This window comes from Folsomia candida, unplaced genomic scaffold, assembly GCF_002217175.1.
Source record: "Folsomia candida strain VU population unplaced genomic scaffold, ASM221717v1 Fcan01_Sc016, whole genome shotgun sequence".
Classification (NCBI taxonomy): Eukaryota; Metazoa; Arthropoda; class Collembola; order Entomobryomorpha; family Isotomidae; genus Folsomia; species Folsomia candida.
In genome coordinates, this window is record NW_019091208.1 from 3,328,982 (window position 1) to 3,897,025 (window position 568,044).

Sequence of the window (568,044 nt, forward strand, 5' to 3'; positions counted from 1 at the left end):
TGGATAGCCACACATACATATTATGCAAATAATTTTGAATACGAATTTCAATACAAACGAACCCACAATTTTATATGGAATTTTTTTATGCATCTTTGAAATGGAAAATTAATTGTGCATAAATTTAAAGAATCATTGTCACTCGGGATGGATTTTATTGGTAGCTTGTTTATATTTCGTTAACTAATTTTAAGTTTTTGTCTCCCAGTTATCAAAGAAAACTAATACAAAGTAATAAACTGTACACATGTTTTTTAACTTCAAGTTTAACTTCTTATCAAAAATGTGAGCTTGGGAACAGGTCATAAACTATGAAATTTGTTTTCTTCTGTTTTTTGGTAATAAACAAAACAAAACAAACTTTTTAAATTAAAATAAAACAATCTTAGCCCCAGATAGTTTGGCACATATCAATTTCATCTAAATAGTCATTGCGTAGTGAATTAACACTAATCTGTATACAGATTATAATTAAGCCTATAAATTAAAATTAATAACTTATAATAATTCTATGTTAATATTTAAGTAAGTGGTTAGATTTTTACATTATGCAAATAGATTAAGCATTCTCAAAAAATCCAAATGCAAATTCGGCATTACAGTACGTTAATAATATCGACATAATTAACAAAATAAATCGAAATGTATGTACAAAAGTATCTAGCGTATGTAAATCTGTGTTCATGTGGTACAAAAATCTACAAATTTATGCACAAAGTAAAATAAATGAAAGCGTACATATGTAGATCCAGCAAATATGTTGTGGAACATCCATACATCACATCATCAAAAAGTTGGGAATTTTTTGGTACGTAGTACTCGTATTGAGATTAATAATAGTAGGATATGGAAAATGTGATGAGTGGTAAACACTCTGGCGTATTTTTTGATGACATAATATATGTGTGTTCCCTAACAAACTTATTTTGCATGCAAGATCAGCAATATTTACGAATGACTGCCAAGGTTCCTAACACTCAGGTTTTTGTCATGAGTTTTTTTGCATGCAAAATCGAAATGTATGATTTTCATTTTGCATAACTTACACCTTTTAAAAACAATTTCCCATGGTTCGTGTTAATTATTTCACGCAATTTAATTAACAATATCAATAAATTATTTGTAATTTTGTCATACTTATTAAAACTTTGCTCAATGGATCTTTGTCCATGCTTTAATCTGACTAATATGTAATAATGGACTTATAGATAACGTACCTATATACATATGTATCTATCTTTATAGTGACAACAAGTTTGCAAAATTTAATTAGCAAAATGCGTTTTCTTTTCGCTGTCGTGAGAATTAACGCCAAAAAATAATAATAATACGACACATCGCGAAGCATACAGAACAGAACAAGTTTACCAAATTCTTTGCAAATTTGTAAAACAGTCTGTTTTTGGTCACCATTAACGCAGAAAGCACCAAATGCGACGCCAGGCTATCGACATCTGGCATTACGCAGTTTTCGCACATCTTATGTAAGGGTCACCCATTAAGCATATGTATTATGTACATACTTCGCAATTATTTTCAATAGCAACCTTGCCAAAAAATGAGACGAGACGTTACGCAAAAAATCACAACCAATGTCGGCTCTCTTCCTCAAACATTGTAAGGAAGTAAAGTGGGCCAGGGTCAGGCCGAATTCGTGGAATGTGTTCAAGACGGATGTCCACAGAAGATAAGTCGGAACTTCCGGCACGTACCCATTCCTACTTTTCTTCATTCATTAATTCATTCCTGGTTCATAAAGGATAGAAAAAGCAACACAATTTTGCACAGCATTCGTTTGTACTCATTTACATATTTCTACTTTCAACTTTTTAATAATTTTCACGGATCTTGCTAATTTTACGTGTTCTGTAAGTTATAAAAATAGTCGATCAACACAAAAGTCAAGGCAAAAATAAACATTCACATTTTCCTTACTTTTCGAAATCTTACGTATTTAAAAAACTTACCAGATTTATATTTTGTGCTCATCTAAAATTTGTACTTTCAACTTTATAGTAATTCCCTTCCGTAATTTGGTGAAAGTTATACCAAATTCGTAAAGCAGCAAAATCAAGGTAATAAAATAAAATTTTGCTCAAAACCTTATTAAGAAATTTTACCACCGCTATTTTAGGAAATTTTACCACCACAAGATATTGAAATGGAGTAAATATTTTTTTTTAATATTCTGCTCCCAATTTGTCAACAGTTTGCCAAGATGACCAACAAATTTTCCGCCGTGTCCTTGCTAATTTTAGTTTTGGCAAGTAGTGTGCAAAACGAGGTTCCTTACAGACGCCACTTTTTGCTGAAACATTTATCCAGCGGAAAATGTCTCGTGGGTCATCGTGGCGACACCTTCATGGATTTTTGCGACCCTTCCGACAAGATTCAGGAGTGGATAACGCTCGGCCCCCAGTGGGGCGGAAGCATTAGGCCGTTCATCACCCCAGAAATGTGTCTCGCCTCACCCCCCGAGGGAAAAGGATTTTACACCCATTTGCAAAATTGTTCCCTACAGTGTGCAAGCATAAGGTAAAAATTCACACAAGATTTGCAAATTTCTGCACAATGATTATTGGCGTCCGTATTGTTGTTACATATACAGAGGAATTATGACATATTAAGCAAATCCACGCCGCCCTTAGCAACCTTGTAAAATCTGAAAAAAATTACAAAGTTTTACAAATTGTGCCAAAGAATATTATCGCTGCTCAATGTTTCCTCAGATCAGGAGCGTCTTTTATATGATGAAAGTTTGCACATTAGTAATGTGACATTACAAAACTTCTGCATTTTGCAAATTTACCAAGAAATGCGTCAATAACGTAATTACTTATTTTGCGAAACCTTTGCAAAGATAGATTACATCGTTGAGGCCAACATTATTTTAATATCTAACAGTTGTAATTTTACCTTTACTACTATTCGTTCAAAATTAAGATGCAGTAAAGTCTTCACAATTTTTTAAAAGGTGAAAGTCGCTCATAGTCATTGACAACTATTCAATTACTCTACTTTTTAAACGACAATCTATTCAAAGTTGGAAAATGATTGATTTTTAGGCAAAATCAAGCCATTAAAAAACAATCATCCGCCCAATAACCTTTCAGATTTTTTAATCCATATTAATTTTGTATGAACCCTAATTTTGGTGATTTGCAGATGGACCATCACGTTGGACCCTCGCCCCTCGCCGCGCCCCAGTCTGGGGAAGGTCATGGTGTGGAACAACGACGTGGAGCGGTGCCTCCAACCCAGCGGCGGGGCTGGCGACAAGGTCAAGACGGGCCCCTGTCCAAAGCACGACGGCTGGATCAAGATCGACCGTGCAACGAGTGACAGCTTCTTCTGGGAAATGGCCCTCATTAAAGCAATTCATTAATTTTAAGGGTTACATTAAAAACTAGGCGTAAAATAAATAATTTGTTGTGTAATTGAATCTCGTTTCTTGTATACACGTTTTTTTTGTCATTCTGCAGAAAAACACTTGTCCAAGGCTTGCATAATGATATAAACAAGGCCCCAAAAAATTGGAAATCTTAGTGAGTCAGCGCAATCACAGTTGACAGTTAATAAATAAAATTAGATTGAATAACTTTTTCATCACCGCTCTCGGTATTAATCATTTAGAATAATTGCCCCCCCCCTGCAAGGGGTCTGGAGATTTCATCAGAATAGGAATTAATAGGATATCCAAATTTATATATCTATTTATATTTATTTATAATTGTAGACTTTCAACTCTTTCTAAATTTAAAATTCGCAGTTCACAATTATATTTCATATCGATTAATTTAGCCAACTTCTCGTTCAATAGTAAAAACGTCATCTTGTAATCTCAATTAATGCAAGAGTTCATGCGTATCCAAAACTAAATTTACAGTGAACCCAGTAAAAATTATCCCGAGAGCGGTGATGCAAAAGTTATTCAATCTAATTTTATTTATTAACTGTCAACTGTGATTGCGCTGACTCACTAAGATTTCCAATTTTTTGGGGCCTTGTTTATTTAAAACTTGTAATTAGTTGTCAAAGACATTATTTTTACTGCACAACCGCCGTTATTGTCGGCACCCTGAATATTTTTATTAAATTTTTGATTTTCAAACTTGAATAACGCCGTTATTTCTCAACCGATTTAGGTCATTTTGCGCTTAAAATGTCCGGAATGACTTTGACTAAAATATTTTCAATAAGCGAGCATGCTGAGATACACCACTTATGAATCATAACAATAAATATGTTTTCAGGGGAAAATTTTTGCATATCTTGGCACATAACTTGGGTAAAAATCAAAAATTCGCTAAGTCGACTAGCACATCTTTTCTAAATTAGCTAACAATGATCTGTGCAAAATTTCATCAAAATCTGTTGAGAAATGGCCGAGAAATCGACTTATGTCACTTTTTTTGGGTGGGGTAAATGCATACTTAGCAAATCTTTTTCGTTGTCAGGTATTTGCCTCACTAACAATGGAACCTTTTCTCAAGCTACACGAGATAAGCTTAGTGACTTATACTAAAAAATCAAGCTAAAAATTAGTAATGGCGTGGTACTTATCTTTCCGTTGAATGGGCACTTGGAGGTCAAATATTTGAGGGCAAAGTTCACAGTAGCGGCCTGTTTTTTTCTCAAGCGGGCGAGCGGAGGAGTGAAAATTTGCTCCTTCGATTCACTCCGCTGCCTCCACTCTCGCGTCTTCGGGTTTGCACTTTCATTCAATACATATTATTTTTGATAAAATTTCATAATCTCGTAAATTGGTGCATACATTCATATAATTTTATATTTACTTTTTAAATCGATCCCACATACTATCCACCGATCCGTTATAAAAAAGTATCAATTAATTCCCCGTTTTCGCAATCAATAAAATTTACATCATGCACTATACCACCTAATAAAAATAAGAGTAAATTCGTAATAATTAACACAAGTGCTAATATTTAGCTATTCATTTATCACTGATTTTCATTTTCTTCAATAAGTATGTAATTGTAAGTTATCTCTTGCAGCTTTTCTAGTAAAACTTCAGGAATTAAGAAATTTTCTTCATCTGGGTCCGATTCATCATCCTCGAAATTGTATTATTTGGGTGAATGTTTTAGCGACGCACTTATAATTTACTGCACCCATCGTCACTTTTGTAAGGATCGATTTAAAAAGTAAATATAAAATTATATGAATGTATGCACCAATTTACGAGATTGTGAAATTTTATCAAAAATAATATGCATTGAATGAAAGTGCAAACCCGAAAACGCGAGAGTGAAGGCAGCGGAGTGACCTCGAAGGAGAAAATTTTCACTCCTCCGCTCGCCCGCTTGAGCAAAAACAGGCCGCTACTGTGAACTTTGCCCTCAAATATTTGACCTCCAAGTGCCCATTCAACGGAAAGATAAGTACCACGTCATTACTAATTTTTAGCTTGATGTTTTAGTATAAGTCGCTAAGCTTATCTCGTGTAGCTTGAAAAAAGGTTCCATTGTAAGAAAAACACTCATTCACCATATGTCATTGTGCATAAAATAATATTAAGGCAGAGTTTTAGTCAAAACCTTAATTTCTCAATAAGGGGGTGATACTAATGAAAGTGGCAGTTTGCCCCGCTCGCTTAATTGTTTTAGGAGTCATGTTAAAGTTTGCAGGCCTATTACGTCTCATTCGGAATTTAATCAGCTTTCTGAATCCGAAAACCAAAATTCGTTATCTCTATTCGTTCTAAAATGAGAGCAAAAAATTCCGACAAACTCGCAAAACGGTTTTGCCAAAAAGTACCAAAATTTTTTTTTCAGGGATCGAAAAAACACTCGGAATTTTGTTCGAAATGGAGGAATCCATTGGAACAAAATTAACCGAGTACTGGACAGATACGACGAACGTGGAAATGCAGATTTCAAAAAATCAGTTTGCCGACCTGCCCTCCTGGGATCGGTGAAAGTAGCGAAGAGAGTGGACATAGCTTTTCTCAAGAAATATTATTTATTATTTGCAAGACTTTGAATTCTAAACTCTAACTGAAAGATGTATCATAAGGAGATTAACCCCCTTTATCAAAAACAAGCATGTGATGGACATGACGACATCCCACTATGACAAGATTGTGACCGACTTTTTTCGAAGCAAAAATATTGATTTTGTTGAAAAAAGAGACGGCACTCTAAATATCCCTCAAGCTCGCCCAATTGAACGGTTTTGGGCACTAATCAAGAAGGAATATTCCATTAGACAAAAACCACCCAAAAACTTGGGAGAATTTATATACGTCATGACGGCAATCATAAAACTCGTTGGGTAAACCAGTGGCAAAACCTTCTAACCGACCGTTTGCAACAAGCTTAGCTTACTCGGAAGGAATGGAGTGTTTGGACCATTGGTGGAAAATTATAAGTAGCTACAGTCCCCATCTATAATTTATATAAATTTCACTAAATTTCCTGTTACCATTCATTTTTTACACACAATAAACCAACTGCCACTTCCATTAGTATCACCCCCTTATTTCCAAAAAAATCGAACATTTTGGCTCGTATCGCGAAAACTGACCAAGCCCCTCCCCCATCTTATTTTAGATTCTTCATGTACACAAAATTACGCAGCTTTTAAGCCATCAAACTAGAAAATCGTTGGAAGCCGAAAAAACACTCTTATTGTTGACTAACACATCAGTCTACACACTAACTGCACCGCTGTGATAAAAAAATGTATGCCTACTGTTATCTAATTTTGTACCAAGCTGGTAATATTTCTTACTTACAGTCATTCTGGAGATAAATGTTTTCGAATTTTAAAATTTAAGCTAAAATTATAAAAGTTAGTGGATTTAGAAAACCCGAGGTTTTGAAAGCAAAAATATTCTGCTTTGGCTGGAGTACAATTTAAACTTTGCGCCTTGTGGTCAAATTAGCGCATTTTTTCAAGTATGCAAAAATTATAGGTATGCTAAATAATTTGTTGTGGGGAACGAAATAAAATTAGCCCCTGAGTTGTACACATTGTTAAAAATCCGATACATATTTAGGTACGCCGTGCTGGTATTGATTTGGTAATAATTGCGAACCCGATTGGTGGTAAGCTGTTCCTGAGTGGTAATTTTTTTATTATCACAACATTGCTCAACGGTAATTCCCATTAATACCATTGCCGGTAGAGTCACATATGTACTCCGATCGGTAATGAATTGATACATACCAATTTTCTACGAATTCACGTATCAGTAACAGACCTGAATTGTTAGAATTTATGTATAGTTGCACTATTACGAACAAGTTTGTAAACATGGCGTTAGAGTAGCTTGTTCTTATCGTCTTAGAATGTGTAATTTGTTGCCGCATAATTTATCCAATTCAGATAAATAATAAAGCTAAACATTTACTAGAAATTAATAGAGTAAGACTAGAATCGGAAAGCTAAGAAATAGAAAAATGGACTACGAAATTAGAAACCTAAATAATCTCGAAACTTTACTGGATTATTTCGGCACCCCAGTAAAATTTGTAATTCCATTACATGTTTTTACATTTTTAAACTTTATTTATTACTTACCAATAAAGTAATGTATACTAATGTAGATTAATACTTTTTGCCTCTAGAATTTCTCGAAACTTGGTACAGCTTTAAAAATATAGTTTATAATCCCATCCCGAATTTTTTTAGAATGCAGCATCACCAACGCTTATATAGGAATATACATACGCGCGAAAGCGAAAATAGTTATAGCTTTCATGTAATTAAATATGTACATACATACTACCATTTCTGCCAGACGACTTTATTTAAAATAAATAAGCCGACCCTAATTGGGTTTGTTCTTCGATTTACGTAACCTGGTCTAAATGTTATTCTCCGTCTGCCGTCGGTAGGCATATCTGAAAGCGAATCGTCCCTACCTTTACCGATTAACCTCTCGCCCAAGTAAAGCCACTCTTCCCCACAAGAATTCCTTGGTTCCCATCCTTCGCATCTATTCACCATCGCACAAAAGGCGTCGTTTAACTTGGCGAACCGATTCACCTACGGTCAGGCCGGCATTATGGTGCCAACATTAGTGAACAATTTTTGAGTACTTGTCAACCATCATCCTTCCTGAGTGACCTCGGTGGGCAATGGTTTGACGTAAGTTTTGCGATTAATTGAGCCATACCTGTAAGGTGAGAAATTGATGATCATTTTTCGATCGCATGAACGAGGTCACCGAGGTGGGATGAAGGTTGATAAATACTCAAAAATTGTACTCTTTTTCTAATCTTCGCACTATATATTTATGTAGGTCAGAAAAAGGGAACTAATTTTTAAGTTTTGATACACATTCTAGCCAATTGAAGTTTGGAATGTTGTTCCGCACTTCGCAAGATGCTGTCAATCTGGCAAACAAGTTCTGCCAACACGTGCCACTTCTGAGAATGCTTTCAAGTATAGCTTCCCTCTTCAACAACATCAAACTCCACTCGAAGAATCACAAGCTTCCATTCAGGCGATATTTGTTATCCATCCAAGAAAAAGCGTCGTACACAACAATTAATCAGGTCGTTGTCGAAGGCACTCTTTTTCTTCACGTACTCCCGTTCGTCATAGATGATGAAAAATATCTCCGCCGGAACAAATTGACTCTGCAGTGCCGTTCGTTGTTGGTGGAGCAATCCTGGCGACTAGTACGTGTTTCTACGTTATACTGACGTCCAGCGACCAGGTCCCCTTTCCTGTTTTGGCACTATTTTCCATAGTCGCTTTCGATTCTATCGTGATAATTCAATTTCTATTCAAAATTTGTTCCTTCCCATACACCAAATCCGTTGACTTGATCAACGTTGCAAGACGGGGAATACAAAAGGTGTCAAGGTGGGAAACGAAATATATCAGGTCATGCGCCCCCCTGAAAGTTTGGTTGGGAAATGAGACCTTTTCGATAGATCGACATCACTCGAAATTTTTAGAACTGCATTGGATTTCCTTGTCACGCTTTTGTTGCTTTAAGCCTTGTGCCCCAAATATATGTTGAACAAACAATTTTGCGTTTATAATATATATTTTCCGTTCATTATAATACATAAGTCTATTCAGAGGAGAAAAACTATGTTCGAACTTTAATTTACGACCATTAGGTTTTATGAATTGTAAATTATATTACAGTACGGTGTGCATCCCGCATTTGTAAGTATTTGTATATATGGTTGAAGTAATAAACTATTCATGGGGCTCTATTGTATTATTTAATTAGTTTCATGAATAATGTAAACTGTGGATTTACAATTTTCGTCAAAACTTTCGGTATTATTACAAATGTTTGGATATCTATTGAAGAATTTTCTTCCATTCTAATCATGTACATTCGTACGTTCTCATTTCATGATTCAATTGAAAATCGAGAAAATTGATTTTGCACTGAACTTTTCCGGCATCGTCAATCGTTAATTTTAAATTGTTTAGGACCCGTATTTGTGCGTTTTCCTGAATGGGCATGTTTACAACGTTGGTGGAATTTTTAAAAAATCAGCCAAAATCAGGATTTTTTAAAATGCTTAAACTTTTCGCACTTTAACCCGATTTAAAAAATAAACCCAATGTGTGCTCAGGATTATCTATGTACATCCCTAAAAGTTTAAAAACTCATTTTTTTATTTTAAAAATTTGATATTTTCATGTTATTTCTAAATTTGTAGAAACCTAAAAAACTATGGTTCTTTAAATAATTTTTTTTATTTTCAAGGACATAAGTCTGAAAACAAATTGGGCTTATTTTTTGAAGCGGATTAAAATTCGAACAGTTACAGCATTTTTAAAAATCCGAATTTTCGCTGAAATTTGTGTTTTGAAAATTCCACCAAGGGGGTAAACATGCCCATTCAGAAAAACTAAAAAATACGGTTCAACTTATTTCTGGGCCCGAACAATTTAAAATTAGTCCAGTCGATATCGGCGATAACCACCTCACACCTGCACATTATTAATTCCTCCTTGCAAGAGGACTTGACTGTAGCTCTCGATCACTCGACTACCCAAAAATCCTTATAAGAGTACCAAGAGTGCATTGTATTTTAGCTTAAGACTAGTTTGAACAAAATCCGAAACGAGTTGTCAAATTTATGTTTCCAAACTTGATGTTTCAGTTACACTGACATGTATTAAAATTCCCTATTTTATGAAACCTTTTTCATTTGTGTAACATTATGCTATACTAATTTGTTGAATTATTCTATCAAGACTTACCATTAAACTTCGATGCAAAATACCAGGACCACCCCGAAAAAGTTAAGCTACATATACCTCGTGATTTTTAGGTCATAAAGAAAAAATCAAAATAAATATATAAAAATTTGCTGAATATTAATGAGAGTACTTAATTCGAATTAAATAAGCACCAGAAAATTGATTCTATTGATTAATCCATTTGATTTTTAGATTAAACCTAGCAAAACCCGAGTAAACCCAGTAAAACCTGGTAAAACCCCCAAACCCCAACCCAGCAAAACCCTGAGCGGAATACCACGTGTCGACATGCATAATGATAAAACACGAACCCGACGAACCATCAGATTCCAGGTGACATTTTGCATAAAACTATTCAACACACATTAGATTGCATACATAAAAAATACATTGGAACTTGGTGAAGTGTACTGTTTACTCTGATTTATTCAAGTACCGCGAATCATCAGACAGTACACTGCTTTTCAGATCAAGACACAATAGAAAAATTTTGTACTGTTCTACATAAATAACTATTAATATAAATATACGTTGTCATTACAGAATTATAATTTGTTGCTATCTGGTCCATTCTTATTTATTTCATCAGTTAAAAACTCACGTTCGTATGACTGAAATAACCCGTACGCCATGTTGGATAAATCCCAATTTTGAGGTAGCGAATTGCATAAACAGTATCTTCTATACAAATTTGAACGCTTGAATACTTCGGGTCTGTGGATCGGGGAGCACATTTTGTTTTTCATGGTTCTCTCCAAAACAAAATTAAATTGAATTCAGTTCCTTGCCTCACAGTTCCGCATGTTTTCAATTTCGGTTTATGTGGACAACTAAATTATTTCTTACTGCGAGACTCCTGGTTAATAAAACCGAACAAAAAATATCCTGATTCTTGAAAACCTAACTAAATTGGCAAGATAACAAAGCAATTCAATTACATATGTATTTAGCGACACCGACATTTCAATATGCTCACAATCCTTTAAAGTTTCCAAACAAGCCAAGTCGATTTATACAATTCAAAAGGTCACGTTTAGATAATCTCACTTAATATTTTACATGTTTTCCCAAACAATTTCATAACTCAGGTGCTATTCGTGTGGGTCGAAACACGTTCAACAATTTTGCAATACATATTTGAGCAAGCAATAAGAAATTTAGAATTTTTGAGTCGCGGCGTCCGTAAGAGTTTTAATAAATTACGTAATTTCAAAGACACTCTAAATAATAATGTAACAACGTGTTTCTGGACGTTTCCTAATGGTACACAAGTCTACACACCAACTGCACCGCCGTGATCGTGATAAAAAATTCTATTCTGAGTGTTGTCCAATTTGGTACCAAGCCGGTAATATTTTTTTTACTTCCGGTAATTCCGGATAGATATGTTTCCGGATTCTTGGATCGAAATAAAATTGCCGCGATGGAAATCCTAGTTTTACAATTAAAAGACCTGAACTGTTAGTAGTTGCACTATTCCCAACAAATTTATAACCATGGGGATGGAGTAGCTTGTGCTTGACGTCTTGTAATATGTAACTTGCTGCCGGATAATTTATGCAAGTCAGATATATTATAAAGGAAAATGTATACCAGAAATTCATAGAGTATTTACATAAATCTATGATCGGACCGGGAAAAACTATGTATAAAAAATGGAATATTAAATTATTAATCTCGACACTTTAGTGGATTATTTTGGCATCCCAGTAAAATTCGTAGCTCCATTACATGTTTAAGACTTCATATATTATTTCCTGATTAGGCAATGGAGACATGTAGTTACCTTTTTCCATCTAGAATTTCCGTAGATTTGCTGCAGCTTTAAAGATATAGTCCACAGTCCCTTCCCGAATAGTTTAGAGTGCACTTTCGCCCACGCAAAGTAATGCATATTTATTATCCTCAACGCAGCAATACGTAGCCAACCTGACCAATTCAAACCAAAATAGCCTACCTTATAACCACGACGACATGTTTGTATATTTAATTACGCGAGATACGCGCGAATGCTAAAATAGTACATAATAGATTTCTTGTACTTAAATATGTATGTACCTATTGGCATTCCCGCCAGACTACTTTATTTAAAATATATAAGGCGACCCTAATTGGGTTTGTTCTTCTGTTTAGGTAACTGGGTCTAAATATTATATCATTCTTTCTCTGCCTTCAGTAGGCATGTCTGAAAGCGATTTGTCTAAACACTTACTGACTAACCTCTCGCCGAAGCAAAGCCACCCTCCACCGCAAGAATTTCTTGGTCCCTATCCTTTGGATCTATTCAGCATCAGACAAAAATGCGTGGTTTAACTTGGCAATCAGATTTACGTACTCTCAAGTCAGCTTTATATTTACGTTGGTCGGAAAAAAAAGAAGTAATTCAAGTTTTAATATTGTAGCCCATTAAAGCTTGGAATGTTGTTCCGCACTTCACAAGATGTAGCCAAGCTGGCAACCAAGTTCTGCCAAAACGTTACACTTCTGGGAATGCTTTCCAGTCTAGATTCCATCTTCAACAAAATCAAAATCAAGCTTCACCCGACGAACAACGACTTTCGATTCATTCGATATTTGTTATCCATCCAAGAAAAATCGTCGTACGATTCCAAAAAAATCTTCCTCTGTAAATATGTACATCCGCTTCAAATTGCTGCTCTGCATTATCGAATGATATTTGACGTCCTCCAATATCCGTTGGTAGGAATATGGATTTGGCAGGAATAAAATTTAATTTTCATTCGAAAATAAGTCATACCGATATCTGAATGCAGATTTGCATTAATGATTCTGTGAAGTTTCAATCATATTCGTATGAATTTATTTAATTTCACTTCATCGAACTTCTTACTTTGCCCCATGAAAATATTAAGAATAGATGGAAAAATGAAAACAGTGCAAAATCAATTTACAGCCAATTATTCATCTGAAATGACGGAATATTTCAGTCATTTTCAGTCAACCCAGAGGAATTTCATTTTCAGTCAGTATTATACCAGTGATAAGTAGGATAAAAGTGAACAGATATGTCTATGGTTTGATTATTAAAAGAAGAGACTACATGCCATAAGCTTTGCATGTAAAAAAAGTCTCTTATTTAAATGATCAAACGTTAAGAACCCCTCCCTCCAATATTGAAACATTCATATCCATCAAAAGCTATCTTCCTTCAACCTCCAAATATCCATGCTCTGTAATACCTGTGGTGCTGCACATACATCGCCGTACATCGGATGGTTAACCCGTTCCAAAGCTTTCCACTTCTGATATCCACGTAATTTCTTAGCATGTCATTGGCGTAAGACATTTGCGGAAAATATGTAATGCTACCTTTGGTTATGTACGTATGTACATATATGATACACATACCTTACACATATAAACATCATTATAACCTTGCCGCAAGCTTGTTGAATTTTTCCTTTCTTTAGTAACCTGAATGCTAAACTTATCGTTTTTCAGAGATCTGGAATCAGAAAAATGTTACCCTAGGACATCACTTCTGCAATATAGAAAACTCCAAATATTATCTCGTCTGCACAAAAATGCCTGGATTGACCCTGCAGTGCCGTTCGTTGTTGGTGGAGCAATCCTGACGACTAGTACGTGTTTCTACGTTATACTGACGTCCAGCGACCAGGTCCCCTTGCCTATTTTGGCACTATTTTCCATAGTCGCTGTCGATTGTATCGTGATAATTCAATTTCTATTCAAAATTTTTTCCTTCCCATACACCAAATCCGTTGACTTGATCAACGTTGCAAGACGGGGAATACAAAAGGTGTCGAGATGGGAAATGAAATATATCATGTCTTGCGCGCCCCTGAAAGTTTGGTTGGGAAATGAGACCTTTTTCGATAGATCGACATCACTCTCAATTTTTAAAATTGCTTTGGATTTGCTTGTCACGCTTTTGTTACTTTAAGCTACATTGTGCCACAAATACATGTCGAAGAAATAATTTTCTGTTAATAATATTTATTTTTCGGTTAGCGTATGTAATATGTTAGTGCACTGAGGGAGAAAAACTAGATACTTATGGCAGTGCTTTGGATGAATATTAACTTGGATAAACTCTTAGTGTTCTAAGCTTCGTTACCACAAGTTATCACGGATTACCATAGAGCAAGAATTATGCGATTCGACAACGACAAACAACGACAATTTTTAAGGTATACTTTCAGTATATTGAGAAGTCAAACTGGTCGAAAAACGTTGTTCAGACATAACTTTTTGGATGTCAGGTCACCCCAGTGGGTGTAATGGCCATATCAGCCTTCGATGAGGGTCGTACGGGGAAATTCATAGAAAATGAACCAATGGGTACTTTTTCAAAATTAGAAGTGTTTTGGATTCATGAATGCCATGCCTCGACAGCTTTTTCGAGTTGTGTCGAAATTTCAGTTTTTCAATTTTTTCTAAATCACTGAAATTTTGATAATTTGGTTCTCACCAAAAAAATTGTGCTAACTTATTCTTCGGTAACTGGGTATCAGAAAGTGGTCATACACCCCGCAAAGTATATATATTCTAAATCGTCTCTCCAAGGCCTTTCCGATGATACCCAATTTATGGGGTGTTGTGAGACCATGACCTTTTGAACTTTAGGCCCGCTAAAAAGGTCACGCAGGACGATTACGACTTTAATGGTAATTTAAATTGTTCCAATAGAAAAGGCCTTGGAGAGATGATTCAGGATATATATACTTTGTGGGGTGTATAACCACTTTCTGATACCCAGTTACCGAAGAATAAGTTAGCACAATTTTTTTGGTGAGAACCAAATTATCAAAATTTCAGTGATTTAGAAAAAATTGAAAAACTGAAATTTCGACACAACTCGAAAAAGCTGTCGAGGCATGGCATTCATGAATCCAAAACACTTCTAATTTTGAAAAAGTACCCATTGGTTCATTTTCTATGAATTTCCCCGTACGACCCTCATCGAAGGCTGATATGGCCATTACACCCACTGGGGTGACCTGACACCCAAAAAATTATGTCTGAACAACGTTTTTCGACCAGTTTGACTTCTCAATATACTGAAAGTATACCTTAAAAATTGTCGTTGTTTGTCGTTGTCGAATCGCATAATTCTTGCTCCATAGTAGAAGATATGAGAGTTTAGCGTGTGAAGGTATTTGTATATAGGGTTGAAGCAATAAACGATTCATTAAGCTCGATTGAATTATTTAATTAGCTATATTAATAATTTAAAACGCATATTTGGTACAAAATGAGCCAAAAGTGCAACCCCTTTTCGCGTCGATGTCACCGAATTTCAAATTAAAAATCGCAAGTTTATTTCTGGGTAGAAGGATTAAGATAGCATAGCCATTTTTGAATTATATTCAACCACACCCCCTTCAAAAATGGGGGAAGAAAATTCGGAAAAATGAGAAAGTAAATGTACACTTTTGACATTATATATTTATATATTTTGACATATATGACTTTTGACTTCCCCCTTGAATACGAACATTTTGATGCATCAAGAGTTTCAAAATTCGAAAATTGGTGGTTTTTTGCGTACACATAAATGATTAAAAAACTCATGGTAGCGGGCATTTTGAGTCTGACAACCTGATGCCAGATTTTTCTTCATGGGTAGAGCTACATTTTCAGTTTTGGTTGTCCGACTCAAAATGGCCGCTACCATGAGTTTTTTGGGGTCAAGGTTTCTGGGGGAGGCGCCTCATAAGCCAGGAGCCGGAGCAAGCTTGTGGCCATTAACGAAATACTAATAACAACTGAAATACCAAAGTTATTAACGTTTGGGATATCCGAATCACTAATTAGCTTCAAATTAAAAATGCAAGCTTATGTGGATTTATAATGATATCCACTAGAAAATTAGCGCTACAGGGCTTATCACCAGACTTATCAACTTTTAAGATAAGCAAATTTCGTTTATCAAAATTGCACCAAATTTAAAACTTAAGCTTTTCTGAATTTATAATGGTGATATCCACGTAAAAATTAACGCTGCATGGTTTATCACCAGACTTACAATGCAAGTCTTTTACGTGTACAACTCAGATCTGGTTGGGACCAATTTTATTTTGTTCACCACAAAAAATAAGGATACCCGTATTTTTTCATTTTTCATAATGCGCTAATTTGAGCGCGGAGCGCGAATTTTAAAACATTTTTCAGCCAAAACCTCGGTTTTTAAAAATTCTGTAAATTTTCGAATTTCAGCCCAAATCCAAAAATTCGAGAACATGTATCTTCACAATGACTTACTTGACTTATGAAAAATCCAAACGCATTATTTTTTGAAAAATTAAAAATTTGAAGGAGTTTATAATTTTAATGAATTTCAAAAACTGGCAAAAAATTTTGAAAATCAAATTTTGAGACAATTGGGTTTTTCATAAGTAAGGTAAGTCATTCTGAAGAGACATGGTTTCGAATTTTTGGATTCTGACTGAAATTCGAAAATTTACAGAATTTTTAAAAACCGAGGTTTTGGCTGAAAAATGTTTTAAAATTCGCGCTCCGCGCTCAAATTAGCGCATTATGAAAAATGAAAAAATACGGGTATCCTTATTTTTTGTGGTGAACAAAATAAAATTGGTCCCAACCAGATCTGAGTTGTACACGTAAAAGACTTGCATTGTTAGTAATTTTGCGGAGAGTGAGAAGTGAAACACCATACGGCACTGTCGCAACGAGAGCCAGCCGTGGTGGTGGATACCCACCAGAGTCCGAGTCTCACTCTGCTTTTTGCTAAATATGGAAACGAATTTTGTAGTACACTTGGTCTGGTTTTCATCATTTACGATTTTCTTTAGGACTGTCTGTATTATTACAAAAGTTTAGTTATTTATTGTGGAATTTTCTTTCACGTAATCATGTACATTAGTACATTCACATTTCATGTTTCAATTGAAACTCGAGAAAATTGATTTTGCATCGAACTTTCCAGGGACCCTCAGTCGTCTTCGGGCTCACGTTCGGTAACTACAAGAATGTGGGTCACGGTGGTGGTACTTATTTCCTTCAATAACTTCGCCACGTCAGCTGCAAACCCATACATTATCAACGACTGTCTCTATCACTTTGTAAACGTGACGGGAATGTCGACATTCTTCCACACAAGTAATAATCAACATCTTATTAGCAATTTCTCCCATCCAAATTCCCTGAGTTGGAAAACATTTGCATACACCCGAACACTAAATTGTAATATTAAAATTTTACTGGTCGATCTATTTAGTTCCTCCTTGCAGGAAGACTTGACTGTAGCTCTCGATCACTTGACTACCCCACAATCAATTTTAGAAAACCCAGATTACATTGTATTTTACCTTAAGACTAATTTGAACAAAATCCCAAACACGTTTCCAAATTTCTTCAAAACTATATTACCTCTAACAGTAACCTCAAAATTCCTTGTTGTCTATCCTACGAGCATATTCTTTGTAAATCTTCAAGATGCCAGTCTTGAACGATTCCAGTCGATAAATCATGTCTTGAATCGGCGTCACACAAATTTTAAGGGTGGTCCCGTCTCTGTCCCCAAACTCCGAACATCTTATGAATATTTTGGAGTAATTTACGGCAAAGCTGTTGTCTGCGAACTTGGGTACAAATATTCCTCCAGCGGTCTCTACTGTCTCCTACATACCATTTCCACCATCCTTAATTTTACCGCGTTTGACTACGTTTTCCAACATGATAAAGTTCCGAGTACCCCACCAATTGCCGTAGTTAGGAAAGACGGCCACCAAGTTCTTCTCGGCTTGCTGAACAATCCAAAAGATCGCCTGCAAGTCGTTTCACATTTTTACAACGTGCTTCCATTCGGCTTTGTTTTAGTAATTGATAAAACTGAATTTGAAATTGCAAATCCAATCTTATCATTTGACCTGACTACTTGGCTCCTTCTTTTGGCAACCATTGTACTAATCAGTATTTTCATATGGTTAGAAGATGAAATCATTTGTAATTCTATTCAAAAACTAGGTTTTAAAGATCTCCCTCTCCTAACAGTATCAAGCACGCTAACGGAGCAAAGTTTGTCCATTCGTTTATGGAAAAATAATCAGTCAAGCTTAAGATTTTCCAAATACCTACTTCTCGTTTGGTTTGTTGCGAGCATTGTTCTTATTGGAGGTTTCCGAAGTGCTTTTTATCGTTTCTTAACTAGCTCCGTCCCACCCAAGGACGTCCCCTCAACTCTGGAAGAACTAATGAAGTCCAAGTACACGATGGTGGGATCTGATTCATTTTTAATTAAGATGAATAGTGGCCCCGCCATCAACATTTTAGAGTACATACTCAATAGCTACCTGGCTTCTTCTGAAGACGAGGAGGAAAACGAAGACGACAACGAGGGAAACCAAAGTCAAAGAGTTAGCAAAACCAGTACCCGAGAAATCCAGCGCAAAACAACATTTGCCAAGGGTTTACGAAAACTCATTTTTCTCAACAAAATTGCATACTCAAAACTCCGCGTCCTGCACAATTATAGTTTGGCAGTCCCTCCTTGCTGCACTAATAAACCTGGTGTCATTCTGTCCAAAAGCTTTGCCATGGTTAGCTCAACCGATGGGACGACACATTTCCACAACCAAATGAAGAGCGCGGGGGACAAGTACTTCTTAATCGTGAGCAAAGAATTTTACTACTTTCTCTCAACGACAGAACTCTTTGCAGTCACATCAAATTTCTTTGCCAAGCCGTTTCGTCGCACTCAATCCCTCTTAATTCAGTCAGGACTTTTTCAAATTTGGACAAAATATGGGAGAGAGATGATGCTTAATTTGGACATGCATTATGGATCCTGTTTAGTCGACGTGTATTTGAATGACAATGCGACGAATTTTTGGGGATACACGACGTGTCTACTGGGTCGTAAAAAGGACGGTGGAACACAACTTGCGCAAAATTTGCAGGATAAAATTACTCGCCCGGTTGTACCAAAAACGTATAAAACATTTCGTTCATTGTCTCTTAGAGTTGTTTCCTTAATATTCTTTACATTCGGAGTTGGAATGATTTTAGCCTTGTGTGAGTTCTGGTTCGAGTGGTTTAATTCATTGTGTAAAAAGAAAAAGATGAGTCGTAATCTATTGTTATTTAATCGATAACCAAAAAGGTCTAGATCTATATGTTCATGACTAAATTCTGATAAGATATGTTAGCCTGTACATCTAATCCATTCATGTCCACAATAAACTACTTCAGTAACTAACTTTTTAACTTCTTTGAGTTGTTTACAAAAATGATTGAGCACCATGGATAAGCATCGATTCAAATTTGCCCAGCCCCATTATGTTAATTGTGTCTCCTTCTGGTTCTTGCAACACAAATCTTCAAATTGTTCGGAACAATTTGAAAAGCAAAACCAACACGAGAATATTTCATTCAACATCGAATAGTAACAAAGGTATTTACTCAGGAAGCCTCATAATCACAAAGACGAACAGACAATATAGACAATAGTACATAATAAATACTTTCAATTTTCTAATGAATATGTATTCATGATTTTCTTTTCAGTTTTACTTTCTTTGCTAAGTTGGTCGGCTTTTGAGGTTTTGCATATCTCGCTTTGATGTGCAAGAATTCATTCAATTACTTCAAGTTTTCGCATTTTATGTAAGTCTTCAACTATCATTGTTACCAATCAAGTTTTCGGTTTCCAGGCTTAGGCTGAATATTTAAATTTGTATTGAATTTGACTCACTCTAAAAACATTGTAACAGAGGTCGACGCCTCCAATCGTACGCTGCCGGAACGGCGGTCGCATTTTACGCGCCGCCGAAAAATTTTATTAATGGTTAACCTTGCGACGCCCCGCCGCTCTGTTGCCGAAAAATCACCAAAAACTGGCGCCACCACCGCCGAAAATTTGTCGGCGGTGTCGACCTCCTCTGCATTGTAAATATTAGTCGATAAATCGACTGGGCTATTATTCTCCTGCCTAATCCTCAACGCTTTCTACATATTTATGTAACCAGGTCGTGATATATACATACATGTGAAGTATCATTCGTAATACTTATGAAAACATAGCTGATTGTGAGATTCACACATTTATTAATATTTTGTTAGATAGGACTGAATTCATGCAATGAACCATCAGTCAATTGGCAACCGTCGAATTGATGCATTCAATATTTCCCACGAATATTTGTTCATTGGGTATTCAATCTAAAAAATTAAACAGTTGAAAAATAATAAAAATAATAAAAATTCAGAAATCTCACGCGAGATCTAATCTCCGTGTCATTTCGCATAATTTCCATACTCGTAACACAGAATTGTTCTCATAATGAATAAATATATACATAATGGCATATTATGCAATACAAACATGCTAGCGCTTCTTTGGAACTCATCGGATCTGTCTATATAGCCATCATAAGCACAATATCCTAATGATGCAGAACCCTACGATTTATTAATATTCTTCGTCACCTCTGCCCCATCCGCTTCTTTATTATCTAAATTCACGAAATGGCTAAACCGTAGGGGAGGATTCGCCTAACGGACATGCAAATCGAGATAAAATAGTTTCTCAATACATACCTAGCAGAGAAAAGCGACACAAAAATTCCAAATTACTCCCAAAAAGTTGGAATCATGTTTCCAAGATTCCTTACTTTTTGCTCAATTTTATTCATAATTTCAATCTTCACCTGCTTCGTAGCGTCAGAATGGGGAGATAACGTTCTTAGTAATAGGGAAATCTTAGTGAGGCTTGGTGCGACTACAACTAATAAATAAAATTAGATTGCAGAATTTTTGCATCACCGCTCTCTGTACCATTCTTTACTGGAATTATTAAGTAATCATTTGGCATAAATGGCTCCCCTCAAACATTCTTGTAATTTAATGAGAATAAGAATTAATAGGATATTCAGATTATAGGATTATCCAGAAAATATTAAAATTAAATATTTGCAACCTTTGTAGCATATTTGCAACTGTTTGCATCCTAAACTAAAAGATTCGTAGTTCACAATTGTTTACCCATTATATTTGTTCCCAGTTAATTTACCAAACTTCTCATTCACTAGTAAAAACGTCTTCTTAAAAGCCCAATTAATTCAATAAATGTAAAAAATGCATGTGTATGTAAAACAAAATTTATATTGGATCCAGTAAGAACGGTACAGAGAGCGGTGATGCAAAAATTCTGCAATCTAATTTTATTTATTAGTTGTAATCGCACCAAGCCTCACTAACATTTCTCTTTTTTGGGGCCTTGTTTATTTTGTGCTCATTTAAAATATGTAACTTAAACTTTCTAGTAATTCCCTTACATAATTTGGTGAAAGTTATACCAAATTCGTAAAAGCAACAAAATCGAGGTACTTAAAACATAAAATATTACTCTTCAAAAAAACTTTATATTTAGGAAATTTTACCACCACAATATATTGAAATGAAGTAAATATATTTTTTAAATATTCTGCTCCCAATTTATTCACAGTCCTCCAAAATGACCAACAAATTTACGGCCGTGTCCTTGCTAATTTTAGTTTTGGCAAGTTCTATACAAAATGAGGTCCCATACAGACGCCACTTTTTTGCTGAAACATTTATCCAGCGGAAAATGTCTCGTGGGTCATCGTGGCGACACCTTCATGGATTTTTGCGACCCTTCCGACAAGATTCAAGAGTGGATAACGCTCGGTCCCCAATGGGGGGGAAGCATTAGGCCGTTCATAATGCCCGAAATGTGTCTCGCCTCTCCCCCCGAGGGAAAAGGGTTCTACACCCACTTGCAAAATTGTTCCCTACAGTGTGCAAGTATAAGGTAAAAATTCGCACAAGATTTGCAAATTTCTGCACCATGGCGTTTGTATTATTCTGGTTTGTTTGCTATTCAGAGAAATTATTACACATTCAAGAAATTCACACCGTCATTGGTAACTTTATAAAATCTGAACTCTGTAAAACCATATATCTTACAAAGTTTTATAAGCTACGCCAAGGAATATTAGCCTTCAAATTGTTACTCAGGCCAGGAGCGTCTTTTACATATATCGGAAAAATTTGATCATTACAAAGTTTATTTATTCATGTTACAAAGTTACCAAGGAATGCGTTAATTGCGCAATTACAGAGGGTGGGCCACTTAATTTGAGAAGAATTCAACAATTTTTCTAACCTACATATGACTTTTTCTTGGGTAATTAACTTGCCCCATGTGATGCCCCTTGTTCTGAACTACAAGTCTGCAACGCTTTTTCCTTGTTGAAAACACTTCTAGACATTTTTCAAGGCTTATTTTTAACACTTGTCCAAAAAACTTTTCCAAAGTCCATCTAAAGTCGTATCTAACTGGTACATTTTCTCAACGACGAATGGCAAATTGACCTTGTCAAGTTACAGTCATCTACCCTTAACTAAGCTTCGTCGATTGTGACTACACATTCGTCCCTACCTCCAGTAAGGTGGTTCTGGTACGGCTTTTTAGTGCCAAAACTTGCGATAAGCGATGTTTCTCTGGTTCAACGCGTGCAGTTTTGACTTAGTCCCATCGATTTTGTCCCAATCTCTTCTAATGACTCTTTAAATAGTTGTGGGATTCGATTTTAGTAGTTTCGCCAAACTGCGAATGCTCATTGGCATTTCCTAGCTGATAAAACCGTTGAGCTTCGTTTTTCGCCGGTTCGACCGTTCTGGTAGGGGGCCATTTTTAGGGGGAGGATGCAGTCGTTGATTAAGTTGTTGTGTTCTAACACCTTCTATATTTATTATTCTATAAATTGAGGCCAAAGAAAGTTCATGCACACGTGCATTCACCCTTTTTTATCAAATTTCCAGTGAAATTTTGACCGGAAAACTTTTTCACAGTACCTCCACTGAAAATGGTCAGGGCGGAGCCATTTTTTAGAATTTCGAGTAGAAAAAAATCAGAGTTTTACTTAGTTGGTTTGTCTATCAAACAATGTAGACCTGGTTTGTTTAAGTTGTGCCAGTTTTTTCGCGCGAGCGTTTGAATCCTTCCCAAATTAAATGGCCCACCCTGTATTTTGCAAACCCTTTCTTAAAAAATCTTACATCATCGAGGCTCACAGATTTTACATAATGTACATAAATACTTAATTTATGTAATTTTACCTGATTTGCCAGTCTCTGAGCGGTTTTTGTACTACTGCATACATATTCTTTCAAAATTAAGATGCAGTAAAGTCTTCAAAATTTTATAAATGGTAAAATTTCTGATTTACACTGACAATGCGATGGTGTGAAGTGTAACCCTCCGATTTGGCTGAAATTTTAAAATTAGGTGGTCCAAGCCAATACAACTAACGTTTCTTCAGGCAGTTTGTGCGATTGTGAGAGTTACTCAATATATTTGAGGTCAAAGTTCAAAAAACGGCCGACTTTTTTCAGGCGGAGTGAGAAAACTCCACTTCCATTCTCTTCCCCTCGCTTTGATTTTCACTCCGAAAAATAATTCATTTCAACAATTTTAAATTTAATTTTTTATAGAAAAATATTAATTATTCATTCCACATGTGACTATATGATTATTTTCATAAAAGTCCACAAAACAATACGATAAACTGCACCAGCTGAATTTGATGAATGTGGGATTGCCACAATTCAGGTCGCAACTAATATTTTTTTCTCTAAAACAAACTTCGCTTACATTTTTAAACTCGGGCTTTTCGTCATCACCCCATGATCCGCTTGAGTACCAACAATATCGAATCACAGGAGCATTTAAAATATTAATATATAATTGGATATTAGAATAACCAACGCTTTCGAAATGGAAAGCAAGTTAAGTTTTTCCATGTTTATTTGCCGTTGGCGAATTTATAAATTAACTGTTATGTAAATTTGTACTAGAAATAAGTAAAAATCTCACTTATTTAATTATAAATTAAATTAAGTATGTATAATGCGTATTAATTTTTCTTTAAGCTATAATTAATAATGTTTATTTTTTATTATTTTGCATCAAAGCTTGTGCTTGAGCATGAAGGCGTATGCATGAGCGAGACGCCTGAATAAAATCAAAGCGAGGGGAAGAGAATGGAAGTTTTCTCCCTGCGCCTGAAAAAAGTCGGCCGTTTTTTGAACTTTGACCTCAAATATATTGAGTAACTCTCACAATCGCACAAACTGCCTGAAGAAACGTTAGTTGTATTGGCTTGGACCACCTAATTTTAAAATTTCAGCCAAATCGGAGGGTTACACTTCACACCATCGCATTGTGAGAGCTATTTACTTTTCGAATGAAAATCCGGTGAAATTGGGAAAATAATGTACATATTTTTATACAAAACCAAGTCATGGAAAAAAAACATTTGCAAAATAACGTTTCAGATTTTTTGTGATTTATTTATGCGCAGATGGACCATCACCCTTGACCCGCGCCCCAGTCTGGGTAAGGTCATGGTGTGGAACAACGACGTGGAGCGGTGCCTCCAGCCCAGCGGCGGGGCTGGCGACAAGGTCAAGACGGGCCCCTGCCCCAAGCACGACGGTTGGATCAAGATCGACCGAGCCACGAGCGACTCCTTCTTCTGGGAAATGGCTGTTATTAAAGCAGTCCATTAATTTTTAGCCATACCTTAATTTAAATATGTAATTTGAGGTGTTTATAATATGTAATTGAATCTCAATAAATTTTGGAAGTTCTTTTTTATTCATAACTAGCGTATAAGCCCGGCTTACTTGATTTTCGTGAAAATTAAGTGGTATTGTTCATAATTGCACAGAATTATTTTTGTTTGTTTGTTTTGTTATTTAGCTGGAAATGTCGGTTGGCAACGGAAGTTAAACTTTTCCCACTTTCACTTCCGTCACGGAAAATTACTTTCACTTCCGTTCCAGACAAACATTTCCAGCTTATAATATAAATTATACAGGGTGGTTTAAATGCCGGATTACAATGCAAGATGTTTCAATGGGAAAAATTCGCAAATCCCCTTTAGTTACCGAAATTTTGTCTCTGACATTCAATATTTCAAGAATTCTGTCATCAGTATTCCATAAGTTTTGAGCAAAATTAATAGAGACCTCAATCCCAAATCCGTAAGTGATGGAAATTTACGAGTTTTTCTTATTGAAAAATTTTCCATTGTAACCTGACATTTAAACCACCCATTTTTGTGCATAAATAAAAACAAGAACATGAACCATCCGATTACTCTGCTGAGGTGTCGTTATGCATAAAACCGCCCTCCATGGAGGGCATTGCATAATTATTAAAAAATTACGAAACCAATTCAAAGAATATATATATGTACCATTCAAATTTCGTCCGGTCTTTCGGCCTTTAGAAAATTAGGGTTTCCTTAGATTTTACGAAATAAAATTCATTCTTTCATACACTCTAAATAAAAATGAATACAATTTACTCCAATTTGGGTAAAGATTGACTCAACCAAAAGGTCAAATTTGTCTAACTTTGTGCAAAATTTGTCCCAAGTTTTGTAAATTTTACCTTTTGATTGTGTCATTCTCTCGTTTTTTTCACCCAACCTTGAGTGAATTTTAATCATTTTTATTTCGAGTCTACATACGTGAGGAAAAAACCCTCGTCAATAAATCACGAAAAAGTCTACTGATTCTTAAAGACGTCACCAAACTGAATTTAGATATGTACACCCAAACAACTTGATTATTTAGCGACGTCGATAGTTTGATCCGCTACAATTTTCCAAACTCGTCACGTAGCACGATTTGCATAATTTAGCAAAAAATCCTCATGTGCGTTTCAATGGTAAAACTTTCACTTAATGTTTTAGATGTTTTCCCCTACACAACATAACTCAGAACGTGATATTGGCGTGGGTAGAAACATGTCCAACAATTTTGCAATGTTTGAATGTCTAATCAAACAGAATATCGAGAAGCAATGTCCTTAAAAATGTAAATCTATTACGAAATTTGTAACACACTCTAAATAATAACGTTAGTTACTGGACGCTGGCTCATGGAAAGTCTACACACCAACTCTACCCTAGTGCTAATGCGTCCTTTTTACCGAGCTTTAGCAAATTTAGTACTGAGCTGGTAATATTTTTTATTGACTGACAATGGAGGTCTCCCAACGTATGCTCACAGATTTGGACCAAACTAGCGTCAATCGATCACAAATTTTATTAGCATGAAATTTGCAAATGGGACTATCTGCCAATGCGCAGGTTTGGCGGAGATATTTGCATCCAAAGTGGGAAAAATTGGCAGCAAATTTGGAAAATAAAAAATGCCAGCCCTGGGGGTGCGTTTTCGCCTCTATTTATGCAAATATCTCCGCTAAACTTAAGCATTGGCAGATCGTTGCATTTGCAAATTTCATGCTAATTAAATTTGTGATCGATTGATGCTAGTTTGGTCCAAATCTGTGAGCATACGTTGGGAGACCTCCATTGGGAGAGATGATTAAGTGTAACGGATTTGATTTGAATTTCAGCCAGCTCGCAATCTTAATCAAATGGGAACGTGTTTTTTGTGAGCAGAAATTCCATCCTTTAATCATTTTCTGACAATAGTTATTTTAGTACAAATTAACAATAAAAAATTGTAATAATGATGTTGGAGTCATTTATTTTACCATTTGGTGATGGTGCAACGTGTTACCGGATGATTTATGCAAGTTCGAAATAATGCTTGCTGGAAATAGATGAAAGAGGCTTCGACCACATACAACGGAACAAGGAATTAAAAAATCTAAAAATCTAATCACTCTCCGGGAATATTTAGGCACACCGGTAAAATTTGTCCTTCCATTAAATTTCAGTACGATCTTTAATTACTTACTGATTAAGTAATGTATGCATGTAAGTACATACTATCATTTTTTCCCTAATTTATTTCTGTGAGTTTTGATTAAAGATATAGCTCAACGAATCAAGAAAAATGGGTAGTCAATAAATTCGGCTTTTGGCCTAGAAAAATGGTCGCGAAATTTTTCTGCCACCCAATCTTACCATATTTACTGTCGTATTAATATGACGTTAAAAATAAAATGATCAAAAGCTTTAGCCTGAAATCAGCCATAATTGGCCTATAACCTTCCCGAATTGTTTAGAGGGCAATGTCCCCCACCCTAAGTAATACATTCATATGTATCTTCTCTTCTATATTATAAGCTGGTAATGTTTGTCTACAACGGAAGTGAAAGTAATTTTCCGTGACGGAAGTAAAAATGGAGAAAGGTTCACTTCCCTTACCAACAGAAGTTTCCAGAATAGATACCATAAAAAAATAATTCGGTGGAATTATGAACAATCCGACTTAATTTTCACGAAATTCGAATAAGCTCGCACCCGGCGGGAGACGGGCTTATACGCTAGTATATATATATATATATATATATGTATCGTCCCTCGCTCAGCAATATTTTACCAACCCGGCGAATTCAAACAAAAATACGTGACTTAATAATCAACAGGACACGTTTGAATGTAGACATATGTATGTATGTATAGGTTACAAAGCTAAAATAGTAATAACTTTCTTGTAATTAAATATGTACCTATTGCCATTCCCGATAGACGACTTCATTCAAAATAGATGAAAAGATCCTAATTGGTTTGTTCACCGGTCTAGGTGCCTCCATATAAATATTATCTCATTCTTTGTCTGACTTCAGTAGGCATGTCTGAATGCAATTAGTCCATACCCTTACCTCTCGATTAACCTCTCGCCGAAATAGCGCCATACTTCCCTGCAAGAATCCCTTGTTTCCAATCCTTTGTATCTACATATTCGACATCAGACAAAAATCGTCGTTTTACTTACAACGCGGTGAAGAGTTGCACTTAACGTCAACCCGGCACGATAATTATGTAGGTCGCTAAAAAGCCGGTAATTGAAGTTTTGATATTCTAGCCAATTGAACATTGCAATGTTGTTCCCTACTTCACATGAAGCAGCCATGCTGGCAAACAATTTCTCCCAATGCGTACCAATTACGGGAATTCTTGTCAGTCTAGCGACCCTCTTCAAGAAAATCAAACTCCTCCCGAAAAATACATTCAGGCGATATGTGTCACCCATCCAAGAAAAAGCGTCGTACACCTCAATTAATCATGTCGTTGTCGAAGGCATCCTTCTGCCTCACATACTCCCGTTCGTCATTGATGATGAAAAATATCTCCGCCATAACAGATCTAAAGGGGCAGCCCTTCAACTCACATGTACTGTCGGATCTCTCTTGCTTCAATTGATCTTAATATTTAAGTGGTTTCAAAGTCAGAAGCTAAGTTCGAGTGGAGGTGTCATAACAGAAAATTGGAAACAAATCCTTATGATGTTCTGTGCCGTCTTATTTATTGCAACGTGCTTTGGCCTTCTGCACCTACAACGTGTCTCGAAGGAGGTCGTTTGCGTTTTGAATTGTTCAAATTATTCAGAACGGAAATATCTGGAGAAAGGTACATACACATGTAGATCGGAATTACATTCACACCAAGGTTAGTACCTTGGTACAGTAAAAACGTTTTCAATTTCGGTTGGGGTTTGACAATAAACCTCGAACGACGTTGATTATGTTGCTAGAACTTATAGAACCCAATTATTAAGTAGCGTCAGCTACTTATTGTGATCGTTTTGTCCGTCCGTCTGTCCGTCTGTCCGTCCGTCTGTAAGCAGGATATCTCCAGAACGAGTCAACATAATCAAACCCTGTTTTCGCCATTGTGCTTCTAATTTTTAGTTCTAGGTCGAGTTCGAAAATGGGGTCAGTCTGACCACACCCCCCAGCGCCAGGGGGTGTGGTCCAAAATTATATTCACGTTAATTTTCATATGGGGTATCATTTGAAAGGAAATTTCGCCGCGAATTCGAATACGTTAATATTTTTGACCTTATGACCTTGAGGACAAGGGTCACAAATAAATAATTGTCGGATACGGTGACACTTTAAAGGAAATTTCGATCGGTCTGACGCTACTTTTTTATATTCGTTTGTAAGGGTTTATTATTTTTTAATGTTTCACCGCATAAGAGGATGACAAGTGACCAATAATTGTTTCAAGAAGTTAATCTTCATATATTTTTTAAGCATTTTTTCTGAAAACCAGGCTTCCATGGGTACGTTTCATACTATTTCATTGGACTGGCGCTCATCACCATCATATCAATTGCAGCTTCACCAATCGCTCTTTCAATTACTACTTTTGTCAAACCCTGTATGCCACCTGCCTTTTTCACCATGGCAACGTTAAACTGCAAGGATTGGAACGATATATCAGGATCTTTTTTGGCAAAGGCGGTCCAAAGCTTCATCGCCGCCTATACGGGACTTGCTGTTTTTACTACGCCAGCATTTGGTCTGATTGTTCTGTTCCTTTATCCGGTTGTGGTTCAGCTTCAGCTATTGGATGGATTAAAAAGGTGTGCCTCCTACATATCGGATAAAACCTTTAAATCCGGTTCAAATTTTTTCTCTCCATTATCGAATGTTATATGACGTCTCCAATATCGGTATCTAGGAACATATCTACTCAAAAATTTAGTTCTGATGTCTGAATGAAGATTTGCATGAATGCTTCTGGGAAAAGCAGTCATTTTTAATCAAATTTGTTGAATTAAACTTCGTCGGACTTCATTTCTTACTTCGCCCCATGAAGATAATAAGAATAAGGTGGAAAATGAAAATAGTGCAAAGTCCTTCATTTGCAGTCATTCATTTGGAATTTGGAATATTTCATTTTTCTTCAAATGAGAGTTATTTTATTTTCAATCATCATCATTCGCTATTACAATCAGTCAAATGAATGAAAGTCAACAGGTATGCCGAAGGAACTCCTCCTTGAATATCTAAACATTCATATAGATCAAAAATATCAACCTTCAACCTCCTAATATCCATTGGCCCTAATATCCGTCGTGCTACACACATAACCGTAATCTGATGGGTAGCCGTTTCCAAAGCCTTCCATTCCTAATATCCACGTTGTTTCTTAGCATGTCAATGGGGTAAAACATTCGTGCTACCTTTGCTTATGTATATGATCATACTTGTTCACTTTTAATCATTTGACTGATTATGATGGTGAATGAATGAATTTCAGGTGAGTGAGTGTGAATGAAATGATTTCTCACTCCCTTCAATTTTCACCCTATGCTTAACACATGGGTCGAAGTAAGAAATCAAGTCCAATGAAGTGAAGTGAAATGAGTTTGAAGGAAAATTACTGATTGTGAATGAAAATCTTCAGTCAGGAAAGCATGAACTTTGAATAAATTTTTTTTGCACAGGTATGTATGTCATATTTACATATATATATACCCGTATAAATATCGTTATAAGATTGACGCAAAGTCGTTGAATTTTTATTTTCTTTATCAACTTGAATGCTAAACTTTTCGTTTTTCAGAGATCTGGAATCAGAAAATTGCTACCCTAGGATGTCACTTCTGCAATATAGAAAACTCCAAATATTATCTCGTCTACACAAAAATGCCTGGATAGACCCTGCCGTGCCCGTCGTGGTAGGTGGAACAATCCTGCTGAGTAGTACTTGTTTCTACATTATGCTGACGTCAAGCGACCAGGTCCCTTTGCCCGTTTTGGGACTATTTTCCATAGTGGCTTTCGATTCTATCGTGTTAATTCAATTTCTATTCAAAATTATTTCCTTTCCATACACCAAATCCGTGGACTTTGTCAATGCAGCCCGACGGGCAATTCATAAGGTGTCGAGATGGGAAACGAAATTTATAATGTCATGCGCCCCCTTGCGTGTTGAGTTGGGAAATGATACCTTTTTTGATAGATCGACATCACTCTCAATCCTTAAAAATGCTTTGGATTTGCTTGTCACGCTCTTGTTGCTTTAAGCTACATTGTGCCGCAAATATGTAAATTTTGAAGAAATAATTTTCCGTTCATAATATTTAGTTTCCGTTTAGCATAATATGTAAGTTAGTCCACTAAGGGAGTAAAACTGCATAGATTAGGGCTTTGATGGATGAACATTAAGTTGGATAAACGTTTTGTGTTCTAAGCTTGTTTGCCACAATTTACCACGGATGTCTATGGTAAAAGGTAGGAGAGTTTAGTGGGTGTCTTGTGTGTGAAAGTATTTGTATACCGGGTTTAAGAATAAACGATTCAAAATAAACGGTTTAGGAATAAACGATTGAGCTCGAATGAATTCTTTCATTGGTTCCATTAATAATTCAAAACGCGTATTGACGATTTTCCTTAGGACAGCCTGTATTAAGTATTACAGAAGTTTTGTTATTTGTTGTAGAATTGCCTTTCATATAATCATGTACATTCTTACACTCAAATTTCATGTTTCAATAACTCAAGAAAATTGATTATAGGATAATAAGGACCCTCAGTGGTTTTCAGGCTCACGTTCAGTTACTACAACCATGTTTGCCGCGATAGCGGTAGTTATTTCCCTCAATAACTTCGTCATGTCAGCTGCAAACCCATACATTATAAAGAACTGTCTCTATCACTTTGTAAACGTGATAGGAATGTCGACATTTCTCTCCACAACTATCAATCAGCATGTTATTAGCAATTTCACCACTCAAAATTCCATTAGCTGGAAAACATTCGTATATACCCGGACATTAAACTGTAAAGTTAAAATTTTACTGGTGGATGTAGTTAGTTCCTCTTGGCAGGAGGACTTAACTCTGGCTCTCGATCACTTGAATACCCCACAATCAATATTGGAGAACCCGGATTACATTATATTTTACCTTAAGACCAATTTGAACCAAATTCCCAACGAGCTTCTAAATTTCTTTAAAACTTTACCAGCTCTCACAGTCACCTCAAAATTCCTTGTTGTCGATCCTACGAGCATGAGCGGGATGTATTATTCTTTATTAATGGAATAATGCCTGTGCAGACACGGCGACAAAAACGACTCATCCCTGACAGTGGAGCACTTGACAATTCCACTCATCTTTCAGGGAATCTTGCTCTTCAACAACTCCCATTTTCTTGTCTTTCGTCACAAAATGAAGACACATTATCACTACACGACGACGACTCAAGACTTTCACATTCTTCGCTCCGTCGTCCGGATCGTCTTCAACTTCAACTTCCGGATCGTCCTCAACTTCAACTTCCGGATCGTCCTCAACTCGCTAAATTAAGTAAAGCTAAAGGTCTAAAATTTTGCCATCAGAATCTAAATAGTTTGAATAACAAATTTGATGATGTGGTTAGTTTTATGTCACTTTGTAACCCAGATTTGTACGGAATCAAAGAATCAAAACTGAAATCTAGTAGGAATAAGGACGGTATGTTTGTTATCGATGGTTATAATTTTGTTAGATCGGATCGTATTTATAATGAAGGTGGAGGTATTATTATCTACATTAAGTCAAGTCTAATGTTCGAACAGATAGATTGTCCGATTCAGCCTTATCATAATTCGGAATTTCAAGTAATCAAAATTAGATTGAAAAGTTCAAAACCAATTTTAGTTACAATCCTTTATAGCCACCCTTCCACTCCACTTATTAAGTTAATTGATTTCTTTCGTGAACTTAATACTTTTCTTTTATCCTTTGACACTGAATATTATATTTTAGGAGATTTTAATGTTGACCTATTAAAATACAAAGAGTCTTCTCCACTTTTTAATGTTTGTAGAGAATTTCGTTTGAGACAACATATGGTAGGACCCACTCGCAAAGGGAAAACATTGCTGGATCACATTTATTCCAGTAATAAAATAAATGTTAGCTTAACTGGTCACTTTCCATTAACCAGTTCTGATCATGACTTGACATTTATAGTAAGGAAAGTTAATTCAATCAAATTCCAGCCTAAAATTATAGAATATAGATGTTATAGAAATTGTGATTTCACGATTTTCAATGAGGAACTCTCAAAATTCGCATTCGATACAGAATCAGATCCTGATCATGAATTCTATAGATATAACAGCTTCTTTATGTCGTTATTGGATATACACGCTCCACTTAAGAGAAGGCAGATTAGACCGAAGTTAAACAAATGGTATACTTCTAATTTAGCCTTATTACGTAAGAACAGGGATAAGTTAAGAGAACGTGCAGATAAGACGCAATTTCCCTCGGATAATTTAAATTATACTAAAGCTAGAAACAAATACAACACCTGTTTATCAAACGCGAAAAAACACTATTTTAAGAAATCCTTTGTAGAGTCCATCAGTAATACGAGTAATTTGTGGCAAAATGTAAACCTTCTGACAGGTTATCGCAAATGTAATAGAACCCCAATCACAAGACTAAATGACACTGTAACAAATGAGTTATATGACACAGAACTCACAATTAACGATGCATTAGCTTCGCAATTTGTAATTAGCAATGATAATTTAATACCAATTGATTCTTTAACAGATAGTATCACAAAATACGAAATAGAGTACCCATCATTTGACTCGGCTGAAGAATTTCAATTAATCACGGTGGAAGAAGTCAACACTGCAGTTAATGATGTAAAAAAAGACTGTCCATCTTTACTGTATGTACCACTTGTTTTGTTGAAGCGATGTATAGATATTGTGGCTTTTCAACTTGCAATTTTGTTTAATCTAATATTAGTTAATTGTGTAGTTCCGCAGCCTTTCAAGATCACAAATGTAACCCCATTGTTTAAGGGGAAAGGATCAAGATTTAATCCGACAAATTATAGACCGATTAGTGGTATTATTGTTTACTGCAAAATATTTGAACGGGTATTATACCATAGATTACAAACTAGAATAGATGCAAAATTATGTAATGAACAGCACGGTTTTAGGAATAATCGGTCTTGTCACACTGCAATAGTTGAATTATCCAATTATATTTATAAAGCCTTGGACCAGACGAAAGGCAAATGTGTAGTTGTATATTTTGATGCAAAGTCAGCGTTCAATAGTATAGATCGATCCTTACTAATTAAAAAACTAATGGATCAGTATAAGTTACACCCTATTTATGTTAAAACTTTGAATAATTACTTGACGAATACGTTATTTAATATTAACAATGGGGGCAAATTATCAACTAATTATTATTGTAATGAGTCAGGCCTGAATCAAGGGGGGTCGATTTGTCCAATGCTTTACGGAGCTTATCAGGACGATATATCAAAAATTATCACTGTTCCCTTCTTGCATTATGCCGATGATCTGTGTGTGTATGTATCAGGTAATAATTTGGAGGAAATATTAGGTATATTGAAAGCTCAGATCAAACTAATACAGCAATGGTATATTGAAAATAACATGGTCATTAATTACACAAAAACCAAATATCAAATATTTCACAAACCGAATGATAAAATCCCAGAAGAGTATGTACACGTGCCTTTGTTACTTGAAAATGGTTATGAAATTGAGCAAGTTTCCTCATTTAAGTATTTAGGTATTGAGCTTGATTCCACGCTAAGTTTCAAGGATCACTTTGAACAAGTCCAAAAAAAGGTTTCTAGTAGTATTGGGTTTTTGTATGGTATAAAACGTTATTTAACAGATAAGGTTATGATTATATTACTTAATTGTTATGTCCATTCAATAATCGATTACGGTATAACTATATGGGCCACTCTCCCAGACTCGCAACTTGGTAGATTACAACGTAAAATAGATCAATATCTTGTAAACTTCTACCTTCCAATAATTGCCAAAAAACAACGTGCGCGGAAGGCAAGTAGATATAAAGAGTTAAGAAATAAGATAGATGTAGTCCAACTAAGAGAAAAGTGTGGTATTCTCCCAATTTTAGAACGTAGAGATTTATATTTACTTAAATATGCTTTTAAATATCTGAGAGAAAGTGAGAGTTCTTCGAGGTCACAGCGTAGTTTCCCACTCCTTAAAGTGCCAAGTGTTCGCACTTCTATAGCAAAAAATTCAATTAATTTTTGTGCCATAAAATTATGGAACTCTCTCCCACGTAACTGGGAAAGTAATTTAACTTTTCCTAAATTCGTACAGCAGTGTAAAGAATTGCTTTTGTCAAGAAACAAGAATTGTTACACTTATTATTAATTTATAGATAATTAGACTAGTTCTTTTAAATTATAGCGTTTCTGTCATGAATTGGAAACCAGCTTATATTAGCTGATATTTGTTGACAGTTGAATAAAGGTTTACAATACAATATAATACAATATTCCTTCTAAACTTTCAAGATGCTAGTCTTGAACGATTCGAGTCAATAATGCCGATCTTGAATCGGCGTCTCACTAATTTTAAGGGTGGTCCCGTCTCTGTACCCAAACTCCGAACATCCTACGAATATTTTGGAGTAATTTATGGCAAACCTGTCGTCTGCGAACTGGGATACAAATATTCCTCCAGCGGTCTCTACTGTCTGCTGCATAGCATTTCCAACATCCTTAATTTCACCGCATTTGACTACGTTTTCCAGCTTGACAAAGTTCCTAGTACCCCGGCAATAGCTGTTATAAGAAAAGACGGGCATCAAATTCTTCTCGGATATCTGAACAATCCAAACGACAGAATGCAAATCGTTTCCCATTTTTATAACGTACTTCCATTCGGCTTCGTTTTGGTAATTGATAAAACTGAGTTTGAAATTGCCAATCCGATTTTATCATTTGACGTGACCGCTTGGATCCTTCTATTGGCAACCATTATACTAATTAGTATTTGCATATGGTTAGAGAATGGAATCATTTTTAACTCGATTCTAAAACTGCATTTTAAAGATCTCCCACTTCTAGCAGTATCAAGTACGCTAACCGAGCAAAGTCTCTCCATCCGTTTATGGAAAAATGACCAGTCAAAATTCAGCTTTTCCAAATACCTACTTCTTATCTGGTTTATTATAAGCATCGTCCTCATTGGCGGCTTCCGGAGTGCCTTTTACCGTTTCTTAACTAGCTCCGTCCCACCCACGAATGTCCCCTCAACTCTGGAGCAACTTATAGAGTCGAAGTACACAATGGTGGGATCTGACTCATTTTTAGTAAAGTTAGATCGTGGTCCTGCCATAAATATATTAGAATGTATCCTCAACCAGAGCTGGGATAATCCTGATTAAGGATTATGGATTTTAATCCCGGATTATGGATTATTAATCCATAATCCCTAATCCGGCAATGTGAGATTTTTGTAGATTAACCCCAATCCATAATCCCGATTTTTCTGGAATTAATCCGGGAATAATCCCATTTGATTTCATTAATCCATAATCGTGATTACGGATTACTAATCCTGATTAATCCCAATCATGATTACTAATCATGATTACGTATTCATGATTAATTCTCAGTCTGGATTACTCAGTTAAATTCCCATAGTTCCATTCATCCCACATAGGAGTGGCAATCCGTCGGATCGGATCGGATTATGACGCCATGGGATTGATCCGGTTCGGATTAAGCAGGTGTTCGGATCAAACAGTCAATCCGATCCGATTCGGATTGATCCGCGGATTTCGGATCGGATCGGATTGCCACTCCTAATCCCACAGTGTAGCTTGAAGTCTCAAGTTCTCATAATGTTGTTCGGTCAGCTACCATTTGAAGAATCAACATGTTCTCGCTGCCCTGTGCTACATACATATATCAATTGAAACTGGCGTCATTTTTATATAAAACCACGTAGTTGAAATTTTTTGCGCTAGATATAGTGAAAAATCATTAATCACCAAATTAATCCGGATTATTAATCCATAATCCATAATCCCGAAATTTTAAGAATTTATGGATTAATCCGGATTAATCCTGACATGAATTAATCTCACGAAAATAATTTAATCACAATCCACATTGTTTTGTGGTTAATCCATAATCCTTAATCCACCCTCAAAAACCAATAATCACCCAACTCTGTCCTCAACAGCTACCTGGCTTCTTCTGGCGACGAAGACGACGAAGTTAGCGATGGAGTACAAGTTCGAAGTAGCAAAATCAGTACTCGAGAAACCCAGCGCAAAGCAACATTTACCAAGGGTTTACAAAAACTCGTCTTTCTCAACAAAATTGCATATTCAAAGCTCCGTGTTCTGCACAACTACAGTTTACCAGTCCCTCCTTGCTGCACCAATAAACCTGGCGTCGTATTACCCAAAAGCTTTGCCATGGTCAGCTCAACCGATGGCACGAGACATTTCCACAACCAGATGAAAAGCGAGGGGGACAAATACTTCTTAATCGTGAGCAAAGAATTTGACTACTTTCTCTCAACGACAGAACTCTTTGCAGTCACATCAAATTTCTTTGCCGAGCCGTTTCGTCGCACTCAATCCCTCTTAATTCAGTCAGGACTTTTTCAAATTTGGACAAAATATGGGAGAGAGATGATGCTTAATTTGGACATGCATTTCGCATCTTGTTTAGTCAACGTGCATTTGAATGAGAGTCTGAAGCATGAATTTTGGGAATATACGACATGTCTACTTGCCAGTAAGGATGGTGTAAACCAACTTGCGCAAAATTTGCAAGATCAATTTGCCCCTCCGGTTGTCCCAAAAACGTTTAAAACGTTTCGTTCATTATCTCTTAGAGTTGTTTCCTTAATATTCTTCACGTTTGGAGTTGGAATGATTTTAGCCGTGTGTGAGTTTTGTTTCGAGTGGTTTAATTCGTTATGTAAAAAGAAAAAGAGGAGTCGCAATCTATTGTTGTTCAATCCATAGCCATAAAGTTCCTTAAATACTTGAAGGTTCAGGTTCTTGTAAGACATGCTTCTCTGTAACCATAAATATATACACATAATCCATTCATGTTCACAATAAATTAAGTTAGAAACTTAACTTTTTAACTCTATTGAGTATTTACAAACATAATTCAGCACCATACATAAGTTCAGATTTCGGAACCCCATTATGGTAATCGTGTCTTCCTCTGGTTCTTGAAGCACTTTTATTGTTCGCGATAATTTGAAAGGTACACAAATAAGATAATTTTTCATTTAACATTGTATATTAACAAAGGCAGTTATTCAGAAAGCTTCATAATCACAAAAGCGAACAGACTAAAATACATAATACTTGCAGTTTTATACAAAACATATATTTATGATTTTCTTTTCAGTTTTACTTTCCCCTTTAAGTCTGTCGGCATTTAAGTTTTTATATATCTTGCTTTGATCTTGCTTGCTTTGATATCTTGATGTTCAAGAATTCATTTAAATATTTCAATTATCTGGATTTTATGTAACTATCATTGTTACCAAATAACTCCTCAGTAGTTCGTAATCGTTTCCTTTTCCAGGCCTAAGCTGTATTGAACTGGCCCCACATTCTAAAAAACTTTGTAAAAACACAGTAGTCAATAATTCGACTGGGCTTCTATTCTCATGTCTAATCCTCTACGCTTCCTACATATCTATGTATCCAGGGGAGGAATTCAATTGCAATTTGCGCAAAGCGTAAGCATTGATTTGAACCACGATTTATACTTACGCCTTGCCCAAATTACAATTGAATTCCTCCCCTGGTCGTGATACATAGATACTTACGAAGTATCATTCGCAGTGCTTAAGTCAAGCAACAGCTGAGATTCAAACATTCATCAATACTTTGCTATGCCTCCTCTGTATACGACTGGATTCGTCTATAAACCATCAGTTTGCAACCGGCGACTTGAGTCCTTCATTACTTACGGCGGATATTTGCTATGCGTCGGTTATTAAATCTAAAAAATGAAATAAAAAATGAAAAATGAAAAAATGAAAAATGAATAAAAGATGAAAAATAAAGAAGTCTAAATTCAGACACATACCTCACGCGAGATCTAATATCCGTATCCTTTCGTATATTTAATTTCGACAGAGTAAGAACGAACAATTGTTTTCTCAATGGACAAATATTATTGTAGTGGCATACGATGCATTACAAACATGCTTAGCAAGCCCTACTTTACATAAATACCAGCTTTGGATCTAATCCCATCTGTCAAACGATCAATCATAATATCCCAACGATGCGGTCCCCCACGATTTATTAATATTCTTTATCAACTCTACCACATCCGCTCCTTTGTCCGCTAAATTCACGCAATGACTAAAGCGTAGGGGACAATTCTCCTAATGGATATCTATGTAAATCGCAATAAAATGGTTTCCACATACCTAGCAAAGCAAAACGACACACAAATTCTAGATTACGCCAAAAACTTGGAATCAAGCTTACAACATCAGAAGCTTTAGTTGGTTGTTGCATTCTAAATAAATTTGATTAAAATTTACTCAATTTTGAGTAAAATTGCCACCAAAGCAACTATTGAGTAAAATTTGCCCTGAGAAAGGTAAAAATTACTCAAGGCTGAAAGATTTTTGCTCAACATTGAGAAAATTTTACCTTTCTCAGGGTAAATTTTAGTCAATAGTTGCTTTGGTGGCAATTTTACTCAACTTTATTTACAGTGTGCCAATTTTTTTCGTTATTTCGATTTTCTCCTTCTTCGCAGCGTCGGAGTGGGGAGATTACGTTCAAGGAGACGTGTGCCCCCACAAGTACCACGAAGGCTTTCCTGTTCGCTCCTTCGCCCCACTTTTCTGCTGCAATGGGACGCAAATCAGTCAAACTGAGACGCCTGAAAAAGACGAGGCTGCCACTGCCAGATTTGCAACATCCCACAATTCCGACGGCTGGTACCTGGCGTGTCAGAGGAAGTGTCTTCTGCTTTTGGGTCGGATAATATTTCAGTCTACCTGGTACAAATAGACTAGTTTACGTATATATTCATACGGCTTGAGTTATTTTGCCTATTTGGAAAATTTCTAGAAACTAGAAAAGAGAAAAGAAAACTAGAAATTAGAAAAGAGAAGGTGCCAATTAAACAACCCAAGAAAAATATGTTTTCTTGCAAAGAAAATTAATATTTTGTTCCAATTATAGATCTCGCAATTAGCATGATCATTTGCATCAGCATGCAAATGTATGCTCGCCTGATAACCAAATAATTAAATAAAACTCGAATTATTCATCATTGAATATTTCTTTGTAATATTTTATATTTTCTTTGGAGAAAAAAATTAACTCGATTGCAGATTTCCTGATTGCAGAAAATTATTAATTTTCTTTGGAACAAAATATTATTTTCTTGGGCGCAATAAGTTTGACCCGAAAAGAGAGATTCGCGTTAAAAATCAGGCATACATGTAAATACGGAACTGTGAAGATGATTTTTTCAGATTCTACCATCTTCTTTCGAATTATTTTAACTTATTAAATCATACCATTAATAACCACATTTCTCCAAAAAAGTATTTAGTAACCCAAGTTTACTTCCTTAAAAAATTAAGAAAGCCTGGGCCCCAGTGTCATATATTTCGTCATTCGTGATCATTATCCAAGTTTTTGATGGCAGATTTTCAATTTCAGTGGAAAATAGCGGCCTGCATGTACCAGATGTGAAGAGGTGATCTTTGCCAAATCCTTATTGAAAAACTGGTTCTTTAGATCTGCAACTCTCACTATCTCCTTTTCGTAGTTGTGTTAGTGATCAATGATCACTATGTCAAAAAGGCAACTCTTATAATTCTTACAACTCTTACCACCCAATAACCGGTTAGACATATAAGTAGACTAAATAGGTATACGTATGGTATATAAGTAAGAACAAGAGTGACCATCGACAGCGAGTCGACTGCCTGTATCTTGATACGTGCAATAAAACCTGTCCTGACTTTGTCTCACCAAATCTCACCTTGCCTCCAAGACGCAATTTATTTCCATGTACAACAACGACGGCGATCGTCTCATCTGCCTCACCACCACCATCAATGCAGTGAACCCCCCCCCCATAAACGGAACTTCACATTGGTACCCACGGCGGCCTCTCCTTGTCAGAAGGAGAGAAGGACGCCGCACCCCCTCTCTCAAAATTGCCCCATCTTCACGACTGCAGTGTGACGAAGTGTCATCACTACAAAACGCGCCATTCCCTCTCTACCCCCATCTTCACGACGTCGGTGTGACAGACCACCAAGGTACGTAAAAAAAAAATTTTCCATGACTTTTTAACCACCCCCCCCCCCACACTCTCCCCCCTTCACCATTTTACACGATCCACCATTGGTCGGTACTCCGTCGATATTTTACAGAAAAAAAATATTTTGAGTTCCCAACACCGACCATACGTCCACAATTCCCTAGAATCACGTACCTGTCAGAACTAAAAAGGACGGGGAGAAGTTTGGGGAACACTTCTTGCCCATAGGGGCCCCTACATTTCAAGTACACATAGAAGACTGTATGAATTTATTTCCCTTGACTGCGGAGACAGCAAGGACGAGGTCGTTTTTCAGTCCTTTTTGCACCTAGTAGGCCACAGTAGCCATTTTTTTCTCGCCATTAAGCGTATTTTTCTAATTATCGGTTCACGCTCCGAGGGGCGCCGATATATTTTGAAAATCATTTACCCTGTGACAGTAAGTCGTACGCACCCCGTTGTTCTCTCCAGCCGTTAGGGCATCCTCCGTTTCATTTAGCGTGTTGGTAGTTATTGTTCAAAATATAAGGAGAGAGATGCTCGACTGTTGGAGTATTTTCAGCTACTGATTTATTAAACGCAGCTCATTGTCATACATATAAGATCATCATCTAAGTCATTCAACTTTTCATGCATGCATTTATCCACCCATAATATTAGGTGGTCAAGTATGTGCAATGATGCACATTTAGCGACATAATTCATATTATAACATACACAATCAGGGTTATTTTCAACACTCCCTTTAACAATTATTTACGTATGAATAATAATATGATTGCTTGGTCCATTGATCTCCTTGAGAGGCTGCTCCTCAGCTTGGCGTTGAATCCGTTTAGGACACATATTGCATTTCTTGACAAGAAATACTATTGCACACAGAAAAACTACTAGTGAAAATAATATCCCTAAAATTAACACTGTTATTTCTGATGCTGTCCAATTATCATCGCTGAATAAGAACACCTGCAGATTCCTGGCTTCTTTTTGAATCCGTTCGTCATTTGTGTTCCAGATTTCATTTAAGTCTTCACTTAAATGACTCCAATTGACTCGCGGATTCAAGTGCCAGTTTACGAGTTCAGAAAAAAGAGGATCTTCTCGCTCTTTATAGACGACACGTAATATATTTCCCTTGAATTCAACCTCGTTCAGAGTGAATGTCAAAGATAGTGGCAATGTGAATACTTTGTCTGGACATTTTACTCTCCTCTTGCCCACCAAGTACTCTCCTCCTGGACAATATACATGATAAAGACTGTCAAGTATTTTTACTTGTACAAACTCTTTTTCATCTCCAATTGCCGAAATCTGACACTTCTCAATCTTATAGAGTTTTCCTCCGTTTGAGAAGGACGATTCATTTCGACACTTGTTTGAAGTCGTCATTTCAATGTTGTTGTGAGCTTTTTCATAATAAGTCTCATACACACATTCTTCTCCCACATGCAATGTGGCAACAGTCGGGCCTGAGTATTCCATACGACAGGTTAAATTATCTCGTTTCAACATTAAGAAAAACGGATCTGCTGTTAGTTTAGTGAGATTTTTGTTCACTATTGGCACCGAGAAATCCAAATTTATTTGAGTTCTCTCCTTGTTCATTTGGCATAAGTGAAATATTCCAAACTCCACTGGACACTCGTCTCCACAAGGCAGAGTGAAATTCAGATATTCCAAAAGGTCAGGAGTCATTTGTTTTTTCTTCCATGCTTTTTTCGTGTCCCAAATCACTTTTCTCCCCTCAACCAATTTACTTGTGAGGTAAGAGATTAAATATTGTATGGTTACAACTCCTTCCTTAAAGTTGTTTAAATCATTCATTGTTTGCTGGACTTGGTAACCAACTTTAATTATCTCCATTTTTAGAACTTTTATGTGCTGACGGTCTTCATAAACTTGTCTTTCAAGTTTATTGAAAGCAAATTCTAGTTCGTCTTGTCGAGTTTCTAGTCGGTGTGTCTCTGCTATTGCATAACTGCCCAGTCCGATCCCAGCACTTCCAACACAAGCGACAAGAATAAATCCCACAACGACAGGAATTACTCTTTTTTGTCTTCGCCTCCCTTGTGGTGGAGAGCAAATATCTTCTAAATTATTTAGAAATATTTCGTCATATGCTTTTTCACATTGTTTTTTCATGATGTTTGCAATTCTGGGTTCCAAATCATCCAATGGCAAAAATTCGCATGGTGAAATTAAAGCGATTCTCATATTTATCGCATGAAATCCGATCACCACTGGTTCATAGCTCTTTCTCCACAAAACAGGACTTCCCTCTTTGTGTAAATCGGTTGCTCCAATAGTTAAAAATGAGAGCAATAAAGCCATAAAACTCCACAATAAACTGGGTCGCTTTGGGTTGACAATAACACTGCACAGTGCTCTTCTCTTCTCTCCCTTTGCAGGAGGAGGAGGGACCATTCCCATCAAATATCTTTTCGTCCAAACGACTCCCTCACCACTGATTTGGTTAAAATATCAGCAGGTTGAACTTTGTCAGGCAAATGCTCCAATACGACTTGGTTTGTTTCAACCAGATCTCGGATGAAGTGATGCCTAATGTCAATGTGTTTTGATTTGTCGTGGAATTCATCATTTTTCGCCAGTCTAATTGCACTCTGGCTGTCCGTTTTTAGACAGATAGGTTCATTTTCCAGTGAAATCATATCTAGCTCTAAGTATAATCTGGTTACCCAGACCGCTTCTTTTCCAGCGAGAGCTAAAGCTACATATTCAGCTTGGCAACTGGATAAACTTATGCAGGTTTGTCTCTTACTCATCCACACGATGGGAGAGTTGTTGTGAGTGAATAATACACCCGATGTTGATTTCCGTGAAGTTGTGTCGGAGCCGTAATCTGCATCTACGTACGCACAGACGACGTCTCGGTCTGCCTCACTTTCAGTGTACATAATACCAAGAGATTTTGTCCCTTTTAGGTATTGCAGGATTCTTTTTGCTGCATTCATATGTAGTTTGTTGTAGCTCCCAAAAAACCGGGATAAATAATGCGTGGCATACGCAATATCTGGTCGTGTACATCGCACTAGAAATAATAGTGAACCAATGAGTTGTTGAAACTCTAAATTTGGGTCACATTCACTCCCGTCAAACTGCAAACCAGGCTGCATAGGAATTGGTAGTGTGATGCAATCTTGCATTCCAAATCTCTCAAGCAAATCCTCGATATACTTGGTCTGCTGCAAGAATATTCCTTCCTCCACTTGTAAGATTTCAATGCCGAGAAATCTGACAAGGGGTTGAATTGTAACTTTGAATGAAGCTTTTAACTTCTCAATTTCTGCAAGCAACTCCTTTTTGTTTTTACCAGCAAAGAGTCCATCGTCAACGTATATTACTACGTATATTTTTCCCGTGGATGTTGTTTTCATAAACAAGCATTTGTCGCTTTTGGATTGTACATATCCCATTTCTTTCAGCTTTGCGCTAAATGTCTCGAACCAAGCCCGTCCTGATTGTGGCAGTCCGTATAAGGTTTTGTCCAATATGTAGACCATATCAGATCCGATTTCATAACCTTCAGCTTGTTCCATGTATACTTCTTATTTTAGTTCTGAATTCAAGTAAGCTGTTCCTATGTCGAGTTGTACTAATTTTAATTTCCTTGCTGCTGCTACAGACAACAAAGTTCTGATCGTCTCATATCTGCTAACTGGTGCAAATGTTTCAGTGTAATCTACACCTTTGACTTGGTTAAAACCCTTCACCACTAAGCGTGCTTTAAATTTCTCAATTTCACCGTTTGGATTGTGCTTAATTTTATAAACCCACCGGTTTTTCAGCACCTTTTTTCCTACGGGTCGTTTTACAAGTCTCCATGTTCCATTTTCAGAATGACTTCTCATTTCAGAATCCATCGCCTCCTTCCACTCTCCAGCATATTTAGAGCTGAGAGCTGCTGAATAAGTTGTTGGCTCGGTGTTTGTTGCGTGCATAGCTACATTTGCGTCACCGCTGCCGGCTTGATAAAACTTCCTTTGTTGCCTCTCCCTTTTGGGTTTAGAGGAACTGGGCTGTGGTGGGAGGGAGGTGTTCACAAAATTACGGTCTTCTTGTGATGCTTCCCATTGTATCTCATCTGCCCACGTTTCGTTGTGCTGATGAACTTTGGGGTTAGTTTGCTGCGGAGAATTGCTTGCTGACGAATAAGTCTCAGCTTCTTCACCCTCTGTCTCACTTGCCCCGTCTGTTTGTTCAGTTTCATCATTTCTTACTTCTTTGGTAGAAAATGTAGTAATAATCTCATCAGGTTCATCGTTAGTAATGCTCTCTCTTCGAGAAGCATTTGTTTCGATAAAATTCACATGTTTAGCTTGGTAGTGATATTTTCCTTCCGCTGGATCATACAAAATATAGTTCTTTGAATGCGCATCAAAACCAACCAAAATGCATTCTGTAGCTTTGTCATCGAATTTCTTTCCTTGTCCATTTGTTATGTGAGCGAAAGCTTTACTCCCAAAAATCCGAACATGCTGTAAAGTAGGTTTCTTTCCTATAACTTGTTCGTATGGAGTTTTTTCTGTATTTTTCGTACTCAAGGTTCTGTTGAGTACGTAGCATGCAGTTCGGATTGCATCCTCCCAGTGCGATTCATGCAGCTGACTTTGGATCAGCATTGACCTCGCTGCATCTTGTTCGATTCGCATTTCACGTTCTACGAATCCATTACTGGGACTGCACTGAGGTGAGTTGAGACCGAATCGTATTCCTCGTTTAGAGAAGAAGGATACCAATTCTTGGCATTTGTACTCGCCCCCATTATCCGATCTGAACATCTTCACGTTATTTCCGGTCTGAGTACGCATGAAGTTAATCGCATCTATAACATTCATTGCGGTTTCACCTTTTTTCTTTTGGAAATATACTTGTCTAAAAGCTGATGCTTCGTCCTTTACTACAAGGAAGTACGAATTTCCATTTCTCGAAATTGCATTTGCATAACCAAGATCGGAATGTAAGCATTCTCCTGGCAAATACTTTACAGTTTTTTCAACTGTAACGTAACTCTTCTTCTTGGACTTTGCTCTCATGCATATTTCGCACTTGAAATTCACATCCTCTCGCTTCATATTTTCCAGGCCATACGCAGCCTCTTTGTCCTTAGTATCGTTCAGAAACTTGGAGTTAATATGAGCTAATCTCTCGTGCCATACGACAGGCTTGATACAGGCCATCGCTCTGTTTACAATTGGCTTGAATTTCATTATTTGAAGACCGTCTCTTCGTTCGGCTTCAATATCACGCTGTCCATCGCGATAATAAATAATTTGATTATTTCCGCTTTTGCTTACTACTAAGCCTTTGTCGAGAAGAACATTTTCTGACAGTAAATTTGCCCCCCCTGGCACATATTCAACTTGATAAATAGTTATTTCCACCCAAACTTTGTTAATAAGTGCTTTCACTTTCACTGCTCCTACGCCTTTTACAAGCATGAGAGAGTTATCGGCCATGCTGACCGATTTTGGGCATGGGTATTCTTTATATTCGAAAAACCAGTCTTTTCGCCCACAATAATGGCGATTTGCACCAGTCATTTATCCAAAGGTCACTTAGCCCACCAGCCATATAAGCTCCTTCTGATTTTTCATCAGATTTCTGTTCCTTCTTTGCAGAATCTTTATCTTTGAAGGTGCACTCACTTTTCCAGTGGCCCTTTAATTTACAGATGTGACATTTAGTTTTCTTTTTCAGATCACTAATTTCTTGTCTGGTTCGCTTTGGTCGCTCTTTCTTGGCTGCATATGCTTTTGATGTCTCTTCGACATGTGAAGCATTTTTGTACGTCTCGCCATCTTCTAACTCCCAGGTTTTCAACCTGGAGAGAAGTAGAGCTGATGTTTGTTTCGCAATCTCAACTGACCTCCAGGCCTCTCGAAATTGGCGAAACTTTTCGTCCATCATACTGGAAATTATCCTAGCGACCTCCATCTCGTCATCAATTACAGCTCCCATACTTCGCAGTTGGGTGGCATAATTTTGTATTTCAATCATTGTTTTAACTGGGGACTTGCCTGAGGTTACCATAATGCTGTAATATTTGTAATATTTTTAGCTCTTTTTTCCCATACCTGACACACAGCACTTTGTAATAAGAGAGAGCGGCAGCTCGTTCAACTCGACCGCATTGAGGATAATTTCATTTCTCGACATCGATATTACACATCCCAAACCACTAACCCCACATCGGCCTCCCCGAATCCTCGTTCTCCTCCTACTTACCGGTTACCTATAACCACATACGATCCACATTTTCATCCGGCACGCCCACTAGACCAATATTTTTCGGCGGACGAGTCGGCCTTACATCTGAATTAACCCCAGCATCATCTCACACTCTTGGTCCTCATAATTTTGGTGCCACGTCGATTGGCCAATCTCTCCCATCAGCGAGGAACTTTCCAATTTCAACATCTCGACCCCAAATCGAGGCTGTTCCGCATACTTTTGGTGCCACGTCACTTGGTCAATCTCTCCAACCTGCCACCCCCTTTCTAATTTCAACATCGCCATTCAAGACTGTAATGCACACCCCCCATTCGTCAATCCCCGATCGACCAACGACCCGCACTTCGTCTCTCTCTTAGCCCAACAACTTCCTTCCCAATTACAACAAGGGATTCGTACATCCGACATGAGGCCTCATGTAGTCTCTGCAGGTTCAGATTCTATTCATATGTTAGATGCACCTCGCCCTCGGTTGTCGGGTCAGCACATGACCTTCATAGATTCCCCACCCACGGGTGGTTTCAGACATAATAACTACCAACAGCGCACCTCCCAGGGTAACCGTAACCATAGGGGTAGATCTTCGTATTCCATCAACCGTGGTGGCGGTTTCTCTACCCGCCAGAATGTACATAGCCAATTCCACATCACAGCACCTTCGAATCACTGGCAATCCAGGAATACAGAATTCCGAGGCACACACGTCACATACAGGATGGTGACGGCCGTAATTTTGGTGGAGGTGGGAGAGTCCATTCTCGACGACGCTATAACCCCAATACTAACCGACCTCGTAGTGAAAATCACTCGTTGTATTCTTCCCCTAACGCACACCCCCGCCAATCACGTTATAACTCACTGCCTATACACACTAACTACAATCCAAATCGCTCCTCCTCACATATCCCAAATACCTGGCGACCAGATCTATTAACTCGACCTAATCTACCTACCAACCTCTCCCGACCACTTTCCAATTCTAACCCTCTACCTTCTTCACCCAGCCAATGCCACACCGCCGGTGGCAACATTCCTTTTCCTCCATGCCCCGATTGCGTCGCCTCACGACACACGAATTTCTCTATCCCACATACTTTTAAACCAGGCAGAGTTTGACCAACCTCTGCCCCTCGGCAACGTTCTCAATTAGATAACCTTGTTACACTAGCTGTATTAATTATATACGTATCACGGCGAACCCAGGATGGTCCCCTTGACTGTCCCCGTAATACAATAGTAATAAATAGTAATACTTACCGGTCACCCAGATAGCTGTATTAATTATATACGTATCACGTATATACGTATACACGTATACACGTATATACGTATCAAGGCGAACCTAGGATGGTCCCCTTGACTATACCCATTAATACAATAGTAATAAATAGTAATACTTACCGGTCACCCAGATATATATATATACGCATTATAAAACTCACCCATAGGATTTACAAAAACAAAAATCCACAAGAGAATTCTTTCTCCTGTGTATTTTTTTGCGCTTTTCCATAGGTGATTTTCGATATCTAGGATTACGTAGACATCCCACATTCTTTTGTACCACATAACTATTACTTAGAAGCGAAAACCGGATAGTCTACCATATTATACAGCGGTCGCTCTATGGTCCCCACAACGATTCGCCGCATTTAATATATAAGAGAACTAACGACGCGATAATCATAAATCCACAGGAGAGTTCCTTCTCCTGTGCATTTACGTTGCATATAGACTTCCATGGGCATCTCCCCTAATGAGTACCCTCACTCCCCTACCTTAAGATTTAACACTAGTAAACTCCTCCTGGTCACCTTCGTCTGCACATTTTTCCAGTATTAGGCAACCTTCGATCTGTCATTCAACCAGTAGCGAATTGTCAGCTCAATTACATTAGTTTTCTTTCTTAAACGCTACTACGTACCTCCCCGTCTGTTCACGAACCACGTACGCGACTCAGCAATACGTTTAGTATAACGGTATCTTCTACTCTACCTCTATATACTCAATTGCTACAACACTTTGTCCAATCTCACTTCACCGGTTGACTCAACACTTTACTCGCCCCCGATGTTATTCTCAATCCATATACCTTTTGGACCAACTGGACCACAATATTACTCTCCTCGCTTCAGGGCTCATCTCCCATGCTGTTCAAACAATTAGCCGTCTCACTTACAACGATCCGACCCACCGACCACAATCTAGTTCCAACCCACCTTCTACCTTTTATCGCACACCTGAACCTCACCAAACCTGTTCTCCGCATCGACAGGACGGCTCGGCCAATCTCATATCTCCCACGAGGAAGAACGACCTTCTTCTCAGGGACGCCCTCATTCTCACCTGATTCTCTCCCCTCAAAACCAGTCTCCCTCCTGCCTCAATTGTGCATACTCATCCTGCAGACCATCCAACTCGACCCTTCCTCAGGCCATAACACCCATCACCCACCAACCCATATTCTTCTCCCAGACGACTCTCTTCTCCTCGCACCCTGCAGTATCGCCCCAGACACTGGCTCCTCCGTCTTGTATCTTCCACCTTGTGACAGTGAACGACGTGCAGTTCAACAAGACCACACAACTTCAACCAACCAACTAATTTACGTCCAGCATTTCACCTCCACGCCCATTTAATTTCACCGACTCTACAGCTGTGGATGAAAAATGGTACAACGAATTTACAGCCAGACACCCGGAAGTATTCCGCAACCCCAATATCCTCACCTATTATGGCGCTTATGGATTCTGCACACGACACAATGAAAAACTCACCATTGTCCCCCCTTCAAAACTCATAACGGTGCCAGGTAACCTACGTTTACTTCCTCCACGCCCTCCCAAAAGGGGCCTCCTGTCATACACGTACCAACTTTGTTCTTGTTCTCACTCCCCCCGCTATCTCCCGCGTCTTAAAACCGCGTCATACCACGTATCAAGATCACGCCGAACCACCCATCCAACCTGAGGAAACTCCTCCAATCCCCCCACTCTACCCGAACATACCCTTCCCCACCACTTCCATCCACTCCCTCACGTCCTGTGCCGGCTACCAGTAGGCCAGCCCCACCCCAAAATTCAACCCCAGGCTCTCCATCAATGCAATCTCATCCAGCTGATCCGCCTCAACAATAAAAATACTTATAATTTCTTCGTGCCATCCGTTGCCATACGCCGCCACGCCGACATATGCCAATCACACTTTCTTTAACAACCAACGACAACGGATTCTTTTTCTCTTACATAGATCCAACCCACCTCCTCACCCCACTTCTCCACCTCACCCATCTTCACCTCAAACAAATTTTTTATGTATTCGCCACAACAGTGAAACCCCCACGCTCCAACAAGTTTTGTCACGCCACTTCAACCGTTGACATTGCGTGGTTCGACGAATTTTGCAATAGACACCCAGAAATTATCTCCCACCCTTCAGTCCTCACCCACCAAGGCGCTTTCGACACCTGCAGCAGACACAATCAATCTTTGCTTACCCTCCCCTCCTCAGCCCAAAATACTGGTGAGGCACATGGGTCACCAGTTATCACCCCCACGACCGCCCCTTCCTCAAATCTACCCCCGAATTTGAAGACACGTCCCGGAATTCTATCTTATTCCGCCTCTCGTCGTCACTCCACACGTCCCATCAGATATCGACCACGCCATAGACTCTTACACACTTCCGGCCTGGCGCAACAATGTTCCAATCCTCCAAAGACCACGCCCCCTTCAATTTACAACGGATATTTCTTTTCTTTACACCGTAGACCTCCTCACTTCCAACCCCGTCGAACACCCCGGAGTCACCCCGAATTTCAAAAATTTGACTACCAACCCCATCGAACACCCCGGAGTCACCCCGAATTTCCAAAAAAACTTGACAACCAACCCCGTAGAACACCCCGGAATCACCCCGAATTTCAAAAATTTGACTACCAACCCCGTCGAACACCCCGGAGTCACCCCGAATTTCCAAAAAAACTTGACAACCAACCCCGTAGAACACCCCGGAATCACCCCGAATTTCAAAAATTTGACTACCAACCCCGTCGAACACCCCGGAGTCACCCCGAATTTCCAAAAAAACTTGACAACCAACCCCGTAGAACACCCCGGAATCACCCCGAATTTCAAAAATTTGACTACCAACCCCGTCGAACACTCCATAGTAACCCCTACTTGAATACCCACTCCCTCGAACATTCCGGACTCACCATGAAGTTCTAAAAAACTTGACTCCTAGCACCGCCGAACCTTCCTGCGCACCTCCGGATTCACCTCGACGCCCCCTGCACATAGTGGAAAACGTCCCAACCCGATTCGGTCCCCAAACATGCATACCATCCTACCTCAAGTCGGCGCGCTCCCATATTCATTCCGGAGATATGATGAACTCCTATACTGATCTCGGACACTACTCAACACATACACATGTTGGTCTACCCTTTATGCGATGTCATTTCACACAAATAATAATTACAAACATCGGAATTATTTTCGTAATAATCAATCGATCATTTATTTTCGCCAATTTGGTTTTCAACAAAAACATAGTTCCCTCCCCAAAATTTAAAAAAAAGGCGAAAGAGACTCAAAACTTCGAAATTCAAACTATTTTAGACTTCCACTTGGATGCTGAATACACCCCATCATGTGACAACGCCCTCTCTCACAGCGGCGACCTCCTTGACATGATTGAAGGTGTTTCCTCCACCTGTCCCGTGAGCAAAAATGATGCCCACAGAGACACAGCGGGCAATGAGGACCCTGCATCAACAAAATCCAGTTAACCTTCAAGATATCAAACCCCATTTCTACCTAAGAAACAATTTTTTCGCGTTAACAGATTTCATTTTCAATAAATTGCCATTTACGTAGCCTTAATAATCTTACTTATTGGTTAATTCGCTCTGTTACTTTAAGTCTATTTTAGTCTACCTAGGAAAATTTTAATAATTTCTCTATCAATTTTTAACCGACATAGAATTTTGACATTCTCCTTACCTGGGATTGAGAAGTTTCCAAATTAACACAAACAATGTGATGCACACCCTTGAAGTAGGTACACTGACGCAAATCTTGGATTTTTTCGCTTCATAAGTCGGGCCGACTCTTCATAACATGAGAGCTGTGAAGAGGTGATCTTTGCCAAATCCTTATTGAAAAACTGGTTCTTTAGATCTGCAACTCTCACTATCTCCTTTTCGTAGTTGTGTTAGTGATCAATGATCACTATGTCAAAAAGGCAACTCTTATAATTCTTACAACTCTTACCACCCAATAACCGGTTAGACATATAAGTAGACTAAATAGGTATACGTATGGTATATAAGTAAGAACAAGAGTGACCATCGACAGCGAGTCGACTGCCTGTATCTTGATACGTGCAATAAAACCTGTCCTGACTTTGTCTCACCAAATCTCACCTTGCCTCCAAGACGCAATTTATTTCCATGTACAACAACGACGACGATCGTCTCATCTGCCTCACCACCACCATCAATGCAGTGAACCCCCCCCCCCCATAAACGGAACTTCACAATGGGACCACTTACCCACAGATTATCGGGCTACGTCAGAAGGAAACTTCAATGCGAGTTCGGATATCTCACGGGAAAAAGATGATGCAGTTTATATGTCACTACAAAGAAACCTCACCTCCAGACCTAATAGGAGTCAAATTTTATGTTCATGTAATGACAAATACATAGGAGAAACAAGCCGACCCCTCATCAAACGCGTGAAAGAACACCTAAATGATATCAAAAAGAAAAATATCAAATCAGCGTTGGCACTACACATCTTAGAAAATCCAAGTCATCGGATAACAGACGACTCAGCAAGTCTTATAGTACCAGAAAGTCTGCACATAAGAAATACTCCCGAAGCCATAAACCTAGACAATGGCATGAACCTCAATCCATCTGGTTATCATTAATGCTACCCCTTATTTAAACTCCATGACTACATCGTAGTGTAACACATATCATTTTAATTTGAGAAGAGCACTGTTTTTCTTAGGTGAAGGAAAAGTAACCATAAAGTGATCATGTTAAAAGATCACCATGGTTACGGCGAAGCCTAGGTATGCATTCAGCTGCAACTTTGAGAAACTCCCACTGAGATTTCTCCCCAACCGTTCGTTGTACGGAAAACATGTTGAAACAAAATAGTTAGAGAATTCGGTTTTACAGTGACATTTTTCTTATTTTTCCAAAATTCCAATTCCTTCAGGTGGAAAGTCCGATGCCTAAATTTTCAAATCTATTTCTTGGCACCAAGGAAATGTTTCCGACCGGGGGCTTGCCATTTTTACTATTCTCCTGGATAATACGCACATTTTAAGCCTTTGTTCGACTTAATCGGATGAAAACTCAAGGAATTAGAGCGTTTTGAAATATTGTCATTAAGCAACCTATTTACGTGGTGTTAGGTTACTGGTTGCTAACGTATGCTAATAATGTCAGGTTTATTTTTTATTAGCATTACTATTTCAACATATGTAACATTCCTTAAAATTCTGAAAAATTAAGCATTGATCAAATTCCATGAAATACAATGTAACTATTGGTCATTATGGAATAAATGATCGCAGGATATTTTCGCGCGAAAATCACGTGCCCACTTGATTACATTGGGAGCGGGGTGAAATTCAATTTAAACCTGCGATCAGTTATTCCTTACTGCCCAATAATCCACCCACTCGGGATTAAATTAGTATGCCACGCATCCACCCATAGGAAAGTTCAGAACGTTTAAGAATTGATATTATGATTTTATACATTGAAGTTCACACTTCACTAAAAATAATTAAATAAATACATTTAAAAAAACAAACTTAGGTGAAGGACGCGCTTAAAATATTAAAACAAGAAGCATTACAAAATGTTACAATATCGTTTAATATTTAGTAACTTTTCTTCACCGTGGGCCCAACTAACAGAAAAAAATACTTTCAGGCATTTTGTGTAAACGAAATACGTAATTTTTATGTAATAAACTTGCTAGATTTGAATTATTATCTTTCAATAAATAGTGACTTTGCACATTTGGTATAGAGAAAATTTGCCCACATTCTGACTCATTTTAATAACTATTCCTGAAACAGGTAGACTTATCGTTTTAATTGGTTAAACAAGTCGCTCTTTTAGTTGCATTTAGTGTATATTTTACTTATCGCTGTGAAAATGAAATAGGTAGTTGGGCCCACGGTGAAGTGAAAGTTACTAAATATTAAACGATATTGTAACATTTTGTAATGCTTCTTGTTTTAATATTTTAAGCGCGTCCTTCACCTAAGTTTGTTTTTTTAAATGTATTTATTTCGATTTCCAAAAAAAAATTGTAAAAAATCCTGATTTTCTGATGATGCATCGAAAGCTCGAATAAATTGCTTTTACAAACCACACCCATGTATTCCGACGAAGCTTCCTCAAAACTTGATGTTCTTTCATGAGAAGCCATTAAGTTTCACCGTGCCGGATTTCATCTTTTTAAATAAATTTCTAAAAATGAGACATATTGGAGGTATTTATTACATAAACAACGCACTTGTTATTTATTAATTAAACTGTTTCCGTTCTCAATCATGAAGACATGTACAGATTTAAAAATTTTGAAATTTCTTAGTAAGATTTATCACTGGTACATCATACTTACATTAACGTAAAGTTATATATTTATAGTAAAGTGAGGAAAGGCACCAATTACAGAGAATTCATATACAATACTGTTAAATAAATCGTATCCTTCATTTCATCTTGAGCGTTAAATATGTAAATATGTATTTATGTGTGACCATCAAACCTTAGTTAGAGTAAAATTGCCTAAAAATTCATATATATTGAATGTAATAACATTTCAAAAGTGATTTTACTCATAGTTCGTAAAATTGTACACCTACATATAAATCCAATCGCGCAAATTTAACGTGTTAAACTTTGAGCTCATCAAAATTACAAGAATAACCACTTTCTCTCAAACTCGTCGCGTTATGTGGAAGCGTGGAGAAATTGGTAGTATTATTTCCACACGTTCTCGGAGGGGGTGGAGGTTTCGGGAGGTTAGAAATGCCCCCATTGTTACTTCTCGGCAAGGTTGCAAACCCAGGAGCCGCACCCATCTGATACATTCCGTGCTGACATGGGTGACCAGCCTGACTGGGCGATAAGAGAATTCCCCTCTGCGCCAATGCCTCCATGTGTTGCTGCTGCTGCTGTGAAGTTGGTTGCTGTTGACCACCCAGGGATCTTTGTGGGGGTGAACCAAACCCGTTGTCCCGTCCGCCAGGTCCACCAGTGGGGGACGAGACACCTCCGTAACCATGATGTAGAGACGTGCACGTGGTGGAATTCGACTTTAGCAGTTCGGGTGGTTCCCCATAAATTTTACTGCTGCTGCAGTTTTGATGATGATGCGAATCAGAGGTAGACGTCGAGGTGGACTTTGCCATTTCACTGCTCCTCTTGTCCCTCTGGTAGTAAATTATGGTGAATATGAAAACGTTCAGGATGAGAAGGGAGCATCCTGCGGGACAAAGAGTAAGTATTAAGGTACAAGTGAACCTTTTTTCAAGCTACATACGCCGGGGTATCTAACGAGTTAGATCAAAAAATCAAGCCAAAAATTAAGAATCACATGGAAATTATCATTCCATCGAATGGTCCTTTAGAAGAAAAATATTGATGGCAAAGTTCAGTTTTTAGTAAATTTTCTCCACTAGGCGAAGACTAAGGCGCTCATTGGTACTTTGACCCCCAATATTTTTCTTCAAAGGGACCATTCAATGGAATGCTAAGCGCCATGTGATTCCTAATTTTTGGCTTAATTTTTTGATATAACTCGTTAGACAATCCCAGTGTAACTTGACAAAGGTTTCATCGTTAAACAAATTATTTATCCATAAACTCTGCTCCTCACCGATAGCAATCGTTACAGAAAGCGCGGTAGAGTACGGCGCAAAGAAGGATGACGACTCCGGAACCCCGGTAAAGTTAAATCCTTCCACACCCCCCATCGATGGGGATGAAGACGATGACGACGACGCTGGCAGGGACGAGAAGCACGGCGTCGGTGGTGAGGATGGGTGTGCGGGCAAGTTGAGCGAATTTTCCTCTTGACCAGACTCCATCCCGTCAAGATAACCGCTTCCCCGATACCCCAACATATCCAGAATGGAGGGCGTCTGCAGTAAGAGTGGGTCATCGCCGTCCAGGGGATATCTCAGCCTGCAAGAGAGTTTTGATTTTATTTATCCCCTACATATTGCATCCAATTATCACAACGAAACCCCACAGAATACCGTTAGGTATAGCGTGTAGACTTTTAGTTATGTGTTATTATTGGGCCTTTCTTCTCCAAGAAGAATAAAGAATCTCCATCCACAGAGAATTGTTTCCATTATTTCTTTTCATCATGGCGTCATATCCAACCCAATTAAATTAACTCGGCAACACAACAAGGATCTGTCTGCACTGATGTTCTGGCATGGCATGGGTTGGTAGTTGTAATGATATCAAAATGTAAGAGATCGACCCTGCCTACCCCCGAGGGGATTTCATTTCCCAATTCTTCTCTCTCCACTAACCAAGTAACCAACCAAACCTTGTTCTTCGCTGGGAAAGAATGTACATATTTTTCATATTCTTCTTCTTCGTCTGTAGCGAAAACAAACTTTTTTTCCTCTTTTTTTCGTAGTTTATATCCATCCATCCAGGAGTATGTAGCTACACATCATACAAAATTACTAAACAAAAGCTGCTTTCACTTTATTTCGTTTTATTTTAAGCACAGCTCAGGTCTACAAATTTTTTCTCTTCTCGTCACAAATATTGATTCAAGAAGAACAACTTTTCCTTGATCCAATTAGTTTCTACGTACGTACGTATAGGACGACTTTCACCTAACATATCTTTTATCCGCTGTATACACAACTTTTTGTCAGACTTTATTACTCCGCACAGATTCGAGTTACATAATAAATACGAAATTGTTGCAGAAATAATACTAGTTTTTTTTTCTTCGTTACTGTTACTCACTTGCCCACGTAGAGTGACGGGTCGTTGCCACCTTTGATCCTGTTGTGAAGCCCGGACGCGAATTGTGCCCCGCTTCGTTGAAGTTCGGGAATCAATCTAACATTTAAAATGATAGTTTTTAGTTTGATTAATTTCAGGAAAAAATGTGTTACCTGAGCCAAATCGCCATTTGATGCGCCCTGTAATGACTCCTGGTTCGGACTTTATTGGCAGAAATTTCTAAATATCTCTGATGAAGGCGATCGTGTCCTTCCCACGGCGTGTTTTTGTAACGATTCCTCTCTTTCGACACGGGCCAAATGAAATCACCCTTGAGTGGTTCGTTCGGGTCGCTGTAAGCAGAAAATGCCATGGACATACATACATTAACGGATTAACATTTGCTTAAAAGTTATATAACTGGTTGGACAGACTGTCTGTCCCAGCGCGACGGGGGGTAGTTGTGTCGTGTAATGAAAATCTTACCCAGAGTGAGCAAAATTCGAGAGGAATGTGATGAAAAGTTCGGACAGGGCTGTAATACGGACACATTTTTTTTTAATTAATTAGTTACATTAGGTTTTATTAGTCATCATTTAAAAATTATTGAATCGTACCCATTTCCGTTTTCGTATAATTACTCGGTATCGGAGGTGGGACGAAGGGGAGTAGTTGGCCAGTTAGCAATTCCACAAGTGGAGTTCCAAACATGTAGCTTAATTCTTCTCCTCCAACGCCACCGGTTCGCTGTGAAATTTATAATTCGTGGTGGTAAATATTAAATCTGAAGGAAATTTAAAACCTGAAATAACGTGTAAAAGTCTAAAGCCTCTGGAATTTCTCCATTCACAAGGATTTTAACCAATTCTTTCTTATGGCAAAAAAGGACTGAATTATTCAATATCATCACATTTGTGGTCAGCCGTCCATACAAAAAGGGAACGTGCATATATTACGTTATCAAAAAGGTGGGTGGGATGTTTTAGGTCGCTTATCTTAGGTCGCCATGGCGTGGCGCCAAACTTCAAAATTTGCATTTTCGACCAAGTTCAAACCCCCATAACTTTTGCAGTTTATGTCGGATTTTCAAAATTTTATGCTTAAAATGATCACAAAAGTCGAAAGTTTTGAGAAAAAAATAAAAATAAAAAATTTCTAATTTTTGCAATATTTTTAGGATTTTTTCAACGAACCCCCATTTATAAAAAAATTACGAAATTTTGCGAAAAGTTAAAAGTGATAATTTTGGAAAAAATTTCATTGGATACGAAAGTTGAACTCCTTGTCATGATTTTTGCCAAAAATTTTGAAAATCCGTCCAGGTTTTCAAAAGTTATGGCTGTTTCAAAAATAAAAACATGCAAATTTGGCGAATTTGGCGCCACGCCATGGCGCCAAATATGAGTTTTACACGGAAATATGAATGAATCCTTCATCTAGGGTCCTAGTAGATTCTAAAAAACATAATGGGTACCCTGGGCTCAAACGACAGGTCGTGAGTGTCCCTTGTTAGTCGTGCTAAGCTTAATATGTAAAATAGGGTGGGAATGGGTGGGTGGGTGGTGTAAAAATCGCCGTTCTTTTGATGCCGTAATATATGGCTGTTCCCAAATTGGGTTCTCTCTCTTTTCCTACCGCTTTCACTTTTCACGTCATCGTCGTGCCGGCTCACTGAGCATTTACGGTTTACTTCCGTACTGCTTTTCCCTTGGTGTACTTGCACACGAGTGAATGTCATGTTCAACCTTTTCCCATTGTATACGTACATACCTCTGAAATTTCAGCATTTAGCGAGGAAAAACCATCAAACAGAATAAACAGAGAATAAAGTGCTTTCATGTTGGATAAATCAACCCAAATTGTGAGCAGTTTGTATCGTCTCTGGCTTGGGCTTTTCATCGGTTGGTGAAAGGTTTTAGGAACGAGGAGGTGCTCCAAAATTAACAACACAATCCGATTACTTACTTACATACACGTAACCACATTGACTTTTCACAAAAAACCACTTCAAACGTATTATCCCACATTATTCTTGTGTAAGTATGTCAACAAAAAATTAACCACGCTTCATCCTCACCTGCCCTTGGGAACTAAAATAGTTGTAAAGGCCGTCTTTCGTAGCGTGTTCGAAAACATAGAAAAATCCGCGATTCACTTGACCCGATTCGGAGACTGCAATGCCAAAGTTAATTTAGATTAGGAGAGATATTGAATTATTAAGAATCTCATCATTACCTGCAATCACGGGAGCGAGTGCGAGACAATCCGTCACCGCACTTACAGTCAGGTCCCTCATGGCCACGGGATGCTGGGAAGATCTGTTTTGTGTTGGAAATTTTCACAAAAAATATATAATTACCAGTGGAAAGAAAGGCTGCCAAGTATAGCCAGCACTGAGAATGGAGATCTCCCAGCGTGTGCGGCCTGATTTTTAGCAAACTAGTGCCAATCAATGGTAAATTTAATTAGGATGAAATTTGCAAAAGGCACGATCTCCCAATGTGCAAATTTGGCAGAGGTATTTGCATCCGAAGAAAAGAGAACGCGTTCTAATGTTGAAAAATTTTACACTTTCTAAAGTTATTGGGCGATTTCTCCTCAAACCGGAGCATTGGCAGATCGTGCCTTTTGAAAATTTCATACTAATTAAATTTGTCACGATTGACACTAATTTGGCCAAAATCTTAGAGCATACGCTGTGAGACCTCCACTGTGAGTCGACCCAGCCACAAAGTCACGTAAGTAACAAAGTCATCTCATTACAGGGCATGACCATCATCACGGAGAAAGTAGAAAGAAAAGGTGGGAATGTAGCACTCACTTTTCCCAATCCGTATATTCGTTAGAAATCGTGGCCAGAATTTCGTTTAGGTGAAACCGGTACGAGTTTCGAATCAGCGTTCGAAGAATGGCGTCGCGCCTCCCGCCTTCGAATCCAGATTGCAGATCGGTCTACATACACATTCACACCAAAAAGTCAGCCCGTAATCATGTCAATTAAGTTCTCAAGGGTTTCCTTGTAATCAAAGTCAAACACACACGAGGAGAGAAAGTGGGAGGTGCTGGCGAGCGCAGTTTGTTTGAAAGGAATCTCTACATTTCCATTACACGTGTCAATTTGGGAGAAAGTCGCTCGCCGTAGTCGGGCTCAAAGACCACAAAGAAATTAACAAGTTGACTCTTTCAATCACTGAAATTAACCACACCTCGTTAACCTTAATGAATCCGGCATGATATTTCGTATTATAATTAGGAGGAAACTTACAAAATGAGGCTTAAGTATATGTCACAAAAGCTAACTAGAACTAGAAATTTTAAACTTCTCTCTGACTTAAGGCATTCAAAACCAGTTTTTCCGATTTTGTAAAACAAGTTAAAAATCGGATTTTATGAAAATTTCAAAAACCAGAAAAATCTAAAACCTGTTTTATAAAATTTTTCCAAAATCGGAAAAATCGAACACCACTTCTTCAAATCGTCCAGTTTTGGATGCTCCGAGTCTCACTCGCTCTTACTTATTATTTGTCAACTCTGTCTTAAAATTCAATTCGTTTTCATTTCTTTGTTTTCTTTCATTTTTAAACGACAACTCTTATAAATTCTATTACACAAATTTATTTCCTTTCCTTCTGATACACCCAAGCACTCCATTTTTATGTCTGGAAGGAACATGAAACTCGATTAGAATTCAGCATACCTCACTAAATGCGGTCATCTTCTCGAGGGAAGAGAGTCCAAAGAGCACATCGTATTTCTTGGCCACGTCCCTTTTCCCCATTTGGGACTCGGAGCTGGCCTGCAGTAAAACAAAAGAGGAGGAAAGAAAGAAAGATCAGTATGCTGGCCCAGTGCGGATGCCAGAATTCATTTCCTCGCCGACATGGAGAACACAAGAAGGGAAAAAAAGGACAACAAGTTTTTTCATTAATCACTCTTTCTCTTTCTCCGTCAGTCAAGTCGCTTCTGATTATCCGTTCCCTTTCTCTCCTCTTTTCTCCCCAAGAAGACACTATAGTTCAACTCCCATCTGACAACGGCCACCAAAGTCAACCAACCAACCAACCAGCCACGGAATAAGCTTTGGGAGGATCAAGAAAGCAAAACTTTCTCCGAGGCAAACTTAGCAAACACATAAAAATTAATGTGCCCCCTAACAAGGACTTATCAGAATTTATGGGAAATTATCAAATCACACATATCCCCTCAAAAAAAATATTTTATATGTGGAGCAGAAGGACTGGGGAATTATTAAAAATCGTGTAAATAAATCACATACCCTGAAATTTGGCTTGATCACAACCCCGTCAATGCTTGGACCAAAATCCACGCCAAACTTTGGAGGTGAAAATCCCACAAATTCGGAAAAGTGTTTGTTCTTGACGCATTCAAAGATGGGGTCTTCCTTGAATTGTTTCGAGTCTCCGCGGGAGGAGGGTTGATAGGCAGGTGTGGGGACAGGTGGGGAAGGGTTTCCGGTGGCATTTTTTGAAGGGATGGAGCAATTAAGGGCTTGTGCCAAGGCGGCGGCTGAGGCGGAAGGGTCGGACACGAGAGCCCTGTTAAGTAATATTTAATTAACGGAGGATTCGATGATTCATCGATAAATCGTCAAAGTTAGGACATTTTTAACAATCGTTTCTCGGCTCTGGGAATTTATTTTAAAAGTTATGAACGGCAAATTTGTATTCAGTAAGCTGATTTTTTAGTAATGGAATCGGGGTGAGTTTCTCAAGCCAGTTTCGATGAGTTCCAATTGTTCTGAAGGCTGATTAAACTTGAAATCTTTTCCTTCAAAATCTGGAGTGTATATTTTTTGCAAATGGCAACGACCCGTATAAATTTGTCGTTTCAGAATTTTGAAATACATTTCCAGAGATGGGAGATGATTAAAAATGCGTTAATTTTGACTTTTTTGGCGATGAGTCCTACGTTAAGCATATATGCATATAGTCCTTATGCATATAAATATATATGTAGTTGACCAAATTCTTACCACGGGGCATGGGCCGATCCCGCGATCAACACAGATCGGTGAAACAAGCCTGGAAGGAGAAAGTCGAGAGAAAAGAAGATAAGAAATTCAATTAAATCGTAACGAGATTAAAACTATCATTCCTTTTGGATTTATATCACTCCGAATGAATGAGTCGAATTGATGTAGACGCAAAATTAACCCATATTTTCTCCGTTCCTCACCTGGGGTTACGGCCGGTGACGCCATCAAATAATGGATGCAAGCAGCCCCGGCTTCATACCCGATTAACGTTATATTTTCAGGATCTCCACCGAATTTGAGGATATTCTCCTTAATCCAGTGCAGCGCTGCGATTTGGTCCATCAGCCCGTAATTGGCGACTCTTGGTTTGCCATTTGGGATGGCGTGGACGTTAAGAAAACCTGTGAATTATTATTATTATTGGTACCAATCATTTAGGGACAAGGTCGACCAAATTATTAATCTAGGATGACTCGATGACTCAACACCAAAATTATGCAACACATTTTTATCATTTCTTAGATCTGGAAACTTATTTTAAAAATCTGGTCGACAAATTTGTAAAGCAGAGAGTTTCCAATTAAAAAATATAAACTCCAGATTTTGACAACAAATTTGTAGTCAGTAAAGTGATTAAAACAATGACGGTGAGGCTTGTAAGTCAATTTCGATGAATTACAATCTTTCTGAAGGCGTCTTAAAGTTGAGATCTCTTCCTTCAAAAAGTGCTAAAATCTGGAGTGTATATATTATTTTTTTAAATTGGCGACGACCTGCTCTACAAATTGTCCGTCCATAATTTTAAAATAAATTCCCAGAGGCGAAAAAAATAATTAAGAATGTGCTGATTTTGGCGATGAATCATCGGGTTCTACATTAAGTTAATTATCTCTCATATGAAACCCACCCAGTACGTTGAGCCGATAGTTGAGTGAGACAAAAATCACATCGCCATATGCAGCCAGAATCGTTCCATCCGACAAGTTGCCACTTCCCCAGGAAAACTTTCCTCCGTGAATGTACACTAAAACGGGTCTCACTTTGGGTTCTGGGCCTGAAACAAGTAAAAGAGACAAAAAATGGGTAACACACACATTTCAATTTGGTTTCTCCCTCAAAGATCAAGCAGAAGCAAGGAGGACCAACAAGAAGTAAGTGCTGCAGAGTTGAAGGTTAGTTAAATTACATGGCTTGTAATCCAATAATATCTTTCTTCGATTCTGGAAGCTCTCTTCTTTTTCGTCTTCTCTTTCTCTTCTTCGTACAGTGGCCGCGGAAGCTGTGGGGGCATGTGGGGACATTGGCACTGTTGGATAGGGGACGGAGGGGTTTATATAAGCAGATGATGGGGAATTGCGGTAGGGACAGAGGGACGATGTCCCCGGGCTTCCGCGGCCACTGTACTCAGTCGAATCATACCAGGCTAAAAACTATAATAATTTTATAGAGAAACATCCACTAAATTGTCGATTTTTCGTTATTGTAACTCCGTTTTAGTAATATTACAAAAAATACAATTTTATACAACAAATTAGATCCTGTAGTTCTGTCGGAAAAAAATATATAAATGTGATTTTTTTCTAGTCATATCATATCTGTTCAGCCCTAACTTTCTCCACTACGACCGAAACGAGGAGAGCAGTAGTAACATTGCCCTAATTTAAGCCCAATTTTAGACATTATTCGATTCAAGCGACTTATCTCTGGCTGCTCTTTCTCTATCTCTCCATTCTCCACACTCCACACTTTGCGCTGGCCAAAGTACGTACGTAACCATCCCATGAAAGCGGACTTTGGGAGGATCCTCCTTTTTGGAGAGAGTGGGAGAAAGTGAGAGAGAAAGAGAGACGATGAGAATTTACTGTTAACGACAACACGCCGGAGTAATACCGTTAATTTAAATGGAAGGACCTTTCCCCTTCTCCACTTTAATTGTTCTAATGTCCAATTGTTCTGGGGATTTTACTCGTGTGACAATTACTTTCCAGACCAGGGCAGAATAGCAGAAGTTACTCGAATGGATGGGGCAATTAGTGTAAATTATCCATCCGTATACGTATTATTATTGGTATTATAGGGAAACTTCGGTCGAGTCCATACTTTTCGGACAAAGGGGAACACGAGAGAGGAACGTTCGTTTAGTTTATCACCTTGCCAAACGAGGAATTGTTTTACACTTTGTGATTGTACGTGTGGGTGATCAGCCTGGTAACAAGTATGTGATAGGGTCAGTTGGGTAATAAGTTTTTGGTCATTTTGCTGTACTGCTGCTACCAAAAGAATATACGAATATACGGAAAATGCATAAGTGAAATATTCGAGTAGTTTGTTTTAGTTTCTGGGGGGTTTGCTATATTTGTTTCACTGCAAAACAAGAAATATGAGGTGCAAGAAACTGCCAAAAATATGCGCCATCTAGCGTATAAACTATCGTTTCAGGAAATCTTTCCTTTAGCCTTGCATTTCGTACAGGTCAAAATACCCACAGGAAACCACTTTTTGTCGTTATTTCTTGCAACTGACTACTTGCATCAGAAACGCTGAAAATACGTATCTCTTAAAATTTCGTTGTTCAAACATGTACAAAATTTCCAAAAAAATTTAGCCCCAAAAATTTGAACTTTTTCTAATACAATGTTTCCCATCCCAAAGTAAAGGCACCAGCGAAACTTACCACGACTCGACAATAATCAACCGTCACGTGTGTCTGACATTAATCCTGAATCATTTACCACCAACGCCACAAAAACATGTTTATTTCCTTTGTCTCCTACTCATTTACTCCTTTCCTCGCATTACTGAACCATTTTCTTAAGCTGACTCAGCCAATAAAACAAAGAATTCATTTTGCAACAGGAAATTTCCTCGGAAAACAATCTTCTTCTCCTTCCCTCTCGCCCGGTTTAACGACACAATTAAAAGAATATATCCCAACAACATGTCCTATACGACACGACGCTAAGGAAGAGTATGTACCATCTTTGCAATGCTAGATCTTGATGCCCATTGGATGCACATGTTGTGGAACTACGTGTGGGTAGAACAATTGAAGGAGGGTTATGGTCCATGGGACTAATATGCCCACCACACCCTCTCCAAAGAGGCGCCCAGACTAGCCGCACCTTCGCAAAAAAACCCAACTTGAATTTTCCAAAATTTTGCACACATGCAATTTTGCATTCAATTTTGCACATTATTTCTTTACCATATTCAATCGCATCTCGTCTTATTTGGAATATTCAATATTTTTGAAATTTTCGTACAAGAAATGACCAGAATAATAACGAACTATCTGTCTCGCCTAATAAAGCATATTATTATGGAGTCTAGAATATGCAAAAATTATGAAAATCTAAGTAAACTTGGATTTTTTGGCGAAAGTTTTAGTGCTATTTTTCTACCTCACATACATAATTCTACTCATATCCAAAGGGCATCAAAATCCGGCCTTGACAAGATCGTACGTACTCCTCCTTAGAGAACGAGTCACCCACTAACTTTTGCCACATCGTCAATAATATGTGTCTCCCGCTGTATGTATAACATTTGTCGGAATTTGGGGAAAGTAAACTCCTCTGCTGCGTATGTATAATAATGTCACGCTTGCACAACCCCTCCCTTTTAAATGCCTGTGTAGCAAATCTTATTATTCGTCCTTTTCCTACATACCCACCACCCGTGAGTCTCGTGTCATATAATGTTTACATTTATTGTGAGAAAGTGGCTCGTATGACCTCTCCAAGCTCCTTCGACTGCTTTCCCCTTTCATCCCGCTGTTGACTCGAGTAAAACTCCAAATTACATTCTAAACGGGGCTGCTTTCACTTCACAGCCAGCTAATCTTGACGAGTTTAAGGAGAAGAAGGAAGGAAACGAGGAGAGAATGCAGTTTTGTTTACAGCTCCTCGCGACGCGTCGACGACGACGTCGACGACACATATGAACCCCGACGACAAAATAAAGAGAGAGAAAGCGAGAGAGAAAGCTGACTAGCACCTTATTTCATTCCATTCTTCTCCTTCTTTCATCCATATCACTGCGTCTTCTGTCATTAACTCATTTCACAAGAGGACGACAACACGAATACAATAAAGCAAACAACACAGAGCGTTTTTTCTTCTTTCCTGACCAGTCTCGGAAATGGATCCGCGTTCATTTCGCAAGGAGGAAGGACGTATCAAAATGCGGACGCTGTTTCTTCTTCCTCGACGAAATAACAGTCATCCATCCATCCCTCAAGACCTGAACCTTTCTCTGTTCCGTCCTTTGACACAAATTGCTTTTCAAGAGCGGACTGACTTTCTCTTCCAATCTTGCATCCGACATTTGATTCCCAAGAAATTGATTGATCTTTCAAAATTATTTGCCAACTTAATCCCAGACTGGGCTGGACTCGAGTGGACAACCAACAAACTCAGGGGCAGAGAAAGGCTCTCTCTCTTTGATCAACTACTTGCACAGTCGCTGCGGGAGGGGGACAAGGGAAACCTCGACACACAGGTTTCAATCACGGGCAAGAAATATGTAATCTGTCCCGAACAAACGGGAAAGACAGACTTGTTTAAAATGTTGGTGAACTAAATGAGCAAAATGGGTGACACTCTAAATAATCTGGGAGGAAAAAATTATCAGATGGATATGCAGCTCTAACTTGCTTGGGACCGATTGTTACTGAAATGTACTTTCAATAATTTTTTGACAAAATTGTTACCGGCAGAGACTATGCAATTCTACTGCGTGGTAACACTATAGTAACAAATTGTCTTCTTAGGGTAAGAAATTGCCTCCGGTGTCGGTAATATTTTTATTACCTGAGCGTTGACATTGGGGGCTGGGCAGGGGGATTTAGCCTCTGTATATATGTTACCCTTAGGTGATAAATTGTTACCCGAGTGGTAGAATTGCATAGTACCTCCGCTGGTAACAATATCATCAAGAAATTATTGAGAGTGGAACAATATTTTTTTACATATTGGAGTAAATATACTCTTCGGATAAATTGTTATACCGTTCGGTAAAAATTTCACTCTTAGAAAACTAGTATAAATCGTTACTGGCCGGAGTCACCGGCACTAGTGATAACGGGCACTACCGTTTAGCGTTGTGGTAATGAAAAATTTACCACTCAGAAACAAACTATTACCAATCCGGTAAGAAGTTATTACCAAATCAATACCAGTACGGAGGGTATATCTGACTCTACCAGATTTTTAACAGTGTATGTGTAACACCATGAAGCCGCCGTTGATCTGGTTTTGGCCATCACAACTTTCGAGTGCACACAGCATTTCTGAAGAGGGTTGATCATCTCAAAAGGATAATATTATTGGTGTGAAAATGACGTCGGGATATTTTATTATTTTCTAAACTTTGCACATTAAAATTTCCATTTATTAATTGAATTGAATTGAATTAAATTTGAAATCCCCTTTTCCACTCGAACCGAAGCATGGGGAAATCCTCTTTTAAATCCGGATTTCTTTTTTTTAAGGGGAAGCAGGCAGCGGGGAGATGGATGGAATTGGATGAAGTGCGGCTGTTACATGCTCCTCTAGGTTTAGTTTAGTTTTGGAGGAGGGAGCGTGATTTAGGAAAGTCTTTGAAGATGGATCACTCCCAATATTTCTAACCGGATCCCACCCGGAGCTAAGCTGGCCGAAAAAGATTTACCTGACTGGAAATGGATTGTTCTTTTCGGGTGGGATTGATCGCCACCAAAATTACCTGCTGGGCTGAGCACGGAAAAGGACGCATCAGTTATCAGTCCACTAGGATGCATCGAGTTGTTTGTAAATCAAAGTGAGTGTGTAAGATGTATGTACGAAAGAAAAAAGCAAGTATTGCGTAACAAAGCTAATTTTAAGGCTCGATTAAATCCGGAACAGGCAAATTTGTCTCGTTTTGCACGTCCTAAGGTACGCTGCTAAAAACTTGGTAAAGGAAGATTTATACGACATACTGGTATTGATTTGGTAATAATTTCCTACCGGATTGGTAGTAGTTTGTTTCTGAGGGGTAAATTTTTCATTACTACGACATGCCCATTATTACCGTGCCCATTAATGCCCATTATTACCGTGCTCGTAGAGCCAAATATATAGTCCAGTCGGTAATGATTTAATACCAGTTGTCTTAAAGTGTAACCTTATCCTTTTCTTAAATTACCGGCGCAATTTGATTAAAACGATTTAGGATGTGCTCAATAAATGAATCATCCCGAAATAATTTGTCTCTTTGCATGTCCAAAATTCCTACACCAATTTGTACCCTTATTCCCAACACATTTGAGAAAAAAAACGATTTAGAATGTGCCCAATGAATGAATCATGGCGAGAAATCGGGCAAAAAAGAGAGGTGAATATTACCCCTCTGCCCTCTAAACTATGCATGTTGCAACGATAAAGAACTATGTGGAGTGTCAAACACTCGACCATTTGTTACTTTTTCCTTCTTCCTTCCTTCCTCACTTTCTCCATTTCCTCGCCTGCACCCTTTGGCACCGGATACATACCTACCTCACTCCACATTCACGGCGAATAATACGTATGTACTACATTGTATTTGTTGGTGGTGGAGTGGTGGAACATGTGCAATTGTTTTGTTTCCCTTCCCTCTTGTCCTGTGAACACGTATTTATGTGTGTTGGGAGGATTTTCGCAGAGGTGAATCATGGAAATTCTCTCCATGTTTCCAATAAATAACGGGATGAAAGTACATAACAACGAAACAGGGAGAAATCATGCAGTCCTTTCATTTCGTGACTCGCAATTCTCCATATATTTCAGACTTTTGGTGTGTGGAAAGTGTGGATTTTTCAGAGAAAACGGACCCACCAACCAAGATCTTCAATGACTTTCTCCCGAATTTTTTGGCACGTGTGGTGCCAACCTGACATTTTCTTTATATCCTGGAAAAGAGAAAAAAATACGAAGTTTTCCTCTCTCTCTGGTCTGGTGTGGTCCACCTTCACCAGTCAGCAGATGTCGATGGATGTGAGAGAGAAAAAAGGGGGAAGAAGTGAGAAGCGTTTCCATAAATGGGATAAGAAGATGGTGTAAATGCCTGGAGCCACATGCATTGGTCATGTCCATCCTGTCGCCAGTCCGTCCATTTCGTCCTCTCTCCTGAGCCAAGTCTTCCTCGCGTTCGACAACTTTTCCAATGAATGTGCTTTTGAACAAGATTTATCTTTCCCATTAGCCACAGTGGGTGGTGGACTGGTGGTGGTGGTGGACATGACTCTCCACCGGCCGATGTCACCATTTACACGCAGGTAAAACTTTAGGGGGGTAATGTATTATATAATTCGGAAATCTAACCAATTATGGGATTGGGGTAAAGTGTGTATCTATTTTTCGAAAAACGAGTACACATGAAATTTTGTCACCATTTAGACACCGGTAAAACTTCGTACTAAAACATTAAATATTTCGAAAACTAATTATGTGATTGGGACATCTATTTTCCTAAAAACGAGTACATCCCCCTGAAATTTTGGGCAACCATACTTTCCCCACCAACCAACACTTCCTTGACTACATACAACTCCATAACTTATTAAGTAAGTAGCTTAACGGAATCCCGTTTGCCTGGCTCCTTTCTCCCAGCACATCTTTCTTTTTATCCCCGCCGCACTTTCTCCTCTCTCCCTCTCTCTTCTACTAATACCATCCCAGTGTGATCCGTCAGGAAGTGTGACAGGGAATTTAATCTTGGGGATAAAATCTTGTGAAAATAACATGAGTCTCGGAATCCCACCCAACAGCAAGCCAGCGGGATAAAATTCCACCTACTCCTCCTCCTCCGCTCCCGCACCCGCCGCCGAGGACGACGACGAGTCTCCTTAGCTCCTCCATTCTGTAAGTATGAGCTTTATTTTATTTCACTTTATTGCTCCAATTTTGCTGCTTTCTTTCTTTCTCCTTTTTTCCTCCTTCCTTGTCCCCATGCACAAAGTCGCGGATAAAATGAAGTTGAACAACAATAAAACAATTCAACCCGGGGAGGAAGAGAGCAGAGTATAAAAAATGTGGATTTGAACGGCTCTCTAGGTCAGTAAATTTTCTTCTCCGGGACAAGATTTCCATAGAAGAAATAAACAAGGTTTCATCAGTTTTAGGCAGTGTTTCGGGGGCAAGTGAAAGTTTGCAAGAAATGATGGAGAGAAAGTGGTAATTTTCGGGTATTTTGACCTGCAAGAAATGCAAGGTGCAAGAAATTACGCCCCGCCGCGCATACTAAATACGGCGCGTGGTTAAATGGCGCATATTTCTTGCACTTTCTCCCAGTTTCGTGCACCTCCCACTTTCTTTTCACTGCAAGAAATATAGTAAACCCGCCAGAAAGGAAACACTCATCACCTTAAAAACGTCCCTCTCGTATACATAAGTGTAATAGTTCCCTACACATTTAGCTTATAGCAGGATAACTTCTTTTGAACCCAGGGTAACCTTTTTTCTTTCCACAAATCTCTCAATTTTTAAGGCCACTTGGCCACAAAAGGCTAAAAGTGGGATACTTTTGCCTCCTTGTATTTATATACGAGGTGTCCATTAACGCAGTGCTTGTGTTATCAAGTGAAAGTCTAAAGTTAAGTGCTTTCTGTGTGCAGCAGCTTTGTTGAAACTGTGCTGTGATGACCCTCCAGGACGACGACCACCACCACCACCACCTCCTCCCCCCTCCCATTACCGCTCCTCCTCTCTCTCTCTGCACTACTGCTACCATTATTGCCCCATAACTCACCCGGCCCGCAGACAAAAGCGGGTCATCATCATCATCAAAGAAATAACAGAGAGGAGGAACACAAGGAGAGAAGAACATGGCTTGTGTGGTTGGTGGTGGAATGAGACCGTGTCTGTATTAATAAATTTTGGAGCAAGACAATATTTCGGGAAGGACATGGGGAAACAGAGGGAAAGACAATGGTGACACAAAACATTATTAATGCTGCTCTCCCACGTACGTAGAAGTTGCTTTGTTTTGTTGGTGGCAGGAGAAAGTTTATGGACATGAGCAGTTTGTCAAGGCAGGAGATTGGAATTGGAGGAAGGAAGGAGATCCGCAGATGCACAATGAACACGGATATTTCATTCTACATAATAATGGTGTAGGTTTGATTATCATTATGTAACAGGAATTCATACAATGTGTACTTTCTCCTCATTTCGTGTAGGAATGAGGACAATGACGGGAAACAAAGTAGTTTTGGGTATATATACCTTTGCTTATCTTTTATTTATGCGGTGACCAATGTTTCACTTTATCGGGGACTGGGCTAAATTACTGACATAGTTTTTGTATGATGTGATCATATTCTTGGAAGAAAAGGAAATGTTCAGGAGTCAACGAGCAATTGAGATTTCCTAAATTAGTGTCGATCAGTTACAATTTTAATTAGTATGAAATTTGCAAAAGATACTATCTGCCAATTTGGCAGAGATATTTGCATCCAAAGAGTAGAAAACGCGTGCAAAAGTTGAAAATGTTACACTTTCCAAATTTGCTACTCGTTTTCTCCTCCTCGGATACAAATATCTCTGCCAAACCTGCTCACTGGCAGATCGTGTCTTTTGCAAATTTCACATTAAATAAATCAATGATCGATTGACACTAATCCCGTCAAAATCGAAGAGCGCACCCTGGGAGACCTCCATTGAAAAGAGGGGGAAACGAGCTGACAGATTTTTTCTGCTTTCAAAATCAACCCAACAGCCCATCCTAATTTCCTCTCTCTCTCACTCTCTTAGCTTTAAAAACTTGAACATTATCCTTCCCAAGACGACTCTCCGAGAATGGGAGCAATCTTCACCACCACATTTCTCCAAATCATCCAGTCAGTGCACATGGACAGCCCAATAACAAAAACATTCAATCCACACACACACAAACGTACGGGTCACATTTCACATTTCGGTTCACCAAACTTTCAAGACAACTCTAGTTTTTCTCTCTTTCTCGCTTTCTCCTCCAGTTGTGTAAAGCGTGGAAAAATTCTTTAATCATTTTGACTAATTCTGTTCGCGACGAGGGCGACAAGAAATACGATACGACGAGAGCAGAAGGAAATCCAACTTTCTCCTCTTCTTCTGTTCTAGGAAACAAAAGAAATTTGAATTTTCAACGGACGTTCAGCATACGTATAAAATGGATCTGGCCCAAAACGTCCTGGGGTCTGCTGCTGCTAAGAACCAGACCAGAAATAAATGGGGATTTATTGGAAGTGAAATCGAACCCTTTCGCTTGTCCTCGAAAAAGAAGAAGTTCATTTCAACACGGAACTCCTCTCTGTTCTTGTGAGGGAAAGAATCTATTATGAGAAATACAAATACACTTTGTCTCCCAATTCTCGAGAGAATCACGAAGCAAACTGCGAGGTCCCTCTCCGTCAGAGGAGTGTAAAACCATTCCGTAAATTGTAAAGGTTTCTTCTTCATCTCGTTTCGTGTCGAAATTTGAATTATTTCTGAAATTCTGTCGTCTCGAGAAAATCCTGTATGTATGTGAGGGTACACTCTAAGAAACTTTACGACCGGGTTATTATTACCGACTGACGAGTATCTGCGGCTTAATCGGATGGCGATAACCCAGCGGAATCACCACGTGGAAACTACCACTAGGTCGGTGACAGACTATCACCAAACGGAAGCATACTACCGAAATGGTAACAACCCCGATTACCTTAAATCACATTTGCCCCCGGATTTTTTTAGAGTGTACACTGTCCTCACAGGGGCTAGAAATCGCTGCACAGTAACTGCATTACAGGAGCAGCGTGTCTGCGAAAAGAGCAAGGAAGCCACTTATTTACTTTCTCAGAACGAGGTGAAGAGGTGCGTTAGCAGCAAGTGGGTCAGACTCGGATAAAGAAAAGAAATGGAAATGTGGGCGGCTTAGTAGAAACCAAATTGATATCTTTATCCATCTATTGAATCGAAGACTACATCCAACCCATCTAAATGCCCTCATCACCACGACCAACATGGATGGGGGAGCTGAGTCACACATGGACAGATTCACCCGACCCTATACCATCCCAAAAAGAAAGAAGAAGATGTAAGTAAAATGCAATACTTTTCAATTGTTGAATCGATCCAAATATTCGAGTGAGTTCGATCAATTCGAGTATCTCAATCATCTACTAGAACAAAAAAGGCGCAATTAACACAAGAGTCACTCCTGCTTTCTCTTACTCCGGAAATACGTGATTCCGGTTAAAATACTTAATATTACTGAAAAAATATGTACATTAAATTCAATCCATTCCAACGTCCTTGACGATTTTCTTTAGTAAATTCTTCAACTCAGACATTCGGATTCCCTCCGCTTTCACCACGACGCAGCAGCTGTTACTCTTCAACGACAATTTCACCCATTATGCTTTTTCTTCTTCTGCGACTTCTTTTACCCTTCATGCAAAGTACTCTTCTCCAATATGTCCATACATGTACGAGAACATACACACAATGTACATACCCTCTCTACCAGACGGATGGAAGATGTCAATGCTAAAGTTGTCCCATTACGTATATGAATCCACACAAACACACTCCTCCCGCTTTCTCTTTCGTTGGTTTGCAATATTGGAGGAGAGAGCGAGAGATAGTGAGTGAGAGAGAGGAAAAAATCAGTCAGATCCGCCACCATTTGAGCAGTACGTGGTCGGAATAATGAGGAAGTGAAAGACAATATTCCTACAACTTTCACCACCGCTCACTACCACCGGACGGATGGATCCCTGTCCAAATGCTCAAGTCAAGTAAGGTTGGTTCAATAGTGGTGCTGCATGGCTTTGATGTGGTTAGTCGGATGTTCTTGTCCGTCACTCTGTTAGAGAAAGCTGGGGAGAGGGCTAGATTTCATTGCCATGTACGTACATACATGCCACAGCCCTGCACCACGAAATATGTATTGGTGGATTTCTCCCACCAGATTCTATCAGTGTTTCATCCGCATTCCGCAGTTTGTCTGCGTATGGACAGACATCAGTGAAATAAAGTAAACTAAACTAATATGAATGAAGAGGGGTGGAGATGAGATGAGATGAGATCGGCGATAAAGCGATGCATCCTCGGCATCATCTCCTTGATGACTTATTGCCTTTGTTACGAGAAACGGTGGATGCAGACGAGGCGAAATTAAGTATATACGTACAGTAGACCGGTGACTGGTGAGATCTGAGGTGACGTGGTGAGACGATTTATCCCACGGTACAAAGTGACTTTGTAAGTAGGTGCGTGAGATTAGAAAGTGTTACATAAATTGGGTTTAAATGTATCGAATTTGCTTGTAGGGCTAAAACTCGAAACAATAATGGCTAAAGTAAGTAAGCACACATTTCGAATCAAGTATTTTATAAGGGTCCAAACTGCTCGTATAACTTTTACCAGTTCGTCACTTTTGAAAGTTGGTAGGGTTTAGGGCGAGTCAGGACTTATGTAATCGTCATGTTTGTCTGTCTGAGACACGATTGAGCAAAAACGGCTGAACCGTAAGTTGCAATTTGCAGATGAAATTTCGTGTGAAGATTAAGAATTACTTCTGTCTAGCAAATTTAATTTTGGAGGCTTAAAATTTAAGATAGCGAGTCCCTCCATTAGTCAATGCGAAGGATTTGGAAATACTTAAAAATTTGGTGCAAAATATTAAAATTATGGAACAAACATTAAGCCTTTGGTCAATTTGGACAAAAATTTGTAAGTCGACCCTGTCCCTGACTCGGGCTAAATGAAGACTTTGCACTAGAGGTGATTTTTTTTAACTTTCTCCCTCCCCAATACGACTTTCTCCCTTATTCAAGCTGACTCAGCCAGCCAGAGCAGCAGGAGGTATTCGTTTTAAATCAACACTACAGCAGCAGCAGGAGTAGTGGTAGGAGACGATTCCCGTGATGTTGGGCTAATCCCCCCCACTTGAGAACAGCAGACGGTGCATCAGCCTCCCTCCATGTCGTCGTCCTTGTGTCGTGCATTATTAGTTGGTAGGCCTGACAAGACGTGTGGTTACGAGATGGCTGCTGTCATTTCATTTCCTGCCCGGGCGGAAATTGGAATTACGGACGAACCCCGTTACTCCTGCCGCTCCACGTTGACTTGACTTTCTCCGCCTTTTCACTTTCTCCTTCTTTAAGCCCCGTTCCATTCATCACTCACGGACGGAGAAAGTTGACTCGACTCAACCAACTTAACTCCAGGTTCATATTATTATTCTTCAAAACGGAAGGATTTCATGTTGATTGGTGATCCTTTTATGTCATCTCTTTTTACTTACATCATTACGACGAGGAGGGAAAATCAGGCAGAAAAACTTTCTACAAAATGTAACCAATCTAGAGGGATTGCGAATTTGTGAATCTTGGAATGATTTAATTTTTCAGTCGAAGTTTTCTCCAGAAATGGGTAAATACCCTTCAAAATTAACCAAATTGATAAACCGGTTAAATAATATTGTATAGCTTGTTTAGGTTAAAAATATCTCAGAATTTGCAATTCGATCTTTCCACTACGCAATTTTCAAAATTTTGGAACTGAGCAAGTCGTGTTAAATTTTCCGACTTTTCACTGGAAGTTTCAGCAATTAACTAAATTGATAAACAAGTTAAATAAGGCTTGTTTAGGTTAAAAATATCTCAGAACTCGCAACTCGATAACAGTTTCTTTCACATACAAAATTTAAGAATTGAGCAAGTCGGACGATTCACCCAATTTAACAAATGTGACATTTTTCTTTACAACACAACCAATTTGAGAATTTTCTTGCCTTCTTTCTCTCTCTGCTTTTTTCCACCCCAATTTTACTCTTGATGTAATGACAACATTTCACTTTACCAATATTGCACCTTGTTACTCTAATAAAGTCGTTTTGCTCATTTGAACCGTCTCCTTGCTCTTCTCTCTCTCCGATAAAATAAAATAGACTGACACCAACGAGTAAATCTCTCTCAAAGTTTTTTTAGCGACCTGATTTGTGACTTTATTTCTTGTTAGTTGAGTAAACGAGATGTGAAAAAGAATCCGAGATCATTTATATTTAACAAGGATTTTCTTCCGATCGTATTGACCTTTCTCCACTCAAATGCACTTCTCGTCTTTATATAACGATTTGGCAAATGCGTTTATTTACTCGGTTTAAATTGGCTGAACAACTCGCTTTTCTGCAAGAGTGGTAGTAGCAGTCGCAGTAATTGACCAGTGACAGTAGGATTTTCACTTCCAACTAACTAACCATCCATCACTAGCGTTATCTAACTAGATAACTACATACATACACATAGAAAAAGTGTATCTACTACTTACTTATTTGAGCAAGCCAAGCAATTTCTTTGCCTACAATTGCGTAATACTTGTCCAATTTTTAACTCGATTGGAGAGAGAAATCTATCACGAGAACGATTCCAAGAAATTGATCCAGACACGGATTGAGCAGCCTAATCTGGCAATGAAGTGGATCCGTCGGCATGTACAAAGTTCAAACTATATCCTTTCACGAAAGGGAATAAAGTCGACGTGTATTATTACGTCGACGACGCGTCGTGATTGTGTCCCTTTGGTAGTTTGAAACCAATTCGGGCGACACCGTCAACTGCGAAGTGTCCCATTAAGCAAAAACTTGACGAAAGGAGAGCCGATAAGGGTGGTTGTACACGCTAAAAAATGAGCCGGTAAATTTGACTACAGGTTATAGGGGTTGTTACCATTTCGGTGAAAATATACTTCCGTTTTGTAATAGACTGAGCTAGTGGTCGTCGTGATTCCTATCTTGTAGCCGAGTGGTGACATAATTTTTACCGTCCGGTAAAGTCACTTGCTGGTGATAATTCGGTGGTAGTGGTAAAATTTCTTAGAGTGTATCTAGGAATTGACATTTTCTATCTTGGATTACGTTGTTATTTACTTACACTTATCTAAATATTACGCAAGCCATATTTTTCTTACAACTTTTTAACACAAACATGTTAAACTAATGTAGACTTTCTTCAGAGGATAAAATTAGGCCGAATCCGGACCATTTTGGTGCCCAAATATCCATCAAGAATGTAAAAAGACAGCATTTCAGCAAACGGATCAGGATTGCTTTCTCTCTCGCGAAAGTCTCTTATAATCCGGAGGATATAAAACGGAAAAGAAAGTCGCGCTGCACATTCTTCGCTCTCTTTCTCTCTCTCTTTCTCTCTGGAGAAAGTAAATAGACAAAGTTTGCGTGTATCACTCAACTCGTGATTGCCTCTCCCTCTCTCTTCCTCCGTAAATGTAAACCTACGAGTAAACTGCAGCAAATCGCCCATTTAATAAAGGAGAACTGTCGAGTTTTCACGCAAGATTGGACCCGACTTGGATCCGATTAATGAGAAAATCTTGATTGAAACTCTAAACCCTGAGCAATTTTCTACACTTTCACTTTTCCAAAATAACTCCCTTATCCATCTCTGGCAAATTACGGTACTTGGTTAAAATTCAATCTGGATAAAATCTATCCTACGGGAATTCACTCGGGGTTTTGGACAGTATAAAATTAAACATGACCATTTTCAAGATTCTTCTTCTTCAACATCCGCCCGGGAAAAGTTCTGCTCACTCAACACTTACGTCTTTAAGTTGGGTGAAGCATGGAATTAGTATTATTATCCAAGTATTAGCCTCATTCTCCCATTTACAGATTTGGCTCGTGTCAAGTCAAATCCCAGGGAAAGAGAGAAAGGGATCGGCTCACTGTCTCGCGTGGTGAAGGGAAAACTAATCCCGTCCAGCAAACTTTCACCAGACGAAAGAAAAAACAATCGCCGTTTTATCATCTGAAAATAAGTTCGATTCAAATACCAGTAATGGTGCGATGCAATAATAAATAATTTAGTTGGGGGAATGATGCTTTCTCTTTCCCAATCTTTTCAGTATTACGGGTAATGGAGGTCTCCCAGCGATTGGTCACAGTTTTTGGTCAAATTAGTCGGAATCGATTGCAAATTTAGTTCGCATGAAATTTGCAAATGGCACGATCTCTCAAAGCGCAGATTTGGCGGAGACATTTGCATCCAAAGAGGAAGGCGCCCCAAAGTTGACAAATTTTACACTTTCCAAATTTACTGCGTTTTTTCTCCTCTTCGGTTGCAAATATCTCTGCAAAATGTGCCCATTGGGAGAAAGTGTAATTTGCAAATTTCATATTACCTAGAGTTATGATTGATTTCCAATAATTTGGTCAAAATTTGTGAGCATACGCTGGGATGCCTCCATTCCTAACTAGTTTATTTATAATTCCTCATTTCCCGAGATTAATAATATTCCCACTACTTTCACCATCACTGACGCCACGCTACTTATTACTTTTAATTGATTTTGACTCATTTCCCACCACCGCCGCCATTTCATTACCAATTGCCGACTGTGGTTTTAATTTAGTTGTGTTTAGAAGAACCTTTTAAACACCACAAGCACTCAACAAATCCAAACATTATCTACTTTCACGTCCTCTTCGGGAAAGTGTGTTTGCATTCTTTGAGCCGCTCCTCTGCTCCCTGCTTTCCGGGTGCGTGGAATGAAGTGGTTCAATTAAAAATTCATGCTATATCCGTTTCATTAAATAAATGTTTTTCCTCTTACACGGTTCCCCTCTCTGCAGTCTCTTTGAACTTGAGTCAAAATTTGTCAACAAGAACAACCCTTTCAGACGCCGGATGGATGGATGGGTCACATTTGCTTAAAACTTTCACTTTAAATCGCTGTTTTACTTGGGTGAAATCTCGAGTTGAAGCTGAAGAGCGGCATTAGCAAGACAAATAGAGAAGGGGAAATTGGGCAAAGATAAATACGGGAACAATCCCAGACTAAAGTAGTTGGAAGTTGGTGTGCGGAATATAAACTGTCGTAATGTTTAGGCGCAGAGGGAAAGATGAAAAGGATGAGTAACAAGTTGGTCTCTGGTATGTCTGGGAGAATAAATTTTTAAATAAATGGAACTGCAGACGTAGAAAGAAGGAAATACCAGGAAATATTTGTGTAGCTGCATTCTAAATATGTTGCAATAAAATGGTAGTGCAAGTAAAATAAATGCGATTCTGGTAACAAATTTGAGATTTGTTACCGTTATAGTCAATTTCTCACGGCAGGTTGATAAATTCGAGTTTCATGCAAACTTATTGCTACTTTAAAAATCTGGTAGATTCGCATATATACTCCGTACCGGTATTGATTTGGTAATAACTCCCTCCCAGACTGGTTGTAAGTGGTAAATTTTTCATTACCACAACATTACTGAACGGTAAAGCCCATTATTACAGATAGAATTATATGTGTATGTACTCCGATCAGTAATTATTTAATACCAGTTTTCTAAGAGTGTACCATTAGATTTTAAAAAAGTTGCCAATTCCATTAGTCGTAAAATTAGATAGTCCCCAACCTTGGTGACAAATTTGTTACCACATTATTTAGAGAGGACCACTATAGGTTTTGGGGTTGCAAAGCTTACTCTGCATACACAACAAAAACTTTTTACTATATACATGGGTTCACTTACCAATTGGGCTGTAGATATTGAGATAGAGACAGTCTTCCGATTGATTCCGCAGGTATGGCTCCACCTTTTTCAAGTACTCCAAATAACCACGGGGCATTTCCTTGAGAGCCGCCGACTCGTTCCGGATATCCGGCATCATCTTTATTAAACAAATCCAGAATTGGTTTAATATTTCATAAACGGCACAATAACAAGTACACATATCGCGTTATTTAATCTGGCCCACCACCACCACCACCACACTCCAATTTACTAAAATGATCTCCTGACATGCTTGTCACACTTCCAATCTAAACCTGACTGGATGGATACATGTTCCATTAATAAAAGCAATTTGCTTTCTTTCTCCTGGCTTGACTGCATTGCATTCAGGCCGAGAGTGGTGCTCATCCATTTAAAAGGAAACCAGCCCAGGAGGCATTCCCAGGTTAAAAAGGAACTGCATAACACAATAGAATCGCTTGTGCCCTGCTCAGCGGATGAATTGCAGTCTTTGATGAGGGTAGTGTGGTTGCAAAGAGGGAAAAAGAGAAAGTGTAGGAGATCAAAAAGAGGAAAAAGTTGTATGAGGTACATACATGCGATTTATATTTGTACGGACAAATTTAGGATATATTTTTTGCGAGATAAATTCCTGTGCAAAAAAAAAGTTCACATTGCAGCCTTACTCAGCCCGAGTCAGGTTGTTATCAACAAAATAAAAATTGTGGTGCACTGAGAATAATTGGGTTACGATTATAACCAGCAAGTAAAGATATATAACTGGTTTTAAATTTGCCACCGACTCGATATAATCGTATCAAAACTTGTTATAAATTTGTTACCGGTGGTGATAAATTTATAACCTGTCGGTGGCAAATTTATAACCATAGCGGTAGAGTCGTATATTTATGCTCTCAGATTTTAATTGTACCCCAATTATTTTCACACCACTACAATTTTTTTATTTTTTGACGTATTTTTCTAATCTTCCAGCTTAATTTTTGATTTTGCATGTTCTACGTGTGTGCAAAATCTCAAGTCTATTGGATAAGTTATACGAGCGTAACCGATAGACAGACAGATAAACCCTGACTCGGGCTAAAAATTGAACAAATAAAAAAAATGTGCCTGTTTTGCGGTTGGTTGATTATAATCAATCTCTGCTGTGCGTAATGGAAACATTACAAGATTTGTTGATGGCCGTGGTGGCACTCTAATTTTGTGCTCGTCCCTGCTTTCTCCCCCTCCAACTAATTACTCATCACTTAGAGCGAGGACACTTAATTATTTAATTAATTAACTGTGAAGTGAACCAACCTGAGGACACACGAATCCCGGCTTCACTGCGTCTCTCACTCCTTCCCACGGCATTGCTGTTTGCGTTGGGCCAAATCGATGGGATTTAATAGGTGCGGAAGCGTACGGAATCCCAACATAGACCTGGAAACCAGACATACATAGAGCTCTTGGTTTAAACACTGCCAACCTGTTAAACACACCAGTGGCTGCGGAAGCATGGGGACAACGGGAAAAACTTTGTGGTAGAGATATGAAATGCATTTGTCCCCACGGGCTGGTGGGGACTGAGGTACAAGAGCATCGACCTTATACAATCAACTCAAAGTTAAAAATTGTATGCCAATACGCTAATAATATTGCCTTTACATTTTCCAACCCATTTTCCAGATAATTGATTACATTTATAACTAAAGCCATTCAAATATGCAATTCATTTTGTAATAAATAGCTAGATTTTGATTTTTCTAATTTTTTTTAATCTTAAGGGAAATTGCGTATCTTTTAACTTTTAGATTACTGTTTAATCATACTAACATTAATTTCTTTCAAATACAGTATTTTTTCAAAAAAATTCTTGAGCTTGAAAATACGCAAGGAAAATTTTTCGCGATCGGCTTATAAAATATGTCCCCACGGTCCAAATTATCTTCCGCGTCCACTGAAACACTCCACTTTTGGAGAGTTAGAGAGAGAGCTCGGGTTATGGCTGAGAAAGGTTTAGCACCACAAAGCACTAGACACATGAGTTGTTAGTCGGCGTCGTCGTCGTTGTCGCCAAAGTCGAAATGAAGGAATTAAAACTATAGTGTTTTGAGTACACAGAACTGAACTGCACGACCAGCCTGCCTGCCTGCCACACATGTGTCATTTGCAGATGTGGTTGGCGAAAATGAATCGTTGTGGTTAAAGGATTTGCATTGCGAGAACTGCTCTGTCCCTCTCTCCTAAATATGAAACGTGTACTACGTAAAAGCAGTGTTCTGTCCTTTTCAAAACTGTTTCAAATTTGTGGGCAAGCATTTGGACACAAGTCGCCTTACTTATTTGAACAAGATGTTTCCTACAAAATTTCCGGAAACTTTATTCCCCCCAATAACTTTGCCACTTCTAGTTCTTTACACTTGAAAAGAATAAACTGGTTCCCTTTTTTACGTAATACTTAATCAGGTCAAACAAACTTTAAATTTAAGAGGTGCAGATAAGGTTAGAGAGTAAAAGTACGGAAAAAGTGGTGCATGTTCATAATTTAGTCTGAATTACACCCCAGATTTTATCCTGAGTGGATGTTTCGTATTTGAGACATTATTCTCATCGTCCCCCGTAAAATTAAGCTTTATCCATTTACTACCCACTGTTCCAGGCTTGTTCATCAAACAAAACCCCCATTATAAAGATTATATGGGGCTCGGTCGGATTTTATGGAAAGTCCACTTTCTTCCTTATCTTTGAAAATCGCTCCCCGCAGAGCCCGGTGGGTAAAATAAAATGGAATTCGCTTACCTCAACAATCTTGTTTTTCAACGGATTATGTCTCCCTTGAGCCCCAATCGTGATGCTCATCCCCTGCAGTTTCCCATACTTGGTCTCCACTATGCGAGATCGCGTGGTCGTCGTCGTTGTCGTCGTGGTGGTGGACGATTCAGTTCCTCCATTTCGACCACTCTCGAACGGCGACCCTTTCCCTTCGCCGAGCAAAATGTCGTCCACTTCCCCCACTTCGGGGTCTTGGTGGTCGTAATCGGTATCATCGGCACTCCGGCGTCCCCCTCCCCCACTCGAGGAGGAGGAAGAAAGTCCCGCCGGCTCCGGGAGGAAATGGCTCGTCGTCGAGTTCTCATTCACATTTTGACAATTGATTGTAATCACGCTGAGAAGAATGAGAATGCCGCGCATCGTGGTGTGGTTATTTTGAGAGGAGGTTTGTTTATTGATACAGGTACAACACTATCTCGGGCTGACAGAAGTTTCAGTATAATAGCGTCTCACTTTCACTCACTCAGTTCACTTCCTGCTCATGAATTCGTCACAATTTGGAAAGTTGGGAGGGTAAATATTTACATAAGTGATTCCTTAGACGGCTTAAGTATTTAGAAAGTCACTCGATGTAATGGAAACTAGGGCGAGAATGACTTAGTTTAAAATGTGCACACGCATGTGCTTCGTGGTGGTGATTGTTGAGTTGTATTATGCGTTTGAAGTTTTAGGAATGTGGAGGAAAGTCTTTTGTACTTTGTGGACTTTTTTCTGGAGAAAGGTGGCATTCATTTGTTCCCAGTGGTGATAATGTGACGGTATGTATTTATAGGTGGGAATTCGGTTCGATGGATCGAAAGATGGAGATCGACACAGTATATGGTTTCCGTTTGGAAGGGAATTGAAGGGACTTATTTGGACACAGAGTTATCGAGCCAGATCGTGAAATCCAGACGCTTTTCGGGTTCTTGCATGTGCAATCTGGGTCACGGAGAGGTTCTTCTTATCTGGAATTGAAACAATGAGAAGAGAAATGTGTTAAATCTAGGGCGGATATTGGCATCATTAATCTATCATAATGTTAAAATAGATAGAGAGGAAGATACCAACCACAAGGAGAAACAATAATAGTCTCAAGTCTCATATGTACAATGGAGGTCTCCCAGCGTATGCTCTTAGATTTTGAGACAAATAGTGTCAATCGATCCAAAATTTAATTAGGATGAAATTTGCGAAAGACATGATCTTCCAATGCGCAGGTTTGGCGGAGATATTTGCATCCGAAGAGGAGAAAGGGCGCAGTAAATTTGGAAAGTGTAAAATTTATCAACTTTAGGGCGCGTTTTCTCCTCCTCGGATGCAACTATCCCTGCCAAACCTGCCCATTGGAGATCATGTCTTTCGTAAATTTCACACTGCTTAAATTTGTGATCGGTTCACGCTAATTTGGTCAAAATCTGAGAGCATACGCTCGGACACCTCCATTCTAAGATGATCCAATTAAACCACAATTATTGATTATAACACAATCAATACCATCGATTCAGTCGCCTTTCGTCACTAATAAATACATATAGCTGATCCCACAACGCGATCAAATACTATATACGCACCATCCATCCATACATCCATATAATCCCATAAATCGCTTCCACGTCGTCCACGTCCCTATATATTATCGAGTTAAAATTTACGATATTCGTTCAATCTTGGTTTTCCTCCTTCAAAATAAGTATAAAGGAGCATCGAGTGGTTTGGTTTGTGTGTGTGGAGTGCGGAGTGAGTAGATACAATCTTAAAACCTTGCTTCCTTTCAACCTCAGCTCCTCTTAAGGAAGAGGAATCTCATTTATCTGCGTATTGAACTTTCTCTCTCTCGCTCTCAACAACTTGATTGAACTGTTCCTACTTCCTCCTCATGTTTCATCCCATATCTGCATCCTCCGATATCATTCATTCCCCAGCCAGCCAGCAACCTTCCCATTTATTCATGATCATGATCTCTCGCTATGATGCTTAGGTATACACGTATGAATTTCTTCTCGAGACGGGGCATCCTCGTTTTGAGATGTCACTCTCTTTGTCCTCTCGGAGAAAGTGAGACGAGTGAGAGTTTATCTCTTTTCCTTACTTACACACTGTGTGTGTGAGTGTGCGGTGGGTGGGTGCAGTGGCCGCGGAAGTGAGGGACAATGTCCCCACGGTTGTTCGATGTCCCCATCATCTGCCCGTCTTATACAAACCCCTCCCTCCCCTGTCCTACAATGTTTATGTCCCCCGATGTCCCCACACCTTCCGCGGCGACTGGGTGGGTGGGTGGAGAGCACGAGTCAACTACGGCTCAAACCTTCAATTCAATTTCATTCCTGTCACCAAAAACCCGGCCAGTAACTAACCAAACCAAACCGGAGTGGGAGAAGGCCCGGCTTGACACAGAGTCAGTACAAGAAGGAGGAAGAATGAGATGGCTTCTTCAATTCACTTCACTTGACACACCAACGCAATATTGGGTAACGAGGTGGAGTAAATCTGAGGAAGGTGCACGGCACAGGACACCCTTAGATATTCAATGATGCCAATAATGCAGGCACAATTTATGGCGACAGGTTCCATTTTTCAAAACCGCTCCGCTCCTCACTTTCTCCATCCTTCTTCTTCTCCTCTTCCTTGCAAGGGAGCTTACTTGGGAAAAAGATGCGAGATACGGATATGTATATAGCGCAAAATATACCAACAATTATGTATATTGAGACCAAGACGGGTGCAAAATCTGTGAAAAAAATGTAAATTTCGGGCTTTTATAAAATATGTACACTCTGAAAAATCGGGTGACACACGCGACTCTGGTGCAGAATGGGGTTGTTACCATTTGGGTAAAAGTATGCTTTCGCTTTGTGATACACTGTTACCGAGATAGTGGTGGGTGTTACCACGTGGTGATTCGGTTATAACAGAGTGACATATTATCATCATCCGAAAAATTCACATGCATGCACCGGTTGGTAAAACTCCGGTGACAAACGAGAGTGCACCGGCTCCGGTAATCGGGGTTGTTACCACTTCGGTGAAAGTAAGCTTCCTCTTGTGGATAGACTGTCACCCCGCTAGTTGTCGGGTGTTGGGTTCCCACATTGTAATTCCACTGGCTGTAACCGAGTGGTGATATATTATCCCCAACCGGTAAAGCCACACATATTCACCAGTCGGTGATAACCCGGTGGTAAGATTTCTTAGAGTGTAGAAATTCAGGTAGTCACATTTTCCACCAATAGTAAAACGTAGCGTAACTCAAATTACGTGTTTTGCTTGGAATAAGATACGCTGCAGCTGGACGAGAGTTTAAAACTTTGAAAGAAGAAATTCATAAACTTTTCCAGCCCAGGTGCAAGCCAAAACTTAACTTATTTAAGTCTTTGAGCAGTCAACAACAACAACAGGACGGATCCCAGACCAAGGTAACTTCCTCCTTTTACCATATTATCCATCCATCATCCATTACAAAATTAATTCTTCAACCCAGACTTTCACTTATTTTCCCCAACTTTCTCTCCTTTATGCAAAACAAAACAAAATAAGTGAAAAGTTTTAACTTTTCTCGTTTCTCCCTCCAAACGCAGCTTGATAAACTTAGTTACTTAGCCGATTTAAACTTTTTCCGTAATAATGTTGACAATGAATTATGTCGGGGAAAAGCAGAGGCAGGCAGAGGCATGCTGGTGAGTTTTAATCAAACGAATTGATTGAAAATGTCCCGTTTATAGAATAATGGAACAGGCTGAACGGCACACTTTGTGAGCCGATTTAGATTTCCGGGGCCTTTTTTCTCTTGTTAAAAAACTACTATAATACGATTACAGGATGTGAAAAAAGGGACTGTGTACATAGAATTATTTTAGGAAATGTTTGTGTGAAGCTATTACAATGGAGGTCTCCCAGGGTATGCTGTCCGATTTTGACCAAATTAATGCAAATCAATCGCAAATTTATTTGGTATGAAATTTGCAAAAAGTACTTGTGCCAATTCTTAGGTTTGGTAGAAACATTTGCATCCGAAGAGGAGAAATAGCACAATAAATTTGGAAAGGGTACTGCACAATTTGTCAACTTGAGGGTACGTTTTCTCCTCTTCGGATGCAAATATCTCAGCCAAACCAGCGCACTTGGAGATGGTGCCTTCTGCGAATTTCATACTACTTTAATTTGCGATCAATCGACACTTATTTGCTCAAAATCGGACAGGATACGCTGGGAGACCTCCATTCTTTCGTAGTTTTACATTTTGTTCCAAAAATTACAACGCTATGCATACACAATTGTCAAAATTTGTCGCTTCCGCTCTCTCAACCCCATCAATATTGTTGACTCGCTAAAATAATAACATTATCAACAACACGACTCGTCTTCATCTTGCCGAATGTAACTGCCACTTAGGAATTTGCTTACACTCCCCCAAAGTGTGCTAAAACTGCTCTCTCTCTCTCTCAAAGTCTAAGTGTTTCTCCTACTTTGTATTTACATTAAGTAAACAAGGAGTAGTTTGGCAGTGCAAACGGGATAAAGTAGAACGAACAAAACGAACGTGTATTATATCGTCCGCCTTCTTCTTCTTCTTCTTTAATGTAGCAAAATTGTAGTCGTAGGAGATAGTAAACTGCTCCGTAAATCTCTTTTGCTCAATCTTAAGTGGCCATTCGCATCTGTAAGTATTTTCCTCTCTCATGTTGATATCTGTTTTAGGTAGACTGATGTTTTCCTTATTTACAACACTCACAGTCACACTTTATGTACGTACGTTCAGATCGAGATGGGAAATGAAATGAAATGTGGAAATGTGCCGGAAAGAGGAGCACGAATAATTCAAACGTTCCTACCATCACATAAGATCACTCTATTCCAACCAGATTTGAGTTTTAGTACTAATTCGAAATTGCTCCCTTATGCTCCGGCAGTTGATGCATCCCCTTCGAGGGGAATTTGATCAGGGATCATTTAGTGAATTGCATGTACATGTGCAGGGCAGATTGAGTTACATAGAAAGTTCTGCAGTATGCGACCAAATTGCAATTTTTGTATGCAACGTCCAACTGTGACTGGATTAGGTTCGTAATACAAAATGTGAAGTTTTTCTTCTACTCTGTTTTTATTTACTAAATATTTCACCAAGTTTCAGTTAGACTATGGGGATATTCATGGCAGTTTCGTATTGCAGCATAATTTTGAAAAAAATTGCGAACTAAACGCTAGCCTTCGAGATGCGTAAGATCGGGAATTGTTAAGCCAAAATGTTTTTGCGAATTTGCAAACCTTGTTGTAACGTTGCTGACGATATGCTCGTAATGAATACCCCCAATGTATTCCACTTATAAATCAGTAAACTATGAACAAAACAAGGTAAAAAGTCAACGTAATTGTACATAGATTTTTACACATTCATAATTTACGTAATTTACCAAACTAAAGTGAGACTAATTCTTAACCAAAAATTTTTTTTGACTCGAACTTCCAAATTTTCATACCCAACACCCCGTTTCCTCGCATTTCCCCACCCACTGTTTTATAAACGCCATCCTTTTTCACCCATACATCCATAAATTCGCACAGAACCATGGATTACTTCCACCTCGCTTCGAAACGAACCAAATGTTGCACTTGTCCCAAAATTGAGAAGGAACGAACGAAAGAAAACATTACTATCTAAAGAAAAAAAGGGAAATCATCTCGAAAAGCCAAAAGCGTTAACTTTGCCTATTTTTTTCTCCCCCGCTCGCCCACCCAAGCAAGAGAAAGTTGGTCGTCTTATTTCGTTACAATTTGCAAGTGAACTGAACTTATTACTTGATCCCTTGGCCCGTTTACGTGATCCGCTTCAAACATTTTGCCTATTTTTCTCCACGTTATACTTTCTTTTTCCTGGTTCCATTTTCTCCATACGAGAAGATTTTCCTTCTCACGCTCACCCGCACCGCAGCCGCCGCCGCAGCAGCAGTAACACCACAATTTGTACCATTCTGGCAAAGTTTTTGCATGAATGCACCAATTTCTTTGAAATGAATGAATGTTACACGAAACGAAACTTTGTCCGTGGAGCTGGTGGCGTTTCAACTTCTCACGGTTAGGTTGGGCCATTTCTGAATTTAAAATTTCCCTTGAACTTTCCTCTTACGCGGAATTACATTAGCGTATTGTTCTCCAAATAGTGAAACATGACACTCCTAGGGCAAGGAAACCGATCTTGCTGTGTGTGTATATACAGTTGCCTTGTTTTCGTCATAATTTTGCATTAAATTGTCCACATTATCTCATTTCACTACATTTCCTACTATCAGTTCATAAGTTTATGTACAAGTAAGGAAACATCGAGCTCAATTAAACCCACACTCCGTTGGCCCATTCGTAAAAAGTTTTTATTCCTCGATAAATGTTTTCTTGCTCTTAAAACTTTCTCCAGAGCGGCGGGAGGAGCAGCACCCCCGCCACATTTCCGCCCGTATATTCTAGGTCCACCCAGCACATTACTCATGATTATTCCTTTCCCCACAGAAATAAAAGTCCCTCTACAACTCTGTCCCAATCTCGAAATTCATTTCATTTGAGTATTCATATTCAGGCTGTAAAATGAATGCGTTTTATTATTGCAGTCCTGTTCAGAATAAAAAAAATTCTCATAAAACGCAGCTCGAAAAAAACTTTGTGAAAACGATGAGATCTCTTATTCTACTTCTACCTTGTCCGAAAGAAGAGGAAGAAGAAAAAGGTCTCAGCCTAAATTTACGTCACGCGATTTTTTTAATATCACTCTCAATTTCTCATGAATGAAGGAATTTGCAAGTTTCCTTTTACCAGGTTTTTCGAGACGAGGAAAAGTTAACTGCGGTAAATCATCCTGCTCGAAAGTAGATTTTTTATGGGGAGCGTAGAGGAACATCAATCATTCTACGATCTTTTATACCTAGCAGAACACAATCTTCACTTGGCGTATTTTATGTGGGATAAGGTTCAAATGAAATTAAGAATTTGGGCGGCGATTCAATTATAATTTTGAAGAAAAAAAAATCTGACATTAATTTTTTAAGAGGAATTACAATTATGAGATGAGATGAGACTTGTAAAAAAATATGGGGAGGAAGGAAACATTACGCAAGATTAGGTTTCACTTGTGTATATCACGTTCCTAGTAAAATATGAAGGCCTGATATTAATACGAACCAGGAACGAAGAAGGAGGAGGGCACAATGGGCGATCAAAATCACGACGCGATCAGGATAAAGAAATCTAAAGGAGAAGAGGACGGTTTAAGAAACGTTAAGTTTCTCTATTCTCGGGTATGAAATCCATTTAAACGTTAAGAAATGGATGCCCTCCAGTAACTCTGGTGCTATCGTTATTTTTGGGTAAAATGGGAACACAATTTCTAAAAATATGCTGGACTAATACTGTCAAAGTGGTTGAGATGATTGTAAAATTATTTTTTATAATACTTTATTCCGCCGTAAAGCATGTTGCATAATAGATTTTACTTTATAGAGTTTTCTTATCCGTGGACTAAAAAAATCTGAACACAATAAGTTTATATTTAGGTAAATATTTTTTTGACGTATGTAAATTAAAATTAACTTGGATTACGCGGAAGTTTTAGTGGAAAGCGAGGAAACTTTTTATTTTCCCAATATTTCAAATGCTACGTACCTGCAATAAGACCGACACGAGTAGAAAAATATGAAAAAATTGTAACAAATAGTTTATGAAAGATCAGTTTAGCAGTTAGTTTTTTGAAATTGCTAACATTTTTTGCAAGTTAAAATACTCGTATAAATTATTTGCACCTTTTTTCAAAAATATTTCAACCCCTTCTACAAGATCTAACACTTAAAACTATGCCTTTTCTTAAAAATAACTGCCAAACGACGCTACCCCGTTACAAATCCAATCTCTTAAAATACACTTTCACTCCTTTAAGGATTTTCCCAATTACTAATCCTTAATAACTTAAAATTTCTCTCTTTTCTCTCTCGCAAAACGCGACCGAGTTGAAAAAGGTGGCCTTGCAAAGTAAAGCGACACTGTTAAAAAGAATATCTTTTCCATCCCGATTTCTTATCTTTCTTTTTGAAGTTACATAGTTGAAAGGACTTCTTCTACTCGTGTAATTTTGCTCCATCCCGGAATGGGGAGCATTATACATTATCTCTTTCACTCACTTCTCTCTCCTTCCTACTTCACATTACATTTTTTTAGATCTCTCTCAGACCAGAGCTAACCTTTGCTTTCATCTTTCCTTCATCATCATCATGATCACAAAACCCACCACGACGAAGACGAGGTCACGAAGATGGAAACGCCACCACGACTTCCCTTCATTTCGGTGAGGAAGCTTTTTTTTAAAAAAATCGTATAACCGATTACACGATTTGCATCAAATAGCAGCGTCCCTAGCGCGGTTGTAAAATATATATGACAACGGGTCGCGAATCGATTCATTAAGATAACAAATTCAAAATAAAATATGGAAAATAAAAGTAAACTTGGAGGGAAAAGAGAATCAATAAAAATGAAACATAAACAGGGAAGCCCTTTCCCAAAACAGAGTCACCCCATCTCCTTTTATTTTTGCACATGTCTCTTTCCCAAACCCGGAGGAGGGTTGTTGGTTGGTGCAAAGAGAAAGTAAAATGAAGTACAGGCCAAATATGTGTGGATGGGTGGATGTACAGTGGCCGCGGAAGCTGTGGGGACAGTAGCATTGTAGGATAGGGCAGGAAGGGGTTTATGTAACATGGGGAGATGATGGGGACATCGAATAACCCTGGGGACATTATCCCTCTATCCCCACGCTTCCGCGGCCACTGAGTGAAAGTATGTTATACTTGTGCAAGTAATCAGTGGCCGCGGAAGCTGAGGGGACATCTGGGGGCATTAACGTTGTAGGATGGGGGAGGGAGGGGTTTATATAAGATAAGGGGGATGATGGGGACATCGAATAACCCTGGGGACATTGTCCCCCTGTCCCCATGCTTCCGCGGCCACTGTCTCTCTCCGTGTGGATAAACCAGCTACATATACAAAAAGTGAACTTGGTGGTGGGCCCGTGCCAAAAGACATTTCCTGTAGACCGGGTAAAATGTGGGGTGATGTAAATTCAAAGAAAGACGACACAAATGGGATTCATCAGAATATTTTGGTCATGGGAATTTATACGGGTAAGGAGCATGACAAGATTGGGACTGCGTATGAATGAATAGATACGTCTATACGTACATACGTCATAAAAATATTTTTATAAAAGTGCAACCAAATTTCCTGCGGAAAGCCAATCCTCCCCAGAAAAAAGAGGAATCATCATCATATCAATTCTTAGATTGGGGGGAAGAAGAAGCAATACATAATTTCACCATTAATAGCCATGCAGCCTTGGCTTAACTGTTCAACCAGCCAGCCAGCCAGCCATGAATGAGTCAGTGTCGTTCATGTCGCCAATAAATTTCCCTTTGATTCCATTTCTTTACAAATTCCACTCCGAATTAGACCCAGTCGAGTGTAAGTAACGAATTAATATGACTTGAGTCCCCAAGAATAATCGTCAGCCAAAGAGGGGACTAACGCGAGGAGATAAGTCCAAGGAGGAAAAAAAGTAGAGCAGATCCAATCCAAGGTTTTGTACCGGTTTAATCATATTTTTATATACATACACGTCCCATCCTGGTCTTGAAATACATCTGTTGAGTTGAGTTTGAGGTTGTTGCGGTTACGTCACGGAAGAAGAAAATTGTGTGGTTTTGTATGTTTGTTTATATAAAGTGTGCAATTTCATATCGGGGTTATTTTGTGGGTGGAAGATGACACAACGGCGGAAATAGGGCTTTCTCCGCCACCCACTTTCCCTCATTTCCCGACGTAACCTAGAATAATAAATGCAGACCTGTTCTCCCACACAGAATTGCACTTTGCATGACTGTGTCTTATCTGAAAGGCAGGTTATCTACATATTTTAATATGCAGAGTTTTTTTTAGAGAAAAGGGCAAAGAACTGAATTTACTTTGTCAGTTTTTAGAATAATTTGTGGTGGTATAACCTTTGCAAGTAAAGTAAACCTAATTCAGTACACTCTTAGAAAACTTATAGTAAATCATTACTGACTGGAGTACATGTATTTGGTGGTAATGAAAAATTTCCCAGTCAGAAATAAACTATGGTTTATGTCTTATGTATTAAAATTGGACCCATTTTTGTATTTATTTCTTTAAAAAAAGGGACCAATTATAAAATGCTAAATTTTCTTAATACCAATCCGGTAGGAAATTATTACCAAATCAATACCACTCCTGAGCATATATCCAACTACCAAATTTTGAACAGTGTACCCTAATTTAGACTCAATTTATCCGAATTTACACAACCAAAACCATATTTGTACTTATATAGTTACACCTCGGTCAGCCACTTTGTCTAAAAAATAGATGCGGAAACTTGACGTCTCTCTCTCTCTATCCTTCAGTGGCCACAAAAGTCCATCATCATAACGCCATTTCACCCCGTGTGACTACTCCTTTCCAAGAAAACTTCACCTTTTGACTTCAATTCGACCCGTACGTGATTTCACCTCGGTTGCTCAGCTCCTAAAATACCAAGAGCTTCACACTTTATCTCGAATTTTACCCTCCATCCATCCATGCATCCAGCCAGCCATCCATCCATCCATATAAATATATACCCTTCACTTCGCCATATATCCCAAAAATTTATCTCATCATTTCTACATCCACGTGTCACTCTCCTCACCAGTGCAGGGGAGAACATGTCCGAATTTAGTACCTTTCACTCACGCAACCTACCAAACTTAAAATAATCTCTTCCTCTCTTCCTTCTCCTCCTGTTTCATAACACGTCTTTACAGAAAAATTCCATCCATCCAACCAACCAGCTCCACCCAAACGAGCCAGCCAGCAAAGTAGTAGGGAGAGAAAGAAAGTAGCCGGAGGAGAGAGAAAGTGGCTCCTCGCGCAAAAACGAACCCTCAACTTTCTCTACACAAGTAATCTGAAGAATGTTGTGCCGAAATATAAAATGATGTGTCAACCAGGGACTAGAATTCTGTAATCTAGAATGTTGCCTTAGGATGACACGCAATCAGCTAGAAGAATTCTGAGCAGCAGCACCACCACCAACCAAAAAGCACCATCCTCCCTCCTCATGGAACAAAAGCCTTGAGCGTGTGCTCAAAATAATAATAAAAAACACATAATAAAAAACATACAAGAGGAGAAAAAAAGGTTGCGAAACAAATAAATGCTATTCCAATTTTTCTCCATCCCTACCTTTCCCAGCAGGCAGCAATATATCAACCACTTAATTGTAACCGCAACAACCGACACGAACGAATGGCTCTTTTTCAGCGAGGGAAAGCAAAGGAGGCACGGTAATTAATTAATTTTAAGCTTGACGACAACCGACTGGCCGTGGTTTCCTTTTCCTTTCTCTCTCTTGCGTAATGTTGTCTGGCTGGATGGGTGAACATGCAAAGGTTATTCCACTTCTGGTATTGTGCCTCCTCCGTCAAGAAGATCTCTCTCTGAGAGGAGAGTCGTCCTCGTCGTCGTCGTCTTTCGTATTGTTGTGGTTCGTGAGAGGAGGACCGAGTTTACGCTGAACTCAAGAACCCTTGTGAAATAAATGAATGTCAAACAATCTGGATTTGACTGTGAGCCGGAATATTTGTGCTTCAGAGAGTTATTCTTTCTCCAGGCGGAGGAGAAAGGAGGAGAAATTTCGTTTGTGAGCTGGTAGCCTGGTGAAAATTAGCAAATTGGAGAAAGTAAGGGGGGAGGTTCATTGACTGATGGTGCTTTTTGCGACACACTCTTAAGAAGACTGGTGTTAAATCATTACTGACCGGAGTAGATATATCGACACTAGTAATAACGGCATTATCTATAGTGATGTTGTGGTAATGAAAAATTTACCACTCAGAAACAAACTATTAACAATACGATAGTAAATTATTACCAAATCAATACCAGTACAGAGTATATATCTGACTCTACCAAATTTTTAACAGTGTAACAATAGCAGGACCAAAAATTTCACAATTTTGAGCATCCTTCTAACACTATTTATTTACCAACAGATCCATAATGTCACGCAGTCACGACGCCAGAGGAAAAACAATAGCTGATTTATAACTCCCATAATTGGTGCGTTTTCCATTTTTTTCGGGCAGTATGGTGTCCACGAATTTGAGACGAATTGCTCGATCGTTTCTGAGTCTACGCAGTAAATGAAGTAAATCCTGGGGTAAAATCTTTGTGAAATCCTGTCGTAAAAAATAAAGACTCGCATCAATAACACTAACCGTGGAGGGAGAGAAAGACACAGACCGGGTCCTGCCTGCTACTGGCACTGGCTACCAACCAAACAGACCATTTTCCACGAGAACTGGTTCCATTTCGGGCGACGAATATAAGTCCAGGCCAAGTTATTCTTGGTCCAACGTCTCCTTGAGATGAGGAACATGGGGTTTTCGTCGTCCCTTTTGCTTTCACCAAGCACCCACCGCCTCCCTGTCTCCCACGACTGCAGTATATTTCTCGGATTATCCGTATTAATGGTGTAGCTCATCCGCACATCTTTGTTTTTGTGGGAACGGTTATGATACGAAACAGGACACAATTACGACCGCAAACGGTTGAATGGACTTTCACTGAATAAATATTGTTCCAAGTTATCCTATTTATTCAGGATACTTAACAGCAGGGGACGCAGCCGAGTAAATATTCCAAGCGTCGCGGCGTAGACAGTTTCAATTAAAATTTATTTTAGGATTTATCAACTTCCCGTCTTTCTTAAATGAAAAGTCATCTTTTTAAAGGGTTCCTCGCTCCTCTAGTAAATACACCTTCATTTGCACATTTTATGCCGAGCCACCCATGGCATTAAAATTATGAAAGTTTACTTTACCCCTTTAAACTTTGCAGTACAAAAAGTTCACAGTTTGACATTCTTCTTCCCATTGTTTTGCAAAACTCGGAACAAAACCAAAACTTGAATAACAGCAGCTGCGTCCTGTTCGGCTCGTCTCACAGTGCACAAAAACATGCCGGATGATGTAATCAGACAATCGCATGTATCCAATTCATCGCGTCGAAGATAGAGAACCGATTCTTGGGCAGGGTTTCGGGTGAAAGTAAGTAACGATTTGCAAGAAATAAAGGGGGAGAAAGTGGTTTCTTGCAGGTAAATATTTTGACCTGGGAGAAATGCAAGGCGCAAAAAACTACTGCTATACTTCATACGGCGCGTAACTTCATGGCGCATATTTCTTGCACTTTCTCCCAGTTTCTTGCACCTCGCATTTCTTCCGTTTCTTGTTTTCCAGTGCAAGAAATGTAGCAAAACCCGCAAGAACGAAACCCTGTTCACGTGTATGTGCATACAGATCTACATCTACATACGCCCTGATATGTATCCCCCACTACTTTCCCTGCGCTGTCCTTGAGGCCCATCTGGGAACAGGGTTAAATATTTTGTGTCACCAAAAACATGGACAGTCGTCCACGAGGGAGATATTATATAATCCCGTTTCATTCCATCGCTCCATGTCTTCGGCTGACATAATCTGCCAAGCTGAGCGGGGCGTAATTTGACTCACTGTTATGTGGTGCCCACTTGTAATGCATACTTATTATTACTTTCACCCCACACACAAACAAAGTAGTTGCATGCATACTCGTCACGACGATGATGATGATAACAACTCGGGAAACATTTTCTACTTAGTTTTGTCATAACACAATTGTAAAATTGTTGAAATCAAAACTTGTCCCTTTATGGGCTGCCTGGCTCCCCCAACTTTCTCCGGAGACTCGGTTTTTTATTTACCAGCTGGTGAGTGACTGTCATAAATGTCAACGATGTAATGTGTCCCCCTCTTCTCTCGACCTCTTCTTATTTATGGCTTGATGCCGCAATTCCAATACTTACGTACGTACGCAGCAAGCAACATAATAATATGATACACACGCACACAATTTCGCCATCCATCCACACACCCACCCCACCTAATGTAACGACCCGCTTAAAACGCTCTTCTCCTCCTTCTCCTCCTTTTCTTTAGTGTTGTAGTAAAAAATGTACTTACTCGCGACTTAAATGGTGCAGTATCCAGCTTCAAAAATGCATCAAGCCGACAGCAGCCGCCAAGAAGTAGGAACCAAGCACTCAGAGGAGAAGCCATGCATTCCATTATCCACTCTGGAGGAGAGTGAAGGCCATTGTGTTGCATTGTCAGAGAAAGTAAGGCTGCACTCTTTAAAACCATTCGCTCAAAAATTCTCAAAGATTTCCTCCTCCTTCTCGTCCAAGAAGAGGCAATACAACAAAAGGAACTCGGGCTTGAGTGAAAAGTTAAAATAAAATGTAACTTTTGCTCGTCACGGATTGAAAAAGGAGAAAACGAGAAGAGGAGAGCTTTTTATTTTATTTTTCATATGTTTAGAATTCACAAAGGAACGAAGGAGGGTGGGAGTAAGTGTAATCTGGCTCTTTTTCCGTAAGCATGTATCCACATTGGAAGAAGAATGACCTTTACTTAATGAGAGCGGTTTTAGTCGCGAGCGATCTTGCCCGAAAGATATTAATGCAGGCTGAGTAAACTACAAGGTATTTACCATTTCGTAATCATTACGTGAAGGATGCAGTCGAGGAGAAAGCACTCCATCCGGATTCTGCGAGCCTCCTAATTTATCAATGTCAAGATTGGATTCACTTAGGTACGTATAATGCTGCTGGCCGGGGTCTTGTCAGCCCTTGTGTACAGCACATTCCAGTACGAGACATGATACCATTTAGTTCCATACATTTTGACTGATTTCAGCAAAAAGTTTGGCGAAAATTCTGAATTGACAAATTTTTTGGGAGAAAGTAAACTTGTATGAATATGTATTTTGTGTGCATACTTTCTCTTATAGACATCCTACTTGGGCAGACAATGTAAATATGTCTAGGGTACTCCGTATTTCACACCTTTTCGGCGCTTTTTCGGTCCAGAAGGTTTTCACAATAAAGATTCTTTAGAACTTTTCAAATTATGGAAAGGGGTAAGTATTCAAGAAAATTTTGGACAATCTTATGCCACTCAGTTATTAGTGTGAGTCTTCTGGTCGGCATACTAACTTTCACTTCATTGTTAAAGCAATGCTTCGTTTCGGGTGGGATTTGCTGGATTTTTTGCGATGTGAAGTAAGAAAAGGCAAGAAATGCGGGTGCAAGAAAATGGGAGAAAGTGCAAGAAATATCCGACATCCGCCAAGTAGTTTCTTGCACCTTGCATTTCTTGCAGATCAAAATACCCTCAAGAAACCACTTTCTCCCTCCGTTATTTCGTGCAAATGGTTACTTTCACCCGAAACACTGTGTGTCTAAAAGCTACTTCATTTCTTCCAACGACAAAAGGATTTAGTCGAATGGGACATCGTTGAATTCATATCCTGCCATTCCAGCCCCTTAATCTCACATCCGTACATATACACACACAAAATATCCAGCTTTACAAATATTGGCGTCATGTACAATTGCACCACAAAAATGACACTGTTGCAGATTATTTGTGATAAAAGCTCTTTCAAATTGTGTAATATGGCTCGTTCGTCGTTTCTCTTGAAAGAGAAGAAGCCGCATTTTTCATTGCATTGGTTTCTTCACCACTACTTCAACTTTGGAAATGAATGGTTGCAGCAGCAGCAGTTCTTTTTTTTTGTCCCGCTTTTTCGCAAGAATTGCAAGACTTTTTTTCTCCCAAGATATGTCTCTTATCTCGTTGGATATGCCACTCATGTGGGTAACAAAGAAGAATGAACTCGATCCTTTCCTCCTCCGTGAACGAGGACAAACACACCGCAACATAAAAATATGTATCTTCCTCGTCTCCCACCGCCTTGAAAATGGCTGTGGGTTTGGTACACACTTGTCAGTCTTCATTAAGTTGAGACTCCTCCCTCAACATATGGTTGTGTTACGGGGCATGTGGTGGGTGCGGTTGAAAGTGGGGAAACATGTTACATATGAGAGACTCGAGTTTTTTAACCTTGGTAAATATTTGGAGACGAAACTTTCTTCCGACATAGTTTGGATGAGAATTTGGCCAGCTTGTGATGCTGCTTTGTTTTATAATCAAAGTGGAGAAAGAAAATGGTTCTTAAATGGTTGGTATTTTGGGTCGGCTTCTTTACTTTGTTTAGAAAAAAACATGAACAGATCTGGGTGACATTTTCATACATGGTTTGGCAACCAATATGTGTAACTAAAGGTTGATGGGGTTTGTAAATATTTTGAAATTGCAATAATTCGAGATTCGATAAATTTTTAAACACTGATTTCTCCCAAACATTTTGGTCAGCATAAACTAAACCCAAAAATTTCATATTTACTTTCACCATTTTAAACCTTCACCTAAGAAAAACTCACAAAAACGTTCTGCATACGTAAACGCAACAGCTCAATCCAGTCATGCACTAGGGAAGACATACATACATCCATACATATCTACATATCCCCACTTTTTCCCCTTATCTGGACGGATGATGTACATAAAAAATGTCGTGATTTTCACTCTCCTCCTTGCTAATAATCTCATATCCTTTCCCAGCCAAATGTATGTACACGTCTGGCTCAGAAGTGGTGCGAGGATGGTGATAGTGACAATTATGACATGAAAATGACACACTGTTGCAGATTACATTTTTTTCCGAGTATGTATTTTCTCTTTGAAATGTGGGAAAAAGAACGAAAGATATCGCCGTTCTGATGTATATATTTTTTTTAGAGAAACAGCATTTTTCGCTGCAGTGGTTCCAAGCCCACATTCTTGTCCGCCTGCTCGACATAGGAGCCAGAGTGTAATGCGACTTTTCGTCTCGCTCCAAGAAATCGGAGACTTTCCCCTTCGCGTGTGAGTCCTGCCTGGCCATCTCGTATCTCTCCTTCCTTGGCTGAATATGCCACTCAGGAGTGAAACAATAGAGAAAGATGAGCCCAATCCTTCCGCCATGAGCAAGGACAACGACAACAAAACAATGGTCGAACGAAGGCTTGGATGCACCTGTCCTTCTTCATTAAACGCCACGGGTTTTGCCAAAGCCTTCGTCACGATGGCCCCCTCCTGGTAACGTGAGGTGGTGGACGAGTGGGTGGGAATATGGCAAGAAAATGTCGTACTTGTAGAAAAAGAAGGAGACATGGATTAGGTGAAGAGGATCGTGTGATGAGAAAAATATTACAAGGACGATGGGATGTGGACACTCTTAGAAAACTGGTGTTAAATTATTACTGGCATGAGTACATTCTTAGACATCCAGTGTTAAACTAATACCAAGCGGTATTCATTCATATAAGGTTATACCAAAGTGGTGTTGATAAGTAATATCGTGTAGAAATAGCGTGGTCTTAAAGCTTAAGTATAAGTTTAATACCAAGCGGTAGTAACTTTAAAACTGAGAAATCAATAGCTGTGGGACTCTACCGGATTTATAACCACAGGCCCTGGTAATAAGGGGCATTGCAGTTTAGTAATGTTATAATGAAAAATTTACCACTCAAAAACCAACTACTACCAATCCGGTAGAAAGTTATTACCAAATCAATACCAGTTCCGAGTATATATCTGACTCTACCAGATTTTTAACAGTGTACTCCCCCGTTATTTTTTTAATTAAAAAATTGTCAATATTTCTGAGAAGTATTTATCAGGAAATGGTTTGTACACATGTTTACTTCAATATACAAATAGTCGTAAATACTATTCATCTCACAACGTACTTTCTCCGGCATGCATGCACCTCCTCAGAAAATCTTCAATCAAGTCATCCCTTTTCAATTCCATTTTTCATCTGGGGAAAGTATGTATCTACAAAAAATTTCGCATTTTCGATTTCCTATGAAATTCGATTCATACTTTGTCTTCAATCACAATAAACAAATGTGTTTCTGTCCCAGCTTCACATTTCTCGTCTATTATTACACATCGTAAAAATACACACTTTCATCTCTGCCTGGCCCAAATGGAAGTCGACATGATGATGATTCCAAGTACTTCCTAAAGACCTGCTTACCCAGACTTTCTTCACAACTCTTTTCACTCACATGCATACCAACCAAGTCTTTATTCTCGATGAATAGTTTCCTCTTTCCTGTTGCCCGCATAGCACTACCAGCACCACCACCAGAACCACTCCCTGAGCTACACAACACCACCCCATTTCCTTCTTTTGTTACATTTTATGCAAACTAGACCTCCATGCAGAAACGTCACGAGCAGAAAAAAATGTTCTGCACGAGAGGAAAAAACTATCACCATTTCGTTCTTATTATTATATCAGAGGGTGGATATGTATTTAGTTTCAAGGGTTTGATTTGGTGACGATGGACGGTCGAGCTTTGTGGGTGTGTTAACTAACTAGAATAGAGCAGAAAAAGTTCGAAATATTTTTATGTATTGTCACATATTTCTAGGTTTTCAGATAAATATATAAATTTCTTATAAATATTTTCGCCATTATTTGAAAAATAAGTAAATATTTTATACATTAAAAAATACATGTATATTTTAACAAATATTTTGGATACTTTTTAAAAATACATGCATATTTTGTAAATATTTTAGATATTTTTTTTTAAAATACAGGTATATTTTGTAAATATTTCAACTATGCAAATTTTTTGTTTCTCAAAGAAATTCGAACAAAAAAAATATAGAACGTTTATTCTAAATTCAGAAATAAAAAAATTACGAAATTTGTATGTTTTTGTACATATTTCGTAAATATTTTGGAGTTTCTTTCACTAATATTAAATACATATTTCACCTCTTCTTCGTAAATACATATCCACCCTCTACTTATTATGGACACGTTCCCCTTCAAAATTTTCCTTTACAAGGAAGGCTTCAAATTTTGAATCGTTTCCACTCGCAGTCATACATTTAGAGAAATATAAATAAATGAATTGTTTGTACTGCCCGCGTACATGTGAATTTCGTTTCGCTTTCTCCTCTCTCACAGGACGAGCTGTCTTGTCAAGTCAGGCTCATTTTGGGCCAAGTACTCCCACATTCACTGCATGTTTGTTTTGTTTGTTGCCAACTTCAAATAAACCTGCTGGACAGGACTCCCAACGGACCCAATTCTAAACAAAGTGGACTTGACGTGGTTTGTGTATGCACATTAAATTTGGGAGAGAGGAGAGAACAGCGTAGTGCACGATGACTATATATTTGTACAAAATACGTACGTACATACCTCCGTACGAACTAAACAAATGGATTGGGTATAAAAGACCCAAGGAAGAAAGTAGCGTCAGTCAGTACTGCTTGTTCTTTTAAAATAAATACCTTCCACTTTCACCGGACTTTCTCTTTTCTATCTCTCTCTTAATAAACCCACCCAACAATAATGCCCAATTCAAACCCAACCACAGGCTTGAAAAACACACCGTCTTTTTCACATCGTTTCGCCTCAGTGACCACGCAATCCTGGACTGGACTGGACTATCCTCCTCTTCCACACACACGCAGAAGTGGCCGCGGAAACGTGGGGACAGAGGGACAATGTCCCCACGGTTGTTCGATGTCCCCGGCATCATCTGCCCATCTTGTACAAACCCTTCCCTCTCCTAACCTGCAATGTTAACGTCCCCAGATGTCCCCCCGGCTTCCGCGGCCACTGGACACACACGACGCACGCACACCCAAAATTAAAAGACTTCCTCAGGCAGACCGAGGACACACTGCATCAGCTTCCGGTAGAAAGGACAGAAACAAATCCGACCCGACCAAATTGGGGTGTTATGTACGTAGCGTAGGAGGTTTTGAAATGAACGTGTGTACGTAAACAGGACTAAATTTGGCCACAGTTTGGAATTTTTTTAAGAGAAACTAAATAAATAGTGGATCGACTTTGTACTTTTAGGTCGCTCGTCCACCTTTCCCTGTCTGCTCCCACTGTATTCAGCCTCATTTCGAAATCTCCACCTTGTTTTGGTAGTGAGTTCAATAATGAATTATTTATGCTGGAAAAAGATTCGGGTTCCGTTATGTACTTATACGGGTAACAAGAAACGCAGTTTGTTCATTCCGATTCTTTACACACGTTCCGTATTGTAATTTGACGGGGACGATAAGGGTGGAATATTTGTGTGTACGGGTTTCTCGTGAAAAATGTTTTGATACCGAAAAAAATATTACGCAACTAGCAGTAGGGATGCAAACCATGTTCAACCCAGATTAGTTTTCTGACCAGCTCAGTTGGAGAGATGAACTCTTCAGGGAAAAACATTTAGTGCGAAAGATCCGCAAAAATTAAGAGCGTTATGGGCGCCGCAGGTACGCGAAGAATCTTGGTCTTCGAGCGGAATCTCTGCCTTGCGACTGCGGATTAATTTCTGGTGAAAATCGAGAGCTTTGCGAACTTGCGGCGCCAGAAATTCTTCTAATTTTGCACGTCTTCGCACTTAATGTTGCTTCTGAAGAGTTGGTCTCTCAAACTGAGCTGGTCAAAAAAATCTGGGTTGAACATGGTTTGCGTCCCCATCGTAAGTATAAACTTTTGTCGTACTTTTATACATACAGTAAATTTGGTATCAAAACGGATTGAATGAATCACGCAAGCAATCCTTCTTTCGTCTTGTTTTAATTTAGATACTTTTCTTTTCAAGTTTCCATTCAGTTTTTTTCCTAAACATGGAAAAACTAAAAGTCTAAGTTTTTCCTCAGCATTTTTTCTGCGTACACATACATCCATATTTAGGCATTGATCCATCCACTATTAGGATCTTTGTGAAATAAATGTGGTAAAAGTGAATGGAAACCTTTTCAAACCTTTGTGCCCACCGACATTCCATAATAAACGCTTTTCCGATCAATGGGAAAGTTTGTTGAACTAGTAAACTAAACTACCGCAAGTCTTACGTGGTGCTGGGTGAAAGCAAAATCTGGTCAGAATACTTTAACTCGATCGACTTTAGTTTGCATACATAAAGAGTTTTTCAAGTTTTCTCTTTTGGGTCACTTTCTCACCTGCCCGATCTTCCAAACAACATGCGATATACTTAACACTTGGTAAAGAATAATGCACGTTACATAACCAATTTACATAATTTAAGATACAGCGAAAGCTTTTTAAAGTGTAGACGGTTAAAAATATGGTAGAGTCGGATATATACTCGGTACTGGTATTGAGGCGGTAATAACTTCCTACTGAAGGGGTAGTAGTTTGTTTCTGAGGGGTAAATTTTCCATTACCACAACATTACTAAATGGTAATGCTCCTTATTACCAGTGCAGGTAGAGTCATACATGTATGTACTCTGGTCAGAACTGATTTTATACCAGTTTTCTAAGAGTGTATCGATTAGGTAAAAATTTCCTTATCAGATTGGTAGTAGTTTGTTTCTGCCTTGTAAATTTTTCGGTAACGCAACATTACTAAACGGTAATGCTCCTTATTACCAGTTTCGTTAGAGTCATATGTACGTACTCCGTTCAGTAATGATTTAACACCAGTTTTCTAAGAGAGTGTAAATGTCTCACTTTAGAATAAAGTGAAAATGGGTGAAAAAAACAATTTTTGAATTTTCCCTTATAGCCTCATGAACTTGGAAATTACAAGGGAACCGCAACCACGCTGACACAAAGGAAAGATCAGTTTCCTCTCCTCCTCGTGGTGAAAGAGGAGGTGTATCGATCGAATCTGGAGCCTTTAAAAGTTGTCTCATTACATTCCTCTATAGGTCTTCGCACTCACTGCTTCGTTCGCTTTTGGCCCTAAGTGTACACGATTGTATTGCTTGGACTGGACTCAACTTGGCTTGCTTCGCGTTTCCCATCAACAAGAGCGAGAGCCAATAGTGCGGATATTCCCAGGATGAGAATCTCCTCTCTCAGAGTTAAAGAACTTGGATTTTAAAAGAAGAAGCAGTGAGATCGCCTGCTTTCACTTTTTGGAAGCAGAGTTCGTATTCACAGTCTTTGACTTTAGTTTGCTACCTACTTACTTACCAAGAAATCAAAACCTAACCCGGAATACTTTTCGGGGAATAATGAACTAAGTTGGTGGGTGATGATACAGCAACTGTTAAGGGCAATTTATCGGATTGCCCGTATGTACATATGCATCCTTTCAGCAACAATTTTGCACAGCCTTGTCATTTGCATGCATATGTAGATACATTCGGTTCAATGCAGTGGAAATGGTATTACATAAACACATATGTATCCTGCATGGTAATAAATGTATGTGGAGAAAAAACTGGGAAAAGAACTTAGCCAAGCCCTAGTAGAAATGGATGTGTGGAATTATGCAGTAATCGGATACATATTGTATTCGGCATATTTTTTTGCGTAATCCTGGAGAAAATTTCTGTGGGTTTTATTTTGCAGAACGGTATGTGCAGGATTATGCACAAATCGTCTGTAGAAAATCAGGCCAAGTTTATGCAGAAAATTACCAAAAATTTTAGCCCTAAAGAACTTCAGATAGCGTAAATTATCTCTACGGATTTGAATTGTACTTAATTTTATCATCCAATCCATACCCCGATGCAAATTCGATTGTGCACAATTTTGCATTTTTTTAATGAAATTTTTTCCCACATGCTTGCTTACCCCATTCATCTCTGGTTCTGTCTAATTTGTGCGAATTCAGAGTATTGACTCGATCGGGCAAGGTCTACTCAGCTCGGCAGCCGCAATTGACTTTTTCCATCATCGTTGTCCTGATTTATCCCCGCCTGGAAAAAATGTCGGTCGTCAGCAGATCTGTTGAGAGGGGGAAAAGAGAAAGCTCAGATATAAAACTTTGGTTCCGCATTTATCATGAAAAACTCTGCTTTCTCCACATGTAACACTTACCACGACATGGTAAGTAATACCCAAAACACACATTTCTCATCTTCCTCTCTCTACTTGGTACATAAAATTGCATAATAAATATCTTTGTTTTGCCCGTAAAATTATTGAGGCTCCGAGATTTCTTTGAATGTTTAAATGGATTTTGTGGTTGTTCTCTGTACATCGCAAATCTGAACGTATCCTTCTGCTTTCGCTGCATATTCTGCATTATTTACGTCCACCCCATTTTTCCCCATATTCCGCGTGTACCCGTGTATAAATCCAGATTTTATTCCTTCCGTTTTCGAGATCCGTTGTTGCTGATAAATCCAAACTTTCTTCCTCATCACGTATTCAACTCCACTCCTCGCGACGGGCGCAGGAAGGTTAACAATATTGTTGTATACATATTGATGCATCTCGGTCAGTGGCCGCGGAAGGGTGGGGACATGTGGGGGACGTTAATTTGTAGGATGGGGGAGGGAGGGGTTTATGTAACATGGGGACATCGAATAACCGTGGGGACATATTGTCCCTTTGTCCGCGGCCACTGATTTCCTTCATGTCGTTCAGTTCATACATATGTGCAGCCAGAGCAAAACCTTGGCTGGAGAGGAATTGCACATTGTTAACTTTCGTAAATGTCCTTGTTCTTTCTTTTCATAAAAATGTTATTTCGCTATTAAAGATTTTTTTGGGAGTTTTTTTTTACAAAATGCTCCATTTTCTGATCGATTTCTGTTTTTTTCTCTCTTTTTTTCGTTCTCACACTCTTTGTGACGTGGGATCTTAGCCCACATAAAGTTAAAGTTAAGCCGAGTTGAATTTGGTGTTGGGCAGCAGTAACTGTACTCGCGAGAGGGGAAAAAGATGAAGAAGGAATCTAGCTGAATCATGAGCAACATACAAATGTGCTGAAAGTACAAGAATATAAAACACGGAGAGGAGGAAGAGAGAGAGAGAAACGTTTTTTAAAGTGAAGCATGCTTTTTCCTCCACTTTCATTCGATGCAGGTTCGGTTAGTATTTCCCATAAAAATCCTGTCACTAATAGATGATGACAAAACATCGATTTAATTCAACCACAAAAACCACGGCATCCTTAAGCTAACTACGTAGATAAATGAAATAATTATGATTGAAATCAGTGTTTCGAGCAGGTGCAAGAAATAAGGGGGAGAAAGTGGTCTTTTTGTAGGTATTTTGACATGCAAGAAATGCAAGACACAAGAAATTATGGCCCGCTGTTATGCTTCATAGGGCGTGTGGTTAAATGGCGAATATTTCTTGCAGTTTCTTGCAGTTTTTTGCACTTTCTAGCAGTTTTTTTTAATACTTTATTGCAGTTTTTTGTACTTTCTTACACTTTCTTACACTTTCTTGCACTTTCTTGCAGTTTAATACGTCTTACATTTCTTGTATTTTTTTTCTTTACAGTGCAAAAAATGTAACAAACCCACCATAACCGAAACACTGATTGAAACAACCTTAGTTATTGCCAAGCCGGATGTTTTTTATGCATACTAAATAATACGTAATCCCTCTTCTAGAATTTGGTTTTTGATGGTGCTTGATCTACTCGAGGACGAGGGTTTTACTCGCCTTACGCCGCCACTTACCCTTTGGAGCAAGTGTTTAAAGGGAAAAGCATAACAATAAATAGTTAGTCCCTCCGCATCCGTTCGATTCAGAGCGGATTCGTTTTATTGTGCACCAAAGTACAGCTATCATTCTGTCATGACCATATTTCTTCCATTCGTTTTCATCCTGCAATAAATTCACGTATATTCTCGCAAACGAATGACCCTTTTTCCTTTGGGGGATAATGTTCCGCCATTCATTCCCTCGCTCACTCACATTGGATGCAAATAAAATAAAGTAAAGTAAAACTCTCTTTCCCCCCATCCGATTATCCTCCAAAACAAGAACATTGTTTCGTCAACGTGTCCCAACAATTGCGATTCTGGGACGGATTTTTTTTACAAAATTTACTTACTTACACGGAGAGGAAAAAACTGGGGGTAAATGGGGGTTTCTGGTTAAAATACCATGCCCGTTAGTTAAGTAACTGACTTTTGCTCATAAATAAAAGAGAAAGGTTGGTCCAACCCACCCACAAATCCCATTACACGTTCGTAAAAATTATAGCTCTATAGTGCTTATAACTACTTTGAAACACGTCGTTGTGCCGAGTTTTAATGGAGATATTTATTTCTTTCAACAAACGCTTTTTACTGCGATGAAACAGAAACACGCTGACTTTGGATGGAGGAGTTTATATGGACGGGCAGTGTTTCGTTTTAGGGGGGATTGCTATATTTATTGCAGAGCAAAAAATATAAGAAATGGAGGGTGCAAGAAACTGGGAGAAAGTGCAAGAAATGGGCGCCATCTAGCCACGCGCTGTACTAAATGTAGCAGCGGGGCGTAGTTTCTTACGCCCTGGAATTCTTGAACGTCAAAATAGCTGCAAAAACCCAGTTTGTTGCAGTTATTTCTTGCACATGGTTATTTGCACCAGAAAAGAAATGCAAGGTGCAAAAAACTGCATGAAAGTGCAAAAAAAATATTCGCAATCTAGCCTTTTGAAGTATTTATTTATATCGGTGTGGCGTAATTTCTAGCTCCTGGCATTTCTGGCATCTCAAACTACCTCAACTACCTGCAAGAAATCATTTATTTCTTGCCGTTATTTTTTGCACGTGGTTACTTGCCCCCGAACGAAACCCTGCAGTTTAACGTCCGCCGCTGACGTAAAACGCAATTTGGCAGCGAGACACACAAACAGAGTAGTTAGTGCAGCCCACAAAGATCATCTCGTTTTGTTATAGTCTTGCTTGCCCTCAACTTTTAGCAAAAGGAGGAGAAATGCTACACGTCTTTTAAAGAAGGCTTAAAAATTCATTGAAGCGATAACAAAAAGCGGGTAAATTGAATTAGTTCTGGGTACAGGGAACGATTTAAAATGTGACGTTGAAATATTTAACAAGTCGGCAAATGCCCTGAAATCTGGGCTTGGATGGGACTCAATAATTAATGTTTTTCCTACTACTTGCCCCACGACTTGTGTGTGTTACTTGCGAATCGAACGTAACGTAACACATTCCTTCCGCTGCGTTATACTCCCGCCTCACTGCGCGGCCTACACGAAATGGCCATTTCATTCAGGAGAAAGTCGACAATTTCGCTTTCACTGGCGAAACTAAACTATCGTCGTCGTCGGCTAAAAGAACATTTTCTTCTGTGTGTTACTGAGCTTATCCACATTTCGGACCTTTTCTATATGGAGAACATTTTAAAAATAATGTTAGAGTTAAACCCCGTTAAAAGATTTTCATAGGAAATTTATTAGTTTTTAGCAATTTGTTAGATAGCCTGCCAATATTACAATAATTTTCAAAACTGGAGTCACAATTTTAATGGTACATTTAATATTTCGATATTTTTTCCCTGCCTAATTTTTTCATATTTCAACTTTTATACGATATTTGTGAACAATGGGGGTACTCATTACGAATCGTTGGCATCATCAAAGCGTTATCAAAAACATCACAAACATCAAAGCGTCATCAAAAAAAACAAAGTTCGCAACTTCGCAAAAATTTTGGCTTGAAAATTCATTCGCGAATTTTGTGCATCACCGGGGCTAGTATTTGCTTCGCAAATTTTGCTTTCAAAATTATGCTTCGATACAAACATGCTAACTCATAATAAATACCCCCAATAAATAATTATCTGCATCTTGCATATTTTTGAAGTAAAGCTAATTATAATTAAGGAATCGTTATATTTGATAATCATGAAAATTATCCTAGCTATTGAACTTCTTTACTTTGATGCTGTTACTTCCCTCAGATTTAACGTGGTCCCCTATTTACTGCCAATGTGGCTAAACGTGGAAAAGGGGAAGATTGGATCCTCTCAAGTTTTATTTCCGCACACGTAAGCAAACCTACGACATTAAAGGGAAAGCCACGAAGCGAGATAAAGCGTGAAAATTGCTCACTTTAAGATTCCAAATACTCGGCAGGGCAATAAATAGATCGCTTTATTCAAATGTAATGAACACATTACTGCTTTCGTTCGAGGTTACTCCGTATTTATACAGGAGCGAGGTCGAGAATGAACGTGTTAATTTTCAAACTTTCAATTTATCTCGACCCTCCTCGTACCTGTTGGACAACAATAAAGTTTCAATTGGATTTAACAAATTTCACGGAATTTCATGCTGGATGGAACCCGACCAATTTCAAACGGGATGAAAAAGAGTTATTGAAGAGAAAATGGTGGTATCGATCTGATACACTCTTAGAAAAGTGGTAGTAAATCATTACTGACCGGGGGACATATGTACATGACGCTACCGGCAGGGTAATAAGGGGCATCGCCGTTTAGTAATGAAAAATTTATCACTCAGAAATAAATTTCTACCAGTCCGGTAGGAATTTATTACCAAATCAATACAAGTACAGAGTATGTACATTTTTAGAAAACTGGTATTAAATCATGACTAACCGGAGTACATATAAGACTACCGGTACTGGTAATAACGGGCATTACCTTTTAGTAATGAAAAATTTCCCCCTCAGAAACAAACTACTACCAATCCGGTAACAAGTTACTACCAGATCAATACCAGTACCGAGTGCATATCTGACTCTACCAGATTTTTAACAGTGCCGTCGTCCCCGTCCTGCTGGAAATCTGCAGCTCGTAAGTATTGGTCTGATTTGAATATCAAAATTATTCAAATCCTCTCTTCCTCCTCTTCTTTCGTAATTCCTTCTTGAGGGAATCGTATCGTTGAATGATTGATGACCCGAGCGCAGAATATTCTTTGTTCCCTACACCGATCATAAATCTATTGCCTGGCTCTCCTCCCCACTTAATTCGCAATCTTAATTCTCTCTCCTCTCTCACACATTCCCACGAGGAGGAGGGTGAAAGCAAACCCCGGTGAGTCGGACATACGCACATAATTACACTTTCAAATAGCACAAAGAGGATTTGCAGGTACGTAACGTGGCTTGATGTTCCTAATTTGAAAATAAATCAGTGATGTATGGACATATGCATACGAGGAAATTTTGAAAAATGAGAGCAACTTTCCTGGTCACGGGGAACAACTGAATTAGCAGCTTTTCCCCATAATGAATTATTCACTTAGATACTTACGTACACAGTTTGCAAACAAATCTGATCGGTAAACAGATTGCGTAAGTTCGATAGATAGCTAATACGTATGGTATAAAGTATGGTAATAATATGGCAGATTGTGTTACATAGATAGTTGTTTCGTATGCGACCAATTTGCCATTTACGCAACATCTAATTTCAACTGGATTATGGTAGTAATGCAAAATATGAAGTTTTTCGTCTACTCTGTTTCTATTTAGTAAATAAGTATTTTACAAAGTTTCAATTAGACAATGGCGGTATTCATGAGAGTTAGCAATATAGATATTTTTATAATGCCTTGAAGATGCGAAAGTTCACAAACGAATTTTTTTGCGAACTTGCCAACTTTTTTTATAACATTGTTAAGCGATGTGAACTCGTAGTGAATACCCCCAATGCATTCTATTTATACACAGTAAGCCTTGTACAAAGCCAAGTAATAAGACGCTATCGCTACCTGCGAGTAATTCTACAATAGGTTTGTACTTATGCAATTTTTGCAAACATTTGTAGTTTACGCAACTTATTTACAATATCCAACTGAAACGATGTAATTCTTAAAGGCAAATTTTATAAAATAAAAGAATTGAATTCTTATAAAATTCCAATATTTAAATTTACTTTACTTTACGGAAACCAAATTTAACATAAAATTTGAAAACTTTGAGTTTTTTTTTTTTGACGTGAGCTTTGTCAAACAGAATGTGATGCAAACAACACGCTGGATCAGAAGGTCTAGATTCAATTATTCAATCCACCTCACTCTCTCACTCACTCACTCACACTTTACTTCCACCTTTACGCACTAGTATCCAATACTGCTCCACCAACCAAACAGGGGAAGTGAAAGCGGAATAAATTGTGAACACATCTGTGCAAGTTCGTTCCTCTCACTTCTGCTCCTGCTACATTCGACGTGAATGAATATATAAATTGGAGAGAGCGGATGCGATGCGAGGAGGAAGTTCTGATATTTCGCTTTCACGATTAATTTCCCATATTTTCATCAATTCCAGGAACCCAAAGATGTTTCCTACGCGTTTCCAAGTGGCAGGAAGTTTTCAATTAAATTGGCAACAGCTCTCTCCACACTTTTCAGACTTTCTCCTTCTCAGAATAGTTCTTATTTCTGTTGTTGTTATTTAGTGGAAATCACGTCTAGATAATCAGCGCTAGTCAAATCTTGAATGTCGTGCGTATTCAGTTGATATCTTGCTTTTATTGTAGAAAATAGTACCAAGATTTTTTTAACTACAATAAAAACTTGTGCTGAGCAGTGGCCGCGAAAGTGAGGGGACAGAGGGACAATGTCCCCAAGGTTATTCTATGTCCCCAACATCTGCCCATGTTAGATGAGACCGTCCATCCCCTATCCTGCAATGTTCATGTCCCCACGGCTTCCGCGGCCACTGATACCCAGTGACGATCACACAAGTCTAATCAGTCAGTAGTAAACATACAGAATATTGAATGACGTGCGTATTCCTTTCACATCTTGGAAACTTTTATGTAGATAAAAAATAATACAAGTTTTTCAACAATTCACTACAAAAAAACTCGTGCTTCCAAACTAGTTAGTTAGTGATGATAAGGAAAAAATAGCAGTTTTATCGGGTATACAATTTCATAGTGAAAAATACGAGGAGAAATACGTATCCCATGGAAAAAGTAAGGAAGGAAAGGAGGATGGGACAAAACGCGTAAGAAAAGTCAGGAATGGTAATTAAATCTCGATAAAGCATTTTTCTCCATGTCTATGCATATTCAGCGAAATGACGGCAGCAATAATTTCTTGGCTTGTGCCAGAGGCGGATAAAGTTTCGTGATGAAATTATATCCTCATTAAGCACTGATTCATGCTCCCTCCAACCAATTTACTTTTTACCCTTGCACAATTAATCCATGTTCACCCGACGAATCTTGCTTGAGAATTGCCAACTTTTTTCTGTTTACTTTCTCCTTCCGCATGCAAATACTTCTAGTTGAATAGAAAATCATCAAATCATAATTCATGAAAAAAATGCTATTTTTCACCAATTTTTACTTAACCTCTTAAGAACGACGAAATATACAAATATGTGTTCTGCATAAATTACCTTAAAATTTCTCTAAAATAAGAGTACTTCTTTGGGATTTTGTGAAAAACTCGATTGTGAAAAGTTGATTTTGTTGATATTTTTCTTTTAAAATTTTGGAATTTTTCCTATATCCACCCATGTTAAAAAGCGGATTCTTCGTGTTTCTCGTTACAAAAAACTCAAAAATTGGAAACTGGTTAAAATTAATATTTGTCTGTTACAGGAAATCATGAAAATTTTAAGAGGCTGCTAATTATGAAATCACTTTAACATTGTAACGAAAGAAATTTTATTTGAAAGACAAGTAGTATGAAAGAGGTTAAGCTAAAAAATACAATTTGTCTCGAAATTGTGTAACGATAAACTACGCAAGACTATACGAATTGTATATTCTTCTCACAAATTGTTTATCCGCTGGAAATAAAGATACGATTTGGTGATTTCCAATCATTGAAGTTGTGCTAATCCCAAGTGCATGAGGTCGTCAATGGATCGATACCAAGGTCGATTTACCATGGGGCATATAAGTAAGTAACTAATCAGTGCGAAAAATAAATGTGCTGCTATATACGAGAGAGAACGCAGTGCTTTCACCAGACAAAAGTTTCTCCGTTGTAGAACAACAAGGCTTTCTCTCCTCTTCAATATTTTGACCGAAATCGAAAAACTAAACCAAAGTCCAAAACGGGAGCAAAATTATTTATAAAAAAATCCCTGAAAAAGCATCAAATGTTATTTTAACATCAATAATAACGTAAAAAAGCAAGGCTACGTAGAAGAAGATGGTAAAAGAGGGAAAGTAAATTCCCAGAGGTAGTTTTACTACTGAATGCATGCATGTGAAAGTAGAGAGCAAGGCTGGCAAGGCATCATCTTTCCCCTGCTCGCAGAATACATCGCCAGTGGCTATGAGCATCAAATCAACTCTGTAAACTGCTCACTTTCCCCAATGAAATCAGCTCATTCTTCATTTTTCTTGGCTCTTAAACAGCCCGAATTATTGAACACTGCTTGTCCACAGCGTCATCATAACGGTATTATTGCAGCCCGTCCTTTTGGCGAGGCAGCTCACTTCGCGAGGATCGTTTGGAAGTAATATATGCAGGCAGTACACTCTTAAAAAAGTGGTATTAAATCATTACTGACCGGAGTACAGATAATGTTGTGGTAATGAAAAATTTACCAGTCAGAAACAAAGTACTACCAATCTGGTAGGAATTTCTTACCAAATCAATACCAGTGTGGAGTATATAAACGTTTAGAACGTTGGTATTAAATCATTACTGACCGGAGTACATATAATGATATGACTCTACCAGTACCGGGAATGCGAACATTACCGTTTAGTAATGTCGAAAAATGTACCACTCACAAACAAACTACTACCAATCCGGTATGAAGTTATTACCAAATCAATACCAGTCCCGAGTATATATCCGACTCTCCCAGATTTTTAACAGTGCCCTCGGTTCAGCTCGAATTACTCAATCGTGCAAATCTAAAACTCCACCAAGTTTTAATGAGATGTTTTTCAACAGAAACTTTCCATTGTTTCAAACAGTTGAAAAGTTGTAGATTTTAACGATCTGTGGAAAGCAACATTGACGCCGCGTCATTCTCACACAACTATTTCCGAAAAGTTACTTTGATTCATTTACATATCTGTCAATTCATGAACTTTCTCCAAATCAATGACGCACATTGTATTATTTGGGCAAAATGTGTGGTAAATTCTTAGGAAATTCACATCCCAGTAAAATTCAACTACGTTTTATTTCACTCACTTCTATTTTTCCCCACAGAACTGCGTTATGCAAAACTACTTAGGAAACCATTTTGTAAAAATTCTCTAACAAATCGTCCATTTTTATTATGTTGATTATCATGTGGGAACGGAGGGAGCAAGTGAAGTTTAGTGTGTAACGGGACACTCTTGACTTTCACCATTAATCTTATTTCTGCTATTTATCTTGTCTGATCCTTGTCTTGTTTATAGGTATCTTTTATAGCCGTCGGGCCTGCTGAGATTTATATCGTCACTTTACCCATTAAAGTTAAATGGAATAAGTTACATACATTATGCATCGCGAGATGATTTAGCTTTTCAATTTAAGACTGAACGAATCGAGTTATGCAATCTTAATTTATTTTATTTTGCGAGCAATTATTGTAACATATTCGCCATCGTAAAACGTTCACGTGATTTTAATCTATTTTGAAATAAATAAAGTGTGCTATGGAATAAGTTTGGTAATAAATTTATGGTTTTAAAATGTAATTTCTTACCTTTCCCACGAGACCAGGAGGTCAGATGCAGTAACGAAACGAATATTGTGTGTTCGAGTTCCTTTTCTCGGGAGAGTTTCGCCCAGTTGTCTCACTTTGTCTGGAATATGTTTGCTCCAACTTTGCGGCAGTTCACGTAGGTAAAAAATGAAATATTCTCAATTCTCTTGCGTAATAATGTTGTAATTTGTGAGGTTAATTCACTAACTGCAAAACGATGGGTCTTACTAAAAGGTGGTGATAATTATTAATATTTAATTCACGATTAACTTGAATAACGATCAATGTTCTAATCAATCCAATCATGCAAACTGTAATTATTTGCACGTGTGTAACATGTAAAAATTGAAGTGCACTCTTCAAAGTTCGAAAACTTCGAGCAGAACAACAATGTTGATGTCAGTATCACGGTAAACAAGTATTTTTTCGATTATCGTAACAATGTCGGGTTGATTTTTGTGTTAAGACCTTATCAGAAAGTTGATATCCTCATGGCCTGCACGTGGCGAAAGCCTCTTCTTCTAATAGTAGAAGGTGATATTTAGTATGCATGGAGAAAACGACGCTCAGAGGTGCACGATGAGACGGTCGCGACGGTTGCTGATGAGAGTGAAATAGTGGAAAGAAGAAGATCGGAACCAGAGAATCCGGACCACACTGAATTCAAAGCTCAAAAAGTGTTCCTTTTTACCATTGAAAACGGGACTCGAGGAACTTTACGAGAAAGGACGAGCACTATAAACCCGGGTTTCCTCCGTGTAACACAGACACAAATGGGAGAAAGTGATCTCATTTGGGTAGGTATGCTTTCACTTCTGCTAGTCACACGGAACTCGGCAGGTTTCCAGCGACGTTTTGTGGCTAATCCGAGAACTTTGTGGGCTTCAGAGTAGTTTTCAGGGGTGAGAGAAAGGTGGAGAAAGCGGCACAAAAAGGAACACGCATGGTGGAGAAAGTTGAGGAAAATTGAGAAAAAATGGTTATAATTTTGTGAAATGAATAGTGACGACGCCGAAATACAAAGTTTATGAAAATAAATAAATATTTATTTAAAGTAGATACGTCATCGTGCCCTTAGGATTAGTGGAAACGAAGATAATTTTTACCCTACTTGGCAATTTATTCGACTTCCATCTATTCATGATTAATTTTCAAGGCATGTGTAGAAAAGGATGGAAAATTTTTCGTAAAGATTTTTTTAAATTACAGATGATTGCTATTTTTGGAAATTGAGAAGAATTATGTAATTCTTGTGGCGTAGGATAGTGGGGCCAAGTTTGAAGTGAGAAAAATCCCAAATTGAGGGATAACCTTGCCAAAAACTCACCTAAGTCAGCTTTTGACCGTGTTTGGCATCAAGTTGGGTTAATGCTGTGGTGGGAGGGGTTTCGTTTTCGTGTTAACGTTTCGGATGTCGGATGATTAAAGCATGAAATAAGCAGAAAGTTATTTAGGTTTAGTATTATTTACTATACAATTTTATTTATTACAGTATTTTTCTGTTTTGCATATTATACATACGTATTTTCATAACCATTGCGTCAAAAGTATTTTAATTTGATCAGATATATATTTATACACTAATTGATTTATAAACAAAATTGTGGTAAATATTTATTACAGATAAATATGCATTATGTCCGTCTGGAGAATGGTTTGTTCCTTCTTAATTAATGGGTGCACTAAATTTACTTGATTTAACATTTTCTTTTTCTAAAACAATTCGTCTACAGGTAAATATATGACATCCATTAATTAAATACACAATTATGTACAATAATCACATCCGGATGGATGCATATTTTACACATAAGGAAAGCCAGTTTTCCAGGAAAATACATAATTTAAAATACTCACTTCTACATATATAACTTTGTTTCCCGTGGGTAAATATATTGTAGTTTGTTACGCCGTAAAAAATTAAACGTTTGGAGTTTTATGTACATCATCCAGAAATTGTAGGTCATAAATATGTACATATTAATTATGTAAAGGCAGATGAGATCAGATACATAACTTTATGACTAAACTAGGGTTCTTCTAACATGTTTTCTTAAATTTATATAAAATTTCTCTCGATTTGTGTAAGAATTTTATCTTTAGCAAAGTTTACATATTTGTTGTGGTCATGAAAGAAACATTTTTTTGGTTGGTTTATATTTTGATTTTAAATTATGAAAAGATTCCTGCAGTCGTGTGATTTCAACCAAGACTGCACAATTATGTATGCACTCATATTAATTGATGAGTACAGATTTCTTTAAATATACACATATTTTACACAATAAATCAACTTTAATCGCATTTATCAAGCCACTACATTCTATTAAACCTCATTTTGTAACATCTTTCTTTAAAAATTACTATACATCTAATCTGGCCGACATATTATATATCGTCGTATATTATAAATTGTACAATAATGATCACAAAAGAAATCACTCAGAACAATGGGTGAAAGTAAAAATGGAGAAATTTATTAAGTGATACGAATCCTCCAATAAAATTATTTAGAATCATTAGAGAAATTTGATTCAATCTTTAAATATGCATAACTTAGCGGTATTAACAATAATTTCATATCATATGTACAGTACTTGTTAATAACATTAGAATATCTTGACTGGCGGTGAGTAATGATAATGAGTTCCATGACACGACAACGACACGCAGAATACATCGGCCAATCAGGTACACAAATATTAATTGGATCACGCATTACTTATTCCATACTTAAATAAGAGAAGGGCTCGACACCCATGAAATTGACTTCGGTTCAGTTTGTGTCTTCTGAGATTTTGTAGTTTTCTCCAGATTTTTAACCAATGATCGCATTTCTTGCGCTAAACTGATCAATTCGGAATGGACATCGGTCGTGGACACGTTGGGCGATCCGCATTCTGAAAGGGATCGCTTACTCGCACCGTTCTCGCGTGATAACAAGGGTGACTTTGAACTGAAGGAGCGACTGTCATCCGACCTGCGGTTTTAAAAGGAAAGCTTTGAAGTTGTATGTATGAAATATATTTCAAACCTGGCATTGATTAATCTGCGTGCATCCTCGTCCTCCTCGTCCTCTTCGTCTTCGCCGATAGAAGGCAGTGTCGTAGAAGGTATGCCGTGACCATTTTCGGAAAAATTCATGTCTGTATCCGCGTCCGCCTCGTAGCTGGAAAATTGAGAAAATTAAATCTTACAGAACTAGTTTAACGTTGGACTCATTATCAAAATCGTAAAAATCGGCACATTTAACAATCCTTTTTAAGAATGGGAATTTATTCTAAAATTATGGGCAACCTAGTAATTCGATTAATTGCATGGAAGTGCTTTTAAGCCAGTTCTGATCTGAAGGCCTCTTAAACTTGAGATCTCCTCCTTCAAAAAGTGTCAAAATTTGGAGTGTATATTTTTTTAATTGCTAACGAAAGAAATTGGTGTCCAGAATTTTAAAATAAATTCCTGGACACGAGAAATTCTTAAAAATGTGCTGATTTTGACAATGATTCATCGAGTCCTACTGGTTAAGTGCAGTATCTAGTGCCAGTGTGACACGGTATTTGAGCACACATTACTCACCCTTCTCTCAAGTTGTAGGTCAAATCGTGCTGAATATCGTGCGAGAACTCGGTCTGGAACTCTGGATACATTCTTAGAACTTCGATAAGGCCGGGGATGTAAATACTCTTCAAGTCGCAGTACGTCAGTGCTCGAACATCACAGCTCGACTTGATGATTTGGTCGCACACGGCCGTAATTTGTTGTGATATGTCGCTCCCGACCAGATCTCCTTTTCCTACACGCACACAAAAACCGATGCAAATCATTCATTCACTTTTATTTTCCAGCCCGAATAGAAATCATTGTATCAAATTCTGACTAATCGACAAATGCATATTATGCAAAATTAAAAAAAAAATAATTCCGCAGATGCTTAATGTCGGGTTTATCCTGCAGAACCGTATGTGCATAATTCTGCACAATTTTCTGCACAAATTGGTTTCTATAAGGTTTTTTTTTCTGCAGAAAATCTGGCCAAATTTGTGAAGAAATTCGTTCCAAATTTGTGCAAAAAATAATCAAAAATTTCAACCGGAAGAATTGCAGATAGTGGGGTTTATTCTGGATAATTCTATGTTTTCTGTACAAATCGTCCTGCAAAAAGCTTTTCTGCCGAAAATTGGCCCAAATTTCGGGAGGAAAGCTATCCAAATTTTACTCGGGACTTCGGGAGTCGTATTTAAATTTTAGAGCTCTCTTGGCTATTTATCTTGAAAGGTTCGACAGGTATACGCACCGCAAACATACATTCGTCAGTACATACTTACCAAGAATGGCGACAACCATCGCGCCCTGAACCACCTCCATGGATCCATTCGACAAATAATAAATATAATGAAGAGCATCTCCTTTGTGTGTCAAATACTCTCCGGGAGCGCAAAAGTTGGTGCGGATGTGGAGCGAGAGCAGTTTCAAACAACCGTGTGGGGCAGGCTCGAAAATTGGCAGGGATAAAATTTCCTTGTGCAAATGCATACTCACGTCACCTCGCAATTCTTCGGGAAATTCTTTCAGCGTCTGGAATATAAAATAAATGGTGGCATAATTTAGGACCATATTCTCGTACATACATAGACAAAAAAAATTGCGTGAAAGACGACCGGAAATGACCCGGTCTCACGCTGTTCAACTATGCGATATCTTGTGATGTGATCTTGAATCCCAACAAAAGCCGGGCGACCCACATCCATCCACTATTTATCTATCTATTCTACTCAGATCCGGATCCGGATCAACCGGATATTGGAAAAATTCCTAGTTGAAGGAAAATGAAGTTTTTTTTTCTAATTCCATTTTTGAGATATGTATTAAATATGCATTAAATCGTTGTAAATGGCAAAGTTCAGATGGAAATCATGGTTTGGAAGTAGTAATAAAAAATCGAGAGGAGGGAAAACCAGACAACAAGTACTTTTTTGTTATATGGACGCCATGCAAACTAAGAATGGAGGTCTATCAGCGTATGCTCGCAGATCTAAACTAGAGTAAACTAGTGTCAATCGGTCACAAATTTAATTAGAATGAAATTTACAAAAGACACGATCTCTAAATGCGCAAATTTGGCAGAAATATTTGCATCCAAAGAGGAGAAAACGCGTAGTAAATTTGGAAAGTATAAAATATGTCAACTTTAGGACACGATTTCTCCTTTCCGGATGCAAATATCTCTGCCAAATCTGCACATTGGGAGATCGTATCTTTTGCAAATTTCATACTAATTCAATTTGTGATCGATTGACACTAGTTTGACCAAAATTGGCGAGCATACTTTGATAGACCTCCCTTGTATTGTAAGCAGATTCAGGTACTGGCATATAAAAGCATGTTTTTTATTGTATGCAAATTTAGCCTCTCACTACATAAAAGTGAAAGTTGAACTCACCTCATGTGGATCAATGCCATGGTTGAGTGCCCACATGGTTTGAAAGTAATCCTCCACACGCTGTTTTAGTTCTGACGGAATTTGATGAAGGGTAAAGAAATCCTTGAGATTTCGCCACTTGCTCTGATACTGCGATCTTCGGGCGTACATTCGCTGCACGATCGCCGTCACGTTTCCAAACACCATCGCGTGCATCAAGGCTGAAAAAAATCATCCCTCTCGGAATAAATCACTTCTGCCTCGTATGCTTATTTCTCATGCAAATTCATGGAAAATAAAATTTCTGGTCTCTCCAAAAATTTCCAACTTTCTCCTCACATACCTCCAATAAGCATGACGAGGATGGAGAAAGTTTTCTCGGGCAGCGTGTTGGCCGCGACGTTTCCAAAGCCGACGCTTGTCAAGCTGGAGCAGGTGAAGTACAGTGCGGTCACATACTGGAAAAGACAATTCAATATGTTACAGAACTATGTGTCCAGTGTCAGTGAGACATGGTTTCGTTTCATTCGGGTTTGCTAAATTTCTTGCACTGTAAAGCGAGAAATGGGAGAAATGCGAGGTGCAAGAAACTGGGAGAAAGTGCAAGAAATCTGCGCCATCCAGCCATGCACCATATGAAGTATAGCGCGGAGCGTCGTTTCGTGCACCTTGAATTTCTTGCAGGTCAAAATACCTAGAAGAAACCACTTTCTAGCCGTTATTTCTAGCACGTGGTTTCTTGCACCTGAATAGAAATGCGTGGTGCAAGAAACTGCAAGAAAGTGCAAGAAATATGCGCCAATTATATAGCAACGCCAGGTAGTGGCGGGAAGTAGTTTCTTGCACTTGGCATTTCCTGCACATCAAAATATTTCCCTGCAAGAAACCACTTTCTTCCCCTTATTTCTTGCACGTGGTAGCTTTCACCCGAAACCCTGCTTTCACCGAACAGTAAAGGCACACATACCTTGTCTGCATTCGAGATTTGTGTGACGTTCATCTCCAACTTTTCCGCCAAAGTGTGCATCCAGCCTGTCAATAGGAATAATTAGTGGTCACGATTTAATTTAGACTTTTGTGGTCATCGTTTTCTCACCTATTGTCCATTCCGCGCCATGCGAGTCGATCTCCTGATCGGCAATGACGTACCAAATGCAGGCCAGCCAGTGAGCAGCCAGCGTAAACGAGAGCATTAACAGGGTCAAAATTGCGGCAGAGAATTGAGAGTAGCGGTCCATTTTTTGCAGCAGTCGAGCCAAACGGATCAACCGGGTCAGTTTTAATAAATGCATTTGCGACTCCTTCAAAATAATTGGATATGCAAATTAATTTATATTTTCATTTCATCAGATGACATTAAGGTTCTCTTTTATGCGGGTTTTGAATTTGAATTTTTGGGTTTTAACTTTCTCTTCCATTTATTCAAATGACGCTTTTGAAACCTGATCATTACGTGCGTTTTTTACAAGATTGAAATTCTATTGTTTCTAAAAAATGCGTAATTTTTAACATTTACTTTATTTCTATTTTATCAAATCAAAATTCTAAGCTCCATATTTATGAACCTAAAAATGAAGCAATAAAATTTCGATCTTATAAAAAACTCATGGAGATGAATAATTTTTCAAAATCGTTATTTGAATACATGCAAGAAGGGAAAGTTGAGACGCAAAATTCAAATTCAAATCTCCGCATACAAGGCAACCTTAACCCTCAAGTACACTGTATTTCCTTTTATTAACTCACCCCCGTCACATCCTTGACAATATTCGCCGCAAATAACAAGTCGAACGGTAGCGCAGCCAAGAGATCGAGAAGGAACCACCCTCTCACATAATTCATCGCGATAACTTTCGGATTTGAGACCACTTCGCCCTTCACGTTTACAAATGTCGTCCGGAAATGGAAAATGATATCTGTGTGTCAAATCAAATTAGCAAAATTAGGAATAAATTTATACCCCACGCACTTTTCCGAATTTCGCCATATTTAGAAATGAGGGCGAGCGTATTTTACGACCACGCAGCAACAAACGAAACCAATAACCTTTCCTGGCACCCAGGGGAGGAGGAGGACGAGCGAGGGCGACATAGTGTTATTCTTCTACACATCGTCGGCCTGGTCACAATTCCTCCACGTGTTTGTTTACCCAATAAGGAACTTAATGCGATTCCTTTGTCATTTGTGGATTCCAACCGTCGACGTCGTCGTATTTCCCAACCTAATCTTTTATCATGGAATGGAACCAAGCAAACAACACGGTCCATCCATCCAGTTCTCATGCTGCGAGTTTCACCAACCACCGTGTCGATTGCCCATCAGTCCGTCGTCTCATCGTTCCTTCTGAGAAACAGTGGCCGCGGAAGGGTGGGACACAGGGAAAATGTCCCCACGGTTATTCGATGTCCCCATCATCTCCCCATGTTATACAAACCCCTCCCTCCCCTATCATACAATGTTAACGTCCCCACAGCTTCCGCGGCCACTGCTGCTGATCAATATGAAGCTGGTACAATTATATATGTGTTACGAAATCAGAGCCCAGATTTTATGGTTGTTGTACATACATTCGTTCGTTATCACCATTATTTATTAGCTAGCATGCATACATATCACACATACACTCAGCTCCCGTTTATTTGCTCGCTTCTTCATTTAGCAAAAACAAAAAGCCTTCGGGTCCGTTACACTTTGTTTAATTGCATGAAGATGAATTGACAAGTTTCTTTTATATTGGCGACCACCACCAACATGGACAAGCACTTTACTCCTGGAGCTTGATGAGTCTCCTGCCCAGCGAAATATCCAGTGTTACACAATCCAACAACGACGCAGTGCAAATAATGAAGACTCGCTGAAGTGGTACATACATACTCCTCCTCTTTCTGTCAACAGATTCGCTGACAATTGGACTGGTCACGAAGATAGCATTACAAACTCCGCTCTGCCATTATTATCTCGCTGACATGCTAACAATACAACAATTTTAGAGCCGAGTTAACTTTGCGGAATGACTTCACGGTAATGATGATGGTGAAAGTCGTCGTTCTCGACCAAAAACTAATTTCCCCAAAGATTTTGAAAGAATGACAGCTTGGGACGAGATACTCTGCATGTTAAAATCTACCCCATCCGACAGAAGGTGAATGTACAAACAAAAGTAAAACAAACATCGTGCAACAGGGCGTCCATTGTGTGTCGTGGTTCTAGAAGGTTGGCAAAGAAAACACGATTTGGAAATTTAAATTGGAAAATGGAAATTTAATAGCTTCCTGTGTCGTCGTCGCGCGATAATAAAATTAAGTTAAAAAGAAATGTGTAATTATAAAAGGGCTAGACTTTCCAAGGACGATGTGTCGCGAGCAGTTTTTGTTTGTGGGAGGGATGCATTTTTCTTGCTTTGTGGTATACGTAACAGAATCATGGCAGACAGGGTTTCGTTTATTGGGGGTTGGCTAAATTTTTTGCGGTGCAAAGGAAGAAAGACAGGAAATGTGAGGTGCAAGAAACTGGGAGAAAGTGCAAAAAACTGGGAGAAAGTGCAAGAAATGTGCCCATCTAGTCACGCGCCGTATGAAGTATAACGGCGGGAAGGAGTTTCTTGCGCCTGGCATTTCTTGCAGGTCAAAATGTTTAACTTTAAAGTAAAGAAATACTTTCTTACGGGTCAAAACAGCCGTAAGAACATTGTAAACCGAGAAATGGGAGAAATGCGAGGTGCAAGAAACTGCAAGAGACATGCGCCATCTAGTCACTCGCCTTATGAAATATTTATAGCGTCAGTGCGTAGTTTTTTGCGTCTTGCATTTCTTGCAGGTCAAAATACTTAGCTGCATGAAACCACTTTCTTCCCGTAATTTCTTGCATGTGGTTACATGCTTGCACCCGAAACACTGAAAACTGGTAATGACCACCACACATTTTCTGATATATGAAAGCTTTCCTTCTTGCAAAGTGACTTTGGTAATAATGAATCCATTCAATTGAACCCTGCAATTCGGAACACTCGAGTTCTTTGTTATATTTCTGCCTGCCCAAGCAGCCATGAAATGTCATGCTCTCCTCCAAGTTTCTATTCATTTCTTGAAACTGCGACCTTTTGGGCGTGGATACCGTACCATGTGCGAGCTTGGATCACCTCCAAAACTTTAATTCACTCAACTCAACTCAACTCCATATGGATGGGATGAATTATGTGGGAAAAGCGTAATCCGAGCAAGCAAGCATCGAAATCTGGTGATTCAGAGTCGCAGATTAGTTAGCTTTTGTGCTCATAATACTTGATCAGATTCGTGCTGGGATTATTTTCAGGTGGGATAAAGTTACAAGTGGTGTACATATTTGCTCACTTGAAATGGAAATAACACTCATTGAAGTACTTTGGATTTGAAACATGTCGAATTATTTGGCATTTCAGGAGTGGAATATGATTTAGTACTTGTTAAAACAGGACTTGGGTCAATAATACGTGGGCCTGTTTTTGTCAAGGATTTGCCAATATTAATCTTGGATTAAACTCACCGATGATGAATAGCATTTCAACGACGACATCTGGAACGGAGGGATACGACGTTTCATTCCTCCCACCAAACGCGGCGTTGTACGGGACGAGAACTGCGACGTAGAATGTGGCGACCAGGATGAGCCAATCCCAGCAGGTTTTAAATGTGCCTGGGTCATAAGATACATACATAGGTGGTGAAAATATTAGAATTGTAGTTTTCCCAGAAATTTTAGTCATATTTTAGTCACGAAATAGTCAGTTTAACTCCTATCTATTTAGTCATGTCCAGTAATAAGGAATTAAATTGAGCCCTGCACTCTAAATAAAGTTGTGTAAAATTTATCCAAGTGTTGAATAGATTTTACACAATTGTTTTGTCATCCTCTCTTTTTTTACTCAACCTTGAGTGAATTTTGTACAACTTTATTTAGAGTGTGGGCTGTTTATCAAGTTTGTTAAGGGTATAGGTGACGATGTCACAATTGAAGAACAATGGGTACTTGTCAAGTTGTGGTCAAGAGGGTAGAAATTTGGGTCAAGTAGTTACAAGTAGCTAGTTGTGAAATGTTCTGGTCACTTCACTTTCACCGTTGGGTGCGAGGGGAGGTTGCTATTTAGCTCTTGTTCCAAAAGGGACATATCGTCCAGTCGGTCATTTATCATCTTTTTGGTCATAATCTAGCCAAACAATTCTAGTCATGGGGACTGGGTGTCCATGTTCCCCTGTCCTGGACAACACTCCTGCTTGGATTACTAACGTCCCCTCAGTCAGTTTAATGTCAAACCTGAAGGTTAGATCGGGATCAAGCTAAATTTGGCGACTTACCGTAATGTGACAAAATAAAGCGTGACTTTTCTATCGCTGCAGTTTTATACTCGGGCAGAGGAGCTTCCGTTGGTTGTAAAAGGGTCTGAAGGGAAAATAAAACATGAGAAATCAACGTTATTTTTAATGGAATTGAAGAATAAAGCAGTCGTGACTTTCACTTCTCCTTCAATAAAACGCATGGGATTTGTTAATGTCAGAATGCGAGTCACTGTCCAGATTTTATCCTACTTTCATGGCAGCATGATCCCTACACACCTGAGACTAGTTTGTCCTGGTTTGGGCAGTAAAGTTTAACAAGATAAGGCTACAATAGTAAAAGTTACGGGAAGGACGGCGCACAAAATCGTACTCATTTTCCAGAAAAATGACATTGAAGAAATAGAAAGTCCAAACAAAATTGTAATTTTTTGTTGTTGTTGTGACTAGAAAATTGGATGTTTTTTTTACAAAATTTCGATTGTAATGGAAAATCTCTATTTTTTAAAGGAAATCATAATTTGGTATCTTGTTAGCAATCTGCGCACAAAAACTTATTCATTTGCCGAATAATTCAGGAAAATAGAAAATCCAGGTAAATCTATAAATTCTAATTTCATTTTTGTTGTTGTTGTGACTAAAAAAATTGATGTAAATTTCGATCGTAGAGGAAAATTTCTATGTTTAAGGAAATCATAATCTCGCGTCTTGTTAATAACAACAAAGTCGTTAAATCTCACAGGTTATGAATGTATCCTAATATTATTCTCCTCGTGGCTTTCTCTTTTCTACTTTTCTACTAGAAAAAAAAATGATCGGCGAAAGAAGGAAGTCATTTTTAAATGCTGATCACGCCTATAAAACTTTACATCACGACCGTCAACTGTTCTCTGTGGAGAATTCGGGAACACAAATCATGGCATGGATTCATATCTGAATTGCAATTTTACCATTATTCTACGATCCAAGAATGTAAAGTATGCTGAATCAGTATTACTGATAAATCTCGTTACATCACTAAACATGTGGTCTGAGGTACATATAAGTCGTATGTGGTATTCTGCGTTAGTTCCAAATGTATAATGTGTTTATGGAAAATATCATCAAATGTTTTCCATTTCGTTCATTTAAGTTTGTGACAAGTTTTCACGGCGATTATGATTTTTAATTGTGTTAGATATTGTAAAAGACCCATAGGTTGCTTAATTATCCGAAACCTGAAATTTAAAATTTCATAAAACTTTCTTCACTTCGTTCATTAAGGTTTTGACAAGTTTTGATAATGTGATTTCTATATAGATTATATTTCATATTTATTTTTTAAAAACTCTAGATAATTTGAAACCCGAGGAATAAAAGCAACCTTTTACGTTACACTGCGTGTAACCGGAGTACTGTGAACATAACAATTTTTTGCGACTTTGTACACCGTCTCTTTCGCTTCCTCTTTTTCACCAGGGCCAACTTAAGAATGAAGTGTGCACGCTGCAATTAATAATAATGACTCTCCCAACGAATGACATAATGAGCCATGCCACCTGTGCCGCTCATTTGGGCACACTTTCCTCCTTCCTCTGTCCCAGAATTAAAAGTAGACAAGGGACACATTATTGCACGGCACGACAGGATTGACAGTACAACACGTGCAAACAAACGAAACTAACTAGGAAAAACTTCCACGTTTTGCCAAATGCAGGTATTAGAGAAAGCTGGCGGATGTGCTGGCAGATGAAGAGTCAAGGTCAGTGTTTTGTTTTATGCTGGTTAGCCACATTTTTTGCACTGGAAAGCAAGAAATGTGAGGTGCAAGAAAGTGGGAGAAAGTGCAAGAAATATGCGTCATCTAGCCACGTGCCGTATGAAAAATAGCGGCGGGACGGAGTTTCTTGCGCCATGCATTTCTCGCAGATCAAAATACCCGTGAAAACCCACTTTTTGCCGTTATTTCTAGCAAGTGGTTACTTTCACCTGTTTTTACCTGCAAGAAATGCAAGGCGCAACAAAGTGCGAGAAACATGCGTCATTTAGCGATGTCCCGTATTAAGTACAGCGGCGGGGTGTAGTTTCTTGCGCCTTGCATTTCTTGCAGGTCAAAAAATCTGCAAGAAACCACTTTCTCCGTCATTTCTTGCAAGTGCTTACTTTCACCCGAAACACTGTTTGAAAAACGGTTTAAAAATGTTGATAAAAGTATATAATCAACAACCCATCAACATTGTAGGGGATCAGACTACCATGTACGTCACGCGTTCAAAAATGATCTATTTTCGTGCATCTTTTAACAAGGTGAAAATTATTATGTAAGGTTTAATCTTACGTTCTGTAATTTCATCTTGGACTTTCGCCTGTCCTTCGTGTAATGGCCAGAAAGTTGATAGAGGACGGCTCGGCTCCGTCTCCTTCCATAATTTGCTGGAGGTGCTTCTGGGTCCAGGTTCCCGTTCGCATCTAAATTAACGAGTAATTTGATACACTTTAATGATTGTCTCTTACATGCATACTTCGCCTTAGGTATGTTTTATCAAATTTCCACCTCGTCATACATGCATACGTGACTCGCACTTATCCGTAATCATCTCAAAATCAGGATACTTTTGCAAATCATCCGACTAACAAAAACCTACAGTGCAAACTTCATGTATCCCGAGTCAGGGACTGAGCCAGTTTCAAAATTGTGCTTACTATTAAGTTCATATTCTTTAATATTATAAATCATATTCTTTAATGAGAAGTCATTAAGCATCAGGGTGCCGAATTTCAAATGTTTAAGACCATTTCTGAATGGTCACCCCCAAGTGTGTCGAATTTCAGCTTTCTGACACTAGTTTGAAATTTGTATGCAGAGTACCTTAGCCACCCACGAGGTAAATCACTCGACCGATTTGGCTCATTTACGAACTAATCCTAAGTAGATTTGTATTTTAACCTTATTAACTACTACAAAATTTGAATTTGAAGTCAAGTTATATTATGTCTGGGACCGACAAACAGACAGATATAAGCCCTTACTCGGGCAAAAAAGTGGAGCCATTATCCCAACCCCCACAATCGCCCTGAGTCAAACTTTCCTTAGTTGCGACTTTCTCCCCATAATAATCATCAGCATCTTATTGATTCTTTAAATTCTTCCTAAATTCACAAAAAGTATGTGCAAGAATATGATGAAGATATGACCTTTCAACTTTTCTTATGAGACTTTTCCAGTTTTTTTTTCTAGTCAACTTGAATTTCCATTGGTCTGGTCATTTGGGAATTGAGGGATTTCACGGGATCATTCATTCCAATTTTAAAAAGTTGTCGTTTTTATTAGCATAAATATTTGAGTTTTTGGATGACACCATGTTTTCTATTTTTGTGGAAATATATATTTCCGAAAAGTGTGGATGATACCCAGGGTAAAACTTTCTTTCGACTTTCGCCTGATTGAACTTGAAGATTTCCTCGCAACAATTGAAGACATATGGTCAAACCTATACTTTCTCTTTCTTTCCCTCCAAACGATCCGACTCGCAGTCACTTTCTTTACTCCTTTTCTTTACTCTTGTCATCGTAGAACGGTGCACTCAACCAGCACAAATCACCCGTTTTGTAACGGAATTTCTTCTACCCGTTACTCGGGATTGCCGTGTAAAGAAATCGGCCAAATTCAAAGGAGGAGGAAAGTGTATTGAGTCAAAATAATAATAATACTTCCGGTGCAGGTTACACATTACCCTGAATAATTTATGGGGGGAAAATTTGTACGCAATTTGTACATGTATGTGCAATGATGAATGTTTTTTATGTAAGCACGTAAAAAAATGCGCATTTTCTCGTAAAATTAATTGAAATGCTCGAGACGTGTATTCATCTCATTGTTAAACTGGGTTTTAATTGGATTCTCTCTTCATTTCTCTCCTGACACGAATTAGGGAAGAAATTTATTGCCCGTTGAACAGCTACAAAGGTCATTTATGTAGGTATCTAAATAGTATATACGTAGAGTGTGAATCTGTCTACTTTCTCTTATAAACAGGTTTTTGTCCTTGGTCTCTGTACGCACAGGAAGCCAGCCAATGAAGTGATTTTATTGGACAGAATTGCCTTTTATTGCTCACGCTTAATACTCAGGACGGATTTTTTTCGCGCAAAACGACAGGTTCTTCGCTTCTTATTAAATTACTTCTTTTTCTGAAATTTCTTGAAATTCACTACAAATTTTACCAAATGTGAGTGTTTCTTTAAATCAATTACCTACAAAATGTTTCCTAAATTTCTATCGTTTTTGCTACACTTTTCCTGAGTACTAAGCTTAAGTTGAAAATAATCCTTGTATGTAGGTGCTCCAGTGAACCTTGTCAATTCTGGTGACATGTATGTATTTCCATGAAAGTTGTCATTTTGGTTGAGGTGAGTTGGAGCTAATTTGGGTCGAAATGATGTTTGGTTGGTTCTCCGCGTATGGTTTGTTTTGAACGAATATTAATTACGCTTAATTTGGAATATTGTTCTCGTAACATTACCCAAATATTTTGCAGGCAGGCATAAATACATATGTCGTAACCCTCACTTTTTATAATTACATGCTGTGTGTTACACAATACTCTCCATCATTTTACCCTCCTCCGCAGTCGTTATCAAACTGTTATTTAGTTTCTGCGCGTGTATTTCTGCATGGTCAACACACAACACACCTCTTGTCGAATCTTATCGAATTATGATTCAATGCGAATAATAGAAACGATAAAAATCAATATTATTGAATATCTACTAGTGAACTGCGGTAATCGCTTTTGATGACCCTTTTGTGTCCGGATCTCGAGTGGAGACTCGTGTGTGCATTTATTTGTTTATGGATGCAAAGGAGAGGAGAATACGGTTGACTGTGGGGTGCCATAAAACCACGGCTATTGCTTTCCTTCACCTGATACACAAATTAAGTGCTGCTGGTGTAACAGGAGTCGTAAATCTTTCTCGGATGTACATATGTACATATCTTTTTAATTTCAGAGTGTTATGTATGCATTTGTGTGTGTACACTGTTAAAAATCTGGTAGAATCACAAATATACTTTGTACTGGTATTGATTTGGTAATAACTTCTTACCGGATTTGTAGTAGTTTGTTTCTGACGGGTAAATGTTTCAGTAGCACGACATTATTAAACGGTAATGCCCGTTATTACCAATGCAGGTAGCGTCTACTCCGGTCAGTAATGATTTAATACCAGTTTTCTAAGAGTGTACTGGGAGGTTTTGGTCCATGTGGGCTTGTCTTAATTGCAGAAATTATACCACGTAATCTTAACAATCTTGACCTTTTGCCTGACTAAAATTAATAGCAAAAGTAGCTTTGATTTGTGGATTATTAGTAATTTTCGATTTCAAAAGGAAGATATTTACTGTTACGTATGACTAGAATTTCAGTCAGGTAATGAAAGCGTATTATGTACTTGCTAAATGGCGCAGAATGTACATATTCTAATGGGATGGCAGTTGCTAAATTAAACCAACAAATGAGCTAAGCAGATTGCATAATAAACTTCTGGAAGGAAATAATATGTACTTATTTACTTTCGCTACCGCAATAAACAACTCTAAACCGCGACAAAGTTCAACATCCTCAAACTCATTATTTAGTTTGTCCTCTTTGACAAATTTCTCTATTTGTCTTCGTCTTTAAAGCAGTTGGAAGAATAATAAACCGTTACGAACGAGTGTAACTCGAGGGTGAAACCAAGCGTAATAAGACTTGAGTGAAGTAGTGCAAAATGAAAATGTGTCTGACGCTAAAATATTTGCGACACATGTAAAGAAAAACAGAAAGATACAAATTTTCCCAAAATTTAATATATTTAATGCTCTGGATTTTGGGTACTTGAATATATTTTTTAATTCGCTTCATCGTTGAAACATTTATGAAATCTATGTATTTAAAAAAAATATCTAAAATGTTTACGTATTTTTCAAATAATAGGGGGAATATTTATAAATACACATATTTATGTTTGAAAATCTAGAAAAATGTAAAAATGTGCAAAAAATATTATGAAACTTTTATGATCTATGCGAATTAGGTTACAAACCCACAAAGTTTGACCGTCAGTCGGCATCAAATGAAAAAGTTGAAAATAAATGCATATCTGCCTTCTGATAATCAGTTATGCTTCTCTCTGAACCCAACGAATTTGTGTTTCAAGACTTTCTCCGTCATTCTGTCGAGGAATTATTGCTCCAACAGACAGACAGACATGCAGATAGTTACTTAAGCAGTTAGTTTGTTAGTCGTCCTTCATACGTACGTATCCACTTCACTACAGGTATTCTAAACCAAGAAGGAATTAAATTGTGTACACCACACGATTCAACCTCAACTTCCATCAAGAGCAGCACAGACGAAAGTTGTTTATCACTTTGAGCATATACATGTACATACACTTTACTTAAAACTGGAGGCGTTCACTGGAGGTCTGGAGACTGAGCGAAAATGCAATGCCGACATGCCCATTAGTTTTAGTTAGATGGACACGGAAATGAGAAGGGGAAAGAGAAAGTTAAAGAAACAGTTTAGAGGAAAATGTAGGAAATGAGATGCGACACGTAAATCTCGGGAGGATCTCCTCTCCAGGCAATGACTGACTTCATCAGAAAAAGTGCATTTTTATGCCACTATTTACTCTGTGAATGATGATGACTACTAAACGAAGAGAGGAAATGGTTATGTATTTTGTAAAAAATGTGTCCAAATAAAGGTTGATCTTGGGTGTTTTTATTTACGTCGTGGAAGAAATTTTTAGCCATCAATCCAGCCACATTTTCGTTTCAGACAGAATATACATACACTGTTAAAAATCTGGTAGAGTCGGATATATACTCGGTACTGGTGTTGATTTGGTAATAACTTGATACTGGATTGGTAGTAGTTTGCTTCTCAGGGGTAAATTTTTCTTTGGAACATTACTAATCGGTAATTCCCTTTATTACCGCAGGGAAAGTCATATATGTATGTACTCCTGTCAGTAATGATTTAACACCAGTTTTCTAAGGGTGTACATATGTACACACCAAGGTGTACGAACTGAGTGACTGGTCCTGCTTTCAAGGAAGAACTTTCCCCCGAAATGAGTGACATGATATCTCGAGCCATCTTATTTGTGAGTATGAACCTGATCTCGTTGCCCAAATAGAGAACAAGAGAAAGCGAGAGAGAGACAGAGAGAGACAGAGATTGGGGATTCCAAATTGAGATGAAAAGCTGGCCGTCGCTTTCTCCATGTTGAACAGAATTCATTATTTTACATTTATTTTCCAGTCGTGTCCCCCCTTCCTTCGGAGAAGAGTTATCAAGTCAAAGTTAGTTATGAATTTGTTGGAGTTTGTCTCGTGTAGAGGTAATTTTGAGCCCTGGGAGGATCTACATCTGTAGGAACTTTGTTATATGGAATGGTGTTTACGTGGATGGATATAGATCCAACGTGCCCAAGATTACCGACCAACCAACTTTCTCTCTCGTTTCGTTTCCTTGCCGTGCGTGTATCTGGTCCTGAATATTATTGTGGTTTTGTGGACAGGATGAGTGAATATGGGCGGCACGTAGGCAAATATGTGCATTATTAAAGGAAGAAAATTACCTCCAACAAATCATTCCTACAAAAAATCTTTCCTTGCATAAGCGGACTTTTCACTAAAAGAAAATTGAAATTAATGAAATCCAAAGAAAATCTGAGGATAAGAAACGTCAGAAATTTATGAGAAAGCAGATTCTCCATAATACTTGTGTATGTATCTCTAAATTTATTAACACGGATTCACGCGTCATCATCATCATCATCTAAATGCGACTAACTGTCAACGCCAGAATCCTTGACAATAGCAATTTTATGACGAGACTTTTGACTGCTGTCACCTACTTAGAGAGAGATTCGTAACATTTGCGCTAAAAATATTTATGTATAGGCTTTGCAGAAAACAACTCGTGAAGGCTGCAGAGAGAGAGAGAGTGATGGTCGCACATTATCACGAATGTGTATATATGAAATAAGGCTAGAAATTTTGGAACGTCACCACAAACAAATTGACGCAACTAGGCCAACCCAGTAATGAAACCTGTTGGGACGACGGGATAATAAATTTTGTAAATATTTTGCAAAAATTTCGCAATACAATACAAAACACTAAAAGGAAATAGGCACCGCAAATGTGCAGTAATCCTTAAGTGTCTAGAATATTATGGCGTTTTGCTACTTCTTTTCCTGAAAAAAAAAAGTTTCCTTTATTAACTTTTGCTGATTCGGTTGTTGGAACGAGATCCCGGAAGACTGCCAGAATTTTTGTGGTGGTGAAGTCATAACGACAAATCCTTCCTGCGTGTGACGTTGTATGGATAGTTAGCTCAAGCAGGATTTTTTGTAATCATTACAGAATCGCATCTCTCTCTGCTGCTGCTTTGTTTACACGGTCATAACCCTGCAACCCGGCGTAACCTGGCAGTGCGGAAGAGGGAGAGAGAAAGAAAGCAGGAGAAAGAGAAATTGCATTGTCCATGAAAGAAATCAGATAAAGCGGATTTGTTTCGTTGTACGTACAGATTCTCTTTATTGTCCGAATTATCCTTATTATATAGCCCACGCAGGGTAACGATGTGGAAAAATGGGCACGTACGTATCTACGAATCTCTGCTAAGAAGAAGGATTAAACGAAAAATTAAAATTTGTAAGTGTTGCTTTCCACGCACGTCCACCAAATTCTTTCCCACGAAAAGATATGTAGTTCAATGTTAAAGAAATTCTTAAAGTGCGACCCCGACGAGTGAATAATAACATTTTCCATGTCGAAAATGAGTTCAACTCTTGAAGTATGAGAGGAGGACCATATAAGGGCTTAAGGTCTTGTCTTTATGTATTCTTCTTCTTGGTGGGGGTCGACCATTATCCCAGATTTCACATCTATGGTCGACCTCAATTCCTCAACTCGCATCCCTTACATTCGCTCGCTATCACCATACTTGCATTATTATGGCCAAGCACGTCTCCCTCCACCGCCGTCGTCTTTTCTTTAATACCAAACCGAGTAGTCTCGCTCTTTATTACAGATTCGCAATGCACCAGATAAAGTAGACAGTTAGGCAAATAATACTGAAAGGGTACCGTTTGCATCATCATCACTTTCGACATTTGGAAGGAAATCCTAATAGATTTTTTGGAGAAACGTGAGTGAAAGGGGTCTTCACACGCGGATGGATGTAGCACTTTTTGTGTAGTGAATACATACGATAAGATTTTAAGAATTTGTGTAGAATTCCCTCAATTTTTGATATTATGTACTTCCTGTTGCATGAAGTATCCCCTCCTTCGGAGGAGAGATCTTAACTAACACTAGGCGTTTGAAGTATACGAAAAGATGTAAATCTAGGACGCAGAGATTCATATAAAGCCACCCTGGCTTAAGGAACTCGTCGGGCGACTTTCACTACCACTTTCACCAGGACGGGCAGCATGAATACCAGAAAATTTTACAAGCTATGCATCCATTTTCAATTTACATACATCCGTTACATTTTGAGTGTGTAAATCAGGTCAATAAAGTAGTTTGTTCATGTATCTGCAGCAATACTTAATATGCATACTCTTCAAGTAACTCGAGTTGTCTGTCGTCGTCGTGGACGTGTCATTTATACGATTTTGACTCCTTTCACAAGTAGGATTGCCAAAGGAATAAAACAAACCCAAAGTTTGACAATGAACAGCAGCTTCTTACGTCACGATGATTTGACCGGCCACGAAAAAGAGGTCAACCTCGTAAGAGAAAGTTTCACTACTATCCCAACATTTTATTTATTATGTCTCGCACCGCATCGCCACATCTGTCAAAAAAGTTTGACGGATTTCGATATCTGTAAGACCCATTTTTACGATTCCCTTTTCCTCCTCCCCGTCTTATCGCATTGCTCGAAAGATGAAGACATATTTCTGGTCTGGTGTAAGTGAAGAAATGACGGAAATGAGTAATCCATCATATCACATGTTTGATGGATAATCGTCGTGCCCCATTTTTGCAAATATTTATGTCCGGATTTGCCAATATTTTGGCCACACCAACCCCCGAATAATATGAGAAAGAGAGAAGGAATCTAGCGTTTCCAGCGACCGCGGAAGCGTGGGGACAGAGGGACAATGTTCCTATGCTTATTTAAAGTCCTTATTATCTCCCCATGTTATCTAAACCTCTCCCTCCCCTATCCTACAATGTTAATGTCCCCACGGCTTCCGCGGCCACTGAGCGTCTCATCTCATACGCAGCGAGCCTCGAAACTTTATCCCAGCCCTGCAGCAAAGCAACCCCGCCGGAAAAAGAGAAAGTATGACAAACTTTCTCCTCCATGCGATACAATCTTTTTATTCCTTTCCACAAATCTGGTGTGCAACTTATTATCCTCGTCGTCGAGTGTGATGCATTGTGTTCTTAGCGCACAAGTTATTTCCAATTTCAACAACAATAAAAGAGATGAGATGAACGAACTGGACATGCAATTCTGATCAAAAGCCTTCTTTTCAAAATAGAAACCAATCTTTCCATCCATCAATAGCAGCTTCATTTCGTCATACTGTCTCATTTGAAAGCAAAACTAAATCCTTCCGGGAGTTGGAACACTAATTAAAATGAAGTGCTCCGTCATTGTAAGAAATTGGGACATTAGTAGGAAAAGCGAGTGCATTGGACCATTGCCAGGCCAGACTGAGGACGATGAACCAGCTACTTACGGGGCATGAATAAATGTGTATTCGTATTATGGGTGGATGGACATGCTGAATAACAAAAGTTTACGTGTACCGTATGTACTAAGTACAGATAAATATTGCTACATGCGATGAGGTGTTCAGGTTTCAGGGAGGAAGGAGGAGGAAGGGAGAAAGTAAGTAAGTGAAAGGAGTATGTATGTAGTCTCATGGATATTGTGTTGACAGCAAGAAAAAAGTTGTTCCGTGACATAAGGACAAATTCCGATAAAAGATGCAGAATTGGAGATGACATCTTACTAAAAAAGCTGGCACATGGGACAGGAAGTGTCATCCTTTACTTACTTTATTCTTGTGTTTTAGTTCAGACTCAGAATGGAGGTTTTCCAACGTATGCTCTCCATTTTGGGCAAACTAGTGTCCATGGACAGCAAATTTAGTTAATATGAAATTTGAAAAGACGCGATATCCCAATGGGCACGTTTGGCAGAGATATTTGCATCCAAAGAGGAGAAAACGTGCCAAAAAAGTTGACAAATTTTAAACTTTCCAAATTTACTGCCCGCTTTCTCCTCTTCGGATGAAAATATCTTTGCCAAACGTGACCATTAGGAGATCATGTCTTTTGCAAATTTCATATTAACCAAATTTGTAATCGATTGCAACTAGTTTGTTCAAAATTGGAGAGCACACACGGGAAGACCTCCATTGCCAGGCGGTTCTTATCAATAAATAAGAAACTCTACTCCTGAACCTGCTCATCCATTTGGCCTTCTCCTGGAGAAAGAGATACGCCGCCACACCTGCCACATTCTTACAAATTTTGCAAGAGGTGAATATTACATTTTTGGAGAGTCTCCAGAAACCTGGATGAAATCAGTGAAGAGCAAAGTGGAGCTCATCCACTGGAAAAATTTGTTATACTTTCGAGCAGGGCGGATGAGAGGGGAGGAAGATTCTGTAATTTTCTGAGGAACCGGATTTTCGTCAAATGTCTTTTGTCAATTTTGCTTTCCGAGCTGCAGCAATCAAATCACTGATCTAGTTCAATTTCTTCTACCTGATTGCCTTATTAGTTGATTGGATTGAATTTCGAGCAGGAGGAGAGGAAGCTCAAATTAATTTAAAATTGAGCAATTGTACAGAATACTTTGATAACACGTAGCTCCAGCCGGTGTATAAATTTGGAGTTCAAGAGCACACAATTTGCTCAAATATGTGTCTATATTCTTCAATATATGCGCATGCAGATATTTAATCAGATCGTCACCCTTTAATATCTTTCCACCCACGCCCCATTATTAATTTGGATTAAACAGAAATTTTACTAGAAAATGAGGAAACTTTTTGTATTTTCTCAATATTATGAATGCTATTTGCCATTCGTTATCAAGACATGAAAAAGAGACGAAAAATTGTTGGAAAGATTTTTCGAAAAATTAGTCGTTAGTTTTTGAAAATTCAGATGAATTGTCATGTTTGTGGCATTGTATAATGAGGTCAAGTTTTGAAGAGATACAACCCGTCTGTAATTATTCGTCCATTACTTTCGATTCGCCCGTTAGAATTTATTCGACCATTAGGCCACACCTGTACATACCTATCATCAATTAAGTAATTTGTGTCCAATCTCCATTCCATTAATCATGTCATTGCTATAATCATTTATGTTGATTACTGTGCACATGTACCTACATTATCCAGCCAGGCAAACCCTGCACCATCAAGTCCGCACAACTCCCAAATCCATCCGTACCTACTCCACGTTCTATAAAGTCATGGATTCCTCGCAATCCAACATTTACAAATCAACCCGGTCCCGAGAAAGCAGCACTTTCACCTAACCTGGTTAAATATTTGATACACGCACGCACGCATCGATTCCATTTCGCTCACCCACTTGTCCCGGTTTTACAAAAGTGCGAAAACTTCTCATGCTGCTTTAAGAAATTGGAATGTTTCCTGCCACGTGTTCCCCATTTGTGGATGGATGGATGGCACAAATACAATTTACCATACGCATAATAAATCAAAATTATTGGTATTTTCTTTAGGAAATAGTGACGCGTACGTACCACCCGGAACGCGTGGAGATAATTCCACCTGCCTTTTTAAAAGAGTGACAACAAAAGAGCAGAGTCGACATTTTTGTGTACAACGCGCAAACCTCGTGGTGGTCTCGTCATGAATTATAAATATAAATCGTTAGCTACGACTTTACTTTCTCCATTTGTATCCTCGCACTAGTGGACGCGACTCAAATTGCTTTTGACGTAGCGTGATGGTGGATTGTGTTTCCATTGTGTTACGCATTTCCCACGTGCGTACGTAAGTAAAGGAATGGATTTTCATGGCTGACACACTTATCCGCTCAAAGTTTCTGGTTGTGCGTATGTACGTAGACTGAAAATATGTAGGTAGGTGCGTACCAGTGCGTGAAGGGAAAGTTCAATCCACTCGAATTGTGTTGTGGCTACAGACTTACATATTTATGTATTTTGGACTTTAGGACTTTCTCTCTCTCTCTCTCGTAATTCGTGGTTTGTCTAATATGTTACGTGGGGCTATTTATTTTTTAAAAGTTTTTCCATAATTTACATAAGCTCACTTACAGGTAGGTACATACATACATAAATTACGCGCAGTATATGTATATCGATTCCTACGTGATATTTGTTTACTAAACTACTTTCCCCTGCTTATCTGACATTATGAAATTATACTTCTCTACTCCGTCATTAGTTTAGGTAGCGGGAGAAAGTTGCCATTTATGCGCATACCCGCCAAAAACTATTAATAGAATGAAATAGGTAGGTAGCGCTGACATTTAATTTTACAAGGAAGTTCTCAATTATTATTGGGAACACCGGGAGGTATTTACTGAATGAATACGTAGGCAAGCCCAAATTTGGCTAAGTTGTCAACCTGATTTACATTACACACCTTCAAAGTTATGAATATCTCGTGGGGTAGAATTGCGTAACATGATTCGTACCGTTTACCCTCTTTTATCTGGGTTTGCCTTAATCAGTCCAAGGCATGACGGAACGGAATGAACTCTATTGTTTACTTTAGACCAGAACTATCAGGTTTCTTCTTTGCCCAACTACGAAACCTGTATGAGGCACACACGCGTACCTAGAATCGATTAACACTCGGAAAGGCAAGGTTGTTGACTTTTGCGTAAAAATTGCAAAAATATATTATTTATTAAGGATGTGAGAGATTGGTTTAAAAACAAATTAGATACAAAATTGATAGAAAATTAGGTTGATTTGTTCATTTTTTTGTGGGTTTAAAAAAAATTGAATTAATCTACGTTATTCAATAGGGGTTTTGTAATTCACAAATTACAAAATTGACTGAAAATTAGGTAGATTTGTTTATTTTTCTGTGAATAAAGAAAAATTGAATAAGCAGAGTTTTGTAATCCTAGTCCAAATCCTCAAATTACAAAATTGACACTAAATTAGGTAAATTTGACTGTTTTTCTGTGAATGTTCAAAAAAATGAATAAGCAGAGTTGTGTAATCCGAATCCAAATCCACAAATTGCATGGCCGACTTAAAATTTTGTTAATTTTTTGTGTGAATTTTCAAAAAATTGAATCAGCCAAGTTTTGTCATCCTAACCCATGTCCAACCAATATTCGCAAGAGTGCCCCCCAATCTGGCGACATGCAGAAAATCTTGTCACCATGATATCTGTTTTCTCTCACATTTTACGTATGTACAAATCCATGTATATCCTCGCATTATTCTTGGATGACTACTTTTCTTCTTGCTCCACTTTCCGTCTTCTTCTTCCGCTGGGATTACGTTCCAGTTCTAATAATTGGATTGAGATTCCTGATGCGACACAATGTTTCCCTGCTTTTGTTCCCCGTAATCTGCGAAGAAAGTGGGATTTGCTAGCAAGAGGAGGAAACGGGAAGCTATGTGAAAATCCGTCACCCAATTCCACTCGCGACACTTATGCAATGAATTATTCAATCCTTTCTCCAACTCAAATTTACCAGGAAGGAATTATGCCCAAATAATGGAACAAAGTACAATTTTCTCGGCACGCTCGATGAAATTGTGAGATCTAATTAGCCTCATTATAGTTTTATGCAGTTATAGTTGATAATATTTCGAGGATACAAAATAATAATGCGGGATCAGTGTTTCGTTTCTGGCGGGTTTGCTATATTTTTTGCACAAAGGAACAAATGTGAGGTGCAAGAAATATGCGCTATCTGGCCACGTGCCGTATGAAAAATAGTGACCGGGCGTGGTTTCTTGCGCCTTGCATTTCTTGCAGGTCTTGCTAAAACTCATTTTCTTTCCGTCATTTCTTGCAAATAGTTATTTGAGCTCGAAACACTGTACGTAATATGCGAAAATTAATGCGAAAATCACCAATCGTAAATATTTGCCACGTGTTGTGCCGAATAGCAATCAAATTATTGTCGAAATTCTATTTTGTACGCTAATTTTTATGATTTGAAAATTATCAATTTGTACAAACATGTGTCCCCATTTTTCCCGAATTTTTCCATTCATGCGAATCTCATTACTCCACGAAGTAAAATAAATTGTAAATTCTATCAAGCGAAGCAAAACCCAGGATTTGAAATCCAATAAGAAAAATTCTAAAACTACGGAATCAATATAAACTCTACGACGAGAAGATAAAAAAGTAATTGCAAATTCCAAAGAAATATAATATCCCGTTGTCTCTCTCGCTCTCTTCCAAGGACAAAAGTTTAACCTACATAATAAGAAATATGTATCGAAACAAGGTTACAACCAGGCGCCGCGGAAGCCCTAGGAACATTAACATTGTGGGATAGGCGAGGGAAAGGTTTATTTAACATGGGCAGATGATGGATACATCCAATAACCGTGGGAAGATTGTCCCTTTGCCCCCTCCCTTCCGCCGCCACTGGTTACAACGTCTCTCCCAAACAATGAAACACTTTCTCTCGAACCGTAAAGTTCCAACTATTTATGATTGACTTTTCATTATTAAACACGCGATAAGATTATATTCACAATAAAACGGAAAACTTTCTCCATTGTTATTGTTTTAAGATGATGAGCAGAACGAAACGGGGGACAAAAGGAGACGACGACGGAGTTGCAGGAAGTGGAACAAATTGCGAAATGAAGCACCTCATCAATCTCTGATTCTAGCACAAAGTTAATTTAATGCAGTTCGTCTTCCTTTTGTATTGCTTGGCCTGCCCAACTTTCTCCCAAAACGCCAAACTATGTAGTAGCTGTTATATGCGTGCGAGTTTCTCCCCACGGACGGCGGAGGCAGGAGAGGAGAAAGTTGGCCGAGTGGTGGAAAATTAATCAACCCTTCTTTTCCATCTCGTGATGATCTACGTACGAATTGTGTACGTTGAAATTTCGCCTCAGTTTAATTTCATCGTGGGCAAAGTTAGCCTGATCCAATAACGTTGTGAACGAACTAAGAGGCGAGTCTGAGTAAGTAGTGGAGTCGTTTATTGGTGGTGTGAAATAGTACGAGATTCCCAGTGGCCGCGGAATCGGGGGGGGGACAGAGGGACAATGTCCTCACGGTTGTTCGATGTCTACATGATCTGCCCATGTTATATAAACTCCATCCTTCCCTATCTTACAATGTTAATATCCCTAGATGTCCCCACGGCCAATTTAAGCATTAGTATATTTACAATAAGGGTACAGTGACCGCGGTAGCGGAGGGACAATGTCCCCACGGTTATTCGATGCCCACATCATCTCCCCATCTTATCTAAACCCCTCCCTCCCCTATCCCCCAATTTTAATGTCCCCCCATGTCCCCACGGCTTCCGCAGCCACTCGAGATGCTGCTAGATATCCGACCGTACGTGTATGCCGTCTTGATGCCTATTTTTTCCCATAGAAAAAAACTGGTCGTGTGGTTGTACGATCTTGGAAAAAGTTTTCCACCACCAAAAACACACCCACCACTTCCCATTAGGCGGCCAGGAAAGAAAGAGATCGATCGTGGAAAGTCTGGCTCGTTAAGGCATAAGCAGGATTATGGGAAAAAGTAAGCGGAGTGATCGAGTGAGATGCTAGTCTCATTAGTTAATACGTATTATTTGGTGAAAAAGTGCTCTTGCCACCTGCTCGGATTTTTCGGGTACGTCACATTTCTTGCGAAATTCGAGCATTTTTTACTACAATTATGGTCCGGTTTATGCGCATACATAATTTGCGACAAAAAATGGCGTCCTCATTATTTCTCCGGGGAGGAAAATTATGTATGACGAATTGTGATGAGAAAATAGGCATAAATTGCTATTATTGTTCGTCCGATGGCAGGTAGATTGTTTGTTTATTTGTTTTTCCGCTAACTTTGCTTCCCTGGTGGAGCACGCATTTATTCCAATTACACAACACTCCGTGGAACAAGAAGGAACAAAGTATTGGAGCAGTGGAAGCATTAAGTATGCAGTGGAATGAATGAATAATTAATTGATGGATGGGTGAATGATGTGCCCAACGGATTCAACTTGTGAATAAGACGCAAATCAATGTTGACAAGAATTCCCGGGAGAAAAATATGTAGTGAAAATTGGCCCAGCTTTCTGCATTGGATGAAAGTTTTATTCAAAAGTGGATGAATTCTTTGCCAAAAAAAGTGTTTGGCGTGGGTACAAAAAAAAAGTTTTCATAATTTTAATTGTCCTAGTTGTACTGTCTTCTTACCTGAATCGTAGACGTCGTTAACGTCACAAAATTCTGCCACTTTTGTGTGTGTGATATCTTTGTGGGATGCGAGAAAGAGGACGACCTATAATGCGAGGGTAGAAAATATTATGTGTTTGACACCGAATTTTGGATGTTAAAATGTCCAAAAGTGTTCAAAATGGACAGTTTGGCAAAATTCTGCAAGTTTACCATTACTGAATCTTTCGGATTATGAGAATTTTGGTCTGTAATACGCCATGGTTTTCAAATTTTCTTAATTGCTCATAAGAGAAAGTGTAAAAACGAAAGTTTTTTTTTCCAAATTTCGTGGTATTACATGCCAAACTGCTTAATGGAAGATTACAAATCTGTGTATGGATTTGTAAAAAAATCATTAATAAAGAACTTATAACTTTTTGCCACATTATCCAATTTGGACAGCTTTTGGACAGCTTTTGGGCATTTTTGGGCAGTTTTTGGACGCTTATGAACGGCGTCCAGTCCAAAACGAAACATATTTAATATGAATAATCAGTGAATATTCACCTCTCTTTTTTCATTCTTTATGGGAACAATGTCCAACAAACACCAAAACGGTGTTCCCGTTTTCTTGTAGAGGATTAACTCCAGTTTCAACTCTGTTTTCTGATCGAGCGACTTTGCAATTTCCAGTTTCTGATCTTCCGTCGTTTCTGCGCCAAACAGGAATTTGCAGGCACACCCCTTTTGCATAATTTGGGCGCGAGCATATCCCGTCAGTTCGCAAAAACCGTCGGAACAGTAGACGATCGGGTGCGTGGCGACTTGAGCATTTCCCAGGACAAAGTTGGAATCTGTAGAAAACAAAAATATGTAAAATGATTTGTTAGTAAATAATTTCCCTCGTAAGACGATTTTCTTAAAATTAGTTAAGAGTATTTAGAGTTGAAGTAAGAAACCGGGGAATCGTGGGGACAGAGGGACAATGTCCCCATCATCTGCCCATGTCATACAAACCCCTCCCTCCCCTATCCTACAATGCTAATGTCCCCAGGTGTCCCCACGACTTCCGCGGCCATTGGTTGAAACAAATTCCAGGAAATGAGGTCTCCCTTTTCTACTTAAATACCTTTTTGTCTTGCATGCCTTAATTTGTTTGTGCAAAAAAAGAGCTTTAATAATTTCCGGAGCAAATTCATTATACAAAATCAAAGCATTTCAACTCTAAATTTTCCTGTGAATCATTACGGCTACTTTCTCCAAGATATTTTATCTCAGAATTTGCAATATTTAGTTTGCTGTAAGTTCCAGCTCCATATTTTGCATTAGTATCAAAGGACTTATACAACTTGTGTACATGAGATTATTTTTGTTTACTCAAAATAATCAATTACACAAATTGGCTGAACCAATTTACGTAGTTGCTCCGTACATCCGTACAAAGAGGACACATGACTTTGAAGATTTCAATTTAAAATTTAACCATATTCGTCTAAATGCATGACATTTTTAGAAATGACAAGTTTGCATGTCATTACGGCATCTTTTATGAGAAGAAAGAGTAAAAATCCTGCACGATGAAAATTCCTCTTGGTTTTAATTTATTGCGAATTTTCTTAAAAATAGAGTATCCAGACGCGCAGAAAAAGTGGAAGAATTTATCGATAAAATATAACCGATACTTGCAAAACTTTTCTCTCAAAGTTTCCACCACTTGTTTTGGAAGCGACATGCCATGTCCTGAAGGAGTATCGAGCCTTTTTCAAGGTTATTTCACAGCACATTTGATTAAACAGGTATGTAGGCAGGGTTATTAGGGGAGAAATATTATGGAGATTTCTCTGGTCGGATGGGTTCCTCGCGATGGATGACATGCATGCCTGGCACGAGGAGAAAGAAAACTTCTTCCCATCCCTCGAGGGACTCGAGACAAACGGATTTGAGACTTGCCTTTCTCTCTTTTCCTTCTCTTCTCAGAAAGATCCTGGTTTTTGAGACGGGATTAATTTTGTAATGTTTCAAATTCATAAATATAAATTAATTTGGCAAAGTTAAGTGAAATCAAATTTTGCAAATTTTTGCAGTGCCATAAAATAAATGGTACGAGCTATTTTCATTTGTATAAAAAAGAGAAAATATGACTTTCACAAGTGATATGTATATTAAAATGGTGTTATTTTCAAAATACATAAAAAACACGTAAGATTTCCGAGATTCAAATTAATTTGCAAAGTTCAGTAAAAATTAAATTTTGCAAATTTCGCTATGCGAATAAATTTTTCTAGCTCAAAAAGAGAAGCACGACTTTCACAAGTGATGTGTACATTTAAAAAGTGTTATTTTCTCAATGCATAAAAAATATGTACATAAGATTACCAAGATTCCTGATACATTTCATAATACGCGTATAGAAAGTTAAAATTTAATCTGCTTATTACAGCCTACCTATTTTACTTTTAGAACTTCACTATTATACAAAAGGATAATGCTTTGTCAAGGTTGGCGTGTGGTTTATGTTCATATTTACGCAACCAGGTGGGTTGGATGACGATGACGAAAGAGATTTCGAAGGAATTATTGCAAATCTGTTTGATACAGAACATAAATAAATACGTAATTATTGTTGACTGTAAAGTTTACAAATATCCAACAAGTCTGCAAAATCGTTCCCTAGATATTTGTTCAAGAGCAACCTGATCCTAAAATGGAAAGAGATTAAATGATCAAGTACACATATTTATTTTTGTTATTTTCTATATTTTCCTATATAGTTTCGAGCTATTAGATTTAAAAGGTCGTCGTGCGGTCATATAAAATCGGATTGAATTGAGATCGCAGACATTAAAAGTGGGTCCTCGATATTTGCTGTTGCTTCCTAAATTTGAGGATTAAACGTGTATGTAAACTTAATACTCTATTGTTAGAAAATATGCAAGGCTTCGTTATAGTTATTGTAAAATTGAACAATAAAACCAGTTATACAAGGGAGACGCAAATAACAAAAGCGAACTCGAAACCGTACCATGATTAGGTAACAATTCGTCATCTTGGAATTATTAAATTGTGTATAAAAAGTATTTGATAAGATTAAATTTCGTTGATATTTACTACATAAATCAAATTAAGTAAGCCTATTAGTTTACAGGTAAACTGTGTCAGAGACAAATCATTAAAAATAAGTAAGTAAAAATAGGTAAGTATTCTTAAACACGACCCAAATTGAAAGTACAAAAGTTACGAAAGTGAAAAGAAATTGAGTTGCAAGAATTGTTTTTATAAAAATAGGTTATCATTTCCTACGTCTTTTCAACTTTAGGAACTGAAAAAGTAGACGAAGGTTTGCAGAAGACCCTCAAAACCTTAATCATGGATTGAAAAAATACTCGTCAAACTGCAGTATTTTGATCTCCATACTTCTAACGGTTTGGATTTCTAGTGTCCTTACAGATATGTACAAAAAATCGAGAATCTATAGCAGTCATGCGATTAAAAAATAGGCACAAAACGACATAACGCCCGTAATTTCAGGCTTTGTTTAGAAATTATTTTTTATCGTTGTCAAAACATGTATATTACAAATATTTTCGTAATTTCAAAAAATAAGTAATTTGAAAGCGATAAAAAGTGAGTTTCTGGAAATCCCCAACGAACAACGAACAAAGCCCAAAATACTGTATTTTGACAAAGTATTTTGCCCATTCATGCATTTAATTGGATTGATTTAAGTACATATAAATATACAGATTTATATTCGGCATCTTAATGAAATGCATGACAATTTTGATGTGAAAATCTGCGTCATTTTATTAGCAGAGTACTTACACAAGCCATGCATTGTGTCAAAAGTGCCTGTCCACGATACGTACGTACAATCAGATTGGCACCATCAAAACACAAATTTAATGACTGTAATACAAGTCATTATATTATTCACTGGCAACTTTCTCCTTGTTAACGCGATTCCAACAGAATGAGAAAGTTGCCATTACGGTTTCAGAATTATGTTGGCAACCAGTTACGATGGATGAAGAAAGACATAAGTCGACTATTCTTCTTCTTCTACTTTCCTCATTCACGGATTATACGTAGCTTTTCCGGCCTGCCTAATAACATAAGGCGATGAAACGAGGGAGAATAATGCTCTTCCCGTAGAAAGCCAGGCGTAATTCGATCCCACATATTCGTGCCTGGGCGTTGTAATGAAATGTGATACATTAAGAAATACGAGTCCATTATTTGTGTCGTAACATGTAACACCTTTTTATTCACTGGAAGAGCACCATCAAAAACGAGATTTATTAGATTTGTCACTTTCCCAACTTTTGGGAACATGTGAATATTCAGAAAATAAAAAATTCTGTGAGCAGAAAGAAAACCTAAATTGCAAAAAAAAGAATTGCGCAGTTCAGTTCTTTATTTTGCACAATTTTCACCTAAAAATTGAAGCAAGGTAATTTTTTTCTGGGTCGCGTTCGTTCGCATCTCTTAATTTGAACGTGTTCTCGATTCACTTTGATGGTATCGGTGTGGTCCGTTTTACTCGTCGTAAAACCAAACCGTGTACAAGAGCCACTTTCATGCCGAAGCCGAAACGCAGTTTTGTGTTCCGCTTTCAAATGAAGAGTTTAAACTGAGGCGAGGAAGGAGCGAATGAGCGTTGTTAACTTTCACCAGGGCTTGAAAATTCTAGTAAATCATGGTCTATTAAACGGAGATGGATACCATGTGTAAAAAACATGATGAGAAAATGTGAAGGGTTGATTCATGCAACACGTGTACATTCAAGACCATTTAGGTCTTCAATTTTTAAATAATTTAGACACGATGATATACATTTTATACCACGTTTTCTACTCCACATCACTCACACGTTGTTATAAACGTGATGGCATACATCAGATTAGACATATTTGGGTAATAAATAACGGTTCGTTCAAAATTAATATGCAATAAATTTCTCAAAATTCTTTAAAAAGCCGACTGGTTTGAGTTGCTGTCTGATTCTGACAACGTTTTAACTATCCATATTAATTCCATTTTTGAATGAAAATCGGATGAAAGTTGGAAAATTGTGCATTTTTAAACAAAATCAAATGACGGAAGCCAAACATTCGCCAAAGAACCTTTCAGATTTTTTAGTTCATATTAATTTTGAATGAACAATAGACAAATAAATGTATGTATGTAAAGTTGCTTTGCTAAAGAAAGTTTCTCACACATTATTATATGAAGCATTTCTCAATTTATGTGTCTTTTTGTTCTAATTAACACGTTGCAAAGTGGTAGACAAAGCAAGACAACAACACAGTTTACCAGTTTTCGTTGAAAATACATGGTTAACAAACAAAATCTGTTATAACGCGTGGAAAGGAAAAGGATTGTTATGTCGACAAAAGTTTCTCTTTAACTTTTTCATGTAAACTGTGCATTTATTTTTTCCCATGTTCCAAGAACTTGTGATAACGACTCGTCTGCTTTGTTTCGTCTGGTTCATGTGTATAATCAAACTTTGTAACTTTCTCCAAGAGCTGAAAACAAGTGTTGTTTGTGCAGAAAGTGATGAGTGTTAATGATGATCGAAAGTTTGAAAAATGAAAACCTAATTGACAAGGAAAGGTTGTTGATGAAAAAAAATATGCAAATTTACATTATCCAAAAAGATGAAACTATAATTTACTGTTTATTGCGAGAAAGTTGGGCATATTTTATTACTTATGAATATGATGGAAAATTGGAAACAATCGTTTATGCAGTTAGTGTTGGTAATACAGTGTTTAAACCACACGGGTAATAAATAGCTAGCTGTTCTCTCAAGATAGTGCTTTTTATGGGGCTTGTGAATCAATATATTTATGCATATCTGGAAATATTTATGTATTCCAGTAGTTTACTCTTTAAAATTGATTATTTTTAGGGGTATTTCAAGACAAAGAGAACAAACTCTTTAAAAATAATGCTAAATGTACACATGTTATTGAATAAATAGGAAAATCTGTACGGAATCCAATGTACGTAACCGTTACCCCGCGTTACCTTTCACTCCCCCTTATCATCCCATTTCCACTCTATGGCAACGATATTTTAATCCATCTCTGTTTGTGTGTCGCGGTATGTAAAACAAAGCACACGGGCCGAATAAACCAATGTAACGAGTGGTGAATCGAATCAAAGGATTGGAAGGGGAGAAAGTAGGCCATGATCATCGTCGTCCTTGAGTGTGAGCGATTGGACCCCGTACTTTATTTATTTTCCTCTCCAATTGACAATTCCACTCTATTCGTCATCCCGACAAGTGGACCGCGCAGGCAGAAATTGTCGGGGTCAAGATAATGATAAATATTTTGCTTTGTTAACAGACCACGATACATAATGTGCTGTTTTTGTCTCTGTGTCATCCCCCAAGAGACAAATGGTACCACTCTTCTGAAAGCTTAAAACGTCCCAATTCCGGATTTGGGTCGTGGAATGGTTTCTTTTTTTTGCTCTTGTGAGCGTCCTTCGTTGAAGTGGAAGAAGTAGCTTTTTTTAGATCTGAATACGTGGGCAACATTCGTAGGTAAATGTGCCTCGTGAGGTGAATGTGTAAATCTTTTAATTATTTCGAGACACCCGACCCACTGACCAGTTTTAATGGGTGGAAAGTGAGAAGTGGTGAGAAGACGGGGTGTGAGAGGAGGCTCCTATTTACTTTGTATTCAGCACCTGACCCACTTCCGTGAAAACAGGAAGCCATAAAGTTTATGTGTGTGTATGAAAATTGTTCTGGAAGGAACAGACTAATTTCGTCGCTATCAGATTTTGCGTTTCTTAATGACGGGGTGAAAGGAACTTATTTTTAGGATGGCATAAATAAGTACTGTCTTAAAGTTAAAATAGTTAACCCTATTATGCCTTCACCGTCTTTCTACGCATCGCACTAATTCTTCATGATGAGCATTTATTTCAAACTTTGTGGGTGTGTTCCCTAACTCGCACATATCTCAAAAAATTTAGAAATATTTCCACATATTGTTGTATAATCTTAAGTTTTTAGACATATGTTTATAAATATTTCCGCTATTATTTAAAAAATACACAAATATTTTTGATATTTTTTCAAAAATACATAGGTATATTTTGTAAATAATTTAACGAAATAATAAATTTTTTTGTGTTCTATTTTTATACATAATTTCGTCCATAATTCGCAAATATTTTGACCTTTATTCGTAAATACGTATGTATCCACGCTTTGATGATGCGATGGGTACAAAAATGTTCTCTACAAAAATGCTAACACGGCGAAATTCCATAACAAACTAGTTCATCAAATATTACAATGTCCTATTTTTACAGCATCCGCCCTTGAGAATTTGCATTCGCATGGAAGACGCAATCCTGATATTGTGCAGATGATGGAATGCGTGATCGGCTTCATTTCTCTTTTGTTGAGCTATATCCCATCCCGAAATGAATGAATAGGATTTTGACAAATAAATGAAATCATTATTATTCCGACTGATAAGACGGGAAGGCATTGGACTTGAATTGTGTAATATTGAATAGAAATATCATCATATCACATTCCCATTTGATTACTCTGGGCCCTAAGTCGGTCCGTCCGAATAACGGGGATTTCGCAAATAAGCTGACACCAGAGTTACACAATCATGTCAACCAGTCATCCTCATCTCATGGGAGATCGAGGCATAATAAGGAGAAAGTCTCAAATTTCCCCCTTGGCTATTTGCGAAGCCCTTCTAGTTTTTCACATTCAGTCAGTCCACACTGACTTACCTACACTGTTAAAAATCTGGTAGAGTCAGATGTATACTCGGTACTGGTATTGATTTGGTAATAACTTTCTACCGGAGGGGTAATAGTTTGTTTTTAAGTGGTAAAATTTTCAGCACGACAACATTACTAAACTTTTGGTCAGTAATGATTTAGTACCAGTTTTTTAAGAGTGAGTATAACCACAGGAGGACAATAGTCGGGTGGGAGAAAGTAATTCCAGTGCATACATATTTGGCGTGAAACCATACAAATGACTACTCCTACACAACTTTCTCTGTTTTGACAAAAAGTAAAATGTATTTTCAACACAGACTCAACAAATGGGTTTCCTTTCGTAGAAAACAATTTTCTTTCATCCTTTTCTTGACAGGATTACGTATGTAAAAACGGAGCCGCATATCACTTTCGACTAATTAAATTTCTCGATAAAACCTTGTCCTTGTCTCAATCTGACTTTTAAGGGGAAGAAGAAGGCAATTTAAGTGTACGAAGAATGCTGCTAAAATTTAACCAAGTTTGGTTTGGTGGTTGGTTGGTGAGATCGTATTCGATCACCCGAAAGCTAATCCCAGGATGAACTGATGGAGCAAAGCATCCCCAGCGGTGAAAGTGGCCGAATCAACATTTGCTCAACGTCAAATCTCATCACTGGCAGAATTCCGCCACATTTATCGTCCAAAGCTCAGGGCAGAGAGGAGCTTAATGCAAGCAATAGAAGGAGAAGTCAACAGCCATACACACACACATTTTGGAGAGAGAGAGAAAGTAGTCGAATGGCTGGCAGGGCTTTCTTGCAGTCTCATAAAATCGATCCGTCATCTCACTTCGAACCAGTCGTATCTTTCACCTCCAGACCAAATACCATGTCTGCTCGCGAATTGAAGGGAAACAAAATGCATCATCATCGCCATCATTGTGATCTCGTCGTCAGGGATGATATGATATCATTTCCATCAGGAAGATTTTGCATTTTCTGCTATCAAAGAAATCTACATGTCGACATTTTATGTATGTATGTCTACCTAATTTATGTTTTGTTTGTAGTTGACAAGTAAACATTGTCTGCTTTGAAATTCGATGATTTTGTTTCATATTAAGGATACATTTATTTATCTGCGTAATTTTCGAAAATCCGACAGGTGAAGGTCTCATGTATCGTTAATGTATCGTGAATGTAAATATTATTGTTTTCCATTATTCGTATGTAATTTGACATTTGGCTGATTAAATATTTCGATAAAACGGGGCAAAAGAAGGGAAATGTTTGGAACAAAGGGATTTTGTGTAAACAAGCTAATTCATCCGTTACAAGAAGGTTGTGCTGTTGTCAATAAAAGTTTTTCGGTAAGTTAGAGTTACATACATGTGCGCAGTTGTCACTAAATTTGGTTATTTGCTGAAGGCAATTATTACATGTTCTTGTAAAGGACGGTTCCACCTACATAGTTGTTTATTATCAGTGTTTCGGGTGAAAGTAACCACGTGCAAGAAATAACGGGGAGAAAGTGGTTTCTTGCGGGTGTTTTGATCTGCAAGAAATGCACGAATGCAAGAAACTAGGCCCCACCGCTATTCTTCATACGGCGCGTGGCAGGATGGAGCACATTTCTTGCACTTTCTCCCAGTTTCTTGCACCTCGGATTTCTCACGTGTCTTGCTTTCCAGTGCAAATAAAATATAGCAAATCTGCACAAAACGAAACACTGGCATTTATGCACGAGCAAAATGAAATGGTTGACATGAAGGCTGCACCGAAATCGAAAACCAGTTGAGAAATTATTTCCAATTTCTACCCTTCAAAATGTGTAAACATTGCATCAAAGTGATTCAATCCATGAGGAAATACGTAGCAAATTCGCTTTGTTTGTCATCTTCAGGTTCAACCTGGATTGAGCATTGTCAATTCCAGGATAGAGAAATATATAGCTTTCTCCCCGTAAAAAAGCAGTCTTGTTCGGCCTTGAGGGAAGAACGCCTCCATTAAAAATAAGGAAGTGAAAGTATTTGTATGCAGAATACCTGGAAGAAATTCAGTTTCCCGATACAAATCCAATTTCAGAATTGAAATTTACATTATATTTCAATCTCTGGGAATCCACTTTAAAAATCAATTATTCGTATTTGTTCCAGAAAACGGGACAGATTTATCAGCATGTGAACTGCACATACATCAGTGTCAAGATCTTTTTCCACTACATATGTAATCATGCCTGACAGGTGGAACGTCCTTCCGTGATAAAGGTCAACTTTCTCTGGGGGTATATTAAGAGAAAGTAATTGATTAATAGTTTGGAATTTAGTGTTTCGTTTCTTACTGATTTGCTACATTTCTTGCACTGGAAAGCAAGAAATGCAAGAAATGTGAGGTGCAAGAAACTGGGAGAAAGTGCGAAAAATAAGTGCCATCCACCAAAGTTTCTTGCGCCTTGTATTTCTTGCAGGTCAAATTACAAAACCTGCAAAAAATACTTTCTTGCCGTCATTTCTTGCAAGTGATTACTCATTGCTAGTGATTTTAGTCAGCAAATGTCAGACTACAAACATATAATTGATTACTACACAATTTGAAAATGTCACCCCCAGAGAAACCACGTTGACCTCTTGATAGCCACTCGTACTTTACACTTTTTTATCCATGTCAGATTTCTCAATTGTTTGCCAATCTCCTCCAGTCCACCAGGTGAACAAGCACAAGATCGAGAAACTGATCTGGAAGGAAATCACGCTCCTTGTTTGTCCGGGTTAACGAGTTGGACGTGAGTCAAGCAAACTTTACCTTTGTTTAATAAAGTACAGCAACTGGCAGCAAGTATTGTACACACAACAACCAATTCGAACAGAGCAGCAGAGAGAAAGTAACTGGTCGGGCAAAGAAATAAAGATCGTCGTCATCATCATCATCATGGTCCAATCAAGTCGGATGGGAACACAAGACGTGTATTATTTCTTCTTCACCGAGGAGTTAAGAAAAGTCAAGGATGATGAAACCCAGCCAGAGAAAAAAGAAAGCAACCAATTGAGTGACTCACTTTCTCTTCAACTGCTTCTTCTTCTCCTTCCGTGTTACAAAGCCAATGAGGACGACGACGTGGTTGACAGAGGAGGAAATCTAATACGGTCAACTTATCACAATTTACCACAGCTCGATCCAACCAAGAACGACACGCAGAATCAAGTCGAGAGCCAGCCAGACTATGATGGACCGCTTCTTTCTTGGCGTAAGAAAAAAGACTCTCACAACTTTAACCTTGTCCCCGAATACGGATTAGTTTTGCCTTCAAGAACAGAGGAAAAGGCTCACTAAGATTTTCCTTGTGCGTATATTTTCTTCTCGAGAGCAGTGCCCGCGGAAGCGTGAGGGGACAGAGGGGCAATGTCCCCACGGTTATTCGATGTCTCCATTATCTGCCCATGTTATACAAACCTCTCCCTCCCTTATACTACAATGTTAGTGTCCCCAAATGTCCCCACGGCTTCCGCGGCCCCTGCTCTCAAAGCACATGATGAATGTGTTGGTCGCATTTCTTTTGTTTTCCATTCGTCTGTCTGGTGTTTTTTTGTACGAAATAATTCAACTACGTAGTGCTAATGGTGGAATTGTGCTTCTTTTTTTCGGCCACATGATCTATCAACCTGGACTTGAAGAAGTACACAGAATTGTCCACCCACAATTGTTGATGAATGAATCTGGGACAAGATTTGTAATATGTATGGGATGGATGGATGGGTGGATTTCTCGTTTCCGAAGTAAAAGCTGACTCAGTTTGTCAGGATGACGGGAAGCGATAGAACTCGACATGACGGAGATATGGATTCCATTAATTCAATGATACGTTTCTCGATCTCATCTAAAAAATGCTTTCGTATACTTTTTAGATGTTATGTTACATACATCCGTTTTAGATAGTGCCTTTTTCACTTTCAGTGGTAATATTTGAGGCAGTGTTTGCTGTGGTAAAAAACCGCTTACAAGAAATTACTGCAAAAAATTGTTTTTATTCAGGTATCATTTCATGCAGTAGTGCAAAAAATTCTAAAAATAAGGCACACTTATGTAGGATTAGCGGATAATCCCTACAATTAAGGTGGCACCTATTTCTTGCATTTCTTGTATATCTTGCAGTTTTTTTTACAGTGCATGAAATGCCAAAAAGGTGCAAGAAATTAAACACTGATCACATCAGAGGAATCTGGATAGGAATGAAGAAAAGAAAAAAATAGCAATTAAATAGAAACGATATTTATTTGTTGTATGTAGCTGATATTCTGCACTGCTTGTTATAAGCGATTTTCAATTGAGGCTGAAAGTATCAACTTCGTAATTGACTCTTTCTCTTGTAAAAGGGATATTGTGTCATGTAACTCAGGAGACGGTGCTTTAATTAGTGCTGGAGACGATGTAAAGGTCAAATTGCCCTTGGACTTGTTTCTCTCAAGGAGGTGAAAGTTAATATCTTTCGGGGCACACCTTTCACCGATACTCAACCAACAAGTGCTCGCTTCAGATTATTGCTTTTTTACAAGGAGAAATTCGATGCGTTGAGAAGGTATCAAAGTACAAATAATATGAAGGTTGAGTAGTGATTTTTGGGGAAAAAAACGGATTTTCAGTTATTTTTTTTCAGTGGTAAACTAACAGTGAAGGTTTTCTCACATTTTGGTCAAATTAGTACCAATCGATCACAAATTTAATTAGTATGAAAGACACGATCTCCCATTGGTCACATTTGGTAGAGGTATTTGCACCAAAAGAGGAGAAAACACGCAGTAAATTTGGAAAGGTAAAATTTGTCAAGCTTAGGGCGCTACTTCTCCTCTTAGGATGAAAATACTTAACTCCGTCAAATTTGCCAATTAGGAGATCATGCCTTTTGCAAATTTCATATTAATTAAATCTGTATTCGATTGGCACTAATTAGCTCCAAATCTGCGAGCATACGCTGGAAGACCTCCATTGTGACTAACTCCACACAAAAGCATACATTTTTATAACATGGAAAAATACATTGAATTCGTCGTTTAATAAAATTTTCTCGTGGTATGAAAACTATTGTCGATTTATTCAAGCTAGAAAAACTTTACTTTGAATGAAATCGTGAATTATAATGACGATGCGGGAGCAATTTCCTCTCCAGGAATCTGCCTTCAATTAGTTTCTCCTCTTTTATCCTCGCATTACTTCCACCCGAGTTATTTTATTTGAATCCACCCCAGAGACGCATAACCAGATGCATGCCGAGCCTCCTACCAGGTTTGAGTTTACTTACATGCACATGCACAAACGAACCTTCATTAATTTTTAAAAGGTACTGAAGCTTCCACACCCATTCACCTTGCATTCACCTTTTTATATTGGACATGAATATCTAAAATTTTACGGGGGGAACATGATTCACAGGAAATAATTGCTACCTGCCGACATCACTTGACAATTCGTACAAGCGACAATCTCACTAATTGACTCCTTGATAACATCCTGCCACTCTCAATCACTTCCAAATTCAGTTAATTTCATGTGTCTATTACAAGCGTTTAGATTTTGTCGAGCTTTTCTCTCCCTTTTTAGGAATTCATGGCCGTCGACCACTCTAGCTAACTTCAATTTATATAAGTATATATGTAGTTTCCCTTCAAAGTTAGAATGGTGGCCAATTTGATGGAGACTAAACTTTTCACCAAGAAACAGAGGGCGGATATGTATTTACGAAAAATCAGTGAAATATGTATTTAATATTTGGGAAAAAATGCTAAAATATTTACGAATTATGCACGAAAAAAAAATAAATAAATAAAAATTTTCGCAAAATTTGTATTTCTGACTAGTACAACGCTCTGGATTTTTTAGTCGAATTTCTTTGGAGAAAAAAATTTCGTATCATTAAATATTTAAAAATATATATATTTAAAACAAGTATTTAAAATTTTTATGCATTTTTCAAATAATATTGGAAATATTTATGTCTAAAAACCTAGAAATATGTAAGCATTATATAAAAATATTTCGAAGTTTTTATGATCTATGCGAGTTAGGGTAGGGAACACACCCACAAAGTTTGACCATCAATCGTCATCACCTGAAAACGCTGAAAATAAATACATATCCGCCCTCTGATAATAAAACATGATTGATTTTTCAATTTCTTTGCCACTCTCCTTGTCAATGTCGAGAATGGGACTGAATGAACTTGATTCTAAGAAAGGAGCTAGCGAAGAAGTTGACAATGACCAAGTGAATTAAATTGTTGACGAAGGTGACTCTATTTGCTGATTTGATGGTGCCGAAATTTCATTACAATTACCTTGACACACACGATTATTTCCATTTCATCGCCAGCCAAGTCGTTACGAACGACACACACCTGCTGGCTATTCATACTCACCTCCCCGATTCCCCCGTAATTGTCCTCGAGTTCTGTACTCCGTCAGTGCAATTCGATTAAGCCATTTTCCATTGAGAGAGAATTGCATTACGAGAAATGAGACAAAGATTTTCACCATTAAGTTCGTTTTTTTGCAGGGATTTTCACCTTTTTTGCAGACATACTATTTATCACGCCCAGATTTTAGCTTACGGCTAATCTAACTACGCATTAAATGAATCTCACTTTGTAAATATTGCGCAAGATCTTGGAAACCAAAATATTTTGGATATTTTAAATATTTGCATAAAGCAAATATACCTACCTACTTGGTCTATTTTAGCGTCTTACAAAACATGGCGTACCTACAACGCAGTTATAATAAAGCAGCAGCGCATTTTAATTAATTCCCTTAATCTAATTTACACCACTCTAAGTTTCGCCCAGATTAAAAATCAGTCTGGTGGCGTGCTCTGTAATGACTTGGCTTCCGGCGGTCAGAGGTATCCTTGCCCTACAAATCTTAAGTGAATCAGGAACCGACCTGGCCAAAAATAACGAGGGTGTCATGACGATGAAATGAGACACATAACCTTCAAATAAATTGCGGACGGAAACTTTCACCAGAAAATTAACTGGTTCAGCTCCTTCACTTGGCAAAGTTTTCAGAAAATTTTGCGAAAATTTTGAGACTTTCTTAATCATGTTATTCAAAGTAAGAGTCATAACCTAGGCAAAAAGTGGGTGAAAGTAGACTTACGTGTCCCATCAAAACGTGTCGCGATGGTGTCAAGGAATGTATTTTGCGGGGCGAGGAGTCCCTTCCTTCCCGGCATGGTGGTCAAGTTTATTACTTTTGTTTCAAAATTTTGGGATGAATGGGTCGCTCCACTTTTTAGGTGGAAAGTTTAACAATTTTGGGGAGAAAGTGCGCCGTGTTAGCTCGGCGAAGGAAATTTTCTTCAAGGGCCTGCAAAAAAAATCGTACAATTTAGAAAATTGGCATCTTTTCGACATAAAATATGCAAAAAGTACGACCTTCATTCGAATTGTTATCGTACTTTGACCCATACCAACAGGTGAAAGTACATAAAAGTTAATAAAATGGCGCTCTGTTTGTTCAGCATCGACTATGTATGTCGTTCCTCTGGCGTGGATTTAACCATGATTTGACTGAGAAGCATTATCAAAATTCAATTCAGTTTTTTTTTCTGAAAAATAACACCACAAGCAAGTAGCAAGCACGTCATGCTGAGCTGGACTGGGCACGTAGGCGAAGTTGATAAATATTATAATGTGTTTACATGCATGCATCTCCTTTTTTCGGGGCTAACAAAAAAACCACTTCTTCACAACCTTTGCCACGGGGAAGATAAATTTCTCTTCGCAGACGAAGCTAGATGTTCAATTAGTGGAGAAAGTCTCACCTTTCTTTGCGTTCTTTTTCGTGAGAAAAGATGAGGATTACTATTTATGCAATCATGTCTCTCGCCCTGCGTTGTGCTTGCTCTTACTTATTTTGCTCCTTTTTTATTTTCTTTTGTGTGTACACTCTTAGAAAATAGGGAGTAAAGCAGGCAGGACTGACCGGAGTACATATGTATGTGACTCTACCGACACGGTAATAACGGGCATTACCGTTTAGTAAGGTTGTGGTAATGAAAAATTCACGACTGAGAAACAAACTACTACCAATCCGGTAGGAAGTTATTACCAAATCAATACCAGTACGGAATGCTGGTATTAAATCATTCCTGACCGGTGTACATATATTTACCAGCTAATAACGGGCATTACTGTTCAATAGCGTTGTGTTAATGAAAAATTTACCCCTCACAAACAAATCACTACCCCTCCGGTAAGAAATTATTACCAAATCAATACCAGTCCTGAGTATATATCTCACTCCACCAGATTTTTAACAGTGTAGTCGTCTTTTCTTTCTTTCTTTTTTACAAAGTGCACCTTAACTAAAGCGCCTTATCTCATCTTCTCTCTCTCTTCCTTCGTCGTCGTCCCTTGTCCGTCCCGACAATCCAATCCAATTCAATTCACTGCTTGCATGAAGGTTACGAATGGTACTGGTCACCATGTGTGACAGAGATTGATGATGATTCCCACCCAAAATGCAGAATCCTTATTTTTTTTCTCCCCACTTTCATCAATTCCTTCATCCCAACGCGAAACGAAACCGCGGACTCGATGAATAATTGATTTGATTCGCAGAACTGCAAATTGCGACCCGATGCAACAACCAACCAACCAAATGAAACCTTTATTGAGCACATTCCTTGGCTCGTGGTCGTGGGTGATGATAGTTACTTCCTATCTTTGTGCTCAAATGCATACATATTTATGTATACGATGAGTTAGCAGGAGTGGAATTCCAGAGTGGAATCACTTAGCATCCATGTCCGGTTGAATGTCTGCTTACTGGTTTCGCTAATGTTTTGTTTGTCGAGTGGAGAGAAGAGAAGAGATCAAAGAGCCATGGATGGACGGATGTAAGGAGAGAGAGAAAGTGTAATAATGCGTTATTCTCATGTTTCTCGTTTACTTACTTATGTATTTTTCTTTACTTAAGTAAAAGAATGTGAGGCTGGGAGAACAATCAACTAAATGCAAAATTATGAGGTACATAACCTCCAGGCATGAATAGATTCCCTTGATTTATGAGGTATCTAAATACCAGGGGCTGCGGAAGCGTGAGGACAGGGGGACAAAGGTTATCCGATGTCCCCGTCATCTCCCCATGCTATACAAACCCCTCCCTCCCCTATCCCACAATGTTAATGTCCCCACAGCTTCCGCGGCCACTGATGACCACAAAATTGTATAATAGACCATTTGTCTTCCGGGCAAAAGTAAATATTTTCTTGGTAACGGAGCTAACGTGACGACTTTTTGTATCACTTTAAGGAGTGATGGAATTTTGATCTTGTACTTATAATGTGCTGGGAGGAAAACAAGAGTGGGCAGTGTAATTCAAATGAGGGATGAGTGACGACTTGTGTTTGCTCTAATGACATTTGAATTCTTCACTTTCACCGAGTGCTTCGTTTCCATGATAAAGGATCAGAAGAATGTATTCGCCTCTCTGGAAATGAATTAGGCACGACCAGAACTTCTACTTACAAAGTGTTTTCTTTTGAAACTGATGACACCTCTTCAGTATCCAATATGTTGTCCTTGGTGAGTGACTATGCCCCTCCTAAATACTTCCTGATTCGTCGGGGTATATGTATCTTTGCGACTAATTGACGTCAGTAGCGACTTTTTGTGGGTGGAACAATTCAGAAAATTTGTCAGAGGTGCCAGTCTTTTTTGTGAGGAAAATGGGCAGTGTTTCGTTCCTGGCTGGTTTACTACATTTTTTTGGAGTGCAAAGCAAGAAATGCGAGGTGCCAGAAAGTGGGAGAAAGTGCAAGAAATATGTGTCATCTAGCCACGCGCCGCATGAAGTACAGCGGCGGGACATAGTTTCTTGCGCCTTGCGTTTCTTGCAGGTCAAAATACCTACTTTCTTGTAGTTATTTCTTGCACGTGGTTAATTGCACCCGAAACACTGAAAAAGGTTGACTGACAACCGAAGATGTCACTTTTGTAACGGTTGAACCGTGTAGAAAGTGACTGACTTGTATATATAGCCTGCATTAAGTCATTTACTAAAATATCCCATATTCACGAATTCATCGTAACACGACTTCATATCTACAGCGTAACCCGTCTCGGTTAAACTTTCACCAGGCAACTTTCACCACGATGCACGTTGCCTATTAGGAGGCAGGCAGCCACATACTGCAAGTGCTCCGCGTCGGGGAGGAGGATGCAATATGGATGAATTCCCTAAATGAATTCCCAACCCAGCCATTTCATTCTGCTCCGTCTAACCGAGCTTCCCCTCCCTTTGAGCCAAACCCACTAACTTGTTGAATACACCGACCCAGCACGAGTTAGCAGTGTACATATGTACATATTATATACACTAACCCACCGAAATGTTGATTGGAATCCGACTTGACACCCGGAGATCAGAGCTAATTTATTGTCCGTATTATTATTATTTGCTCTTGAAACCAAAATTCGCACTCCTTGTTCACAATAATCATAACCCAAGCCAAGCCACCAAATGTACATATCTGCGTCTTGTGTAACCAACGGCGGCTCCACACCCGGAACATGATTCTCATATTCCAGTGACCGCGGAAGCTGTGGGGACATCTGGGGACATTAACATTGTAGGATAGAAGAAGGAAGGGGTTTATATCAGAGTTTTGGGCTTGGTGGGAGAATCCTAACCCGTCTCCGACCAAGATGCCACAAGACTTTTCAGTATGTAAAACTGCCTACTACGAGTCTGAGGGGACGATCACATATCACGTCGCTTTATTAGTACAGACATTTGGTTTAAACTTTTTTTTTGATATGTGCGGATTATATTTAACAATTGGTCAAATAATTGATTAAAGATAGTGCTGGTATTACAGTCACTCAAAACCGCTTAAAAAGACCCTAAAAAATAAAAAAATAAATTAAAAATTGTGAAACGACATTGACGCTGGCAAGCTTCGTAAAGTCACAAATAATTTAAATTTCTTAAGATAATTGATTAAAGATAGTACTGGTATTACCAACACTTAAACCAAATTATATAATTCCAGATTGAAATTGTGCAATCTCTTCGACGTCAGCATACTTTGTAACATTATGAGCATAATTTTTTCACATCAATTACCGAGATAATTGGTCAAATATAGTGCTGGTATAACATTATTTTTCCGCATTAAAAATCTTTTTAAGTGTAGTCGGGTGATTGCGAGATTTGTTTGATGACGTATTATGTGTGCGTCCCCTCCCATTCATTTGTAAATCTTGGGAGTTAGCTGGCAACCTCAGATATGTAGGTAGGAAATCTCCGACCAAATCATGAAGTCTGGTTTATATAAGATGGGCAGATGATACGGACATCGAATAACCGTGGGGACATTGTCCCCCTGTTCCGTGGGGACTGCTCGCAACCATGCAGTTTTCATATTAAACACGACTAGAGGCAGATTTGATAGCGCAATAAACCTTGTACAAAGCAACAAATAAAACGAACCGTGTGTGTGTGGGAAGGAAGTAAAACAGGGAAAAATTGGGGGAGGTTTGTATGTAGGCAGACATAAAAGTCAATATTGTTTCGGGACAGATTCTTTTTTCTTCTTCTTTCCCAATTTTACGATTATGTAGATGCAAAAATCAACCATAATTTTACTTAACCCAGGGAGGAAAATGAGTTATGCGAGCTCCTCCAATTTATTTGTACAAGTTCGAATTCTTCTCCTTCTCGGAATCAAGAAGGAATAAGGAGGACCACTTCATCATCCAAGCGAAATAGTTGGAATCAAATCTAATCAGCAGAGGAGCGGCAGTATGTCGGCTAACCAAACCAATACTAATAAGCTGGAGATGGAGGAAGGCATGAAGAGACGTGTACATATATATACACTCTTAGAAAACTGGTATTTCATTACTGACCGTATGTGACTATTTCGGCACGGAAATAACGGGCGTTATAGTTTAGTAATGAAAAATTTACCGCTCAGAAACAAACCACTACCAACCCGGTAGGAAGTTATTACCAAATCAATACCAGTACGGAGTGTATATCCGACTCTACCAGATTTTTAACAGTGCACATACAAAAGTATTGGTTATCAACTTACCTCCCGTACTCGGGAAATTGTGATGGTTTGGTTGGGTTTCTCAGTTTTTTTTTATTTGCACCGATAAAGATTCGCGAGGCAAACTGTTGCTCTTTCTTCGTCGGCACGCATTTCTCTCCAAGCAAGTCTCAAATATTAATAGAAATGTGTCTCCTCTAAGATTCCGCTCATTGTGGGAAGACCGACGTCGGAATGCAACTTTCTTTTTGATTCGTTTTTTTTCTTCTTCTCCGTATAGGAAGACCGTCACTCAGTCAGTCAGTCAGTCGCAGCCCACGACCGCGACCTCCTTCCCTCTCGTACACAATACCTTTTCAAAGAGAGAGCGAGAGGCTTTCTTGAGATTGCTTTCTCCTCGTCTCGTCCTGATCACCAGGCAGCATACGTGAATGAAGATACGTATGTAACTACGCGAGAAAGTCGGTTCGTTCAAGTTAACTTTAGATTTAAAACAAGTCGCTTTCTGGCTCAAGTAGATTCTCATCCAGGAGGAGTCACTCTCAAAAAGAAAATTGTCTTTTTTAAGAAATGCTTTTTCATAGATTCGTTTTTCCTGTGTTGCTTTTCTTTTTTTTAGAGAAAGTGGATAAGGAAAGTAAGATGTTTGTGGATGATTTCACCGATTGATACTAATTTTATGAGAAGTTTGTATTTTTAGGTGAGTGATTCACTTAAAGGGGGAAGGTTAGGTTGCACTTAAGTGGGTGTTCGAGCTGGTTGGGTCAATTTTAAAAATTCTGGTCGACCTAGACAGCAGTAGAATTGAAAGGTTTCTCTCATGGAAAGTCTGGAGTAACAACGCTTTGAGCGATGGAACTTGACTGAACCGAGTTGGCCGTGGTGTGGAGCTTATATTATGAGGAAAGCGAGGAGCAGAGGAAGAAATCCAGGGGCGAAAACCTGCCTGTGTGGAACTAACCAACAAAGTGGAGAATTTCGGGTGAAAGTCAAAGTGAGGAGGAAAGTTGGTTTCAGCTACGTGTAAACTCATGCAGATCTCGTACTGGCGAAGGAAGTAAACAAATTACCAAACTGAAAATGTTTATATGTGGATGAGCAGTGTCATTCATCTCGCAGTGGTCGGGGTGCTTAAGTGCTAAGCATAATGAGTACAGAGACCTCGACGAAGAAAAAATAGTCTAGGTTTTAATGAACAGAAATTGATCAATTAATAATTTATTTGGAAAATTAGATACATAAATTATCTTAGATATTGCAAGTACAACCTCGTATATTCACATTAGTTTCACTCTCCTAAGTAAATTAGACTTACACAGACGTCTAAGCGAAAAAATGAAGAAAAATATTACGTTATTTGTAAATATTTCATTATCAAGACGTGCGTAGAAAAGGTTGAGAAACTTGTCACAAAGACTTCTGGAAAAATGTGTGGTTTTAGCATTAGGGTCACGTTTTCAAGTGATAAATTAAGTCAGGCATACATAAAGACCCAAAACTTCGACAGTGTTCAAACAACACTCCATGAAACTTCGATTAAATTCGAATTACCTATTTTTTTAACTTATTATTTTTCATGCTGAGAACTTTAAATACGTAAATATTAAGAAATTAAATTTGGATCGAAAATTAAAATCTCACTGTTTCATAAAAGCTGGTATAATTTACTACGCATTTACTACTTACTTATGCACGCATGCATATAGGACAAACCAATATGCTGGCTACTGGTCGGCAAGAAAGCGATGTATTTTCGCATGGTAATCATGTCTCATTTCACATGATATTTTGCAACCAAACTTAATTTAATTGACCATTACATGCAATAACAATCCTTGATCGCGTGATAGTGCGAGTGCAACTGCAAAATTGTCTGCTCGTCATTGTGACTCACTGTGTAATGATGGTGCAAAAATCATGGATGATGATGATTTTATGTGTTTTTTTGCGTGACAACCTCGCGTATGTAATAAGTACAGAAACGTATAGCCACTTGTAGAATGTATACCCTGACCTTGCGACATTATAAAAAGCCGGACGATAATTGAGGCTGGCTTTGTCCTTGTGTTTAGTGTGCCTAGAGAAGAGTCGAGCTGTGTTCAAATAGTCCGTTTGCCAGCAAGTGGAAATTTTACTTGAATTGCAATTAAAATACATAGTTTGTCACGGGATATTTCCAAAACTTTACTTATTCAGTTTCATTTAAAATTCCGAACATGCCTCGCGCTAAGCCATTTACAACGAGCGATATTCCCTCTCTGGTTGGAAAGGTGGCTTTGGTGACTGGTGCCACTGGAGGGCTTGGGTTCGACACTGCGTTGGCGCTTTGTGGGGCTGGGGCCACGGTGCTTGTCGGGGGACGAAATGAAACCAAGGGGGCTGATGCGGTAGCCAAAATTAAGGCGGCACACCCTTCCGCGGATGTTACTTTTGCCCTAATTGATCATGGGAGTTTGGCTTCGGTTAAGCAGTTTGCGACAAATTACAACGCCAGGGGACAGCCATTGGGTAATATTTGTATATTTATATACGATTATTGTATGAAAATAAATATATGTAAGACTAATAAGCAGAGATATGTATTTATTTTCAACTTTTTCATTTGAAGTCGAAATTTTTGCTCAAAAATATTCGACTACAAAAAATCCAGAGCATTATATTCAGCAATACAAAGTTTTTTTTGCGAAAATTTGTTTTTATTTTCGTACATATTTCATAAATATTTTGGCGTTTTTAAATACATACCTATACTTATTTAAGCGATTTTTAGTAAATATGTACATGTGCTAATTAAGTAATTAAATCATTTTAGATATTATCGTCAACAATGCCGGCGTAATGACGCCACCCAACCGCCTCACGACATCGGACAACTTTGAAATCCAACTCGGCACCAACCACCTGGCTCATTTCGCCCTCACCGGTCAACTGCTCCCATCTCTGCGAAGAAGCTCGTCCCCACGAGTGGTAAATGTCTCGAGTCTGATGGCGAGATGGGGCAAGATCAATTTCAACGATATGCAATTCGCCAAAAGTTACTCAGCCACCGGAGGGTATGGTCAATCCAAACTGGCCAATTTGCTGTTTTCACTGGAACTGCAGAACAGGAGTGATCAGAACGGGTGGGGGTTGACCGTGGTGTCGGCGCATCCTGGATTTTCTGACACTGGTTTGGTCGACAACGGTCCGGGAACTACATTCCTGGGAAGATTCACCAACGCCGTGATGAAGCCGCTGTTTTCGCAGACCTCGGCGCGAGGGGCTTTACCCCAATTGTACGCGGCGACGTCTCCAGCCGTCGAGAAGAACGGGTATTATGGTCCGAATGGATTTTACGAGATGAAGGGAGACGTCGCACCGGCCTGGGTACCTCCATTTGCCAAAGATAAAGACATGGCGAAACGATTTTGGGACGAGTCGGAAAAGTTGACAAATTTTAAGTGGCCGAATTGAAGGGTTTGGTTCATTTTTTATTTGAAAGTATGGTCTTATTGTAACCTTTGATTTCTTTATACACATATTTTTTGTTGTTACATAACGTGTACATATAAAATTTATAGTCTAAATGTTAAACTACTCAATTAATAAATTAAATCGTTTAATTAATATCCTTTTTATATGCGTCACATACATATAAAATTTATGATACAATTAAACCCAATCACCTTTTCGTGTGCCTGAAACAGTTATCTTTTTTCTGGGGCATAGTTCAAGTTCAAATTCCAAAGATGAATAAAAAAAATCTATCTTGGTCAATCAGTCCTCGTAATATAGCCAGGCGAATTATTCAATTAAATTATAAATAAATACTTCTGCAGTATGCATGTTGTATGTACAAGTAGTAGATAAATATGTACATATTTATGTTATGGATAATCCAGCAGATTGCAGGCAGTGAAGCAACATTTATGCAAATTGCAGCAGCATTTGTGCACCTGAACATGATTAATGCACTAGGTATATACCAGATCTGGTTCTTATAATCTAACTACCACAACATTTAACCGTGCAGTCAACTCTCGTCTTAAATATTTCTCATGTATGTATTTATTTTGTAATGTTTATAAACATGGTCAATCCAATCCAACTGCTTGCTTTATTTATTGCTTGTTGTACATATGTATATACAAGCTTATATTATTTTTGTATCGTTTAGTTACTTACTGTATCCCTTGTTATGCAATTACATATATAAATCCTCTCTGGTTCTCCTTGCTACGGTTTGTTTCTCTTTGTTTACTTTTATTTGGTCTTTGTTAAACATAAGAAAGAAGTTGGGAAAATCGGTTAAAATTCTGTTCACATTCACACAATCTCCAGTCCAGACATGTGTTGGTGACAGTTACTTGGTTATAGTTGGATAGAATGAAACCAAAAATATTTTTGGGATTGAGGTTATAAGGAGCATTAAATGAGGAAGGGTCTTCTCTTAAGAAGAACTTGCGAGGGGTTAACTTTTTTAAACCAGTTTATTCCAGTTTCTTTCTTCCTAAACATAAGTTATGTATTATTGTTTAGAAAGAGTTTAAGAATAAATAAGCCATTAAGACTTGTGCCGTCGCCAATTCATCACTTATCTGCGATTGATTGAACTGTAATATAATGGTTATTGATCTCTAATAATAAATTCTATTCGATGCATGGATTTGCGTCACTGGCATGTTTTACAAGGATAAATAATGTAGCAACAAATTGGTTCGTTATCGAAGTAAAGCTAAAAGCTATTGATTTCGTGTGGTGATATATAAAATTCTGGTGAAAGTTTAACCGAGAAAGTACACCCACCCACGTAGTTAGTTATCGTCGTAACCATCATGCACATTTTTACGCCATCCCCCGAATCGGGGAAAGCCGATATTTTCTCGGAGGAGACAACCACCAGGAGAAAATCCCGAGGTAAAACTTGTTCAAACTTGAATGCAATATATATCCCAAACCTATCCGGGATACGTTACACTTACGCGAAATATTATTGCATAAGATTTTTGCACACATACTCACACAACTCGAACCATGAACACTACACGTTTAGTTTTATCGGTGGTTGCACACGTATTAACAGGGTTTCTAGCATTAAAACTAATACTAACTAACAACCTTATTATCACTCGACCCAGCAGAAGAAGTAGTACATATAACAGCTTAATACTAATATAACAGTGGTAGCTTATTACTAACTCATCTGTTTCATTACACAAAATAATAGTTGCTAAACTGACAAACTTTTTAAGTGGTGATCAAATTTCTGGATTTCAATACTAGGCTAATTATAATATGCATTTGCAAGTACTTTATTGATTTTACTGTTATTTTTATATCTTCTTTATAGCCTGTTTACTTTATTACAAGTTTCATTTGTATCTCATTTCTGATAATAAAGACATCGTTTTTCGCTATTAAACACATTTCACACCTTATCCTTCGTTGTTAGCAAGAGGTCGGAGATAACTCAATTTTTCAATCTGGCAACTCTCTCACTCAGCTGCTTGCTTATTTAGTTCCAAAATTAGAAGGATCGATCAATAGATGATATAATTATAATTTCCATCATCTTTGCTAGAGTTATGTCATGCCATGCCATTATTATTTAACTCCACGAGCACTCTCCACGCAATCCTAAAGTAGGAATTAAATTATCGATTTATCTTCGTGCAACATGATACTTGATTTATTGAGGAAGGCCCGTTCTTTCAGTGGTCAGTTGTATTTATGGTTCCGTGCTTAAAAGTGAAAGTGCTCCATAATTAGGGGGAAGAAACAATCTTAAGAAAATTATTTGTCTGTCACCGAATTATTTAGCAATGCCGATGTTAATCGTTCATGAAGACAAGTTGAAGGATAACACGCCAGGATGGGACTTTTTGCAAAAATATTGCATAGCGTTTATGGCTGCGGCTATGGCAGAAACAGGTAAACTTTCACGTCATTGGTTTTAAATTTTAATTCAGTATGATTAATTTTTAAGTATGAAAGTTTTTCTAAACGGAGATTTTTGTGAATTTGTTGAGTGGAAAGATATTATTTTTTTTGATACGTTGAATAAGAATGAAAATTTGGAAGAAAATAAAAGTTTATGAAAAAAGTTATGAAATTTCATGAAAAAGTGAACTTAATTGGTGATTATTTTGCATGCTTTTTTTCATACTAAAAAAATATCATGTTTTAATTTGTTTTCATCACTTTCAGTAACTTATCCTTTGGACCTGACAAAAACTCGGATGCAAATTGGTAAAATAAATAAAAAATTACAAAATCTGGCCAATTATTAAGAAAATGAATATTTTATACTTCAAATAGCTGGCGAGTTGCAAAAGTCCAAGACCGGACTGCCAAACCCACAGCAACGCATAGGAATGGTACGAACTGCGTTAGGAGTTATTAAAGGAGGTAGGTTTATTATGTGCATTTATTAATTTACATATTTTAACCAACACATATATGCTTCATTTATTAACTATGTATGAAATTGCGAAAATTTGCTGATTAATTAGAGGGATTTTTGCATTTGTGGAGCGGACTTTCACCAGCACTTTACCGACACGTCATTTACTCCGGGATAAGGATGGCATTATACGAAAAAATTCGGGATGATATTTTTGGCAGGGAACCAGACGGGTCATACCCCATTCATAAAGTATATGCTTACACGTTTTTGATAAGTGAATATGTTCAAGTAAGCGGATAAGTTTGACTAAATAATGCCCTGATAAAATTGCAGGCAGCACTCACTGGTCTGATTGTGGGTGGATTCGCCCAATTCACAGCTAACCCAATGGATCTGGTTAAAGTTCAGTTGCAAATGGAAGGCCGTCTCCGTTTAGAAGGGAAGCCACCCAGGGTCAAAGGGGTGTTTGAAGCATTGACCAAAATCTGGAAGGAGGGTGGCATCCGGGGATTGTGGCGTGGCTGGGTCCCCAACGTGCAACGAGGTGCTCTGGTGAATTTGGGCGATTTGACGACGTACGACTCAGCTAAACGGTTTCTTTTAAGAAATACAAATATGAAGGATGGCACTGGAGTGCACATTTTGTCCAGGTGCGTTTAATATAATTTTCAGAAATTAATGACTCCCCGCTAAAATCGTCGAAATCAGAACATTTTAATATTTTCTCGGCTCCGAGAATTTATTTTAAAAGTCTGAAGAAAAAATTTGGTAAGCAGGGGGTTGCCAATTTTTTAAAACTATATAAACTCTAATTTTGACAGTTTCTGAAGGAGATCTCAAATTTAAGAACCCTTCACCAGAGCCGAGAAATTATTAAAAATGTACTATTGATTTTGACGATTTTAGCGATAAGTCACCGAGTTCTGCGTTAAATTCAGTTTTTTACTATTTAAAATAATAATATTTTGATAATGTCCTTTACAGTTTGTTGGCCGGACTCACCGCAACGATTATGGGGACGCCAGCGGATGTCGTCAAAACCCGAATTATGAACCAACCTACAGAAAACGGGGTGGGGTTGTATTACAAGAATTCGATGGACTGCCTCCAAAAAACGGTCAAGAACGAAGGCTTCTTTGCTCTGTATAAAGGATTCCTTCCCATCTGGATGCGACTGGGACCGTGGTCTCTCACGTTTTGGGTGTCATTCGAATGGCTCCGTAGCTCCTTTGGCGTTAAAGGATTTTAATTGCTGAATCTAGTCAACCACAATTATTTACATAGTCTACCATACCAACCCGTAATTAATCAGATATGTACGTATCTGTACTAGAGAGACTTGGCATGTGCCATATTAAATATCTTTAATTAGTTTAAGTGTTAAAATTAGTGTTGATGATGAGTTTTCAATGGGTGAAGATGAGTTGGCCTTTAATGCAGTATAATTAGTACCAACTTGTGGAAAATTGAATTTTTAAGCATTTTTAGACTTTCAGATCAATTTGGGATGAAATGGTACAAGGTAAAATAAATACAAAAATTATAAATTCTTTTAATTTTTTTAGACAAATGTGTAAACGAGACAGAAATCAACTTATAGACAAGTTGGCCCATAAATTATGAATTTATAATTTTTTATTTCGTTGGAATTTATACCATTGCACCCAAAATTTATATGTGAGTTCAAAATTGCTTAAAAATTTAATTTTGCACAAGTTTGCGACAAACTTGTGCAAAATTAAATTTTTATTTAAGGCCAACACATTTAAAACTCATCGTCAAAACTAATTAAAACGTCAAAAACTGGAGTAGATTTATTTCTATAGGCAGCAAATATTTACTGACAAAAATCTATATGTATATGAATATACTGGTCTTCTAAAGAAATTATCACATAGTCTGAACTAGATTTTTATATATAATCGATCCTCACGTGATGGATAATGCACACAGATAAATAATTGTCAGCATTAACCAACTGTATTTTAGTACCATTGTAGATATTGAAACAGAACAACCAAGTAATTAACTGGTTTAGTTATGCTATGTGTAAATACTTGCATGAAACAGATCTATATCCTATGAAACAAATGTCTGATCACCATTGTGACAAATGTGGCATTTCGATAAATGGGTATTTTCGAAACAGTAGTCAAACTATTTTGTCAAAAAGTTAGCATAGCATTTAAAAAATAGTCGTCCTGAAGAAACAATTGACTAATAAATAGTCTACCAAAACCGAAACAATAAATTATTAAAGCTCACACAAACTATTGGCAAATTCGTGATTTATGAGCCTTTCACAAAACAATAGTCACCAAAAATTTGGTCCTAAATTCTAAAACTGATAGAAAACTATATATAATATTTCATAATTATAAGGCAGTACAATCGTAAAAATACGAGTCTATCATTACACAACTGCAATGTCGTCTCTCTCCAAAATAGTCGCAGTACAGTGCAACTGATAGAATTTATTAGTAAATATTAGTCAAAGATCAATTATCAAATATTAAATATTAGTCAAAGAATGGCAATTATCAATCAAATATTTTTGGAACTGATGATGAATGCAAATCCAGCTAATACATTCTTCCACACAGCGAAATGACCAATCAAACTCGGGCACTGAATTAATTGTCTACCTTGAATCGTTACTGTATAAATTAATATCATTTAATGAAATTACTTCAATTTTTGTACGTAATATATGAACAAGAAATTAAAAAGTTTATTCCAATTATAAATATTTATTAGTCAATTTGTTAATTTACAGAATAATTAATTGTGTCTGTCATAAATATGTGTTTTAGATAAGTAATTGATAATGGAATGTATCAAGTCTTCAGGTTTTATGTTTGTCCTAAAATATAAATAATTGATTCGGGCACTTGAACGGGTGGGTACATGAACCAATTTATGAAGTTCAAATGGATTATATAACGCTACAAAAGTTAGCTCAAAGCTGTGAAAACCAGATCAGCCAGGAATAAAAAGTGTAGAAAAATGAATGGTAAATTGCATTAGTCTTAATTTTTAACATAAAATCGGCGCATGCAAAACTTGTGAATCTGCAAAAATAATATTAACCATCTCAAACGAACATATAAAAGTGGCGTCATAGTCATACAGTAAAATGACACTACATGAAAATTATGTGATTTATTTGACCTCGGCCTAACGGTCATGGGTTTGTCAGAGATCAAAAATACTGACGGGGTTGATTTTGTGGTGAAATTTTCTTTAAAATGGCATCCCATATGAAATTAGGCTAAATTGAATTTTGGACAGCGCTCTCCCAATGGTCACATTATCGAACTCGACCGAGAACTAAAAGTTAGAGGCATAATCGCGAAAACCGGGTTTGAAATCGTTCGTGGAGATATCCTGCAGTGCCCACTAAAGCATAAACGGACAGACGGACGGACAAAATGATCGCATTAAGCGGCTGACGCCACTTAATAATAGCATATTTGATCCTATACCCACGCATCCTTATATATATTCACCACCAATCTGCCTTTTTATGTGCCTCCTGTCACCGTGCAAAGGCGACTTCCGTTTCATGAAAATAACGATCCACCATAAACTCCTTAGTTAACAGCGAAAATCATGACAAACCAAAATTAAATCAAAGCAGCTTTTTTTTACATTTGCATAACAAAGGTATGTCGGATTATAAGGTTAGATTAAGTTGCAGTATACGAACAAGCGCATCGGACCCATTATACCGTGATTTGGACATTGCATAGTTAATGGGATTATAATGGAATGGTTGATGATGGTAAAAATAATAGTAATCACTCCTCCAGATAATTAAGATGTCCATTATTTTATCTCCGAATAACGCAGCGTTGAATAAGTAAGGCACAAATGTGACCAGCTCGTAGATATTTATGGCTGGTGCTGCGTATATTTACATATTCTGAACAAATTCGCAACATAAATAATACCATGTCAAAACTACTTTTGCCATCAAATTCCTTAAATTATTTCGCCTTTATTGTGAGTTTTTTGTTTACTTTGGCGGAGGGATGGTGGCCCCAAGAGTATCCTCGCATCGGGTTGGCAAGATGGTTAGAAATGGACCAGGAAGACCACAACATGGGTGGACATTGGAGGACCGACTTTGAAAATATGACTTCAAATTATTTGTCCATTTTAGACCAGGGTCAAACGTTCATCGTTTCTCCGCAAATTACTGGATTAGGATTTGAATGCAATGCGACGTATCCTGTCCAATGGGTTTCGTTTTATCAGGTGCGATTTCTTTGTAAATTTAAGTTTAATGTAGGACTCAATGACTTATTGTCAAAATCAGCACAGTTTTAATCATTTCTCGACACAGGAATTTATTTAAATTTCTGAACGACTAATTTATGGAGCAAGTCGTTGCGATTTAAAAAAATGTACACCCCAGATTTTGATAGTTTTTAAAGGAGGAGATCTCAAGGTTAAGGACGCCTTCAGAAAAATTAAAACTCATTGAAACGCTTAAAAAATCACTGCGATTCTATTAATCAACTTATTGATTACAAATTTGTCGTCCAGAATTTTAAAATAAATTCCTAAAACCAAAAAATGATTAAAGACGTGTTGATTTTGACGATTTTGGTTACAAGACATCGAGTCCTATATTAACTATTTATATACTAACGAGAATGTAAATCTCTTTACATTTTTACATGAAAATACCAGTCAGACTCGGACTACCCTTCATTTTACACGAGGGTCCGATATTTCCGAACAAACCCGGACATTTATAACACCAGAAGTAACACCTTCATTTCGTCCCTGGACTTGTACGGAGACCAAAGTGCCATCAGTGGAAACTATAGCTGTGTCAGTGTCGAGTTTCCGGATGATGTGATCAAGAGCATTTACGTGTACTGGCAAGGTGCGTCAAATTTTTGCAGCAAAAATGACGAATTATGTATTTAATCTCCAAATTGATGTAGGCAGTAATCCGTCAAACCTTGTCTTGGGAGGAAAAGAAGTTGAACCTCAGTCTAAAGATGGGCACTATTTGATCCTTCCATGTCGCGTTTCCAGGCCTGATGTCACCGTCAATTTATATCGCGAAGTTAATTCCGTAGGTCGAATTTTTGTGTAATAAGCACTCAATTTACTGGGTTTAGTTTCTTTGCTGCATTTTTTGCACTGCAACGCAAGAAATGTGAGGTGCAAGAAACTGGGAGAAAGTGCACGAAATATGCGCCATCCAGCCACGCGCCGTATGAATAGCGGCGGGGCCCAGTTTCTTGCGCCTTTCATTTCTTGCAGGTCAAAATACGCAAGAAACCACAGTATTGCCGTTATTACTTTCAAATGGTTACATGGACCCGAAAAACGGTCAATTTTCTGGGATTGCTTATCGCGTATAACATTTTACTCCTAAATGCAGGAATGGGTCCTCGTGAAAAGCCCATTTATAAAATTCAACCCCAAAATTGGCTTCCGAGTAAATCTCTACCAGTACAGTGGAGCATATGGCCGTTTTCGATGTGCCGTTGGGGACGACGAAGATGAGGCGTTGGTCATGAGCGTCAAAAAAGGTGAAATATAAACACTACACTCCACATTTTTTTCGTAATTAGTCCATAAGTTGAATCTCTACATTAAATTCGAAGGTATTAAGGACCCCGATGTCGACTTTAATAACACGATGGATGGAAACGCCACTATTATATTTAATAAAACGTCGCAAGAAATAATTTGCTGCTCCAATACTTCAAAAGCACCCAAGCTTCATACGATTTTTTGCGTGGAAAATTTTTCATGTCAACTTCGCCGTCATCAATTGCACACTGTGAGTCAGGCTATCAATTTAAATTCTGTACAACTTATCTAATTTAATTTTCTTCATGCAAGATCGTTAACAATGGAAGACGCAACCGTAACCGGAGTTGCACATCGGAACGGATTTACACTAAGGATTCGGGAATGTTGCGCTGTTTGGGGGACGGGGTCGACCTGATTCGCACATTTTACTCAGATTTGCCCACCAAGAAGAATAATTACACGGCTAATTTATGTAAGACAATTAATTGTAGAGGACGACACTACCTACAAATTTATGAGTAAAAAAATTCGCCAAAAATTTTACAGACTTCAACTGGAACGAAATAGCACCTGAGAATATGGTGGAAATATCTGCAACGACTCGAGGTTCAATTTATGAGCGTCAAAATTTGACAATATCGTGCGACACGGCCTTCAATTTTTTTGCGGAGGGGATTCAATGGGCTATCCGGTGGAAAAATCAGACCCTTCAATTCTTCCCACCTCCGTGTATGTGTACAAGCAGTATTTCGCTGCGGGTTTGACCTCTGTCCAAAACTATTTTTGGACACCAAATTTTGAAAGTCCAAAATGTCCAAGCGTAAAAAAAGTGGCCAAAATAGAAAATAATACGGCATGGTTTAGAAAATTATCTAATTTCTCATAAGAAAACATAACAAAACCAAAGTTTTTCCGGTATTACACACCAACCAAAATTCTCAAAAGTAATGGGAAATTACATATCTGTGCATGTTTAGATTAGCAAAAAAAGTCGCTGATAAGGAACTTGTAACATGTTGCCACATTTTTGTTAGAAGCTTTTGGACTTAACCTTAGATTAGTATATAACTTAACAGTAGATTTTGGACGTCCAAACCCACCAGACGACTAATTGCTATCTTTTCGAAATTATATTTTAAATTAATCTGCAACATTTCTTAATATGTCGTCAAAATCAAGCAAATAACAAAGTTCCCGGAATGTTGGATGTTTACGATACAAATTCCGTGTCCTTTCAAAATCTTCGGGTTAAAGCTGTCCGCGAGATGACGGAGGTCATTTGTTTCGTCCCCGTCTGGAATGACACGCGATGGGTTAACAAATCCCTTCTTATGGATGTGCAAGGTACGCATTTTAATAATTAATATTATTCGAAATATGTATTTGCATATTATCTTCATTACACATTTAAGAGACGCGACGCCCCCACTTTTTCCACCCGGAAATGGAGGAATTTCAGTGGAAATTAAATTCCACGGAGCAAATTCTGGAATGCAAAGTTAGTGGTTCGCCTCCTCCGGGAATTAAATGGAAGAAAAACAACAAGGTGAATTTTATAAATCCAAATATGTTGCACAACCAGTGGCCGCGGAAGGCGTGGGGACATCAGGGGACATTAACATTGTATGATAGGGGAAGAAGGGGATTATATAACATGGGCAGATGATGTTGACATCGAATAACCGTGGGGACATTGTCCCTCTGTCCCCACACTCCCGCGGCCATTGTACACAATCACCAGTTATGTAATAATCTGCATTTTTTAGACGATCATCCATGAAAACAATATATCATTCAAACGCTTAAATGGAACCTCCACGCTGATCATCCATCGCGTCTCGCACGATGTCCAAGGCGACTACAGATGCATAGCTGCAAATTTCGGGGGTTCGGACGAGAAGCGTTTTATGGTTTATGTCGAAGGTGCTTAAAATTTACAATTGCAAACGCTTAAAATTTGAAAAGTATTGACCGATTTTTTAAAATTTGTCCAACATTCACAGAACCAAGTTCCGGTCTTGGCGGCGTGGGAATTACTCTTCTTGTCCTCACAATTCTCACGCTCCTGACGGGTCTTGGATTTCTCGCGTGGAAAATGCAACTGCAGAAGAAAGTGATTGATCACTTGGCTGGTATCGTGTTTCGAGATGTTAACCAACCTCCGGGCAGTGAAAGCGGGGTCGGGGTCACCATAAGTAATGGAGTTTCTCATAATGCTGTCGGAAGCACGAGAGGGAACAGTGATTTAAACCCTTTTCCTAGCAGTGTAGGTTAATTTAGATGCAATAAAGTGTATGAAAATGAGTATCATTATTTCCCATATGTAAACATCTTTGCATAGCTCAAACTTGTAAACAGGGTTTCGCTTACTGTCTAAATTTTGGATAGACATCTAAATTTAGGCGTCCAAACTATCCAAAAGTGTTAAAAATACAAAATGTTACAATTATTGTACGTTTCGATAATCCGCTGACGTGGATGTACACTCACCCTAATTTTGAGCATTAAGGTCTGTAATTCGCATGGTTTACTAAATTCCGTAATTTCTCAAGAAAACGTGTGAAAAAAAATGTTTACAAATTTCATGGTATTTTCTAAACACCAAAATGCTCCAAATCAAGGATGACATATTCATACATAGATTTGCAGAAATGTGGTCAATAAAGACTTGCAACATTTAGTGCCATTTTGTTGGGCGCTTTTGGACAATTTGGATGTCCAAAGTTATTTTTTGCAGTTTTCGACTGTATTGGACTGTGTCTGTCTAGCCCAAAAGAAGTTTTGGACGTTCAAAACGAAACACTTCTTGTAAGAGAAAGTCTATTAATTGATTTAAAAAATCGAGAACACAAACCGAATTTAATTCATAAACAATCCTTGTTCATTTACATATGTGGAACTATCAAACGAGACATTTTCAATGAACCACCTGCTCCATAATACGAACCCAGTATGTAAAGTGTATGTACTTGTTGGTTGGGTTGGAACGGGTGTCAGCCAGGTAACAAAAGTCATGCAACGCAATACATTATGGTATTAAGTTGCAAACCCCTTCCTTTCGTTTTTTACTGGGCATACGTATACTTTAGCAGTTAGGATTTAGTTACAACAGCTTTGCATTAGTCCCAGTATGACTAATAATAAAATGCAAGGTGCGTCCCCTCCACCGGTCTAACCGCAGCTCTACCACGCTATAAACTCGGCACTGTTTTGCTCTTATATCGTTGATAGCGAAATGCCAAACATTGAGAAATGTGAGCATAAAAGTTTAGACCGTCTTGTCCAGTACGTGTTTACTTCAAGTGTTTTACAAAATTCTATTTTTACAAAATTGGATTCAAATTTTGAGAAAGATTTGGTAAAGAAAATCAAGAATTTTTATTAAATTTTCAGTTAAAATCATTACATAAATATCTTGTAGGATTGTAAAATTGTCACCTTTGCACAAAGTAAAGCACGCATTATAAATAGAATTTGGGTACCGAGGTTAAACCATCGCAAAGTTTTAGGGAGTCAAAAAAGTCAAACAAAATGGAGAAACTTTAGTGTGTCAAGTTGCCTTGAAATTGACACAGGTAGATATTTATTACTTTCTCCAAGGATTTTCTCCTCATAGTAAGAGCAGGGATGGTTTAGTGAGTAAAACCGGGTAGTAGATATGTAGGTGATACGATACCCGATGATGGGCTGAGATTCAAGCGAAAGTGAGAAAAAACAAGACACATTCTCAGGTTTCTGATATAGTTTTCACAATTGCAGTGTTTTTAACGCCGTTAAAAATAATTATTATATTTTATTATTTTTTATATGGTTAGATAATCTGTAACAATTTGTGGAAAGAGTAAAAAATATGAGAAAATATGCAACAATAAAATCCTATCAAAATGGAAATTGTTGATAAGTTTGAGGAATAATTTTTCAAGAAATTTTACAATTTATTTAAAACTCCAACCTTTCTACAATTTTTTTTTGTAAGAAATTGTTGACTTTTGTTAACCTACATTGTTGTATTAGTTACCGTACTACCCTAGATTTACACTTCTGTCGTAGTCGTAGTGCTCGTGACTGAAATGGGTAGAAAATAGAAAATCCCAGTAAATTGGGCTGATGAGAATCCTAGCTTGGCAGAAGCAAGCCAACTTTTCTCCCGAGCAGACCTTCAGCTTTCTCCACTAGGAAAACGAGACAAAGAAAATTCTCGATATTTCGCATTGTGTTTAACTAGGGAATTATTTACCCTTAACTGAACCACGTTTGCGCAGGATTGAATTGACTATTTATATTTCCAGATAGCTGGACACTGCACTTCTACATGCGAATAATCAGCAGTTGCATTCTTCAATTTTCCGTGGAGAAAATAACTTCACCAAGCTGGATGACTTGAATCAAACGCAAGAAGTGAATTTCAACTGAAATTGATCTCGTTAAAGTAGTTTATGTGGTATTAAATATTTCTCTAAAACTGGGTGAAAGTTAACCGGAAACAATCAAGATGGGGATCAGCCATAAATTACAACGAACCATGATGATGATACTCTTTCTTTTATTTGCAACAATGACAGGTATGTGCAAATTAATGTGTTACTCAAGCCTCATAAATTGGCAACTTCATTAATTCATACGATTACTTTATATTCCTGAAGTCTCATAAATTTCCAAATTCATGCACACCAAGAAATTCATTTGTGACTCAAATAAACCTGCGTGTCTCTTCCTCATCATCATGAAATAGTCTATTTCTCATCTCACTACGTATCTATCTTTTATTGATACAAGGGACTATTGAACGATAGAAATAAATGAGTGGCTTCACGGGATTCGTCCCATTTGCAATAACAAAAGCATTTACTCAGACAGAACTCAAGGACTGACTAAAAGCGTATATATTAATGCATCAGAACCTAAATATTTAGTTCATATATGTATATTTGCCATCGTCATACTGGTTTTCATCGTAGATGGAAAATGGAATGGAAATACGGGATTAAACTCAATAATGGGACCACAAATTTATTTTTTGCTGACCCAACGCGACCCACGGTAATGGACGTGGTCCTCTTTCTCCTACTTTCACTCACTAAACTCGATAATAAAACCAAACCTTTCAGAGGAGTAACGAGGACGGAATAAGATATTCCCCGTGAGGAGTTGCCTTTCGCATATTTGAGAACTTGCCTTTTCTCGTTTCCGTATTAAAAGTATCGACTTCAAGGTACGATGGAGATCTCCCAAGGTATGCTCTCCGATTTTGAGTAAATTAGTGTCAATCGATCGAAAATTTGATTAGTATGAAATTTGGAAAAGACGCTATCTGCTAATGCTCAGGTGTAGAGTTGATCGTATTTGCATCCGGAGAGAAGAAAACACGCCCTAAAGTTGACAAAGTTTACACTTTCCAAATTTAATACCCATTTTCTCCTTTTCGCATGCGAATATCTCTGCCAAACCTTCGCATGGGCAGATCGTGTCATTTGCAATTTCACACTAATTAAATTTGTGATGGATTGAGACTAGTTTGGTCAAAATCTAAGAACATACACTGGGAGACCTCCATTGGATAGATATGTTAAAGTATACTATAGACATACGTATTTGTACGTATTGAGTTTTCCCCCTATTTTTGTGTCATTTGTTAGCTTTGAGGGATTTGGTTTCAGGAAAGTATTTATGTCTAGTTTTGACAGTAACACGGTACGAACTACGAAGTATATCTGATAGTTGCAGAATTTGATCCATCAGCTATGGCCGAATGATTGAGATTAAACTTTTCCTCGGTCTGATAAGTAGATCTAAAACCCGACAACAGAATGAACCGTCACTCCGCCTGGCATTTTCGTGGTCTTGATTCTACCCATGAATGACAGCCCGACAAAGTGATCCTAAAGAGGAAAAAGACATGCACGCAGTCAATATTAGCACTGCTTATTTTTCGCACATTTATCCCCAGAGTCCATACACTCTAAGAAATCCAGTATTAAAATAATACCAAGCGGTATTCATACGACTCATAATACTGTATAGTAATATCCCAGTGTTAAAGTTTTACCGTATCGGTAGCAAATTTTTACTGACCCGTATAATTTTATTACCAAGCAGTATTAAGCAACCTTAACACCGAGAAATCAATACCTGCATGACTATATCAGATTTCTAACAGTTTAAATGTCCATATAAGCGCATTCTGGTTTGTGGTTCTTCGCACTAACAAAATTGTTAGTTTTCCCTACGGCGTTCTGTAACTGAAGGGAATCATCATCAACTCACCATTTGAATGGCATTTGAGTGACAGCTAAATACAATTTTCACATTATTTTATCGCCTGAAACCATTTTGTTTGCATCGTAATTTGTTTGTTTGTTGTACTGTTTTATAATTTTGTTTATTTGTTCCGTCTAATTTTTTTTATTTGCAGTCTCCCACGCTATAAGTTGCTTTGAATGCTCTAGCGTGGATGACAATTTTTGTCCCGAAGCGATGAGCAGTGACGACGAGGACATCGTGGAGTTGAAGGATTGTGGATCGTCCCTTTACGAGGCGACGTATTGTGTCAAAACGACAGGTGTTGAAGGCGGTATGATGCATCCGTGCTTGTTGATACTCCCACGATTATCGTCGTGGCATATTCTGTCCGCTTTGCTCTAAAAGCTTTTATGTAAAATTCGGAGGCTCTCTGCCTGCATGCAAATTAGTTTATCCGTCAGTCCCGGGGACATTGGCTGGATACGTGTTTCTGCTGCAAAGTCTTGTGTGTTTGAACATGTCAACGTAGTCAGAAAATCTTAATTTGGTTAAGAAGTTGGTTAATTAAATGTAATGGTGGATATTTGTGCAGTTATAGTGCAAATCTGGTATAGAAGTGAAAGACGGGATACTTAATTCAGTTAATCTACTAATCTAATTCACTCGCTGTGGTAATATTCAATTTCCTCACGAAATGTGAAAGACTTTTTAGCAATGCCGCGGAGGCTGTGGGGACATTAACATTATAGGAAAAGGAGGGGTTTATAACATGGGCAGGCGTTGAGGATATCGCAAACAATGGGGACGTGATCCCCACGCTTCCGCGGCCACTGGTTTTGAATAAAAAAAAAGGTCGTCTTTATTGATTCCCAATTTTAGCCATTACATTTGAATTACAAGTGAACCAAACCTCACATAAGTGAGAAATAGATGGTCACAGGTTCCTAACTATGGTGCCCGTAGTGCAATGGACACCGCACAGACCTGTGCAACAAGTCAGAGAGGAAAACCACAAGGGAAAAAACTCTCTGCCAGTACTGGGAATTGAACCCAGAACCTCCATTCGGCTTGAAGCACAGTGTGATGACCAGTCGGCCACCACTGAATAACTGCGCAAGTTGTATATTTTTATTTGTATTAACGGACAGTGAAATCATTTCACTGAAATGTGAAACTACAAGTTAACCATTTACATCGTTTCATCCCCATGATCTTTTATTTTGACGTGGATATCACATCTCTATTTTTTTCACTAAGGGCGTAGAATACGGACGAAATTATTTAAGGAATACTGGATTCCATGTAACTTTGTAAAATCACGGTAAATCCATCCACTCTGCTTTGATCCCTTTCATCTCTCAATCCCAACGTTCATTTCATTTCGGTTGCATTACAATTCAATTTCTTTCTTTTTTTTTCATTTCCAATTCTGTCCGAATACAGGTTCACCTTTTCCTTCCTTCCGTCTACCTTGTGCTCAAAGCTTTCACCGATCAGCATATCCAAAAATAAGGAGTAATTGCATACCAAGCCCTAGATTTATTATTTGAATCACATCAAATTCAATTTATTCGGGAAAATTGAGTTGCTCAAGTATGGCAAGTGTTCGAGGAGACCGTATTCTCCTCAATAATACCAGAAAATGATGGTTGGTTACAAACTGTGTGTTACTGATTCTTTTCATTTCTTGCTTTCTCCTTCTTCCTGATTTCTGAGGAAGGTTGGGGATCCAGAAACACGGCGTTCCTCGCCAACGCGTCAGATCTCGAATGTTTCGTGTGTGACGAGACAGACTCCGGAGATGATTTGGGCTGCTCTGATCCCACGCTTTTGGGAAGTGTGACATCTTGCAAGAACGTTTTCGATGCTCAATATTGCATAAAAGCTGAAGGGATGTGGGCAGGTTGACTTTAAAACTCTTTCTCTAAATATTTTAACGCATGTCTCGATGGCTCATCAGTGTATTTTTAATTATTTCTCGGCTCTGGGAATTTATTTTGAAATTCCACGAAATCTGAACGATAAATTTGTGTCCAGTAAGTTGATTAATAGAATGGCCGTGAGTTATTTTGATTAGTTCCAATTTTTCTAAAGGCTTCTTGAGATCTCCCCCTTCAAAAACTGTCAAAATCTGGAGTGCATATTTTTAGAAAATTGGTAACGATCTGTCCTACTAATTTGTTGTCCAGAATTATAAAATAAATTTCCAGAGCCAAGAAATTATTAAAAACTTTCAGATTTTTACGATGAGTCATCGAGTCATACATTAACGCTTTTTATTTGTTGGATATTCTGTTTACTGAAACATTTGCAACTTTTTTCAATCGGGCTTTGCTGTACTATTTACGTACCTTCGTATAAAGTTGTTTCACGCTAAACTGACACCTGCCTATGTAGGAAGCCTTGGAACCCGTCGTTTCTGCTCTTCCCGTGACCTCGGCAATTACTGCGATTTCATAAAGCGTCCCGGAGATCAATTGGAGTATCGATCTTGCATTTACACATGCACAGGAAATGGCTGCAATGGAGCTTTCTCTATCACCACCAGCCCTCAAATTCTCATCACGTTCACCACAAGTGTTCTCGCCATCATATTCCCAATCCTCGTCGCACCTCTTCTCAACATCAACTGAACGCTGGATGGACTACTTTCACCTTTCGAGTGATCATTAGGAGGAACGAGGTGGTTGTTCGTGTTTGAGTAAAATTAAGGCAAAAGTGAGACGAGCACAATCCAACTAATCAGAAGAATCTCTCTTAACTAACAATGGAGGTCTCCCAACGTATGCTCACAGATTTGGACGAAATTAGTGTCAATCGATCACAAATATAATTAGTATGAAATTTGCAAATGGAACTATCTGCCAATGCGCAGGTTTGGCGGAGATATTTGCATAAAAAGAGGAGAAAACGCACCAAAAGGCTGGCATATTTTTCATTTTCCAAATTTCCTGCGCATTTTTTCTGCTTTGGATGCAAATATCTCCGCCAAACCTGCGCATTGGCAGATAGTTCCATTTGCAAATTTCATGCTAATTATATTTGTGATCGATTGACACTAGTTTGGTCCAAATCTGTGAGCATACGTTGGAAGACCTCCATTGTAAGTGACGGCATGACATTAACTTAATTAATTATCTCAGAAGATGGATCATATTTTATTTCAGGAGAGAAGAGTTTTTTGAGATTTTTTATGTATGTACAAAAAGTTTTTCAACAATCAGCACTTGCTTCCTTTTGTTATAAACTGTGTATATAAATACTCTAAATGTTGTTATTATCAATTTTTATTCAAAAGTATTACAAGTATTATGAAAAATACGAGTGTCAATTCATTACGCCAGGACAAATTAACGACCTGTAATGTAAAATATTATGTTATTTTATAAGTAATAAATGATACGGTGTTTAAATTTAGCAAAATGTATAGCAAATTCATGAATCATTTTCAATTTTGGGTCTAATAACTCGGCATTAAAAAGTCCAAATGTAACATTTTTCAGTTATAATTACGGATTAAGGATTAGGTTGATGCGCATTGACTATATCACAGTTACAGATAATCCTGCTAAAATATTAGTCTGGTATCATGTGACATACTTAATATGTATAATTTTGTAAATATTACAAGAGTGCAGCATGACAATTTACTCAGATTAATTGACATTCCAAAGGTCAATACAACAAATATTTATTTATTGCCCAAATATGAGGGAATAAAACGAGTCAACTTTTGCAAATTTTTTGTAGTTGCATTTTGACCTGCATTGATTTACATACAAGGCAAAGCATCACTGCAAAAAATGGGGGTAAAAATATATTTATCACAAAAATCAGTAATCATATTTATCAAATCATAAGTAAAAAATACTGCTTATCGTTAGAAGAAGAATGATAAGCACCGAAAGCGACCTGCCCCCTCACCCCCGTCGTCAGGACTAGAGCCATCCTTACATCCCACGCCTGGAACTGCAACTGTGGTCAAAAGTGTGACCTACTGTAACGACTTTGAATTCATCCCAGGTCACGGCACTCTTGCAAATAAGGGTCCACTCCAAAATGTGAAAGCTAATTTTAATGGGAAGGCCAGCTTTCCAGACACGCCAGTAAAAAAGAAATCTAACTTTTATTAGCCCGAGTTAGGAGTCAGGGCTTATATACCCATCACGGTTGCCTGTCTGTCTATCTATCATTCACCCTCGCAAAACTTATCCAATCGTCTTGAAATTTTGCACACGCAATTTTGCACGTGCATTTAGGAATCAAGTTTGAAGACGAGAAAAATTTGTCGAAAAATATGAAAGTTGTAGTCCTGGCATAACCCACCTTAATTATTGATAACAACCTGACTCGGGCTAAATAAGGATACACTGTGGGTTTAATTGATACATACAAACACATTTCACATGTCGCAAATTTTTAGCCTCAACAAATGGCGACACCTCAACCGCAACCCCCACCAATGAAACGATTCTGTCCTACGGGTGGTGGTTCCTACTGTTCAAATTCTTGCAATTGTAGTCGCAACAAGGAAACATTCTTCGCTGCAGGACGAGGACCAGGATTTGGGAACGGGATTTTCAACACGGGTGCACCCGTGCAAACTAGTAGTGCTTTCGCTTCCGGTGAAAGCAAGGTGAGACTGTGGTTCAACAGATTGATAAGAAGTTATCATTCTGATTCATACACGCTAAAAATTCTTTCAGACTCAACATCCCATCGTGCATGCGAATCAACCCGATCCCAAATCTGAGAATGATGAAGGATGGATAAGCTACATTTGGTCATTTTTCTCGTCTTCATAAACCAAAACCAAAACGGACTACATCAAAAAAGATGAGAATAATAGATCACAAATTCATGCTTATTAAAATTTTTAGGATGGATTTGGTATTTTTCTCCTCTTCCTAAAAACATATCGCATCAAAAATAACAATACTTCAACCACAAATTCATCATTATCAAAATTTTTATTGTTTGTAATAAATAAACTCATTTGATTTCATCTCATTTTTTCGTGTACAATTAACAAGTGTTGCGTTCTATTTTTATAACAACAACTCTACGTACCTACTTTTACCACGCGTCACAAACACTACAAATGTATGTAAATTGACAGTCAACAGTACAGATAAAAAGGTCAATATTAGTTAATTGATACGTACGTACGCATGTCATGATGTCTCTTCTTTCCTACTAAAAAATGAAACACAGGCAACAAAGTCATTGTCATCGACGGCATTAAAATTCTATGATGGTCCTTTTCTATTCTATAATTCTATAAAATTAACTTATCCACTAATTTAGGCACAATGGAATGGATTGGTTTTCATTGCATTTTTTCCTGGTCTCATCGCATCTCTCTTATCTGACATATTCATCACAAAATGGACTTAAAAATTAGTATTTAAACATGTCCCCTACATACATTGGATAAGTATACAGTACACGTTAAGCTTATCAGTTTAATTAATTGCGTCGTCGTGATGTTGTGATTTTTAAATTAAGTAATTAACTCGTACAAAAATACAAAAAAGAATATAATTTTAAGCTTAACATTTTGAAACTGTTTCGTTCACATGCTTGATTTCTGAAAGAAAATCAGATGCGATTCTCCATCAGACAGTTGAGCAACTCTTTCATACTATCCTTTCATCAGGAATGTTAATTATTTAACGGTATTAATAAATAAATAAGGCATAATAATTATAATAATATATAACGGCTCTGTTAGTTAATTAGTTAATTAATTAGTTACCTACTTTTTACATAATATCAAACTTTCGCACAACCATTCTAATAATAAAACAACCATTCAAAATCATGCATTTATGTATAACTTAACTATTTAAATGGCAACCCAGAGCTCTTTTACATACGGAATAATTAACTCTAATTAACTAATGAATGGTTAGTGTTGTTGAAATGTTAGAATTCGAATAAGTGTAAAGTACATGTAGAGATCCCCAAATATATGTTTACTTATCTAACAGTTAACCATCCCACGAGTAAATAGTTAGCTAATATTTATCTAATATGTATTTATCTATGAACAAGAGAACAGGTAAATATTGCAGCTATTTATGTATGTAAATTGATTGTGAACATATCAATAAATAAATACGGATAATTAAATTTAAAAGTGAAACCCCAACGTGTAATGACAACAATGGTCTGGAAAATTTACTAATTCCTTAAGTAAAGATTGGATACTTTTGAAAACAAGGAGGGAAATCGGTACTATTTTTATGTATGTATCTTCTATAATAAATGTGGCAATTTGGCAGAATAATAACAATAAAATAATACACTAATACAGCATATTATATAGCATTCGTTAAATTAATAATTAATAAACGTAAAGATAATTTGCATTGAAACTGAAGTATGAAATTGGACTGGACACTTGACTTTTGAAGCAGGTTGATTTTGATTGGACGCTCATGTAAATTACTGAACATCACTATCGCTCGTTGTGTCGTTTCCGTTCTTCTCTGAAATTTGGAAAGAAGGAAAACAGTAAATAAAACAGTATTTGAAATTTTGTGCATTTTAAATAAATAAAAAATAAAATAAGCGAAACATTTATGAAATGTTTTATGAATAAATATAGATTTTGAATGATTCGTGCAAAGGCAAGATTTCAAAAGGTTTCGCATAAAAGAAAGAGAGAAAGTGATTTACTCAGTGAGCTAACAGTCCTCCTCACCTTTTTTCCCCTGGTAAGCATGCCTGCAATTCATATGAAAAAAAATGCTTTAATATGCATGTATTTATTAATTAAAGCTTAATCTCAATTCATTAATGGGACGGACATTGTCGGATTTTTATTAATTAAGCAAAATATTTATGCATGTACAAACCTGCGAAGTCTGTCATAAAGGTCGTCTTTATTTCCGTAAAGACTGGCGTTGGATCTGGCTAAACTATTTAACTGGCCGTTGCCGAATCCTTCTGCAATTTCATGGAAAACATTTCATTAAACCGTATCACCTCTGATTTACTACAGATCATTAAACATAAATAATCCCCTGTATGTATATACCTTTCATATAAGTTTCATTATAAAAATTGGGCATATCCCAGCCATCCTCTTCGTCGTCGTAATAATGAGCATACGTCGAATGATGGGAGGGCGCTATACTTTCCGCGTACGGAGCTGCACTTGGTGCTCCGTAGTAAAAATTGACTTGGGATCCACCCTAATGAGTGAACAAGAACATGACCAATTTTATTACAACATCCACACACCCTCCTGATTTATGCAACGACTTGTGTAACCGACTTACCGTGGGATCAGGGATTGTGGAGGCAGCAAGCAATTTCTTGGGTTCCTTTCTCTTCGTAGATCTAAGAAAGCATACATTTTTAATCAATCATACGGTAAGAAGCTTAGTTTACGTAATCTCTTCCTTCATCTCCCATGCATGCAAATGTACATACACATTTGCATGCGAGGTTTATGTGAAGATAAGCCGTGCACATACCTGACACAAATCATCCATATGAGGAGGAACAAGAGAATGATGACGAACACGATGGACGCAATGCCACCCGCAATATAAGCAAAGTCAGACTTTTCCATGCACCGCTTTCCAACAAAACTGCCGGAACAGGTGCAAAAGGGTTGGCCCTTTTTATCCTTACTGCATTTCCCTTCGTTATGACAAAAGCCTTCGCAGAGGTCTGGAGAACATTTAATTATTCATAGTTAGCATGACATTTTTCCAAGAATACGTAGCAAAAAAATCGTGTCAGTTAAGTAAGTACCGAAACAAAGGTCTCCAGTTCCGTTAAATCCAGGCTTACATTCGCATCGGAAGTCATGAGTCTCCGGGACATGGACGCAGAAAGCGTTCGTGTCGCAATGTGTCTCAGCTCCGTTGACGTTGCAAGGGTTTGAGCAGTCTTCGTACTTGGTCTGTAAAAAAGGAGAAAGCATTTCGTTTTATTGTCAAGGAAGGAAGGAAGGAAGACTCGATCTCCGGAGAAATGGGATTAACACTTTTCCCCGTATATGTCGCAACATATACTTATATCATCAACGTGATTGATGGACGGGAAAGTAGGTATTCCGCTTGATTTCCTCGGATGAAAAGAACTCGTTAAGAATTAGAGAATTTATCGCGCTTCCAGTTCAGAACTCGCTTTCAAAAATGGAGGCTCACGTAGAAAATGGGACTTTTTTTCTTAAAATTGTATTGTCAGGAGAGGTGAATGAATGAATTGGGGATAAAGATGTGTGTGTCATTATTACCGATCCAGTATGTTTGGTCGATGTGTCGGCTGGGCAAGCGATACAGATTGTCTGTTGCTCTTCAGGTTGGTAAGTTCCACGTTCGCAGTGGACGCATCTATTGTCCGTGGTGTTGAGGTAGGAACCTTAATTTTAAAGGGGTTAAAAGTAATGTTAAGGGAGTGATGCGTATTTAATATCAATTAATGCGATGATGTATGTATGTACCTGGTCGACAAATTGGTAGCGTGCAATCATCCACATTAGTGGCTCCGGTGGATTGAGTCGTTCGTTCTGAAAACATTTTAACGCATTTAGAAATGTGAGTTTCGACATATCGTTTACTGTGTTTTTTTCGTGAGAATGGAAGTCTACAGTCGTAAACAATGCACTCGATGTTTAGTGAATGCATGTCCAACAAAAATCCGAAGTCGTGGTTGTGACCTTACCGTGGGGACAACTGACACATGCAGGGTGAATTCCTTGCGTTCTGTATGTACCTCGTGGGCAGGGGACACAAACCCCTTCCGAGCTGAGTTGTTGACCATTTGAACACTAAAAATACGGCAAGAAGTCATAATTCGAAATTTATTGTGTCGCGCTTATCCTATTTAGTTACACCAAACTAACCTCATCTCTGCATTCAAGCTCGCTAACGGCATCCGTAGTTCGAGTAGTTTTTCCAAGACCGCACAGTCTGCATGTGAATTGGCCCTCGTCAGGTTGGTATTGTCCGTAACCACAGCTCTTGCAGAGTTCGGACGATTCATCAAAGTATTTTCCAGCCGAGCATCTCTCTTTGCACTCCTTGGGTGATTTCGCCCCAAGGATTTTGGTAACGCCAGCCTTGCCAGCAATCTGCATTAAAAATTCATTATAATAATATCAACTATCTATATAATATAATATAAATAGATAGAAGCGCTATCATCCTGCCCCCTGTAATGTACTGGGAAACCCGCCGATCTCGTTTTTTATTTCTCATTTTCGTTTTATCACTGATAAAAATTATCAGTCAGTCAGTCGGTTGTGCAATAATATATATTTGTGATAAAAAAGTTTGACAATATGGATAAGCCAGAGCAGGGTGACAGTGATCAGGTAAGACTTATAATCTACTTTAATTGTTGTTAGTGAGTAACAAAATGTTTTGTTTTATAGGAAAATACAATTCCGATGAAACGTGTCAGAATTTTAGTTGATGTGCCCGTGTCAAAAGCTAAATTTAATTTAATGACCTGCAATTCTCAAGGAGAACATGTTGAACTAAATGGTGAGTTTAATGCTTATAAAAACTTTTATTTATGCAACATAATAATTATGTTGTATTTTTTGTAGTTTTGCAAATTGTAGAAGAACCGTCACCTTCAACCTCATCCAAAATAGTGCAAGTGGACTCGAATCACTCGATCCTCAAAGCAGTGTTGCAAGGGATGGTAGAAAATAGTGGATATGAGGGGAGCATAAAAAGTTTCTGGGGTTCGGATGAGCAGAAGAACTTGGCGAACGGTTGGGCTGCTCACGTCAAGAAATCCAAAAATGATACGGATAAGTTCACTCCCCTCGAAGTATTTTATAACAAGGAAAAGGTTGCGATGCAATTGGTGGATGGGTTGCTACAAGTGGTGAAAATGCAAAAAGTTGGGACTGACTGGAAATTCAGTGGGTGGGCGCATCGGTCACAAAAATGTAGCATGACTTCTTGTATTGTTGGTTGTCTGGTAAATGAGTACATGTTCACTTATAAGTAAGATTATTAATTATCATGAAACAAGACTTATTTATTAATTAATAGGTTGGGAAATATTGCCAAACTCACGCCCCGAAAGAGGTTCTTTTACTTCAAGATATGCGAGCTACCCCTCTTGTACTGGCTTTATTAAACCCCACACCTACAAGAAATCCCTATACTGAAAGTGAGATCAGAAAGAAGCTGGCTGGATGCGGGATTAAGAAGACGTGGGGCAACAAAGAAGTTGAAGGGGGTGGTGAAATACGCCATGATAGTATCCAGCTCTACAATTACGTTGTACAGAAGCGAATCAGCAAAGAGGAAACATTTTTCAGGATACTAGGACGCTGGCCGTATCAGGACGAGAACAACAAAGTGCGTGATTCTGCATTTGTACGTACTTTAGCTATACATAATTAATTAATGCAATCATTATTATTATCAAAATCTATATCATTTCGATAATTGCAGTTGGCTGTATCACTGCTGGTGATGATCAAAGGAGGTGTAACTCTGCTAAACTCTCGAATACTATTCCGTGGTGCTGACCTGAACTGGGTGAAGTCGTTTTTGAATCAGAATGGGGTGCTGTTCGAGAAAGGAGGTCAAGTTGACGAATCTGCCAGCTCCACTCCTCCAGGCGTTTCAAAAAAAGTCAACCGTTCTCTGCCTTATGTATACCTTGGACGTAATGATAGGGGTCAATTTTACGTAGGAGTTCAAATTCAAATCAACTTAAAAGGATCTGGGAATAAATCAATATACCATGATCAAGCAAAGGCGGAAACAGGGATGGATTCATTTACAGAGGACGAAGACATGGCTATTTTTCAAAGTCCTATCCCCGAGTTACTGGAAGACGTCAAGGATGGCACCAAAAGGAGCCAATTCAGCCCAGAAGAAGAAGAAGAATTTTGCAAAATGGAGGTCGCTGCAAATAAATATGAAACTCTTGCCCACTCTGCATTAAAGATTGGAGAAATGGTCACTCAGACCTACAAAGAGGTTCCAGTGAAGGGAATTCCAAAACAGATGAATCATTATGAAGGTGCTATTAATATTGGTGATCTCAAATCTTTGTATGCTTTCTTTTTTGAATCTAATCTGGTCATGAGTGATGTTAGTCAGTTAGAGAAAGGTGTTGATGGAAAAGTTGTTATTAATTTCGTTTAGTTGTTTTCACGTTTGTCGTGTTCTTGTATTTTTTAAATGAATTGAATAAACAAGGAAAGTTTTGATAACCATACCTTGGGACAGGCTTTGCATTCCTGAAAAAATGTCACGTAAAATAAAATATTTATCAACCTGCTCAGTATAGTGGACCATCACTTAGAAAAAAGAGTGATAAGTAATTACCAATTGGCCAACTTCACTCTGGTATGTCCCAATCTGACAAACTTGGCAGGAAGAGTTGTTCGAAGTGTAGAATGTTCCGGCCGAGCAAGGGACGCAATCCGCTCCAACGACGACATGTCCCGGAGCGCATGCATAGTCAGACTTCAAATCTAGCGAGGTCGGGTCAGCCGCCGTGTTTGGTAAAACATCGCGGACATTAAACGCATCATTTTCTAGGATGAGGCTCTGAAGTAATTTGTGAATGTGGGATCTCTCATTCGTGTTCACATTCGTGACGGGGTCGCTTTGAGCAGGGAAGCTGATGTGCACATCGTACAAGTCTTCATTGTCAACCTGTCGTTTCGTCAGAGTTCGGAGAGATCTCGCTTGGGATTTCTTGTCACATAAGACCCCAATGTTCAAGTCTTGACAGTCTGCTCCATCCTTGGTTTTGGTGGCACAGAATCGCCAGTCTGGAAAGGTATTAGATGTCATGTATTTGTGGTTTAAACTATATCCAAGTTAAATTTCGTAACGAATTTGCCAATAATTTGACGGAAATAATAATAAAAGTACAATTTCTCACCTTGGTTAAGTTTTGCAATAGCCAATTTAATCCTTTCACGGAGAACGCCTTGTCCAGCTTCGTTGCAAAGGCCGGCACTTGGGAATTGGAGTTTAATCTTGAAAACTCGTTGGGCCGGTCGTGACGCTAAAAACATCATAAATAAATAAAAAATATTACAAAAACGCTGAAAAACACAGTAATTTCGCAATGAGACAAGTCAAACGTACATGTGCAAGATGGGTAAACAAGTGGTCGTTCAATATCTTGACTTGGATGCCAGAATCCTTCAGCCCCACAAGCGTAGAACTTTGGTACAGACTGGGAGAACTTGAGTCCAGAGGAACAACTAATTTCACAAGCCTTGAAATGACCTCCTGGGCCCCACCCGTTGCATTGGGAGTTGCCACCGTCTGGGTCTTGCAGAGCGGGGCAAAATTCGGCTAAAATAACGATAAAAGAAATTAATTAATATGTAAGTGAGATATGACTCCTACAATTAATTATGCTTTTATGTGTACCTAAAACGTAGACCTTGAATCGACACAACGCATTATTTCCGGCTTGATCATAAGCAACATAAGCAATGTCATAATTTCCCCATAAAAGCGTCTGCCCAGGTCGGAAGCCTTGTTTCTCCACGACTCTGACGACCCCCACGTTGTCGGTGAAGACGGGTTCGTCCCACGTCACGGTGGCAGATCCGTTTCTCGTAATGACCCACATACTTCCCGGACAATGCGTGACTGCTGGTGGGATCTTATCCATGTTGGTGACATCACATCGGCTCCCAGTCATTCCCGGGGGACAGACTCGGTCTCCACAGGAGGACGGGACGATGCGCTCAACTCCACCTGAAATCTTGTCGTAACCGTTCCATGGGAGAATAAGGCCTTGATAAATGACCGGCTCCGTGCGGCATCCTCGGACTTGCTTCTGAATTTCTTTGGTGTGGTCCAACGGCCTGTTCCAAACTTGAACTCGGCTCAGACTCCCAATAAAACCAGAGTCCAGCAAGGCACGACCACTTTCAGAGGCTGGTGCACCCAAGGAAATCCATCCGCTGGAATGGCACATCAATTTCAATTTAGTTTACCCATTTTCGACTTAACCTAAATACATAGGCATAAAAAAACTAGGGTAAAACCTACAATTCGGGTATGTCCTTTCCTCTCCCGTATCCTTCACTTCGTCCAGCAATGAGCCCATCAGTTGCCAGTTGGAGGGATGCATTTTTCTTGTCGTACATTAATGCAACTATGTAAAAATTAGAAGAAAATTATAGCATCATATTCATAAAACGAAGGCATGATTCGTGGGTTCGATTTGCAGTGCAAACGTTGAAACGCATCCGTTTTGTACGGGCCGTAGGAATTTTCCTAGATTTCTCTGCCCCGTTTTTCGAAAAAAAAACAGAAATCGAACCCACTGCATGATTCTTATTTAATTGTATGTACCATGATGCCATTGGCCATCGTTGACTGGGGCATAATCCTGGAATGGTAGATACACTTCAGCCTCGTCTTGGAATAAGGACACGAGCATTCCTGCGCTGTGGGCTTGGATGGCGAGTCTTCGTTCCCGAGTGGAAATTGGGGATCGGACCACGTAATAGTTGAGGAACGTTCCGGTGTCATCGTTGTGCGTGAATTTAATCCAAAGACCGAGCGAAAATCCGGCAAATTCCTTGTTGATTTGGAACGGAATCATTTGCTGAGCAGAGCCAGTACCCTCTTCATCCGTGAAAGCGAGATCATAGTCGACTTGGATGGCTAAAAAATGATGCAAAAAATTAGTTAATTACTTATTTGCAATTTTAATGAATTTTGCGGTTATCTACTTTTGCGACAATCCTCTCCAGTCACGTTGTATTGGCATTTGCAGTAGAAACCGTCGCTCAAATCGACACATGTGGCCGTCGGTGGGCAGGAGTTTGACTTGCAGTGAGGAATACTCTTATCGCAGTTCTTTCCCGTGTAACCCTCGGGACAGATGCACTTGTATCCTGAACCCTTATCGATGCACGTCGCACCATTCTGACAGACACCCTCGGCACATGCATCGAATTCGAATTGACACCCAATTCCGGTGTAGTCCGCTGGACACGTGCAGTTCAAGCCGGAACCGTAATCTTTGCAACTGCCGGAATTCATGCAAGGTTCTCCGATGCAGCGGTCAGGAGCTGAAGATTAAATAAGGATTTTAGAACATTTTTCATAATCAAATAGTTTGCAACATTTTTCATAATAAGATATTGAATTTTCGGGTTTCATACCAGTTTCACACTGCTTTCCATCAGTTCCAGATGGGCATACGCAGAAGTAGTCTTGGAACAAGTTGATACATTCGGCATCGTTCTGGCATGGCTGTGAATTGAGGTGATTAAAGAGATTGATTTTAAAGTATTTATTTGAATTTTGGGTTACTATTTTGCACACTAAATTTACTACTACTCACGTCAGAATCACAGAATGGCACGTCCGTTTCGCAAAGTTTGCCGGTCCAGCCAGGAACGCATTTGCAAGTGAATCCATTGACCCCGTCGACACAGACGCCTCCGTTAAGACAAGGTTCGCTCTCGCATTCGTCAATGTTCGTCTAGATTGAATATATAAATTTAGTAATTATTATTTGCTAGAGAAGATAAGCACTCGTCTAACTAACTAACCTCGCAGTGCTCTCCGACATATCCTGGCTTGCACTTGCACTCGTATTTGTTATCGAGGTCAACGCACGCTTCAGTGCCTTCCCCTTCGCAAGGATTGCTGAGACATTCATCAATTGCTGCTTCACATTGTAGACCTGAAAAACATACATAATTACGTTAAACCATCGATACATTTAAATAAGTTATTTGGGGATTTAAAAATTTACCAACAAATCCTGGTCGGCAGAGACACTCGAATCCGTTAACCTTGTCGGAGCACGTTCCACCGTTTTGACACGGCTCATTTGCACAATCATCGACCCGATGTTGACAATTCTTTCCGGTATATTCGGCTTCACAGACGCACCGGTAGTCACCAACTTCATCGACGCATTCGCCTTTGTTGAGGCAAGGATTGTTCATGCACTCGTTAACTGGGAGAAAAATAAATAAATATTTTAGTTTGAGCAAAAGAATCTACATTATCAAGGATAATTTAATTTTTAGATCGACTCACTATTGATATCGCACGAATCTCCCTTCCAACCTGTGAAATACATATGTAAAATTCAGTTAAGAAATATTCGTGTAATGTTTAATTGAAACGTTAGTTTTCCAATTTTCCATACCAGGATCACAAACGCATTCAAACTCAAAGAGACGATCCACACAGAGCCCATGCATGCAAGGCGACGTTCCGCAAAGATCAACCTTGATTTCACACCGCTTTCCGCTAAACCCTCTAGGACAAGTGCAGCTAAAGTCATTGACCAAATCGGTACAGTTGGCGTTGAGGAGACAGGGGAGCTCGGCACAGTCGTCAATGTTAACGTCGCACAGGGGACCCTCCCACCCGGCACTACACTCGCAGCGGAAACGGCCCTGTTGAAGGGGAATGCACTTGGCATTGTTTTCACATGGGTTTCCATTGGAAGTGCAAGGATCGATTGTGACGTCGCAATTTGTTCCGGTGTAACCATTCTTGCAGAGGCAGGTGTGATTTCCAATTCCAGGTTCGGTTTTACACATGGCTTGTTCAGGGCACGTGTCGTTGCGACAGTTGGATGATTGGTCTTGACAATTCACGCCGGAATAACCCATGGCGCAGACGCAGCGGTATCCTGTAAATGTTTTTGTTGAGTTTAGTGTTAATTTTATATACAAGTTTGTAATTATGTAAATTATGTTACCTTGCGGTTCATCGACACAAGTGGCTGAATTGTAACAAGGCTGAGAAGCGCATTCATCTAAAGCAAGGAATTTCATGAATTACTTAACTCACTAAAAAATGCACCAAGATTAAATTGTTGTCTTTACCGATATCACGTTCACATTGACGTCCCGTGAATCCAGCCGGGCAGACGCAGGTAGGTCCATGATTTTGAGGGAGACAAAGACCACCGTTGTTACAGTAGGTGTCCGGGCACTGGATATTCTTACATTCCTCTTTACTCTTTCCTCCCACCTTCGCCGTGGACATTTCTTGCGGGCACTCGCTGCATTTCACTTGGCCTTCTTTGCTCTACAAGCACACAAAAAATGCATCAGTAAATATTTTCTGGCAATAAATACTCATATTTAGCAATTTACCTGATAATAGCCAAGCGGACACGGCGCGCAAGGAGATAATCCGGTCGGTGAGTACGTTCCTGGTTGACACTTGGCCCGACAATTCTCCGGTGTTGAAGCCGCTGGCTGGTACGTGAACATATTCGGGGGACAAGAAGTACACTCTTTGAACCCGTCTGGAGGTGGAGTTCCGGTGTACGAGTGACGCTGGCATTCCAAACAGGGCACAAGTCCGGTCGGAGAGTAGGTTCCATACCCGCAAACGGGAACACATTCATCCACTCCCTTGGACCCTACTTCACGAGTGTACGTTCCAGCCGGACATCTGATGCAGGACCCTTGTCTCGCACGGCTTTGGTAATATCCTCTCGCACACGGTTCGCAGCGACTTTCGTCATTCACGTCCAACGTGTAAGTGCCCGCGGGACAGTGAAGACATCGTGGGACAGAGTTCGTCTCCATGTTCAAAACTTCGCCAGTTCCGCAAGCAAACCCGCGAGTAATTTGAGAAGTCAGGGCACGAAGTGGTGGGCACTGATTCGACACGGATGACACGTTCAAGAGTGGTTCCAAAACGGCGGAAGCGTATGGCACGGACAAGTCAAAGATCAAGTTCAGAGTGGAACCGCAAAGGTCGTAAAGTTGGGTTTGTTTCACGGTTGGGGTGACTGGAATCAAAGTACATTGTTAAATTTGATGTTTGTATTTTTATGAATATGTGAACAACGTACCTTCCAGCGTGTAAGTGAACTTGACCACGTTTTCCTCCAAAAGAGTAGCCTGCGTGTTGACGAAGGACACGTTCATGTTCACATTGACCGCGGAACATCTCTGGGACAGAATGGTGTTGAGATTGCCTTGTCCTCTGCGGAGGAATTCGGTATATTGGGGCAGACAGCTCGTCGGCACGGCACCGTTGGCTCGGTATTTGATGTCGGACGCGACCTGATAACGAGCCATTTCCGTGTCCTCAGAAACGCAGTCGGGCACCACGCGAGATGGGAACCATTTCTTGGATTTTTCCCGACAAGAGAACGTCTTCATGGGTTGACCATCAGTAAAACGGAATCCCTGCTTGCAGGTGGCCAAGCATTGAAGGTTACCGTCTTGTCCGGGGACACAGTTCAAGTTTCCATGCGCGGGGGGTGAAAGTTCCCAATCGACGCAGGGTGTTGGTTGGACGGATACTTGGAAGTTACAAGAAGCCTGATTTCCATGCTTGTCGGATGCGACGACGGTCACATTCTCAAATCCACCGACGGGAATTATTGCACTTTCTGGAATAAAATCTAAAGTGACGGAACCGGATTGGTCAAATGTTTCAATTCTTCGCCTCGTCTCGTTGAAGTAGACTTGGTAGCTGGCCTTCTTATCCAACAGTTCGACAACGTAGCTCTGTGGACAACTGAGTTGTGGTGGAGTGTCGTCTGGGACTGTAATAGATAAAATATTGATTAATTGTTTATAATTAAATTTCCGAAAAAAATTGGGAATTTATTCTTACCGGTAATGTTGATGTGACAAATGGCAACGTTTCCATCAAAATCAAAGGCCAAGTATTCAACCAGAATATCTTCAAAGACGTGGAGTGGCATTTTGAATCCGGTCGGTCGGATTTCCATTCCTGTTGTAAAATATTTAGAAAATAATTAGTCTGTCCTGACATGAAATGAAATTAGAATTGGAATCCACACGTACGTGCAATCATTCCGCTGTTATCGGTGGCAATTGGTTCTGGGAAGTTGACCGGTTCCAAGCCGTTGATCCCCTTCTGCACCACGATGGACTGGTCGGGACAGTTTTCAAAGACGGGAGGCTCGTTATCAACGCAGACTGGGTAACCAGAATCCCATCCTAGAAGATTTGGCTCTTCGGTCTCCTCTTCACACCCGAGCAGTTCGAACTTGAGACATGGGTTTTCCAAGTAGTTGACCACGCCGAGGATGACGTATTGAGCAGAGACCGATTGCGGCAGGGTGATCATGGCTGGTGGAAAAAAAGTACATAGTTTGTCAAGATTAGTTTTTCCAATCAGGTAAGAATTAATTCAAGGAAATTTACCCAATTCTCCATAATTTCCGGGATCTCGTGTCGTCAAGTTAAAGTTGGGGAAATACACGACAAAGTTTTCAGACTCTTGTTGCTTGTAAAAGAATCGGATTTCCGTTGGTCGTCCGACAACGTCGTTCGTGATGACGCCCTACAAACGGAAAATGAGACATTTCACATTTATGCTTCAAAATTTCATTTTTATTTTAATTTCAATTTCAATGAAATGTGAAATTCAATTTCACACTGTTTCGTAGATACATAAATACAAACTAATTTTGATCTGATCTCACCTTAACCAAGATGGCTTTGACGCGGTGCACTTTTCCAAGATCAATCGTCACGTAGGGGAACGCCTCTTGCATGCTGCACCATCCAGTGACAGAGTTGAGCCGGATGAACTTCCCTTCATAATTTGGTCGGTACGTGGTAACATTAATGGCAGAGTCTGGGATGAGTCCGGATGTAATTCCGATCGGCTTGATGACACGGCATTCAGAATTACGCTGGCACGTGATGGGATACGGATTGATTGGAATGTAACCAGGTCGTCCACAATCAAACATCACTTCGCCACCTTGCTCGTACGTCTGAGAAATCTGGACACCATCTAAAATATTGCAAAAATTATGTTAGCAAATTTAATATTCATGTAAAATTAGATTGTTTTTTATTGTAATTTTTTATGGCGCTTGTAAATAGTTGGACATTATTTAAATATTTACCTGGCGGTCGGAGTGGATCCTCACAAACTGGGCCTTCACAACGTAGGTTTCCAAAGTCCCACACTCCATCAGCCTGACACCGGACAATGTTATCGTTTCGGGACGATTGACCAGCCAGCTTGAAGGTTTCTTGGCATCCGAAAAAGAACGAGGATTGGAAAGTGGTTTCAGTAAAGCGACCATATTCCGCTCCAGGCGCCTCGACAGGGAAGCCACAATCGATTTTGGGACATTCGGGGGCTGGAAATATAAACATAAATTGTAATAATTGATATTTAAATGTAAAACAATGTGACTTTTTACCTGCTCCGGACAGCCAATAATCTGGGAATCCTGGTTTTGGATCGTACACGCATTGTCTGAATGGCGCGGTGACTGAGCTTCGAAGCGGTCGACCACCCTCGGAACAAGTGAAAGTCACATTTTCTTGGAATCCGATAAGGATATCTTCATCCGGTCGAATAACGGCGAGCCCTTCGGTCGGTTCATCTTGCAAGGGGACGCATTTCGCAGCTGTGCAAAAAAATAGCAAAATAATTTAGTTGGAATTTCTAGTGGCAATTATGAAATTATGATAATTTATCAAATCTTACGTTGGCAAGCTGGAACGGTTCCATTCCATGTCCCAGTTGAAGTACAAGTCAGTCCATAACTTCCAGCAATAACGTAACCAAAGTTGCATTGGAAGGAGATCTGATCCCCAAAGTGGTGCTTATCCTTGGTGGACAAAAGTACTCCGTTTTCTGGACTTTGAAGAGGTGGGCACATTTTTGGAACGCAAGTTTTATTTAATCGGTACGTGTCGCCGTCCTTCGTTCCCGTTTCTGACCCCTCAATGAAGAAACCAGCAGTTCCGTTCTGACTGTAAAGGTCGTATCCGACGTTACAACCGCAGGAAGAGGATCCCGGGCTGTTGACACATTTTTGGTGACATCCACCATTGTTCGTTCCACATTCGTTGATATCGTTGCACTCCATTCGGGTACAACCTGAAAATTAAAGATTTTTAACGTGTGAACTTAACGATTTCTATATTTATGTATGCAAATAAATTCTAACCCATAAGTTCCAGTTGGAGACAGGGCGAAACGACATAGTTTTGAATAATGAGACGAAGGTAACGAGTTTCAATTGGGATTGGAAGGTTTAAAACGGATAAGCTGGGATCCAAGATTCTGAACTCGACGGCAGAACCGTCAGGGTTAATGTAATCTTTGAAAACGTCGGTAAGGTCGTCCGTGTACTGAACTGCTCGAAAAAATAAATTATGCATAATTAATACATATAGCTCATTTGGATACTGTGCCATATGTATTGACGTTATTTACCCCTGATTCCTGAAGCGTACGCCACACCTCCTCCGATTTTGTGAACGCCTTGAGTTCTAAATCCACGAACAACGGTTGGAGCTTTCAAGTCAATCAAGACCCAGTTATTTCCCTTCGCAAAGTTGGCACCACACCAGCCAGCCGAACTTCCAAGTCGGATAAACTAAGCCACAAAATAGGAATTAGCATAATCTCAAATAGTATGCATCAACCCAACATATTAAAATGCGTACCTCTTTGGGATGATCTTCCTGCGCGGAAGAAACAGTGATAGCATGATCAGGAATGCCACCGCTGGCAAGTCCCAAATCCGCAATATTTCTGCAATCCAAAGATGGCGAAAATCCAGTCCTGAAAAGAATACATTTTGTCAAATACTAAATTCATTACTGATATTTATGAATAAAATGTGCTCTGAACTTTACCTGCACTTGCAGTAAAATGATCCTGCAACATTAGCACATTCCGTGGAGGCCAAGTCGCACTGGGAATTGGCACACTCGTCTACATAATATCAAAAATTCCATATCATACCAATTCTTCTTATCACTTCAATGCTAAAATCCATACCAATGTCTTCGCAAATCGGGAGGTCATCAAACGTCTGGTCGGGACCACACTTGATAATACTTTGACCCAAAAGTTTATATCCACGATGGCATTGCACCTACATTAAAAATATAGATTTCACATTTCGTGATAACTAAGAAAGACTTCATTTTCATTTTTAAGTAACTTACGCGAGCTTCATCATCGAAAAAGTATTCACGCTCGGAATCCACGACAAAACCATTCTTGATTTTTGGAACGGTGAAGCATTGTTTCCCTGTGGAAAAAATCAAGATTTCCGAATTAAACAATCGTTCCATTCGATTTCTTCTGAATTAAAAGCCTTACTTGCACAAGTGGGCACTTCTCCGGACCAAGTTCCATTACTAGAAAATTAAATAGATTGACCCATTACATACAGTTAAAAATCTGGTAGAGTCAGATATACACTCCGTTCTGGTATCGATTTGGTAATAACTTCCTACCGGATTGGTAGTAGTTTGTTTCAGAATGGTAAATTTTCATTACCACAACATTACTAAATGGTAATGCCCCTTATTACCAAAGTACTTCGATCAGTAATGATTTAATACCAGGGTTTTAAGAGTGTTTGAATATGTACCCCGTCAATAATTTTACTGCTGTATTTTCCTACCTCATGCAGAGCAGAGTGGGTGGTCCCGTCCGGATGTAGCCAGGGTCACAGTCAAATCGCACAATTGTCCCGTACGCCCGACCTCCCCCACTCAAAATGGCTTGCTTCGCATTGGGCGTTTCCGCCAAAGGTGAGCATTGAGATGCTGCAGGAAATGAAAAAAAAACGTAAAAATAAAAATAATAAATGGCACCAGTGATAGAAATCTTTCGACACAATAAGATCCGTTTTGCTCCTCGTTAAGTTAAATAATCTGCACATGGAGGAGGAGAGGCACAAATGTGTGTAAGTTCATGGTCAATGACTCATGAAGCGTGACCGTGCAAACATTAAATTAAAAGTTAGGTAACCAAATACCAACCAAAACAAATACAAATATTGCTTATGAAAGGGTGTAATAAGAAAATAAGGATATCGCCATTGTAAATATTTTTAGTCATGGCAGGCACGCTCATGTGAGAAGTGTTTCTGCATTAATTTCATGGTGGGGCATCGCATATTTGCATATTTCGTCCTTAAAAATCGGTGGTATATGGAGATGAAAGGCCTAATTGATTTTGGTAAATAAATAACAATAATAAATCATGCCGCAGGGATATTGTCGCTTGCTTGATGATAACGGGAAACTCTAATTGGTTGTGTTCATACATAAGAAGACCTCACTTTTGCCTGGAGGACGATTTCAAGAGTAGAAAGAGATACAATCACTTAGCTTTCGCGAACAAATATTATTACGGCAATAAATAAATTGCGTTATTATTGCTATTAAAGTGGTTACATATGTCCATCCATATGTTTAACAACACCACGTCAAATTACTTAAGAGAGAAAAGCGTATTGAATTGAATTTGGTAATATTACAAGAACCACTTAGAGATTAAATAAACCCACGACGATATCAGATTCACGTTCAGTTCAGCATTTTCTATTGACAATGAGTCTTCATAAATAATCCTTAAACAAAATCTTTACTCAGCGATGATGATCACAAGCTAATCCATCAAATTTGGCAAGTCTTCTCTCGCACAAAACCGTAATCATCGCCAGATTCGTACTTGTACGAATCTTGGTGGTGACTCTGTCTGCATTCTTATGTATTTATTAGGCGTCATCTTTATTCTAATACTCGTTTTAATGCAATGATGTGATGTCTCCAATACGACTTGGTTAGTGATGCTGCATATCGTAAATATTTCTATACTGTGAGTGAAACCATTAAAGAAGAAGTGCTTACCCATGCACAACGGCAATTTCTCCCATTTCCCCCCCGGCAAACAAGTTATTATTTCGGTTGCTTTCGCCGAAGGGAATGCAAACCCGGCGTAGCACTGGTACGTAGCCGTCCCGAGGTAGGTGACTGGAAATAATATTAAATAAATAAAATATATGCACATGCAAATAATTTATGCTCATTCTATTCTTACCATTCGTTGACCCGATGGCGAAACCGTTCGAAATTTGTGGAACAGGTCCGCAATAAACCTCTGCAAATTAAAGGAGGAAACGGCACGGTCAGAATTTTACTCTCTGAATTCGTAGAGATCATCAATCAATTGTCATCAAATAATGTTCATCTTGCTTGAAGGCATGCATTTTTCAATTTGGACTCTCAACACATCATAATATGGTCGTTGAGATGACGAGCAGTGATGACACGTGACATGACGTGAGTGTACGTACAACAATAATTAAGAAATGTTCCGCCATTCATACCTTGACAATCTGGGATGTAATCGACCGACCATTGCCCACCCGGTTGGCACTCGGTGACAATCTTTTGCTGTCCCGTGGCGAATTCTTGACCCGTTGGGCAAGTAAAGGTGACCTGGGTGCCGAAAGCGATGTCACGATTGCTGGCCAAAGCTCCTTTTCCAGGGCGGAGGACGGGACAATCTGTGGATAATAAGGAGTAATTTTTTTGTATGAGCATATTTAATGCAACACTGCTAACAATGGAGGTTTTCCCAGCGTATCCTTTTTGATCAAACTACTAATTTGCAAAAGACGCACCCAATGCGCAGGCTTTGCAGAATATTTGGAACCGAAGAGGAGAAAACGCGCTATAAATTTGGAAAGGGTCAACTTTAGTGCGTGTTTTCTATTCTTTTGATGCAAATACCTCTGCCAAACCTGCAGATTGGCAAATACATTGCGAATTTCATATTAATTAGATTTATCATTGATTCACACTAGTTTGGTCAAAATCAGGGTCATACGCCGTGACACCTCCATTGTAAGTAGTTCATCTTTAAAAATGCAATATGCACTCACCAGCAGAGAACACAGCTCTGAAACCATTCCTCGATCGGAGCGAATCCGTCTTGAATCGCACCGTCATTTCTCCAGATTCCGCCGTCAAGGTCAATTTTGGGAGGGTGCGGCCGTTAAATCCGTTTCCGGAGTGGAGACGCAAACTGTCAGTCGTTGGACCGTCATAGATCTACGGATTCATCAAGAATGACATGACATTAGTAATGTGAGTGAATATACATAATTAATCATGGCATGTGTGAGGAAATATGTACTCGTACAATAAACATCCCATGATCTCTATCATTCCCAAGTTTTAATTAATTTGTTCCCACAATTCATCGGCATGATACGCTTATTTCTTTCCGCACAAAAAACTTCCACCGGACCGGTAGCAGTCGTAATAAGTAAGTAAGTAACTCAAGGAAACTAACAACCTTCAAGAATACTTAATACACACCGCATGGATGAGTCTAACTTGGCATAATGGTCATTCATGACATGGCCAGTGGATCCTGTCCACGGACAATGAACTTTTCTTAGAGTGCAAGCAAAGCAACAAACCAAACCAACCAGCAAACAAGCAACAAAGTAAGTGAGTGAAGAATAATAATACCAATTCTCTCGTACGATTAAGCATTGAATTGATGAGCATTTCGAGCTAAGTCGGAATGATGATCAAAAAGTATAAACATCGTAATCGAGCTGATTTTATTAAGATCTTTTCTATGTTACTGATAAACTTTGCGTTAAAATATGTCTACAACGAATCCGAGAAACCTCCTCCAACAAGAAGGATTGATTTCTTCATAGAATTACTTACTATGATGGCATTGTTGAGTATGAAACTAAGGATTTAGTTGATTGTAGGTGGTCCTTTGCTTTTATGGTGGCAAAGATCAGACGAGACGTTTTATTGTATTTTTCCCCTCAAGTGCAATCATCCTACCGAAAGCGATACATAAATGATCTCATCAATGCCAACTTGTAATTCGGGATGGGATGGATGCGACCAACTTGATTGTTGTTTAACGTACATTCGTTAATACCATGGAATGAAATGCAATACATGCCAAAAATGTGCCCATTCATTTTCGTCGGTTCATTTAAGTAGTGGTCTCAACGGTTCTCGGTTCTCATAGAACCGAACCGGAACCGATGGCTCGGTTCGGTTCCGGTTTATACGGAGAACCGAACCGAACCGAAACTTTTATTACCGGTTCGGTTCCGGTTCCAAGTCTTTGAGAACCGAACCGAACCGGCCGGTTCGGGTTGAACCGAACTTCATACACAAATACATTAGCGAAGTTAATCATATTTTCGAAAAAGTTTTACGAATTTCCCGAAATACACATAGTTTCCAAAATGAAATTTTGACGTGGCCCCACTGCCAAAGTTCCCAAAATGAAACTTTGACATGGCCACACCCCCAAAGTTTCCGAAATGAAACTTTGACTTGGTCACACCCCCAATGTTTCCAAAACCAAATTTTGACTTGATGACACGCCCAAAGTTCCCAAAATGAAATTTTGACCTGGTTACATCCCCAATGTTTCCAAAACCAAATTTTGACTTGATGACACCTCCAAAGTTTCCAAAATGAAATTTTCACCCCCAAAGTTTCCTAAACGAAATTTTTACCCCCAAAAGTTTCTAAAATGAAATCTTTACTTGGTCACACCCCAAAGTTTCCAAAATGAAATTTTGACTTGGTTGCACCCCCAATGTTTCCAAAATGAAATTTTTACTTGGTCACACCCCAAATGTTTCCAAAATGAAATTTTTACTTGGTCACACCCCAAATGTTTCCAAAATGAAATTTTGACTTGGTTACACCCCCAATGTTTCCAAAATGAAATTTTTACTTGGTCACACCCCCAATGTTTCCAAAATGAAATTTTGACTTGGTTGCACCCCAAACTTGGAATTGTTTTCTAACTTCAATAATATATACATAAGTGGTTTTGCTGTTGACATGTATTAGAATTTGCTTGTTTAAATACAGATAAGTTATTGGCTTATATGTGAAATTTCATCAGAAACACGTCAATTAGCATTGTTTGTTGTTTATTGCATATTAATAACACTACCGGTTTGACCCGAACCGCCGGTTCGGTCACGGTTTGGTCCGGTTCCGGTTCGGTTCCAACTAAAAAAAGTTCGGTTCTGTTTCGGTTCTTCAATTCTGGTTCTCGGTTCTAAACCGGTTCTTCCAAGAACCGAACCGAACCGCACCGTTGAGACCACTACATTTAAGTATGTAAGCGTCATTTATCTGCTGTCTTCTTTATGTAATTGGCTTGATGGAATTACAGACTTTTTTGCCACCTGCCACTAGCCACACACACGCCGCGCTATAGTTTTAATTTAAACGGAATTTAAAATACCAGCTTAAAAATACGCAGGTAATTCTAATCCCTCTCATGTCCTGCGTCAGTTCTAACCTAATTTCAAACTTGTGGTCGTATGCAAACGGTACTTGTCTCCTGTCCCGTCATTTTTACTGCATTGTGTTATCCCCCAAAGTTTAGCAGACCTTCGTTCTTTGGAGGAGACGATGTCACGTTGCTGGTCTGTATAACTTTTTATCTAAAAGTTTTGCACAAAAAAATGACAACGTGCGTAACCACGAACCAAGTTGTTAGATGCCGGTACTCGAGAAACGAATGAATTCATAACATTTCACTTGGCAGAAAAAAATTTCGGCAGTTTATCGCATTGTGTGGCGTTCAACCTGTATTTATGATTCACTTAATGCGAATGTAAGTATTTATATCATGCACTTTTTAGCCCGAGTCAGAAGAGCTTATAGAATTGGTGTGTCTGTGTGTCTGGGACACGCTAGAGGACGAACAACGGAACGGATTTTGACCAACTTGGCGTTATCTGGATGAGTTCGAAGATGTACAAAATCGGTGCAGCGGTTGACCAGTGGGGGTCGTGGTTTGGACAAAGAGCACCAAATTTTAGAAATTGTCACAAAAACGTCAAAGGTTTAAAAGTGGTTTAAAATCATAGAACATGGAATAAATTTCAATAATCTTTGCCAGATGCAAATAGATATTTGGAATGTAAATATGTATGTAAGTGATCTTTTAAAATTGAACCAAGAATGTTAAATATGTCATGATGTAACGACCAAATTATTTTTTAGGATCACAGCCGATTTTGTACTGATCTTAGGTAAAGAAATTGTACCCTGATTCGTGTTACATAAGCCCACATAGTACATTTTTTCCTTCATATACTGTTCATTTTTTTCCGAGCTACACATATTTTTTCCCCTCCAATAAAAGCAAAATCCATAAGTAAGAAAAGTGTGATGCAATGCAACCCGAAAAAGAAAACAATGTTTAACAAATCCTTCCTGTGTAGTGCAAAGTTGCGTTAAAAAGGCAATTGTGAGCATTTCCTGTCTTCTTCTTCTCCATTTTTTATCGTCCATCAACATCAAGCCCAAACCTTTACACGTTAATAATGAGGGAAAAGATGAGTTCTTAAAGAAGTATTGTTAGTTCCGCCAGCCAGCCAAGTCAACGCAGAGGTAGACACAAAAATAATAAGAATGAGAAGGATTATGCACTACCCGACCCTATTTTATGTATTTCTTGGTGTGATATCTAATAGCAATCTCCCACAAAGTGACTTTATAATAACTGCATAATGCTGCTCCTTCTTCTTCTAAAATAACAATAATTTTCCTCAAATTCAAAAACTGGGTGCAATGCAAGAAAGAAGTGCACATTTTTCGAGAATATGTAATTCGCAATGCAATATCATCACATAAAGTTCCGGTTAATCCACCTGCACAGTTACAATCTGCAACACCTTGGTTGGTAAATTACTGGTAAAATTCGCAAACCAAACCGGTTAATCGCATCCCTTTTTGATGATTCTGATTCAATTAGAGGTGGACCGTTCATGAGAACATATGTCTGATAAGTACATAAGTGTCGTCATCGTCGTGTTGGGCCGGTCAATAAGTAAAATATGTTGGTAACAATCCCGAAAAAAAGTCTACAGGTACAAAAAAAAAATCCCCATAATTCATCCCCAACTGTCATCCCCAATCAGAGAAGGGACAACTTTTGATGTGTATTTGCATTGTTAATGACATCACACAAACAAGTCTTGAAGGTGACAATAATAAATTTATTATTTAACTCATCGTCAGTTCCGTTATTTTATGTTCGTCATCTCATCATCATCTTCACCGGCATCGAGTAGGAATAAGTAAGCTCTAAATCCGTACTCTTAATCCGACTTAGGATAGATGGTTCCTGTGCTTATGGTGGTGGTGCAATAATGGTGCCACGATTGAGTCAAGTAGTAGCGAGCAGTGGTGGTTACCGAAGCGTCGCATCATTTCTGGCTGACAGAAGATTTTTTGTTTACATGATAAATGCCCATGTCATACCTGTCCATTGGATTGGATTGAGTGCAAAATAAAAGCAGCAAGGTGGCAACTGCAGACTAACAAAACTAACTATTTGCTCCTTCACAAATGGAAGGATTATTATTATTATTACACAAGTTCCTAGTCCCATTTAAACCCCATTTCCTTCATGGAATCATCATCTTCCCGTCGTCGTTTTACGCGTTTAAGCATCAAGTGCATCCTTCCTTCTGAAGCAAGTTTCATTTCAAAAGGGGAGACAATACAAATTGTGTCTGCTTATTTACAATGCTCTGCAGACGACGAGTGACAATCCATGTCTGTCTGTGTCACAGGTGGGAAAACAAGGGATCGTTTTAGTCAAAAACAGTGGGACATATCACGCCCAAAGTTAATTACCGTTCCCAGTCCTGTCAATTTGTATAATTGCCTTTGTTTCATGCTTTATCTATTTGCTTAAAGCAGTGCCATTTTATTGGGGATTCTTCTCACATGCATTTCCCAGTCAGACATTGTGAGCAAATAATGCAAATGCGTTAGAAAGTATGAGTGTCAATGAGAGGTACCAACCTGCACAAAGTCTGCCTCGTCCAAGTCAAAGTTGGTAAATTTGAGGGAGAGTGGACCACCCTTGGGTCGCTTGATTAAGTAGGTGCATTCTTGATTGGAGGGGTACGGACTGAGCCCAAACGCTGGGGATGAGATTGATCTGGAAATGACAGGAAGAGATCATGAATAGCTGTACTTATTTTGATTCGAAATCGAATCTGACCGGGTTATCTGAGAATTTCAGCTAATTTGTTGAAAAACTTACCCATTCGACATCGACAAGACTTGTTCACATCCTGAAACATTTAAAAAAATCGAGGAATTTTAGTCAAATATTCAAAAAAGAGACGAGATTTTGTCGAAGTATGTGCATAAATGTAAAATATCGCATGTACTACATTCATGGTATGCAAAGTAAAGTATGCAAGCAAGCAAGCATAGAATTGATCTTATCTCTGATAAAAATCACCGCATCTTTAATCGCCGATTTATTTTATAGTCATTGCAAATATTGAGACACAGATCTCTGCTCAATGTTGTCGTAACCTCTTAATTTTCACAGGTCCCGACCCCCAATTAATTATTTACAAATTTAAATATTCGCTTTATGCTAAGAAGTGAAAGCAGGAATTATTTATCGTCTTGCTGCACAAGAAGAGGAACAAGATTTGCTTGATCTCTTCGCTTTGCTCTTTTGTTTATCATTCATTGTGTTAATTGCCAAAGTTTTAATTCATTTAATGCGTGAGTGTGAGTCATAATCGTAAATTTGTTGATACGCACTTGCTCCAAATTTTTAAGTCTTCGACCTGTCTCACATACATACAAACACACATATTTTTTTGCCTTCATTGCAGTTTACAGAGAATTTTGTTTTCATTGCGGATTTGCCATGTTTTCCGCATCTTTTACATTCATATGATCCCCTCTCTCAGCCAATCTTTGATCAATCTGTGCAAAAGTCTGTTTTAAATTTATCGCTACTTTGAAATTACAATTAAAAATTATAAACTAATTTTTGCCTACTTTAATCTTCACATATGTTCAGAAGCCACCTCTCAAATACAGGAATTGCAACTCTCCTCCACTCCTTCAAGATTTATTAATCCATCCATCCATCCATCCACGTTCGCGTTCTTAAATATGATGAAGCTGCTTTAATCAAGCCGCTTGTTGATTGTTCATGGTGTTAATAAATTATTTACAAAAGTCATATCTTGAAAGATGGCCTAGAATTTTTATCTTGAAAACTTTTCCGACCGACTACTGCAAGCGATTTCTCATCTTCACCTCTTATCAGGTGCCTGTCTACTACATATTCTGGAGTGGTCCGTCCTTCCTTAACACCATTCTTATTATTTATTCATTATTTGCAAAAATTCTCGAATTTAATAAAACAAAAAAAAGAATTAATCTTGACTGAACACTACTTGAATTTTTTAAAAGGGGAAACTCCATCTTAAAAAAAAGTCCCTCCTCAAGTTGACTAACTACTAATGATTCATTATCATTATTATGAATGAGTGGACGAGTACGTAAATAAATAAACGTGAGATTTTCAGCTCGAGTAATTCACACTATCACACGACGACGTCCAACAATGAACAACAATGAAAAGTACATACGATATACGAAGGGTGTGCTCCATATTACTCCATTATTGCAAACCACTACTTATCCTACGTAAAGATTCTGCGAATGCAAATTAGCACACAAGCCAAGTCAAGCAAGTTCTTTAACTGCAGCCAGATAACCAATAAACCTCTCCTAAGTTTCAAGTTGATCGTCGTGCAGCTAAGTATGAAATGAATAAATTGCTTTCTTGCATATGGGAAAAACTTTGGTAATCAAAGTCGATACTTATTGCATCTAATCCATACTGAATTCCCGTCTGCTCTCTGCCTGCACCTGTTCTTCTCTGCTGTTGCAAACAACTCGACTTTATTTGAGAAGAAATTATAAGAAAAATCTGCCCCAAGCTATCAAATCAACCACCCTGATTTTACTAAACGACACAAAATTGAACAAAGTATTGCTTCTCTAAAGTATGTACTGCCTACCTGCTTTTTCTCGTGTATTTATGTATATCACCACTCACCTACTTATTTCGTCAGACAATCTTGCAAGGAAGGTTTAAAAGGTTGCAGCAATTTGCAATCACCAATTTTTACTCTTACTTAGATATTTACATACTTATCATTTCCTAGGTCTGCGCAACTAACAATGAGAGTGCTGTATGGTGTAATTGGTCTTGTAAATAAATTTGTAAAGTGATGCGATGACTAGGTCGAAAATAAAGGTGGTTTTGGGGTTATGTTTACCCAATTTAGTTAGCGGCCACTTTGTGGACAGTATGTACGATTTGTTAGCAAGTGCAAACAATTTGCATGGTTGTCAATTACTTATCATCGAGATAGAGGAAGCTGAATTGATTTCAGGGCAAAAAAAAAGTGTGCAAAGCCATGTAACAAAGCGAATCGAAAAATATATCCTCATGAAATTGGTAGAGAAATTTTACAGAATTTTTTTTTACCTTGATAATATTTGATCTGGAAACCAGGAACTCCTCCATTTCCGGAAGTGGTCATATACAAGTACAACTGACTTCCCGTGCTGGTGATGAACTTCGGATTTTCACTCGCAGACCCCGTCAACAAGGCCAATTTTGGTGAGGAGGGTGAATCTCCGTCTCGGATGAGAAGACTGTCTCGGGGAGAAGTAAGTCCGAAGTCTTCCACTTTCAGCGTGATAAGCTTTCCTGCGGGGGCATTGATAACGTAGACGCATTCCAGTCCTCCAGGATAAGAGTTGGGGTAGCCGGGAGAGACGAGGACTTGGGAGTGGCTGGTCGCCCGGAGGGTACCGCCGCATGATTGCGGCTCAGTTTTCCATGTCGCTCTAAATATCAAAATACCAATAAATTATGGCTGCGCAATGATAAATCTGGGTTAATCGTATCATCACAACATGACGGCGGTCAGTGGGTACGTTTTTGCCGTTAAAATTTACAACCTACTAGAATGATACGTATGCAGAGGACGGCTATGTATTTTTCTACTTTTCTCATTTGATGAATAACGACCGACAGTCAAACTTTGTGGGTGTTTCGCATAGAGGTAAAAATTTCAAAATACTTTTTGTTATCATTTCGATTATACGAGACCAAATTTTTTTGCTCAAAGAAACTACAAAAAATCCCGAGGGTTTTTGATATTCAGAATTTAAAAAATTTTATGCACATTTTCATTTTTATAGTTTCTTTCGTACATATTTCGCAAATATTTTTATCGTTCTTTCCTAAATATGAAGTACAAATTTCAGCTCTTTTTCGTAAATACATATCCACCCTGTGAATTAATATGCTAATAAATTGACGAAAACAATACGCAAAATATATGAAAAATGCATCTCACTGAAATTACGTCTTGCATACATAAATACTTGGCAAAATATAATTGAAAGTTGCCTCGTAAAGCCGCCATGATTTTAATAAATGTCATAAATCAAACCAGCCAGCCAGCCACATAGGGATAATAATTACTCTCCTTTAACAAACTCGCGAAACCACGAAAACTCGTATTATTATTAGCATATCGATGATGACGATAGTATATCAATCGGCTCGTTGTAATTAAGTCGCATCATTACGAAAGTTGCATTTTAATATCTTTAGTGGTGCACACAAAAACCAAGAATATCTTTTAATATCTGGGACATTAGCCAATTCTTTGCATGCATTTTAACCTCCTCTCCTCTCTCAGATAACTAACAATCTAAATGCAAAGATTATTCTTCTTCTTTACGATAAACTCGATATTTTACATGTGAGAGGATCAATGAGCAAGTAGTATTCCCATAAAAATTGGTCAATTGCCATCACTGCCTGTGGCTGAAGAATGGCATTGTTTTGTAAATTATCTACTACAACATATGCACACACAAATGCAACTTTGTGTTGCAAATATCAATGAAGACGCCAGGCACATCGCCGTTTATTTATTTCGCATTTTCTTAGCCAACACTGCATAAAAAATGTTGAGCACCGAATGGTACCAACCAAACCAAGTTCCGTTATCTTTTGAGATCCTTGCAGTCAGTGGGCAAATGCATCTTTTTAATGCGTGCAGCCACAGGCGCAGACCGACCACAAGTTAACGAGGAAGGAGACACAACGAAAATCCCTATTTACGACGCATGAAGGTAATTGCTGGTCGTGAAATATTTGCAAAATACATACATGTTGCTGGAGTGGAAGTTCGCAATGTAGTGCTAAACGGTACATGCTTCGTGTCAAATAAAAATGGCAAATGCGTATGATTACGTTTGCAAAAAAATGCATGCAAAATCTTATGTAACTCCTCGTCTACTCTTTCTTCTTACCGGAATCCTTTCTTCTCAACTGAGGCGTCAGATCGGAATTTGACAATCATGAAATTGGACGCGGACGTGAAGACTGCGGACGAGTTCAACCGACCAGAGATCGTGTTCACGTTGACGGCGGCCGTCTCCGTCCTCGCGCCACCCAGCACTTGCACCGTGTCGAATCCTTTTTCTGTCTCGAATTCCGAAAACTGAAATTTATAGGAGCCAAAATCACATTTCAAGTTCCATTCTGACGAAAGAAGCATGTGAAAGTTTTTGCAATTTTTTATTTTTGCAAGTCATCACTTATTTTGGCAACTATCTTAAATTTTTTAGTAGCAGGAAAATTATATATATTTTCGTAATGATATTGGTCTTCGTTTAAATAAACATCTCAATTAGACTGTGGCCCAGTTCTGGTAAGAAATCAATGCATGCATAGAATTGAAAGCGGGGCTATTGTTGCGTTATATTTATTATTACTGTCTGCAGCAGTCTAGTTCTTTTTTCAAAGGGTTCTGTTCCATCCACACATAACAATCAACAATGACAAGACCAACATTTGCCACTATTTATAAAGATTAAAGTGGGGTATGCAAAATCGAAAATTGCAAGTCTTTTTTTCTGCATTACAAGGGCTAACCAACGGTCATCAATTTTACAATTATTTTGTAACAGAAAAGAAGTTATTGCTGTCAGAATGGGGAATAAAAGCTCTATAAATTAAAATGATTCAGAGCTTGACCGTGAAAACCGGGTTAAAAGACAATAAACAAATTTTGAAAGGGGGGCTAGTTTGTTATTTAAGCGTATTATTGAGATGAACACTTCCTTACCTGGAGTACAATGGAGTGACCTTGTAAAAAAAATGCAAAATGATTGATTGCACATTATTTGCATATTTCACTTGGGCAGAAATTCGCATAAATCTGCAAATAAAAAAAACTTACCTTCGGGGGCTTCAAGAGTCCACTTGCAGTCCGAGAGAGATGGATATCTTTGTGGAAATCCAGGACTGTCGAAACGAAAATATGAATAAAGTTAGCAATTAAAAACTTTTTTAATGATGAAAGCAATTACTAGTTAAAGATTTGAAAACCCACCTTTCGACAAACGCGCCAACGGATGTTTTATGATATCGGCATAAATCTGGACAATCCAATTCATCACTTCCGTCACCACAGTCGTCTTGCTTGTCGCATTTGAAGGCGTTGTTAATGCATCGACCGTTCGAACAGAGGAACGTTCCTGGGGAGAAAGTGGGTGAAAATTAGTCTACATCTCAACCTACCTCTGACTAAACGCATCCATTTATGTACAACTAATTATGTACCTTCCGGGCAGGCAGGTGCTCTACACACGAATGGGAGAAGGGTTTCACACGTCGTAAGTTCCCAGGATTGGAGTCCTGCCCCCACCGACTCGCCCGTCGAGGACTGGACACATTTCCCAGATTTCGTGTTGGGCTGTCCTTCCGACCAAAATCCTGAAAACAATTCATAAAAACCATTATTGCCATGAAGAGGAAACATTTTGTAAATCAGTTCACAAGCGATCCACGCCATAATATCTGCATTATTATCTTATCAAAAGATTTGTTTTAATCGCAGACTTGTAAAATCCAGGTCACATTGCACATCATTCAACTCCTACTCCTTTCTATGCCTCGAGTCTCATCGTCTGGTGTCTTCTTCTGGTCTTCTCCCCTCCTTCTGGTCTGATTCATTGACGTGGCATTTCATACGATATCGCATTCACACAATTGCATCAAAGGGGCAAAACTTGATCTTAATAGAGAATAGATGACGACGTTCATCGTCACGTACGTTACTTGACCAAACTAATCCGTCTCGTAAGGAAACAGGTCTTTGCAAATCAAACACACACTGCTTTTTCAGCCAGACTTTGTTAAAGGCAATTTTAAACTTCCATAATTTTATGAAATCTTGAAACATATCGAAATAAGTAAATGCGTCGCGAGGTCATTTAATTAATGACGTGTGAACATTGATTAATAATATTTTTGCTCACCTGCATATTGCGAAATCAGCGAACCACTCGACGAGTCGAGCGTATTTGTTCTAAGATCATCAAAGGTGTTGAAGCCCAACCAGAAATTGGGGTCGCCGTGAGAAAATCGCCGAGCTAGGGCGATCGTCCAGTTGTGACTCGACCACGAATCTATTTCTACTAAAGAACTTCCATATCTGCAAATTGACAAGAAATAAAACACTGTTTACAAACAAGTTTCGCATATTTTCTATAAAACATTCCGGAAAATTAAAAGCTTTAAAGGCATAAATAAAATCCAGTTTGTAAAAGCATTAAAAATTCAATTACACGTAAAGACCAGGTAGATACATACGAAATTTTTAATTTCGAGATTACAAGTGTGATATCAGTATCAAATTTACATTTTGCAATATAATGAACCTTTGCTTTACACAATGTCAAATGCATTTGAGCCACTCACGATTATGCAAATGAGTACATATAAGAATCGGCAAATCTACTAAATTCCGATTTAATCTCAATTTCATGAAAAGGAAATAGTTCACCTTGAGCTGTTTTTTTACTACGATTTTTTTTCTGAGTGTTTTGATGCGACCATCAAAATCTGTCACTGTATAGTTTTGTTTAAACAGAGTTTAAATAACCTGGTGCCACCATCCATTAGTATTTGAATAAAAAGTATAGCTTGTGCCCTTTGTTTTACATACAGAGTCGGCGAGAACTTATCCCAACTCCCAGTTTTTTAGATTTGGTATGGTTTAATTTGATGAAGAAAATTGATTAATCAAAGTCTCAGATGATTGATCAGGAGGTAAAATTATGTATTTCAACGTCGTACTGAAACTTTGCATAGGTCGAGATGTTAATGAGATTACGACTCATTTTTACTAATCCTTGACTCATTTTCGCAAATATATCATCAATAAGATAAATATTCATCCTAAATATTAAGAATTTAAAGGGCTGCAAAATATTTATGCACTTTTACTGGAACAACATTCAGAATTAAATTAATACGCAAATTACGATTGCGTAATCCCGTAATCAATGAATACGAGATAAAATGCATAACCGTAAATAAAAAAAGTGCATCTTTATTAATTCATCCCCTGCATTTTTCTGGCCACTGAGGAAGAAGACAGGTATTAATGTAATTAAACGTTTGTAAGAAAAAAAGTAGGTGAATGAAACAACGAAGGAGCATCTCCTCACGGGTGAACAATGACCAAACAATTGAATGTACATACGTACATATCTTGTGCTTATTCCTTGGTAATCGTCGTCCGTCGTCCCTCTCCTTCATTGTCATGGTCAGATGTTGAGATGGACTTCCGTTTTGATAAATGCTCATAATTTGATAAAGTTAAAAATAGGACACGCTTCGCTGCCAATGTTTAACTGTTTCTACAACTGTGCATGGAGTAGTGGAGGCACATTGCATTAAATCATTTGGCTAGGATTTTTATGAAATTTCTGTCATTTCATTCTTGCTCTATATCTCATTCACCTGGATTTCGAGAAAAGGTTTAGGACATGAAATTGTAGAAGAAATTGTTATATTTAGAAGTTATGTGTAACCATTTCGTTCCGAATTGTTGTACGAAATGTGTCGTATGTACATAGAAAATAAATTTCTTACAGAAACATTAAGCCGTATTATTAAGCCGATAAACCTGATAGGATTATATATGTTCCCATTAGAATATGCTATAAAATGTGAGTTTAATCTATTGTTTGTGCTACACATTTGAAAGTGGTTTGAATTTAATTGTTTATTTTATGGTTAATGAAAGATTACTTTCTGGTCAGTTTTCTTCTGTTCAGTAATAAATACAATTACAAGTAAAGTAGCTATTAAATCTATCTCATGGGCATTTTCTCGAGTACTTGAATCTATTGTGACTGGACAGTACTAGAGATTTTACTATTGGACATTATTACCCATTTTAATTACTAATTAGGCTGGAATAATTACTAAAATTGTAAATTTCCAACACTCGAATAAACGAGAGTGAACAATGAACAATAGTTAATTAAGTACAACTTGACTTATTTTCTGTATGACCAGACCACAAACTTAAATGTCATCTTATCAAGTATTTATTTTAACAACAAAGATCATTAAAATTTCTAAGCTTTTGTTCCAAATAGAATCTTTGGGTCACTAACCATTCCATACCACTCTCGCTGAATTGCATACACACATTTCTCTTTTTGACTCTAACCTGATACGTTACAAAGAAGACCCAAAAGTTAAAGGATGAAATCATGTTGAGTTTTAACAAATTTATGGCAACCACCACACAACAACTAGGCTAAAACAAACCAAAAATGCGGATCTGACTATATACGCGATTGCATTCGCAATAAGTAAAATACGGCTAAATTTTTGTTAATACCCTGTCAATCATGTTTTTCCTTAATTACTCACTCATTCAGCTACCGCATATGTGGTAGCAATTCTAACGCTAAACAGCAGCAGTGTGGGTGACTGTGCCTGCCTGACTTTTAAATGAATTTAGAACACGACAAACAAAAGATTCACTCTAATCTCGTAGATCATAAACCATTTGATTGGATTCAATAAAATGCCTAGAGAAGAAAACTCTTCTGACCATGTTTTGCTTCATTGCTGTTTTTCTTCTATTTGTGAGTGAGCAAACAATAAATAAAAGTCGTTGTTTCTTCGACGCGATGAATTAAACGGTCCTTCGTGAATTAGAATTGGCACATATTTCACTCAAACTCAAACTACTACCTCAGAACATACTTAGTTGTCAGTTGGTTGGTATCTCTGATTTTAAAGTGCTGATTTGAAAATTAAGTTGATTTGAGCAACTTTTAAGCTCAACATTCCTCTCTACGAATTGGATTGAACTTGTCACTCGTCGTGACTGGATTTGACGTATTTCTTAAATTCCCTTGCCTATTGTGCTTGTCACGTTGAGTTTTGATCATTGGGTTCGATTTAATGAACACCTTCTTTACATGCACACCAGACTTTAATGAGACTTGCGTTTCAACACGAGTTAAATAAAACATCATTAATCTGTCAGAATGCATAAACTAGATTGCACTAAATATTTTACGAAAAAATTAATCTCGTGTCAGAGAAAAATCGACGAATTTTGAAAATCAGATAAGCAAGTGAATTTCGGTGATCCATTTCCCACACATTTATTTTGGTTTTGGTCATTTGATCGAGTAGCCAGCTTCTCACCGTTCTCGCGTCCATCTCCTACCGTTAAACGCTGACCATAGTCGTCGTCATTCGTGGTTCTTTTTCTACGCTAACCTCCATCCAAAGTAAGGTTGAAGACGGTGTTTATAAAAAAAATGGAACAATTTACCATTCGACATTTTATGGAGCAGACCAGACAAACCAAAGTGCCGCATTCATTAGTAAATACGTAGGAACCACACCATCATGGCGTGGCTGCTGCTGCTGCCTGAATTAATTGACTTCTAACGACGACGAGGTTTTCAAATCAGATATAAAAAATCCGTAATAAACCAAACCACACAAGGGCCAAATAAGGGCAAACTATGTAGTTGTCCCTTTATTGACGAATTATTTGAGCACCAGAATTTTTCAAGTGATTGAGTATCCATTGTTGCAACATATTACGTTAGCCTATGATGAGTCATAAAGTCCATTCATGACGAAAAAAAATAAAAAATGTCAAGTATTTATCTGGGGAACGGGGGAGTGCAACCTTGCAAATCTAATTGCAGAGGTGCGCACTGCACATGTCAGTGACACGATAATGATGATTCGCTCCATATTGTGCAACCTTTTCTAATTTATTATGTCATAACGAAACAAATCCAAAAATAAATTGCATTTCTCTTCAAGATGATGCGCTAATGTTTAGTGCATTATTTCCATAAATTCATGCAGGCATTTGTCAACAGGTACAAGTCCACAAACAACGTAATCGTCGTCCACCTACTGACTGACAACTTTATATAAAAGTGATTGCCCCAAATCAAACCGGCCACGAGCAAATAGGTATTTTATTTTGGTTTCGTAACAGATAAGCGAACAAACAAAATGACAATTTCATAATTTTAATCTGCAAAAAAAAAAGTTTAAACCTCGTGTTCCTCGTCTTACATTTATCAAATCTTGATCAAATAAGTATTAGCAATTCCCCTGTCGAGTAAAAAGTGACCCTCACTTTCTACGGTTGACAACTACATACTCCAAGTTTATTGCGTAAGATACATAGATAATTTACATAAGTAATTTACTAACAAAACAATAAAATTCTTAAGTTTTTAGGTGTGATTAATTAATTAGCTTGAAATTTTACGCTTGAAATTGGACACTTTGAAACATAACGGTGTCCAACTGTGTTAGAGGTTAGCATTAGCAAAAATTATGATGATTCAGTTCGCATTCCATTCCGCACGTCATGTCGGAAACGAATTGGCATTTAATTATCATTGCATCACGTGATTCACACATTCCGATAAGCAATATAAACTTTAAGCTTAAATCAAAACCATTTTTTCGTAAGCAGAGTCACTCGGCGGCAAATTGCTCCTCGTAAATAAATCAAAATTACACGCATGAAAAAATGGAATGATAGATAAACCCAATTTTTATAAATTAGGGTAAAATAATCAAACTAGGGTTCCCGCAGAGCAGAGGCGAAATAAATAATGACCAAGCAACGATAACAGGATTACAAACCCCCAAAAAAATTACCCAGAAATTGGTTCAACCTCACTCTTGTCGTCATTCATTTACACACTTAAAACTCAGATTACGTGCGAGGATGAAATGTGGATGGCGAATTCACACGAAGAAAGAAGAATGCAGGAGCAGGACAACGTTGAGAAGAACGATTTACAAATTTGCTGCCCTTTGTAGCAGAATGTAACAAAATTCGCTTCCTTGTATCAATATCATTGGCGTTTGGACGACTTGACTTGGTGAACTTTGTGAACTTGCGAAGGCGAATTTGGGTCTTTTGCCAAAAAACAGGACCAAAACCTGTCCTGCGGCTTTTGATCCGGCGAGTAGTCTCTCAATCTATCCACATACATACATACATACATAATATGCAATATGCATCACATCAAGAAACGTCACGATGAAGAAGATGATGAGTTACAGAAAGATGCGTTATCCACAAAAATTCCATTCAATTTTCGTGTCATTGGTTAAATAAAAATTGTCCCTGACTCGAAATTCTTGTCAAGTTAACAGAGGGAGATTTATACGCGTTTTAAGCATCGGAACTACATGTTCTTAAACCGAAAATGAAAGTCTGCATATAACAAAAACCTTAAAATTCACACACATTTCGAGTACGTACAAATGTGCGTTTACAAAAGACGGTTAAATTTACATGGTCGGACAATAAAACTAAACTAACTTTCTTTTTAAAGCCATGCCCACTTCTGCTTAAATTGTTTGTCAAGTGACAAAATTAAATCAAGGGATGATTACTATAGTCATTCTCCGTCCGACGTAGTGTCGTCGTCGTCGCGTAGCTCGTTAGTTAGTCACTTTATTTATTAGGCATTCAGAGAATTTAGTCCAGTTTGAATGCAACATGGTAACAATTCAGTTTGGCTGGGGTTTGCTTGCATACTTTCAACTAATCACTTTACCGTTACCTTTTACCTTCAGCTTCCAAAAGGTTAGAAGAATGCATACGTACGTAGGGAAGAACAATGATAAGCTTTTGTCAGAGGTGCTAATAAGGAGGAGAAGACTACGTATGCACACCGCCTTTTGTGCACTTTAAGTATTTATTATAGACATATGCAATTTTCAAGTGCTAATTTCGAATTTGCATACATACATAAATTGCCGATGAAGAGTAAATAGGTTTTTGAACCGTATTGTTTTTGCGTGTTAGTAAATATATTTACACCCTAAACTGGGCATTGGTTCAACTGTATTTAGTTAACCTTTTAGTCGTCAAATCATCATTGTTGGCTTAAAATGACCACCAACTCCAGATGGTGATGCACAATGGAAAGAGAAAACTTTTTTTACGACTCTGTCTCATTCTTCTCGTCACAAACAAATAGTTAGTAAATAGTAAATCGACGGAACTAATGCGGGCAAATTTAGTGGCGAATCACAAGTGCAAAAATTTCCTAGTTATTGGGCAATTTGAATCATTTATTCGCACTTAATGACCATCCACCCTTTATTACGGTGTGGTTAGGACATAAATAGCTCGTTCATTTATTTATTCCTCACAAAAAAACTTTCGATTTCCTTCCGCAATGTTTAAGAACTATTTACGAGATTTTAGTATAATTTTCCAGTCATGATTCAAACGGTGAACTCGTTTAATAAGAAAAATGAGGCAGAACTCGCATCAAAATTCAGTATGGTTCGTTATAAATGACAATGTTTTACATTTATGCGGTGCAGATCACGACTTTAAGTTGGGTCGTCGTAAGAGTAATGGAAATTGTAATGGAAATTTTAAAATTCTTCTTCACCCAGAATAAACCAAGAAAAAAAACATGCACATAATACATAATAATTCCCTCTTATTAAAGTAAGAGTTATAATTTGACATTTTTGCATAATCGATTTTGCACTATCATCCTCGCAGAATATAAACATGTGCAATTATTAAATCATTAACTTATCAAAAATTATTTGATATTTGATATCTTTGGGAAAGAATTATCTTAAAATCACCTCTAAAGATGATGCATGTGGACATGTATCTTGTGCAATTTATTGTCAAAAAGTCGTCACTATCAGGCTCGCGTTATCCTCCTTTAACTTGTCAAAACTTCGAAATCCTCAATATTCCAATAACTCGTTATTGGAACTCGATCGTTATCAATCGTCAAATACTTAATAATTTACGTCCTAACACGCGCATGACACGAGTAACTCGACGTCAATTAAATTCATATTTATGTATGAATAGACAAATATGTACGTAATAAGCACTAAGGAAGATTTCGTTATCACAGATAACGTCATGGTGTGACACGATCGTTTTTATTATCACCCGAAATTGCACATGCCATTTAAACTGTCAAGCTTTTTTAATTTTTAAAATATAAAAAAGTCATACGTGCAAGCGTTTAAAAATCAAAATCACTTTCTAAAAAACCCCGTGATTTTGCGGAATAAACAAAAATTTGCTAATTTTTGATACGTCACTGTGGTTTAAAAGTGAGATAAATTTACTCTTAAAGAAAAATCTTTTACATGGTCGTAAATTAAATTTAGAGAAAGGAAAGATGATCCAATTTTCTATTTTCTACTAGCGTCGGGATGAAAAGTGATTTTGCTTAATCCGCATCGAGCAGAATTGAATTCATGTGTGTGAAAAATAAGCAAAAATCAAGAGCAAAAGTTTTCAAAACATGACACATGGACGAAGAAGTCATGCGGTTTTCTTCCTTGTAAGACGAACAACACGTCCCAATTGTAACTCATACTCGGCTGTATGAAAGTGAATAATATTGCACTTATTTACGTACACATAACCAAAATAAGAAGAGCATGACATGAGTTGAGAATTTCCTTTCTGTGCAAAATTTTTCAAAATACACGATTGAATTGAGCCGTTAATTACGGAAAAGAAAGCATCTCATAGATTTTTGGCTTTCCAAATTATGACAAAAATTTTGCACGAAATTATTTATCTATCTGACTTTCAGGAAATGCCGGTGACTTAATCCTCTCGAAAATTTGTAATGGGATAACAGCAAAATTATGTAAAATGAAATGACGTGCATTATTTGTTCGCAATTCTCTTGGGAATGCGAAAAATTACTTGGGAATCTTACCTACTACATAATATTGAGGATTTACCACGAGTGGGAATTTGTCCACCGCGCATTATCGTCTGTCACTCATTGTTCTTGTAAAAATTCAATGAAGCGAATAAATAAATGGTGTAATAATTCCCAAAGCATATTCACAACGCAATTTTGTGCATAACATCAATTTTTGTGTAAAAAAAGCAGCATTACAGTTGCAGTAAAGTGTATTAAGCTTTCTTTTTAGCCCGAAAACCAAAGTTTTGAATCCGGAATCGATTCCAAAAATTCTGGTTTCCAAAACCCAAGCTTTTTTTGCAAAATTTAAAACTCTGGAAGCCTTTTTTCCTTACCTTTGACACAGGTGAGCAGCTCTTTCCCAGGAGTGTCTTATACTAAAATACTTATAACAGTGAAGTCCATGTAGTTCCCAACCTGCAATCAGAATCGAAAGCATAAATAAATAAATCAGGATTAAAATTGGTTCATTCATCAATTGTTGTACTGACAATTAAAATTACGCTGAAATGCTTATCAGGCTCATAAAATCAGCCATTAGTTATCATACATTCATAGGGTCAGGTTTTTCTTCAAGAAGACTAATATCGTTAGTAGACATAGACGCTGTGATTATCACACAATCAGTCGTCTGATTGCAATATTATGCACCTGCATGAACGAGTCCTTTCTGCTGATTTCTCTGCAATGTATCACTTACAAATGAAACGTAGGTGGTGCATTATTCAGTCAAGAATAACATATTTCAAACCTGCTGATAAAAGACGTTTGATTGTGACGATTGGCGAGTCACATTAAGAGAGACATGATTTTCAGGTAAAACTGAATTACGTGCCGCATCAATCTTTAATACCTTTTCGTAAAGTACGTAAACCAGGTTCAATTACAATCAAAGAGACAAAACTGGTAGAAAAATATACTTGCTTTTAAATATGTCTCTAAATTTTTTTACAGGATTTATTTATGAGCTAACTCGAAGCTAAGAATGAAATTACGATCCATCTGAATTTTCAATAAAACTTTACATAGTTTCTCTTTTCGTAGAGTCGTTCGTATTCTAATCGTCATTTTTGTGGGTTTTCTTCATTCATAAAATATGCAGTCAGCCAGCAACCATTTCTTAATTGCTCATTTTGTCTTTGTGCAGAAATTCTGCATTTCCTGAAACATTAAAAAAATCTCTTCAAGTGTGTATAAGTAAAATCACGAGATTTATTAACTTTTACTTTGAATTATTCCTCAATTATGAATTCAGCCAACATATTATGGATATTAAATCGCCGTCTTATGCGCCCGTGATAATGAAGAAAGCAGGATTTTTATCAAATCAGCAGGATACACAAGTGTCAAATGGGAAATGATTTATTAAAATGTTCTTAATTAAAGGTAGGTAAATAAATAATTGTATAAAACTGCAGTGTATAATTTTCTCGAAAACTTGCCAAAAATCGAAAAAGGCACGGAGCAATTTTAAAAATCCTAGCCCACACTTACCAGCGCAATACTTGTTTATACCAAGTTAAGCTTATCACAATCTGTATACGCATAACAATGTATAATCTGAATTATTTTCACCCAATTCCTCTCTCACGACGACGAGAGGTTTACGCCAATTCGAGGAAAAACATCGTGCCCACGCTCACCCACATTTTTATGATTTAAGCAACAATAATGCCATCACGTTCAGAATAATATGTAGCAGGAGTGTCATATTCCTGATTTATTTCGCCATTGCATTGGATTTACTGCTCCTATTTATCTATTTTTAAATATATGTATGCACTTCCATCCCCGTCATTATCAACTTAACAAATGGTGAGGTCGCGTAATAGTGTAGTCATTTATGTAGTCATTTATGAGAGAAGAGTGGCTTTAACGTGCCACACCCACGCCTCTTCTGATCTCACAATTGAAATGATCTCAAGAGTTAAACTTACTTACATATTAATGAAGCCAATTGTTGCCTCAATTGAATTAACTGTACGAAACATGCGGAAGACTTGAATGAACAAATCAAACAAATCATTACTTTTACATGCTTGACTAAGCAGCGACTTCTTGCAGAGTGTTATACGCTGGATGCGAAAGGGCTTTCAGTTTTTTACAAGAATCCCACAGCTATTTGTTCCAAATATTGGCAAAAATTATGTTTGTTTTTGTATCATCGTAAATATCGCAATAATGATAAAGTATATGCATGACATTTGAATTACTGTACAACACAACGAGTGAATGGATGGCATCGCATAATCCGGCTTGTGTCACAGCACTCGGCCGTGCAACAAATGACATTCCAACGATCTACCTTTCATTCAAGCCAGGATTGTAATAATAATGCATTTATTTCTTCTCTCATTTAAAATCGACCCACCCCTAACTAAATCTCCAACACGTACAAATGATTGCGTAATCTTGTACATAATATGGAACATTTATCACACCGTCGACACTGCAAATTAAGCAGCCTTGGTATGCATAAGATAGTGCTCAATAATGATGATTATAACCCGCAATTTTGAAATGATTGATAATATCTCTTAAAACAGAAGCAGCAGCAAAGTGGTGGCAATTGGGCTTAAGTAAGAACAATAAATAACACTCTTAAATACTTAAGTAATTCAAGGGTTATCGAAAAATTTGATGGAATCGCTCAGTGTCACACAGCCAGCGTCATGATGACATAATATAATCGTGTACAATTTCTCATGGCTAAATTCAGGCCTATACATATATTTTCCTACCTGTTGCTTTGCTCTTATGCATGTATTTAGTGCACACGCGATCAAATTCTCGTATGAAACACAAGTCTTTTCTTTGTTATGTCCGACATTCAGCCCATTGAATTAGTTTTTTGATACTGCTGCTAAAGCGTTGTCATTTCAAAGGTCATTTAAGTAGTAGTAATCTAATTGCGAGCAACCTTGTCTTATTGCCTGGGCTCCATTTAAAAGAGCGAGACTCAATTAAAGAAGAAATGAACTATTTTCTACTAGCAAGCACACTTCACAAATGGACTTTTTGCCATTTTCTCCATTTGCAGAAGCAGAAAGTGCAACAATTGGAGGTGGGTGATGGGGGTACCACCCTCAACTAAATGTCATTTCGAGTCGTAATGTGCTTCATTCACGCGTTTTTAGCTTCAGAAATCCTCCTAATAAATACCTTCTCTGGGTCAGTTTGAAAAATAAGACTCATTACAGTTGGTACAAGTTGGTTGGTAAACCACCGTCATATGCAAAAAATGCAAGACAAGTTTGCAATAATATTTGAGATATCGGCTTAGTTCGCTACTCCTTCTTCGAAAGCAACACTTATGATGATGCCCTATGTACGTTGTTGTAAGTAGATGATGATAATGGCAAATTATTTCTATGGCTTATACATCAACAACCAACTTAACAACATAACAGTATCCAATCCACACTTGTAGAGAGAGAGACGAATAAGTAAGTACGAGTCCTTTCGTATAATGCAACATGAATGAATCAAGGAGTAACAACTCCTTCTTCCTAACCTACTTTTGCAAATACGTGAGTTTTTGCACCTTCATTACCTCCGACGACTGACTGGTAATACTCCCTCATCACCATTGCAAATCTAACCCAGCACGAAGGCAAATGAAGAATGGTTTGTTGATAACGAATGAATGTGGAGGCAGAAAAAAATACATATCTAAATGGACAGTCCGTCGGTCGGTTTGAGTGACGACATGCATGGCAATTTCTGACTTGTAAAATCAAATCATTTTTCCGAATCCTATTATTAGCAGGCTTCTCTTTACATAGAAAGATTTGCATACAGCAAAAGTGGTGACTTTTCTCATGATACATGTAATAATAATCTATTGGGACAAAATAAAGGGTTCACTAGCAAGCAGCACATCTTGTATTATTCGCAACAATGGAATTTGTACGTCTCGCCTCTGGGAGAACAATGCAATCCTGAGCACAATGCGTGTTTGGGTGGTGGTGGTGGGTAAATACATAGATAAATGAAATAGTGAGTGTAGTCCAATTTGTGTGTAGTGTACCACTTGTGAATAAATTGGACAAAATGAACCAATAATTAGAGTGGTTCAAAGTTGAGCGTGATTTACACGTGGGGTTGACCAGGTCAGATAAATGCAAACACATAATTTACAGTTTCTTAATTCCATAATTTCTTAATGGAAGAAACTACCGTTTGGCGAATTTTTTCCACTGATTATAATGAGACGACGACTATCATTAGAATTGTGCATTTTTGCTTGTTTAATATAAACCCAGGCGAAATTTAAGATTCAGTTTCTGCTTCTTCCACTAACCTTATTCGAAACCAATCACTGTGCAAAATCAATGTATGTCAATTACTAAAGTATTTGTTCATACGAAAAGAATCAGGGTGGTGGTGGTTTAGGGTGTAACGGTATGCTGCTCAATGCCCGTCAGCAATTAGCAAGTTCACTTTTAAGCCCATCCACAATAAGAGTTCGACATCCTTCTGCCAATTCACGATTATGATGAGGATGATGATGATGATGACCTACCTTATGCACGTACTTATGTACATGCAAACAATGAGTAAACAATAACCAGACGACGATGAGGATGAAGGAATGTGCTTAATCAGGAACTAAAAATGCCTGACCAATTCCAATTTAGTGCATAATTTTTTCATTCTACGGCTCATCTGCTAACTCGTGAGACTGGTTTAGTACTCATTATAACGCGAATAATATAGCCCTGCACGTACAGTGGCCGCGGACAGAGGGACAATGTCCCCACGGTTATTCGATGTCCCCGTCATCTCCCCATATTACATAAACCCCTCCCTCCCCTATCCTACAATGGCAATGTCCCCAAATGCCCCCACCGCTTCTGCAGCCACTGTGGTGTGATTATCTGCCATGCAAAACCACCCACACTCTCACCCTCTCACTCAACTAACTTAGCTTGCCAATAATAGCCTGCCTGCAATTCTTGCATAATCTGCTTACTTGGTCACACGTGCATGCATGGTTATGGTTAAAACTGCCCCATATTTAGGTTGCTACAACCGATTAGAAACAAAGATTAGCCACCCCACAACAATTAAGATTAGGCATTTGGTTGAATAGAATTGCTGAAAAGTGGTGTGGGTTGATAACACATAAAAGAATAAAAGATGACGAGTGGACACATCATACTTTTCACAATCGCATACAATCAAACCCGGCTTTACAAGCAATCATTCCTTGATTGTATTTGTTTATAAGTGCGTGCAGGAAAAATTAATATTGCGAAATTTCGAAAGCTGTCACTTAATAAAAATTAAACAAATTTTTTTCTTTTGGATTCATCAAGTGAGTCATGATTGATTCGATTTGTTGAATGGAAACGAAATCAGATTAGTTAATGTTATTGCGTTCGTTTGTTTGTTTGTGTATGAACACAAAATGCAATAATATGCGCTTGATTAAGCGAGTTATTATTAAGGGTTGATAAATAAAGGGTGATAATAAATAATTTTTGTCGTAATAACTCTTCGTCCATTATGGTTTTTAAAGGGATGATGATGATGACGATGATCAGTAAGATGATTAGGACTTTACGAGTAGTTTTCCTTCATTGGCCATTGTTTGAGCTTGGGTGTGAAGCAATCGGTAAGGTTTATGACGATGACGATGACGAGTACCTGTTTCGAATAATTCGAATTGCAAGGGACGAATTTTTGCAAGCCAGCCTCAGCAATTTCATTGTTTTTTTATGAGTACAATGTTCGAAAGTGTGGATTTGAATTGTATTCCGAATTATTGGACTAATTTTTGCAATAATTCCTCAGAACTTTCTTTGTTTTACGACTACAATGTTCGAAAGTGTGCATTCCAATAGTATTGCGAATTATTGGCCGAAATTTTGCAACCTTTTCTCAGAAATTGATTTGTTTCACGACTACAATGTTCGAAAGTGTGCTTAATTTCTTACCATTGGGACAATGAAATAATGATTCCTGTAAGAAAAAAAGAAGAAAAATTAGAACCGTATAATTAATTTTCTATGAATCGAATTGTTTGAATATTTAAATTCGGCTAATTTCAATTTACCTGAGAATTGACCAGGCTTATGAAAACAGTACAGGCGGCTGCTAAAAGCGAAGCCGCAGTCCTCCGTGAGGACCACATCTGAAAAAAATTCAATAAAAATTATTTATACCAATTCATTCAACACAATAATAAAAAGACAATAATATTAACCGTGGATTTTTTTAACAGTACAGGAAATTTCCTCAAAACCACAAGTAAACTACTCCTAATAATGTGCGCCTTCTTGACGATATTGTTAGAATTTTACCATCTCTAATATTCATATTTTTCTTGTCCTTGCCACTAAAAAAAATCGAAATTGTTCCTACACAAAATGCAGTTAAAATGGTTCAATCAGGTCACGAATAATGTAAAAATTAGCTGAAATGAAAGGCGTATCGAAACGAGAACCCATTTCATTTTTACTCCTATTCATCTCAAAGTCGACCACATAAATAAATCGCAAAGAGAGAAAAAATCCGAAGCGAATATTTAATTTTCGCCATTCCATTCCGTCGGTTGGATGGAACCAAATCCCGTAATGGGACGTAGTAAGTAACCATGATCATGACCTTTACTGTGAAAGGAATGTACTACATATTTACAGACAGAACTAGTGAAATGAGTAGGAAGCGTCGTTGGTTGGTAATAATCAAGCAGTTGTTTCGGTTATTTATCTCATTTTCCGAAACAACCTTCACCTTCCTCGTTGATGGTCAATGGTCAATTTATCAATTCAGTTTGAAAAGCTAATCCATTCAAAAAAAGAAGAAGGCTTCGTTCGTTCGTCGTAGAAGAAACCAGAAGTACCGAAATGTGGATGTGGTCCGGTAGGGCAAGATTCCATTCCAGATTGAAGCTGATACACACACACTCAAACGAATGACCTATAGTGCATAATATTCGAGATGTATCTACGAATATTGCAGTTATTGATGAAAAGTAGCAAAATACACGAGAACGTTGTCGTCTTTAGAGGAGGGATGATCTTCTCGACTTGAAATCATATGTACATGGTCCACTACTTCTACATGCATGCATAGTACACATACACACATTAATACGGTGATGTGAGAAGAAGAAGAATCCCCGAAAGTGGGGATGAGAGAGAAGTGGTTTGACCACTTTTTAAACCCGTGAGTGAATTGTGAATATAATGGGACAACTTAAAACTACGTTGAGAGTCAACAATGGGGTCAGTGTAGATTGTTGACCTTAAACAAGAAAAAGAACTGACTAACTCCTGGTGGCGACGGATTTTTTGGGAGATGCATCATCTCTCTCGAGTGCAAGAGTGGGTGGTGCTTGAAGGAGAAGTGTCGTTTCATGGTAAGCTTAAATAATTTCGGAATAAAGACATCGCCCTTCTATTAATAGGATGGTAAATCCGACCGTTTTTTAAAATACGAAATGTGGCCATTATGCGTAAGATCTTATCCATCCAAATAAGTAAAAAGCTACAGATACGCCAGATTCATCACCGAGTTTGACTTGACCGAGAGGGCAAGCGATAATATCTCAAATCCTTCTCTTATCAATCAAATCGGATTCGAGTGTTGATCGATTAAACCGGAATTGTGGACGTTGTTTCGTTTGATACAATTAATTCCGTTTGGTCTCAAGAGTTATAAAACTTGATCGCTTCCCTATTACTCCAATTCACTCCGTATAATCATACAAAAATCGTACTTATGTTTATGTATGAAAACAATTTTGCTATACAGCATGATGATCATTCGTTCCTATTAATTAATTTTGCCAACTAGAGAATAATATGTAAGAAGGCGAAAAAGTCGGGTCTCACGACTTAAAAAGGTGCAACTTTTACCGTTACCGATTATTTATTGGATTTTTAGCCCGAGTCAGGGCTTATGGAACCGTCATGTCCGTCCGTCCGTCCGTCTGTCCGGCACGATAGAGCCAAAACGGCTGAACCGATTGACTTGAAATTTTTACCATATGCGTATTGGACAAAATTAGGAAACGAGTTCGAAGATGGGCGAAATCGGTCAAGTGGTTGACCAGTGCCAACCAGGTTGACCATCTAGGTGGGTGGGGTATTATGCACCAAAATTTCAAAATCGTCATAGAAAGCTGAAATTTGGTACCGAGGTTGCTAATGGCTCCTAATAGATAAAAATGATTTCAAGTTGGAAAAATTTTCATCTCGAGGGACCATACGGAGTGACCCATACCGATTTTTCAAAATCGTCATACCAAGCTGAAATTTGGTAGATAGGTTGCTAATGGGTCTTAATAGAAGAATATGACATGAAATTGGTAAAATTCTTATCTGGAGCGACCCTATGGGGTGACCCATACCCGGTTTTAGAAATTGCTTTAAAAACATTAAATCCGGCACGGTCATACCTAATGGCTTCTCACGAAAGGATATGAAGTGAGCAAATTTTAACCAGAGTGACACTGGAGGAGTCAGGGACTCTGTCCCTGACTCGGGCTATATGGAGTCTGCACTGTAGGTTTTTGATCCTCAAATCGTACATATGTAGAAAAATGCACTTTATTGTTGTAGGATCGGTTTGATAATACAATTAGTTTCTAGTAAAAGACCTCTCTCACTAATTATAATGTTTTTAACGTTTTCAATTATAGGGGACGAAACCCAATATTTAAATCCCCATGTAAAGATGATAATTAGAAACTACATACACATTGAACTTGCTCACCAATTGGTTTGTAATTCCACAATCACTCCGCTAAAAACTAATCCCGATTTTATACCAGGAATCTAAATTAGGTTGGTGCAATCCTATTAAGTAAAATAAGCTGGTCTTACATAACGTGTGCATATCTGTATTCATTCGTACAATACGTGTCCTTTTAAGGCATCATTTTTTCAACAAAGCTCCCACAAGGAAAAAAAATAACGTCGTCCTATTCAAACTCAAAGTCTAATTTCTTAAACTTGACTGCCCTCATGGCGGACGTTACGTGTTATATAACGCTGTACGTCAGTGGCCGCGGAAGCCGTGGGGACATCTGGGGACATTAACATTGTAGGCTAGGGGTTTATATACCAGGGGTAGATGATGATGGGGACATCGAATAACCGTGGGGACATTGTCCCTCTGTCTTGTCCCCACCCTTCCGCGGCCACTACCTGTTTTTGTACATTAATGTGCATCCAATCGGACAAGTATTGATCATATCTACTCACTTCACAATACTTCATATTTACTAAAATATTAACCGTAAAGTAAAAAGCCACCTGTATCTACATCTTAAAGATTTGGAAAATAAACAATCCTTTACTTATTTCATTTAACAACCTACTTCCTCTTCTTTATTCATGCAGATGAGGTTGTAGTGTGGCTTTGTCGAGGTTAAATTGGGCATCACATACATACATACATACTCATTGTTGGCTTGGGTCGTACATTGTCAAGTGGATACGTTGAATTATGTAATTCCTTTATGTTCAAGACAACAAGTGCCAAGTTTAATTGAAGAAGAAGTTGAAAGTCAAAAGTGGACAGGAATCCCATCTCATCTTCGTTTTGGTTAGATTAATATTCAGCACATGCAACCAAACCGAACGGTTAATTCCGATGAGAATTTCGGCGTCATATAAATATTCCGGTTTCACCTTTCTAAAGAATTTTTTTGACGGGATTCATAATCTGCATCATTTCAACGTATGATGAATCTGTCGATGCTGCCAAATATTGTATGCAGAAAGTAAGCAAAGTTGCGTAAAAATCGACCCGGCGAGACGAATCAGACTCATTTTTATCCCGAGAATTGGTCATCATCATCTCGCTCGCTAAGAACAACGACACTCTCGGACGACGACTATCTATCTACATTTTCACTCATCCTTAACTTCTTGTAAACTAATTAATATGCACACCACCTCGTTCAGAGTACAGTGACTGCAGCTTTATCAAGTGTAAGTAAGTAAATTGCGAGTGTGCATATGTATCTCCACGTTGTGTGTGAGTCCAGTCCATTGACTAATCCCATAAGAACTTAAGTTTATTGGACTCTTGCTTATTTAGTTGGTTAGTTAGTTGGCTTTCTATCAACAAAACCTGTGGGCACGGCAGAATCTCATTCCTGTCTTTTCTTCTTATGGGATAGGCCATGCAATGCAACAAGAACGGTTTAAAACGGCTACTACTATCTAAATAAATGCTTATGTGGTCTGGCCTGGCCGGTAAATAATAAATCATCATCATCAATATACAATAACGTTGAGTCTAAAATTGGTGGACGATGATGACTGTATCTTCCATCACAAAGTCGATGGAATTGCAGGTGTGTTTTAATCATTGCATTGTTAGCCGAATTCTAATTCGTTTCTTCTTATAGATACGTGAACCATTGTCTATTATTTTTTCCGCTTTGTTATCTTCCCCTAGCAGCACGGGCTTGGCTGATTTGAAATCGCAATTGGCAGACCGGACAATGACATCGAATGGAAATTTGTACATTGGTCGGTCGGTCTAAAAACCTTTTGTTCCGGGATGAAGATGAAATATCGTCATTTAGTATTTTCCGATCAAATCATAATTCTGCTGGCCTAAAAAAATAAATATGGAAACGTGGGAACTTCTTATAAATAGATGGATAAGTTACTTATCTATGTATACAGCTCCAGCCATGTGAACTATGTGTGTACACTAATAAGTCATCAATTACGTGTTTAGCAGCATCAGAAAAAGAAGGGTAACGTCAAAATTAATTGCAACAATGACACACTGAAACGCTTTAGTTTCTTACTTTTTGCTGCTGCTGCTGCTGCCATATTAAGAAAAGTTACTTTTACTTGAAGGGAGGAATATTTGTATTGAAAACAAGACTGATAATCAAAAAAGATTGCGAGATTAATTGAAGCCGGATTTCAAGTTGCGATAAAATTACACTTATAACACCGGTAGCATTGGTTCGATTAGAGGAGTTGACACTGTATGGCATACCAAACCCAACCACGCATTTTGTATGCTTTTAGCTCGAAGAAACAGCACAAATCAAAGTGATGTAAAATCTAAATGAAGAAGAACGTGTGGGAAATGTTCTCATAAAAAAGACAGGATGTACATGCTCACAATCGTAATAGCGAAGAAGGCTTGGTTCCCTCCTACTCCTTATAAATTAAAAAAATGCATTTTTACAATCATATAACATTGTCATGCTGCTTATCCGCTCGCTCGTCGTTGTCCTGATTGCAAAATGTTCCCCATTTTTTAAATCGCAAGCAGAGTAGGTAAAAGTGGAATATAAATAAATTGAAAATGAAACTACCTATAAAATTCTATTTTTTTGTCCGGAGCTAAATATGTTAAAATGAGGGATTTAAATCCTATAAAAATGCAATTTTTTTTAGGGATAAAAAATAAAATGAGGGATTTAAATCACCGGTAAAAATTAATTCAATTCAAGCAGAATTTTTGCAAATGCATGGATATTAAGATTATTTTTAGGTATACAAACTGTAAAGTGTTATGCATAAAATTTGTAAAACTAAATCACACCATGTTTACAAGTATATAATGCAATGTGTGTGTATGTGTAACAATAAAAATGTTTATACGCTACAAATACATAACTACGCATGCATGCATACCATATGCAACTCGTAAGTAATTAGGTATTTACTTAAGAGGTCAGTTTCCTTATCGCCTGAGAACTCGTGTTGAAACAACGTGATGAAGAAACACCCCTACCCCTAAGCTACACCACTCCACAAATTTACCCATACACAAAATCAAAACAGTATAAAAATTCAAAAACGTCGTCAACATCATTCAATTCATTTAACTGCTATATAATTTTAGTCCTCCAGATAATTTAGTGTGCCGTAAACGAAATAATGACACCAGACTCTGCCACCCCATTTATTTGACAGCATACATATGCATCCACCAAGTGCAAAACAATTAGCAATTACGTGTCAAAACAACAGGATTGAAATATTTTAATTTACTCGAGAACTTACTTACTTAACCCAATTTAGCAAATAGGAATTTTTCCTAACCTATCTAACTTAACAGGGTGGCTTTTATTTATTTAGCACTGCATACATACATTTCGGGGATTATTATTATGCGCCATCCATGGATGAATTATATTATAAGTGGCGTGTTGTTTAACTCTTGGGAAAGAAGAAAAACCCTGTTAAAATCTAACGGAATTTGCCATTATGTTATTGCAGCTCTAAACTATGGGGAAGAAGAAGAAGATGCACTCCCGTCCCGTCATGAGAACAACTTTATATTTATTTTTAATGAATTGCTCTACCTGTCATTGCATGCAGGTCTTATACGACGTCTCTCTCTCGAAGAAGCCACAATTGTGACAATAAAAGACCCAGCAAAGGTTCTTCTATGGCGGATTAAAAAACAGTGGTTAGCAACATCTGTGGCTACAAAGGACCAATTGAACACCTTACTCATCTGCTTTTCTGACTTTTATATAAAATTTGTGTGTGAGTGGGTTAATCCTCAGTCAGAAGAAACTACATACGCAAAGAGTAAACGATTTAATTAATTCAAACCCGAGTAGAGTATGGCATCGAGTTTTTGAAATTCGGAATACATGACTCTAAACTTTGTATCATAGATTTGGTTGTAACGAGGAGGAAAATTTTTAGAAATACAAATTGACCATTACGAACGTTGAATCGTGGTCAAGATTGGTCCGTGATGGATGATGATATTCAGCCTGAGAAGAGATGATACATACGGCTGACCTCAAATCGAGGCTGTGAGCTGTCATCAAATGAAACCGTAGTTATGACTGATTCCACATGAAATGCACTTTTGACTCTTGCATTTTTTAAAAAGAATGAACCAACTTCCAAATGAGACATAAATAATGATTTTAAAAAATCTCTTTAGGTACATCATTTTTCGTTTTTAAAGATTTGGGAAATTCTTATTTTATCCTCTTAAAGAATTTTTATCGTAAATTCCATCACAGTATTTCCAGAACCAAAAAGGTAACAACATATTTAAGCACTTTGACGAAAATGTTTTTCAAGGATAACATCGCCCTGAAAATCTGGCCTTTCCCAATTTTTGTTCCAATCTAATCCATCACATTTAAGTCCGAGTCCCTTTTTCTGGTCTCAAATTGCTTACTTACCTTGGCCAAAAGTAAGACTGAATTTCTATAGATAAACTGACCCTATTGCATTGATGCACACCGGGCGACCGGATCCACTCCGCCTTATTCATTTTGCCATAAATTGAAAAACACTTTCTTGGAACATGTATGCACCTTCTAGAGAATCCGTAACTGTTAAGGCTCACAAGTAGATACGTAGATACACCTTTATATACGGAAAAGTATACATACATACACACGAATTATTTACCCAAGGAGGCAAAAGTGTCTGTATTTCAAACCCTAATAGCAAACTTAAGGTAATTGAAGGTTTGCTTTATGACCATCAAATCCAGCAACCCTCTTCAGAAAACAAGGACCAACTACACAAATTCGTAATATTTCTCTTTCTTCTCTTATCCTGCAATAATAATTCTCGGAAATCTCAAGTCTCTCTCAACCTACAAACTCGAAAACCTACAATAATACTTTTCTCAGTGGGCATACATGCAGCATATTTTCTTTTGTTGGCATTGTTTGTATCTATGTATCTGCCTGCTAACTGTTTCTTCTTCTTCTTCAAGCCAATAAAATATACAGATAAACGAACGAATCTAGCTCAGCTCAAACCGTCTCAACCAATTTAAGATCTTAATGTTGAATGTTGTGCATATACATTTATCCTTAAAGTGTAAGGCAATAATGTAGCACGTTCTATTTTAAATGCATAAACTGTCGAGAAGAAGGCACACACTTTTCTTATTTAGCACGGCGACAGTAACTTTCGTCTCCTTAAACCAAATATTTCGAAAATTGAGATGTCACATACCTTGAAAAAAACTAAGTTCCACTATTTCTATAATACGATGAGGGATGAGTTCATATTATTTTTGTACTGGTCGTCGTAATGATCCTTCCGACGATCCGATCAATGTGGTACAAAAAACCACCAACAACCAAAGGCACGTCTCACTTTTTTATGTCGAAATCTCAGATGTAAATAACCCCCTGAAGAAACCAATCTCACAAAAGATTCACAAAATTCCACTGGTTTTCCTCCTTCGACACGAAACAAATGCCGGTGGTGTGACACTTTCTTCTTCCTTGTATCCTAATAAGCTCCAGATTTCACTCGTGAACTGATAAAGCTTTCACTTTACGCTGAAAAAATTATGGGTATACTTTTTCCAAAAAAGAAGAAAAGAATCCAAATATTTTTCGAAATTTTGTCATACACTTTACTTTACTACACACAAGTTCGTAAGTAATGTTTTCCAAGTGTCTAAAATGCCGAGATGCAGCGACGAGCCAGGATAAGTGCACCTGTGAGTAAAAATGTAGACTGACTGGTTAAACCAAGTAAGTCAATGATAGTCGACGAGACGCTTGAGCATCGTTGTCGTATCATCCCCCTAAGAAAATAAAGGTAAAGGATTTCGACTTAGCGTGGTTTAGAGATGGTGGAGCATACATAAGAATGAAGACATGGTTATTCTACAGGTTGCTTGCTTGGCTTGGTGGATGGAGGCGTTCATATTTATTACGTGGATTCACCAGATTCCTGTTCCCTCAGGGTTTATCTACCTCACTCACCTGTCCACGTCCACCTGAGAAGAGCTCTATTGTTGAGTTCCTTCTTCTTCAAGCAGCCGAATATCTGGCTTGGTTTTGGTCCCTGTATGTACTCCCGTGAGATTTTCATACGTATGGAGCTACTTATTACTAACATGCTCACTCACAACTTAACATGTATTTTACATGAATAAGTGCACATAATGGAGAAAAAATATTGTTTTCACAAAGGATCATGTCATGATGAGGGTATCTTTCTTTATTCCGGTGGGTGAAGGGAGGGAGGGAAATGCTTGACGAGAGTACTTAACTACAAATCCTGTACTGATTTACTGCGACAGGGGACTATTTGCATGCTATGTATGTATGTACGAGCACCTTGGAAAACAAGGCATTTTTTACCAGCTTCACTTTTTTACTAGTCATTACTACGTGGGGGAACGAAAGAAGCCAAAAAATGCCAGGCCAAAATAATTCATTCTCATTCCTTATTTGCCTCTACGTCCTTTTTGAGTCAGGGCTTATGTACCGGGCATCCTTGTCTGTCTGTCTGTCTATCTATCGATTACGCTCGTAAAACTTATCCAATCGACTTGAAATTTTGCATACTCGTAGAATATGCAAAATTCGGAATCAAATTGGAAAATGTGTGGAAAAATGTATGTAAAAGTGGCATTCTTAATTATTGTCTAGTAAAAACCTGACTCGGGCTAAAAAAGGCTGGGTTTTATCCATTCCTTGGGACGGCAACCAATGTGTTTCATTTTAGGGAAAGGTGTATACATTTCGTATTCCTCTCCGAAACTGGCCACAACAACACAATAACATAACGAACTGGCGACCATATTACCTTTAGAGTAATATGTACATGTACTACCTGCCACAAACAACCGAGCAATGTGTGTTGCGTTTTATTAGGAACCAATCCACCATCAAAATAATATATGATACCGGTTGTTTCCTATATGAGAGTAAGTATGTGCTGGTTTTGGTTTCATGGCTGGCATACCTTTCCTATTAGCACAAAAGTGAAGATTTATACCGTCGGGAATTTCAGGGGAGCGGAGAAGACGCATCAAAGATATCAAGACGACGAAGAAAGAAAGCAACAGCAACAGCAACATGTTTTAAATATGAATATGTTTCACGATGGAGCTGCCGGGATGGCTATTGTTGAGGATTGAATGATGAATGTTGAATTAATAAAGAGGTACATTGTATCCCGTTCTTTTTATTGCGCTTGGCTTGGACATACATAATTCCACTCTCTTCTTCCTACTACTCCCTCCCTCGAAAACGTTTAAACAGTCCACGTCCTCGGTCGGACCGGACTTTTTTGGCAGCAGGTATCAAATAAATGGTTGAGCGATGAGCAACAGGGTTTGGTTTGGCATTTGCAATGATAATTTGCTGTGTATGAGCAACAAACTACTAGTTAAATACTTACTGCTATTAACTGCTTATATTTATAAGGGAGGTCTCTCAGCGTATGTTCTCTGATTTTTGAACAAACTAGTGTGCATCGATCGAAAATTTAATTGGTATTTTTGCAGAAGACGCGACCTCCAAATGGGCACGTTTGGCAGAGATATTTGCATCCGAAGAGGAGAAAATGCGCAGTAAATTTGGAATGTGTAAAATTTGTCATTTTTAGGGTGCGCTTTCTCCATTCGGATGCAAATATCTCTGCCAAACGTGCGTATTGGCAAATAATGTTATTTGCAAATTTCATATTATTAATTTTGTGATTGATTCACACAAGTTTCCTCAAAATCGGAGAGCATCCGCTGGGAGACCTCCCTTGTTACTTGATTTGATTTCATCTTCTTTGTACATGTAATGTTTTAACGGGCTGCTCCCCCAACAAGTCACCGTAATAAGAAATTGATATGATGCTTTGCTTTCATACTTGATCCTCGTAGTATTTATGCATGTGTGAGTTCTCTGACATGTATACGAAGGTGGATGGATGGATGGATATGTGGATGTAATTGCACCTTCCGAATAATCAAAATTTACATAAACATTTACTCCTCAGTCTCAAATTCTTTAAGCAGTCTTGATCACACAGAGAGCCAGCAGATGGGCGTTAATTATCAACTTTTGCAACTGTTTTCCTCCAGTCCTGTTAGAACCGTTAGAGGAAGATAAACCTGAATTTTGATTGAATTTTTGACTCTCTTGTTCGAACTTCACTTTCTACGCGTACACACATATTTCATGCACAAGACGAGACGTATTTATTCACTCAGAGATGAAGATGAAGATGAAGATGAAGATGAAGATGAAGGTTGTTGTTGGAGATGCTAAAAAAGAGACAGACCGGAATTTTAAGAAAAGTGTTGACGACCTACCAAGTTTGACTGCATATACGTTTGATTAAATCTAGAATTAAAACTTTCCACCAAAATTACGCCACTTTTTGACTGCAGTAAAGCAATTAAGGAGAACCGAGAAGGTTTAGTAGGTAGCTTTGTTTCATGTAAAATGAATGGATTACATTTCACATTTCACACACACACAAATTCCGACAACCATTCAACCTCATCATCATCTTCATCTCTGTCTGATCATACAAATATTTGTACAAGGAGTGAATCGACGCTGACCATCCCACCAAATCATCATCGTCGTGCAATCCAACCTGGTTAGAATTTTGTATGTCATCCATAAACCACCACTTTACAAAAGTAAGTTAACAAAACCACGCCAAAAAGTAACGCCACAGGTTGCTCCGATCGTATCAAAGTCATCCCAGCCCATAGGTGAAGATGCAAACATATACGTCCAATTTCGAAATCCTGTTAAGACTTCGCCACTAAATCTTGGGTAAATAAAGCGAAATGAAATCAAAAAGTAGGTACACCACTTTTTCTTGGGTATGTATGTAGACCTATCAGACAGTAGTGTTTAGAAGGAGTATAATCACATTACATTTTTCTTAACAAAATCCATGCCTTTTCATCAGTGGCCGCAGAAGCTGTGGGGACATGAGGGGACACTAACCTTATAAGATGAAGGAGGGAGGGGTTTGTATAAGATGGGCAGATGATGGGGACATCGAATAACCGTGGGGACATTGTCCCTCTGTCCCCACCCTTCCACGGCCACTGCTGACTTTTCATATCATCGTATAACTCATTTTCCTTCCTATTCACCAAAATCCGCTAAATCAAATCCTGTAAGTTGAGGAAACTAGAAAGCATGCAACTTTAGATTTAGGTGTCACTTACAAAAATGGCCCAAATCTCAGCATAACCTCGGCTTTGACTTTGGGATTACACACCAAGAATTAGATCGGATTTATTTTCATTTTCCACACATGCATACACACATCAGATTTGTACATACATTCGCTTACTAACTGCATACATACATATACAGGACATAAATAATCCCATCGTGATATTTCACTTTATGTATTTATTTATTTATAAATATGTGTATCGTATTATGCATAGTTTTACAAAAATAGGCCGTGCTTTGAATGACACGGATCCCAAAATGTGCATTCATTCGAGGCCAGAAAAGATGACTGCATGCAAATCGTTTGAATGGAACGAGAGCAATAATAATAAAGATCCGAAATTTTCTCGTCAACAGAACAACAATCGCATCGCAATAATAACACTCCCACCTTAGTCATTGCATCGCATGGCTTTAAAAAGACATGATATCGCCGTGGCGTCACTCCTCAGTCAGTGGGTTGACAATGAGCAGTAAAATTAAAAACGAAACTTTTTCTCCCAGCGATTAAGTCTTTTGTCCAAGGAGGAAAGTAAATTACCACCACGCACCTGTGATTTAAGTGGGTTAGACGGTTACACGCTTGTCACAAGGGAGATATTTTAGTAAAATAAATAAAGCGGAGCAAAAGCATACATAAATTTAATGTGGGATGACGGATGAAAGGAGCAGTCAGTCCTGGGGACAATTCAGTATCATCTAATGGCCTCCTGGTCACTTAAATCAAAATTTACACGATTTATCATCCCACAATAAGCAAATACAGAGAATGAAATAATATGAAAAGGAGCCGAGCATTATATCCATTTTATATTTTAAAGGGTGACTATTATCCAAATTTAAAATTGAAATGAGCATTTTTATCCTTAACAGGGGTAGGAATGGGTAATCCGATCCGAGTTTAAATGGTCGGATCGGATCGGATCGGATTGTTCAATGCTTTAGTAAATACTCGGATCAATCCGTCGGATCGGATTACCCATTCCTAAACAGGGGAGATGAATGAGAAAAGTTATGTGTAAATGCGTGGTTTCAAGGGGTGCACAATTAAAATTATTTATTATTAAAATCTTCAATTATTCTCTTACACCAGGTCGATTGTTGTGTGTTGATTGTTCTCATGCATGGGGTGAAATTCATCACTCTCGTATTATTCTGGGATTCGTCACTAAAAAATTGTACAATGACCAAGCAGACAAAAGGAGGCGGTTGGGTGCAACAACTTTCTTTATAAATACGTACATATGTGAAAAGGTCCATCGGTATGTAGAATCTTGACCTACACAAAAAATTTCCTCTCAGATTAGCCAAGACATCATATAAATTAGAGTTGTGAAATTCCCAAAAAGTTTGAGACTCCGAAATTTATGTACAAGTGAAAGGAATATCTATGTATGTAAGTATCTCTAAATGAGAATATTACGAGGTCCTACGAGGTCAAGGTATAGGAAATTAATATTTTTTGTGACGAGACCCTTCAGAAGATGGATACGAACAATAATGGAGGTTGCTTTTGGCCTAATCACTTTTTACTTCACATTCTCCAGCAAGTCGGTAAATCTGGTCGGGTAACAAAGCCGAGAGGAATGTCGTCTCATCCCATCAATCTCAATCACAGGATGAAATCTTTCCATTATAAACGTTAACCGAACAGTGAATACATTGAAATTGCTGCAGGAATGAAGTAATAAATATTCTTAAGCAGCTCAACTAGCCTCAACTTGAGACTAGTAATATGGTAAAATTCACATGGCCGCGGAAGCCGTGGGGACATCTGGGGGCATTAGAATTGTAGGATAGGGGAGGGAGGGGTTCATATAACATGGGCAGACGATGGGGACATCGAATAACTGTGGGGACATTGTCCACACCCTTCCGCGGCCACTGAATGCGATCGGAACGATGGGGAGAAAGTATTTATGAATAATAATATCACAATTCCTCATACTTAAGAAGGTTATTATTTACGAAAACCACTTTTAAACAGTAACTGGAATGTGTCAGATTAATAATTCGTTGGTATGCAGATCCATAACCAACCCCATTCCTTCGTTCAAAAATGATACGTCTAAATAAAATCATGACCACTCTCTCGTTGGTATTTAATGGTATTGTCCTCTTTAGTGGTTCAATTATCAGAACAACAAAGCATACAAAATAAGCATCTTAATAACATCGATGATGGGATTTGCATTGTTTTAGCCAAGAATATGTGACAACAAAGAATGGAATGAAGGAAGTGAGTGCGGAGAGTCAGTGTCAGTCAGGCAGCAATTCGACACCAATTCGAAATACAGAAGTGGTGGCAGTCCCACAAAGAATAACAACGAGTAAAACTTTACCGTAAAGATGTTCCTGTCAACCGGCCTGGCATCTCTATCTGCACATATCCATTCATGAAATATATAACAAGATAAAATGTTACCTGCTTTTGACAGAAAGATGGGTGCTTTATGAAATTTTGCATGAGGTGCATACAAAATTTTCTTTATTAATTGGGACCCATGCAACTTGGTGACATTTGAAAATTGTTTATCTTTACAGGTTGACATATCATGCCATAAAATGTGAACCTTCTTTGCATTTCAATCCACACCTCATTTATTTCAGGCTCGGATTTGTCATAAGTACAATAACTTTCATTAAAAATTAACCTGCCACGATTTTAATTAATGACAAATTTGGCAATCACTATATGACTGGATATGACCATCTGCCATGCGGGCGGGTCATTTTTTTACACGTCGTAATTATTTCATTTTATTTATTCTATTATGTGTGTCGGCCAGTTTATATCGGCGGTATCCTAATTCATTCGATTGTTGAGAGGTATTTTTGGACGCAAATGGGGTCATTTGAACGGTGCGGTGGAGGTGGACGGAATGGACGCTTTGAATGTAATGGGATGATTGGAATTCTTAATGTGTAATTGTTAATGGGAGGGTTGTTGGGGGTACGCTCGCTTTGAGATGCAATTTAATCTGCAATTTCTTTCGACTTTCTTCATACTGCATGCTCTTTAACTCTTGTGAGGAGGACTCGGATTTTATTTTTACTGGGTGTGAAATTGCATGGTGTGATTATTATTTAGTAAACATTAGGAGAATAACAGCTAAGGTTTTTTTAAGGGGTACTTATTTTTTGGAGGAGTCCTTCCCTTCCCAAATGTGATGATAATATCCCTAAAAAAATCCCTGGTTGGAAAGGGGACAATTTTTAAATGATCAAGGGTGACACATAAACACCATTGATAATTCATCAACTGCACGTCTAATTTGCATTCAATGCACAAGTCGGAGCATGAAACATGAAGTATTATACATAGATGTGAGCATCATGAGGTCATGAGATTATTTCATGTTCATCATTTCTAGCACATGACACCTGCGGATTTTTAATGTATGTAGGCTAATAGAAATTTTTAATTTCATTTTCCTTTGGGTTCTCGGATTTTAGAAGAAAATTCAACTTTCTGTCACCAATAAGGTATATATTCAATTTTGATTTTATTCTGTGGATGATAACGAATATATATTTTAGAATGAATCAGTTATTATAAACTTCAGTTGTAGCACAACAGTTCAAGAAAATGGATATAGAACGTATCATTGATACTAATATTAGATTTTTTAACGCTGTTAAAGTCAATACTATTACAAAGAGATCTTATTAAGCACCATTCATTTTTCAGACTTGATTTTTGCTCGACCCATCCGTAGATCTGTGGGATGAGTGGAGCGAACAAATTTGAGATGACCACCTCCATTTCTAAAATAATATTGCGGGATTTTTTTAGACATACATATTTATTTAAAATGATTATAAAAATAGTATATTTTGAGTCACCTTGCGCCTTGAGGAGGATGAAAGCCCATGCCATGCCGGGGTTGCTGTTTTTTCTTCTTTCCGTGGTTATGTTTGTGTTTGAAATGTCTTTTATGTTGTCGATGCATTTTATTGGTATGACTAGGAAGCAGGAGTTTCGAGTCAACTTTACGTTTCGAAAGCCAGGATTGCTTTGTATTCAAGTTGTTGGGCACTGAATAAACTGGCGTTGGAATAAATCCTGTGTACTTGCGTCCTCCTAGGTCATCTTCTGAGGGTTTGGTTTCTGCGGTTTCTGACTCACGGGTAGATTGTTGAACTGAAGTTGATTGCCAATTTTGGAACTGCTGCATAGTTTCCGGCGGAGAAAACCGTGTTGAATGGCTGCCACGTCTTGAAAGTTGATATGGGAGCCAGTGCAAAATTTGATTCATGACTAGTTCTCTATCAGTATCAACACCTCTCTCGATCACAATTAGCTTGTCGGTCAATGAAAGAAAAATGTTGACTTTAAATCTATCAGTCAATTCCAATATTATTCCACCCTTCTTGTTCATTTCTGGGAGTAGCACATTCAACTCGGGGCTAGTTAAGTGGATATTTATGGTACATTTGTCATTGTGGATTATTTTCTGTTTTGGACGATCTTCGGTAAAAGATGGAGGTTGCATTTCGTGGCGATCTCTTCTGGGGGTGTTGTACATATTATAGGATTGAGAGACTGAATTTGTTGGATTCCACGTGGGAGGGCAAAGTCCATACGACACAGGCTCTAATGTGTTAAAATTGACGCGTCGAACCTGCTGTTGCCAATCTGCTGGATTATTATTATGATCATTCTGAGTGCATTGCTGCAGTTGTCCTTGAGATGACGATGGTGTCGGGGTAGGAACATTTGGAGTAAAAGATCTGTATGGTGAAGGCGAAATGGATCGAGGAATTAGTATTATTGGTTGAGTCTTGTGCGCTTCTATAAAAAAGACAAAATGAATGATTAAGTTTCAAGCATATGTATTTACGATCAAAATGTATTGACCTACCAATTTCATATGAATTTGTCATAGGTATTTGAAAGGGATAGGACGGTAGAGATGTAAATGTTGAACTTGGATTTTCAACTGGAACGGACTCATTACTGGGCTCGTCATCATCGTCATGAAAGATCGATGTGGAAATTCTTATAGGTGCGAATTCGTCTTGTTTTATAATAGATGCACCACCATTCACGGTATTGATGAATCGAACCTTACGATCCGTCCAGATTGTTGGACCAATGGTGGTGGAACTGGATAAATATTCTTGTTTAGTGTGACTATGTGCTACTGGGCGATGAGTAACAGTGCTTCGTTGCGTAATTCTTCCGGAAGTGGGTACAGTCTTCATGCGATATTGACGATGAGATTTAAATACTCTTCGGTAGTCGTCTTCCTCGTCGGAGTCTATGTCAATCACAAGCGGAGGTTGTTTGACGGCAGGGGGAAGTACCACTACGTCGTCATCATCGTCGTTGTAACGAATATCGGATGTCCTTCTCGTATACATATGGTGAACTACATGAACGACATAAATATATTAGTTAAGTCGAATCTACCCACATTATTATGCGAAATCTATTATCAATTATCAATAAACTATTTACAGCTCATAATAGTGACAAAGGTATTCTGCAGGGCATCAAATTTTAGGCCATCACAGTTGTCTATCAAAGGATTTCCTATTTTCGATAAAAATAAATTTTCCAAGAAAGTCAAACTACAAAATAAATTTTGATTGCAAACAAAAATTCAACCCTTATTTTCTGAAATCCGCCTTCATTTTTGTACTTACCACCAAGAAATCAAGTTTAGTCTTGCTTGATTGACTAACTAAATAAGTTTCCAAACAAAGTTTTCAGATTTTGACAAGTTCAAACAAGTCCAGCCGGGACTTGACTCGCTCGCACAGCAAAACCGCAGCATTTGAACAATTTTGTAAACAGAGAAAACTTTCGCCCGCCTGAGAATTGTGTTAAAAAAGTGCACTCACCACTTCTTCTCTTACCTCATTTCATTTCATACCTGGACAAATGCCGGTGAATAAGTAGGAGTTTCACTGTTGGAGTTTTTTGATCTGGAATTCTGGAGGCATTCTTTCTCTTTCTCCTTGTCTGCTCGTTTTCCTGCCACATTAAATCCTTCTTCTTCTCTTCAGGTGAGTTGTTTTCATTTTTGTTTTAAATTAATTCACAAATTTTGATTTTATAACATTTTAAAAATTTCATCTTCAGGAGGACTTAACATAACTTTTCGCAGTATTGTATCCAATTCATATTAAACCGAATTCATGAAACTGCCGTTGTCTTCTGTCGCGATAAGCAAAGTTTCTGGGTCCACGCCAGTCCCCCCGGTACTGAAGAAACTCTTGTCGAGAAAGTCCTCCGTACTGGATAGAGCTAGCATGGACCGATTTGAAAAGGTTGAAAAAATTGGGGAAGGTACGTACGGAGTGGTTTACAAGGCAAGGGACATAACGAACAAGAACCGTTTAGTAGCTCTGAAGAAAATCCGGCTTGAATCGTACGTTTTAAATTATTGGGGAACAAATATGGTAATGGAGCATGAATATTAATTGTTGTGTGTGTGTTTCTTTTTTTTTCAAAGCAGGGAGTCTGAAGGAATTCCGAGTACGGCAGTTAGAGAAATTTCACTCCTTAGAGAATTAGATCATCAAAATGTGGTATGTTTACTTGACGTGATTCATGCGGATCATAAGCTCTACCTTGTTTTCGAGTATATGGAAATGGATCTTAAAAAGTAAGACTTAATCAATGCAGTATTTAAATGATTGTATAATTACACAAAAAGTATAACTTTTTTTTGGTATTGTGAATTAGATTTATCGACACGCAGACGACAGGATTACCAATGTTACAAGTAAAGTCGTTCCTCTACCAGATGCTTCGGGCCCTCGTCTATTGTCACACGCATCGAATCCTTCATCGCGATCTGAAACCTCAAAATTTACTAATTGACAGCAGTGGTAGTCTTAAGCTGGCCGATTTCGGCCTTGCCAGAGGATTTTCGATGCCAATGCGGACTTATACGCATGAGGTAGTTGCACAATTTACAATAAATCGCATTATGTAAAGGTGAACTATATTTATTATATGTTTGTTTATAGGTCGTGACCCTGTGGTATAGAGCCCCAGAAATTTTACTAGGCACGAAATATTATACAACCACCGTCGATTTGTGGAGTGTGGGGTGCATTTTCGCGGAAATGGTGAGATTGTTGTGAATTTTCATGCTTAAATCGTATGTAGACTAATCTTTTTTACGTGATTGATTCTAGTTGACCAGAAAACCACTATTCCCAGGAGACTCGGAAATTGACCAACTATTTAGAATTTTTAGAACATTAGGAACCCCCGATGAGACCACTTGGCCCGGTGTGCAACGACTTCCCGACTATAAACCTTGTTTTCCGAAATGGGATCGTCAAAACTTGAAAAATTTTGTTCCTCAGTTAACCAATAATCCTGAAGGGTTAGAGTTATTAGAGGTATGAAAAATTACAATAAATTGACAGAACGAATAATTATATAAGATTTTCCTTCTCATTATACAATTTTGTTTCACTTATTGTAGGCCTTGCTAACGTACTGCCCGATTGCCAGAATTTCCGCAAAAGACGGTGTCAAGCATCGCTACCTGCAGGATATGCTTGCAACATTTTCAGCTAACCATAGCACAAAAAGAAATGGAAAAGTTGTATGAAGTTGTACGTGCATGTCAATTAGACTGATTCGCGAAAACTTGGAGAACCAATACCAAAGGTGTTAAATCCGCATTCTTATGTCACTATGCGTGGGATGTTTTAGAAATCCAATAATTTCTCGTCTACCGTCTGCGCCTTAGTTGTTTTTATACAAACAAAAGGATTATTTATATTTCTCTTGATGAATGAAACGAATGTTTCACGCTTTTACGTCACACTCTGTAAGTAAGTTATTATCATACTATTTGTTGCTTGTCGTTTTAATTTTGAACTGGAAAAATGTGTTCCAAAATCAGCAATACCATTATTGTATTTAAAACGTTTTGTAAGTATATACTTATTTTAATTCTCAGCGTTCGCAGTTTTTAAATGTAAAAAATGTTTATCGTTGTCAGATTTTCTTCCTCTGCATGTCTAATTATAATCGTTCCTGTATGTGATATGATCAAAATTTTAAGATTGGCTAACCCGTTGGAAATAATAGTACAAAACAAAGTACATATATCTTCAAGGTTCACATAAACATTGTAAAATTACATGGTTTTATTTTTTACCAGAAATTGTTTTGGAATTTGGGATGCATTTCAAATTTAAACCGCAGAACTTATGCTGATTCATATTGGAGAAAGTAAATCATCATGATCGGAAAAACTGCTTTCATTGCCCAAGAAATTGCTCCGTCAGCAATTTTGGTTTCATTTGCTAATCTTATTGTCCGTGTAGATACAGATTCACGAGTCGCTTTGGGAATTTGTGCCATAAGTGTGGTACATGACATCCCAATGGCTGCCATTTCCGTGGTCAAGAGAAAAGAAAACCTGGAATTTTCCATGAAATTTACATTTACACCGCAGCATAAATAATAGACTTGTGATTAAATATAGGCAAAAGATTGTCTACTTTTTAAACCGTTCCACCAAGCTGTTTGGTGAAAGTTGACCGGTGGTGACCTTGTTAGTTTTCATTATATCGACGATATATTCAGCAATCTTGATGAAAATTGGGTACGTGAGGGCCACAGTTGTCCCCATCATTTCAATCGACACTTCAAGCACGGCATCCTGGTCGAGCTCCATATTCTTTTTGATTCGATAGTTCCAATGAGATTCCATATTTTTGGTAAATTCGAAATACTACCGACAATTTTTACATGCATTTATTAAGTGGCATTTAATTTAAATGACTGATCTGTAAGTACCCTCGTCAATGTGGCCAAATTATCACGTAATTTCATATCCAGTCCGGAAAATATCTTGGAAATATCGTCACGAAAGTTGATATCCGACACGCCCATGTCGTCGCTGGGCACCGTAGGCTAATGTAATTACCATACAACATATCATGTATTTAATTGACTAGACCCCACAAAAAATAATATACACAAACCTTGCGAGCATCATGATATTTGGTAACAAATTCTGAAACTTTGTCTTTCACGGGCTGTTTAATGTTGTCCATTGCGCTGTGGACATAATTCTCGTACTTGGTTCGCATCTGTTATGTAAGGAAACCTTTTAAGATTTGGGTTTCACTAGATTTTGACAAGTTTAAAGAAATATTTATAACCAAATACATCAGTTAAAAGGGCGGACAATTCTTGTCCTGAAAAGCAATAGAATGGATATTGTATCATTAGAATTATGAATTAATATAAGTGTCAAACCTTCTTTGGCGTAAAAGTAGTAGACAAAATTCTGCGGTTCTGCCGGTTTCTGATAATATTTCAAAGCGTAATTATCATGTAGTGCGTTTTGATACGGAGTATTCGGCGTGGCAGCAATTTCCTGTTGGATTTCATCCATCGATTGGTCGTCACCTCGTGCAGTTGGAATAATTGGAATAACTATGGCATCTTCGGGTTTGTCGTTGGATACCGGTTTTGGTTTTGGTCTTGGACCTCTCATCTCTACGTCATTCATGAAACAGTTTTTGATGTGTCAATATGGCTTGATTTTTGTGTTAAATTACCTGGAGTCTCTTGGACAGACATGTTAACTTTGATGTAAAAGAGTAACAACAGCGGCGAAATTGCCTTCATAGCCCAAGCTATCGAATTTTTCGCCAGGACCATTTGTGCTTCTACAGCGACTCTATTTTCATCCAAGGCTTCACTCTTTATGTTTGGCATGCTTGAAATAACGCTGAGACAGGATGTTCCAATGGCTGCGATTTGAAGTCCATTTGCCTCAACAAGGCTATAAAATTGGATAAAATTGTTATTCAGGACTATGCACTTATTTACATTTGTGTCAGAAATAACGTGGTACATTAATTTCATGCTAATTAATTGCTAACTAAAATAATTACATTTATGGTAATTTTTTAAATAACTATAGGGCTTATAAATAGTGTTCTCACGTATGAAGAAGGGTAGCTAACTCGGTGGGGGACCGCTTTGCGGAATCCGGCGATCTGGACAATTTTCTGAGAAACTCTCCAATTCGGATAAAAATTGGATACGTTAAAGCCATAGTTGTAGCCTGGATAAGAACTAATCAGTAATTTGTCACCATAAAATAGCACATTTTCATAATAGACACTACCATAATTTGAACCCCGACATCAACCACGGTGTCAGGTGTCAAGGCTTTGTTATTCTCAATGCGGTACCTCCAGTGACGTATCATTCCTCGAATGTAATCTTGATACTGGAAATTTTATTGGATTTTTGCTTTAAAACGTTAAGCCAATTGTAGAAAAAAAGTATTTTTTAAACAACCTTTCCTAGCAAAGATAGTTTATCCTCGATACTAATGTCAAAATCTTGCAGCGTGCTTGCAATTGTGTCAGGAAAGTTGAAATCGCCAATCTCAACTTCTCCAGTGACTGGAGACATCTATAAATGTACAATTTGTTAATTTTTAATTAGTTTGGATTGAGAGAAAGTGAGAGAAAGTGAGTGAATGTGATGTCACAAACCTTTCTGGCATCGTGAACAGCAGCTATGAATGATTTGGCGTTATTCTTGTCGTCTGGTGTTGCCAGAGCTAGAAGACTTTTGCAACGTTGCTCATACTTTTTCCGTGTCTGTTGTGTAATGTTTTATTAGCGCTTACTTATTCATTTATTACCATAAATTTTATTTTGATTGTGGCGATTCATACCTGCGCCAGGATAGCCACATATTTAATTCCTGAAATGTGTTAGCAAAATCTGAGCACTTACGAAAAGTATACATTCATATTTGTCTAGTCATACCATTCTTCTTGAAAAAGTAGCTGACAAAATCATTCTCCTGTTGTTCCCCATTTTCTCTCGTTTCCATCTGAAAATTTTCAGTGTCATCCGTCAAAGGGTGCATAACGTGTTGCTCATCGTTGGTCGGAACAGGTTGAGCCGGCTTGACTTGTTGTCTGGATTGGACAGACGCCATAGATTGGACGGACTCTGATTTTTCAGAGATAGATTTTCTGCAAGTGGAAACATAAGTCACACACGTTCCAAAATTATAGCGCTTCATAAATGCAATATTTAATGTGCATGATCACACGTACTGACTGCTTTCACTTCCAGTTTCGTCGTCATCCTCGTCATCCTTTTTCGTTTCAACCTTCGTTACATTACTTACATTATTGTCTACGGATTCCTCCTCAACTTGAATATTTATGGTGGCAGTGGTCACAAAACGGTCATCCTTGGCTTGGCTTTGTACATCTTGAGTTGATTTTTGTGGTTTTGGCTTTGGCTCGGGAGGCAGTGGAGGTGGAGGAGGAGGGCGATTTTTCATGTCATTATTGGCGTCCTCCTCACTCGTTGTTTGAGTTTTGCTAGAGCTGATGTCTGGCTTTGGTTTATCTGGACATACAGAAGTGCGTTATAGAATATCAACCGGATTGGACATATGTAATTTCTCGGCGATAATTAGCTTTTTGTAATTTATTTACTTGCACAAGGACACCCACCAAATGCTGTGGTGGTCGAAGGAATCGGATCTGTGTGAAGTTTGATTAACTTATTTTCTTTAACGAATAACTTTTACTCACGATTAAATACCTAAACTTTTCGTAGTCAAGTAATAATACTGCAGTGCCGGTGCCACAGCTTTCAACGCCCACGTGATACAATTTTTTGCATTGCGTCCTTGGCTTCCCAATTTGACACTGTCCTCTTGTATACTTTGCCTCGATGAGGTTGGACATTGTCCCAAGCTGACCACACCGGAAGCCCCAATTGTTGCAATTTCCATCGTTAAAGCTTCCGATAATCTAAACAATCGAGTAGATCATATTCAAAACGGGAAGGAGTTTGACTCATATTTTATGAATCACGTACTTGTGAAGATGCCCAATCATCATTTCTGGGGTTTCAGAGGCGGAGGCATTTTTAGGATTCTGTGCTAAAATACCAATGTAATTGGTCAACTTTAGAAATAAGGGATAAACCATTGATTCCAATGTAGCCTGTGGTACACAATTATTTATTTTATTAGAGCCGGTACAAGAAAAATAGGCACAAAAATTAACGTCATAAAATTACCATCAACTGAACAGAGGTGTCAATCACTGTAGACGGATCAAGTTCTAACCCTTTCCAGTGAGTTTGAAGATTTGCTATGAATCCATAATACTGGAAGCAAAACAAGTAAATATGAATTAATTTGCATATGAAGGATAATCACCAATACTATCAAACCTTCGAAATCATCTCAAGCGTATCGGTAACGTTCAAGTTGAGATTTTCAAAAATGGAAGTCAGAGCCTTATCGAAATCAAAGTTTTCTACGCGAAACATGTTTGGAGCGATCTGGAATTTAGTTGGTCCAATCATTATCAAACGTAATATACAGCTAATTAACCTCTTACCTTGTCAGGATTAAGTAAACGAGATGTAAAGTCATCGTAATCTTTACGACTTTTTGAACTGACATCGGACAATGACTGCACACATTTTCCACTGAAATCGTCTCGCAACTGTTGACCATTAAAATTAGCGTCATTGACCCAAGTAATTGAAGTAACTAATTGCTTATAAATACCTTCAGCAATTGAGATATGAACGTGTCACCTAAAAATAATATAAAAAATGCATTACAATCTGTGAATGTCGTATGAATTTGGTGGCGTACCTTCCTTCTGGAAAAAGTAGTCTACAAAATCTTTAGGGCCGGATTGTTTTTTAGCCATAATCATTTTGTAGAATGCAGTAAATAATTCTATAAATTTTAATTAATTGGAATCAGATCACTTTTCAGACTTGACTTACCGATCTACTAAAATCGAGTATTATGCACATGCAAGAAATGTGTTGTGGTTTTAAAACTATAGAAATTTTATTGCGATATTTATATTTCTCGATTTATTTTTCTGCAATTTCGTCGTTTCTCTTTATCAGGTCACGCCTTATTTAGAGTATTATTTTCTGTTTATGTTTTTTAACATTTTATTTTTGTTTTGATTTATTTTTCATCATGCTAATTTATAGTACAAGATGAATATTTAAAAAATTTTCATCTCTCTTTCTTTTAATTTTCACGACAACGTAAAACCAAACACTATAAATTGACAAAAAAATAATCCCGGCCAAACATGAAAAATTGCAAATTACTCTACATATTTCCATCTAATTCATCCTGCTAATCATGGATCGAACTACCATTATCAAAATTCTTATTGTTCAACGTCTGCGACGGCGACTGAAGAGAAAGCAGAGATCAGTTTACATTCGTCCCATATTTCTGAAGCGTGACAATGACGGCGAACAGCAGTTGGTCATGGATCTTCGAGATGACCCCTACTATCATTTCCGATACTTTAGGTAAACTAGATAATATGCGTATTATATTACCACCACCGTTACCCATACTTTCGCATTATAAAAATAGGATGAGCAAAGAAAATTTCGATACCATTTTGGACTTGGTGACCCCAATGATCTCGCATCCGGCTAATCACATTCGTCCTATATCACCTCTTCAAAGATTGGCAATAACATTGAGGTACTGAAAATATCCCAATTTCGGGTAGTGTCGTATGACAAAACAAACATGATTTTCGTGCAGGTACCTCGCCACAGGAAACTCTCAAATTTCTCTTGCAATGAGCTTCCGTGTATCGCCTTCTTCTGTGTGCGGAATTATTAGAGAAACTCTTGCAGCAATTAATCAAGCATTGAAGTCAGATTATTTGCCCACCGCATCTACTTGGATAAATAATGAAAACCAATTCAGAACAAAGTGGAATTTTCCTCATGCTTGTGGATCATTGGATGGCAAACACATCCGAATCAAGTGTCCTTCGGCATCGGGGTCCCTGTATTTCAATTACAAGACTTATTTTTCAATCGTCTTGATGGCCCTGTCAGATGCAGATTTCAAGTTTACAGCCGTAGATATTGGGTCGTACGGATCTGAGTCAGATGGAGGAATTCTGGCAAAATCCCACATTGGACGCAAGATTTCCAACGACACTTTCAACCTTCCATCGCCACAACCACTATCCAATCTATACTGGTACTATGTTTTTCTAGGAGATGACGCTTTTCCGAAACGGCACAACTTGCTGAAACCATACAAAGGAAACTTCCTGCAAAAGACGGACCGAGTCTTCAACTATAGGCTTTCAAGAGCTCGAATGACCGTTGAAAATTCCTTTGGAATAATGGCTGCACGATGGAGGATTTTCCATTCGGTGATTGAAGCGGATGTGGACCTCGTGAAGCAAATTACGTTGTCGGCCGTAATTTTACACAATTATCTAATGAATAAGAAAGACTTCAACAATATTACTCCTGATCGATTTGAGGATGGAAGAGTTCAGCATGGGAACTGGCGTGATACTGTTCAGAATGATAACGGGATGATACAAATACCAAGGCAAGGCACCAACAACTACACCCAGTATTCAGCTCAGGTCAGGAACCACTTTCGAGACTATTTTAATAGTGAGGATGGACGACTGAGCTGGCAAGATCATCATGTTGACGCGGGGGGTAAATGATTTTCTATTATGTTGTATTATATTGTGTTATAATCTTTTTGAGTGCATTGATTTGTAAATTATTTTGAGCAGTTTTTATTTCACCACATCTTGAAATAAACTACAAATACAAATTTTGGATATGCAACATAAACTCAACGCCTATTAAATATAGTTATATGTATTGTATAGTAACTGTAATTACAAAATATCGAGTTCTGTTTTGTACAAAACCCCATGCAGTTCATATTCGCAGGTCGCAGCAGCCTTGGGATCCTTTTCATGAATTTTGCGAAGTTTTGCAGCCAAGGTCTTCCCAAATCGCTCAAATTCGTCATCCTTCGAGTCACCTCCCTTGACAAAATTAAGCATTTGTTCCTCCAGACTGTCCAGCTTCCTCTTCTAGACACAGCACAAGAAAAATATAAGTTTACATGCATAAAAACCACGCAATAGAAGTAATATACGCACCCCTCCGAATTTAGCATGGGATCTCGGGCGAGGATTAGACTCTGGCACCGAGTTTTGAGTTTGAATTGGGACAACGGAAGTGTCAATGTTGTCATCGTTCAAGTCAGCGAAGTTTATTGTTGAGAATTCGTCATCTGCATGCTCTGTCTCGTCCTCATCACCATCAAGATTACAAATGGTCCTAAATGAAAGTATAATATCAATAAAAATTCTAAGAGAATCATAAGCAACAAACATCTCACTGAGACTGATCTTGTCCTCCTGAAATAAAGGACATTGCATCAAACAGTCGGAAGGAACTTCGTGCTTTAGCCCCACTTCCCGTTGGAAGAGCTCGTCTCGCGGCCAAGTACTGGGTCCTCAAACTTTGCCAAAGTGCCATACACACGTCACCTGTGTTGAGGTGCAGTTAATAATTATCAGAAACTTTATGATAAATTCAACCTACCAGGTTTTCCAAGCTGCTCTCCAATACTAGTAAAAGTATTTTGTCGCATCGTGTTGACCTTGTAGTCCTTGTCTTTGATGTCCCAGATGTGGCGGTGGGGCTCCACTAGGGTCACCAACTTGGATTCGAGCGCCAGTTTGTCATCCTCTGGCGAGAATGCGCTTTTCAGGGCTATTTTTTTGGGACCCATTTCCGCTTTATATTAAAATCTGCATGATGTTTCGTTTTATTTTCACTCGGAAAAAGTTGACCGCATGTCAACTTTGCAAAATGATGTGAAACAGAAAAGAAAACGAGATGAATTGCACTATAAATAATTAACGAAAACAAAATGAAAATAAAATGTTTGCATGACATTAATTTTGAACGAAATCAAAATGAAAAGAATATACTATAAATTGATGTCGTGGTGAAAAATAAATTAAACAGAAATTAAAACGACATTAATGCGTTACTCTAAATAAGGCGTCATTCATTATGTCAGTGGTACAATTTAAAGCGGTGGTATTATTCACGATTCATGTTATGCCGGACTGAATTGCTGAAATTTCTGACCGTTTCGCTTCCATATGACAACTATTGGACAATAAAAAAGCATAAATACATGACATGAATATTAACAATGAAAATATGTATGTAAATGATGACTTACAACTCCTTTAGAAAATCATCCGTCAGTGGTATCGAAACCATAAAGTCCATGCGATGAATATTGTCCATCGTTTCAAACAATTTCTCACAAGTGACCGGCCTTCCACACGGGAGACATGCACATTTCCTCTTCTTCTTCTCAATCCCCACCGTTTTGCAATACTTCATAAACAAGTTTGTAAAATGGACCATCTTATCCCCATACATGCCCACATGACGCGTCGTGTTAACCAACTCTTCCTTCTGAGCCGTAACTTCGGACAGGGTACTTTTCAGCTCGAGGGCGCACAAGGGGTCAAAATACGTGTCAAACTCTAAATTAGCTATCCTCTCCCTCAAAGTTGCGTATTCTTCGTCAAACACGGCATTATCCAGGCATTTGTTGGCCTTAATTAGTCGCTGTGTAGCACATCGGATCAACTCACTGGATTGGATCATTAAGCATTTAATCAGACAAAAGAGTTCGCCTTCGTCCAATTCTTCCTGTGTTCGGGAGATCACTTCCTCTCTCAGTTCCACCATGACGGCGAGTTCGCCCTCCGTTCGGAAAAATTGGGCTTTACCGTCCGACCTGAAAGTCTTGCTGTCGGGATCGATCTCATTCTCGTACAAGGTCACACTTTCCGGCATGGTTTTCCTGAGATAGATCGGAATGCTGGAGCTGCGCCTCTCCTCAATCCTGAACTCACCCCTGGATATCAACAGCCTCCCCCATTGCTTGTTCCGTTGCCTCGCTTTCTTTAAGAGTTCTTTCGACTCTTTTTCAAAGGTGGCCAGATCGGCGAGCAAGTTCTTTGCGAGTTGGTGAACTTGGTTAACATAAGCTTTAAACTCTTTCGACTTGGATTTCGCCGTGACGATGAGGAGATCCTCGATGCACACGATGGCCACGGTGAACCCACAGTAAAATCTGGCCAGGGATTCCAACTTGGTGGAACTTGCGACCGGAAACGTTAAAATGTCCAGGGCTCCTCGAGCATCTCGCTCAGCCGCGGAGAAATGTTGGATGACTTTCTCCACGTAGGAGGTGCTCGCTTCGATCTGTTGGTTGACCCCGTCGCCCCCGTTGTCACTGAAGTTGTCATTATGGTCCCAGTCCACGAGGATGGGAAAATCGGATTTTTTTAAGATGCTGCTTCTCTTCTGAGTGGCGTCTTGATGGGGGATGAAAGTTCCTACTTCGTTAGTGGAATGCTCCTCGGTTTTTTTGACAAATCGAACTTGGGGGACACGATCTGCGAAGGGGATGGAGGATCTGCGCGATTTTCGGTACTTATCTGGAATCCCGCTTGAGGTAGATCCGCCTCGGTTGATAACGGAGAGGTCGGAGGGTTTAGGTGCTAATAACTTCTTACTGCTGTTGGTAGAAGTTTCGGCAAGTTTTTTATCTCCTGCCATTATTATGGAAGAAGGTGTTTAAGTGAGTTTAATTGTTGCTTTCTCAGCATCGAGGTCGGCATGCTGTCGGAATAACTTTCATTCTTGACAGGGAATCATTAGACGCTGACAAGAGGTATGTATGTACTAGATAACTAACATACATATATCTACATAAATAGCAATTTAGTGTCAGGCGATCATAAAAATATAAAATAGTAATTTCCGCAATTTTGAAGTGGTTTTATAATAATTTTTTAAAAGCATAATACGTGCAATTAGACAACCATCGTTACAAATCTTGGGCAATAAGGACATTATGAGAATGAAAATGATTTTTCACGGTCCAAGCAATCTAATCTTGGACTAAAAAAAGCAAATTATCTCATATTTTATTGACTTTGAATCAACGTAATTTCGAAAATTGTAAAATTGCAAAACTACTGCAAAATGCCTGACGCTATGCAAAATCCAAGTCCAGCCGAGGAGAAAGCAAGAGGCTAAATTCCGCTCGCAGCCGACTCGACTTAAATATTTCTATCCAGTAGTGAAAGCAAACAGCGACTGACTCGTCGTCATAAGGTGATCTTTTGTTTAAAAACATCCTGTTCTGACTGATTTTTGATTACAGATTCCATTCATTTTAATAATTCTGTAAAACAGGATAACAATTTGGCAACTGGTGTACGTTTCTGAAGTGGTGGATATCAGGTTTACAAAATTGTGATTACAAAAACGTGGAATTTCATTTCATTCAATTTCAAAATACCAATCAATGTAAACAAGGTAATATAAGTTGAGTTAACTTGTTAATAATTGGTGTAATTAAGTATGCTTTGTTGAAACGAATAATATGATTTTTTAATTGCAGTCAACTTCAATTGGTTCTAGATTGTATATCGATTCTGGTCTAGTCTGATGTCCGTACTTAATTAAAGAAGAATAACCATTGTGTTTATCAGTAAAATGTCTGATCATGATACCGACGACACGGACGTGCTTCTAAACTCTGACCCCCTAGGAGGGCTTTTTCGCGACCTCTCTCTGAAAGAACTTGTCGACAAACACAGCAGTATTCTCCCTTTAACAACGAGGAAAGCATCGCCTTCACCTAATGGACCTGTCATCCCAGAAACAAACGGTGGCGAAATTATGGCCGCAACAAACCACGACCTGAGCGGCACCAGCAACATGGATCTCAGCGACTACTTCAACTCTCAAGGAGAAATTGCCCTTAGTGGACTCTCAGAGTGGAGTGTAGATTCCGAGATTGAGAAGGAAAAAGCTGATGACGACGACGACGGGGGCGAAAGCGACTCTAGTTTTACCTACAACGAAGAAAATATACGAAAAACATATGATACCGAAACCAATAACGACAACAAGAAAGCCAACAGAATGGACGAAGTTGTCCCCGCAAAAGCAACGACTGACGAGACCGACACATCCGCAAGTAGGTCCTACGTCCCCCAATTTCTCAATCACGGCCGCGTCGTGGACATCAATCTTGAAAACCCTGCAATTGACTGGAATATCCCACTCCCCAGCCACTTCCAATTACAACTAGGTCCAGGAGGGTCGTCGTACCTGAACGAGAAAGGAGAACAAATCTTCACCCGTGCGCCGAACTTCCGATCTGCGAATGGATATCAATCTACCACGGATAAAGAACCAAGTAGGCAATTAACCAAGGAGCAGATAGCGGAAGAGGTTAAGAAAATGTATGCAGATCCAGAAGTTCCCGACCTCCAAATTGATACAAACCCCAAGATAAATACTCGAAAAGTGTTGAGGTTTGCGGATGAAATTGAACACGTAGCTGAAAATCCTGTCGAATCATCGTTACAAGGAGGATTCAACTTTCTTAACAATAACGATACCCCGGTCAAGTTTGACTCATCTCCTAAAAACTCATTTAGCGTTCCTGAAGGAGAGAAACTGCTCGGGAGGAAGAAGCAGATTGCATCCAAGGGGAAGAGGAAAAGTATTAATAAATTCCAAGGTGCTGGTGACGCCGCGTCAGTGTCGACTACGGCGGCATCTTCTTCAGAGTCGTCGCCTTCAGTTAAACCACCTTCCTCCTCCGCCTCCTCTACGACATCATCTTCCGTCCCATATTGCACGAAAGTAATCCGAGGAATGAAACGGACCAAGCCTAAACAACCACCCCAACCAGGATTCAGTTTTGGATATGGAGACAGTGAAAATGACCTCTCGCCCATTCGAAGGATTAGAGACTTCAACGGTCCAGTAGCTGGTAGTTCAGCATCTCAACCAAGGGTGAATAATTGTACAAGTCATCACCATCATCACCCAAGTCCTCTAGGCAGGGACGACTTTCACGACGGGATGGGAAGAGTGAAGGGCTCCGCTGCAGCAATGGATGAGCTCAAGGCAATTTGGAGAGAGATTCAGACTAATAGGATACTTCTGAGACAAGGGGATGAATCGTCTGAAGACGATGATGGGACTAGCAAGGCGTCGTTTATCGAAGACTTGGGCAAGGGGGATGGACCTCCTTCTGCTAAAAGTGGTGAGTTGGGATTAACTAATCTCTATAACGATTATTTACTGTGCTGATTTTAAAATTTTACTATTATTCTCATAATTTCGTAAATTGAATAATTATTATTCAATTTAATATTATAATGGAATCAAAATGGAAACTCCAGGAAATAATTCACCCCGATCTCCTCTCCCTGATCTAAGTCCACCCATAAGTCTAATTACTTTCATTTCCTCCTGGTTTGCAGATGCTGGAAAATCCTCCTCTTCACGTGGTAGCCATATCAATCATGGTGTTCGACCCCATCATCCTTCTCAACCCCCCTTCACAGCCCCATTCCCGTCCCCCTCGATCGACAACTTTGATTCCGACCTGGAAACTCTGCTGAACGAGGCGGACATTAATCCTGCCGATTTTGAAGATATCGTAGACGACTTGGACATTGCAGAATGTGACGTTGGTGCTGGTATTGATGACCTCTTACGCGAAATTGTCGACCCCAACGCATCCCCACAAAACAAGGAGACGGCCAAGCTCTCTCATTGGGCACAAAGTGGGGCAGTTGAATACGTTGAAAAGTATCACGAGGAGAAATTCCGTCGGCAAGAGTGTGAAGATGAGATTGATCGTCTACAGAAAGAAAATTTAAACATTCGGCAGAGAAATGCTGTCCTGGAAGGAGTCACAAAACGGAAGGACGCTACAATTATCAAAATATCCAAGGCGTGGAAAGAAGTCGCGACCGAGTGGAGAGCGTATGAATCTCAGACCCGAGGAGATTTTGACAAGTTGAAAAAGGATCATGTCGAACTGAGCGGGATCTGTGCCCAAAATAATGAGAAGGTCCAACAATATGAGAAAGAGTTGATAAAGAGTGTCGAGCTGGCGGATAACTTCAAGACCCAGTTGACAGAGGTACAGAAATCGAAAGACGTCGCAGTGGGCAAGTTGGAGGCAGAGTTGGCCTCCCTGAGGGAGAAGATTAAAATTATGTCTAAAGGTGAAATGGAAATTATGGTGAGTGACATGACTAAAAAGCAATGTAAATTTGAGTGTCATGTACTAAGTTAACATGATTTTGGTTTCACAGGAAGAAAAGAAAACTGCAGTCCGTGCTTTAACAGAATCTCAACAAAAATTGGACCAGTTGCAAGTATCTTACCAAAAACTAGAAACGGAGCTTCACACCCAGAAAACTACCGCTTTCCAAAGGGATCAAAAACTGTCAGAAATTTCAAACCAAAACTCTAAATTAGAGTCTCTCCTCGATGAGAAGGTTACCCAAAATAATGAACTTTTGAAGAAAACGAAACAATTGTCGGACACGGTTGAATTCGCAGCTTTAGAAAAGGTAAGTGATTAATTGTCGTCCTGCATGTGACGTGTGATTGATTCGCAGAATTGTACATAATTGTTTTGGATTTTTTTTGGTATCGACACTTTGGAGCTTTTTAAACTAATATTTTTTGCTTGGCTTTTTTTGTCAATCCTCTTTTCCTCCCCATAAAGGAAAGGCTGCATCGTGAGCATGAAAATGTGTTGGGTCAAAAATTGAAGGACGAGGGCGAGCGACTACACGGTTATTACAATAAAAAGTTGCAATCGGCGTTAAAGGCGGCTGGTGAAAAGGCATTGCAAGCTGAAGCAGCGACGAGAGAAAGCATGAAAATCGCTGAGGTTGAGAATGAGAGGAAATTAACGGAATGCAAGGACAGGTATTTTTATTTGTCATGTCATGAATTTTATGGCTTTGGTGGCCGTGTTCTGCAGTATGTAGTAGTCTCGAATTTGTATTCATTATTTTGTGTTCATGAGTGTTGACTGGATATTTCTAAATTTTTAGATGCCAATCGGACCTGATGCGAATGAAAACAATTTACGAAGTAGAGATGAGGGAGTTGAAGAAAGATAATGCACAAAAGCAGCTCTTAATTACTACGGTACATATAACAAAATTTCGATGCACTACTATTTATAAGGTCAATGCATAGCTAGAATTTTAAGAATTATACTTAATTTCAGACTGCCCAACAACTCCAGACTGGTGGAATCGCAAGGTCAAACACGATGGATCGCCTGCAGTCAATCGTCAAAAATTTTCCCAGCATTCATCATCCCGACACTAGTTTTTCCATCGGAGGAGGACAAGGCGATCGTCCCACCCATAACAACATTACTACAGATCTACACCTGCTAATGAACAAGAACAAAGATATCAACTCCAACTCCAGCGTGTTGAACAGTAGCAAAGAATATGCAAAGTTTGCTCAGACGCTCCAGCAAAGTACTAATCCCAGCAAAAATACAACATTGAAGCCAGAAAATATTCCTCCATCTTACAAAGAAGTTATAGCAAGTCCTCGTAAGTTTAGACCGGTGGCGATGGAGGATAACTTATCGTTATCAACCTTAATTAACAACATGTCTCAAAATAAAGAAAAATCTTCTCCTCCTTCGAGTTAGCTAATGCGACGGTCGGTTTTATGAAGCAGTCGCAAATTTTGTAATCTAAATAGATATTTCTCCTTTTATGAAGTGAAAATTGTTAAGATAAAAACTTATTTTACGGAATCCCACTTGTCAGTATGAACCAACTAATAAGTAGTAAGTAATAATAAGTCGTGATGTAAATGTACATAATATTTTTAACTCGCACTTGACGTGTTTTCCACTTTTGTTTTTAATTTCATACCGATACATATTTTATTAACTTTTGGAATAAATAGTCAAAATATAATACTATTTGATTTCTTCACCGTCAGATCAAACCACTAGAGACTAAACATGGCATCTTGATAAATAACTGCGGTCAGTGTGCCTTGTTGTTGTTGGTGCATAGAATTAGGATGACCTTTTCCAGACGGAGTGTGATGCTGTTGAAGTTGGTGATGAGAGTGATTATTATGTGGATGAGATTGCTGGTGATGCTGCTGTGTGGATGTTCCAGATTTATTCGTCAAGTTTAACTCGCCATGAAATGACTCGGAGCGTGCGGAAAGGTCGATGAGTTCGCGGAGAAAGGTTGACTGATCTTGAACGAAAGAAGAGCGCAAAGACAGATCAACCAGGGAACCTTCAGAGGAGCAGATATCCGATGGATCATCTTGTCGAGCGATTAAATCTAAAGGATACACGAGACAAGAGTTAAAAATGCAATTTTTGACATTTTACGTATATGCAGCTTTAAATATCTTACCAATCGGCTGTCTAAATGCTCCCGAAAGGTCGTTAAAGCAAAGCTCCCTGTCCGTCATATCCTTATGATATCCGTTTCCTAATCCGATAATGGTATTATTGTTATTATTGTTGTTCATGTTGAGCGGGATATTCATCCCCCCGTCGCCACCCACTCTTGAACTGAGATCCATTAATTGGTTGAAATCTGTTCGGACACAAAGCTCGAGCGGATCCCTTTGGAACACTTTGGTCAACTCCATCGGAACGTCTTGCCCATTGTCTAGGTGAAGTTTGTAGCTGAGTTCCATCGGTTCGTTTTGTTGTTGGGCGTGATTTCCTCCCGTGAAGATGGTTGTGACATTCTGTGATGACGTTGACGACGCCGAGATGAATGAAATTGGGACAGAAGAATGTGCCGATGAGGGACTCGTGTGTAGAATGGCAGTTGTATGGGCATGTTGCTGGTTGGGTGGGGAGTAGTTATTATTGTGGGCCGCATACTGATAGCTGGGTGGAGGGGGGAGTTGTTGCTGTGAAGAATGTGATGTTGATGACATGTTGTTATCGCAAGGGAAAGCACAGTCGACCAGCTCAAATGTAGTCGTCTTGGAGGAAGAGTTATTACCAGGTTGAGAGTAACTTTGAGAGTTGGCCCAATAATTTTGACTTGAAGAATGATGTGATGAGGAGGAAGCGTGTGCATGGGAGATTACTTGGTCATTATTATTTTGTTGTTGCTGTTGGGACTGGGAGTGATATTCGATCGGAATTGGATGGTGGGACGATGTCGTTACGATGATTCCATTAGAAGAATGCTGTTGCGGGCTCGGGTGACTGTGACTAATTGAAACTAGACTTGTAGGCGTGCGTGGAACGGAGACGATGTGATACTGCTTTGAAGTGGTATTATTCTTATTGCTTAAATCTTCTAAAATTGGTGATGAAAAATTTAGAGTTATGCTTTCCGTGTCCAATTTTGCTATTGGTGTTGTGCTACCAATTGTGGTAGGTGGAAATAATGTTGGCGTCGAGGATGGTGGTGCTGCTGGTTGTGGAACACTTATTGTGGTACTTGTACTCGTACTTGTAGTAATTGTAGTACTAGGAACTTTACAAATCGTGGTCGTTGCGGTGGCCGTCTCTTTCTTCGCTTTCTTCTCATGGGTTTTCAAATGGCGATAAAATGGTCCCGGGGTGCGGCCAGCATAGCTGCAGTGGGGACATTGGAAAGTTCTCGCCCCCGTGTGCGAGTTCTCATGAATGCTGAGCTTGGCCTTGTTGGGGAATCGTTTCTCACATTTGTCGCATGGAAAGTTGAGCTTTGAGGCGTGAATTTTCATGTGCGAGAGCAGCCGGAGACGAGTCTTGAACACTTTTCCGCATTCTAAACATGGAGATTCTGCTTCCGGCTCGGTATGAAATCTCTTGTGGCGTCGAAGGTGCTTCGAAGTGATGAACTCTTTGGAGCAAATGTCGCACTTGAAGAGGCGAGGTGCATCAGAATGTTGTGAGGTCAGGTGGTGCATCAGAGAAGCCTAGAGATTACATTGTTTATTAGGCATAATTACTTAGTTTCGACATGGAAGAAATCTTAATTTGCGTACCTTTTGAGTAAATTTCTTATCGCAGTGTTCGCACTCAAATCTTTTCTGTGTGTGAATTACCGCATGCAGTTCTAACCCTCGCGATGTTTGATATTGTTTATTGCACACTTCACATTTCCAAACGCCACGGTCGAGCTGGTCGTTGACAAGTAGCGATGGGACACTGTCACCTTCTTTCGAATTCGGTTGAGATTCTGACTCCACCACCACGACCAGGGTCACGTTATCCGGAGACGATCTTGGTGACGTTCTATTATTGTGGGGAAGGACTTGGGGCAGCAAAACTTGAGAATCGTGGGCGTCGTTATCGTTTACCTCCATTGGTAATGGTGTAGATGCATCATCGTCATGAGATGGAGACAAAGGTGCTGCATTATTATTAGCTTCTTCTTTATCGTCATCACTCTTATCTTGTTGCTCAACATTGTCGTCATCTCTCTTCCCCTCCAGACTGTTATGTTTTTCTTTCATATGACTGGCCAAACTACACTTTGCCGTGAACTTCTGTTTTCCGCAAACTTTGCAATTATAATTCTTCCCATCATTTGCCGCATAGTGGGCCGAGTGTTGGTCAAGCTGGTTCTTTAAGGGGAAAGTTCTACCACAGTGGTCACATTTAAATGCCCCTTCCTTTAAGTGACGGTAAATATGCATGCGGAGAGCATTGTAGTTTTCACCTATTCGAGGACAGAATGAACATCCATAAACGGGTTGAGGATATTGGTCGGAGGAATGATTCTTCTCATGATGGTTTTTCAGATCTAGGCGACCTTCTGTGGGTATGGAACAAATTCCGCATTGTAATACCCACTCGTCTGGATCGGTACATTTTTGCGGAGGTGGCGATTCTTCTTTGTCAGTGCTATTACTGGGAACAATTTTGTTGGCTAGAGAGGAGGATTTACTTGGGGATAATGAGGATCGTGTCGTCATTTTGTCAGGGGACGATGATGACATCGACGGTTTAGACTTTTTGGGTGATGGTTCCTTCTTTGGAGGGGTTGTTTTTACTGCAATTTCCTCCTCAACATCCTCCCCGCATGAATTGTTGGCACTGATATTATAGTTACTGTCACCTTCCTCAATCGTATTGGTTATGGTGAGGTCGGCGTGTTCTTTAGTCGTGGTTGCAGCAGAAGTTAACGCCAGTTGCAGAATTGATGTTTGTGTCTGCTGTTGTCTACTTGGTGCCACCAATTCTTGAGCTTTTTCAAACATGGATCGTTCCAAATTCTTCGCGATAGCGGACAATTTTTCTTGAGCATCAAGAACAGTGTCTTTGTACTGCGAATAGTCTTCCAGAGAAGAACAACAGTCAGTGCAAATCTTCTTTGGAAGGGTGTCTTCTTCCAAGACCTATTTGCAAATAATTAGACAATTAAATTAGATATACTTTACATTACACATGAAGCTTATTTAATCAAATTACCAAAATTGCAAGGGTTTTCCTTATCTTTTCCGGTATTTGAAGACGTTTCCCTTCGTCGCCAAAGATAAAGACGCCCTGTTTCAGCTGGACGGCACACATTCGGCAATATTTCAAAACGAAACCTTCCTTTTCCAAGGGTGGCGACATTCTGCCAACTTCCGGACCTTCCGGGTTGTCAGGAATGTTTCCACTTATCCACCAACTATGGTCAACTTTCACAATTAAATAACTTTCATTACACGCTAAAATTGCGGTAATTTTCCGGATTCATTACACCCTTATTTAACTCGTAGTCAACCTCATCTTCTTGTGAAAGTAATCAATTTAACCAAGTAGCCGTTATTTAATTACAATTACATTGTTTAGTGAGTGCAATACATTTTAAAATTTCACGACTATTTAAAAGACTATACCCCTAATTTATTTAAGTTTGTATCCCAACCCTCTCCTACATATTTAAATTTAATTAATTACTATTTAAAAGCTAATGACACATGTTATTTAATAGTATAACCATTTTAATTTTTAATATCTAAAAGAGAAAAGAATTTCGTCTTCTTCTCTAATGTTGATCAGTCAGGGTGAGATTCTTGATGGACACGGAATGGAGTTGGTGCTTTTTGCTTCGAGAGTTGGTGCTATGCAATACGTGCTAAAAGCACATGCATTTGCAAAGGAACGGCTATCGTACTTTATTACGTTATCTATGAATGATTATCATCCATAGGATAAGCAAGTAGAATTGACACTTGTTTATCTAAAATTCGGAGGTGATTTTCGGAATGAAATTGCCTGGGTAAAATTTGGATAGACTTGGCGTTGGCTACCGTTTAGCATACGTAAAATGCGGTGAAAGAATTTTTGGGTAATTTTGCCATACAAATCGCAACAACTTTTGTAATTCAGTAAGATATTTTATTTCGTCTTTTTTTAGTTAGTTCCTGAATTCACATTTCCATTATCCAAAAATATTCTTTAATGTTTGCTTTGTGCAAGTTTCAATTCTTGTACATCACATTTTTCAACAGATTGTTGGTTTTACATTTCGTTAGACCAATAAAACAAATTTTTCATGAATCCACCCATTTTACTAATTGACAAACGTAATTATTATTTGCAAGAGTCACTATAATTTTTAATCGTAGCATTCTTTTCAGAATTATAAATATAAGTTAATTGTTTTGATTTTTAAAGGACATACATAAACTGTTAATGCCAAAGTTGGTAACATGAATCAAATATTTTAAGCACACTTGATATTTCTACCCAACTTAGTAATACATCAATTCTATTTTCCAAACTTGAACACTTTCTGCTGGAGAGCTAAACTATTAATATTATTGCTTTTGTTTTGCTTGCTCCGCTTTTCATTGCGTTCCACAAAGTTAAGAATTCAAATTTACAAAAATTACCTCACGGAATACTAAGCGAAATACAAATAAGTAACGATCATGATGATATCCTGCGTAAGTACTTATATTGAACAAAACGATTAACTAAAAAATAAATATTTTTAATTAAACCTGCATTGATTGTTTAGTAGTTTAATAGTTTGACTGGTTTCGAGTTTTAGTAATATAACAGACAACCTGAGAATAATAAGACGAACGAAAAAAACTTTTAAATAAAGCTTCTCTGGACGACGGGTGCTTGGCGTAGAGTTAATTATCAGTAAATTTACAAACTTTTTAGGCACTCGGTAAGAATTTAGTTTAGAGGACTACAACATAGCAGTCTTAGTATTTTTAGAAAAACTATAAGCTTTCTCGGATACGTTTAGAGTTTTCAACTTCTAATGTTAGAAAACTTGACGAGAGAATTAGATTGACGTACGACATTGCTGATGACTGACCGATGATTACAGATTAGAGGGGAAGAAATCGCGTATTATCTTGAAGAAATTACATTATGTATAACGGCGGACGAAGGAAGAACGGCAAGAAGAAATAATTGCTGGTAATTAATACAAGGACATCATATTTTGATGGCTTCTTTAACTTGCGACGACGAAGAAGATGATATTCGACGTGGTTGTTTTCCTCCTGTCCTGAGATCAAGACAAACAAGAAAACCTGATAAGCACATAATAAAATCCTTTCCATCATACAAGACAAAACGTAAAAGTGTAACAAAAACTTTAACACAAATGATTAAACAATGCTAACTTGTTTTGTAGATTTTTTGAGTCACTCAATTTTGACCCTTTTCGCAAACTTCCATCCTCCTTGCGTGGATACAAAGTTAATTTGTTTTCCAAGGCCCCAACTTTTCGTAGCAAATCGTTCACAATGGAAAGTGGACTCATTTTTGATGATGATGTTGGTGTACCTGCACTCAACAAATTTTAACGTTATTTTAATGCATAATATTACAGATTGTATCCAATTTTATTTACTTACTCAGCGTGGCTTGATGTGACTTTGCAAGATTAAACGGGGCTGGTGGGGGTGTACATTCTAATCTATTCGAATCTACATGGTCCGCCGTTTGCTTCGTTACTTGCAGTTCGTAACGGAGATCTGTTAATTAATTACATGAACTTCAAATTTTATAACAAAAACTGTATAGATTAGAGGAAGAGGAAAGTACTAAAGTGAAATTACTACTAGTAAAAATAGCCGTGTCTCGGTTACCTCTAGTCTCGTCCTTTAGTCGCTGGACCATTGCTTTTAAATTATCTTTTTCATCTAATTCAGATTCTAAATATACATTTCGTTCTATAGCTTGATTGAGCTTCAATTCAAAGTCTTCAATGGACATGGCTGCGGCTCTGTATTTAAAAATAACCACGAGAATGAAGAACGAGAGGTCCTCACTAATTTCAAGAATTTAAAGCAATAATTGCCTTACCTGTTTGACCTTTCTAAGTCATCATTCTTCTGTTCTAGTTGTCTGACATAGTGGTTGATTTCTTCTCCAGTCTCTCTAAAAGCTGTAATTTCCGCTGAAAAATAAATGTTGTTATTAGAGAGGCTCTGTTTGTAATTTACAACTTGTAAGGTATTATTAAATTGATTTAATTAATTACTTGTCCACTCTGCCGTTCTGGCATTGTGTTCAGCAGTCATTTGCTCAAGTCGGGACTAAAATGGTACAACAAATAAGAAATTAATTAAAGCATAAATGAATTCTTAACAGTTTGCATTATGGGACCAATCTTACGCGTAAATTTTCGTTGTCATTTTGAAGACGATTCGCACAGGCAGTCAACTCCTTAGTTTTGTGTTCTTCTTGCTTCAACTGCGTATCAAGTTCTTGTTCTAAAGTTTTCGAGTCTTCCTGATACTCTTCAAAGTCCTGTTTTAGCTCTTCATACCTGTAAAAAGCACAATAATTTGAATTCAAATTTGTATCATAATAATCAGAATTATTTTAATTTTCCACTCACCCTTTCTTCAAACTACAAGCCTTCCGTCGCCAAAATTCAATTTCATCCTGTGAACTCGAAAACTTGGGGACGGCAGAAAAATCCAAAAGTCTTTCCACGTCAGCTGGATCCATTTCGTATCAGTCTTCCCACAAATAATGCACCCAACTTATCCTACCAATTGCCTATCTTTACAACTTTGGCAATTTACTAAAGTGGGACACGTGACTTCCTCCCAAAACTGCTCCTCCGCAGCAAAAAACCCAATACCCACTTTTCACTAAAAATCCAATCCAATCCAATCAAGGCCAACTCAACTCGAGAAGAAAAAAAATTAACGGTTTTTCCAAGAACGAACCAAAACTACCTCACTTAACTTTACAACAAACTCTGAATTACGCGATAATTAGTTCAGCAAGTACAACACGATACGTAATTACTTATTATACGTAGCAGATATTATTACCCAACCAAAAATTGCAGCAATGGTTAAATTATTTTATCTCCTCTCTACTTCTACCATTTAGTTTTAGTGAGCGAGTGCAGAGTGTGTGTACTTTCTCTGCGATGAACTTCCTACTACTGGTGACTCAATTCTCAACTCCACCACCACCACGATATAATAACAACAATGGACTTTACATCTCGCCAATACTGCAAAACTTGGGAATCTCCAATTTAGTATGCATACACCAACTGCTGCTGCTTGCTTCGTCACACAATTGGCCACATTTTTAGCACTTTTTTAACAGGGGGACTAATCCTGCCGAAGAATGGTGAGAATTCTGCACTCTGCTCAGCTCGAGTAACGGACGGACTTTGCGGAGGGTCGGTGCTAGGCAGGAAGTCCAAGTGGGGTGAAATTTGATACGAGGCACCCTTACATAAGTATGTTCAGTTATGTAGATTCTATTTATGGTGGAAAATAAGGGCCCCATTGAAGGGATGTTATGCAAAAGAGGAGGAGCCGCCCCTTGGCAAGAATATTGCCGGAGTAGTAATGCAATGCAATTGACGTAAAAAAATTTACACGAGAAACAATTTGTGAATAGTGCAGAATGAATGTCAAATTCGGTTTATGACACTTTTTTATATAGAATTTACGCTATTTTTATAGATTAAATCGTAGCATATGTATATTCGACTTTTAACCTACGCAATTTTGCAAATTTTATAAGACTACATTTTTGCTACAATTTATAAAATGACATTTTTTTCGTCGCGACTTTTATGCATCATCCCAACCCCGTGTTGTGTGTTTGCATCAATTTTTTATCACAGTTTCACTATCGTCACTCACTAAACAAAAGTTGGTTTGCTCACCTTTACCTTGGCCAGACCGACCAGGTAAAATGAGCTATTGCAGCGTAAGTAAGTAAAGTACATAAATATGTATGCAGTGGTCGGTCGTCCCCGTGTCTCAAATCCCCAATTTAGCATTACCTGCTAACAAAACACCTTACCACCGGTTCATTCTCATTATTATTATATTCATTCCGTCTTTGGAGCATTGGAGCTCAACCTTCATGATGAAATTGCTTGTGGTAGTTTTTAGTGTCTTCGTATTACGGAGGAGTCGTCATCATCATCACTCTTTTTTTCACGAAATACCTTCCGGCGTGCAATAATGGGCGTTTGTTGCACCTGGCCTGGCTTTTCTCACTTTTTAGCGGAAATTGAGCAGAATTTTATTACTTGGTGCATGAAAGTGTATTTTATAAAGTAAAGCAGCTTCGTTGATAGGGTTGGGTCGCTTGTTATAATAAGTGACAGTTATCTATATATATATATTTTACAATGAACAAGTAAATGACAGCTATGTAAAAATGTTGACAAGTCTTTGCCCTCCCTCCATTGTTAGGAATGAGGATGAGGATAGGATGCCGTTTAAATGGAGGAATTTGTCTCATTTGTTCTCTTTTACAGATTCGAATTGTAATAATGTATTGACATTTATCCGATCTCTTATTGGCAAAATCCTTTATTGTCACGATCGGTCATTACTCTTTAATTCCAATCCAACTGTCAATTCCAATTAAAGAAACGAGCCTTGATTTACTTACGTACAACAAAGACTTGCAAACTGCTCCTGCTAAGTTAATTAGCAGTTAATTTACTTTCTCTCGAAAGGAAATGCATCCATAAATGGATTTGATTGAATGTCAGTCGAGTCGCAACCAATAAATTCTCATTATGCGAGAACTTATGAATGAGTTAAATAAATTTCGCATTGTCTGAGACACACTTCATTTCGCATTTTTTACGTGTTAACGCAGACAACAAAAGAAATCTTCCATACTAATCATTCTTTGTGAGCAAGGCAAAACTGGTTATTTGATTGTGCGTATGTATATGTAATTATGATAATTGTTTTGCTCGTAGATATTTAGTTTGCGTGTGGAGGAGACTCAATTTCCAATAGGTTAATGAGACAAGATAATCAGACTAAGTAAAAACATATCATTATTTTTACCACGCTTAATCGATGGGATTCGATTAATCGATATTTTGCATTCAAATTTTGATGACGGGGTAACTTTTCGAATTTTACGACGTTATAAAAGCTGCTGAACACAATTTTCCGTTTTCTATCAGTTGTAAGACACATGTTGCAAATTATTTTATAGCTAAGATCTACTTCATGTAGAGATCAAATAGCGAAATATGCATGTAAGTGAACCTGACTGACCATGGTAAGAAAAGTGGTCTTGGTTTGGTTAGTTTTATTGGTACTTCATTTACCAAAGTGCAAATTTAAGCAGACGATGTAAGATAACGGAATTTTATAAATTTGATGATTTTCGATAGACAGCTTGACGTTAAAAAATGTGACGGGTCGTGTACTTATGTACTTCACATTTTTCTCGTGTTAATATTTTTTTGAACTTTTTATTTAATTAAGAAATCTCACTCGTCATATCACAACCATGTGCCAAGCTTTTCACGAGGTTTGTTTTGTTTTAAGAGATTGACACACAACTTAATGTACAAATTTTTTAAATGTTTTTTTACAAGGTACACATGTAGAAATTGTGCTTGCAGTTTTTTAATGCATTTATTACTACCTCATCTTCTTCTTCTTCACGTGTCATGACATTGGGTTTAACAATGTGGTAATGAATGGTAGAAACGTGAGGGTCCCAACTGCGTATGAAATTACAAGATCACATTTGCAACCAGCCAATTAATGCAGACATCAACATCATCCCCATAAAATGGACAAGTGTGGGCTATGTACGTCGTAAAACAAAACTGGATGCTTTACGCCACCACTTAACATTCACTTGTGGAATTATTCATCACCATTTAAAATTGCAATTGATCACATTCTTCTTTTTCAGACTAATAAGCACATAACGAAAGCATGCGATGCGAGGATAATGACAAAAGTTTGCAGTGCATGCATGGGGTTGCGGAAAGGTCTTAAAATGAGCTTATGCAAATTTCCACGCAGTAGAAAGAAATTATTATTAATGGAAAACTTTACGCTTGACTTTGCTCGCCTATTTAGTCGGGAGGGAAGGGAAGAATTGTTGGCAATTACTCACGGATGGACGGAAAGGACAATAGCAAAAGTTAAGGTTTCCTGTGGGAGATTATTGGTCAGCCATCATGTTCAACTTTTGTAGAATAATGCATGTACAAGTTTGTTGTGTCATGGTAGGCAGAGGTCGGATATGTATTTATTTTCAATTTTTTGAGTTTGATAATGACCGGCAGTCAAATTTTGTGGGTGTGTTCCTTAACTCGTATAAATCAAAAAATTTCAAAATTTTTTTTACATATTGTCACATATTTTTTAGGTTTTCAGACATGCAAGTATTTATAAATGTTTCCACTATTATTTGAAAAATGCGTAAATATTTTAGATATTAAAAAAATATGGATATTTTGTAAATATTTCCAATTTATGAGAAGATTTAAAAAATATACAAATTTTTCCAAAGTTCTTATGTTTTTGTACATCTTTCGTAAATATTTTGGCTTTTTTCGTAAATAAAATTGAATCTATAATTGAATACATATTTCAACGATTAATCTTAAAATACATAACCGTCCTCTGGTCATGCTGAATATGCAGCATTATTATAATAACACAGCCGAGAATCTGAAACCCATGTGCATTCCGTTGTTTTGTAGAAGCCTTTGGTGAGAACAGTTATTCAGAAATGCTATCAAGTAAAAATTCCTCTCCATTGTCAGCTAAATTACTACCCTTCTTGCCAACCAGGGGACAAGTTGGTTGGGAGTTTGCTTCATAATTTACACATCAAATATTTTCTATCCACAAGCAAATGAACTGCACACACGAAGAGTAAAAAATTAAATGCGAGATAAGTCCTGTCAAGGCTGCGTTGTAAGCTAAATGATAATATCTCAATTCCGTTGTAATTTTACTGAACCACTAAACCACACACAAACTGTTAGTAGATCACTTTGCCAATAATATATCATAAAATACGTATGTAATGTACATGCAGTAAAATTATTATGCGGTATAAATGTACTAGCTGGTGCTTATATAAATCCGATCCTAAGAGTTTTCAGACGGATTTTCATGCAAAATTTTAATCCCTGATTTTGCAGCAGTCAGTGTGTAACAATTGTAAAGTGATATGATGTGGATCACATGCAAATATCAATTTTATGCAAATTTTGTTGTGTTACGCAGACAAAAACGATTTATGCATGTACGTACGTACAAAGCAATTTTATTCTGTATTATTTATTGGTTTGTAAAACTGACGAGCGAAATTGTAATTACAGTCATCGGCAATTTGATACATAACTTATTCTACAAAGTCGTATCGTACATATCGAGTTTCAGTAATTTGATACAATCGAGAGAAATGATTGCCTGAGTAAAATTCAGTTCGAGTTTTGCATGCAGTTGTATAAATTGATCATTTTTATATGATTTTGTTGGTCAATTTCGTTAATTACACGGCACTTGATGCTCTACTTTCACAGTTCTTCACGTAATTTTCTAACCACGAATTATGCTGATTCATCATGGATTGGTGGTCCATTGATTATATTATTTTACTGTTTTCTCTTACATAAAATTCGGGATTTTTGTATGTAGTTCTCCTTAATTGATCAGATTTATCATCTTGTTGACAATTCTAAATGATGACGAATTTCCCTATTTCTTAATAAATATGGTGACCAAAGCAGGCTTCGTTGACATCATGAATTTGTTGTCGATACACTTGTTTACTATTTTAGTACAAATAATATATAAATGATTTGCGATAAAATTGGGTTGATCCCAAGTCGAAGATCACTTTTTCATTGACAATTCCAAGAACTCGGTTAATCATTTGATGTCAAAAAGTATGTTAATGTCAAAGCTACATATAATACTGATACATGTATTAGGTCATCGGGCTATGCCATGGACATCAATTCATGCCATTGATTCGATCCATATATTATTAATTATTGTGCAAAATGCTACTCGCGTCACATCTCCATGATTTTGTTACATATTTATTACTAATCTCCTTTAATTTGTGGGTTTGACATGTATCGAATCAACACTTGGCCGGATGGGTCACTTCCTCCTCCAATGATTAAGTGTATGTGTAAGAAGATGCGAAAAAAACAATTTGCAAGTATAAATTTAAGCCGACTGGAATTCGCAAATTCGTGACATTCATCAAGAACATCTTGCCCTGGGTGGTATTTATATTTCTGAGTTCAAAATCCTCATCATGAAAACTTTTGCAACGTTGGCACTGCCATTCTTGGCATTTTTGTTGACTTTTTTCCCACAAAGTGGTGAGTCTGCGTACACGCGTGGTTATGCTTCAAGTTCCACGACAGCCGAGCGTTCTCGACAAGGGTCAGTATTACACAGTTTCGACAAGGAAAAGTATGCAAAAGTTTGATTATAATTTATCTAGTATTTTAATTAATTGTATCAAATTTTCAGGGGGTATGAAGTCGTGATTAAACTGGAAGATGCTTTCGGCGAGGTGGGCGAAGACTTGAAGCTGATTAAAGACCTCGCCGCGGACATGCGAGTGGTCAAAGCCTTGTTGGAGGACGTTTCTCAAGACGTCAAGGAATTAAGGCAACTTGGTCCTGATACAGAAAATCTGATCGAAGGGTCCAACACGGACCGTCGAGTGTCGCAGCATTCATTTTCGTCGGGTAGAAATCGTACGCCTCCGTACAGGGTAAGATTTCAAATAAATTCAAGCATATTCCATTAATCTCCAATGTATTTCTTGGACTGGACATCGTCCAAAATAATTTCGGACGTCTAAATTGTTCAAAAGCGTCCAAGACTGGGAAATGGGGCAAAATGTTATTTTTTTGCAAGTCTATGCACAGATATGAAATCTCCAATTAATTTTGAGCATTTTTGTGTGTAATGCTAAGAAATTTGGAAAAACTTTTGTTTTCACATGTTTTCTTATGGGAAATTAAGAAATTTCTAAACCATTCTGTATTATACGCCAAAATACTCAAAATTAATGGAAGATTACATATACATCAATAGAGTATCAAGAGATTCAATAATTAAGAATAAGAATTGTGACATTTTGCCCCATTTTCTATTTTGGACGCTTTTGAACATGTTAGACGTCCATAATTCTTTGTCAAAACTGTTTAAAGATGATTTTTGATAGTGGTTAGAACTAAAGCAAACCCCTACTTAATTCAAAATTACATAAACATTTTCAATATCTTGATCATATTGTTCCGCAGCCTCAGTGGGAAGTATCTCTTCCAAAACTTAATTGTGCCGAGCTTCGCCTCAGTGGTCAAAAACGATCTGGCGTTTATAGCATTCAACCCGACCGAACACAAGCTACGTTTGAGGCAAGTTGAGATTTGAGCTAATTACCATGTGCATAAATATATAGAGGTGTTCATGCCAAATAAATGCATCCTGTCCTAAATACGACAGACCTACTGCGACATGACGACTGATGGCGGTGGTTGGACCGTTATTCAACGCCGCGGTGTCCTCAATGTTCCAAAAGCTGTCAGAGAAAACTTTTACAGGACTTGGAAAGAGTATGAGAACGGATTTGGCTCTGTGCGCAGTGATTATTGGCTCGGTCAGTAAATTATACTAATTAACATTCAAAATTGTCATTATAAATAATTTTATGCAAATATTTAAGGTCTCGACAAGATTTTCATGCTCACCCAAGACTGCAGTCATGAACTCATCGTAAACGTGACTGGTTGGGACAACACGTCCAAATTTGCGAGGTATGGTCGATTCAATATTTCTGGAAAACAAGACTCGTACCGCTTGGCTATCGCCAATTATACTGGAAATGCGGGTAATTAGATAGATAAATAATATAATCAATATTATACCATTTATTCATTCATTTAATCACTAAATATATTTAACAATGGTGAAGGTGACGGATTACTGCAACACAATAAAATGAGGTTTTCCACATATGATAAGCAAAATGACCAGAATGGGGACGAGAATTGTGCAGAACTTTATCGGGGGGTTAGTACATACATATTTATTGCGTACATATAAATAAATTGGTTTGTTCAGTGGCAACAGAAGCGTGGGGACGGAGGGACAATGTCCCCACGGTTATTTGATGACCCCATCATCTCCCCATCTTATACAAACCCCTCCCTCCCCCCATCCTACAATTTGAATGTCCCCACATCTTCCACAGCCACTGGGCTTGTTATGTAGATAAGCATTTGCTTAATAATTAACGTCGTGCACCCTGCTAATTTTCAGGCGTGGTGGTACAAGGACTGCTTTTGGTCCAATTTGAACGGCGAATACAGCGACGACGGTGCAAATGGCGTGATGCCGACGAGATCTGGGATGGAATGGAGTTCTCGACACTTTTATTCCTATATGAAAACGGAGATGAAAATTCGACCAAAATGCTAGTTCTCTTTTTTACTATACACTTTTCATATTTAATTCATGTTCATGAATAGAATTCAGAAATTAATAATAAAAAACTTATTTAAATATTCAATTCAACAATGCCCGATGTGCTTATAAATATAGCGATGACCTATTTCTTACATTCTTGCCATGATTATAACCCACGCATGCATTCAAAAGATGATGAATAATCCTATTTATCAATGCAGTCCAAACAATTACCTTGAGTTTATTTTAATTTGCACAAATCTTAATTTGCATATTATGACGAGTGAGTCGTCCTTTGTCTGCTCTCTCGAGTCAAGTGGTCGAACCACTGAGGATGGATGAGAGATTTGCAATTATTATGCAGAATTATTGCATACATTGCTACTACCTATGTACACAATTTTTGCAAATTGCATAGTTTATACGTCCAATGAAAGTATGATCGCGTTAAAAAAATTGGAAAAAGTAACATCAGTCAATGATCTTTATAATATCCGTTTTATTACTTCCATGCACAACTTTAAGCATGTAATCATTCCGATTTAGCATGAAATTGAAATTGTAAGCAATCGCATCGCATCTCGTGTTAAACGAGTTTCATCGTCCAAGTCTTTTTATGTAACTTGACTACTACTCATACTCTGGAGTGACTGCATCTGTCCATGTGTATGTACATACATACATCTATCTGGCTGCCTATACGTGTTGCTTCAATTCAGCCGAAGTTTTAACAAGAGAAAAAAATCACAAGAATATACACAAATGTACAACTTGTTGGTTGCTGCTACATACACAATAAACCAACTTTTAGGTAATTGCACCTGGCTAAAATAGAGTTGGTTGGTGTCTCGGTGGTGTAATTTACTCTTCACCTTAAACCACACTATTCAATTCACTTTACAACATCCATTTTAAGCCAAACTTTATTACAAGGCAGAAAGTCGATAGTGTTTTCTTAGTTCTTCCAGCAGGATCTCTGAAGGTAAATTTATTTCATTTCATGTCAAAGAAATATTTAATACGATTTGATTGTGGTTAAAATAAAAATGCAGATTTGCTAAATCATTCTTTCTATTCATATATCATTCATTAATCATTTCTCTCTCCATTTTTTCCAGTATACGTTTGAAGTGCTCAAGTTGATTTGCTGCAAATAACTTGAAAATACTTTGTCATCGTCACAATGAGTGGAGATGGAGAAGAGAGTGGCGAAACTTCGGGGCCAATTATTCAAGGTGACAGTTTAGTCATGCTTGGTAATGTTTATTTAATTGGTTGATGATAATTTGACTGAATGATTGCAGATATTGAGTTCGAAGATCTCAAGAAAGGTCTAATTGATGATGGTATTAAAATTAATATTTAACATGTATGCAAATGGGAGAAAACTGTGAAGAAATGTCATAATTACTCAAAATTTTATTTTAGGAACTCTTAAGCTTGTCGACGTCAGAGATCCGCAAGAGTTGGAGACTCAGGGAAAAATTCCAAAATCAATCAACATCCCTCGTAAATTTAATATTGTTAAATATGTATTTACGTAATGTCAGAAAGTTAAGGATTCCAATTTTTAATTAGTTCCCGAAATCCCTGATGCCTTCAGGAACCTGTCGAACGAAGAGTTCTCCAGCAAGTATGGGTTTTCGAAAAATGATGACAATCTTGTGTTCTCGTGTCGCTCTGGAAGAAGAGCAGAAGCCGCGATCAACCATGTCTTTGGTGGAGACCCTTCAATATCGAAATTCCGGTATTTTATTAACTAACCTTCGGGGGTGGCAAAATACTTGGCCAAAATACAGCATTTTGAGCTCCGTTGTTCTCAGGGTTTGGATTTCCAGGGCTGTTACACCCAGACAATTATAGGAATCTGCATACAGAATACAACGGTTGACGGTCCTACGAAAATGCATGAAATGTGAAGAAATTAACTTTTTTGACATAATTATGATCATTATCATAATTATGATAATTTGATACGGATAAAAAGTTACTTTCTTCACAAAACGCGTATTTTCGTAAGACTTGTGTATTCTCCGTATAGCTTTTCGTCCTTTTGTGGATGTATGTAAGATAAAAGCCCTGAGAACATCAGAGCTCAAGATTTGACCAATTATTTTCCCCATAACCGTATTATTAAATGGTAATTGATACTAACAGTTGATTTCCAAAATTTTGTACATACAGATTGTACCGTGGGAGCTTTATGGATTGGGAGGCAAAAGGAGGGCCAATAGAGAAGCCTTAATTTTTTTTACAATGACAATCCAAAACAAGACATTTTCCAGTAATATATCAAAACTATGTATTGTATTTCACAATTTAATTGTATCAATGTTTAAAAATCATATTCATATCAAATAATTCTTATGGGTGAAACAAGCAATAGTTTCAGACGAATTAAGTAAATGTGACAAATTGCCAATATTTGACGTCAAATGTGTATCTATTTTACCAAAGTACAACATAAATATGCAATATTATTCAAACTTCTACTCAAATCAGTTTTAAGCTTTGTCGCTCTCGACTCTTGTGAATATTAAAATGAAATAAATACTTTTTCAAATTCTTTAACCGTGCGGTTATAATACGTTAAATATTTTAATTTGAGATCATAGACACGTGTAAATTACAAACCTTTTCGTACAAATCTAGAAATAATCAGTCTTTCGAACTAATAATACTTAATTAAAAAATTCTTAATTATTTTCCTTATTGCTTAAATACCCATTATTTTATAGATTTAACAACACCCAATCCTTTCGTAATAAATGGCTGATGATGTGTTCCTCTCAGACACAAATTTATATAGGATTCCAACTATTAAGATAATGCCAATTAGATGCCACGTCAGATATGAGCTGGCTCTCATAACTCCCAGCACTGTATTGTGGTCATGTTCAGGCGAGTGGTTCTCCATAGCTTGCTGCACGTAAATTTGGGTTATCCCATTCAACGGATTATGAAATGAGAATGCAATCTGTCATTACATAAAATACACGTTTTTTAATTCAACGAATTTGAATTACTAACAATGGAGGTCTCAGATTAGAGCTCTCTGATTTTGAGCAAACTAGTGTCAATTGATCACAAATTTAATTAATAAGACATTTGCAAAAAGACACGACCTCCCAATGGGCACGTTTGGCATAGATATTTGCATCCGAACAGGAGAAAAAGCACAGTAAGCTTAGAAAGTGTAAAAAACTTTCGAACGAGTTTTCTCCTCTTTTTATACAAATATTTTCGCCAAACCTGTCAATTTGCAGATCGTGTCGTGTGAAAATTTCATACTAATTAAATTTGCAATCAATTCACACTAATTTGCTCAAAATCTGTGACATACGACTTCCATTTTAAAAATGTTTGTAGTTGTAAATATATTTACCTGGTACAACCAGGATCCAGCCAACGCACAGGAAATCCCCCGAACCAATGCGACCAGTACTTGTTCATCATATTTAAACTGAACCAGGGACATGACGCCCACACTGATTGCGACCCAGGCAAGTGTGCTATGGTAGTAAATCTGAATCGCATCTTTTCCATGTTTATGGGACAGGAAGAGAAAGCCAAATACGATCCAGGTTATCGACGGTAGAATGAATTCTGTCCCCTTTGGAAATCGGCAACCCAGTCTCGTGTGGTGCAAAATATTTACGAAGGCGTCGATGATGAAAAAAATGTAGATCGTCATGTGCTGACCCTCAACGATTGGATTTCCTCCGTTGCATACGACCCAGACGTGACAACCGAGGTCTACGCTGGCATATAAAAGCTGTGGTCAATATTAAAATATTATTTATAATCGTTTAATTTAATGTAGAACTTCACGATGAATCACCAAAATCGTCAAAATCAGCACATTTTTAATCATTTCTCGGCTCTGGGAATTTATTTTAAAATTCTGGACTACAAATTTGTAGTCAGTAAGTTGATTTAGAATGGCAATGAGTTTTTTAAGCCAGTTTCGATGAGTTTCAATTTTTCTGGAAATTCTGAAAATTCAGGTCTCCTCCTTCAAAAAGTATCAAAATCTGGAGTGTAATTTTTTTAAATTGGCAACGACCTACTCTATGTTCAAATTTGTCGTCCAGAATTTTAAAATAAATTCCCAGAGCTGAGAAATGCTTAAAAATCTGCTTATTTTGACAATTAGTCATCCAGTCCTGCGTTAATTGAATGCAACACACACCTTATAAAATCCTTCACAATGCAATAACCCCGGCATTTCTCCGTTATACGTAGCAGTAAACGTTCGGCGTCGTATACTTGCCGAATTTTTGCTCAAATTCATTTCCAAGTCGGGGTCACAATCTCGCATCAGACACGCATTTTCAGACGCGTCGGTGTCCTTATAATCGGAAAAGTAGATGTCGAGGGCGTTGTAAATCCACCAGAAGCCCATGAGTAGAAACGCCGTCCCTGGGAGCAAATGACCCGGAAAATGGAAGTCGTGCCTACATTTATGTATTTTTAAGGATTAATTATTTGCAAACGTAAATAATACAGCATTTTTCTTGTATGCAAAAACTTACCGCAAAACTTCCAACACTGTCATGTTCACAAACTTGTCGTTTTCTAACGTGAACTCCATGATTTTTGACGGTCTAAAATTATGTTGCTTGATAAGATAACAAACCCAGAATGAGGATTCGTCATCTTGTTTCCAAACTTTATATGGGATTAGCACCGTGCATCAGTTTTAGATTTATTTACTGAGAAAGTGATTACTATGCATGCACATACCAATAATAAACATTATGGTGGCAATTGGAGTGGGAATACGTGGTAATCGAGGACGTTTATGACAATCCCTGTAACTAGATTTCAAGTTAACGCTACGCACATGTATGCAGCATGATGCATACATAAATGCATTGACGTCATAACAAAGTGCATCCCTTAAACACTAACTCTTTGTTGTACATAAGCATAACGGATGCGAGATGCGCTAAACAGAGATGATGATGATATGAAAGTGGTCGTAATAGGATGCAAACCATACTTGAGATTAGAATGGATTTAAGGAATAACCAGTTATGACGAAAGATGCGTGCATGAAAATCCGTGTGTGCATATGATATCCGTTGTCTTGGTTAGTTCTTCTCAGAATCAGAGAAGCCTGTCCTTCGCTTAGAAAAGTTTCCTTGTTAATTTATGACTTTATGAAATTGGAAATGTAATATTTTTTAATTTCCTTCCACGAAAATGTGAAAATGCATGAAATATCGTAGCGTTTATGACCACCTCAAACCTTCCAGCACGTATAGTTTATTTGCCTTGCATGTTACACTGGTAATAATAAATAACACGCTTAATTCTTCCACCTTACCTACATTCATATGAAATACTTTCTAATACAAAACTTACTCCGTCCGTTACATAGATTTTATTTCTTCTCAAACACGTGAATCATATAAAATATCCCTAGAAAACCCCGACATTCCCATCAGAGTAAAATGGGCCAATATAGATTCCTACAAAGATAAGCAGTCCTTGCCCCACCAGCATCAACCCAGTCGCTGAATAAGTTCGCCCTCCACCACCACCACCACCTTCTAATGCCTGCCTGCCCAACACTTTTGGGTCCAAGGCCCCACACCCGCGCCAAATCGAGCCCACCGTCATGCTCTTGTTCACATTGAAGGTCACCATAAAATCCCCCGCGTGGTCACCGTTCGCCACCAAGCATTCGGAATGACCGGTCAAATCCGTCGTGCGAAACAGGGTCCAATTATGTCTCCCTGTGAATCCGTAGGATGAGAAACTCATGGGTTTTTGTAGTCTTAAAATGCGCCCGTCCAAAAATAGGTCGGGTTCCCCGTAAAATCTGGCCCTCGTGTGAAACTGGATGGCTGGCGTGTCCAAGTCTTGTGACCCAATTAGAAGAATCGAGTTGTACTCGGCCGTTACATTTGGAGTGTTCCATGTCCCACAAACTTTTCCATTTTTCCCATCGCCATACACATTTTCGATAAATCGGGCTGTCGGCGTGGTGCTAAAGGTTCCGAGGACTCGCCATCTGAAAAAGTAGGAATGAATTAATAACTCATTTCATTTCTCTGTTCATCGATGATAACTAGGCCGAATTAATCACTTACAATCCTCTCACGACGCAATGTGATTTAGCAATCTTCCCCACCGAATCGGAACTCAGGTTGGACTGACTTTCGTAAAAACTTTTCTGTTTTCCGGTGAAATTCTGTTCCGAGTATAAAATGATTTCTTGGGGTCGGTACGCTTCCACGGGTGACCACAAATGTGGGGTGCAGGAAAGCAGGGTAAAAATTGGGAGGATGGTGTACCCCCACCACTTTCCACCGGATATCATGACAATATGTAAATTAATGTTTATTTACATATGCTAATAAATGCGAACAGAAATGATGGAAGGACAATGCTCAGTAGGAACGTTACGTTCGGACTGAGACGTGGCGACTGAGATTTTTGCAGACTTTGCACGAGAATTTCTTCTCCTTTCTTTCTGAGATTTTCATTAAAAGGCACCCAAGCGGTGGGTGGATTAAATTTCTTTAATACGGCGTTCCATTTCCCCACGAGGCGTACCTTTCTGTGCTGCATGGAGTCACGCAATGTTTCCGACTCCTTCAAGTTTCGACGCTGGAGTGATATTTTAGCTAAGTGCCGTTTTAGATGGGATCTGCGCACTGTTTCGAACCGTATAAATTCCAGCAATGACTAATACAATGGTCGGACATGCATATCTATTACGTAAACAACGCATAAAACTTATTTTTTATGAACGTCTTGATTTTTTCGGCATTTATCACTTTGCAAATATATATATGGCGTTATTTTTGTGGGCATGTACGGACTGAGAAAAAAAGTTGCGATTTCTTTACTTTATTGATATTGATTGCGTGACGGGCGATAAGGCAAAGAAAGGTACGTACTACTGCACATAACCGTTTGTTTGCAATATGTTTTTCGGTATCATTCTCTTTTTTTCGAAAAAAATGGGAAGGAAATTTGATAGCTCTGCTTGTTTTATAAGAATTACTCATTTTAATTATGCCGGATTGAAACGTTCTTTTCATAATCTGTTCAATTCGAACATGTTCTTTTTGGCACGAACTTCCTCAGACGATTCATACCTGTCAGGTAGATAATGTCAGATTGACCATTGAGCTATGTTCCACTACATAAATGTCCATATTGTGTATCTACCTACCCATTAAATTAGTACGCATTTCAATTTAACGCACCCTAATAATTACATCTACGTTTCCACATTAAGACCAAACTCGTAAGGATCATCGATCCATCACCGTATTTGCATAAGTTGTAATGCAGCCATACACACAAACATATTTGTCCAAGCATTAACGAAACAGCATGCCATATTCACACCATATGCCGACCAGCCAGGTAGGTAATAATAATAAGTAACCGTATATTTGATGACTTTTTGCTCCTCACCTTCTTGCCCAACTGCTCGCCATGCACAACTTTCTCCGTGCCTGGATTGGATTTTGTGCTCCTCATACTTATTCCGCCTGCACCGAAACCTTAATTACATGTTGCTCCCGTGTGTTTGTGTATGGATGCAGGCATATGTGGCTTTATCGGATGTCGGCTAGCAGGGGTTGGTCGTCGAATAACAGCTTTTATGTGCTAAACAGGTATGCCACACTCGCATCAATCTGGAAGGTTTCGTAGCGTAGCATAGCGTGCTTTGATATCGATTTTATTATTAAAATTTTGAATCCTGTCCGGTGGTTGCAGTGCATTCATTTGTCAGTTACTTAGTTGCCAGCCAAAAGTCGCACTGACTCTCGGTACACATTTCTTAATTCACGCCCGACTCCTGATCCAGTTTCACATATAACTAACCTGCTTATCTGAACTTATAATAACCGGTAATGATTTCCACTTTCTCCAATTAAAAAGTCCTCACCCTTTAAAACAATTTTTCATCAATTACTTCACCAGGAAATGGAAACCAGTACCACCGACGTTAAATTGGAGCCGGAAGGAAAACCGGAAACCACAAAGGATCCCGAGACAGAGGAGTCCCAAGAAAAAGAAAAGGACACTGAAGACGAGGCTGGCGAAGAATCCAAGAAATTACTTGACCCCGAAGACCCCACCATCACCTCTTCCCCTGCGGAAAAGAAGGCATCCTCCACCTACGAGATTTCCGCCGCGCTCGCCAGAACGGCGACATTTGCGCAAAAATTGAAAACCATTTCCATCGAGAAACCACCCACGCGAAATCCGCTGGCCTACATTGGAGCCGTTTTCGGCCTCTGTTTCGCCGGGACTGCGGTCGGTCTGGGGATCTGTTGCTGCGTGGGGAGCTTCCTCCTGTTGGAAATTATCCCCATCGCGGCCATCGTGATGGGGGCGACGTACTGGGATCGGACTCGCTACTGCACCGCGGAAAACGTTCCGTTGCTCCTGATTATTGGCGGAGTCCTTAAAGTGATCCATATCACGCTGTCCACCGCAGCCGGGAGGGATCAATCCAACGCGAGGAAAGTTGTGGAGAACATTGCGGCGAGTAAGAAAAATAAAAAGAAGGACGACGCGGATGTCGAGGCGAATGTCGAGGAAGAGAAGGATGAGGCAGGTGAGAAAGATGAGAAAAATGGAGAGAAAACTGACGATGGTGGGGAAAACACGGAGGAAAAATCAGGGGAAAAAGATCAAGGTCAAGTCCCCGTTAGTCCCCCTGAAGGGAACGCCTGGTTTCGATTGGGAAACGCATTGTTGACCGTAGCCGAACTGACGTGGTTTATCACGGCCACGGTGATCATTTATGGAATGTACGCTACCGTTTCGTACTCGAAGGAAGACGCCAACCTGGAGAATTATTGTCACCAGACCCTGTACAGATTTGCGTTTTGGTATATTACCGTTTTCTACGTTTTGTTGGGATTGGTCATCTTTGTTCCGTTGACGTTGTGTTGTTGCGGACTTGTTGCATTGTTGGTGGGGTCAGAGTAGGATTTTTATGTGGAGAGTGGAGAGTGAGGAAATCTTGCAATTTATGGCTAAATATGTACGTATGCAAATTGATGCTTATGGAATCCATGCCTTGGTTAGAATTTGCAGGAATGTGTAATTAATTGTGTTCAATATTTGCTGTACAAAGTGAGCTTAGTTTGGTTACGATTATGCGTATGCATTCATGAAGATTATGAGTAATTAATTTTAATCGGGGGCATTTTGTAATTACTAATATAAATATACAGCAATTATGTATACTAATAAAAGGCTTTCAATGTTATGCAATCTCCTATTAAATATGATACATTTTTTGGCTTCGGTTTTTGAATAAATTGCATGAATTTTGTTCATGCCACATGTCATCATCACAAATGCATTTGCATACATACAGGGTGGTTAAAATGTCACGCTACAATGGAAAATTTTTCGATGGGAAAAATCCATAAATTTCCATTAGTTACCGAAATTTTGTCTCTAAAATGCAACATTTTAAGAATTTTGTCATCAGTTTTGATAATAACTTATAAAAATCTCAATCCCAAATCTTGTAACTAATGGAGATTTAGGGACTTTTCCCATTGAAAAAATTTCCATTGTGGCGTGACATTTTAACCACCCTGTATTTCTAAAATAAACTGGGTGAAGATGACCCATATGTTATCAAATTGGCATAAAGATTCAAACGTTGCTAGGCATCAAATTCCAGACAAACCCCGACTTCCAAAATTTTAAATATTCCAAAACCCAATTAAAAATTAAGCAATCCTGCCGTAAAATTCAATCATTCCCGTATAATCCACTCCCCCCCACAAAATTGGCAGTTTCCCAATAATCCCCTTCCCGATGGAGGACCGCAAAATCCTCTCGGGCACCACGACCATCCCCTCACCCTCCCCAAAACCAGACAAAGATCGCACCCGCCCCCGGAAAAATGAAGGAACTAAAAGCAGCACAAAGACAAAAGCGACGACCAGCTCGTCCGTCTCGGGCGCGACGTCCGTCTCCTCCTCGACCACCAGCGCCCCCTCCGAACCCCGAAAAGATTCCATCAGCGAAACCATAAAACGCGTCTCGGAGGAACATCCCCCCGCAAAAAATCCACTCGGCTACTCCGCCGCCGTCATTGCGGCGCTTTGTTGCGCCGGCGCTGCGGTATGCATGATCATTTTAATCTTCTGTTTCCTCCAGCTCATCCCAATGGCGGCCATAATTGTGGGCGCGGTGTACGCCAATCAGAACAAGTACTGCCCAGGCGCGGACATTCCGACCCTCTTGATTGTGGGCGGGGTCCTCCAAACGTTGCAAGTCATCCTTTCCGAAGCATTCACGGTCCACACGACGATCAAAAAGTTGGCGATGATTGAAATCGACACGGAAGCGGAGGGGTCACTGGACGCGTCGTCGTCAAATAAGTCGACGATGACGACGAGTTCGAGTAAACTTGCCGGCGGCGGCGGCGTTGCAGCGGAATCACTGCCGATACGGACGAATTCTTCAAATCAGGAGAATGAAAAGGGACACTCGGTCAAATCTCGCAGCGTTTCTGTCGCTTTTCTCCCGAACGCATCGTCAACCCAGCCGACGACCAAGATGGCGGTGGAGATCGTGGTCGTGGAGAAGAAGAGGGACAATCTTGGGACGTATTTCCACATGGCGAATACTATTTTAACGGTGGCGAATGTGCTCTGGTTTTTTGCGGCGAGTATCATCGTTTACAAGCTTGAGGTAAATTTTTAAAATTAAATTTCGTTAATAAAAGATCAAGTTTTAAAGTTAAAACTTTGATATTTTAGTCGAAATTGAACACGAAACCGGAATATCAGTGTAACGAGGGTCTGTACTGGTTTGCCTTTTGGTACATCACTTCCTTCTACATCGTCTTGGCTATCGTGCTCATCGGCGTGGTCATGTTCATGTTCAGTGGGCGGCTGGTGGGGTGGCTCTTCAAAAAGTGGGATGCTCAGCAAGCTCACGATCAGAATAATTAGACACGTGTAGAGAGAGACTGAATTCTTCTAAATTTTTGTGTACTTTCGAATGGAATAAACAATTGAATGTAACCTTGCTTTATTGTTTAATTGCTACACATTTTTCATCTTTTCTATTAAAATATTAATCCATCAAAGACTGATCAAGTACAATTATAAATTTGAGATATTTCCATATTTGTATTAACATAGGACTCGATGCCTCATCACTAAAATCGTCAAAATCAACATAAATATTTTTAGTGATTTCTCGACTCCGGGAATTTATTTTAAAATCTTGGTTAATTAATAAAATGAAGGTAAGATTTTAAGTTACTTTCGAATTCTAATTTTTCTGAAAACTTAAACTTGAGTGAGATGTCCTCATTCAAAAACTATTAAAATCTGGAGTGTGTATTTTTTAATTGGCGACGACCTGTCGTCCAATTTTCTGAATTTTTTTTCTCTCTGTTTCTCTCTGAATAAATTTCTAGAGTCGAGAGGTGATTTAAAATGTGCTGATTTTGACGATTTTGACGATGAGTTCTACGTTAAAAAAATGTTCACCTTAAAAAATGAAAATATAAAGACATGAACTCGCAACCCCAAACCCAATACCCCAAACACGCCACTTAATTATCGGAATTCCCCACTTTGAAATTAATTCTCAAGTTTCACTGGAACAACGCAACTCGTCCGTCCCAATGCTTGAACTACATCCATCAAGAAATGCGACATACATAAATTGCGCCGACAATTTTACAACCTCCCAAAAGTCGAATCAAAAGTCTTGTGCGGAATAATTGGTACAAACAAAGTTTAATTCTCTCTCTAAGTACACCCAGCTAAACTATTTCTTGACTAACTGCCGCATGCCATGATGCCACGAGGCTGTGTGACAAAGGAGGAAATTTATTGTGGAGAGCAGAAGCAGTAAACCAAACCACGGGAAAGAAAGTGTTAAGCCAATAACCGACCTCATCTTGGTAACATGTCCCCTAAAGCACGTTTCTCGTTTCCTTCCTGCGACTTTCTCCGTCTAATCCACTCCTCCTCAACATTCCAGATTTATCCGAGTCAACTTTCCTCGTTGAATTGTTACATCATTCTCCTCACCCCACTCTTCATAAGATGGATTAGAAAGCTCATTTTCCGCTGGAATGCGTCTAAGTGGAGTCATTAACTATCTATGTGGGGTGTGTGTGTGGTGGTTTCCGAGTCGGGATGAATTTAGGAATGAAAAAAGCAGTGGTTTTAAATTATTTCCCGTCTTTTACATATTTATCCTCTCTCAAAACGGGTGTCATTTACAGTGGCGTATCATCTGCTGTACGACTCAATTCACTTCACTGGCGTATGTACATATACGCTTTGTTTAGCATGCTTATCTTATAATTAGTACATATGCACCAATACTTTGAATTAAATACTTGAAAGTAAATTAGTGAAACTGCGTTTGACAACAACGCGTTATGAAATTTGTTGTTCGTTATGTACATAAATATACGTGTGTACCTTCAGCGATATCAAATTCCTCCATATCCTGTCAAACGCAGATTCTTTAATTGTTTTCGATTCGATGGATATGCAATCGTGACAGGTAAACTGAGGCAGATTTAATTACTTAAGAGTTCTATCCTACATACTTAGGAACACACTAAAAATATCTGGTGACAAACGTGGCTATTATGCTTCCGCTTGGTGATAGACTGTCACCGAGCTGTCCCCACGTGGTGATTCCCACGCCGTAACCGAGCAGTATGAAATTAATAATATGATATTATCACCATCCGGTCCTAGTCACATATTCTCACCGATCGGTGATAATCCGGTCGTAAAATTTCTTAGAGTGTAGACAAATGTCGAATTATTGTACATATTTCGCTAAACTTTCTTCCATCCAAACAAACTGCATGCATGGAATGGGTTTGACATTTACATTAAAGTTCGAATCTACAATAACAATATGTTCCCATTAAATTGATAAGTAAATGATATTGTGGGGATTTGTGTGAATGAACTCGTTGGATGGAAATGTTGCCGTAGGTGACCGTGGAAGCAGGGGATGAATGAGTGGTGGATGAGTGTTGGAGATGAGAATCAGTCGTGATGATGAGCACAAGTTATCACAATCAAAATAGTCACATTTACTTCAGTTAAAAATATATTGATGTACAAATTGGGGCGAAATTGAGACTTGTGGACTTGAGTAACAAAGTGACGTGGTCAAGGTACGTACAAAAAGAGAATGACAGCGAGGAGGGAGAAATGACCTCCTTTTATAGGAGACTGCTCAAGGTAATGGAATATTACAAAAAGGACAAAAGTAAAAATAAACTTGAGCAGAGTGAATGATTTGGACTGGAAAAGAGAATTGAACTGCTGATAGATAGGCAAATTAAACTGAGCGCATTGGCTGGCAAAGTTGAGAAAATGGTCAACTACAGTCAAAATCTGAATTACATACACAATGAATGATAAATAAGAATATGGTCATAATCATAAAATTACATAAAGCAAATGAACTCAAACAGATATTTCAAAAGATATTTACACATTTCACAAGATAAACATATCATTTGATAAGCTGCCGAAATGTATATGTACATACGGCTGAAAATCAGGATTTTATTGTTCCTCGAATTGGTTGGACTACAGGTTTGTTAAGTAGATAGATAGGAAGAGACAATACGAAACTGGGTGGCACAAACATAGAGAAGATTGAAAAAGTGGCCATAACACTGAAAGGCTACATAAAAGTGTCCCGCATGAGTAAGCATTTCGCGTATATCGTCCCTGAGCAAGTAGAGATGTTCACTTGGTCCGTCGTCCTCGTGGTGTACACAAGTCTTCTTGACCTGAAGTAGTTAGAAATATATTTACAATGCCCGTTGAAAATGTATTTCTCTTATCGAATAATAGGAAAGTCTCTCCGGAGAGAAATCCGTTTAGGCAGAAAGTCCAGTCAAGTGTGGGTTTTCGATGGATATCCACACATTCACTGCTTGCATTAGAACTAAGTGGTCGAAAAAATAAAGATGCTACGTATCTATCTATGTATGTACATCCACGGAGTGGTCACACATTTGGTTACTACGTACGTACATATATCTATTTATTTGTATGTACAGGGTTTCGCTGGTTTTAACCACTGTCCAAAACAGGCGTCTAAAATCGGATTTTAATAGTTTTGGACACCCAGTTTTGGACGCCCAAAAGTGTCAAAACTTGAAAATGAGGCAACATGTTACAAGTTCATTACTGAAACTTTCGATAATCCGTTGACGTACTTATGTGTAATTTCCTGTTAATTTTGAGCATTTTGGTGTGTAATGCGACATGGTTTTGAAATTTCTCATAAAAAACATGCTAAAACAAAGTTTTTTCCAAATTTCGTGATATTACACACACACCAAAATTAATGCGAGATTACATTTCTGTGCATAGATTTGCAAAACAAATCGTTAATAAAGAACTTTGCCTCATTTTTTAATGTTGGACGCTTTTGGATATTTTTGACGTCTAAAATTATTTTTTTACGCTTTTGGACACTTTGACGGTGCCCAGTCACATAGACTTTCAAAACGAAACACTGTATCTCTATAAACGATATTACGACTCATCCCCATATTGCGTTAACGTCGTCGTCGTCGTACGTAAATAAGATCTCGAAAAGACTTTCAGTTGCGAGTTAAATAGATAAGCTGAAGGAGACAAGGTTCAAGATTGTCTACTCTACGATTCCGAGTAAAGAATGATGCTGCTGGATCAGAGGGAACCATTTGTTTTAAAAAAGTCCTGCCTTTTGTGTCATGTCTTTCCGTCCTTGCGACTTTCTCCTCGCGTCATTTATTCCCATCCTTCGTAACAAAAGCAACGCAACGTAAATATTTCCAGTCGGCGAGGTCTGGTGTAAACGGGGGTGGTCGTCGTGGTAGAAACCTGATTGAAATTGCTGTCCTCTTCCGTAATAGATGGAGGGTTGTGAAAGTACACAGGCGATGACGTGCCAAAGACGAAGAGCAAACACTTAAAATTCTTTAGAAATTCGCACTCCCCTCAGAAAGTGATTCTTGGGAAGGATGGGAAATAGGTGACAAAGTCATTGTCGAAATTATATGGTATATAAACATGAAGGTTTTCTGCTTGATGCTCATTTTATAAGTATTTGAAACTAATAACCGGAGGGCGAATATGTATTTAACAGAAATCCCTGAAATTTGTAACTATTTAATATTTACGAAAAAATGCCAACAAAGAAGGGTATCTGTTATGGTGATCGTTTTGGGCTAAATTTCTTTGAATTTTGCATTATTCTGATCAGTAATTAAGGCGATATTTTGGGCTAATATATTTTATCAAAATCCGGTTGGTTGTCAGTGGTTTTTGATTAGTAAATAGGGCTCAATGATTCATACCCCGATTTAAGGCTTGGGGAACCGGTTTGCCAGTCTGTCTGTTCGTATGTCTGTTCATTTTCAACTTCGTCAAATGAACCCCGATTGATTAAAAACTTGACGATTTGGCAGATTATACTACCAAACAATTATTCAGTGTGTCTACTATAACTTGAAGGGACCCGTTTGAGTCCCTTCCAACCCACGAATGTAATTACCGTTTTTATCTTATCGGGCTTTGGTGTATAGGCATTGAAAATGTTATGCAAAATGGTAGCAACGCGCAACATGGTTACCATTTTATTAATACCTGTGGTAATTTTGCATGGTTTCCATTTTATTCCCTGTTTTTTGATGCATTTGAATTTATTGCTCGAAATCTAGAAATGTACCATCTTAAATTCTTTGATGAAAAATCACCAATAGTATGATCATCAACATATGCAAATATTTACAAAATCGTTCGTGGGCTTCGTATTTTAATTTGCGTTTTTGTTTTTGGCCTATCTAAATACGTGTTAAACATAGCCCAGGAGAATATTTGTTTCTCCACTTGTGGACATGTACCATTGCTGAAATTTTCAGGAATGGTAGTTTGAAAGTTGTTTGATATCGTATAAAAAAATCAGAAAAATCGTTCGTGGGCTTCATCGTTTTATAATTCATCGAAATTTAGCCCAATACGATCGTCTTAATAGATACCAAGCTTTACAAAATATGTACGAAAAAAATACAAATTTTCGCAAACATTAATATTTCTGCATGGGTTTATAAATTCTCTGGATTTTTGTAGGCGAATTTCTTTTGACAAAAAATTTAGTCTAGTATGGCTAAAACATTATGGCTAAATAAAATATTTTACAAAATACATGTATTTTTGGAAAAATATCTGAAAGATTTAAGCATTTTCAAATAGCAGAAATATTTCTGAATATTTGTATGTCAAAAAACCTAGAAATATGTAACAATACGTAAAAATATTTAGAAATTTTAGTGCTCTATGCGAGTTAGGAGACATACCCACAAAGTCATCAAAAGAAATAGTTGAAATTAGTTAATATAATAAGTACATATCCGCCCTCTGATAATAACCATGTCAGTCAGCCATTGTTCAAATGTACGTACATGCATAAATACCCCAAAAATATCTTACAAATTTTTATGTACATATTTTATTTAACAGTAGAACCCCCATTTCACTTACATATTCTCTGAACAGAATCGCGGAGAGATCGATTGTTATTTTGCATTGTTCATTCCTTCAACATTATTGCTTTTAGATTAGGCGAGCTTTCTCTCCTCGAAGAGTTGAGCGAGGGAGAGATTTGGCTAAATCCGAATATGTACTTCCCATTCTCTCTGCAAACAAAGTGGGGAATCCAAGTTTCCACACTGTTCAGAAAACTTGTTTGCTTTCAGGTTCTTCTTGAAGAAAAAGAGATAGTTGAGCAGATACTGAATTGTTGTACGTCCGTATTATCCCTGTCTCCCCCTCTCTCTGCTCGGCAAATGTTGTGTGTTCTTTGAGGTCAGGAATAAATTGCAAATTTTAGGATAAAGACATCGCCCCGAGGTGCCCCACTAAAGTAACTCACTCACTCCTCCGACAAAATGTGGATGTATCGCTGCCTTACTTCTTCTATTTTACATATTGCTCGTCTCACTCTCCATTGTATCAAGTGTGGTGGGTTTTATATAGCAAGGTCTTAAAGAGATACGTACTTGTCATCCATGGTGTTTTACAGCTTTCACTCTCCGAGAATCAGTGTTTCGTTTCTTGCGGGGGTGCTACATTTCTTGCACTGGAAATGAAGAAATGCGAGGTGCAAGAAACTGGGAGAAAGTGCAACAAATATGCGTCATTTAGCCACGTGATGAGCTTGGTTTTGTAAAAGGAGGAAAATGTGTATATTTCCGCTGCATTGGCATCAGTATTCGTTTCTTGCACTGCAAAGCAAAAAACACAAGAAATGCGAGGTGCAAGAAACTGGGAGAAAGTGCAAGAAATATGCGCCATCCAGCTACGCCCCGTATGAAGTACAGCGGCGGGCCGTAGTTTCTAGCGTCTTGCATTTCTTGCAGGGCAAAATACCTGCAAGAAACCACTTTCTTCCCGTTATTTCTTGCACGTGGTTACTTTCACCGGAAACACTGCCCAGCATAGCAAAATCTTGGTTGGTGTGAATATTTAAAGTTGTTGAGTTCATATGTACGTACGTCGTACGAGATGGAGCTGAAATTAGACGGGGACTAAGACTGCGTGGGGTGTGGTGGATGTTATGATATGGTCGCACCACCCACCCACCCAAAGCTCTACGGGTATTATTTCATTTCAAATTCTGCAAGAAGGCTTCTCAAAATTCCGCACATACGCTTTACTTTTAGCCACCACACTTTATTATCCTTCTGGTGGATTGAACTTTGTTCGTTATTATATAACTCTTCGGGCCCTCATCAAAACAAATTATGGGCGAGAGGAGTCTCATAGTCTCATCCCGTCCAGAAATAAGGTTCTCATGGGAAGCGCAGTGTTTTGTTCTTCTTGGTGCATCCCGAACAGGGGTGTACCGCTACTCGGGACAATATTACTAACGCACGGTACTCTATGTCACAGATTTTAAAATGCATGATCTGGGCCCGACTCATTTGAAAGTATTAATAAGTAGATCATATATACAAAATTCCCAACTTTCACACTCAAAATTTTCCAACACAAATCAAAACATGTGCAAAAAATTATAAGCAAATGCATTTTTTGTGCATATTTTGATTTTTCCTGGCAAATTTGTTGTGTTAAAGTTGGGGAATTTTTTGTATCTAGAAATGATCTAAAGAACGTCCGGGAATGAATGGGAATGCGCGCTCTAGCGAGTATATTGACAAATCAATAAACCCGCGAACTATAATAATTTAAATTTCTGAAAGCCCACTTCATTAGGGTCAATTTGGTATATCACTCTTAAATTTCAAAAATGGATAAGGGTAGAAGAAGCTTGTTTGAAAGGGAGCTGTTAGCAAAACGAGTGATGGAGTTCTACAACACGACAGCCAACCGAGACTCCAAGGTGACCTGGAACTTTTTTAAGCAGGAAGGAATTCCAAGTTCAAATGTGTATTCCTACATAAAAAAGTTCAAGGATTCCGAAAATGTGCAATTCAAGAAGCCAGCTGGTCGTCCGGCGAAGCTAGCGACCACTCGAGTGAAAAATAGAATTGAAAAAATTTTCAAAACCAAGCCATCAACGTCAGTAGCTGTAGCTGCCAGGAAAGTCAAAATTTCCAAAAGCTACCTGGGGGAAATTAAGGTCCATAAATTAGGAATCAAAGCAAGGACCAAAAAACCTGCACCAAATTACAAGCCCGTACAAGAAAGTCGGATCAAGGATTGCTGTCAAAAATTGTTGAAGAAAATGCGTGGAAAAGTAGTGATCCTGGATGACGAAACGTATGTTCCGGTTGACCCTTCAAATCTTCCAGGGCGTCATTTTTTTCATAGCTCGGATCCCTCTGAAGTGGCTTATGAAGAAAAAGTACGAAAAAAAGACAAATTTCCAAAGAAATATTGCATTTGGCAATGCATCTCCAGTCACGGACATGTATCAGACCCGGTAGTTCTCGAAGGGAATATCAATCAAGATATTTATCTGAAAAATTGCGTCAAGGCTGGATTGGAAGCATTTATTAATAGGTTTCACAAAAATGATAAAGTTTTGTTTTGGCCTGACCTCGCCACTTGTCACTATGCAAAGAAAGTGACCGAGTACCTCAGAAAGAAAAATATTGATTTCGTACCAAAAGATATCAACCTACCTAATGTACCCCAACTCCGCCCAATCGAAAAATTCTGGGCACGTTCTAAGTCAGTATACTCCCGGCTTCAAGATGTGCCTGACACCTTTCGAAAATTCAAAGGACGATGGAAGAAAATCACCTCGGAAGTGGCAAAAACTTCGGGAAAAAATTTAATGAAAAATCTTCGCAAGAAAATCGAACTAGTCGCCAACGGGGGTGTGGCGGCCTTAGCTATTAATTAAATTATGTAGGTACGTATTTGGTATTATACATATGCAAAAAGTTTAAAATTCCGATAACTCATTGTGATTTTATGACCACATTTTCAGACCATTCCCATTCATTCCCGGACGTTCTTTACTTATAATCTTTTCACAATAAACTCATAAACTCCTCATGATCTACTCTACCTTCAATTTTATATGCAGGCCAGCCCTAGATCACGCATTTTAAAACCTGCGATTTAGCAGGGTACTCCACGGTTTTACCGGGTATCGCTGCACCCCTGCCTCCGAACGGAGGGGTTTGTAGTGGTGGGGTTTATTTCGTGAAATAAAGACCCAGATAAAACCAACGAGTCCTTCCTGGCTGGTTTTCGGTCAAGTTGGTTTAGTACCTTACGTGATAATCTCTCCTTTTCAGTTACTTCCTCCCCACTTTGGTGTTGGTCTTATGATCTGGTGCGGTGCGGTTGGTGTGAGTGAGCAGTCTCTCAACTTTTAAGTTTGATCACACTCCGGAATTCTGAATTTGAAGTGGAGTGCAAAGTTTTTGACCAGCAGGACGTGAGTTTCATACACTTTCTAATAACCCTTCGTTCAGTAAGTAAGCGGGCGGAGGAGGAGGTGTTGATGTTGAGTGCAAGTAGCCGAGAACAAACAAGAGACATGAAGAGACAACCAAAAACCAAACCACTCGCGTATGTACAATAAACTTTTACAAAGGGAAATATTATATCTTGTAGTGCAGAGAGAAAAGAAAATATTGCTTAAATCACGAATTTTGGCAGAATATATAAGAGCATGCATTTTGTACAGTAAGATCACAGAAAAAAGTAAGTGGGTGTATTTCAAAAGAAATAAAGTTGAAAGTTTTGAAGGGTAAAATGTGAAAACCAAATAAATAAGTAAAATGATCTCGTCTCCATCGAATACAATTTTGCCATTTATGTAGAAATAGTTTTAGTAATAAAAAATATTTACGTGGCGGATAAAAAATGCAGGTAAAATTTTTTACCTGTTTAATTTGGTTGAATTTATTCACTTCTCCTGAAACTTGTCGCATCATCGAAACCAAAAGTATTTTGACTTGAAATTACTTTTGAAAATGACTACACACAAAAAACTACTTGATTCGATTTAAAAACATAGGTTTGAACTATGCATATGCGTTTCCGCTTTCGATACTGCAACATTCTACATTCCTCTACTTTCTCCGAATTTACGATAATTTCCCAACTTTCATATCCAAATATGGATTCCCTTTAAAGTAAACATTTTTTCCTTTCATGCTGCCATACTTATTTGCCGCTTTATGCATCCATAATTCGCATATATTCCACATAGGAAGTACAATTTTGATCCGGAATGAACTCGAATTGGTAAAAGAAATCGATTCGAATACGATCTTACCCAATATGCGGGTAACGTATATATGAAAATTCCCCTTCATTCATTCATCGCCATTAAACCAATTCCACTTTCCCCCCTCTGACCCATCAACCCGCATTCACACCAATCTTGTTTAGAGAACAGAACAGAACGAGAGCAAACACAATTTGTAGAAATTTCGCATTCACCCAAGAATGGATGGATGATGATGGAAGTCGTGCGGGTGAGGAGACGAAGGTGCTCCTCCTGGAGAGATAGAGAAGACAGGCCAACGATCACAACCCTCCCTCGCTCATCCTTCATCTCTCATCTTCCGCTTCCTCGTGGTTTGGTTTTCGTGGAACAAGCAAAACTAAAAGTGCTGCTGCTGCTGGAACAAAACTCAAAAAGTAAACGGAAAAAGTCCCACTTTCACCGCGACCACAGTTGTGCTCAGAACATGGCATCACAATCCACGAAAAGAAGAGACTTTGGTAAAATGTTACAGGGGCGAGAAAGAAAGTTCTCAGAGCAGAATAGGAGCGGGTGCTGGTCGTCGTGTTGGTTGGGTATGAACTCAAGTAACTCAAGTGTAAACAGTGAGTTAGTCCACAGTCGGTGAAAGTGCGCCGGGATGAAAGGACTTTCTCTCTTCTCTGGGAAAGTGCACTGCTCATGCATTGTTGTCCTCCTCCGATCGTAATCATCATCGCTTGCTGTGCTGTTGGTGAATCCTGTACGAAAATCCAACGTGGGGTGAGTTTCACTTAAACGCAGTCACTCGGATGTAATTCATTGCATCTGTATCTCAATTTCCGGCTTGCCGTTAGTCCAGCAGACCGAGCGGAGTGAGTGAAACGCTAGAAAAATATGTGCTATTTGTGTTAATCAAATCTATAAAAAATAAAATAGTACGGTATTTTTTCTTTGGAGAAAGTATAGGGTCAAAATTATACGCAAATTTCCGAAATAGTGAGAACTTTCTATTTCCATCCATGAACAATGGAGTGAGTCCCAGGTTTTCTCTCCTGCGTTATTCAATTTTTACATTATCCTTCTCTTTATTCACGTGGATGAACCTTTTGGCGAATCAATCAGTGTCAATTCAGGTTTCCCCGAGTGCGCCCGTTTTCCTTCTGGCAGCCAACTGCATAGAATAGAACACTGAGATTGTGACATTACTACATCAGGAATTCATACGTATCGCGTTCGCTCCTTCCTTCTGAGAGGGTGGCAGTATCGGTGGTGGGATTTGGCAGGGTTAATTGGGCATGGAGAAAACGCAGCGAGAGGATTTTCATTCATTTTCTTTCACTCAAATTGAGCAGAATGAATTTATTGTGGATCGTGTGAATGGAGTCGCATTAACATTATTTCTACCTGATTCTCCATTCTTCCTGATACAATTACGTACTTACTCCCTCCCCCTCTCTTTTTCCTCATTTCTCTGCTCGAAATCAATTGATTGTCTAAAAGTCAAGTCGAGAATTGTTTGAAGTGAAAGCAGTGAAAGGAAAAGAGAGATTGGAAATTGAATATTTGTATTTGCTCGTGTTGACACATTTACTTTGCTAATGTGCTCTTGTTGATTTTCCCAATTTGGTTTCCCACACATTCGTACATACACTCCACTTATTTACAGCCAGCCGCAAGGTGTACGTGTCTGCGGATGTGACGCTAAATCTCTTTGTGTTCTAGGCAGGATGGATAATGTGCTTGTGACATTTCAAACGTCAGGCCAGGCCAGTCCCTTTATTTATTTCATTTCATAAAGCATCCCATTTCCTTTCATCTATTTATCATCCAATTCATCCACTAATACTGTTTTCCTCCTCCTCTAGGAAAGCAATAAGTAGTTAATGTTTATGCGATTCTGCCCGATATTACATTGATTGCGGTAATAATTCAAAGCATTGTTGTGATGTTCATTCGTAACGAGGGGAGAGAAAGAACAAAACAAGAGAGTATTATTTTATTATGGGGTGAGACCCTTTTATGTGATGACTTTGTATGTCTGTCTGTCCATTCGTCTGTCTGTCAGCAGGATTACGAGAGAACGCATAGAGATAATCGAGATCGGTTTGGGGCATTATAGATTTGACGCTAAGGGAAAATCTTATCAATTTCTGGGGCTAATATGACCCCCCTCAAGGTCAAGGGGGGGTCCATATTTAAAATTAATCATAATTTTCATATGAGGCGTCATTTTAAAGGAAATTGCACCACGAAATCAACCCCGTAAATATTTTTGACCTCCGACCAACCCACGACCGTGAGGACAAGGTCGAAATTTAAGTTCCCACCGTGCTTTCACCCTATCGCTACATTCCGTTAGAAACTCTTTATTTGCACGTGATCTAGTTTATCTAGGTTAGAAGAAGTCTTGCAGATTGTCCCCTGAGGGCAAACCACGCACGCACGCGGAGGCTGTCAGTAGTTTGCACAAATATTGGCCTACTATACCTCCCATCAAACAACGAGGGTAGAACTCGCTAAAAAAATTTACTCCCTCCTCCTTCCACAAACTACTTGTAAAGGGTTTAATGCGGCTGGATAAGTACTTCTCTTGGGTTCTCGGCTTTTATATATTTTTATTCCTCGCCTTTCCCCCCATCAAAGAAGAAGTGAGATGATCTCCTATTTCTCTCCTCCTCCTTTTGCCAAGTGGGTAAACGTGGCAGAAATAAAATGCGGCCTTCTGACAGGGCAGGAAGTGTCAAATCTTTATGATTCTTGGGTTACTTCCTGTTTAACAATACTGACCTTTCTATTCCTCTTTTTTTACAGAGAATGCAGCGGAATTCTCCTACTTTGCAAAACATAAATATTTCGGATAACTTTGGACAAAAATTCTTTGACTTTCTCCCCCCCCCCACCCAAAAAAGTCGACGTGGTGGCCTGAATTGATTGCAGTTATCTTTATGGGATAAGAGAAGACCACCCCAGCAAATAATACGGAATCGCGATGATATCTACTACCCACTTTTTTGCAGCTGGAACAAGAAAAAAGAAGCCAACGAAATAATAAAATGAAGAGCAAAACAGCACATTCCATAATAACAGTTGAGATATGATATTCTTGATGGGAAGCATGACACCGCCAGCACAAGCAGTCGTCCTCGTCCTCGTTTGGTGTAGCATCAACGAGACACAATTGCGTTTTGTGTCGTCTCCTCCTTCTGCTCGTCGCTTTCGCTAAGAAAGAAAGGACTGTTGGGGAGCCAGAGTGTCATGACATTGAGTGGTATGGTGTCAGGAGCACATTACTTTCTCCAGTGAAGTGACTACAGTTCCCATCATATTTTCCTACTTTGCCTCAACAATCTTCTACTCACCCTTAAAGAGTTTAAGATCACTACTAGAGACTTAGTTGGGAGGAGGGTCTGGCTTGGTGAAAGTATATAATCGTAATCGTGTCGTGAAGCATGGTGGTGGAGAAAGCGAGCGAGTGAAGAAATGAAGTGAAAGCACATGATTTCAATTTACTTCACCCCAGAGCAAGTTTAGCTTAATGAGGATGTACAGGAAGAAACGCAATTGAGAATTCCCTCCCACTTATTTCCACGAGGATCAAACCACGACGGGAGAAAGTTGGTTTTGCCTTGGCTTTCTTCACGGAATGAAAGACTTTCTTCTTCATTCTTCTTCTTCCTCCTCGTCTCGTCGGGTTCTTCTTCAAGGTTTATATAATTTATCAAGTAATCAAGTCTGTCTCATTGTGAAGAAGTGTTAAGATTGTTAAGGCAAATGGAGTGGCAGCAGAAGAGGTGGTCGTGTGGTTATGTTCGTCTCACAATTTTCTAATTTCAGCCCGATGTAAAATCTCCCCAGAGAATTGGGAGTTATTTACGTACGTACGTCAGTGAAATTCGGGTTGATTTGATGCAATCCAATTGAAAGGGTGGATAATTACGGGATAATTACAAGACTATTGTAACAGTGATCTTGACCGTTCTACTTTATGCGCTGCATTATTGAAGGAACCACTCTGCTGTGAAAACGGTATTAGCAAATCCTATAGAAGTGTATCTGTTTACGTATTTACGTATTAGCCGAATTCTTACGTCATCGGACTCACATCAAAGAATGTGTTGATGTGGCGGCCTTATCTCTGTAATGAATCAACGGCTCGTCCATTTGAATCGGTGCAGCAAGAAGCCTCCACCGCCACGAGTGAGCCGACTAGAAGAAGAAGAACTGAAAAGGGGGCGTCTTCGGGGTGGACATGGTCCCGAACATTGTTCCCATCGTCTCATTATTCCTCCTATACGTCATCCCATCACCACCACGGCCAGACCACTTTATGCCAGTACATTTATCAGGCTCAAACTCCGACTTGATCTCGACTTTCACCGCAGCAGCAGCAACCACCATCGCCACAAGATTCTACTCCTCCACCTCCTCGTGTTTGCTTGTGTCTGTGATAACGGCCATATTTGTGTCCATCCTTTCTCCCGTGGTGGCTTCAGCTTCTTCGCAGAAATGGAGTCCGAGGCATGTGGACACGAAGATGGGAGTGGTGCAGGGCTACATTGTTTATCCAAATGGATTTGACGGGGTTGAAGTGTTACTGAACTTGCCGTACGCTTCACCTCCGCTCGGAAATTTAAGATTTATGCCACCTGTAAGCGGGTCGCCGTGGTCGGGTGTTCGGAGGAGTGAAAAACCCGCCCCTGTTTGCCCCCAAGTCCTGCCAGATATTAGGAATGAGTCCGACGCGCTTAAAAGTATGCCTCGTGGGCGACTTATCCAGCTCCAGAGGCTGCTCCCTCATCTCAAAAACCAGAGTGAAGATTGTCTCTATCTTAACCTTTATGTCCCTTTGAAGGGTAAGTACTTATTCGAGTGAGGGGTTTCATTATGCAATCAAAATACTCTCGGAGTCCAAAATGCGTTAAAAGCCTGAGAAGTGGCGGCGGAAGCTGGGGGGACATTAACATTGTGGGATAGAGGGGTTTGTATAACATGGGGAGATGATGGGGACATCGAACAACCCTGGGGACAATGTCCCTCTGTCCCCACTGCTCTATCCGCGGCCACTGCTCTCTCTCTCCATCATCCTCTCAATGGATTGGCGGTGGAGAATTATTATTTTGCTCTCGAGTGGTTAAGCTCGATTTAGACGATCCAAAACCTATTCAATTCCGGGCTGGCGTGGGAGATGATTTGTCCCGCGCGTGAGATAAAAGCTTTTATTTAGTAAAATCCTGTGTAGTACTTATTACGGAAGGAGAGATGTCATGCAGAGGACGAGGCTTTGATGGTTACGGGAGACAGGCAGGAGTTCAAATGTTAAACTGGTAGAATTCGCAATGCTTTGAAGTGGAAATACCACGTGACGTGATGGATGACGAATACTATTAAATATATTACAATCAAGTCGATTTGCTTGCCGAGTGGAGTGACGTCCTTTATGCGTGTCAGCGTGCAAGCCATGTCAATTCCATTCCTTGCTCGACTTTCGTTCGCTTCGTCAAATATTCATTCACGGCAGTAATTGGGATTATTAAATAAAATTTTGCCGAGTAAGACGTCCTGCACTTTTTTATTATTAGATTTTCGTAAAGTCGTGTCATCACCGGGTTTATCTTGACGTATTTTATATGGGATTGAATTTATATATCTCGAAATTTGTCAGATTCGTATCTTTTAAAGAGTGGAGTGAGATCGGGTGTTTCGGGTGAAAGTAACCACGTGCAAGAAATAACGGGGAGAAAGTTGGTTTTGCAGCTATTTTAAAGTGCAAGAAATGCAAGGTGGAAGAAACTCTGCTATACTTCATACGGCGTGTGGCTAGTGGCGAATATTTCTGACACTTTCTTGCAGTTTCTTGCACCTCACATTTCTTGCATTTCTTGCTTTTCAGTGCAAAAATATTGCAAACCTGCCAGAAACTAAACCCCTAACAATACGTAGGCATCAAGTGGTTTTCTCCTATTTTTACCTGAGTAATTTTAAATAGTTCACACACATAAATAAGCGGATCTTTTTACGTTTTCTTAAATGCGTGCGTTTTCGTCTGTGATGGAATTTGTAAATACATTTTTACCCAAACTCGAGATTTTTAAAAACTCTGTAACTTTTCCAATTTTGATCGCATTGTGAGTGAAATACACACTACACACCCACGTATAGCAAATTTTTGAACGACATCGGATGAAGAATCGTTTATAATCCAATTTCACGCTAGACGATCTTCACTCGAGTTTTAAACTGGTAAATGTTTCAACTCTGACGTGACATCTGACACAAGACAGGAAACGTTTGCGAATAAATTGCATCGCATCCTCCTTCCTTGAATAATCCTATTTGTTATTTAGACGCCATGCCATGCACGCCACGCGACGAGTATGCCACATTTCTCTCCCAATGATCCCCAAAGTGGACATGACACGTTGGCTTGATGTCTACAAATTGTCTCCATCTACAAAATAAATTCTACTACACAAACAAGTAAATAGTTGTCTCGCGTACTTAGATTTAGACAACTAACGAGCAGAACCAAGTAAAAAAAACTTTCGCCCGAGATTGATCCCAAGTTAGCCCGAGTTTGTAAAGAAAGTCAAGTACGTACGAATTTAGAGAATGCTTATCATGCGTTAAGCCAAGTTTTTTGACTTGTCTCTTTCTTTCTCCGGAGAGAAAAGAATACTTCAAATTAAATTAGGCACTTGAAACAGGACGAGTTATTTACTTTGTAACTTTGTCATTTGTTTTTAAGTCGGTAAGAAAGACGCTTATTTTATTAGCTTTTTGCTACACTCGGCACTTTCGCGAGTCAGCATTTTAAAGAAAGTTGAAGAGAATTAAAGTGTTTTATAGTTTCGGTTTGTTCAAGTTTCTAGGGTTGATTAAGATTTTGGAAAATTTAGGATAATTGAAATTAAATCAATAATTCTTATCGCATTTAAACATAGAACTGGATCGTAAAAATCAGCACATTTTAAAGTATTTCTCGGTCTGGGAATTTATTTTTAAATTATGTACGACAAATTTGTAGAGCGGGTCGTTCCCAATTTTGTTTTAAATATACACTCGAGACTTTGAAAGTTTCTGAAGGAGATTTCAGACTTAAGAAGCCTTCATAAAAGTTGGAACTCATCGAAACTTACTTAAAAACTCACCGCCATTTTATTAATCAGCTCACTAACTAAAAAATTTGTCGTCCAGAATTTTAAAATAAATTCCCAGAGGGGAGAAATGATTAAAAATGTGTTGATTTTGGCGATATGTCATCTTTAACCTACATACATGCACAAGTTCTCTCAAGTTCACTTGTTCAGTCATGCCGAAATTGATCGACAACTATCCACTTGCATATTTTCTTAGGTTGACATTCAAATGTGAAATGTTGGATCGATACGTTTAATTATTTCTGTCTGTAATTGTTTATTCTGTGCAATTCTCTCATGGCCTGGCACACTTTTTTTTACATGAGGACACAATAAAAAAGAAAATGAGTATCAAGCTTGCAAGAGAAAAAGCTCATTAATTGCCTTCGAGTATATCCATAGAACAAGTGCCACTATTTACCATGCAGAAAGTACGTAGATAGACACACACACACACACTTTCTCGTCTCGACATACTTACTTAAGTAGAATTTGAGAACCAATTGAGAAAACAAACTAAGGACACAAAATGGACTTAGTTGAAACCAAGTTGAAATGAAGTGTATTGAGAGTTTGGAAATAGGAGAAAGTAGGGAAAAATGTTCAATTTTGGGAGAAACTCCTCTTTTCACTTCCACACTGCTGCTCGTCTCTCGTCCTGCGAAAGAGAGCATCCTCTCGTCTAAAAATATATACGACGACGAGGACGAGGAGCCCACTTGAGATTGAAAACTGAACCGAAAGTACTTGAAGGGTGGTTAAATGGGTTGTTCAATTGGTACTTTTTGAACAGTGAAAGTAGTAAAATCTTGGCCTGGATGGGGAAAACGAGTCATTGCGTGGCTCAGATTTGTTAAGAAATTGTGAAATGAATCCTGATTAGATCTTCGGAAAGAAGAAGATTCACACCACACAGGAAATAATTGATAGGGAAGCATTCCTGATTAATTATAAAAGTCGCTTTTCATCACGAAGTGTAAGAAGCTTTACGGGGGCATACTATCTACTAGAAAATACGACACTCTTAGAAATCCAGGATTAAAATATTACCGCGCGGTATTCTCGTATAACTCTAGCAAACTGGCATTAAATCATTACTACCTGGAGTACATATATGACTGTACCAGCACTGGTGATAACGAGCATGTAACGTAATGTGTACTGAAAAATTTACCTGTCAGAAACAACCTACTACCAATCCGGTAGGAAGTTATTACCAAATCAATACCATTGCGGACTTTATATGCGACTCTACCAGATTTTAAACTACGGAAGTGATACCGTGTAAATCGATATTAAAGTTTTGCCATTTGGTTAGCAAATGCTGACGGACAGGTGTAAGTTTAATACCAAACGGTAGCAACTTTAACACCGATAAATTAATACCTGCGCGACTATACCAGATTTCTGATTGTGCACTTTTCTGTGTGAAATACCTTCCGAACCAAAGATAGGTTTCCCATTATTAACTCGTGTGCCACATGTGTGTACGGACACAAATTATATTTACCACGTCCCAGCGGACAAGTATTTCCAACATCTTTAGACTAAATTGGACTACACCCACCATCGTCCTCTTCACTAATTAGCTTTCCTCCTCTGCCTCACAAAAAAATTGAATGAACCATAAGACCTACATAGTCTATAGAGACACCAAAAATACGCTTATACGTTCGCCAGATATTTTTGGTGGGTGACACATGGCTGGTCCAAAGTTTTGAGAGGATTCTTCATTTTTTTTTCTCGGATAAAAGTTGTCGAAAAAAGTCCACAAACCAAAAGGCTCGCTCTTCCTCCTTCGTCATATTTACTTTCGGGTGATTGAGTCACGTCAATTTGCACGTTGTAAGAATACACAGCCTGCTCCAAAAAACTTTCGTGATTAAAGACTTCCCAAGTTAAATGGTGTCTGGTTTCCTCCTCCTCCGAAAGTGGATAACGCAGGTGGCTTACTCGTTCGTATTAATTCGTAGGGAGAATTAATCCACTAAATTATTTCTTAATGAAGTTGAAGGACACTCGTCTCTCGGGTGGCGTGGCATCACCGTAAAGTCACTGCGTTAAATAAAGCTTACGTTTTATGTATGTTTGTACTGCTTGAGAATCGACTTACGTACGACTGCGGAAGAAGAGCGACTACTTGGTTAGTGGATGCATTTTGTACATAAATCTTCCCCGCAAAACACCAACATGACGTGGAGTCTTTGGAGACAACGTTAAAGTTGAAGTTAGAGCCTTCAGTGTCTTTACTTTATCCCTTTATACGCGCTCCGCAGTCACTACTTTGGCAGTTTTCTGTTAAGTAGGTAAGTTCATTCGCATTTTCACATCCTGTTGGAAGCAGGACTTTCTCCTCCGGTCCGCCCGCCCTTGGGTTACGCTTGCTTAGGTGCAGGGTTTCGGGGGAAGTGTGTAACCACGTGCAAGAAATAAGTGGTTTCTTGCAGGTAAATATGGCATTTTGCCCTGCAAGAAATGCAAGGCGCGAGAAACTAGCTCGAATTTCAACAATTATGGATGGATTTTCATCATTGTTGTTGAAAAATGATCTGAATGAGTTGTATATACTTTCAAATTATTATTTTTTGGAACTTTCATACGCAAACGGCAAAGATCACTAGGTCAAATCTTACACAGCCCCATAAATTGGGTGTCGTTGGAAAGGTCTTGACAGGAGGATTCAGAATATATATACTTTGTGGGGTCTGGGACCATCCCTTGATTATTTAGAGGCTGTCTATATAACTTTTTATATACAAATGTCAAAAAATGGGAAAACACGAGGACGGGAGTTCTTTGCTTTCTCGGTTAACTGTCGTTTATGAGAAATTGGAAAATAATAAGTATCCAAGTACTTAAAAGCCTATCGAGTAATATTTAAACGTAGTAACGACCGTAGCCAAGTGACCAACCTGTAGTAACTACTTTTAAAATATGAAGTTTTATTAATACTGAAAGTGGCGTTGAATAATCGCATTTAATTTTCGCTGTTTCGGGTGCAAGTAACCACTTGCAAGAAATAACGGGGAGAAAGTGATTTCTTGCGGGTTTTATGACCTGCAAGAAATGCAAGGCGCTAGAAACTAGGCCCGGCCGCTATACTTCATACAGCGTTTGGCCAGATGGCGCCTATTTATTTCTTGCACTTTCTCCCATTTCTTTCTTTCCAGTGCAAGAAATGTTGCAAACCCGCCCGAAACGAAACACTGTCTAGGCTTCTGGGAAATATCGTCTACGAATTGTCCCTACTACTCCCTTCTTCGGACGGACGTATAGAGTCACAACTTTTTACTCCCTCTTTCACTACTCCCACAAAAAACTTGCTTCTTCTCCGAGACCAAGAAATACTGACACGACGAGTAGAAAAATAATCAAAAGGAATCAATTCTATTTTCTCTTAGAGAAAAGGAGGATGAGTAACATTGCGTGGTTCAAATCTAGGTTTTTTCCAGCGTACATAAATAATGCGATGACAGAAAATTATTGGAGACCAGTTTTTTTGCCCAACAGATCTATATTTTTTCATGTTATTATGTATTTTTTATTAATTTATCCCAACGAGATCTCGTGTTTATCTCTTTGTTTTGGGCATGATAAGTAGGAAGATACAGCCGCGTTGAACACCTTGTTTATGAAGGGAGTTAAATAAAGTGGGCCATTTCAGGGCTTCCGACGACGACTGTCCTGAGTTCCTAGTCTTAAAAATCCAGGAGACACATAAATGATAGTGCTGGCTGCTGGTAGCTAGCTGGAGAGATTTACAACGGGGAAAAGGTAACCAGATCAAATGAAATGGAGAGCATTTCGGTGTAACAAAGTTAGTAAAAATTTAAGATGGGATGTTCCTCCTACGCAGGCAGGAAACGGACAGTTTGGCAAAAGCCCGTTTGGCGAAAAAGTTTCGCCATGAAATAATTACATTTGGCGAAAAAAATCACTCATTTTACAGTACTTTAGGCCCAATATTCTTAAAGTAACTTATCGCAAAAATAATGTCACATTTGGCGAAAATTAGGATTGGCATTTCACGAAGATCTCATGAGTTTGCCGTTTTCGCCAAATATGGCATTATGCAATTTAGCCACGTGGTAATTTCATGACTTCATATTTTTAACACATCGACGAAAATGTATTTTTGCCAATTTGACTTTCGCTAAAATCTCCCTGAATTCCGCAGTCATGTCCTCTGTCTGCCATTTAACTGCTCTTCTCTACTTTGTGCATAAAGCAATAAGCGGATGACAATTCAACTGACTGAAAATTAAAGTGCTTTTGTGTCGAGGAACGAACCGTCTCTCGCTGTGTTGCGTTGTGTGCGATGCAAATTTGCAAAATGAAAGTGAAAGCATTAAATGAAAATGTACATTTGTATCTACATGAATACACATATTTATAAGTGTATACGTACCCAAGAAGAGAAAGCCAGCCAGCACCCGAGTCATTTCAACTTAACCCTTCCTTCAATAAAACGGAATTGGTTGCAATTTTGGTTATGAAAAATTTATCATTTTTATTCCGACAACGAGAGAGCCTGGTTGGTTTTTTAAAAATTCAAACGGTCTGCGAGTTAGAAAATCGATGCGCAATTATATTTGCACAACGTTTCCTTCCTTCCTTGGTTTCGGGGATTCCGAGCTTAATAAATAAATAAATAAAATAAATGGAAATAATGGACTAAGAAATTGCCAAATGTCTCACATTCACGAATAGGTTCCAAGAATGTTGCCAAATAACGACTTATTTTTCTCAATTTTCTTCCCCTCTCTCCTCGAGATACAATTTCACAGAGTATTTAATTAATTTGTACCATATCATGGATGACAATTGCTGCTAGGAGGGAATAACTGGCTCCTGCATACATGCTTCTTCTCCAAGCTATAAAGCCAGCTAACCTGGCGCCTCGCCAAAAACCAAATGGCAACTAGTTCCTCATCGAAGCCTCGCAATAAAAGCGATTCGCACAAATTTTTCTCATCTCTATCTGACTGAGGGAAATGACATCATTTTAAAGTGTGCATGTGCTTCTACCCGCAGTAAAAACAAGGGTCCACGTCCAACTATGTGAGATTTTACTTTCCAAAACACGTGAAAGATACAAATGTCCTGTGAAATCTGCGACATCAACGGGAGGATTTATTACAGGGGGAACAGTGGCCGCGGAAGGTGTGGGGACATTAACATTGCAGGATAGAGGGGAGGGACGGGTTTATATAAGATGGGAACATCGAATAACCGTGGGGACATTGTCCCCCCGTTTCCGCGGCCCCTGATGGCGAATCCATCTCACAGTTTTAGTCTTACTTTTGCCCCACGAAGATAAAACATCCACGCAACACTGATCCCAACTCGATCTCCTGGCACACTTTCTCCTCCTCCTCCCGATATTAAGGATCAACAGCAACACCACCACTTTCACTATACGATTCGCAGCATTAGCCATTCGACATTCTTTACGTTCTTCCCGATATCTATTCGTATTTAAATTCTGTCGCATTTCTGAGCCCAACTTATATATCCAACTTATCATACATTTCTTTTTCTGGGGGGAAAGACGGGAATTTATTTGTGAACATGTCCCCGACAAATTTACAAAAATCTAAATAACGACTCTCCCCGAGAACCGACACCAGGCCGTGGATGGAATAGGGCACGCATTAAATTTTACTCAAACTTATTCCATCTCTCTCGCATTTAAAATTCAGATCTTCTCTCTCTCAGATTCGAATCCAGGCCTAATTTTTCCAAAGAAAGTGTACGTACACAAGTAAAGTGGAAGGATTCCAGGTCGAAATCAGTCGCTTGCCAAGAAAGGCACCGGGTGATTTTAATGAGACCCTTTTTGCATATTTACTTCCAACTTTGGAAATAAAATGTGTACATTTTGTAGTAGGAGAGAAAGAAAGCAGTGGCCGCGGAAGGTGTGGGGACATGTGGGAACATTAAAATTGTAGGATAGGGGAGGGAGGGGTTTGTATAACATGGGGAGATGATGGAGATATTGAACAAGCGTGGGGAAATTGTCCCTCTGTCCCCACACTTCCGCGGCCACTGTTTAAAAGAGAAACAACAAGAACAAGTCCGACTTTGGAAATTATTTATGCGTCGCGTGATAAGAGAGGAGTGATGTTATGTATGTCTTATTTTTCGGGGGTGATATTAGTCCTTGGCTTTGGAGATGTGTAGACAGAAGAAGAGATGCATTTAGCAGAGCGAGCGAGATTCTGGCTGAGGCCGAGTGGGTGAGAGATAGGGGGACATGTAAATCTTTGGAATTTTTATTTTATTAACGGCCTAATGTATTCTTATCTCATGACGATCCGATGGAGAGAGAACAACTCCTCCAAAAGAAGTTGAGCTTCTCCTCTCAGAAAATGCAGTAGGTCCTCGGTTAATTCCGTGTTATTGTTTCTTTCCGTATTTACACTGCATTACTTACTATGCACCGACCGACATCGTTTCATATCTGGAGTCATGTCCGTCCTCCTCCCAATGCGGGAATTGTCGGAGGAAAGCTGAAACGTACCAAAAATGGAGGGGATGACAGTTTATAAAACAATGGAATGCAATGAAAACACAGTAATGCAACGGAGGAAGGAAGCAGGGAGATAAAATTATTAAAGAGAAAGCATTCATATGTACGAGTATTTACCAACTGTGTGTGCGAGAGAAGTTTGTGACTTTCACTCTTGTTTTCGTTATAAATATGTCGAGTGCCAGTGTTTCGTTTGGGACGTTCAAAATTCCCAAAATCATTCATTGGAAAATGTGACAAAATGTTATAAGGTCTTAATTACCGACTGCTAAATTAAATTAATTAGTAAATTACATTGAACACTGTGTGTAATACGACGAAATTTGGCAAAACTCTCGTTTTAACATGTTTTCTTATGTGAGAAATTAAGAAATTTTTAAACTGTATTAAAAACCAAAATTCCCAGCAGAGATTATTGGTGCATATACGTCAACGGATTATCGAAAGATTGAATAATGTAGATCTTGTAACATTGTGCCCCTATTTTATATTTTTGACACCTTTGGATGTGCAAAAGGGTCTCCAAAACTGGTTAAAACCGGGTTTGGACGGCTGTTTTAGACAGTAATTAAAACCACAGCGAAACACTGGCAAGTGCTCGTCTTTGTGCGTATCAAATGTATGCACCTAAGGCGTATCTATATCTAGATACATCTAGTGACAAAGTAGATGGGCATGGCGAGGAGAAAGCTAGCCGTACAAGTAGCGCTGTAGGTCGTGGCAGGACCCAGCTTAAATGTGGACAGCAAAGATAAATGTTTTTATTAAGCAATGAAGAGAGCAATAAAAGGATGGCGGGCAGTCATTTGGCTTCTTAAGTATTAACTATGAATAGTTTCTCCAAATAAATTGCTCTCATATCTGGAAAAATACACCTTGTATCGCCATTACGAGAGATTTACGGACTCTATATTGCTCCGTATTGTTTGTCGTGTTGGGCTTGTTTTTGATTCCATTACAGACATTTTCCAGGCCTAAGACCTGCAATAATAACGCTCATCGTTATGTTACGACCAGAGTTGTTGCTTCGTGTGTACTACTGCAATTTCCACAACAGAGTTTCATACTTAAGGCTGGATAGCAGCAGAATGAGCAGGAAGAGGAGAGTAGTAACACATCATGGATTTATTTATCGTCCTTGTACTACAAGTCGTTGACTTTCTCTTTTACAGTTGCGGAAGGCAGAATTCAGGAAAAATTGCCAATTTTAGTATTCGTCCATGGAGAAGATTATGGCTGGGGTGCCGGACATCCGTATGATCCGTCGGTAAGGTTCCTTTTTCTGCTAAGTAAATATGTACTATGAATGAACGCATCTTACACGTTTTATGGGGCGCAGATGCTGGTCAGCTATGGAAATATCATTGTGGTTACGCTAAACTACAGGTAAGCATAAATTAGTGTTTTTTATTCGTAAATTATTATTATCCGAATATGAAGACGGAAATTTGGCAGTGTTTCGGGTGAAAGTAACCACTCGAAATAATTCTGCAGGTATTTTGACCTGCAAGAAATGCAAGGCGCAAGAAACTACGCCTCGCCGCTATACTTCATACGGCGCGTGGCTTGATTGCGCAGATTTCTTGCACTTTCTCCCAATTTCTTGCAACTCGCATTTCTTCTTTTGCACTGCAACAAATGTATCAAACCCGCTAATTTTGAAGCACTGGACCCGAAACACTGGAATTTGCAGCTTATCCACCGCCAGTTGTTTTCCCTTTGAATGCATATCTACATATATATTCACAGGCAATAAACGTACTATTTTACCTGAGTCTTGCCAAAATATATAGTTATGTATGCACCGCTATTCGGGGATCAAATTCTCTAAATTCTCTCTCTGACCCATTAAAATAAATTCATTCTTCTCTCTCCTTTTATGTACGTACCTGGACACCCCCACGCAGACTTGGGATATTAGGTAAGACCAAGACCTGGAATTTAAATTGGTCGATTGAATACCTATAAAAGCTCAATATTTCTTTTTAACTCGACTTTTAACTCAAGTTCATACCGTAATGAATTTACGGATAAGTTGTGCGTGTGATTTTATAGCCTTATTTTATGGCACTTGTCTTTGTTAGGATGGTTAAACGCGAATTCCGACAGTCACTTCAGACTCCCCTATAACTTTGCGTTGCTGGACCAAATTGCCGCGTTACAGTGGATCCAGGTAAGTAAAAACTTTCCCTTCGTCATAATTTATAACTCAACTTTCTCCAGATATAAAAAAATTGAGTGATAAATTTCGCTCGTAATCCATCCTCGATTCTTTTACAGTTTGTTTGTCGCTCAATTACAGGAAAACGTCGCGCTGTTCGGTGGTGACCGGTTTAACGTAACTTTGATGGGACATGGGAAAGGTGCCGTGCTGGTGAATTGGCTCATGATATCGAGTGCCGTGCCCACAGGTTCGATTAATATCGGTCTTCTTCTCACTTTTACGATAAATCAAATCACAATCGTAAATCTTGCAATCTGTGACCAAACCGAATCTGGTGCGTTATTCTTCAAAAAAGTTTGGAATAAGGTGAAGTTTCTGTCAAAGGGAGATATTTGATTTCGATTATTCTATTCTATAATTGATATTGAGTAAAGTTTTTGAAATATTATTTGGTGATCTCATTAGACAAATAAGTGGTTTGATAACAGTGGAGGTGTTTCTATGTGTGCTCACAGATTTTGGCCAAATTAGTGTCAATCGATCATCACAAGTTTAATTAGTGTGAAATTTACAAAAGACACGATCTCCCAATGGGCACGTTTGGCGAAGATATTTACATCCAACGAGGAGAAAGTGCGTCCAAAAGTTGACAAATTTTACACTTTCTAAATTGCGCGTTTTCTCTTCTTCGAACGAATATATCTCTGCAAAACCTGCCCATTGGGAGATCGTGCCATTCGCAAATTTCATACTAATTAAATTTGTGATGATCGATTGACACTAATTTGTTCAAAATCGAAGAGCATACATTGAGAGACCTCCATTGTAAGTATGAATCTAAAGCCAAACTAGCCAAAATTTTCAGCATGAGAATCAATTAATCCCAGCTGTGTAAATTATTGCCCTCAAAGAGGACATTATCCTAAGTATTTAAATATATGCATAAAATTGCCCCTTCTTCTGAAACATTACCCCAGAAATATTTTCCACATTTCCCCACAAGTACCGGTGCTCATCATATATTAATTTACTTTCCTGTTGCCCAGAAGAATTGAGTAGAATTTGACAAGGAAACTGATTACTCTACTTCTCACATCATAACCTCGCTCGTTCGCTGTACGAGTGCGAGACCGACATCATACACACAATCCTCGCTTTTATCTTGCCTTCCCTTCGTCCGTGAGAAATATTTTCCCCATCTTTCCACCAAATGGGGAATAGATTCTTCTTCATAGAAAGGTAACACATGGCGGCGGACTTGTTTTATTTCAACTTTCTCTCTCATTGCGAAATACCGCGTGTTCCAGAAAGAAAGGAGAAGAAGCCTGCTATCTGCTCGCAGTGGCCGCGGAAGGAACAGAGGGACAATGTCCCCCACAGTCATTCAAGGTCCCCATCATCATCTCATCTTATACAAACCCTATCTCACAATGTTAATGTCCCCTCCGCTTCCGCGGCCACTGTCGTCTCTGGCTCGAGTCTGAAAAAGGTGTCTTTTCATTTCATCCGTCTCAACACTCTCATTCTTTCTCATTCTCGCTCTTTTTCTGCTCCCCGACTAATGTAAAGTGGCAGTCGAAGAAGAAAAAAGAGAGCCCGCTACATTATTGAATTTGATTAAATGCACGAAAGTATGGAACCTGGGGAAGAAAGAAATGTGTTTTATTAATTTTTTCTCTAGTACATAACACACGCCCCATTCAGGTCTGCTAAGTTGAAATAAATTGTTTCAGACGGGGACAAAATACTTCCATTATCCGAAAAAGAAATGACATTCACTTTCTCCACTCATCATTATTACGCAATGGATGATGTTGTACATTAGAAAGTGGATATGTATGTAATGTGCACGTGAAAAAGCGTGGGAAAAGTGGATGCCCGATTGGGCTTGAATTTTGTGGTGGACAGCTCTCAAAGCCGTCAGAAACAAGAAATCTGACTAATGAAAAGTTCGTGTATGTGCTTTGTACGTATTTATCTCCCGAATTTTCCTCCAGGATGGTCATGCGGTGAGGTCAGTGGGTTGGACGGAACGTTCGCATATAATATTCTTCCCAGCATTGCGAAACATTACAGGACAGAACAAGGGTAGGGATAGGGATGCAGCTTTTAAGGGGTATCCAGGAGGATAACCGAAACCAAGGAAGCAAACCACCTCGCCGATGCTGCTGCTGCTGTTGGTCTCATCCTTTGATCTCGTTCACAATCACAAACCACTTTCACATAGGAGAAGACGCAGAGCCAGCCAAGCCACGTATACCACGATTTCCTCCTTTCTCTGTAGTCCTGGTGGTGGTACTGCGAGTGGTTGGTGATTGGCAGGGGTGGGCAAAATGCTTTGGAAAAATATAGTATTTTGAGCTTCTTTTCCATAACACACCAAAATTTAACGTTTTTATTAATTTACTACATATTTTGAGCAAAATGTTTCCCAGGGTTTGGATTTGGATTTCCAGGGTTGTTACACCCACAAAAAGACGAGAATCTGTGTGAAGAAGGCAACAGTCTTACGAAAATACAGGGTTTGTGAAAAAATTAACTTTTTATCGCTGTCAAAATTCATTGTTTTCACGATTTTTAAAAATAAAGTATTTTGACAGCGATAAAAAGCTAGTTTTTTCATAAACTTGTATTTTAGTAAGACTGTTGCCTTCTCCATGCAGATTCTCGTCTTTTTGTGGGTGTAACAACCCTGGAAATCTGAAGAACAGAGCTCAAAATCTTGTATTGTGCCCCAATATTTTGCCCACCTCTGGTGATTGTCTGCTGTAAAACTGATACTGGGATACGGGTCGGATTTCTTTGAATGAAATGAATTGATACGGGTTCGTTGTGGTATTTCATTATTGTGAGTTTCCAACCAAGCAACTTTCTCTTTTTCACTTTCTTCATGAATTGAGCCTGACTTGGCCCAGTTTCGTTTTGATTTTCTGTCGACTTTGATTTGCTACCTTGTCTTTGAAGAGAAATAGTGTGGCTTTCGTATCCCCACCCAAATTGTGGGCTCCATTCTTCTTTTCATTATACCTCCTTGTGGTCTCGTCTCGTCTGGTGGTGTAGTTGGGCTGGGAACAATCAATTGTTGAATCCGTAATAAAAACGAGATTCCACACTCTTAGCAAATGTTATTGATCATTACTGAACAGAGTACACATATGATTTCATCGGCACTGGAAATAAGGGACATTACCGTATAGTAATGATGTGGTAATGAAAAATTTACCACTCAGAAACAAACTGCTTCGGATAGAAAGTTATTACCAAATCAATGAAAGTATGATAAACTTTTAGAACTCTGGTGTTAAATCATTACCGTTTAGTAACGTTGCGCTAATGAAAAATTTACCACGCAGCAACAAACTACCACCAATCGGGTAGGAAGTTATTACCAGATCAATACCAGTACGCAGTGTACATGCTACTCTACCAGATTTTTAACAGTGTATAGAAAATGCTGAATTTTTATAATGATGCGAGAAAACGACAGTGAAATCACGTTTGCTTCTAATGACCGTGATTGAAGGGAATAATAGAAATGAATGCGGAGTGAAATGAATGGGGAGCGAGGTTCGAATTCCTCTGGGAGCCGGGCTGGAACGATAGATAACTGCATAATATATGGGACGAATGATCATCTTTTGATTCAATCTGCTACGTATTTCGTTACGCCGTCCGTCACGGACGGACGGCGGCATGAGCAGAGTTAACCGCACGTGTGGGAATTCTTGACGTAGAAAATTATTCGGGATTCTATTTCTGCATCAATGACACTGAATCGTGATGGTGGTGAGTTTGTTTGCTAAAAATGTGCGCAAAATTGGGGAGAAAGTAGGGGAAAGCAATACCCTGGAGAGTGATACGTTACTCGAGTAGTTTATTATTTATCAGAGGTCGGGTATATATTTCTGAAAAATTGTTGAAATATGTATTTCATATTTAGGAAAAAACAAGAAATTTACGAAATATGAACGAAAAAAAAATTTCATTACGTATTGTTGAAATATTTACAAAATCTGTGTGCATTTTTTTACAAAATTGGTACCATATTTACGCATTTTCCAAATAATAGCGAAAATTTGTATGTCCCAAAACTTAGGAATATGAGCAAATATGTAAAAATATTTTGAAATTTGTGTTCTCAATGCGAGTTAGTTAACATACCCACAAAGTTAACCGTCTGCCGTCATCAAATGAAAAAGTCAAAAATAAATACATATCCGCCCTCTGACATTAAAACATAATTTGGATTCACATGCAGGGTTCGGAAAACCCCGGGGTTTTTCCGGGGTTTTTGGGGTTTTTGTGGGTTTTTGTGGGTTTTTGTGGGTTTTTGTAGATTTTGGGGCAGGTTGAACCAAAATTCTTTAAATTATATATTAGATAAAAAGTAATTTAATATACGATTTTGACACGCAATTTTAAGCGTTATCATTGAGTTGGACTGTTAAATCGAAAATTCATATTTCGCATGCAAACTTGGAAATATGCAATAAAACTTGGAAATTCAAGTCGCACATGAAAATTCTCAAAATTTCATGATGAATCCGTCAATTTAATTAGCATTGATTTAAGTTGTAGTTTAAGGGATTTTGTTTCAATCTGTCCCAAAATCTTACAAAAACCCCGGAAAAACCCACAAAAACCCACAAAAACCCGCAAAAACCCCATTAAGCATTAGGGTTTTTCCGGAGATTTGATACCCCAAAAACCCACAAAAACCCCAAAAACCCCAACCCACAAAAACCCGGGGTAGCGAACCCTGTTCACATGTTGAATTTACATATTTTCTAACCCTGACTCCAGTTCGTTTGACCCTTTGATGATTTATCTGAATCAATAATGAAACCATCTCTGTGAAGAAATCTTACCCATACCCTTTGACATCTTGGATTCGTCTTCTTAATTAAGTTGACGATGACTTGAACGTTACGAGACCACATTTACGCTCAAGTCTTGCTGCCTTCACGCATTTTAAGCAAGCCTGTTTGTAATTGCTGGGTTATTAATAATTCCAACCACGACCTCGTGGCTGATCGTGCGGTTGTCAGGAAGTGTTCCCTGCGTGAATGGGAGAAGGCTCATTATAAGTCATAAGCTCGTCAATATGTCAAAAGTTGGTTAGTTATCGATTCCTCGATAAACATGGGCGAGAATAAATTAAAAGCTTCACGTGAAACCCGCATTAATAACGGAAAACTATTCGGGCACAAAGTACGTACTACATACGTCAACTTTCAGTAACATTGCGTTTAGAACAAAGTCTAGCTCCATGATTTTTACACGTGACAAAAGAACTCTTGCATAAATTGGTTTCATTACGGAAACAAATTTTCAATCTTACAATTTTATTTTTAAACCTCGTCCCACGCAGTGTTTCATTTCTTGCGGGTTTACTACAGTTATTACACTGCAAGGCAAGTAAACACAAGAAATGTGAGATGCAAGAAACTGGGAGAAAGTGCAAGAAATATGCGCCATGTGCAGTTCAAAGTATAGCGGCGGGACCTATTTTTTTGCGCCGTGCATTTTTTGCAGGTCAAAATACCTGCTGCAGCTATTTCTTGCAAGTCGTTACTTGCACTCGAAAAATACTAATCGCATGTAAGAATCGCCTTGTAGAAATATCTCCATGTCACCCAGCTCAATTGTAAAAGGATTCAGTTTGCCGTCGATTTGTACAATTTATAAAAGTTATAAATTCTAAACAAAAACATACATTGAGTAACAGTAAAGTGGTGAAAGTATGGAGTAAAGTGGTGGAAGAATCAGCATCGCACTTCATTACCCTGTTTACATCCATCCATCTGGTAGAATGTTGTCTCGACAAATTTACATCTTATCTCATTTACATACTTTACACAAATAAGTGCCTCATGCTACACATACAACTTCCTTACTAAACTTCAACAAAATTTCAGTACAATTTTGCCCAGTAAATTTTTAAGAGGATAACTATTTCTAGCTCATTTTTGGGCATGTATGCAGTTCCGGACCCGCTTGTACACACAAGTTTGACTGCTGCATAATTAAAATAGGTTGGGAAAAGTCTCAGTCACGTCACTCACGTCGTTTCGTTGCCTTTCCCATAAATCCTGCGTTGCTCTAAATTCAACAATTCAAGGCTTTGGTGGGTTCGACGAGATACATCCAGTTTCGGTTTTAACACATGATGTTCACTCCATCTTTATGGGGAGTGAGTGAAACTAACTGCAACCATAAATTCCAGATTCAACACATTCTTTCTGCTCGGCACATTGTGCGAAATCAGCAAGCTTCTCGATTCTCATCAGTCAGTTTTCCTTGGTCCATAGTTTGCCTGGAAAAGCTGCCTCCTCTCGTCTCGCCTTTTGCCTAACTAACAATGTAACAATGCATGCTAAAGCTCGGAGGAATTGGGAAAGTGGAAACCAGATAAAGAATTGGATTCGTCTGAGATACGTGTGCAGGGGATGGATGGATGTGGTTGTAAAGTTCTCATGCGCCTCCTAAACCAAGTACTTTCACTTCTCTCTCAAGTCAAATAAAGTTGAGGTTTCAAATATAATGACGACTCTGGATTGGTGGTGGATAGATACGAAGAGCTGGGAAATTTGTATGTAGCAGAAATTGCACAGGTCCAATACTCCCAGAGCGATACTAAATGTGAGTTCAAGTTTTTTTAAACGAGATATTTACTTTATTGTATAAACTACAATACAAGGACAAGGACAAGGCACTTTTTTTGAAAGATTTGCAATTAATCAGAGGGCGGATATGTATTTACGAAAAATCGCTAAAATACGTTTTTAAATACTTAAGAAATATGTATGAAAAAAATACTTTTCGCAAAATTGGTACACATGGTCTGAAGTTATTTAGCCAAAAAGTTCGTCTCGTATCGTTGAATTTTTGTTACAAATATATGTATTTTTGAAAAAAAATATCTGAAATATTTCCAAATTTTTCAAATAATAGTGGAAATATTTATAAACATATTTATATGTCCGAAAACCTAGAAATATGTGACAATATGTGGAGATATTTTGAAATTTTAGTGATCTCTACAAGTTAGTTAAAACACACCCACAAACCAGTGGCCAGTGGTCATCATCAAATGAAAAACTTGAAAATAAATACATACCCTCTGCTCATAATTGTTGAAAGATAATTTTTTAGACTAACCCAAAATATGTACCCTTTTAATACACACTCTTTCTCCGCGATGCTTACGCCCTTTCATTCCTCCACTACTTTTCCCAAGGCATTCTTCTTCTGTTCTCATTCTCCTACTGCCCGGTCCGTCCGTCCGTCCCATTTCAAAAGTGGAGAAAGTGAAGACTCCAACTGACTGCGGGGAGACCTCTTGCTCGGCCCTATCTCGTTTTTCAACCCCGTCTTCCTCCTGAATGGCGAGTCCCACAAAAGTCTATGATTTTTCTTCTGGGAATAAAAAAAAGTCAAAGAAATCTCGTGTCATCCTGCTCCATCAAATAAATTCGGGTTTATTAGCTTACTGGATTCATATTCTAGCACAGGGCAGCAGCGAAGAAGAAACGAGGAAACCACACATTTGGGCAATCTATTCACTTGGAACATTGCTTCATGCACTTTTTGCTTTGCTTACTTGGCATTACTTTCATTGAATTGGAATGAAATCACAGAGTGGAGAGAAGAAAACGATCCGGATCTGACTCAACTTTCTCGTCGTCGTAGTCGTCGTGAGAAGAGCAAATATACGCGCGAGAGAAAGACACATTCCCAACTAAAGTCCGGCCTTACTTTCACTTTCTTTTAGGCGCAATGCACAATTTGTATGCGGGGGCAAATTGCATGTGAAGTGAAACTTGGTTTAGCATTACTTACGTGACATAAGTTTATCCCTGGTTAAAAGTTACATACGTGGATACATGAACGCAAACATTTCGTATGTCGTATTTAGTTAACTAACCACCCGACTTATATAATTTCCGAGGCGGATTGCGTAATTGTTTAGCAATTGTACGTATTAGGTAGTCTGTACTGTCTGGGATTTCATGGCTGACTGGATTAAGGTGAAGGTTTCGTTAGTATTTTGGGATGATTGTGACAAGATTGGAAAGTTAATTTAAAATGATTAGACTATTTTTCAATTCTGAAATTGCCTTACAGTGTTTCTGCTGCAAATAAGAAATAAGGGGGAGAAAGTGGTTTCTCGCAAGCAAATATTTTGACCTGCAAGAAACCCAAGGTACAAGAAACTACGCACGCCGCTATTCTTCATACTGGCACGTGGCGCATATTTCTTGCACTTTCTCACAGTTTCTTGCACCTCGCATTTCTTGCGTTTCTTGCTTTCCAGTGCAAGAAATGCAGAAAACCTGTAAAGAAACGTAGCACTGTTGCCTTCCAGTATTCATCTGTATTGAAGTAATAAATATTTAGCAAGTCATAGTCCTACGAAGGTAACGTTTGTGAGTCAGAAATTTTATGTACATGGTGTGCCCTTCAGTCGTCCCTAGACGCAGATATGACTCAACTCTTTATCACATATGGGACGATATTACGCGTTTTCTTGGCCGGAGGATGCATTACTGCTGCCCCGCTTCATTTCGACTGAGCTGCTTTCACTTCTGCCTGATTATTACCTAAACCCAGTTTTCATCTGTGTTTATGAGACTAACCAGCGAGACTGGTGGAAGAGGAGAAAAAAATCCAGACAAAAAATTGGATTGAGCAAATCCGAGCCAATTCAATGTCAACCTTTTTGCCAGAACTGACGAGAGTAGGAAAAGCTAACTAGACAGACAAGCCGGACAGAAAATAAGCAAGGCACGAAATCCGAGAAAGGCAGAATGTGGAATTACTTACATGGATAATAACAGTATGGCTGGAACCACACACTCACAATCTGTCATTCGTCCAACGTAATCTAATGCAATGAACTGTACCGCACTAAAAATATGTATTATCACATTATTTCTTACAAGATTGTGTAAGGTTACGTTAAATAATGGTACAAAGAAATGGGCATGATCATTATCAAGTTACAAGGGAGGTCTCCCAGCGTATGTTCTCCGATTTTGAGCAAACTAATGCGAATCAATCACAAATTTAGTTAGTATGAAATTTGCAAACGACACGATCTCCGAATTCGCAGGTTTAGCAGAGATTTTTGCATCCGAAGAGGAGAAAATGCGCAGTAAACTTTGATAGTGTAAAATTTGTCAACTTTAAGGCGCATTTTCTCCTCTTCGGATGCAAATATCTCTGCCAAATCTGCACATTGGGAGATCGTCTCTTACAAATTTCATACTAATTAAATTTGTGATCGATTTCGACTAGCTTGCCCAAAATCTGAGAGCATCCACTGGGAAACCTCCCTTATTAGTTAGATAACATTTTTTTCACTTTAACAAAACTACACAACCTGCAGCATTGTTATTGGGCCTCATATTTTTTAAGTGAAGAATCGACGCACATAAAGTTAAACTTTTACATTATCCTCCCCCGTGTTGGCAAACGTCGGAGAGATGATGTCTTCTCTTTTTTTGGCACTAAACTAAACGCAAACAGTTCCAACGACGACGGTGTAGGCAGACGACGACATCGAGAAAAGCAAAGTAGATCGAAACACGATTGAAATTCGACGGCCTGTTTCCAACGATCATCAGATTGAATCAGAATCAGGCTTGTTGGTTTGGTTACGTTCGTCTGGCGACGACGACGACCGGCTCTGTTTCCATTTTGGGGTAAATGCCAAATAACAGAAAATTGGAGAACGGGCCAGAAGCCAAAAAGTAAAAGCAAAATAACAAGTTTCCAATTTTAAAACATTTCGGGATTATATTCCGTCACGTGTGGGTTGGTGATGAGATGACCTGGGAGATACTTTGGTGCAGAAGTTGGGCTAGAAAGCAACACACGTTACAGTGCCCGCGGAAGCGTGGGAGCAATGTCCCCACGGTTATTCGAAGTCATCATCTCCCCATGTTATACAAACCCCTCCCCTATCCTGCAATGTTAATGTCCCCACAGTTTCCGCGGCCACTGAAACGTCACACTTCACAAGTTGCAAAAATTCTTGTAGAATGCCACCGATTTGAAGATTTATTTCGCTCGAATTACGCATTTTTCGGGGGACTAATCATGATACCGCATACGGATGATGGACTCAGCCTCGAAGCAAACACTTGTTCGTTGAGTATGATATTCGTAAGAAGCCCGATAATAAAATTGAGTGAGTGAGTGAGAGAGTGAGTGGCTGAGCTGATGGAGAAAGTCGAGAGATTTAAGACTGACGAGAAGGGGGAAACAAGATTTGGAAAGTCTGGAGTTGTCGTGAGATTTTGATTCTTCCGTCAGTCAACGTCAAGAAGGCTCTTTTCTGCTTCGTTACATTATATCAAAATCATCCAACCAAGATTTGCTTAATATTATTCTGATACCGCGGAAAAGAAGGAGGGAAAAGAAGAATCCAATCTAAGCAGATAGGTTTTAGATTGGAGAAAGTTTTGAAAAATGTCCACATAAGGAAGTACTTATACTTATACACTCTTATAAATCCGGGATTAAGTTAATACCGGTAGTGGTATTGAAAGTAATATTGTGTAGCACACTGTTAAAATCTTGAAGAGTCAGATATGTACTCCGTACTGGTATTTATTTGGTAATAACTTACTACCGGATTGGTAGTAGTTTGTTTTTGAGTGGTAAATTTTTCATTACCACAACATTGCTAAGCTGTAATGCCGATAAAGTCATATATGTACTCTGGTCAGTAATAATTGAATACTAGGTTTCTAAGAATGTTCGGTATTAAAGTTTTACCCCATTGGTAACAAAATGTTATGGGCGCTTATGCATAATTTTAATACCAAGCCGTAGTAACTTTAATATCGAAATCAATAATACCAGATTTCCAGATTTTTAACAGTGTACGTCCAAAATAATCCCCACCCAGCTTTCCATACCGCACAGATATTTAACTTATTGTTGGAAAGCGTCGGACGGAAAGAAATGTATTTTCGTCATGATTAAAAGCATTTTTATATCGTTTTTTATTTTTATTTGTTGCTGTTACTCTTCTCCTACTTGAGATTTATTTGTTGTTTCAAATCCAAAGGAGAAAAGGGGCCGCTATTATTCCACCCTTTTTCTACATCTCTTTTGCTTTCTCTCCTTTCATGAGACACACACAGGGAGAAAGTAAATGAGACAAAATGGAGAAAAAAGAAGAGAGCAAGCAAATACTGTCAATGGAGGTGTTCCAGCGGATGCTCTCCGATTTTGAGCAAACTAGTGGAAATCGATCGCAAATTTAGTAAGAAATTCGCAAAAGTCACAATCTCCCAATGCGCAAATTTGGCAGAAATATTTGCATCCGAAGAGGAGAAAACGCGCCCAAACCTTGAAAAATTTTACACTTTACAAATTTAATTCGCGATTTCTCCTCTTTGGATGCAAATATCTCCGCAAAACCTGCGCAATAGGATATGGTACAATTTGCAAATTTCATTCTAATTATATTTGCACTCAATTGACACTAGTTTGCTCAAAATCGGAGAGCATCCACTGGGCCACCTCCACTGTGAGCCGTCGTAAAATGGCTTTCTCTGGAGGAAAGTAGAGGGGAAAGAAGTGGAAGTGTGAGTAAGTGCCATGTGCCAGTGTGGCTGCATTTGGATTGTTTTGATGTTTCGGACGTGACATCCTCCGCCATCGTTGGACTTGCGAATTGTTCACATTCGCCAAAGGGTCAGTACATGCACTAGCAGAGAAAGTAAGTAAGTAAGGCCTAATGGGAAATGTGTTTTGAATACAATTTCACTTTTCAGAGTGCAAAGTTGCGAGTTTTGGTTAAACCGGTTCACAGTCTCACTTCGCTGGTTGCATCTTTCGTGACATGTTTGCCGGAAATCGTGCATATATATTTCTACTAAAAATTCCTGTGTACCACTTTCTCCCGTGTGGACTATATGTACTACACTTTAAATGACACTAAAAATATTTTTTTTTGCAAATTTTGACGCCGAATCAGTTTAATTTATAAAAAGTTCGATGTATAAAGTCAAAAAGATATTTTTAGCTTGTTTGCTTGTTTTTAGCTTTTTGTATTTGAAATATAATTCTACATTCATTTTATCCGGATTTTTATCAAATTTGAAATATTTGAAGAAAAATTAGTACAAAATGCACGTGTTGATTAATTTTATCAGTGTTTTACCAGGGCGCATAAACTTTTTGTTGTCCGTGGTTTCTCTTAAGGGGGTGATGCAGGGATGAGCATTTTTTCTAAAAAATTAAAAAATTAAAAGTTCGGGAATTGCATGCAATTTTCCCATGAATGTGGTTGTGTTTTAAAGTGTGTTTTACACTTTAAATCACACTAAAAATATTTTGCATATTGAAATTCGCAAATTGTTTTTTTTTAAATTTCGAAGTCGAATCAGTTTAATTTAGAAATATTTCAATTTTAGAAGTCCTGAAGATTTTTGATCTTTTTGAAATGTAATTAAATGTAATTCATTTATCCAGATTTTGATCAAACTTGAAACATTTGAAGCAAAATTAATACAAAATGTGTGGCTTGATAAATTTTATTAGTGTTTTACACTTTAAAGCGCATTACAAAGTTTTTTTTGCATATTTAAATTCGTAATTTTTTTCCTAATTTAGACGCCGAATCAGCTTAATTTAGAAATAGTTAAATATCATAAATCACGAAGATTTTTGGGTCGTAAATAATGCTATATAAAATTTACTAGAATTTTTATAACGCTTGAAATATTTAAAGAAAAAATTAATGCAAAATAAACGTCTTGATCAATTTTATCAATATTTTACACTTTAAATCACACTAAAAAGAGTTCGCATATTGTAATTCGCAAATTGTTTTTTTTTGCAAATTTCGAACCAAAGTTTGACATTCACTTACATCTACTCCTTCAAACTGCACTTTCTTTCTAATCAATTTCTTTCTACCCAAGAGCGAAACTCATTACGGGAAAAAAAACATGCTCAAAGCTCTTTACGAATAAGTTGCATGCACTCTTAGAAAATTCAATATCTTTTCATGAAGTAAAATGGAACGTTATGCGGTTTAAAGTAAACCTCACTTGATTCGAAGTAAAATGGTCAACTTCATTCAAAGTAATGACAAAACTCACCAAATGTGAAGTAAAACCACTATTTTCTAAACCATAAAGTAAGCGATTATACCATTTAGAGTAAGCAAACCCCATTTAGGATATTCTTCAGACGCTGACTTTTCCCTCGCTCTCATTACAACTCGCAGCTCAGCCAGTCAGTGCTGGTTAGTTAAATTGATAGTTAATTAATTAGTTAGTTAACTCATAAGCAAATAATGGAGGAAACGAGAAGGTTATTGCAACAATTTGGACGGGGACGCTGAAGGGTAAGAAATTCGCACAATTTGCATAATTTATACACAAATTTAATTTACATTGCGTTTAATTTTTTATTTTAATTGTCTTTAAACAGATGACGATATTACGGACGAGACTCTGTTAATAATTTCAGGAGAAAATTGTCAGGTTTTCTAGGTCATTTTAGGTCGGCTTTGGAATGCATTGTACAATTTGTGAGAACTTGGTATATCTTTGTTTTAAGTGCAAAACTAATTTTAAACCTTTAGTATAACATTAAAAAAATTATCTTAAGTTAATAGGGTCCAGCGTTTACAAATATCCTCACTAGTGGTTCATAATAAGGGTAATTTGTAATGCAATGTTGAATGTGAAATAAAATATATTATTAAAGTACTAATACTGCGGCTACGCTTAAGTAACTTTTCCTGGGGTCATCAAAGCAAGAAAGTAAAGTCATAATCAACGCGATTTAGGGTTACGGTCGTTACCCTATTGGGCGCTCAGTTACCCTGTGAATATTGTTACAGGGTAAAATGGCTTACTTTGTGGCCGAGAGAGAGCGATTCGCTATAAGTGGGGTAGTGGCACTTTGGAAGTTATATCGAGTTATATTTTACGTCATATAAAGTATGGATTTCTAAGAGTGTGTGAAAGTATGTAAGTTGAGTAAGAAAAGTTGACCCAAAAGTAGCCAAAAAAGTACTAAAAAGTGCACTTTTTTCCCTCACTCGTACACCCATACATACATCTTCCACTGCTTTGGCCTAATGTGATGTGGCTATATATTTCCGGCTGTCAATGAGCCTCCACCAGTCGGAGCGATCTTTCCACCATCCTCGCATCTCGTGTCTGTCTGTTGACACAGGCTTAGCAAGTAACTCGACCGATTTGGACCAAATCCGCCATCAGAGAAGAAGAACTTTCGACTTTTCGTCGATGAGAAATCTTCCCCTCTCAACTTTGACTTTCTTCTAACTAAGCTATTTCTTCTCTCCTTTGAAGATGTAAGCAAGCAGACGAACGAATTTGGTGAAACCAAATCAGACTTTTCATTTAAAGGCTTCACTTTCGTTCTAATTTCTACAAATTCCTATCACGTTCCGTCCATTTCCCGACTCTCGAATCTTCCTAGAGAGAGAGAAAGCTTCCTCGAGTTTAAGTGCGGACGGATGATGTGGGATGGATGGTCTTATTTTATCCTCGCCGTAAATTCTGTCAAGGTGTGTCTTCAGAATCTGCTAAACTTACAGATCAACTCGGTTTGCGGGATTGTCTCACATTCCTGCACACTCCATTTATTGACGAAATTGATGATTCAAGTGTGTAGTAAATGGACTCTGGCGTAGTTGTCATGTCAGTGGCTTATTTGAGAATCTTTGCAAGTGTTTCGGGTGAAAGTAACCACGTGCAAGAAATAGAGGGGAGAAAGCGGTTTTTTGCGGGTGTTTCGACCTGCAAGAAATGCAAGGGGCAAGAAACTACGCCCCTCTGCTATACTTCATACGGCGCGTGGCTGGATGGCGCACATTTCTTTCACTTTCTCCCAGTTTCTTGCACCTCACATTTCTTGCAAGTCAAAACAGCTGCAAATAATCACTTGCAAGAAATACCCACAAAAAATGGTTTCTTGCAGCTATTTTGACCTGCAAGAAATGTACGGCGCAAGAAACTACGGCCCGCCGCTATTCTTCATGCGCGTGGCTCGATAGCGCATGTTTCTTGTACTTTCTCCCAGATTCTTGCACCTCACATTTCTTGCTTTCCAGTGCAAGAAATGTAATAAACCCATAAGAAACGAAACACTGCATGGTTGTCAGTGGCGTGGCGTCAGATGTGATGTGTTTGTGGCTTATTTGAGAATCTTTGGTTAGAATAAACAAGTTAAGTACGTACGTAACGTAACATAACTGCTGGAGATTCGGATGTGAGTAGTAAATTGTCCGATTGCAAATATGTATGTATGCCTCGGCTAAATCGATAAGCCGTCTAGACAAATATATAATTCAGTTATCCGTGTGTAATCCAATTTCTCACCTCCATATCTTTTTTCAGGTCTTTTATTCCACCGAGTAATTCTCAGTTCTGGATCGGCATCTTCCCCCTTGGCATCCGATCTTTCTAATGGACCCGAACTCAGCAAACGCTTCGCACAAAGGGTTCGGTAAGTGAGGTGTTTAATCTAGTTAAATCTCATTTATGAAATTATAATTAGTTTTGAAGGGAATAAAAAATTACAAAATTATAATCAACAGTTTTGAAGGAATTAAAAAAATGCAAAATGTCATTGAACAATTGTGAAGAAATTTTTACAAACATACAAAATGTGAACCACAATTTTGAAGGAATTTTTTAAAAAATTACAAATTTTGAATAAACAGTTTTTCAAGAATTTAAAAATAGCTACAGAAGTTTAGAAGTAATCAACAGTTTTGAAGGAATTAAAAAAGTTACCAAATTATAATTAACAGTTTTGCAAGAAGTAACAAAAATTCAAACTTAGAATCAACAGTTTTGAAGGAATTAAAAAAATTACCAAATTATAACCAACAATTTATCAGGATTAAAAAAATTAAAAAATTATAATCATAAGTTTTTCATGAATTTAACAAAAAATCTAAACTTTCTCCTTTCCCTCGCAGGTGTCCCCCTGAACCTTCCTCGACAATGTTGGAGTGCCTGAGAGAAGTGCCTGTGCGACAGTTTCTTGACTCTGAGGTAGGTATTTTCACATCAAAGTCCTTCACTCCCTTCTTCCCATATCGGCTACATGTCAGTTCGAAATTCGATATGGATTTAAAAGTGAAATCTACACGCAAAATTCCTCTCTCTCTCTCTCTCCAAAAAAGGTCTCCTGACTTTCACCCATCCGTTTGAAGTGTGTGGAATGCTGAATTTTATGCAGTCCATCTTTTATATTACATTTTATTGCGTCCCATTCCTCTCTCTTACTCGCTCACCATGTAGGACACAAAATTCCATTTAAATAATGGAACATACTGGATAAATATTTTCATGGTATGAGTTTTATACGTGGCTGTTTTTTTCGGAGAAAGCAATTTTTTTATTACATTGCCCTGCTTTCTTCTTTATAAGTGCATACAAACTAGTGGGTACTTACCCTTTGCACAAATTTTATTAGAAAATGGGTTTATCACACATTAAAAGATTGTTACGTCTTGTACATAAATTTCTCATAATCATCGTCGTCGTCTCATGTTGCATGGTAAACTGGGTAGGACAAGGCAAATTGAAAGACTTGTAATAAGGCAGTGTTATAAGGAGAGGGCGGATATGTATTTATTTTCAAGTTTTTCTTTTGATGACGACGGATGGTCAAACTTTATGGGTGTGTTCGTTAACTTTCATAATTTCCATATATTGCTACACATTTAATTCTAGGGTTTCAGAAATAAATTTGTAAATATTTTCGCTATTATTTGAAAATTACGCAAAATTTTGAAGATACTTTGTTTAATACGCACATTTTGTGAATATCTCAACGATACGAGACAAAATTATTTTGCTCAAAGAAACTCGTCTACAAAAAATGCAGAGTATTAAACCCAGAAATACAAATTTTGCAAAACTTGTATTTTAGGTATCAAAATACAGATTCGGTAAATTAGCCGGATTAGATAGTTGTTTCTTAAATATTAAAATATTAAATAGTAAATATTAAAATACATATTTCAGTGAATTTTCGTAAATACATAAATATCCACGCTCTAATTATTAGTTGCAAATCGTGCAAAAAATTGTATCGTGTTCAGCAATAGACATATTAGGCAGAAATACTGCGAAAATTTGTATTTTCTTTGGCGTACACATTTCGTAAATATTTTGTCATTTTTCCCTAAATATTAAATACATATTTCACCTCTTTTTCCTAAATACATATCCACCCCCTGGTTATTAGGGCTTGTTAAGAAGATCCGCTCTTGGTTAGTTTAGTGTCCTCGGTGTTTATGGGAGCAGTCGTAGTAAATACTGGTCGTGAGCCCGAGTCGAGATATATTATTCATAAATATTGCCGTGTAAATTATTCATACACAGTTTTCAATGCATTCCATTTCGTTCGGAGGAGGCATTACAGCTTACCAGAGCGGATTTATGTTTTCGTTTATTGGTTCCGTGGTTCTTCCAACCGTGTAGTCGAGATGGTTACCATGTGGTCTGGTCGGATGGAGCGTTACTGAGGCAGAATTGCTCCCACTTTTGCATATGTACAGCGTGGTCCTCGAGTTCATTGCGAGTAATTTCATGTAGGTCAACTTCATCTCGAGCGACGAAATGGGAGCATTATTGGATCCGAAAATGGTACTCTTTTCACATCTGAGCTCCACATCCATACATTATTATGGTCGAGCAGGAGTACAGCAGTGGCATGAACATGGTTACACATTGGCAAGTTAATTGTGCTTGAAATCAAGGACTATTAATTTAATGGAGCTTCGAAAGCAATGGTCACTACTGCCCTGTCATTAATTTTACAAGGACTATTATTATACATAAATTTGAGGCTACATATCCGTTCAGCCAAGTGGCCGCGGAAGCTGTGGGGACATGTGGGGACATTAACATTGTAGGATAGGGGGAGGGAGGGGTTTGTATAGCATGGGCAGATGATGGGGCATCGAATAATCGTAAGGAACATCCCCGCGGCTTCTGAGAGAAATTTGGTAAAAGGAGAAGGACAACTCATTGTCAGTGGCCGCGGAAGCCGTGGGGACATCTGGGGACTTTAACATTGTATAATAGGGGGGAGGGGTTTATATAACCTGGGGAGATGACGGGGACATCAATAACCGTGGGCACATTGTCCATCGGTCCCCACACTTTCACCCGCGGCCACTGCATCCACACCCATAATTTGTCGTATCTGCCTCATAATAAAGTTTTACTAACCATTTTTTTCTCTTCTCTTCTTGCCCAGTTATGGAGCTTATTTGGACCAACTGGAGACGGGATCGTGGTGAAGAATGAGGTTCCTTCGGACAATCTAATAATGAACAAGGCATCTCATTATCCCCTTCTGTTCGGCGTGGTGAAAGTGGAAGCCCTGCCCAGTCTGAGCAATCACGATGCGTCCTACGGAATGGAAAACGAGCGGAGACGAGAACTTCTTAGGTTGTTCATTAACAAGTATTACAGGTTGGTGGACCGTTTCATGTGCTTATCTCTCATCTTATCTGTGCTATAGTATATAGACCAGTTTGCTTGCTTATATTTGGTCTTCCGTCCTTGGATAATTTGTAATTCCAATTCGCAATTTGGCCAGGGGAACATGGAAACTCGTTTTGGGTCGGGATCTTGCCTGATTGCGTTCAAAATTAAGCTATTGACTTGCAAATAATTATCAATTATAGAAATCTCATTATTCCCCAGGCTCATAAGGTCACCTAGCTTTTGAAACGGAGTAATTAAGGAAATTAAGAGGAAATAGAGACCACTACATCAGTATTGCACAACTAAATAACTATGTTTCCAGGCAGCAAGAGTCCTGATTGGACTAGTTTCTAATTATTATGCACCGAGTGGACGGACGACGAAATGCTTTGATGAGTCGAGTGGAACTACACAGTTGTTGTTCTGACTTCATTAAAATGTTGTTTCCCTTTGATGGCAATGGTACTCGAGTCTTTGTACGGCTACGTAACAGCAAATCTTGTTTGTTTTATTTTTTAATTTTTGTCATTGCTTTTGGTATTATGTAAGTACACTCTTAGAAAACTGGTGTTAAATCATTACTGACCGGAGTATATATGTGTATGAAGTAATGTTGTCGTAATGATGGATTTACTACTCAGAAACAGACTATTACCAATCTGGGAGAAAGTTATTACCAAATCAATACCAGTACGGAGTGTATGCACTCTTAGAAAACTGACCGGTGTTAAATCATTACTGACCGGAGCACATATATTTATGACTCTACCAGCACTGGTAATTACGGGAACTACCGTTTAGTAATTTTGTGGCAATGAAAAATTTACCACTCAGAAACAAACTCCCACCAATCCGGTAGGAAGTTATCACCAGATCAATACCAGTACGGAGGGTATATCTGATTCTACCAGATTTTTAACAGTGTATGATTTTATGTAAGAAAATAATTCATTTTGTGTACTTTCACCTTCGCAGGTTTCATCGTAACGAAATTCTCGCGGGTGCAATTCACGAGTATACAGGTGATGATAAACACTTTTATTTTGCATGCGTGACACCATCCGGATCCTGATAAGGTGAAAAATGTGAACATTGTGTCGTCGTTATTGTTGGCAGACTGGGAGAAACCGGTTCAACATCCGCAAAATGTCCGTGAAGAAACTCTTGACGCTTTGGGCGACGCTCAAGTAAGTTTTGTTTCTTCTTCTCGCTCGCTGCAGGGGAAGTTTATCGTATTCCGTGCAATTTATGAATATGGAAATCACCTTCGCCTTTGAGTGTTTCATTATCGCATTAATTTCTGCGCATACAAGTTTTACTTCCATCATTTATTCCTCTCCGAAGTGCGTACCTTCCTTCGAGAAGGGTTTCGTTTTGGAAGTCCAAAACTATGGCTGGACATCGTCTAAATGCATCAAAAACTGTCCAAAATACGTTTTGCAAATGTCCAAAAGCGTCCAACATTGGAAAATGGGGCAAAATGTTATAAGTACTTAGATAAATAGATAGATTTATTTATTTCTCATCTGATATGGCCGAGGCCCTCATCATTACAAATTACAGAGTTGTACATATGTGCAAATGTAGATAACCAAATAGGTAGGTAGTCAGAGGAATGGAGGAAAAACCTAACTATGGTGGAGAGTTAGGAAAACCTCCATCACCTCTGGGAATGTGGCCCAGAGGTCCATTCGGCTCTGACTACCTGGACACCAGATAGGACAATGAATGATAGAGATCATAGGTAGATTCCATGAGATAGTGGTGATATCCAAATGAGGACGGCGTCGTGACGGCGGAAGCATGATGAGTGAAGGTTGTTGGGCGGGGCGTCCACGGACCACGAACTACCTTAGCACCCTCTCGGGCACGGGCTACGTGTCCCCTTCACGGTCACACAGTGTGACCAGGGCCGAGTGACACTACCCACTTGCCCCTTCACCCCTCACAGCACAACCGGGTCATGGGACCCCCGTAGGCCCGACTACGCTGCCCACCGCCATGCACGACCCCGTCCTCACTCTAACACCAACCACCCCCCACAGTCACCACCCCGACATACCAAACAATGACCTACCTGGGGGAGTCCTCCATGGCGTAGATCCTCCTGTGCACCGGGTCCGGCGAATCCATCTTCGCCTGATGGCTCAGCTTGTCGTTGCTGGGACGGGTGTGGCAGGGGGTGTCACCAGGCACGCAGGTGGGGGGTGTGAGTGGACGAGGCTCACATGGCGAAAAGCCTGGGACACACTTCACTTGCCCTGGCACACCCGCGACCCAGATGGAAGAGAGAGAATCCAGTTGCAGAGCGAGAGAGAGACACGTCGTGCACGGTTGGAAGCCAAGGAGGATCTGTTATAAGTACTTTATTAACGACTTTTTTGTAAATCGATGCACTGCTATGTAATTACCTAATAATTTTGAAAATTTTGGTGTATGTGAAATATGCAAGTATCAAATGAAACAAATTTAGAAATTTGGAAAAACTTAAAAGTTTTTCAAAATTTGACAGAATTGTCTTCACATGTTTTCTTACGAGAAATTGGGAAATTTTCTAAACCATGCCGTATTACCCAACAAAATGCTCAAAATTAACACGAGATTACATATGCGTCATCGGTTTATTGAAATACGCAATAATGAAGAACTTGCACCATTTTGCTCTATTTTCTATTTTGGACAATTTTTGGAATTTTTTGACATTTCCGAAGTCCAAAACTTGGTCTCCAAAACTAGTTAAAACGGTTTTGCACCACTGTCTTCCACAGTGGTTAAAATAACGAGCGAAACCCTGCCTTCGATCCTATCCATTCTCCAGTCTCCGAATGAATAGCCCATGCTTTACAACTCCCATAATAACTCCCCTCCTCCTCACTTAGAATTTGAGATGAAATAACTAATTTGTGAAATATTTACATCTCTCATACCTACTTTTACTGCCCCCCAACTCGTACATATATACTTGAAGAAGTAACGTTATACCATAGCACAGAAGCAATCCTGTTAAACACCAGTTTAACTTTGGGAATGGCTCTACTTTCGCAGTTAAGGAAGTCATTTCATGATATTAAAAAGTTGATCGTGACGAGATGCGCGCCGCATATGGCGAACGCGTCCAGCCAGATTTGTTTTTCCCGAGAAAAAAACGCCCGACTGACAACTACTTAAATATTTTCTAAAGAAATCTTCTAAAAAATGGTAATTTTTTTATTTCTTCAGGTGGTCGCCCCCATGACCAAAGTGGGTGACTTGCACTCACAATCTTCCCGAAGTCGAGCTTACGCCTATGTGTTTGAGTACCAGTCCAAATCCTCGGATTACCAACAGGTAAAAAACAATTTATTTATCGTGGCCCGTGGCACATTTGTCTTGTCACATTTACCTTGCCCCACTTTGCAACGTGGCTAAACACAAAAATGCTAATATATTCATACCCTCTACTCGAACGTGACTCGATGTAAAGGAGAAAGTTCACACGGCATCCATCAGTGGCCGCGGAAGCTTGAGGGGACAATGTTCCCACGATTATTCGATGTCCCCATCATCTCCCCATGTTATTCAAACCCCTCCCTCCCCTATCCTGCAATGTTATTGTTCCCCAGATGTCCCCACGGCTTCCGCGGCCACTGACCACACCGTTTATAACATAATATCAACCCGGCACAAAGGAAAGTGCTGCATATAAATAAGTTGGCTACATACATGCTAAATAAATATGCCATACTAAAGAAAACAAGTGCCCTACGCGTGCAAGAAAGAAAGCGAATGATGTGAAATGTAGAAAAGAAAATGGTTCTTGTTCTTTGTTCCGCTTATTTACGTAGCTGTGTGAGAGCCCATAGTTTGTTGAGCACGACGTCATTACGCCGCACACTAAATACAATTGTATTGCATATTGGGTTGAATCCATGGGGAGGGGTGGGTTCTTTTTTCTTTGTGTTTATTGGTTAATAACACAGCGGCCAAGTTCCGCTAGGAAGAGATCTTTTTGTCCCGATATAAATAAATAGACTAACAATTGGGGGTGCAAACCATGTTCAAGCCAGATTATTTTTTATCATTTGAGTTTGAGAGACTAACCCTTTAAGAGCAACATTTAGTACATTTGCACAGATGTGCAAAAATTCGCAGCGTTACGGGCGCTGCAAGTTCGCAAAAACTCTACGTTTTCAAGCGGATCCTGCGCCTTGCGGTAGTAACCGGGCTATTTCGCGAACTTGCAGCGCCCATAACTTGCTGAATTTTGCACATTTGCGCAAGTCCCAAACTAAATGCTATTTCTAAAAGACTGCTCTCTCAAACGGGATGGTCAAAAAATAATCTGGGTCGAACATGGTTTGCGTCCCCATTATAAGTAAATATTTCCCAGAATAGCCTGCATCCACGACATGACCAATATTATTAGCAGAGAGGACAAGATCAGAATTCATGATGAGAGAAAGTCCCCCTATTTCACGAATATTATTAGATGAATGTCAAGAAAATAGAGTATTTAAAAAAGTTGCACTTGTAGCAATTTTTTCTTACTGGACCCATCAATACGAATCAACTCGTCTTATTTTGCTTTTTCTTTTCCCCGCAGCGACTTGGCTGCATACATGGAGAAGATCTCGGATATGTGTTCGGAGTACCGCTCTTCTTTTACGACTATGACTCTGCTGACTCGTCCGGGATGATGAGGACTGACATTAGCGGTGGTGGTGATTATGTAGCTGCACCGATAGACGCGTCCTCGGAGAAAGTTAAGGCTGCCACCAGTGGAGACGAGAAGCCAGGCGAGTTGGGCTACTTCACGGGGAACTATACCTGGTACGAGGTCCAACTTTCACTCACGGTATGATAAAATCATATTAATTAAATGTTTCCTAAACAAATGTGAAAATATTACGTAATTCTATTAATCGTGCAGGTTATGAGACTTTGGGCGAATTTTGTACGGGTCGGGTAAGCCAAGAAAAAAAATTATGTTGCTAAATAGTTTAACAAGTTGGTTATGTAACGTGGCAAAAAAAGTGAGGGTGCCGTGCACTGTAAGAAAACAACAAGTTATATAATAATTTTTAATGACATGTCACCACTATTTTGGAAAAGCGCAGCAAGCACCAAACTGCTAGAGTGTGACATCTTTTCATTTATAGTTGAGCAGTGATAACAGTGTAACTTCTGACTGATAAGGGAATCTTGAGTACTGTCTCATCTCGATTTAATATATTATAGTCTTAATTGATACACAATTTAGTGTAGGTTAAACTTTGTCATAGAAGATACGGTAGAAAATCACGTTTTCGCGAAATATTTGGCGAAAGCTGGACCAGAACGTGCAATTTTTCAAATCCTTTTGCATAGCCAACAGCGTTCGGAGATATGAAAGAAATTTATAAATTATACATCCTTAAGTAATTTCGTGCTGTTGACTAGTATGAAAAAAAAGTGATGCAAAAATTTACATTTCTTTTTTAAATGAAAAAATCCGCAAAACTTCGTAAATTTGAATCTCATCGTTTTTTGAAATTTTAACAAAATTTAAATGTCTTCTTTTATGCACTACAAAAAAGTTTTTAAGAAATCAAATTTTTATCTTATAGTGACAAAATGGGTGGAAATTTTCAAAATTGGACAATATTTCACGGGAATAAAATAACATGAATGCTAATCTATTTTAGATGTTTTTCAAAACTGTTCGCTATATTTATTTTCAATTTTTTTCTGAATTAAAGCAAAAATGTGACATTACTTAAGGTTCCCTTGTGACCAAGCCTTTTACCTGACCTATAGCCGACCCTCTCTCTCTCCACACATCCTCCGACTCTACGATTTAATAAGTCTCACACCAACGCGAGAGTAATTTATTATACAAGTTGTAAAGAGAAAAGTTGTAACAAACAAGGAGATAAAAGATTCACCTGAACTGCAAAAAAATCCTTAGATTCCGCACAAGCAATAAGAATAACTTCAATTTTTCCTTGACGTTTCTTTCTTCATGGAAAATCTACCAACCAAGCAGCAGTAGGCACCACACAAAATATTGAAAGAAAGTTCGTGACCAGTGGCCGCGCAAGTGTGGGGACAAACTCCCCACGGTTATTCGATGTCCGCATCATATGATATAAACCCCTCCCTCCCCTATCCCACAATGTTAATGTCCCCACACCTTCCGCGGCCACTGTTCGAGACGATAGTGCGTAGCAGTAACCGACTGACTTTCTCTTTTCCCCAAAAACTATCTCTCTCCATCTTAACGTATCTCTCTCCCTCCGTTTAGTTTCGATTTAGCTTATGCTACTTTATTGAAGCAATACTTTCTTGTTTGAACAGTTTTTACTTACTTTAACTAAGGAAATGGAGGAGGATTTGGAATGGGAGAGAAATTTCCAAAGTTGTTGGCGAGATAAATAGAGCAAGAAATTCTGGACTGACTTTATCTTTGTAGGATCAGCTTTGAAAAAGGTTGTGGTGTTTGTGGTCTAGTGTAGTATACAGTATGCATACATACATATTTAACTCACTATAAGCCGAACATGCTCTTTTAGCAGTCTGTAAAATTACTTTAGTCACATAATTTTCATTTTACTTACCCTAAATCTGCCGACATGTAAATAAAATTAGGAATGTTTTCTGGGTCCAACATGCATACATACATATTTATGGTTTTACATACGACTTTTAGCCACCTACTTAATTTGCATACATACATATAAACGTATTAAATGAATCACTACTCAGGGAATTTGTGTGTGTGTGTGTACAGTTCGTTTAATCGAATTAACAATGTATGTCCTCCGTCTTCATTTCAGAAATCCAAACGGGGATTTGAAGTCCCAGATGAGATCTCAAATAAAAGGAGGAAGTCGAACCGCCCAACAGACGCCGTTAGGGAACGTGGAAACCGGAACCGGAGGCAGTCACCGCAACTTTGGTGGTGGTGGCGGCGGTATCAGCCCCGGTGGACATGTCCACGATGTTGTCGGAGGCGAAGGCGGTGGTGAGGCTGACTTTTCAGGAGGTGGAGGCCCACCAGACAATCGATCAGGTCACAAGAAGAAGCACCAAGGAAGCAGTATGACCGACCAGCAGTTGCCTGAGCCCATCGCGGTGGAGTGGCTTCAGTACGACTCCCTTGACAAAAAGTACCTCGTTCTAGGTAACGTTTTTAAGAAGAAGGCTATGGACATAATTATTTACTAACGAACCTCACGTCCACCCAGCAGCATCATAAGTTGCATGCAGTGGCAGCGGAAGGGTGTGGGGACAGAGGGACAGTGACCCTACTGAAATTTAGCAAAAGCGTATCATTCCTAGATTATGGTTTATATTTTAAAATTAGACTCTTTTTTGAATGCGTTTCTTATGAAGGAAAGGGTTTGATTATAAAATACAAACGTTAAGTCCCCCCTCCTTCTATTCCATAATGTCCCCCTATGTCCCCACAACTTCCGCTGCCACTGAAATTGTGCCGTTGAAGCGTGGGGACAGAGGGACAATGTCCCCACGATTATTCGATGTCCCATCACCTGTCCATGTTATACAAACCCTCCCCTAGCCTACAATGTTAACGTCCCCAGATGTCCCCACAGCTTCCGCGGCCCTTGATTGCACATGCTACTCCCAACTAATTAAAAAGTGAGGGAAGGAAAAAAATTTCTCCCTAACTCATCTTCCTCTATGCGTACCTAGCTCTATCATCTTTTTCTGCCATGTGTATCTAGCAGGAGGCCAGGCCATGTCTAAAAAAGTGCCTTTATTATCCACCCAAAACCCGCAAGAAGACCAACAACTTTTCCTAAACGAGGAGAGAGAGAGGGAGAGGGCTTACTTATAAATTACAGCTTTTTCACTCACATGGCAAACTTTCCCCCTTTCCGGATCATACATGTATGTACATGAAATCCCCAGTGAATGTGTCATGTCCTACTTTCACCCGCACACAAATACGAACACACACACGTCCGCCACATACGCGAACTACCAAGTTTATAAATAATTGCTTATGTATCTGCCTGCCTTTTCTTAATTTTTTCTTCTTCTTTGATAATACCGGCAGATCTGCGTCCAAGGATGAAATCTCATTATAGATCGCACAAATTGTCCTTCTGGCTTCACTTGGTGCCAGACTACCAGAAGAATGAGGAAGGTAAATTAAAGTTCGGTTGTGTTGTATACTCTTAGAAAACTGGTATTAAATCATTACTGACCAGAAGCACATATGTACATATGTGACACTACCGGCACTGGTAATAACGGGTATTACCAGTGCAGTAATGTTTTGGTACTAACAAATTTACTGCTCAGAAACAAACTACTACCAATCCGGTAGAAAGTTATTACCAAATCAGTACGGAGTATATATCTGACTATTCCAGATTTTTGACAGTACAATTTAGTACAGTAAATTTAAGCTTTCAATAATTTCCGAAAAATGCTCGAAAATGTTCCCTCAATTTGATGGAAAATGCGTTTGAATGTTTGCATCATAAATAGAACCCACGAAATACTGCATTTACTGCATTTTAAGCACATATAACATTATTCTACATCTAATCCAATTTTGCAGGCACCCTCATCACGAGTATGCACCACGGCCTAATTTTCTCCAACGTGAGCAGCAAACTCCATAACGATCCTCACCAACCCGCCGCTAACAACAACAACAATGATCCGGTGCAAAGTTCTGGGGAGAATTTATCAAAAGTATCTGTGATCCCGACCGTGTTCGCTTCCGGATTGTATGATTTGTCGCAGGGAAGTCAGAGCAGCAGCAGCAATGTTGCTCACCACCAAACTCGACCTCATAACTCATCCAGCCCTAACACACCAAAATTATCACCGGAGCTTCCCCGAGGACGTATTGATCACCAACAAGATCCAAAGGAACAACAAGATTCAGGTTACCATTCTTATTACCGACGTTCCTTATTTTTGTGTCGATATTTGTTTTTTTTTACAAAATTTGTGTTGACACTTGTGTAATTCCTTTCATCTCTTTTCTTTCATCTTTTTCACACACAAACAAACTCGCACGCAATCTTGTGCAGAGAGAAACCACCACGAACACAGAACACAGATAACTTTGTGGGACCTACCAACTAGCACCTCGAGGCGATCGAGAAAGTGAGATGACTTTACTTGACTCGAGAGTTTGAGGACCAAACCCATTTTAAAATTTTCTCTCAAAACAAGAGAAACAAGTTTACAACTTTTTTTTCCTCTGTTATTTATGTATGTTGCTGATACTGGTTGGTTGGTTGGTGGGAGGGTGGGTGGCAGGGTTTCGGGTGAAAGTAACCACGTGCAAGAAATAAGGGGGAGAAAGTGGGTTTTTGTGGGTGTTTTGACCGGCAAAAAATGCAAGGTGCACGAAATTACTTCCTGCCGCTATAAATACATCATACGGTTACATGGCGCACATTTCTCCCACTTTCTCCCACTTTCTTTCACCCCTCATTTCTCCCATTTCTTCCTTTCCACCCCGTCAAACCTAACAAACCTGCAAGACCCGCCACCCTGTCTTACGGCTTTGTTTCTTAAGACACTTCTGAAAACCTGCCTGGCCTGGCCCGACATGACACTTACTTTCTCCCCACGATGTGTGTGGGATGTCTGTAGTGAATTGATATTATTTCCGTTCCTTCCACCACCCTGACACTGAGAAATTTCTTTGATTTCTCTACACAGGAGAGACTCAGATTTCAAGCAGTGATGACGAGGAGGCGTCGACATTCGGATTTCAAACTTATTCCACCGCTCTGTCCGTGACAATAGGTATACGTCAAAGACATCCATATACATAAATACAGTAAATATCTATATCTGCTCACTTTCCAGCCATCGGCGTCTCCCTCCTCATCCTCAACATCTTGATTGTCGCCACATTTTATATCGAGAGGGGGAAACGTCTTAATGCGCTAAACCGATCCCACCCGTCAAACTCAGGAGGAGGATCAACCTCCCTGATGACGACGACCTCCCATCCCCACTTGGAACACCCCCTCCTCGTCCTCCAGCAGAAAAAGAGAGATCAAAGTTTACTACCAAGCACGACGAGCAGCCCGAGGCTTCCGCAGACATCATCATCATTGGGAATGCGATCTGCCACCTCGACTCTGAGAAGTTTAAAACGTCGCAAAGAAAATGGCGGGGTGGGTTTCGAGCTCGGCCTGCAAACGACTTTCTCCTCCTGTTATGTCGACATGGATATGGAGCAGAGGCCCACTTTCGAGTCATCCTTTCCTCGTAATGAACATCGTTGCGGCGGGAGTGGTGGCGGTGGCGGTGGTTGTATTGGTGGCACATCAGGTGCATTTGGTGATTTGCATTTACCCTCATCCTACGAGACAGGAGATGATGATGACGACGACGAGGAAAGACGAGGTCGACCCGCAGCAACATCTGCACCAACAGGGGAAAGAGAGCCTGGAAATTATGGAAATCATCCTATTAAAAGATACTCCGACTGTGGTGGTGGTGGTGGAGATAGGACGTGCACCATCATGAGTAGGAATCGTTCACGAAGGGCTATTAATGAACTTGGGATGTCAATCGATATGTCAGAGAGTGACACATGATAATTCTCACGATTTAAGAACATTGTACAATTGGAAAAATAAATTTATTTGTTAAAATGATGCATTTTAAGCTTACTTTATTATACCTGGTGACCCTTAATTAATTGTACAATTTATTAAGATACTTATCCTAATTAATGAAATTGGCTGCAGCTTCTCCACGTCCTCCGTCCTCGTCCTCTGACGATGTCAAATCGTCCTTCAACGATGGCAAATCGTCTTCGGACATAACATCGTGGGACGGCTCTTCGTCCGACGATGTCAGATCGGCCTTGGACGAAGTTCTGGCTGACATCTGCAAGCGTTTGATACGCCCAGTTTTGCTGAGTTTGTCAAACGGCTTTAGTTTACGACCTCTTTTCAAAGGGGTTTGTCCAGCAGCCTTGCGCTGTTTCCACAAACGCTTACGCACTGCTTCTGGGTGATCGGAGAGCTGATGTGCTGGTGTCAAGCCTGGTTTACGACCGGGTTTTCTACGTGGTTCTCCTGCCCGCTTCCGCTTGAGAGATTCGCGCTTTCTAATCGCGCCTGGGGTTGTGGAGAGCACTCGTGCCGATCTGTCACGCCTAATCACTCTCACTAACCCATCTATATTTACACAGGGACATGGGTTATGAACCTCACCTACTTCATGGCCCCTGCCGCAGGTGATGCAACTGTTTTGTCGGTACCAAGTGTTGCAACGGTCACGTGCAATCACAACACCGTCTTTCCCAATTGTGAGAATCAGATAGCGGGAATGATCTGATGTGATTGGAGGATCATCTGTGAGATCAACCCGGCATTGCAAGCCGGGTGGTAATCGAACCACATCGTAATCCAGCATTCTACTGATCTGACCTGTGAACTCACGAGTCCAAGGATGGACGATCGATCCACCTTCGTTCCTGCCCAGCAGCAGGTAAGATTCAATCTCCATTTGAATGTCTCTAAATGTCTTCTGCATTTGCCCGTACATCGGATCACCAGGGGAAATATTTGCATCACCAACTGCAACCCAAATGGTGTTGTTGGTAAATGGTCCGACATGGGTAAAATGTTCAGCAGTTGCATTCATTTGCAACAGCTTCTTGGCCCCCTTTACCATACCTGGAGTGGCATATGAGGATTCATAGTGAAAACCGAGCAGTTGGCAAGTGTAACCTTCTCTAGTCAAAGTCATTGCCACTTGGCGGCGATCATCTTCATCCAACGGAGCAATACGAATAGTGGGGATTGGTACACAACCAATATCGGGATGCGCAAAAATAGCTTCACCATGCCTGCTTCCAGGGACATGGTGCAGATGCCAGTGGGGGAAGACACTCCTAAGCAGCTGGTATGAGACGGACCCCTGTCTTGATCTTCCTGGTTCGTGGTGAGTTTCGATCAAAACAAGAACATTGAAGTTCCATCTCTTTTGCATCGCCACAATTTGGGTAGCTTTTTCCTGGGTCAAACCATTAAGATTGACTGTCACAATGCGGAAAATAAAGTTTGAGCTCATTTTGCAGAACAGAAAGACAAAACCGCACAAAGCAGTTGTTTTTAAAACCGCACAAAGCAGTTATTTTCAAAACCGCACAAAGCAGTTGTTTATTAATAACCGCACAAAGCAGTTGTTTATTAATAACCGCACAAAGCAGTTGTTTATTAATAAACGCACAAAGCAGTTCACAAATAAAAAAATACAAACTAAAATTAAAGAGCAAAATAAATAAAATAAAATCCGTTGGGGAAAACCGACGTTGTATGATACCAGTGGAATTCTACAAAGCACAAGAAATGATAAATCTTCATTAACATAATTACTTTGCTAACCTAGGTTTATGTAAATTAATTAAATCCTTAAATACCTGTGTTCACGAAACAACAATGCCGGTGAAGGACGATGGATAGCGGACACCACAAAGCAGATAAGAATCCGAAGTACGCCGCTCTGTAGACGGATGATTTCTCTTCAATGAACAAAATGAATAGAACATTCTTTGCTAACCTAGCTTTTAATTTAATTTAATGAATTATGCAATTTACCTCGATCCTAACAACCATCCACGACCATCAACGAAGCTGAAGACACGACAAAAAAATAAGAATCCGAGGTGTGCCGCTCTGAAGATGGATATCTGCATATTCAACCAAAAAATTACGATAAATTCTTTGCTAACCTAGCTTTATCTAAAAGAAATCTTACCTCAGAAAGCGACACCAGGAAAACTTTGATTAGGATGGAGGGAAGAGTTGCGGATTACTACAAGTACTTTGATGCGAAATATCTGTAGAAAATTCACGAATTATTATTATTTATTTATGGCTTACCAAATAGTTATTAATTAATTACAAATTACCAGGAGTTGTCTTTCGGAGGAGAGAGAAAACGTCTAGGTAGTCAGAAGAAGTGAGTGAGCGAGCAGCAGTGGTGGTGATGGGCTCTGAGATTCGAACTTTTGCCACCACTGCTGCTCGCTCACTCACTTCTTCTGACTACCTAGACGTTTTCTCTCTCCTCCGAAAGACAACTCCTGGTAATTTGTAATTAATTAATAACTATTTGGTAAGCCATAAATAGATAATAATAATTCGTGAATTTTCTACAGATATTTCGCATCAAAGTACTTGTAGTAATCCGCAACTCTTCCCTCCATCCTAATCAAAGTTTTCCTGGTGTCGCTTTCTGAGGTAAGATTTCTTTTAGATAAAGCTAGGTTAGCAAAGAATTTATCGTAATTTTTTGGTTGAATATGCAGATATCCATCTTCAGAGCGGCACACCTCGGATTCTTATTTTTTTTGTCGTGTCTTCTTCGTCTTTCTCGTCGGTACTGTTTCGCGAAGGCAAGGTAAGCATTTCACAATTGAATTATGTATTAAAAATAAAGCAAAAAAATATTGGTTAGCAAAGTTTTGAATTTTTGAATTTGAAGATGGGAAAGTACAACCATCAGGTGACGGTGAGTGGACTCCCGTTTGGGAGTGCATTTACTTTGACGGTTCCTGGTGATGCTCGAGGTGATGGGGGTGGGGTCGGTGCTCGAGGTGGCGTGGATGGGCGTGGTGGTCGAGGTGGTGGGCGTGGTGGTCGAGGTGGTGGGCGTGGTGGTCGAGGTGGTAGGGTCAGCAAGCCTGGTAAGTTGTACTTCAGGGCAATGCTTATTCATTTGATGTGTTAGGTTTGTTTAAATAACTGAATATTTTATTTTAGAAAAGCGAAAATGTATTCTAGCCGGGAGAGAGGGCATATCGCTGTGTAAGTGGCACTTGAAAGCCTTACCATGATGTTGCTTATATTATCCTCCAACCTAAAATTCATTAATTTTCATATTTGTTTATTTTACAGGGATTGTCCATATTCAAAAGATGAGGCTATTGTTAAACGTGATGCTGCTGACGAGAAGAAAAAGTCACCTTCTTCCACTTCTGCTGCTTCTACTTCTACTACTTACCACGTGGCACCGTTTGCGGGATGGAAACCAGGATTTGTGATGCCTCCTCCACCCCGTGTTGATGCTGAAGGCAATATGATTGTACATTAGCTATTTCCTTCCATTCCACTCTCTATATTTGTTATTGTTTCGAAACCTAATTCGTATTTGTGCAATAAATTACTTTGTCAATATTTGCATAAATTAAGAAAAAATCGGCGTGGAGCTTCGCCCCATTTTAACATTTTCCCATTTTTTTCAGTCATTATGATCCCAATTTTTCACCAGAATCTTCCCTCCACAATCTTGGGACAGGGTTGCAGATTGGGACAACATTTGTCGGGATTGAGGGTCCATATCAGCGCCACCAGAACCAGCAAAACCTAACCCACACCCCACCACCACCTCCACCACATTGCCATTTCAGACATCCTCCCCAACTCCAACACCTCCACAACCTCGGAGGAGGAGATAACAGCAACAGCTCTTTTGAAGAAGGACAAAGCTCCAGCCTCGGCGGAGGGTCAACCTGAGCAGCGCTGGCCGTTGTAATGTGAAAGGCGTTCCACTTCCACTTGATGATTTCTCCATTTCTGATTCTCCTCTTATTGAACTTGACTATCGACATCAAGAGACAAAGCTAATGCTTAATGGCCGCTTAATGGAATTATTGAACAAGTGCCAGCTGTAGGCAAGACCAAAGAAGAAGGAGAAGGAACAACTCTAACGTCGTCTCTCTTCCAAGGGGTTCAACATCCGGAGACTTTTTGGCTTCGCACAACTTTCTCCCACTTCTACAAAGCAAAATAAATAGTGCCTTAATCTCAATACTACGAACACTACTATGCCTACCACCACTCTCATCGTGCACACAAGAAATCAGTGGCCGCGGAACAGAGGGAAAATGTCCCCACGGAAATGCGATGCCCGCATCATCTGCCCATCTTATACCCATCCCTCCCCTATCCTATAACGTTAATGCCCCCACATGTCCCCCCGGCTTCCGTGGCCACTGCCCCACCGATGCAATATATCAATGGCCATCATCCCCAACACGGTCTATCATCATCATCATCACGGCCGTGGCCTCATTCTTCTCGGGCAGACTTTTCTCTTCTCGTGTTGAGTGCGAGCAGGAAATAAATGACATTAACCATCAAGAGTGTACTAATGAGAAATTCCCTCCTGCTGATGCTCCTCCTCGAAGGAAGACTAGACACGTAGAGTGGTTCGGGTGGTGAGAGAAAGTAGTGAAAGTTGAAAGTGAAAGTGTGAGAAAATGGAAAGTGTGTGCAATTCTAGGGAAAAAAGGAACTCGTCTCAATTCTCTGACACACTTATTAAATTATTATCATTACAAGACATTTTTTTCATGTTAATCTCATTTAGCCCCGTAATTTATTGTGTGCTATGGATGTATGTATACCCAAAGATATTGCTATATATGTATGTACCATCTACGTTTCAGATTATATACGCTATTGTTGCCATGAAGTGAAATGTTATTACTTTAATCACGTAATAATAGCCGTTGTTGTATCATTGTCATTCTTGTTGTCCTTAATTATTCGCTGTGTCATGATGATGGGGTGCCATTAGACTTTGCAACCCTGTAATTTATTTAGTCCATTGTTCCTCAAATTTTAATAATCCCAATAGGGTTATGAATTTGACATCATTGAAGTGAACGGGGATTAGTAAGTGCCGCATCAGTCTGGATAGAATGGATTATGGCACCCGGTCTGTCCTCAACCAGGGACAAGGGACGTTTCTCAGCGGGTAATCTCAGATTTTGGGCAAACTGGTGTCAATCGAGGACAAATTTAAGTAGTATGAAATTTGCAAAAGACGCGACTTTCAAATTTGCTCGTTTGGCAGATAAATTTGCATCCGAAGAGGAGAAAATGCGCAGTAAATTCGAAAAGTGTAAAATTTGTTAAATTATTTATGGCCCGTTTTCTCCTCTTCGAATGCAAATATCTTCGCTATATTTATGCACTAGGAAATCGTGTCTGTTGCAAATTCATAATAATTTTCGAACAATTGGCACAATATTAATAAAAATTTGAGAGCATACGCTGAGAGATTTCCATTGTTAAACTTTCTCCTCTTGAAAGAACACGATGAAAACGAGATTATACATTTTGCCATTATTTTCCAGCCTCTCGCGTTGACGGGGAATGGCTAATTAATTCGAGCAACCTGCTGTCCCCGTCAGTCTGATTTGTTGGAGGACCGATTGATTTTTATGGTAATTCGTAGTGGCCAATAACATAATAACTGCCATCCATCCCGCCACTTTAATAACGGCAAATCATTAAAATACAGTAATCTGTTTTGTTTTACAAAATTTCGGGCATACTTCCAACAGTAATTAGCCCATTGACGGGAAAGTATTGCCTTGCCAAATATTGCAGGAAGGAAATGTTGATAGGCTTCAAACTCCCTCTTTCCATCTCGGTGAAAGTTTGGCAGCAATATGTTTAGATTTCAAGGCATACAAGTCCAAAGAAAATCCAGAAATATCTACCAACTTTTAGAGAAAAGAATAAACCCATTTTTACCCCTTTGACGTAATACGTATACATATGTGATTACCAGAGGGCGGATATGTATTTATGGAAAAAATGCTAAAATATTTACGAAATATGTACGAACAAAACATTTAAATTTTAGCAAAATTTGTATTTCTGAATTTTATGGTCTAGTTTTTGTAGTCGAATTTCTTTGAGTAGAAAAAATTCGTTCCGAATTGTGAAATATTTACAAAATATACATATTTTTGAGAAAAATATCTTAAATAGTTACGCATTTTTCGAATAATAGCGGAAACATTTATAAATATTTATAAATACATCTAAAAACCTAGAAATATATAACAATATGTGGAAATATTTTGAAATTTTTGTGCTCTATGCGGTTAGGGAACACACCCACAAAGCTTAACCGTCGGTCGTCATTAAATAAAAAAAAGTTAAAAAATAAATACATATCCGCCCTCCGCTGATTACGTCTCTTTCTTTCCGCTGTATACCTACGATTTTGAGTGCACACTGCACAAACAAAATTTGTCGAGTGAAAATAAGCAAGGAAAATCTTTAGTGGAGATGACACAAAGGCATTTGCTCTGCTGCACATGGTCACGACTTTTTCCCCTCTTGTGCACCTTCTCAAAAGCGAAAGCTATCCATTACACAACTAAAGGTACAACTTAATGGCTTCGAGTAGCAGTAACTTCCGACATTACGAAACACAAAGTTACCCTAAGTACTTTTTTTCTTCTCTCGGTACGTCCGTCGTCTTGAGAATTTAACTAAGTCGTGCCTTCTGTAATACATATTTGCTCAAATAAGTTTCCTTTCTCATGGTCTTATCCGCCGACAAACGCTTTCTCACAACATTCTCACATCTGTTCAGCTCAAGTAGCCTTGAACAATATTTGGATTGCTGTATGTATGAAAACATGTCGTTTCTTTGGGCTTAAGAAATAGGTAGGGAGCAGTGGCCGCGGAAGGGTGGAAATGTCCCCACTGTTGTTTGATGTCCCCATCATCTCCCCATGTTATATAAACCCCTCCCTCCCCTATCCTACAATGTTAATGTCCCCACACCTTCCGCGGCCACTGATAAGTAGAATATTTTAAAGATTTGTATGTAGGTATAGAAGATTTTTTTCCAGGTAAAAATGCTGCAGAGAAAGAATGATGTGAGCCATTATTGTAGGAAAGGAGCCCGTTTTTCTTGAAAAAAGCTGTACCCAAATCATCACGAAAGTTACTCATCTGTGCCAAAAAATATATGAATTTATTTATTTTTGCACCGTTGTTCATCATCTCAGGCCAAGATATTTGGTAAAAATACACGAATTGAGGACAAGTACTGAAATGGAGAGGACTTCACCTCGGTGGAAAGTTGGAAGGTATACAGTAACCGAGTAAGTATTATGGAAGTACGTACGGACCTGCAACAGTGAGACTAATGTGACGGAAGAACAAACAAAGTCTGGTCGTCGTGGAATGAGTGAATAGCCAGTTAGGGACTCGGTCGGCAGTAAGTTTGGCTGGATTCCCTGGACTTGAGATTTTGCACCGACTGCACACACTTTCAACTTTTGGAGATATGAGAATTTGGTTTGGTCGGATTTGCAGCAGGAGCTCGTCGAGTTGGATGGATGGAGTTGAGGAGGAGGAGGAGGCTTGAGGAAGAATAGCGACGGCTAATGTTCTCATTTGAGATGAAAAATACGTTAATCAATCTTCTTATGAGGCTCACTCTGCTTTTCCCACAAGGAGAAAGTCTGACTCTTGTCTTTTATCGGGGCAAGAAATAGGCTCACTGAGGAGGAGTACGGGCCACCTTGTCAATGCCGGATCTTGATGCCCTTTGAATATGTTGTAGGACTATGAGTTGAAGATCTGGTAGAGTCGCATATATGCTCCGTATTGGTGTACATTTGGTAAATAAATTTTTACCGGATTGGTAGTAGTTTGTTTCTGAGTGATAAATTTTGCAAATTCCTAATGTCAAATTATCTGAATCAAAATATACCCCGAAAATCCAATTTTGTTAAGATTTGCATAATTTGTACATATTTTTGATGTCAAATAGTGGCTTAATCACACTTAATTGCAATCTCAGCTTGTTGAAAATTTAAATTTTTTCTCATCTTTTAAAATTTTATGACCAAGACATCAAAATCTGGGATTGCAAAGGTCGTGCGTATTCCTCCTTAGGCTACTACTGCACGTACGTATTCCGTATACGTATGCACCATCACCAAAAAAACATTTCCCAGTGTGATTCTAATGTGATAATTTCCTCTTCTCCTTCTTCTGCAACTTTTAGCCGTCCTCTATCAAACACCTTTATCTTCATCCTTCTTCGTAAACATGGCGGCTGTCAGGCTGGGCGAGAGACAAAGAAAGCGTGATTGCAAATGAGATATACAATAAAACCAGAAAAGCCAATGATTTCCAAACAAGTTACACCATTTCGGACAGAAGTTGGCCAAACAATGCAATTTCCTCGGATTTTCAACACAATAAGATTTTCTAATAAATGCAATACACGTCAAGCAAGGGTACAGCCTGGTTGCATTCTATTTTTCAGGGTGTCGGGTGCAATAAGTAACCACGTGCAAGAAATAAGGGGGAGAAAGTGGTTTCTTGCGGATAGTGTGACCTGCAAGAAATGCAAGGCACGAGAAATTACTTCGCTATATTTCATGATGTTTGTGGCAAGGTGGCGCACATTTCTTGCACTTTCTCCCAGTTTCTTGCATTGCACTGCAAGAAATGTACATACTCTGCAAACCCGCAAGGAATGAAACACTGCTAATTTCATAAAATGAACACTGCTCTACTTATTTTTAGACACTTTTGCAACTGAAGAATTTTATTTTGCTGTTCTATAAAATTTTAACATGTTGGTACGATCCATACTTTCCCGTCCCATATTTTCTCTTTGCGAGACATTCCTTTTTCCCACCGGATGAACAATGCAGCAAGAAGATAATTAAATTATGACCATGCAACTTTCCATCATCTTTTATTCATTCGTTCATGTATACAAGCGATAGTCCGGTTTATTTTTATTTTTCCCCCAAAGAGAAAACAACCTTCGTGCCCAAAATCAATGGAGAATTGAGGAATCAGAACCCGTCATGGAAAAAGAAGAGGAAGATTTTTGCGATATCACGCGTACTCAGGACCGCTATCAACTTATATTTTTCGCTGAACAATGTGCAATTTACTCCCGGGATGAAACATGTGTCTCGTGCTGGTGAAAATGTGCTAAATATTTGCAAAATAATGAGACACATCTTTCCTGCAAATAATATTCAATATTGGCAAAATTAAATATTCGCAACTTTTGTTAGCACAACTAATCTGCTTCCCAAGTTTTCGCGAGTTTTCGTGGTTGCCCTCACCCTCACAACAAAGTGAAGAAAGAGTCGTTTCTTCTAGAGAAAGTGAAGTTATGCTCGTTGTCGAATAACCATTGACTCGTCTCTCGAGGGATTAGAGTTAGGTCTACTGCAGGCCATTTGCATTGAATAAAATTACCCCCAGTTTCCCCCAGTAAACATTTGAGATTCAACTTTTCCTAAAATAATGGCCAGTCACACGGTCCTCTTGCTCCTTGGGATTGGTGGTCCATTGAATACAATGTAAGTATTTAATAAAAAGTTGGGCAGCAAACATTGTGAAGAAGGAAATAGTGATTTGATTTCGAGAAATGCGAAAGTGCCCCACCATCAGAACCCAAAGGGCATAAAAGTTGGAACGACTTGGCCTATATTTTAGAACAGTCGCTCATTTAGTCATTTGCAGATTAATTAACCGGAATGAGATTTTTTATTTTCTGTAACAAAATTTAATTCATGAGGGGAAAGTATACTTATTTGGTTTGTGAGTTAGGGATGCCAAAATCACCCCAAATTCCAGTAGTGACCTTAATAAGTAAAAATGATTTAGTGAGAAATCAAGCCATTTCAACCTTAACGGTAACGTGGGACTCGATAAGTCATCTCCAAAATCAGCACATTTTTAATAATTTCTCGGCGCTGGGGAATTTATTTTAAAATTAAAATATTTGTAAATTCCCAGCGCCGAAATATTTCTGGACAACAAATTTATGGTAAGTTGATTGATAAGTAGGTCGATTGATAGAATGGTGGTGAGTTTTTAAGCCAATTTCGGCGAATTTCAATTTTTTCGAAGACTTCCTAAATTTGAGATCTCCTCTTTCAAAACCTCAAAATCTGGAGTGTATATTTAAAAAAAATTGGTAACAACTTGGTCTTCAAGTTTGTCGTCCAGAATTTTAAAAATAAATTCCCAGAGCAGAAATATGATTACAAAGACAAATGCTGAATTTGACCATGAGTCATCGAGTCTACTTTAATTGTATGTTCTATGCAATTCTCACCATAATAGGGAAATGTCCCATCGTAGTAACCTGTATAAGATACCCATTTATGTAAATATTTATGCACCATATTCCATCGAATCTATTAGATAAACTCTGCTCACCGCTGTAATAGTACGGATAGTGCCAACCACCCCACCCCCACCCGAGAATTCTAGGTCTCCTCTGCACGGGAAGATTGCTATCCTCCGAATTTAATGGGCCACAAAGACATCCTCCCACAAAGCACAAAAGTATGGCAAATATCTATTCAAAGAAAAAAAAACCTGATCAATATTTACCACCCACTTCAAATTCTATTTTAAATCGTGAACACTTTTTCTGATCTTATTGCATAAATTCGGAAATTTACCAGCACAAAGTCTTTCATGTTTTTATTCCTGTGGAAAAAAAATATGTCGTAAAGCTCTCAACTCAACTCTTTCGACGGAAAATATAATGCTACCCATAAGCCCGTTAAGAATCATTGTTTTATAGGCGGCTGGCTGGCACAACTGCCTCAGCAATTAAGGTTATCATGATTTTGATATTATATATACGTCATCAACTGAAGTGAGAGTACTAATTTTTTTGAAATTGCTTTTTCCACTGGAAAAGTTGGATTCGTCATCGGCCGGCGTATACATAATTGGATAAGCTATTAAGAAAAATGCATTCGAGATAATTCCTTTATTGAGTCGTAACTATACAAGATTTAATTACGGCCGGAATTCCATTACGCCTTTTGAACCCATTAGTGGGCGTTTTTATGATTGCATAAACTATTCCGGTGTCAAGAACTATGGCTGTAATTTTGGTTGTGTAACACTTTATAGATGTACAAGTGCGCAAAATGTAAGCGTTAAGGTGCTGTTGTATGAAGGTTTTGGATTTGAATTTTTGTCTCAACTTTCCCTCCAAATGAAACCTGCTCATCTCCGTGGATTTATTTACAAAACGAAGATTTTATTGCATCCAAAAATCGAGAATTTTTAGGTTTGCAAAGTTAGGAGATTAAAGTTCTATTTTTTCCAATTTCCAAAAAAATCAAGAATTAACAAATTCCAATCTCCTAACTTGTTAAATCTAAAATTCTCGATTGTTAGATGCAATAAAATCTTCGTTTTTGTAAAAACCACGGAGATGAACACGTTTCAAAATCTCTATTTGAATACATACACACAAGAAGGGAAAGTTGAGACACAAAACTTCAAATTCAAAACCCGCATACAATTCCACCTTAAAGACATACTTGAAAACTAGATTATTGTAATTCCCAGACTGGAAACGAGTGGGTGGATGTGAGTAAGAGGCGTATTCTTAAACAGTATTTTCATCGCAAGGTGTGTGATTTCTCACTACTTAAAAACTTAAATAAACCACATTTTCTCCAAAGTTTATGTCCCAATTCACCAGTCAATTTTGGATTGGACCGCATTGATGACGGTGCTCGAAAAGTGGTGCTGGTTGAAGAAAACTTTAAATCATCTCCCCTCTTTCTGTGCGAATTAAAGAATAGTCGTCCACTTTTTGGTCCCATGGTGAATTTTTGAGCAGGCGTAATCCATGTAAATCTTTCTTTTTTCGAGTGAGTGAGTGACGATGGAGAGAAAAAATAAATGGACTCAGAGTCCTTTCAATATTCAATCCTCTCCTCAAGTCCCAGAGCAGTCCTCCTCAGTCCTTACCTCACTCACTCCCTCACCTAAACCTAAACCGAGCTTAGTCAAGTTGTCTTCAAAAAATTGTTCATCCTTTCCAACTTAAACTTCTGGCTCGCCTACTACTTTCTCTTTTCTCCGTCTGGGCGAGAAGGTGTATGTATGCACGTACGTGTAACCAGAAGTTAGTGAATTTGGGTCCACTTGACTCCCTCCTATATCTCGTCATCACTTTTTACACTGTTAGAAATCTGGGATTGATTCATAGGTATTAAAGGTGCTACCCGATAGATATTGAAATTATACCGATCCCTGAAAATTTTCTAGCGATGTGGTAAAACTTTAATACCAACCGATTACTGCAGGGTATTACTTATCAGTACCACTTTGGTGGAGTTATACATGAATACGGCTTGGTATTATTTTAATACTGGATTTCAAAGTGTGAAACATCAGATCAAAAAATTGGTAAAGTTGTTTTTAATAAAAAGTAAAATATTTTACAATTTTACTTCGAATTCTTAAAACGGACAAGAATTTCGTACCAAAAATTAAATTGTTTTAGAAATCTGGTATAGCAATAGTCACGCCGGTATTGGTTTCTGGGTATTAAAGTTGCTACCCGCTTGGTATAAAAATTACAAGGGTCCATAAAAATTTGATACCTACCTGTATATGGTAAAACTTTAGTACCGAGCTGTTACTACATACACCGTATTATTATACTCATCAATACCACTTTGGGAGAGCCATATATTCATACCGCTTGGTATCATTTTAATCCCAGATTTCTAAGAGTGTACTTTCTCTCACTTTTCCAAACCTGGATTGGCAAAATAATCCTTCTCGTCTTGTCGGACCAAAAGTAAAATATTTCAATTGTGAAAGCGGATCATCTGGAATTTCCTTATATGTAAAATCACTTTTTTCCAGCACATCTTATTTTTTTCTCGCTATTCGCTTAAAATATTGATATTTCGTCGTAGAGTTTAATAAGTTACAGTGCATCCGAGGAGGAGGACGACACCGAGACTGGGAAATTCTTTTCGCAAAGGTTTGCAAGGAAGGCTGAGACAGAAAATGAAACAAATTCCCTTCTCTCCTCGTTTGTACCGGGTAACAATGTGAAAGGCAATTTTTCATCCGTCAACCGTGGATTATGGGAGAGCACGGCCAACCTCACTTTCACTAATGCTCCTCACCCACCCAGCCAGCAATATTAGTGCTACAGCAGACAGACAAGCCTTTTGGCCAGTCCAACCAAAGTGAGGAAAAACTCGGGCAAAGAAAAGATGTTGACGAGATCCTGGCTGGAGCTGCGGGTTGGATACGGGGATTCCTGTTTATATTGAATATTTTGATCGTCCGTCGAATCCAAAATTTCCCACGGTCTGGGAATGTCGTGCACTGTTAAAAATCCGGTAGGGTTACATATGTATTCCGTACTGGTATGGATTTGGTACTAATCTCCTACAGGATTGGTAGTAGTTTGTTTCTGAGTGGTAATTTGTCATGCATTATCACATTACTAATGTCCGTTATTACCATTGCTGGTAGAGTCATATATAATCAGTAATGATTTAATACCAGTTTTCTAAGATAGTCCGTACTAGTATTGGTTTGGTAATAACTTCTTACCCGATTGGTAGTAGTTTGCTTCTGAGTGGTAAATTTTTCATTACCACAAGATTACTAAACGGTAATGCCCACTATTAGCAGTGCCGGTAAAGTAAAATATCTATATGCTCCGGTCAGTAATGATTTAATCCCAGCTTTCTAAGAGTGTGGTAAACGCTCCTGCTTGGGCACAATTTTAGCTAAACTTTGCTCCCAAAAGAGTGCAAGGACCGGTGCAAATTGGTGGTTGCTTATTATTACAAGATACGCCCGACATAGATACATCTCTCTTTTTTTATGTGGCTCACTTTTCCCCGTGCATACATATCTTGCGACAGTTTGTTTTCATTCACGTCTCAATCACATTCACATTTTCCTCATTTTTCTCCATGTGCCCATTCATGTCACGACTTTTGTGGGATTCTGCGACCAAAAATTCCGAATTCAAAGAAACGACGACGAATGGCTCACTCTCACTTTTTCACATTTGTTGATTTGCTACTAGGCATCCGTCTCCTCGTTTAAGATTTTGTGTGTCGGTGGTAGGCAGCTCCGTGTCCCGCTTTCTTCCTCCTAAAGGGAGAGATCATTTGTTATTTGTTATTCATAATCTGTCACACGGGAGGGAATTTCGGGTGTCGCTTTAGATTTGAAATTTATCTTGCTTCACATTCTCCCCTATTTTTTACTGTCCTCCATTTTGCACCCGGTGAGGAGGAGATGGATCAATCAATTATTTCGTTTTCTCATTAAATTAGCTTGTTTCGTCGCGACGACGAGGACGACGACGTGGCAGAATAATGGATGGAGGCACGAGTGAAAGTGATGCATGAACTTATATCCGCATACATTTTTTACATTCTCATGCATACATATGAGAGGTGCATGCAGCAGGGTCTACCTCATTCATACGTAGGGACGCGTCCAGGGTTTCGCTCTGGTTTTAATCACACTGTACAAAATAACAGTTCAAAACTGGTTTTAGACATTGAATTTTGAACGTCGCGAATATCCAAAAAGTGTTAAAAATCTGGCAAAATGCTACAACTTCTGAGTCTTTCGATAATCCGTTGACGTGTGTGTAATCTCTCATTAATTTTGAGCATTTTGGTGTGTAATAAGGCTTGGTTTAGAAATTTCTCATAAGAAAACATATTAGAACAAAAGTTCTTCCAAATTTCGTGGTATTACACACACACCAAAATGCTCAAAATTAATGGGAAATCACATATCTGTGCATAGATTTGCAAAAAAGGTTAATAAAGAACTTGTAAAATTCTGTCCCATTTTCCAGTTTAGAACGATTTTCGTCATTTTGGCCACTTTTGGACTAGACATTGTCCAAAATTAGAAATACTGCACACATCCACCTCACCACCATCAAGACTGACGATAAAGAGACATAATAATATATAGTGGAATATACATCAAAGGGTTTTCGGAATTAAAATAAAGAGCCAGCCACGACTCACCGAAGCAAATTCTCTCAAAGAACGCATGTACATATGTGCATAGAAGTTGGAGTGGTGAGTTTACAAAATGCTTTCACCGACCGACCTGTTTCACGTATCACACAGGACCAAAAACTAATTAATTTGCGAATGTCACCTTCATTTTATTGCGCCTAATTCATCATCGTTACCAAAGAATTAGCACGACCGCGTTTGAATCAGTGCATTGTGGAGCAGTAAATACAATTTACACAGCTCTTTACTCACTCACTTTCCCTTTTACTTTATTACTTTGCTCCCCCAATCTTTATAAGTCATTAAACCTCCTCGTATTTCAAACTCGATCTTTCTTGTTGCATTTCCTTCGTCATTATTTGATCCTCGATATGGCGAAAAATAGCGCGAGTAAGTAGTTACTGGCACGCAGGCATCATTATTAACCAAAGTGCAGCAATTGCAGTAGACAAGATTTGGAAATTATCATGACACGGTATGAAATGAATTGTTCATTAGGTTAGAGGGTGGCTTTGACATGCAATATATTCATTAGAGGGTCGTTATTTTTGACGATATTTAGATAATGCTGTATACGGAGCACTATCTAATCGATTGAATTTTATTTCTTATTATTTACTGTGTAACACTACGAATGGAGAAGTAACTGAGCATTTCTTGCACCTTGCATTGCCTGCATTTCTTGCGTTTCTTGCACCTTGCATTTCTAGCATTTTGCATTTTTGCGTTTCTTGCATCTTGCATTTTGCATTTTTTGCCTCTCTTGTACCTTGTATTTCTTGCACCTTGCATTTTTTGCGTTTCTTGCACATTGATTTTCTTGCACCTTGCATTTTTTGCGTTTCTTGCTTCCTTGTGCAGGAAATCTAGCAAACCTGCAAGAAACAACACACTGAATAACACCCAATAACGAACCAGGAAGTAACGAAGCCTCAATACCGTTACAATCCCGGGCTCATTTTTGGCCGTACACCTAATATTGATTTTCTTTTTGAACAGATAACCAAACAAACAAGGTTGTGCTGTGGGTAACGGAGAGTAATCCATTATTGCGGAATTCTTCTCAATTGGGAACGAACCGTTTGTAAACATTTGTACAAAGAGTTAAAACCCACAGAAAAAGAAAGAATTTTGAATACATAGATATATAGATCAAGTTCCGAATTGAAAGGATGATGACTTTCGTTCATACCATGAAACTGTTTACGCCACAATTTCATACCGGAAGATGAAGCCAATTTAAAACTGGGAACATTGTAAATTACACTTCTGCCGGTGGTTTGGTTTGGGTTTGGCTGTGTTGTTTGTGCCAAGCTCAGAAATTGCCTACTTTTCCTTTGCTCCTCTACCAAATTCCCCATTGATTACATCCGTGTTCTCGTTGGTTTTGCTTTCATTTGCTTATTTACTAAGGGAAAACTAATGATTTTGTAGATGTAATAATGACAACGTACTGCCGCGTGTGTTCATTTCTCCCCACTGATTTCTCCACTTGAGAGAGAGAAAGCGACCTACTTGGTTTGGTTTCATTTTCGATATCTCCTCTCTTTAGACGATATATTTTGATAAGGCTTGGTCCTGTTTGGTTAGTTTAGTTGGGTTGATATTAAAATCGTAATGGGAATGAGAAGAAAGATTTATGGGGTAATTTGGATAAATGCATGGACAACTTTCACCAGCAGTGAGTCGAGACCCAGTCTAAAGTTAACGCAGAGTTGAAAATACACCCTTAGAAAAGTGGTATTAAATCATTACTTAATCATTATGTACACTCTTAAAAAACTGGTAGTAAATCATTACTGACCAGAGCACATATATGACTCTACGGGCACAGTAATAAGGGGCATTACCATTTAGTCATGTTGTGGAAATGAAAAACTTACCACTCAGAAACAAACTACTACCATGGTAGAAAGTTATCACCAAATCAATACCAGAACAGCGTATATATCTGACTCTACCACATTTTTAACAGTGTACTCACATTTCCAAAGTTCTCACGAAAACTTACTCCTTGATAACTAACTTGCGTCCTCGGTCCCATTAATTCTCTCATTTTATTTATCATTTAATTCTATGTATCAAAAAGTCAAAGAAATCAGCACGAGTCATTATTAAACATATCCCATTCCTTTGTAAATAGTGTTCTTTTGTCGAGATAAGCTCCCTCCGACCACTTGACAGTCGTTGGTCGCAACTGTTTCAGCAGCAGTTTGTGAATGGAATCGATAAAGGAGATATTGCTGATGAAGTGGTATTTCCCCCCATAAAGCGTCCAACTTTCCTCATCCGCTCATCGCAGAATGGAACACTTGAGCAGAATGGGGACCAAGCAAACTACGTAGCACTGGGCAAAAATAAATGAACCGAGCAGATAATACTGCCAGTTTTATTTTTACAGTAAAGTCCTCCTTCCGACGGAACGCGGGGCGTAGTAGCAGTCAACAAAGTCGTATGTACGGGTACAGGAAATGATTTAGGCATGCATTTCCAAGTTGGTGACGACACTCCTCAGTCAGGATTAGCGGAAGAAAAAACTTGCTTACGGAGAAAGCAGGATGGAATTTGAAGAAATTACCGTTAAAACTATGTAGCTGGACAGAGAGGAAAAGAAAGATTTATCTTTTCGGAAGTACACCTCAAACGTCACGGTCTTAAAGATGTAGTAAAAGGGTTGTCAATTCGTAGGATGTGGGATTGCCGACAAGTTCGTGAAACATGGATACATACATACGCTTAACGCATCTGCCCTCATTCCGTCCATCAGTGCAGCTTACAATGGGGGTCTTCCAGCGTATGCTCACGGATTTTGAGCAAATTAGTATCAAGATATCGCTAATTTAATTAATACGAAATTTGCAAAAGACACGATCTCTCAATGGTGTGTTTGGCAGAGATATTTTTGCATCCGAAGAGGAGAAAATGCGCCTTAAAGTTGACAAATTTTACCCTTTCCAAATTTACTGCGTGTTTTCTCCTCTTCAGATGCAAATATCTCTGCCAAGCGTGCTTATTGGGAGATCGCGTCTTTCGCAAATTTCACATTAATTAAATTCGTGATCGATTGATACTAATTTGGCAAAAATCTGTGAGCATACGCTCCGAGACCTCCATTGTCAGTGGAGAAGATCAGTGAAAGCATTGTTACAGCCATCAGTGCCTGGTGATGAGCTGCTGACACTGCAGATAATACAAATAGCAGCGTGTTCCGGACTTGGTCCAAGCTGCCCATCAAAATCATCATCATTCCGCATACTCGCTTTTTTATTCTCACAAGTGTAAGGTTTTAGAGTTAGCACTCGAGATGACAGGAGAAGAAGGCGAGAGACAAGTGGACCACATAAAATGAGAGAATAAAAGCTGGGGAAGGTCCGTATTCAATATTTTATTCTATGAAATGGCAATAACTGCCGGCAAGGCGGAGTTACAAGTCCACAAAGTTTGAAAATTATTATATCCACTTCCTCAGAGTTTTCCCACTTTGTTCCCAAGTAGATATTTGGAATATCAGATTTAGAAATATGTAAGTATGTCAGTAGCCTACTTATAATGGGGGTCTCATAGTGTATGCGTTCAGATTTTGACTAAATTAGTGCCAATCAAGCACAATTATAATTATTATGAAATTGCCAAAATACACTAATTGACAATGCTATTTGCATCTAGAGAGGAGAAAGCACGCAGTGATTTTGGAAAGTGCAAAATTTGTCAACTTTAAGACGAGTCTTCTCCTCTTTGCAAATGCCTCTGTCAAATCTGAAAATTAGGAGACTGTGTCTTTTGCAACTTTCATATTAATTAAATTTGTACTCGATTTGTACTAATTTAGTCAAAATCGAATAGCATACGCTGGACCTCCATTATTATTAGAAGTTGAGGAATTTTGTGATGTATATATTTTGGATTATTTTTCTTTTTTGATGTATGCGCATAGTGAATAGGTATTTAAGCTCGTTTTTACAATTATCTACATAAATATTTCAACATAATCTAGCAACATTTGATGAAAGCCGAATAATATTCTTAATTTTTAAGTTTCTTATGTTGGATAGGTTGCATTGAATCACTGAATAAATTCACAAACAACACTTAAATATTTATACTACGTTATTTAATTTCTTTGCAAAATATTTTTACTTAAATTGAACTTGTTAGCATTTTCAACCAATATATGTACAAACATACATCCACGTAGACGAGCAGAATGCAATCGTATGTATGTACATAAAACTGGTGTTACTGCAAAATTTAGTACGTTTGATTCATTGAATTAAAATTAAAGATGCTTAAAATTAAATACAATTGTTCTAAATTATTCAAACTTTTATCTACTTTTATTTACACAAATACATGCAATGAGATTCTGTCCAACATTTCATCCTTTTTCAGTGCAACATTTCCATCAAGATGTATCACTTTCTCAAAATTCTTCTCACCTATAAAAAACTGTAGGTAGACAAGTACCTACTTGAATTCTATTCCATGAGACAATGTTACCCGTCATAATACGCGTTGCTTAATCGAATAAGTTTTAAATAATCAGTTGCAACTTGCTGAAGTAGGTATTATTATTGTTTGGCTTTGTAGTACAACCTCTTTTAGCATTGTCAAGTCTATGCATCCCAAATCAAAAAGTTTTCCCAACTATCGATTAGATCCCTAATCTTGCTTGAATTTTCGAAAAAGTCAACCGTCAAGGTGTCAGCCTTCAAACTGATACAGCAAACTGTCAAGACAAGTAAAGAAAGACTTGGGAAAACAATATCTGCCCTCCCTGCATTCCCCATCTTCCTGTCTCCCTCCATTGTCAGGGAAAGGTTGATGGTTGATATTGGTTTGGCCGGCGGGTTGCCTTGCCAGGAAGAAAGGGCGGAAATGTAATTCCAATATCGGAAAAAAGTTAAATAAAGTTTCAAACTAAGTTGCAGAGTTATTTAACAATTTACCAAAAGACAAAATTTGTCCGTTGTCACAATTTTTATACTTATTTAACCACCCGACCGACCACACCTTTACGTAATATTTCTTATTAAAAGCGGAAATACCTTGGGATAAATCCCATATCACCAAAAAAGACTTGGAGAAAGTGACGAGTCTTCATTTTCGCATCTGCACAAAATTGCGTTACATAATACGGAGGACTATCCTCTTCTTATGCAACATTCTCAATCAAAATTGCAAAATCCTTCGTAATATTCACTCCAAAATCAAGTCGCCCGTCGCTGCGGTGGACGAATTGGGTTTTGGTTTCTTATTCGTGCCTCTTTTTCTCTAAGGCAGGAGAAAGAAGAAAGCCAAGTAAAAGTCGAAGGGAGGGAGAGATTACACTTAATTTGCATGGCATATGTTCCCCTGTGCTATAATAAAGTAGCGTATAAACATTCCTCCTGTCATTTTACTTTCTCCTCACTTTGCTATGCTGATTTTGAGATACACTTCAATTATGCGGCGGCGGGGAAAGTCTGGCATCTCGAAACTCTCATGAAAAGATGACATGCTGAGGTACTATTACGTACGTACGTATTGAATGAAACTCTATTGAAAATGGGGACACGGAAATATGATTTGGCGACATAATGAGCCTAAACTGCATAAACTTGGGTGGATTTATCGGATCGTAGCTGACTGAATCCAGGCAGGATAGAATCTCGTTAAAATTTGAAATTCATTCCTTACAGGTTGTCTCTTTGTGAGGTATGTCATACTTTAATTGAGGCCTTTTTCTTACGTAAGATCTTTTATTGGAAGCTGAAACATTGAATAAATTCTGGGAAAGATAGATATTTTCTAAATTAAAAAAATGGTGCATGCATAATTTGCCCTTGCACTAAATAAATATTCGTATAGATTCTATTCCAGTGTTTCGTTTATTGCGGGTTTGCTGCATTTCTTGTACTGACACGAAAAAAATGCATGAAATGTGAGGTGCAAGAAACTTGGAGAAAGTGCATGAAATATGCACATTGAATTTCTTGCAGGTAAAATACATGCTAAAAACCACTTTCTCCCCACTATTTCTTGCACGTGGTTACTTCTTTCACGTGAAACACTGCTCTATTCACACACAGTATCGAAAGACTGCTTCATAAAAAGGTAAAATAAAACTTGGACCGAATATCCATGCAAAACTTGTGCAAATTTTTCTTCAACAGGGCAAAATTGAATTTGCAAATGCGCCACTTTCATTGCACTAAGGCTACCTTTTTGAAATGCAATTTCAAATTCTACATAGAACTAGTTTTGTACCAAACCTTGACTAGTTTTACCCGTGAAGATATTCCTTTTGGGCGAAAGTGATTTCCCAACGTCTCCTAAATCACGCACATCAAAAGTTTTAACATCTTTTACCATGCAGATGAGATGAGCCTTTCTTTCAGATGATTTTTTGTAGCTTAAACATCGTTGCATTGAATGTGTAATACATATTTTCTGTGGGCACTATATTAACAAAGTCCATGCTGCAAGGCTAAAGTTTACCGAAGCATCTATCTTCGTCTTGGGGTTCTCGGCAGATTAAAAAAGTTTAAAAACTTGGATTATAATTTATAGCTCATCATTAACCAAACACGGTAAGGAACACAACCATAAAAGCAATCAACGTGATGAATGCCAAAAATTGGACTGTTCCAGATTCCATGCAGTGTTTCGGGTGAAAGTAAACACTTGCAAGAAATAAAGGCAAGAAAGTGATTTCTTACAGGTATTTTGACCTACAAGAAATGCAAGGCGATAGAAACTACGCCCGCCGCTATTCTTCATACGGTGCGTGGCTAGATGGCGCATATTTCTTGCACTTTCTCCCAGTTTCTTGCACCTCACATTTCTTGCGTTTCTTGCTTTACACCGCAAGAACTGTGTAACAAACCAGAAAGAAACGAAACTCTACTCATACATCATAATTTTATACCCACCTTATAATTCGTGCGTTAAAGTAGCAAATGTCAGCACTGATTTACAGTTCAAATGTCAATTTGATAGAAATCAATCCTTCTCAACACAAGTTGAAAGAGAGCATCCGATCCGGATTAAGGAGACCAGGACAAGATAGCAAATGAATTATTGATCCTCCTCCAAGTGTCAGTATGCATACACGAAACCCCCCAAAAAACCTGTCACAAGAAAAGGAGTCCCTTCCCGACATTGTCACCTCGATCCCATCAACTAACAACAGCAGACCACCAATCCAATCCAATATTCATGACCAACAAACAAGAACTTTCTTTCAGCTGTTTGGTTCCGTGTCAAGGAATGAAAAGGTAAGAAACTTCCGAATTCCGAGACCCAATTTATAAAACATTCAGTGTTCTGTAGAAATTGGTGGAGGTTTTGACGGAATAAAATTGATTATTAAAAATGTCTAAGGGACAGTGAACAATGAGAAAGGTGAGACATCGTGGTTAGAAATGTCACTGAATGAAAATTGGGAGTTTCCTCATTGTTTATAGGTAAGGTTTTAATGCGAATTTTGAGTTTTACCTACGTGTTGAACACGTAATTATAATGCATTATGAGAAATTTATACCTTTTGCTGTTGTATTTGTTAAGAGTTATCCTCGATTATCCGCGATTACATTAGTCGCATCATTTTATTACTTCACACTACTTTATTTTTATTTGGACCTTTAAGTTATTCAAATTCGTATGATGTTCACGTTAAACTCAGTTTCACGAAAAATCATAAAAAAATGAGACGAAACTGAATAATTTAAACGCCAAAACAAAAATAACTGGTGTCAAAGAATAAAATAATTCGGCTCATTCGACTAATGTGGTGAACTCAAATAGCGTAAAACGGAGTTTAACCATTACATTAGTGCAATTGCGGATAACTTGGAACAGATGCAACAGTTCCAGCAGAAATTTTAGTGCAATACTGTATACTGAATTAGGGAGATGAGATAAAGGAGGATGCTGTTCACTCATATCTCGTCAAGGGCCATACCACGTTGAATGCACCAGTTCTCGTCCGATCACTGAAGTTAAGCAACGTCGGGCCCGGTTAGTACTTGGATGGGTGACCGCTTGGGAATCCCGGGTGCCCTTGGCGTACACTTTTTTTGCATCAAAAAACTATATAAAACATACATTTTATCCTTGGCTTCTTTAATGGTCTATTTTTTGCACATTTTACACAGATGTGGTGACGTACAATACTTTTCGTCATATATAATGCTTTGGATTTCAAATTGTAACTGAATTTATTGCAACGATTTAAGTTTAATTTTAAGCTTTATGACCAAAATTAACTGGATTATGCAAGTACAAATTATCCGACTTAAGTCGATCTAAAAGTTCAAACCTTTCAGTGGAAAGTTATAGTATAAGAGAATTATTCATTTGTCTCACATTTTTAAGCGTGCATTGTTATTATGGTGAGTTAATTGGTGTAGCGATTTATTCTAATCAAAATTTTAAGGTGACAATATTACTTTCATGACACGAGACTGTGTCAGACTACAACTGATAATAGAGACGCGACGCGAATTCTGTGTGATTCATGTGAAAGCAGAGGATTCCGTTTTGGGAAAGACTTTCTCTTTTCATCTTCCAGATGGAATGTACGTTGTTTGGGAGAAAGTGCTGGTAGTCAGTTGCGTCTGTGCCTTTACATACACAAACTAAAGTCAGCATACACATTTGCTACATTTATTTGCGAAATAATTGTGTTTACCACATATTCAGATTTTGCCTGCTCCTTTATTTAAAAAAATTGATATATAGGATTTCATATCGCATTTTTCGCACCATTAAAAATGCCTATAATTAAATCAACTTATTCAAATTTAACCAGCATTGTCTACTAATTTTTTGTAGCATACGTTGCGTTTATTAACTTAAATAAATTTGTTAACGATCCTATCAAAATATTCAGTTTCTAAATTTTATTAAACTTTTTTTCTGGAAGGTGAGTTCCCAAAAAAGTTACCACTAATTTATTTCTCCTATTGAAACATCAGTAATGATTTCATGCAGTATTTTTTCATCTTGTACTACAATTGTAGTCGACCATCCTTTTAGCAATATTATGAGGATAATAACTTGATTTTTTTTAAAACCACATTAGCTTTCGTCTACTCTAAACTTCTTCAGGAGCATTATGGGATAATTTGTAAATCAATGTACAATCAATGTAAAATATCCAAGAAATATGTACATAAACTTATTTTTAATGTTCATTTTTCGTGTAATCTATGAAATTTGCATCTGCATATTTAAACTTACAAAAATGATTACTGCATTTCACTACATAATCATCATTATTTAGTTTACAGGTTGTTAGTGTCATGGTTTTCAAACCAGTTTTTTTTTGTAAACTGATATCCATTAACACTCGAATAAAGGTTGAATTGAATTGAATTGAGTATAGCTAATTAATTATTTTTTTAGTAATTTTAAAGATTTTGCCTAACTTGCCCAATCTAAATACTTCATAGCAAATCGAACTTATTGATTTGACAAAAGTGAAAGTACACTCAACATAAAATCGTGTCTGGAAAGATCGTTACTTTTTTTTATGGTTTACGATCCGAGTGTTTATTTGCTTTTTTCGTAGTTGTGAAACTTAAACTTACAAGCTTTATTATTGTAACAAGTAGAAAAAGTGTTTTATCAAAATTGAATTCATCTGGAGAAAGTAGAATAGAAAGTCAAGTTCTTACATCTGTTGTAGCTCGCCTATAAATATTTTGCTACAAATTCAAATTCAGTCTCCTTCTCCCCGACCTTGCCGAACTTTTTGCTACATAAGGACGACGACATCCCATTAAGCGAGGTAGTAATGCGGTCTCGACAAGTGAAAGTGAGCGAAGAGGAGGCTGCGACAGTTTCGCAGTCTGTTGTCGTTGCCTTCTTTACGACATTTCTCTCCATTACTTCCATTTATGATCTTCCAGTGGGAAATTAAAATGTTTATTAAAGCAACCCGGCCAAATAATATCTTGAGGCTTCCCCACTTTCACCACCGACTTCATTTGAGCTCCTGTCCTCAACTAATGGCAACTTCCCAACGTGGTGCTTACGCCCATTAAATTCGCTCTAATATCCTTGGAATGGAAATAAAGTTGCGGGGATGATATATGAACAACGACATAAATACAGGCACACATACATAAACAAACTGACTTTGAAGGAATTCGAATAATGCAGTATTTATATATAGAGAGACACCAGTGGCCGCGGAAACGGGGGGACAGAGGGGCAATGTCCCCATCATCTGCCCATGTTATATGAACCCCTCCCTCCCCTATCCTACAATGCTAATGTCCCCTCAGCTTCCGCGGCCACTGGGACACATATTCCGGTCTATACGTATGAAGGTTAACGGAGTGTGGGTTAACCTATCCACAATTCGAGGACGATAGTAATCGTGAAAATTATAATTGCCCAATAAAATGTTTTATTGAACAATTTGACACGATCAATAAACAATTTTAGTATTTTCTACTATCGTTTTATTTTGTGAGAATTGTTTTTGTATTCGTATGGTATGGTGTTTGTGCTGGTCAGTTCTTGTCGTTAATTGCATCGAAGCGTAATATTAAATAGATCGATATAATGGTGCATGCAATTCTTTTTGTAAGTAATTCGTCTATCTTGAAATAAAATAATAAATCTTATCTGGAAGTGTTCGCGCATCTGTGTAAAATGTGCAAAAAATAGACCATTAACGAAGCCAAGATAGAATGTATGTGTTTTATATAGTTTTTTGATGCAAAAAAAGAGACGCCAAGGGCACCCGGGATTCCCAAGCGGTCACCCATCCAAGTACTAACCGGGCCCGACGTTGCTTAACTTCAGTGATCGGACGAGAACTGGTGCATTCAACGTGGTATGGCCCTTGACGAAGGATGACCCAACAGCATCCTACTTTATCTTTAACTTCGCTGGCTGCTATATGGGTCTAGTTTGTGTTACATAAATGAATGCATTAAGTGCTAAACATTGCTATGAAATACATTTGCTCTAATAGGTTTATAGTTTTCATTGAATAACTCTTTTTACATAACCTTAACTCATGGTGAGATAAGTTGCAACTGAAAACAGAAGTCTCCCAGCGGATGCTTCCTACTTTTGACCAAATTAGTGTCAATCGGTCACAAATTTAATTAATATGAAACTTGCAAAAGGCACGATCTGCCAATTGGCAGGTTTGGCAGAGATATTTGCATCCGAAGAGGAGAAAACGCGCAGTAAAGTCAAATTTGGCAATGTTAGATAACATTTACTCTATTTACTGCAAGCATCTTCGTCAAATCTGAGCACTAGTTTGGTCAAAATCGAAGGGCATACGCTGGACATCCTCCATTGTAAGATTTTCCTAAATCTCACCCAAAAATAATGCCTTATCTTATCATAGTCCACATTATTACACAATTCGCCCACGTACGCGCTGAGATAATCCCACTGAAAAATAGTGCAGGTTCAGGATCGACCGGGTGGGTCGTCGGTGGTTTAAAAAATTTCATTTCCAAGAAAACGGTACACCCACACCGTCTCAATATTGATTCATGTCATTTCATTCAAGTCGGCAAAACGAAAGAATTTTGGTCATCAAATCAAATTACCAATCTCTTTCCAACCCATTGAATCCTTTGCTTCACGAAATGATGTCATTTTAGAATTTTGTTCCCATTTTTCAACCCCGCATTTCCAGGTGTTCCACAGCCTCACGTGTATGAACTATACGCACATAGTTCACCTTCCATATAAAGCTCACGTGTGTGTGTACGTAGCTGCTGGACCCCTCGCTCAGAACACTCACAATTTCACGGACAATAAAAAACATACAAAATCAGCACTTTGAAAGTTTGTAGTTTAAAGTGAAAATGGGTTTGAAATGGAATCAAGTAAACCCTTTTAGTATGTAGGGTGAGCAGTATAAAGTTTATGGAGAGATCTGCTCTCTCTCCCTGGATCAGTGCTCTCGTTGAAAATGTGTGGAAAGAGAAAGCAGTTTTTCACAAGAAGTAAAATGTTTGATTCGTCAGGAGTTTTCCCACAGTTTGATGGACTGGTTTTACATGATGCAAAATAAAAAGAATGATTTTTCATCTCTTTTTTTGCTGAAATTTGAAATAATGTTGTCTAAATATTTAAGCTTGGGACTATTGCTCGTTATGGAATAAATGATCGCAGGATATTTTCGCGCGAAAATCACGTGCCCACTTGATTACATTGGGAGCGGGGTGAAATTCAATAAACCTGCGATCATTTATTCCTTACTGTCCAATATAATTCTCATGTGTTTATAAGAGGGCGGATATATATTCAATATTTAGTAAAAAAAAACGCCAAAATATTTACGAAAAAAATAAAAATAAAACTTTGAGCAAAGCAAAATTTCGTTTAGTATCGTTGAAATATTTGCAAAATATATATCTACTTTTAAATATCTAAAAGATTTACTTATTTTTCAAACAATAGCGGAAATATTTATAAATATTTGTCGGAAAACCTAGAAAATTTCTAGTAGAAACATGTAACAATTTGCGGAAATATTTTAAAACTTTTGTGATCTATTCGAGCTAGGGAACAGACCCATTCACAAAGTTGAATAAATACATAGCCGCCCTCTGCTTCTTACATAAACTTCTTACAATGATTCGCTCTAATAAATTTTCTATTTTTTGAAACGTATGTTTATAAAACTGTAAGCTTGTTATTTCACTTGTAGGTACATATTTTTCCAAATCTGTGAGAAAATCTCCCCGATTTGTTTTCTCCCATATTTATCATCATTATTCTTTGTGAGTATTCATGTGTACTCAATATTCAGCATCCAGTATGTACTACAATCGATCTGATGGTGGTACAAAATCTTGATAAAGTACACAGGAAACCGGAGAGAGGATAACATCCCAATTTCCATGTTCACGTTGCGTTCATAAAATAAAGTGAGATGTCCAAATCCGAAATGGGATCCGGCACAGATATTCGAGGATATTGCAAAATAACAAATTTGATTTCCGGATAGATTTCCAGAGTCCCATACATACAAAAATGTATCTCGTTTAATTGACAATTCTGTAAATATTCAATTTGATACGGGATCAATCTCACGCGGTATGTGCACAAACATTCGTGTGTATGTACATACTTCCACCTTCACCTTCGTGCGTATTTTGCATACTAAAGTGAGATCCAAGAGATCAGTGTTTCGTAACCACGTGCCAGAAATAGCGGGAAGAAAGTAGGTTCCTGCAGCTATTTTGACCTGTAAGAAATGCAAAGCGCAAGAAACTACACCCGCCGCTATTCTTCATACGGCGCGTGGCTAGATGGCGCTTATTTCTTGCACTTTCTCCCAGTTTCTTGCACCTCGCATTTCCTGCATTTCTTTCAATGAAGTACAAGAAATATATGTAGCAAACCCATCAGAAACAAAACACTGACAAGTACATAACTACTTCCAAGAAAGTGGTTTCTTGCTGGTATTTTGACCTGCAAGAAATGCAATAAACTACTTTCCGCCATTAGTCTTCATATTGCGCATAGTAAGATTGCGCATATTTCTTGCACTTTCTCCCAGTTTCTTGCACCTCGCATTTCTTACTTTGCAGTGCAAGAAACGTATGTAGCAAACCAACCATAAACGAAACACTGCAAGAGATACATACATATTTCAATAATACATATCCAGGGAAAAACTACGTAAAGCGTTAGTAAAAAATGGGCCACAACTTTTTATACCGTCGTCGTCGTCCCCCTTGTCGTAGCTTCCTCTCGACTGTTTGTGTTTACTGAATAAAATTTTATTATTATTGAATTGAATAAGGCGGAGAGAGAGAGAGATGCGTTGACTTTTCACTCACACGTTCGTATCAACACCCGACCCCCACTTCCTATTTGTTATGTGTTGTTACTTTATTTTATACACGACTTGGGACTGGGTCTGGTCGGGTGAAATGAAATACAGGGAGTAGTATGATTTACAGATTTCTATTTCCCTAGATTTATGGGATGCTGAACGCGTCTCAAAGAAACTTGCAAGATTTACGAGCCTTGAGCACAGAGAGCAGCAACTCGGGGCTTCTGCTGCTGCTGCAAAGACCAAAATTGCATCCATTTTCGAGGGGGGACTAACACAGAAAGTGAAAGTGGTGAAAGTCATGGCACTACAAAGTTGGATTTGTCAACGTTTCGGTGTCACGGTTAATGTCGGGAGTAGTATTTTTTAGCAAGTTTGAATAGGCAGTTGTGGATGAGATGGAAATTGCATGGATTATGGTGATCGACATTAAAAATGATTTTATTCACAGGTTTTTTTGAGATTTGCGACGACGAAATGTTCTTCATCCCCGGTTGAGAGTGAAAGTACGTAAAATTATGCACTCTTAGAAATTCAGGAGTAAAATAATACCGAGCGGTATTGATATGTATGACTCTACTAAAGTGGGATTGATAAGTAATACCGTGTAATACATAATAGCTCGGTATTAAAGTTTTATAATACAGGTGGCAATTTTTATCGGACCGATATAATTTTAATACCCAGCGGTAGCAACTTTAATTCCGAGCGTGACTATACCAGATTTCTACACTGTTAAAAATCTGATAGAGTCAGGTATATAATCCGTACTGGTATTGATTTGGTAATAACTTTTTACCGGAATTGGTAATAGTTCGTTTCTGAGTAATAAAATTTTTCTTATCCACAACATTACTAAACCGTAATGCCTGTTATTACCAGTGCCGGTAGAGTCATGTCACATATACTTCGGTAAAGATTTAATACCAGTTTTCTAAGGGTGTAACAGTGTAGTTATTTTTAGCTGTACGAATGTTGTTACAATTCCATTGCGCCACCCACCCACCCACGAATGATACCATCCGTACCGTTATACTACTACGGCTTTCACTTTCTCCTGCTGTCTATTAACATGAGCGAGAGTCGTTACACCCGGGCTGCCAGGGCTGAGTAATAGATTCAAAGTTCGAAGATTGAAGATATTGCCGACTTTGCTATTTATTTTGAGTTGGTCAAAGTAGGCCAACATTCGGCTGTGCTACAGAGATGCTTACTTTGCAGACAGCCAGCCCACCAAAACTGTAGTTTTTGCCAGATTTTCTTCACAAGATGGATATCCCGGGCCATCCAAGGGTTAGAGAAACGAGCGTGCGAGCTTATTGCTTATTCACTAGTTTAAAACTGATAATGATCAGGTCGGTAAACTTTTTAAGTGCATGCAGCAGTTGAGCAATATTAATCTTGGAATGATGATATCGCACATTATCCATTTGTTGGAAGTTTATCCGAACACAAATCTAGAGACCAATGCACTCTGAATCATCGCACTATTGTGCATGTACGCACTCTTAGAAAACTGGTATTAAATCATTACCGATCGGAGCACATATGTATGTGTGTCTCTACCGGCAATCGTAATAAAGACTATTACTGTTTAGTAGTATTGTGGTAATGAAAAGTTTATCATTCAGAAACAAGCTATTACCAATCCGGTAGAAAGTTATTACCAAATCAATACCAGTATATATCTGACTCTACCAGATTTTCAACACTGTACATTTAGCATCTTAACGATCCAAGAATCTGTTCCACTCTCCATAAACCTTTTGGCTGACCTGAGCATCTCCAAAGTTCAAAATTATTTTCTGGCCATGGTCAAAATAAATATTTCATAAAACGCAGATAACCCGGCTTATTGACCAGGAATCCACAAAACGAATAAAGCCAGTAATACGTAACAGTGTAGCCGTGGGCCAAAGAAATTACCTCCGTCGGTCGAGAGCCAATTTTATATTTTTCTCCGCTATTCTCTACTTTTCCTTTCATAACAAGGAAAAGTTACGACATAGATTCAGTGACCGCGGAGGCCGTGGGGACATCGGGGAACATTAACATTGTGGGATAGGGAAGAGAGGGGCTTATATAACATGGGCGGATGTTGGGAACATCGAACAACCGTGGGCACATTGTCCCCACGCTTCCGCGAACACTGCATGGATGGTGGACTTTGTCGTACAGCAGGGTTCCGTTATGGAAGCAGACCAACCAATATCAAGTGAATTGAGAAGACGCACCGCTGCCAAATGAGACAAAAAATATTCCGTATAAGGTTTACCCGTAAAGTGAGTGCCTTTCTTGACCATGCAAAATATTACGTAATCGAGCCCACTATTCAAGTCTCATTTATAAGTTTCGTATGTACGTACGAACGTACATTTAACGGATTTTCTGCTCATCTTAAAGTCATGACTTACATGTAAACCCCTCTTTTTGGATTCTTTATGTTTTCTTCTCTCTTTTTTTCAAAACCACTTTTACTTTCACTTTCCTTTCTCTCTGCCATCTAAATCTAACTTGTAACAATAAGTACCTGCCGAGAGTCGAGTCGGACCCCAGGCCAGGCAGCAGCCAGCCAACTTCTTTCCATTTACATCCGTCTCTCCTCTCTCTCGTCTTGATTCTTGACTTTCTCGCTTTTCTCTCAGAGGGGAGAAAGCTGGCTGCCTGAACCAATAATGGGAGGCCTGTCCATCCATATCTACTTCCGGGAATAGCCTCAAATAATTGAATTTACAATCCCTTTTCACTTATCAATGCATACTTGATTTCTATTCAACCTTACGCTTTACTTGAATAGCGTGTAAGTTATAGTGTATTTGTAGATACAGAGGTACGATACCCCATCAAGTACAATACTAGCTACAGTGTTTCGGGTGAAAGTAATCGCTTGCAAGAAATCAAGTGGTTTCTTGCAGGTATTTTGACCCGCAAGAAATGCAAGGCGCAGGAAAACTATTTCTGACCGCGACAGTTCATACAGCGCGTGGCTAGATAGCGCATATTTCTTACATTTTTCCCCAGTTTCTTGCACTTTCTGGCACTTTGCATTTCTTGGGTTTCTTTCTTACTATGCATTGCCAGAAGTAGTCATTAAAGTGTTTTTGCGGGTATTTTGACCTGCAAGAAATGCAAAGCGCAAGAAACTACGCACCGCCGAAAAACTTCATACGGCGCGTGGCTGAATGGCGCATATTTTGCGAACTTTCTCCCAGTTTCTTGCACCTCACATTTCTCGCGTTTCTCGCTTTGCAGTCCAAATAAATGTAGCAAACCCGCCATCAACGAAACACTGCGTACCTCACCCAATACGAAAAAGTCAGAAGCGATCGACCAAAGTCAAACTTGCGGAATCTAAAGTTGAAGTGAAGTTGGACCTTATGCTGGCTGGTTTGGCCATGTGGTGGTCACTTCTTGTATATTTTCCCTTACAACAGAACCCTCTCCGTACAGATCAGAGTACTCCATCTTTCCCTCCTTTCGGAACGGACAGCCCTTTTAATTTAATGTGAACTTACGATGGCTCCCTTCGCACTGGCAGAGTTTCCTCCAAACCCGAGAGCAAAATTTGAGGCTAAGTGTCACATCTGACGGACCAGACCAACGCTGCTCTCTCTCTCTCTCTCTCGCTGACCATATTGAGAAAATAAAGTTTAGCCATTTTAAATCCATTTCGAAGACCAAGAGAGAAAGTTTTCTTGGAACAAAGCGAACCATTTTATCCGTTCGTACATAGTTCTGAGAGAGAGAAAGCGATATTGTCGCCCATCCATGTTACGACCCTCGATTTTTTGCACTATTCTAACAAAATTCAATTTTAGTTTCAACTTTATTTCGAAAAATGGCAAAAATCCGGCACACCTGGACTCAAGAAATTGCGAAAATATCTGTAATTGTGCTCTAACTTATGTCAATTTAGTCTCTTTTGTTATGCCAAGAAGGCCCCAAATTTTATTATTATTTTCCGCTGATGTGTTATCTTTTGAGTGTCCCTACTTCTTCTCCATCTTTACGACGGGATCATGGTGTGATCGAAAAGCTAGTAAAACACGTACTCTCCCCACCAAAAAACATAAACTGGCCATAAACAAGAGAAACAAAATCGGTGTGATGTGATGTGCCTCGTGCTGTACGGACGGACATATCCTTCGAGCAGACATAGACAAAGGGGAAAACTTGCAAGTTCAGTCACATCGACCAACATCACATACTTGAGTCAACAATAAAACAGCTTGATCTAAATCAAACAAACATAAAACGATGGCAAACATCCTCTCAATCCTTCAAAGGAAGGAGAAAGACAAGACAAGACAGAAAACAGAACCGAGTTTAGGAACGAATTTTACTTTCACTTTTACAGTGAAAGTGACCCCGCGACCCGAATTTCTCGCCTTTTGACGTCGTCATCCATCAGTCAGTGAGCCACCAGTTCGATCTAGTAAATAAGTTGACATCCTGTTTCTCATCTTGCCCATCATGGATTTTCTAGGGTCGAAATCTGCTCATAGTTTATATAAAAAAAACTTTGGTGACCAAGGGATAAAAAGTCAGTAGGGATTTAAAAACATCGGTTTATAGATAATGCAGCACCAGACCAGCCACGTTTCGCAGATAGCATTTTGTTATGTGCATGGACGGATAAAAAAACTTGTATTCTATGGGCAGTGTATTTTTAGATGAATCGTAGACATGGATAAAAGTGATATTATTTTTTAAACTTTGATTGGCTACGATTCCAACATGTGACAAAGGAGTAAAAGTAAGAGAGAAAGTAAAGAATTGGGTTGTCGGGGACAGGCAGTGTTCGGAAAACCTCAGGGTGTTTTGTATAAAAACTTAATTTTTTCCAGGGTTTTGGGGCGTGTTGAAACAAACTTCTTTAAATTTATTAGAGTGCAATTAATTTAATATTCGACTTAAACATGAAATTTGAAGCATTTTCGTATTTGAATTGTACTCATTATTTGCATGTAAACCCAATAGGAAACTGGGGTTTACATGACACTTGGAAATTCAAGTCGCACACATAAATGCTTAAACTTGCATGCTAATAAATCCGAAAATTTAACTAGTATTGATCGAAATGCAAAGACGTTTATTTCAACCAGCCCAAAGATTTTACTAAAACCCTTCAAGAACCCACAAACAAGCATTCCAAATCCACAAAAATGTGCAAAAACCCAATTAAAGTATTGCAGTTTTTCTTAGATATGACACAAAAATAGTACGGACGCAGAGTACGTACGTACCCTGCGTCCAGGTAGTACATCCTTGCACGAAACTTGTCAACCAACCTGACAACGCGAAAAGAAAGCAAACTTGGTGCCCTGCTCTTGCTCATTCAACAATAATTCAGCCAGAGATACATATAAACCACATTGCATTGTTGAAAAGAAAGCAAAACTTTTGTGGTTTCGCAAGAATGGTGTCTTTCCAGCAACTTTTTTTTGCGTATCAGTTCATCCGGATTTTTCCAGGAATTTTTCCAATTTCTACCTTTTGTCAGGTTGGGGTAGAAAAAAGTCGGTGAAAAGAGAGGAGAAACTGTTGATTTTCTGAAGAAAGTAGTCAACTAAAGGTTGAACCACTTTGGGACTTGTCGGCTGGGAGTTTGACTTTGATAATATGTCAACTTTGAGAAAGAGAGATAGAATCATGAGAGAAAAATAAATTGGAGTGGTTGTGCTGGTATTTTTATTGATCTCTATTTATAGATGACCAACAAGACATACATACTTTTCTTCAATACGATGACTCCATTTGTTGTCCAATAGTGTAATTATTATTTGGGTTCTTTATCTTCATTTGGGAGTATTCAGTGTATATTGGGATGAGAAGTAATGCAATTTAGGAGAAATTTGACCCACGTGGATTCAAATTAAAAATCAGTAAGTATTGTGGAAAATGTTAAAACTTTGAGAATGAGAAATGCGCACTCCGACCAAGTGATGCTACACAGTTAAAAATGTTGTAGAGTCAGATATATATTTGGTAATAACTTCCTACCCGATTGGTAGTAGTTTTTTCCGGAAGTTAGTGGGAAATTTTTCAGAATCACAACATTACTAAACGGCAATGCCCGTTATTACAAGTGCCGGCCGGTATAGAGTCATATATGTTCTCCAGCTATTAATTATATATATAATACCAGTTTTCTTTGGGTGTAGTCCTTTCATTATTGTCAATTCAATTTACCATCAACTTTAAAACAATCAACACTTGTCACCTACCTTTTGTTTGATTGACTCTACTAATTGTATTTCTGGTTCTCGTCTCTTTAATTGCTAACTCACAGCGAAGCCTGGTTCACAACTTGTGTCACTTCCATACATCCATGGGTGAATATTGTCTTTATGAATTTAGCCTGAAAATGAAATTACTTAGTATTCATATAATTAGAATTAGCCTGATTTCTCACCTCCCACCAACTATGTATTCCCAGACGACTGATTGGCATCGTAGTTTAAGCATGAGGACAAATTCAGCGACACAAGGCCCTGGATCAAAGTTAAGTATCAAAGAAGGATCGCTATTTGAGTATCTAAATTAAGCTTGACAAGTAGAAAATCTTTCCCGATAATGCATAAATATGGATGCAGTGTGACCAGCACAATTCAAATTTAAAATCAAATAGTGGTACCAATACGATTATTATTGATTAAAACTAAACTTAAATTGGAAGAATCCATAATTTTTGGGAACTAATTTGAGAATTTAGATTTTGAATGGATTAAGTACACTCCTTCCATAAATGGTAATCATTTTAAATTGCCCGACAATTGTAAACCTGCATCTGCACTACTTCTCCCGGATTAGATACACGTGTCAAATCTACGCGAAAATTATTCAACCATAGAAGAAACACGTCTTTAAAAGTTTAGAGTTCAAAAGTGAAGAAGAAGACGAAGAAGAAGGTGAGTGAAAGTGATGAATTTCAAATTGAACTTGACACATGAAAGATCACTGAACCAGCAGAATCGTTAGAATCCTTCGTCTTCTTTTCCCTCCTAAACTGACTTGCCATACCATCCAACCCAACGTACGTCGTTCACAAAATACAAAATAAATTGTGAGTTTTCCTAGAGAAAGTCACAGCCCAGACTTTCTACACTTTAGTCAAATTGACTTTCACGCCGAGTCTTACAGACAGTCTCCCCCATTCGAAAAGGCTTTCAATTAGGCAGACTTTTTTTGTCTTTTTTTTCATGGAAGTGAAAAATAACTTGGGTTTTTTTTATGTACGTTGCGCAATTAGGTATTCCTACCCGTTGGTTTCCCATCGGATACATAAAGCTGATCTTCTCTCTCATTGTAGTAATTTCACAACAATGTTCATGGTTTACTGTCACCCTCATGATGAGAGGATTTACGAGATTTATGGTCAAAATGTGAAATCGTTTGTTCCACTGATGTTACTTAAGATGTTGAGGAAACGAGGAAACTTGCTAAACTCACAGATTGTTGTTTTATTGCATTCTTCTCTTCTCATAAGTTGTTGTTTTGGCAAAGTATGCATGAAACTAAATATGCAAAGGCATAAAACATTGGCATTGTTTCGTAATAATAATGATGAATTTACTTTCACGCATTCTTTCCTTTTAAATATGAATGAAAGCCAAACTTGTTACCGAAAGTGTTAATAAACTTGTACCACATGCACACATTTTATTAAGCGACAGCCTCAACTGCTGTCCTTTATTCATCAAATCCACCAAGATCATCATGGGTAAAAGGAAGGAAATTTCATTATAATTACTGACTCCATGCAAAAATTTGCAAAGTCCGTATAAAGTTACCTTAATTAGGTGTTACACTGTATAAAAGGGCTTTTCTTATTATGTAAGTACACAAAGCTTATAATAGTGCATTAAGAAAGTTTAAGGTTAACATTGTTTTTACAAGATTTATTTAAGATTGCGTCGGCATAAAGTAGGTAGTGTAAATTTGAGGATTGATATCGTGATTAATTTCCACCTATAGTTATACTATTTAAGTACATATATTTATGTATATTACAATAATTTAGTTATTTATTTACCAACTTAACATTTATTTGGGATTGGTACAGATTTTTTTCTCTTCTCTTGGATCAATATTAAATATCACAAAAAACTGTGTGTGTACGACTGGTTGTATTGCTCGGACTAGTAATAAAAAAAACCCATTTAAATCAAAATTTACATACACATTTAGGTCACCAGGTAGTTAAAAACATGGCAAGAAAAACTTGCATTTTTACTGATTGTCAAATTTTGCACAAAAATGAAACAAACAACCCAACAAAGTCTGCCTCCTTATCAAAACACTCAACCAACTTAATGCGCAACATCCTCTTAAAGAATTATTACGTAACTGGGGCACACTCACTTAAGTAGTCGACAAAGAACGGAGGAGAAGCTATTAAGTACATAAGAAGCAGAATTAGATTTTGATCAAGTCGACAAGGACGTAATAAAGTGAACAAGTTGACTAACCAACTATCCACGTACGTACCATACGTATATATTACCAACAAGCTACACAATCTACTCCATAACATTTAGTTTGGTTTGGTTTGGATGGGATGAAAGGTGGATGAGATGAGATGAGTGTACGTACGTATCAAGCCGACTGACTTTCTCCCACTTCTTCTTCTTCTTCTGCCCCACTATATCGAAGTACTTCTTGATTCCCTAACGAGTAAGTACCGACTTTCTTCTGACGCAGTGGAGGAGGAGGAGGAGAGTGAGACTATGTATGAACTAAGAACTTTGTGAGAGATAAGGCACACCTTGTAAGATAAGATCACATCGGTATCACTTGGCACTTGTTAAACTTGCTTTATTATTATTATACACGTATATGCAGAAGAGAGAAAGTATTTAAGTAAGAGGACGAGTCTGCTCCTTAGTTGGTTATTTGGATTGGAATGACGGATTACAATTAAGTGGATATTTTTTTCGTCTGCTTGATCTTCTATCTGAGCAACTTCTTTTTTTTCTTTACGTATTTATATTTATATCGCATACACCATGACTGATGAATATTTCGGGTTTTGCATAATTTAGAAGGAAGAGAAAAAAAGTCTCTCGGATTTGAAACAAGTTTTAAAAGGAGAAACTTAGCTTAGCAGAGCGGAGGTAGGAAGAAGGGTGGGATGGATTAGTTAATCTGGTAAAGTTTCGAAATGAAAGAGTTCATTAATAACTAAAGTGTCGAGGTAGCTTAATTTCGAGAAAAAGTTTCCACACACACGTACATAGTCTTCTTTCTTCTTGTAAAACTAACGAACTACTACACTTTGGTCTATGTGTGTGTAAGGGGAGAGGAGGGGTGACTGACTGAACAAACAGTGACGACTCCAAAGTTTTCAACTTTTGAACGAATAATACAAAAAGTGAGGAAAATTCGTGTGTAATAAAATAATTTGGGTATGTATGTATAAAGATCCGTAAAATTAATAAGATCTCTTTCCAATAAGTTGCCTATTCAAATTCCCAACTCTTCTTTTCTTCTTCTTCGCGGACATTTGGAAGATGGATTGGTTTAGGTTTCAGACTTAGGTATAAGAACAATTAAGAGAGTTTTGGTCTGTTATGGGATCCACTTTTGGTGGGCGGTGCGGAGGATGGGTGCCGCAGTTTAGCTCAACTTTCTCTCAAGTCAGGTGGGGAAAGAAGAAGTTATCCACCAAGCGAGAAGATTACTTATAAACTCGTCGCAAAAACTATACCCTGAGCTCATCAGCATTCGGAGAGTAATTAAGAGTTTTCTTTAATGAAGGTTTTAACGTCTGTGAGGCAAAGCCTGGAGGAGGTGCTGGCCCAACTCCGACGCTCGTAGAGCCGGATCCAGAACCTGTCGGACTCTCCAAATTAGTTTCCGGTCCAAACTTGACGGTCGGCGTGGTTCTCTTGGGCGGCCTGGGTACAGTTCTAGATCCACTTTCATAACTCCCATTTCCGCCTCCGGAGCCTGAGGCGACACTAAAATGACCCTGGTTGGGTAACTGATCCTTCATCGTCAAACTCGATCTCCGCAGAGTTCCTCCACAAGTCCCACTTTTTACACTGCACTCGGGCGAGTCATCGAATTTCACGGACATCATGGACGCCGCCAAGACCGCGTCGGGCATCGGCATTTCGTACGAGGTTTGAGTAGCGTTCTGTTGCTGTTTCCGTTTCATTGTTCCTCCGCCACCTCCTCCTCCTCCCTGGGGATTGTGATACTGGGCTTGGTGGTGACCACTGTGACACTGACCGTACCCTCCGTCACTCGAGGAGTTGTCGAAGGGGGGGAGTTCCCCGCAAATGTTGGGCATTGGCATTTGCACGGTTTGTCCGCCGCTGCCGGGATGCGACGCCATTTGGATGGCTTGTCCATTCTCCTTCCTCCTCCCGCCACCCATACTGGTCACGTCCGCTTTGGTGTAGGTGACCCCGCCGTGGGTGTGGTGGTGGGGGGAGTGGTGGCTCATGGAGGACATGCTTTGACTGTTGGGGTCACGTGAGGGGGAATTGTCCATCTCTTCGGCGCGGCGTTTGTCTCGTTGGTAGTAGAAGGCGGCGAAGATTAAAATGTTTAAGATGAGGAGGGAGCATCCGATCGCGATGGTGACGGAGAGGGCGGTGGAGTACATTTGGAAGCCGTCAACGTCCACCTCCGGACCTAAGGAGAAGAGAAAGAGAGAGAAAGTTGGGTTAGAAATTGGGGAGAGTTCAAGGTGAAGATTAGTGTCATCTTATTCGTATAACCATCACTTTTACGTAACCGGTTTTAAAAGGTTATTCTAATTTTAGAATAGATTCTACAGTGGTGAGGAAATTGGAGAGACATTTTTCAAAAATTGTCGACCTGTGCGTGCATACTTTTATAGGATAGTCTGACGAAGAATAAACTGGCTAAAACGAACGTAAGAAAGAGCGTGATACAGTACCTACATTGTAAAATGACACCATATGAAAATTATGTGATTTAGGATGAACTTTGACCTCGTTGTCACATGTCGGAGGTTAAAATATTAATGGTATAGGGTTCGTGGTGAAACTTTCTTGAAAATTCAGCCCACAGACAGACAGACGGACGGACATAACGATCTTATAAAGCACTTTCACCCCTTAATAACGCTCCAATACGTTAGGGACACATATAGTCATACTGATATCGATGTATACCTCCTTTTCCACCTGAAGGATGCATGCATAATACGTAAATTCCACCACCTTAATTCAAACTGACACACATTTACTCTCTTGGCATGTTAAATTTCTTTATTATAACAACTGAGGCGAGATAACGAAATAACCGTTGGATCGTGAGATGTGTTCCGTCGTCCCAAACTTAACTCAAACTAGTCTCGCTTTCCCTTAATGCAAAATCCTCCTTCACGACATTACATTATATTCTCAACATTACGCTTTCTCCACAAGTAGCTCGAAATTTCTTCGCGTTATGAAAGATACACATTTCATTGCAGATGTGACCCTATGCCGGTACCTACGTACATACCACGTTACAGCAGTGGCCGCAGAAGTGGAGGAACAGAGGTACAATGTCCCCACGGTTATTTAATGTCCCCATCATCTGCCCATGTTATATAAGCCCTGCCCTCCCCTACCCTACAATGTTAGTGTCCCCAGATGTCCCCACGGCTTCCGTGGCCACTGACCACACTGCATACTTACCACCTGAAAATATCAGACATTTTGGACAAGCGCCTGAAAATCTAGTTCTCGGCCAAGTTATGTCCCGTGACACATGTCACAAGAGAAACGAAATTAGACGACAAGAAGAACCAGACATGGTTGGTACAGATATTTCATGCTATTTTACCACTACACACTGCACCTTCAATCTTTACATCTTACAATGGGGACACAAACCATGTTCAACCCAGATTATTTTTGTACTATGTTAGTTTGAACGAACACAATGGCAACACAACTCTTTAGAAACATTTAGCGCGCACTTGCGCAGATGCAAAAATTCAGCAAGTTTTGGGCGCCCCACGTTCGCGAAACGCCCAATTTCTACCGCAAGGCACAAATTTTACTGGAAAACCGAGCGTTTTCACCAACTTGTGGTGCCAAAAAACTTGACAACTTCATGTTGTTTCTAAAAAGTAAACTAACACAGTCAAAAAATAATCTGGGCTGAACACGGTTTGAGTCCCTTTTCTGAGTAGGAATGAAATGCTCAAGATAAATAAAGTCGTCGTCGCCGTCCCCGTCACACGGGGGAACTCACCTGGGTAAAAGTTTCCATGCTGTTGATTCGGATTATGTTCCCACATGGGTGGACCCGGCCCGACCAATTGGATTGTCGGGGGCGACGGAGTAGATGAATTATGAGTGGAGTCTTCAGGGGGCAAAATTACAAGACCCGAGTTCGGATGAGACGGGATATTCGCACTTGACGATGACGATGGTGGGAAGGGATTCGCATTCACGGTGTGATGACCGCTGGGGGCGCCGTACCTAGAACACAACCAACCAGTGAATCATTCATATACCCACAAAACTTGGGATAAGCGACCCTTACCCATTTTTTTGCAGGTCTGGCACGAGGTGTAACCAAAAGGATAATTTGTGCGCTCTGTAGTGCGTCCTCACTCTTGGCTTCATGTCTGCAAAGGAAAAGGAAACCATCCAATTTACAATTCATATTTCTCAGCAAAACAAATAAATTACTTTCACTTCTTTTATTTCAGCTTTTACCAGAGGAGGAAAAAAAGAGAGAAAGGGAAAAAAAGAGAAAGTTGACTAACAAGATCTTCTTATTCTACTCCTCCTAATGCCGTTCTAGTCTCGTATAGTCATTTATGGTCTCGTTATTGGTGGAAGGACAAAGGACAAGTGGGAAGAAGAAAGGAATTCAAGCCGATTACCTCTCCGTATCGTTAGTGGATGCATAAGTAAGTAGTCGTATTATTAGAATTTGACTGACTCACTGGCATAACAAGCAACAAGCCGTGGGCAACTCTGCATAGTTAAGATTTCGTAATAACCACGCCGTTAAGCATGTTTCGACAGGTAAAAGACTTATGTATTTCTCCGCCCACTCGAAATTCTGCTGGGATGATGATCAACAAAGTCAAAACCAACAAAACAACTCATCCTAATCAATAGGAATTCGAAACTTCAATCGGTCTTAAATTAAATCATTCGCTATAAGCAAATGTAAATTAGTGGGTATTTAGAGAGTGGGTGGCTCGTTTCGTTCACATTTTGCGGCTTGGGTGAATGGGTGATTGCGATGCTTTTAATTAACAAGACACACATTTTCCCTTGATGTTCTTTCCCTCTTATGAACATACGTATTGAGCAAATACGAAGGGCAGAAATTTTTGGGAAACTCTATGCACATCGAGAGTTGAATTTCGATAGATTTCAGGCAGATGAATGAAATTTGGTTGGATTTGTACCGTCTGGAAAAACAGTGATGTACAAAGTATGCTTGGTTATCTGTCGAATTTGTGGGAAAATTTGTCCAAAATCTTTTTCTACGCTCGGCTGTTGTTTCAAATATGCAAAATTTTCACTAATAAAAAACTAACTTGTATAAATACCTTCCACCATAAAATGAATGCATAAATGCACCTTGAAATTTTGGAAAGATCTATATCGACTTGAATTTTGATGGATTTCAGGCAAATTGATTGAATGAAATTTGGATCAATTTGGACAGTCTTGGAAAAAGTGACTTACGAAGTATATTCTGTTATCTGTAGAGTTTGTGGCAAAGTTTAAAAAAAAACTTTCTCCACACTCGGCTGCTGTTTCAAATTTGTAAAATCTTGACTAATAAAAAATTTACCCCATAAAATGAATGCAAGAATGAACCTTGAAATTTTGGAAAATATCGACTTGAATTTGGATAGATTTCAGGTAACAGAATGAAATTTGGGTCAATCTGTACAGTCTGGAAAACAGTGACGTTAATAAATATGTTAAAGTTATGTCTCGAATTTATAGCAAAGTTTGAAAAACTTTTCCTCATGCTGTTTTGACTAAAATCTTCCTTCTCTAATAAAAAATTAGATTAGCGTTCAAATTGTCCCCATAAAATAAATGCATGAATGCACCTTTCCCCAGAAAAGGTATGTAAAACTACTGTAGGGTACATAGTTAAACTCGTAAATAGTTCGTTAGTCGCTAAATGTATCAAATGAGATTAAATCAGACAAAACTCTGAAATCCAAATTCTAGTCTCTCCCTCTTTCTCTCTTTCACAATCAAACTCGTCCCGGATACAATTACAAGTCCAATCCGAGTCATAATAAAATCAGGGCTAGTACGTTGGAACTGCATCGCATTTGTTTATCCGGCAGGAAAATACACGGAATTGATTTCGCAATCGGGTCTGTTCAGTTTGTTTTAAGGACGCATTGCAATCTGATGGATACGGTAGTATTAAGCAAATAAGCAGACATGTACGTTTCGCCTACTGCTGAGTTGCATGCAGTGTTTCGTTTTGGACGTCCAAAACCACTTTTGGGCTGGATATCGTTCAAAATTTCCAGAATCATCCAGCATTGGAAAATGGGGCGATTTGTGTTACAAGTTCTCTATTAATGATTTTTTTCCAAATCTAAAGATGCACAGATATGTATGTAATCTCCTATTAATTTGAAACACTTTGGCGTGTATGTAATACTGCGAAATTCGGAAAAACTTTTGTTTTTCTTACGCGTTTTCTTACGAGAAATTAAGAAATTTTCTAAACCCACAGAATTACAGACCAAAATGCTCAAAGTTAAAGGGGATTGCACATATGTATATGTATGTCAACGGTAGGGAATTCAAAACCGGGCCCTTTTCTGAAAACCGGTTTTCGGTTTTTCCGGTTTTGCACCCACCAAAACCGGCGAAAAACCGGTTTTTCACCGTTTTTCCAAAATAATATTTTGTGCACGAGAAAGGTAGAAAAATTGAGTATGTGGGTATCGTAGGTTTAAAAGCCCTAACCTTAAAAACAATGGCCTAACAAAAAGATTCACGAAAAATGTTAAAATAATTCAAAAATACATCTTCTTTAATTGTTTGAGGAAATACATATATATACCCTAAATTGAAGATGCTAATTAATTGTGAATATGTTACCGAAGCCTTGTTTTATTCTAAAAAGTATACGGAAGCATAATCTACTTCGATCTGAAAATACTACATTCGTAGGAAATGAGATAAAAATATAGATTAGTGTGTCATTTTTCAGATTTTAACCCATTTGCAAGGTTGCGCACTTTTGGCGAATGGCTACACAAAAAACCTTAGATTTGCACTAGATTACGACCGGAGAAATTTTTATATATTCATGGACAAGATAAACATTTTCTTAAATGCACAAGTCGGACCGCACATACATATATATACATACATATGTATGACTTTTCAAAATACGCATTCATACAATTTTCAACCAAAACTTAAAGCTACAACTTCCCAAATTTTGGCATGGGCATACTTACCTACGTTCGAAGTTTATTTGAAAATATAATTTATGCAAATGGAAATTCGAGGTTTCGGTTATTAATTTATGAAGGAAATACGGAATCGCTAAGGGGTTAAAAAATGGTTATCGCAGTTGGATACGAACAAAAGACCCCCCGCTAATAATTTATGCAGTTTTTCAAATTCATTGCTTTTCATTTTGGTGATTCTTTTTGCAACTTTTTAAATTGTGTAAAATCCAAAGAACCAGCAAAATTATATTAAAAATTATCAAATAGTTTTTCAAAATAATTACGGGCCTTATTTTTAAGCAAGAATGTTATCAATTTTGTTTAAATAGCGTCAAAATCCGAAAAATAATAGCGTTTAAAAATTTAAAATTTTGACGAAAAACCGGTTTTTAGAATTTGTAAAACCGGTTTTCGGTGAAACCGAAAACCGGTTTTTCTCCGGTTTTTCCGGTTTTTCTCCGGTTTTTCCGGTTTTGAAAAACCGGTTTTGAATCCCCTAGTCAACGGATTATTGAAAGATTCAATTGCTTGTAACATTTCGCCCCATTTTCAATTTTGAACACTTTTGGACATTTTAGACGTCCAAAATTCTGTGTCCAACACTGGTTAAAACCGGTTTTGGATAGTGGTTAAAATCGCACAGTGAAACCCTGAATTCCATGTAGCTCATGGAGTATCTATGTCTTACATACGGGAATTACGTAGTCTATGTCGACTAGTCAAAGTTACGCTAGCTTTTAAACTCAAACCGGGTAGGAAAGGGCATAAATAAGTTGAGGTCCCTCCCTATGCATTCGCTTCAAAGTGATTTCATGATGACGACCATGATAACAGAGTCAGCTTACCGATTGTTAAATACTTTTTGTACAACGGATCGTACTGCGGCCATTCCACGATTCGGGACTTTGAAGACTTCTCGTTACTATTTCCGGTACGACCGCTGCCACTTCCACCGTTCGGGAGAAGACTTTCACCCTCAAGTTTGTCGTCATTCGGGTTTCTGCAATTTCATTGAGCAAATCGAATTGTTTAAAATAAAACACACATTAATCTGGATAAAATCCAATTGCAGTAAACACATTATTCAGTGGCCGCGGAAGCGTCGGGACAATGTCCCCATCATCTGTCCACGTTATGCAAACCCCTCCCTCCCTCCCCCATCCTACAATGTTAACGTCCCCACAGCGTCCGCGGCCACTGAACACATCGCTGTGATAATCCATTCCGTAAACACGTCACTACAAAATCCCGGCTTTACATTCACACATAACACAGCTTTCCAAGCCAACTTTTATAATTCTTATCAGCACCAGCACGCAATTAACTGCGGAATTACACATAGAAACATATCCTCTCTGAGAAGAAGTTAATTTCCAAGGATTACCATCATTCGCAAAGATTACCATATGAAATCTCTAGCAAAAGTGGATCCAGCTTATTTCGCAGAGAGGAAGGAACGAAATACGTGACACGGTTTCTCAAGTGGTAAATACCTACATAATACTTTTCGTTATGACATGAGAGAATATGCGTATCACATTATGCTGAGTGGGTCGTAGGTGGCATTAAAAATCAGCACTTTAGCGATTTTAATAACATCTGAGTGTGTGTAGATATATATTATTTTTGCTTACCCAGAGCGAATGAAATTGGCCCAGTAGCCGATAACAGTTTGCGACAGCTGCACTTCATTGCGAGAATAGTTTCCAGTAAAAAACCCCAATTTTGGAAATTCATCTTCAGACTCAGCCCCACCACCACTTCCTCCTTTCCCATGCTGCCCAAACTCATTTCCGGAAAAATACAAAGGCACTCCAAAAATGTACAGGAGATCCTATTTACAAACACATGGTCATATATGTGACCCATAAAGTATGTGCGTGAAGCGTAGCTTGATAAGCAGAGGGCGGATATGTAGTTAAGGAAAAATGGGTGAAATATGTATTTAATTTTTAGGAAAAAGAACGCAAAGATATTTACGAAAATACGCCAAAATATTTACAAAATATGTACAAAAAACAAATAAAAATGTATGCGTTTAATATTTATTAGGAAACAACGCCAAAATATTTTCGAAGTACGTATGTACAAAAAAAACTATAAAAATATAAAATTTTCGTAAAATTTGTATCTCTGTATTTGTTGTGTTCGAATTTTTTTTATTAAAAATCGTATAGTTGAAATATTTACAAAATATTCGCATTTTTAAAAATACCCAAAATGTTGAAGTATTTTCAAATAATAGCGGAAATATTTACAAATAATATGTCTGAAAACCTAGAAATATTTAACAAAATGTGGAAATTTTTTGATTTTTTTCTGCTCTATGCGAGTTATTTAACACACCCACAAAGTCTGACCATCGGCCGTGATCAAATGAAAAAGCCGAAAATAAATAAATAACCGCCCTCTGCTCAAGATAAAAAAGTATGAAACGCTTTCTCCTCTCTTACCTCCCCTTGTACACATCCGAGCCGCTGCAAACACAAAAATTAATTATAGTTACGGGCCCTCAAAGTCTTGGCAAACAGGGCTTTTTTTCTTTTTTCTCTAGGTCGCAAAATATATAAAAGGAAATGAGCCACCCAGCCATAAAATATTGCCACAAACAATCATCCATCTTGACTCTGGAATAAAATTGTAATTCTGATCCCTAATCGCACCATTTGCCTGGAGAAAGTTGGACTCGTCATAAATAACGAAATTAATTTGGAACTTGAGGGAGGACGGTGGAAATCTAAAATCTTGCACGGATAAGATTTCTGCTTCTTCTTCCCTGAATTTCAAAGTAGGTAAGTTTTTAACACATTTGAGTATAGTAAAGCCTAATTGATTGCAGTAATTAATCACAGGTTGCCTAATTCTATAAATCAAAGAGAGAAATTACTGCGCTTCTCAAAGCAGCCGTGCTGCTGACTGGTTATCGGAACCGGATCAAAAATTCTTCAAATAAAAGCTCAACTTTGAGACGGTAAATTTCCGTGAAAGCCGACAGACATTTCCTGTTACGAAAAGGAGAAAGTGAGAGAGAGAGAGCTGGAGAAAATTCAATTTAGTTTGGTTTGCTGGCTCCCGTCTATAGCTATGCCTACCTACGTCTGCAATATCAATCCAGTGGTGCAGGAGTGAAAGTGGAAGAAAATTTGGGGCAAGTTGTAACAGCATGTACACACATTCGAATACATATTGTACATACATAGCTATTTATAAAAGGCATACACTCTTAGAAATCCAGTATTGAAATGATACCACGTGGTAGTCATATTGTATGACGCTACCAACATAGTATTGATAAATAATACTGTTGTAGTAATAGCTCGGTATTAAAGTTTTACCAAAGTGGTAGCGAATTTTTAGGGACCAGTATTTTTTAAATTTTAATACCGAGAAATTACTTTGTACCAAATTTCGTTACCAAATTGCGCTGTACCAAATTTCTAACAGTGTACCAATTTATGGACATATGCAAAATAGCCTTTCGTAGTTATAAGTATGTAAACATGTAGCATTTTACAAAAACTACTTACACTGCAAGAAACGTAAAATGCTTACCTGTTGGTAATCCGAGATTTTGGACTGGTACTCAAACACGTAAAAGTACGACTTGGAATTCGACTGTGAGTGTAAATCTCCCAGTTTGACCAGGGGAGCGACAATCTAAAAAAGAACGAGATACATAAAACCGTAAGTAAGGTGTGACAGCCCATTAGCTCGCTACAAACACATACGACACTTTTTTTCACTTGGGGTGAAATATTATGAAACGCAGATTAATATAAGACCCAATTTCCCTCCTATCTAAATTATGCATACACCTTTCTGCCTCACATATTTGCATGCAAATCCAAGTGGAACAGACATCTTAAGTGTGAGCCTTGTTGTTATGAATGTTTTAATGTCATGTCCCTCCCAAAATCGACCCTTATTAAAATCACGGCGATATTACTTAAGCACCAAAGTGAAAGCAGTTTTGCACATATTTTTATACGCACTGCGTACTTATTTATCGCCCAACTTTCTTTGCGTTTTTCTTTCACCAACAAATTGGCCAACACGACCCACCCCTCAAATTGAGCCCGCTTTTTACACTCTCCTACATTTCTTGCTGAACAAGCATAGCATAAAATTTCTAAAGACTAATGTCAATGCTGGGTCGTGGGTCTGTACGCGTCCTCCGCCGTACCACGCTGTGCCACGACCGGTTTGGTAAGTTCGGGTCATTCGGGAATATACATAAATGTCACTGGGGCCAAGATTTATTGCCACCTGAGGAAAGGATACATTCATAGATACACCCATTCATTTCATATTGTTTCGCTCCCTCGTACATATGCTTGTCATTCATCTCGCGACCAATGAGGCCTGCCCACAGCTGGGCCAAAGTGCTCACATGCAATTACAAAATTTCAGAACAGATTTCGACTCAGGAAGTCAGGAAACAGGGGCCGCGGAAGGGGTGTGGGGACATTAACATTGTAGGATGGGGGAGGGAGGGGTTTATATAAGATGGGGAGATGTTAGGGACATCGAACAACCGTGGGGACATTGTCCCCCGCTTCCGCGGGCACTGTCAGGAAATCATAAATTCTACATGTATTTACCACACACTGCAAAATACGAAATAAAATGTGGGTCGCTTATACAGCTAATTTCTTTAGTTTTCAGTAGCACAAAATGTAGACATACGGGCTAAAAACGACCCTACACGCATATGTATCGCTGCACTTCAAAACTAGGTGAAAGTGACGGGAAATCGTGATGTCAAGCCGGCCTGCTCACCCACAAATTATACTCCAGCCGCAGGACGATGATGATGATGACGGCGTATCGTATTATGCAGATTATCGTATATCTCGCATCATCATCATCATCATGAGCCCCATCCCACCAGTTGTGCATGGTGGTTTGGTTTGGTGGCATCATTCCGGCCCAAGTAAATATGTATGGTGAAAGCATAAACATACTTTTACCATATTTATGTATTCTAGTAGGGTTGAAAATATTCAAACACTTTGGGGGAATATAATGCAAATGAAGATGATGTGTGAGAGCAAGCGCCGTATGTTTGTGACAGGGGGAAGCATATTATTTTGCACAGATACGTAGGGACACAGAAGAACAGGACAACGAACGACCAGATTTATATTACTACAACTAATGCTTAATCAATGGGGAGATAATTGCTTGTGAACCCACTGCTTTCACCTTCACTTTCACCACACCATAAAACGTAATGTGCATAACGAATAGAGTTGTTTTGAGGAGAGCGGCTGGTTATGATTACCTCCTGCGGCGGCCCTACTGCCTTCCTCAAATGGCTCATGATCTCGTGAATTATTGTCCTTGGCACTAACCGAGAATTAGTTGGGCTAACTAGCGCACACAAAATCTGTGTCATACGCTATTTATTCTGCACGCAAACATATGTACCCCGTAATAATAAGCACTAATAATAGAGATCTCCCAGCGTATCCCCACAGATTTTGAGGAAACTAGTATCAATCGATCGCAAATTTAGTTAGTATGAAATTTGCAAAAGATACGATCTCCCAATGGCCACGTTTGGCTGAGATATTTGCATCCGAAGAGGAGAAAACGCGCCTTAAAGCTGACAAATCTTACACTTTCTCTTTTTCGGATGCAAATATCTCCGCCAAACTTGCCAATTGAGAGATCGTGTCTTTTGCAAATTTCATACCAATTAAACTTGTGATAGATTGACACTAATTTGCTCAAAATCTGTCGACATACGTTACGAGACCTCCATTGTAAGTAGTCCTACTCACCCCTATACTTCAATAAAATTAAAATAAAACTAACTTTCCCCATGATAATACATAAAATTTCTTACTTGCGCGTCCGCCAAGGCGTCCAACGTTTCATCCCTGACGCTAATCGGATGCTGTAAGCGGTACAAAAGAGACAACACAATATTTAGCGTAATGGATTCCCCTCATTTGTTTCAATCCAGGCAGCAGCACGTCTGGCGTATAATGTCAAATCGATTCTGTGTGTGTACTTACTTGAATGGGTCGCTCCCAGTCCGTGTACTCGTGGAGACACGCCGCCATTATTTCGTTGCGGTGAATACTGACGGAAAATAAAATTGATGAGGTCATTTTTAACCCATTAATTTTGCCAACCATCCAGAAAGGAGAATACATCAGTCAGTCAGAGACCATTGACTACGCCACTTCCAGTCCGACCTGAACGGAGCTGGAAAAACTCGACGGTCGGTGGAGAGGAAGGAAGAGGAGCTTGTTTCTCCCTCGAGAAGACGCTGTCGAATCTGCACTCGCTCGTGCTCCTTGATTTGATGGTGATTGAGAGTACGGCATTTCCTAACCAATTTATTTTCTTTTTCAGCCCTTCTCGCCCCCGCTCTGGTTCTGATTCATTCATTTTACAGCGGATGTGCCCTACTCGATTTTCTTCAACAGCCAGCAATCGCGATCAAGAGTGTGAAGTAAGTAACCAAATGTACACAATTTTTGGGAGATTGACATTTAAGTATAAAGGGGTACACTCTAAGAAACCTGGTGATAACTATCACCGCGCGGTGGTCATATGTGACTCTACCGGAATGGTGACAGCTGCAACCACCGAACGGTGACAACTGCACCACCGCATGGTGATTGATCATCACTAAGCTGGTGATGGGCATCCACCCTCCGGTGGTCTTCTGCCACCTGCCGGTAGAGTCACATATGACCACCGCGCTGGTGATAAAATTTCTTAGAGTGTAGATATTTAAGAGGTGGTTTTTATACACTCTTAGAAAACTGGGGTAAATCATTACCGACATATGTACATATGTAATTGACTCTACTGGCACTGGTAATAAGGGGCATTACAGTTTAGTAGTGTTGTGGCAATGGAAAATTTACCAAGCAGAAATTAAGCACTACCAATCCGGTAGGAAGTTATTACCAAATCAATACCAGTACGGAGTATATATCTGATTCTATCAGATTTTTAACAGAGTGAAAGTATGTGATACGTAGCATAGTAGAAGATACATTCATATTTTCTTTGGCCATTTTAACAGTATCTGTGTTGGGATTCGTACAGTTTTAAACTTTAGTTCAAGTTTTATCCAAAATAACCTTCAATAATCATTATGCTATGCTTATTTATTTATGTAATTTTGTGCACTGATTAAAACCTCCTGAAGCCAAAAGCAACACCCATGGCACCTTCAGCGATCGACAAAGCAGTGCACGACCGCAGCAGCATCAGCGACACCCTCGATTTCCTTGAAGTTGAAGTCACCAACCATGCAACCACACCCCTTGATGAAGCCGGAATCAATCATCTCCTTGCAATGGCAAAAACCAGTCAATTAGAAGTGATGGATATTCATAAAAAGATTCAAGCAACAGCTCCTGCCGATATGACTCCCCACGTTACGGAATACCAACGTCTTCTTCGCAAGGCGTGTCGTATCGTCACAACGATGACCGGTTTCAAGCTGAAGATTCCTGGCACCCCCACCGTCTCGACATCCACAACCAACAGCGAAATCCGACTTCCTATACTGGAGCTACCCACGTTCGACGGTAATCTCCACGAATGGGTGTCATTCCGTGACATGTTTGTAACTGCAGTCCACGACAACACCAAGTTAAGTAAATCCCAAAAATTCACTTACCTCAAAAGCCAATTAAAGGGTGAAGCAGCCCGACAACTCCAAAGTATGATAATCACTGACGCCAATTACGACATCGCATGGAGCCAGCTATCCGACCGCTACCAGAATGACCGTGAGCTCCTTTTTGCAATCATGCGAAAGTTTACAAATCAACCAATTGTTCAGTCCCAATCAGCAACAGCAATTCGTCAACTTGTGGACGTATCAAGAGAATGCATCCGATCCCTTCAAGTCCTCAAACTACCTACAGACCAATGGGATGCTATTCTACTCTTCCTAATGATGATGAAGATGGATTCCTCCTCCAAAGAATTGTGGGAACAGAGCCTGAACGATAGCGCTATCCCAACCCTCAAGTCCTTCTTCGATTTCCTAGAGCAGCGTGCCCGCGCCCTCGCCGCCAGCGGAACCAGCACGACCCCAAAGAATGCAAGCAAATCCAACAACAATTATCATGGCGACAAGAGCCGAACCCCTCGAAGTCTTGTCCATGTCACCGCGACGAAGTCGTCCAATTCCTGCAAATGTTGCGACGAGCCGTCTCATCCCATCTACCGCTGTGAGAAGTTTATCCAATTTCCCGTCCAGCAGCGTTGTGAAGTCACCCGTAAGCACAACTTTTGCTATAATTGTCTAACTGAGGGACATCAGGTCTCAAAGTGTACGAGCAACAAGGGTTGTCGTACGTGCGGTGGAAGACATCATACCATGCTACACCGACCCACGCCATCGGATCACTCAACCGGCACCAGGCCAAGAGATGACCCCAATGGTGGTGCTATTGTGCACCTCACGTCTACTTCAACATCCCAAGGCTACAACAATAAATCAAATGTTGAAACACCCCCTCAATCAAGTCGTTCTTTCTCTTTGGGCAAGGAGTACGACACTCTCCTCGCCACAGCACTGGTGCAAGTCCTTCAAGCACGCAAGCACGGTCACTACCATACAGTAAGAATTCTCGCTGATAACGCCTGCAACACCAACTTCGCGACAGAATCCTGCGCCCGTCGTATCGGCCTACCACGTCGACGATATCTCACGTCAGCAACTGGACTCGGTGGAGCAGCAGTAGCTACGTCATCAGGATTCACTTGGTTCACAATAACTCCCCATTTCGACACATCCGTTACCTTTACTGTCTCAAGGTGCCTCCTTACAAACAAGATCACTGGTAAACTTCCAACTTCCAAATTTGACCACACCAGGTGGCCTCATCTGCAGGGTATCAATCTCTCAGACCCTTCGTACCACGAACCTGAAGAAGTTGATATGCTCCTGGGCGCAGAATTTTTCTTCGCCATCCTAGAAGGTGGAAAGAGGTCCGGTCCTCCCAACAGTCCCGTGGCTCTTGAAACCAGTTTCGGTTGGCTGATTGGTGGTGGATCTAGCGATTCTCCTCTAATCCAGCCCACGGTGCATACCACTCTCACGCCAAAGGAAACTACAACACCAAACTCGACACACTTCTCATCGACCAGTGATCAAGAAGATGAACACCTTGACAGCCTCCTTCGCAAGTTTTGGGAAATGGAGAATGAACCACCCACACGACTACTTTCCCCTGAAGAATCGGCCGCAGAAACACACTTCACTTCCACATACACCCGTGATGATGAAGGAAGATTCATGGTGAGAATCCCCTTCAAGACCCCACGACCAAAGCTGGGTCATTCCCTCAAGATTGCTGAGAAGCGTCTCATGTACCTCGAGCGACGACTTCAAGCAAACCCTACCTATCGCCAAGAGTATCACTCCTTCATGAAGGAATACGAGCAGCTCGGACACATGACAGAAGTTACCAATTTGGACTCCGGATCGGGTAACAAATGCTATTTGCCCCATCACTTTGTGCTGAAACCCTCAAGCACAACAACAAAGTTCAGGGTCGTCTTTGATGCATCTGCCAAGACATCCAACAACATTTCTCTCAACGACACAATGTTAGTTGGCCCAACTATTCAAGATCCCCTCATTGACTTACTAATCAGATTCAGGCTACACCGAATAGCATTTACGGCAGACATCGCCAAGATGTACCGTCAGATTCTTGTCCACCCGGAAGATGCTGAGATGCAGCGAATCTTGTGGAGAGAAGACTCTTCAGGCCCTATACGCCACTACAAACTCAACACTGTTACCTATGGGACAGCATCGGCATCATTCCTTGCCACCAGAGCAGTCAAGGAGGTCTCAACCGTAGAAAAGAAGAACTACCCCCAAGCAGCAGAAGCCGCCGCGCGCGACCTATACATGGATGACCTGATGTCCGGTGAGCCAACTATCAAACAAGCCCTCAACACCCAAACTCAGATTATTGCCCTTGCCAAGTCTGCATGTCTCAGCCTACGCAAATGGAGTTCCAACTCGCAAGCTGTGTTGGACTCGCTGCCCCCAGAAATGAGAGAGACCCAATCTCTCGACCTCTTCGATTTGGATTCAAGCGTGAAAACCCTCGGGATAAGTTGGAATCCAAAATCTGATCATTTCTTCTTCAGATTTAACCCGCAACCAAATGGTAATAAGCCTCTCAACAAACGCACCGTCCTGTCCGAAATAGCTCGCCTCTTCGACCCGATCGGTTGGCTAGCCCCCATCATGATAAACGCCAAGATTTTGATGCAATCATTGTGGAAATTGCATCAAGGGTGGGACGATGAACTTCCCCAAGACGTTCAACAACAATGGATGGAGTTCAAAGTGGACCTACAACAACTTTGCAAACTAAAAATCAAGCGTTGTTTCTTCAAAGATTCAAGCATAACCTGCCCAAGTCTCAATATCCCCTATCCGCTCACAACCCTCAAGATTTGCCTTGCTGGATTCTGCGACGCGTCTGAGAAAGCATTCGCCGCTGTCGTATACTTATGCGCCTACCAAGGGTCATGCTCATCAATTTCTCTCATCACATCCAAAACCCGTGTAGCCCCAACCAAAGTCGTCTCTCTTCCTCGCCTCGAATTGTGTGGAGCAGTTCTATTAGCCGAACTCATTCCCAAAGTAAAAACAGCTCTCAAGATCCCAATTCACTCCGTCAGCGCCTGGACGGACTCCACAGTCACACTCGCTTGGATCAAGTCCAATCCCTCCCGATGGAAGACCTTCGTGGCCAACAGGGTCACAAGGATTCAAGACAAGGTTCCCCTCGAGTCATGGAGTCACGTTCGCGGAGACGACAACCCAGCCGACTGCCCATCTCGTGGAATCAAATGTGACGAACTTATTCATCATCCCCTCTGGTGGAATGGTCCATCATGGCTCAAATGTGGGATACCAAATCCAACCACGGTCCAAGTCCTCGAATCTGAAGACGTGTCCAAGGAAGAACGCCAAGTAACTTGTCACATCACGTTATCCGATACCGATCAAGCATTGTTATGTGGGACCTCATCACTCCGAAAATTGCAACGAGTCACCGCATTCGTACTTCGTTTCGTAAGGAATTGCAGAAATCCCAATCTCCACCCGCAAAAGACCAAGTCTCATCACCCGTTGACCCCAGGTGAACTACATCAAGCTTTGAATCACTGGGTCAAAGTCGTTCAGCACCAAGCTTTTTATGAAGATCTTCAACAACTGAAGAAAGGACAACCACTCCACAGCAAGAGCAAAATTCTCTCCCTTTCCCCATTTCTGGACGAAACTGGTGTTATCCGTGTTGGAGGTCGTCTCAAATCCTCATCACTTTCTCCAGACCAGAAAAATCCAATTCTCCTTCCGTATCATGGCCAGTTAACCCACCTCATCATCCAAGACGCCCATATCCGACACTTTCACGCCGGACCTCAACTAATGATGGCAGTGATCCAACGCCAGTTTTGGATCATCCGAGCCAGGGACGCTATTCGGTACTTTACACGAAAGTGCGTGAATTGTATTCGACAACGAGCCAGCACCATGCAGCAAGTGATGGCTGACCTACCAGCATTTCGCGTCAATCAATCCCGACCCTTTCTCAAATGTGGTGTGGACTACGCTGGACCCTTCATGCTCAAGCCCCTACTCAAAGGAAGCAAGATCACAATCAAAGCGTATTTAGCAGTATTTGTATGCTGTGTAACTCGTGCCCTCCACCTAGAAGTCGTGAGTGACTTAACTACTGAGGCATTTCTCGCCGCCCTGAAGAGATTCATTGCCCGCAGAGGTCGACCCACCGATGTCTACAGTGACTGCGGTACCAATTTCGTTGGAGCCATGAACGAGATGAAGGATGTCATGAGACTTCTCCTTTCAAAATCCCATAATGACAAGATTGCAAATTACATGTCAACTGATGGAATAACCTGGCATCTAAATAGTCCTGCCTCTCCCCATTTTGGAGGACTCTGGGAAGCAGGAGTGAAATCTATCAAGTACCACCTCCGCCGAGTGATTGGCTTGCAACGCCTCAACTTCGAAGAGATGACGACAGCAATATGCCAAATAGAAGCAATCCTTAACTCAAGACCCCTCACAGCAGAATCCACTGATCCCCAGGATTTAGCTGCCTTAACGCCAGGCCACTTCTTAATCGGTGCCCCCTTGACTGCAATCCCTGAACCGTCACTCGACCACATCAAGCAAAATCAATTATCCCATTGGCAACTGCTGCAGCAACTGATGCAGTCATTCTGGAAACGCTGGTCTGCAGAATATCTCACGCGCCTACAACAACGCCCAAAGTGGATGGCTGGAAACAAGAAGATATCAGTTGGTGAACTGGTACTTATCAAAGATGAGAACCTCCCCCCATTGAAGTGGAAGCTCGGACGCGTTCTCGCCCTTCATCCTGGACCCGATTCAATCGTTCGAGTCGTCACCCTCAAGACATCCAACGGTGAAATCAAACGCCCCATCGTGAAAATTTGCCCACTTTCCGTACCTTCATCCGACCCCAATCAAGACGACGATTTAGTGCTTACTTTGTAATTATTTTTGAAATAGTTATTTCAACCCGGCCGGAATGTTGGGATTCGTACAGTTTTAAACTTTAGTTCAAGTTTTATCCAAAATAACCTTCAATAATCATTATGCTATGCTTATTTATTTATGTAATTTTGTGCACTGACTTGAGTTCATTCCTTATCGTATTTTACATTTAAGTTACCCATGTAACTTCATTTGAGTAATTGTGTACGAGTTCATTTCCTTTAATCTCTATTGTGACTAATAAGTTGAACCCGAGTTCTAAGTATTCTTATTTTACCTTGACAGTAACTTTCCAGAAGGTCTAATTTTACATACTTAATTGCTCATTTACTTACCATAGGTTATAAATACAAGTTACATATTTTTCCTCGTTGTCATTCTGGTTACACAATTTGTCCAAGTCAGTCAGGTCACGTCAGTCTATTTTCCTAATCTCAATTTGCCTCAATTTGTATGAATTTAATAACTTGTATAAACTGACTACAATCAAGTACTTCACATTGCCATCTTATTTCTCACCGATCCATACACATATTTGCACACATTTCAATACCCATAATCAGGGAACACTCATTTTTATCACTCACACAAACCCCCTGCTCGTTGGGAGCCGTCATCCCCAACAATCTGACTGACTGACGTATTATCACACCCATTTTTAAAAATTTAATTCCGTCCATACCTGTAATACTTCTCTACAAACGTTCTCAGAATATCTCTCCTCTTCTCGTTCTCCAAGCCGTAGACGGCATCATGGTCACTTAGCACGGGCAGCATTTCTGCCTTGGTCACACCGAATAAGACGGGATAATGAGACAACCTGTCGCGAAGGACGTTTTCTCGAATCCCTTCCTCAATTATAACACCGTCATCACTTGGACCGAAGTAGCTCCAGAGCTGAAAAAATCGATTCAAAAATGTTAATCAGACATCCATGGATTACATTTTTAAAATCATTTTCTGCACAAATCTGGACCAATTTTCTGCAAAAAACCGCGATTTTCACAGAAAACCTTGCACCATTATGCAAATACGGTTCTGCAGATTAAACACGTACAAATTTTCTGCAGGAGCATGCAAAAAAATATTCAGAATGCAATATGCGAAATTTTGTCAATTTTGCAGAATTCACAGTGATTTCTACTCAGGATGCAAACGTACATATGTCTTTGGTCTAATTAGAGATACTCTGCTTTTTAATTATTTTATGAAAAGACAGAGATGGAAGATTTCCTAGGAATTTTAGCAATCCAAAATTCCACCAGTGACACTCTCTGAGTTGTGGGATACAGGAGCAGCAAGTATTTAGCAGGCAGGCAAAACAAAACAGAGGAGAAAGTGGTCGTAGTGTAGCGAAGTCTGGTTAGCAGACAGGCGAGACAGAGTGAAAGTCTTCTTAAGCCCAACTTTATCTCGTGCGAGTTCAGCTGAGTTGAGAGATCCACCAAATTCCAGCCTAGAATTCAACCAGAAGAGAGAGAGAGAGAGAGAAGCTTTGTCCATAATTATTTACGCTAAAGGTGACAGAAACGAGCCATTATTTTCCAGTGGAATTTTACAATGGGAAAATGTTTGAGAACTTTCTCAGTTTTTCACACAGCTTTCCAAACTCCAAAACTAAATACTTCTTCAAGAAGAAGAGGAAGAGACCAAGCAAGACGGAAACATATAGATACAAAATACGAACCTTGACTTGAACCTAACCATTTAAATCCTCGACCAGATACTTACTTAGCAGAGGGCGGATATTTATTTATACTCAATTTTTGCATTTTATGACGACCGACGGTCAATTTTTGTGAGTGTTACCCAACTCGGATAGAGCACAAAAATTTCAATATATTTCCACATATTGTCACATATGTATTTCTAGGTTTTCAGAAATATAAATTTATGAATATTTCCGCTATTCTTTAAAAAAATACATTAATATTTTGGATACTTTTTTCAAAAATATACATGTATGGGTTGTTTGGTTAGGTTAGGTATTTCAACGATACGGAATTTTTATGCTCAAAGAAAGTAATTCGACCACAAAAAATACAGAGCGCTACATATATTCATAAATATAAATTTTGTGAAAATTTTATGTTTTTACGTTTTTTTCGTACATACATATTTCATAATATTTTCAGAAATATTTCCGCGATTTGTTCTTAAATTCATATCCGCCCTCTGATCCTTACATGCAACATAACATCCAACGCATACATATACAATGTGAGAAACTAAGTATGTAAAGAGAAAGTTACACTTCTCTTCTAGCCAGCTGCATTGCGAGTGAAAGCCGTGTTTATATGGGTGGGTAAAAAGGTACAAGGAAATTCCTATCTGACTAAATACAAGACTTGGTAAGACAAAAGTAAACCTTTTCAGATTAATAGGAATCCTTCCTTTGTCTCTCTTATTTGCAAATCTGAATATTTTAAATGTCCTGGGAGAGAGGGTGGCAAAGTGACAGCGGAATAGCATCCACTACTTGCTTGTACATCTCCAAAGAAAGAATAGATGAGCATCGTAGATCACTTTGTGCAATAAATTCCAGTCAGAATAAATGTTTTTATAGGACCGATTTCTGAAAGAGAGGTGGATCCTCAAGATTTCAAAAGGTGAAACACTTCTCGAGTGGGTGGATTCCAATTGGGTCAAGCAGAAGGGCAAATAATGAAATGGTTTCTGTTACCACATTCTACCCGCCCTTTGTGCTATGCTATTTACGAGTGGGGAGAAAGTTGTGTAATACTGTTTTCCTTTGTTTTTATTTATAAAGTGCATTGCATCACTGCTATACACCACCCACCACCGCAGAAAATAACTGTTTAGATAATTCATAAAGTTTTGGTTTAATTATTACTGCAAATGCAACGTAGAGTGGTTCTTAACGTCTTGTATATTTCAAAGAACAAGGTACAAATACAACTCTTTAGCATGCCCTACTTTCACTGAAGGCAGTGTTTCGGGTGAAAGTAACCTCGTGCAAGAAATGGTGGGAAGAAAGTGGATTTTTTGGGGGTAGTTTTACCCGCAAGAAATGCAAGGCGCTAGAAACTTCATACGGCGCAAAACGCATATTTGTCGCAATTTCTTGCATCTCGAATTTCTTGTTTTGCAGTGCAAGAAATGAAACAGTGGTAAAACTGTAATTTGAAAACCCTGCAAGATTTGTGTTGTATACCACCTGCAAAAAATAAACCGCAAGAAAGTTGGCGCATATTTCTTGCACTTTCACCCCGCATTTTTTGCGTTTCTTGCTTTGCAGTGCAAGAAATGTATTTAGCAAACCGATAGGAACGAAACACTGCCTGCATCGTGAAACTTGTAGCATAATACAACTCGGCCATGATTGTTGTGCAATAATAATACGGGATTGCCATTGTACTTTCAAACTCCAGCCAAGCCCTGGCACCGTCTAGATCCTCACTTTATTTCACATTTCCTAAATCTGCATTACGTCGTTTCAGAGAGAACAAGTCAGAAAAGAGACAAAAAGCGTGTGATTAATCACGTTGATTGCTCTTCACAAAATTGAAACGGCTCTCTCTCCGCTGCCTCTTCACCGCTCCGTTGCCGGTTGCCTTTCATTAAGAGGATTTTCAAAATTGGAGCAATTGGGGGATTCCGTCCGCTCAGAATATCGGGATTTTCTTTACTAATCCACAAAACGATAATGTTCAAAGGAGGAGGAGTGATTAGTGTTGAAAGCTGCTGTTTATTTCGATGGGATGAGATCGCTCTATTTGTCTGTGTTTGTGCAATACAGTTGATGGGAAAGTATTAGCATTTACAAGGTTCGCTGCTACTAAATTTAACAAACAGTGGAAAACCAGGTGGAGAGGAGGACATGGACATTGCTAATTTATTGGGGATAAGATTCGGACCGAGATGTGTGTGAAAATTAAGGCATTCAAGACCGGTTTAAAATTTGAAACAAGGTTTTCGAATTTTTACTAAAATGTTTTAGAGCCACTAAATATTTACAATTTTTATTTTTCATGTTAGAATTAGTTGTTCTTAAATAGTTTTTTTTTAATTAATGGCTAAAGTTTGTTGTACATTAAATTTTACCAGACCATATTTACAAAAGTTTGAAAATGTTTTGTAAAACCGGTTTCAAAAACAAGTTTAGGAGAAATTCAAAAACCGGTTTTCTGAAAATTTCAAAAACCCGAAAAATCGAACCCCGTTTTTTTAAAAATCTTCCGATTTTGGATGCCCACGTGCGAATGCGTTTTCAGCCCTCCACTTTCACTTCCTGCATGTATTTCCTCTTGAAATTCACTCCACTCGAATAATTCCATTCGACCAGAGTTGCTTGCTCTCTCGTACTCTTGTTGTACATAAAGTGGAAAAGAAGGGACAACAAAGTGACTCGAGTTACAAGTGCAATTCAATTTGGTGTACTATTTTTATTGTAACGGAATACCATTAAGAAGTGTAAACTTAAATAAACTTCTTTGAAATGGAGATAAATATTGTGAAGGCATCGGATAAGAGATGCACTGCTTCGATTACCCACTCACTCACTACGGCCACTCACTGTTGACACTGCGAGGGGATCAGGCTGCAGGATTTCTCATCCATCTTTTATTCATGGGTGGGCTTTGATGTCGAATTTCCTCGAGTAAAAACAATTTGACACGATTTGTTGATCTTTTATAGAATTAATTTCTAAATTATTGTCTGGAAATTTAGGCCAGACAGAGGAGACGACGACGAGAGGGGGTTTAGTTCAAAATTAGTTTCATGATTGGGAAATGGTACAAGCTTCTCAAAAATATTTATAAGTGGCGTCTGTCGCTTGTTGTGATTGTTTTGTCCGTCCGTGCTTATGTCTGTCTCTCTATATGTATTGATGTCTGGATATATCAAGAATGCCTCAACGATCAAACGCATTTTTCGCCATTGTGCTTCTAATTTTTAGTTTTCGGTCGACTCCTAAAACGGGGTCCTTGTCTTGCGGTCAAGGTGACCTCTGAGTCCCCCAGGTTGGTGCCAACGAGGTCAAAGGTCATAAATCACGTAACTTTTATGTAGTTTTATTTTAGATTTGACTGTATGACGCTATTTTCTTATCTTCGTTTAACACGGTTTATTAGAAAATATCTCCGTAAAAAAAGTTAATTAGCCCTTCCTACGTAAACGATCAAGCTTATTATATCACATACTTAAGCCAATTAGCACAAGTACTTACAACGAGAAAAAAGAAACTATCTAAAAATAATGCAGTGTATCCAAGTAAGTAAAAAGACCATTAAGAATTTCTTTGCAAACGTATCTAACACCCACTTTACGGCAAAATTTAATGCATGCATAATTTTCGCGAATACTCCACACTCCTTTCACCCAAACGACGGCGTATATGCGGATTAGAAGCAGCATGTAGCGTCAGTTTTCTCTTTTATAAAGTACTCTGCACGTAGTTACGAAACAAGCTTTAAAGTCAAAATTCGAGTCATTTTTATTCCAGCCATTCTTCGCCCAGGATTTATTTGGGCATTAGTACATGAAATGGTTTTCCCGTGTTTTCTCATCCACATCCAACCATTCGCCAGTAGTAAAACAAGGAAATTCACAATAGCCTTCCCTCCCTGAGAAGAAAAAGAGTGCTTCAAATTCCACATTTATTTTATGGTGAATCTGGAATTTGTTTCTCTTATCGTCTCCTGCTTTCTCCCGTTCTATTCAACAAACTTTCACCCGTGGTCAGCAGAATTTACAAATAAATATGTTTACATCATGTAATGTAACGAAACGTTAAAATCTGGAATAACCACATCACACGCCGTTTGCCATATTTAACCACAAACTCCCAATCCATCCACCAATTAAATAGGACTAAAACGAGGCAAAATATCTATGAACCGCTATATTAATTTCAGATTGCTTTGTTCTTTTTCCTCCAGAATCAAACAAATGAACGAATAATGTACGTAGATAAACAAAGGGAGCGCACAGTTCAACGAAATTCGACACCTTGGGCCCTTTTACTGCCAAAGATCAAAGACTTTTGCTTCGTCCAGTCTGGTCCAGGCCAGTCATAATATGTGATCTCGTAATTAGAGAAACCGTTTGATTTCATTTCACGGCTACAACGCAAATAATATAATAATGACCGACATGAATCCGACGAAATTTAAGGTAGGACTTGATGACTCATCCATAAAATCAGCACATTTTTAATAATTTCTTGGGTCTGGGAACTTATTTAAAAATTCTGGACGACGAATTTGTGGAGCATGGAGTTGACTATTTAAAAAAATATACACTCCAGATTTTGACAGTTTTTGAAGGAGGAGGTCTCAAGTTTAAGAAATATAAAAAAATTGGAACTCATCGAAGCTGCCTTAAAAAACTTCACCGCCATTTTATTAACCTATTTTCTAACTACAAATTTGTCGTCCAGAATTTTAAAATAAATTCCCAGACCAGATAAATGACTAAAAATGTCTTGATTTTGACAATTTTAGTGATGACTCATCGAGTCCAACGTTACGCAAAAAACCAACGTTGACATGTCATTGCTTGTTCACACATGTAACCAACCGCAAAGTCAAAAGTGGGCTGCAATTGCGGTCGTTTGCAGTGATACGATAGGATCTGATTCTGTCCATTTTGGGGACGAGATTGGTTTTTACATAGCGCTTCTGACATCCTTTTGACGACGACGGGATTGTCGCATTGGGAAAGTATATAGAGTTGTGAATTGGCAATGGAATAAATGATGGGACACGACGAGTGAAAGCAAGCGAGGTGACGTTCTGAATTATTGAAGAGTAGGACAGACTACATCGAGGATGAGATTTTTCCTATCAACCAACCAACCCCTTGGTATCGGCATGATGGAACGATCTCTCTCTCTGTCTTCTTTGAATTGAGATCACTGCAGAACTACCATTCTCACTTTAACCAATTGCGAATCAAAGCAAATACCATTTTGCATGATGGGTAGGATCAATAAGAGAGATGTGGAGGGGAATGTGGAACTTGCAAGAAGTTAGCCGCGGAAGCGTGGGGACAATATTCATACGGTTATTCGATGTCCCTATGTCATGTAAACCCCTCCCTCTTTTATTCTGCAATGTTAACTAATGTCCCCTCAGCTTCCGCGGGCACTGCTTGCAAGTTTGTAATATTTTCCCATCTCGTCCCACCCGATCGGGTATTTATTTAGAGTGGAGTGTACTTTGTATTTATAAATTAATTGATAGGTTCATTAAGCAAATATAAAGATGGATCAAGGAAATGGCAAATCAACCTACTTCATGCAATATTCTATAATATGCAGTTAGCAAAGCTAGCGTTTTTTGTATTTTCGCAACTCTCCCGATCTCATGAGTTTAGTCAAAATTTTCGGGTAGGATATGCAAAATGTTCAGAGGACAGCACAGGATGAATAAGTTTCGTAAATTTTGCAAACTCGAGAGATAAAGAGAGTTACAGAAATTAGAAGAGCGCAACTTTGCTAACTGCCTGATTATAAACGTGGGCTGGGACTTACCTCAGACTCGAGAAAATATTGAAGCGGAATTTGCCTCAGACAATGAAGCATCGTTGAGGGCGGTTCTGTCGGACATCTGTGAAGAGAGAAACAGAGGTCAAAATTCATTCCTGCGCTGGTCACTAAAAAATATGGCCCATTCATTCAACTTACCGAACATCCGTTGCAAATCGTTTAGCTAACGCTTTGCCATTCGATAGTCCAGACGCTAACGGGGACACGGCCGACCCCGACATCAGGATCACGCGGTGGAACAGTAAGCCTGAAATTATATAATCCAGTGTAATTATTATAATTAATTCAAGACTAGACTCATGATTATTAAAGGGGATTAAATGCAGCAAAAGTTTGCGAATTCAATTAACAACGAAATAGTGTTTTTTTCGCACTCTACCGATTTTGACGTATGATTAAAATCTTAATTGTGTGCATAAGAATTCGTAATAATATTCGGGGGACCTGCCAGCAATCATCGCGATTCGCGATAAAATCCAAAATGTGCGAATTTTTCAGCATTACTTTCACCCCATATCAATAAATACCTAAACATATATTCACATAGCTCAGCTACCGACACTGCAACTTGTCACATTTCCCAAACATACGAGGAGGTTCACCCGCTCTTAATGAGATGAGATGATCCGCACATAAATAAATGATAAGACAGCAATATTGCAACTTGTCATGTCAGCAATTTAGTCCCAAGTCGTCGTCCTTATCCAACCACCACCACCACCCCGTCCGTACATACTTTCTCTCCCCGCAGGTTAACGAGGGGACCCAGTACGAGAAGAACATATGGAATAAAGTTTGTCCCAAAATGAGACCGAGTAAATCAGTTGAGAAGTCAAGTCAAGTGACATCCCCTCAGGTGAAGCACGAGCTGTTACTTTTCCTCCTCTCACACTAATGTCAAATCCTAATTCTTGGGAGACAGTGATTGATCAAATTTATCCAAGTTAGTCAACTGAACGCAATGTGCCACAGGCTGGCTGGTCGGGTAGACGTGGACCCAAAGTCCAAATCCTATTCCGCCTCACGTGAAAAATTTCTCAACCAAGCTTTCTCTTTTTTGCCAACTACATACTGAAGAATCGGCAAACGTAAGTAATATGTATACGACACGATCTCCTCGTCCAGTGGCCGCGGAAGCTGTGGGGATATCTGGGGACATTAACATTGTAGGACAGGGGAGGGAGGGGTTTATATAACATGGGGGCATCGAATAACCCTGGGGACATTACCCCTCTGTCCCCCACCCTTCCGCGGTCACTGTCCTCATCCAGCAGCAAAGTTTGATGATATGGATGATGGAGGAGGAGGTGGAGGTGGGTTGGTCGGTGGAAATTTATTTGATTCGTAATTTTCAATCCATTCATCCAGCACCGATATTGCTGCTACATACCAACCAAAACCAACCTTGTTTAGATTGCTTACTCGTCTCCATGTATGACGGGATATGGGATGGCTCGTCACTTTCTGGTTCTACTGGGGGAAATTGGAATCAAGCAACTTTCACTCCAGTCCACGTGCAGAGGAAGGAGATTCTCCTGACTCATCGACAGTTTTCATCCACATCCACCTTCACCATGCAAGTTTGACGAGGAGTGTTGGCATCTGTAAGTTTTCCATTATCCGCAACCCTGCCAGCCAGACTTTCCCTTCGCTCGACTATTCCCCGCTACTTCGGTAGGTAATGCCTCATTTCATGGAGAAATTGCTGATAGTTGATGTGCTCAAGTGCGGGTTGTTATCGTTTGAAAGGAAATTACACTCGTAACGACCGGCCTGATTATACCGCTGTATTTCATATATGTGCCTGGCTGGCTAGTGGCTACATAGCTCCGTCCGGACACAATTGCATTCATTCATTCACTCACTTTCAAGATAATGAGGTGTAACAGGCTATAGGGTTGGACTATGTATGAAGGAGGGTTCAAAATACGGATTTTTTACAATTTTATAGAAAATCGGGTACAGCCACAAAAATTTTGTGGTCCAGATTTTTCTGCTTTCTCAGTTCATTTCTACTTTATTTGCATTTCTCTCTCTCTCTCCCTTTCATCTGACGGAAATGGTGATGGGTGCATAGTAAAAATCATTTATGCCTTGAACGGCTGCCTGTGTGAGAAGTGTCCAGTCAGCAAAAGTAGGGCTGGAATATTAAAGATATTTTATTTGGAGTCAGCCATTGCTTGCTAATATTATCTGGAGAATTATTTGATGGGATACTTTCTCCCGGGAGAAAGTGTCGTCGTCGTCGTGATATTAATTCACTTTCTGTGGTTTGGTCTATTTCATTTACAACACTGCATACAATTGACCTCGTTTTTAAGAAGTAACAGTTTTCCATAATGCATGTAATAAATGAAGAGATGTATTATGTGTTGCTGTTTAAACGTGCATGCAGTAAGGTTCGTGTGAAAGTGCAATTAGATGAAAATCAATGAAGTCGCAGATTACGGAAAGTGTGGAGTTACTTATTTGCGATGGAGTTTTGCAAATCGTATTGTTTTTCGCGCAGCCAGTTACAAGAAGTGATTAGTTAATTTAAAACGTAACAAACAACCCACTTTCTCCATAAGTAAGAAATTAGTCACAATTTGTGCAAAGTTTAAACAAAACTAAACAATCAGGTTGCAATCCGCTTAAACTATTTAAGCAATATTTGCACAATTTGATTAAATCAGTTCGTTACTAACTGATGCAATTTTCCGTTCCAATTTTGCTCTCCTAATGCTCGTGAAGTATTAATTCTGCAGGAGTATTCAGATGATAATCCTACGTAGGTAGGCTTTCACATATTAAATACCATTGTTCATCCCTCTTTGCATTTGCCCTGCTTATGTTTGTGTACATAATTGATCCATCCATACATACGTAAATATCTGGGACGAAACCCGAGATTTTCGGCTCGTGTGTGCATTACTGAAATTCAACCCGGTCAATTGTGTTGTGTTGGAAAGCTTGAGTTTCTACTCCTCCTCTCAACTTGCTTATCCTTCTATTTAGCTTTAGGCGTTTATACAAGAATGAACCTAATTTAGTAATTTAGTCCGCATTCCGGGCATAATGTTGTTCCCGACAAAATCCAAGGTGAGTAATATGGCTAAAATGACACCCACGCGTATAGTGTCACACGTTCTCTCCTATAACCACGTTCCAATCTTAAATCTAAATTCTTGTGGGCGTCTGGGCGACAGTGTTTCGGGTGAAAGTAACCACGTGCAAGAAATAGTGGGAAGAAAGTGGTTTCTTCTTACGGGTATTTTGACCTGCAAGAAATGTGAGGTTCAAGAAACGACGCTCCGCCGCACATACTTCATACGGGGCATGGCTAGATGGCGCATATTTCTTGCACTTTCTCCCAGTTTCTTGCACCTCTCATTTTTTGCATTTCTTGCCTTGCATTGCAGGAAATGTAGCAAACCTGACGCATATTTCTTGCACTTTCTTGCAGTTTCTTGCACCTCGCATTTCCCGTTTTACAGTTCAAAACATGTAGCAAACCTACTAAAAACGAAACACTGCTCCGCGAAAATAAAGTAACTTGCTCTGGATATTAGATGTAAATAAAGTACAAAATTTTCCCCATCCTGGGCATGTTTATGTTCACGTCTTTTGAAAATATGCCTATTTACCTATTTACTCGCAATATACATATCACATCACACCCGGAGTAGAATAGCTTTCACTCCACAAATATGAATCCTGTCAACGTCCCCCAAAAACCAACCGAGACACGACGACGACCATGTCATTCTCAGAGAAAAGATGGGAAAAAGAAGAACGAAAAAAGCATCACATCTTCTCATTGTACTTCATTCATGCAGAGACGGCGACCAGACCGGGCTGGCTGGCTGGCTGACGGAGAGCAGCAACCTTATCAGAGTGTCACTAACCGATGAAGAAGACGACGCAAACTGAAACTGAATGAAGGGAAAATGGGATCTCTTAATACTGCGAGGCCGTCACAATCACACCCTCCCATCGCATCATGGAATCGGGGGCACTGTTTGAATTCTTAATAGAAATATGAGACACTTCGCAGCACAGGGTATACTTTTTTCAGACACTTTTTCTCCCCCCTATTTTTTACGGTGGCCTGTTCAAACTGACCTTTCGGATGTGTGTGGATGGCTTACACTCTTAGAAAATTGGTATTAAATCATTACTGACCGAATGACATATAAATGTGAATCTACCGGCACAGGTAATAAGGGCAAACCCGTTTAGTAATGCTGTAGTAATTAAAATTTACCACTGAGAAACAAACTACTACCAGTCCGATAGGAAGTTATTACCAGATCGATACCAGTACGGGGTGTACACATTCTAGAAAGTTGGTATTAAATCATTACTGTCCGGAGAATATATGTGACTCGAGTGCCACTGGTAATAACGGGCATTACAGTTAATAGTGTTGTGGTAATGAAAAATTTGTCATTTAGAAAGAAACTAGTACCAATCCGATAGGAAGTTATTACCAAATCAATTCCAGTACGGAGTATATATCTGACTCTACCAGATTTTTAACAGTGTGTATAGTTCGCCGCGTAATAAGCTCCATACGTAAAAGTTGTCCATCTTTTTTATGTACGTATGTATCTCCCACTAATTTGCGACTAGTGTGTACCAGAGTTTGATGAAAACCCGTGTGTGTACAAGAGAAAAACTGTATCTCATTCCTCCATCCAACAAGTAATTTCACTCCTTGTGTATTTTTCGTACAATGGAAGCATGAAATTTTTCATTTACAGTTTCTTCACCTTCATGAAAACAAGCAGAGTGGGTGAGACAAGATATTAAATTTTTCATTTTCTTTAGAATTTTAATATAAAACAGGCCCAGCAGGTTCTGGGGCTTTCACTCGACTTGCACAATTCTGCCGAGTCTGCCTCCGTGTTTTTTATGGTTTTTGGTGTAAGATTGGCATAAAATGATGACAGAGAAAGTCCAGTTGTTCTCCTGCTTCGGCTGATTTTTAATATTGTACGGACTCGATAATAAATAATGAAGAGTGAGGAATTTTTATTTTTTGCGTATCTATTTTAAAGACGGGCCCATTTTGAATTGAAAAATAGAGCTGGGTGCAAATTTATTTGGATGACACCCGTTCAATTCTCTGTCTGCATTATGTCTGGCAGTCAATAGGAACAATTGGGTAGCATGGTGTTGAGTCGTAATGAGATGTAAATCTGCAAATTCCTACCACCAGTCAGATATTGACTAGTGAGGCGGATAATGAGGAAAGTGTTGTGAAATGGGATTGAATAATGTTATAATGAAAAAGTTCCCTCATCTTTTTTGGGGACTGGCTGAATAAAAAAGCTATTTCTTCTTAACAAGGCTTTCATTTCGGGCTATACTAGACATACACCAGCTCAATTCCTGCTTTTTCATCCGCCTCGCACCACCACGGCTATCTTTCTCTCATCCTTTCTCCAGTGTTTCGGGTGAAAGTAACCACGTGCAAGAAATAACGGGGAGAAAGTGGTTTTTGGAGGTATTGTGACCTGCAAGAAATGCGAGGTGCAAGAAACTACGGCGTGGCGATATACTTCATAGGTCCACGTGGCTAGATGGCACATATTTTTTGCACTTTCTCCCAGTTTCTTGCACTTCAAATTTCTTGCGTTTCTTGCTTTGCCGTGCAACAAATGTAACACTGGTGAAAACCATAATTTTGAAAACCACAAAAAACGAAACCCTGCCTTTCTCTCCTCAATTCGAGTGACAACAAGAGTAGTATTTTTGTACGTTTTTCTCCCATAACGCTGCCGCTCACCATTCTTATTTCCAGGAGCAGTCGGACATTTTTACATAACAATTCGTTCATAAGTTGTAAGTTGCATGGCGTATCAGCATGCAAACCGGGAGGTAAGCGCGACTAAATCTTCCAAAGCTGCCACCTCATTCCGTCTCCTTCACAAATAAGGAATTTTCTCCACTTCTTTTCTCCACCACACTTTGGGTAATTTGAAGATAGTAGATAATTTGCATAATCAAGGATGGAAATGAGGGAAAATAAAGGAGGAGAGAGAGAAAGCCATCCAACTTTTCTTTGTTTTATCTCTCGACTAATTCTTCCCCGTGATAAATACTCTTTAAATATTCTTTTTATAAAAGCCAGCCCAATTTTTCATATTTAATGCGGACCGAAATAAGTTCCCTTTTATTATTATGATAAAGTACTTTTCACGTTACGGCGCAAACAAAAGTGTGCATGTGCTAAAAACCGGTTCAATTAAAAAGTGAAACTTGTTCCTCGAGAGTAGTTTACTTTTCGAGATTTGCTCCAGATTTGCTTCCTAAGTTTGTCGGGGATGCATGCATAAACCGTGAAAATCAATATATTTGGTAAATAACCGTTATCAAATCCACTCGAGATCCTGCCTCATAAATAAACCGTTGCAAACGAATATAAAAAAGTGGCGACATACAGTATGTAAAATGTAAAATGGTACCACATGAAAATTATGTGATTTACGACCTTTACCCTCATCCTCACGGTTATGGGTTGATCGGAGGTCAAAAATATTATCTGCATTGATTTCTTGCTGAAATTTCCTTTAAAATGACAGCACGGTGGGAGAAACGGCGTTTGATTATGTTGCGGCGTTCTGGAGATATCTTCCCCACAGACGGACAACCGGACAGACAAAACGATCACAACAAGCGTCTACCTCCCCTTAATCACGTGAAAATACGAAATTTTCATTTCATCTCCGCAATAATGAATCTGGCTTCACCGCTTTCACCTTGGCTTTACCCATTGCACTCGAACAAACTACTCACTCTATGCACAAAATCTAAGAGGATGGTAATTCGTTTCTGGGAAAGAAATTCAAGAAAAAAAACAGGGATTCTAAAGTCTCGAGGATGAGAAGCTAGCAGCTTTTTCTTATAAAGTACAGAATCCCCGGCTTAAGTGAGTTCTGAAGAAAACACTCCACAACCAACTCATTCACCACACGGACACAAAAACTAGTGCAAAATCACTCAATATTTTTCAACAAGCTCCCAATCTCCAAACAAAATGTGGGTTAATATAAGACAGATTTTCCCCCTACTCTTCCTCTTGCATATACATTTTAGTTATTCAAACTGAGTAAAAAGAATGTCGAGGAGAAAGTTAACATTCGCGTATTCAATTTGATTGTTTATTAAATTTATGTACATACCCGGCCCAAGAAGAGATGGATGAAAAGTTTCAATGGTTTCGGATATGAATTTTTCAAATATCAAACAAAATATTTCTTGCAAACTTTCAACCGTCTCTCGTTCGTTGTCATCAACGTATTCGCCCATTTCCTTTCATACGTACCCGCACCACCACTTTTAGCTCGCTCCATAGAATGAAACTTGAAGAAACGCATTAAGGAAATATAAAAGGCATAAAATTCTTAACACACACTCAAATCTCGGATTTGCATTAGCAGCGAGAAGAAGAAACATCCATTTTGTTCCGTCTCCTTTGCTCGCTGGCGTATCTTCTTATTCAAGTGTAACCTCGGTGAGTTTCATTTCAGGCGAGTCATAGTCGTACGTACGTACGTATAACTACTTTTGTTCCCCAGAAAGTGAAGCAATAAGGAACAGTTCACCATTTACCCTTCATTTTAATTCGTACTACTAGTCGAAGAAGGGGGAGAGTTGGCTACCCAGAGTTTCGGGTGAAAGTAGCCACGTGCAAGAAATAGATGGGAGAAAGTGGTCTTTTGGAGATATTTTGGCCCGCCGCTATAGTTCATACAGCGCGAGGCTAGATAGCGCATATTTTTTGCACTTTCTTGCACCTCGCATTTTTTTGCGTTTCTTACTTTGCAATGCGAGAAATGAAACACTAGTAAAAACCATAATTTTTGAAAATCTTGCAAAGTTTTTGTTGTAAACTACCTGCAAGAAATTTGGCGCACATTTCTTACACCTCACATTTCTTGCGTTTCTTGCTTTGTAGTGCAAGAAATGTAGGAAACCGAAACCCTGGTCCTACCACGGAACCAAAGTGCTCAAGAAATTGCTTCATTTAAACCATTTCAAATTTGACTGAGTGCATTTGAGCATTGAACAAAGAAGAAATGAGCACAGCCGAATCACCAAACATACATCTCTAAAGGTGCGGATGAAATGAAACGTGTGTGTGTGTGGAGCGTAGGGTGGGTGGGGGTGAGATAAAGGGAGAAAGCTATGAATTTTACATGACGATTTTACATTTCCTTCTAATATGGAGTAATGTGTACTAAACTAACCAACTTTTTATTATGCAAAGCCACTATTCTTCTTCCTCATGGAGACGCATTCTCACCGAAGACACGCATATTAATCTGAATAGTCTATCCCACCAGCAGAAGAAATAAATCTGAATGATATTCCGCCGGTTGGGTGTTCTCTAGCGGAGTAATAATACCGTCGACGACGAGGACGAAGACAACGGTGACGCTATCCCTTTATTAAGGAGGGGAAGCCTTTTATAAGATCGTTTTGTCCGTCTGTCTGTCCCTTCGTTGGTAGGATTACTCGTGAATGCAATGACGTGTAGACTTGAAATTTTTAAATAAGCTCCTAACGTCAAGGAAATGACCTGATTATAATTTGAACCCCACAAGTTACACCCCTCAAGGTCAAAAAGGTCAAAAATGGTCATCTAAGAGTCAAAATGTATGCATATGAGAATTTAATATGAAATTTAACCCCGAATCCAACGTCGACTTTCATTTTGACCTAAAAGCTCACGCAAGGTCATCAAATATTAAATTGCATTTCTTTGCAACAAAATTTCCCAAATTTTGAAAACACGTCAGACTTGTCAATTTCAACAGATTTTGAACAGGAAAAAACAACGTTATATTCATTTTGAGGTATGATACACTACTTTCACCCCTCGATTACATGCGTTGTTGTAACGGTTTATTCCCCATCTTTTTGCTTTCACATTTCCTCTCTCTCTCTCTCCTGGTGGAAATCTCATCGCAACCAATATATGTACCCCGCCTGCCTGCAATAATAATATAACATCCTCCTCTCCACCTAAAACTATCCAGATTCTGCCCTAGAAAATCTCAAGTTTGGAGTAAATTACTAATAACTTTTCCCCATTTTCACCATTCTTCTTTACAGGTCATTTATTTCTCCCTTTGCTAATGGGTCAAAGTAGCGTGCGGCAATTAACTCTGGTTTAAAATGGAATTTATCATCCACTTTATGACGTGTTGTTTCAAAATGGGTTACTTATTTAACTCAGATAAAATATGGTCCCGTTTCAACCAAAAGAGAGAAAGTCTACCTTTCCTCTAACTAATATTTAATACGGGGAGGAAAAAAACCTCTTTGAAAGATTGTATTTGACCGGAAGCTATACAAATAGGATGGAAATTTCGATGAAATTGCAAAATTTTTAAAAGACTTTGAAAGCGAAGATGTGTAGCATCCATCATTTAGAATTCCGCAAAGGAAACGAATAAAAGGAACGTATAGCGACAGTTAAAATAGCGGATCTGAATAATCCTTCGGAGCAGGAGGAGAGTCACCGCGGTTGAGAAAAAATCGGATGCACGACTGCATAGGAGATTCAGCACTTTCTCCGTTCTTCGAAGAATCGCGACATTTCAAGGAAAATTTATACCTTTCCCTTCCACTCTTTACACTTTACTTTCTCTCTCTTTCTCTTCGCCCTCCCAATTCAAATGTCTCCTTTGAACCTTGACTGGGTGAGTGGATGTGCACATATATAGTTAGCTGGCCCGGCATCATCGTCTCACTCATCGTGGGAGGAAAATTTCGGTAAGATATTTATTCAGTAAAAGCAATACCAAACCAAAGGGAAAGGCAAGTAGGCAGGGAGGAGGAAGAAGAAAGTATTAATGGCAAACATGCATCTATCATCGGGTGAGAGAGAGATTTATACACTGTTAAAAATCTGGTAGAGTCAGGTATATACTCCGTACTGGGATTGATTTGGTAAGAACTTCGTACCGGTTTGGTAGTAGTTTGTTTTTCAGTGGTAAGTTTTTCATAACCACAACACTACCAAAGGGTAATTTGCAAATAAAATTTGCAAATGTCCCGGTCGAGTCATATGCGTGCTTCGGTCAGTAATCATTTAATACCAGATTTATAAGAGTGTGTTAAAATCTGGTAGCCACATATGTTCTGCTTTGGTATTGATTTCCTACGGAATTGGTACTAGTTTATTTCTGAATGGTAAATTTTCCACTACCACCACATTACTAAACGGTAATGCCCCTTGTTACCAGTTCCTGTTCAGTCATACATATGTACTCCGGTCAGTAATGATTTAAAACCAAGTTTTCTAAGAGTGTACATACATAACAGCTCCCAAAGAGTCGTCCCCACACGCACACATTACATCCTTCACCACCACCACCCGCTTTTTTTTGAGGAAAAGAGAGAGAGAAAGCAAACATTGCAAATTCATGCAGGTGCCTGCCACAAATTTCGATCCCTCTCTCTCTCCGGATTTTTCTAGTCGATCCCAATTCTCACTTTAGTTTCGCACATGGTTTGGATTTGCAATTGCAATCGGGTCACGAGTCGAGAAGCTCGTGGCGGAAGTAAGCCAAATATATATTTTTCCCTCTCTTCCTCTCCCAGGTTAAGACGTTATCCACCGTTTTAGATTCGATTCACACAATCAGTTCAGGAAGGGATGACGATTTAGAGAGTGCGTCTCCTTGTATCGGGGCTCCACACACTGATAAAAATTGATGCTCTTCCCTCCTCTCAAGAGAATAAAAACATTTAAAATATTCTTCAAAAAAGAGAAAGTCTTCTGGTCGCCCGGCGTCGCCATGAAGTCCACGACGAAGTAATTTGACATCCAACAGACCATGACTTTTTTTCTGGATTTCTCTTTCCCCGTAAAAGAAAGCCTACGAGTGGAGGAATCACATCGCATCTGATTACAACTGACTGGCTGGCCAACCAGTTCTCAGTTTTACAATTCAACGTTCGATTTATTTTTGCGATACTGGCAGAGAAAGAACAAATATTGGACAAACGGATGGCTTCTAAATCCCATATACATGTCAGGAATGCTTATTATGCTGGATATTAGGGGACAAACGAGTAGAGTAGAATGGAATGGGGACAGAGAGAGAGAGGCTTCTTTTACTGGCTGAATTTGAAATATATGTACAGCTGGATAGCCATGTTTCTCTGGATGTATGTGAAATATATATGTGACATACATACTTGTGGTTTGGTTTGGACAGTGAACAAGCTAACCCTGAATTTGTCATCTCTTTCTCTCTCCTTCTCCGATAATATCTGTTTCTCGTATTTACAACGAGCCATTCAAATTTATGCGAATCATATGCTAGATAGTTTCCATTCTCTGAAATTTTGATACATTTTGCATATTCCATTGTAGTAGATAAAGTGCAGATTTGGAAATTAATATGAATTGGCCAGTTTATTTCGATTTTGTGAAATCCCGTACTATCACATTTTACTAGGGTAAAAACTGTGTATGTAAGTAGGTCTGCACAGGACATGAATATGCATTTCTGACACAGTGATGACCCGTTGACTCGCCCCTAGGCACCGACTAATCTGCATTTACTACCACCACCATCACTACCACCATCACTACCAGCATCCTAGCCTAACCACCAGAACTGACAATGGAGGTCTCACAACGTATGCTTATAAATTTTGAGCAAATTTGGATCCCTTTGTCAACCGATCACAAATTTAATTTGTATGAAATTTGTAAATGACACGATCTCCAAATGCTCATGTTTGGCAGAGATATTTGCATCGGAAGAAGAGAAAACGCGCTGTAAATTTGGAAAGTGTAAAATTTGCCAACTTTAGGACGCGCTTTCTTCTATTTTGATGTAAATATCACTGCTAAACGTGCCCATTGGGAGATCGTGTCTTTTGCAAATTTCATACCAATTAAATTTGTGCTCGATTCCCACTAGTTTGCTAAAAATCGGATCGCATACGCTGTGCGACGTCCATCCTGAGCGGAACCACCGCCTGCAAGAAAACTTTTTGCCTTTCACCACGACCCCGACTACGACTACCTGTCCTTCCCACTAAATATCCCGTAAAAAGCGGCACATTTCGTAAATGTCTGGCGCTGGCAGGATATTTGGCACGAGTTCAATCCTGTTGTTCTCATTACGATTTACTACTCTATGAAATGTAAAAGGGGTAAGTAGAGTAATTTTCTTGGTCGTTTTGTGCATTAAGTTGATACCTCGATGCGACTATGCCACCAATCTTCCGTATTATGGATGCCTCTAAAAATAAAATTTTGATAATAATGCTCCCTCGTCCTCCTCCTCCTCTACCACAGTTTTTCTGGCTTGCATGATAAATGGAAGGATAGGACGAGACCTTATACATACTTTCTTTCCCTCCCTCTCTATCAATATGGAGGTAAGCACCCCCAGCAGAATTTCTTTACCACCAATTCCCCCAGCGAAGATAGCAGATCCCAGCCCATTCAATCAGTATAAGAAGCAAGTAGTCTAGGGTAGGTAAGTAACTAGCAAAACCAAAGAACCGACCACTAGCTCAGATTAGAAAACTACTTGCTCCTCCGAAATCTACTGCTGCTTTCATAAGCAGTCCACGAGAGCAAGACTTTCTCTCTCTCAGGTTTCCTGAGTAATGCGTAGATCCGACTACGACTCCTACTCCTACTCCTCACTCTCTCTGTTTGAGGTTTGAATTAGTTCAAGTCTGAAAAGAATTGATGTCTTGCCAGGAAAGGCAGAGTTTGCGAACATAAACCATCAAACCGTGCCACCGCGTGGTGCGTATATCACACAAATACAGAGGAGATGGGTTAGTAGTACGGCGTCCTCGTCCACGTCCTCCTGGTGATAATGGTGGGAGGGTGGGTGGGACGATAAAAAGGAGAGAAAGTAGTCCGTCCGTCGGTCCGAATCTCTGCCACCACACAAAGCGCATTGTATTTCAATGCAAACAATTTGTGTGAAATAATGTGGGTGAAATATGTGGATGGATGCAGGGCAGGAGGAAAGCAATGGATTTTATCCCATTGTATTATCTGACGGTGAAATTCTTTGATTTTTACTTTTCCTATAATTTTCTCCGCTTTGTGGATGGATTATCACGTCGTCGTCCTTCTTCTTATTGCACTCGTACCTACCCACATCTCTCCTCCACCATTACGATCATCTACCTGCTCTGAGAATTGCACAAAGAACCAACAACTTTCTCCCAAAGTTGCCCAACTTACTCGTTGCAGTTGGGGCTCTTACACTTTTTCCGCAAAAAGGGCAGAAAGATTCCAAGTATATGCCAACCAACCAAGTCGATGGCCGGGACTTTCGCTTGATCTCCTACACTAGGAGAAGATGCAGAGAGAGAGAGAGAGAGGAAATAACGTTAGTGTCGGAGTGTTGGTTGTTCGTTCGCGGTGGGTTCGTGGTGTAGGGTCTGCAAGCCGGGAGGAGAAGAGCATCCACCACGTAGAAAGAAGATGAGAGAGAGGAGAGAATCGAATAATCGATAAGAACTGGAACGGAGCCATACTTATAACATCTACATGGTCCCTTTGAGGAGAAAGTGGGTCCTTAATATTGCACAGAACTTTCCCACCACCACGAGAAGACTTTTGCCTGCTTATCCTCCCCTCCTCGAACACTATGCCTACTTACTTACTTATATATCATTTGTGTACACCACCAACCAACCGACCGATCCGGATGGTCGGATTGATATTGGGAAAGTCCGAATTCAAATTGCGGCGTGGTAAGTAGTGCATGGCAGAAGAGCTGTCATTGTTAGAACAACACAGAGAAAGCTCTTTCCCGTCTTAGCATTTATGATGGGACACGAACAGCTAGAGAGGACCAAGATTATACACATAGAAATGGATAGAGAACTGTATTACTCTTATTATTATTATTACTGGTGGTGGTTTTGGTACATGGTCCCCGTGCCATAAAGATATTTGTTCGGATCTTCTTCTTTCTCTCATCTTAACTAAACAATAATGTGTCGTTGTGGATGACTGGTTTGGGTAAACAGGACGAAGAGAGAGAGAGAGAGAAAGAAATATAAAAGTGCGCTTTCACTTAGATTGACAATGCGTGGGAGGGAGGAAAAAAGAAATAATAAGGATTTATTATTATTTTGGCGAGATTGCTTTCTTCGAGAAAAATATTAGTAACCATTTTTATAAGCGGTTTATAACTTATAATGAATGATTTATTTAAAGATTGTGAGCTTTCACCTATACTTTGTAGGCTTGTTTAGGTGATTACATTGTTAAAAATCTGGTAGGGTGAGATATATACTCGGTACTGGTATTGATTTGGTAATAACTTTCTACAGGATTGGTAGTAGTTTGTTTCTGAGTGGTAAATTTTTAATTGTCACAACATAACTAAACTCTAATATCAGTTTTCTAAGAGTGTACATTCGATTTTGAAACCAAAATATGCACCCCAAAAAATCCTAATACTTTTTTTCTCCCAAAATCACTCCCTCATTTACATTTTGTCGCTCTGTGTGTTTAACTAAAACCAGGCAGCCAAAGACCTAACGAACTTTCCCTCGTTAAACAAACTCAACCCAGAACCAGGGAAATTTACTCTTTCCCACATTAAAATTCCAGTCACACCACTTGCCTGCCGTATAGTAAGTAGCAACCCATGAAGTTGTGGTTTGAACTTTGGTGTAAATTATTGAAAACCCGTCTCATCCTGTGGTGCATTATTGTGCAGCGGAACAATTTTGATTTTCACTACAACTTTCTCCCTTGTTGCAATAAGTTTCCGACTCAAAAACAGCTGATGGACTGGCTGGCTGGTTAAAAAGTGAGGAAAATAGATAGTTCAACCACCAACCAGGAGTAAATACGGCACGGCAAGGAACAAGGAGTAAGTCAGTGATAAGTAGAATTCCAAAGAGACTCAACTCTTCTGAGAATTATTATTACGGGAAAGTCCGTATAGTTTGAAGATGGAGAAATTCCTCTATCGGCTCATCTTGTCACGTCTCACAATGTTGATGATGATGGATCAATCCAATGACTTATCTTCAACGCTTGGATAATTTGTCTAGCTTGGAAACTTGGAGGAAATGGGACTCAACTCCTCTTTATCTCAGAGAACCTTCGGCCTTCTGCAGCCATCCAACTTCTTTCCCCGTGCTTTCTTATTCTTCTTCTTCGCAAGAATGGCAGTACCTCCAGAGAGAAAGCGACTAAGAAAGCAATATCCTCTTATTATCTCTTCTTCGTCTCTGTATGGCATGATGACTACGAGATTGCGTAAGCACTTTTAACACAAGACTTGTACTCCCTGTTTGAAGTTAAGCGGATGCTGTTGCAGCCGGGCGGCAAGCAGTGTGCCGGGTGAAAGTAGCCACTTGCAAGAAATAAGGGGGAAAAAGCGGGTATTTGGACCTGCAAGATATGCAAGGCGTAAGAAACTACGCGCGCCGCTAAATTTCATACGGCGCGTGGCTAAATGGCGCATATTTCTTGCACTTTCTCCCAGTTTCTTGCACTTCGCATTTCTTGCGCTTCATACTTTTGCACTTCAAGAAATGTAGCCAACCCGCCAGAAACGAAACACTACCAGCAAGTAGTGACCTAATCCCATGTAGCATTCTATAAAATGTGCCAATCTTTCCAACTTTCACCCCCCATAATTTTATTGACATTGCAAAATTAACGTTGTATTAATCATTTTCCATTCAACTTATTATCTCTCAAGCCCCAAAACTTTTTTCCCCCTCTTGGCCACGCTTTTTATCTATCCATACTTTCCCGAAATTAATATTCATTCATTGTCGCAACCCTTTTGACTTGATTGATCTCGTTACAAGGGAAAAGTAGGCAGCTCTTCGTTCGCTTGGAACAACTTCCTCCTTTGGAAAGGTTGACAGTGTTATTGTTATCGAAAAGCAGCTTGGTTACAGATCGTTGGGCAGAATGTCAAAGGATGAGATGCTCAAGAGCTCAAGAATAGAATTTTCGTGTGGGTAGGGATAGGTTCATGATATTTTCGCGAAAATGGATATATGCACAATCTTGCCAGCCTGAATTTGAATTCTTGCAGTAAAGAAACCCACGTAAAGTGACGTGTATGTATTTGAGTAACATTGTCACTCACTCACTCACTTTCACCCCATTTAGTTCTCGCATATTGTTTCTAAGAATGGAACCAACCACACAGGAAATTATAAACATTCCGTAAAAACAATGAATCCAGTTCCGTTTAAGGAATAAATCCAAGTCGGGTAATAAATCCCGACAGTTTTAATGACCTCGTCTCACCAGCTTAACGCAAAGCCTTAGAAGAATATAGGGGGCAATAAAAACCACCAGAAAGTGTATGCGTACAAGGTAACTAATTTGCATAAAAGATCGTTAAAACCTAAATCAAACGTCCGAACCGCACTTTACTCCGACTTTGTCAAATTTGTGGGCACTAAATAAAATACACGATTCACACAGGACACGAAATGCAAGGAAGGAGAATTAAAAGTCGCCTTTAAACAAGGCTCCTACCGAGAAAAGTGGCTGTTTTTCGGGTCGGAGAAAGTTTCGATGTTTACAATAATGGAGGTGGATTTATGACCTTTATCAGCAATCAATCATACCGGCGCTAATTCAGTTTTACTGTCTTAATTAAGTTTCCGTCATGTAATCAGAAACTTTCCCCAGCGAGAGGTCTGCCTGCTGATAAACAATTCCGTGGTGCATGCATGCCATGCCACGACCCGTTTGTTGTTCTTGGGAAGGAGGAAGTGTTGACCAGCTCGTGAGAGCAAGACACGCATTAACTACTCGGCAAGGTTACACGTTACCCGCACAAATTAGGACACGGAGCTCGATCCCGGTCTAAATTGCGTGTCCATAAAGCAGTAAAAATATTATTAGCATATAGGATCCAAACAGCGTAAATTTTGATATTTTTCTTATTGGGATAATTAACTCTTATAGGAAGGAAACCACTCTTGGATTTGTAGTTGGTTGGTAAGTTGGGTAAACGCATTAAAAGTTGGGAAAGGAAGTGTCATTTGTTCAAAGAATTTGAGTGACATTGTGAAAACACCTAAACACCCACCACCGAACCGACGACACACATAGGAAATGTATTTCTCATGTCACCACACGAAACTTGGCCAATGTGAGTGGCGAACAGTAAAATAATAGTAATTTTCTTGGGAATGTTGCTCATTAACGGGTGCGGAGAATTCACAAATAAGTGGTAACAACCCGACCTACATAAATATCTAATCTCAAGTTTCCTCATCTTACTTACGTAATACTCCAAAGTTTCCTGTTTATGAAAATATTTGTTATTCCGATTAGATGCAGGACTACTTTGGCGAAAGCAAGATTTAAGCAGGATATGATAGTAAATAGTGGACGAAGTAGTAAAAGTGGACGGAGAGGGAAGAAAATTATTTGTAACTTGATGCAATAAAATATGGTGGGTGCCTAATAGTCATCTAAAGGCTCTCACGGGCAAGAAAAAGTTTCCCTTACCAAATTAGTTTCTTGCATGCAATCACTTTCAAGTTACCACATAGTTCTCAGTTCAGCCAGCCCGGTGTTAAAGTGAGCAATGGTGAGGGAGCAATATAACTGTGCGGCGATTCAACAACCTATTTATACATCTGGACGAATTGGATTACTTTACAACTCAAGCAAAACCTGACCCACCAAAAAAAGAGTGAGCGTCAGATTTCTCACCTGGGTTAGAAAGGGGAGAATTTCCCAACCGAGTTAGTTAAAGTTACGTAATCACGAGTACACTCTTAGAAAACTAGTGTTAAAGAGTTGCTGACCGGAGTACATATACACTTAGAAATTGAGTATTAAAATAATGCCAAGCGGGATTTATGTATCACCCTGCCAAGGCTGTATTACTAAATAATACCGTGTAGTAATAGCTTGGTATTAAAGTTTTACCATAGCGGTAGCAATTTTTTACGGACAGGAAAAATTTGAATACTAATTTTAATACGAGAAATCAGAACCTTCGTGATTTCTAAGGGTGTCTGACTTTACCGGAACTGGTAATAAGGGACATTCCCGTTTAGTAATGTCGTGGTAATCAATAATTTACCATTCAGAAACAAACTGCTTACTACCAATCCGGTAGGAATTTATTACCAAGTCAATACCAGTACGGAGTATATATCTAACTCTATCATATTTTTAACAGTGTATTTACTCACACCTTTAAGCATTATTATATTTTGGGGATGCTCACGTGGCAGTGGATCTCGATCTCACCACCGTAATTTTAAGATCAGGACATTCACCCAGCCGAATAAACACAAGAACGCAATAAAACTGTCTAAAGACCAAAATTCTAGTATAGCTGGGCAGAAGTTTTTTGGTATTTTTTTCTTCTTCCGTAACGCACCACCGGTCTGCTGGCTTGGCGGTGATGATGGTGGTGATGATATTTAGTTAGTAAGAGGGAGTCAAGTGATGAGGACTTTCTCCATCCGACCGCCTGCCTGCCATACCATTGATGACAAATTGTACGCCTCTACTCACTCACTCGATTCGGATGAGTGACTCTTAGTCGCCGTCATCCATCCAGTGCTGGCTGTGATAAAAAATCACCCGCAAGAAATGTTTTTTTACAGGCATAATTTCTTGCACCAGTGCATGAAATGCAAGAAATAAGCGTCATATAGCGAACATGCCCTATAATTAACCTCTTAACGACCATTTGTGTATTTTTTCCGTGGAAGACGAAATACACAAATAAGTTTACTGCATAAATTACACTGACACCAAAATTTATAAAAAATATGTTTCTGTTACACTGTAAGAATAAATAACCCCACACGGAGTAAAATTCTATCCATGCCAGAGTTAAAGGCGGTTGAGTGGGAACTGAGCTACTTTGTGGCTTCAGCCAATCTCCCCGCCCAACTCGATAACTCTGCCACGGGTAAGATATGCATTGCCAACTCTTTCTGGGGTAAACGCAAGTAAAGTGGCCTAAACAGAGTAAAGTTTGGGCAAACTCGGTGAAGGGTTGGTCACTTTACCCTGTGTAGATTTATCAATACCCCGTACAGTGTATGCAGGCAAGTAACTCAGCGCTAAGTTAGACACATTTCTAAGAGTGTATTTTGTCGAAGACTCGATGGTAAAAGGTGCACTCTTAGAAATGTGTCTAACTTAGCGCTGAGTTACTTGCCTGCATACACTGTACGGGGTATTGATAAATCTACACAGGGTAAAGTGACCAACCCTTCACCGAGTTTGCTCAAACTTTACTCTGTTTAGGCCACTTTACTTGCGTTTACCCCAGAAAGAGTTGGCAATGCATATCTTACCCGTGGCAGAGTTATCGAGTTGGGCGGGGAGATTGGCTGAAGCCACAAAGTAGCTCAGTTCCCACTCAACCGCCTTCCGCATACGCTGCGAGTGTAATTTTGGCAGTGGAATTTTATTTATTTTCTGACCCCCGTTTAATTCTAACCACCCCCACTTGAAAATTGCAACACAAGTAGTGCAAGGACTTCTACAGCAATTTGGATTACAGGAATACGTAAAAAATTGAGGGTAAATAAATAATTAAGAAATTCTTTCAAATCATACAATAAATTGTATTCTCATAAATTTGATTCGAATTTTCCGTCTTATTTTCAGATCACCATATTGCAGATGACGAATTACTAGAGCCATCGAGAGGGGGGGGATGAAATTTTAAAATTGATAATTAATTAATAAAATCTTGTATTGAAATTATGTAAGGACAATTAAGTAGATTTCAAATTATTTGCATATACCGCTCTCACAGAAAGAACCCGGTACCGAGTAAGCAGTACCCCTATGAGGGTTACCAATGCGCAGTGCCCTGGCTGGAAGCGTTACTCCGCTGGGAGTAACGCTGTATTCAACCGGAGTAAAATGCGTAACTCTTTTGCTTTTAAGCTCCCACGTACACCATAGAGAGTGCATACACTATTAACTCTGGCATGGATAGAATTTTACTCCGTCTGGGGTTATTTATTCTTACAGTGTGGATATTTTCAATATTTTTCTTATAAAATTTTGAAATTTATACATACCAATGTTAAGAACTAGATTTTTCGCATTTTTCGTAAAAAATCACAAAAAAATTGAAATAGGTTGAAAATTTTAATTTGTTGTCATGAAATCAGAATTGTACTGAACAGAAATTTTATTAAAAAATTAGTAATACAAACGTGTAATTCAAAGGGTGACCTATTTCTTGCAGTGCAGTACAAGAAATTGCGAAACACTGCAAAAAATCAAACACCGTGTCCATCCAGTTTATTTCTTTTTTACCAAGTTTTACCCCTTAGGACGCAATCAAAGTGTGAGGAATGAAGAGTGCTGAACCAAGAGGGTAAGATCCGGTGGTATATATCCAATATTGATAGCCTCCAGCTTTATTCAACAACATTACAAGTTTGCCCTGTGACTGATCACTAATATCCAACTGGGTCTCTCAAGAAGAAGAGAAAGCTACCAAGATATACACACTTCTATTTATGAGAATTGCGAATAAAATTCGAGATTGTTAGCGGAACCAGCGTCCCGGAGAAAACTGACAACAATAAGCTCGACACTAATGATTAGAGAAAGATTTCCGAGAAAGCTTTGTCCTCCTGACTAAGGTTCTTGTAAAGTCATGAGAAAGCTGAATTTCTATTTACCTTATCTCCTTACTTACACAAGGGTTGAATGGCTAATAGGGAAATATTCTGCGAACCCTTTGTCCCCTTACACACACACATAGATTGTGAAAGTGTAAAGGTTTATGTAGACGCAATCAAAGAGATTGAGCTCATCTTTGTTAAGCGGGCGAGTTGTTGGGTAACTACTTTCTCCTACGACTTTCTCCCCATTTTCTCCATTACGGATCAGACCTCAGTCCGTATTTAGGCCAGTATTACGTTCATCCACGTTTACTTAGCTCTCCCCGCGGAAGAAAGAAGACGAGGCAGGAATGCGGCATTGTATAGAGTGTCGTGGAGAAAGTTCCTTATCTCACTTTCTCTCTGGTGTTGGGCGCTTTTTCCTCGTGAAGTGTCGTGTCGGTGGGAGATTTATATATGTCACTTGGGAATTCGGAATTAAACTTTATCCTGTCACCCGGCAGATCCAATAGACTGGTCCTTCTCCACTTCCTGCCCTCCGTACATGTTGGGAGAAAGCGCTAACATTTAGATAATGCAATTTCTCCCCGCTCCCCCTTTGTTATGCGGCGGCAGAGTCCTTTATCAGAGGTGAAAGAGAAGTTATTGGGATTCTCGCTGGAGCAGTGGTTGTGGGGCCAAAAGTGAAAAGTTGCCTGGGCGTGGTGCGGTTGGCTTCAATTTAGGCGTGACTGATTGGTACGACTTATTGAATCACGTTATATGGACCTGCCATCAAGTGTAATAAATACTGGATGGATAAATTAATTTTATTAGGAGCAGATTTTAACGAGAAGTGAGTCAACCTATATATTATTTATGTAAGCGAATTAACCACTGGCCGTGGGGACAGAGGGACAACGTCCCCACGGTTATGCGATGTTCCCATAATCTGCCCATGTTATATAAACCCCTCCCTCCCTTATCCTACAATGTTAACGTCCCCACAGCTTCCACGGCCACTGGAACTAACTAGGTCCAGCCTTATTATGCCCTGCGACACGTCAGACGCTGAATTTTATCACAATATTCCATCATCTGTACGTACAGCAAGGATAAAATTGTAATTTAAATTTCGCACCAAATTTCACTTCTTTCTCGACTGGGCCACCTCCCTTGCTTATTATTCGTGTCATCAGATCAGACAAAAAAACAAAGTGGACTGCCACTCTCCGTATCCGGCAGAAGTTGTCGTCTTCCTCTCTCTCCTTCTCCTCGACCTACTTGGTTTAGTTTGCCTCCCCGATTTTACCGAGAGAAGAACGACCACCACTTCCAAACTATGTGCCCGTCACTCACCGTCCAGTCCAGTCCAACGGAGGTCTTCTTCTTGTTAAGGAGGTGAAGAAAATGAGAAAGATCGTTTCCCGTTGCTGGCTGACATTTAATTCATTTTTCATTCCAACCACAATCTCCATTCGAGCGGAAATTCTCTCCCGTAAAATATTCAATCCTTTTTCTAAACTGTGATGACCACGAGTAAAATTTTACGACGACGAGGTTTCCCTAATAAGGAACCAATCTCATTATGTGACCCACATTTAATAAAGTGACTCTCCGCCACACAATTTATTCCGCAATGCATTTACATCCTCAAGTAAAGTAAATATGTAGTGAGACCATTTTTTTCCTAGCGTCTGTCCAACTCTGCTGGTACGTGGCATTATGCATCGACTCGAAACAAGGCCGACCACCATGTACTGTTTGTCCCCGTGACAAGGGAGAGACAGGGACAACGGAACGGACAAGCACGCGACAGTCGCAACCAGAGCAGAAAGAAAGAGAAAGTAGGAGAAAAAAGAGTAGAGAGACGAGGAAATGTTACTTGTTAACTGGAGGAAAAATCTCGTCCGAGACCCTCCACATACTGCCCCAACTTAAGATAATATCTCGGGAAACGATAAGTCTTTACAGTCCGGGCGCACTTTCTCCTTCTCGAGACCAATACCCACACTAAACGAAAACTAACAAGCTGCTCTCTTCTCTCGTAGAATTCTCTCTATCTCTCTCCTCTACCCTGCTGTTCTTGGACGCTGTCCTAATAATATATTATATCTCTCACTCACTCACTCGGGATAGTTGAACGACCAACATGTTTCTACGGCTTGCATGCCTCGACTCTCTTTCTTGGATGACAGTGTTTCGGGTGAAAGTATGAAAGAAATAAGGGGGAGAAAGTGGTTTTTTGGAGGTATTTTGAACTGCAAGAAATGCAAGGCTCAAGAAACTACGCTACGTCGCTACACCTCATACGACGCGTGGCTGGATGGCGCAAATTTCGTGCACTTTCTCCCAGTTTCTTGCACCTCGAATTTCTTCCGTTTCTTGCTCTGCAGTGCAAGAAATGTAGAAAACCTACAAGAAACGAAACACTGTCTTCTGCTTTCCGAAATCACAATTTCTTGCAGTGCATGTACATATGTAACCCATGAAAAATAAGAGAAAGCCATGCCACGTAGTATACCGCGGTTGAAAAGAAGAAAAAAACACGCTATCATATTTTATACCATCTGGTCTTTCGGTCTACCCCAAAACTTACGTTTCCTTCAGAATTTACGTTCCCTGCCGGGAAAGATGTGTCTATCTATCCATCCATTGGTCAGGGTGCGAGGTACATACATCTACCCGGCCAATTCTTCATTTGTTGTTACTTAGTTTGCTATCAAAGCATCGGCAATACTTCAATGTTGAATACATACTTTTTTCTATTTTTTCCCCTCAACCATACTTTAGGTTTGGTGGACGCTTGAAAAGTATTACTTTCTCTCTCGCTTTCCTTCTTTCTTTCTCAGCTTTATTACTTTTTTCCTAAGAGGTTCGTTCTCCATCCCACAAAAATATATCCGTGTTATCGATAGGTACCCACACCCATACGCAGAAAGAATTGACTTTGGAAATTCTGCACTTTATGTGAAAGTAGAGTGGGTTGGTGGGTGGCGTTGGTGTTTGGAGGGAAAAAATGAATGAGGAAGTGCAATGTCGGAACGAGATTGGAGATAGATCGACTCTATCTCCCCGCTACACACGGTTTTCCTCTTTCCCATGCTTATTTAACTCCAGCCATGTCCTTCTTGGAGAAGAAATAACTCTTTTTCAAGTGGCAGGCTTGGGAGGAAATTCGCAATTTGTGAGCTTTCACTTATACAAATAGACAAATAGATCACACCACAACAAATCACACAGGATGTGAAACGTCAACTCCAATTTTGCATGGATGGAGAAAGCCTTTGAAATCCGTGACTAACAAACATCTAACTAGGGAAGGATATGTATTATGTAGGAGAGGAATTCTAGGATTGTTTACCTACCGGGTTACTTTGTGGTATGGATGGATGGATTGCTACACACAATTTGAGTATGTAGGGTATCTTACCTGGAGAACGTAGTTTATTACAAGTCTCACTTCTATACATTTTTCACCCTGAATCGAGAACTGAAAGGTTGAATGGGACACAACTTTATTGGTTTTTTTTTTGGCAAGGAGCACACATCCAGAGTCAATTCAAAGATGAATTAGTACGAACCAAATGAAAAGAAAGTTGTATTCATGCCAAGGAAAAGTAATTCGAATCAGGGAAAAGTGTCCCCACATTTTTATGAAAGGAGAGGATGTTAAAAAACATATTTTATGGTAGGAAAAGGAATGCAATTTCTCTAATTGAATGCTAAACCTGGAGAATAGTTCAATGTGTGTTAAATTCATCCAGGCATAATAAAAAAGAGGGAAAATCTGGTATCTGTAGCTATTTAGGGTGGAGGTCTCCCAGCGTATGATCTCCGATTTTGCATAAAATCAGTGTCAATCGACCACAAATTTACATAATATGAAATTAGAAAAAGGCATGATCTCCCAGTGCAGAGATTTGGCAGAGATATTTGCATCCAAAGAGGATAAAACGCGCAGTAAATAAATGTAAAATTTGTCAACTTTATATGGGGTTCTCCTCTTCGGATGCAAATATCTCCGCAAAAAATGAGCATTGGGAAACATGCCTTTTTAAATTTCAAATCAACTAAATTTGTGAGCTATTAACACTAACTTTGCCAAAATCTGTCAACACAAGCTGGGAAACCTCCATTATTAGTAAGACGTGAAAATGCGCAGTACGTATAACTCTATTGCCATAACTTATTTCCAAGAAAGGAACATCTCTTTCACAAAAATGTTATTTGATACGCCACTAAAACATGAATGGATCACATCACATAATAATTATAATTGACTCTCCTTCTTCCCCTACCACAAAACGAATGACCTATTTCATCCAGCCAACCACAAATACTGAGAAATTGACTACAACGATAATACATTAATTTGTCCCATTTTCCTTTCAGATATCTCCCAAATAATAGGCCATCTTTCACCAAAACGCACTTACTTTCCCTCCACTTTTTGCTCTTCAGCCTGAGTGGCAATATTATTTACTGCCATAAAAAGGTCACCCTCAGTCAGCTTTACATCACATTACTTGTCCTCCGAGTGGAAATGAAGTGGCGGAGTCAAAGTGCGAGAGAGCATATTTCTCCGACTTCATTACAAGGAAGGTGAAGAAGCTATGTCACGAAGCGATATTGGATTGGGTGCGTTCGTGGCAGTGATACTGCTACACGGGGCTCACTTTCTCCTTACAAAAAACGTGCCGGTATTCGAGCGATATGCGCCAGGCTAAAATAAGTGCAATAAATTAGACTTACCCGTCGGCACGGTGGTAGATATCATCAAGAAGTTGACAAAAATCCCACCGCGGCCGTGACCCATTAAGGTCACGTTGCTCCGGTCTCCGCCGAACGAGCCGATATTTTCCTGAAAAAAAAACGTGAAGAGCAAAATTAAGACTCGAAAATCGTTTAGGTAAACGTTTTTATGGACAAATAGATTATTTATTTTGATGGGGTTCGTTTTATTAATGGTTGTTGTAAAAATTAGTGCGGTATTTGATACAAATTTCGTTACGCTTTCTTTAGCCGAGCACCTTTCCGGCTAGTAATTCAGTGGCCGCGGAAGCATGGGGACAGGGGGCAATGTCCCCACGGTCATTCGATGTCTGTATCATCTGCCCATGTTATATAAACCACTCCTTCCCCTATCCTACAATTTTAATGTCCCCACAGCTTCCGCGGCCACTGGTCTAGTAATCACCCTCCTCTCTCCCTCTCTCTCCGTAGTGGCTGTCGGATCTAGGCCTATAATCCACTCTCTCTCTCTCTAGCCAGCCCTTAGCTCAGCGGTTGTTTTATGTAGCTCATTGTTGTCTGTGTTGAGAACAGATTTCAGAGTTTTTTGTTACTATCAATCTTCCCCAAATTGTACCTTGTATGTATCTTTCAGAAGAAGAAGAAGAAGCGCTCTGTATTTTGTTGTGAACCATGCGATGCGATGATCCCCCACCCATCCTGGAGACCAAAACAACAAAAAACTAATGGGTTTTGTCTTCATCCCGGTTCATTTTGATATCTTTATTTCCCATTTTTCTTGTAATCCTATACTACGTACGTACGTACCAAATTTTCCTTGTTTTTGTTAGAATTGTTAGCGGGTACGTGCGGGAGCAGAGGAGAAGATGACCGAGTTGAGTTGTTACGAGAGAGAGAAGAGTTGTTGTCTGACCGAGTATAAATAACTGGGCAGAATAAAGTACCCCGTGTCATAGTGGTCTTCATGGTGTGGCATAAAATCTGGATAAAGTATGACCATTCAACCCTTCAAAGCACGTACGATGTAGACATGTGTACGATGCGAGGAAACGAGTTGAAGTAGTACTTACGATGGAGGTCTCGCAGTGTGTGCGAGCAGATTTTGAGCAAATTTGTTGCAATCGGTCAGAGATTTAATTAGTGTGAAATTTTAAAACGACACGATCTCCCAATGGGCACGTTTAGCAGAGATTTTTGCATCCGAAGAGAAGAAAAGTTGACAAAGTTGACAGTTTCTAAATTTACTCCGTGTTTTCTCCCCTTCGGACGCAAATATCTCTGCCAAACGTGCCCATTGGGAGATCGTGTCTTCTGCAAATTTCATACTAATTAAATTTGCGATCGGTTGACATTAATTTGCCCAAAATCGGAGAGCATACGCTGGTAGTGCTCCATTATTCCAAGAAAATATGCCTCCGTCAACAACCAAGTACTTAGCTGGGCACCGTATTTTTGTCCCTGGTCAAAAAAATATTTTCTTATTCCACCAATTTAACCACAATCTTAAGACCAGGACCCTATTAAATTAATAAGAAAAGCAAAGAACGAAAATTTATAAACTCTCCACTTAATTCCATCCCACTGCCGGACTGACTATGATTCCTCCTCAAGTGGGTAAACATTCAAGACCTGAGCCATCTCGACTACCTTTCCTTTTCTGCTGGTGTAACAAACAAGAAAATCGAGCCACAAAACACGATCCACTTTGGACACGGATGATAAAGATTTTTCAAGAAAAATGAACCTTCTCTTATCCGACATGAAAGTTGAGGAGCGAGAAGAAGAAGATGCGACCACCGTGAGCAACATTATTTTCCTCCTTCCTCAACAGAGAAGGAGAAAAGTGTATAATGGAGAAAGCAGTGAGAGAGATGATCCCGGTTGAAGGATGCTATTATTCACAGCATCACGGCAGCCCGTTCATGGACCTTCTGCTTTTTTATGCCGGGCTTGATACGTTTATACTTTTATACTTTAATGGGATGCGGCCTACGTGATCTGAATGTGGACGATTCAAGTCAGCAAAAGCAGAGAGTGCGGCAGGCAGGCATGGCAGTGGTTTCGGGTTGGAAGGAATGGTGATGCCAAGATGGAACGATATCTCTTGTTTGTTTGTGGCCTTAGTTTTGCATGCATGCGACTTTCACGACCAAATGACGGGTGTTAGTCCGACTAATTGAGTAAACTTTGTGGGCACTCTAAAAAATCGGGGGACAAATGTCGCACTCATGATCGGGGTTGTTACCATTTTGCTGGTAGTATGTTTCCGCTTGGTGATAGACTATGGGTATTCCCACGTTATTCCCCTGTAGCTGAACCGTGACATATTATCATTATCCGGTAAAGTCTTGGTGATGATTCGGTGTTAAAATTTGTTAGAGTGTGTAGACTAAATTTTCTGCCTTGTGCACATACATATCAGGTGAATGTATGTGTGTGTGTGTCCTTTGAAAATGAGACACATGGATCAACATTATCTCTACTAATTGTGTGTCCCCTGGACTGTAAATGTGTGTAAAATGTCTAATTTTTCATGCAAATATTAGTTCAAACGAATAAATAAACAGGATACTACATATATGTACTGTACATACGTACTTGAACCTTTGTCCTTTTCCTACTGGACCAACTGGAGCACACACAACATCAATAATATCGCTAACAAGGCATCTTACACCAACGTTCACGTTAATAAATATGTACCTAAATACATGTACATACATGTTCACCCAACTAAACATAGTTACGTGCATGCCTCACTTATTCAGCCTTCATTTCAGTTCATCAACCCCCCAGCAGAATTGTTATTGTTTGCTAATGATCAGTGAACAGTAAATATTTATGTGGATGCGGATGTGGATTCGTGAACAGGATATGACTTGAATATAATCCAGTCTCGGGGAAAATTAAGTGATTCGTTCGTGTTCCACGCCTCTCTCTCGGAATACTTAGCACGTATTATTTCCGAGGAATAGACAAAGGATTCCCATGCAAGGTAGGACTGACTCGAGAGAAAGTTCGTTAGGGGAAAGGTCGTTCGCTGCGGCTTTGGTCGGATTACTCGGTCTCAGCTTCATTAAAGGATTTTAAAATGGAAATGGGATGTGTGTGAGCGGCATCGTCATCTTTTGTTCGTACGTACCTGCGTCCAGTGAAGGGCAGCAATCACGTCAAGCAGGGCGAAGTTGGCGGGGGACTTAAAGTAACCGTCCGAATTGGCGTTGAGGAATCCTGGAAAAGAAATTTATTTCAAAAGGTATTAAGTATACGGGTAGAAAAGTGGTATTAAATCAGTACTGACCGGGGTCCATATATATATGACTTTACCGGCACTGGTAGTAATTAGCATTACCGTTTAGTAATGCTGTGGTAGTTAAAAACTTATCACAGAAACAAACACTACCAATCCGGTAGGAAGTTGTTACCAAATCTAGACACTCTTAGAAAACTGGTATTACTACTGGTATTACTGGTCATTACTGACCCGACTACATATCTGTAAATATGACTCAACCGACACTGGTAGTGGTAATAATGGGCATTACCGTTTAGTAGTCTTGTGGCAATGAAAAATTTACCACTCAGAAACAAATTATGTACTACCAATCCAGTAGAAAGTTATTACCAGATCAATACCAGTAAGACTATATCTGACTCCACCACACTTTTAACAGTGTAAGACTGACTTACACTGTTAAAAGTGTAAGTGAGACGATGAGTGTACGTACCTAAGATTCCCACGCGGAAGGTCACAGTGACGACGATGATATTGCCTTGGCTGGCAAGCAAGGAGGGATCATACGGGTGACCGGCACCCCAGCCGTAATCTTCCCCGTGGACGAACACCATCACAGCAAGTGGACCACTATTCTTCCCGTTGGCAGCTGCAAAAAATAAATTAGCAAGTTACACACACAAAAGGGCACTACACGTTTACATACAACATACTTATGCATAAGAAGATTCTGCACATTACTTATGCCACCCGCATAATGAAATTGTCTTGAAAAATGAGCAAATCCTGTCTAAATAGCTTTACTACCGTATAGCCCTCATCACCACTCTGCTGAATTCCGGTACAAAAATCGGCCCAGAAATAAAATCCATGAAAGAGAAAAATTGGACTTTCTCCCCATTTTCATCACCATTTCCCCACCATGGACCAACCCAACCCACACGGCCACCATTCAATTCTGGATAATCGCACAGCGCAGCGCATTCTTAAGCTACACGGCCAACTTCCTCCCAGTACGTCGTAACCTCAAAAATGCATTTCACTGTCACACTCACCACCACCATGCCACCAGCCAAAGAATGTGCGGCTCAGCAAGGACACAGCCTTTTTTCAATGGGTCGAACACACACGTGGACTTGAGGTTTTTACGAGGGGAATAAAAATACCACATGTTATTACACTTCACAATTCCGTAACCTGTTTGTTATTGGGATGCAGGGCAATATACAATAACTTATCGACATGGTCACGTCCACCCAGCCATACGTAAAAAATGCAAATAGGCATTGTACGTAGTGATTTTTAATGGTAGTTATATACCTTCAGTGGCCGCGGAAGGTTGGTAGGGACATTAACATTGTAGGATAAGGGGAGGCAGGGGTCTATATAAAATAGGCAGATGATGGGTCCCTCTGTCCCCAGCCTTCTGCAGCCACTGGTCACGATATTGCGAAACCCCGCATCCAAAAACCACGAGACTTTTCGCTTTTGATTAGAGGAGTGGAATGCTATGGATGGATTTCATTTCAAATATTCCTTCATTCCCGAGCCAGCCAGCTTTCTCCTCCACTTTCTCCAACTCTCTCTCTCCAAAGTTGAAATTGGAAAGGGTGCGGTCGGCTGTCGTGTCGGTCAGAAGGGTCAGACGATGGATTGTTCACTCTCTGAAGACGGGGATCTTTATTCCACATGACAGAGGACAGAATGCATGAGTCAACTCCAATTCTGCACCAGCCACACTTTGAGCCCGCAGAGAAGAAGCGAGAAAGATAAGAGAGAAAGTTGGTCCGAGGACAAGTCAGAGTTGAGGTTTTGTTCTCGGCCGGAATATGAAAACTCAGTGCACTGAAAGTGATTTCGATATTAATGCATTGTTGCAGGTTGAGGGAGACGTCAAACCTTGTCAGTCAGCGTGATAAATATGTTTCCATAAGAATTTTGATACCCTATATAGATGTCACTTTCACTTGACCTATTTCACACAATGGGATTTTTTCTTAGTCTTCAAATATCTGCGCATTATTACTTCCGCGTTGTACATAAAATATTTTACGGTAGGTACTTACTTTTAAAAAAATAATGTAAAAAAAGAGTAGGTAGTCTGATCAGTGTTTCGGGTGAAAGTAAACAACCACGTGCAAGAAATAAGGGGGAGAAAGTGGTTTCTTGCGGGTATTTTGACCTGCAAGAAATATTTCATACGGTGCGTGGCTAGATAGCGCATATTTCTTGCACTTTCTCCCAGTTTCTTGCACCTTTTTGCAGTTTCTTGCACCTCGCATTTCTGAGAATATCTTGCAGCTCGCATTTCTTGCGTTTTTTGGACCTCGCATTTCTTACTTCGCACTGCAAAAAATGTAGTAAACCCGCCCGAACCGAAACACTGGTTAGCCAGCTTCCTTGAAAAATCAAACGTGACGAAAACCCAATGCCACCCTCACGACAGAAAATCGAACCCTTTTTCTGTTGGGCCACGTTTTACCACTCCTCATTCCCAAATATGAGGTGACATGTTTGTCCGCAACTATCATCATCACACTCACTCGCCATCGCCACCAACACGGAGTGAACCAGGGCTGACGAGATTGTCAAGAAACTCGGTGGTGGTGGTGGTAAAGGGGGCCGTGATTCATTGAAGCGTTAACAAGTTGCAATGACAAAGGATTCATCTCATCCATTTTCTCAGGGCACAAAGGAAATACGCGACACAAGATAACAAGCTGTATCTCTTTCTCTCTTTCTCCGCTATCACTCGACCAGCCAGTTCTTTCTGCTTTCTATGATGTCAAATTTATCTAACGTGATGAGATGGGAGGAGGAAACGGACGGATCGATGCAATCAAGTAAGTAAAACATGATAATACTTCCCGAACCGCAAATGTGTACGGGATCAATTTAAGTGTAATCGACATCAAGGGTGAAAGACGCCACGACGCCGTTTCCTTTGAGGTAGATAAACATACTACACTGTTAAAAATCTGGTATAGTTAGATATGTACTCCATACTGGTATTGATTTGGTAATAACTTCCTACCGGAGGGGTAGTAGTTTGGTTATGAATGGTAAATTTTTCATTAGTACAACATTGCTAAACGGTAATGCCCGTTATTACCAGTGCGGGTAGTGTTACTTATGTATGTACTCCAGTCAGTAATGATTTAATACCAGTCTTCTAAGAGTGTAAACAAAACGAGTGACTCGCTGAATTACAAACGAGTGATTTTTGATTATTGGAAACATATATAAAATTTCGAAATATTCCTAACTAAGCTAGCGCCAAAGAGTGACAATAAGTGGCCAAAGTTGTGCAGGTGTCATGTGCCACGTAAAGTAACTTCTTTTCTTCTGGAGATATGACGAGTGTGGGAAGCTGGTTGGAAAGATGAGAGGAGTGAAAGCTTCCTCATTTACTTCCTGTCTCAGCCTCCTTGAGAAGGATAAGTAAGTAAGGGTTCTGTCGCCGTCCTCTTAACCACCACCACCAGAAGTACGTAGCTGGCACCATCAGGAGCAGACAGACAGGGTAAAAGTGGGTTGATCTGATCATGATCATCCTCTTAAGCAACTCGACTTTTCGGGATCATCGCCGCCGTCATCACCTTCATCGACCGAGAACGAAACAAGGCACAACGTTCATGTATTTTAACACGTCCCTCCGATGGCATCAGGTTTCAAATCTTATTATTTACCGAATCATGTGGTGCTGCCCTGTTTATTGGCTGGATTGGGTGGAATGTCGTTATGAGATTTGTTGGTTAGGGTGAAAACTGATAGTTTGGATTCATATGTAATATTAGAACATTTAATAAACCGTGCCAAACGGGCATGAAAAAGTGGTGTCATGTAGGTAGTAAAATGTAAAATGACACCAAAACATGAAAAATTATGTGATTTATGACCTTTCACCTGGTTTGATCGCAGGTCAAAAATATTGGCGGTGCTTGTTTTGTCGTGAAACCTCCCTTTAAACTGACACCGCACCTGACGATTAAGGTTAAACTTAATTTTGGACCATACCTGACGATATGGAGACTAGTCTTATAGACCCGATTTTCGTACTCGACTAAAAACTACAAATTAGAAGCATAATGGCCAAAACGACATTTAATTATGTTGAACCGTTCTGGAGATAACCTGCCCACGGACGGACGGACAAAACGATCACAATAAACGGCTTCCGCCACTTAATAACCGACCGTGTGCGGCTATGCGAAATTGCGAATATGAAAACAGTTCCCTATTCTCCCGTTCTTTATCATGCACCAATAAATGCATACCCTGGCAAGCCATACACCTCCATAAAAGGAGCCATATATATATAGCTGACTAAAAGTTAAAGTTATGCATATGTAAATGTTGAATTACAACATGCATGGAATAATTTCCCCGCTAAACTAGGTCCAAACAATCCAACCGTGCAACATTCACGTCCGTCACCACCTCCGGGCATGACAAAGACTTGAGAATTATGCACAGGTTGGGAAATGCCAAAGTGAATAAATATCTGCACATATTCATACATAAATAATTTTCTGGTCAAATATGCATTCAAAAAAAGTTGCGAAATGTCAAACTGATGTGGAGAAGTGCATTCCAAAAAGTATGATTGTTCTCAAACCCGTAACGTTTCACCCACATTTGTGCCCAACGAAAGAGAAAGTTGGGCTCGAAAAATAAGTGCAGTTAATTCCCCCCAACCCAGAAACCACCACCACCACTTTGCCATCATCCTCCGTATGTGACTAAAAACTTGAAGAGTAGGAACGCATCCAACTGCTCCGCCTCTTTTATGCCCTCCTTCACGACAGTTAATGAGCTCTTTAGTATCGTAAATATGTCAAAGTGCCATACCACACCACATTCCGAGACCTACATTACTATTACTACTCACTTACTACTAGCAGCGAGCGGGCGGGCGTGCAAGGAAGACTCGGAGGGAGAAAGTAAAAGAGGAGTAATTTCTATTGTAATTTGCTCAAAAGAAATTGCCCCTTTCTTTCCCGGCTCACAATTAGTTTAAAGTGGCCCATTTCTGAAAAAATCTCATTAACTGTAGTGGCTTCATGGGAATATGGGCATCCTCCAATTTGAGCTAATCAGCTTTTACATACATCTGCTTAAATTTTTGTGGTGGTGGAGTATGCACCCATTGCAATTATCATCAATCACGCACCCCACCTTTTTCGCACGTGGGTTGCGTATTTTTTTGTGGTGGGTGGGTGGGTGGATGGATGCATATTTTTAGTATATTTACCAATGATTTCTAAAATTCTGTGTAGTGAAAATATTATGCAAATTTTTATAAAAAAAACAGATAGATAGCTAAAACAATATCAATCACGCCACGTGGGTGGGTTGCGTATTTTCTAGTTTTTTTGTGCTGGTTGAGTAGATGCATGCATATTTTTAGCAAATTTATCAATGATTTCCAAATCCTGAATGAAAAATATGCAAATTTTTATATAAAAAAAGAATACATATCTAGCAATCACGCACCGCACCTTTCGCACGTGGGTGGATTGCGTAGCCTTTGTTCTATTAGGCGGATGCATGCATATCATTACTTACCATATTTTTCAATGATTTCCAAACCTCTGTGTATATAAAAATATGTAAATTTTTCCAAAAAAGAACAGATACCAAAAACAATTCTATCTAAAACTTAATGAAACTTTTCTGAATAAATAAGTACGAAAAACTTGGCCAGGTTCATAACTAATAACCAGCCAGACAAGGAACTAATAGGGATCAGAGAAAGCTTTGAACTGCACTGCACATCTTTTTTTTCAACTCATATTTGTATTCATTCCTTGCGCCCGTATCGCGGAATATTTTCCAAAAAGGTGGAGAAGCCAACGGACAAAGGAAACTAAGAGAAAAACTCTTTGAATTCATGTACCAACTTAACGTATGAATCCACAATTCTCATCCAAGAAATAAAAACATGAAATACATAAAACGCTCCTACTACTCGTAACTATTGCCCAGAAAGGAAAACTTTTTCTGACAGTTTTACCCTTCTCTCTCTCTTGTTTTCTCCTCCAGTGGCCGCGGAAACTGTGGGGGCATGTGGGGACGTTAACATTATAGGATAGGGGAGGGCCGGGTTTATATAAGTTGGGGAAATGATGGCGACATCGAATAACCGTGACGACATTGTCCCCCTGTCCCCACCCACCCTTCCGCGGCCACTGTTCCCCTCCATCTGTATCCCATCCTATCTCCTAATGTAAAACTGGTCCGTAAAAGTTTTTCCCACTCACTTCTTTGAAAAGAGAGAGAGAACAAGTGTGAATATAAAAAAGAACAATGGAAATTGTCAACTCGACAAAGTCAGTCAGTCACCCATTCGGTGAGTAACGGCGGATTCCTTATGATGCAAGAATGACACAAAGAGAAGGAACGAAATGAGCCCTTTTTTCCCCAGCTTCACAATTTATTTTATTCCTCCAGGCTTTCACACAAGTTTAGCTTTAACTCAAATGACAAACTTTCATTCAGACATATTGTCCCGGATTGTATTGTTGGATAGGCCGGTTCAAATTACGTAAAGCTTTTCGAAAACGACCAAAAGAACTGGTTTGGCGATAAGAAACGAAAGAATTTAAGTGAGTAATAACATCAGTAGAAGTGGACCATAAGCAATCCACCTGCTGTGTGTGGGGGGCTGGGGCTGCCAAATGAGGAAAGTGTTGAAGCAATCAAACTCTATTTCTAGTTGAAAATCGGCCCAACTTTTTTGTAGCGAAGGTAACTTTACTTCGTCCCGTTTTGAAGAAAATGACAAAAATATCCGGGAATTGGGTAGGGGAAAGTTTAAAAAGCGTACATACAGGTCCCCAATTATTACCTATTTTCAACCTAAAATAATCCATGGAACGAAATAAACTTTGTAACAGGGCCATTTTACTGGCGAATAATAACTGGGAAATAATTTGGTAGTAAAACTGATATGTGTGTGTGTATGGAAGGTTCGGTGACATTGTTAATAATGGGACTCACTTTCCCTCTTCCGAGAAATGTATATATAGCTAAAATAAGTTGTCGTCTTCATATAGATAGAAATGTACGAGAAGAAAGGAGTTCAGGTTAAAGTGACATTTAACTCTGAACTCTGCTAAGAGTTTATGTCATGTCATCGTCACAAAGTCGTGTCACAAAACAAACTTTGAACATTTTAAGTTTTGCACAATTGTAGCTTGGAAACTCGGATTAGTACGTACACATAGTGCTGATATTACCATGTACGTACGTATTTATGTATAGTTTCTAGATATCCGCCCTACCCCCATTTTACACGAAATTGCCAGAGTATACAATGAAAATGCTCGATGTTAATGGTCAAATCCTTCCTTCCTTCCGTCATGCTTATGCAACAGAGAGGATTATGTCATTGTGCGCGTTGCATGACTGGATAACCAGTGGCCGCGGGAGCTGTGGGACATCTGGGGACATTAACAGTGGGAGGGAGTGGTTTATATAAGATGGGGAGATGATGGAGACATCGAATAACCGTGGGGACATTGTCCGCACCTTTCCGCGACCACTGCTGATAACGATCTGTGTCTGTCTGTCTGTATTTATCTGCAGTATAATGATGCCGCCCTGAAATGATGACAGTTTTCAGACAGAAAACACAAATGAATCATTGCAACACGAATTGCGAAATGTTTGTTCCTTTCACTGCTACAACATTTTCCCAGTGAAAGCAGAATTTACCCCGAGTTCTGTAAATTCTGATACAGAACGAGTCGCAAACTGCTAGTCTGTTGTCTTGTCCTACATTCTTTCCCGACATACCAGTACCATGGCCATTAAGATATTTATTATATTGTTCGCGTGGTCCTCAAATCCAATAAAAGCACTTTCCCCAAGATTACTGGATGCCACAAAACAAAACTTGGGACCATCGAAAGGATTACTGCCCTTCTTGTCGTCTGAAAAACCCACCAGGCTATACCCGAAACCTTACTCACCCGGGATTCGGACAGAGGATAGAATGATGAAGCACCTGGATCATAAAACAAGCATTTGCGCCGCATTCGACTGACTGGACAATTTATCTTGATTGTCTAGGAATGGAATGTTCATCGGCAATTTGGTTTTATCGCGGAGCGTATCTCATACACCACCACTGACGCCGCTTTCGACTCCCAGTTCACTAAATGAACTCATCTATCCAGAGACAAACTTGGTTGGACTTTCGAGCAAAGCGGCATACATCACCAAAACCAAAGCAGAGTAGTAATGGTCGTAGTAACTCTAAACTTGTGATGGTTCCGTGATCATCGTCATCGTCGTGATCCGGGGAGAGAGAAGTGGAGAACCTTGCTTTCTCCAGATCGGGACAGAAATTGTTCCGCAGTTGACACACTTTCAGAGAGGGTTGTAAATTACTCAACTTGTTTTGTTTTCCACTTGACAAATACGCGCGCTTATTACGAGGATCAATATTGTCGTGGAGGCAATGTTTCGAACAAATGTTGACCGACACATAAATACATATTGTTAAGGGTTTATTCGTATGGAAATGCGAAATATGTATTCTTGTTTTATGTAGGATTGGATAAATTCTCATGAAAATGGTCAAAATCAGCACAATTTTAAATCATTGTTCGCCTCTGGGAATTTATTTTACAATTCTGGACGACAAATTTGTAGTCAGTAATTTGATTAATAGAATAGCCCTGAGTTTTTTAAGCCAGTTTCGATAAGTTCCAATTTTTCTGAAGGCTTCGTAAACTTGAAATCTCCTTCAAAAAGTGTCAAAATCTGGAGTTATGTTTGTAAAAAAATGGAAATAACCAAGTACAAATTTTCCGTTCGGAATTTTAAAATACCGAGAAATGGTGAAAAATGTATTGAGTTTGACGATTTTGGCAATAAATCATCGACTCCTACGTTAATTGTTACGATGAACAACATTCCATGCTAAAAATAAATAACGACAAGGTTTTTATTCTAACTTTCTAAACGCTACATTTACTCGGTCGAGTAGTTCCAATGAATTAATTATTGGATGTCTCAATCTGTCTCAGTTTCTATGAAATGGATGAAGTTAAAGATATTTCGATCAGGTAGCTCAGGGTTTTTTCTCTGTTGCATTACATCATTCTTCCCTTGGAATAAGTATTTTTAACCCAGGCGAGGCCGAGGATAAAAGTAAAAGCACTTTTGTGTTCACTGTTCCAGATAATGAGCGATGAATCACTACTGGAAACTTTTGAGGTTTCAGATTAATCGATTTCTTGCTAATTTCTAATTCCGTAATTGAATTCGTAACAGTTGATGGTTGTGTGGGATTAAAGAACATTTCAAAGCATGGCATTGCTCAACTTGAGACAAATTTACACTCTTAAAAATGTGGTAGTCAGATATATACTCCGTGCTGGTACTGATTTGGTAATAACTTCCTACCGGATTGGTAGTAGTTTGTTTCTGCGTGGTAATTTTTTTTCATTACCACAACATTACTAAACTGTAATTCCCATTATTACCGTGTCCGTGGTGGCATATGTGAACCCCGGTCAGTAATGATTTAATACCAGTTTTCTAAGAGTGTACTCGTGATGCATGATATCAATACGTTTCAATTTCAGTGGTAGTGTCTCTTTAACAGAATATTTTCCTTACAAAATCGAAGAAACAGATTCATTAAAAATGCATGTATTTTAAACCCGAATCCGCCAAGCTGACAAATGGGGCAAGGTCTTTAAGCAACGATATACGTAGCGAATTCCATGATACTATTGATACTTTAATCGATGCCGAGAAAATGGCAGGATTTGCAATTCAGACGGATAAAACATTTGCCAAAAAACTTCTTTTCAATTTGATCCGAATAATCATTCAATATTTGGATGAAAAGGAACAAATTGGGTGGAAATGAAACTCATGATGGCTCTTTTTATACAAATCCAACTCAGACATTCTTTCCGCTTTTGAACTCATCTTTTCAAACTGGCTTCTTATTTATTGCCCGTGCTAGAGGCCCGACTTCTGCTAGTCATTCCAGATATGGTAATTAGGAAAATAACATGTATGCAGTCATTGCATGGGTATTACTGATAATATAATAAACTAAAGTCTAGTTTAAATCCACAAAAAAACAGTTTCTCGTCAAAACTTCATGTTAACTCATCGTCAGTGCAATTACAAAACCATGGTCAAGTGATGACTGCATCATCACAAAAAAAGTGAAGGACATCATGATGATGCTACATTAGTGGACTATCTGATGCCAACAGTAAATAATAATGTGTGTAGCATGCAGTTAGTTAGTTAGTCTGCAGTATGTGATGTGATCTACGTATGTACATATAATTGTTCATCACATTTACATCTGGCTTCTTGCATGTAATTATTTATTATAGACACAGGATTTAAAGTGAACGAATTTTCATAAAACTTGGAAATTTTAATAAATAATATTAAATATGATTAGTCTCACGTTGGTGGGATGTTTTCTGTTGGGTGTGTTGGCATATTTGCTAATCAGTAAACGGTTAAATAAACCAAAACTTAAGGGGAAATTACCACCAGGTAAATAAAAACATTGATTCAATTATGTATATAATTCGAAATAAAATAATTCTAGGGCCACCCGGTCTTCCGCTGTTGGGAAATCTACTCCAAATGAATAAGAAAGTTCCCTTCATGACATTTGTAGACTGGGCGAAGGACTATGGAGATATTTACTCGTTTAAGATGGGAAACTCTGTGTAAGTTAGTGGGATAATCGGTATGGGATAATTTTTTGATAATGCAACGTTTCGACATATGCATGCAGATCCTACGTGATTAGCGATCCTACTTGGGTCAAGGAGCTGTTCTCGCAAGATGCGGCTTTCGCTGGACGAATGTATATCGGGGACATGGTAGATTTATACAAGGATGGAACAATGCATGGTACGTGCATATACAAATGCATAACTCACTTCACCAACCATGGAATGGAGGTCTCCCAACGTATGCTCTCTGATTTTGGGGCGAACTAGTGTCAATCGGTTACAAATTTACTTAATATGAAATTTGCGGAAGACACAATCTCCTAATGGGCACGTTTGGCAGAGATAATTGCATCCGAAGAAGAGAAAATGCGCCTTAAAGTTTACAAATTTTCCAAATTTCCTGCGATTTTATTTTCAAAACTTTCTCCTCTTCGGATGCAAATATCTCTGCCAAACCTGCGCATTGACAGATTGAGTCATTTACAAATTTCATATTAATCAAACTTGTCATCAAGTGACACTATTTAATTTGATAAAAATCTGTCAGCATACGTTGTGAGAACTCCATCGTAAGTAATAAATTATAATTAAAAACACGCCCTAATTATTTTCCAGGAATCATCAACACAAACGGGGACCATTGGGAACAACTCCGAAGATTTACTCTCCGTCAGTTACGAGACTTTGGGTTTGGCAAGAGCACAATGGAAACCTTGATAATGGACGAACTTAAGGAAATCTTGGACTGGGTGAAGGACCATGAAGCCGAATCGGTGGGAAACATCAAGGAAAAAATGACCATTGCCGTTATCAACTCGCTATGGACGATCCTAAGTGGACATCGGTACAAGCATGATGACCCTGCCCTGCAAAAACTCACGTCAACCGTCACCTCGTAATAAATTAGTGTAGTTGATCGTACTTATTTACGAGATTTATGGAAATTTTATCCCGTTCAGAGTTCTGGAAGACATTGCCGGAAGTGGAGGTCTCGTAATAATGGCACCCTGGCTCAAGTACATCATTCCAGAATGGTCTGGATATAACGCGTTTCGCCGAGTGCTGGAAAAATTCCGGGTCATGTTCACCGCTGCGGTGGACGAACATAAGCAATCGTATTCAGAAGACTTTCAACGGTAAAAGGCACAAATTCCATAAAATTTCCTAAAATTTCTAAAGTTTCCTACAATTCCGTGATTTCTTCACGATTTTCAGAGATTTTATCGACGTGTTCCTCAAAGAAATTAAGACATGTGAAGATGTAGATTCCGCCTTTTTTGGGGAACTTGGAGGTAAATAAAATCGAAATTCTTGGTGTAATCTAATTTTTAAAATATTTTAAAATTTTCATAACAGAGAAACAATTGGTGGCTGTAATCGCGGACTTATTTATGGCGGGTTCCGACACGACGTCAACCACGTTGGATTGGACTTTCCTCTACTTATCCACTTTCCCCGAGGCACAGAAAAAACTTCAGAAAGAACTTGATACCGTTATTGGAGACTCGAGACTTTGTGGGTTGTCCGATAGGCCAAAGTGAGTTGCAGTGTTTCGGGTGAAAGTAACCACGTGCAAGAAATAGTGGGAAGAAATTGGTTTCTGGCAGATGCATATTTTGACCTGCAAGAAATACAAGGCGCAAGAAACTACGCCCCGCCGCAATAAATAGTTCATAGGGCGCGTGACTGGATGGCGCATATTTCTCCCAGTTTCTTGCACCTCGCATTTCTTGCGTTTGTTGCTTTGCAGTGCAAGAAATGTGACAAACTAGTAAGAAACGAAACAATGTTTTGGACTTTCAAGAAATGCGAGGCGCAAGAGACTATTTCCCGATGCTATAAATAGTTCATAGCGAACGTGGGTAGATGGTGCCTATTTCTTGTACTTTCTCCCAGTTTCCTGCACCTCGTATTTCTTACATTTCTACCTTCACACTGCAAGAAATGTGTCAAACCCACAAGAAACGAAACACTGAGAGCTTGGTGACCGTAAAATACCCATTTTATAGGCAGTACATATGTAGATTATGTTTCATCTTCCAGCCTTCCATACACCGAAGCACTTCTCGCCGAGATTATGAGATACTCCTCCATCACCCCCAGCGGAGTGGGTCATCGTGCCATGGCGGATCGGGAATTTAAGGGTTATGCAATTCCCAAAGACACGTCACTCCTCGCCAACTTGTATCATATTCATTTCAACCCTAAAATTTGGGGAGATCCGGAAAATTTCCGCCCCGAGAGGTTTCTCAGCCCTGATGGCAAGACGTTCAAAAAGCATGAAGCCCTCCTCCCATTTCTCGTCGGAAAGAGGCAATGTGCCGGCGAAACCTTGGCAAGGGACACGCTATTCCTCTACACCACCAACATTTTCCACAGATTCCAAGTTAAATTCGATCCAAAGGATGGCAATGCGAATCCAGGAATAAAACCGAGACCGGGATTTATGCTGAATCCGATGGCGTATAAAGTCGTGTTTAAGGATCGACAGGCATAAAGTTTGAAAAGTTATTGAAATTCTATATATCTAAATTTATTTGATCAGAAATAGAAAATATCTGGTAAACAAAATAAAAATAAGCAAATGCTTTTACTCCAAAATTTCCTCGCTAAATCGTTTTTTTTGTTTGAAATTTTGACGTAAAGGAATTTGCTTATTTTTATGCAAGACCCATTCAATTTAAAAGAATCAAAGTAAATGCAAACTAGTTTAATATGCATGATGAATATTTTTGCTTTCATTTATTTATTGTGCAATATTCCGTCAAGTGTAATAATCTCTTGTAATTCCCGACATAGGGGCTTTATATAATCTTTATGTAATCCTCAATAGGTTTTAATCCACTATTTTACCTATGTATGCATATGACCTTGTTTTGTTTTTCTGTTTATCTTGCTTGGCTCAATTCAACTTTCTCCTCTAATAAACAAACTATGTAACTGAATTGAGGGAAAATTATGCATTATAAATCGTCCTTTACAAAATGGGCCGTGTAGGAAGGAATCAGCGGTGAATTCACGGTTAAAAATAATAATTTACTGAGCCTCAATTTTTAACAGCCATTTAGCACTTTTTACGGTGTGATTATTTTGGGTACAGGTGCTGCATCAACGGAAATATATTATTTTCTGTGAGAATTTTGAGAATTTTCATTATTTTAAGGTCCTATAAAAATGGCATAATTCTTAATTTGCCCCAAATTAGATGATCAAGAGGGTCAAGCTCTAATCAACTCATTCTGGCCTTAGATTTACAGTTTTCGAAATAAATTTTTGCCGAACTGTGGCGTTCAATTTCGAGTTTTTAGAGCTGTAAATTCATATCTAAAAGCCGTGAATTCACCACTAATTCCTAGACGGGAAACGGATCTGTATTTGTAAAGGGTTACGCAATTCCCCGCATATCATATCGCTCCGAGCAAATTAAAAGACATCTATCACCCCACACCAACTTTTCCACCACTGAGGATGACTTTGTCTGATGGAAAGTTGCTTTCTTCCCAATGTTTCGTTGCATTCATATTATAATCGAGGCTTAAATAATCCGACGAGAGTCAGTCCGTGACGTGGGCTACTCGCTTCTTTTAGACCTCCACCCTCCCACATTGTTCTCATCCATTGACAGAAAAGTGTGACTGCAATGACGCAAAATGCTTATGACGGACTGGATGGAACCCAAATATCTCCCATCTGTAAATGTCATTCGGATTTAATGCCCCGCTAAAAATATCTCCTCAATGGGTATTTATTATTATGTATTAAAATTAAGTTGTGTAGGTCACGTGTATATATCCGTCATCAAGACCATACATATAGCGTCCTAATAGCACTTATACTAGGCTCCCCAACTTCCGAAAGTATATTACCAACCGAGAAGATAAGGACGAACCCCATTATTCCATCACAATAATAATGTTCCCCAAACTAGCCACGAAGGCTCGACTGGAGTCTTCCTTTGGGCACAGCATAACCAGTGGCCGCGGAAGCTGTGGGGATATCGGGGGATATTAACATTGTAGGATGGGGGAGGGACGGGTTTAGCTAACATGGGGAGATGATGGGGTACATCGAATAACCGTGGGGACATTGCCCCTCTGTCCACACCCTTCCGCCGTCACTGACCATACGCAGTCACCTTCAATGGATGGGAAGAAGAAGAAGGATTGAAGAGAAACAAAAACAGTGACCAAAGAAGAAGGAGAAGAAGAAGAGCGAATACAAGGATCGAGATAGAGACGAGGACGGAGAGGAAACAATGAAAAATCGGATTTCTCCTCCTGGTGCCAGTGACTCGCTTGGCTGGTTCACTCCTTCTTTCTCTCTCTCTCTCTGAGTACTTTCTCTTCTCCAAGAAGGGAAAACACTCTTGCTTTTTTGTCGAGTTCCTCATCCATCCAATATCCATGGATGTACATGGTAGCAGCAGTCGTAGTGATGGTGGTGGTGGTTGCAAAGCAATAAGGAGATGGCTTAGAATTTCGTGTAAGGAAAAATACAATGCCAATAAATACAAGCATTCTCTACGCCACGATGATGTGAAGAATCGTTGTTGTTCTTAGAGAAGAGACAGCAGTGTTTCGGGTGAAAGTAACGACATGCATGGAATAGCGGGGAGAAAGTGGTTTCTTGCGGGTAAATATTTTGACCTGCAAGAAATTATGAGTCACAGTTATACTTCATACAGCGCATTATTTCTTGCACTTTCTTGCACCTTGGAATTCTTGCGTTGCTTGATTTGCAGTGCAAGAAATGTAGCAAATATGCAAGAAATGCAACATTGTCAAAATCTCAGGTGCAAAAAATAACGGAAAGAAATTGGGTTCTTGCGGGTATTTTGACCTGAAAGAAACACTCCACCGCTGTAATTACGACGTGTGTGTAGATGGCGCCTATTTCTTGCACTTTCTCCCAGTTTCTTACACCCCGCATTTCTTGCGTTGCTTTCTTATCACTGCAAGAAATGTAATAAACCTGCAAGAATCGAAACACTGAGAGGCCGAGAGCATGGGACATACATGTAAAACATTATTAAATTTTTGTTACTCGACTCCTCCTGGAAAACTTGCAATCTTCATATTTCACCCGAGAATATGTATGTATGTAATGTATGAACCTCACTCGCGGAGAAAATAAAGTATGTATCTTCCATAAAGAGCAAACCTCGTGGAGAAAGATGGCTCGCTTTACGGTGTCTCCTTACTCTTGTTGCGTAACGATCTTGCTTTATTTGCAAACTGAATTTTACAACCGCTTATACACAACGTGGGTCGTAAAAGGGAAGGAGGTAAGGACGAGATGAGAGCCAAACAGTAAATAGCACTAGACTGCATTTTGCATTAGACTGGGTCTGAATTAAATTGGGTTGTGAAGAAGAAAGGTTGGAGGAAAAAAAGGGTAGAAAGAAAGTGGTCAAACTCACTTACTACACATACATGCATACTTTCGCATTGTTCTCTTTTTTGGAGGAATTTGGAATTCGTTTCTGGAGGGTTTGACACATTTCTTGCAGTGCAAAGGAAGAAACGCAAGAAATGGGAGGTACCAGAAACTGGGAGAAAGTGCTAGAAATGTGCCAACTAGCCTTGCGCAAGCAGCGAAAAATAATTTCTTGCACCTTGTATTTCTTGCAGGTCAAAATTGCTGCAAAAAGCTACCTTCTTGTCGTTATTTCTTGCATTCGGTGTTCCTTTTCTTGCGTGTTTGCTACATTTCTTGCATTGTAAAGCAGGAAACGTAAGAAATGTGAGGTGCAAGAAACTGGGAGAAAGTGCAAGAAATATGCGCCATCCAGCCGCGCGGTATAAGTATAGCGGCGGAGCCGAGTTTCTTGCTCCATGCATTTCTTGCAGGTTAAAACCACTGCAAGAAACCACTTTCTCCCCGCTATTTCTTGCACGTGGTTACTTTCACCCGAAACACTGAATTTGCATGAGGTCTTAGAGACCCCAAGAGATGCAGTGATACGAGGCATCCCTATAACGACGTGTGTACATAAGTGTATAACCTCTTATTAGGCACTTTCTCCCAACAGCAGGGCAGCTACTTTGTAAGTAAAGTTAAGCAAGAAAGACGAGGGGGCGGGGACGAAGAGGCTATTGTTATTGGATTAAATGAGGTTTTTGCTCTTCTACTTAATAGTGAAGTTCATGGGGAAAATTCCTTCCAACAAGCAACATTTTTGCATCTCTCCTTACTCCGCGTACACTTTTATGATTGGGATGAATATGATAATGTTCCACTAACCTTTGAAAATTTTTTACAGCTTGCCTTGCATCAACACAACACTTATTTCGTTTACTTTACTTTCTCCTCTTCTTTCCGTTCCAAGTATCTCGCTCATTTTGAGCCTGCCTGACTTACGTAGTTGATCTTAATGAGGAGAAAATTCTTGCGAAATTCTACTTTTCTTTGTATCCATCCAACGAAATCCAATTTTGGCAAGGAGTGAAGAAACTCAATACTTGAGAGCAAGTAATGAGTGTGTACTTACATGAACAACTGTCAAGCGAGTGAGTTAAGGGTTGGTTTATTTTATCATCACCAACAGGAAATGTGCCAGTTGAGTGTGAGTTAGTAGACAAGTTAATTACTAATGGGTTACACAAGTGTATGTACATACATACGTACATAGGTCTTGATTGGACTTTGGCTTAATGAATTTCAGAGACTTTGAGTGTATGTTTGTGTGTGTGGGAGGAAAAGGGGGCTACGTGTCTTACTAATAATGAGACGAAATTCGACATCTTTCGACTTTTGAGTAGTACAATCAGTGGCCGCGGAAGTGTTGGAACAGAGGGACAATGTCAACACGGTTATTCGATGTCCCCATCATCTCCCATGTTATACAAACCATTCCCTCCCCTATCCTACAATGTTAATGCCCCCACAGCTTCCGTGGCCACTGCGAATAAAACATCACCACGAAATAATTCCGCCTTAATGCAAACAAATTTAAATAAGTATGTAAGCGAACCGTTTGTCAAATATATTTCCTTTCGTCAATTAATACATCATCACGTAGCTTTGATCTGGGTTTAATTTTGTATCGTTTGAAATTACAAAACTTCTGGATGTAACAGACTCATTAAATTGTAGAATTCCGTTTGTCAATAATAAGCTGCCAGTTAATGATCCTATTAAATTTGGCATTTCACAATGTTCCGGAGAGACGTATTACATACATACCTACGTGTATTATTTGTTATGTTGTGTAATAACGAGATTCCAAGTTACGAAAATCCCCAATTTAAGTTAGTTGGTTCAAAATTCAAATTATTATATTCGCGACAAAGTACACATGGAAATGAAGTAGGGCCTGAAAGAGGCAGATGTATTAATACGTACGAAATGCTATTATATTTCGTCCTGATTATTTGGCTTGATTGGGAGGTACATACTTCAAGTTATTGTAATATGTGTCTCACATGGCAATGGCAGGTTTCTAGTTAATAAAGTTTAAATCTGTCAGCCAAGCCAGACTTTCCAGATGCTGACAACTTAGTTTCCATCCCTCAAAATTAGCAAGCTCATTTGCATGTGAAACCTAACCAAAGGGTAAAATCATTGGAATAAAATAAAATGCCTAGTTTATGCAGGAAACGTAATTTTTATATTTTATATTAGATTTTCTTCATATTTTCATTTCAAAATCTTATGTAATCGACATATCATTATCAATAATAATCTTCACAAACCGCGTAGAAAAATAGTTATTAAAATAATATTTCTTTAAAATATTTTTTTTGTAAAGCTACAAAACGTACCTAATTTCAATTATATTTCAAAAAATATGTCTGTATGCATAAATCCCAAATATTTCCATGTTGCAAAAAGCCAACTCCTCATCCTCATTAAATTCACCCTAACCTCACCTCACCCATTACTGGAAGGGAGGGGATGATGCAAATTTCTCAAAAAGTAGCATGTACATGTCATCACGACAAACTGTGAACATCCGACCAACAAATATCCTCTAAATGAACTAAATCTAGGCCAGAATTTGGACTCCGACTAAAACATCAGACCCAACGTTGACATACACACATTGCAAAACTTTCCCTTGTACTTGGAAAATTTCTGAAAACCCAGGTTATGCACAAACGTGTGTATAGCATCACATCATAAGATTCACACTATCGAACCACTGAAGCTAAACTAAAGCTACTTACTTACAGACACCAACGAATGGAATGGAATGAAGTACATTTGAGACTAGAGGAGCAACTTATAATCCGAAGTGAATGTGTTTTCCTGCTGTCGGGTGAAATTCCACGGCACTTTATTTACCACCCGAAACATTTTACAGGATTAATTGGCGCAATTTATTCCAACCAACCTCTGATCTCGAACTTCCGCTGGATGGAGAAAGTTGGTGCGTTGGTTGGTGGGTCGTATTGATGGCCACATTCCGGTATAAATCAACCTTCCGACTGCAACTACTTGGCATGACATCAGATCAGATGCCGATAGCAAATTTTATGTTGGCGTACATTCAGCCAAGCCAGCTGCCCGGGTACAATCACTCTTCGATACTTGCTACCGGGTGTCCGGAGACTAACAGGCGAGAAAACAAAAGTCGGGGAGGAGAAAAAAATTACCGGGGAAAATAATAAGAGACCCGAAAAAAAACCACCTATCTACAGAATTGCACTTTTCGAGGACATGTGGACCAACTCTGGTGAAATATTGTTCCACTTTTTAATAAAAAATGTTCGCAAATTAATTTTCTTTTCTGATTCATTCTCGCTTCCAGTATTTTTTAACAAGATGTATGTTGTCTAGACTTTAAGACGTTGCGTCATGTCATCTAAATTTGTGTAATATGTTCTGCTGCTTTGGACAGAATTTCGCTTTGTCCTTTACCAAATGGCCTAATTACTGGAAAATTTGATTATTACCCGTAAAAAATCCATAATTCACTTCTAGCTAGTTTTTAGCTGTGGACATGGCAGAATCGTCGTTGGGCGAGAGGAGCAGTGGCCGCGGAAGATAATTTGGACTGTGGGGACATGTTACATCCTGATAGCGAAAACTTTCACTGATTATTTTCAAGCTCAATAATTTTTTCCTTAAAAAATCCAGTATTAAAAAAAATTAGTGATGAGTATAATAAAACAGTAATATGAAAGTCGAAAAAAAATTGCATGAAAATTTTACAAAATCGAAATCTAACGAATTGTTACAAAATGAATTGCATACTTGGATGACACTAGTTTTAAATTTACTCAATTTTCTTGAAATTAGACCAGCAGAAAGTCAATATAATTACTATATTACCATATACAGAATTTTTTAATTATGGTTTGAGTTGGTTGAATCTTTGCCCATCCCACGAGACGGTGGGAACAAATGGATTGCATGTCCCCACGGAAAATTTCCGTGAGGACATTGGCCTTATGTCCCCACTATTCCGCGGTCCCTTGACGCGAGTAAGTATTTAAGACACACCCAACCAACCTGTCTCTCTCTCCAACCTCCTTTCATCTTTGATGATAATTGCTTCCCTAACCTGATTTACAACTCCTCCTCACCACCACCCATGTTATGTTGCATGTACATACATGTGCTAATCCCATCATCAAACACTCCCATCAAAATCACTACTCACCTGTAAGTGGCACGTAGACGTTAAGGTAGAGACAGTCTTCACTCTGATTTTGTAACAAGGGTAAAAGTCTCTTGAGCTGGGCAAGCCTCCCCTTCGGCATCACTTTCAAAGCGTCCGTTTCATTGTCAATATTCGGCAACACTTGCGGACACACCGGCGCGGGTTCCGTGTTCATCTTCGTGCCCGACCAGGGCGACCCGCTCACCGGCGGCATCAGGCGCAACGACCCGATCGGCGCGGACGCGAAGGGCAACCCGTAAAACACCTCGACCCCTTCGTACCCCCCCTTCGGCTGGAAGAGGAGGCCCCTCGCCGCCCCAAATTTGGTATTCACCACCCTCGTGCTCCACACCTGCTTGGACTTTGGGTTGGGCGACGATTCACTCGACCAGAGCAGGTGGGGCTGCGATATGAGGCACACAATGACGACGGACACGAGTTCCAGGGTGGATTGGAGCATGATCAAGGATAAATTTGATGCACTTTTTCACACACAAAAATACTTATAAATGGAGAGAGATAAGTCGTTGATAAGCAATTTCGGTTCACCAATCTCAGTTCACATTGTTTCTTATTAGTTTTCGGAGCAGGAGAGGTGAAAAAAGCGATTCTCCTCAAAGGTCAAGACTCGCCAGGTAACTTTTTTTCTCTCCTGCTGAATTCTTAATCCGTTAGGGAAGGAAGAATGAGCAGCAGGTGAGAAGATGAAAGTGAACTTGTTTTACTGGATATTTTTAGTGAGAAGCAGTCGGATTTTGTTGCAGTAACAATTCCATGGATTATTTAGAATTCACTTCCGGATTTCCAGAGGTTTTTTTTTCTCTCCTTCTCGAATCCTCGTCGCAATCCCTGTAAAAGAGGGAGACAAAAACAAATTGTAACTTCAATTCAATCCACACTGACATTCAATGCTGACTGACACAGCGTAAAATGCAATCTAAGGAAATTCCACGGCTTTATTGTAACAACTTGCATTTCAACTGTCGTTCTTTATCTTTTTTTTCAGTCCCCGATGGCCTCTCTCCTTTTGCTCACGCGAGTCCTACCAGACCAGAAATCGGTGGAGTAGTATTATTTTACTACTGCTACTACCACGGAAATATCCGTTGGACTGCGACACCCCACACACACAACGAACCACAAAAACACACAGCACCCAGGGGGATTCGGTGTGATTACATTACCAATAAATATCATAGAGGCGAAGGTTCAAAATGGGATTCCGCACAAAATGACGAACAAGACCCAATTCGAGAAATCTTTCTTCTAAAAGTTTTGATATTCAGAGTTTTCTTTCAAACAAAGGGTGAAAACGGATGTAACGAAAGGGTGAAACCAAACGTGGTAAGTCTTTGAATGAAATATCAAAACTACAGTTGTCAATCAGTTTATTGAGCGTTTTTTCCTCTTCAGGTGAAAATATCTCTGCGAAACCTACGCATTTGGAGATCGCGTCTTGACTGCCACTAGTTTGCTCAAAATCGGAGAGCATACGCTGGAAGACCTCCATTGTCAGTGATTTATTGGATTCTGTGTACTGGGACGCACACGCTTTTAACCTACAACTCATAAATTCCAAATTCAAATCACTTTTACCCCTTGAAATAGTGAATTTGTGTATGAAGTTTCTCCCATTTTGTTCACAAGTTGTAGCCTGACACGGACGGACAGACAAACCACACTTCTTTCACAAAGAGGTCCCACCCTTTAAAAATGCAACCACCGAGATTCCACTTGATGACAGTTTCCCAAACATTTCTGATCTCCGAGTTGTTTGTTTCACTCGCTCGGTAAGCCCACCATCACAACCAACCAAACCACGAACAAATGCAATGCAATGCTATCTCTTTAGAGGTGCATAACTTTCACGTTTTATTGTATGGTAATAGTAACTGCCCTCAACTGAAACGTAACGCACATACCGCACCACCACCACCCGGAGAGAATGGAATGACACAAAAGTTTCACCAACCAACTTTCTCCACCCAAAAACAATGGGCGACTGACGGAGGATAAGTAGACTAACAAAAAATGTAAGGTAAGTGAATCAGAATATTGAATTTGCAATAGGCAACGGCATAAAAATCGACTAAAAAGAGCATACATAACGGAGGTCCAGTGGCCGCGGAAGCTGTGGGGACATGTGGGGACATTAACATTGTAGGATAGGGGACGGATGGGTTTATATAAGATGGGCAGATGATGCGGACATCGCATAACCGTGGGGACATTGTCCCTCTGTCCGCGGCCACTGCGTAGCCCATATATCCTACAAAATTTAAATTTTCTCCCTTCTGAAATAGTGACGATCTGAAGTGTGTCATCAAAAATGTGAGATTTTGTTTTGCTCTACAAAGTTGAAAAGATTTCGTCAAACGACAGCTTTTCGATGGAATGGTCACGATTGACGATGGCGGAGAGGGAGAGGCGATGGCATAAGAATAAGAACAAGTTGCATTGTCCTGTCCTCTCAGTCAACTCACGTTTTATGAGACATTGACATTTACGAGTTTACCTCTCCTCTTCTGTCCTAGATTCCCGAATCCTTTTAAAGTTCCCGAGTTTTAAAGTCTTTCTTGTCGACCAACCAACCGACCGAGGAGGCTTCGCTGCGAGAGAGTATCTCTCTCGCTTATCCGTCTTATTTCTGTCTTACCCTTGCTGCATTTTATGACCAATCGTATCAACTTTTGTTACACCAACAACACAAAGTCACTGTTTCTTGTAGTGTTTCCTCCTCCTACGCTAAAATATTGATCTTACATATGTACTTGCATGCATATCTTGGGGTCCACGACACGCCGGAAATGGTTTCTTCTGTCGTGTCACACCTTTCTAAATTTTATCAGTTTTTTGCTCTTGTTTTAAGCTGCATTTCAGTCCAAGAAACTGTTACGTAAAGAGAGAAAGGGTGGCCGCAATGTTTCGGGTGAAAGTAGCCACGTGCAAGAAATAACGGAAAGAAGGTGGGTTTTTGCAGGTATTTTGACCAGCAAGAATTTTAGTCTATGCATTTAACCCGATTGGTTTTTCAGATTGGATACATCAAAACTTTAGAGTGATGCAACTTTTAAGCGATAAATTCGGGTGCAAGTAAACACTTGCAAGAAATCAGGGAAAGAAAGTGGTTTCTTGCGGGTATTTTGACCTGTAAGAAATGCAAGGCACAAGAAACTATGCCGCTATACTTCATATGGCACGTGGCTTGATGGCGCATATTTCTTGCACTTTCTCACAGTTTCGTGCACCTCGCATTTCTTACTTTGCACTGCAAGAAATATAGCAAACCGGCCCGAAACGAAACCCTGTTTGGCCCTGCTTGGCTGGTTGGTTGGGTAGCTGCACGATCTATTTTTGTTGGTTCTTCTAAGATGACGGAAAAATAAAAGCTTTCAGAAGTTGAAACAATAGGAGAAAGCTTTGATCCCTCGTTTAATAGTGCATGAGAGGAGACAAAGAAGAGAGAAGCAACAAGAGACGGTTGAGAGGATGACGATGACACCCTAATCGGATCAAATGATTTTGTCACTTGTTTCTTTTATCTTATCCAGAGCATAAAATCTGACAGCCTCCTCTCTCCCTTTCGCCTTCTTATGTATGTGCATGCATCAAACGACGACAATAAATCGCTCAGTCATTCAAGAAGGCCAACATCAAAAAGTATACACTTCTTCTCACTCATACATACATAAGTCTCACACATAAATGTTGCAAGTTTCCTGCCCCTCCTCAAGTCAACCGGATTATGACGAGGATAAAGATTCATAACGAAATTATTTACTGCAATTTGTACAGAACTCCTCGGGTATTGCACACTCTTAGAAACCTGGTATTAAATTATTACCGGCAGGAGTATATATTTGCACGACTCTACCGGCACTGGTAATAACGGGCATTACCCGTTAGTAATGTTGTCGCAATGCAAAATTTACCAAACTGCTACCAATCCGGTAAGAAGTTATTACCGAATCAATTCCAGTACCGAGTATATATCCGACTCTACCAGATTTTTAACAGTGCACTTTACTTTTTATTGTGCAAGACCACCACTCGTCTTGTCTCTCTTCCTCTTCCTGCTACCCGGGTTCGTTAAGATTTCATAGAATTCAAAATTCATTAAGGCATAAACAAGCCTTCCATTAGCAATAAAACGAAACAAGGGCCGGAAAAATAGTTGCAATTACGAAACCCTTCCAGGGACCGGATTAAATTAGCGAGTCAGCAACAAAACACCCGGAACGAACGAGAGATGAAATATTCCGTTACTTTTATTCCCCCGAAAAGAACGCGACAAGAGAGACAACAACAGCGCAATAATGCAAAACACAAGTTGGTGACAGGACTACATTAATTTTTTAATATGATTTATATCCACATACATTGTTAGTGTTAGGGCTGTGTTATAGGGATATGGTTGTGAAACGTGGCGGGGTGGATGGTCCCAGTGGCCGCGGACAGAGGGGCAATGTCCCCACGGGTATTCGATGTCCCTATGTTATATAAATCCCTCCCTCCCCTATCCTACAAAACTAATGTCCCCACTGCTTCTGCGGCCACTGGATAATCCAGCCTTCAGTGAGTGAGTGAAAGTAAGTATAAAGGCAAGCAACGCAACATGACGTTGCGTCTTGCTGCCATGGTTGATGATAATAAATAAGAACGCATCACCCTGCTGCTGCCTCCCTGTCATCTTTCTCACGCTAAAGAGTGGTGCAATCCAAGCAATGAAAACTTGAGTGAAACAGGAGGACGCACATATACAAATTTACGTGAAATTTTGTTCAGAAAAATTGTAACCCTTTAAAAATACACTTGAGACAAAATCTTCACCAAATTGATAAAAGGAATTGTTACGTAATAGCTGTGTCTTTAAATAAGTAGAAAGTTAATAAGATAACATAAAATCTTTGGCGACCAAATTTGTATTTATATAAATTGTTACTTAATAGCTGTGTCTTGCGTAATGATTAAGTAGAAAGTAAAGTCGCGTAAAATAAAGATAACATAACATAAAATCTTTGGCGACCAAATTGGTATTTAGATAAAGGAAATTGCTAATAGCCGTGTCTTTAAGTAATTTGAAGAGTAAAGTCGTCCCTCCCTTTGAAGAATTATGATGCAGAAAATTTCCCTGAAAACCAATCTATCTAAATAGTGGTGGTGCATTCCAGTCTTTCTTTCTCCGTGCCATCACATCGCATCACATCGAAAATTGAAATAAAGATAGACGCCGCAAGGAAGTTGAAGGCAGGCAGTGAGAGCATTTCATGATAAATTGAAACGTGAATGCAGATTAAAATTGTGTCTCGTCTCTCTCCGAATTCCGTCCTGCTTTCCCCGAGACTTATATAACTAACGGCAGGAGAGACACCACCACCACATATCCAAAATCCACTGGTGAAAGTGGATGGATGGATGAAAGAGGCTGAACTGAATATAAAAGCGGAGACATTAGTTGGCTGGCACTCTTTAATGCAATGTTGGTTTGGTTGGTGAGCCTTTTAGACGAAATGACACGAGAACGGGGCAAGTTTGGTTCTTCTTAGCAGTGCCCGCGGAAGGTGTATGGACATGTGGGGACATTACCATTGTAGGATGGGGGAGGGAGGGGTTTAGCTAACATGGGGAGATGACGGGGACATCGAATAACCAGGGGGACATTGTCCGCGGTCACTGGTTCTTCTACATTCTGTTGCTCCTCGTCTACTTTCCATTTCATTTTCTTCTCCTGAATAGAATTCAAGTGCAAAAGCAACTCACTCCTTCTCAGATTTTCTTTCTTTATATTCCTCCAATCCATCCAGTAAAAAGGGGAGAAAGCAGTAGGAGCAGGAGCACCTTAGCAGCACACATTTATTCCCTTCACCGGCCCACCCATTGTTGATTGTTCTTTGGAAGAGCAAAACCTATTTTACTTTCGGGTGCTTCTCCTGAATGGGTAAATTATTAGAAATGTCTCCATTCTTCAAGGTGGTGGTGGTGGGAGAAAGTAGAAGGAATTCAATTCAGTTCCACCACCACCACACTCATCAGACGACAGTAGGCAAGCAGACAGCAGAATGATCTATGTTAATACTAAAATCTGTCTTGATGCCAAACATATACTTCCTTGGAGAACAGTGACCGCGGAAGGGTGGGGACAGAGGGACAATGTCGCCACGGTTATGCGATGTCCCCATCATCTCCCCATGTTATATAAACCCCTCACTCCCCTATCCTGCAATGTTAATGTCCCCAAATGTCCCCACGGCTTCCGCGGCTACTGTTACAGAGAGGGAGAGGAATATCATAAAATGGAATGGAATGGAACGCGGTGTGTATAAAATTTGGATCATTTGTCTTAGTCAAATGAACTCCTGAGGTGTTTTTACATAATTGAAATCTGTCTTAGGATTGTTGTGAAGAAGAAAATGGAACGGAACATGTTGCACAGATTGCTCACTTTGTTGGCATTTATATAATGTCGAGGTGGTTTTGACTAATGTTGGGAACACCAGGATGGGAAAATGTTGACATTTTGGCCCCTATGTATTGATCGTTCTCGACTCTTTGACATGTCATCGGGAGACATATTGGTGAAAGGCAGAGAGCAAACCAACCCAACCGAGCGATACACAACCAGAAGAACTACAATGTACGCAATTCGAGACCAAGTTTGTTAGATAAAATATTTGATTTTGGTTATAGTTCTGCCACATGTTAAATATTGTAGTTCGTTACATAAGTTGAGGATTAGGGCGTCCAAAACCGGATTGTCAGATTTTTTAAAATCGGTTAAAAATTGGTTTTCGATTTACCAGAAAACCGGTTGAGTTCTTTTTTTTTACAAAATAGGGTTTATCACACGCGAAAAACGGTTTTCGATTTTTATAAAAATTTGCTTTAGAGCCGCATAATATTTACCATTTCATGGCTTTCATTTCAGAATTAAGAATTCATGTAAGAATTATTGGTCTGAAATATGTGTTTCCTAATTAAGAACTAGAGTTTGTTATACTATAAATTTTACAAGATGAAGTAAATGTACAAAAAAATTTTAAAATTTGGTGTAAGATTTGTAAATACGAAAACTGGTTTTACAAAAATTTGCCAAAATCGGAAATATCAGAAAATCGCGTTTTCTATATCATCCGGTTTTGGATGCCCTATTATTCGCCATAATGTGATGAAATTATTAACAATTTTCGAATTTTCAATGTACAATCAACCCGTGCAGTGAAGCTTATGTGTGTGTACATGTCGTGTCGTGTGGATGTGTGCATTTACTCAATTGCTTTCACTCACTGACTCGTCTGGCGGGGGAGCAATTTACATGCAAATTATTTAATATGAGAACAAACCAAAATGCCTTGGTTGGTTTGAGTTGCTAATTTGAGCGACAGTTGTCCGTCAATTTTCTAGTTAATTTACACAACTATGCACGATACACATACATGATTGGACCCACTCGCTCGTGAACAACATGGTTGGCTTGATCACAAAGTTGGCCAATCTGAAAATTTAAGTAGGTACTCGCAGACAGAGTAGTGACGGGCTATTTGACTCTTTTATTGACGGGATCACGAGCTTTGGCTGCCTCCCTATTGTATTTTATTTAATGGATTTTATCCCTCGCGATGTCATGATTTATTAGGTGAACAATCCACAGGGAAAAATATTCTTTAGGTTTTTTATCATAATTACATGTGTTGGAACAAATTAAATCACTTTCTCCTAAAAAAATGCTTCGTAGACAGTGTTTAGTTTCAGGCGGGTTTGTTACATTTCTTGCAGTGCGAAGTAAGAAATGCGAGGTGCAAGAAACTGGGAGAAAGTGCAAGAAATATGCACCATCTAGCCATGCTCCGTATAAAATTTAACGGCGAGAAGTGGTCTCTTGCATTTCTTCAGGTTAAAATACCCGCAAGAAACCACTTTCTCCCCGTTATTTCTTGCATGTGCTTGCTCCAACCCAATTTCACCCGAAACACTGTTTACATGTAGATCTGCATCGAAATTAATTACATCTTTAAAATAAATGGCACGATTATTATGCAAGTTTCCACCCGACGGATGCATGCATGACAATGACAATGACAATCTCATGCATGTATGCATGAGATTTTATGAGCAAAAGAAAAACCTAATTTTTTGCGAGTATGCAAAAACAAACCAGCTTTTCTACATAAAATAATAAAGAGTATTATTATAGCATTGTAGTAGACGAACCCATACTGTTTTCCTTCTTGTGGAAGAAGAAAACACGCAAAATTTCATCCTCAACTATGTTTTTAGATAATTAAGCCTGACTTTATTAATCTAGCCGGGCATCCTGTCTTTTATTCTGCATAGGCCTCACTTTCACTCCCTACTTATTATTTTAGATCATCTACCAAACAACAACCACAAGTCAGTTTTCGTCCTTCGTTCAACCACGACGACCATTGATTTAATATCAACTATATCCAAGATACGTGAAATTTAATACAAAGACTTTCCTAGGATGAGTTTGTTTTAAAGAGAAAACTCTAATTTTGAAATTCTCTTTGATTATTTCACTTTCTTCTCGAAGTAGGAAGCGAGGAGCTGCGGCTTGGGTGGGATAAACCGCATATTAATTTTATACAATCTCAAATTAATAAAATTACATGGCTGTATCATCATGTCCCACATTTTGGTACTGTAAATCACAACAACAAGAAAGTTTCTCGTGTTTATGGTGTCAGCTGCACCGTGTTTACGTACACATTCCACTTCAGGCTGTAGGTCGCCTTAAATATTTTAACCGTCTAACCAAATTCATACTACGAACGAACAACGCAAACTTGCAAACTCTATTGCCAATCTTAATCTTAAGCAAGTTGGCATGCGTACAGGGTTAAAAATCTGCTGGAGTCATATTCATAGCCTGTGGACTTTTGTACACTGTTAAAAATCTGGTAGAGTCAGATTTATACTCTGTACTGGTATTGATGCGGTAATAAATTCTTACCGGAATGGTAGTAGTTTATCTCTGACGGGTAAATATTTTATTACTTCAACATTACTAAACCATAATGCTCGTTATTACCAGTACCGGTAGAGTCATATACTTTTGTACCACTCTGGTCAGTAATGATTTAACACCAGTTTTCTAAGCGTGTACTTTGATACTTTACTATGTCAAGAATAACTTTTGAACTTTTCAACAATTCTGGCATAAAAAGTGCGTGGTGCACTACTAAAAATCAAACTTTTTTTGGGTGTGAGTGAGCATTTTTAACCCTTTGGCCAGCACAAAGAGAAAGTTGCCCTGCTTTCAGCCACAGACGTGTGTGCACGTCCCTGCAAATGGGAACTGATGGGGATACAAGAAACCCACCACAGGACAACTGTTTGTGTAATTTCCTTCACTCTCGGGCTTGTTTGGTTCGTTTGAAAAGTTTGATTTTATCCAAAGATAAACCAACCCCGTCCTCCCGCGACCAGTAACGAGTTAGTTTAAGTGTAAATATAAACTAAAATTTTAGACGGTGCGCACACTTGCCTCGAAACAAAAGTTAGTCTTACTTACTTATTTTGCTTTCTGACAAGACGATGCGATAGCTTTTATTTTATGGGCGGCATAGTGTGGTCGCTTATGAATTCGTGTAATGTTTCAATAATGGTCGTTGCACTAACGATGGGGACGCAAACCGTGTTCAACCCGGATTATTTCTTGAGAAGCCCAGTTTAATGGGCAACCCCATTAAAGCAGCATTTGTACAGATGCGCAAAATTCTGAGTGTTATAGGCGCTGCAATTTCCCGAAAAGCCTCGTTTTCTAAGTGGAACCTGTGCCTTTCGAGCGTTTTCGCGAACTTGCAGCGCCCATAACGCTCCCAATTTTGCGCATCTGCGCAGGTTCTGCACTAAACGTTGTTTCTAAAGGGTTGCCCTTTCAAACTGTTGAAAGTTTAACTGGAAAAATGCCCAGCAAATTTTGAAAGTGTAAAATTTGCCAGCCTTGGGGAACCTTTTTTCCCTCTTTAAATGCACAAATATCTGCGAAACTTGAACATTGGCAGATAGTGTCACTTACAAATTGCACACTACTTAAATTTGTTATCAATTGACACTATTTTAGCCTAAATCTGTGTGCATACGTTGGAATACCTCAGTCATAAGATGGTAAAAAAAATAATCTGGGTTGAACATGGTTCGCGTTCCATTGTGACTTCCAAGACTTTCCATTTAATACTGCCACCCAACTTCCTTGTCCTTCTTGGAAAGAGTGAGAGAGAGAGCAAGAGACAACAGTTAAGTAATAAAATAATCAGTCCGTGTTCGCCTAACGTAATTATAAGTTTTGACTTACTCACTTACTTTACTTTCTTGGCCGACACGGAGAGTTGTTCACTCTCACTCGCTCCCTCCTCCTCCCTCTCCTTTCAACATTGTTTATCGTGTCGCTTATTGAACAAGGAGTGAAAATTACGGGGAGGATAAAGCAGCAACGGGAAACTGGCGAGTATGCAGTAATCACCAAAACCAACAAGAAAACTGGCTCCGAAGAAGACGAATTTTTCTCTCAAGGACTGCTCAACTTTTACTCCAAAATAAATACACGAGCTACAACTACAACTCATTTCAGAATTTCCTCCATTTGTCAACCTTTCAAAATTAGAAGGTACAATAATACTTCTTGTGACAACGTAATTTTGGGTTGGTACACGTTCCCCTGAATGGTTTGACAATATAACGAGCGGTTATTTAAAGTTAATATTACTCTTGTCGTCGTTTCGTGGCTGCATGTCATACGTCCGAACAATGGGAACAACTTCCTCTTGTCATTTCATTCTGCGTGCATGTCATTTCGTGTATTTTTACGCACTGCTGCTGAAAGGAAAGGTCCCTGTGGCAAGTCACATCTTGCAGGAAGAAAAGTCCAAATCGCAATGCGTAATGTGGAAGTGTGTAATGTATGTCCAATGCGGGACTGGAACAGTGCTTCGTTTTTTTTGCGAGTTTGCCACATTTTTTGCAGTGCAAAGAAAGCAACGCAAGAAATGCGAGGTGCAAGAAACTGAGAGAAAGTGCAAGAAATAGGCACCATCTAGTCAAACGCTGTATGAACTATTTAGAACGGCTGGATTTACAGCGTAACTTTTTTGCAAGCTACACTGGGATTTTTTAGCAAGTTGTATAAAAAAATCAAGGCAAAAATTAGGAATAATAAGGCACTTATTTTCCGTTCAATGACCACTTTAATCGAACATATTAAGGGTCAAAGTTCACACGTTCGTCTTGGTTTTCTCCCCGTGAAGGAAAAATCGAGCAAAAATTTACTCAAAAATTGAACTTTGCCCCAATATTTTTATTTAAAGTGACCATTCAACGGAATGTGATTCCGTGTGATTCTTAATTTTTGGCTTTAACTAGCAAGAAAATCCCAGCTTAGCTTGAAAAGTTCTATGGTTATTTTCTTGTACCATGCATTTCTTGCAGGTCAAAATACCCGCAAGAAACCACTTTCTCCTTGCAGTGGTTACTTTCACCCGAAACACTGTCTTAGAACTTGGCTGACTGGGGACTCGTCCTCTCGAGTGAAAGTATGAGCAACGTTAAGTAACGTAAACGGGTAGAAGAGGAATGCAATGTCATTTTATATTTTGACCCGAAATCGTGCCTCCATCTCAACATTGCTTTCCCTCACTCGGAAAGCATTTCATTTCCAACTTGGGTTTAATTTATCCTGCCTTCTTCGCCTCACACTCGGTCGGGGTCACCTTTCAATTCCACAAACTTTGCGAGATCTTCGGTAAATCGAACATTTGTCGAAAAGAATATGAACATTGTCATACGTAAAAGGATCATGGCTTATTTATTTATGCAGAGTAGCGAGATTCCCATCTCAATCAAATCATATTACGCCTTCTTTACTTGTTGAATTACGCTACGGTGTGATAACTAACTAATAAAAAATTCAATCTCGTTCTTTTCCAGGGAATTAAATTCCGTATGACAATATCGATGCAAATTCTTCTCTTCGTCCTATCGCAAAATGTGGTCTCTTGATAAATATCGGATCGGAAAATTTTCTCCTTGCAGCTTAAAATTTGGAATAACGAATAATAAAAAAACAGCCAAGTTAAGGTCGATTGGATGAAGGATGTAAAATTTTAAACACCAAGTGACAGAGGAAGGAGCAGCAAAATGAGTTATGGCCAAAGTTTTTTCCTCTCTCTCTCTCTCCCTCGTTTTCTCCGCTTTCTGAAAGGTACGTGCTTTTAAGAATAATGAATTTAGTGCAGAATTGGATCGTGATGCATGTGTCGACAAAAGAAAAAAAGAGGTATGGCCCGAGTAAAGGTTAATTTTTAAAATGTTTCTCATTTCCTTTTGAGGAAAAAATGTGGTATTTTTTCCCTTCTACCACATTTTTATTTTTAAATTTCCACAATAGTAAAAAGAGAAAAAAACAGGTCGGGCTGTGTATGTCCGTACGTGCGATTTACCCGTGTTTCATCTCCCCCTAACAAGTCATCATTTGTTTCTTTGTGAGATTTAAAACAATGCAGCCCATTGAAAAACTTGTTCATTTAGTTGCCCACCCTGAGGACAATTTATATTCAAATGCGCTTCATTTATTCCACTGCGGTGGATGCAGTAAGGGTTTCATTTCCATTACTACTCCCTTCATTCACTGACTCCATTTTTGCACCATTTTATTGCCCAATTGAGCATCGAACACTCACTTACTTACTTGGTCCAGGGTTTTAGTGAGAGGAAAAATATTCACACATTTTCCTTTGTGTCATTCCTTTTTCGTCATCTTGCTTCACGCACCACACTCAATTTGCGTGAGAGAAGTGATATTATTTCGGGCACAATCACGTAATTCACTCGAGTACTCGAGTGTCACTAAAAATTTCCAGTTGACACTTTTCCAAGTGACGACTCACTCTTCGAGTGGGGCTGGTGCTTGGTTAGAGAGAGAGAGAGATACAGGAAACGCGAACAAGTTCCTAATTTGTCTCACACTTCACACAACTTGCTTGGTTTCGTACCGTGTCAAAAAGTAGAGAGTAGAAAGTGAAAGTACAAAGTGAAAGTTAGTATGGAGAAATGTCTTTAAAAATTTGGAATGACATTGACTAGAAGAATGTATGTAATTCAATAAAACGCAAAACTTCTCTTGTCACTGTGAAGAAACAATATTTTTCACACGTTTATCTCCTCCACATGATGACAAGTAAATAAATAAAGTGGAGAAGGAACCGTATGCACATTTGTAAACAATTTGTATAAACGTGAATACTGACTAAAAATATGATTTCCACGACCGGAGATTTGGTTTTTGACTTGTCATTACTCACAGTTGAAGAGGAGAATGAAATAAATCATTTTTTGGCAAAGTCCACATTTCACGATGACTTTCTCCGGCTGCACTGCACACTAAATTTTACTATTGATTGAGATTTGTTTTTCAGTTTGTTGACGGCGTAATTTTTGATACGCTCACATTTCTCTGGGTGGATTGGATTGGATCGATAGTTATTTATTGACTTTGGAAAGTTGTCCAAGTTTGAGTGAGTGAAAGCTGATTTACTTATTTGGTAAATATTCACTGAGAATTTTGAATATTGAAGGAAAATAAGCCTTGAAATTTGGTTTGCATATTCTGCAATTCAACACGACCGGGTTTGAATAGATTTTAAAATTTTGAAAACTTAAGCACGATTTTTTATTTATTTATCAACAATGCGGTTAAGATTGAAGAAACAAAACTTTCTCTTTTTTCATGCGGCTCGTTTTCAGATTTGTATACGCAAGCTTTTTCCCACTGATGCTGGTGCTGCTGGTGTCTAACGATCTTGTCGACTCGAAATTTAGCAAAGGACTGGCTCCTTTTTAGAACGATTCCCGGCTCAAGCCTCCTTTGCTTTCTCTGGGCAGCCAGCTCGGGTTCCGGGTTCCATGGGAGCAAGGCAAGAAAGCAGTAGGGCCGTTAGTTTAATGGGCAGTGTGAAGGATTCCTTACTCGCTATAACTCAACTCTACTTCTTCGCTCGTATTCTCAGCTAGGACGACGAGACGCTGCATGTAAGGAAGGAATGCATACAATATTTCAAGACGTGTGGGCTTAACGCAGTACGGAGAAAGTTTTTATTTTCTCGGGAAAAATTATATGCGGAAAAGTTTTAAAATAAATGTTTAGGTATGAAATTTGTATGTACATACACTGGTAAAAATCTGGTAGAGTCGGATATAGACTCCGTATTGGTATTTATTTGGTACCGGATTGGTAGTAGTTTGTTTTTGAGTGGTAAATTCTTCATTACGACAACATTACTAAACGGTAATGCCCGTTATTACAAGTTCCGGCAGAGTCATACATGTACTCCGGTCAGTAATGATTTAATACCCTGTTTCTAAGAATGGAATCACTGCTTAAAATCTGATAGAGTCAGATATACACTCCGTACTGGTATTGATTTGGTAATAACTTCCTACCGGAGGGGTAGTAGTTTGTTTCTGAGAGGTAAATTTTCTAATACCAGTTTTCTAAGAGTGTAAGTGAAAGTAAAAATGCCGCCTGTTTTACTTTTGTCTCGTGAAAGTTCAGCACCACATAAGAATTTGTTTTCAAATATAACCCGTGCTTATTTAGTTTGTGCCTGTGCATCATTACAGGAGGGATCAGTAACATGAGCTTATTCTGTCTTAGTGGACCGTGGATTACGTGTCTGGGGATGCATTGCATTGCACCACATCACATTCCCATTAGAGTGCAGGCGGCATGCTGGTATAGTAGCTGCAGTGGAAGAGATTAAGATATTTCCTCCATCCGGTCCGGCTTAACGGTAATTCTTGTTTGCTTACATGCACGTACGTATGTTGCTCCGGACAGATGGACCCCATCCATTCGCGGTGAAAGTGCAGTCCTAGATTTATGTTTATTGTCCACCATAACTTTTGTGTACAATTGCCTCGTTTCCTACAATTAAATTTTGCCAATCGCTGTAAACCTGTAATGATTGGCTGACCAAGTAAATAGTAATTGTGGTAAAGGATTTATTGCTTTGACCAGTGATTTGTACATCGCTAGTGATCACTAACGATATATTTAGGCTGGTTTTCTTTCATATGCGGACGTCTTACAAGGGAGGTCTCATAGCGAATGTTCACAGATTGGGGGAAAACTAGTGTCCTTAAATCACAATTTTAATTAATATGCAAGCTGCAAAAGACACGATCTCTCAATGGGCACGTTTGGCAGAGATATCTGCATCCAAAAAGGAGAAATTGCTGAAACTTTTCAAATTTACTGTGCACTTTCTCCTCTTCGAATGCAAGTATCTTCGCCAAACGTTGCCATTAAGAGATCGTATCTTTTGTAAATTTCATATCAATTAAATTTGTGATCGATTCACACTAATTTTGCCAAAATCGGAGAGCATCCTCTGGGAGACCTCCATTGTTAGTACAGATTTATGTGAAAGAATTTTTCACATGGGAACGTATTTTAAACGAGAAAAGGGGAGAGGTGATGTTATGTCGTGCCTGTTTTGTTAGCTGCATCGAAATGGAGATGTAAGTATGAAATGGGGCGAAGAAGGGTGAAAAGAGTTGCATGGCTCCCATTCCGAGGTCCTAACAATGAGTTATGAATAGTACAGATCCTTCTGACGGTTTGCATATTAGTTATCTTCAGCAAAACTCATATTTGCGTGTTATTTATATCCCGCTTTTGCTTTTTCTCCAGTCTCGTTAAGACATGTCCGTCCTACATAAAAGCGCCCACCCACACACAAACAACGACACAAAAATGTCTAAAAAACGAAGCTTTCACTGTAACACCTCTTACTTCAACTATTTAAATGTGAAGCAGCATTTTTGCATATGCTATTTTTAGGACCATTATAATTTCGCAAAAGTCTCCTCGTATCTCAAAGTCTAATTTTTTTCTCTGCAAATTGCGGTTTTACTCGAAACTTTCTTCATGCGGGTTGGTTAAAACTTGTGTTGTGCTAAATAAATAAAAGTTGCGAATAATAATTGGCGAACTATGTCTTACTTTGATCTTTGCAAAAAAAAGTTCGCAGAAGAGAAAATACATAGCTCAACATATTCTCATTAATCTAAACTTCCGTCACTCGGAGGAGCAGGAGACCGTTTCACAACTCGGACTGGACATGGTCCGAGAGAAGTAACGTAACGAATTGCGACAGTTTTCCCCTAGGCAGTTAGTCTCCTTTCCTTTCGAGATGAGAAATACGGAGCCAAGGTCCGACTTGACTGGGGAAGGAATGCCAAATTGGGTAGTTTGATGTAGTTTATGAATTCATATTTTTTGAACGTGCTTATCCTTGATCAAATCTGGAGATAGAATTATTGAATGTGGGACTCTTGAGATGAAAATCGAGAGGAGAGAGTCCCAAACCAATATTATTACTAACGAGGAGCAAGTGACGATCAACAGAACGTGCTGTGTCCACCACGATCACGATGACGACGAGGATGACGATGGTGGTTGTGGTGGGTGAAAGTGTCACACTTTAAGGAGGTCCTTTTCAAAATAGTGATGAAACACTGATTAGAATTTTGTACCTACACTGTTAAAAATATTGTAGAGTCAGATATATACTCCGTACTGGTATTGATTTGGTAATAACTTCGTACCGGAGGGGTAGTAGTTTATTGCCGAGTAGTAAATTTTTCGTTACCACAAAATTTCTATACGGTAATGCCCATTATTACCAGTGCCGGTAGAGTCATACATATGTACTCCGGTCAGTAATGATTTAATCCTAGTTTTCTAAGAGTGTACCCAGCAAATTGTTATTATTGTATAAATGATTTTCCCAAAGTAAAATTAAGATTGTCTGATTTCATAATTGCTCGAGGTCACTTTTAACAGCGTTATGTGTTTGTCATAATAATTTTGTTGCGGTGCTTCCACCACCACGAACCAAATAAAACAAACACGAGGAGCCGGAAACACTTGGAATTATTCTGCCTCGTTCCGCAATTCGTTTTACATCAGCAAAAAAAATCTCGACGAGGAGAAAGAATTCAATGTTTGGTACATACACCATGGTTCTACGGATATAAAAATAAATGGATAACTGCATAATTTCTTTGTTCGCTCTCTCTCTCTCTCTCTTAGTGTGTCCGGATGTGTTGAAGAATTTGCCAGGGTGGTGGTGGTGGGGTAGTCGCACTCACTCCTACGTACACAGCCAATCCTCCAGCGTGACATTTAATACAGACAACTTTCACCAGAGAGAGAAGAAGCGAAACGAAACTCTGTTTCCACACAATTATTTTTTCACCCCCTTGAAACAAGCAATTCTGAGGATGATTGCCATCACAAAACAAACTGGTGAATGCCATTGCCATTAAAGCTGGTGAATCTTCTTCTTCTGTGTCTGCCCCACCCGTTGTTCACTCATTGGTGGAGAAAGCAGTGGCTGCGGAAGGGTGGGGACAGAGGGACAATGTCGTCATGGTGGTTCGGTGTACCCAATGATCTGGCCATGTTATATATACCCCTCCCTCCTCTATCCTGCAATGTAAATGTCCCCACAGCTTCCGCGGCCACTGGGAGAAAGTACCGGTATCTCGTTGGGCACTTATGCTACGCCGTCTGTCCGTCCGTACTTTCTCTTATTCGCTATCCTCCTTCCTCCTTAGAAACAAGACTTGCCAAAAATCTGCATACACATTGAGCCGAGAGCCGTTTGAATGTTTTTGTCGCATTTCATTCATACCATGCTCACCACCACTTTTAAATGATCCCGCTTAACGGCACGTTCATCCATTCTTTCTCCAACCGTAAGAATTTACGTGGCCAGTAAAATCTTTGTAGGGATGGATGTAAAAAGTGGAATATTTCGAGAGGAAATTGCAACACACCCGACCAGTCAGTGCGATGACAGTGAATCTATTCATCCTATTTATACAATTTTGAACAAGCCGAGCTTATCGAGGCATGCTGTACGGGGATGTTGGATTATTCGGGATTTGTCTGCTCAATGCAACATAACGTTGCATAAGAGAAGAGCGATACTGGTTCCAGTTCTGGTCGGAGCGGGGTATGCCGTGTTCGACCAAACATTGAAAATTTCATAATGTTGAAGGACAATCACGTATAACATGACGTTTTTATTTTAAAAAATCGCGAATGTGCCAAAATATGCAAATGAGGTGACTAACGCAAATAATTAAACTGTTACATTTTAAACGGTTACACTTTTTACCAGGATATTTTTGATAAAAAATTACTTTGAATAAAATTGTTTAACAAAAATATGTGTATACCCCCTTCAATTCATTTTTAACTCTTAAGAGTTATCCAACAACCTCAGATAAGCAGATAGTGAAAGTCCGACCAGAACTGTAAGCCTGAATTTCTCTGTACCACAACCTAAGCAATGCCAAACACCAGGCTGGTCTGGATGGATGATGATATTTCGGATGCTGAATTTTGAGTTTTGTGGCTGCCTTCAACTCTCGAGTTTTGCAGGAAGTAGTAGTTATTATGGATTATGGTTGCAAAATCCGTTCGTCTAGGAGTCGAGGAGAGAGCAGCGTGTTGCAAGTGTGAGTGCTTCGTGGTTGGTGTTATTATTTTGAATGGCTATGTGCATCTGTTTGCTTGCCTCCCTCCGTCCGCAGCAGGATTCTGAGGAGAATGATGGTCCCCACAGAAATCTTTCCGAGGAGTTGGACACTTTCCGAAATTTTTGGGATGGATGGGATTTACATTTAAAAAAAAAAAATTGCCGAGTTTTCAATCTAGGAAGTAGACTCCCACGATCGACGTCGAGCAACAGCCAAGTCATTTGACAGGCGAGTTTCCTCTGCTTCAAAATCCATAATTAAACCAAAGTTGGCCAAGAGGATCAAGTGCTCTTCACTCACTTTCTAAGTGAAGAAGTTGTCCTCGTCGTAGTCGTCGTCTTCTTTTACTTTACACTCTCTCCCTCTGCAGTTTGAAGACTTGCATAATATTTTTTGGGTCCTAAGTAGGCTACCCACATCGTCAGCAGGAAGCGAGACATTATTTTTGAGCGTTTAAATCTAACGACGTATTATGTAAGATTATTTACTTAACATATTTGAATGTCGGTTGCATAAATGTAGTTTTGAGAGGATATTTCTCCGGGGAAAGTGTCATCTTACAGTGGAGGGTTTCAAGTGTGTGCTCTCCGATTTTGAGTAAATTAGTGAGAATTGATCGCAAACTTGATTGGTATGAAATTTGCAAAATACATGATTTGCTAATGGTTGGGTTTGAAGGAGATATTTGCATCCGAAGAGAAGATGTGCTATAAATTTGAGACAGCTTACACTTTCCAACTTTATTGCATGTTTTCTTCTATTCTGATGCAAATATATCTGCCAAATCTGACCTATGCAGATAGTGTTTTTTGCAAATGCCACATTAATAAAATTTGCGATAGATTGACATTAATTTGCTAAAATCGTAGAGCATACGCTGAGAGACGTCCACTATTTTAGGGCACATTCATCAGAAATTTTGTACACTATACCACATAGCAATCACGTAACAGCCATACTCCTCGCCCTCTCTTGACATTTGACTTGCAAAGGTTTTTTTCGTTAAATGAGAATTATTCCCTGAATGAACAGTTGAATCTAAATAGTTGACTGACTAACAAACACAAAAGTAAAACTTTTCAGGAAATTTTACCCAAACAGTTTTATTTGAGTTTATTGTTGATTTCGCTACTCCTCTTTCCAATAAGTAGGTAAATATGTAAGAGTTTGTTTTATTTACTTGGAGGAAAACAGTTAGTTGATCTTGTCCCTTTAAAATAATGATGGGACTGAATTGGTGGTTTCAACCTTTTTACCCATGCATTACATATGTGTGCACTCTTAGAAATCTGGTATAGTATTGATTTCTCGGTATTAAAGTTGCTACCGCATAGTATTAAAGTTATCCCGTGGTCCGTAAAAGTTTGATACGGATATGGTAAAACTTTAATATCGAGCTATTTATAACTACTTATCAATACCACTTTGGTAGCGTCATATATATATGACTACCGCTTGGTATTATTTTAATACCGGATTTTTAAGAGTGTACAAAGACAACTTTCCTGCCCTGTAATTTGAAAACAGTTATTTTACAAGACAACAACTACTTTGGATAACAACCGGAAAAATAATGGTATTTGAGTTGAAAAAGTCGCGAGGATGGATTGACCATCATCATCAAGAATCAAGAAATTGTAGTAAATGCTAAGTCGTCTCGGGGGCAGGGTCTCCTCCTCATCTTGCACAAATGGCCTTAAATTTAGTCTAATATACATACATACGCGGCAAAATAGACTATTCCATCTCCTGCCTGGTCCCATTTGTCCAATTGACTTTCTTCGTTTGCATACAAATTCATTGTCGTTTACACACGATGAGATTTCCAGTTTTGAGTTACTCTTTCCCTTCCAGATAAACTTACCGAAGGAGGAAAAATAAGTAAATAATTGGAAAACACACTCTCAATTGGCACTTGAAAATAAAAATGCTTACTGCAAAATCCCATAAAATTGGTGTACGTACACGACTTTGTAGCGTAATAATCTCGAATAATCTTGTAAACTGGTCAGGACGTTGGTGGCAGCCTTATTATCTACAGACAGTACTCTGCTTGTTCTTCATGTCGACAGAACTGTGCGTGACATTCGCCAAAATTCATCCCCAAAATAGCAACATTATTAAGATGTGGCTCTCAAAATGGGACATTTTCTTCCTCTCTCAATGTAATATTATTGCCAGTGTTACTGTTATCGTCTGTACTACCAATACTGCTAACAAACTGGTCCTTAAACTTTGACGAGTTATACTGGCTAGAGATGAGTCGGGTCAAAAATTTTGAAAACCCGATCCACCCGACCCGCCGGAATCTGAGGGGTTGGTCGGGTTTAACCGGGTTGGTTCGTAGCCCGACTCACTTCTCTTATAGGTGAGTCGGGTCAAACATTTAAAAACCCGACCCACCTGTGACCCGATCGAGTTCCGGCGGGTCGGGTACAGAAATTAACCGGGTCTGGTTCAACCCGGTTAACCCATTAAACCCGACTCACCTCTATTCCACACGCTGGCACATATTCTGTACCGTCATGTCAAGAAACGCGTCATCCTCGTCACCAACCATCGCGTCCGAGTGGACCGGATCCTTCATACAATGTAGAAAAGTCTGCAGATGTAAGTGTGCCATTGACTCTGGAATTGAATGAATTCTTAAATTGTGTCGTCCCGGTTGACTTAATAACTTGTTCAGTTGGGGTTTTAACTTTCACTCTCACTTTCGCTTCTTTCTTTCTCTCTTCATTCCACTGTTTCCACTCTCTCGGTGTCTCCGACTAATGTAATTAACAAAGTTTAGCAATGATCCACATCATTGGGTAGCGACATTTAATGGAGCGAATTGCAAATTTTTTCACTTTCTTAATTCCACGACTTGTTACTAGTTACTCGCTGCATTTCGAGTCGGAAAAAGTAAGTACATTCGACGTTACGTTCTTTTTTTGTCCTTTTTGTTCTTCTTCAAAGCCTATCTGCAGTTGGAATTCATGGGCAAAGTAAAAGTTACAAAGGGAAAAAGCCAGACAAAATTAGATGAACAGAGTTGACTAGAGAATTAGAATTAATCCCTGCGTGACGGAATTTATTCTACAGGGGAGAAATCCTCAAGAGTGAGTAGATACAGCGGTGTTTTAACTTGGTGTGAATTTTAGGGGAACCGGCGGACAGGATAAATTATAGGTAGTGCTCTTGTTGAAAAGTATTTTGGGTTTTTGAGGCAGTAAAGACAGGCCGCAAATTAAAGTGCCGTTATTACGATAAAATAATGAATGCATACGTATTGGGAAGTATGTTAGATTAGTGAAAGTAACCACGTGCAAGAAATAACGGGAAGAAAGTGGTTTCTTGCGGGTATTTTTACCTGCAAGAAATACAGGCCTTAAGAAACTACGTCCCGCCGCTATTCTTCATACGGCGCGTGGCTAGATGGCGCAGATTTCTTGCACTTTCTCCCAGTTTCTTGCACCCCGCATTTCTCGCGTTTCTTGCTTTACAGAGCAAAAAATTTTGTAAACCCGCAAGAAACAACATACTGACACATACCTCGCAAAAATGTACTTACCTGCTACTCCAGGAAGCAAACAAGTGTAAGAAAAATCTTATGCTGCGATCTCTTTATGAACCACTGTGCATAATGATTTAAGCAAAAATGAATAAATTTGAGGTTACCACTCACCCAACCTTTGGTGAAAGTGTAGAAAAACGTCGCTTCTTTATTACACAAAGAGACGCAATACATTAAGCAAAGCCACAAGTGAAAGTGAAAGCCCGGGTCCCGGCCAAATATGCAGCGGGCTACCTGCTGCCTTTGCTCAGCTAACCCAAAAATTCTATTTGAACCCAAACCTGGATGAAATAGAATTGAGCTGAGACAAAAACGGAAGGGAAGTTCCGAGCTGAATAACAAGTTCGTTACGTTCGTTAGTCGCACCGGGAATTTTATGCAAACTTGGCTGATTCTTCTGTTCTCAAGTTTCTTTCACTTATTCAGAGACTTTTACATGGGATGACTCCTCCAGGAAGGGCTTTGGGGTATTCGCGACCAAAAACAACTCTCAACAAATGCGATATACTTTACAAGTGACGTACTCTCTCCCTCTCATCAGATTCGGAGGGCTCCTCCTCAGTGTTCCGGGTGCAAGGAGTAACCACGTGCAAGAAATAAGGGGGAGAAAGTGGTTTCTTTGCAGGTATTTTGACCTGGGAGAGATGCAAGGCACAAGAAACCAGTTCCCGCCACTGTACTTCATACGGCACGTGGCTGGATGACGCATATTTCTTGCACTTTCTCCCAGTTTCTTGCGCCTCCCATTTCTTGCGTTTCTTCCTTTATTTACAGTGCGAGAAACGAAACACTGCTCGTCCTCCTCCACAATTTCCTATTAGTTGACTTGGTTCACATAGTCAAGATTTCAAATTTCTTAATTTACTTCGTAAAACCATGTAGCCCAATACCTAATTCACCTTTACTTAAAAATCTTCCCCTACTTTTTTTATTATTAATTTACACCTTAAGCACACACCCTTATTTGTTGCTGTTTCATTCCAAAACCTGTCTAAATCCAGGACAGACTGCTTAAGGACAGAAATATGTAAGTAGGTACAACCTGTCCGGATTAAAAGCACTCTTTGACTCACGATACACACACATAAATCCTCCCTACTTTCATCTCCATCTCCTTCTCTTCAGTCACTTCCGCCGTGAAGCATTTATCCGAGAGAAGCAACATGATGCAAATTCTGCCTGTCTTCTTGCCAAGTCTTCTAAAGTGACGAACGGAACTTGCAACAAGGGTGACGTGAACGTGAGGGAGCGAAGAAGTAAAAGGTGCTCGAGGTGAAGGAAGAGAAAGTCATCCAACTCTAAGCACCAAGTCAAGTCTGGCTCGATATCATCTCCTGCCTGCATCTTGCTCTAATGGGATAATGGAAGTTGTAGATTACAACATCAGTTTGAGAAGATGGAAATATTAACTTCAATTTGGCATCCTTCAAGCGATGCGAAATGCAAGGTTTTCTGGTTGAGGTCATACATACTTTCTCCCGGTGAGGATTCACAGATCGTGTTCTGTCGATTTAATTGAAAATATCTCTGGGACCCAATTTCCCCGAAAAAAAAGTGGAAAATGATCCGATTATGGGTTTCAATACGATTCGGGTGGTGAGGCATGGGAGATCTCCTTTCTGCTCAATCATCTTATTTAATGCTTTCTCTAATGTAAAGTTATGACTTATTTGGCTCCTTCTTCTCTCTCCGTGCCTATGTATCTGCCAGACCAGCCTCCTAAGTAAAGTATGGTGAGAGAGAGTAAAGTGTCGACTCACTTTTGGAAATTAATGCCCTCAAGAAATTTTCCTCGATCTCTTCCAGCCGTCTGTGGTTTCGTTTGGTTTGACTTTCCTCGCTCAAACTTTAGAGGGACGGAATATTCACACTATTTCTCGCCTCGTCCTCCTCAGTGGCCGCGGAAACTTGAGGGGACAGGAGGACAGTATCCCCACGGTTGTTCATCATCTGTCCATGTTATATAAACCCCTATCCTACAATGTTAATGTCCCTACACCTTCCGCGGCCACTGTTCCTTCTCCTCCTTCGGCTACAAATCAGATAGATGTAAGAGATCCCGTGTTACTAAATGTCTCAATATTCTTTGGAAATATGTAAAGGTTCGTTCGCTCACTTTCCTTAAAGAGAGAGAGAGAGGGGAAAATTTCTGGAGAAATGTATGCATGCGTAGATTGTGGATGGCAGATGGATGGGTGAGATATACATATGATTGAACACAAATTGCTAAATTCATCCCATCCTGTTACACCAGTGCTAAGGGGGATGTTTCATTGCGCATTTACTTATGTACCAAAGGACGTCTGTACGTACTCATTATAGGAACCGTCTAGTCCAAATTATTCCATATATTTAGAAATGTTTCTCATCCATCGGGGCAGAAACGACGCAGTAAATTTACTTAATTTTCTCCATCTTAGGAAGCGTGTTCCCGGACTGTGTTAAAACCCGTACATACAAAAGTAAACTGGTAGATACAAGACCGACTTCTTAGCATGGTCGTGTTGTGTAAATATACGAAATAATTTATGGACTCATCAGATAACGGGGTGTTTAGGGGCTTGCATGTAACAAGATCGAGCAAAGGACAAAGTTAACTTGCCTTGGTTAACGGAACGATTAGAGATAAGTCAATAGAACAATAGGCTGCAAAACAACTCCCCGTAGTCGGCTTAGCTGATTTGGCTGTGTTTGTTTGTCAGGGGGACGGGTATACCGTTAGAGAGATACTAAATACTTACTGGTACTAATACGTATGTAAGATAGTCTCGTATTGTGTATGCTATGTGTCTAAATATGTAGGATGTACATAACCGTGTGGGAGAAAGCAAACTCTATCCTGGTTGAATTAAATCGGTGAATTCTGCGAAATGTCAAGACGACTTGTTGTTCTTTCTTGTGCTAATCTTGTTCTCGGAAAATGTTGGTCAAAAGAATATGTATGGATACTTACAAAGGATTGAATCTGAATAGAACTGACAGTGGAGGTCTTCCAGCGTATGCTCACAGATTTTGAGAAAATTAGTGTAAATCAAACACAAATTTAGTTTGAAATTCGCACGATCTGCTAATGCACAGGTTTGGCTGAGATATTTGCATCGAAAGAGGAGAAAGCGCGTGTTAAAGTCGACAAATTTTGCACTTTCCAAGTTTAATGCTCGTTTTCTCCTCTTCGAATGCCGATCGTGTCTTTTGCTAGTTTCACATTAATTAAACTTGTGATCGATTCACACCATAGTTTTCTCAAAATCTGTGAGCATACGTTGGGAGACTGCTTTCATTCTTCCCGTCTTGTCCCTACAACCTTCCTGAAATCGAATCCCTTTTTATTCTAACACCATTTCCGCACATGTGTCAAGTTCACGTCCCCCCGTGAAATTCATCATGACGGAAAAGGGAGCAAAGTCAAAGTTGAGACGTCGTTTGCATTCATTTGCTCTTTTGTTTGCTTGCACCACACCAAGTTCATCGCGTAAGGGGACAAAGTTTTCAAACTGTGAAAGTGAAGTTGTTGGAGAAATGTCAGTTCAGTAGTCGTCGCCCCTACTTACTCTCACCACCACCACCCACCCACGGATATGTATGGACGGCTGTATGTATGTACACCAACTGCAATTCCAAGTCGTCGTCGGAGACAGTAAGTACATACAGATAGTTGCCAAGTTAGACTTGCTGCTGGCTGGTGTGTCTCCGCAGGCTGCATGGCATCATCAGATCCTTGGGTGGAAGGTGAGAGTGGAAAATCCTCTTATCTCCTGAGCACTAGTGCATGTTTCCATCCTTTGTCTTTCCTATAACGACTGTGTAGTTGGGTGCCAGCGGAGTGTGTGGCCAGCACATATACACTCTTAGAAAACTGGTGTTAAATCAGTACTGACCGGAGTAAATGTATGACTCTACCAGTACGGTAATAATGCATTGCAGCTTAGTAATGTTGTGGTAATGAAAAATTTACCACTGAAAAACAAACTACTACCAATCCGGTAGCAGGAAGTTATTACCATATCCATACCAGTACGGAGTAAAACTGGTATTAAATCATTACTGACTGAAGTAGATACATATGACGGTACTCTACCGGCACTGGTAATACAAATAACGGGTATTACCGTTTACTGATGTTGTGACAATGCAAAATTTACCACTTAGAAACAAATTACTACCAATCTGGAAGGAAGTTATTACAAATTCGATACCAGTACAGTTTTGTATATGTCATTCTACCACATTTTTAACAGTGTACTTAAGTACAAAGCGACCGTCTGACTTTCGGAAATTTAAACTTCATCCACACCAAGTTTTCTCTCTCTCTGTACTTGTTTCGAGGCCGAAATGAGGTTGTTAGGTTGGGTTTAGTTGTTTGAGAAATCCAATGACTTGCGACTAATGATAAGTGGGCACATACATAGTTTCAAGGGCACCCGCTCAAATTCCACTTATTACTTTGGCAGCAGGAAACGTGTCATTTGCACAATTTTTCGCCATGGGTTAGATTATATAATCTGTTGCTGACGCAAATCCAAAATTTTTTTTAAATTAGGAATGATTCAACAATTCAGAGTTACACAGCGACGGGGGATACATGTAATAGCCAGGGGGCGGATATGTATTTAAGAAAAATCATTGAAATGTGTACATACCCAAAATATCTACGACAAAAACCATGCAAATAAAAATTTTCGAAAAAATTGGAATTTCTAAATATAATGCTCCTGATTTTTCGTAGTAGAATTTCTTTTAGCAAAAATATTTCTCCTCGCATCGTTGAAATATTAAAAAAATATATGTATTATTTCTAAAAAGATCTAAAATATTTACGTATTTTTCAAATAATAGAGGAAGTATTAATAGATATTTATTCCTGAAAACCTAGAAATATGTAACAATATGCAAAAAAATATATTTTGAAATTTGTGTGCTCTACGTGAGTTTGGGAACACACCCACAAAATTTGATCGTCTGTCGTCATCAAATGAAAACCTTAAAAATAAATACATATCCACCCTCTGCTAATAACTGGCAATGTCAACTGTGCCTAAAATTGGTTTCTTCTCCGATTGAGGACCCCAACTATGCCATGTCGTCAATCCCTCTCGGTTGGACGGGCACACATTCACACATGCAATAAGTCAAGTGAATAACTTGAGTTTTCAAAAAAAGCGTCATCCACTCCTTGACGCATCCGTTGTCCACATTTTTTTCAACTTTTGAACTCTTATTTATCACTGAGCATGCAGTAGTCCAGCCATGAATGAATGAAAAGGATGCTGCCAGCCATGTCTGGCTGGAGAAAGCGGTGCAGCATGCGAAATGCGGGAGTGTCATCTCATCACTTTACTTTTATTATGACATCTTCTTACCCTAAAAAAGCTGAAGGCTTTTGTTGCTTCTTGAATGGAAAATGCAGTGCAGGCAGGAGTGCAACGCGAAGACAAGATTTTTCTCCATTCTAAGATGAGTCTTTTTCTGAAGATGGGCCCCATTCAGGCCCATTCTCCCCTTTGCCATTACTAAATGGCATATGTGACATATGACGACCCTCCTCCTCCTCCCTTGTCAGCCAGACCATACGTCATCACATAAAATGTGGGGAAGATGATGAACGCATCACAAGTTATGAGATGCGATGAGGTCGTGAAGTTTGGGCATGCATTCTTTTGTGTAAAGTCGTAATAGGTGGTTTAAACTCTATTATATGTAAGTAATCTAACTTGTATGCTGATCCATTGTTAAATAGATACGTTGTGAATTTGTAATTTGTGGTGTTTCGTTTCTTGTGGGTTTGCTACATTTCTGGAAGAATCGCAAGAAATGTGAGATGTAAGAAAGTGGGAGAAAGTGCAAGAAATATGCGCCATCCAACTACGCGCCGTATGAAATATAGCGGCGGGCGTAGTTTCTTACACCTTGCATTTCTTGCAGGTCAAAATAAATACATGCAAGAAACCACTTTCTCCCCCTTATTTCTTGCACGTGGTTACTTTCACCCGAAACAATGGTAATTTGTAACACTTTCTATACATGCATCATGCCTGGATACATTTTTGGCTCCTTCACTTTTGCTTTCTTTCCTCCATTCGCCTAATAAAATTTGAAATCACTGTCTTGAATATCTCCGTCCGATCGTCTCGCCTCTAAGAATATGACTTTCCACGTGTCACTGCAGAATGGGACGTGGCCCAGGGTAAATATTAGTCTGACCTTATATTCGTCCGACGACCCTGCTGTTGACATTGGTTGGTTGGTGATACCGTTATCATGATCCTGTCCGCCTTACGTATGCATGAGTGCCTTTGTTTAACCAATATATATTCGGAATGAACTGGGAAGCAGAAGGGAAAGACGAAGAGGAAGAGGGGAAGGAAATTCAAAGGACACCACGACTTGCTTGGTCATGTTTGTATGAAATAAGTGAATAAAGACGGATCATCTTTGGAGAGAGGTTGAGGTTGTCAGCCAAGGTTGACAGATGCAGTTCGAGGTGGGGGAGAACTATGCATGACCAGCAGCAGATGAATAAATGAAGCTTGACTGGGAACACTCTGCGCTTTTCCTGACTGAGTTGTCACTCAAAAGAAATATTCAATCTAGTCTCAAGACAGTCGTGAGAGAGAGGTGCGTTTCTTCATCAAATTAGACAGCACGTCGATAATCCTGAGGGTTAATAATCCAGTATTAATAATCTCTGAGCAAGGGAGAGAACAAAGGATTCTCAAGTTGCGTCAAATCAATGATACAAGGAATGATAAGAATTTCGTTTAATTAAAATTGTAGAAATGCACATTTAAACTTGCTGTTTTATTTTATTTATGTTTTATTATCAGAGGGTGGATACATATGTCTTTATATCCAACTTTTTCATTTTATGACGATCAACGGTCAAACTTTGTGGGGTGTGCTCCTTAACTCACAAAAATTTTCACAAATTGCTACATACATTTCAAAGTACGAATATTTTTATTTATTTATCCTCTGCATTTGAAAAATACATAAATCTTTTACTTATATACTTTTTAAATGCGTAGCATATGTCGTAAAAATTTTGACGTTTTTTTGGGGTAAATATGAAATACATATTTCGAGGATTTTTTGTACGTACAAATTTGTTAATTTTAGATATATTTTATACGCAAGGAAGAGTAAAAATGTAGATTTTCATTGTTCAATTTTGAAGAAATATTGCAAACTTAGATATAGTGATAGTCATACATCTCTCCTCCTCAGTGGCCGCGGAAGCTGTGGGGACATTAACATTGTTGGATAGAGGAGGTAGGGAGGGGATGATGCTAACATCGAATAACCGTGGGGACATTGTCCCTCTGTCCCCACGCTTCCGCGGCCACTGCTCCATTGAGAAAGTAGCCATCAGGATGATCAACCAATTCGGAAGGAATAAAAGAATCCTCGATTGTTCCACCTCGCCACACATAAAAATTACCAAGTTTTCTTTATACTTTCACCAACCAACAACAAACACAACAAGTCATGCTTGAAGAATCTGATACGTCGAGAAAACTCAGGGGAGACTAAACAACCGCAAAGAAAACAAGGGGATGAAGTGTCCAACTTGCAAAGTTCAAGTTTCTCTCTCTCTCTCTCACTCTCCACTTATTCTATTCTGCCTAAAATAAAGGATATTTCGAGTCAGCAGTACACACAAGACGAAGAATCATCACTTCTTTTCGTCGTCGTCTTCGTCTTCGAGTCACCCAGGAAGAAATACGCGCAGTGTTTCGGGTGAAAGTAACCACTTGCAAGAAATAACGGGAAGAAAGTGGTTTCTTGCAGGAATTTTGACCAGCAAGAAATGAAAGTTCCAAGAAACAGAGGTGAGTTAGTCAACCCGGTAAAAACCGGGCCCGACCTTAACCCGATCGGGTTCGGGCTGGTCGGATCCATAAAATAAGCGGGTCCGGTTTTCAAACTGTTTGATCCGACTAATCTCTATAACAAACTACTTCCCGCCTTACTTCGTACGGCGCGTGACTAGATGGCGCATATTTCTTGCACTTTCTCCCAGTTTCTTGCACCTCACATTTCTTGCTTTCCAGTGCAAAAATTGCATTAAACCCGCCCTAAACGAAACCCTGACCACCCCGCCGTCTTAACATCTCGTCTTCTTCTTCTTCTTTTGGAGAAAGCTGGTCACTTTCTCAGGCGAGCTCCTCCTCTGCTCAACCCCATTCGATTTTATTTCTATCGCTCATGTCGTTAAGAGTGTCCACTCCACTAATCACAAACACGAATCCATTTACGTACTTGAGCCGTAGTTAGTTCGGCTTAACTCTGCCGGCCAAGAAAGTTGAGCTTATTATTACGACTTACTTCAAGACCCGACCAACACCACATGCACACACACACACCAACCAAGCCAACAAGGGTATCATATTCCTTTCAATGATTTCCGAAAAGAAAAAAAAGTAAACTTTCCTCGTCTGGTCTGAGACGCTGCGACGACTTTCTATTTACCAGGAACTCACTAAATGGAATAGTGTCTCTATTTAAGATAAGACCCATCCTGGTTTATTTTACGTACCTATCTGTCCATCACACGGTGGAGGACTCATTCACTCCATTATGTTCATCAAGGGTGCGACGAGGGATTAGTTTCGTCCACCTTATATAAGGATAATGTCACCGTTTGGGGTGACACTTTCACTACTATGGACTTTGTCTGGCTCAAATCCCTTAATATAATGCGAACGGGGCTTGGAAAATCGGGGCCATGATTACATACATGTACTTGCTCCCTCATAAGACATGTACTGACAAGGCACATGTCTAAGATGTTGGTTACGGATTTTCAGAAACCCAGCATTACAAATTAAGTAGGTAACTAAACAAACACAAGTTAGTGTGGAAGTTGAGCACTTTTGTAGAATTCACGGCTTTGCGAAGGTACTAAATTGGAAAAAACGAGAATTTTCATCTTGGGCAAGCTGAGAGGTGAATGCGTAGAGTTTCGCATGATGAAAATTCGCATTTTTTCCACTTTTAAACCTATATAAATCTGTGAATTCTGCAGAAGTGATCAACTGACGCACTACCTGTGTTTTGATTTAGCTATTTGATTTTTTAGTCCTGATCTAAACTAGATCCGGGACCAACACGTCTGACATGTGTCTTGTAAACGTTCTACGACCTAAATATATCAATTCAATCTTTCTCTTTCAACTTAATGAAAAAGTTATAATTTCCTGGAAAGAAAATCCTTCAACCTATCAGAAAAATTTCACCCCGCACTAATTCATTAGACAGAACTACGTTGCACCGTTTTCCTCCTTGATGCCCAGACATACATACATATCTCCTTCCACAAATTGGCAACTGGTAGAAGACCGATTGGCACACGATTATATATTCCAGCCTCATGCAGCATTGTTTCCCTTTTACCCTTGGCTTGGCTTGACATCAAATCACCACGGAGGAAAACAATGGGCTGCCTATTTATTATTGGTCTTTGTTCCACCCACCCACATGCACACGCACACACGGAACAAGCAACATTTGATGGGAAGAATTCCACGTAGTATTCAGTGGTGTGTAGTATTTTGTTTTGTGTGTGTGTGTGAAGGAATACATAAACCTAATGAATGGTGAAAGGAGAAAGTAGCTCTTAAGTGGAGTGACAGGGATGATTAATCTCACGATTGCTTCTCAACCGGAGAAATCAATTATTCATTAAGAGGATTGGGTAGGAAAACGAACGGGTTGAATCTCTATCAACTCGTCGTCCCAACTAATGACCAACAATACTAATAACTTTGCGTAGGAAGTAGGAAGAGTACTTACCCGGGTACTTTTTACATACATACCGGGTTGACAAACTAAAGGCGGAATGTCCCTGTCAGTACGGTACAGACGTGATGAAAAGAAATGGTCCGTATTCATCAAGTAATTAAATTCTTGTCATTTATTTATTCACCCTTCCTCGTGCGTACAGATAAAGACCTCTCACAGGGTATGTCATAACGAAACGACGAATGCATAACAGGTACATACATAAAATATTGGAAAACAAGCCTTGTTCGACAAAGTTCGTGGGGAAATGAATTTTCAAAAAAAGCAATATTCATCAAGTTCAGTAGTATTCGATTTCTCCAGTCTAGAAAAAAAAATTGGGGAGCAATACACGGTGGCTGCGGAAGTGTGGGGACAGAGGAAATGTCCCCATCGTCTGCCCATATCATATTAACCCTTCTCTCCCCTATCCTACAATGTTAATGTCCCGCATGTCCCCACAGCTTCCGCGGCCACTGACTGTGCGAGAGGGAAAAGAGAGCTGCGTTCCTCATCCGATGTGAAATCTTCATTCAATCTTCGAATTTTGCATCCCATCATTCAACCACTCGGACCAATCCATGTTGTCGTCCTGCTTCTCTTCCTTTGGTGAAAGTCTTCGATACGTTCAACTAACTTCCTTCTTCCTCCTGCACTTTTACCCGTACTCGCTTTCTCCTCCATTCAAAGGAAACTAGTTTGAAGGTTGGATTGAAAAATCTACTCCAATCTGATGTATAATACATCATCTGTTTACATCAACACGTGCACTCGGATTGATAGGCGGCTGGATGTGAATCAAAAATCAGTATTTCGAACTACATTTATTTATATGTACACACAGGAATAATTTTGGAAGATAGGGTGAAATAGGTACGAATGATTTCTGGTTCCATTTAAGGAGGACTGCACGATAAGTAAATGTTGACCGACAACGCCTCACGTGGAAGCACCTCACTACAAAATATGTCAAGCTTTCTCCAGCAGCAACATGCACACGTCTGGCCTGTTTGCCGTAATGGATTTTCGTTTTATATTTATTTACCAGAGGGCGGATATGTATTTATTTTCAACTTTTTCATTTGATGACGACCGATAGTTAAACTTGTGGATGTGTTCAATAACTCGCATTGATCACAAAAATTTCCAAATGTTTCCGCATATAATTACATATTTTTAGGTTTTCTGACATATTAATATATTTATAAATATTTCTAATATTATTTGAAAAAGTAGTAAATATCTTCGATATTTTTTCAAAAATACATAAGCATATTTTGTAATTTTGTAAAAATTCAAAATATTTTTGCATGTTGTTATATAAGTACTTCTGGGTTTTCCCAATAAAAATATTTATAAATAAATATTTCCGTTACTAATTGAAAAGTGTGTAATTTTTTAAGAATACATATATTTTGTAAATATTTCAACGATATGACACGAAATTTTTGTGCTTACAGAAATTTGACTACAAATCCAGAGCATTACATATATTCAGAAATACAAATATTTGTACTTTTATATTTTTTTCGTACATATTTCGTAAACATTCTGTCATTTTCTCATAAATATTGCATACAAATTCCACCGATTTTTTGTAAAATACATATCCACCCTCTGTTATTTATATATAAATTGGAAATCAAGCTTGCCTTGATTTCGAGGAAAGTCAACTTCAAGAGACGAACACAACTTCGGCAATTTCGCTAGTACACATACTTATTTATATAAATCTGACTTTCCGCATCTCGGTCGACTTGTGTAACACAAAGTGAATGTCGTATTCGCAGTAGTGGGATCTACTTTTTAACAAATTCTGAATTGTAAGGATTTATCATCTTCCACTTTTTCGTCCATCTCTCAAACTTTTTGTCCGACTTTTCAGTTCAGGGACACCACGATGATGATGATGCTTTGATATTGATTCGCTTTGAAGTTTCATAATCCAAAAAGAAGAAAAAGAAGAGATCTTGAGGGCCTGTTTTGTTACAATTTCTATGAAAAAAAGTGGAGCACATTTTTGAGTGATTTTTTTTTTTCAAAAAAATAGTTACGTAAGAGTATGAACCCGATTCTTTTGATATGACGGTGGCGGTGGTCGGGTTATATATAATCAACCAGAATTGGTCGATGTGATCTGTCAGTAAAAATTTTGTCATGCAGTTATTATAGGGTGAAGCCGTATTAGATGAACACTTTGTCTGTCTGTCTGTCCATCATCAGTTTAAAATGAGAACGCATCGAGATGACCGAAATCGGTTTGTAGCATCATACGTATGACCCCAGGGGGAGGATCGTACCGATTTTTGTGGTCAATCAGACAAATCACCCTCAAAATCAAGGGGTGTAATCGCATAAGTTTTTTGAAGAACTAACCACTTGTTTCACCCCATTGCTGCATTTCGTTTACCCCGATTTATTCCATTTTGTGCTACATAACATAACAAAATATCAACTATTGAGTTTTTCTGACAGGCAAGACATGAGGGAAAACTGGGAATTTTTTGTTCTTGTTTCACGATAAATAAATCCCACCCGAAATTGTGTCAAGTCTACAACTTTACGCCTCCTTTGACATCACCTTCCTTCCACTTATCTCGCATTCAATTCTGTAGGCGACAAGGGAGTTAAAATTCAATACATCATCAACCACGGGAGGAGGATAACGTACATAGAATGAACTCGTTAAAAGAAAAATATCAAACTAAAAAGTTATTACACCCTGTAAATAATTCCTCACTTAATAAATAAGAAGTTATCATAAAGAAAGGGGAACGTCTATACATTACGTCGTTAAAAAAACGCCGATTTATAGACCACCCAACCACCATTTCCCTTACGTAAAGGTTAACACGGGTAAGCGACCCAAAACCAAACCACCTTTTTAATGACGTAATATATGCTCGTTCCCTTAAACAAAAATTATGAAACTTTCAGACACCCTTGACACCCAATCTGCAAAACCCCGCCGCGTATGAAAAATTTGCTCCGCGTGGCGTGTCATACTTTTGCTACCTTTGTCACCACGGTGTGATTGTGTATATCGGAACAAAGGGCGAGATAGTCAAATCACACGTTTGATTTGGCAAATCCCAGGGAGACAAAGGAAGGTGGGTAGCATGGGGGGCTGAGATTGAGTGGGATGTGGCGTGGTCGAGGATACAGGAAGACCCGGTGAGCCAAATCAATGTAAACCAGCCAGCCAAAGGCCTTCCTTCTCGCTTTCTCCAGTCACCCGGAAAGAAAAACATGCACGGAAAGAATGAGACGTTCTCCCTGCTGTCACTACTAACAAAACCAGCTTCAGGAAAATGTGCCTTCCATTTTTTTGAGTTCCTTTGATTTTTGTACATACTTTGTTATTTTGTGTTTGTATGACCTAAATTTTCTCTGACAAGGGAGATTTTTTATGTATGTACACGAGCAGATTTTTTAATGTAATTTTCCAATTTTATTAAATATATATATGCTAATTTTCGATCCTGAGTTGATTACTTGGGACGATACAAGTTCTAGAATTGTTTACTTCATTGAATCTGAAGTGACTCGAACGAGCATCAAATTTTAACTACATAGTGGGGTCATAAGTTCTCGTGAATGCATTTCCGGTAATAAATCCCAAAGTATTAGAGCTATCTGTTCGAAATTTTTATGGATTAACAAGGTATTAATATTGTTTAGAAATCATAACTTCTTTGTCAAGATTTCGTCCACGGGTAATTAGACAAGACATAACTCGTGACGGCCACAGGTCGATCGTGGTACGCGCCAATTTTCGTGCCAAAAGTATTTCAGACTTTTCACCGTTGGCAAAAAATTTAATAGAAAAAAAGGCCAGATATTTGTTGTACAGAAGTCTGACATCCGTTTAAGTATGCGGAAGTCAATACGAAGTCATCACCGTGGTGTGAATGGGAGCAAGTTGGCTGGAGAAATGAAATCTCTGTTTTTTACCGCAAAGGGTACAAGTTGAAGCCAAGAATTATTTTCAGAGTGTCCTAGAGACAAACGTTAATAACCTGAACCCTGGACCCTCCGAAAATCGCCATTGGACCTTTCAACAAGACTCTGCTCATGCGCAAGGTGCAAAATTGTCCAAAACTGGCTTCAGACGAATTTTCATGACTTTTTTTCATCCGTAGAACGGTGCTCAGTATCTGCAGACCTTAATCCCCTAAATTATGACTGGTGGTCAAAATTATAGGTACAAGTATGCTCTAAATTTCACCCAAGTGTGGAAGGGCTGAGGTCGCACTTACTGAAGATCTGGAGCTTTTCCCAGGAAATCCGTGCGTGCCGCGATCGAGCAGTTTTCGTCACGACTTATGTCTTGTGTACAAGCCCGTGGAGGAAATTGTGAAAACGAAGTTATGATTTCTAAACAAGATTAATACCTTGTTCATCCACAAAATTTCTATCAGATAGCTCTAATACTTTGGGCTTTATCACCGGAAATGCATTCACGGGAACTTATGGTCGGACTATGTAAAGCCATTTTTCAACATCATTAAATCAAAATTTATTTTCTTTTCATGTGTGCATTTTCCGTGAAACTCTAGTATTAAATATATTGATGCTGGCCGACTAATTCTGGCTGAACTAACAAGCTGGGAACCTAATGTTTTAAGGAAAGGAAAGCTTAAATAAATTAGTCTTTGAGTTTATCTGCTTAACTTTCTCCGTTAAAAAAAGTAAACGAGTATCTTAATTATGATATTCATATTATTAACAATAATGATAAGACGGCTCAGTCATACACATGCCTAATTTTCCCACGCATAAGAATGGCGTCTCGCGGGAGGAGTTAATTCGTGAAAAGAGGTGGAGTCAAAAAAGTACGTAGGCCTTATCAAATCTGCTGACCAAGTTAGTGATCTATTAAGTAAGTGGGTATGTACATATGTATCCTAGAAAACCAAATGTCTCTCAAGCAACGAGAAATCCTGCTTTCGCATAAATGATAAATATTTGGTTGAGGATTGAATTTCCAAAAATGTCAATATTTGCACGTGCATCTTTATCACATCGCAGTAGTCCCCCCGATACTCAACCAGTCAGTAGTAATACTGGTCACGAATCGAAACTGAACCCACTAATTCAATGAAGCTCGGTTTCCCCATGTTTATTTTTCTCTTCTCTGTGCATATTTACTTTATGAAATTTTAACTAGATTAAGTCGTGGATGGATCGATGCAGGCAGGTGCGTTGTCAATCCTCATTCCGTTTAATAATGATTGTGATTGCAATTTAGAATGGGATATATAATATCGTGATAACATTTATGGAGAGGAGAAATTCAATACTTCTTATGGTGCAGTTTGCGATTTCCGAACACATGCATTGTAATCCAATCCACTCGGTTTTGCTTTCTTTTCGAATATATGTATGTATGTATACATGTAAGTAATCAGTGACGGAAATTGCCCCTCATAACTTTTTATTACTTCCTTCGTCACACCTATTATTAGCAGAATTTGGTGATATTGAATGTGGAACAAAGCAATCCGAGTGGCACTAACTAAACCAACTTGGGACTTGGTGTGTGTATGTATGTCGTTGTTGTTCAGATTCTTTGACTTTCTCTCGTTTCTTCTTTGTCATAAATTGGTCTGTACATGGCACAACACGTATCTAGCGGTACTTGCTTCAATGGAGGCTTTGATTACTCGATGAAAGTTGGCCACAAGTCTGTCGAACGATGGAGGTGTTCCAGCGGTTGCTCTCCGATTTTGGAAAATTGTGCCAGTTCGATCAAAATTTAATTGGTTTGAAATTTGCAAAAAACATTATCCTCCAATTCCTAGGTTTAATTGAGATAGTCTTGCATCCAAAGAGGAGAAAGCGCGCCGTAAGATTAACAAATCTTACACTTTCCAAATATACTGAGCGATTTCTCTTCTTCGGATGCAAATATTTATGCTAAACTTGCGCATTATCAGATCGTATCTTGTGCAAATTTCATACTAATCAAATTTGTGATCGATTGACACAAGTTCGGTCAAGATCGGAGAGCATACGCTGGAACACCTCCATTGTCCTTTAGTAAACCGAGTAAGCAACAAAATATCACGAACGGCAAACTATACGTCGTTTAATAACATAATGACACATAATCATAAGATAAAGAAGTCATAGATTTCTCGGGATATCACGACCCGTACCTCTCCGCATTCACCCATTTCTGTCTGAATGAGCAGTGAACAAGGTTCAATGAGTTCTTTATATTTCTTAATTTCATAAAAATGGTTGGCAAGTTTTTTTCAAAATTCTGTTCATGTACGTACATTTTAAGAAAACTGGCATTAAATCATTACTGACACGTACATACATATGTATACGATTCTGCCGGCACGGTAATAACGGGCATTACCGGTTAGTAACATTTTGGTAATGAAAAGTTTACCTCTCAGAAACAAACTACTACCAATCCAATATAAAATTATTACCAAATCAATACCAGTACACATCTGACTCTACCACATTTTTAACCCTGTAGTCAAATTCATCTCTTCATTGATTTCATGGGATTAACTATTTCAAATTCTGCAAGTGTTCCTGCCCACCTTTCACTGAATTAATCGCCCCCGAGGAATGAGGAACCCAGCTCACGTAAAATATTAGCGAGAAGAAATGGGCCGTAAAGTAAAAATTATGAAGAACAATCGCTCCCCTGTAATCTCCACCTCTCATTAATTACCTTCATTTCGTCATGTTAAACATATTCTTTACGAGCCATCTCGCTCTTCCCAGCCTGCGGCACATTAAGTCAAGAAGAAGATTTCAACCACGCTAAAACCAAACCCACAAAACGGCCGGAACAAAGGAAAATCTGCTGTTGTTTAATGAATATTAATTACACTTGGAGTGATCTTAGAACTCTCTCGAGGGGCAGTTTGTGTTTTGTTTGTTGGAGAAATGTAAGGAAACTGATGATGTATATCCTCTTCAAAAAGAAAGTTTTAACATGTGTTTCTAAGTATTTCTGATTTTAGTTTTCCGTGTTGCACACGGGAAAGTGTGAATCTCTTAAATTCTAATGTCTTTTTTTTCTCGGAAAAGTTTCAGCTTTCTTCTCGAAAGGATAGAAGACAACGTTGTTATTTTGTATGGGAAGACAAAATACTGTGAATAATGGCAACCAAGACATCCCTGTTTTTCTGCATCTTTTCATGTAGAATGTATATGAGCATCATAATTCTCTTCTGGGCAGGTACAAGTTGAGCATTTTCGCGAAGGTGCATATATGTAGGTACAGACTGTCAGCAGAATATAGGACCAAGATAAATACACCGTTACTTGCGAATACATAATCGAGTGGTCCTGAAATTTGGCAAGCAAAATCTTGAAGGTTATAACCACGTGTGTTCCTAACTTGAAATAGCTATCTTTAAAAATGGCCTCGAATTTGAACTTCATTAAAAACGCGTTCCGAAACCAATGTGACCCTGAACGTTAGCAAAACGACGATCCAAAAATCTAAAATTCCTCTTATCGTCGCAACATACACAAAATTGTCAAGTGTCAAGGAAAGCGATGATAATTAATTAAATCTAACCAAAACATAACGTGAAATACATACCCCTCGAAAATCAAGATTTCGGTCACTCTCCGGAAAATCGGTAACTTACAGGTAAGAAGATCTTCCCAGTCAAGGTCCTCAGAAGATTGACACCAAAAACATCATTTACATTTGTCTTACTTAAAAAGTTATGCGGTAATTCTGCCCTACTCTCATAATCTATAGCCACCCTCTGTACTTTCACCCATACGTATTTTACCTATGCCACACAATACTGCTCCCTCCACTATGTAACCATCCCTCACGATTGTTCATGCAAAGCACCTGCCCCACAAAACATTGTTCTTTTTGACGTCTTTATCAACCTCGACAGATTTTTCACTCATAATTCTCATAAACAAAATGCTTTGATCTTTGCGTGGGCTAAATAAGCATATGAATGAGCATCCTATTATTATTATTAAAATATTCATTCATTTTTTTAACAGAGAATTTAAGCAGAAAAATTCAAACTCTAAAATTTATTTACCCTTTGCTTTACCGATGAAAACATAGGTTACCTACCAGCCTCTCGTTAGCTCAGCATTAGTCAGCCAGCATCCATATAATAATAATCCAGTTTCAAGGAAAGCAGCGCACAGCTGGAAATAGCAAATCTTGATTTAATGGTGATGGAAAATGGCCTTCATTAAAATTTCATGCTCGTTTGAGTCACTTCAGATTCAATGAAGTAAACAATTCGGGCAGAACTTAAAAAAAGAATGACAGACGCACATCCAACGGCATCATCAGTTTCAATATTTATGTTCACCTCAACGGGTGGTTGTTGTTCGGATGGAAACATACGTACCTTCCCCCACACATATTCCTTCTTTCGTTACGTATCACAGCGGGATTAATCAAACCTCAGGAGAAATTAAGACCCCGCATCGCATCCAACGTGTCTATGTAACATTGGTAATATTGGGTTGAGTGGATGAAAGCATTTTCCGCTAGCGTTTTCCATTTGGTGAAAAATGCGGAGGAGAGATCCATGTATGGACCTTTTTAAATGGAGGTCTCCCAGCGTATGCTCTCCGATTTTAAGCAAACTGGTGTCAACCGGTAACAAATTTAGTTAATATGAAATTTGCAAAAGACACGATCTCCCAATGGTCACGTTTGACCGAGATATTTGATTCCGAAGAGGAGAAAGTGCGCAGTAAATTTGGAAAGTGTAAAATTTGTCAACTTTAGGGCACGTTTCCTCCTCCTTGGATGCAAATATCTCCGCCAAAACGTGGCCATTGAGAGATCGTGTCTTTTGCTAATTTCATACCAATTAAATTTGTGATCGATTAGCAAAAATTTGCCCAAAATCGATGAGCATGCCCTGGGACCCCTCCCTTGTACGTACTTTCACCCTCCCGTGTAACACTAAATGTGCAAGATTATTCAGGTGTAACTAGCCATCCCGTATTTTTTCAAGTAGATCCATCCATATACATGGAAGAAGAACATTTTTGTTGAAAATAAAAAAAGCTCCAAAGGAAGTATTGCAGACGCTCTTCGTAAAAAAAATCCATGGTCGACTCCGTCCGGAGGAGGAGGTAGGAGGGATATCAATATTTTATAATATTGCTTTTTCTCATCGCGACAAGGTGGCAAAATTGAGTCGTAGTAGTTGAAAAAACTTGTCTGATAAATTGAGCAAGGGGAACGCGTCGTACCGTTGCGGCAACTCATAATATCGAAAAGGTTACGTAGTACAAATTTCTGAGAGAAAACTTTATTTTTATTTTTAAGAAAGTTTACGCAAATTTGAAGGTACATGTAATGGCATAAATATTTAATGGATTTTTATTGCATCTTCTCCCCAGTCAAATTATGGCGATGGGGCAAATCCAATTTTAAAATTGGCGTTTGACGCATCAATGATGCAACACTGAATATGTATTTTGTCAACGCGTAGGAAATGATTGGTTCTTCTTGTGCATTTCCATTTCCGTCTCCTTCTTTGAGAGGGCCACTCACCACGAGTGACGAGCGTATGGGCTAAAGATATTGAATTTTTTCCACTCCATCATCGCACAAAGGATCCCTCTGTCCAGGCAGAAAAGACGGAGGGAAGGTGGGAGTGGGTTATTCAAGGGGGAATAAAAACAGTCTTCATCAACGTCATTATTTTTTAGACCAGTGTTCCGGTTCGGGCGGGTTTGCTACATTTCTTGCACTGGAAAGCAAGAAATTCGAGGTGCAATAAACTGGGAGATAGTGCAAGAAATATGCGCTATCTAACCACGTGTCGGGAAGTAGTTTCTTGCGTTTTGCATTTCTTGCAGGTCAAAATACCTGCGAAAAACAGTGATTATTATCTTATACTTGTGTTATATTTCTTGCACTGCAAAGAAAAAACGCAAGAAATGCGAGGTGCAAGAAACTGGGAGAAAGTGCAAGAAATATGTGCCATCCAGTCACGCGTCGTATGAATGATAGCGGCGGGACGTAGTTTCTTGCATCTTTCATTTCTTGCAGTCATAATACCCACAAGAAACCACTTTCTCCCCGTTATTTCTTGCACGTGGTTACTCTCACCCGAAACACTGATTGACACAGATGCCTAATGTCCACGTGTGACACGGAATAAAGCAGACGGGCCAATGTACTATGTATTTGTATGATGTGCATGGTTCTCTTAGTTGAGTTTGATCTGGCTTGATTTCGTCCATCCATGCAAACATTGAATTCGAATTTCCAAATTCCAATCGGTCCCTTTATACTTCTCGCAGATTGGATAACTGCTACTCTCATTCGTTCCTTGTATGTACAAGGCATTGCAATTTCCAAATTTCGCAATCCTTTTACAACTCTCAGTTCATTCAGTTGAGCAGTTATAGCTCAATTTCGGGTCTTTAGAAGGCTTTATTTCAAGACTGGATGGGGGACTGGAATTCAAGATTCGTTGAATGGATCGGGTCGGACTTGTAGTCGTGTCCAACTCATTGAAGCGAATATGATTGAAAAGGAATTGGGATGGAGAAGCAATAACTTTCTCCGTGGAGAAAGCCAGGCATACATAAGCATACCTTCCTCCACTCACATCCTCGCACTCGCCTCCTGCTTGTACCTTCCTCCATTTTCTGTTTTAGTGCGTGTACTTATACAATCGACGACGATGAAGGCGACGACCGTGGTGGGCGATAATCTAGAGATTTTTTTCATCAGCCATCATGCTGTTAGACCCCAACTATGAACTGACATACAATGGAGGTCTCCAAGTGGATGTTCTCTGATTTTGAGCAAACTAGTGTCATTCGATCGAAAATTTAATTATTATGAAATTTGGAAAAGACACGATCATCCAATTGGCAATTTTGAAAGAGATATTTGAATCCGAAGAGGAGAAGATGTGCCTTAAAGTTGACCAATTTTATACTTTCCAAATTTACTGCGCGTATTCTCCTCTTCTGATACAAATATCTCTACCAAACGTGCCAATTGACAGATCGTGTCATTTAGAAATTTCACATTAATTAAATTTGCGATCGATTGACACTAATTTTCTCAAAATCCGAGAGCATACCCTGGGAAACCTCCCTTGTTAATGGATATGTACCATTTTTACATTAATGATCTCAAAAGGTGAGGTGAAGAAATAGGGACAGAATTCCTTTTAGTTTTCCCATTATTATACGAATCCACACCAGATATGGTTTCCTGCGTCTTGGCCAATTTCCTTCTCCCCAGAAACCTTAAAGTAGTCCTGATTAACCATATTTGGCACTGGTGCCATACACGCGTACCTCACGAATTCAATCACATTTTCCAATTCGTCTCAATCGAATCGAGAGTGAGCGGATTGAGATAAATAGGCTTATCACCTCGTAAATTGAAATACCTCCGAGACGACTATAACATACGTATAACAGGATAAGAAGGACTCCAATTTCAATGAAGTTACATATACTTTCGTGCCCGGCTAAGCTGCCCCTTGCGGAGAAAAGTTTGACACTATATGTATCTACTTACCTCATCGTCATTCATGTCGTGTTTCCCCTCGAAGAAAGAATTCCACGACATTTAATGTATTTGTTAACTTGGAGGCTGCATGAACCATATTCCAAAATCTAAAAATCTAAAAAGAAATCATTTCGTTGTACTTTCTCCAAAAAAATCTGGGTCATAAAGTAGATCACCTATTCCATTTAGGACGAGAGGGTGCCATAAAATCGACGCTGGCATACCAAATAAGGGGAAAACCTCTCTAATTAGTTCAGTGGGGGGAAGATTCACAGTTCATCGGGCCAACAAACCAGATGCACAGCACATCCTTTCCAATCATGTGCATGCATGTGTAGTGACAGGGTTGCGTTTAGTTTCTTGCGGAGTTTCTACATTTCTTGGAGTGCAAATCAAGAAATGTGAGGTGCAAGAAACTGGGAGAAAGTGCATGAAATATGCGCCATCCAGCCACGCGCCATATGAAATATAGCGGCGGGAAGTAGTTTGTTGTTTTTCTTGCAGGTTAAAATACCTGGAAAAAACCAGTGTTTCGTTTCTTACTGGTTTGCTACATTTATTGCACTGCAAAGGAAGAAATGCAAGAAATGCGAGGTGCAAGAAACTGGGAGAAAGTGCAAGAAATATGTGCCATCTAGTCACCCGCCCTATGAGCTTTTGCGATGGGGCGTATATAGTTTCTAGCGCTTTTCATTTCTTGCAGGTCAAAACACCCGCAAGAAACCATTTTCCCCCGTTATTTCTTCACGTGGTCCCTCCCACCCGAAACACTGCATATCGAGAGAGAAAGGTGGTGAGATTAAAATCCTTCCGGAGAAAGTAGGCTCACCCACCACCCAAAGTGGCCACATTCTCCAACTGGGTGAACATTGATCTTGAATGAATAACGTTTATTAGGGTTCTTAAAAGGACGGAGCACACGGCTGAGTAGACATGACCTGTCGTCCCCCTTTGGCACTGCTCCACCAAGACCATCACGACCGACGCAGAGGCCGAGACAACAACGCAGTTAGGGAAGCAGCTCACGTAATGCATTAAGTAGACCAAATGAGCTGTAAAGTAAAGAAGGATGGAGGTGCGGAGGAGGAGTGGTGGGACGGCAGGGAAGCAAATAAGTGGGACAAGAACCACCTGAAATAAATACCCTGTCCCGCAAACACCTATTAATTAGTCGGGATTACAACCAGCCAAAAACACTGGTCGACATGATGGCAGGCAGGAGAGAAGAACAGTTTGTGGTGGTGGTGGAGAGAGAATAGCGTTCCAGAGTATAAAATTAACCACAAGGAAGGTATGCACTACATATTTATTGGAATTTCAGACCACACCAGTGCTGTTTACTACACCTTCTACTAGGAACATGTTTAAGAATGTGGTTTGATCCTGGGTCAGGCTAATTCTTAATTGATAATCTGGAGAAAGTAAAAACAGATACATATGTATGTGCGTGTTTTGGCGAAATGTAATTTAGTTCACCCACTCAATATTTAGCGAATTCTGTTTTTTCAACTAAAGTTCAGAGAGGCATGCAACAGATTTGGCTAATTCGAGAATGTATATGACGACTACTGTTCGTTCAAGAAAATAGAGATACAAAATTTGAGAGGTTGTCTGATAAAATTTCCTTACATGACGAAAAAAATTTAATTTACCAAATTTAATAGCTTTTGTGTTTTTTGGAACAAATAGTAAGCCTTGCATACATTATGGAAGTATCATTTGTTCAGATTTAAAGTGCCGTGATGCTGTATGCAAGCAAAACTTGCCCTTAAAAACTGAACTCCAAACTTTCTCCAGCTAAGCGGACTCCATCTGCAGTGGAGAAAGCACACCCACTGAGGAAATCAACCTAGAAATGTGTCTGTTTGGAAAAGAGTGCGCACACTGCTCGGAATCATAACTTGATTTATTATATATTTTCTATACTTTTTATTTAGTATGATACTTATCATAAATTTATTTTCTCAATTTTAAATACGTTTTAGGACTGCATGTATAAATTACAGATTTTTATGCCCATTTCGGCAAATGAAAATGCTGCGGGTTGAAATCTTCCAATGATTTAATCTGCAAAATTAGTTTAAAATGCAGGCGTTAGGTTAGGTTTGCGTCAATAAATGTATGGTTTTACATACGATTTGTGTGGCATTCTGCGACGTGATATCGAGACATGGGTCCGGCACCCAGACGACCTATTTGTAAGGAATTGGTCCAATTTGTGACGAATTAATTTTTGTTGATACTTTAATAAAGGTTTAACAAGCAAACAAATAAACAAACCTGCATTCCAGCCGCCAATCCAGCCTTCACCCCATTTATGGAATCTTCAAACACCAACACCTACACATGGTGAAAGCATAACAACAACACGACCTGTAATCAAACCATAACAAAACTCATAAAAGTAAACACACACTCACGGATTGCATGCTTTCTGGCGGATTTGGAAATCTTTTGGCCGCAACGTGGAAAATATCCGGATGTGGTTTCCCCTGCACCACTTCGGGGTCATCGGATCCAATGACAATGTGACTAAATTTCCCGAAAAAGTCCTCCTTGCCTTTCGACTTGAGACGAAATGTGGTCGTTTTACTGCTTGTCGCAATTGCTTGAGGTATCTGAGCCTGGGCAAAGTGCGAGACCAACTTTTCCGCTCCAGGCATCATGTCCACGTGTTGGAAAACGGAAGGGTACTGGCTTTCCATGAGGTCCAAAAACTCTTCACAACTGATTGGCAAGTTGCACTTGGTTATCACCGCATTCGCAGCGTCTGTCGCTGTTCTGCCGAGAGCGCCTAATTTAGCCTCTAAGGTATATTTAGACCCAAAGTTTTCACAGATTGTGCTAATGGCTTTTTCATACTTGGGCTCCGTATCTGTTAGATAATAGGAGGAGGAACATATAATTTGCTGTGGATACTTAATGGCACCGTGTCCTCAAAATAAATTTTCAAAATCTCTAGCAGTGTTTCGGGTGAAAGTAAATAACCAATTGCAAGAAATAACGGGGAGAAAGTGGTTTCTTGCAGGTATTTTAACCTCCAAGAAATGCAAGGCGCAAGAAACTACGTCCCGCGGTCATACTTCATACGGCACGTGGCTAGATGGATCATAATTCTTGCACTTTCTCCCAGTTTCTTGCACCTCGCATTTCTCGCTTTGCACTACAAAAAAATGTAGCAAACCCTCAAACACTGATCTCCCTTCATCTTACATACAACGTGAGGTTACACAATTAGCAGAATCATCCCTTTACACCCACATCAAACTTGTATACACACAGATAATAATTCCCTTGTGTACTGCTTGCCGATATTATTTTCAACATGTCAAACTTAACAAAAGGAGGGAAAGACTCAATAAAAAGTGTATGTCGAAATATACCCAGAAGAGAAAGCATTGTATTCGGAGGACGAGCACTTACCCAGTAACAGACCATCCATGTCAAATATGACGTGAGTTATAGGGTGAAATTTTTCAATCATTATTGCTGCTTCCTTGTTGCTCTCGATGTTCTGTTTGTGCGGTTGGTATCTTTTCCCCGTCGAACTACTACCGGGTATGGGACTTGCTACTGTACGTACTTCTTCCCACTTGGTATTCCGTCCGCCGTGGAGCGAGGCCCGGTATAATTCTGATCTTGAACTTTGCTTTCACTTACAAAATCGTGTAAATGCAATGCAATGGTGCAATGCAGTATCCAACCTGATACAGTCAGACACGCCATGTGTATATACTACTTAACGTGTTTTGTTTCTATGTATATTTGCATATTTAAATATATTACTCACTCACCTTGCCCACTTCTCTCGGAAAAGTGTCACGAACGAGGCTTCGTCCACTCCGCAAATCGGTTCGGTTGTTACCCGGTATCTGAGAATGCTAAGATTACTTACTTACACTACACCACTAACCATCTTACAATGCCATCATCGTCATGATCATCGGTCGGTGAATGAACATTGCTGGTTCAGTGATTCTTTTTTCAGAGAGAGAGCCGAGATTGTGGGTGAACTACAACTCGTCCGTAGTAAAGTTGTAAGACTAAAAGCTCCCCAGGATTCAGGTGCTTTTAGTTAACCGAGACAAGTATTTTGTTCCCTCGTACTTAGCGTTTTAAGTGAAGATGAAAACATGAAGGAGAGGAGAGGAGAGAAATGTTGGCAGAAGGAGTGATGGGAAATCAATGAAACGGCGGCCAGCAGGGCGGAACGGGGCCCACACAACTACTTTTATACTGAGGATGAATCTCTCCACCAGCCAAAATCCAATCCAATTCTCATTTTATTCCGTGGCTTGGTTCACTTGGAGAGTGCTTGCATGGTTGGCTGGATACACAACAAGATTAGATTGTGGATCTGTCTATATTAGCGATGTCATATTTATTTATTATGGACTTTTATGTGGAGGACCGAGGCATACGTGAGATATAGTAATTATCAAGTAAATGGTTAAAAAACGTGGGGATCAATCAATCGTGGTTGTTCATATATTAGTAGAGGGCGGATATGTATGCAAGAAAAATTTGTAAAATGTGTATTTAATATTTGAGACCAAGATAAAATATTTATGATACGTATCAAAAACATACTTAAAAATACGAATTAAAAAAAATTATTTTTGATCATAATGCTCTGGGTTTACTGGTGTACAAATTCTTCGACCAAAAAATTCTCGTCTCACGTCATTAAAATGTTTACAAAATATATGTATTTTTGAAAATATATCTAAACTATTTGCAATATATATGCATTTTTTTAAATCTCTAAAAAATTTACAAAATTGATGTATTTTTGAAAAACATCTAAAATATTTACGTATTTTTAAAAAAATAGTGGAAATATTTATATTTCTGAAAACCTAGAAATATGTCACAATATGCAAAAATATTTTTAAATTTTTCCGATCTATACGAGTGACCTACCCACAAAGTTTGACCGCCCGTCGACATCCCCTGAAAAAGTTTGGAATAAATCCATATCCGCCCTCTGCATATTAGAGGACGTGTCTCTGGTAAAAATGCAATTATTCATGGAATCATTCAACATAATCTAACACCGAGTGACGGGGGAGTGAGTGGGCTTAATGGATTTGTATTTACAGAGGAGAAGAAACATGAGCCGAGGAGTCAACTCTTTCCATGATTAAGTGCTATCTATTAAGCACCCTTTTTGGTGGAGGAGAGGATCATGTGATGGAAAATTATTTATTAATGATGAGTTCATATATTATTCATATTTATTATTCTTTCTGGCATCGGTCGCGATCGGGCAGTGTGTAATTGGCCACACGACTCACTAAACACACGAGGAGTTGATTTATTGGGGTAATAATTATACCAGTATTTTCCCAATGCACATATGCGTATGCATACATTAATTTGCCTACACTGTTAAAAATCTGGTAGAGTGAGATATATACTCCGTACTGGTATTGATCTGGTAATAACTTTCTACCGGGTTGGTAATAGTTTGATTCTGAATGGTAAATTTTGCATTGCCACAACATTATTGAACGGTAATGCCCGTTATTACCATTTCCGGTAGAGTCATACTTGCATACGCACTCCAGTCAGTAATGATTTAACACCAATTTTCTAAGAGTGTGCATACCCTGGAATTTTCCTAATTCTTAAATTAAACGACCCTTATAATTTGATCCACTTCTCAATGTTTTGTTCGAATATTAAGATTTCTCCAGGGTATATAACAATGAAATTATGTAGGAGTTCTCTCCAAATCTCGGAAATAATATTCCTTACTCGGAACGAAAATTGTTTGCAGAACGTTACATTACAAACTCCTCAAAGATTTCAATTCGCACATATTCATTGTTTTATTATGCCTGTATCCTCTCTCTCTCTCTCCTCGTGTGAGATGCTCGAAGGAGTGATAGTCTCATCAGTCCGAGGCAGAGAAAGTGCTTGTGAAGAAAAGCATTTAAATGTGGAAGGAACCTCAATATATTTGGTTAATAGTGAAAGTAATGGCGAAATAAGTAATATTTGTATAATGGTGAAATCCACAGACTCACACTGAGCAAAAAGAGAAAGAAAGAAGAAGAAGAGAGTGCACACAATCTCAGAATTTTGCTCGCTCTCCTGCCCGGATGCAGCTGATTTATGAAGCTCATAATCTAAATCGGACAAAAGATTTACGAGGACGTAATACAAAGGGTTTTCTAGTCTCAAATCTCACTCAATGAGAAGACCAGAAACCAAAACTAGGCACTAAGAAATAGGGTGCAAAGAGTACACTATTTTCTAGCACCAACCATCCATTCATTCTTCACCCACACACACGAGTTGGATTGGATTTTGGGGGGTCGGAGTAGTAATAACTGGATTTAATCATCAAAGGATATCGTGGGTGGGTGGATAGGTGTCAAAGGAAAGGTTTGATTGTGGGCTTCTGAGACGACAAAATTCACATTTATTTACCTTCACGTTGGGAATTTATTATCTAGTTATGATTCATTCCCATGTTTTACTTTATTACGACAAGTTGGCCTTTCAACACGGCATAAATCGAGTAACAACAATTGCTGGACCGTGACAGATGACAGTTGCGACACGCAAAGTATGGGTGGGACACCTTTAAAGAAAATAAAGGTCACAAACTAGAAAAACAGTGGTGATGTCACAAAGAAGTAATTCTTGGAGTCGCATTCACAGTGAGGGAAGCATTTTATTTTGCTAGATTCCATTCCAATTCATAACACTACAATCAGACCAGCACTACTACGTAATAGTGGCCGCGGAAGTGTGGGGACGTGGGGACACTGTCCTCACGGTCTCGTGGGACCGAACAAAAACCTCGACCACAAACTCAGACCAAAATGTAATATTTATATTACCTTTCCAATCAAATTTCAAAATAATTGATTAAATTTATAACTATGGTTTGATCATTTAAATAATGCATGTAAAAAAGTCTCTTATTTAAAAAATCAAACCATAGTGTCATTTGAATATGCAATTTATTTTGTAAGAATCAGCTAGATTATAATTTTTACACATTTTCTTAAATTTTCATGAAGATCTTGTATTTATCAACTTTCATATTAATGTTTTATCATACCCAGTATTAATTCTTTACAAATACTAGATTTCTTTTGAAACAAACCTTTAGCTCCAAAATAAGAAAGGAAAATATTCGTAAGCAGCTTATCTAATATGTCCCCACAGTCCAAATTATCTTCCGCGTCCACTGACCACTATTGCTGCTTCTGCTACTTTGTCATTCTACTGCTTTTTTTCTCCTTTTCAAAGAGAAAGGTTTAAGAAAATCCTTTGTGGCCTGGTTGACATTTCATCTTGTAGAAGATGATAAAACATAAATCTCCTTCCCCGAGTTGAAAGACAGTTTGGACAATGTTTCTTTGATAAGAAGTCACTTGACATGCGATGCAGAATGCTTTTTCGCCCGCTCGCTGCCTGGTCTTATGTTTTAGAAATAAGTTGCGAAATTTCATGTAAATATCAAGTTTGCAAAGAAGTTGGGAAACGTGAATTCCTGCCTTGTTTCTGCTTTTCCTTTGTTTTTCCTGCCTGACATTTTTTCCGCATTTGGATCTCTGTCGCCACGATGTTTTCATGTGGTCTTTCAGACGCTTTTCTCCCACTATGCGATTAAGTTGACAAGAGAAGAATTTTAAGTGGTGAGAAAACTAGGAAGCAAATTGGCTCGCCACGACATGTGCGGAGAGAAAGAATCTAGTGAAAGTCATAAACTTTTAAAGTAGGGAAAAATGAGGAATATTGGGTGTCACATGTCACATGCTGCTGATCTGGTTTATGGTTCTAAAAAAATAGAAATGCTGCCTTCCTTAGCCCGAGTCAGGTTATTATCAATAATTGAAGTGGGTTTGTACAATTCCCACAACATTTGTAATTTCCAGATTTTGCTCATGCCTGAATTTGACGTCTAATTTTACATATTCTACGTGCGTGTGCAAAATCTCAAGGCTCTCGGATAAGCTTAATCAATAGACAGAAAGACAACCATGCAGCAGGGTACATAAGCCCTGGCTACAGTGCAACCTTGTTTAGCCCGAGTCAGTTGTTACTGTTATTAATTAATAATTGAAGTGGGTACTACCAAAATTTTGCTCATGTTCGAAATTGATCCCTAATTTTGCATGTTCTGCGAGTGAGCAAAATTTCAAGCCGACTAGATAAGCTTTACGTGCGTCATCAATAGGCAGACCGACAGACAATCATGAAGAGTACATAAGCCCTGACTCGGGCTAAAAAAAACAGAAAAGCAAGCTACTAATAACCTTTTATTAAGTAGAAACTAATACAGTGTGGACACTTCAAAGACGTCTCAATCTCACCAAATTAAATAAAAACCTGGCTCCATATGCACCTACATTTCGCAACGTTTTGTTCCCCCTTCTTACTCACCGAAATGAACAGATTGATACATACACACATACCCTCCATAAAAACACTAATGGAAAAGATCATGATTAAATTACAACAACATTACACTGCGCAGTTAAACATTCACCGACTCGACTTGACTTGACTCATCCCATGTTTTCTTAGCTTGGCACATTTCCCTCCTTGTTTTTATTCCCTACCTTTCCTTCCACCAACCAACTGCGTACTCTTTTTCAGCTAGTAAAACTTTCACCGTATTTCTTTGTGATCCTGTATTATGCATCAGCCTTCATTTTTTCTAGTTTTCCAGTTGAATTAACATTTGTTGTTTTGCTACGCGTCCGGCCAGTTTACTTTGGACGATGTTTGCTCCTCCGCAGAGAGGAACTACTTAGCTAAATAAGATTTTCCGAATTTCTTGCTCACTCTGCTGCTTTTTCTGCAATCTCTTCATCGAATTTCAACCAACCAAACCACCCCCTGAGTTACGGAATCCTTGCAGACGCTTACATGCGCTTGGGGCAGTTGAAATATGAGATTCGTCCCGTTCAACCAGATGAACGGATGAAAGATGCTTATGCAGATTTCGTGGAGAGAAAGCATGCATAAAATGATGGGCTCTGTGCACACTCTGACCCACATAAATTCTGCCAGGGCACAAGATCAAGTTATTTTTAAGGTGGAATTTTTTTTCTACGTGATACATATACAACGAGGAAATGAAAAACGTTGCTCAAATCTGATCAATTTCTACTCTGTCAGTTTCACCTTCTTGCGGCGGCCAATTTAATTCAGGTGGTGGGAGGGAGGGAGATTTTTAGGCTTGATATGTCAGACGTGAGGGAAGCGGTGGGGAAAAGGCGAGTTTGACCAGTTTGCCGTGTGTACATACGTATAAGAATTTAGACAATGTATGTATTTTAAACATGATATCCTGGACTTTGCTATTTTAAGTGTTTCGTTCGGGTGAAAGTAACCACGTGCAAGAAATAACGGGGGAAAGTGGTTTCTTGGAGAGATTTTGACCTGCAAGAAATGCAAGATGCTAGAAACTGCGCCCCATACGGTGCATGGCTACAGGACGCATATTTCTTGCACTTTCTCCCAGTTTCTTGCACATCGCATTTCTTGCGTTTCTTGCTTTACAGTGAAAGCAATGTAGCAAACGAACCACTTCCTATTTTATAAATACTTTGTTCGCACAAAGGATTATTTTCCTGTTCATAAATCTCCCCTGTTCAGCAATTGACTGTATGTGTACATTTACAGTGGGAATATAATACCCCCGATAAAAAGACTGGTTTGAACCTAAATAGAATGTGAATTGGTAAGAATCGGAGCCGCTAAATGTTGGGAGATCACACACGAGGACGACATTCCTGAGCCCAACCATACACACACAATGGCACGGAATGGAATAGGATGTGGGAAACAAAACCCAACGTATCTATAACGTAGGCTTGGCTCGCTGGTCTGGTCTGGTGTCATGTCCCAGGCTGCGAGCTGCTCTTATCAAACCTGAGGGCGAAGGTTATATGGACATATTGGCGGTCTGGTCACTGCTGCCTGCCGTTTGTCACCATCATCCTCCACCAAAAACCACACCACAGCAGCGACTGTATTGTCCCGGCCAAGCAGGAACCATCGTCGTCCGTCCACCAGCCACTGAACTGCTTCTACGTCGTAGTGAAAGTGAAAGCGAAACTATTTTATCAATAAATACTCTCCAAACAAAGAGTACATTCGGCTTTGCTGAAAATTCGACTACTGTCCAAATAATTTACGCATGCTGCCAACCAGGCTGCACACGTGGTTAAAAGACTCGTCTCGCATAGAAATTGTGGATACTGGACTGGACCCGTTTCTAAAATTGTTTAGGAAGCGGTAGTAAAAAATCATGCAGGATGAAATTCATTTCCACATGCATTCTGCCCGTTTCCAGTGGCCGCGGAAGCTGTGGGGACATCTAGGGACGTTAACATTGTAGGATGGGGGAGAGAGGGGTTTATATAAGATGGGCAGATGATGGGGACATCGAATAACCGTGGGGACATTGTCCCTCTGTCCGCTTCCGCGGCCATTGTCCATTTATGCATGCACATGCCTCTGCCCAATTATGCTTTTTGATCAGTACACCACCCACACGTGGAAAATCAGTGGACAACGAAGGAAGCCAAATCATGGCGGTAATTTTGCCACAACAAAATATTTATTGCTCTAGTTTGGAAGAGAGAAAGTAAAGAGAGGAGAAAGTTGTTAGGGATGGATGGACGGTTCCATTAGTTCTTTGTCTCGTTCTCTCGTTGCTTGTTTTTCTTCTATATCCTTTTACCAGCCAGGTTGGAAAAGGTGGTCGTGATGGCCGTGGTGGTGTGAGGTTGCTTTCATTTATTTATTCATGACTGGCTCACCAATACGTCCTCCATCCATCCATCAATTCAATCAGGGTTTGAATGAGGCCAAAAGATTCGGCCATGAAAGAAAGCTTACCCCTTTTTGACTTGATGATGACGAAGGACATGCACAGTTTATTTGTATGGTGGGCTATTTACTAAGGGGAATTTGATCCCACTTACTTTGATGTTTCCTTTGTCAAATCGAATTTAGATCGAATACTTTCGTGACTTCCTGAATCCTTTATTGTTTTACGATCGGATAGAAGAAAATAAAACTGTCGGCAAATGAGCGGTGTGTTTACGGTCTTAAATTACATAGGAAGCAAGTAGTGTCTCGATATAAAATGCGATTTGAGACATTATTCCAAGAAATAATTATTTTACACTGATTAGTTTTGGCCGTGAGACGGTTCGTGGCACGGAGTAATTATTCTTTGCGATGGGACTATTTCCTGGAAATGTGGATGTGAAGAAGGAGGCAAAGGAAAGCAAGGATTGATTAGTTCCTGCTGGTGGTATGTATGTATGTAGTGTGGAAGTGTGCATATCGTTGTCGCATTATGTATAAAGTTATCTACTTTCTCCGCCCATTCAATGAGTTTACTACATGTACTTACACTGTTAAAAATGTGGTAGAGTCGGATATATACTCCGTACTGGTATTGATTTGGTAATAACTTGCCACCGGTGGGGTAGTAGTTTGTTTCTGAGGGATACATTTTCATTACTAAAACATTACTATACGGTAATGCCCTTTATTACCAGTGCCGGTAAAGTAATATACATATGTAATGATTTACTACCAGCTTTCTAAGAGTGTACTTATCTACATGCTACTGCAGTATTTAGATAAATGCAACGCGGAGGAAGTTTCACTTTTGAAACGTGACAATTTCCTAAAACTCGTCTCCGACTGACGTTCATTTTGGTGGCAATGAAATCAAGCGAGGGATACATTTTGCAATTGGATATCGTGAATATCCTCCGCACTTTCTGTATCTCTTTTCGCTTGTCGAGGCTTCGTCAAGTCACTGAAGAAAGCAATTTCCTCCTATTGATCCAGTTTATGTAACCAAATCCAGAAATCCAATCCACCCATTTCTTCCTGCTTCCCCCTCTACACACACACCTTACACTTGCACTGTCCTGTTAAGTACATACATCTCGAACTACATGAATGCATATGTACATACGCGGATGGAAGATATCAGGGGTGGGCAAGATACCGTGTCAAAATACAGGATTTTGAGTTCCGTTCTCCCCAGGATTTGGATTTCCAGGGTTGTTACACCCACAAAAAGATGAGAATCTACATCGAGAATACGGCAGTTTTACGAAAATACGTGTTTTGTGCAGGAATTAACTTTTTATCGATGTCAAAATATTTTATTTTGCAAAAAAAAGTCGTAACAATAATTTAATTTGTCAGCTATAAAAACTTAATTTCTTCACAAAACCTGTATTTTCGTACGATTGTTGCCTTCTGCTTGCAAATCCTCGTGTTTTTGTGGGTGTAACAGTCCTGGAAATTCGAACCCTTAAGAGATCCGAACTCAAAATCCTGCATTTTTACAAAGCATTTTGCCCACCTCTGCAAAAAATATATATTCGCTTTCTCTCTCAAATATGTACGGTCACCATGCAGCCGTAGAGATCACTCCACTCTTTATCGCTTGCTTCATACAAACTCGCCATGTTGCATAATGTAATTCCTTCATGTACCTACGTGCATTCTTCTGTCATCCTCACTTTCCTTTCCTTCACCCCACCCCTTTCAAACCATGGCTGCTTCTGTGCTGGATCCAAACCGGAAGGAAAAAGAGTTAGACAACGAATTCCGAGTGGTCGTACACAATTCAATCGGAGCGCAGATATCATTTAGAGTACATTACCGACAACTTTCTCTCCTTTGTTGTGTATCCCATTCAATGGGCGGTGTGGATGTAGTTTAAAGCGAAATCGATTTCTTTTCTAGTTTGTTAAAGGTGGTACTGGTGACTAGTGTTAGCATGTATGTATGTACGTATTATTTGCCAGGAGAACGTGTTATCTGCCGGGTCTGATAGTTCATATATTATTATTTGATGTTCTGTTGTGAGCTCGTTTCCTTTCTTCTTCTTCTCTCCTCTTCACTCTTGGATGGATGGAGATGCAGTCATTTGAATCGAGAATTTCACGTGGGAATCTCACTAGCAGGAAGAAATAAGTAAGTAAAGCGGGCAGGGCACCTGCGGGACTGGGGGAAGTGAAAGTCGGTTTATATTCTCAATTGTGTTCAGGTTCACGTTGACTTAAAAGAAGGAGGAAAACTCGTATTTTCAACGGGTTGATGGGTGAGCACAGATAAAAATGGGACACCGTAGCGTCTATTATTTTTCCAGGAGGGTGATGTACATACTCATCAAAGGGATGTTATCATGTGCGATGTGCACATGATTTTCTCATTAGAGACGCAAAACTTGGAGCAGGTTCCGTTGTAGAGAAAATCACAACGTGTCACAAACAAGCGTGGATGGAGGAGAAAGTCGGGCGGAGTTTGTTTCAGTTTTACTATATATATTTTGGCCGTGATATCTACATTATTGTGTTACAGGCTTGCACGTCCCCGGAAATTGAATGCACAGAGAAGGCAACAGGGCTCCGATAATGTGTGACATGTCGGGCCTGCTACGACGGAATATTTATGACCAACAACTCTTGACAGTGAGAGAGAGTTGCTTATGTACTTTGAAATAAACAATTTCACAGAGACAAAAAGTCAAAAAAGTCGTCCGTTTACACATATTTCATTCGTTCACGTAAATCGTTTTAATTTTATTTGATTCAATTTTTTTCTCAACCTTATTATTAAATAGAGACATGGAAAAAATGAGGACACGTGTAAATACAAGAGACAAAGTACGGTTTACATATATACCCAGTTTTTGATTTGTCATTTTTTTTACCTTGTATATATAAAATATGTTTATGAAAATCCATCAAAAGTACGAAACATATTTTCAACCTTGGTTCCTCGTCCGGCCTCCTTTTTCTGCTAAATAAACATCAAAGAGGTACGACGGGTACCAGTGACCGCGGAAGCGCGAGGGGACAGAGGGACAATGTTCCCACGGTTAATCGATGTCCCCATCATTATATAAACCCTTCCCTCCCCTATCCCTCAATATTAATGTCCCCCGATGTCCCCCCAGCTTCCGCGGCCACTTCCGAGCACATACACATACCACCGAAAATTTAATCATCTCTCCCCTTTCCGCAGCTGGTTTTTGCTTTCACTCAATTTTTCCCAATCCTTTTCCCCCCACTTTCTGACTCGGATGAGCAAGTGTTGAATATTTGCACAAGATTTAAAGGATTTATAGCAACAGCACTAACTCCCAAATTCTCTTCACACGTTGAGCTGGTCTTGTGCCGGAGAGTAGTTTGAATGTTTTTTCAGCGATGACTTGAGCTGACTTGGGTTGTTCGCCGAGTTTGTCGAGATGGACGAGACGGAGGAACTGGTGGAGGTTGGGGTCGCATTGGCTGTCAGAATGGGGGCAGAATTCGGAGCAGTGACAACAACGGGCGACGTATTGACATTTGCATTAGGCCCGGAACAAATGGATCCATCAGGAGAAATAAAGGTATCTGGGCTGAACTTTACAGAGGGCGTTTGTCTCTTGGGCGGTCTCGGGACTGATTTTGAGGCATTCTCAAAGTCAAACTGTATCACATTCCCGCAACCACTTTCTCCACCACCACCACCGGTGGCATTATTATTATACGGGACTGATCCTCTGCTGCCTGGTAAATTACCCACGATAACACCTGTTCTCCCCCCGTTACCACCAGAACCAGGACCAGGAGCACTCGTGAAACCAACTGCGGAAGTAGCAGCATCACTAATCCCGGCTGACAATAACAACTGCTCTTTCATATTGAGGGCTGGTCTCTTCCCCGCCGCAGACGAAGATTTATGACCTGTCCCGAGGAAAAAATCCGATCCTCCTCCACTGCTGGATACTTGAGATGAATTATTCTGTCGATAATTTAGCATCATCGCTGCAGCCAGGATCGCATCTGGCATTGAAAGCTCGAAACTGTGTCCTCCGAGAGTGCTGCTTCCACCACTACTGCTGCTCCTTTGTCCTTGTCGCTTATTCGAGGGGAGGGTGGACGTGGATGTGGAGGTTGATGCACCACCAAGCATGAAAGTGGGGGCTTGATTTTGCGACGGATTTGCATGCTGATAAGGAGACGAGGTTCGACCACCACCAGAGTTAGCAGCACTTTCTGCGAGGAGTTGTTGCAGATTGGCGGAAATTGGCAGATCACCGCAAATATTGGGCATGGGAAGCATTTGATGCTGATTCTGGTGGTGGTGGCGTTGCTGCTGGTGAAAGTTTGGTATCTGACCGTTCTCTTGGAGTCTCACGGGCGTGTTGTGAATCGAGGGGAGCACCATCGTGTCGGCGGACGAGTAGGTGGATGCTGATTGTCCCTTCGTGGTGGTGGGGTCGACGGATAATTGGAGGTCGGCCGAGGTGGGGTAGCTCGTCGGGTGGTCTAGTCCGTCACCAGAAGCGGAAATAGGTCCGGGATGGTTGCGATAAGGTTCACTTTCCCCACCCCGAGAATGTCTTGCTGCTCGTCGCTTGTCGCGAAAATAGTAGAACGCGACAAACACGAGAATGTTCAAGATGAGGAAAGAACACCCGACCGCAATTGTGACGGAGAGGGCGGTAGAATAAATTTGGAAACCACCCGGATCACCACCACCAATTCCGTTGGAATGGTCGTTATGAAAACGGTGGTGTGGGCGAGAGCCGAGTGGACCGGATATATCGCCTCCTGGGTAGCTCGAGTAATTACCTGGGAGAGAAAAATGACACAAACAACGTTATAATAACGGGTATTCAGCACTTTATCACGTGCTCGAAGTCCACTCGTGCGAGTGGGTTTTGGGGAAATTGAAAAGTTGCAAAAAAATATGAAGACTGTACTAACCAGAAGAGTAGTAAAAGGGGTGCTGTTCCCAGTACGGAGGTCCCACCAATTGTATCGAGGGGGGATGTTGTACAGTGGAATTACCTACGATAACGAATGACAGGTAAAGTCAGAAAAGGCGAGGTAGTGATAAGAAGAAAAAAATGTGTTTTCAAAAAAGTTCTACTGAAACTTCTAGTGAAACTAGACTAGTAAAGTTGTTCTCCTTTTTCCGCGAGGATGAGCATGTTGCTCAAATTGGGACATAACTTGGAATCTATAGATTTCCCCAATTCCGTTGAAATAAAATCTGGGTGTAGAACTTTCTCCGGTGAAAATAGGGTAAAAAAGGCAGTGCAGGGCAGAAATTGGGTGATAGTTATAATAGAGGTCTCGCAGCGTATGCTCTCAGATTCTTAGCAAAATAGTGTCAATCGATGACAAATTTAATTAGCACGAAATTTGCAAAAGATACAATCTCCCTGTGGGCACGTTTGGCAGATGTATTTGCATCCGAAGGGGAGAAAGTGCGCCCAAACGTCGACAGAATGTACACTTTCCAAATTTACTACCCGTTTTCTTCTCTTCGGATGCAAATATCTCTGCTAAACGTGCCCATTGGGAGATCGTGTCTTTCGAAAATTTCTACTAATTAAATTTGTGATCGATTGATACTAGTTTGCTCAAAATCTGACAGCATACGCTGAGAGACCTCCATTGTTAGCTATATAAGTATGTAGGTAAATAGTTAGCAGCAAAGATTTCGAGATCTGGCCGGAAGTGAAATTATGATGATAATGCCATTATTACTGCTTTATACTCACTTGAGTTAATAACGTGGCCTTCTGGACGGTTTTGAAACATTGAGATCCCACCACCTCCGCCATTTCGCATCAGCTCCGGCACCAAGTGGAGCCAAAATGATAGGCGATGCGCTCTATAATGGTTTCTTATCCGGGGCTTTGCTTCTGCAAAAAGAGGAGAAAGTAAAATACGGGCATGATGAGAGAGAAAGTGTGGCCGCAATGGGCACTACTTGTGCCAATCTCTTAATGGAAAATGCATGATTTGCCCCAGAAAGGATAATAATTTGGTTTAGCGTCATCCTTTATGATGATATCATTTGAATATTAGAGGTTCTACGCAGTCCAGACAGAATTCTTTCGTGGGTAAAATGGTATCCACATTAACAGAGGGCGGCTATTTATGTGCGAAAAATTGCTAAAATATTTAAGAAATCTGTACGAATTTTTTAAAAATTGGAATTTGAGCAAAATTTGCATGTTTAAATATACCTAATCTATTTTTTATTATCGAATTTGTTTGTGCAAAAAAAATTCGTCTCATATCGTGGAAATCTTTAGTATTTTTGAAAAATATCTAAAACAAAGTTATGTTTCAAATAATCACGAAAATAAAATATGTATGCCTGAAAGCCTAGAAATATGTAAAAATATGTTGACATTTTTGTGCTCTATGAGAGTTAGGGGACACACCCACAAAGCTTGACCGTCTGTCATTATCAAATTCAAATAACGAAAATAAATGCATATCCGCCCTCTGTACATTATCCCTGAATGCATATCGGTCCGCTTCTTTATATTAATTTCTTTCCGTAATAAGGAGAAAGAAACTTACCAATGCTGAGATACTTTTTAAAGAGAGAGTCGTAAGGCGGCCATTCAATCAATTTCGGCTTAACCGACATCACTGATGACGATGAGGACTTATCTTGATGTGGGAATCGATTTTCGCCTGTCGAACCACCTAAACTCACACCACCGCCACTGGATCCTTGAGAAGACGAAGATGAAGGTGATCCTTCCGATGAAGGAGTTGATGTCGGTTCCGCGTTGGGGTTCCTGATAAAATTCATTCATGTAAAAACCATATCAGCATCAGCACTACATCATTATTCATTCATCAGCTGGCAGTAACAATCGATCAGCATTTTCTTAAATGCACAAAGTTTAGGAATTTTGCTGCTTTTTGTGGATATTTTTTTTGAAATTTTATACTATTAATTTCAACAAAATACGAAGATTTTTTTATGTATATTGGCATTAGAAAATGTGGCGAAAGTTCTTTATTACCGTCCTTTTTTGCAAATCTATGCACAAATAGATAAGTTTATTATATATAGATAGGTTTATTTAACCTCCCATAAATTTGGAGCACTTTGGCTTGTATGTAATACTACGAAATTTGGAAAAACTTCAATTTTAACATGTTTTCTTATTAGAAATTAAGAATTTTTTTAATTATGCCGTATTACACACCAAAATGCTCAAAATGAGATCATATCTAGCCACCGGATTAATATCGAAAGATTCAATAATGAAGAACCTGTAAGACTTTACCCCATTTTCTAATTTGGACACTTCCGACGCCCAAAATTCGATATTCAATGTCCAAACTGGTTAAAACCGGTTTTTTTGCGACGCTGATTAAAACCAAAGCGAAACCCTGTATATTGACTTGTTATCCTAATTTTATTTTTAAACGTATTTATTTATCAGGTAACTATGTATCTCCTCCCCAATTCTCAAGCATCCTTGATTAAGCCCAGAAGTTTAAAATAGTGTGAAAAGTTGGCTGATAGGAAAAAAGTGGGTGCAAATAGGGCACTTGGGTGAAAGTAAGCATTGCTTACTAAGCAATAAATATAAAGCCAGTTTCACCCTCGTTTGCTTCCCTGCTCTTATTTTGTGTCGCCTACAAAAAAGTAGTGTCACCAGAATCAGATAAACTTTGGTCATTACGTTTATACTCGGCGTACTTTGTAACTTTTAACCAAACTTGTAACTTAATTTTACTTTTATAGCTGTACAAAAAGTACATGAGTTGTGTGAATGTGAGGCCCAAGAAGAAATGTGTGTGTCGCCATTGTTTTTATAACGATGGCTAAAAATATGGCCTAATTTAAATTCAACTGGTCGCCGTAGAGCGAACCATTAACTGGAATTGGGCAACTTCAAACCATGGATAGCTCAAAACTTACCCCGTTTTTATGAAATTAACCCAGTAATGGAGAACCGTGTGGGAAAGCTGGACTTCATTGCGGGTGAAATTTCCTGAGAAAACACCCAGTTTTCCGGCATCTCCACCGCCAACACCGGCATTATTTTGATGAGGATCGTCCCATTCGGGGTGTTCGGCGTTAGCACTGGACAGGAATAAGGGGACGCCAAAGACGTAGTGCAGGTCTTCAATTGTATAAAGAGATACATGTGGTCAAATATTTGTAATCGAGTGGGTAATTTTTCGCAAAAATATTTATGGAAAAAGTGAATTTGCAATTGTATGAAATTTGCACACTTTTGGCTTTATAGGGTCAGTGCGGGTTAGTGTGGAGTCCACACTGTGGACCATGAGGCAGTTGTGGCCAGTTGATTATTTTTTGTGACAAAACTGCACATTTTTTTAAAAACAAAAAAATTGTTTAAAAAAATTGTGCAACATTGTACGGCAAATCCTTCCTGTTGCCTACAAATTTGCAAAAAAAATCGCCCACACAAACCCTCACTGACCCTAAATTAAATCATTTCGTCCCAATCACTTTGTACCCTAAATACTGCACTAAACCAACTCACCTTCACCATGCACACATCCGAGCCGCTGAAAGAAAAATATCACAAAAAAATGATGAGTTGACTTGTTTAGGCTTACGTAAAAGATATAAATTGCATCAAATGAATTTCTGTCTGACTAGCTCTTTTGACTAGCTTTACTCCACATCAAGGCTTATGCATCCGTCGCGTCTGTTTGTCCGTCCATCTCTCTCTCTCTCTTTTCTCCCGGGACAAAATCCAGCCTCTAATCAAGTTACAACGCACGACATGAGAATAGAAAAATCCCACATTTTCCCAAACCCAGACGACGACGGCACGACTTTTTTTCTGCATTCCTACAAAATCTGAGGACTGCATTGCAATCAGGAGAAAGTCGAAGGGAAAGCGTGTTGCTTTTCGCGAAGGATCGAATCTTTCTCCTCCAGCTTAAAACTCACCAAGTTTTTTTTTCATATCGAGACCCAGCTGGGTGTTTCAGCCACTCGATCGTTTCCATGCTTGGGAGGTAAAGGTGTTAAATAACGTGGGAACAAGTCGTTTACACACTTGACTTTCATAACTTTTATGGGTTACGACGGAGACTCGTAGGTTCTTTTTTTACGGTGCGAGGAAGGTTGTAAGCAATTTTCGAGGTGTGCAGCTGCATATAAATTTTGAGGCCGAAATTGGTTCATTTTTGTCGTGTATTGCTACGAATTTTGATTTTTTGTGGGGGCCGAAATTGAGTCATTTATGTTCAGACTTTCTTTTCAGGGGTGACAGTTATGAGAGAAACAAAAAGGGAGGAATATACTCACCTGGACGTAATCACTGACTTTTGACTGGTACTCGAAAACGTAGAAATATGTTCGGCTACTTCCTTGCGAGTGGAGTTCGCCAAGTTTCACCAGGGGAGAAACAATCTGGAGAAGATAGGAAATTTTCAATTGGAACCAATTACTAGATTACCATCAGAGAGATTTCGTACTTGAGCATCTGCAAGCGCATCTAAAGTCTCGTCTCGAACGCTGATGGGGTGTTGGACAGGTCGTTCCCAATCTGTAGCAGAATTTTTGGGTTATGTAACGTAGGAGGTGATGAGTCAGAATCAAAATCAGCACATTTTTAATCGTTTGTCAGCTCTGGGAGTTTATTTTTAAATTCTGGACGACAGATTTGTTGAGCAGGTCGCTGCCAGTTTGTAAAAAAAATGCACTCAAGATTTTGACAGGTTTTGAAGGAGGGGATCTCAGGTTAAAGAAGCCTTCAGAAAAATTGGAACTTATCGAAACTGGCTTGAAAAACTAACAATGCACATGTCAGACATGTTTCGCACGGATCTTCTTGAAACCAGCACTAAAATATCAAGAAACTAAACACAAACAATAGTTAGTATGACATTTGAGCACTTCTGCAGAATTCGCGAAATGACGAAGGTTTTAAGTTGGCAAAATCACGAATTTTCACCATGCGAAACTATACGGAGTTCATCTCTCCGCTTTCCGATTTTCTCCTGCGCTTATCTTCACCAGGTCATCGGTTTTCGCCTTTCATTCAAAATTGAGTTTATTAATTTCCTAACCAAGTTTTCAACCAATTTTTCATATTTGGCTTTTAAATAATTTTTTAACAATTTTTAATATTTTATGGATCCAATTAAGTTCCTATCACTGGAAATTATTTTTCAAAATTGGTTCACAAAAGTGGATTCGATTTTTTTTCTTTAGCGTTGTATGTTTTTAAAGATTTTAAGGGCAACATCTTTAAAAACAAAGTGAGATGTTAGCTCTTACCAACTTATTACACGTAGGAAACTTGGTATATTTGTTTTTCTTTTGTTCAAATACAAATAAAAATAAGCAATGTGAAAGAAATTTTTAAAAATAATCCACTATTCTCATCCAATTTTTTTAAAAATTCCACTGATAAGAATTTAATTTTCATCTTCAATATTAAAAAGTGTTAAAAAATTATTTAAAAGCCAAAGATGAAAAATCGGTTGAGAACTTGGCTCGTAAATTAATAAACTTAATTTTTCATGCAAGGTGAAAACTGTGAACTGATGACCTGGTGAAGAGAAGCGTAGGAGAAAATTGGAAAGCGGAGAGATGAACTCCGTATAGTTTCGCATGGTGAAAATGCGTGATTTTGCCAACTTAAAACCTTCGCCATTTCGCGAATTCTGCAGAAGTGCTCAAGTGTCACACCAAATGTTATTTGTGTTTGGTTCTTTGATATTTTAGTGCTGGTTTCAAGAAGATCCGTGCGAAACATGTCTGACATGTGCATTGTAAGTGCAATTCTATTAATAAACTTACTGGCTACAAATTTGTCGTCCAGAATTTTAAAATATTGTTATATTCCCAGAGGCGAGAAATGATTCAAAATGTGTCGATTTTTTAGCGATTTTGGTGATGCGTCATAGAGTCCTACTTTAAATTTTAAGGCTGCCTGGGACGCAGGCACAAAAATAATTTCTTAAAAATGATGTTTAGGGCTCATTTTTGGACAGAATGGAAAACGGATCGGTAATTCTGTGGAGAAACCCAGTCCCCACAGAATTACCGATCCGTTTTCCATTCTCTTCAAAAATGAGCCCTAAACATCATTTTTAAGAAATTCACTCTCCTAGGCACGGTTAATGCAGAGGTCAACGCCGCCGATTATACGCCGCCGCGCCGCCAGACGCCGAACCGTTTTGACGCGCCGCCGCCGCCGCGAAAATCTGGTCGGCGCGCCGGCGCCAATATTCGGACGCCGGTTTACATTTAAATCTGATGATTTTTTAATGTACTAAATTTTTCAATATTTTTTTAAAATTTGTTAAAATTTTAACAGTTTTTCAATTATTATTTTTGTTTCATTTTGAAAATTTATGTTTTACAAATTTTCGTATTGAAATTTACCAGATCACATTTACGAGATACGATCAAATTCAAGTTGACTACTTGACGTTCCAGGCAAGAAATAGGGGCAAAGACCTAGATAGTTAAACACCTTAAATAAGGATGCATCATAAAATTATGTAAGAAATTTTACAACCAACTGCGTGAAATGAAAAAGCCGTGATCTTTGACACAGTTTTAATAGGCAACTCAAATGGTAAAAATTTGACCTTCAAATATAACGTTCAATTTTTCTCTAAAACTTGTCTAAAGTGCATGAAGAAATAGTTAATGAAAAGATGCATGCTCCAAGAAATATTGCAAATTTTAGATTATTAGCAATGCTAATTTAGCGTGTTTCAGATCCTTCCTATTTAGCGTATATACGTTTAGTAATTTATGTAGGCGCCGCCGAAGATATTTGATCACCGCGCCGCGGCGCGCCGCCGCCGCCGACCAATATACATTTTCACGCCGCCGCCGCCGCTTAAACCGTCGGCGTTGACCTCTGTTTTAATGTTCTCATTCACGCCATTATCTAAATAAAGATGGTATTTAATACCTGTATATTCATGAATTGCGGCGGCCAGAATTTCCGTCCTGTAGCCACTGCTGTGAACACAAAGTCAAAAAATTCTTTCAAATTATTGTCTCCCTTGGGATACCTTGGGAAAGAAATGGTTAGCCTCATTAAAATCAAATCGGGAACGTATAGAAACGAGCCACCAAACTTTCAAGAGCTGATTGCATCAAAAAGTTTCCAAGTGTGACTTTTCCCCTGAGCAGAAAACCCTACCTGTAAAAACCGTCGATATACTGCTTCAAAACTTCTCTGCGTTTCTCCGTCTCGAGTCCGTAGACGGCATCGTGCTCACTGAAAGTAGGAGTATTAGCGATGTAAAATATCGAAATATAATAATTATGCACAGTGGCTGCGGAAGCGTGGGGGCAGAGGGATAATGTCCCACAGTTATTCGATGTACCCTTTATCTCCCCATCTTATACAAACCCCTTCCTCCCCTATCCTACAATTAGTGGTGCCAATGAGTTCTAAATGAGTTGGCCTTAAAGGCACTTAAAATACTCGTCAATTTATGCAAAATTGAATTTGTAAGCATTTTTGGACTCCCATGCAGTTAAATTTTGGGTATAAAATTCCATCAAAATTTTAAAATTTTTCCACTTTTGGGCCAGCCTGTCTACGGCTCATTTACAGCTCATTAACTGTTTGGTCTCATAGTAAGAAAAGCTAGAATTTTTAAATTTATTTGAAATTTGTACTATTTCATCCAAAATTTATCTGCGAGTCAAAAAAGAATCCTTAAAAATTCAGTTTTACACATATTGGTTACTAGTTTTAATTCTTTTAGTGGCAACACTATCTGCAATGTTATCGTCCCCAGATGTCCCCATCCCTTCCGCGGCCACTGATTATACAATAATAGACATCCCATACTTTAAAGTGGGAAGCAGTTCAGCCTTTGTAACTCCAAACATCATCGGAAATCTGGAGATACGATCTCTCAACACCTAATAAAACAAAGAAAGAAATAATTTCCAACGACTTTCAAATTATTAATTGGACTGATGAGAAAACTTGATGAACAAAGAGTTTCACTCACATTTTCTCTAATCCCGCTTTCTATCACGATCCCGTCATCACTTGGACCAAAGTAGTTCCACAGCTGCATTCATAATACCCAAATTCAGTGAAAAAAGTAGCAAAAATATAAAAATTTGATACGATTCGACATTCGATTTTATCCCGCATTCAAATTTTGATGGGGAAGTCTTAAAAATAAAAAAAGAGTGGGACACATATGGCCTCCGACATTTCTATTTCCGAGCTTTGTTGTAAAAATAAAATTGCCTCGTATAAATGTCTTAATAATATGGGATTATTGTTACTCTGATGGCCGACTATGGCATGAAAATGCTGAATATTGGAATCCAGCCTGGGCTGTATGCATTTTTGGCAAGATACACTTTCTCTTGTTGCAGCTGGTGCATCGGGATCACTTTTTTGGGGGGCTATGCGTCTATTATTTATTATGCATTATTGCCAGTCTTCTGGATAAGGTTTGACATTTAAATTCGAGAGATTCAAGATGCCACCATCACCTTTTTTCTACATGGAAAATAAGTTGTCATCAAAATTGAATGCAATACTATTTTTACGGCGAGACGAGAAGGTGCAGAATAAACAGTGTTTCGTTTCTTGCGGATTTGCTACATTTCTTGCACGGCAAAGCAAAAAACGGGAGAAGTTCGAGGTGCAAGAAACTGCAAGAAAGTGCATGAAATGTGTGCCGTCTAGCCACGCGCCGTATTAATTATAGCGGCGCCCGTAGTTTCTTGCGCCTCGCATTTCCTGCAGGTCAAAATGCCTGCAAGAAACCAGTGTTTCAGTTTTTGTGGGGTTACTACATTTCTTGCAGTGCAGTGCAAAGCAAGAAACGCACGAAATCCGAGGTGCAAAAAACTGGGAGAAAGTGCAAGAAATATACGTCATCTAGCCACGTGCCGTATGATCTATAGCAGTTTCTACCGCCATGCATTTCTTGCAGGTCAAAACTCCTGCCAGAAGCTACTTTCTTCCCCTAATTTCTTGCAAGTAGTTACTTTACTTTACACCCTAAACCCTGTAAATAAATATTATCAAAGTCTCACATCCGAATCCAGAAAATATTGGAGAGGCAACTGTCTCAAGCACTGCAACATGAAAGAACGAACCCATCGTATTAATTTGTACCACGGACAATAAACCCAATTCAACAACAAACTTTTTGACAGCCATTGTCACTACCTGCAACATGTTTGAAGGGGGCTCCGTCGGACACTTAAACCGTCCAGCGAACTTTTTCCCCAAGTCCTTCCCATAAGACAGGCCCACCGTGAAGGGAGAAAGTGCCGAGCCTGACATCAAAATTACTCGGTGAAAAAGTGCCTCAGTAACGCGATGTTCTGTTTGATGATGTGGTTTCGTTTGGGGTTGTCGTTTTTCCGTCCACCCAAAAAGAAAAAAAAAATCACCACCAGTCAAGTCAAGAAGTTCGTCGTGGCATCCCAAATCCAATCCAATTCAGTCCATTCAGTCAGTCAAGTCATGAACGAGATCATCATCGTCGCGGTTTCGTGGATGTGATTCCAGTGAAAGGTTCCAGTTTTCGGATTGAAAATTGGAAAGATATCGACCGCCCCCAGGCCGATAAAATTATTGTGGAGGTGCCATTCCAAAAAAAAAACGAAATGGTCCGAGAGTTGGGAGAAGGGCACGCATTCGTGATATTATAAAAGTCCACAAAAATATAATATTCCACATCCACCAGAATCGTATCACATCATATATTGAGTTGGGTTGGGTAGTAATGGTCCAAGTTTCCGTGCAGAAAAAAACGAGTGGGATCCAATCCAATCCGAACCAGGCCACGCGGGGAGTAGAATGAGTGAGTGAGTGAAAGCGTCCCGTAAAAAAAGTGAGGGGAAAAAAGTTGATGTGGTGTGGTGGTAAAATCCGTGTCGTTTTTTGTTTGTTGTTTCATTGGCGTTGAGAAGAAAAACATGAAATAAGAGAAAAATTCAATCATGAGAATGAGTCAGAGATATAAAGTTAGTATTTATTTATTTATTTAAACTTGAGGCCAACCCACGCATAAAGAATAAGGAAAGAAAAGGAGAGACAAATGGGAAAACAATTTAGTAGATATTCACTTATTAGGGAGTTTGAGCTGCTTTATGGGAGGACTTTGTCTGTCGGTCTGTCTGTACGTCAGCAGGATAATGCGAGAACGGATCGAGATACTCGAGATCTGTTTGCGGCATTATACATATGACCCCAGGGGGAGGATGTTATCTGAACTTTTGGGGTCAATCGGACCACCCCCCTTGGCACCTTTGGGGTATGGTTGGGGGCAAAATGAGATTTTTACTGAAATTTAATTTATAGATGAAATTCGGTGAAATTTAATGTTCCCCACTGTCGTGAGTGTGATTGAGGTAAAATGAGACTGAAACTACTTCTTTACGTGCGTTTACTACTATTTATTTTCTAACTTTCCCAACTTTTCCTAATAATATACATTCATACCCATAAACAACGGTATATCCTAGATGCGTACGTGCATACGTACGTGCATAAGTTTGTCCCATTGTCTTGAAAACTTTCTCCCGAGAAATATGGCGAATCTGACTTTCTCCGACGTATCCATTCAAACAAAAGGTCTTACTCGGCCGTGACGAATGAAAATCACACATTGAATCCACCCACCCAACTTTAGGCGGTTGAATATGTCATAAAATATTTATTGTCCGACAACGACGACGAGCAGGGCAATAAGTGACCTAAGCTTGGTTAAATTGAGCAAAGATAAGATCCGTCATTTATGCTGCTGCTGCTGCTTTGTTTTATGTATTGTTTATTTTATAGACACGGGAAAAAAGATGGGAACGATCTTTCCAACCCTGTGCCAAAATGTTTATTTATTGCAATGAGCTGCCAAACACTTCAAATTATCGCGCCATGTTTCGTATACATTGTCCTCGGACATAAGCAGAGGAGCACTTATTCCGTCACCGTGCACCCACTTTTGTACATATTGAGTCTTCTTCTTCTGTCTCTCTCAGTGGCCGCGGAAGGGTGGGTGAGGACAAAGGGGAAATGTCCCCACGGATATTCGATGATGTCCGCATCATCTGTCCATGTTATATAAACCCCTCCCTCCTCCAATCCTACAATTCTAATGTCCCCCGATGTCCCCATACGGCTTCCGCGGCCACTGCTTGCGACTGCACAATAACGATATTCGATAAACTTATTCTCACAAAGAAGTTTTTTTCCTCTTTGGTTCAATGTTTTCGTATAAAAGTTTCCTCGGGGTGAAAATAAATCCTGGATTTTTTGCAGGGAGGAAAAGGCAACCGACTGTGGCTGACATGACCAAATTAATTGCCGTGGGTATGAAATGAAAGGTTAATTTTATTTTAGTCAATCCTCTCAAGCAGGGATTTCATTTTGTTGACAAGGGTTTGACTAATGAGATCAAGTTGGTGTGGAGAAAGAGAAGGAATATTTATAAGGGGGGATTAAATATTTATTAGAATTTTGTATGTATGCACTCTTAGAAAAATGGTAGTAAATCATTACTGACCCGAGTACATATGGGTATGGCTTACGAGCACTGGTAATAATTGGCCTGGTAAAAATTTACCAGTCAGAAACAAACTAGTACCAGTCCGGTAGGAAGTCATTACCGCAGCATTAATATCAGAACGGAGTAAATATACACTCTTAGAAAACCTGTATTAAATCGTTGCTGACCGGAGTACGTGTACGATTCTATTGGCACTGGTAATAACGGGCACTACCGTTTAGTAATGTTGTGATAATTTAAAATTTACCACTCAGAAACAAACTACTACCAACCTGGTAGGAAGTTATTACCAAATCAATACCAGTACGGAGTATATATCTGACTCTACCAAATTTTTAACAGTGTGCAGTTTCCAAACTCTTTTTTTTATTAACTCATTCATCCCACTAATTAGTCATAATCGTGATTATTCGTCGAGGATATTACGTAAATTCCAAAAATAGTATATTTTTTAGTATTAAAAATGTTGCATAATTTGTGAAAGTCATTCCCACCATGTAAACAAGATAACTCAATAAATGGGATTCCTTCTACATATGTCAATGTTTTTACGCTCCGTTAAGTGATTTTCGCTCAAGTTCCAAAACTGTCTCATTTCTATTCACTGTTTCTTTCTCTGGTTGCAAATCTGGATTTCCAACTACTTATCGTCATGTCCTCGCTCTCTCGCTCCACATTTTTCACCAAGTGCTGAAAGAACGTACTCATCCTGACGTTGAGTGATCATCCAAATAACCCACCATCCACCCACCGATCAATGAATATCCTTGTCTGCTTGCTCTCTTTGGGTCAAGAAAGAAAAGGGTGAAAGTTTTCTCATCGTATCACACCGTGAGATCCAGTTTTGTTGCCGTAATACAAATATTTTTGTGGTGATTATCTATGGTGAAACCTGAAATGTTATATGTACTACGCCCACTCAGAATGGAGGTCTCCCAGCGGATGCTCTCAGATTTTGAGCAAATTAGTGTCAACCAATCACAAATTTATGTAATATAAAATTTGCAAGAAGCACGATATCCCAATGGGTACCATTTGCAGAGATATTTGCATCTGAAGAGGGGAAAATTCGCCCAAAAGTTGGCAAATTTTACACTTTCTAAATTTCCTGCGCGTTTTCTCCTCTTCGGATGCAAATATCTTTGCTAAATTGCGAATTGTGAAATCGTGTCTTTTGCAAATTTTAGCCTAAATAAATTTGTAATTGATTGACGCTAGTTCCCTAAAAATCGGAGAGCAACCGCTGGGAGACCTCTATTGTCCGTGATTCCAGCGAGTTTTGTTATATAGACAAACTTTAGCATTATTGTGATTAGCTAACCGGATTTCTAAAGTGGGATTATCTTTTTATTTGCAGCGTGAAATTGACGGACTCACTCACTCACGTTGCATAATGACGATTACCCAAGTTTCTATTGCAATAGAGTTGCCAAAAGTTTAACCGTGGACACTTTGTGGTGAAGTTGTCACGAAGTCGTCATTTTATTGGGAACAGAAAGTTAAACAGACATTTATTTAGAGCAGCGTAAACAAGTTACATAAATGTTTTTAAAAAACAATATGAGATTATCTAAAAAAAATTTTATGAAAGTTCATAACACAAAATCATGGACAAAATCTTGAGAAACAACGATTTCATGCTAAATCCGACCAGCCACAAACAGTGTTTCGTTTCTTGCGGGTCTTTTACATTCTTTTCACTGCAAATCCAGAAACGCATGAAATGTGAGGTGCATAAAACTGGGAGAAATTGTAAGAAATATGCGCCATTTAGTTTCTCCGCCGTGCATTTCTTGCAATTCAAAACACCCTCAAAACCCACTTTCTCCCCATCATTTCTTGCAAGTCGTTACTTTCACCCGAAACACTGCCCACACCATGAAAGACCGTCGTACCTAACTAAATTCCTACTAATTGTAACCTAATAAAAATTGTACCTCGCCAGAATTTTAGCCTAATTTCTCTCTTCTCTACCTACCCAAGATTTCGTCCCAACTATGCCAGGCTTTTCTAATTTTTATGATTATGGCGTCGTTCTTCTGAGGACATAATTCCGAGCATAATCCACTCTTCTTCCTGTATTAGGGGAGACGCAGAATAACTGGAAAAAGGCATCCAGCCAGATTTTCCCGTTTAATGTTTACTCAAATATTTCATGCCCTGTTTCCGACAACCACGAACCAACCTTGTCTTCAAACTTTGTGAATAAATATTCAACCAGCATCTCATCTAAGAGGAGCATCTCTCTCTCTCGCCGGGCATAATGTTTTATTGTTGGCGGAAGTTGGAGATCTTGAGAAACTACTTGAGACCAAAGTGAAAGGAAGGGTTTAAAAATTCTCTTGTTTTTCAACGAGCTTGTTTACAATTAGGAGATGGATAACGTTACTCACATACAAAAAGTCTGTTTCGTTGGTGCGGTGATGCATTGTTCCTACAAATCTGGAAAAGTTGGCTGGCTGGCTGGTTGGTGAATGGAATTGTGGTGGCTTGATTTAAAACGTCATGTAAATTTGGGACATTCCATGCACCAAAATCCAGTTGCAATGCAATGGAATGAGTTTTGTTTGAATAAATGGCACGGCTCAAGCCCTACTTTCTCCAAGCAGATAACAAATGAGGGAAGTCCGACAGAAAATATTTCTCTGGTGAAAGTCCTTGAGTTAAAAATAGGGTACAATATGTGCATACACTTTTGGTGGGAGTCGGCCTTATGAGATACTTAATTCTAGTACAATACGGTTGACGTGAACAAAAAAAGAAAATTGTGCTTTAAAATGTATGTAGAAAAATTGATTAATGAAAAATTTTCCAACAATTCAAACGTATTTAAACTGTTAGAATGCATGTAATTGCTTGGTGAAACACCCGATCTTATTGTTTTTGGCGTTGAAAATCTGTTAAAATTGATACGTCTGACGTGTTTTCGACATTTGTGACCTTTGACCTCGCTCGTTCACAAAGTCACTTCAGTGTCGCAGGGCGAAATGGATATTATATTCATGTCCAGCATTCAAAATTTGTTAAAATAAACACATCCCCATGCGCTAATGAGTTATCGGGCTACCAGAAAGAAAGACATACCAACGGACGGACATAACGATCTTATCCATAAAAGGGTTTCCCTCTCAATAAATAGGAGACTTATTACAGATAAGAAACTTATTTCTCTCCCCCATCTTTATTATTATTTGTTGCTTTTGAACTCTTCAAAATTCACTCGTGCTCTCCCCTCAATTTGAAGAAAGCCGGTTTCCACTATTTATTTCCACCTATTCCCATGCATCGTCCGAACAGCGGAAGAGGAAGGAATAAATTACCCAAGTACGTATTCCATAACCCACAGAAAATCTGCAATCCTACCCAAAAACTAGACCCCATCCTCCATTCAGGACTTTCTCCCCGCTAGCAAAATCTGAATCGATTCCTGGACTGAAAAGGAGTCTAAATTCTAAAAATGGTTCTTTCAATCTATTCTCTTCTTCTGCTCTCTTGCTCATTTCGTTCGTTTCTTAGTCTCACATCTTCATTTTATTTTCGATCTTAGTTAGTCAGGATATGTAGGCCATGCAAAATTACGACGGGGAAAGTTGGACTGGTTTAGTTAGGTAATTGAGAATATAGCGTTCTCTGATCGAGAACTGTGTGTGTGTGTGTGCATGAAACTTTTACCATTTACATTTTACCTTCTCACTCACCGAAGCTTTGGAGCGATAGAGAGAGAGAGAAGTAAAAGACAGGAAACTGATTGAACATTTGAGCACTATTCCCACCCAAACCAAAGGCCATTAGAGAAATGAATGGAATCAGTAGTTCACAATCTTCCTGCTCAATCTTCTCCTTCGTCTTGCTCTCTCTTGTTAAGGAATATGTATGGATGTAAGAAGACATGAATACCAGGACGCGAATTCCGGCCTAACTAAGAAGGAAGGATGTGGGTGGGTGGGTGAAACACTACTCAAGAACTTTTGATGGCTACAATTTTAATGAACTTTGAATTTGTGATGATCACATACTGTGAAGCGTAATGGATTTTTGGAAACTTTTGATCTCTTGGCTCATTTAGGAGACATTTTTATACATAATTCTTAGTGGGGGGCTGGTCGTCGATATATTTTATTCGGTATTTGTGGTGGAATGGAACGTACTTAAATTATTGGAGTCATTTTCTGCCTCGTCTGGGGATGATTTTTGGTATAAATAGTTTGGATTATTAATGGACCAATGTGTTTCGGGGGAAAGAAACCACGTGCAAGAAATAACGGGGAGAAAGTGGGTTTTTCAGGTATTTTGGCCTGCAAGAAATGCAAGGTGCAAGAAACTACGCACCGCCGCTATTTTTAATATAACGCGTGGCTAGATGGCGAATATTTCTTGCACTTTCTCCCAGTTTCTTGCACCTAGCGTTTCTTGCATTGCCTGTTTTGCAGTACCAGAAATGTAACAAGAAATGGAACACTGGTAAAATTTTTAACGCTCCAAAACCCAATATTGTCCAAAAATGGTCCATATCTTTAATTGGGTCTGCCTGGCTCCCAACTTTCTCTTTCACCATATTACGTCATCCGACTCCACTTTTGACTTTTAATCAAATGCTCGACTTGCACTTCAAGTTGACAACCCCTCACTCTACAAAGTAGCAAGTTTAATTTCACGAGTCGTGAACAAAACACCGAGTTGTCCAATTGTTTGAGTGGTTGCTTCGACAAATTGAACTTGAAGTGCTTTATCTCCGAGCTGTGTGTATCTGTTTAGTCGTGGCTGCAAATATGAAAGGTGATCTTTTTAGGTCACATAAGAGATCACTCCGGAGTGAGAAATCGATTTCGACTCGACTAAAACAACGTACCTACATAGATTGATATTAGCGGAAAGGAAACCATTTTCAGCTTTTGCAATATATATGTTTGCTGTTACACCGCGATTCTGTGGTTTCGGGTGAAGTTACAGTTTGCAGTTCTATGACAATTCAGCTGCGCAAGCAGTGATTTCATGTTCAGAGGGCGGATATATATTCATATGTATTCAAGAAAAACGCTAAAATATGCACGGAAAAACATGAGAAAAAAATTCACAAAAATTGTATTTCTTAATATAATGCTATATTTTTGTGGTATAATTCCCTTGAGCAAAAAATTTCGTTACGACGCGTTGAAATATTTACAAAATATGTATTTTTGTAAACATATCTAAAATACATATTTTTTAAATAATGGCAAAAATATTTACGTGTCCGAAAACCTAAAAATATGTGACAATAAGTAAAAATATTTTGAAATTTTAGTGATCTATGCTAGTTAGCCAACACAAGCACAAAGTTTGACCATCGGTCGTCATCAAATGAAAAACTTAAAAATAAATACATATCCACTCTCTGCCCATGATAGTGAACAAGTGCTCTTCAAACTTGGAAAATGAGTTGTGTCATTTCCTCATGTTTTGTCCCACCGGCCTCAAAACTGGTCTCATTTTGAACTCGTTCCACCCATCCAGAAGAAAAGTTGGGAGGGTTGGGTGGGTGGAGAAAGTGTGAAAGAAAAGAAGCAATTTTCCCGTATAACACAAAGTTATGAAGTGACAGCAGTTAACCACAAGTTAAGAACTCAATTCAACGTTTAGTAGGATTTAAGAGAAAGCTCCCCGCTTGAAAAACCGCACACACTGTAAACATAAATTATTACGGCAGTATCAAATTGTTACCGGGTAAGAAAAAAAGATTGTCTCAAACCAGCAAGTGCAAACGGAAGCAAGTTATTATTTTTCCTACGAAGTCAAACCTATCTCCAATATAAAATCTTACTCGATGAATGGGCCGCCGACTCGAGAACTCTACGCTTTCACCAACAAAACTACAATTCATCTCATCCCCACAAATAAATAAGCTACGTAAAAGCTACGTAAAGAGAATCAGTCCACACGGCGTCTGAAAACGTAGCCGGGGCTCAGCAGCTTTTTGTCCTATTGTCTCCACTTTCCCGAAATCCGGTAGTTAGTTCAGAGTTGAAGAAGGAAGTAAAGTTTTGTTAGAGCGCGGCGGTTAACAGCTCAGAACTAAACCGACAAAAAATGCAGAGTCTGAGTTCAACCGAGAGTAAAAGCAGTTCACTCTTCCTTCTTGGTCCGGCTTCAGTACCATGGAAAAATTTTAGATTTTGGATGGATACATTACCCATATTTATTCAACTTACAGGGGAGGGAGGTCTCCCAATGTATGCTCGCAGATTTTGAGCAAACTAGTATTAATCGATTGCAAATTTAATTAATATGAAATTTGCAAACGGCAAGATCACTCTATAGTCACGTTTGGCAGAGATATTTGCATTCAAAGAGGAGAAAGTGCAAAATAAATTTGGAAAATATAAAATTTGTCGACTTTAGGACGCGATTTCTCCTCTTCGGATGCAAATATCTCTGCCAAAAGGGCCCATTGAGAGATCGTGTCATTTGCAAATTTCATACATACTACTAAAATTTGCGATCTATTGACATAAGTTTCCCCAAAATCTGCGAGCATACCCTGGGAGACCTCCATTATTAGTCAGCGGCCCAACCAGACAAATAAAAAACTCTGCACTTCCACTACTCTCTCCCGGACCGTGGGACCAGACCAGGTCTTACGTACGTATGTATGTACATAGCCTGAGACAGTAATATGAGTACCAAATGAAGATTGAGATGCCCAAAAGTCCTCGTTGATTTCCTTCTTTGCCAACTCCCAAGAAAGTCCGGGATGAGAAGTAATTTTTGATTTGGAGACTTTTTTTCCCTTTGAGGAGTCCTCCGTTATAGTCAAAATGTGCCCGGGAAGAGGGGGCATTTACATTTTTATTGATCTCTGGAGACACCCTGGGAGAGAAAGTTATTACAAAAAGATAACACGGAAAAGAGAGGTTGCAATTACATGCATTTATGCATTGCGATCCTTTAGGGATGTTAGTCAACAACTTTTCCGAGAGAGAAAAGATTTGTGGATTGGCTTGTTTTTCCGAGATGGGTTACGCATGGAATGTTTTTCCATTAAGCGTTCCCATCCAGCGTCGTCGTCTCATCTTTCTCCTCGTCGGGAAAATAGAATGCTTTGATTTGAAGAGTTTTCTCTCTCTCCGTCGTGTCCACCGGGATGAGGCCACGTTCATGAGGGACGTTTCATAAAAAGTTACAATTATTGGATCCATCTCCAGTTTGTTTGAAACTTTCGAGTGAAAGTGAAAGTGTCGATTATTTAAGTTTGGTGGATTTTTTGAAAGAACTTTTGTAAAATTAAACAAATGGGATGCTTTGTTATTTCTCTTTTATCATTGTCTCAATGGTGGTTGGTTGGTACACTTAAAAATCTGGTAGAGTCAGATATACACTACGTACTGGGGTTGATTTGGTAATAACTTCTTACCGGATTGGTGGTGGTTTGTTTCTGAGGGGTAAATTTTTCATTACCACAACATTACTAAATGCCCGTTATTACCAGTCATATATACTCCGGTCATTAATAATTTAATACCAGTTTTCTAAGAGTGTAAACCTATATTTGCTTTTGTATAACTTCTTTTTCTTCGTCTTCTCCTGTTCCCAACTGACTGACTGCGAGAAACTTAAAAATGTTTCATAATATTCCGGCTTTCCTTTTCCCATATGATTTACACCGCCGTTGGAAACATAAAACTTACACAATTACCAACGTCAGGTGTCCAACTTTCAACTTAAAAGAAGAAACAACTACTTCCCATCTGCCACTCCTCCTCCGGCGAAGTTGGACTAATTTAGTTATTTATTAGTTCCAAGTGCTGGAACTGTTTTATTTACTTATTTCCTCTAATTTCTTAGCAGCCAAGTGCTGTTAACATGAAGGAAAAACTCAAGCTAATAACTTTTTCTCTCGAGTAAAAACATGAACCAAAGTGTTTAAGGTTCTGTTTTAGAGTGTATAAAAAAGTACACATTTATAAATAATTTTTGACTCGGGGAAAGCAAGCAGTGTTTCGGGTGAAAGTAACCACGTGCAAGAAATAAAGGGGAGAAAGTGGATTTTTGCGGAGATTTTGACCTGCAAGAAATGCAAGGCGCAAAAAACTACGTCATACTTCATACGGCACGTGACTTTATAGATGGCGCATATTTCTTGCACTTTCTCCCAGTTTCTTGCACCTCGAATTTCCCCTGTTTCTTGCTCTTCAACCCAAAAAATGTAGCAAACCCACAAAAAACGAAACACTACTAGCAAAAACGTACGTATAAGTATAAGTAAGTGTACCTAAAAATAGATTTTGCCCTTAAAAAACCTACTAGTGCGTATATACATACCCTGCAAAAACCCATTTCCATATTGCACACAATTTTTCCATAACAAAGACACTGTTCGTTGTATGAACATACATTGAATTGAATTCGCAACCAGTGGCACTTTGGTTGATTTATTCCATGCGAAGTGTACAACAACTCTGCTGACTTATACAAACAACCTCCGACCGAGTATTTTCCAAACTATTTCCATCCCATTGTACGCCTCGTGGCCTGGTCCCATTGTTGTTCCCACTGGTGGTTTCTCTAGTGGGAGTGAGTGATAATGTCCTCCTCCTCCCTCCGCGTGGGGAGGATTAGATTTCTCCAAACAACACGAGCATGAAAGTCCTCCTGCTAAACGTATTATAGGAGACGGACGGACTGGTGAAAATGAAAAGTGGCAGGGTGAGTGGGTTCTCTATTATGCAGCCACGTGTGGATTGGGTGGTGAGGTGAATGAGAAATATGGATGTATGTAAAAATCGATGATACGATAAAAATATGACATGATACGTTATAACGGTAAAAATATAATTGCTGTTTGTAAATTTAGGCACTTAAAAATCTGGTAGAGTCGCATATCTATATGCACGGTGTTAGTGTTGATTTGGTAATAACTTCCTACCGGATTGGTGGTAGTTTGTTTCTGAGTGGTAAATTTTTCATTACCACTACATTACTAATTGGTAATCCGTTATTGGCAGTGTCGGAAGAGTCATATACGTGCATAAGTATTCCAGTCAGTAATGATTTAGTTATAGTAGATAACTATCTAGTTATTCTAAAATTTTGACTACTTATTGGTAATAATTCATATAATTTATCTCAAGAAAGTAGCATTTCAGCTCATTTCGGTTCATATCAACAGATCGGCTAGTTTGCAGTTCTCGACAACTTACATAATTTGATCTTATGTTTTCTCAAAACAATTCGGCTAATTTGTACTTCTCGACAACCGACCGACAACAACTTACATAATTTGACCTTATGTTTTCTCAAAGCTCTTAATTTGATGAGGTATCAAATATATATAAGATGCCCCATCAAATTACGAAAACCTTCTTATCTTTTCTGTTTACTTACTAAATATTATGAAATTCATGTGAACCCTTCAATTACAAAAACACAACACCCACTATTATTTTAGCATTTCTCCATCTGCCGCACTGCCGCTTTCTTACTTTCACTCCTCACTCGTACCCTTTCCCTCCCCTATCTCCTGCCACCGTTGGGATGCTAAACCCTGGGATAAGTTCATTTGAAAGATTGCGTATCACGGGAAGAAGACAAGAGCTAAATTTCGCAACAGCAGAACAACTCAACCCGAAACCTTTGATCCTTTGCCAATATTAACACAGGGAGAAAGCGAGAAAGAGAAAGTAAGTAGACCTGAGTAGCACGCAGTTCTGATGGAGCGATCCAAATTCACCAGGGCATATTTAACCAACTTTTAGGTTTTTGCTCCACTTATTTCTTCCATCCTACGCACCACCACCACCACCACTCGGGTCCCTTTTATGGACACCAATTTGCCTTAAATCGCTTTTATTATAGGGTCCCAAACGTACAAATTAAATGGGTGTGCCGCCCAGAAAAAAGAATTACAATTTCGATCATGTTTACAATAAATTGGTGCATATTTATAGGGGCCAATTAGACAGATACATCTCTCCCAGTGGCCGCGGAAGCCGTGGGGGCATTAACATTACAAGATAAGGGGGAGCAAGGGGTTTGTATAAGATGGGCAGATGATGGGACATCGAATAACCGTGGGGACACTGTCCCTCTGTCCCCACGCTTCCGCGGCCACTGATTCCTTCCCCGTGGGGAGAGGCAGACGAACAAGCTATTTATTTATTGTACCGGGACTATTTGTTTATTGTGTATTGACACAAATGAATGAGGGGCCACCGGGTTCGTTCATTCGTTCGAAACCCGGCTCTTCATTTCCAATTAATGAGGCCATGCAACTTTGAGAAGACGACCCACATCGTGCATATGGTATTCTCGACTCTATTTACAAACCAAGGTTCACAATCCAGCAGAGAAGAGACAAGTCTGTTTTTTACACGTGTTTACTCCTCAAACTCGTGTTGACTTGATGATATGATGGTTGGTGGGTTGGACTATTTCAGGAATTGGGAAATCACTCCAAGGACAGCGTAGGAAGAACAAGCAGACAAGTTAGGTACAAGGCACGATTGTGCACACTTTTGTATGTACACATGCGAAATCCAAGACACGTGTGCACATCCGGAGAAAGTTTGTAACTACTTGGTTTCGTTCCCCTCCGTCCAAAGGTGACCAGATGGTCCCAACTGTTTTACCAAGATTAATGAATGAATGGAACGCTCTGCTACAAAATATATGTCTGTACAACTTGATGAAATGATGTCCAATTAGTACACATTTGTGTACACAGCAGTATAATCTCAATTAATTGGAATTTATACCCTGGCTCATTTCGCTTCGTAATAAATTGCCTACTTACTCTCTCTCTCTGTTGTTAATATGGAAGTACGACACGTGGGACGGATAAAACATGCCGATAAGTGTGCGTACTGGTCCACTTGAATTGTGCACTTAAGGTTTCAGATAGATGCTCCTACGTAGTGTCATAGGTATTCAATCAGTGTTTCGTTTCTGGTGGGTTTGTTACATTTCTTTCAGTGCAAAGGAAGAAATGCAAAAAGTACGAGGTGCAAGAAACTGGGAGAAAGTGCCAGGTATAAGAAACTGCAAGAAATTCGAGGTGCAAGAAACTGGAAGAAAGTGCAAGAAATAGGCACCGTCTAGCCACGCGCCTTGATAATTCTTGACGAATAGAGGTGGGGCGTAGTTTCTAGCGCCTTGCATTTCTTGAAGGTCAAAATACCCCGCAAAAAAAACACTTTCTCTCCGCTATTTCTTGCACGTGGTTTGGTTACTTACATCCGAAACACTGAATTAAATGATACATAAAGTTCAAGAAGCGGCCTCCTCTCGATGGGAGAAAGCATGTATGGATCTATTGGAGCTGTGGGGGATGCTTCGATCTAGGAATCGATGCATTGACGATGGATCGTCAATTTGGGGGAAGAAGAGCACCAATTGCTCACGTACCCGTTAAATCTTTATGTGAAATTGGATTAATTTGCTCCAACCGGCCATAAAAACACCTTTCCACTCTACTTTATTGCAGTCTGCATCGTGAATCTGCCACCCTTTGCGCAAAGATTGCCAGATGTGGTCGCAGAATCAATAAGTGCAGAATCCATAGGGTCCCTCATTTTAAATTCGATATCTATATTATAAGCTGGAAACGTTTGTCTGCAACGGAAGTGAAAGTAATTTTCCGAAACGGAAGTGAAAGTATAGAAAGTGAAGCTTCGAACAGCGCGAAAATTCAAATAAATTAAATTCAAAAAATTAATTGTTTGATGGTGGTTATCTGGGAGTGGTTATCCAATTTCCGTTGTGGACCGTCATTCAAGGTGTGAAACTTATCACCCGGCGGGAGACGGGTTTACACGCTAGTTATGTATAGTTAAGGATACCAGTCCAAATTAATACAAGGTAACTAACGTAGGACTAGATGACTCATTACCGAAATCATTAAAAATCAGCACATTTTAATTATTTCCTGGCTCTGGGAATTTTTTTAAATTCTGGACGACCAATTTGTAGTAAGTGAGTTGATTAATACAATGTCCGTGAGTATCTTAAGCCAGTTTCGACGAATTCCAATTTTTTTGAAGGCTTCTTTAACGTGAGATTTTCTTCAAAAACTGTCAAAATCTTTCGTGTATACTTTTTACAAAATTGGCAACTCCCTGCTCTACAAATGTGTGCTCCAGAATTTTTAAAATAAATTCCCAGAGCCGAGAAGTGATCAAATATGTGCTGAATTTCACAATTTTGGCGATAAGTCATCGCGTCCTACGTCAGAAGACAAGATATCGCCATGCGATAACGAGCCACATGGACAGACCAGAATTTTGAGCTCATTCGTAATGAAGATAATTAAGTGTAATGAAGCGAAACTAAATCCGAAGGCGGGTGGGTTTCGTTGGCCACGGGTTATTTGCACAGAAAATTCAATTTGACCTTACCTGATGAAGGAAGAGCGTTCGAAATCATAAGGAATGATGCAAACATGGCTCCTTTTCCGTGCCCCATTAGCGTCACGTTTCCCCTATCACCTCCAAACGCGGCTATGTTTTCTTGCACAAAATGCAGAGCCTGTGGATCAAACGAACCGAAATTCACAAATTATTACCAAACTTCTCAAAGGTACGCGGCGGCATATGTATTCATTCAGTGTGCCGGGTCTTGCGGGTTTGCTACATTTCTTGCAGGGCAAATCAAGAAATGCGAGAAATTCGGGGTGCAAGAAACTGGGAGAAAGTGCACGAAATGTGCACCATCTAACCACGCGCCACGTGAAGTTATGGCTTCGGGAAGTAGTTTCTTGGACTTCGCAATTTTGCAGATCAAAATAGCTCCAAGCAACCACTTAATTTCTGCATTTTTTGCACTAGAAAGCACGAAACGCAAGAAACGCAAGGTGCAGGAAACTGCAAGAAATTCGGCGAAAGTGCAACCAATATGCGCCATGCAGCCAAGCGCCGTATGAAGTACAGCGGCGCGGCGTAGTTTCTTGCGCCTTGCATTTCTTGCAGGTCAAAATACCCACAAAAATCCGCTTTCTTCCCGTTATTTCTTGCAAGTGGTTAATTTACTTTCACCAGAAACTCTGTATGCACGTATGCCGCCAAGAACTTACAGCTACTTGGTCCAAGAGTGCAAAATTGGCTGGAGACTTAAAATATCCGTCCGAATTTGAGTTTAGAAAACCTGTCAGACATATAAAAAAGCACGCTGAATTAAATAATTATTTATTCCGTGGCATGCTTTCTCTTTCTCAAGTGCGGTGTGGTGCTGCACTCGCCTAAAATTCCCAGTCTGAAGTTGAACGTGATCACAATGATATTTCCTTGGCTAACTAGCATTGTCGGGTCGTACGGATGACCTCCTCCGTAGGAGAAGTCGTCGCCATGAATAAATATCAGGCAAGGCACGGGACGATCCACTTTCCCTTCGGAAACTGCAACAAAAAAATTAAGGATTTATTAATACATGGGATTTTACAAGGGTCAAAGTTCATATTTATGACGTTTATCAACTGTTGAAACAATTATCCGGGCTGTTCTCTGGTGAGGAAGGTCGTACGTACAGGGGGATTATTTACGCTAGGCATCTCATTTGCATATGTTGACGCATTAATGATAGACAGAGGCAATTCACGTCATCCTTCGTAAGTCCGTAACTTAAGAATCTTACGAAGATTTTGAAGACAATTTTTGCTTACGAACTTAAAAAACCTTTCGAAGATAAAATGCATGGTTTTGGTTCATAAGTCGATCTTTGTAACTTTACGTGATTACGAATTTACGAGTTTATTCAACATGGAATTTCATTATGCCCGTATCCCCAGAAATGAGGCATAGTTAGATTTTATTTTATGAAAATGAGGTGACACGCACAAATAATTCCACTGTACATACATGGCACCTTTTCTACTGTCAATACTTATGCATAGTTATCCTCCCCAGTAAATCCACACATCTCTCTCTCACTCCGTGCATATCCTCAGGGTTCAATTTATTCCTCGACGTATAAGTTGGATAGGATTTGTCAAAGTTATGGTTGCCGTGTGATCGTGCAAATGAATGATTAATGAACATTATCAATATCTGTCACCAACTGAACAGGCACTATTTCTATCATGTAAATCCGGCCATTGTCTCCAAAAACTTTCTCCTCCCTTTCTCCCAAGCAAAGGTCTCCCCGCAAAATAATGTGGTATGCATACTGCTCTCCTCGTCATTTTGTTATTGTTTTCATCACGTAAGAAATCCCCACACCTCCCTTCACACCACATTACATAATAACATTTATATTTGTGAGGATGATGATACGAGTGAAGAACAGATCTCACAAGGGAACCTCAACTACTGTCCCATCTCGATTTCCTTCGGAATAGCCTTAATCGACGGATAATTTAATGAAACTAAAACTTTGTCATAAAACATGCGGTGCAAAATCGCGTTTTCGCGAAATATTTGGCGAGAACTGCAGCAAAACCTGCCATTTTCCCAATGCTTTTAATATAGCCCCAAGTCTTTAGAATGATGTAATGAACTTTATGCAATATTGAAAAATTATATATGTACCCGTCCGCGTAATTTCAGCCCGATCACGATTATGCAAAAAGTGATGCAAACATTTGCCAATTTTTTGCAAATTGCGAAAATCGGAAAAATTTCGCAAATTTGAATTCTTCGTTTCTTTAAATAAAATTTTCAAAGTTTAACTAATGTAAAATACAATTTTCTTATTGCAAAAAATTTGCAAAAAAAATCGCAAATAATTTCGAAAAATATGTACAAATAGACTAGCATTGGTTATTTTAACTAATTTTCATGAAAAATTACGAACTTCAATTTTTGCAAATTTTTGCAAATTTTTTGCAAATATTTTGCAATATGAAAAATGTATTTTATATGCGAAATTTTTTCGATGTTCTCAATTTGCAAAAAACTGGCAAATGTTTGCATCCTTTTTGCATATTCGTGATCGGGCTGAAATTACGCGGACGGGTAAATATATAATTCTTCGATATTCCATAAAGTTCATTTCATCATTCGAAAGGCTGGTGGCTATGTTAAAAGCATTGGAAAAATGACGGGTTTTGGTGCAGCTCTTGCCAAATATTTCGCGAAAACGTGATTTTGCACCGCATGTTCTATGACAAAGTTTTAGTTTCATTAAATTATCTACCGATTAAGGCTATTCCGAAGGAAATCGAGATGGGACAGTAGTTGAGGTTCCCTTGTCAGCTCAGCTAAGCCACGGCCTGCCAACAAATAACAACTCGTACCGCGTCGGCTGTAAAGTTGTTGCGGCGGAGGACGAATTGGGGATGAGGACTCATTCAGTTCTTGGCAAAACTTCCCAGCCCCACATCCGTCTCACATCCTAATGAGCCTGCTCGAGAGAGAGATGTATACAGAAATACAGCGATATCATATCGCCGATATGTACATACATCCAGGAGGCCACAAGCAGTGGCCGCGGAAATAGCGACAATGTCCCCACGGTTGTTCGATGTCCGCATCATCTCCCCATCTTATATAAACCCCTCCCTCCCTTCTATCCTACAATTCTAATGTCCCCACACCTTCCGCGGCCACAAGTCTCTCGTCCCAAGCAGTGCCAACGTTTTGGAAATGGAATCCAAAATCAGAATCTAGCATTTCACATTCTGCGCGACAAAACTATGGCAAACAGAGCGAAACTAACGCTTACTTTTAACGTTCAATTCAAGCCGAAAGAAAGCTATGGAGCTACGTGGCATCGTCCAGTTTTCGGTTTGGTCTAGAGTTCTAAGATTTGTCCCGGCCGGATTTTTTGGAGAAGAAATCCTTGCACGACTAGGCATCCCTAAAGCAATCTCGAGCTAGGAGAAAAAGGGAAACTCCTCGCTTTCACCATTTCGTAAAAGATATGACAAATTCAGGTTGATCTGCGAATATTTGTCTTCATTTTCTCTCTCCCGGAACCATCCGCTGGTTGGGCCTGTCTCCAAATTTTTACCAGTCTCCTTCATTTATTCATTTTTCCAACAACTTATTTTTATACAAAGTAATTTGGCGAGGAACACGAAAAAACAAGGGGAAAAAAGGAAGAGAGAAATATTTACAGTAGTCGCAATTTTCCCATTTACTTACTTACTAAACAAGTTGAACCAACCAACCAACCGCTGTGCGAGGATGGATATAGTTTACAATAAAATTGTGTGGAATGTGGTCCCTTATTGACAAAATTGCCTTGAAATTCCAAAACATCGAATCGCCTCATTTCCCAAATTCTTCACCAGCAAACGAGAGTGTCGCACATAAAATGTTGCTCTACACAATTTTCAGCCATCCACCCACAAGCGAGATAGTTTTATGACGTTGGGAGGAGGTTAAACCGACCCGCATTTCATTTCCTTTTACGAAGTTTTACTTCCGCACATAATATTTTCCGTAAATTTCAAAAAAAATAAAAAGTTTAAAAAATCTTGATTAGTACACTGAGCTTGATTTCTTCTACTCATTTATTTATTGCTTTCTCCGAAGGAAAAAAACTGTTCCCAAAAGCGTCGGGCTCCCCTTCTTGGTCTGTTTCGTTGGCGTAATTCCAAGGGGGCCACACTGTAAAGGAATGTAGATTCTAATTGCCTTGTTATACGCATACTGCATACAGATACCCCGTAATGAAAGAGTAGCCGCCGATCCCTGCAAAATACCCAGAGTGAAAGTATCACCAGACCAGACTACTCGACCGACATGGAGAAAGTCGGACAAGCAAAGCCAAGTTCTTTTCCTTCCTTTCTGCTTGCCCAAAATAAACTAAGTTGATACCAGTGGCCGCAGAAGTGTGGGGAATCAGAGGGACAATGTGCCCACGGTTATGAAATGTTCCAATCATCTCCGCATGTTATATAAACCCCTCCCTCCTCTATCCTACAATGTTAATGTCCCCCAGCTTTTCCGATGCCACTGACCACCACCAAATAAAACCGGTGATGGCATGAACTCAACTCACATCGGGGAAGGTGAAGTAGTAGTGATTTCAGAGTTACTTTCTTTCCTCGTAGTAACCCAAATGAGATACTTTGCCGCAAATGTGGCGTAGTTCATCTAGCTGGATACACTCTTAGAAATCTTACCACCAGGTTATAACCGACCGGTGAGTATACCGGATGGTGATAATATATCCCTGCTCGGTTATAACGGAATCACGTGGGAACTCCCACCACTAGCGAGGTGAAAGTCTATGTATCACCAAGCGGAAACACCGAAATGGTAACAAGCCCGATCACCAAGTCATTTTTTTCACCAGATTTTTTAGAGTGTACAATGAAAAGTAAGGGAGGCGCAAGGAGGATGTAAACGGCTACGTTTAGGGTACGACTATTTGTGGGGAAAGTCAAGAAAGTGTTGGGACCCGTTAAAATAATAATAATTGTTAAACACGCCGAGTATTTACTCTGCGGTCTTTAAAATATTATATCCCCGTAAATTTAGAGATTCTTACCAAACACGATTATTTACTTGATGGCATGCCTGCACGAAATGGAATCACTGACACAACAAAGTAAAAAAATGTTATCGCAACAGAACATAAACTTCTCACGTGTCGGGGAGGTGCAGAGATAAACAAGTTTTTGGAACGGTCTCTCACGCATTTTTTTTCTTTTCCCCCGTGGACAGGTTTCCAAAATAAATGTGCTATGTATTTACCTGAGATGAGATAAGAGTGAGTTGGGAGGGGAAAATGGGGTTGGAGAAAGTTGCGTAATCGTAATACTGCTTGACGGGTTTATGAATCTGGGCAGTAAATAAACTCGTGTACCAATTTGTAAACAATGACAACATTATCAGCGTGTGTGTGGGGAGAGAGAGGTTTTGTTGAAGGCAAATAATAATAAATAAATAATAAGATCATTGCCGTCGACAAGTTTGAACCCTTTTCAGGCACTGAGGAGCACTTATGGACTGACTATTTACTGCTATAAACCATTCATATGCATGCCTACTCCAAATAGAAAGAGTTGGCTAGAAGAGTCTTTTTACAGGACAAAAATGTGAATAGTTATTGTTCATTTAAAATTAGTATGCGTTAAAAAATCTGAAAGGTTATTTGGTGGATGATTGTTTTCTATGATTTGATTTTGTTTTAAAATACATTATTTTCTAACTTTCACCTAATTTTCAAAAAAAACATGCATAGTTAAACTTTGTCAATCGCTACTGCATATAATTTTTTTATCAGTTTTATCAATTTTTATCGATTTCAACGAATTGTAAGCATTAAATTCTTTGCACCTCGAAACATGTTTGTATCAATTGACCCCGCATGAAATAGCCTAAAAAACTTTGTGCTGCGCAAAAAATCGTGTAACCAACTGTCTCGCTATTTGGAATGGAGAGTACTTACGTCTTTGTAGACCTGCAGAGAATTGCACCACATTTTAAATGAAATACAGCAGACATTTATGTAAAGGAGCATCCGATCAGAGTGTTTGATGCATAAGTTGGTTATTAGAGATCAAAAACAGCTCCGCCAGGTTATGGTTACTTACCTAATACGTAAATTCGAAATTAATCAATGCATATTTCAATATGTATTACCTAACCGAGATCAAAGCCCATATTTTACAATTCAAGACTGGAAATTCCTTTGTCTTCTCAGAACGTTCAGTAAATTGCATTAACCTGAATTCTTACCACTTACACCATGCACGGGCAGAAGCAATGTCTTCCCAACTTATCGTAACCAGTCCCCCCCTTCTCAAAGATATTACTGTCATTCAACTTTTCCCCACACTTTGCTCTACTTATTCTTGCTTGCCCACATCATGAATCTATCCCATCATCAGGCCCATTATGCGTACAACAACACTGCACACAGCCCAACTTTCACCAGTCATGCATATGCTAATCAACAACCACACACGAAAGGAATATCTAAGGCGTTGCGGCATTAGCCTCTCTCTCTCAAAGAGAACGGAATAGCTTTGTGGTGTCCATGCCCATATCATAACAACCACAGAGGGCGGTTATGTATTTATGTAAAATTGCTGAAATTTGTATTTAACATTTACGAAATATGTACGAAAAACTATAAAAATATCATATTTTCGCAAAATTCGTACGCATTTCGGAATATCTCTGAATTTATTCTTGTCGAATTTCTTTTAGCAAAAAAATTTCGTCTCATGTCATTGAAATATTTATAAAATATATGTATTTTTGAAAAAAAAATCTAAAAGATTTACGTATTTTTAAAATAATATCTGAAATATATTTATATTTCTGAAAACCTAGAAATATGTGCCAATATGTGAAAATGTTTTGAAATTTCTGTGCTCTATACAAGTTATGGACACACCCAGAAAGCTTGACCGTGGCTTTAGTCATCAAATGAAAAACTTGAAACTGAATACATACCCGCCCTCTGCTCATAACAGGACTCGCCTTAATTTTGCCTCTTGCTGTTCTGGTGTAAATACGCTCCTCCCGTAATAACCACTAAAGTAAGTGGGTAATGGAGAAAGTAAATCCCTAAAGTGTATTTGAGCATAATGGAGATCGCATCCTCCTTGGTCTCGTGTACATAGCCCTAAATTCAAACCATATTACATCAATCCGTCCCCTTTCTGGCTGCAAGGTGGCAATTTCTCTCTCATTTTATCTCCATCTACTTCATCTCTTTGACGAATAGATGGTTTGCTGAATACACTGGCGGAGAAAATGTGTCGGTTTTTGGCGTGAGGATAACTAAGTGGATGAATACTTGCCCATCTTTGAAAAAAGTTGTTATCTTGTTATGCACAAAGTTATACAAAGCAAGTGTTACCCTCTTTTGTTGATCAGTTTGATGGTGAAATGAATAAAAGTTTTGCTAGATGTACAAATAATGATGTGATGTGATCTCTCTAAGGAGAGGAGGAAAAACTTGGAAGAGAAATTATAAATTGTTTGTGTGAAAAGTTTGTGCCGGGTGGATTAGTTTGTTGGTGGGGTGGGGTGTGGTTCGGAAACTTGGGCAAAAATAAACTCTAGAAAGATGTAATAAACTAGCAGAAACAGAGTGCATGAAAATGCGTACTTGAGGTAGGTAAATTTGACATTTTTGACTTTTCGACATTTTTTACCTGGTCACCAGGTCGATATACGTCGAAGGTCAAAAAGATGGGGATTTCTGAAACCCTTGCCGCAAACTATGTATAAAATCATTGAAATACAAAATTTAACACTTTCGACCTTTGACCTATCACCATCGTGACCTTTTGATCTATGTACAAGGTCACTGAACGAACTTTCCCTTACTCTTAAAATCAGATGTCGATATCCGAAATCAAAACTCAAAAAAGTTGATTTGTTCGAGACTTATCGTACTGACGGACAGACACACGGACGGACAAATCTATCGCAAGAAGTATCCTTCCCTTCGTTCCGCTCGTTAATAACTATTTAAGAAATTACAGTCTTGGTGGGCACATGGTGTCTACTGGAATTTAATACAAACTAAAACTGGGTGAAACTTTTGTTCCTATAAATAAATTGATGTCTCAACAGCTAACCACATTTCTTTCCCATTTTATATACAAACTTCACCCTAATTGTGCCAGTAGTGGTCTGCTGTGCTGTGTAATCGCGTCTCGCCCCAGAATGAGGCCGACAAATTGCTAATTTACGAGAATTATACAACAACCCAGTAAGAAAATTTTGGATATTACTTAAATAATATGTTCGGGAAATCGTCCATAATATATGCTGGTTTCTGTAAGAGGATGGCAGACGTTCCAAAACAAAATACTCATCAAAAAATGTACCTTTCACGCACCTTTTATCCAAGTATTATTTACCGGAGTCAATTCCATAAAACGTACATATTATGTGCGTATTTTCCGGTCCATTTTATTTACATAAAATAATCGTTTCCGACCATGTATATTCGGTATTTATTAAAATTTTATGCAATAAAAATGGAAGGCAATTTTTTTTACTTTTACTTTTTAATTATTTTTATTTTATAAACTTGAAGTTAAAGCATGGGAATACAGTATAGCATAAATTTATCCACACTATCACCTGGAATTACAATACATTTTTTAGATAACTTATAAATATCAATTTCACAGGATGATGTAAATTGAGAATTTAAAAAACAAATTCCCAGCAAAGAACTACGAATTGGATATCCCTTAACATCAGTACAATTAAGATAAACTTTACAATTTACAACTGGCTTATTATCAACTACAAATATTTTATCTACTTTAACAAAACGACCATCTTCAGTAACAAAGTGATTATCACCATCCTTTATTCTAATACAAAATTTGTCAAGTTCAAACTTTTTAAATTCACCATTCTTCTTTGGCACATTTATTTTATGCTTAGATTTAATTGTAGAATAATGACTTGAGCTACAGTTATCATATTCTTGTACCCGTTTAACAACTTGCTCAAGCTGACGATTGTTGCCCCTAATTAATTTTTTCAAAAACTGTAAATAGCTTTCAAACTCAAAAGCGCTAACATTATCTAATTTTCCAAATTTTAATGCATCATCGGATAGATGTAACAATGAATGCACATTATAAACAATAACAGAACCTCCATAATATCTTTGTAAATCTTTAACAAATAATTCTATTAGCTCTCTTGCCGTATTATTCCAATTAATATTATTTGCGGAAGACGAGAGCAAAATATATATAGCAGTGTGAAATATGAGAAAATGGTTATAAAGATTGCTGGGAAGTATATTGCGTAAAGCTGCGGGGCCTACATATAAAAGAAACTGTCTGAATTCAGTAGCTTTAAATCTTTTTATGTCTTTTAAATCTCTAGGTTTTCTTGAAAATTCGCAAGGAAAAATCTTGGCAATTTTAGAAAAATTTTCTGAGATTATTTTAACTTTTGCTGTTGGAAGTCTAGTTTTTATGGGACCACTCAACCAAAGCAATAGAAGTTTTCTAGTAACACCTAAGCAAACTAAGTGCATATAATCCAAAACAACCTCTGACACTAAATCAATTTTAGTTTTAAGAAAGGGCGAGTCGCGCAAATGATGGTCGGAATCGATTTGTGAACGGAAGCTTAAGTCGGTACGTTTACTACCAGAAAAAGTCGGAAAAACTATTCTCTTTCCATCCCATTCACCTTCAACATCACATCTCTCACAACTACTCCTACCATTGTGAGGTTTAATTCCTTTAATAAAACTTCTTGCAGGAGCGTCAGCTATTATGCATTTAACACGGACAGAAAAATTTGTTGTCCTCATTAATATTCCACTAGTTTCTAGTTCAGTTAATTCCGTAATAAATTGGTTAAGAAATTCATCCAAGCTACTGGGCTTCCTGTCACCACAAAACAAGCCGGCAATTATTGGTCTAGAATTACTAATCTCATTAATCTTGAATAAAATAGGCCACATATCAGTTCCAGAACTCTTGCAAATTGGAAAACCATCTGTGCCAATCGTTAATGTCAACTCACTAAAAGGAAAATCTGCAGGTATAATTTTTAGAATTTGACTTTTTATCCCGAAATAGAAAAACTTTCCACCTGCAAGAGTTTGGATACAAATATTACGTGGCGTTTTCAACAATGTTTTTGAACATATTGGCAAACTACTCGAATCAAGAAAATGAGGCTTAATAATTTTTAGTAAGTCTGAGAGCGCGGAGTGTGTGACATTGTGCTTAATTGCCCAATCCCTAATTTCATGATCTATAGTAACTTTAGATGATAGGACATTAATATTCTTTACAGTAACTACTCGTCTATCTACACTAATACTTTGCGGTGGACATTGAATGCCTTGTACATTAACAACATAATTTCTATTAATAGTGGTTTCACCTACGCCAATATGTCTAATACTATTGTTAAGCTCTTGAAGTAATGTATTTGCTTCTTCGTTAACCCTCCTCCTCCTCGTCCGGTACGACGACATTCGTTGTTTTTCTGGAAGTTCTGCCACCATCCAAGTCTTTTGCGTTCCCTAACCAGCGTTGAATAATTTCCACAATTTCCGATATTGTCAATTTTTTCCCAAATTCACTGGCTAGGGTGGCTTCTAGTTAAACAGAAATGGCGTGTTAGTGAAACATAAAGCTAAATATCCAATCATACACCCACCATTAATCTATTCAATAAAAGCTTACCGATAACTAGACGATTCAATTTTAAATTGTTAAATGCTGTTTTCCCATTTGTGCCAACGTAATTTATTTTTTCAGCCAAGCCTTTAGTGAGGGTACTTGCTAAAATTCCAGTAACAACTTTCAGTGCTGATTTGCCTCCATTTCTCTTGAAAATTTCTACCTAGAAACGAGTACAAAAATTATTTCCGTCTTGGGATATGAGAATAAAAATTGCCAAATTGGTGTAAATAATAAATATCTATTAATAGCATACGAGCTTCGAGCAATTATCTTTTTCCTTTAGCCAATCCTCCAGAATTAAAACATCAGATTCGTTTTCCAGGGGGAGGTTCACTGGAATAACAACACTATTTTCTACAGATGAATTAGCGTCATCGGTCCGGAGTAGCAGAGTGCGAATATCTTGGCGAATATCTGAGATTCCATTTGCGACCATTCGCTCCAGTGCTAGTAGAAATTATATACAAATTTAAAAGATTTTAAACCATTTGAGAATTCAAAATACATGCGTGATAGAGAAAGTTCTTACCAACTTGACAAAGATAAATATCTTCCAAAGTCACTCCACGAATACGGGTAGCAGCGATTTCTGCATTCCCAGCCTGAGTCCTCACAGGAGGCGGGACATCAACTTGTGAGAGAGGGGGGGATGACCAATAATGATTTCCTGACCCTGCGGCTACTTGATGTTCACTATTTGGACTTGGTAATGTTGGTATTTGTGATGTTGGCGAATTCAACCCAGCTGGATCGTTGACAACGACATGAAGTTGGTATTTACTTCCGTCAAATTCTAGTAAATCTGAAACAAGAAATATGGTAATGTTATGGTATCGGTAGTATTTCTTATACTTTTGAATTTAACAGGCTTGAACTTAGAATTATAATTTACGTACCCTCTTCCCTAATACTTATCGATTTACTTGAGAAACTTTGAGAATGGTTCCTTTCTTCCTCTTCAGATGACGATGACGGTCGTCGCTGTCTTTTTCTTGTAGGTTTCAAACCCCTATCCTTTTCGCCAAGTTCGTCTTCTTCAGCTTCAGTTGTGTCAAGGTCCGATGAAGTGGTGGCCTGTTTTTCCAAATTCTTGGCTTCAAGATAATTATCTGAGTAAAATATAATCTAATTTTATATGATGATGACTTATGTGTGAGTAAAATATTAATAAAATGAGATTCTCAATTATAATGTATTTAAATGGCGAGTGGAATTTATATAAATTAATTAAATAAGCTGATTTTTCTTACTAGTTGATTTAAATATCCGTATATCAAATAAAGGCCAATGGTCACCCGGTTTTTTGACTGCCCGTATATCTGCACTTATATCCTTACAAGGACCTGGTGGCCATTTACATTGACCTTTGTTAGTTGACAGCCAGGATGAGGGAACTACCTGAACACTACTGTCAATTTTAAATTTGACTACTGAAAACATTTCGAGCAAACAAAATTTCGGTCAACTGTATTCCTACTGGTGTGAGGTGGACTGGGAGAGCGCGTCGTATATCGCGCACTTTTTCTCTTTGTGTACAAGTGATGCATATTATTTGGATAAAATGTTAGGGAAGGACCGACTGAATTACAACGTACATAATATGCAGCTTTTATGGAAACAACTTATGAAGGTTTTATTCACCCGATGCTGGTGAATAAAATGTTATTTTAATTTGATGGAAATATTGCAAGAATAAATAATTGAGTATTATGCACATAAAATGTTAATGCTTTCCCTAACCAAAATTTCCCTTAAGAAATATCGAGTTCCCTAACCAAATATGCAAGAAATATGATGTCGGTTCTTCATGGGAACTAAACGAGCCATGTTCTCGACAAATTTTACAGCGCTACAGGGAATTAAGGATGAATGCCAAGAGAGAGACTTTTGGGTGTCGGTAGTGTAAATTTTACTAGCGTCATCATCCCCAAAGTTTTGAGAGGTAAACCAATGAGCTAATCAGAAGTCATTGAATTGGCAAATCCAATTTTACTCAAACCGGATGGAAGAGCGTTTTCTCTCCACGAAAACTCATTCCCACGTCCAAAATAAACTTGCAGATGCTGCTCCAACGCCGTTGACGATGCAGTTTAAATAACTGCTGCATGCACACTCGACTTTTCGGGGGCTGAGGCAGTGGCCGCGGAAGCTGTGGGGACATCGGGGGCGTTAATATTGTAGGATAGGGGGGAGGGGTTTATATAAGATGGGGAGATGACTAGGATATCAAACAACCCTGGGGACATTTTCCCTCTGTCTACACCCTTCCGCGGCCACTGTCGGCTGGAGCAGTTTTGAACATGAAAATAATTACGCCGCAAGCCAGACTCAAATCTAAATTGGAGTTGAATCTTGTATAAAATCTCATAAATTGAACACAGATGAGTTTTTCAAACATTTTGTCCTAATCATAAAATTATTCGCATGCATGGATGCGTGCATGCAGTAATTTAAAAAGTAATGAGTATTGCTGTATCTTGTGCACAGTTTTCCAAATATTAGATTATTACATACATACATCGCGCTGAGGCGACTAATTTTGATTACATTAAACGAATTCAGCCCTCCAGAAGACCACATGGTTATTGATTTTAGGAGAACAAGATGGAATTATGCATACTTACAAGGGAGGTTTCCCAGCGAATGGTCACAGATTTTGATCAAAATTTGTCAAATTTGAAAAAAATTCGCAAAATTTGAACAAAGTTTGTCAATCGGTCGCAAATTTAATTAGTATGAAATTTTAAACAGACACTATCTGCTAATGCGCAAGTTTGGCGGAGATATTTTCATCCGAAGCGGAGAAAGCGCGCCTTAAAGTCGACAAAGTTTACAGTTTCCAAATTTACTATGCGTATTCTCCTCTTCGGATGCCAATATCTCTGCCAAACCTGTGGACTGGGAGATCGCAAATTCGCGAATTTCATATTAATTAAGTTTATGATCTATTGACACTAACTTGCCCAAAATCTGAGAGCATACCCTGACAAACCTCCATTGTTAGTTTACCCCATTTCCTAAAATATGTACAGTGCCACCATGAAGTGTCGAATCTGTCTGGGCTGTGAAGATAAGCTGCCACTTTCTTCACCCAATAAGCAATTTCTCTGATTGGGGAACGGGTGCATGTAGGATTTGCACTCTCAGTTTGTTGTGCTGTGGGACAACAGTTCGCATTATAATTTACACCAAGACTGAGCCATTTTGTGGGATTTGGTTTATCCCCAAGCGAGGCGGAAGGCGAGTTAAAATGCGAGGAAATGGTGAAAGCACTCGGCTCAAAGTGCAGCGGATTTACGCCATTTCCTTCCTCGCTGCTGGGTGAAAGTAAAAAGTAAGCAGCGTTCGGCTAAACTTGTCAATTTGAAAAGTTTGTCGTTTCACTTTTAAAATTATTATGGTTTCATTTCATAAAGATATTTACGAATGTGGTGGGAATTGATTTTCTGTATCCCTTTGCAAACATGCTGGGTCAGGATTAGGGTCTTGTGTGTTGGACGGAATTAAATTTAATGTCGAAGTGATGAATGGAAGGATTAGCTTTTCTGAGCCTGATTAAATTTTAATAATTTGATACTCAGGAGGGGAGGTTGTGTACTATCAACTCCCGGATCTCGATGCCCTTTGGATATGTTGTAGTGTCCCATGAATGTACAACAACCCTGAAGTGGTTTAATGCCATGGCCACATTTGCGCCCGCCACACCCACTCAAAGGTGCCCAAAAATCGCTTTCACTCCAGCTTTCACTCATTCAAAACCACGCCAAAAATCCAATTTTACTCCGATTTTGAAGTTTCTTTCACCATTATACTCCCAAATAGTTGCTTTCTTATATCCAACATCAAACTCCACTTTTTGAAATTTTTAGTATTTTTAAGATTTAAAATTCTGAATGAGCATTGTTGCAGTAATCAACAAAGCAAATTATGGCTGCGAAATAATCATCAAAAAAGTTGAGTTTGATGTTGGAAATAAGAGAACAACTATCTGGGAGTATAATGTTGAAAGAAATTTCAAAATCGGAGTAAAATTGGATTTTTGGCGTGGCTTGGAATGAGTGAAAGCTAGAGTGAAAGCGATTTTTGGGCACCTTTGAGTGGGTGTGGCGGGCGCAAATGTGGCCATGGCATTAAACCACTTCAGGGTTGTTGTACATTCATGGGACACTACAACATATCCAAAGGGCATCGAGATCCGGGAGTTGATAGTACACAACCTCCCCTCCTCAGTCGTCTGAAAATGTCATAAATGTTTGCACTCGTGATTCAACTAACTAATATGTAATTCTGCAAAATGGAAGACTGTAGCAAAAAGAGAAAGTTCTTACATTTAGAACCATAACTCTGCGCTATTAAGCTGCTGACATTTCTTTGGTAGAAATTCTGCAGTAATTGACAAAACCTGGATGCAGGCTGAATCCAGCATAATTTTATGTACAAAATGCAGAAAATTTCTATAAGTTCTAATCTGCAGAACCGTATGTGCATCATAGTTTTGTGCACAATCGCTCTGTTTTCAGTTTTTCCTGCATAAGATTGGGCCAAGTTTCTGCAGAAAATGAATTACAAATTTAAAACAGGGATGGTTTGGTATGAAAATGGAAGATAAAATCCTGAATGAATTGTAATTTTCTTTTTAACAGGTATGTAATGTATTAAATCCAGGAAGAGAGTGGAGTGGAGTGGAATATTATGAGATGGTTTTACATATTCGCCATAATTTATGGTCCAATTAGTGAATTGGCTTTGTTACATTTAGTTATGTTCGTTATCTCATTAGACGTATCTCACATCTCATTTGTTATATTTTGGCTGAAATACAAATAAGCAAAACTGGAAATTGTCGTCGTTTCTATGTAGTTCCACACAAGTTTATTTATTTGTACGTAGCAATGAAGTGGTGTTGGTAGGAAATTTGGAAGTAAGTAAATGAAAATATAAAGTGCGACGGAGTGAGGCACTCAACATTAACAAGTGTGCGTTCAATTGTTCTCTTTCTTTGATAAACGGATGTTGAACATTTGCCAATTTTCGGTCGGGCAAACAATACATGAACAAACTAAACTAACTGTTTAGAACTGCAGCCTCTAAATTAGTAGATCGACTAAATGACGGGGAGAGAGTAATTTTAATCGGAAACTAGTTTACAAGTTGGATAAACAAATATTTGTAGAATCACAAATAACTCTATTTGTATTTTATCAGTTTGTGTATGAACTTTCATAGAATATTTTGATGTGCGGTTGGTAATAACACTGTAAAATTACATACTTGACGAAAAACTCAATCAAAACTACAAAAAAACCTTGGTGTAAGTCTGTTTATAATCTGAACTAACATCAAATTGGATGGATGATGATGATGATACTTCATGAGGGGAAAGTGGTATCTCGTGAAATTAGAGGTATTCTAACTCCTTGATTAGACCAACTTTAATGGTGCTCCCTTTATTGTATTAGGACGAGGAAGGACTACATACTTGTGCAACAAAGTTTGAGTAACTTTGCTAAATTAACAATGGGCTTGTCTTATAGCCACTTATTTCATGACATGACCAACCATTCTACACACCCTCATCAACCATCTCATAAATGCAGAGCCAGCCAGGGTTTCCGGTGAAAGTAACCACGTGCAAGAAACGATGGCAAGAAAATGGTTTTTTGCAGGTATTTTGACCTGCAAGAAACGGAAGGCGCAGGAAACTACTTCATACAGCACGTGGCCAGATGGTGCATGTTTCTTGCACTTTCTTTGCAGTTTCTTGTGCCTCACATTTTTTGCATGCCTTGCTTTGCAGTATCCTTGTAGCTATTTTGACCCGGAAGAAAGTTGTTTTTTACGGGTATTTCGACCTGCAAGAAATGCATGGCGCAAGAAATTGCTTCCCGCCGCCATAAATAATACGTACAGGACGTGGCCAAATATCGCATATTTACTTCTTGTACTTTATAACAAAAATATATATACAGTTTCTCACACCTCCGATTTCTTGCGGTTCTTGCTTTACAGTGCAAGAAATGTATTCAGCAAACCCGCAAGAAACGAAACCCTGTCCCCCGAAATTATTCCCTGTTATTGTCTTCACCCAGCAATTTCCCTCCCTCAGATCGGATGTCCCCCTAATTTTATGCATTCTGAATATAAAATTTATTTAAGACGGGTCGTCGCATGTTTGTCCAGATAAATTTCAGATTTCACGGTGGACTGACCAACACGCGAGAGAGAGAAAGCAAGCGGTTGGTTGGCATATTTCAACGGAAATCCACACGAGTTGCCACGACCAAATTTTACAACTTCCTTTCCCCCTTCTTACATACAAACACAGAGTGTTCCAAGAGGAGCAAAAGTGTCCCCAAAGGACGGAACGAAATCTCCCTCGTAAACTTTACTCATGTGAAAATTATCTCTGCTCTAAAACCAAGAAACTTTCCTGTCATTTTGTTACTCTTCCGTCGTAATATTAAACTCATTTCACCCTGAACTGTGATGAGCTATCTGCTTCCTTGCTAAGCGTTCATTTCCTTAAACAGATTCGACTTACTTTGTATCCACACGTTGCGAAAAGAGAAAGTTTGGAATTCAGCAGGAGCCATCACAAGCACACGAATCCATTCTTCGTTACATGAATTTAAATTTGGTGGTGTTTTAGCAGCACCAAGTTTCACAAGAGCGAGGCGCGTATGTAATAAGTAAAGTGATGTCTCAACTACCAAGTCAAACTGAAAATGACATGACGTTGCTGGACGTATATCCTTTACATGGGTTGACTCATTAAAAAACTTGTAAAAGTTGATGAGCAACGTTACATAGCTGATTGCTGTCTGTCACCTAACGAGTATACACCAATGTGTACAAGGTATGTAGGTTGGTTAGATTAATTTCCACTTAAAGAAAGGTAGTACAAAATTGGAATTCAAAATTTGTTGCAAAATATGTAACAAAATTCATTTGTCTGATTGCATCAAATTTGAAATTTTGTTAGGTTTATTTTCCGGTAAAGGTTTAAAATGGAGCAAAAGACCTCTGCCCATTCACAATGGAGGTCTCGCAGCGTGCGCTCTCCGATTATGGCAAAATTAGCGCCAATCACTCACTAATTTAATTCGTATGAAATTTGTGAATGGCACGATCTCCCAATGGGCACGTTTGGCAGAGGTATTTGCATCCCAAGAGGAGAAAGTGCATGTTAAAGTCGACAAATTTTACACTTTCCAAATTTACTGCGCATTTTCTCCACTTTCGATGCAAATATAACCTTGGCGGATCGTGTCTTTTGCAAATTTCGTACCAATCAAATTTGTAATCGATTAACACCAATTTGCTCAAAATCCAGGAGCATTCGCTGGGACATCTCCCTTCTCCGAATTCTTTTGATTTGTCTCCACCTTACTTTAAACAAAGAGACGAAACACATTTGATTATGCTCAACCGGTATCTCAGAACGAGGAACAAAGACATTTTAGTCTATTTTGGGTACGACGACGACCACCACCATTACTACTCCTACTACACCCTTCGCCTATTATTATTATTACAACCAAAGTCACTAAATGAAGAGAGAGCTCAGCTTTTAAGACTTTAAGGAACTTTCCGCCTTCACTTTCTCCAGTAGTCGAACGGACTGACTCAAGTGAAATTACATTGGTTGTGAACCAATGAAAATCGGTGATGGCCGGGGGCTCGAGTTCACCAAAAGAAGAAGACAAAGTTTCCACAGTTTTCGCTAACTAAGACTTTTTAGGCCGTTTTCTATTGTTAGTAAAGTCTTTAAGACGAAGAGACACGGGGAAAGAGAGGAGAGAGAGAGAGAGACTAAGGCCCAAGTAATCCCCATTCTTGGTCCCTGTCTGCAGAATTGTTGGGAAATGAGGGGCCAAAAGTTGGGCGAAATCTTTAAATGAATTTTTACATACGTACGACATGCACACAGAGATGGCTTCCCTTCTAATTACGTAACTGTCATCTCCATATCGTTTCATGTGCGTGTACCTACACTGAAAATAATTGGGTTGGGATTTGTAAGTTGAGAGTAGAGATGTATGGTTCTACCGCCGTGGTATAAATTTGCCAATGACCGGTTATAAGTTTATCAGTTGTAACAAATTTATAACAAGTGGTGGTAAGTTTATTACCAGTCGGTGGCAAATTTGTAACCATTACAGACATATATCTTGACTTTCTGGTTAAAATTTTAAGCCGATTATATTCAGTGACATTGTTCTTATAGATACCCGAACTATTGAAAAAGCGTCTCAACATGTATGATTTTGGTCTCACTTAGGTCTAATTTGGGTAAAACGCATGTTGTCACTCTGCCCCAGTTAGCAAAACCAGAAGCAGGATTTAGTTTCCCTTAAAAGTTTCGCCTAGTTTTTCCCATTGGATAGATTTGAGATCAGTGATCTATCTTAATTACATATCTATGCACTACATGCATCTCCCTCCTTTGACGTAGAATATCCCGAAAAATCGTTACAAATTACATTTATCTTCCACCCCTCCACAAATATTTTCTTTTCCGTAAGTCATGTAAACCTGAAATTAATAACAACCCAGCCCCAAACCAATAAGTAACCTAACCCAACTTACCAGCCAGTGGAACATAAATATTGAGATAGAGACAGTCTTCACTCTGATTTTGTAACAAGGGAGCCAATCTCTTGAGTTGGATCATCCTTCCACGAGGCATATTCTTCAAAATTTCCGTCTCGTTCAATCCCCATTCTTCCCCTTCCCCATGCAGGTCACCACTTTCACTCGTACCAACACCATCCATACTTTCCCCATCCTCACTTTCTCCTCCTCCTCTCCCATCGTCCTCACTTCCGGAGAAAGCAGTCCTCGTCCGTATCGACGGGAGGGGAAAAACTTGCGGGCAGACGGGTCCCGGCTGGTCATTCATCCGTGTCCCGGACCACGGCGACCCACTGACCGGTGGCATCAGGCGTAACGAACCCAACGGGGCTTGGGCGTACGGCAGCCCGAGAAATACTTCCACCCCGTCGAAACCCCGTGGCACCGTTATGAACCCGCGCACAAGCCCCAATTTCGTCGTGACCACTCTCGAACTCCAACTTCTTTGCGGAGGTTTATTATGATAAGAATCTGAACCACCCAAGTCCGAACCGGGTATTGACGGGAGGCAGACGAGGAGCAGGAGCAAAAGCCGGCTAATAACTTGCGGAAAAGTGTTGCCTTCCGTGGACCGTGACATGTTGATGGGATTGATATTGATATTGCTTCACCACTTGGGTAGTAATGTTTACATTGGGTGGTACAAAACCAATATTTTTTGTAACACTGATAGACCAAAGTGGAAAAATGGGGAGAAATATGGGAGAAAGTTTGCCGTATTTTGTAGCAGAGGAATGGATGAGACTAATAATATTCAAAATTCGGGTAGTCTCAATCCGGTACGCTAGTTCTTCTGACCCAACTTTGTATTCATCCCGGGACTCGGACTGGAATCGCGGAAGCAACAATAATGATTCTGTTGATGATAAAAACGACACTTTTTGTCCCCTTTTCAAATTCACTTTTATCTTTGGTACGAGAGATTTAGTCGGGTATGAATGTCGCATTATTGTCTCCTTCTTCTTTTCTTCCTACAGGCCCACCACATTTGCATTTAACATGTTTCATGATCCTTACACATTATGGGGACAACTTTGCAACTTTTTCCGTGTTTTTTCTTCACATTTTTATTTTAACTTGGCGAACAGAGCTAAAAAAATCAGTGCGTTTCAGATATTCTTATAATTTGATTTTGCAACTTTCTCCATGTTTTTTTTCACACTTGGCGAACAAAACTAAATAAAATTTCACATCAAAGGGTTTCAGAATTATACAAAATTTGCTATATCGAATATGTTTTTTTATCATTCACTTGATAAAATTTCCCCCCTCTCTGATCCCTCAAGTGAAGAAATGTCTTTGTTGCACTATTCAAAAGTCATCTCCGGAAGGAAGGAAATCAATAAGAGGATAAGTAAAAAAAAAACTCGAGTCTTCTGACACAATCCTTTGTCATTATGACAGATGCAACATAATTATATTTCGAATTTGGGATTCATTCCGCTCCTTGAGAGATGATACAAATGATATTATTTTTACGCTGACATTGACAATTTTTCCGTCTTACTCATTCATTCTGATTATCTATTACAAAAGGAGTCCCTTTGTTTCCCGGGATTGGTCATTTGTCACATTACGAGTCTGTCACAAAGGGAGAAAAAAGAGTTAATTTGCGACTACGACTCCGTCCCTTCCAGACCAGCAAGATCCAAAAATTACTTGTAATTGAAACGAATGTTAAATGGATGGACATAAAATCTTCTTCTGCGTAGCCAATTTCACTCAAATAAATAAATACAAAAGCTTTCCCTTCTTTCCAAGAAATGTCCAGCTAAGTATGTAGCCAACCGAGACGCGAATATTGAACCAGTTTACTTCACAATGAAATTATCTTCTTTCTCCTCCTCGGTATGTACAAAATAAGACAAAACTGCTCACCATGAGCGAATAAAAAGTCAAGCAGCGAAGTCAATGAATGTCAGTTGCACACAATTTGTCCAGTCCACGACGACTTTCACTCTTCTTCTTCTCCTCTTTTGCAGCAGGAGGAATTTATTTACTTGAAAAAATTTATCTGTTTTCACTTTATTTATTTATGCTCTCACTCTTGAGTGAGTTGCTGCTTGCACAGATTTGGAGCTCTGTAGTCCATGGAAGATAAATGTGACACGCCGGATAGGGGGACTTATGTACGTATAAAGATAAATTATTTATAAATGTGAACCCGCGTATGAAAAATTTCCTCCAGTGCGAATCCCAACGAGTCTTTGGGACGACTGCAAACGTGTCTCATGCGGAGGCTGCTTAAAGGAGAAAGTTGAGAGAGAAAGCTCACTCACTCAACCAACCAGCTCGGGTAGGTTGTAGGTTTGTCGAGCGGGTGAGATTGCGATGATGGCGAATTGTTCCCTTCTTCCAAGGAACGTACATATAACCTACATACATGAGGATGAAGACTAACTGTCTGTTTGGTCGTACGTAGTAGTATTTCCACTGCGGAAGATCTCTTCGTTTCTTTGGGTGGAATAAGAGTCAGGAGGGATCGAGTGAGTGAACGAGCGAGAGGAGAAAGTTTTTGCTGCTGCTGCTTTAGAAAGCTGAGGATAAGATTCAAGCAATTTTTTTATACTTTCTCTCTGCCTCCACTTTCTCCAGGTATACGCAGACATATATTTGTAACAACATTGGGGAAGAAAAACTTGGACGATATGCCATTTTGGAGGGGAGACGAGTCGATAGGTAGGAACGTAATGTGTTTGTTATACGGGGAAAAGAAAGTTGTTGGAAAAGAGATGAGATGGCGAGAAGAAGAGGAGAACCAAAGTTTGTTTTGGTTTGGTTTGGAGTGATTTGAAATATGAAGGGATTTCGTTACATATATACGGTAGTTTTTTTATGAAATCAATTATTCATCGAGGGTAGCGAGTTTAATGGGTGTTGAGTGACACGAGGACGACATTAAATGTGTAATTTGGACAAAAACAAAGAGCAAATAATGGTTTTATCAGGGGACAAGTAACCTTTCCGTAATAACTGCTTAGTTACACTCTTAGAAAATTGGTAGTAAATTATTACTGACGTTTGTGTCTACCGACACTGGTAATAAGAGGCATTACCTTTCAGTAATGTTATGATAATGGAAAAATTTCCACTCAGAAACAAACTACTACCCCTCCGGTAGAAAGTTATTACCAAATCAACACCAATACCGAGTATATATCTGACTCTACCAGATTTTTACCAGTGCATATGACACGACAAGGTATGTACATATTAGATTTGGATGCACGACAGGCAACTAATTCTCCTTGATAAATTCCTAGTCCAGATTTTACTTGACATTTTAAGAAAGCTCGAGTCTGGGAAACTAGTTTTAATCCGGCCTGAACAAAGCAAAGTCGGTTGTCCGGTGGATGGTGCATGAGGTGGTTTCTGCCTTCCGCATGTCTCCTTATTATTACTCGCCTTGGTTGCTAATCCGTATTACTCGTCGACCAGTCCACTCACTCTCCAACACTTGGCGAGGGAAAGAGAGAGAGAAAGTCTGTCTCTGCTTCACAATGAGATGAGAGTACTTTAGTCGGGTTGGAAAATCCTATTATAATCCGTTCGAAGGGTCCCTGAGGGATTGTGTGTACAAGAATTGAGTGCATTTGTAACTCTGCTTTCTCTACTTCCTGTTTACCTACTCGTTCCCTTCCACAGTGGCCACGGAACAGAGGGACAGTGTCCCCACGGTTATTCGATATCAGTATCATTTCCCCATCTTATATAAATCCCTGCTTTCCCTGTCCTGCAATTTTAATGTCCCCACAGCTTCCGCGGCCCCTGTGAGAGATGAATCTGTTTAATTGGCCCCTATAAATATGCACCAATTTGTTATAAAAATGATTAAAATTGTAATTCCTTTTTTACTACAATACATACAATGTTAATCTCCCCCCAGATGTCCCTACCGCTTCCGCGGCCACTGCAATGTCTTGCATGACACGACGGGGAGGAAACTGAGCTAATTCTGTGCTACAAATTCGAGTAAACGTCTTAATCTCGGTGTAGGAAGAGAAATCTAATTGGGCAAATTTTGTACAAGTTAAAACATTTTCGTAAAATTTGGGCAGGGATGAAACCACAAATGCGAATAAAATGGACATGTAGACCTTCCTGCTTCATCACCCACACCTTTTCCTCGCCCCCCTTTTCTTTGGCTTATTACCAGGAAAGCAAGCATAGGTTTTGCATTAAAAATGATTTAAACGTACGATAACCAAGTTTCAATTTATTTAACGTCTGTTTCCAACGATAATTCCGTTCTTATCAACGAGATTCATGCTCCCTTTGGAACTGGGGAGCACAATTTTGAATATTTCTTCCTTCCACCACCACCACTAAAATAAGATTTACGCTTATTGTATCAAGTAAAACTTGGTGTAAATTGAGCGCATAATTTACAACTATTTTGCATCTGGCAGCTTGTACCTCGTGCTATTTACACTGTTAAAAATCTGGTAGAGTCGGATATACACTCCGTTCTGGTAATAACTTCATACCGGACTGGAAGTAGTTTTTTTAGTGGTAAATTTTTAATTACCACAACAGGACTAAACGATAATGTCCGATGTTACCAGTGCCGGTAGAGTCATATGTACGTACTCTGTTCAGTAATGATTTAACACAAGTTTTCTAAGAGTGTACTTATCACAGGCAAAAAAATGATTCGCCAATTTAACTTTTTTTTTCTTCGTGCCAGGGGAAAAGTTGATTAGGCTGAGATTTGCAATCCGAACCTGCACTAAAGAAAAGAAGTTAATACAAGAAGTTGAAAGTGCATGGTGGTTACGTGTGCACCTCTTCATTAAAGTAGGTTCAAGTAAGTCTGATGCTTACTTACTGGGCCGAAAGGGTACAACAAAACGATGTATGTGCTAAGCTTGTCAAGTTTAAGACCTTCATTCCGTCCAAACTGAACGAGCAGATTACTCCTTCTCCATTCCTCTCAAAGGCTTAATACTTTTTCTCCAGATGAAAGATTCAAGATAGAAACGTCTCATGTTCGAGATAGGGCTGCACACATAACCGAAAATGAGTGAATGCTGCTGGGTTGCTTTGATGGTATGAACAACACGATTTTGTGAGAGTACCCTTTAACGGATGATTTGTTACAAGGCAGCCACATTAATGGACCCATTAGAGACTTGGGAAGCCGATTTTTCCTGATTTAAAGCCACTTTTATTGCAGGTAGGGTCCCTATTTCGGTGTGATTGCTCGTGAAAATCTACCCTGTACGAAAGAAAACAAGTTTTATATAATGGTTGGATGGGTATCATCACTAGGAGAAAGAGAGGAAAAAGTAGGACTATTTACAAAGTAGTAATATTTACAAGTGCAAGAATTACTACTTCATTTCAGATAAGTGGGAGTAGACGTATTAAGTAGTAAAATTTTTAAACCTGGAGATAATAAAAAGTTTATTATGCTCGAGTCTCATTCAATAATTTTATGAATTTGCAAACATTACACGTTTTGAGGATAGGATTGGATGTATGTACGAGTTACAAGGGAGGTCTCCCAGCGGTTGCTCTCCGATTTTGGAGAAATTAGTGGCAATTGATCACAAATTTAATTAGTATGAAATTTGCGAAAGATACCATCTCCCAATGGGCACGTTTGGCAGAGATATTTGCATCCGAAGAGGAGAAAACACGCAGTAAATTTGGAAAGTGTAAAATTTGTCAATTTTATGGGGCGTTTTCTCCTCTTCGAATGCAAATATCTGAGATAAACGTGACCATTGGGAGATCGTGTCTTTAGCAAATTTCATGCTAATTAAATTTGCCCTCAATTGACACTAGTTTGCTCAAAATTGGTGAGCAACCGCTGGAAGACCTCCCTTGTCAGTCAGGTCTGAACTGTGTAACAAGATGAGACTTGCGTGCGCGAGGGGAAAAACGAGAGTGATTTTATTTTTTAATGGGACACTTTTCCATCTTTGTGTATTTCTTCTTCCTGGTTCCTTCCAAATAAAAGTGGCCATTCGAGTCAAGTGAGAGATAGTCTGGACTCGAAGTCGGAGTGTGACTAGGACATAAGACGAAGAAGAAGAAGAGTGAGAACGTCATTAATCATTGATAAGCCAGCAGAGGAGGAAGATATTAGTTATGTTTATTACGTCCACGGCAGCAGCACCCACTTTATCATTCTTTCCCAGTCATTACACTGCAATAAACCTGCAGGTTTCTTTAATTGTTTCAAATTTTACGTGACGAAATCTTAATTTATTTAGAAGTTAAAACCTGTTTTTTTCTACATTTTCACGTGCACTCTTAAAAATCTGGTGTTAAATCATTACTCCCCGAAGTACATATATATGACTCTACCGGCACTGGTAATAACGGGCATTACCGTTTAGTAATATCGTGATAATGACAAATTTACCACTCAGAAACAAACTACTACTAATCTTCGTAATAACTTCGGTAGGAAGTTATTACCAAATCAATACCAGTACCGAGCAGATATCTGACTCTACCAGATTTTTAACAATGTTCAGTAAATACGAACCCCGTTTTTCCCTGTGCTCACAAAAGCAGTAAGAAGCAAGATAGAAAAAAATGCTTTAGTTCGACGACGCATTTCACTTCCACTCACCTTCGTTCAAGAATCTGAAGAGCAGAGAAAGAGCTCGATCAAGACGCTTGTAGCGTGACGTTAAATGATTTAATTCCATTCAATCCACTTCCAATTCGACACCAAAGTGAGAACTTTTACTCCCTGTGAAAAATCTCACGCCTTTGCTTTTAGTTTGTCTGATGTCGACCAGAATCATGGGGTTGACCTAGTTGACTCGCATTGATAATTGGTTGTGCTTGTATCTTGGTGCATATTTATTATGTATGCACTCTCATTCCATACAATAGATTACATATGTATGTGAATGTGTATGCAAAATACGCTTATTTGTAACCCTTTAGAAGTGAAACTTAAATAAATATTAAGTAGCTTGAGCTGCTTATTGTGATCGTTTTGTCCATCCGTTCGTCTGTCCGTCTGTAAGCCAGCCTTCTCCAGAACGCTTTAAAATAATCAAACGCCGTTTTGGCCATGGTGCTTCTAATTTTTGACCCTTGTCGAGACTTGAACATGGGGTCCTTGCGGTCAAGGCGAGACTGACGTGTGATTTCAAACTTCAAGTGTCACTTGAATTTTTATGTGCGTTATCATTTTGAAGGGAAATTTCACCACGAATTCAACGCCAGCAATATTTTTGACCTCCAGCAACTCATGACCGTGAGAACGAGGTCAATAATCAAAAATATATTAGGTTGTCATTGTACTGTAAAGGAAATTTTAATCGCTTTGATGCCACTTTATTATGTTTGTTTGACATGATTTTATTTTCTTAAACAAACCCTGACATTAAAATATTGTCCTTTTTGCGAGATCAGCAACCCACACTAAAACCCGAAGATGAAGCCGAGAGCATAAAAGCACTTCGCCCGTCTACTCCACGTCGGATCCGAAGTGACAATTGAATCGGGAAGGGGACAAAATTAAGTCGACATTTTTATCCACATCTCTCACCAAAACCCATTTACAAGTTCTTA

The 568,044-nt window shown here is 38.9% G+C and overlaps 27 protein-coding genes, 4 long non-coding RNA genes and 3 other non-coding genes across 46 annotated transcripts; 19 read left to right on the plus strand and 15 right to left on the minus strand.

The window, feature by feature from the left end:
- Positions 1–1,730: 1,730 nt before the first annotated feature.
- Positions 1,731–3,443, plus strand: LOC110856630. The gene is made up of 4 exons (XM_022105120.2): positions 1,731–1,868; positions 2,017–2,075; positions 2,210–2,535; positions 3,166–3,443. Exons 3-4 carry the CDS (start codon positions 2,219–2,221, stop codon positions 3,383–3,385), a joined length of 537 nt encoding a protein of 178 aa, XP_021960812.1. The 5' UTR covers positions 1,731–1,868; positions 2,017–2,075; positions 2,210–2,218; the 3' UTR covers positions 3,386–3,443.
- A 51,409-nt stretch (positions 3,444–54,852) lies between these two features.
- LOC110856540 (neuroligin-4, Y-linked) lies at positions 54,853–115,650 on the minus strand. Its single transcript, XM_035857137.1, has 19 exons — positions 115,007–115,650; positions 105,240–105,392; positions 82,621–83,600; positions 81,139–81,261; positions 79,840–79,978; positions 63,236–63,382; positions 62,529–62,729; positions 62,326–62,374; positions 61,609–61,888; positions 61,030–61,128; positions 60,154–60,284; positions 59,568–59,650; positions 59,410–59,504; positions 57,950–58,079; positions 57,819–57,867; positions 57,506–57,685; positions 57,354–57,449; positions 56,236–56,543; positions 54,853–55,842 (listed from the first exon to the last, which is right to left on the minus strand). Exons 3-19 carry the CDS (start codon positions 83,011–83,013, stop codon positions 55,250–55,252), a joined length of 3,096 nt encoding a protein of 1,031 aa, XP_035713030.1. The 5' UTR covers positions 83,014–83,600; positions 105,240–105,392; positions 115,007–115,650; the 3' UTR covers positions 54,853–55,249.
- An 891-nt stretch (positions 115,651–116,541) lies between these two features.
- Positions 116,542–163,782, minus strand: LOC110856541 (potassium voltage-gated channel subfamily H member 8). Its single transcript, XM_022105027.2, has 16 exons — positions 162,962–163,782; positions 158,014–158,223; positions 143,686–143,972; positions 143,158–143,242; positions 128,052–128,182; positions 125,756–125,840; positions 124,947–125,096; positions 122,172–122,341; positions 121,522–121,726; positions 121,393–121,457; positions 120,769–120,883; positions 120,447–120,646; positions 119,332–119,581; positions 118,583–118,799; positions 118,041–118,175; positions 116,542–117,986 (listed from the first exon to the last, which is right to left on the minus strand). The coding sequence occupies exons 2-16, from the start codon at positions 158,087–158,089 to the stop codon at positions 117,740–117,742; spliced, it is 2,418 nt and encodes an 805-aa protein (XP_021960719.1). The 5' UTR covers positions 158,090–158,223; positions 162,962–163,782; the 3' UTR covers positions 116,542–117,739.
- A 1,188-nt stretch (positions 163,783–164,970) lies between these two features.
- LOC110856560 (retinol dehydrogenase 12) lies at positions 164,971–166,525 on the plus strand. The gene is made up of 2 exons (XM_022105045.2): positions 164,971–165,427; positions 165,732–166,525. Exons 1-2 carry the CDS (start codon positions 165,136–165,138, stop codon positions 166,370–166,372), a joined length of 933 nt encoding a protein of 310 aa, XP_021960737.1. The 5' UTR covers positions 164,971–165,135; the 3' UTR covers positions 166,373–166,525.
- A 334-nt stretch (positions 166,526–166,859) lies between these two features.
- Positions 166,860–172,315, plus strand: LOC110856579 (mitochondrial uncoupling protein 4). 3 transcript variants are annotated; one of them, XR_004836333.1, is made up of 8 exons: positions 166,860–167,815; positions 168,719–168,829; positions 169,106–169,147; positions 169,217–169,306; positions 169,411–169,553; positions 169,638–169,954; positions 170,289–170,743; positions 171,117–172,315. XR_004836333.1 is itself a non-coding variant. In XM_022105062.2 (7 exons), the coding sequence occupies exons 1-7, from the start codon at positions 167,734–167,736 to the stop codon at positions 170,551–170,553; spliced, it is 1,050 nt and encodes a 349-aa protein (XP_021960754.2). In that variant the 5' UTR covers positions 166,860–167,733; the 3' UTR covers positions 170,554–172,315. The 3 variants fall into 3 exon arrangements, 1 of the variants encoding a protein (XP_021960754.2); XR_004836334.1 differs by having other exon boundaries at positions 170,289–170,717; XM_022105062.2 differs by having other exon boundaries at positions 170,289–172,315.
- Positions 172,316–173,124: 809 nt separating this feature from the next.
- On the plus strand, positions 173,125–177,179 carry LOC110856542. The gene is made up of 11 exons (XM_022105028.2): positions 173,125–173,564; positions 174,003–174,201; positions 174,263–174,396; positions 174,709–174,859; positions 174,935–175,113; positions 175,176–175,338; positions 175,413–175,595; positions 176,046–176,210; positions 176,279–176,412; positions 176,633–176,789; positions 176,870–177,179. Exons 1-11 carry the CDS (start codon positions 173,259–173,261, stop codon positions 177,139–177,141), a joined length of 2,043 nt encoding a protein of 680 aa, XP_021960720.2. The 5' UTR covers positions 173,125–173,258; the 3' UTR covers positions 177,142–177,179.
- An 888-nt stretch (positions 177,180–178,067) lies between these two features.
- Positions 178,068–181,413, plus strand: LOC110856578. Its single transcript, XR_004836363.1, has 3 exons — positions 178,068–178,224; positions 179,156–179,428; positions 181,279–181,413. It is a non-coding gene; the product is annotated as an uncharacterized LOC110856578 (long non-coding RNA).
- Positions 181,414–184,814: 3,401 nt separating this feature from the next.
- On the plus strand, positions 184,815–186,116 carry LOC110856512. Of its 2 annotated transcripts, none has more exons than XM_022104995.2 (4): positions 184,815–184,915; positions 184,991–185,212; positions 185,530–185,742; positions 185,813–186,116. In XM_022104995.2, the coding sequence occupies exons 1-4, from the start codon at positions 184,910–184,912 to the stop codon at positions 185,909–185,911; spliced, it is 540 nt and encodes a 179-aa protein (XP_021960687.1). In that variant the 5' UTR covers positions 184,815–184,909; the 3' UTR covers positions 185,912–186,116. The 2 variants fall into 2 exon arrangements, with proteins under 2 accessions (XP_021960687.1, XP_021960688.1); XM_022104996.2 differs by having other exon boundaries at positions 184,824–184,915; positions 184,994–185,212.
- LOC110856513 lies at positions 186,058–238,297 on the minus strand. Of its 2 annotated transcripts, none has more exons than XM_022104997.2 (61): positions 237,783–238,297; positions 229,907–229,984; positions 229,788–229,812; positions 224,181–224,262; positions 216,085–216,260; positions 215,387–215,539; positions 215,157–215,301; positions 215,004–215,068; positions 214,890–214,909; positions 214,072–214,262; positions 212,225–212,589; positions 209,957–209,987; positions 209,713–209,851; positions 204,768–204,936; positions 204,210–204,389; positions 203,921–203,980; positions 203,731–203,853; positions 202,497–202,641; positions 202,190–202,227; positions 202,033–202,118; positions 201,863–201,959; positions 201,718–201,796; positions 201,526–201,643; positions 201,293–201,455; positions 201,024–201,212; positions 200,558–200,953; positions 200,268–200,477; positions 199,965–200,204; positions 199,533–199,849; positions 199,252–199,390; positions 198,889–199,176; positions 198,695–198,814; positions 197,922–198,623; positions 197,212–197,858; positions 196,939–197,143; positions 196,812–196,868; positions 196,251–196,742; positions 196,139–196,168; positions 195,849–196,055; positions 195,643–195,776; positions 195,432–195,572; positions 195,250–195,340; positions 194,815–195,156; positions 194,432–194,746; positions 194,126–194,231; positions 193,496–194,037; positions 193,205–193,417; positions 192,996–193,121; positions 192,431–192,882; positions 192,322–192,342; positions 189,973–190,200; positions 189,792–189,897; positions 189,571–189,636; positions 189,364–189,488; positions 188,877–189,027; positions 188,594–188,792; positions 188,396–188,456; positions 188,152–188,308; positions 187,970–188,060; positions 187,816–187,838; positions 186,058–187,600 (listed from the first exon to the last, which is right to left on the minus strand). In XM_022104997.2, exons 2-61 carry the CDS (start codon positions 229,982–229,984, stop codon positions 187,557–187,559), a joined length of 10,701 nt encoding a protein of 3,566 aa, XP_021960689.1. In that variant the 5' UTR covers positions 237,783–238,297; the 3' UTR covers positions 186,058–187,556. The 2 variants fall into 2 exon arrangements, with proteins under 2 accessions (XP_021960689.1, XP_035713064.1); XM_035857171.1 differs by having other exon boundaries at positions 187,791–187,838.
- On the plus strand, positions 190,266–192,320 carry LOC110856511. Of its 2 annotated transcripts, none has more exons than XM_022104994.2 (5): positions 190,266–190,443; positions 190,504–190,615; positions 190,681–191,063; positions 191,138–191,449; positions 191,546–192,320. In XM_022104994.2, exons 1-5 carry the CDS (start codon positions 190,411–190,413, stop codon positions 192,245–192,247), a joined length of 1,542 nt encoding a protein of 513 aa, XP_021960686.1. In that variant the 5' UTR covers positions 190,266–190,410; the 3' UTR covers positions 192,248–192,320. The 2 variants fall into 2 exon arrangements, with proteins under 2 accessions (XP_021960686.1, XP_021960685.1); XM_022104993.2 differs by having other exon boundaries at positions 190,268–190,443; positions 191,138–191,467.
- Positions 238,298–245,259: 6,962 nt separating the features above from the next.
- Positions 245,260–247,568, minus strand: LOC110856502. The gene is made up of 5 exons (XM_022104981.2): positions 247,424–247,568; positions 247,236–247,310; positions 246,637–247,146; positions 245,618–246,566; positions 245,260–245,539 (listed from the first exon to the last, which is right to left on the minus strand). Exons 2-5 carry the CDS (start codon positions 247,240–247,242, stop codon positions 245,452–245,454), a joined length of 1,554 nt encoding a protein of 517 aa, XP_021960673.1. The 5' UTR covers positions 247,243–247,310; positions 247,424–247,568; the 3' UTR covers positions 245,260–245,451.
- Positions 247,569–247,640: 72 nt separating this feature from the next.
- Positions 247,641–249,863, plus strand: LOC110856503 (cyclin-dependent kinase 2). Of its 2 annotated transcripts, none has more exons than XM_022104982.2 (7): positions 247,641–247,786; positions 247,863–248,151; positions 248,236–248,388; positions 248,469–248,685; positions 248,756–248,857; positions 248,927–249,136; positions 249,223–249,863. In XM_022104982.2, the coding sequence occupies exons 2-7, from the start codon at positions 247,919–247,921 to the stop codon at positions 249,349–249,351; spliced, it is 1,044 nt and encodes a 347-aa protein (XP_021960674.1). In that variant the 5' UTR covers positions 247,641–247,786; positions 247,863–247,918; the 3' UTR covers positions 249,352–249,863. The 2 variants fall into 2 exon arrangements, with proteins under 2 accessions (XP_021960674.1, XP_021960675.1); XM_022104983.2 differs by having other exon boundaries at positions 248,239–248,388.
- LOC118437772 lies at positions 249,754–251,825 on the minus strand. The gene is made up of 8 exons (XM_035857121.1): positions 251,711–251,825; positions 251,321–251,547; positions 251,016–251,258; positions 250,926–250,954; positions 250,739–250,846; positions 250,551–250,667; positions 250,253–250,485; positions 249,754–250,170 (listed from the first exon to the last, which is right to left on the minus strand). Exons 1-8 carry the CDS (start codon positions 251,821–251,823, stop codon positions 249,957–249,959), a joined length of 1,284 nt encoding a protein of 427 aa, XP_035713014.1. The 5' UTR covers positions 251,824–251,825; the 3' UTR covers positions 249,754–249,956.
- A 2,881-nt stretch (positions 251,826–254,706) lies between these two features.
- On the plus strand, positions 254,707–256,418 carry LOC110856544 (protein ALP1-like). The gene is made up of 3 exons (XM_022105029.2): positions 254,707–255,106; positions 255,174–255,287; positions 255,351–256,418. The coding sequence occupies exons 1-3, from the start codon at positions 254,931–254,933 to the stop codon at positions 256,285–256,287; spliced, it is 1,227 nt and encodes a 408-aa protein (XP_021960721.1). The 5' UTR covers positions 254,707–254,930; the 3' UTR covers positions 256,288–256,418.
- Positions 256,419–256,522: 104 nt separating this feature from the next.
- LOC118437770 lies at positions 256,523–259,481 on the minus strand. The gene is made up of 4 exons (XM_035857111.1): positions 257,186–259,481; positions 256,980–257,130; positions 256,738–256,918; positions 256,523–256,668 (listed from the first exon to the last, which is right to left on the minus strand). The coding sequence occupies exon 1, from the start codon at positions 259,232–259,234 to the stop codon at positions 257,834–257,836; it is 1,401 nt and encodes a 466-aa protein (XP_035713004.1). The 5' UTR covers positions 259,235–259,481; the 3' UTR covers positions 256,523–256,668; positions 256,738–256,918; positions 256,980–257,130; positions 257,186–257,833.
- A 202-nt stretch (positions 259,482–259,683) lies between these two features.
- LOC110856545 lies at positions 259,684–264,456 on the plus strand. 3 transcript variants are annotated; one of them, XM_022105030.2, is made up of 8 exons: positions 259,684–259,795; positions 259,877–259,999; positions 260,085–261,746; positions 261,967–262,736; positions 262,810–263,070; positions 263,229–263,434; positions 263,563–263,659; positions 263,742–264,456. In XM_022105030.2, the coding sequence occupies exons 3-8, from the start codon at positions 260,180–260,182 to the stop codon at positions 264,180–264,182; spliced, it is 3,342 nt and encodes a 1,113-aa protein (XP_021960722.1). In that variant the 5' UTR covers positions 259,684–259,795; positions 259,877–259,999; positions 260,085–260,179; the 3' UTR covers positions 264,183–264,456. The 3 variants fall into 3 exon arrangements, with proteins under 3 accessions (XP_021960722.1, XP_035713003.1, XP_035713002.1); XM_035857109.1 differs by having other exon boundaries at positions 259,770–259,999; positions 260,105–261,746; XM_035857110.1 differs by lacking the exon at positions 263,229–263,434 and having other exon boundaries at positions 259,766–259,999; positions 263,742–263,753.
- LOC110856504 lies at positions 264,382–268,525 on the minus strand. Its single transcript, XM_022104984.2, has 4 exons — positions 267,930–268,525; positions 266,501–267,856; positions 264,916–266,431; positions 264,382–264,840 (listed from the first exon to the last, which is right to left on the minus strand). The coding sequence occupies exons 1-4, from the start codon at positions 268,074–268,076 to the stop codon at positions 264,491–264,493; spliced, it is 3,369 nt and encodes a 1,122-aa protein (XP_021960676.1). The 5' UTR covers positions 268,077–268,525; the 3' UTR covers positions 264,382–264,490.
- A 297-nt stretch (positions 268,526–268,822) lies between these two features.
- On the minus strand, positions 268,823–272,055 carry LOC110856593 (nuclear distribution protein nudE-like 1-A). Of its 2 annotated transcripts, none has more exons than XM_022105081.2 (8): positions 271,318–272,055; positions 271,092–271,245; positions 270,958–271,012; positions 270,780–270,873; positions 270,563–270,699; positions 270,329–270,448; positions 270,095–270,257; positions 268,823–269,976 (listed from the first exon to the last, which is right to left on the minus strand). In XM_022105081.2, exons 1-8 carry the CDS (start codon positions 271,428–271,430, stop codon positions 269,904–269,906), a joined length of 909 nt encoding a protein of 302 aa, XP_021960773.1. In that variant the 5' UTR covers positions 271,431–272,055; the 3' UTR covers positions 268,823–269,903. The 2 variants fall into 2 exon arrangements, with proteins under 2 accessions (XP_021960773.1, XP_021960774.1); XM_022105082.2 differs by having other exon boundaries at positions 268,823–270,001.
- Positions 272,056–276,935: 4,880 nt separating this feature from the next.
- Positions 276,936–279,289, plus strand: LOC110856506 (techylectin-5A). 2 transcript variants are annotated; one of them, XM_022104986.2, is made up of 7 exons: positions 276,936–277,174; positions 277,235–277,481; positions 278,017–278,130; positions 278,219–278,372; positions 278,439–278,603; positions 278,688–278,785; positions 279,035–279,289. In XM_022104986.2, the coding sequence occupies exons 1-7, from the start codon at positions 277,014–277,016 to the stop codon at positions 279,191–279,193; spliced, it is 1,098 nt and encodes a 365-aa protein (XP_021960678.1). In that variant the 5' UTR covers positions 276,936–277,013; the 3' UTR covers positions 279,194–279,289. The 2 variants fall into 2 exon arrangements, with proteins under 2 accessions (XP_021960678.1, XP_021960679.1); XM_022104987.2 differs by having other exon boundaries at positions 276,936–277,144.
- Positions 279,290–279,900: 611 nt separating this feature from the next.
- On the plus strand, positions 279,901–281,752 carry LOC110856521 (putative thiosulfate sulfurtransferase, mitochondrial). Its single transcript, XM_022105006.2, has 6 exons — positions 279,901–280,163; positions 280,300–280,416; positions 280,486–280,527; positions 280,610–280,690; positions 280,760–280,928; positions 281,366–281,752. Exons 2-6 carry the CDS (start codon positions 280,365–280,367, stop codon positions 281,424–281,426), a joined length of 405 nt encoding a protein of 134 aa, XP_021960698.1. The 5' UTR covers positions 279,901–280,163; positions 280,300–280,364; the 3' UTR covers positions 281,427–281,752.
- On the minus strand, positions 281,497–285,610 carry LOC110856520 (transmembrane protein 45B). The gene is made up of 5 exons (XM_022105005.2): positions 285,283–285,610; positions 283,717–285,203; positions 283,374–283,638; positions 282,567–282,956; positions 281,497–282,158 (listed from the first exon to the last, which is right to left on the minus strand). Exons 2-5 carry the CDS (start codon positions 283,773–283,775, stop codon positions 281,922–281,924), a joined length of 951 nt encoding a protein of 316 aa, XP_021960697.1. The 5' UTR covers positions 283,776–285,203; positions 285,283–285,610; the 3' UTR covers positions 281,497–281,921.
- A 593-nt stretch (positions 285,611–286,203) lies between these two features.
- Positions 286,204–288,526, plus strand: LOC118437775. Its single transcript, XM_035857123.1, has 2 exons — positions 286,204–287,061; positions 287,135–288,526. Exon 2 carries the CDS (start codon positions 287,138–287,140, stop codon positions 288,149–288,151), a length of 1,014 nt encoding a protein of 337 aa, XP_035713016.1. The 5' UTR covers positions 286,204–287,061; positions 287,135–287,137; the 3' UTR covers positions 288,152–288,526.
- A 215-nt stretch (positions 288,527–288,741) lies between these two features.
- On the plus strand, positions 288,742–292,420 carry LOC118437854. The gene is made up of 2 exons (XM_035857246.1): positions 288,742–289,879; positions 289,948–292,420. Exons 1-2 carry the CDS (start codon positions 288,998–289,000, stop codon positions 290,140–290,142), a joined length of 1,077 nt encoding a protein of 358 aa, XP_035713139.1. The 5' UTR covers positions 288,742–288,997; the 3' UTR covers positions 290,143–292,420.
- Positions 292,421–300,350: 7,930 nt separating this feature from the next.
- LOC110856546 (neuroligin-4, Y-linked) lies at positions 300,351–344,856 on the plus strand. Its single transcript, XM_035857132.1, has 20 exons — positions 300,351–300,655; positions 302,687–304,728; positions 314,716–314,810; positions 314,883–314,929; positions 315,451–315,464; positions 315,628–315,716; positions 315,846–315,954; positions 331,106–331,214; positions 331,693–331,768; positions 333,987–334,204; positions 335,195–335,241; positions 335,336–335,406; positions 337,439–337,546; positions 338,802–339,053; positions 339,129–339,163; positions 341,014–341,360; positions 342,261–342,350; positions 342,771–343,103; positions 343,892–343,978; positions 344,042–344,856. The coding sequence occupies exons 2-20, from the start codon at positions 304,125–304,127 to the stop codon at positions 344,779–344,781; spliced, it is 3,471 nt and encodes a 1,156-aa protein (XP_035713025.1). The 5' UTR covers positions 300,351–300,655; positions 302,687–304,124; the 3' UTR covers positions 344,782–344,856.
- LOC118437778 lies at positions 328,755–329,693 on the minus strand. Its single transcript, XR_004836341.1, has 2 exons — positions 329,596–329,693; positions 328,755–328,857 (listed from the first exon to the last, which is right to left on the minus strand). It is a non-coding gene; the product is annotated as an uncharacterized LOC118437778 (long non-coding RNA).
- On the plus strand, positions 328,881–329,446 carry LOC118437779. Its single transcript, XR_004836342.1, has 2 exons — positions 328,881–329,079; positions 329,166–329,446. It is a non-coding gene; the product is annotated as an uncharacterized LOC118437779 (long non-coding RNA).
- Positions 344,857–347,825: 2,969 nt separating the features above from the next.
- Positions 347,826–349,729, plus strand: LOC110856547. The gene is made up of 3 exons (XR_004836401.1): positions 347,826–347,885; positions 347,962–348,006; positions 348,097–349,729. It is a non-coding gene; the product is annotated as an uncharacterized LOC110856547 (transcript).
- A 4,791-nt stretch (positions 349,730–354,520) lies between these two features.
- Positions 354,521–355,569, minus strand: LOC110856635. The gene is made up of 4 exons (XR_002548592.2): positions 355,464–355,569; positions 355,216–355,357; positions 355,112–355,141; positions 354,521–354,634 (listed from the first exon to the last, which is right to left on the minus strand). It is a non-coding gene; the product is annotated as an uncharacterized LOC110856635 (long non-coding RNA).
- A 12,193-nt stretch (positions 355,570–367,762) lies between these two features.
- Positions 367,763–367,881, plus strand: LOC118437866. Its single transcript, XR_004836432.1, has one exon. It is a non-coding gene; the product is annotated as a 5S ribosomal RNA (ribosomal RNA).
- A 2,676-nt stretch (positions 367,882–370,557) lies between these two features.
- Positions 370,558–370,676, minus strand: LOC118437867. Its single transcript, XR_004836433.1, has one exon. It is a non-coding gene; the product is annotated as a 5S ribosomal RNA (ribosomal RNA).
- A 10,974-nt stretch (positions 370,677–381,650) lies between these two features.
- On the minus strand, positions 381,651–471,882 carry LOC110856549 (neuroligin-4, X-linked). The gene is made up of 17 exons (XM_022105034.2): positions 470,763–471,882; positions 458,060–458,908; positions 438,216–438,371; positions 437,630–437,718; positions 434,488–434,596; positions 409,288–409,396; positions 409,135–409,210; positions 402,319–402,533; positions 395,101–395,167; positions 394,929–394,979; positions 392,630–392,734; positions 391,531–391,554; positions 390,712–390,911; positions 389,923–390,077; positions 386,158–386,242; positions 385,864–386,093; positions 381,651–384,285 (listed from the first exon to the last, which is right to left on the minus strand). Exons 2-17 carry the CDS (start codon positions 458,517–458,519, stop codon positions 383,345–383,347), a joined length of 3,072 nt encoding a protein of 1,023 aa, XP_021960726.1. The 5' UTR covers positions 458,520–458,908; positions 470,763–471,882; the 3' UTR covers positions 381,651–383,344.
- LOC118437774 (methyl farnesoate epoxidase-like) lies at positions 448,009–451,397 on the plus strand. Its single transcript, XM_035857122.1, has 8 exons — positions 448,009–448,264; positions 448,320–448,443; positions 448,512–448,630; positions 449,068–449,347; positions 449,412–449,588; positions 449,668–449,744; positions 449,809–449,989; positions 450,496–451,397. The coding sequence occupies exons 1-8, from the start codon at positions 448,159–448,161 to the stop codon at positions 450,947–450,949; spliced, it is 1,518 nt and encodes a 505-aa protein (XP_035713015.1). The 5' UTR covers positions 448,009–448,158; the 3' UTR covers positions 450,950–451,397.
- A 31,498-nt stretch (positions 471,883–503,380) lies between the features above and the next one.
- Positions 503,381–505,732, minus strand: LOC110856518 (pseudouridine-5'-phosphatase). The gene is made up of 6 exons (XM_022105001.2): positions 505,275–505,732; positions 504,904–505,184; positions 503,901–504,355; positions 503,761–503,820; positions 503,616–503,672; positions 503,381–503,547 (listed from the first exon to the last, which is right to left on the minus strand). The coding sequence occupies exons 2-6, from the start codon at positions 504,962–504,964 to the stop codon at positions 503,491–503,493; spliced, it is 690 nt and encodes a 229-aa protein (XP_021960693.1). The 5' UTR covers positions 504,965–505,184; positions 505,275–505,732; the 3' UTR covers positions 503,381–503,490.
- A 9,313-nt stretch (positions 505,733–515,045) lies between these two features.
- On the minus strand, positions 515,046–565,711 carry LOC118437776 (neuroligin-4, X-linked-like). 3 transcript variants are annotated; one of them, XM_035857125.1, is made up of 21 exons: positions 565,581–565,711; positions 565,288–565,503; positions 564,370–565,226; positions 560,458–564,300; positions 542,023–542,178; positions 541,858–541,928; positions 541,184–541,313; positions 526,472–526,629; positions 526,336–526,377; positions 525,288–525,350; positions 525,122–525,195; positions 524,462–524,539; positions 524,228–524,277; positions 521,769–521,839; positions 521,599–521,703; positions 520,823–520,847; positions 520,231–520,435; positions 518,868–519,091; positions 518,054–518,197; positions 517,251–517,334; positions 515,046–517,115 (listed from the first exon to the last, which is right to left on the minus strand). In XM_035857125.1, the coding sequence occupies exons 4-21, from the start codon at positions 561,080–561,082 to the stop codon at positions 515,650–515,652; spliced, it is 3,771 nt and encodes a 1,256-aa protein (XP_035713018.1). In that variant the 5' UTR covers positions 561,083–564,300; positions 564,370–565,226; positions 565,288–565,503; positions 565,581–565,711; the 3' UTR covers positions 515,046–515,649. The 3 variants fall into 3 exon arrangements, with proteins under 3 accessions (XP_035713018.1, XP_035713019.1, XP_035713017.1); XM_035857126.1 differs by having other exon boundaries at positions 560,458–565,231; positions 565,331–565,503; XM_035857124.1 differs by having other exon boundaries at positions 560,458–565,226.
- Between the last annotated feature and the right edge of the window lie 2,333 nt (positions 565,712–568,044).

Coding starts and splice junctions, on each gene's coding strand:
- LOC118437770 (XM_035857111.1), bottom strand. CDS start 259,234: ATGGCAGGAGATAAAAAACTTGCCGAAACTTCTACCAACAGCAGTAAG.
- LOC110856544 (XM_022105029.2), top strand. CDS start 254,931: ATGGATCGAACTACCATTATCAAAATTCTTATTGTTCAACGTCTGCGA. Junction 255,107..255,173: donor TATCATTTCCGATACTTTAG/GTAAACTAGATA, acceptor TTATAAAAATAG/GATGAGCAAAGAAAATTTCG. Junction 255,288..255,350: donor AGATTGGCAATAACATTGAG/GTACTGAAAATA, acceptor ATTTTCGTGCAG/GTACCTCGCCACAGGAAACT.
- LOC110856520 (XM_022105005.2), bottom strand. CDS start 283,775: ATGGAGTTCACGTTAGAAAACGACAAGTTTGTGAACATGACAGTGTTG. Junction 283,639..283,716: donor ACAGTGTTGGAAGTTTTGCG/GTAAGTTTTTGC, acceptor ACATAAATGTAG/GCACGACTTCCATTTTCCGG. Junction 282,159..282,566: donor CTGGATCCTGGTTGTACCAG/GTAAATATATTT, acceptor ATGTAATGACAG/ATTGCATTCTCATTTCATAA.
- LOC110856513 (XM_022104997.2), bottom strand. CDS start 229,984: ATGTGGTCCTCACGGAGGACTGCGGCTTCGCTTTTAGCAGCCGCCTGT. Junction 209,852..209,956: donor GTCTTGTCGATGTCGAATGG/GTAAGTTTTTCA, acceptor TGTCATTTCCAG/ATCAATCTCATCCCCAGCGT. Junction 192,883..192,995: donor TATTGCAAAACTTAACCAAG/GTGAGAAATTGT, acceptor ATACCTTTCCAG/ACTGGCGATTCTGTGCCACC.
- LOC118437854 (XM_035857246.1), top strand. CDS start 288,998: ATGGAGGACCGCAAAATCCTCTCGGGCACCACGACCATCCCCTCACCC. Junction 289,880..289,947: donor TCATCGTTTACAAGCTTGAG/GTAAATTTTTAA, acceptor TTGATATTTTAG/TCGAAATTGAACACGAAACC.
- LOC110856541 (XM_022105027.2), bottom strand. CDS start 158,089: ATGCCGGGAAGGAAGGGACTCCTCGCCCCGCAAAATACATTCCTTGAC. Junction 121,458..121,521: donor TGGCGCGGAATGGACAATAG/GTGAGAAAACGA, acceptor TCCTATTGACAG/GCTGGATGCACACTTTGGCG. Junction 118,176..118,582: donor ACCTACAACTTGAGAGAAGG/GTGAGTAATGTG, acceptor TCAATTTTCCAG/CTACGAGGCGGACGCGGATA.
- LOC110856593 (XM_022105081.2), bottom strand. CDS start 271,430: ATGGATCCAGCTGACGTGGAAAGACTTTTGGATTTTTCTGCCGTCCCC. Junction 270,874..270,957: donor CAGAACGGCAGAGTGGACAA/GTAATTAATTAA, acceptor TTTATTTTTCAG/CGGAAATTACAGCTTTTAGA. Junction 270,258..270,328: donor GTCACATCAAGCCACGCTGA/GTAAGTAAATAA, acceptor TGTTGAGTGCAG/GTACACCAACATCATCATCA.
- LOC110856512 (XM_022104995.2), top strand. Junction 185,213..185,529: donor CCAGCTTTCCAGACACGCCA/GTAAAAAAGAAA, acceptor GCAAATTTTTAG/CCTCAACAAATGGCGACACC. Junction 185,743..185,812: donor TCGCTTCCGGTGAAAGCAAG/GTGAGACTGTGG, acceptor AAATTCTTTCAG/ACTCAACATCCCATCGTGCA.
- LOC118437774 (XM_035857122.1), top strand. CDS start 448,159: ATGATTAGTCTCACGTTGGTGGGATGTTTTCTGTTGGGTGTGTTGGCA. Junction 448,265..448,319: donor TAAGGGGAAATTACCACCAG/GTAAATAAAAAC, acceptor AAATAATTCTAG/GGCCACCCGGTCTTCCGCTG. Junction 449,348..449,411: donor CTCACGTCAACCGTCACCTC/GTAATAAATTAG, acceptor TATCCCGTTCAG/AGTTCTGGAAGACATTGCCG.
- LOC110856521 (XM_022105006.2), top strand. CDS start 280,365: ATGAGTGGAGATGGAGAAGAGAGTGGCGAAACTTCGGGGCCAATTATT. Junction 280,417..280,485: donor TTCGGGGCCAATTATTCAAG/GTGACAGTTTAG, acceptor GAATGATTGCAG/ATATTGAGTTCGAAGATCTC. Junction 280,528..280,609: donor GAAAGGTCTAATTGATGATG/GTATTAAAATTA, acceptor ATTTTATTTTAG/GAACTCTTAAGCTTGTCGAC.
- LOC110856549 (XM_022105034.2), bottom strand. CDS start 458,519: ATGCTCCAATCCACCCTGGAACTCGTGTCCGTCGTCATTGTGTGCCTC. Junction 402,534..409,134: donor AATATTTTCTCGAGTCTGAG/GTAAGTCCCAGC, acceptor CGATTTTTTCAG/CTCTGGAGCTACTTCGGTCC. Junction 390,912..391,530: donor TCGGATGTGTACAAGGGGAG/GTAAGAGAGGAG, acceptor GTTTGTAAATAG/GATCTCCTGTACATTTTTGG.
- LOC110856630 (XM_022105120.2), top strand. CDS start 2,219: ATGACCAACAAATTTTCCGCCGTGTCCTTGCTAATTTTAGTTTTGGCA. Junction 2,536..3,165: donor CTACAGTGTGCAAGCATAAG/GTAAAAATTCAC, acceptor GGTGATTTGCAG/ATGGACCATCACGTTGGACC.
- LOC118437776 (XM_035857126.1), bottom strand. CDS start 561,082: ATGTCACGGTCCACGGAAGGCAACACTTTTCCGCAAGTTATTAGCCGG. Junction 542,179..560,457: donor TATTTATGTTCCACTGGCTG/GTAAGTTGGGTT, acceptor TTTTTGTTGCAG/TTTCCGAAGGGAAAGTGGAT. Junction 521,704..521,768: donor ATGCGCTTGCAGATGCTCAA/GTACGAAATCTC, acceptor TATCTTCTCCAG/ATTGTTTCTCCCCTGGTGAA.
- LOC110856546 (XM_035857132.1), top strand. CDS start 304,125: ATGGTCCCGAACATTGTTCCCATCGTCTCATTATTCCTCCTATACGTC. Junction 335,242..335,335: donor TGCAATTCACGAGTATACAG/GTGATGATAAAC, acceptor TATTGTTGGCAG/ACTGGGAGAAACCGGTTCAA. Junction 341,361..342,260: donor CAAAAAGTACCTCGTTCTAG/GTAACGTTTTTA, acceptor TAATACCGGCAG/ATCTGCGTCCAAGGATGAAA.
- LOC110856502 (XM_022104981.2), bottom strand. Junction 246,567..246,636: donor GACAAATTCATATGAAATTG/GTAGGTCAATAC, acceptor TCTTTTTTATAG/AAGCGCACAAGACTCAACCA. Junction 245,540..245,617: donor CATCCTCCTCAAGGCGCAAG/GTGACTCAAAAT, acceptor ATATTATTTTAG/AAATGGAGGTGGTCATCTCA.
- LOC110856506 (XM_022104986.2), top strand. CDS start 277,014: ATGAAAACTTTTGCAACGTTGGCACTGCCATTCTTGGCATTTTTGTTG. Junction 277,175..277,234: donor CACAGTTTCGACAAGGAAAA/GTATGCAAAAGT, acceptor TCAAATTTTCAG/GGGGTATGAAGTCGTGATTA. Junction 278,786..279,034: donor GTGCAGAACTTTATCGGGGG/GTTAGTACATAC, acceptor GCTAATTTTCAG/GCGTGGTGGTACAAGGACTG.
- LOC110856511 (XM_022104993.2), top strand. CDS start 190,411: ATGGATAAGCCAGAGCAGGGTGACAGTGATCAG. Junction 190,444..190,503: donor AGCAGGGTGACAGTGATCAG/GTAAGACTTATA, acceptor TTTGTTTTATAG/GAAAATACAATTCCGATGAA. Junction 191,064..191,137: donor CTTGTATTGTTGGTTGTCTG/GTAAATGAGTAC, acceptor ATTAATTAATAG/GTTGGGAAATATTGCCAAAC.
- LOC118437775 (XM_035857123.1), top strand. CDS start 287,138: ATGGAAACCAGTACCACCGACGTTAAATTGGAGCCGGAAGGAAAACCG.
- LOC118437772 (XM_035857121.1), bottom strand. CDS start 251,823: ATGGCTTTAACGTATCCAATTTTTATCCGAATTGGAGAGTTTCTCAGA. Junction 250,847..250,925: donor TGTCCGCCCTTTTAACTGAT/GTATTTGGTTAT, acceptor CTTACATAACAG/ATGCGAACCAAGTACGAGAA. Junction 250,486..250,550: donor ATTTGGCCACATTGACGAGG/GTACTTACAGAT, acceptor AATTGTCGGTAG/TATTTCGAATTTACCAAAAA.
- LOC110856540 (XM_035857137.1), bottom strand. CDS start 83,013: ATGCGCGGCATTCTCATTCTTCTCAGCGTGATTACAATCAATTGTCAA. Junction 81,262..82,620: donor TGAAAAACAAGATTGTTGAG/GTAAGCGAATTC, acceptor TCTGGTTTCCAG/GTCTATGTTGGGATTCCGTA. Junction 62,730..63,235: donor CTATCGGCTCAACGTACTGG/GTGGGTTTCATA, acceptor AATAATTCACAG/GTTTTCTTAACGTCCACGCC.
- LOC110856579 (XM_022105062.2), top strand. CDS start 167,734: ATGCACATTTTTACGCCATCCCCCGAATCGGGGAAAGCCGATATTTTC. Junction 169,307..169,410: donor GTTAGGAGTTATTAAAGGAG/GTAGGTTTATTA, acceptor CTGATTAATTAG/AGGGATTTTTGCATTTGTGG. Junction 169,554..169,637: donor GGTCATACCCCATTCATAAA/GTATATGCTTAC, acceptor ATAAAATTGCAG/GCAGCACTCACTGGTCTGAT.
- LOC110856518 (XM_022105001.2), bottom strand. CDS start 504,964: ATGATTGAAAAATTTCACCCTATAACTCACGTCATATTTGACATGGAT. Junction 504,356..504,903: donor CATGGATGGTCTGTTACTGG/GTAAGTGCTCGT, acceptor ATTATCTAACAG/ATACGGAGCCCAAGTATGAA. Junction 503,673..503,760: donor GATTGGCGGCTGGAATGCAG/GTTTGTTTATTT, acceptor CCTTACAAATAG/GTCGTCTGGGTGCCGGACCC.
- LOC110856560 (XM_022105045.2), top strand. CDS start 165,136: ATGCCTCGCGCTAAGCCATTTACAACGAGCGATATTCCCTCTCTGGTT. Junction 165,428..165,731: donor CGCCAGGGGACAGCCATTGG/GTAATATTTGTA, acceptor AAATCATTTTAG/ATATTATCGTCAACAATGCC.
- LOC110856545 (XM_022105030.2), top strand. CDS start 260,180: ATGTCTGATCATGATACCGACGACACGGACGTGCTTCTAAACTCTGAC. Junction 263,071..263,228: donor AATTCGCAGCTTTAGAAAAG/GTAAGTGATTAA, acceptor CTCCCCATAAAG/GAAAGGCTGCATCGTGAGCA. Junction 263,435..263,562: donor TTAACGGAATGCAAGGACAG/GTATTTTTATTT, acceptor CTAAATTTTTAG/ATGCCAATCGGACCTGATGC.
- LOC110856503 (XM_022104982.2), top strand. CDS start 247,919: ATGAAACTGCCGTTGTCTTCTGTCGCGATAAGCAAAGTTTCTGGGTCC. Junction 248,152..248,235: donor AAGAAAATCCGGCTTGAATC/GTACGTTTTAAA, acceptor TTTTTTTCAAAG/CAGGGAGTCTGAAGGAATTC. Junction 248,858..248,926: donor GGTGCATTTTCGCGGAAATG/GTGAGATTGTTG, acceptor GATTGATTCTAG/TTGACCAGAAAACCACTATT.
- LOC110856542 (XM_022105028.2), top strand. CDS start 173,259: ATGTCAAAACTACTTTTGCCATCAAATTCCTTAAATTATTTCGCCTTT. Junction 173,565..174,002: donor AATGGGTTTCGTTTTATCAG/GTGCGATTTCTT, acceptor TGAAAATACCAG/TCAGACTCGGACTACCCTTC. Junction 175,596..176,045: donor TCAATTCTTCCCACCTCCGT/GTATGTGTACAA, acceptor GTCAAAATCAAG/CAAATAACAAAGTTCCCGGA.
- LOC110856504 (XM_022104984.2), bottom strand. CDS start 268,076: ATGTCGCCACCCTTGGAAAAGGAAGGTTTCGTTTTGAAATATTGCCGA. Junction 266,432..266,500: donor ATAAGAAATTTACTCAAAAG/GTACGCAAATTA, acceptor TGTAATCTCTAG/GCTTCTCTGATGCACCACCT. Junction 264,841..264,915: donor AGCATTTAGACAGCCGATTG/GTAAGATATTTA, acceptor TGTATCCTTTAG/ATTTAATCGCTCGACAAGAT.